The 526,734-nt window shown below is 45.8% G+C and overlaps 6 protein-coding genes across 13 annotated transcripts in view; 4 read left to right on the plus strand and 2 right to left on the minus strand.

The window, feature by feature from the left end:
- The first annotated feature begins 216,480 nt into the window (after window positions 1-216,480).
- fgf8b (fibroblast growth factor 8b) lies at window positions 216,481-251,859 on the plus strand. The gene is made up of 6 exons (XM_068002793.1): window positions 216,481-216,551; window positions 236,848-236,880; window positions 237,035-237,071; window positions 238,128-238,305; window positions 247,822-247,928; window positions 250,827-251,859. Exons 1-6 carry the CDS (start codon window positions 216,481-216,483, stop codon window positions 251,106-251,108), a joined length of 708 nt encoding a protein of 235 aa, XP_067858894.1. The 3' UTR covers window positions 251,109-251,859.
- Window positions 251,860-284,957: 33,098 nt separating this feature from the next.
- On the plus strand, window positions 284,958-390,754 carry fbxw4 (F-box and WD repeat domain containing 4). The gene is made up of 9 exons (XM_068001980.1): window positions 284,958-285,319; window positions 298,332-298,427; window positions 299,432-299,617; window positions 301,707-301,839; window positions 304,556-304,650; window positions 344,768-344,833; window positions 378,402-378,542; window positions 389,155-389,296; window positions 390,376-390,754. Exons 1-9 carry the CDS (start codon window positions 285,117-285,119, stop codon window positions 390,511-390,513), a joined length of 1,200 nt encoding a protein of 399 aa, XP_067858081.1. The 5' UTR covers window positions 284,958-285,116; the 3' UTR covers window positions 390,514-390,754.
- A 3,334-nt stretch (window positions 390,755-394,088) lies between these two features.
- Window positions 394,089-404,355, minus strand: dpcd (deleted in primary ciliary dyskinesia homolog (mouse)). Its single transcript, XM_068001981.1, has 6 exons — window positions 404,261-404,355; window positions 402,923-403,003; window positions 400,390-400,514; window positions 399,977-400,110; window positions 394,800-394,902; window positions 394,089-394,264 (listed from the first exon to the last, which is right to left on the minus strand). Exons 1-6 carry the CDS (start codon window positions 404,322-404,324, stop codon window positions 394,160-394,162), a joined length of 612 nt encoding a protein of 203 aa, XP_067858082.1. The 5' UTR covers window positions 404,325-404,355; the 3' UTR covers window positions 394,089-394,159.
- A 224-nt stretch (window positions 404,356-404,579) lies between these two features.
- On the plus strand, window positions 404,580-426,859 carry poll (polymerase (DNA directed), lambda). 2 transcript variants are annotated; one of them, XM_068001988.1, is made up of 9 exons: window positions 404,580-404,772; window positions 408,420-408,538; window positions 410,694-410,852; window positions 412,464-412,966; window positions 414,989-415,297; window positions 417,562-417,735; window positions 418,731-418,859; window positions 422,747-422,915; window positions 424,341-426,859. In XM_068001988.1, exons 3-9 carry the CDS (start codon window positions 410,738-410,740, stop codon window positions 424,700-424,702), a joined length of 1,761 nt encoding a protein of 586 aa, XP_067858089.1. In that variant the 5' UTR covers window positions 404,580-404,772; window positions 408,420-408,538; window positions 410,694-410,737; the 3' UTR covers window positions 424,703-426,859. The 2 variants fall into 2 exon arrangements, with proteins under 2 accessions (XP_067858089.1, XP_067858088.1); XM_068001987.1 differs by having other exon boundaries at window positions 404,580-404,746.
- Window positions 426,860-429,168: 2,309 nt separating this feature from the next.
- oga (O-GlcNAcase) lies at window positions 429,169-486,845 on the minus strand. Of its 4 annotated transcripts, none has more exons than XM_068001985.1 (17): window positions 486,758-486,845; window positions 468,802-468,853; window positions 467,805-467,902; window positions 466,468-466,598; window positions 465,696-465,867; window positions 463,852-463,950; window positions 461,442-461,726; window positions 460,436-460,594; window positions 459,037-459,659; window positions 456,663-456,837; window positions 454,717-454,770; window positions 449,817-449,902; window positions 448,679-448,783; window positions 440,444-440,535; window positions 438,493-438,685; window positions 436,831-436,990; window positions 429,169-433,664 (listed from the first exon to the last, which is right to left on the minus strand). In XM_068001985.1, the coding sequence occupies exons 2-17, from the start codon at window positions 468,828-468,830 to the stop codon at window positions 433,528-433,530; spliced, it is 2,598 nt and encodes an 865-aa protein (XP_067858086.1). In that variant the 5' UTR covers window positions 468,831-468,853; window positions 486,758-486,845; the 3' UTR covers window positions 429,169-433,527. The 4 variants fall into 4 exon arrangements, with proteins under 4 accessions (XP_067858086.1, XP_067858083.1, XP_067858084.1 ...); XM_068001982.1 differs by lacking the exon at window positions 486,758-486,845 and adding an exon at window positions 485,704-486,179; XM_068001983.1 differs by lacking the exons at window positions 454,717-454,770; window positions 486,758-486,845 and adding an exon at window positions 485,704-486,179.
- A 15,220-nt stretch (window positions 486,846-502,065) lies between these two features.
- ldb1a (LIM domain binding 1a) overlaps window positions 502,066-526,734 on the plus strand; it is a 64,855-nt gene continuing 40,186 nt past the window's right edge. For 2 of the 4 annotated variants that reach the window (XM_068001989.1, XM_068001990.1), the window contains exon 1: window positions 522,519-522,631. In XM_068001989.1, the coding sequence (XP_067858090.1) occupies window positions 522,568-522,631 (64 nt within the window). In that variant the 5' untranslated portion in view covers window positions 522,519-522,567. Of the gene's footprint in view, window positions 502,227-505,404; window positions 505,653-522,518; window positions 522,632-526,734 lie in introns of those variants that run through there. The other 2 variants (XM_068001992.1, XM_068001991.1) reach the window with 2 other exon arrangements.

Raw genomic sequence — 526,734 nt, forward strand, 5'->3', positions numbered from 1 at the left:
AGAGCCCGGTAAATAGAGCCCGGTAAATAGAGCCCGGTAAATAGAGCCAAGTAAATAAAGCCCGGTAAATAGAATTCGGCAAATAGAATTCGGCAAATAGAGCCCGGTAAATAGAGCCCGGTAAATAGAGCCAAGTAAATAAAGCCCGGTAAATAGAATTCGGCAAATAGAGCCCGGTAAATAGAGCCCGGTAAATAGAGCCCGGTAAATAGAGCCCGGTAAATAGAATTCGGCAAATAGAGCCCGGTAAATAGAGCCTGGTAAATAGAGCCCGGTAAATAGAGCCCGGTAAATAGAATTCGGTAAATAGAGCCCGGTAAATAGAGCCTGGTAAATAGAGCCCGGTAAATAGAGCCCGGTAAATAGAGCCCGGTAAATAGAATTTGGTAAATAGAGCCCGGTAAATGGAATTCGGTAAATGGAATTCGGTAAATAGAGCCCGGTAAATAGAATTCGGCAAATAGAGCCCGGTAAATAGAATTTGGTAAATAGAGCCCGGTAAATAGAGCCTGGTAAATAGAGCCCGGTAAATAGAGCCCGGTAAATAGAGCCCGGTAAATAGAATTTGGTAAATAGAGCCCGGTAAATGGAATTCGGTAAATGGAATTCGGTAAATAGAGCCCGGTAAATAGAATTCGGTAAATAGAGCCCGGTAAATAGAGCCCGGTAAATAGAGCCCGGTAAATAAAGCCCGGTAAATAGAGCCCGGTAAATAGAATTTGGTAAATAGAGCCCGGTAAATGGAATTCGGTAAATGGAATTCGGTAAATAGAGCCCGGTAAATAGAGCCTGGTAAATAGAGCCCGGTAAATAGAGCCCGGTAAATAGAGCCCGGTAAATAGAATTCGGCAAATAGAGCCCGGTAAGTAGAGCCCGGTAAATAGAATTTGGTAAATGGAATTTGGTAAATGGGATTCTATAAATCGAGCCCGGTAAATAAGATCCAGCTCTCATTTAGATTGAGAATCAATCTTTTTGGTTCAAAAGTATGACTTAACATATCTCACATAAAGATGATCACAACTCCGTAGGTGAGTGTATTTGTAACCAGGCTCACTCTTTGATCATAAATTGTTTGTATGGTGGTGACGAGCAGGAGAGCACCAACCGAAACTCAACACTACAGTGCGGAGCGTTAGAGAGAGAAGCTGAAGGTTGAGAGGGTGAGAAAGAAGAGAGACAGATAGAGAGAGAGGCAGACAGTGTTATAGAGAGGGAATGCAGGAACACGGGATGTACAGGACCAGATAAGACTACTTCGGTTCATCTGGCCGCTCCAGAGTTCAAAAACAGAGCACGCAGTCCAATCAGAAAGAAAGAAAGACTTGCATTTATATAGCAACTTTCACGACCTCAGGACATCCCAAAGTGCTTTACAACCAATCAGGTATTTATTGAAGCGTGTAGGAAACGCAGCAGCCAATTTGCGTACAGCAAGATCCCACAAACAGCAATGAGATAAATGACCAGATAAGCTATTTTAAAGATGTTGATTGAGGGATAAATATTGGCCAGGACACCAGGGAGAATTCCCCTGCTTTTCTTCAAAATAGTGGCTGTGGAATTTTTACATCCACCTGAGAGGGCAGACGGGGCCTCGGTTTAACGTCTCATCCGAAAAACAGCACCTCCGACACTGCAGCGCTCCCTCAGTACTGCACTGGGAGTGTCAGCCTGGATTATGTGCTCAAGTCTCTGGAGTGGGGCTCGAACTCAGACTTTTTAACCCAGAGGTGAGTGTGAGACCCACTAAGCCACAGCTGACCTATTGCTTAACTGTAATATTGATAGAGTACTCGGCGCTGAGGGTGCATCTCGAACATTGAAACTTAATGTTAAGACTTTTCTAGTGATACAGACTGTCTCTAAACTCAGACTCAAATTGCAATATCATCACAAAGAGGGCTGCCAGCACCCAGTGGATTGTACAGTAACAGAACTCAGCACCTTCAGGGGTGGGGGCAGGGGGGGTGGTGGTGGAGGTAATTGGAAATAAAACAGAGACTAGAATCTGCCCTCTGTGGGCACTCCATTAACATGGTGCACCCTTATTTACCTTGCTACGGCTGTGAAGTCTACATGAAAGAGACCAAAGGGAACGCAGTCAGGTGACAGCCATTCTGAGGAAAAGCTGCTTAACCGGGTCAGATTCGGGCCGCTGGTTCTCTGCTTGTTTGTTGAGAGCATTAGCCGAGGTCTGTCCGCCTAAATACAAAACACAAACAACACTGGCTGTTCCGGGGAGGCGGAGATTGATGGACGCCTGTCACAGTCGGGATGGCAGCTCTCCTGGGATTGTTTAAACTTTGTCCTGGCATTCGCTGGGCCTACCCAGTGCAGAGTCAGGACCCCACGTCACCCTCCCCCCCCCATAACTAGCAGGCTAGCAGAGCTACATCCCCCCCTCCACCTCCCCACCACCCCAAATGTGACAGAGTGCAGCCCTCCCCACAGCAAACACACAACTAAAGTGTGTCTGGGACACATTCTCAATCTGAACATGGGGTGCTCGCTCCCCCCATCGAGAACTGGAGAGATACCAAACAGCCTGGGCCTGATTCAGGAGTCTCTCCCCGGCACACAGACATCCAGCCTCCCCTTCCCTCAAATCACCAGCCCGGAGCAGTACGCAGGTCAGGAACAGTGACTCACCCATAGGCAACTCAACTACTGATAAGTAGGACCCCCAAACCCTGCTTCTACTTCACCCCACTCCCTACCCCAATCTCTCGCTCCCACTCCCTCGCCCCAATCCCTCGCCCCCAATCCCTCGCCCCAATCCCTCACCCCCAATCCCTCACCCCCAATCTCTCGCTCCCAATCCCTCGCCCCAATCTCTCGCTCCCAATCTCTCGCCCACAACCCCTCACCCCCAATCCCTCACCCCCAATCTCTCACCCCACTCCCTCGCCCCCCAATACCTCACCCCCAATCCCTCGCCCCAATCCCTCGCCCCAATCCCTCGCCCCCCAATACCTCACCCCCAATCCCTCGCTCCCAACCCCAGCCCCCGATACCCACCCCCAATCCATCGCCCCCAATCTCTGACTCAACTGAACGGCAGAATTCAAGACCGAACAGTTTCAACTCATAACCCCCACACTGCTCCTTGTACCAGCACAACCCCGAACCATAAACCTTCATTTGTCACTGTGTTAATCCCACAAACAATAATGTATGATGGATTATGGAATTAAACACAGACTGTGTGTGGAACATAGGAACAGGAGAAGGCCTTTCAGCCTTTGAGTCTGTTCCGCCATTCAATTAGATCATGGCTGATCTGTACCTCAGCTCCATTTTTCCGCCTTTGCTCTGTATCCTATGATACCCTTACCCAACAAAATTCTATCGATCTCAGTCTTGAAAGCTCCAACTTTCACCCAGCATCCACAGCCTTTTGGGGGAGAGAGTTCCAGATTCCCACTACCCTGCTCTTCTTTGACTAATGCCATGGGACCGTTAACGTCCACCTGAGAGGGCAGAAGGGGCCTCGGTTTAATGTCTCATCTGAAAGATGGCACCTCCGACAGTGCAGCGCTCCCTCAGTACTGACCCTCCGACAGTGCAGCGCTCCCTCAGTACTGACCCTCCGACAGTGCAGCACTCCCTCAGTACTGACCCTCCGACAGTGCAGCGCTCCCTCAGTACTGACCCTCCGACAGTGCAGCACTCCCTCAGTACTGACCCTCCGACAGTGCAGCATTCCTTCAGTACTGCCCCTCCGACAGTGCAGCACTCCCTCAGTGCTGCCCCTCCGACAGTGCAGCACTCCCTCAGTACTACCCCTCCGACAGTGCAGTGATCGCTCAGTACTGACCCTCCGACAGTGCAGCACTCCCTCAGTACTGACCCTCCGACAGTGCAGCATTCCTTCAGTACTGCCCCTCCGACAGTGCAGCACTCCCTCAGTACTACCCCTCCGACAGTGCAGTGATCGCTCAGTACTGACCCTCCGACAGTGCAGCGCTCCCTCAGTACTACCCCTCCGACAGTGCAGTGATCGCTCAGTACTACCCCTCTGACAGTACAACTCTCCCTCAGTACTGCCCCTCCAACAGTGCAGCACTCCCTCAGTGCTGCCCCTCTGACAGTGCAGCACTCCCTCAGTGCTGCCCCTCTGACAGTGCAGCGCTCCCTCAATACTGGCACTGGGAGTGTCGGCCTAGATTTTGTGCTCAAGTCTCTGGTGACAAACTGCTGTCTCTGAGATGAGAGTGACACCCACTGAGCCATGGCTGACACCGTAAAATTATATATTATACAGAGTGAATCAAAAGATTCATGAGTGCACTCTCCAGTCGGGTCTCTGTGTTAGCCTGAGTGGCTCGGTGGACATTAAAATGCTGGTTGTTTGCCTGTTTGTTGCCTCTGGTTGGTACAAGCTGTCAGGTCGCACAAAGAGAGAGTTGGAGCAGCGGGTGTGGGAACAGATTCACTCACCTGTGAAGCAAAGGGGGCTGATGCACCCTAGGAGCTATTATCCGATCATCTTCAAAGGCTGCGTTAGCTGAGCGCAGAGAAGTGCTCACCACTGACCCACCGTATCTGGCAGGTTGAGTGGATCCACACCGTCCCATTCAAGTGTCACGTTACCTCCTGACCTCCTCTCGACCTCTCCAGCCACTGAAAGGAGGGAGCTGCTCATGACTTTGCGCTCAGTGCAGAGCTTGTGTCCATTATTCAACATTTTAACTCAGCAAGACTGGAAACAGTGAGTTAATTTCAGATTTTAAATCATTCCCACAACCGCAAGCTTGTTTTATCAAGAGGCAAAGATGTAATGAATTACACACTGCAGATCTCCACGACACAGACTGTTAATGTATAGAGGGGAAGAGTACACCTGGTAAACTCCCCCGGTAGCTCTGGGTCGGGCACTGCCAGGTCTGGCACTGAGCCATGTGCATCAGACGATGCCAGGTTCAATCCCTGCTCTGTGTCTCAGCCAGGGGGAGATACACTTGGACCTTCTGGATCCGCCCAGATCACTGCCCGGTAACTCACTACTGGGAATTGTGTGCTCGTGTGTGTGTGTGTGTGTGTGTGTGTGTGGGGGGGTGGAGGTGAGTATGCATATGGAAGTTGGTGAAGGATATTATGGGGTTTGCTTAACAAACCTTGCCCTGTCGATTGTGCTGCTGACACTCACTGCGAGTGACCACATGGGTGAGGTTACCAGAGTGCCCGTGGAACCCATACTCCAGGGAGTGTCAGTGTCTGAGGAACCCCTACCCCAGTGAGAGTCAGTGTCTGAGGAACCCCTACCCCAGTGAGAGTCAGTGTCAGTGGGACCCGTACCCCAGTGAGAGTCAGTGTCTGAGGAACCCGTACCCCAGTGAGAGTCAGTGTCTGTGGAACCCATACCCCAGTGAGAGTCAGTGTCTGTGGGACCCGTACCCCAGTGAGAGTCAGTGTCTGAGGAACCCGTACCCCAGTGAGAGTCAGTGTCTGTGGAACCCATACCCCAGTGAGAGTCAGTGTCAGTGGGACCCGTACCCCAGTGAGAGTCAGTGTCTGAGGAACCCGTACCCCAGTGAGAGTCAGTGTCTGAGGAACCCGTACCCCAGTGAGAGTCGGTGTCTGTGGAATCCGTACCCCAGTGAGAGTCGGTGTCTGTGGAACCTGTACCCCAGTGAGAGTCAGTGTCTGTGGGACCCGTACCCCAGTGAGAGTCAGTGTCCGTGGGACCCGTACCCCAGTGAGAGTCAGTGTCTGAGGAACCCGTACCCCAGTGAGAGTCAGTGTCCGTGGGACCCGTACCCCAGTGAGAGTCAGTGTCCGTGGAACCCGTACCCCAGTGAGAGTCAGTGTCCGTGGGACCCGTACCCCAGTGAGAGTCAGTGTCTGTGGGACCTGTACCCCAGTGAGAGTCAGTGTCAGTGGGACACACACGCCATTGCTGTTTGTGGGTCCTTGCTGTGCGCAAATTGTGCTGTGAGTTTCCTATATTACAACAGCGACTACACTTCAAAAGTAATCACTGGCCGTAAAGTGCTTTGGGATGTCCTGAGGTTCACAGAATGAGAGATATAAATGCAAGTCTTTCTTTCTAGGGGCGGGGACTGAGACACAGGGCTCGATTTTCGCACCCCCGAGCGAGTGCGTTCGTGGTGGGGGGGCTGCGAAAATCGGGGATTCCCAGGGCAGGTCTGGAGCCCGGCTCAAACCCGCCCACTTCCGGGTTCCCCAGTGACGCGCTGACATATGCGCGCAGCCCCCGCATGTGGGACTCCCACTGGCAATTAAAGCCGGCAGGGTGCCACTTAAAGTACTCATTAAGGTATTTCAGGTCGTTTTGAGACCTGATTAACATAACATTTTAGGAGGGGTGGGATTTTGTAAACAACTGGGACTGTTTCCCATACTGGGGGAAACACCCCCAGTTCAAATGGACATATTGCAGCCATCAGCCTGTGGCAGCTGCGAAGGTCCATTTGACAGGTTGGGGGGGGAGACCCTCACTCATTGCAGGAGGCCACTCTGTCACTTTGGACAAAGTTTGGCCTCCACCACCCTCCTCCTAACAACAAAATTCACCAACTTGCACACTTACCCCAGGGTCCAGACACATGTACCTACCTTGCGGACCCCCTCAGATGTACATCTTCCGGATGGGGGCCGCTGCATGACAGCTGCAGTCATGACCTCCTCTGAGGACGAACTGCATCACCAGCCTCGCCGGCCACGCCGTCCACCTCTGACACGTGGAGCTCCACAACACAGTGCTGTGACACATCCACCTGTACAGCAGGAGGGAGGGCAACCGCAGAGAGAGATGCGTCGCAGGGGGCACTACCCTCGCCACAGGGTCTACAGACCGAGGCTCAGCTTCCTGGACCTCTCTGAGCAGCAGTGCACACGGATGCTCAGAGTCACTCGACATGTAGTCGCGGACATCTGCAGCCTCTTTCATGCCGAGCTGCTCCCGGCTGGCCCGAGCACCATCTTCTTACCTGTCACTGTCAAAGTTACCACTGCCCTCAACAACTTCTCCTCCGCATCCTTCCAGGGTGCCACCGGGGACATCGCCGACATCTCTCAGTCATCTGCACAAAAGAGCCCTGCAAATACACCTACACCCACTCTGCAGTGACACAATGGGTGGCATCAGTTGTGGGTCTTCATGATGATCCTCAGGAAAGGGCATTATTGCACAAACCAGACAAGATTCGCAAAGACGTGGCAGTAGTGGTGCCAATATAATATGTAATGTGAGTTGATCAGAAATTAAATATAGGTAAAAACCATGACAAACCCTCAAACACCCTTGTGCATCCCCTTCATGCTCACGACACGTTTGCCTTACGCTTCCTACTGCACATATGTGATGCATGCCCTGTGGCTGCAGCACAGGTAGTGACAGGTTGAGTGAGGCTGACCGTGAAAGAGATGCATGAGAGGGTGAGTATGAGATAGAGCCATGAGATTGTATGAGGATTGGGTTGAGTGGTAGTGGTGGGATGAGTACTGGTGAGGTGAGTAAGTGCAGGTAAGATGAGGATGAGCTTTGAGTGGGTATGAGGGGTGATGTGACAGAGTAGTGTTGGCAGTGCAGAAGGAGATGTGGGGTGGGGGCAGTGATGTGGCAGACGGAGTGTAGGGGAATGAGTAAGTGTACTCACTTTGGCTGACCTACTGAGGTCATTGAAGCGCCTCCTGCACTGTATGCAGGTGGGCGATATGTTGGTGGTGCTGGTGACCTCCTCAGCCACCTCGAGCCAGGCCTTCTTGGTGGCAGAGGCAGGCCGCTTCCTCCCGCCCGCCGGGGGGATGATCTCTGTCCTCCCCCTCCTCCCATGCAATAATACCTGGAGTGAGGCATCATTAAACCTGGGAGCAGCCTTCCCCCTGGGCTGCTCCATGCTGTAATTTTTCCTATTTCCTGCAGCATCAGTCAGTAGAGGACTGCCCCTTTAAATAGGGCTCCTCCAGCTGACAGTCTATGCTGCGCATGTGCAGTCTGCCCACCGCGCAGCTTTCTGGCGCGAAACCCGGAAGCAAAGATAAGTGGATCCAATTAGCCTGTGATTCCGTGCGGAGCACCCCGATTTCACTGGGCACGCTACCCACACGCCCAGTCGACCCCCCACTGCGAACCCACCGCCCTCCTAATATCAGGCCCGCAGTCTAACTCTCTCTCCCACACTATCTCTCTCGTTCCCTCAGTAGAGTACCGGTGTGTGTTGTACACGTGAAGGAGCTGACACTGAGATACACACGGGTCGTACAGTCCCAGACAGGAGTGAATCATTCCCCTTTCCCACTGTGTACTGTACATGTACAGGAACTGACACTGAGACACACACGGGCCGTACAGGACCAGGCAGGAGTGAATCATTCCCTGTTCCCACTGTGTACTGTACATGTACAGGAGCTGACACTGAGACACACATGGGCCATACAGTCCCAGACGGGAGTGAATCATTCCCCTTTCCCACTGTGTACTGTACATGTACAGGAACTGACACTGAGACACACACGGGCCATACAGTCCCAGACAGGAGTGAATCATTCCCTGTTCCCACTGTGTACTGTACATGTACAGGAGCTGACACTGAGACACACATGGGCCATACAGTCCCAGACGGGAGTGAATCATTCCCCTTTCCCACTGTGTACTGTACATGTACAGGAACTGACACTGAGACACACACGGGCCATACAGTCCCAGACAGGAGTGAATCATTCCCTGTTCCCACTGTGTACTGTACATGTACAGGAGCTGACACTGAGACAGACGTTGGGCCGTACAGTTCCAGGCAGAAGTGCTCTTCTTCGAATAGTACCATGGGATCTTCTACGTCCACCTGAGAGGGCAGATAGGGCCTCAGTTTAACATCTCATCCCGAAAGACGGCACCTCCGACAGTACAGCACTCCCTCAGTACTGCGCTGGGAGTGTCAGCCTGGATTATGTGCCTCAAGTCTCTAGACGTGGGACTTGAACCCACGACCTTCAGACTCAGAGACGAGAGTGCTACCCACTGAGCCAAAGTAAGACTCGGTCATAACTCTGGAGGAACTGCATGTGCAGCTGGTCTTCGAATCAGTAGCGTGTAAACAGGGAGCTAGGTCGTGTAGCAGAACCATTTCTGGACCAGGAGGAGGGAGTGACTGACTGACAGAACAAGCTGTCCCGGTAACGTGGATTCAGTTCCGTCTCTAGACTCGCAGTCGGGCTGAAGGCAAGGAACACAAACAGAGCTGGGGGGTGGGGGGTGTGCGGTTATCAGTTTCTAAATAAATTGCCTGTCACCGCGGCGGTGTTGATTATCACTGTGATGGGTCGGCAGCCGGTCCTGGGAAATGGCAGAGATAAAGAGAGTGTGAACGGACTGAGGGAGCGGACAAGAGGCGAGGAATGCACTTCGCTGTCTCTGCGAAGCTTCAGGAATGTCACTGGGAATTCCAAAGCAAATTCCATTTCAGTTCCACACACATGTCATTCCCATTAGACCTCCCTTACCTTCCTAGTCCTGTTTCGACACCTTGTACGCCTTGGGGTGCAACTCTACAAACGCTGCACGCCCCTCCCCTCGCCCCTCCCCCTCTCCCTTCCCCCCCATCCTCCCTCCCCAAACCCCCTCCTCTGCCCCCCTCCCCAGTATCTTGCCCAAGTGACTATCCTTCGCACGGAGGAGTTTGAATAGCCGAAACTATTAAAGATGCATCGACCCGTTGCGTTTATCTTTCTCCTGGCCCAGGGACTGTGGCTCATGCTGCCATTCTACACGTGTGAGCCTCAACAGTGGTCTCCTGCCCGTATCCCGACTCACACCTTAAAACCTACCTCTTTTGGTCCCCTGTCCTAACATCTCCTGATGTGGCTCGGTGTCAAATTTTGTTTGATGATCGCTCCTGTGAAGCGCCTTGGGTTTTTCTCCATTAAAGGCTCCGTCTCGATGCAAGTTGTTGGTGTTGTTGTTGGTAAGCTATTCAACTATGGGGAACGTCACGGCTGAATGTGATCCCTGATCCTCGCCAGACTTTCCAGCAGGATATCAATCAGGGGCAGGAATCCTGCGTAATTCTTCCATTCTTTCACCCCTAGGTCCTGAGGCCAAATGTAGCCTCCCCACCCCCCCCCCACCAACCTCTGACCCGGTTGAGACCAGCTAACGCAGCATAGACCCGCGATCAAACCTGGAGATCTGCAGGTCCGTACGACTCAGAACCAACTCGAGCACCAGCTGGGCTCAGAAGGTTGTGGGTTCGAGCCCCACTCATGAGACTTGGGCACATAATCTAGGCTGGCACTCCAGGGCAGCACTGAGGGAGTGTTGCACTGTCGGAGGGTCAGTACTGAGGGAGCGCTGCACTGTCGGAGGGTCAGTGCTGAGGGAGCGCTGCACTGTTGGAGGGTCGGTGCTGAGGGAGCGCTGCACTGTCGGAGGGTCAGTGCTGAGGGAGCGCTGCACTGTCGGAGGGTCAGTGCTGAGGGAGCGCTGCACTGTAGGAGGGTCAGTGCTGAGGGAGCGCTGCACTGTCGGAGGGTCAGTGCTGAGGGAGTGTTGCACTGTCGGAGGGGCAGTACTGAGTGAGTGTTGCACTCTCAGACGGACAGTACTGAGGGAGCGCTGCACTGTCGGAGGGGCAGTACTGAGGGAGTGCTGCACTGTCGGAGGGGCAGTACTGAGGGAGTGTTGCACTGTCGGAGGGGCAGTACTGAGGGAGTGTTGCACTGTCGGAGGGTCAGTACTGAGGGAGCGCTGCACTGTCGGAGGGTCAGTGCTGAGGGAGTGTTGCACTGTCGGAGGAGCAGTACTGAGGGAGTGTTGCACTGTCGGAGGGTCAGTACTGAGGGAGCGCTGCACTGTCGGAGGGTCGGTGCTGAGGGAGCGCTGCACTGTCAGAGGGTCAGTACTGAGGGAGCGCTGCACTGTCGGAGGGTCAGTACTGAGGGAGCGCTGCACTGTCGGAGGGTCAGTACTGAGGGAGCGCTGCACTGTCGGAGGGTCAGTACTGAGGGAGCGCTGCACTGTCGGAGGGGCAGTACTGAGGGAGTGCTGCACTGTCGGAGGGTCGGTGCTGAGGGAGCGCTGCACTGTCGGAGGGTCAGTGCTGAGGGAGCGCTGCACTGTCAGAGGATCAGTACTGAGGGAGCGCTGCACTGTCGGAGGGTCAGTACTGAGGGAGCGCTGCACTGTCGGAGGGTCAGTACTGAGGGAGCGCTGCACTGTCGGAGGGGCAGTACTGAGGGAGTGTTGCACTGTCGGAGGGTCAGTGCTGAGGGAGCGCTGCACTGTCGGAGGGTCAGTGCTGAGGGAGCGCTGCACTGTCGGAGGGTCGGTGCTGAGGGAGCGCTGCACTGTCGGAGGGTCAGTGCTGAGGGAGCGCTGCACTGTCAGAGGGTCAGTACTGAGGGAGCGCTGCACTGTCGGAGGGGCAGTACTGAGGGAGTGTTGCACTGTCGGAGGGTCAGTGCTGAGGGAGCGCTGCACTGTCGGAGGGGCAGTACTGAGGGAGTGTTGCACTGTCGGAGGGTCAGTGCTGAGGGAGTGCTGCACTGTCGGAGGGTCAGTGCTGAGGGAGCGCTGCACTGTCGGAGGGTCAGTGCTGAGGGAGCGCTGCACTGTCGGAGGGTCAGTGCTGAGGGAGCGCTGCACTGTCGTAGGATCAGTTGCGAGGGAGCGCTGCACTGTCGGAGGGGCAGTACCGAGGGAGCGCTGCACTGTCGGAGGGTCAGTACTGAGGGAGCGCTGCACTGTCGGAGGGTCAGTGCTGAGGGAGCGCTGCACTGTCGGAGGTGCCGTCTTTCGGATGAGATGTTAAACCGAGGCCCCGTCTGACCTCTCAGGTGGATGTATAAGATCCAACGGCCACTATTTCGAAGACGAGCAGGAGTGTTCTCCACGGTGTCCTGGCCAATATTTATCCCTCAACCAACATCACTAAAACGGATGATCTGGTAATTTATTTAATTGCTATTTGTGGGATCTTGCTGTGCGCAAATTGGCTGCCACTTTTCCTACATAACAACAGTGAGTACACTTCAAAAACACTTCATTGGTTGTAAAGCGCTTTGGGTTGCCCTGAGGAAGTGAAATGCACTATATAAATACAAGTCTTTCTTTCTTTACTGTTGTTTGGCACCTTGACAGCAGGGACCCAGAAGGTGCAGGGTTCGAACCCCACTCCAGACAGCCCCGGTGAGCAGAGACCAGAGCTCCAGACAGTCCCGGGGAGCAGAGACCGGAGCTCCAGACAGTCCCGGGGAGCAGAGACCGGAGCTCCAGACAGTCCCGGGGAGCAGAGACTGGAGCTCCAGACAGTCCCGGGGAGCAGAGACCGGAGTTCAAAACAGCCCCGGGGAGCATAGACCGGAGACCAGAGCTCCAGACAGCCCCGGGGAGCAGAGATCGGAGACTGGAGCTTCAGACAGTCCCGGGGAGCAGAGATCGGAGACTGGAGCTTCAGACAGTCCCGGGGAGCGGAGACCGGAGCTCCAGACAGTCCCGGGGAGCGGAGACCAGAGCTCCAGACAGTCCCGGGGAGCAGAGACTGGAGCTCCAGACAATCCCGGGGAGCAGAGACCGGAGTTCCCGCTCTGAATTCCGGGTTGACATCCAGTGAGATTCTTGTGTCCGGTGGGTGTGCGTGGCCCCCCCCTCATTGTATGGATTGTGGAAGCCCATAAAACCCTCCCGCCGTACAGGACTAACCCCCCCATCAGCTGGTATAAGGATGGTTACAGCCATGGATGGAGCATTCACGCCTGTCAGACTGTTAATCAGCCTGTGAGTCCTTCCACTACATCACACTACTCTCCGAGGGAAGTGTTTGAAGATACAGAATCAACAACAACCATGAAAACTGTCGGATTGTCGTAAGAATCCAATTGGTCCACTAATGTCCTTCAGGGAAGGGAACCTGCCATCCTTAACCTGGTCTAGGAACATAGGAAGATAGGAGCAGGGGGAGGACATTTAGCCCCTCAAACCTGTTCCACCATTCAATGAGATCATGGCTGATCTGCTACCTAACTTCATATACCCACCTTAGCCCTATAAAACTTTAATAATAAAAATCTATCAATCTCAGATTTAAAATTAACAACTGAGCAAGTGTCGATTGCCATTTGTGGGAGAGAGTTCCAAACTTCTACCACCCTTTGTGTGTAGAAGTGTTTCCTAACTTCACTCCTGAAAGTCCTGGCTCTAATTTTCAGGTTATGTCCCCTAGTCCTAGACTCCCCAATCAGTGGAAATAGTTTCTCTCCATCTACCCTATCAGCTCCCCTTAATATCTTGAAAACTTCAATCAAATCACCCCTTAATCTTCTAAATTCCAGGGAATACCACCCTAGTCTGGCGGGTCTGAAGAGGCCAGACTGTAGCACGGCCTCCAAAACTGAAAATAATATTCCTCCCACGGAACCACGAGTGGGCACTGAGGTACGCTTCCGCAGGCCTCGCATCCCCAGGCAGGGGAATCACTGCCAATCGCTGCCCCTCATTGAGAGATAGGGGTTGCCAACTCTGGCTGGGTGCATTCCAGGAGGTTTCATCACATGATCTTTCGCCCCACCAACCCCCCACCCCACACACACACTCCCGCCATTGGTCCATCCTCCAGGCGCTCCGTCTTCCCACGACCAATTGGAAAGGGAACAGACTCTTTGTTACCCAATTGGATTAATCTTGATTATTAGTGAAACAGCCTTTTCTCCCCCATTGCCAATATTTTTATAACTAATAAATGAAAGCATTCAAAGACAATGAAAAGAAACACAATTTTGTTTCATGCTTCCTATTATTTTTGCAGCAGTGTCCTGGAGATTAATGATCAATTCCTGGAGACTCCAGGACAATCCTGGAGGGTTGGCAACACTGTTGAGAGACACGATGAAGCTCCTTCTCTTTTTTTGCCACACCGGGCTGTGGGATTCACCGACTGGGAGCAGCCCCCTCTCAGCAGTTACTGAGTTGCTGTGTAAACGGGGAATAAACCCAGAGTCAACAAGCATCTACCAATCAACATATTTCAATCTGCTGCAAACAAAGCAGAAACACTGATGGACAGCAGGAGTGTGGAGAGCCTTGTCTTGGCTCCTGTGCAGTTAACAATGCTTTAATCAGCTTAACGACACAGCACCTCAGTCCCCACTTGATTCGACAGAGTGTGTCTGCGACTAGATAAGGCCAAACTACCCATATCTCATAAACTTGCAGCTCAGCTCCCCACTGCCCCATCTATCTCCAAGGGCGTCACATTCACCTGCTAACTTGGCTGAGGGTTATCAGCCATTGAATGCAGGGACCCTTAGTAAGGCCACAGTTGGAGTGCTTTGTGCAGTTTTGGTCTCCGCACTATAGGAAAGGATGTTGAGGCATTAGTGAGGGGTTACAGCGCAGATTCACTAGGCTGCTGCCTGGTATGAGGGAATGCAAATGCAAAGAAAGATTCGAAAAATTGGGGCTGTTTTCATTTCAACAGAGAAGATGAAGGGGTGATTTGATAGAGGTGGTTAAAATGATGAAGGGATGGAACAGAGTAAATTGAAATCAGTGGAAATAAAAATCGGATGGGTTCTATAACAGGAGGGCAATCTGATCCTTCCGTTTATCAACCCGAAGCTGGGACCATGTCAATAATTAAGAAAAAGAAACAAGATTTGTATTTATAAATCGCCTTTCACAACCTCGGGTCACCACAAGATGCCTTACAACCAATGAAGTACTTCTAAAGTGTAGTCACTGTTGTAATGTAGGAAATGTAGCAGACAATTTGTGCACAGCAAGATCCCACAAACAGCAATGAGATAATGACGAGATCATCTGCTTTTTGTGGCATTGGTTGAGGGATAAATATTGGCCAGGACACGGGGAGAACTTCTCTGCTCTTCTACAAAATAATGCCATGGGATCTTTTACGTCCACCTGAGAGGGCAGACGGGGCTTTGGTTTAACGTCGCATCTGAAAGACGGCATCTCTGACAGTGCAGCACTCCCTCAGTACTGGCGCTGGGAGTGTCAGCCTGGATTATGTGCACAAGTCTCATCGAGTGGGAGTTGAACCCATGACTTTCTGACTCAGAGGCGGGAATGCTACCCACTGAACCATGGCTGACACCACAGCTGAAAGGGGGATAAAGGGACTTGGGGACAGAGTGGGGACATGGGATTGGATGCTGCTCGTGTGGAGGATAAACCCCAACATGGCATAAAGTCGAAGGCCGAGAAAGAAAGACGGCCTGAAGGAGCGAAAGAGAGAGACTGAGTGAGGTGTAGAAACAGAGATGGAGCGAGGAAAAGAGAGAGTGAAAGAGAAACAGATGGAGAGAAAGTGAGAGAGAAACATGGGGCTCGATTCTCCTGGGAAATTACGGGTGCGTTGAGGGCAGGGGGGGGGCTCCAAAAATCGGGGAAATCCCGTTCGGGTTCAGAGCCTGGCTCCAAGCTACCGACGTCCGAGTTCCCCGCGGACGCACCTGTGTGTGGACGGGCGTCCTGAATCCAGAAGTCCCGCCGGCAATTAAAGCCAGTGGGATGATAGTTAAAGAGCCAAATGGGTACTTAAGGCACTTTACTTGTGACATATTAGGCAGTTAGAACGATTTTTAACTTACCTGGGCGGCTTTCCCATGGCCTCTGATTCGCTCCTGGTTTCACCAGGGCCGGATCAGGCAAAAAGAAACAAAATAAATTACATAAAAAACCACTGCACAAAGTTAAAACACAAAATCAACCTAACTTTCCACCCAGCTCTGATGTCTCCCTCTCCAATCTCCCCCTCCCCACCGCCCCTAATAAATCCAATAGGGAATTCGGGAGAAACTTCTTTACCCAGAGAGCAGTGAGAATGTGGAACTCGCTCCCACAAGGAGTAGTTGAGGGGAATAGTGTAGATACATTTAAGGGGAAGCCAGATAAACACATGAGGGAGAAAGGAATAGAAGGATATGCTGATAGGGTGAGATGGAGTAAGGTGGGAGGAGGCTCGTGTGGAGCATAAACACCAGCACAGACCAGTTGGGCCGAATGGCCTGTTTCTGTGCTGTACACTCGATGTAATTTAATGTAAGCCCTGGATTAGATTCCAGCTGTAACTCATTCTCATGTTTCTGTTATTCCCAGAGTAACTTTGCTGAGAGGTTGCTGGTGGGCTGAATACATCGTAGTTTGGTGCAGTTACTATTCATTCCGTACTTCCATCCTGTATTGTCGTCCCAGAGTAAATCAATTTGGATTCTGACTCAGACAATCGGTAACAATACTTGTGTGCATGGGGTTTCATTCTTTCAGACTGGTTTGCTTTGTTAAACAGGCTCATCTGTAGCTGATTGTTGTCTTAAAAATATTGATGAACAAATGGTGCATTAAAAAGGGAGAGGAAGAACCAGTGAAGGAAGTTTCATTTCATAAAAACAGGATGTGACCTTTGGGAAAAGATATGCACTATTAGTGACTTCTGTAAGTCATTAGGCAGAGAGAGAGAGAGAGAAAGAGAGAGTGAGGGAGAGTGAGAGATAGAGAGAGACACACAGACAGAGAGTGAGATGACAGGCAGAAGGAAACAGATAGACGGAGAGGCAAAGAGCGAGAGGGAGATAGAGAGAGAGAGACAACAGGGAGAGAGAGAGAGAAAGAGAGAGCGAGGGAGAGTGAGAGATAGAGAGAAACACACAGACAGAGAATGAGATGACAGGCAGAAGGAAACAGATAGACGGAGAAACAAAGAGAGAGAGAGAGAGACACACACACACAACAGGCAGAGAGAGACAGAGAAACAGAGAGGGGGGGAAAGAGAGACAACAGACAAAGAGAGAGAAGGAGAGAGAGAGAGAGACAACAGACAGAGAGAGATATGACAGACAAAGAGACTGCGAGAGAGACAAACAGGGAGAAAGAGACAGAGATAAAGATAGAGACAGAGAAGGAGAGAGATGAGAGACACAGAGAGATGGAGACTTGACAGACAGGGAGAGACAGAGGGGGAGAGAGATAGAGGGAGAGAGAGAGAGAGATAGAGCACAAAGAGGATAAGATATAGAAAAAAAGTTGTATGAGGACAGGCTCAGGCTCAGCTATGATGCCCCTGTGGTTGAATAGCCTGCCAACATTTGCTGCCCGGGCTCATCCATGAAGAATGGCCACTGGGCGAGGTACAGGGGGCATCTGTGGAACCAGGGCCTGTGAGGAGGCAGTGGGCCGGAGTTTCAGTTCTCCAGCCTGTGACTCCCATTCATTGTAATGGACAGGAGAATCGCGGGCAGGCGACAGAACAGACAACCCAGCTAATATCTCCAGGAGAGGAGAGGAGAGGAGGGGAGAGGAGAGGAGTGGAGGGGAGAGGTGGGGAGGGAAGAGGAGGGGAAGGAATCTGGGTAAAAAACACTCATAATGGTTTAATTTTAATAAAGTGCCCCCCCTCCATTTATCACTTGCTGCAATATCTGTTGTTCCATCAGCTCCCCCCCAGTGCCCATTCTTCATGTGTGAGCTTTGACAGTAAGTGTTGGCAGGTTATTTGATCCCCCACTGTCCCCACACAAAGTGCCCTATCCCACCCAGGGTTACCACACAACCCCACCCCATCAATCACGGCCAGTCACGGCCAGTCACGATCCGCCACGGTCAGTCACGGCCAGTCACGGTCCGCCACGGTCAGTCACGGCCAGTCACGGCCAGTCACCGTCAGTCACGGCCAGTCACGATCCGCCACGGTCAGTCACGGCCAGTCACGGTCCGCCACGGTCAGTCACGGCCAGTCACGGTCAGTCACGGCCAGTCACGGCCAGTCACCGTCAGTCACGGCCAGTCACGATCCGCCACGGTCAGTCATGGCTAGTCACGGTCCGCCACGGCCAGTCACGGCCAGTCACGGTCCGCCACGGCCAGTTATAGCCAGTCACCGTCAGTCACGGCCAGTCACGATCCGCCACGGTCAGTCATGGCCAGTCACGGTCAGTCATGATCCGCCACGGTCAGTCACGGTAAGTCACGGTCAGTCACGGCCAGCCACGGTCAGTCACAGCCAGTCACGGTCAGTCATGGCCAGTCACGGTCAGTCACGGCCAGTCACGGTCCACCACGGTCAGTCACGGCCAGTCACAGTCCGCCACGGTCAGTCACGGCCAGTCACGGTCAGTCACGGTCAGTCATGGCCAGTCACGGTCAGTCATGATCCGCCACGGTCAGTCACGGTAAGTCACGGTCAGTCACGGCCAGCCACGGTCAGTCACAGCCAGTCACGGTCAGTCATGGCCCGTCACAGCCAGTCACGGTCCACCACGGTCAGTCACGGCCAGTCACAGTCCGCCACGGTCAGTCACGGCCAGTCACGGTCAGTCACGGTCAGTCACGGCTAGTCACAGTCCACCATGGTCAGTCACGGCCAGTCACGGCCAGTCACGGTCAGTCACGGCCAGTCACGATCGGCCACGGTCAGTCCCGGTCAGCCATGGTCAGTCACGGCCAGTCACAGTCAGTCACGGCCAGTCACAATCCGCCACGGTAAGTCACGGTCAGTCACGGCCAGTCACGGTCAGTCACGGCCAGTCACAGTCAGTCACAGCCAGTCACGATCCGCCACGGTCAGTCACGGCCAGTCACGGTCCGCCACGGTCAGTCACGGTCAGTCACAGTCCGCCACGGTCAGTCACGGCCAGTCACGATCCGCCACGGTCAGTCACGGCCAGTCACGGTCCGCCACGGTCAGTCACGGCCAGTCACAGTCCGCCACGGTCAGTCACGGCCAGTCACGGTCCGCCACGGTCAGTCACGGTCAGTCACAGTCCGCCACGGTCAGTCACAATCCGCTACAGTCCGCCACGGTCAGTCACGGTCAGTCACGAACCTCCACAGTCAGTCACGGTCAGTCACGATCCACCATGGTCAGTCACGGTCAGTCACGATCAGTCATGATCCGCCACGGTCAGTCATGATCCACTACGGTCCGCCACGGTCAATCACGGTCAATCACGGTCAGTCACGATCCTCCACAGTCAGGCACGATCAGTCACGGTCAGTCACGGTCCGCCACGGTCAGTCACGGTCAATCACGATCAGTCACGGTCAGTCACGGTCAGCCACGGTCCGCCACGGTCAGTCACGGTCCGCCACGGTCAGTCACGGTCAATCACGATCAGTCACGGTCAGCCACGGTCCGCCACGGTCAGTCACGGTCAGCCACGGTCAGTCACGGTCCGCCACGATCAGTCACGGTCAATCACGATCAGTCACGGTCAGCCACGGTCCGCCACGGTCAGTCACAGTCAGCCACGGTCCGCCACGGTCAGTCACGGTCCGCCACGGTCAGTCACGGTCCGCCACGATCAGTCACGGTCAATCACGATCAGTCACGGTCAGTCACGGCCAGTCACGGTCCGCCACGGTCAGTCACGGCCAGTCACGGTCCGCCACGGTCCGCCACGATCAGTCACGGCCAGTCACAGTCAGTCACAATCCGCCACGGTCAGTCACGGTAAGTCACGGTCAGTCACGGCCAGTCACGGCCAGTCTCGGCCAGTCACGGTCAGTCATGGCTAGTCACGGTCCGCCACGGCCAGTCACGGCCAGTCACGGTCAGTCATGGCCAGTCACGGTCAGTCATGATCCGCCACGGTCAGTCACGGTAAGTCACGGTCAGTCACGGCCACCCACGGTCAGTCACAGCCAGTCACGGTCAGTCATGGCCAGTCACGGTCAGTCACGGCCAGTCACGGTCCACCACGGTCAGTCACGGCCAGTCACAGTCCGCCACGGTCAGTCACGGCCAGTCACGGTCAGTCTCGGTCCGCCACGGCCAGTCACGGCCAGTCACGGTCCACCACGGCCAGTCACGGCCAGTCACGGTCCACCACGGTCAGTCACGGCCAGTCACAGTCCGCCACGGTTAGTCACGGCCAGTCACGGTCCACCACGGTCAGTCACGGCCAGTCACGGTCAGTCACGGTCAGTCACGGCCAGTCACGGTCCACCACGGTCAGTCACGGCCAGTCACGGTCAGTCACGGTCAGTCACGGCCAGTCACGGCCAGTCACGGTCCACCACGGTCAGTCACGGCCAGTCACGGTCAGTCACGGTCAGTCATGGCCAGTCACGGCCAGTCACAGTCCGCCACGGTCAGTCACGGCCAGTCACGGTCAGTCACGGTCAGTCATGGCCAGTCACGGTCAGTCATGATCCGCCACGGTCAGTCACGGTCAGTCCCGGCCAGTCACGGTCAGTCACGGTCAGTCATGGCCAGTCACGGTCAGTCATGATCCGCCACGGTCAGTCACGGTAAGTCACGGTCAGTCATGGCCAGTCACGGTCAGTCACGGTCAGTCACGGCCAGTCACGGGCAGTCACGGTCAGTCACAGTCAGTCACGGGCAGTCATGGTCAGTGACGGTCAGTCACGAAACACCGCAGTCAGTGACGGTCAGTCATGGTCAGTGACGGTCAGTCACGGTCAGCAAACTCAGTTCAGAAATCAACCGTACATAGAATTACATAGAATGTACAACACAAAACGGCCATTCGGTCCAGCTGGTCTGTGCCTGTGTTTATGCTCCACACGAGACTCCTCCCACCTTACTTTTTCTAACCCTATCAGCATATCCTTCTATTCCTTTCTCCCTCAAGTATTTATCTAGCTGCCCCTTAAATGCTTCTATGCTATTTGCCTCAACCACTCGATGTGATAGCAAGTTGCACATTCTCACCACTCTCTGGGTAAAGAAGTTTCTCCTGAATTCCCTATTGGATTTATTAGTGACTATCTTATATTTATGACCCCTAGTTTTGGACTCCCCCACAAGTGGAAACATCTCCTCTGCGTCTACCCAATCAAACCCTTTCAATATCTTAAAGACCTCTATCAAGTCACCCCTCAGCCTGTTCATCCGTTCCTGATAAGGGCATCCTCTCAGTTCTGGTGTCATCCTTGTGAATCTTTTTTGCACCCTCTCCAATGCCTCTATATCCTTTCTTATAATATGGAGACCAGAACTGTGCACAGTGTAATCTAACCAAGGTTCGATAATAAGTTTAACCTTGGCATTCATCCTTTTTAAAAATTAATTTCACGTCACTGGCAAGGCCGGCATTTATTGCCCATCCCGAGTTGCCCTGAGAAGGTGGCGGTGGGCCTTCTTCTTGAACCGCTGCAGTCCGCGTGGTGTTCTTTGTAGCGATTTGATAGTCAACCACATTGGCGAGGGACTGGAGTCACATACAGGCCCAGACTGGGTAAGAACGGCAGGTTTCCTTCCCTAAAGGACATTAATGAACCAGTCGGGCACTTTTACTGATACAGCTTTTTATTTCCAGATTTTTTAACCGAACTCAAATTTTCAAACTGGCCACGGTGGGATGCGAACTCATCTCAATCAGAGATTCTGGCACCAATGTCCTTATACATGGGGAAGGAGGCAGGTTATAGCCTCTGACATTTTAAAGGTGAAAAGGCTGGCAAAAAAAGAGAGCGAGTGATGGAGAGGCTATTCATTTGAGATCAGTTACAAGCTCAGTTTCGTTTTCAGGGCAATGCATGAGGAAAACAAGACTGCAAGGGATAAATGTCCTCAATGGTCTTTGTAATCAACACATTACCGCATTGTTATAAAATTCCTCTGTGCATTTTTTTGGGACACTTGTTAACTCCCTATCTCTGTAGCCTCCTCCAGCCCTCAACCCTCCGGGATCTCTGCGCTCCTCCTACTCTGGCCTCTTGCGCATCCCCCACTCCCTTCGCCCCACTATTGGCGGCCGTGCCTTCAGCTGCCTGGACCCCAAGACCTGGAATTGCCTCCTCAAACCTCTCCACCTCTTTACCTCTCTCTCCTCCTTTAAGGTGCTCGTTAAAACCCACCTCTTTGATCAAGCTTTTGGTCACCTATCCTGAAAACTCCTTCTTTGGCTCGGTGTCAATTTTTTCCTGATTACGCCGTGGGACGTTTTACTACTTTAAAGAAATGCAAGTTGCTGTTGTTTATTCTCTGGGTTATTAGTTCAGGCCCAGTAATATAACCACTACACTACACTACCGTACCCTATTTATCCTGGCTCAGTACTTACTGGATAAACTCACTTAGCCATCAGAGATTGACTCTTTAAAGGAGGTCCTGATGGAGAGATTCCCTCTTTAAGACCAGTAAAATAAACACTGACAATTTGCAAAAACAGCCCCCAAAAAGTTTTAAAAAACAGATGTCCGCTAATGGTGTGTATGTGTGGGTTGGCAGGGAGGAGTGGGGGATGGGGCTGAGGGGAGGGAGAGAGTCATGACTTGGCCCTCCTGCAACTGGGCCAGTGTTGTAATATTGAATGGAAAAACAATTAAGCGTCTTTGAAGGCTGGACAAACACAAGCAGCAGACAGCAACAATCCTTGGCTCATGCTCTCTCTCTCTCTTTTCTCCTCTTCCTCTTTCATTCTCTCTTTCTCTCCTCTCTCGTCCTCAATCACTTCTCTCTCTAATTGTCTTTCCCCTCTATTTCTCTCCTCAATCTCTTTTCTCGCTCTCATTTTTTCTCTCAGTCTCTCTCCTTTCTTTCTTTCACTCTCCCCTTCTCTCTCCTCCATTTCCCTCTCTCTCACTCTTCCATCTCTCTCACTCTTCCCTCTCTCCTTTCTGTCACACTCCCTCCTCAATCTCACTCTGTCTCATTCTTTCCTCTCTCACTCTCTTCTCTCTCACCCTCTTCTCTCTCCTTTCTTTTCCTCACTCTAACTCTCCTCCCTCTCCCTCTCTCAATCTTCCCTCTTTCTCCTCTCTCATACTCTCCTCCCTCTCACTGTCTTCTCTCTCACACTCCCTCTCGCTCTCTTTTCTCTCATCCCCTTTCTCACTATCTCTCACACACTATCCCCTCTCTCGCCCCTCTCTCACTCTCCCCTCTTTCATCTCCGTCTCCCCTCTCTCTCACCCTCTCACTCACTTTCTCCCCTCTCAGTCTCACTCACTCCTCCATCCATTCTCTCACTTTGCTCTCTGTCACCCCTCTATCACGCTCTCTCTCTCCCCCTCCCACTCTCTCACTCTGCTCTCTATCACCCCTCAATCACTCTCTCACTCTGCTCTCTGTCACCCCTCTATCACTCTCTTTCTCTCCCCCTCTCACTCTCTCACTCCGCTCTCTGTCACCCCTCTATCACTCTCTTTCTCTCCCCCTCTCACTCTCTCACTCTGCTCTCTGTCACCCCTCTATCACTCTCTTTCTCTCCCCCTCTCACTCTCTCACTCTGCTCTCTGTCACCCCTCTATCACTCTCTCTCTCCCCCCTCTCACTCTCTCACTCTGCTCTCTGTCACCCCTCTATCACACTCTCTCTCTCTCTCTCTCTCTCCTTTTTTTTAAAACCTCTATTGCCTTCCCCGTTTTGGATTCCATCCAACCCCCTCAGACATCACAATTATTTTTTTCTTCTGTTATTCTACTTTCTGTTGCCTTTGAATTCCAGGCTTGAGCCATGATGTCTGAACGGTTCCAGAGGAGTCACACAGCATTAGTTCAAAGCCAGTGGACAATTCCCTCTTGGTCCCTGGATTTAAACGTTTTACCTTGCTGTCAACTTTGGGTTTTTTTTTCAAAAAAATCTTCTACTTTTGCAATTTTTGAATTACAGAAAAACCCGAACACAATATCCAAACCCAGGCAAAAAACACAAAGGAAGAACATTAGAATTAAAATTAAAAAGACAGACCTGTATTTATCACATGCGCATCCCTCAGATTCATCTCAAAGTGTTTCATGTACAATGAATTACTTTGAAGTGCAGTGACGGTTGTTATGTTGGCAAACTCACCAGCCATTTTAAGCACATCATGATTCCACAAACAGCAATGAGATGAATGACCTGTTAAGCTGTTCTTGGAGATGTTGGTTGAAGGAGGAATGTTGGCCCAGGACACCGGGAGAACTCCCCTGCTCTTCTTCAAAATAGTGCCGTGGGAGAGGACAGGGCCTCAGTTTAAGGTCCCCTTTGAAAGGCGGCACCTCCGACAGTGCAGCACTCCCTCAGTACTGCACTGGGAGTGTTGGCCTGGATTACGTGCTCAGGTCTCTGGAGTGGGACTCGAACCCACGACCTTCTGACTCAGAGGCGAGAGTGCTGCCCACTGAGCCACGGCTGAGAAGAAAATTAAAGCAATTAATATGACATTAGATATAGGACAGTAATATTGCAATAATAATAAATCAAAACACAAGATTATAACAGACGGAAACCAAACCAAAATTCAGCAAATTACAAATAATGTTAAAAATCACACATAAGTGGTACTACAGAGATAGTTTCAACAAGGACTAAGCCAAGAAGAAATGTGAGACCAATTCAACAGCAAATAAATACACATATATAGATGCTTTGCCATAGGGAAGAGCCCGAATGTTCTCCCCAGGTGGAGAGGGGGGAGAGGAATATGTGACTCAGCAAGAAATGCTAGAGTTAGGGAAGGTGACTGAAGATTAGGCCTTTGACCTAAAAGGGTCGAACTCTCATTGGGACTGAGATTCTTCCCACTCAACTCCAGATAATCCTGCAAGGCTATGTCCTTCTGGGTAGAATGGCCTTGGGTAAATGCAGTATGTCCCTACAGGAAGACTTGGTATTGGACAAACAGAAACTCTACCTGTGTGGACTTCTCAGTAGTTTGTTTTGGAGACTCTTAAACATGGATATGGTTTCCACTGACCAAAACAAAAATCCCTAGTCACCTCGGTCTCATCTTTTGATAGTCACTGAGATCCAATGGTTCACCTCTTCCGGACCCTTTCCCTTCTGAGTTCCCACTGCAACTTCCAATCCAAGAGAAGTTGTACGTGTCTCTGATTGTTCTGATGTCCCTTGCTGTTCACCTCAGCTCTTATTAATCACCTGATGCTCATTACCTGAGGATAACAATTTCTCTCCCTCACCTCACTGAACCATCTACCGTTTCTATTGTTCCCCTAACTTTGATAAGTCTACAAGTCTGCAACATTTTGCCAATGTAAAATTGCCTCATTAACTCTGCCTTCTGTTGAAATCACCAGTCTTGATGACTTTAGTGCTCACTGTCCAGAATGGCTCCATTTCTCCTCTTCTACTGGCCTTAAAGATGCAGGTCCCAAACTAACCCTTGTCCTACATTGCCTCTTTATTCTCTCTTCATCCAAGTCTATCTTTGCTTCTCCTTAGATATGTATTCCTGTTCACCTGATCCCTCTTAACTGCAACCTACACTCTTACATGCTCTTACCACACTTAGTGGTAAGAGTACTGTGCACAGTTCTGGTCTCCATATTATAAAAAGGATATTGGAGAAGGTGCAAAAATGATTTACAAGGATGATACCAGAACTGAGAGGTTAAACAATGGGTGGCCTTTAAGAAGGAGATGGTTCAGGTACAGTCTAGGTACATTCCCACAAGGGAGAAAGGGCTACAGGGATAGGGAAGGGGAGTGGGACTAGCTGGATTGCTCTTGCATAGAGCCAGCATGGGCTCGATGGGAAGAATGGCCTCCTTCCGTGTTGTAAACATTCTTTGATTCTATGATAACTATCAGGAAAGACTGAACAGGCTGGAGCTCTTTTCTCTAGAAGAGAGAGGCTGAGGAGTGACTGAATAGAGGTCTTTAAAATTATGAAAGGGTTTGATAGGGTAGACAGAAGATGTTTCCACTTGTGGGGGATTTCAAAGCTAGGGGCCATAAATATAAGAGAGTCACCAATAAATTCAGGAGGAACTTCTTTACCTAAAGAGTGGTGAGAATGTGGAACTCACTGCCACATGGAGTGGTTGAGGTGAATAGCATAGATGCATTTAAGGGGAAGCTAGATAAATACATGAGGGAGAAAAGAATAGAAGGATATGCTGATAGGGTGAGATGGAGTAGGGAAGGAGGAGGTTCGTGTGGAGCATAAACACCAGCACAGACCAGTTGGGCCGAATGGCCTGTTTCTGTGCTGTACATTCTATGTAATTCTATGTTGAACATTTTGAGTGAGTGGTGAGTTTTCCACAACATTCCTAACTGGAGCCTCGTAGATGGTGGAGAGGTTTTGAGAGGTCCTGTTGTGTGACCATTATCACAGAGTACCCAGGCTCTGCCCTGCTCGTAACCATGGTGTTTATGTGGCTGGTCCAGTTCAGCTTCTGGTCAATAGTGACCCTCAGGGTGTTGATGATCGGGGACTTAGTAATGGTGAAGCCATTGAAGGTCATTTAGCATCCCAGCAAGGCAGTTGTCATGGCCATCTACGTTGCAGTTGATGGCTCAACTTCTGGTTCTTTTTCCATCCATTAAAGAGTTCCCCAGCCCTCTCTCCTCTTCCGCTCTGTTGCTTTTTATTCCAGTCTCCATTCGCCTATTTTGGTCAATCATACCCCCTCAGTGCTCAGTGTCCAGTCCCGCCATAACACGTCAGGAGCAAAGGGATTTAGGTGTTCATGTACACAAATCACTAAAAGCTAGTACATGGTACAAAAAGTAATCAAAAAGGCTAATGGAATGTTGGCCTTTATCTCGAGGGAGATGGAATTCAAAAGTGAGGGAGTGATGCTTCAGTTGTACAGAGCCTTGGTCAGACCCCATCTGGAGTACTGGGTTCAATTTTGGGCACCAAACATCAGAAAAGCTGTATTGGTCTTGGAGGGGATACAGCACAGATTCATCAGAACGATACCAGGGCTTAAAGGGTCCAATTATGAGGACAAGTTGCATTAAGGCTTGTATTCCCTTGAATTTAGGTTGAGGGGTGATCTAATCGAGGTATTTAGAATGTTAAAGGTTATTCGAGAGGGTAGAATCAGAGAAAATGATTTCCTCTGGTGAAGGGAATCCAGAACGAGAGGGCATAATGTTAAAATTAGGCCCTTTAGGAGCGAAATCAGGAAGCACTTTTTCCCGAAAGCACTATATAAATGCAAGTTCTTTCTTTACTGGAATCGGGATAACTTGATACCAACATTTGGTTGAACAAGTTGGATTCAGTATTGCATTCTGCAGCCCTGATATCCCTCACCTTAATGAGGGCAACACATTAGCCTGCCCTCAGTTGCAACCATAGTAACCGCGTCTGCTTGCCACCCCTCGGAAGGTTCTACCCTGACGATGCCGCGGCATTGCAATGATTGACAGGCCGTGACATCGGAATACTTTGTAAACAGGAGTTTGAGGTTTGGGAGGCGGGGGGGCGGCCCCTTTAACAACCCAGCCCCCTTCTAACTGTACTGATGTCAGTTTATAACAGCTGTAAGGAGGGTGGGAGATAATCAGTGTGAAGGGTCAGGTCAATTGAGACAACTGCATCCAGTCAGGCTCGACAGCCCCCCGACCTTCTCCCTGCCCAGCTGCCGTCTGACCCAGTCATCCCTGTGGATACCTGACACTCTCTGGAGTAAACCTGACAGCACAGTTTAGACAAGGCGAAGCTCGCATGTGTTGGGGGTCCCCAGGGTGAAAGGGGAGGCCTGAATCAACTTACCTCCCCGCCCCCTGCCCCCCCCCCCCCCCACCTCGTTGCCTGGATCTGGTGTAAACTGGGACCCTGCTGACTTTTAAATTACTGCCAGTCTCAAGAATGTGCCTGTTAACAAGGATCATTGCTCACTGTAAGCTGCTGCAACACCTCTTTACATGCAGTTAACCCCTTTACAAATCAGAGACGGCGGTGATTAAATTGGTCCTGGCGGTCAGGTGAGCTGCCGATTCACGATCGCCAATTTTGCGCTATCGACCCAGACTAATTTCACCCCTAATGAGCCTACGATGAGCCTACGATGAGCCTACGATGCCAACAGACCAATTCTTCTCCCACCTCCTTTATTTTTCAAGGTAGTCCTGTCCTGTCCTGCTCGGGTGCAGTCCCACAGATGCTGATACAGCCCAGGGACATCTCATTCTTGTGTCAGCCCAGTGTCACCAGGCTATTACTTCATGGAGGGCCAATCACAGCCAATCCCACGCCACCAACAGAAGAATATATGAAAAAGCAGAACAGAAAAGAAAGAAAGAACTTGCATTTCTACAGCGCCTTTCACAACCTCAGGACGTCCCAAAGCTCCTTACAGCCAATGAAGCACTTTTGAAGTGTGGTCACTGTTGTAATGTAGGAAACCCGGCAGCTAATTTGAGCACAGCAAGATCCCACAAACAGCAATGTAATAACGACCAGACAATCAGTTTTAGTGATGTTGGTTGAGGGATAAATATTGGCCAGGACACCAGGGAGAACTCCCCTGCTCTTCTTCAGATAGTGCTGTGGGATCTTTTATATCTACCTGAGAGGACAGACGGGGCCTCGGTTTAGCGTCTCATCCAATTTGTAAATTGGCTGCTGCATTTCTTTCTATATCCCATTAGGGTGAGCTGGATCCAAACCCAGATCTAAAGGTGAAAGGACAGTGTGTTAACGCATTGCACAAACCTCCAGATCTGACTTTTTTCTACCAATTTATACCCGCCTATTCGCACCCCTCTTTCTGACAGGAAACAAATGTTGAGTTGAAGTTCCAGATGCACAATCACTCTCACACTTTGTCTCACGTGCACACTCACACTTAGAATCACATGCACACACACTCATATTTAAATTCATGTTCACACTCACACTTAGACTCACATGCACACTCACACTCACACTTAGACTTGCATGCACACTCAACCTCAGTTCAAACACAGATCACGGAATAGGAATCAGGAATAGTGGCCCTCTCCTGGGAACAGCAACCCCCTGTCACCCACCCCAACTGAGTTCAGTTAACTCAGCATAGATAGAGTGTATCACATAATATACTTAGTACCACACTCGGACTACTCTCGAGTGTATGGATCAGTACCACACTGAGTCTATCCTGGAGGGTATAGATCAGTACCACACTGGGTCTATCCTGGAGTGTATGGATCAGTACCACACTGGGTGTATCCTGGAGTATATAGATCAGTATCACACTGGGTCTATCCTGGAGTGTATGGATCAGTATCACACTGGGTGTATCCTGGAGTATATAGATCAGTATCACACTGGGTCTATCCTGGAGTGTATGGATCAGTACCACACTGGGTCTATCCTGGAGTGTACCACACTGGGTGTATCCTGGAGTATATAGATCAGTATCACACTGGGTCTATCCTGGAGTGTATGGATCAGTACCACACTGGGTCTATCCTGGAGTGTATGGATCAGTACCACACTGGGTCTATCCTGGAGTGTACCACACTGGGTGTATCCTGGAGTATATAGATCAGTACCACACTGGGTCTATCCTGGAGTGTATGGATCAGTACCACACTGGGTCTATCCTGGAGTGTACCACACTGGGTGTATCCTGGAGTATATAGATCAGTATCACACTGGGTCTATCCTGGAGTGTACCACACTGGGTCTATCCTAGAGTGTATAGATCAGTACCACACTGGGTCTATCCTGGAGTGTATGGACCAGTATCACACTGAGTCTATCCTGGGGTGTATGGATCAGTATCACACTGGGTCTATCCTGGGGTGTATGGACCAGTATCACACTGAGTCTATCCTGGGGTGTATGGATCAGTATCACACTGGGTCTATCCTAGAGTGTACCACATTGGGTCTATCCTGGAGTGTACCACACTGGGTGTATCCTGGAGTGTAGAGATCAGTACCACACTGGGTCTATCCTGGAGTGTATGGATCAGTACCACACTGGGTGTATCCTGGTGTGTAGAGATCAGTACCACACTGGGTGTATCCTGGAGTGTACCACACTGGGTCTATCCTGGAGCGTATAGATCAGTACCACACTGGGTGAATCCTGGAGTGTACCACACTGGGTCAATCCTGGAGTGTACCACGCTGGGTGTATCCTGGAGTGTACCACGCTGGGTGTATCCTGGAATGTATGGATCAGTACCACACTGGGTGTATCCTGGAGTGTACCACACTGGGTGTATCCTGGAGTGTATGGATCAGTACCACACTCCAGTGTAGGTTCAATCCCCATTCTGTGCTGCATTTGTAATTGAAGCCATGATGTGGAGATGCCGGTGATGGACTGGGGTGGACAAATGTAAGGAATCTTACAACACCAGGTTATAGTCCAACTGTTTTATTTGAAAATCACAAGCGTTCGGAGGCTTTCTCCACACTCACCTGACGAAGGAGAAAGCCTCCGAAAGCTTGTGATTTTCAAATGAAACAGTTGGACGATAACCTGGTGTTGTAAGATTCCTTACATTTGTAATTGAAGTGGAGGCTGGGGTGGAGTGTGCTACAACTCCCTTCAGCACTTCCGCACTCGGAAGGAGGACAATCATCCAGCATTCCTGCCTTTGATCATCTCCAGTGACGTGTGTGGACACCGGATGAGGATGGAATCAGGGTCTCAACAGACGACTGGAAACCAAAACATACGGCCTGGGATCAAAGTGAAGAGTGGCTACTTGGGTGAGGTATTAGAGGGTGGCTAGTGGCCATGGAACAACGAGTCAGCACCTTCGGGAGAGAATTGGAGGGGAAAAGACATTATTGACAGGATAGAAATTGAGAAATCCAGTAATCTACCAGGATATTAATGGTGAACGTGACAACGTGCAGCTGTATTTCTTTAATGAATTACCCAGATGTTTGGGAGAGATTAGGCTTTGCAGGGACGGAGAGGAACGATGGAAGGGCTGAGGACTGCGTGGTTGGGGAGATGGTCAGGAATGTTAACTTCATCCAGCCTTAGATCTACTACCCAGAGACTTACCCCATTCCGAGAAATGTTTGCAGCAGCTTTGCTGTTTCCCAAGTGAATCGGAGATAAGTGACTTATAACAGGCTTCAACCCCTGTCCAGTAATGGGGCCTCCCATGTCTAAAGACAATCCTCAACGTCTTAACTCCTAACATTTTTCTTTCTCTCTCATGAACGAGTTCTCCCTCTTCCTGCTGCCAGTGGATGTCTCCATCGGTGATGTCATTGCTGCCTCATACAGACTGACTGCCAATGACATCATCCAATCGAACAGTCCACGTGACAAGAGGGAAGTCCAATTAATGGTGTTAAGGGCATGGCCTCACTCACTCATTGATAGGTGCCAAGGCCCTGTTTTCTAACACAAATTACATGACTATGGTATTAATTAGGGCGTAACGTGTTAAAAATGGTAATTTCTGCTTTCCACAATAGTTGATCTGGTTAAGCCAGTGAGCGGGGAACATAGGAAGATTGCAGGTTCAGCATTAGTTGATATCAACTGGGATGATGGTTCTACATAGTCCCTGGGCTTGTGAGGACTATCTTGTTGACACTTCCGTATACTTGCCCCTGATTAAATCCCCTCACTGGCTTTCCGCTCAAACTGAACCAGTTGGTGTTTATCCCCAGTACCCTAACCCTAACCCTAATACAGCTTAGCTTCAAACCCCATGTCCCATCCATCATTAACACTGCTTGCTTCCACCTCCGTAATACTGGCCACCTCCAGCCCAACCTCACCCCACCTCCACCCTGCTCTACGCTTCCATTAGCTCTAGACTAGACCTCTCCAATGCCCTCCTCACTGACCTTCTCAGCCAGGCCCTACACAAACTTCAACTCATCCAAAACACTGTCCCCCCCACATCCTGTATGGCCCACCCATCATCACAGTCAGCCCTCACTGACCTCCAGTGACTCCCCGTCCCCGCGAATCGAAGTCAAAACCCTTATATGTTGAGGAATCTCGGAGAAGCGGACAGACCAGGACACCCCCAAGGTTGAAAAGAGTAGGACGGAAGATGAGGTAAATCAGGATTACTGGTTTGGCAACACCAAGCTTGGCTTTTAGGGATAGAATGAAAAAAGAGAATTAAATCTGGACTTAAAAAAGTGGGGGTTTGGGGGGTGGGGCGCCTGGAAGATGTCCGCGAGTGGCTGAGATCAGCAAACGAGTTCATGATATCACTAGAAATATCAGTCGAAGAGAACTTTCATGAACGCGTTTCTGAAGTTGCTACACATGACGATCAGAGTAATGCCTCCATTTTAAAATTCTCATCCTCTTGTTCGTATCCCTCCATGGTCACGCACCTCATCTCTGTAACCTCCTCCAGCCCTACAGCTGGGAGTGTTTGATGGGACAGTGTAGAGGGAGCTTTACTCTGTATCTAACCCGTGCTGTACCTGCCCTGGGAGTGTTTGATGGGACAGTGTAGAGGGAGCTTTACTCTGTATCTAACCTGTGCTGTACCTGCCCTGGGAGTGTTTGCTGGGACAGTGTAGAGGGAGCTTTACTCTGTATCTAACCCATGCTGTACCTGCCCTGGGAGTGTTTGATGGGACAGTGTAGAGGGAGCTTTACTCTGTATCTAACCCGTGCTGTACCTGCCCTGGGAGTGTTTGATGGGACAGTGTAGAGGGAGCTTTACTCTGTATCTAACCCGTGCTGTACCTGCCCTGGGAGTGTTTGATGGGACAGTGTAGAGGGAGCTTTACTCTGTATCTAACCCGTGCTGTACCTGCCCTGGGAGTGTTTGATGGGACAGTGTAGAGGGAGCTTTACTCTGTATCTAACCCGTGCTGTACCTGCCCTGGGAGTGTTTGATGGGACAGTGTAGAGGGAGCTTTACTCTGTATCTAACCCGTGCTGTACCTGCCCTGGGAGTGTTTGATGGGACAGTGTAGAGGGAGCTTTACTCTGTATCTAACCCGTGCTGTACCTGCCCTGGGAGTGTTTGATGAAACTGAGTGTTCTGTTTCCCAACACCTTTCCTTCACCTCGATATTCACAACATAATTGTTTAAATCTGATTGAATAAATAAAGAAACAACCAATCTAAGCTAAATTCTTCCTCAAAGTAAAACCAGAGAGAGGGTTCCAGAGAAAAGGACATTCAGCCCATCATGTCTGTGCCAGCGCTTTATTCGACTAATGCAAAACTGATCCCATTGCCCTGCTCTCTCCCCATTGACCTGTATTTCCCTTTGTTTACTTAACCAATTATCCCTTTTAAAGATGCAAAGGTGTCTATTTCAACCATTCCCTGTGGCAAAACATTCCGGGCTCCAACAGCCCTCTGTGTAAAGAAATTTCTCCTAACCTCTCTCCTCGCTGTCTTAGTGACGATTTTAAATTGATGATCCCTTGTTACTGACTCCCCAACCAGAGAAAATAGTCTTTCCCTATTCATGTTATCAAAACCCTTCATAATTTTAAAAACCTCTTAGCCTTCCCTGTTCCAGTGGAAACAGCCCCAGAGTCTCAAGTCTCTCCTTCTAACTATAGTTTCCCGTTGCTCGTATCACCCTGGTGAACCTACACTGTACGATCTCTATGGCATGAACATCCTTTCTATAATGGGACACCCAAAACTGCACCCAGTACTCTAACTGTGGCCTGACCAATGGTTTGTACAAAATTGATCATTTCTTCTTTACTCTTGTTCTCTGTTTGTAAAACCCAAAATGTTGTTGGCTTTTGGTTTGGCTTTACCTCCCTTCACTCACACCTTCAGAGAAGTCTGAATTATATTCTCCTGTTTGCCCCCTGTTTGTCCAGTGTTGGGATATTCTTAGTGTTCTCTACCGTAAAACAGAAAAAGACAGTTTCCTAGAAGTAAAGGGAATTAGGGGTTACGGGGAGCGGGCAGGAAATTGGACATAAATTTAGATTTGAGGTTAGGATCAGATAAGCCACGATCTTATTGAATGGCGGAGCAGGCTCGAGGGGCCGATTGGCCTACTCCTGCTCCTATTTCTTATGTTCTTATGTTCTTATGTCCTTTTCAGGGTTAGGATTAGGCTAGGATTAGGGTTAGGGTTAGGGTTAGGGTTAGGATTAGGGTTAGGGGTAGGATTAGGGTTAGGGTTAGGATTAGGATTAGGATTAGGGTTAGGATTAGGGTTAGGGTTAGGGTTAGGATTAGGATTAGGATTAGGATTAGGGTTAGGGTTAGGATTAGGATTAGGGTTAGGGTTAGGGTTAGGATTAGGGTTAGGGTTAGGGTTAGGATTAGGATTAGGATTAGGATTAAGGTTAGGGTTAGGATTAGGATTAGGGTTAGGGTTAGGGTTAGGATTAGGATTAGGGTTAGGATTAGGATTAGGATTAGGGTTAGGGTTAGGATTAGGATTAGGGTTAGGATTAGGATTAGGGTTAGGATTAGGATTAGGATTAGGATTAGGGTTAGGGTTAGGCTAGGCGTTTACGGTTCGAGGGTCGTTGTTCTTCTTGTGTTTTTGCTCCCATTTATTTCTGGAGTTTCTGTTGAATTGAGTCCTGCTACTTCCAATTGGCTCATGCTTTCTATTACTTCTTGTCCTGTTTTTCTTACCAATATTTTTTTTGGTAGTTTTGTTTTCTCCTGGCTGGAGTTATGGCAGTGGGGTTGGTCCTGGACCCATCAGATTATGACTCCCCTATATTGGGTTGTTTACTCAGCAGATGTCGTTGATTTGAGTGCTGTGAGTTGGTTTTAGTATTAGGAGTTAGGTTGGGGCCTACCACTACTATTTGATCCACATCTGTTATTCCTTCTTGCCCATTTATTTTGCTGCAAATATCGGATTAGAGTTAGGTTAGGGTTAGGGTTAGGGTTAGGGTTAGGGTTGTACTTAAGATTGTAGCAGTTGTTGAAGGCCAATCATCTCAGCCCCAGGGCATTGCTGCGGGAGTTCCTCAGGGCAGTGCCTAGGCCCAACCATCTTCAGCTGCTTCATCGATGACCTTCCCTCCATCATAAGGTCAGAAATGGGGATGTTCGCTGATGATTGTACAGAGTTCAGTTCCATTCGCAACCCCTCAAATAATGAAGCAGTCCGAGCCCGCATGCAGCAAGACCCGGACAACATCCAGGCTTGGGCTGATAAGTGGCAAGTAACATTCGCACCAGACAAGTGCCAGGCAATGACTATCTCCAACAAGAGAGAGTCTAATCACCTCCCCTTGACATTCAATGGCATTACCATTGCCGAATCCCCCACCATCAACATCCTGGGGGTCACCATTGACCAGAAACTTAACTGGACCAGCCATATAAATACTGTGGCTACAAGAGCAGGTCAGAGGCTGGATAGTCTGTGGCGAGTGACTCACTTCCTGACTCCCCAAAGCCTTTCCAACATCTTCAAGGCACAAGTCAGGAGTGTGATGGAATACTCTCCACTTGCCTGGATGAGTGCAACTCCAACAACACTCAAGAAGCTCAACACCATCCAGGACAAAGCAGCCTGCTTGATTGGCACCCCATCCACCACCCTAAACATTCACTCCCTTCACCACCGGCGCACTGTGGCTGCAGTGTGTACCATCCACAGGATGCCCTGCAGCAACTCGCCAAGGCTTCTTCGACAGCACCTCCCAAACCCACGACCTCTACCAACTAGAAGGACAAGAGCAGCAGGTACATGGGAAGCTGCACGTTCCCCTTCAAGTCACACACCATCCCGACTTGGAAATATATCGCCGTTCCTTCATCGTCGCTGGGTCAAAATCCAGGCACTCCCTTCCTAACAGCACTGGGAGAACCTTCACCACACGGACTGCAGCGGTTCAAGAAGGCGGCTCACCACCACCTTCTCAAGGGCAATTAGGGATGGGCAATAAATGCCGGCCTCGCCAGTGACGCCCACATCCCATGAACGAATAAATTTAAAAAAAGATTATGCATTGCCTGGTCTTACACACTACTGAAACTTGACCAGAAATGATAGGTGGCACAGCAGAGATACGGAGAAGGAAAGAAAAAAATTTAAAACATTTTTCAAATATGTAAAATATTAAAGTGTTTAGCTAAAATGAACCCAGAATATAATTTCAAACTAAACCCAGAAAGTGGGACCAGAGGAGCTACATTGGAATTATTGAAAAGTAAATTTAAAATAGATATCAGTGGGATAAATGTTTGCGATAATCATCCTTATGAGACAGTCGAGACAAAATATTGAGGTTATCGAAAATGCTACTTGGAGCTAAAATGGAAGGGTTAGGGTACTAGAGGGATGGCTTCGATGGAACAGTTAGAGTACTAGAGCAGTGGGCATCAATGGGAGAGTTAGGATACCTGAGGGATGGGCATCAATGGGAGAGTTAGGATACCTGAGGGATGGGCTTTGATGGGAGAGTTAGGATCCCTGAGGGATGGGCTTTGATGGGAGAGTTAGGATACTGGAGGGATAGGTTTAATGAGAGAGTTAAGGGACTGGCAGGATGGGTATTGATGGGAGGATTAGTGCACTAGAGGGATTCGCTTTTATGGGAGAGTTAGGATACTAGAGGGATGGGTTCGATGGGAGAGTTAATGCACTCGAGGGATGGGTTTCAATGAGAGAATTACGGGACTAGAGGAATGGGTTTCAATGGGAGAATTAGGGGACTAAAGGAATAGGCTTTGATGGGCTGAATGGCATTTTCTCATCCTTAACTCGTCTTTTGGGTGACCTCCGTCTGCCCATTAGGCAAGGAAACCACGAGGACAGAGAGTATTTCAATAAAGTTAGATGATAATCTGATGGTTTGGCATGTGGCAGAGTCTCAGACTCTTGACTTGGCATGTTGGTGTGTGGCTCTTGGCTTCTCTGGAACATTCCCGAGTAAACATTTTACTCACATTCTCCGGAATGTTGGCTCTGTTTTGTCTCATGGATCAACGGACCGAAAGCTTAAAAAAAAAATTTCCAGAGATTTTCACAGCGGGATTTTCTGGCCACCCAACGTGCTTGAGCGAAACCCAAGCACCTGCCTCCCCTGGTCTGGGTCTGAACATCGCCATCTTCCTTCCAGTAAACATTGGCTAAGCTTAGTCAGTCTTTATTTGGGTCGTCCTCAGGCGGGAAAGATATTTTCCACTTGTATAATCAATAATTTTGCTCAAGAACAACAATGTATATTTATACAGCACTTTTAATGTAGAAAAAAACATCCCAAAGTGCTTCCCAGAGGCGTGAGGAAACTGGACACTGAAGTAGAGGAGAGGAGAGCAAAACCTTGCTCCAAGAGGTAGGTTTTAAGAAGGGTCTTAAAGGAGGAGAGAGAGGTGGAGAGTTTAAGGGGTTTATGGAGCCTGGAGCCTGGATGGTTGGAAGGGGGATACAGAAGGGGCTGGACTCAGATTAACGAAGGGTTCAAGGGAAGGTTGTTGGGCTGGAGGAGGTTCCAGAGTTAGGGAGGGACGAGGCCATGGAGGGGTTTGAACACAAGGATGAGAATTTTAAATCTGAGGCACTGGGCCACCGGGAGCCAATTCTCCTCTTCTCCTGAAGATATCAACACCTTGCTGAGTACAGTTTCACCAATTGGTCCCTAAATTGACATCCTTTGTCTGTGCACTGAGACTGCAGGCAGGCTATTCAACAATGGAGAGAAGGGCTCGATTCTATCCTCAGCCAACATTCACACACACACGCACACGCCCATCACATATGCACATGCACAGACAGATACATGCACACACACATACACACACAAGCATACATAAATACACACACATGCACAATCACACGCACACGCCATCACATACGCACACGCACAGACGGACACACACACGTGCACACACACATACAAGCACACAAAGACACACAGACATACAAGCACAAACAGACTAACGCAAACACACACACAATCGCACACAGACATATACACAGACACATACACATACATGCACACACAGACTAACAAAAGCACACACACAGACACACACACACACACATACACACACACACACACATTTTGCAGCAGTGGTGACTGGATAATGATCAAGAAGAGGGACCCTGGCTGATTTCTCCCCTCCCTAACCCAGGGGCACTGAGGCCAGTTGTAGTACCCAACCCCTCACCTCACCCCACCTGCAATCAGCTAACTCAGGAGAGACCAGGGAAGTAAGTCAGGACCCTTACTGGTCTGTACGACTCAATACCACTCTGGGAGGTGCATTTAAGCCGAAGAGACACGGAGGGAGGTTGAAGTCCAGAAACAAAACCGAGCTTGAAACTCACAGCTGGAATATAAAGGGCCATTGAGAGCGGGGGAATCAGGGCATCATTTAACGAACAATTGTCTGCTCTGCATGTACCGCGACGGGAATAGACAGTCTGGAACTTCAATTGATGTCTACTTTTTTTTTGAAGAGAGAGAGAGAGAAAGAGAGATGAAAAGTGGGCCAGCACTGGGCACGGGCACTGAGCCTAATCTGTCTCTCACAAACTGAAGAAACATTCATTACAGCCCCGGAGGTGACTCCTCACTGACCTCCACCTCTCTCGGGACAACTTTACTATCACTGAGGGCATAGCTGAAATTTTCCTCTCCTCTCACTCTTCCATCTCGCTCCAGCGTTCGGCCGACCTCAAAGGAAATCGGGAGGCTGGTGGTTAATTTTAGATGCCATGGAGCGTGTGTGTGTGTGTGTGTGGGGGGGGGGGAGGGGGGAGGGGCAGAGGAATCCAGAAGTAGAATGAGTTGCAGCTGTATGTGTTCTGCCCATAAAGTGAATGGAGAGGGTTAACTAGGCGTCGGGGGTGGGAGGAGGAGTGTGTGGGGGAGGGAAGGCTGTCCCATAACACGAGTTAAAGGTGTCATTCCACTATTTCTGCCTCGATAAAGGGAGAGCTTTCATTATTTTGTTCACAACACGAATTGTCTGGAATTTTTGACTCCCAAATCTGCCACCAAATTTTTCTTTTAAATTTGCACTTAATAGATTTGCGAAGATGTAATTGTGAACACGTAGATTCTTTTACGTTGTTACCCCACATATTGACAGATTGTACCCCTGTAAAGCGCGACCTTCCCACTATCTAGGTCAGCCTAGATGTGGTTACCACCTTCGCCTCAAAATCAGACGGTTGTGGGTTCAAGTCCCAGTCCAGAGACTTTAGCACAAAATCCAGGCTGACCCTCCTGGTGCTGCACTAACAGAGGTGGCTACACTTCACAAATACTTCATTGGCTGTAAAGTGCTTATGGGATGGCCTGAGGTGATGAAAGGCACTATATAAATGCAAGTTCTTTCTTTGCGTATGACACTCCTTCGCTAAGGATGACAACAACTTGTATTTATATAGCACCTTTAACGTAGTAAATTGTCGCCAAGATGCTTCAGATGCAGCAATTATCAATCATTTGACACTGAGCCACATAAGGAGATATTAGGACAGGTGACCAAAAGCTTGGTCAAAGAGGTAGGTTTTAAGGAGCGTCTTAAAGGAAGACAGCGAGGTGGAGAGGTTTAGGAAGGGATTTCCAGAGCTTAGGGCCCAGGCAGCTGAAGGCACGGCCGCCAATTGTGGAGCGATTAAAATCGAAGATGCTCAAGAGGCCGGAATTGGAGGAGCGCAGAGATCTCGGAGGGTTGTAGGGCTGGAGGAGGTTACAGAGATAGGGAGGGGGACGAGGGCCATGGAGGGATTTAAACACAAGGATGAGAATTTTAAAATCGAGGCGTTGCTGGACCGGGAGCCAATGTAGGTCAGCGAGCACAGGGGGGTGATGGGTGAATGGGTCTTGGTGCGAGTTAGGATACGGGCAGCAGAGTTTTGGATGAGCTCAAATTTACAGAGGGTGTAAGATGGGAGGCCGGACAGGAGAGCATTGGAATAGTCAAGTCTGGAGGTAGCAAAAGCACGGATGAGGGTTTCAGCAGCGGATAGGCTGAGACAGGGGCGGAGCAGGACTCTCCTCACAAGAAGCTCTGCACCACAAGTATTAATTCATAATATTTACCCTAATGTTCCTTAAAAATTCTTCTGCAGCACAGGTTGCATTGACTTTGCATATATATATAAAAAATTGAGCACATATTGAATCCGAGGAAGCAGAGATCTACGTCAGGTGTTCCTGTGGCTCAGTGGGCAGCACTCTCGCCTCCAAGTCAGAAGGTCGTGAGTTGAAGTCCCATTCCAGAGGCTTGAGCACAAAATCAAGGCTGACCCTCCCGGTGCAGTACTGAGGGAGTGCTGCACGGTCAGAGGTGCCATCTTTCAGATGAGACGTTAGACTGAGGCTCTGCATGCCCTCTCGAGTGGATGTAAAAGATCCCATGACACTATCCGAAGAAGAGCAGGGGAGTTCTCCCCAGTGTCCTGGGCCAATATTTATCCCTCAACCAGCATCACTAAAAACAGATTATCTGGTCATTATCACATTGCTGTTTGTGGGACTTTGCTGTGTGCAAATTGGCTGCTGCGTTTCCTACATTACAACAGTGACTACACTTCAAAATTATTCATTGACTGTACTTCAGTGCTTTGGGAGGTCCTGAGGTCATGAACAGATCTATGAAAATGTAAGATCTTTCTTTTCTCAACGGAAACCTTTCTTGTAACAATGCTTATCAAAAGTCACAAATACCTTTGCGTGGGGTGCTTCTGCCTTGGTGCGTATATGTTCAAATCGAACTCCGACAGAGCTGGTCCTTTGCGCAGTCCCTGTGCTGCCCTTTTGTAGTCTGGGAGTTACTGCAGAAGCCAGCCCAGCTCGCCTCGGGACAGTGAGGGAGTTCAGGCGTTGGGGACTCTTAAACGGATCATTAACACAAGGGGCGGCTTTTGTAGTTAAAAAAATAATTTGCAAGAGGAAAAAACAGGAGACTTGAGATCAAAAAGAAGCTGGGGAATCACTTAAAAACCTAACAAGTAAACTGGACCCAAGTTTCTTGTGGTTTAAGCAAAATGTTATTTACAGGAACTGCATTTTTTAATGTTTTCTCCCCCCTCTTTTAAACACATTTTCTCTCCAAATGACCAAAGCATTGCTTAACGCTGCCACATAAATATAAAGAGTAATATAGAGCATCAGGGCACTTAAACTGATTGCAGGGGTGTCTTCTTTATACGGGTTTCCTGGAGAGAGGTGACCACCCAAGCTCTGGGCGGCAACCGCCTCAAGAATTTGAACAATTCAGATGCCTTTTAAACTATTCTGTTTGTCTCCTGTGCACCTCGTACCACTGGCGCTGATGTAACAGCTAATAGCCCAGCTGTGCGATGCGCTTACAAACATTTAGCACATTCTCCTGAAATGTCTGCTATTTTATCCAAGACATTGCCTCATTTAACCATAAACAGCCGAACCTCTCTGTCTCAAACTAATATCATACTCAGGTGTTTGTACGTCAGGATCACAGAGCAAGAGATCAAAGAAGGATTCAATTTCAGTATTTATTTCTGATTATTCATTTTTAAAAAAAATTTCTGGTATTTATTTTTTCTCTCCTCCTGCCTCGTTCCACAAATGCTCTTTGCTGCCTCACCCAAGGGGCCGTGCTTAATGTGTCAGCCGAGAAAGTGATCTTGAAAGGGTTTCCGACCCGAGGTGGATTGCATCCAAGCCCTCAGCCAATGTTCACATAGAGGCATGTTTCATCCATCAGCAGGTGCAGGTAACTCTGGCTGAGACCTGCAAAGTCAACACAGACTCACAATTGAACTGCAGCCCTTCCCAGTCTATATTGCTCAGTACCGTCCTGGGCAATACATTTACCAACTGGAATCACGGGGAGCTCTGCTCTTGGACAAATATAACAAATTAACAGAAAGAGTTGGGAATTAAGCAGTGAAGGGGGAGAGTTGATAAAGTTGCATTGAATGGGGAGAGTTGGTATTGTTGTAATGAATGGCGACAGTTGGTATTGTTCCAATGAATGGCGAGAGTTGCTGTTGTTGCACTGAATGGGGAGCGTTGGTATTGTTGTAGTGAATGGGGAGAGTTGGTAATGTTGTAATGAATGGGGAGAGTTGGTATTGTTGCAATGAATGGGGAGAGTTGGTAATTTTGTAATGAATGGGGAGAGTTGGTAATGTTGTAATGAATGGGGAGAGTTGGTATTGTTGTAGTGAATGGGGAGAGTTGGTATTGTTGCAATGAATGGGGAGAGTTGGTATTGTTGCATTCAATGGGGAGAGTTGGTATTGTTGCAATGAATGGGGAGAGTTGATAATGTTGCAGTGAATGGGGAGAGTTGGTATTGTTGCAGAAAATGGGGAGAGTTCATAATGTTGCAGTGAATGGGGAGAGTTGGTATTGTTGCAGTAAATGGGGAGAGTTCGTATTGTTGCAATGAATGGGGAGAGTTGGGAATGTTGCAGTAAATGGGGAGAGTTGATAATGTTGCAATGAATGGGGAGAGTTGGTATTGTTGCACTGAATGGGGAGAGTTGGTATTGTTGCAGTGAATGGGGAGAGTTGGTCATGTTGCAATGAATGGGGAGAGTTGGTAATGTTGCAGTGAATGGGGAGAGTTGGTATTGTTGCAGTGAATGGGGAGAGTTGGTAATGTTGCAGTGAATGGGGAGAGTTGGTATTGTTGCAGTGAATGGGGAGAGTTGGTATTGTTGCAGTGAATGGGGAGAGTTGGTATTGTTGCAGTGAATGGGGAGAGTTGGTATTGTTGCAGTGAATGGGGAGAGTTGGTATTGTTGCAGTGAATGGGGAGAGTTGGTAATGTTGCAGTGAATGGAGAGAGTTGGTATTGTTGCAGTGAATGGGGAGAGTTGGTATTGTTGCAGTGAATGAGGAGAGTTGGTAATGTTGCAGTGAATGGGGAGAGTTGGTAATGTTGCATTGAATGGGGAGAGTTGGTATTGTTGCAGTGAATGGGGAGAGTTGGTAATGTTGCAGTGAATGGGGAGAGTTGGTAATGTTGCAGTGAATGGGGAGAGTTGGTATTGTTGCAGTGAATGGGGACAGTTGGCAATGTTGCAGTGAATGGGGAGAGTTGGTATTGTTGCAATGAATGGGGAGAGTTGGGAATGTTGCAGTGAATGGGGAGAGTTGGTATTGTTGCAATGAATGGGGAGAGTTGGGAATGTTGCAGTGAATGGGGAGAGTTGATAATGTTGCAATGAATGGGGAGAGTTGGTAAGGTTGCAATGAATGGGGAGAGTTGGTAATGTTGCAGTGAATTGGGAGAGTTGGTATTATTGCAATGAATGGGGCGAGTTGGTAATGTTGCAGTGAATGGGGAGAGTTGCTTTTGTTGCAGTGAATGGGGAGAGTTGGTAATGTTGCAGTGAATGGGGAGAGTTGGTAATGATGCAGTGAATGGGGAGATTCAGTAAAGTTGCAATGAATGGGGAGAGTTGGTATTGCTGCAATGAATGGGGAGAGTTGGTCATGTTGCAGTGAATGGGGAGAGTTGGTATTGCTGCAATGAATGGGGAGAGTTGGTATTGTTGCCGTGAATGGCAAGAGATGGTATTGTTGAAGTGAATGGGGAGTGTTGTTAATGTTGCAGTGAATGGGGAGAGTTGGAAATGTTGCAATGAATGGGGAGAGTTGGTATTGTTGCAATGAATGGGGAGAGTTGGTAATGTTGAAATGAATGGGGAGAGTTGGTCATGTTGCAGTGAATGGGGAGAGTTGGCAATGTTGCAGTGAATGGGGAGAGTTGGAAATGTTGCAATGAATGGGGAGAGTTGGTATTGTTGCAATGAATGGGGAGAGCTGGTCATGTTGCAGTGAATGGGGAGAGTTGGTATTGTTGCAGTGAATGGGGAGTGTTGGGAATGTTGCAGTGAATGGGGAGCGTTGGTATTGTTGCAGTGAATGGGGAGTGTTGGGAATGTTGCAGTGAATGGGGAGAGTTGTTAATGTTGCAGTGAATGGGGAGAGTTGGTAATGTTGCAGTGAATGGGGAGAGTTGTTATTGTTGCAGTGAATGGGAAGAATTGGTCATGTTGCAGTGAATGGGGAGAACAGGTATTGTTGCATTGAATGGGGAGAGTTGGGAATGTTGCATTGAATGGGGAGAGTTGGTATTGTTGCATTGAATGGGGAGAGTTGGTATTGTTGCAGTGAATGTGGAGAGTTGCTTTGTTGCAATGAATGGGGAGAGTTGGTAATGTTGCAATGAATGGGGAGAGTTGGCATTGTTGCAATGAATGGGGAGAGTTGGTATTGTTGCATTGAATGGGGAGTGATTGTATTGTTGCAGTGAAAGGGGAGAGTTGGTAATGTTGCATTGAATGGGGAGAGATTGTATTGTTGCAGTGAAAGGGGAGAGTTGGTATTGTTGCAGTGAATGGGGAGAGTTGGCATTGTTGCAATGAATGGGGAGAGTTGGTAATGTTGCAGTGAATGGGGAGAGATTGTATTGTTGCAGTGAAAGGGGAGAGTTGGTAATGTTGCATTGAATGGGGAGAGTTGGGATTGTTGCAGTGAATGGGGAGAGTAGGTAATGCTGCATTGAATGGGGAGAGTTGCTATTGTTGCATTGAATGGGGAGAGTTGGTATTGTTGCATTCAATGGGGAGAGTTGTTATTGTTGCAGTGAATGGGGAGAGTTGGTCATGTTGCAGTGAAAGGGGAGAGTTGGTATTGTTGCAGTGAATGGGGAGAGTTGGTAATATTGCAGTGAATGTGGAGATTTGGCATTGTTGCAATGAATGGGGAGAGTTGGTCATGTTGCAGTGAATGGGGAGAGTTGGTAATTTTGCAATGAATGGGGAGAGTTGGTATTGTTGCAGTGAATGGGGAGAGTTGGTATTGTTGCAGTGAATGGGGAGAGTTGATAATGTTGCAATGAATGGGGACATTTGGTATTGTTGCACTGAATGGGGAGAGTTGGTAATGTTGCAGTGAATGAGGAGAGTTGGTAATGTTGCAGTGAATGGGGAGAGTTGGTATTGTTGCAGTGAATGGGGAGAGTTGGTAATGTTGCAGTGAATGGGGAGAGTTGGTAATGTTGCATTGAATGGGGAGAGTTGGTATTGTTGCAGTGAATGGGGAGAGTTGGTAATGTTGCAGTGAATGGATCGAGGTGGTAATGTTGCATTGAATGGGGAGAGTTGGTATTGTTGCAATGAATGGGGAGAGTTGGTATTGTTGCAATGAATGGGGAGAGTTGGTATTGTTGCAGTGAATGGGGAGAGTTGCTATTATTCCAATGAATGGGGAGAGTTGGTAATGTTGCAGTGAATGGATCGAGGTGGTAATGTTGCAGTGAATGGGGAGAGTTGGTAATGTTGCAGTGAATGGGGAGAGTTGCTAATGTTGCAGTGAATGGGGAGAGTTGGTATTGTTGCAATGAATGGGGAGAGTTGGTAATGTTGCAGTGAAAGGCGAAAGTTGGTAATGTTGCATTGAATGGGGAGAGTTGGTATTGCTGCATTGAATGGGGAGAGTTGATACTGTTGCAGTGAAAGGCGAAAGTTGGTAATGTTGCATTGAATGGGGAGAGTTGGTATTGTTGCAATGAATGGGGAGAGTTGGTAATGTTGCAGTGAATGGCGAAAGTTGGTAATGTTGCAGTGAATGGGGAGAGTAGGTATTGCTGCAATGAATGGGGAGAGTTGGTATTGTTGCAGTGGATGGGGAGAGTTGGTATTGTTGCAGTGAATGGGGAGAGTTGATAATGTTGCAATGAATGGGGACATTTGGTATTGTTGCAGTGAATGGGGAGAGTTGGTAATGTTGCAATGAATGGGGAGCGTTGGTAATGTTGCAGTGAATGGGGAGAGTTGGTATTGTTGCAGTGAATGGGCAGAGTTGGTAATGTTGCAGTGAATGGGGAGAATTGGTATTGTTGCAGTGAATGGGGAGAGTTGGTAATGTTGCAGTGAATGGGGAGAGTTGGTGTTGTTGCAGTGAATGGGGAGAGTTGGTATTGTTGCAGTGAATGGTGAGAGTTGGTATTGTTGCAGTGAATGGGCAGATTTGGTATTGTTGCAGTGAATGGGGAGAGTTGGTATTGTTGCAGTGAATGGGGAGAGTTGGTAATGTTGCTGTGAATGGGGAGAGTTGGTATTGTTGCAGTGAATGGGGAGAGTTGGTAATGTTGCAGTGAATGGGGAGAGTTGGTAATGTTGCATTGAATGGGGAGAGTTGGTAATGTTGCATTGAATGGGGAGAGTTGGTAATGTTGTAATGAATGGGGAGAGTTGGTATTGTTGCAATGAATGGGGAGAGTTGGTAATTTTGTAATGAATGGGGAGAGTTGGTAATGTTGTAATGAATGGGGAGAGTTGGTAATGTTGCATTGAATGGGGAGAGTTGGTAATGTTGCAGTGAATGGGGAGAGTTGGTATTGTTGCAGTGAATGGGGAGAGTTGGTAATTTTGCAGTGAATGGGGAGAGTTGGTAATGTTGTAATGAATGGGGAGAGTTGGTATTGTTGCAATGAATGGTGAGAGTTGATAATGTTGCAGTGAATGGGGAGAGTTGGTATTGTTGCAGAAAATGGGGAGAGTTGATAATGTTGCAGTGAATGGGGAGAGTTGGTATTTTTGCAGTAAATGGGGAGAGTTCGTATTGTTGCAATGAATGGGGAGAGTTGGCAATGTTGCAGTAAATGGGGAGAGTTGATAATGTTGCAATGAATGGGGAGAGTTGGTATTGTTGCACTGAATGGGGAGAGTTGGTATTGTTGCAGTGAATGGGGAGAGTTGGTCATGTTGCAATGAATGGGGAGAGTTGGTAATGTTGCAGTGAATGGGGAGAGTTGGTATTGTTGCAGTGAATGGGGAGAGTTGGTAATGTTGCAGTGAATGGGGAGAGTTGGTATTGTTGCAGTGAATGGGGAGAGTTGGTATTGTTGCAGTGAATGGGGAGAGTTGGTATTGTTGCAGTGAATGGGGAGAGTTGGTATTGTTGCAGTGAATGGGGAGAGTTGGTATTGTTGCAGTGAATGGGGAGAGTTGGTAATGTTGCAGTGAATGGAGAGAGTTGGTATTGTTGCAGTGAATGGGGAGAGTTGGTATTGTTGCAGTGAATGAGGAGAGTTGGTAATGTTGCAGTGAATGGGGAGAGTTGGTAATGTTGCATTGAATGGGGAGAGTTGGTATTGTTGCAGTGAATGGGGAGAGTTGGTAATGTTGCAGTGAATGGGGAGAGTTGGTAATGTTGCAGTGAATGGGGAGAGTTGGTATTGTTGCAGTGAATGGGGAGAGTTGGCAATGTTGCAGTGAATGGGGAGAGTTGGTATTGTTGCAATGAATGGGGAGAGTTGGGAATGTTGCAGTGAATGGGGAGAGTTGGTATTGTTGCAATGAATGGGGAGAGTTGGGAATGTTGCAGTGAATGGGGAGAGTTGATAATGTTGCAATGAATGGGGAGAGTTGGTAAGGTTGCAATGAATGGGGAGAGTTGGTAATGTTGCAGTGAATTGGGAGAGTTGGTATTATTGCAATGAATGGGGAGAGTTGGGAATGTTGCAGTGAATGGGGAGAGTTGGTATTGTTGCAATGAATGGGGAGAGTTGGGAATGTTGCAGTGAATGGGGAGAGTTGATAATGTTGCAATGAATGGGGCGAGTTGGTAATGTTGCAGTGAATGGGGAGAGTTGCTTTTGTTGCAGTGAATGGGGAGAGTTGGTAATGTTGCAGTGAATGGGGAGAGTTGGTAATGATGCAGTGAATGGGGAGATTCAGTAAAGTTGCAATGAATGGGGAGAGTTGGTATTGCTGCAATGAATGGGGAGAGTTGGTCATGTTGCAGTGGATGGGGAGAGTTGGTATTGCTGCAATGAATGGGGAGAGTTGGTATTGTTGCCGTGAATGGCAAGAGATGGTATTGTTGAAGTGAATGGGGAGTGTTGTTAATGTTGCAGTGAATGGGGAGAGTTGGAAATGTTGCAATGAATGGGGAGAGTTGGTATTGTTGCAATGAATGGGGAGAGTTGGTAATGTTGAAATGAATGGGGAGAGTTGGTCATGTTGCAGTGAATGGGGAGAGTTGGCAATGTTGCAGTGAATGGGGAGAGTTGGAAATGTTGCAATGAATGGGGAGAGTTGGTATTGTTGCAATGAATGGGGAGAGCTGGTCATGTTGCAGTGAATGGGGAGAGTTGGTATTGTTGCAGTGAATGGGGAGTGTTGGGAATGTTGCAGTGAATGGGGAGCGTTGGTATTGTTGCAGTGAATGGGGAGTGTTGGGAATGTTGCAGTGAATGGGGAGAGTTGTTAATGTTGCAGTGAATGGGGAGAGTTGGTAATGTTGCAGTGAATGGGGAGAGTTGTTATTGTTGCAGTGAATGGGAAGAATTGGTCATGTTGCAGTGAATGGGGAGAACAGGTATTGTTGCATTGAATGGGGAGAGTTGGGAATGTTGCATTGAATGGGGAGAGTTGGTATTGTTGCATTGAATGGGGAGAGTTGGTATTGTTGCAGTGAATGTGGAGAGTTGCTTTGTTGCAATGAATGGGGAGAGTTGGTAATGTTGCAATGAATGGGGAGAGTTGGCATTGTTGCAATGAATGGGGAGAGTTGGTATTGTTGCATTGAATGGGGAGGGATTGTATTGTTGCAGTGAAAGGGGAGAGTTGGTAATGTTGCATTGAATGGGGAGAGATTGTATTGTTGCAGTGAAAGGGGAGAGTTGGTATTGTTGCAGTGAATGGGGAGAGTTCGCATTGTTGCAATGAATGGGGAGAGTTGGTAATGTTGCAGTGAATGGGGAGAGATTGTATTGTTGCAGTGAAAGGGGAGAGTTGGTAATGTTGCATTGAATGGGGAGATTTGGGATTGTTGCAGTGAATGGGGAGAGTAGGTAATGCTGCATTGAATGGGGAGAGTTGCTTTTGTTGCATTGAATGGGGAGAGTTGGTATTGTTGCATTCAATGGGGAGAGTTGTTATTGTTGCAGTGAATGGGGAGAGTTGGTCATGTTGCAGTGAAAGGGGAGAGTTGGTATTGTTGCAGTGAATGGGGAGAGTTGGTAATATTGCAGTGAATGTGGAGATTTGGCATTGTTGCAATGAATGGGGAGAGTTGGTCATGTTGCAGTGAATGGGGAGAGTTGGTAATTTTGCAATGAATGGGGAGAGTTGGTATTGTTGCAGTGAATGGGGAGAGTTGGTATTGTTGCAGTGAATGGGGAGAGTTGATAATGTTGCAATGAATGGGGACATTTGGTATTGTTGCACTGAATGGGGAGAGTTGGTAATGTTGCAGTGAATGAGGAGAGTTGGTAATGTTGCAGTGAATGGGGAGAGTTGGTATTGTTGCAGTGAATGGGGAGAGTTGGTAATGTTGCTGTGAATGGGGAGAGTTGGTAATGTTGCATTGAATGGGGAGAGTTGGTATTGTTGCAGTGAATGGGGAGAGTTGGTAATGTTGCAGTGAATGGATCGAGGTGGTAATGTTGCATTGAATGGGGAGAGTTGGTATTGTTGCAATGAATGGGGAGAGTTGGTATTGTTGCAATGAATGGGGAGAGTTGGTATTGTTGCAGTGAATGGGGAGAGTTGCTATTATTCCAATGAATGGGGAGAGTTGGTAATGTTGCAGTGAATGGATCGAGGTGGTAATGTTGCAGTGAATGGGGAGAGTTGGTAATGTTGCAGTGAATGGGGAGAGTTGCTAATGTTGCAGTGAATGGGGAGAGTTGGTATTGTTGCAATGAATGGGGAGAGTTGGTAATGTTGCAGTGAAAGGCGAAAGTTGGTGATGTTGCATTGAATGGGGAGAGTTGGTATTGTTGCAATGAATGGGGAGAGTTGGTAATGTTGCAGTGAATGGCGAAAGTTGGTAATGTTGCAGTGAATGGGGAGAGTAGGTATTGCTGCAATGAATGGGGAGAGTTGGTCATGTTTGAGTGAATGGGGAGAGTTGGTATTGCTGCAATGAATGGGGAGAGTTGGTATTGTTGCAGTGGATGGGGAGAGTTGGTATTGTTGCAGTGAATGGGGAGAGTTGATAATGTTGCAATGAATGGGGACATTTGGTATTGTTGCACTGAATGGGGAGAGTTGGTATTGTTGCAGTGAATGGGGAGAGTTGGTAATGTTGCAATGAATGGGGAGCGTTGGTAATGTTGCAGTGAATGGGGAGAGTTGGTATTGTTGCAGTGAATGGGCAGAGTTGGTAATGTTGCAGTGAATGGGGAGAATTGGTATTGTTGCAGTGAATGGGGAGAGTTGGTAATGTTGCAGTGAATGGGGAGAGTTGGTATTGTTGCAGTGAATGGGGAGAGTTGGTATTGTTGCAGTGAATGGTGAGAGTTGGTATTGTTGCAGTGAATGGGCAGATTTGGTATTGTTGCAGTGAATGGGGAGAGTTGGTATTGTTGCAGTGAATGGGGAGAGTTGGTAATGTTGCTGTGAATGGGGAGAGTTGGTATTGTTGCAGTGAATGGGGAGAGTTGGTAATGTTGCAGTGAATGGGGAGAGTTGGTAATGTTGCATTGAATGGGGAGAGTTGGTATTGTTGCAGTGAATGGGGAGAGTTGGTAATGTTGCAGTGAATGGATCGAGGTGGTAATGTTGCATTGAATGGGGAGAGTTGGTATTGTTGCAATGAATGGGGAGAGTTGGTATTGTTGCAATGAATGGGGAGAGTTGGTATTGTTGCAGTGAATGGGGAGAGTTGCTATTATTCCAATGAATGGGGAGAGTTGGTATTGTTGCAGTGAATGGGGAGAGTTGGTAATGTTGCAGTGAATGGGGAGAGTTGCTAATGTTGCAGTGAATGGGGAGAGTTGGTATTGTTGCAATGAATGGGGAGAGTTGGTAATGTTGCAGTGAAAGGCGAAAGTTGGTAATGTTGCATTGAATGGGGAGAGTTGGTATTGTTGCAATGAATGGGGAGAGTTGGTAATGTTGCAGTGAATGGCGAAAGTTGGTAATGTTGCAGTGAATGGGGAGAGTAGGTATTGCTGTAATGAATGGGGAGAGTTGGTCATGTTTAAGTGAATGGGGAGAGTTGGTATTGCTGCAATGAATGGGGAGAGTTGGTATTTTTGCCGTGAATGGCAAGAGATGGTATTGTTGAAGTGAATCGGGAGTGTTGGGAATGTTGCAGTGAATGGGGAGAGTTGGAAATGTTGCAATGAATGGGGAGAGTTGGTATTGTTGCAATGAATGGGGCGAGTTGGTAATGTTGCAGTGAATGGGGAGAGTTGCTTTTGTTGCAGTGAATGGGGAGAGTTGGTAATGTTGCAGTGAATGGGGAGAGTTGGTAATGATGCAGTGAATGGGGAGATTCAGTAAAGTTGCAATGAATGGGGAGAGTTGGTATTGCTGCAATGAATGGGGAGAGTTGGTCATGTTGCAGTGAATGGGGAGAGTTGGTATTGCTGCAATGAATGGGGAGAGTTGGTATTGTTGCCGTGAATGGCAAGAGATGGTATTGTTGAAGTGAATGGGGAGTGTTGTTAATGTTGCAGTGAATGGGGAGAGTTGGAAATGTTGCAATGAATGGGGAGAGTTGGTATTGTTGCAATGAATGGGGAGAGTTGGTAATGTTGAAATGAATGGGGAGAGTTGGTCATGTTGCAGTGAATGGGGAGAGTTGGAAATGTTGCAATGAATGGGGAGAGTTGGTATTGTTGCAATGAATGGGGAGAGCTGGTCATGTTGCAGTGAATGGGGAGAGTTGGTATTGTTGCAGTGAATGGGGAGTGTTGGGAATGTTGCAGTGAATGGGGAGCGTTGGTATTGTTGCAGTGAATGGGGAGTGTTGGGAATGTTGCAGTGAATGGGGAGAGTTGTTAATGTTGCAGTGAATGGGGAGAGTTGGTAATGTTGCAGTGAATGGGGAGAGTTGTTATTGTTGCAGTGAATGGGAAGAATTGGTCATGTTGCAGTGAATGGGGAGAACAGGTATTGTTGCATTGAATGGGGAGAGTTGGGAATGTTGCATTGAATGGGGAGAGTTGGTATTGTTGCATTGAATGGGGAGAGTTGGTATTGTTGCAGTGAATGTGGAGAGTTGCTTTGTTGCAATGAATGGGGAGAGTTGGTAATGTTGCAATGAATGGGGAGAGTTGGCATTGTTGCAATGAATGGGGAGAGTTGGTATTGTTGCATTGAATGGGGAGGGATTGTATTGTTGCAGTGAAAGGGGAGAGTTGGTAATGTTGCATTGAATGGGGAGAGATTGTATTGTTGCAGTGAAAGGGGAGAGTTGGTATTGTTGCAGTGAATGGGGAGAGTTGGCATTGTTGCAATGAATGGGGAGAGTTGGTAATGTTGCAGTGAATGGGGAGAGATTGTATTGTTGCAGTGAAAGGGGAGAGTTGGTAATGTTGCATTGAATGGGGAGAGTTGGGATTGTTGCAGTGAATGGGGAGAGTAGGTAATGCTGCATTGAATGGGGAGAGTTGCTATTGTTGCATTGAATGGGGAGAGTTGGTATTGTTGCATTCAATGGGGAGAGTTGTTATTGTTGCAGTGAATGGGGAGAGTTGGTCATGTTGCAGTGAAAGGGGAGAGTTGGTATTGTTGCAGTGAATGGGGAGAGTTGGTAATATTGCAGTGAATGTGGAGATTTGGCATTGTTGCAATGAATGGGGAGAGTTGGTCATGTTGCAGTGAATGGGGAGAGTTGGTAATTTTGCAATGAATGGGGAGAGTTGGTATTGTTGCAGTGAATGGGGAGAGTTGGTATTGTTGCAGTGAATGGGGAGAGTTGATAATGTTGCAATGAATGGGGACATTTGGTATTGTTGCACTGAATGGGGAGAGTTGGTAATGTTGCAGTGAATGAGGAGAGTTGGTAATGTTGCAGTGAATGGGGAGAGTTGGTATTGTTGCAGTGAATGGGGAGAGTTGGTAATGTTGCAGTGAATGGGGAGAGTTGGTAATGTTGCATTGAATGGGGAGAGTTGGTATTGTTGCAGTGAATGGGGAGAGTTGGTAATGTTGCAGTGAATGGATCGAGGTGGTAATGTTGCATTGAATGGGGAGAGTTGGTATTGTTGCAATGAATGGGGAGAGTTGGTATTGTTGCAATGAATGGGGAGAGTTGGTATTGTTGCAGTGAATGGGGAGAGTTGCTATTATTCCAATGAATGGGGAGAGTTGGTAATGTTGCAGTGAATGGATCGAGGTGGTAATGTTGCAGTGAATGGGGAGAGTTGGTAATGTTGCAGTGAATGGGGAGAGTTGCTAATGTTGCAGTGAATGGGGAGAGTTGGTATTGTTGCAATGAATGGGGAGAGTTGGTAATGTTGCAGTGAAAGGCGAAAGTTGGTAATGTTGCATTGAATGGGGAGAGTTGGTATTGTTGCAATGAATGGGGAGAGTTGGTAATGTTGCAGTGAATGGCGAAAGTTGGTAATGTTGCAGTGAATGGGGAGAGTAGGTATTGCTGCAATGAATGGGGAGAGTTGGTCATGTTTGAGTGAATGGGGAGAGTTGGTATTGCTGCAATGAATGGGGAGAGTTGGTATTGTTGCAGTGGATGGGGAGAGTTGGTATTGTTGCAGTGAATGGTGAGAGTTGATAATGTTGCAATGAATGGGGACATTTGGTATTGTTGCACTGAATGGGGAGAGTTGGTATTGTTGCAGTGAATGGGGAGAGTTGGTAATGTTGCAATGAATGGGGAGCGTTGGTAATGTTGCAGTGAATGGGGAGAGTTGGTATTGTTGCAGTGAATGGGCAGAGTTGGTAATGTTGCAGTGAATGGGGAGAATTGGTATTGTTGCAGTGAATGGGGAGAGTTGGTAATGTTGCAGTGAATGGGGAGAGTTGGTATTGTTGCAGTGAATGGGGAGAGTTGGTATTGTTGCAGTGAATGGTGAGAGTTGGTATTGTTGCAGTGAATGGGCAGATTTGGTATTGTTGCAGTGAATGGGGAGAGTTGGTATTGTTGCAGTGAATGGGGAGAGTTGGTAATGTTGCTGTGAATGGGGAGAGTTGGTATTGTTGCAGTGAATGGGGAGAGTTGGTAATGTTGCAGTGAATGGGGAGAGTTGGTAATGTTGCATTGAATGGGGAGAGTTGGTATTGTTGCAGTGAATGGGGAGAGTTGGTAATGTTGCAGTGAATGGATCGAGGTGGTAATGTTGCATTGAATGGGGAGAGTTGGTATTGTTGCAATGAATGGGGAGAGTTGGTATTGTTGCAATGAATGGGGAGAGTTGGTATTGTTGCAGTGAATGGGGAGAGTTGCTATTATTCCAATGAATGGGGAGAGTTGGTATTGTTGCAGTGAATGGGGAGAGTTGGTAATGTTGCAGTGAATGGGGAGAGTTGGTAATGTTGCAGTGAATGGGGAGAGTTGGTATTGTTGCAATGAATGGGGAGAGTTGGTAATGTTGCAGTGAAAGGCGAAAGTTGGTAATGTTGCATTGAATGGGGAGAGTTGGTATTGTTGCAATGAATGGGGAGAGTTGGTAATGTTGCAGTGAATGGCGAAATTTGGTAATGTTGCAGTGAATGGGGAGAGTAGGTATTGCTGTAATGAATGGGGAGAGTTGGTCATGTTTAAGTGAATGGGGAGAGTTGGTATTGCTGCAATGAATGGGGAGAGTTGGTATTGTTGCCGTGAATGGCAAGAGATGGTATTGTTGAAGTGAATCGGGAGTGTTGGGAATGTTGCAGTGAATGGGAAGAATTGGTCATGTTGCAGTGAATGGGGAGAACAGGTATTGTTGCATTGAACGGGGAGAGTTGGGAATGTTGCATTGAATGGGAAGAGTTGGTATTGTTGCATTGAATGGGGAGAGTTGGTATTGTTGCAGTGAATGTGGAGAGTTGCTTTGTTGCAATGAATGGGGAGAGTTGGTAATGTTGCAATGAATGGGGAGAGTTGGCATTGTTGCAATGAATGGGGAGAGTTGGTATTGTTGCATTGAATGGGGAGGGATTGTATTGTTGCAGTGAAAGGGGAGAGTTGGTAATGTTGCATTGAATGGGGAGAGATTGTATTGTTGCAGTGAAAGGGGAGCGTTGGTATTGTTGCAGTGAATGGGGAGAGTTGGCATTGTTGCAATGAATGGGGAGAGTTGGTAATGTTGCATTGAATGGGGAGAGATTGTATTGTAGCAGTGAAAGGGGAGAATTGGTAATGTTGCATTGAATGGGGAGAGTTGGGATTGTTGCAGTGAATGGGGAGAGTTGGTAACGTTGCAGTGAAAGGGGAGAGTTGGTATTGTTGCATTGAATGGGGAGAGTTGGTATTGTTGCATTCAATGGGGAGAGTTGTTATTGTTGCAGTGAATGGGGAGAGTTGGTAACGTTGCAGTGAAAGGGGAGAGTTGGTATTGTTGCAGTGAATGGGGACAGTTGGTAATATTGCAGTGAATGTGGAGATTTGTTATTGTTGCAATGAATGGGGAGAGTTGGTCATGTTGCAGTGAATGGGGAGAGTTGTTAATTTTGCAATGAATGGGGAGAGTTGGTTTTGTTGCAGTGAATGGGGAGAGTTGGTATTGTTGCAGTGAATGGGGAGAGTTGGTAATGTTGCAGTGAATGGGGAGAGTTGGTATTGTTGCAATGAATGGGGAGAGTTGGTCATGTTGCAGTGAATGGGGAGAGTTGGTAATTTTGCAATGAATGGGGAGAGTTGGTATTGTTGCAGTGAATGGGGAGAGTTGGTATTGTTGCAGTGAATGGGGAGAGTTGATAATGTTGCAATGAATGGGGACAGTTGGTATTGTTGCACTGAATGGGGAGAGTTGGTATTGTTGCAGTGAATGGGGAGAGTTGGTAATGTTGCAGTGAATGGGGAGAGTTGGTAATGTTGCAATGAATGGGGAGCGTTGGTAATGTTGCAGTGAATGGGGAGAGTTGGTATTGTTGCAGTGAATGGGGAGAGTTGGTAATGTTGCAGTGAATGGGGAGAGTTGGTATTGTTGCAGTGAATGGGGAGAGTTGGTAATGTTGCAGTGAATGGGGAGAGTTGGTATTGTTGCAGTGAATGGGGAGAGTTGGTCTTGTTGCAGTGAATGGGGAGAGTTGGTAATGTTGCAGTGAATGGGGAGAGTTGGTATTGTTGCAGTGAATGGGGAGAGTTGGTAATGTTGCATTGAATGGGGAGAGTTGGTAATGTTGCATTGAATGGGGAGAGTTGGTATTGTTGCAGTGAATGGGGAGAGTTGGTAATGTTGCAGTGAATGAATCGAGGTGGTAATGTTGCATTGAATGGGGAGAGTTGCTCATGTTGCAGTGAATGGGGAGAGTTCTTAATGTTGCAGTGAATGTGGAGAGTTGGTAATGTTGCAGTGAATGGGGAGAATTGGTAATGTTGCAGTGAATGGGGAGAGTAGTTATTGTTGCAGTGAATGGGAAGAATTGGTAATGCTGCAGTGAATGGGGAGAGTTGGTATTGTTGCATTGAATGGGGAGAGTTGGGAATGTTGCATTGAATGGGGAGATTCAGTAAAGTTGCAGTGAATGGGGAGAGTTGGGAATGTTGCAGTGAATGGGGAGAGTTGGTATTGTTGCAGTGAATGGGGAGAGTTGGTCTTGTTGCAGTGAATGGGGAGAGTTGGTAATGTTGCAGTGAATGGGGAGAGTTGGTATTGTTGCAGTGAATGGGGAGAGTTGGTAATGTTGCATTGAATGGGGAGAGTTGGTAATGTTGCATTGAATGGGGAGAGTTGGTATTGTTGCAGTGAATGGGGAGAGTTGGTAATTTTGCAGTGAATGAATCGAGGTGGTAATGTTGCAGTGAATGGGGAGAGTTGGTAATGTTGCAGTGAATGGGGAGAGTTGGTAATGTTGCAATGAATGGGGAGCGTTGGTAATGTTGCAGTGAATGGGGAGAGTTGGTATTGTTGCAGTGAATGGGGAGAGTTGGTAATGTTGCAGTGAATGGGGAGAGTTGGTATTGTTGCAGTGAATGGGGAGAGTTGGTAATGTTGCAGTGAATGGGGAGAGTTGGTATTGTTGCAGTGAATGGGGAGAGTTGGTCTTGTTGCAGTGAATGGGGAGAGTTGGTAATGTTGCAGTGAATGGGGAGAGTTGGTATTGTTGCAGTGAATGGGGAGAGTTGGTAATGTTGCATTGAATGGGGAGAGTTGGTAATGTTGCATTGAATGGGGAGAGTTGGTATTGTTGCAGTGAATGGGGAGAGTTGGTAATGTTGCAGTGAATGAATCGAGGTGGTAATGTTGCATTGAATGGGGAGAGTTGCTCATGTTGCAGTGAATGGGGAGAGTTCTTAATGTTGCAGTGAATGTGGAGAGTTGGTAATGTTGCAGTGAATGGGGAGAATTGGTAATGTTGCAGTGAATGGGGAGAGTAGTTATTGTTGCAGTGAATGGGAAGAATTGGTAATGCTGCAGTGAATGGGGAGAGTTGGTATTGTTGCATTGAATGGGGAGAGTTGGGAATGTTGCATTGAATGGGGAGATTCAGTAAAGTTGCAGTGAATGGGGAGAGTTGGGAATGTTGCAGTGAATGGGGAGAGTTGGTATTGTTGCAGTGAATGGGGAGAGTTGGTCTTGTTGCAGTGAATGGGGAGAGTTGGTAATGTTGCAGTGAATGGGGAGAGTTGGTATTGTTGCAGTGAATGGGGAGAGTTGGTAATGTTGCATTGAATGGGGAGAGTTGGTAATGTTGCATTGAATGGGGAGAGTTGGTATTGTTGCAGTGAATGGGGAGAGTTGGTAATTTTGCAGTGAATGAATCGAGGTGGTAATGTTGCATTGAATGGGGAGAGTTGCTCATGTTGCAGTGAATGGGGAGAGTTCTTAATGTTGCAGTGAATGTGGAGAGTTGGTAATGTTGCAGTGAATGGGGAGAATTGGTAATGTTGCAGTGAATGGGGAGAGTAGTTATTGTTGCAGTGAATGGGAAGAATTGGTAATGCTGCAGTGAATGGGGAGAGTTGGTATTGTTGCATTGAATGGGGAGAGTTGGGAATGTTGCATTGAATGGGGAGATTCAGTAAAGTTGCAGTGAATGGGGAGAGTTGGGAATGTTGCAGTGAATGGGGAGAGTTGGTAATGTTGCAATGGATGGGGAGAGTTGGTATTGTTGCAGTGAATGGCGAGAGTTTTTAATGTTGCAGTGAATAGGGAGAGTTGGGATCCAAGGTGAGGTAGCCAATTGGATACAAAATTGGCTTGACGACAGAAGACAGAGGGTGGTTGTCGAGGGTTGTTTTTCAAACTGGTTGCCTTTGTCCAGCGGTGTGCCTCAGGGATCGGTGCTGGGTCCGCTGTTATTTGTTATTTATATTAATGAATTAGATGAGAATTTAGGAGGCATGGTTCGTAAGTTTGCAGATGACACCAAGATTGGTGGCATTGTGGACAGTGAAGAAGGTTATCTGGGATTGCAATGGGATCTTGATCAATTGGGCCAGTGGGCCGATGAATGGCAGATGGAGTTTAATTTAGATAAATGTGAGGTGATGCATTTTGGTAGATCGCATCGGGCCAGGACCTACTCTGTTAATGGTAGGGCGTTGGGGAGAGTTATAGAACAAAGAGATCTAGGAGTACAGATTCATAGCTCCTTGAAAGTGGAGTCACAGGTGGATAGGGTGGTGAAGAAGGCATTCGGCATGCTTGGTTTCATTGGTCAGAACATTGAATGCAGGAGTTGGGATGTCTTGTTGAAGTTGTACAGAGCATTGGTGAGGCCACACTTGGAGTACTGTGTACAGTTCTGGTCACCCTATTATAGAAAGGATATTATTAAACTAGAAAGAGTGCAGAAAAGATTTACTAGGATGCTACCGGGACTTGATGGTTTGACTTACAGGGAGAGGTTAGACAGACTGGGACTTTATTCCCTGGAGAGTAGGACGTTAAGGGGTGATCTTATAGAAGTCTATAAAATAATGAGGGGCATAGATAAGGTCGATAGTCAAAATCTTTTCCCAAAGGTAGGGGAGTCTATAACGAGGGGGCACAGATTTAAGGTGAGAGGGGAGAGATACAAAAGGATCCAGAGGGGCAATTTTTTCACTCAAAGGGTGGTGAGTGTCTGGAACGAGCTGCCAGAGGCAGTAGTAGAGGCGGGTACAATTTTGTCTTTTAAAAAGCATTTGGACAGTTACATGGGGAAGATGGGTATCGAGGGATATGGGCCAAGTGCAGGCAATTGGGACTAGCTTAGTGGTATAAACTGGGCGACATGGACATGTTGGGCCGAAGGGCCTGTTTCCATGTTGTAACTTCTATGATTCTATGATTGTTATTGTTGCAGTGAATGGGAAGAATTGGTAATGTTGCAGTGAATGCGGAGAGTTGTTGTTGTTGCAGTGAATGGGAAGAATTGGTAATGTTGCAGTGAATGGGAAGATTGGTAATGTTGCAGTGAATGGGGAGAACAGGTATTGTTGCATTGAATGGGGAGAGTTGGGAATGTTGCATTGAATGGGGAGAGTTGGTATTGCTGCATTCAATGGGGAGAGTTGGTATTGTTGCAGTGAATGTGGAGAGTTGCTTTGTTGCAATGAATGGGGAGAGTTGGTAATGTTGCAATGAATGGGGAGAGTTGGTCATGTTGTAGTGAATGGGGAGAGTTGGCATTGTTGCAATGAATGGGGAGAGTTGGGATTGTTGCAGTGAATGGGGAGAGTAGGTAATGTTGCATTGAATGGGGAGAGTTGCTATTGTTGCATTGAATGGGGAGAGTTGGTTTTGTTGCATTGAATGGGGAGAGTTGTTATGGTTGCAGTGAATGTGGAGAGTTGGTAACGTTGCAGTGAAAGGGGAGAGATGGTATTGTTGCAGTGAATGGGAAGAGTTGGTAATGTTGCACTGAATGGTGAGAGTTGGGATTGTTGCAGAGAATGGAGAGAGTAGGTAATGTTGCATTGAATGGGGAGAGTTGCTATTGTTGCATTGAATGGGGAGAGTTTGTTTTGTTGCATTGAATTCGGAGAGTTGTTATAGTTGCAGTGAATATGGAGAGTTGGTAACGTTGCAGTGAAAGGGGAGAGATGGTATTGTTGCAGTGAAAGGGGAGAGTTGGTAATGTTGCATTGAATGGTGAGAGTTGGGATTGTTGCAGTGAATGGGGAGAGTTGGTAATGTTGCAGTGAATGGGGAGAGTTGGTAATGTTGCAGTGAATGGGGAGAGTTGGTAATGTTGAAATGAATGGGGAGAGTTGGTCATGTTGCAGTAAATGGGGAGAGTTGGTAATGTTGCAGTGAATGGGGAGAGTTGGTAATGTTGCAATGAATGGGGAGAGTTGGTATTGTTGCAGTGAATGAGGAGAGTTGGTAATGTTGCATTGAATGGGGAGAGTTGGTATTGTTGCAGTAAATGGGGGAGTTCATCATGTTGCAGTGAAAGGGGAGAGTTGGTATTGGTGCAATGAATGGGGAGAGTTCGTAATGTTGCAGTGAATGGGGAGAGTAGGTAATGTTGCAATGAATGGGGAGAGTTCGTAATGTTGCAGTGAATGGGGAGAGTTGGTATTGTTGCAGGAAATGGGGAGAGTTCGTAATTTTGCAGTGAATCGAGAGAGTTGGTGTTGTTGCAATGAATGGGGAGAGTTGGGAATGTTGCAGTGAATGGGGACAGTTGATCATGTTGCAATGAATGGGGAGAGTTGGTATTGTTGCACTGAATGGGGAGAGTTGGTATTGTTGCAGTGAATGGGGAGAGTTGGTAATGTTGCAATGAATGGGGAGAGTTGGTAATGTTGCAGTGAATGGGGAGAGTTGGTATTGTTGCAGTGAATGGGGAGAATTGGTAATGTTGCAGTGAATGGGGAGAGTTGGTAATGTTGCAATGAATGGGGAGAATTGGTATTTTTGCAATGAATGGGGAGAGTTGGTATTGTTGCAGTGAATGGGGAGAGTTGGTATTGTTGCAGTGAATGGGGAGAGTTGGTAATGTTGCAATGAATGGGGAGAGTTGGTATTGTTGCAGTGAATGGGGAGAGTTGGTATTGTTGCAGTGAATGTGGAGAGTTGGTATTGTTGCAGGAAATGGGGAGAGTTGGTATTGTTGCAGTGAATGGGGAGAGTTGGTATTGTTGCAATGAATGGGGAAAGTTGGTATTGTTGCAGTGAATGGGGAGAGTTGGTATTGTTGCAGTGAAAGGGGAGAGTTGGTAATGTTGCAGTGAATGGGGAAAGTTGGTAATGTTGCATTGAATGGGGAGAGTTGGTATTGTTGCAGTGAATGGGGAGAGTTGGTATTGTTGCAGTGAATGGGGAGAGTTGGTAATGTTGCTGTGAATGGGGAGAGTTGGTAATGTTGCATTGAATGGGGAGAGTTGGTATTGTTGCAGTGAATGGGGAGAGTTGGTATTGTTGCAAAGAATGGGGAGAGTTGGTCCTGTTGCAGTGAATGGGGAGAGTTGGTAATGTTGCAGTGAATGGGGGCAGTTGGTATTGTAGCAGTGAATGAAGAGAGTTGGTAATGTTGCAGTGAATGGGGAAAGTTGGTAATGTTGCAGTGAATGGGGAGAGTCAGTCAAGTTGCAATGAATGGGGAGAGTTGGTATTGTTGCAGTGAATGGGGAGAGTTCGTAATGTTGCATTCAATGGTGAGAGTTGGTATTGCTGCATTGAATGGGGAAAGTTGGTCATGTTGCAGTGAATGGGGAGAGTCAGTAAAGTTGCAATGAATGGGGAGAGTTGGTATTGTTGCATTGAATGGGGAGAGTTGGTATTGTTGCAGTGAATGTGGAGAGTTGCTTTGTTGCAATGAATGGGGAGAGTTGGTAATGTTGCAATGAATGGGGAGAGTTGGTCATGTTGTCGTGAATGGGGAGAGTTGGCATTGCTGCAATGAATGGGGAGAGTTGGGATTGTTGCAGTGAATGGGGAGAGTAGGTAATGTTGCATTGAATGGGGAGAGTTGCTATTGTTGCATTGAATGGGGAGAGTTGGTTTTGTTGCATTGAATGGGGAGAGTTGTTATGGTTGCAGTGAATGTGGAGAGTTGGTAACATTGCAGTGAAAGGGGAGAGATGGTATTGTTGCAGTGAATGGGGAGAGTTGGTAATGTTGCATTGAATGGTGAGAGTTGGGATTGTTGCAGAGAATGTTGAGAGTCGGTAATGTTGCATTGAATGGGGAGAGTTGCTATTGTTGCATTGAATGGGGAGAGTTTGTTTTGTTGCATTGAATGGGGAGAGTTGTTATAGTTGCAGTGAATATGGAGAGTTGGTAACGTTGCAGTGAAAGGCGAGAGATGGTATTGTTGCAGTGAAAGGGGAGAGTTGGTAATGTTGCATTGAATGGTGAGAGTTGGGATTGTTGCAGTGAATGGGGAGAGTTGGTAATGTTGCAGTGAATGGGGAGAGTTGGAAATGTTGCAGTGAATGGGGAGAGTTGGTAATGTTGAAATGAATGGGGAGAGTTGGTCATGTTGCAGTAAATGGGGAGAGTTGGTAATGTTGCAGTGAATGGGGAGAGTTGGTAATGTTGCAATGAATGGGGAGAGTTGGAATTGTTGCAGTGAATGGGGAGAGTTGGTAATGTTGCATTGAATGGGGAGAGTTGGTATTGTTGCAGTAAATGGGGGAGTTCATAATGTTGCAGTGAAAGGGGAGAGTTGGTATTGGTGCAATGAATGGGGAGAGTTCGTAATGTTGCAGTGAATGGGGAGAGTAGGTAATGTTGCAATGAATGGGGAGAGTTCGTAATGTTGCAGTGAATGGGGAGAGTTGGTATTGTTGCAGGAAATGGGGAGAGTTCGTAATTTTGCAGTGAATGGGGAGAGTTGGTATTGTTGCAATGAATGGGGAGAGTTGGGAATGTTGCAGTGAATGGGGAGAGTTGATCATGTTGCAATGAATGGGGAGAGTTGGTATTGTTGCACTGAATGGGGAGTGTTGGTATTGTTGCAGTGAATGGGGAGAGTTGGTAATGTTGCAATGAATGGGGAGAGTTAGTAATGTTGCAGTGAATGGGGAGAGTTGGTATTGTTGCAGTGAATGGGGAGAATTGGTAATGTTGCAGTGAATGGGGAGAGTTGGTAATGTTGCAATGAATGGGGAGAGTTGGTATTGTTGCAATGAATGGGGAGAGTTGGTATTGTTGCAGTGAATGGGGAGAGTTGGTATTGTTGCAGTGAATGGGGAGAGTTGGTAATGTTGCAATGAATGGGGAGAGTTGGTATTGTTGCAGTGAATGGGGAGAGTTGGTCTTGTTGCAGTGAATGTGGAGAGTTGGTATTGCTGCAGGAAATGGGGAGAGTTGGTGTTGTTGCAGTGAATGGGGAGAGTTGGTATTGTTGCAATGAATGGGGAAAGTTGGTATTGTTGCAGTGAATGGGGAGAGTTGGTATTGTTGCAGTGAAAGGGGAGAGTTGGTATTGTTGCAGTGAATGGGGAGAGTTGGTAATGTTGCTGTGAATGGGGAGAGTTGGTAATGTTGCATTGAATGGGGAGAGTTGGTATTGTTGCAGTGAATGGGGAGAGTTGGTAATGTTGCAGTGAACGGGGAAAGTTGGTAATGTTGCATTGAATGGGGAGAGTTGGTATTGTTGCAGTGAATGGGGAGAGTTGGTATTGTTGCAGTGAATGGGGAGAGTTGGTAATGTTGCTGTGAATGGGGAGAGTTGGTAATGTTGCACTGAATGGGGAGAGTTGGTATTGTTGCAGTGAATGGGGAGAGTTGGTATTGTTGCAATGAATGGGGAGAGTTGGTAATGTTGCAGTGAATGGGGGGAGTTGGTATTGTAGCAGTGAATGAAGAGAGTTGGTAATGTTGCAGTGAATGGGGAGAGTCAGTCAAGTTGCAATGAATGGGGAGAGTTGGTATTGTTGCAGTGAATGGGGAGAGTTGGTAATGTTGCATTCAATGGTGACAGTTGGTATTGCTGCAATGAATGGGGAGAGTTGGTATTGTTGCAGTGAATGGGGAGTGTTGTTAATGTTGCAGTGAATGGGGAGAGTTGGAAATGTTGCAATGAATGGGGAGAGTTGGTATTGTTGCAATGAATGGGGAGAGTTGGTCATGTTGCAGTGAATGGGGAGAGTTGGTAATGTTGCAGTGAATGGGGAGAGTTGGAAATGTTGCAATGAATGGGGAGAGTTGGTATTGTTGCAATGAATGGGGAGAGTTGGTTATGTTGCAGTGAATGTGGAGAGTTGGTATTGTTGCAGTGAATGGGGAGTGTTGGGAATGTTGCAGTGAATGGGGAGAGTTGGTATTGTTGCAGTGAATGGGGAGTGTTGGGAATGTTGCAGTGAATGGGGAGAGTTGTTAATGTTGCAGTGAATGCGGAGAGTTGGTAATGTTCCAGTGAATGGGGAGAGTTGTTATTGTTGTAGTGAATGGGACGAATTGGTCATGTTGCAGTGAATGGGGAGAGTTGGTATTGTTGCAGTGAATGGCGAGAGTTGTTAATGTTGCAGTGAATGGGGAGAGTTGGTATTGTTGCAGTGAATGGGGAGTGTTGGGAATGTTGCAGTGAATGGGGAGAGTTGTTAATGTTGCAGTGAATGGGGAGAGTTGGTAATGTTCCAGTGAATGGGGAGAGTTGTTATTGTTGCAGTGAATGGGACGAATTGGTCATGTTGCAGTGAATGGGGAGAACAGGTATTGTTGCATTGAATGGGGAGAGATGGGAATGTTGCATTGAATGGGGAGAGTTGGTATTGTTGCATTGAATGGGGAGAGTTGGTATTGTTGCATTAAATGGGGAGAGTTGGTATTGTTGCATTGAATGGGGAGAGTTGTTATTGTTGCATTGAATGGGGAGAGTTGGTATTGTTGCAGTGAATGGGGAGAGTTGGCATTGTTGCAATGAATGGGGAGAGTTGGTAATGTTGCAGTGAATGGGGAGAGTTCGAATTTTGCAATGAATGGGGAGAGTTGGTATTGTTGCAGTGAATGGGGAGAGTTGGTATTGTTGCAGTGAATGGGGAGAGTTGGTAATGTTGCAGTGAATGTGGAGATTTGGTATTGTTGCAGTGAATGGGGAGAGTTGGTAATGTTGCCGTGAATGGGGAGAGATGGTATTGTTGAAGTGAATGGGGAGAGTTGGTAATGTTGCAGTGAATGGGGAGATTAGTTATTGTTGCAGTGAATGGGAAGAATTGGTAATGTTGCAGTGAATGGGGAGAGTTGGTATTGTTGCAGTGAATGGCGAGAGTTGTTAATGTTGCAGTGAATGGGAAGAATTGGTAACGTTGCAGTGAATCGGGAGAGTTGGTAATGTTGCAGTGAATGTGGAGAACAGGTATTGTTGCATTGAATGGGGAGAGTTGGGAATGTTGCATTGAATGGGGAGAGTTGGTATTGTTGCATTGAATGGGGAGAGTTGGTATTGTTTGCATTGAATGGGGAGAGTTGGTAATGTTGCAATGAATGGGGAGAGTTGGTAATGTTGTAGTGAATGGGGAGAGTTGGCATTGTTGCAATGAATGGGGAGAGTTGGGATTGTTGCAGTGAATGGGAGAGTAGGTAATGTTGCATTGAATGGGGAGAGTTGCTGTTGTTGCAATGAATGGGGAGAGTTGGTTTTGTTGCATTGAATGGGGAGAGTTGTAATAGTTGCAGTGAATGTGGAGAGTTGGTAACGTTGCAGTGAAAGGGGAGAGATGGTATTGTTGCAGTGAATGGGGAGAGTTGGTAATGTTGCATTGAATGGTGAGAGTTGGGATTGTTGCAGTGAATGGGGAGAGTAGGTAATGTTGCATTGAATGGGGAGAGTTGGTAATGTTGCAATGAATGGGGAGAGTTGGTATTGTTGCAGTGAATGGCGACAGTTGTTAATGTTGCCGTGAATGGGGAGAGTTGGTAACGTTGCAGTGAAAGGGGAGAGATGGTATTGTTGCAGTGAATGGGGAGAGGAGGTAATGTTGCATTGAATGGGGAGAGTTGCTATTGTTGCATTGAATGGGGAGAGTTGGTTTTGTTGCATTGAATGGGGAGAGTTGTTATCGTTGCAGCGAATGTGGAGAGTTGGTAACGTTGCAGTGAAAGGGGAGAGATGGTATTGTTGCAGTGAAAGGGGAGAGTTGGTAATGTTGCATTGAACGGGGAGAGTTGGTATTGTTGCAGTGAATGGGGAGAGTAGGTAATGTTGCATTGAATGGGGAGAGTTGCTATTGTTGCATTGAATGGGGAGAGTTGGGAATATTGCATTGAATGGGGAGAGTTGGTATAGTTGCATTGAATGGGAAGAGTTGGGATTGTTGCATTGAATGGGGAGAGTTGGGAATGTTGCATTGAATGGGGAGATTCAGTAAAGTTGCAGTGAATGGGGAGAGTTGGTAATGTTGCAGTGAATGGGGAGAGTTGGTAATGTTGCAATGAATGGGGAGAGTTGGTATTGTAGCAGTGAATGGCGAGAGTTGTTAATGTTGCAGTGAATGGGGAGAGTTGGTCATGTTGCAGTGAATGGGGAGAGTTGTTAATGTTGCAGTGAATGGGGAGAGTTGGTAATGTTGCAGTGAATGGGGAGAGTTGTTATTGTTGCAGAGAATGGGAAGAATTGGTAATGTTGCAGTGAATGGGGAGAGTTGGTAATGTTGCAGTGAAAGGGGAGAGTTGGTATTGTTTGCAATGAATGGGGAGAGTTGGGATTGTTGCAGTGAATGGGGAGAGTAGGTAATGTTGCATTGAATGGGGAGAGTTGCTATTGTTGCAGTGAATGTGGAGAGTTGGTAACGTTGCAGTGAAAGGGGAGAGATGGTATTGTTGCAGTGAATGGGGAGAGTTGGTAATGTTGCAGAGAATGGGGAGAGTTGGTAATGTTGCAGCGAATGGGGAGAGTTGGTCATGTTGCAGTGAATGGGGAGAGTTGTTAATGTTGCAGTGAATGGGGAGAGTTGGTAATGTTGCAGTGAATGGGGAGAGTTGTTATTGTTGCAGTGAATGGGAAGAATTGGCAATGTTGCAGTGAATGGGGAGTATTGTTAATGTTGCAGTGAATGGGGAGATTCAGTAAAGTTGCAATCAATGGGGAGAGTTTGTATTGTTGCAGTGAATGGGCAGAGTTGGTAATGTTGCAATGAATTGGGAGAGTTGGTATTGTTGCATTGAATGGGGAGAGTTGGTAATGTTGCATTGAATGGGGAGAGTTGGTATAGTTGCATTGAATGGGAAGAGTTGGTATTGTTGCATTGAATGGGGAGAGTTGGGAATGTTGGAATGAATGGGGAGAGTTGGAATAGTTGCATTGAATGGGAAGAGTTGGTATTGTTGCAATGAATGGGGAGAGTTGGTCAAGTTGCAGTGAATGGGGAGATTCCGTAAAGTTGCAATGAATGGGGAGCGTTTGTGTTGTTGCAGTGAATGGGCAGAGTTGGTAATGTTGCAATGAATTGGGAGATTTGCTTTTGTTGCAGTGAATGGGGAGAGTTGGTATTGTTGCAGTGAATGGGGAGAGTTGGTAATGTTGCAGTGAATGTGGAGAGTTGGTATTGTTGCAGTGAATGGGGAGAGTTGCTGTTGTTGCATTGAATGGGGAGAGTTGGTTTTGTTGCATTGAATGGGGAGAGTTGTAATAGTTGCAGTGAATGTGGAGAGTTGGTAACGTTGCAGTGAAAGGGGAGAGATGGTATTGTTGCAGTGAATGGGGAGAGTTGGTAATGTTGCATTGAACGGTGAGAGTTGGGATTGTTGCAGTGAATGGGGAGAGTAGGTAATGTTGCATTGAATGGGGAGAGTTGGTAATCTTGCAATGAATGGGGAGAGTTGGTATTGTTGCAGTGAATAGCGACAGTTGTTAATGTTGCAGTGAATGGGGAGAGTTGGTAACGTTGCAGTGAAAGGGGAGAGTTGGTAATGTTGCATTGAATGGTGAGAGTTGGGATTGTTGCATTGAATGGGGAGAGGAGGTAATGTTGCATTGAATGGGGAGAGTTGCTATTGTTGCATTGAATGGGGAGAGTTGGTTTTGTTGCATTGAATGGGGAGAGTTGTTATCGTTGCAGTGAATGTGGAGAGTTGGTAACGTTGCAGTGAAACGGGAGAGATGGTATTGTTGAAGTGAAAGGGGAGAGTTGGTAATGTTGCATTGAATGGGGAGAGTTGGGATTGTTGCAGTGAATGGGGAGAGGAGGTAATGTTGCATTGAATGGGGAGAGTTGCTATTGTTGCATTGAATGGGGAGAGTTGGTTTTGTTGCATTGAATGGGGAGAGTTGTTATAGTTGCAGTGAATGTGGAGAGTTGGTAACGTTGCAGTGAAAGGGGAGAGATGGTATTGTTGCAGTGAATGGGGAGAGTTGGTAATGTTGCAATGAATGGGGAGAGTTGGTATTGTTGCAGTGAATGGCGAGAGTTGTTAATGTTGTCGTGAATGGGGAGAGTTGTTATTGTTGCAGTGAATGGGAAGATTTGGGAATGTTGCAGTGAATGAGGAGAGTTGGTAATGTTGCAGTGAATGTGGAGAGTTGTTATTGTTGCAGTGAATGGGAAGAATTGGTAATGTTGCAGTGAATGGTAAGAATTGGTAATGTTGCAGTGAATGTGGAGACCAGGTATTGTTGCATTGAATGGGGAGAGTTGGGAATGTTGCATTGAATGTGGAGAGTTGGTATTGTTGCATTGAATGGGGAGAGTTGGTATTGGTGCATTGAATGGGGAGAGTTGGTATTGTTGCAGTGAATGTGGAGAGTTGCTTTGTTGCAATGAATGGGGAGAGTTGGTAATGTTGCAATGAATGGGGAGAGTTGGTAATGTTGTAGTGAATGGGGAGAGTTGGCATTGTTGCAATGAATGGGGAGAGTTGGGATTGTTGCAGTGAATGTGGAGAGTTGGTAACGTTGCAGTGAAAGGGGAGAGATGGTATTGTTGCAGTGAATGGGGAGAGTTGGTAATGTTGCAGAGAATGGGGAGAGTTGGTAATGTTGCAGCGAATGGGGAGAGTTGGTCATGTTGCAGTGAATGGGGAGAGTTGTTAATGTTGCAGTGAATGGGGAGAGTTGGTAATGTTGCAGTGAATGGGGAGAGTTTGTATTGTTGCAGTGAATGGGCAGAGTTGTTCATGTTGCAATGAATTGGGAGAGTTGGTATTGTTGCATTGAATGGGGAGAGTTGGTAATGTTGCATTGAATGGGGAGAGTTGGTATGGTTGCATTGAATGGGAAGAGTTGGTATTGTTGCATTGAATGGGGAGAGTTTGGAATGTTAGAATGAATGGGGAGAGTTGGAATAGTTGCATTGAATGGGAAGAGTTGGTATTGTTGCAATGAATGGGGAGAGTTGGTTAAGTTGCAGTGAATGGGGAGATTCCGTAAAGTTGCAATGAATGGGGAGCGTTTGTGTTGTTGCAGTGAATGGGCAGAGTTGGTAATGTTGCAATGAATTGGGAGATTTGGTTTTGTTGCAGTGAATGGGGAGAGTTGGTATTGTTGCAGTGAATGGGGAGAGTTGGTAATGTTGCAGTGAATGTGGAGAGTTGGTATTGTTGCAGTGAATGTGGAGAGTTAGTAACGTTGCAGTGAAAGGGGAGAGATGGTATTGTTGCATTGAAAGGGGAGAGTTGGGATTGTTGCAGTGAATGGGGAGAGTTGGTATTGTTGCAGTGAATGGGGAGAGTTAGTAACGTTGCAGTGAAAGGGGAGAGATGGTATTGTTGCATTGAATGGGGAGAGTTGGTTTTGTTGCATTGAATGGGGAGAGTTGGTATTGTTGCAGTGAATGGGGAGAGTTAGTAACGTTGCAGTGAATGGGGAGTGTTGGTAATGTTGCAGTGAATGGGGAGAGTTGTTCTTGTTGCAGTAAATGGGAAGAATTGGTCATGTTGCAGTGAATGGGGAGAATTGGTAATGTTGCAGTGAATGGGGAGAGTTGTTATTGTTGCAGTGAATGGGGAGAGTTGGTATTGTTGCAGTGAATGTGGAGAGTTAGTAACGTTGCAGTGAAAGGGGAGAGATGGTATTGTTGCATTGAAAGGGGAGAGTTGGGATTGTTGCAGTGAATGGGGAGAGTTGGTATTGTTGCAGTGAATGGGGAGAGTTGGTAACGTTGCAGTGAAAGGGGAGAGATGGTCTTGTTGCATTGAATGGGGAGAGTTGGTTTTGTTGCATTGAATGGGGAGAGTTGTTATCGTTGCAGTGAATGTGGAGAGTTGGTAACGTTGCAGTGAAAGGGGAGAGATGGTATTGTTGCAGTGAAAGGGGAGAGTTGGTAATGTTGCATTGAATGGGGAGAGTTGGGATTGTTGCAGTGAATGGGGAGAGTAGGTAATGTTGCATTGAATGGGGAGAGTTGCTATTGTTGCATTGAATGGGGAGAGTTGGTTTTGTTGCATTGAATGGGGAGAATTGTTTTTGTTGCAGTGAATGTGGAGAGTTGGTAACGTTGCAGTGAAAGGGGAGAGATGGTATTGTTGCAGTGAATGGGGAGAGTTGGTAATGTTGCAGAGAATGGGGAGAGTTGGTAATGTTGCAATGAATTGGGAGAGTTGGTTTTGTTGCAGTGAATGGGAAGAATTGGTAATGTTGCAGTGAATGGGGAGAGTTGGTAATGTTGCATTGAATGGGGAGAGTTGGGAATATTGCATTGAATGGGGAGAGTTGATATAGTTGCATTGAATGGGAAGAGTTGGGATTGTTGCATTGAATTGGGAGAGTTGGGAATGTTGCATTGAATGGGGAGATTCAGTAAAGTTGCAGTGAATGTGGAGAGTTGGTAATGTTGCAGTGAATGGGGAGAGTTGAGAATGTTGCAATGAATGGGGAGAGTTGGTATTGTTGCAGTGAATGGCGAGAGTTGTTAATGTTGCAGTGAATGTGGAGAGTTGTTATTGTTGCAGTGAATGGGAAGAATTGGTAATGTTGCAGTGAATGGGGAGAGTTGGTAATGTTGCAGTGAATGCGGAGAGTTGTTATTGTTGCAGTGAATGGGAAGAATTGGTAATGTTGCAGTGAATGGGAAGAATTGGTAATGTTGCAGTGAATGGGGAGATTTGTTCATGTTGCAGTGAATGGGCAGAGTTGGTAATGTTGCAATGAATTGGGAGAGTTGGTATTGTTGCATTGAATGGGGAGAGTTGGTAATGTTGCATTGAATGGGGAGAGTTGGTATAGTTGCATTGAATGGGAAGAGTTGGTATTGTTGCATTGAATGGGGAGAGTTGGTATAGTTGCATTGAATGGGAAGAGTTGGAATAGTTGCATTGAATGGGAAGAGTTGGTATTGTTGCAATGAATGGGGAGAGTTGGTAATGTTGCATTGAATGGGGAGAGTTGGTATAGTTGCATTGAATGGGAAGAGTTGGAATAGTTGCATTGAATGGGAAGAGTTGGTAAAGTTGCAGTGAATGGGGAGATTCCGTAAAGTTGCAATGAATGGGGAGCGTTTGTGTTGTTGCAGTGAATGGGCAGATTTGGTAATGTTGCAATGAATTGGAAGATTTGGTTTTGTTGCAGTGAATGGGGAGAGTTGGTATTGTTGCAGTGAATGGGGAGAGTTGGTAATGTTGCAGTGAATGTGGAGAGTTGGTATTGTTGCAGTGAATGGGGAGAGTTGGTATTGTTGCAGTGAATGGGGAGAGTTGGCATTGTTGAAGTGAATGGGGACTGTTGGTAATGTTGCAGAGAATGGGGAGAGTTGTTCTTGTTGCAGTAAATGGGAAGAATTGGTCATGTTGCACTGAATGGGGAGAATTGGTATTGTTGCAGTGAATGGGGAGAGTTGCTATTGTTGCATTGAATGGGGAGAGTTGGTTTTGTTGCATTGAATGGGGAGAGTTGTTATAGTTGCAGTGAACGTGGAGAGTTGGTAACGTTGCAGTGAAAGGGGAGAGATGGTATTGTTGCAGTGAATGGGGAGAGTTGGTAATGTTGCAGTGAATGGTGAGAGTTGGCAATGTTGCCGAGAATGGGAAGAGTTGGTATTGTTGCAGTGAATGGGGAGAATTCGTAATGTTGCCGTGAATGGGGAGAGTTGGTATTGTTGCAGTGAATGGGGAGAGTTAGTAACGTTGCAGCGAAAGGGTAGAGATGGTATTGTTGCATTGAATGGGGAGAGTTGGGATTGTTGCACTGAATGGGGAGAGTTAGTAACGATGCAGTGAATGGGGAGATTCAGTAAAGTTGCAATGAATGGGGAGAGTTTATATTGTTGCAGTGAATGGGGAGAGAAGGTATTGTTGCATTGAATGGGGAGAGTTCGGAATGATGCATTGAATGGGGAGAGTTGGTATTGTTGCATTGAATGCGGAGAGTTGGTAATGTTGCAATGAATGGGGAGAGTTGGTAATTTTGCATTGAATGGGGAGAGTTGGTAAGGTTGCATTGAATGGGGAGAGATTGTCTTGTTGCAGTGAAAGGGGAGAGTTGGTATTGTTGCATTGAATGGGGAGAGTTGGGATTGTTGCAGTGAATGCGGAGAGTTGGTATTGTTGCAGTGAATGGGGAGAGTTGCTATTGTTGCATTGAATGGGGAGAGTTGGTTTTGTTGCATTGAATGGGGAGAGTTGTTATAGTTGCAGTGAACGTGGAGAGTTGGTAACGTTGCAGTGAAAGGGGAGAGATGGTATTGTTGCAGTGAATGGGGAGAGTTGGTAATGTTGCAGTGAATGGTGAGAGTTGGTAATGTTGCCGAGAATGGGAAGAGTTGGTATTGTTGCAGTGAATGGGGAGAATTCGTAATGTTGCCGTGAATGGGGAGAGTTGGTATTGTTGCAGTGAATGGGGAGAGTTAGTAACGTTGCAGCGAAAGGGTAGAGATGGTATTGTTGCATTGAATGGGGAGAGTTGGGATTGTTGCACTGAATGGGGAGAGTTAGTAACGATGCAGTGAATGGGGAGATTCAGTAAAGTTGCAATGAATGGGGAGAGTTTATATTGTTGCAGTGAATGGGGAGAGAAGGTATTGTTGCATTGAATGGGGAGAGTTCGGAATGATGCATTGAATGGGGAGAGTTGGTATTGTTGCATTGAATGCGGAGAGTTGGTAATGTTGCAATGAATGGGGAGAGTTGGTAATTTTGCATTGAATGGGGAGAGTTGGTAAGGTTGCATTGAATGGGGAGAGATTGTCTTGTTGCAGTGAAAGGGGAGAGTTGGTATTGTTGCATTGAATGGGGAGAGTTGGGATTGTTGCAGTGAATGCGGAGAGTTGGTATTGTTGCAGTGAATGGGGAGAGTTGGTAATGTTGCAGTGAATGTGGAGAGTTGGTATTGTTGCAGTGAATGGGGAGAGTTGGTAATGTTGCCGTGAATGGGGAGAGTTGGTATTGTTGCAGTGAATGGGGAGAGTTAGTAACGTTGCAGTGAAAGGATAGAGATGGTATTGTTGCATTGAATGGGGAGAGTTGGGATTGTTGCAGTGAATGGGGAGAGTCAGTAACGTTGCAGTGAATGGGGAGATTCAGTAAAGTTGCAATGAATGGGGAGAGTTTATATTGTTGCAGTGAATGGGGAGAGAAGGTATTGTTGCATTGAATGGGGAGAGTTCGGAATGATGCATTGAATGGGGAGAGTTGGTATTGTTGCAGTGAATGGGGAGAGTTGGTATTGTTGCAATGAATGGGGAGAGTTGGTATTGTTGCAGTGAATGGGGAGAGTTGGTAATGTTGCAATGAATGGGGAGAGTTGGTAATGTTGCATTGAATGGGGAGAGAAGGTATTGTTGCATTGAATGGGGAGAGTTGGTAATGTTGCATTGAATGGGGAGAGTTGGTATAGTTGCAGTGAATGGGAAGAGTTGGTATTGTTGCATTGAATGCGGAGAGTTGGTAATGTTGCAATGAATGGGGAGAGTTGGTAAGGTTGCATTGAATGGGGAGAGATTTTCTTATTGCAGTGAAAGGGGAGAGTTGGTATTTTTGCATTGAATGAGGAGACTTGGTGTTGTTGCATTGAATGGGGAGAGTTGGTATTGTTGCAATGAATGGGGAGAATTGGTCAAGTTGCAGTGAATGGGGAGATTCAGTAAAGTTGCAATGAATGGGGAGAGTTGGTGATGTTGCAGTGAATGGGGAGACTTTGTATTGTTGCAATGAATGGAGAGAGGTGATAATGTTGCATTGAATGGGGAGAGTTGGTAATGTTGCATTGAATGGGGAGAGAAGGTATTGTTGCATTGAATGGGGAGAGTTGGGAATGTTGCATTGAATGGGGAGAGTTGGTGTAGTTGCATTGAATGGGAAGGGTTGGTATTGTTGCATTGAATGCGGAGAGTTGGGAATGTTGCAATGAATGGGGAGAGTTGGTAATGTTGCAGTGAATGTGGAGAGTTGCTATTGTTGCATTGAATGGGGAGAGTTGGGATTGATGCTTTGAAAGGAGAGAGTTGGTATTGTTGCAGTCAATGGGGGAGTTGGTCACATTGCAGTGAAAGGGGAGAGATGGGATTGCTGAAGTGAATGTGGAGAGTTGGTGTTGTTGCAATGAAAGGGGAGAGTTGGTAATGTTGCAGTGAATGGGGTGAGTTGGTATTGTTCCAGTGAATGGGGAGAGTTGGTCATGTTACAGTGAATGAGGAGAGTTGGTAATGTTGTAGTGAATGGGGAGATTCAGTAAAGTTGCATTGAATGGGGAGAGTTTTTATTGTTGCAGTGAATGGGGAGAGTTGGTAATGTTGCATTGAATGGGGAGAGATTGTATTGTTGCAGTGAAAGGGGAGAGTTGGCAATGTTGCATTGAATGGGGAGAGTTGGTCTTGTTCCATTGAATGGGGAGAGTTGGTATTCTTGCATTGAATGGGGTTGAGTTGGTATTGTTGCAGTGAATGGGGAGACTTGGTAATGTTGCAGTGAAAGGGGAGAGTTGGTATTGTTGCAGTGAATGGGGAGAGTTGGTAATGTTGCAGTGAAAGGGGAGAGTTGGTATTGTTGCAATGAATGGGGAGAGTTGGTATTCTTGCATTGAATGGGGAGAGTTGGTGGTGTTGCAGTGAATGGGGAGAGATGGTAATGTTGCAGTGAATGGGGAGAGTTGCTAATGTTGCAATGTATGGGGAGAGTCGGTATTGTTGCATTGAATCGGGAGAGTTGGGAATGTTGCATTGAATGGGGAGTGTTGGTATTGCAGTGAATGTGGAGAGTGGGTATTTTTGCAATGAATGGGGAGAGTTGATAATGTTGCAATGAATGGGGAGAGTTGGTGTTCTTGCATTGAATGGGGAGAGTTGGTATTGTTGCAGTGAATGGGGAGAGTTGGTAATGTTGCAATGAATGGGGAGAGTTGGTGTTCTTGCATTGAATGGGGAGAGTTGGTATTGTTGCAGTGAAAGGGTAGAGATGGTATTGTTGCATTGAATGGGGAGAGTTGGGATTGTTGCAGTGAATGGGGAGAGTTGTTATTGTTGCAGTGAATGGGGAGAGTTAGTAACGTTGCAGTGAATGAGGAGATTCAGTAAAGTTGCAATGAATGGGGAGAGTTTATATTGTTGCAGTGAATGGGGAGAGGAGGTATTGTTGCATTGAATGGGGAGAGTTCGGAATGATGCATTGAATGGGGAGAGTTGGTATTGTTGCAGTGAATGGGGAGAGTTGGTATTGTTGCAATGAATGGGGAGAGTTGGTATTGTTGCAGTGAATGGGGAGAGTTGGTATTGTTGCAGTGAATGGGGAGAGTTGGTAATGTTGCAATGAATGGGGAGAGTTGGTAAAGTTGCATTGAATGGGGAGAGAAGGTATTGTTGCATTGAATGGGGAGAGTTGGGAATGTTGCATTGAATGGGGAGACTTTGTATTGTTGCAGTGAATGGGGAGAGTTGGTGATGTTGCAATGAATGGGGAGAGTTGGTCATGTTGCAATGAATGGGGAAAGTTGGTATTGTTGTCTTGAATGGGGAGAGATTGTATTGTTGCAGTGAATGGGGAGAGTTGGTATTGTTGCAGTGAATGGGGAGAGTTGGTATTCTTGCATTGAATGGGGAGAGTTGCTGTTGTTGCAGTGAATGGGGAGAGTTGGTATTGTTGCATTGAATGGGGAGAGTTGCTATTGTTCCATTGAACGGGGAGAGTTGGTATTCTTGCATTGAATGGAGAGAGTTGGTATTGTTGCTGTGAATGGGGAGAGTTAGTGATGTTGCAGTGAATGGGGAGAGTTCGTATTGTTGCAATGAACGGGGAGACTTGGTATTCTTGCATTGAATGGGGAGAGTTGGTATTGTTGCAGTGAATGGGGAGAGTTGGTATTGTTGCAGTGAATGGGGAAAGTTGGTAATGTTGCAGTGAATGGGGAGAGTTGCTATTGTTGCATTGAATGGGGAGAGTTGGCATTGTTGCAGTGAATGGGGAGAGTTGGTAATGTTGTCGTGAATGGGGAGAGTAGGTAATGTTGCAGTGAATGGGGAGATTCAGTAAAGTTGCAATGAATGGGGAGACTTTTTATTGTTGCAGTGAATGGGGAGAGTTGGTAATGTTGCATTGAATGGGGAAAGTTGGTATTGTTGTATTGAATGGGGAGAGATTGTATTGTTGCAGTGAAAGGGGAGAGTTGGTATTGTTGCAGGGAAAGGGGAGAGTTGGTATTGTTGCAGTGAAAGGGGAGAGTTGGTATTGTTGCAATGAATGGGGAGAATTGGTATTCTTGCATTAAATGGGGAGAGTTGGTCTTCTTGTATTGATTGGGGAGAGTTGGTATTGTTGCAGTGAATGGGGAGAGTTGGTAATGTTGCAGTGAATGGGGAGAGTTGGTAATGTTGCATTGAATGGGGAGAGTAGGTATTGTTGCAATGAATGGGGAGACTTGGTGTTGTTGCAGTGAATGGGGAGAGTTGGTAAGTTGCATTGAATGGGGAGAGTTGGTAATGTTGCATTGAATGGGGAGAGTTGGTATAGTTGCAGTGAATGGGAAGAGTTGGTATTGTTGCATTGAATGCGGAGAGTTGGTAATGTTGCAATGAATGGGGAGAGTTGGTAAGGTTGCATTGAATGGGGAGAGATTTTCTTATTGCAGTGAAAGGGGAGAGTTGGTATTTTTGCATTGAATGAGGAGACTTGGTGTTGTTGCATTGAATGGGGAGAGTTGGTATTGTTGCAATGAATGGGGAGAATTGGTCAAGTTGCAGTGAATGGGGAGATTCAGTAAAGTTGCAATGAATGGGGAGAGTTGGTGATGTTGCAGTGAATGGGGAGACTTTGTATTGTTGCAATGAATGGAGAGAGGTGATAATGTTGCATTGAATGGGGAGAGTTGGTAATGTTGCATTGAATGGGGAGAGAAGGTATTGTTGCATTGAATGGGGAGAGTTGGGAATGTTGCATTGAATGGGGAGAGTTGGTGTAGTTGCATTGAATGGGAAGGGTTGGTATTGTTGCATTGAATGCGGAGAGTTGGGAATGTTGCAATGAATGGGGAGAGTTGGTAATGTTGCAGTGAATGTGGAGAGTTGCTATTGTTGCATTGAATGGGGAGAGTTGGGATTGATGCTTTGAAAGGAGAGAGTTGGTATTGTTGCAGTCAATGGGGGAGTTGGTCACATTGCAGTGAAAGGGGAGAGATGGGATTGCTGAAGTGAATGTGGAGAGTTGGTGTTGTTGCAATGAAAGGGGAGAGTTGGTAATGTTGCAGTGAATGGGGTGAGTTGGTATTGTTCCAGTGAATGGGGAGAGTTGGTCATGTTACAGTGAATGAGGAGAGTTGGTAATGTTGTAGTGAATGGGGAGATTCAGTAAAGTTGCATTGAATGGGGAGAGTTTTTATTGTTGCAGTGAATGGGGAGAGTTGGTAATGTTGCATTGAATGGGGAGAGATTGTATTGTTGCAGTGAAAGGGGAGAGTTGGCAATGTTGCATTGAATGGGGAGAGTTGGTCTTGTTCCATTGAATGGGGAGAGTTGGTATTCTTGCATTGAATGGGGTTGAGTTGGTATTGTTGCAGTGAATGGGGAGACTTGGTAATGTTGCAGTGAAAGGGGAGAGTTGGTATTGTTGCAGTGAATGGGGAGAGTTGGTAATGTTGCAGTGAAAGGGGAGAGTTGGTATTGTTGCAATGAATGGGGAGAGTTGGTATTCTTGCATTGAATGGGGAGAGTTGGTGGTGTTGCAGTGAATGGGGAGAGATGGTAATGTTGCAGTGAATGGGGAGAGTTGCTAATGTTGCAATGTATGGGGAGAGTCGGTATTGTTGCATTGAATCGGGAGAGTTGGGAATGTTGCATTGAATGGGGAGTGTTGGTATTGCAGTGAATGTGGAGAGTGGGTATTTTTGCAATGAATGGGGAGAGTTGATAATGTTGCAATGAATGGGGAGAGTTGGTGTTCTTGCATTGAATGGGGAGAGTTGGTATTGTTGCAGTGAATGGGGAGAGTTGGTAATGTTGCAATGAATGGGGAGAGTTGGTGTTCTTGCATTGAATGGGGAGAGTTGGTATTGTTGCAGTGAAAGGGTAGAGATGGTATTGTTGCATTGAATGGGGAGAGTTGGGATTGTTGCAGTGAATGGGGAGAGTTGTTATTGTTGCAGTGAATGGGGAGAGTTAGTAACGTTGCAGTGAATGAGGAGATTCAGTAAAGTTGCAATGAATGGGGAGAGTTTATATTGTTGCAGTGAATGGGGAGAGGAGGTATTGTTGCATTGAATGGGGAGAGTTCGGAATGATGCATTGAATGGGGAGAGTTGGTATTGTTGCAGTGAATGGGGAGAGTTGGTATTGTTGCAATGAATGGGGAGAGTTGGTATTGTTGCAGTGAATGGGGAGAGTTGGTATTGTTGCAGTGAATGGGGAGAGTTGGTAATGTTGCAATGAATGGGGAGAGTTGGTAAAGTTGCATTGAATGGGGAGAGAAGGTATTGTTGCATTGAATGGGGAGAGTTGGGAATGTTGCATTGAATGGGGAGACTTTGTATTGTTGCAGTGAATGGGGAGAGTTGGTGATGTTGCAATGAATGGGGAGAGTTGGTCATGTTGCAATGAATGGGGAAAGTTGGTATTGTTGTCTTGAATGGGGAGAGATTGTATTGTTGCAGTGAATGGGGAGAGTTGGTATTGTTGCAGTGAATGGGGAGAGTTGGTATTCTTGCATTGAATGGGGAGAGTTGCTGTTGTTGCAGTGAATGGGGAGAGTTGGTATTGTTGCATTGAATGGGGAGAGTTGCTATTGTTCCATTGAACGGGGAGAGTTGGTATTCTTGCATTGAATGGAGAGAGTTGGTATTGTTGCTGTGAATGGGGAGAGTTAGTGATGTTGCAGTGAATGGGGAGAGTTCGTATTGTTGCAATGAACGGGGAGACTTGGTATTCTTGCATTGAATGGGGAGAGTTGGTATTGTTGCAGTGAATGGGGAGAGTTGGTATTGTTGCAGTGAATGGGGAAAGTTGGTAATGTTGCAGTGAATGGGGAGAGTTGCTATTGTTGCATTGAATGGGGAGAGTTGGCATTGTTGCAGTGAATGGGGAGAGTTGGTAATGTTGTCGTGAATGGGGAGAGTAGGTAATGTTGCAGTGAATGGGGAGATTCAGTAAAGTTGCAATGAATGGGGAGACTTTTTATTGTTGCAGTGAATGGGGAGAGTTGGTAATGTTGCATTGAATGGGGAAAGTTGGTATTGTTGTATTGAATGGGGAGAGATTGTATTGTTGCAGTGAAAGGGGAGAGTTGGTATTGTTGCAGGGAAAGGGGAGAGTTGGTATTGTTGCAGTGAAAGGGGAGAGTTGGTATTGTTGCAATGAATGGGGAGAATTGGTATTCTTGCATTAAATGGGGAGAGTTGGTCTTCTTGTATTGATTGGGGAGAGTTGGTATTGTTGCAGTGAATGGGGAGAGTTGGTAATGTTGCAGTGAATGGGGAGAGTTGGTAATGTTGCATTGAATGGGGAGAGTAGGTATTGTTGCAATGAATGGGGAGACTTGGTGTTGTTGCAGTGAATGGGGAGAGTTGGTAAGTTGCATTGAATGGGGAGAGTTGGTAATGTTGCATTGAATGGGGAGAGTAGGTATTGTTGCATTGAATTGGGAGAGTTGGGAATGTTGCATTGAATGGGGAGAGTAGGTATTGTTGCATTGAATGGGGAGAGTTGGGAATGTTGCAATGAATGGGGAGAGTTGGCATTGTTGCAGTGAATGGTGAGAGTTGGTCATGTTGCAGTGAATGGGGAGATTCAGTAAAGTTGCAATGAATGGGGAGACTTTTTATTGTTGCAGTGAATGGGGAGAGTTGATGATGTTGCAATGAATGGGGAGAGTTGGTCATGTTGCATTGTATGGGGAAAGTTGGTATTGTTGTATTGAATGGGGAGAGATTGTATTGTTGCAGTGAAAGGGGAGAGTTGGTATTGTTGCAGTGAATTGGGAGAGTTGGTATTGTTGCAGTGAATGGGTTGAGTTGGTATTCTTGCATTGAATGGGAAGAGTTGGTATTGTTGCAGTGAATGGGGAGAGTTAGTTCTGTTGCAGTGAAAGGGGAGAGTTGGTATTGTTGCAGTGAATGGGGAGAGTTGGTATTGTTGCAATGAATGGGGCGAGTTGGTATTCTTGCAGTGAATGGGGAGAGTTGGTAATGTTGCAGTGAATGGGGAGATTAGGTATTGTTGCATTGAATGGGGAGAGTTGGTAATGTTGCATTGAATGGGGAGAGCAGGTCTTGTTGCATTGAATGGGGAGAGTTGGGAATGTTGCATTGAATGGGGAGAGTTGGGAATGTTGCAATGAATGGGGAGAGTTGGTAATGTTGCATTGAATGGGGAGAGTTGGTATTGTTGCAGTGAATGGGGAGAGTTGGTAATGTTGCAAAGAATGGGGAGAGTTGGTAATGTTGCAGTGAATGGGGAGAGTTCGTAATGTTGCAAAGAATGGGGAGAGTTGGTAATGTTGCAGTTAATGGGGAGAGTTAGTTATGCTGCAGTGAAAGGGGAGAGTTGGTATTGTTGCAGTGAATGGGGAGAGTTGGTAATGTTGCAAAGAATGGGGAGAGTTGGTAATGTTGCATTGAATGGGGAGAGTTGGGAATGTTGCAATGAATGGGGAGAGTTGGTAATGTTGCATTGAATGGGGAGAGTTGGTATTGTTGCAGTGAATCGGTAGAGTTGGTAATGTTGCAGTGAATGGGGAGACATTGTATTGTTGCATTGAATGGGGAGATTTGGTATTGTTGCAGTAAATGGGGAGAGTTGGTAATGTTGCAATGAAAGGGGAGAGTTGGTAATGTTGCAGTGAATGGGGAGTGTTGGTAATGTTGCAGTGAATGGGGAGAGTTGGTCTTATTGCAGTGAATGGGGAGAGTAGGTAATGTTGCATTGAATGGGGAGAGTTGCTATTGTTGCATTTAATGAGGAGAGTTGGTATTCTTGCATTGAATGGAAAGAGTTGATATTGTTGCAGTGAATGGGGAGAGTTAGCAATGTTGCAGTGAAGGGGGAGAGTTGGTCTTGTTGCAATGAATGGGGAGAGTTGGTATTCTTGAATTGAATGGGGAGAGTTAGTATTCTTGCATTGAATGGGGAGAGTTGGTATTGTTGCAATGAATGGGGAGAGTTGGTATTGTTGCAGTGAATGGGGGGAATTGGTATTGTTGCAGTGAATGGGGAGAAATGGTAATGTTGCAGTGAATGGGGAGATTTGTGAATGTTGCAGTGAATGGGGAGATCCAGTAAAGTAGCAATGAATGGGGAGAGTTGGCAATGTTGCATTGAATGGGGAGAGTTGGGAATGATGCATTGAATGGGGAGAGTTGGGAATGATGCATTGAATGGGGAGAGTTGGTATTGTTGCAATGAATGGGGAGAGTTGGTATTGTTGCAGTGAATGGGGAAAGTTGGGAATGTTGCAGTGAATGGGGAGCTTTGTTACTGTTGCAATGAATGGGGAGAGTTGGTCATGTTGCAATGAATGGGGAGAGTTGGTAATGTTGCATTGAATGGGGAGAGTTGGGAATGATGCATTGAATGGGGAGATTCAGTCAGGTTGCAATGAATGGGGAGACATTGTATTGTTGCATTGAATGGGGAGAGTTGGTATTGTTGCAGTGAATGACGAGAGTTGGTAACGTTGCATTGAATGGGGAGAGTTGGTAATGTTGCAGTGAATGTGGAGAGTTGGTTTTGTTGCAGTGAATGGGGAGAATTGGTAATGTTGCAGTGAATGGGGAGATTTGTGAATGTTGCAGTGAATGGGGAGATCCAGTAAAGTTGCAATGAATGGGGAGAGTTGGCAATGTTGCATTGAATGGGGAGAGTTGGGAATGATGCATTGAATGGGGAGAGTTGGGAATGATGCATTGAATGGGGAGAGTTTGTATTGTTGCATTGAATGGGGAGAGTTGGTATTCTTGCATTGAATGGGAAGAGTTGGTATTGTTGCTGTGAATGGGGAGAGTTAGTTCTGTTGCAGTGAAAGGGGAGAGTTGGTATTGTTGCAATGAATGGGGAGAGTTGGTATTCTTGCAGTGAATGGGGAGAGTTGTTAATGTTGCAGTGAATGGGGAGAGTTGGTAATGTTGCAAAGAATGGGGACAGTTGGTAATGTTGCAGTGAATGGGGGGAGTTGGCATTGTTGCAGTGAATGGGGAGAAATGGTAATGTTGCAGTGAATGGGGAGATTTGTGAATGTTGCAGTGAATGGGGAGATTCAGTAAAGTTGCACTGAATGGGGAGAGTTGGCAATGTTGCATTGAATGGGGAGAGTTGGGAATGATGCATTGAATGGGGCGAGTTGTTATTGTTGCAGTGAGTGGGCAGAGTTGGTATTGTTGCAGTTCATCGGGAGAGTTGGTAATGTTGCAGTGAATGGGGAGACATTGTATTGTTGCATTGAATGGGGAGATTTGGTATTGTTGCAGTAAATGGGGAGAGTTGGTAATGTTGCAATGAATGGGGAGAGTTGGTAATGTTGCAGTGAATGGGGAGTGTTGGTAATGTTGCAGTGAATGGGGAGAGTTGGTATTGTTGCAGTGAATGGGGAGAGTAGGTAATGTTGCATTGAATGGGGAGAGTTGCTATTGTTGCATTTAATGAGGAGAGTTGGTATTCTTGCATTGAATGGAAAGAGTTGATATTGTTGCAGTGAATGGGGAGAGTTAGCAATGTTGCAGTGAAGGGGGAGAGTTGGTCTTGTTGCAATGAATGGGGAGAGTTGGTATTCTTGAATTGAATGGGGAGAGTTAGTATTCTTGCATTGAATGGGGAGAGTTGGTATTGTTGCAATGAATGGGGAGAGTTGGTATTGTTGCAGTGAATGGGGGGAATTGGTATTGTTGCAGTGAATGGGGAGAAATGGTAATGTTGCAGTGAATGGGGAGATTTGTGAATGTTGCAGTGAATGGGGAGATCCAGTAAAGTTGCAATGAATGGGGAGAGTTGGCAATGTTGCATTGAATGGGGAGAGTTGGGAATGATGCATTGAATGGGGAGAGTTGGGAATGATGCATTGAATGGGGAGAGTTGGTATTGTTGCAATGAATGGGGAGAGTTGGTATTGTTGCAGTGAATGGGGAAAGTTGGGAATGTTGCAGTGAATGGGGAGCTTTGTTACTGTTGCAATGAATGGGGAGAGTTGGTCATGTTGCAATGAATGGGGAGAGTTGGTAATGTTGCATTGAATGGGGAGAGTTGGGAATGATGCATTGAATGGGGAGATTCTGTAAGGTTGCAATGAATGGGGAGACATTGTATTGTTGCATTGAATGGGGAGAGTTGGTATTGTTGCAGTGAATGGCGAGAGTTGGTAATGTTGCATTGAATGGGGAGAGTTGGTAATGTTGAAGTGAATGTGGAGAGTTGGTTTTGTTGCAGTGAATGGGGAGAATTGGTAATGTTGCAGTGAATGGGGAGATTTGTTAATGTTGCAGTCAATGGGGAGATTCAGTTTATTTGCAAGGAATGGGGAGAGTTGGTAATGTTGCAATAAATGGGGAGAGTTGGTATTGTTGCAGTGAATGGGGAGAGTTGGTATTGTTGCAGTGAATGGGGAGAGTTGGTAATGTTGCAAAGAATGGGGAGAGTTGGTAATGTTGCAGTGAATGGGAAGAGTTGGTATTGTTGCAGAGAATGGGGAGAGTTAGTTATGTTGCAGTGAAAGGGGAGAGTTGGTATTGTTGCAGTGAATGGGAAGAGTTGGTAAAGTTGCAGTGAATGGGGAGAGTTGGTAATGTTGCAGTGAATGGGGGGAGTTGGTATTGTTGCAGTGAATGGGGAGAAATGGTAATGTTGCAAAGAATGGGGAGAGTTGGTAATGTTGCAGTGAATGGGGAGAGTTGGGAATGTTGCAGTGAATGGGGAGATTCAGTAAAGTTGCAATGAATGGGGAGTGTTTGTATTGTTGCATTGAATGGGGAGAGTTGGTAACTTTGCAAAGAATGGGGAGAGTTGGTAATGTTGCATTGAATGGGGAGAGTAGGTATTATTGCATTGAATGGGGAGAGTTGGGAATGTTGCATTGAATGGGGTGAGTTGGTATTGTTGCATTGAATGGGGAGATTCAATAAAGTTGCAATGAATGGGGAGAGTTTGTCTTGTTGCAGTGAATGGGGAGACTTGGTGATGTTGCATTGAATGGGGAGAGTTGGTATTGTTGCAATGAATGGGAAGAGTTGGTAATGTTGCAGTGAATGGTGAGAGTTGGTAATGTTGCAGTGAATGGGGAGATTCAGTCAAGTTGCAATGAATGGGGAGAGTTTGTATTGTTGCAGTGAATGGGGAGAGTTGGTAATGTTGCAGTGAATGGGGAGTTTCAGTAAAGTTGCAATGAATGGGGAGAGTTGGTATTGTTGCAGTGAATGTGGAGAGTTGGTAATGTTTCAGTGTGTGGTGAGAGTTGGTCATGTTGCAGTGAATGGGGAGATTCAGTAAAGTTGCAATGAATGGGTAGAGTTTGTATTGTTGCACTGAATGGGGAGAGTTGGTGATGTTGCAATAAATGGGGAGAGTTGGTATTGTTGCATTGAATGGGGAGAGTTGGTATTGTTGCAATGAATGGGGAGAGTTGGTATTCTTGCATTGAATGGGAAGAGTTGGTATTGTTGCTGTGAATGGGGAGAGTTAGTTATGTTGCAGTGAAAGGGGAGAGTTGGTATTGTTGCAATGAATGGGGAGAGTTGGTATTCTTGCAGTGAATGGGGAGAGTTGTTAATGTTGCAGTGAATGGGGAGAGTTGGTAATGTTGCAAAGAATGGGGAGAGTTGGTAATGTTGCAGTGAATGGGGGGAGTTGGTATTGTTGCAGTGAATGGGGAGAAATGGTAATGTTGCAGTGAATGTGGAGATTTGTGAATGTTGCAGTGAATGGGGAGAGTTGGGAATGATGCATTGAATGGGGCGAGTTGTTATTGTTGCAGTGAGTGGGCAGAGTTGGTATTGTTGCAGTAAATGGGGAGAGTTGGTAATGTTGCAATGAATGGGGAGAGTTGGTAATGTTGCAGTGAATGGGGAGTGTTGGTAATGTTGCAGTGAATGGGGAGAGTTGGTATTGTTGCAGTGAATGGGGAGAGTAGGTAATGTTGCATTGAATGGGGAGAGTTGCTATTGTTGCATTTAATGAGGAGAGTTGGTATTCTTGCATTGAATGGAAAGAGTTGATATTGTTGCAGTGAATGGGGAGAGTTAGCAATGTTGCAGTGAAGGGGGAGAGTTGGTCTTGTTGCAATGAATGGGGAGAGTTGGTATTCTTGAATTGAATGGGGAGAGTTGGTATTGTTGCAATGAATGGGGAGAGTTGGTATTGTTGCAGTGAATGGGGGGAATTGGTATTGTTGCAGTGAATGGGGAGAAATGGTAATGTTGCAGTGAATGGGGAGATTTGTGAATGTTGCAGTGAATGGGGAGATCCAGTAAAGTTGCAATGAATGGGGAGAGTTGGCAATGTTGCATTGAATGGGGAGAGTTGGGAATGATGCATTGAATGGAGAGAGTTGGGAATGATGCATTGAATGGGGAGAGTTGGTATTGTTGCAATGAATGGGGAGAGTTGGTATTGTTGCAGTGAATGGGGAAAGTTGGGAATGTTGCAGTGAATGGGGAGCTTTGTTACTGTTGCAATGAATGGGGAGAGTTGGTCATGTTGCAATGAATGGGGAGAGTTGGTAATGTTGCATTGAATGGGGAGAGTTGGGAATGATGCATTGAATGGGGAGATTCAGTAAGGTTGCAATGAATGGGGAGACATTGTATTGTTGCATTGAATGGGGAGAGTTGGTATTGTTGCAGTGAATGGCGAGAGTTGGTAATGTTGCATTGAATGGGGAGAGTTGGTAATGTTGCAGTGAATGTGGAGAGTTGGTTTTGTTGCAGTGAATGGGGAGAATTGGTAATGTTGCAGTGAATGGGGAGATTTGTTAATGTTGCAGTCAATGGGGAGATTCAGTTTATTTGCAAGGAATGGGGAGAGTTGGTAATGTTGCAATAAATGGGGAGAGTTGGTCATGTTGCATTGAATGGGGAGAGTTGGGAATGTTGCATTGAACGAGGAGAGTTGGTATTCTTGCATTGAATGGAGAGAGTTGGTATTGTTGCTGTGAATGGGGAGAGTTAGTAATGTTGCAGTGAATAGGGAGAGTTCGTATTGTTGCAATGAATGGGGAGAGTTGGAATTGTTGCATTGAATGGGTGGAGTTGGTGTTCTTGCAGTGAATGGGAAGAGTTGGTAATGTTGCAATGAATGGGGAGAGTTGGTAATGTTGCAGTGAATGGGGAGAGTTGGTATTGTTGCATTGAATGGGGAGAGTTGGTATTGTTGCAGTGAATGGGGAGAGTTGGTAATGTTGCAGTGAATGGGGAGAGTTGGTTATGTTGCATTGAATGGGGAGATTCAGTGAAGTTGCAATGAATGGGGAGACTTTGTATTGTTGCAGTGAATGGGGAGAGTTGATAATGTTGCATTGAATGGGGAAAGTTGGTATTGTTGTTTTGAATGGGGAGAGATTGTATTTTTGCAGTGAAAGGGGAGAGTTGGTGTTGTTGCATTCAATGGGGACAGTTGGTATTGTTGCAGTGAATGCGGAGAGTTGGTAATGTTGCATTGAATGGGGAGAGTTGGTATTGTTGCATTGAATGGGGAGAGTTGGTAATGTTGCAGTGAAAGGGGAGATTTGGTATTCTCGCATTGAATGGGGAGAGTTGGTATTGTTGCAGTGAATGGGGATAATTGGTACAGTTGCAGTGAATGGGGAGAGTTGGTAATGTTGCATTGAATGGGGAGAGTCGCTGTTGTTGCATTGAATGGGGAGAGTTGGTATTCTTGCAATGAATGGGGAGAGTTGGTAATGTTGTATTTCATGGGGAGAGTTGGTAATGTTGCAGTGAATGGGGAGAGTTGGTAATGTTGCAGTGAGTGGGTAGAGTTGGCATTGTTGCAGTGAATGGGGAGAGTTGGTAATGTTGCAGTGAATGTGGAGATTCAGTAAAGTTGCAATGAATGGGGAGACATTGTATTGTTGCATTGAATGGGGAGAGTTGGTATTCTTGCAATGAATGGGGAGAGTTGGTCTTCTTCAATTGAATGTGGAGAGTTGGTCTTGTTGCAGTGAATGGGGAGAGTTGGTATTGTTGCAGTGAATGGGGAGAGTTGGTAATGTTGCAGTGAATGGGTAGAGTTAATAATGTTGCAATGATTGGGGACAGTTGGTATTGTTGCAGTTAATGGGGAGAATTGGTTATGTTGCAATGAATGGGGAGAGTTGGTAATGTTGCAGTGAATGGGGAGAGTTGGTATTGTTGCAGTGAATGGGGAGAGTTGGTAATGTTGTAGTTAATGGAGAGATTTGTTAAAGTTGCAGTCAATGGGGAGATTCAGTTAAGTTGCAATGAATGGGGACATTTGGTAATGTTGCAATGAATGGGGAGAGTTGTTAATGTTGCATTGAATGGGGAGAGTTGGTATTGTTGCATTGAATGGGGAGAGTTGGTATTGTTGCATTGAATGGGGAGAGTTGGTAAGGTTGCAGTGAATGGGGAGTATTGGCAATGTTGTGGTGAAAGGGGAGAGTTGGTAATGTTGCAGTGAATGGGGAGAGTTGGTAAAGTTGCAGCGAATGGGGAGAGTTGGTAATGTTGCGGTGAAAGGGGAGAGTTGGTAATGTTGCATTGAATGGGGAGAGTTGGTAATGTTGCAGTGAATGGGGAGAGTTGTTAATGTTGCATTGAATGGGGAGAGTTGGTAATGTTGCAGTGAATGGGGAGTATTGGTAATGTTGCAGTGAATGGGTAAAGTTGGTAATGTTGCAGTGAATGGGGAGAGTTGGTAAAGTTGCGGTGAATGGGGAGAGTTGGTAATGTTGTTTTGAATGGGGAGTATTGGTAATGTTGCAGTGAATGGGGAGAGTTGGTATTGTTGCATTGAATGGGGAGAGTAGGTATTGCAGCATTGAATGGGGAGAGTTGGGAATGTTGCATTGAATGGGGAGTGTTGGTATTGTTGCATTGAATGGGGAGAGTTGGTATTGTTGCAATGAATGGGGAGATTTGGTAATGTTGCAGTGAATTGGGAGAGTTGGTATTATTGCAATGAATGGGGGGAGTTGGTATTCTTGCATTGAATGTGAAGATTTGGTATTCTTGCTGTTGATGGGGATAGTTTGTAACGTTGCAGTGAAAGGGGAGAGTTGGTCTTCTTGCATGAAATGGGGAGAGTTGGTATTGTTGCATTGAATCGGGAGAGTTGGTATTGTTGCAGTGAATGGGGAGAGTTGGTTATGTTGCAATGAATGGGGAGAGTTGGTAATGTTGCAGTGAATGGGGAGATTCAGTAAAGTTGCAATGAATGGGGAGTGTTTGTATTGTTGCATTGAATGGGGAGAGTTGGAAATGTTGCAATGAATGGGGGAAGTTGGTAATGTTGCATTGAATGGGGAGAGTTGGGAATGATGCATTGAATGGGGCGAGTTGGTATTGTTGCAGTGAGTGGGTAGAGATGGTAATGTTGCAGTGAATGGGGAGATTCAGTGAAGTTGCAATGAATGGGGAGACTATGTATTGTTGCAGTGAATGGGGAGAATTGGTATTGTTGCAGTAAATGGGGAGAGTTGGTAATGTTGCAGGAAATGGGGAGAGTTTTTATTGTTGCAATGAATGGGGAGAGTTGGTAATGTTGCAGTGAATGGGGAGGATTGGTAATGTTGCAGTGAATGGGGAGTGTTGGTAAAGTTGCATTGAATGGGGAGAGTTGGGAATGATGCATTGAATGGGGAGATTCAGTAAGGTTGCAATGAATGGGGAGACATTGTATTGTTGCATTGAATGGGGAGAGTTGGTCTTGTTGCAGTGAATGGGGAGAATTGGTAATGTTGCAGTGAATGGGGAGATTTGTTAATGTTGCAGTCAATGGGGAGATTCAGTTTATTTGCAAGGAATGGGGAGAGTTGGTAATGTTGCAATAAATGGGGAGAGTTGGTCATGTTGCATTGAATGGGGAGAGTTGGGAATGTTGCATTGAACGAGGAGAGTTGGTATTCTTGCATTGAATGGAGAGAGTTGGTATTGTTGCTGTGAATGGGGAGAGTTGGTTGTGTTGCAGTGAATAGGGAGAGTTCGTATTGTTGCAATGAATGGGGAGAGTTGGAATTGTTGCATTGAATGGGTGGAGTTGGTGTTCTTGCAGTGAATGGGAAGAGTTGGTAATGTTGCAATGAATGGGGAGAGTTGGTAATGTTGCAGTGAATGGGGAGAGTTGGTATTGTTGCATTGAATGGGGAGAGTTGGTATTGTTGCACTGAATGGGGAGAGTTGGTAATGTTGCAGTGAATGGGGAGAGTTGGTTATGTTGCAGTGAATGGGGAGATTCAGTGAAGTTGCAATGAATGGGGAGACTTTGTATTGTTGCAGTGAATGGGGAGAGTTGGTAATGTTGCATTGAATGGGGAAAGTTGGTATTGTTGTTTTGAATGGGGAGAGATTGTATTTTTGCAGTGAAAGGGGAGAGTTGGTGTTGTTGCATTGAATGGGGACAGTTGGTATTGTTGCAGTGAATGGGGAGAGTTGGTAATGTTGCATTGAATGAGGAGAGTTGCTATTGTTGCATTGAATGGGGAGAGTTGGTATTCTTGCATTGAATGGGGAGAGTTGGTATTGTTGCAGTGAATGGGGAGAGTTGGTAATGTTGCAGTGAAAGGGGAGATTTGGTATTCTTGCATTGAATGGGGAGAGTTGGTATTGTTGCAGTGAATGGGGATAATTGGTATAGTTGCAGTGAATGGGGAGAGTTGGTAATGTTGCATTGAATGGGGAGAGTCGCTGTTGTTGCATTGAATGGGGAGAGTTGGTATTCTTGCAATGAATGGGGAGAGTTGGTAATGTTGCATTTAATGGGGAGAGTTGGTAATGTTGCAGTGAATGGGGAGAGTTGGTAATGTTGCAGTGAGTGGGTAGAGTTGGCATTGTTGCAGTGAATGGGGAGAGTTGGTAATGTTGCAGTGAATGTGGAGATTCAGTAAAGTTGCAATGAATGGGGAGACATTGTATTGTTGCATTGAATGGGGAGAGTTGGTATTCTTGCAATGAATGGGGAGAGTTGGTCTTCTTCAATTGAATGTGGAGAGTTGGTCTTGTTGCAGTGAATGGGGAGAGTTGGTATTGTTGCAGTGAATGGGGAGAGTTGGTAATGTTGCAGTGAATGGGTAGAGTTAATAATGTTGCAATGATTGGGGACAGTTGGTATTGTTGCAGTTAATGGGGAGAATTTGTTATGTTGCAATGAATGGGGAGAGTTGGTAATGTTGCAGTGAATGGGGAGAGTTGGTATTGTTGCAGTGAATGGGGAGAGTTGGTAATGTTGCAGTTAATGGGGAGATTTGTTAAAGTTGCAGTCAATGGGGAGATTCAGTTAAGTTGCAATGAATGGGGAGAGTTGGTAATGTTGCAATGAATGGGGAGAGTTGTTAATGTTGCATTGAATGGGGAGAGTTAGTATTGTTGCATTGAATGGGGAGAGTTGGTATTGTTGCATTGAATGGGGAGAGTTGGTAAGGTTGCAGTGAATGGGGAATATTGGCAATGTTGCGGTGAAAGGGGAGAGTTGGTAATGTTGCAGTGAATGGGGAGAGTTGGTAAAGTTGCAGTGAATGGGGAGAGTTGGTAATGTTGCGGTGAAAGGGGAGAGTTGGTAATGTTGCATTGAATGGGGAGAGTTGGTAATGTTGCAGCGAATGGGGAGAGTTGTTAATGTTGCATTGAATGGGGAGAGTTGGTAATGTTGCCGTGAATGGGGAGTATTGGTAATGTTGCAGTGAATGGGTAGAGTTGGTAATGTTGCAGTGAATGGGGAGAGTTGGTAAAGTTGCGGTGAATGGGGAGAGTTGGTAATGTTGCAATGAATGGGGAGAGTTGGTAATGTTGCAGTGAATGGGGAGTATTGGTAATGTTGCAGTGAATGGGGAGAGTTGGTATTGTTGCATTGAATGGGGAGAGTAGGCATTGCAGCATTGAATGGGGAGAGTTGGGAATGTTGCATTGAATGGGGAGAGTTGGTATTGTTGCATTGAATGGGGAGAGTTGGTATTGTTGCAATGAATGGGGAGATTTGGTAATGTTGCAGTGAATTGGGAGAGTTGGTATTATTGCAATGAATGGGGGGAGTTGGTATTCTTGCATTGAATGTGAAGATTTGGTATTCTTGCTGTTGATGGGGATAGTTTGTAACGTTGCAGTGAAAGGGGAGAGTTGGTCTTCTTGCATGAAATGGGGAGAGTTGGTATTGTTGCATTGAATCGGGAGAGTTGGTATTGTTGCAGTGAATGGGGAGAGTTGGTAATGTTGCAATGAATGGGGAGGGTTGGTAATGTTGCAGTGAATGGGGAGATTCAGTGAAGTTGCAATGAATGGGGAGTGTTTGTATTGTTGCATTGAATGGGGAGAGTTGGAAATGTTGCAATGAATGGGGGAAGTTGGTAATGTTGCATTGAATGGGGAGAGTTGGGAATGATGCATTGAATGGGGCGAGTTGGTATTGTTGCAGTGAGTGGGTAGAGATGGTAATGTTGCAGTGAATGGGAAGATTCAGTGAAGTTGCAATGAATGCGGAGACTATGTATTGTTGCAGTAAATGGGGAGAGTTGGTAATGTTGCAGTCAATGGGGAGAGTTTTTATTGTTGCAATGAATGGGGAGAGTTGGTAATGTTGCAGTGAATGGGGAGTATTGGTAATGTTGCAGTGAATGGGGAGAGTTGGTATTGTTACAGTGAATGGGGAGAGTAGGTAATGTTGCATTGAATGGGGAGAGTTGCTATTGTTGCATTGAATGGGGAGAGTTGGTATTCTTGCATTGAATGGGAAGAGTTGGTATTGTTGCAGTGAATGGGGAGAGTTAACAATGTTGCAGTGAAAGGGGAGAGTTGGTATTGTTGCAATCAATGGGGAGAGTTGGTATTCTTGAATTGAATGCGGAGAGTTGGTCTTGTTGCAATAAATGGGGAGAGTTGGTAAGGTTGCAATGAATGGGGAGAGTTGGTAATGTTGCAGTGAATTGGGAGAGTTGGTATTGTTGCAATGAATGGGGAGAGTTGGTAATGTTGCAGTGAATGGGGAGAGTTGCTTTTGTTGCAGTGAATGGGGAGAGTTGGTAATGCTGCAGTGAATGGGGAGAGTTGGTAATGTTGCAGTGAATGGGGAGATTCAGTAAAGTTGCAACGAATGGGGAGAGTTTGTATTGTTGCATTGAATGGGGAGAGTTGGTGATGTTGCAATGAATGTGGAGAGCTGGTAATGTTGCATTGAATGGGGAGAGTTGGTATTGTTGCATTGAATGGGGAGAGATTGTATTGTTGCAGTGAATGGGGAGAGTACGTAATAATGCATTGAAAGGGGAGAGTTCCCATTGTTGCATTGAATGGGGAGAGTTGGTATTGTTGCATTGAATGGGGAGAGTTGGTATTCTTGCATTGAATGGGAAGAGTTGGTATTGTTGCAGTGAAAGGGGAGAGTTGTTATTGTTGCAATGAATGGGGAGAGTTGGTATTCGTGAATTGAATGGGGAGAGTTGGTCATCTTGCATTGAATGGGGAGAGTTGGTATTTTTGCAGTGAATGGGGAGAGTTGGTATTGTTGCAGTGAATGGGGAGAGTTGGTAATGTTGCATTGAATGTTGAGAGTTGGTAATGTTGCAGTGAATGGGTAGAGTTAATAATGTTGCAATGATTGGGGACAGTTGGTATTGTTGCAGTTCATGGGGAGAATTGGTTATGTTGCAATGAATGGGGAGAGTTGGTAATGTTGCAGTGAATGGGGAGAGTTGATATTGTTGCAGTGAATGGGGAGAGTTGGTCATGTTGCATTGAATGCTGAGAGTTGGTAATGTTGCAGTGAATGGGTAGAGTTAATAATGTTGCAATGATTGGGGACAGTTGTTATTGTTGCAGTTAATGGGGAGAATTGGTTATGTTGCAATGAATGGGAAGAGTTGGTATTTTTGCAGTGAAAGGGGAGAGTTGGTATTGTTGCAATGAATGGGGAGAGTTGGTATTCGTGAATTGAATGGGGAGAGTTGGTCGTCTTGCATTGAATGGGGAGAGTTGGTATTTTTGCAGTGAATGGGGAGAGTTGGTATTGTTGCAGTGAATGGGGAGAGTTGGTAATGTTGCATTGAATGGGGAGTGTTTGTATTGTTGCATTGAATGGGGAGAGTTGGTAATGTTGCAATGAATGGGGAGAATTGGTAATGTTGCATTGAATGGGGAGAGTAGGTATTGCTGCATTGAATGGGAAGAGTTGGGAATGTTGCATTGAATGGGGAGAGTTGGTATTGTTGCATTGAATGGGGAGTGTTGGTATTGTTGCATTGAATGTGGGGAGTTGGTATTGTTGCAGTGAATGTGGAGAGTTGGTAAGTTTGCAATGAATGGGGAGAGTTGTTAATGTTGCAGTGAATTGGGAGAGTTGGTGTTATTGCAATGAATGGGGAGAGTTGGTAATGTTGCAGTGAATGGGGAGAGTTGATTTTGTTGCAATGAATGGGGAGAGTTGGTAATGTTGCAGTGAATGGGGAGAGTTGGTAATGATGCAGTGAATGGGGAGATTCAGTAAAGTTGCAATGAATGGGGAGAGTTTGTATTGTTGCAGTGAATGGGGAGAGTTGGTGATGTTGCAATGAATGGGGAGAGTTGGTGTTGTTGCAGTGAATGGGGAGATTTGGTGATGTTGCATTGAATGGGGAGAGTTGGTATTGTTGCAGTGAATGGGGAGAGTTGTTGATGTTGCAATGAATGGGGAGAGTTGGTTTTGTTGCATTGAATGGGGAGAGATTGTATTGTTGCAGTGAATGGGGAGAGGACGTAATGTTGCAATGAATGGGGAGAGTTGGTGTTGTTGCAGTGAATGGGGAAAGTTGGTGATGTTGCATTGAATGGGGAGAGTTGGTATTGTTGCAGTGAATGGGGAGAGTACGTAATGTTGCATTGAATGGGGAGAGTTGGTTTTGTTGCATTGAATGGGGAGAGATTGTATTGTTGCAGTGAATGGGGAGATTCGGTGATGTTGCAATGAATGGGGAGAGTTGGTATTTTTGCAGTGAATGTGGAGAGTTGGTATTCCTGCATTGAATGGGGAGAGTTGCTATTGTTGCAGTGAATGGGGAGAGTTCGGAATGTTGCAGTGAAAGTGGAGAGTTGGTATTGTTGCAATGAATGGGGAGAGTTGGTATTGTTGCAATGAATGGGGAGATTTGGTAATGTTGCAGTGAATGGGGAGAGTTGGTCTTGTTGCAGTGAATGGGGAGAGTTGGTGTTGTTGCAGTGAATGGGGAGAATTGGTATTGTTGCAATGAATGGGGAGATTTGGTAATGTTGCAGTGAATGGGGAGAGTTGGTCTTGTTGCAATGAATAGGGAGAGTTGGTAATGTTGCAGTGAATGGGGGGAGATTGTATTGTTGCATTGAATGGCGAGAGTTGGTGAAGTTGCAGTGAATGGGGAGAGTTGGTAATGTTGCAGTGAATGGGTAGAGTTGGTATTGTTGCAGTGAATGGGGAGAGTTGGAAATGTTGCAATGAATGGGGAGAGTTGATAATGTTGCATTGAATGGGGAGAGTTGGTAAAGTTGCAGTGAATGGGGAGAGTTGGTAATGTTGCAGTGAATGGGTAGAGTTGGTATTGTTGCAGTGAATGGGGAGAGTTGGTCTTGTTGCAGTGAATGGGGAGAGTTGGTATTCTTGCAATGAATGGGGAGATTTGCTATTCTTGAATTGAATGGGGAGTGTTCGTATTCTTGCATTGAATGGGGAGAGTTGGTATTGTTGCAGTGAATGGGGAGAGTTGGTATTGTTGCAGTGAATGGGGAGAGTTGGTCATGTTGCATTGAATGGGGAGAGATTGTATTGTTGCAGTGAATGGGGAGAGGACGTAATGTTGCAATGAATGGGGAGAGTTGGTGTTGTTGCAGTGAATGGGGAGAGTTGGTGATGTTGCATTGAATGGGGAGAGTTGGTATTGTTGCAGTGAATGGGGAGAGTACGTAATGTTGCATTGAATGGGGAGAGTTGGTTTTGTTGCATTGAATGGGGAGAGATTGTATTGTTGCAGTGAATGGGGAGATTCGGTGATGTTGCAATGAATGGGGAGAGTTGGTATTTTTGCAGTGAATGTGGAGAGTTGGTATTCCTGCATTGAATGGGGAGAGTTGCTATTGTTGCAGTGAATGGGGAGAGTTCGGAATGTTGCAGTGAAAGTGGAGAGTTGGTATTGTTGCAATGAATGGGGAGAGTTGGTATTGTTGCAATGAATGGGGAGATTTGGTAATGTTGCAGTGAATGGGGAGAGTTGGTCTTGTTGCAGTGAATGGGGAGAGTTGGTGTTGTTGCAGTGAATGGGGAGAATTGGTATTGTTGCAATGAATGGGGAGATTTGGTAATGTTGCAGTGAATGGGGAGAGTTGGTCTTGTTGCAATGAATAGGGAGAGTTGGTAATGTTGCAGTGAATGGGGGGAGATTGTATTGTTGCATTGAATGGCGAGAGTTGGTGAAGTTGCAGTGAATGGGGAGAGTTGGTAATGTTGCAGTGAATGGGTAGAGTTGGTATTGTTGCAGTGAATGGGGAGAGTTGGAAATGTTGCAATGAATGGGGAGAGTTGATAATGTTGCATTGAATGGGGAGAGTTGGTAAAGTTGCAGTGAATGGGGAGAGTTGGTAATGTTGCAGTGAATGGGTAGAGTTGGTATTGTTGCAGTGAATGGGGAGAGTTGGTCTTGTTGCAGTGAATGGGGAGAGTTGGTATTCTTGCAATGAATGGGGAGATTTGCTATTCTTGAATTGAATGGGGAGTGTTCGTATTCTTGCATTGAATGGGGAGAGTTGGTATTGTTGCAGTGAATGGGGAGAGTTGGTATTGTTGCAGTGAATGGGGAGAGTTGGTCATGTTGCATTGAATGGGGAGAGTTGGTAAAGTTGCAGTGAATGGGGAGAGTTGGTAATGTTGCAGTGAATTGGTAGAGTTGGTCTTGTTGCAGTGAATGGGGAGAGTTGGTAATGTTGCAATGAATGGCGAGAGTTGGTAAGGTTGCAATGAATGGGGAGAGTTGGTAATGTTGCAGTGAATTGGGAGAGTTGGTATTATTGCAATGCATGGGGAGAGTTGGTCAGGTTGCAATGAATGGGGAGAGTTGGTAATGTTGCAGAGAATTGGGAGAGTTGGTATTGTTGCAGTGAATGGGGAGAGTACGTAATGTTGCATTGAATGGGGAGAGTTGGTCTTGTTGCATTGAATGGGGAGAGTTGGTAATGTTGCAATGAATGGGGAGAGTTGGTAATGTTGCATTGAATGGGGAGAGTAGGTATTGCTGCATTGAATGGGGAGAGTTGGGAATGTTGCATTGAATTGGGAGAGTTGGTATTGTTGCATTGAATGGGGAGAGTTGGTTTTGTTGCATTGAATGGGGAGAGTTGATACTGTTGCAGTGAATGTGGATAGTTGGTAAGTTTGCAATGAATGTTGAGAGTTGGTAATGTTGCAGTGAATTGGGAGAGTTGGTATTGTTGCAGTGAATGGGGAGAGTTGGTGATGTTGCAATGAATGGGGAGAGTTCTTATTGTTGCAGTGAATGGGGAGAATTAGTAATGTTGCAGTGAATGGGGAGATTTGTTAATGTTGCAGTCAATGGGGAGATTCAGTAAAGTTGCAATGAATGGGGAGTGTTTGTATTGTTGCATTGAATGGGGAGAGTTGGTAATGTTGCAATGAATGGGGAGAGTTGGTAATGTTGCATTGAATGGGGAGAGTAGGTATTGCTGCATTGAATGGGGAGAGTTGGGAATGTTGCATTGAATTGGGAGAGTTGGTATTGTTGCATTGAATGGGGAGAGTTGGTATTGTTGCATTGAATGGGGAGAGTTGATACTGTTGCAGTGAATGTGGATAGTTGGTAAGGTTGCAATGAATGGGGAGAGATGGTAATGTTGCAGTGAATTGGGAGAGTTGGTATTATTGCAATGAATGGGGAGAGTTGGTATTGTTGCAGTGAATGGGGACAGTTGCTTTTGTTGCAGTGAATATGGAGAGTTGGTATTGTTGCAGTGAATGGGGAGAGTACATAATGATGCATTGAAAGGGGAGAGTTCCCATTGTTGCATTGAATGGGGAGAGTTGGTATTGTTGCATTGAATGGGGAGAGTTGGTATTCTTGCATTGAATGGGAAGAGTTGGTATTGTTGCAGTGAAAGGGGAGAGTTGGTATTGTTGCAATGAATGGGGAGAGTTGGTATTCGTGAATTGAATGGGGAGAGTTGGTCATCTTGCATTGAATGGGGAGAGTTGGTATTTTTGCAGTGAATGGGGAGAGTTGGTATTGTTGCAGTGAATGGGGAGAGTTGGTAATGTTGCATTGAATGTTGAGAGTTGGTAATGTTGCAGTGAATGGGTAGAGTTAATAATGTTGCAATGATTGGGGACAGTTGGTATTTTTCCAGTTCATGGGGAGATTTGGTTATGTTGCAATGAATGGGGAGAGTTGGTCATGTTGCAGTGAATGGGGAGAGTTGGTATTGTTGCAGTGAATGGGGAGAGTTGGTAATGTTGCATTGAATGGTGAGAGTTGGTAATGTTGCAGTGAATGGGGAGAGTTGTTGATTTTGCAATGAATGGGGAGAGTTGGTATTGTTGCAGTGAATGGGGAGAGTTGGTATTGTTGCAGTGAATGGGGAGATACGTAATGTTGCATTGAATGGGGAGAGTTGGTTTTGTTGCATTGAATGGGGAGATATTGTATTGTTGCATTGAATGGCGAGAGTTGGTAAAGTTGCAGTGAATGGGGAGAGTTGGTAATGTTGCAGTGAATGGGGGGAGATTGTATTGTTGCATTGAATGGCGAGAGTTGGTAAAGTTGCAGTGAATGGGGAGAGTTGGTAATGTTGCAGTGAATGGGTAGAGTTGGTATTGTTGCAGTGAATGGGGAGAGTTGGAAATGTTGCAATGAATGGGGAGAGTTGATAATGTTGCATTGAATGGGGAGAGTTGGTAAAGTTGCAGTGAATGGGGAGAGTTGGTAATGTTGCAGTGAATGGGTAGAGTTGGTATTGTTGCAGTGAATGGGGAGAGTTGGTCTTGTTGCAGTGAATGGGGAGAGTTGGTATTCTTGCAATGAATGGGGAGATTTGCTATTCTTGAATTGAATGGGGAGAGTTCGTATTCTTGCATTGAATGGGGAGAGTTGGTATTGTTGCAGTGAATGGGGAGAGTTGGTATTGTTGCAGTGAATGGGGAGAGTTGGTAATGTTGCAGTGAATTGGTAGAGTTGGTATTGTTGCAGTGAATGGGGAGAGTTGGTAATGTTGCAATGAATGGCGAGAGTTGGTAAGGTTGCAATGAATGGGGAGAGTTGGTCATGTTGCAGTGAATTGGGAGAGTTGGTATTATTGCAATGCATGGGGAGAGTTGGTCAGGTTGCAATGAATGGGGAGAGTTGGTAATGTTGCAGAGAATTGGGAGAGTTGGTATTGTTGCAGTGAATGGGGAGAGTACGTAATGTTGCATTGAATGGGGAGAGTTGGTCTTGTTGCATTGAATGGGGAGAGTACGTAATGTTGCATTGAATGGGAAGAGTTGGTATTGTTGCATTGAATGGGGAGAGTACGGAATGTTGCATTGAATGGAGACAGTTGGTACTGTTGCAGTGAATGGAGACAGTTGGTACTGTTGCAGTGAATGGGGAGAGTTGGTATTGTTGCATTGAATGGGGAGAGTTGGTATTGGTGCAGTGAATGGGGAGAGTTGGTAATGTTGCAGTGAATGGGGGGAGATTGTATTGTTGCATTGAATGGCGAGAGTTGGTGAAGTTGCAGTGAATGGGGAGAGTTGGTAATGTTGCAGTGAATGGGTAGAGTTGGTATTGTTGCAGTGAATGGGGAGAGTTGGAAATGTTGCAATGAATGGGGAGAGTTGATAATGTTGCATTGAATGGGGAGAGTTGGTAAAGTTGCAGTGAATGGGGAGAGTTGGTAATGTTGCAGTGAATGGGTAGAGTTGGTATTGTTGCAGTGAATGGGGAGAGTTGGTCTTGTTGCAGTGAATGGGGAGAGTTGGTATTCTTGCAATGAATGGGGAGATTTGCTATTCTTGAATTGAATGGGGAGTGTTCGTATTCTTGCATTGAATGGGGAGAGTTGGTATTGTTGCAGTGAATGGGGAGAGTTGGTATTGTTGCAGTGAATGGGGAGAGTTGGTCATGTTGCATTGAATGGGGAGAGATTGTATTGTTGCAGTGAATGGGGAGAGGACGTAATGTTGCAATGAATGGGGAGAGTTGGTGTTGTTGCAGTGAATGGGGAGAGTTGGTGATGTTGCATTGAATGGGGAGAGTTGGTATTGTTGCAGTGAATGGGGAGAGTACGTAATGTTGCATTGAATGGGGAGAGTTGGTTTTGTTGCATTGAATGGGGAGAGATTGTATTGTTGCAGTGAATGGGGAGATTCGGTGATGTTGCAATGAATGGGGAGAGTTGGTATTTTTGCAGTGAATGTGGAGAGTTGGTATTCCTGCATTGAATGGGGAGAGTTGCTATTGTTGCAGTGAATGGGGAGAGTTCGGAATGTTGCAGTGAAAGTGGAGAGTTGGTATTGTTGCAATGAATGGGGAGAGTTGGTATTGTTGCAATGAATGGGGAGATTTGGTAATGTTGCAGTGAATGGGGAGAGTTGGTCTTGTTGCAGTGAATGGGGAGAGTTGGTGTTGTTGCAGTGAATGGGGAGAATTGGTATTGTTGCAATGAATGGGGAGATTTGGTAATGTTGCAGTGAATGGGGAGAGTTGGTCTTGTTGCAATGAATAGGGAGAGTTGGTAATGTTGCAGTGAATGGGGGGAGATTGTATTGTTGCATTGAATGGCGAGAGTTGGTGAAGTTGCAGTGAATGGGGAGAGTTGGTAATGTTGCAGTGAATGGGTAGAGTTGGTATTGTTGCAGTGAATGGGGAGAGTTGGAAATGTTGCAATGAATGGGGAGAGTTGATAATGTTGCATTGAATGGGGAGAGTTGGTAAAGTTGCAGTGAATGGGGAGAGTTGGTAATGTTGCAGTGAATGGGTAGAGTTGGTATTGTTGCAGTGAATGGGGAGAGTTGGTCTTGTTGCAGTGAATGGGGAGAGTTGGTATTCTTGCAATGAATGGGGAGATTTGCTATTCTTGAATTGAATGGGGAGTGTTCGTATTCTTGCATTGAATGGGGAGAGTTGGTATTGTTGCAGTGAATGGGGAGAGTTGGTATTGTTGCAGTGAATGGGGAGAGTTGGTCATGTTGCATTGAATGGGGAGAGTTGGTAAAGTTGCAGTGAATGGGGAGAGTTGGTAATGTTGCAGTGAATTGGTAGAGTTGGTCTTGTTGCAGTGAATGGGGAGAGTTGGTAATGTTGCAATGAATGGCGAGAGTTGGTAAGGTTGCAATGAATGGGGAGAGTTGGTAATGTTGCAGTGAATTGGGAGAGTTGGTATTATTGCAATGCATGGGGAGAGTTGGTCAGGTTGCAATGAATGGGGAGAGTTGGTAATGTTGCAGAGAATTGGGAGAGTTGGTATTGTTGCAGTGAATGGGGAGAGTACGTAATGTTGCATTGAATGGGGAGAGTTGGTCTTGTTGCATTGAATGGGGAGAGTTGGTAATGTTGCAATGAATGGGGAGAGTTGGTAATGTTGCATTGAATGGGGAGAGTAGGTATTGCTGCATTGAATGGGGAGAGTTGGGAATGTTGCATTGAATTGGGAGAGTTGGTATTGTTGCATTGAATGGGGAGAGTTGGTTTTGTTGCATTGAATGGGGAGAGTTGATACTGTTGCAGTGAATGTGGATAGTTGGTAAGTTTGCAATGAATGTTGAGAGTTGGTAATGTTGCAGTGAATTGGGAGAGTTGGTATTGTTGCAGTGAATGGGGAGAGTTGGTGATGTTGCAATGAATGGGGAGAGTTCTTATTGTTGCAGTGAATGGGGAGAATTAGTAATGTTGCAGTGAATGGGGAGATTTGTTAATGTTGCAGTCAATGGGGAGATTCAGTAAAGTTGCAATGAATGGGGAGTGTTTGTATTGTTGCATTGAATCGGGAGAGTTGGTAATGTTGCAATGAATGGGGAGAGTTGGTAATGTTGCATTGAATGGGGAGAGTAGGTATTGCTGCATTGAATGGGGAGAGTTGGGAATGTTGCATTGAATTGGGAGAGTTGGTATTGTTGCATTGAATGGGGAGAGTTGGTATTGTTGCATTGAATGGGGAGAGTTGATACTGTTGCAGTGAATGTGGATAGTTGGTAAGGTTGCAATGAATGGGGAGAGATGGTAATGTTGCAGTGAATTGGGAGAGTTGGTATTATTGCAATGAATGGGGAGAGTTGGTATTGTTGCAGTGAATGGGGACAGTTGCTTTTGTTGCAGTGAATATGGAGAGTTGGTATTGTTGCAGTGAATGGGGAGAGTACATAATGATGCATTGAAAGGGGAGAGTTCCCATTGTTGCATTGAATGGGGAGAGTTGGTATTGTTGCATTGAATGGGGAGAGTTGGTATTCTTGCATTGAATGGGAAGAGTTGGTATTGTTGCAGTGAAAGGGGAGAGTTGGTATTGTTGCAATGAATGGGGAGAGTTGGTATTCGTGAATTGAATGGGGAGAGTTGGTCATCTTGCATTGAATGGGGAGAGTTGGTATTTTTGCAGTGAATGGGGAGAGTTGGTATTGTTGCAGTGAATGGGGAGAGTTGGTAATGTTGCATTGAATGTTGAGAGTTGGTAATGTTGCAGTGAATGGGTAGAGTTAATAATGTTGCAATGATTGGGGACAGTTGGTATTTTTCCAGTTCATGGGGAGATTTGGTTATGTTGCAATGAATGGGGAGAGTTGGTCATGTTGCAGTGAATGGGGAGAGTTGGTATTGTTGCAGTGAATGGGGAGAGTTGGTAATGTTGCATTGAATGGTGAGAGTTGGTAATGTTGCAGTGAATGGGGAGAGTTGTTGATTTTGCAATGAATGGGGAGAGTTGGTATTGTTGCAGTGAATGGGGAGAGTTGGTATTGTTGCAGTGAATGGGGAGATACGTAATGTTGCATTGAATGGGGAGAGTTGGTTTTGTTGCATTGAATGGGGAGATATTGTATTGTTGCATTGAATGGCGAGAGTTGGTAAAGTTGCAGTGAATGGGGAGAGTTGGTAATGTTGCAGTGAATGGGGGGAGATTGTATTGTTGCATTGAATGGCGAGAGTTGGTAAAGTTGCAGTGAATGGGGAGAGTTGGTAATGTTGCAGTGAATGGGTAGAGTTGGTATTGTTGCAGTGAATGGGGAGAGTTGGAAATGTTGCAATGAATGGGGAGAGTTGATAATGTTGCATTGAATGGGGAGAGTTGGTAAAGTTGCAGTGAATGGGGAGAGTTGGTAATGTTGCAGTGAATGGGTAGAGTTGGTATTGTTGCAGTGAATGGGGAGAGTTGGTCTTGTTGCAGTGAATGGGGAGAGTTGGTATTCTTGCAATGAATGGGGAGATTTGCTATTCTTGAATTGAATGGGGAGAGTTCGTATTCTTGCATTGAATGGGGAGAGTTGGTATTGTTGCAGTGAATGGGGAGAGTTGGTATTGTTGCAGTGAATGGGGAGAGTTGGTAATGTTGCAGTGAATTGGTAGAGTTGGTATTGTTGCAGTGAATGGGGAGAGTTGGTAATGTTGCAATGAATGGCGAGAGTTGGTAAGGTTGCAATGAATGGGGAGAGTTGGTCATGTTGCAGTGAATTGGGAGAGTTGGTATTATTGCAATGCATGGGGAGAGTTGGTCAGGTTGCAATGAATGGGGAGAGTTGGTAATGTTGCAGAGAATTGGGAGAGTTGGTATTGTTGCAGTGAATGGGGAGAGTACGTAATGTTGCATTGAATGGGGAGAGTTGGTCTTGTTGCATTGAATGGGGAGAGTACGTAATGTTGCATTGAATGGGAAGAGTTGGTATTGTTGCATTGAATGGGGAGAGTACGGAATGTTGCATTGAATGGAGACAGTTGGTACTGTTGCAGTGAATGGGGAGAGTTGGTATTGTTGCATTGAATGGGGAGAGTTGGTATTGTTGCAGTGAATGGGGAGAGTTGGTGATGTTGCAATGAATGGGGAGAGTTCTTATTGTTGCAGTGAATGGGGAGAATTGGTAATGTTGCAGTGAATGGGGAGATTTGTTAATGTTGCAGTCAATGGGGAGATTCAGTAAAGTTGCAATGAATGGGGAGTGTTTGTATTGTTGCATTGAATGGGGAGAGTTGGTAATGTTGCAATGAATGGGGAGAGTTGGTAATGTTGCATTGAATGGGGAGAGTAGGTATTGCTGCATTGAATGGGGAGAGTTGGGAATGTTGCATTGAATTGGGAGAGTTGGTATTGTTGCATTGAATGGGGAGAGTTGGTTTTGTTGCATTGAATGGGGAGAGTTGATACTGTTGCAGTGAATGTGGATAGTTGGTAAGGTTGCAATGAATGGGGAGAGTTGGTAATGTTGCAGTGAATTGGGAGAGTTGGTATTGTTGCAGTGAATGGGGAGAGTTGGTGATGTTGCAATGAATGGGGAGAGTTCTTATTGTTGCAGTGAATGGGGAGAATTAGTAATGTTGCAGTGAATGGGGAGATTTCTTCATGTTGCAGTCAATGGGGAGATTCAGTAAAGTTGCAATGAATGGGGAGTGTTTGTATTGTTGCATTGAATGGGGAGAGTTGGTAATGTTGCAATGAATGGGGAGAGTTGGTAATGTTGCATTGAATGGGGAGAGTAGGTATTGCTGCATTGAATGGGGAGAGTTGGGAATGTTGCATTGAATTGGGAGAGTTGGTATTGTTGCATTGAATGGGGAGAGTTGGTATTGTTGCATTGAATGGGGAGAGTTGATACTGTTGCAGTGAATGTGGATAGTTGGTAAGGTTGCAATGAATGGGGAGAGATGGTAATGTTGCAGTGAATTGGGAGAGTTGGTATTATTGCAATGAATGGGGAGAGTTGGTATTGTTGCAGTGAATGGGGACAGTTGCTTTTGTTGCAGTGAATATGGAGAGTTGGTATTGTTGCAGTGAATGGGGAGAGTACATGATGATGCATTGAAAGGGGAGAGTTCCCATTGTTGCATTGAATGGGGAGAGTTGGTATTGTTGCATTGAATGGGGAGAGTTGGTATTCTTGCATTGAATGGGAAGAGTTGGTATTGTTGCAGTGAAAGGGGAGAGTTGGTATTGTTGCAATGAATGGGGAGAGTTGGTATTCGTGAATTGAATGGGGAGAGTTGGTCATCTTGCATTGAATGGGGAGAGTTGGTATTTTTGCAGTGAATGGGGAGAGTTGGTATTGTTGCAGTGAATGGGGAGAGTTGGTAATGTTGCATTGAATGTTGAGAGTTGGTAATGTTGCAGTGAATGGGTAGAGTTAATAATGTTGCAATGATTGGGGACAGTTGGTATTGTTGCAGTTCATGGGGAGAATTGGTTATGTTGCAATGAATGGGGAGAGTTGGTAATGTTGCAGTGAATGGGGAGAGTTGGTATTGTTGCAGTGAATGGGGAGAGTTGGTAATGTTGCATTGAATGGTGAGAGTTGGTAATGTTGCAGTGAATGGGGAGAGTTGTTGATTTTGCAATGAATGGGGAGAGTTGGTATTGTTGCAGTGAATGGGGAGAGTTGGTATTGTTGCAGTGAATGGGGAGAGTACGTAATGTTGCATTGAATGGGGAGAGTTGGTTTTGTTGCATTGAATGGGGAGATATTGTATTGTTGCAGTGAATGGGGAGATTTGGTGATGTTGCAATGAATGGGGAGAGTTGGTATTTTTGCAGTGAATGTGGAGAGTTGGTATTCCTGCATTGAATGGGGAGAGTTGCTATTGTTGCAGTGAATGGGGAGAGTTCGTAATGTTGCAGTGAAAGTGGAGAGTTGGTATTGTTGCAATGAATGGGGAGAGTTGGTATTGTTGCAATGAATGGGGAGATTTGGTAATGTTGCAGTGAATGGGGAGAGTTGGTCTTGTTGCACTGAATGGGGAGAGTTGGTGTTGTTGCAGTGAATGGGGAGAATTGGTATTGTTGCAATGAATGGGGAGATTTGGTAATGTTGCAGTGAATGGGGAGAGTTGGTCTTGTTGCAATGAATAGGGAGAGGTGGTAATGTTGCAGTGAATGGGGGGAGATTGTATTGTTGCATTGAATGGCGAGAGTTGGTAAAGTTGCAGTGAATGGGGAGAGTTGGTAATGTTGCAGTGAATGGGTAGAGTTGGTATTGTTGCAGTGAATGGGGAGAGTTGGTCTTGTTGCAGTGAATGGGGAGAGTTGGTATTCTTGCAATGAATGGGGAGATTTGCTATTCTTGAATTGAATGGGGAGAGTTCGTATTCTTGCATTGAATGGGGAGAGTTGGTATTGTTGCAGTGAATGGGGAGAGTTGGTATTGTTGCAGTGAATGGGGAGAGTTGGTCATGTTGCATTGAATGGGGAGAGTTGGTAAAGTTGCAGTGAATGGGGAGAGTTGGTAATGTTGCAGTGAATGGGTAGAGTTGGTATTGTTGCAGTGAATGGGGAGAGTTGGTAATGTTGCAGTGAATTGGGAGAGTTGGTATTATTGCAATGCATGGGGAGAGTTGGTCAGGTTGCAATGAATGGGGAGAGTTGGTAATGTTTCAGAGAATTGGGAGAGTTGGTATTGTTGCAGTGAATGGGGAGAGTACGTAATGTTGCATTGAATGGGGGGAGTTGGTCTTGTTGCATTGAATGGGGAGAGTACGTAATGTTGCATTGAATGGGAAGAGTTGGTATTGTTGCATTGAATGGGGAGAGTACGTAATGTTGCATTGAATGGAGACAGTTGGTATTGTTGCAGTGAATGGGGAGAGTTGGTGATGTTGCAATGAATGGGGAGAGTTCTTATTGTTGCAGTGAATGGGGAGAATTGGTAATGTTGCAGTGAATGGGGAGATTTGTTAATGTTGCAGTCAATGGGGAGATTCAGTAAAGTTGCAATGAATGGGGAGTGTTTGTATTGTTGCATTGAATGGGGAGAGTTGGTAATGTTGCAATGAATGGGGAGAGTTGGTAATGTTGCATTGAATGGGGAGAGTAGGTATTGCTGCATTGAATGGGGAGAGTTGGGAATGTTGCATTGAATTGGGAGAGTTGGTATTGTTGCATTGAATGGGGAGAGTTGGTTTTGTTGCATTGAATGGGGAGAGTTGATACTGTTGCAGTGAATGTGGATAGTTGGTAAGGTTGCAATGAATGGGGAGAGTTGGTAATGTTGCAGTGAATTGGGAGAGTTGGTATTGTTGCAGTGAATGGGGAGAGTTGGTGATGTTGCAATGAATGGGGAGAGTTCTTATTGTTGCAGTGAATGGGGAGAATTAGTAATGTTGCAGTGAATGGGGAGATTTGTTAATGTTGCAGTCAATGGGGAGATTCAGTAAAGTTGCAATGAATGGGGAGTGTTTGTATTGTTGCATTGAATGGGGAGAGTTGGTAATGTTGCAATGAATGGGGAGAGTTGGTAATGTTGCATTGAATGGGGAGAGTAGGTATTGCTGCATTGAATGGGGAGAGTTGGGAATGTTGCATTGAATTGGGAGAGTTGGTATTGTTGCATTGAATGGGGAGAGTTGGTATTGTTGCATTGAATGGGGAGAGTTGATACTGTTGCAGTGAATGTGGATAGTTGGTAAGGTTGCAATGAATGGGGAGAGTTGGTAATGTTGCAGTGAATTGGGAGAGTTGGTATTATTGCAATGAATGGGGAGAGTTGGTATTGTTGCAGTGAATGGGGACAGTTGCTTTTGTTGCAGTGAATGGGGAGAGTTGGTATTGTTGCAGTGAATGGGGAGAGTTGGTCTTGTTGCAATGAATAGGGAGAGGTGGTAATGTTGCAGTGAATGGGGGGAGATTGTATTGTTGCATTGAATGGCGAGAGTTGGTAAAGTTGCAGTGAATGTGGAGAGTTGGTAATGTTGCAGTGAATGGGTAGAGTTGGTATTGTTGCAGTGAATGGGGAGAGTTGGTCTTGTTGCAGTGAATGGGGAGAGTTGGTATTCTTGCAATGAATGGGGAGATTTGCTATTCTTGAATTGAATGGGGAGAGTTCGTATTCTTGCATTGAATGGGGAGAGTTGGTATTGTTGCAGTGAATGGGGAGAGTTGGTATTGTTGCAGTGAATGGGGAGAGTTGGTCATGTTGCATTGAATGGGGAGAGTTGGTAAAGTTGCAGTGAATGGGGAGATTTGGTATTGTTGCATTGAATGGGGAGAGTTGGTATTGTTGCATTGAATGGGGAGAGTTGATACTGTTGCAGTGAATGTGGATAGTTGGTAAGGTTGCAATGAATGGGGAGAGTTGGTAATGTTGCAGTGAATTGGGAGAGTTGGTATTATTGCAATGAATGGGGAGAGTTGGTGTTGTTGCAGTGAATGGGGAGAATTGGTATTGTTGCAATGAATGGGGAGATTTGGTAATGTTGCAGTGAATGGGGAGAGTTGGTCTTGTTGCAATGAATAGGGAGAGGTGGTAATGTTGCAGTGAATGGGGGGAGATTGTATTGTTGCATTGAATGGCGAGAGTTGGTAAAGTTGCAGTGAATGGGGAGAGTTGGTAATGTTGCAGTGAATGGGTAGAGTTGGTATTGTTGCAGTGAATGGGGAGAGTTGGTCTTGTTGCAGTGAATGGGGAGAGTTGGTATTCTTGCAATGAATGGGGAGAGTTGGTATTGTTGCAGTGAATGTGGAGAGTTGCTTTGTTGCAATGAATGGGGAGAGTTGGTAATGTTGCAATGAATGGGGAGAGTTGGCATTGTTGCAATGAATGGGGAGAGTTGGTAATGTTGCAATGAATGGGGAGAGTTGGCATTGTTGCAATGAATGGGGAGAGTTGGTATTGTTGCATTGAATGGGGAGGGATTGTATTGTTGCAGTGAAAGGGGAGAGTTGGTAATGTTGCATTGAATGGGGAGAGATTGTATTGTTGCAGTGAAAGGGGAGAGTTGGTATTGTTGCAGTGAATGGGGAGAGTTGGCATTGTTGCAATGAATGGGGAGAGTTGGTAATGTTGCAGTGAATGGGGAGAGATTGTATTGTTGCAGTGAAAGGGGAGAGTTGGTAATGTTGCATTGAATGGGGAGAGTTGGGATTGTTGCAGTGAATGGGGAGAGTAGGTAATGCTGCATTGAATGGGGAGAGTTGCTATTGTTGCATTGAATGGGGAGAGTTGGTATTGTTGCATTCAATGGGGAGAGTTGTTATTGTTGCAGTGAATGGGGAGAGTTGGTCATGTTGCAGTGAAAGGGGAGAGTTGGTATTGTTGCAGTGAATGGGGAGAGTTGGTAATATTGCAGTGAATGTGGAGATTTGGCATTGTTGCAATGAATGGGGAGAGTTGGTCATGTTGCAGTGAATGGGGAGAGTTGGTAATTTTGCAATGAATGGGGAGAGTTGGTATTGTTGCAGTGAATGGGGAGAGTTGGTATTGTTGCAGTGAATGGGGAGAGTTGATAATGTTGCAATGAATGGGGACATTTGGTATTGTTGCACTGAATGGGGAGAGTTGGTAATGTTGCAGTGAATGAGGAGAGTTGGTAATGTTGCAGTGAATGGGGAGAGTTGGTATTGTTGCAGTGAATGGGGAGAGTTGGTAATGTTGCAGTGAATGGGGAGAGTTGGTAATGTTGCATTGAATGGGGAGAGTTGGTATTGTTGCAGTGAATGGGGAGAGTTGGTAATGTTGCAGTGAATGGATCGAGGTGGTAATGTTGCATTGAATGGGGAGAGTTGGTATTGTTGCAATGAATGGGGAGAGTTGGTATTGTTGCAATGAATGGGGAGAGTTGGTATTGTTGCAGTGAATGGGGAGAGTTGCTATTATTCCAATGAATGGGGAGAGTTGGTAATGTTGCAGTGAATGGATCGAGGTGGTAATGTTGCAGTGAATGGGGAGAGTTGGTAATGTTGCAGTGAATGGGGAGAGTTGCTAATGTTGCAGTGAATGGGGAGAGTTGGTATTGTTGCAATGAATGGGGAGAGTTGGTAATGTTGCAGTGAAAGGCGAAAGTTGGTAATGTTGCATTGAATGGGGAGAGTTGGTATTGTTGCAATGAATGGGGAGAGTTGGTAATGTTGCAGTGAATGGCGAAAGTTGGTAATGTTGCAGTGAATGGGGAGAGTAGGTATTGCTGCAATGAATGGGGAGAGTTGGTCATGTTTGAGTGAATGGGGAGAGTTGGTATTGCTGCAATGAATGGGGAGAGTTGGTATTGTTGCAGTGGATGGGGAGAGTTGGTATTGTTGCAGTGAATGGTGAGAGTTGATAATGTTGCAATGAATGGGGACATTTGGTATTGTTGCACTGAATGGGGAGAGTTGGTATTGTTGCAGTGAATGGGGAGAGTTGGTAATGTTGCAATGAATGGGGAGCGTTGGTAATGTTGCAGTGAATGGGGAGAGTTGGTATTGTTGCAGTGAATGGGCAGAGTTGGTAATGTTGCAGTGAATGGGGAGAATTGGTATTGTTGCAGTGAATGGGGAGAGTTGGTAATGTTGCAGTGAATGGGGAGAGTTGGTATTGTTGCAGTGAATGGGGAGAGTTGGTATTGTTGCAGTGAATGGTGAGAGTTGGTATTGTTGCAGTGAATGGGCAGATTTGGTATTGTTGCAGTGAATGGGGAGAGTTGGTATTGTTGCAGTGAATGGGGAGAGTTGGTAATGTTGCTGTGAATGGGGAGAGTTGGTATTGTTGCAGTGAATGGGGAGAGTTGGTAATGTTGCAGTGAATGGGGAGAGTTGGTAATGTTGCATTGAATGGGGAGAGTTGGTATTGTTGCAGTGAATGGGGAGAGTTGGTAATGTTGCAGTGAATGGATCGAGGTGGTAATGTTGCATTGAATGGGGAGAGTTGGTATTGTTGCAATGAATGGGGAGAGTTGGTATTGTTGCAATGAATGGGGAGAGTTGGTATTGTTGCAGTGAATGGGGAGAGTTGCTATTATTCCAATGAATGGGGAGAGTTGGTATTGTTGCAGTGAATGGGGAGAGTTGGTAATGTTGCAGTGAATGGGGAGAGTTGGTAATGTTGCAGTGAATGGGGAGAGTTGGTATTGTTGCAATGAATGGGGAGAGTTGGTAATGTTGCAGTGAAAGGCGAAAGTTGGTAATGTTGCATTGAATGGGGAGAGTTGGTATTGTTGCAATAAATGGGGAGAGTTGGTAATGTTGCAGTGAATGGCGAAATTTGGTAATGTTGCAGTGAATGGGGAGAGTAGGTATTGCTGTAATGAATGGGGAGAGTTGGTCATGTTTAAGTGAATGGGGAGAGTTGGTATTGCTGCAATGAATGGGGAGAGTTGGTATTGTTGCCGTGAATGGCAAGAGATGGTATTGTTGAAGTGAATCGGGAGTGTTGGGAATGTTGCAGTGAATGGGAAGAATTGGTCATGTTGCAGTGAATGGGGAGAACAGGTATTGTTGCATTGAATGGGGAGAGTTGGGAATGTTGCATTGAATGGGAAGAGTTGGTATTGTTGCATTGAATGGGGAGAGTTGGTATTGTTGCAGTGAATGTGGAGAGTTGCTTTGTTGCAATGAATGGGGAGAGTTGGTAATGTTGCAATGAATGGGGAGAGTTGGCATTGTTGCAATGAATGGGGAGAGTTGGTATTGTTGCATTGAATGGGGAGGGATTGTATTGTTGCAGTGAAAGGGGAGAGTTGGTAATGTTGCATTGAATGGGGAGAGATTGTATTGTTGCAGTGAAAGGGGAGCGTTGGTATTGTTGCAGTGAATGGGGAGAGTTGGCATTGTTGCAATGAATGGGGAGAGTTGGTAATGTTGCATTGAATGGGGAGAGATTGTATTGTAGCAGTGAAAGGGGAGAATTGGTAATGTTGCATTGAATGGGGAGAGTTGGGATTGTTGCAGTGAATGGGGAGAGTTGGTAACGTTGCAGTGAAAGGGGAGAGTTGGTATTGTTGCATTGAATGGGGAGAGTTGGTATTGTTGCATTCAATGGGGAGAGTTGTTATTGTTGCAGTGAATGGGGAGAGTTGGTAACGTTGCAGTGAAAGGGGAGAGTTGGTATTGTTGCAGTGAATGGGGACAGTTGGTAATATTGCAGTGAATGTGGAGATTTGTTATTGTTGCAATGAATGGGGAGAGTTGGTCATGTTGCAGTGAATGGGGAGAGTTGTTAATTTTGCAATGAATGGGGAGAGTTGGTTTTGTTGCAGTGAATGGGGAGAGTTGGTATTGTTGCAGTGAATGGGGAGAGTTGGTAATGTTGCAGTGAATGGGGAGAGTTGGTATTGTTGCAATGAATGGGGAGAGTTGGTCATGTTGCAGTGAATGGGGAGAGTTGGTAATTTTGCAATGAATGGGGAGAGTTGGTATTGTTGCAGTGAATGGGGAGAGTTGGTATTGTTGCAGTGAATGGGGAGAGTTGATAATGTTGCAATGAATGGGGACAGTTGGTATTGTTGCACTGAATGGGGAGAGTTGGTATTGTTGCAGTGAATGGGGAGAGTTGGTAATGTTGCAGTGAATGGGGAGAGTTGGTAATGTTGCAATGAATGGGGAGCGTTGGTAATGTTGCAGTGAATGGGGAGAGTTGGTATTGTTGCAGTGAATGGGGAGAGTTGGTAATGTTGCAGTGAATGGGGAGAGTTGGTATTGTTGCAGTGAATGGGGAGAGTTGGTAATGTTGCAGTGAATGGGGAGAGTTGGTATTGTTGCAGTGAATGGGGAGAGTTGGTCTTGTTGCAGTGAATGGGGAGAGTTGGTAATGTTGCAGTGAATGGGGAGAGTTGGTATTGTTGCAGTGAATGGGGAGAGTTGGTAATGTTGCATTGAATGGGGAGAGTTGGTAATGTTGCATTGAATGGGGAGAGTTGGTATTGTTGCAGTGAATGGGGAGAGTTGGTAATGTTGCAGTGAATGAATCGAGGTGGTAATGTTGCATTGAATGGGGAGAGTTGCTCATGTTGCAGTGAATGGGGAGAGTTCTTAATGTTGCAGTGAATGTGGAGAGTTGGTAATGTTGCAGTGAATGGGGAGAATTGGTAATGTTGCAGTGAATGGGGAGAGTAGTTATTGTTGCAGTGAATGGGAAGAATTGGTAATGCTGCAGTGAATGGGGAGAGTTGGTATTGTTGCATTGAATGGGGAGAGTTGGGAATGTTGCATTGAATGGGGAGATTCAGTAAAGTTGCAGTGAATGGGGAGAGTTGGGAATGTTGCAGTGAATGGGGAGAGTTGGTATTGTTGCAGTGAATGGGGAGAGTTGGTCTTGTTGCAGTGAATGGGGAGAGTTGGTAATGTTGCAGTGAATGGGGAGAGTTGGTATTGTTGCAGTGAATGGGGAGAGTTGGTAATGTTGCATTGAATGGGGAGAGTTGGTAATGTTGCATTGAATGGGGAGAGTTGGTATTGTTGCAGTGAATGGGGAGAGTTGGTAATTTTGCAGTGAATGAATCGAGGTGGTAATGTTGCAGTGAATGGGGAGAGTTGGTAATGTTGCAGTGAATGGGGAGAGTTGGTAATGTTGCAATGAATGGGGAGCGTTGGTAATGTTGCAGTGAATGGGGAGAGTTGGTATTGTTGCAGTGAATGGGGAGAGTTGGTAATGTTGCAGTGAATGGGGAGAGTTGGTATTGTTGCAGTGAATGGGGAGAGTTGGTAATGTTGCAGTGAATGGGGAGAGTTGGTATTGTTGCAGTGAATGGGGAGAGTTGGTCTTGTTGCAGTGAATGGGGAGAGTTGGTAATGTTGCAGTGAATGGGGAGAGTTGGTATTGTTGCAGTGAATGGGGAGAGTTGGTAATGTTGCATTGAATGGGGAGAGTTGGTAATGTTGCATTGAATGGGGAGAGTTGGTATTGTTGCAGTGAATGGGGAGAGTTGGTAATGTTGCAGTGAATGAATCGAGGTGGTAATGTTGCATTGAATGGGGAGAGTTGCTCATGTTGCAGTGAATGGGGAGAGTTCTTAATGTTGCAGTGAATGTGGAGAGTTGGTAATGTTGCAGTGAATGGGGAGAATTGGTAATGTTGCAGTGAATGGGGAGAGTAGTTATTGTTGCAGTGAATGGGAAGAATTGGTAATGCTGCAGTGAATGGGGAGAGTTGGTATTGTTGCATTGAATGGGGAGAGTTGGGAATGTTGCATTGAATGGGGAGATTCAGTAAAGTTGCAGTGAATGGGGAGAGTTGGGAATGTTGCAGTGAATGGGGAGAGTTGGTATTGTTGCAGTGAATGGGGAGAGTTGGTCTTGTTGCAGTGAATGGGGAGAGTTGGTAATGTTGCAGTGAATGGGGAGAGTTGGTATTGTTGCAGTGAATGGGGAGAGTTGGTAATGTTGCATTGAATGGGGAGAGTTGGTAATGTTGCATTGAATGGGGAGAGTTGGTATTGTTGCAGTGAATGGGGAGAGTTGGTAATTTTGCAGTGAATGAATCGAGGTGGTAATGTTGCATTGAATGGGGAGAGTTGCTCATGTTGCAGTGAATGGGGAGAGTTCTTAATGTTGCAGTGAATGTGGAGAGTTGGTAATGTTGCAGTGAATGGGGAGAATTGGTAATGTTGCAGTGAATGGGGAGAGTAGTTATTGTTGCAGTGAATGGGAAGAATTGGTAATGCTGCAGTGAATGGGGAGAGTTGGTATTGTTGCATTGAATGGGGAGAGTTGGGAATGTTGCATTGAATGGGGAGATTCAGTAAAGTTGCAGTGAATGGGGAGAGTTGGGAATGTTGCAGTGAATGGGGAGAGTTGGTAATGTTGCAATGGATGGGGAGAGTTGGTATTGTTGCAGTGAATGGCGAGAGTTTTTAATGTTGCAGTGAATAGGGAGAGTTGGGATCCAAGGTGAGGTAGCCAATTGGATACAAAATTGGCTTGACGACAGAAGACAGAGGGTGGTTGTCGAGGGTTGTTTTTCAAACTGGTTGCCTTTGTCCAGCGGTGTGCCTCAGGGATCGGTGCTGGGTCCGCTGTTATTTGTTATTTATATTAATGAATTAGATGAGAATTTAGGAGGCATGGTTCGTAAGTTTGCAGATGACACCAAGATTGGTGGCATTGTGGACAGTGAAGAAGGTTATCTGGGATTGCAATGGGATCTTGATCAATTGGGCCAGTGGGCCGATGAATGGCAGATGGAGTTTAATTTAGATAAATGTGAGGTGATGCATTTTGGTAGATCGCATCGGGCCAGGACCTACTCTGTTAATGGTAGGGCGTTGGGGAGAGTTATAGAACAAAGAGATCTAGGAGTACAGATTCATAGCTCCTTGAAAGTGGAGTCACAGGTGGATAGGGTGGTGAAGAAGGCATTCGGCATGCTTGGTTTCATTGGTCAGAACATTGAATGCAGGAGTTGGGATGTCTTGTTGAAGTTGTACAGAGCATTGGTGAGGCCACACTTGGAGTACTGTGTACAGTTCTGGTCACCCTATTATAGAAAGGATATTATTAAACTAGAAAGAGTGCAGAAAAGATTTACTAGGATGCTACCGGGACTTGATGGTTTGACTTACAGGGAGAGGTTAGACAGACTGGGACTTTATTCCCTGGAGAGTAGGACGTTAAGGGGTGATCTTATAGAAGTCTATAAAATAATGAGGGGCATAGATAAGGTCGATAGTCAAAATCTTTTCCCAAAGGTAGGGGAGTCTATAACGAGGGGGCACAGATTTAAGGTGAGAGGGGAGAGATACAAAAGGATCCAGAGGGGCAATTTTTTCACTCAAAGGGTGGTGAGTGTCTGGAACGAGCTGCCAGAGGCAGTAGTAGAGGCGGGTACAATTTTGTCTTTTAAAAAGCATTTGGACAGTTACATGGGGAAGATGGGTATCGAGGGATATGGGCCAAGTGCAGGCAATTGGGACTAGCTTAGTGGTATAAACTGGGCGACATGGACATGTTGGGCCGAAGGGCCTGTTTCCATGTTGTAACTTCTATGATTCTATGATTGTTATTGTTGCAGTGAATGGGAAGAATTGGTAATGTTGCAGTGAATGCGGAGAGTTGTTGTTGTTGCAGTGAATGGGAAGAATTGGTAATGTTGCAGTGAATGGGAAGATTGGTAATGTTGCAGTGAATGGGGAGAACAGGTATTGTTGCATTGAATGGGGAGAGTTGGGAATGTTGCATTGAATGGGGAGAGTTGGTATTGCTGCATTCAATGGGGAGAGTTGGTATTGTTGCAGTGAATGTGGAGAGTTGCTTTGTTGCAATGAATGGGGAGAGTTGGTAATGTTGCAATGAATGGGGAGAGTTGGTCATGTTGTAGTGAATGGGGAGAGTTGGCATTGTTGCAATGAATGGGGAGAGTTGGGATTGTTGCAGTGAATGGGGAGAGTAGGTAATGTTGCATTGAATGGGGAGAGTTGCTATTGTTGCATTGAATGGGGAGAGTTGGTTTTGTTGCATTGAATGGGGAGAGTTGTTATGGTTGCAGTGAATGTGGAGAGTTGGTAACGTTGCAGTGAAAGGGGAGAGATGGTATTGTTGCAGTGAATGGGAAGAGTTGGTAATGTTGCACTGAATGGTGAGAGTTGGGATTGTTGCAGAGAATGGGGAGAGTAGGTAATGTTGCATTGAATGGGGAGAGTTGCTATTGTTGCATTGAATGGGGAGAGTTTGTTTTGTTGCATTGAATTCGGAGAGTTGTTATAGTTGCAGTGAATATGGAGAGTTGGTAACGTTGCAGTGAAAGGGGAGAGATGGTATTGTTGCAGTGAAAGGGGAGAGTTGGTAATGTTGCATTGAATGGTGAGAGTTGGGATTGTTGCAGTGAATGGGGAGAGTTGGTAATGTTGCAGTGAATGGGGAGAGTTGGTAATGTTGCAGTGAATGGGGAGAGTTGGTAATGTTGAAATGAATGGGGAGAGTTGGTCATGTTGCAGTAAATGGGGAGAGTTGGTAATGTTGCAGTGAATGGGGAGAGTTGGTAATGTTGCAATGAATGGGGAGAGTTGGTATTGTTGCAGTGAATGAGGAGAGTTGGTAATGTTGCATTGAATGGGGAGAGTTGGTATTGTTGCAGTAAATGGGGGAGTTCATCATGTTGCAGTGAAAGGGGAGAGTTGGTATTGGTGCAATGAATGGGGAGAGTTCGTAATGTTGCAGTGAATGGGGAGAGTAGGTAATGTTGCAATGAATGGGGAGAGTTCGTAATGTTGCAGTGAATGGGGAGAGTTGGTATTGTTGCAGGAAATGGGGAGAGTTCGTAATTTTGCAGTGAATCGAGAGAGTTGGTGTTGTTGCAATGAATGGGGAGAGTTGGGAATGTTGCAGTGAATGGGGACAGTTGATCATGTTGCAATGAATGGGGAGAGTTGGTATTGTTGCACTGAATGGGGAGAGTTGGTATTGTTGCAGTGAATGGGGAGAGTTGGTAATGTTGCAATGAATGGGGAGAGTTGGTAATGTTGCAGTGAATGGGGAGAGTTGGTATTGTTGCAGTGAATGGGGAGAATTGGTAATGTTGCAGTGAATGGGGAGAGTTGGTAATGTTGCAATGAATGGGGAGAATTGGTATTTTTGCAATGAATGGGGAGAGTTGGTATTGTTGCAGTGAATGGGGAGAGTTGGTATTGTTGCAGTGAATGGGGAGAGTTGGTAATGTTGCAATGAATGGGGAGAGTTGGTATTGTTGCAGTGAATGGGGAGAGTTGGTATTGTTGCAGTGAATGTGGAGAGTTGGTATTGTTGCAGGAAATGGGGAGAGTTGGTATTGTTGCAGTGAATGGGGAGAGTTGGTATTGTTGCAATGAATGGGGAAAGTTGGTATTGTTGCAGTGAATGGGGAGAGTTGGTATTGTTGCAGTGAAAGGGGAGAGTTGGTAATGTTGCAGTGAATGGGGAAAGTTGGTAATGTTGCATTGAATGGGGAGAGTTGGTATTGTTGCAGTGAATGGGGAGAGTTGGTATTGTTGCAGTGAATGGGGAGAGTTGGTAATGTTGCTGTGAATGGGGAGAGTTGGTAATGTTGCATTGAATGGGGAGAGTTGGTATTGTTGCAGTGAATGGGGAGAGTTGGTATTGTTGCAAAGAATGGGGAGAGTTGGTCCTGTTGCAGTGAATGGGGAGAGTTGGTAATGTTGCAGTGAATGGGGGCAGTTGGTATTGTAGCAGTGAATGAAGAGAGTTGGTAATGTTGCAGTGAATGGGGAAAGTTGGTAATGTTGCAGTGAATGGGGAGAGTCAGTCAAGTTGCAATGAATGGGGAGAGTTGGTATTGTTGCAGTGAATGGGGAGAGTTCGTAATGTTGCATTCAATGGTGAGAGTTGGTATTGCTGCATTGAATGGGGAAAGTTGGTCATGTTGCAGTGAATGGGGAGAGTCAGTAAAGTTGCAATGAATGGGGAGAGTTGGTATTGTTGCATTGAATGGGGAGAGTTGGTATTGTTGCAGTGAATGTGGAGAGTTGCTTTGTTGCAATGAATGGGGAGAGTTGGTAATGTTGCAATGAATGGGGAGAGTTGGTCATGTTGTCGTGAATGGGGAGAGTTGGCATTGCTGCAATGAATGGGGAGAGTTGGGATTGTTGCAGTGAATGGGGAGAGTAGGTAATGTTGCATTGAATGGGGAGAGTTGCTATTGTTGCATTGAATGGGGAGAGTTGGTTTTGTTGCATTGAATGGGGAGAGTTGTTATGGTTGCAGTGAATGTGGAGAGTTGGTAACATTGCAGTGAAAGGGGAGAGATGGTATTGTTGCAGTGAATGGGGAGAGTTGGTAATGTTGCATTGAATGGTGAGAGTTGGGATTGTTGCAGAGAATGTTGAGAGTCGGTAATGTTGCATTGAATGGGGAGAGTTGCTATTGTTGCATTGAATGGGGAGAGTTTGTTTTGTTGCATTGAATGGGGAGAGTTGTTATAGTTGCAGTGAATATGGAGAGTTGGTAACGTTGCAGTGAAAGGCGAGAGATGGTATTGTTGCAGTGAAAGGGGAGAGTTGGTAATGTTGCATTGAATGGTGAGAGTTGGGATTGTTGCAGTGAATGGGGAGAGTTGGTAATGTTGCAGTGAATGGGGAGAGTTGGAAATGTTGCAGTGAATGGGGAGAGTTGGTAATGTTGAAATGAATGGGGAGAGTTGGTCATGTTGCAGTAAATGGGGAGAGTTGGTAATGTTGCAGTGAATGGGGAGAGTTGGTAATGTTGCAATGAATGGGGAGAGTTGGTATTGTTGCAGTGAATGGGGAGAGTTGGTAATGTTGCATTGAATGGGGAGAGTTGGTATTGTTGCAGTAAATGGGGGAGTTCATAATGTTGCAGTGAAAGGGGAGAGTTGGTATTGGTGCAATGAATGGGGAGAGTTCGTAATGTTGCAGTGAATGGGGAGAGTAGGTAATGTTGCAATGAATGGGGAGAGTTCGTAATGTTGCAGTGAATGGGGAGAGTTGGTATTGTTGCAGGAAATGGGGAGAGTTCGTAATTTTGCAGTGAATGGGGAGAGTTGGTATTGTTGCAATGAATGGGGAGAGTTGGGAATGTTGCAGTGAATGGGGAGAGTTGATCATGTTGCAATGAATGGGGAGAGTTGGTATTGTTGCACTGAATGGGGAGAGTTGGTATTGTTGCAGTGAATGGGGAGAGTTGGTAATGTTGCAATGAATGGGGAGAGTTAGTAATGTTGCAGTGAATGGGGAGAGTTGGTATTGTTGCAGTGAATGGGGAGAATTGGTAATGTTGCAGTGAATGGGGAGAGTTGGTAATGTTGCAATGAATGGGGAGAGTTGGTATTGTTGCAATGAATGGGGAGAGTTGGTATTGTTGCAGTGAATGGGGAGAGTTGGTATTGTTGCAGTGAATGGGGAGAGTTGGTAATGTTGCAATGAATGGGGAGAGTTGGTATTGTTGCAGTGAATGGGGAGAGTTGGTCTTGTTGCAGTGAATGTGGAGAGTTGGTATTGCTGCAGGAAATGGGGAGAGTTGGTGTTGTTGCAGTGAATGGGGAGAGTTGGTATTGTTGCAATGAATGGGGAAAGTTGGTATTGTTGCAGTGAATGGGGAGAGTTGGTATTGTTGCAGTGAAAGGGGAGAGTTGGTATTGTTGCAGTGAATGGGGAGAGTTGGTAATGTTGCTGTGAATGGGGAGAGTTGGTAATGTTGCATTGAATGGGGAGAGTTGGTATTGTTGCAGTGAATGGGGAGAGTTGGTAATGTTGCAGTGAACGGGGAAAGTTGGTAATGTTGCATTGAATGGGGAGAGTTGGTATTGTTGCAGTGAATGGGGAGAGTTGGTATTGTTGCAGTGAATGGGGAGAGTTGGTAATGTTGCTGTGAATGGGGAGAGTTGGTAATGTTGCACTGAATGGGGAGAGTTGGTATTGTTGCAGTGAATGGGGAGAGTTGGTATTGTTGCAATGAATGGGGAGAGTTGGTAATGTTGCAGTGAATGGGGGGAGTTGGTATTGTAGCAGTGAATGAAGAGAGTTGGTAATGTTGCAGTGAATGGGGAGAGTCAGTCAAGTTGCAATGAATGGGGAGAGTTGGTATTGTTGCAGTGAATGGGGAGAGTTGGTAATGTTGCATTCAATGGTGACAGTTGGTATTGCTGCAATGAATGGGGAGAGTTGGTATTGTTGCAGTGAATGGGGAGTGTTGTTAATGTTGCAGTGAATGGGGAGAGTTGGAAATGTTGCAATGAATGGGGAGAGTTGGTATTGTTGCAATGAATGGGGAGAGTTGGTCATGTTGCAGTGAATGGGGAGAGTTGGTAATGTTGCAGTGAATGGGGAGAGTTGGAAATGTTGCAATGAATGGGGAGAGTTGGTATTGTTGCAATGAATGGGGAGAGTTGGTTATGTTGCAGTGAATGTGGAGAGTTGGTATTGTTGCAGTGAATGGGGAGTGTTGGGAATGTTGCAGTGAATGGGGAGAGTTGGTATTGTTGCAGTGAATGGGGAGTGTTGGGAATGTTGCAGTGAATGGGGAGAGTTGTTAATGTTGCAGTGAATGCGGAGAGTTGGTAATGTTCCAGTGAATGGGGAGAGTTGTTATTGTTGTAGTGAATGGGACGAATTGGTCATGTTGCAGTGAATGGGGAGAGTTGGTATTGTTGCAGTGAATGGCGAGAGTTGTTAATGTTGCAGTGAATGGGGAGAGTTGGTATTGTTGCAGTGAATGGGGAGTGTTGGGAATGTTGCAGTGAATGGGGAGAGTTGTTAATGTTGCAGTGAATGGGGAGAGTTGGTAATGTTCCAGTGAATGGGGAGAGTTGTTATTGTTGCAGTGAATGGGACGAATTGGTCATGTTGCAGTGAATGGGGAGAACAGGTATTGTTGCATTGAATGGGGAGAGATGGGAATGTTGCATTGAATGGGGAGAGTTGGTATTGTTGCATTGAATGGGGAGAGTTGGTATTGTTGCATTAAATGGGGAGAGTTGGTATTGTTGCATTGAATGGGGAGAGTTGTTATTGTTGCATTGAATGGGGAGAGTTGGTATTGTTGCAGTGAATGGGGAGAGTTGGCATTGTTGCAATGAATGGGGAGAGTTGGTAATGTTGCAGTGAATGGGGAGAGTTCGAATTTTGCAATGAATGGGGAGAGTTGGTATTGTTGCAGTGAATGGGGAGAGTTGGTATTGTTGCAGTGAATGGGGAGAGTTGGTAATGTTGCAGTGAATGTGGAGATTTGGTATTGTTGCAGTGAATGGGGAGAGTTGGTAATGTTGCCGTGAATGGGGAGAGATGGTATTGTTGAAGTGAATGGGGAGAGTTGGTAATGTTGCAGTGAATGGGGAGATTAGTTATTGTTGCAGTGAATGGGAAGAATTGGTAATGTTGCAGTGAATGGGGAGAGTTGGTATTGTTGCAGTGAATGGCGAGAGTTGTTAATGTTGCAGTGAATGGGAAGAATTGGTAACGTTGCAGTGAATCGGGAGAGTTGGTAATGTTGCAGTGAATGTGGAGAACAGGTATTGTTGCATTGAATGGGGAGAGTTGGGAATGTTGCATTGAATGGGGAGAGTTGGTATTGTTGCATTGAATGGGGAGAGTTGGTATTGTTTGCATTGAATGGGGAGAGTTGGTAATGTTGCAATGAATGGGGAGAGTTGGTAATGTTGTAGTGAATGGGGAGAGTTGGCATTGTTGCAATGAATGGGGAGAGTTGGGATTGTTGCAGTGAATGGGAGAGTAGGTAATGTTGCATTGAATGGGGAGAGTTGCTGTTGTTGCAATGAATGGGGAGAGTTGGTTTTGTTGCATTGAATGGGGAGAGTTGTAATAGTTGCAGTGAATGTGGAGAGTTGGTAACGTTGCAGTGAAAGGGGAGAGATGGTATTGTTGCAGTGAATGGGGAGAGTTGGTAATGTTGCATTGAATGGTGAGAGTTGGGATTGTTGCAGTGAATGGGGAGAGTAGGTAATGTTGCATTGAATGGGGAGAGTTGGTAATGTTGCAATGAATGGGGAGAGTTGGTATTGTTGCAGTGAATGGCGACAGTTGTTAATGTTGCCGTGAATGGGGAGAGTTGGTAACGTTGCAGTGAAAGGGGAGAGATGGTATTGTTGCAGTGAATGGGGAGAGGAGGTAATGTTGCATTGAATGGGGAGAGTTGCTATTGTTGCATTGAATGGGGAGAGTTGGTTTTGTTGCATTGAATGGGGAGAGTTGTTATCGTTGCAGCGAATGTGGAGAGTTGGTAACGTTGCAGTGAAAGGGGAGAGATGGTATTGTTGCAGTGAAAGGGGAGAGTTGGTAATGTTGCATTGAACGGGGAGAGTTGGTATTGTTGCAGTGAATGGGGAGAGTAGGTAATGTTGCATTGAATGGGGAGAGTTGCTATTGTTGCATTGAATGGGGAGAGTTGGGAATATTGCATTGAATGGGGAGAGTTGGTATAGTTGCATTGAATGGGAAGAGTTGGGATTGTTGCATTGAATGGGGAGAGTTGGGAATGTTGCATTGAATGGGGAGATTCAGTAAAGTTGCAGTGAATGGGGAGAGTTGGTAATGTTGCAGTGAATGGGGAGAGTTGGTAATGTTGCAATGAATGGGGAGAGTTGGTATTGTAGCAGTGAATGGCGAGAGTTGTTAATGTTGCAGTGAATGGGGAGAGTTGGTCATGTTGCAGTGAATGGGGAGAGTTGTTAATGTTGCAGTGAATGGGGAGAGTTGGTAATGTTGCAGTGAATGGGGAGAGTTGTTATTGTTGCAGAGAATGGGAAGAATTGGTAATGTTGCAGTGAATGGGGAGAGTTGGTAATGTTGCAGTGAAAGGGGAGAGTTGGTATTGTTTGCAATGAATGGGGAGAGTTGGGATTGTTGCAGTGAATGGGGAGAGTAGGTAATGTTGCATTGAATGGGGAGAGTTGCTATTGTTGCAGTGAATGTGGAGAGTTGGTAACGTTGCAGTGAAAGGGGAGAGATGGTATTGTTGCAGTGAATGGGGAGAGTTGGTAATGTTGCAGAGAATGGGGAGAGTTGGTAATGTTGCAGCGAATGGGGAGAGTTGGTCATGTTGCAGTGAATGGGGAGAGTTGTTAATGTTGCAGTGAATGGGGAGAGTTGGTAATGTTGCAGTGAATGGGGAGAGTTGTTATTGTTGCAGTGAATGGGAAGAATTGGCAATGTTGCAGTGAATGGGGAGTATTGTTAATGTTGCAGTGAATGGGGAGATTCAGTAAAGTTGCAATCAATGGGGAGAGTTTGTATTGTTGCAGTGAATGGGCAGAGTTGGTAATGTTGCAATGAATTGGGAGAGTTGGTATTGTTGCATTGAATGGGGAGAGTTGGTAATGTTGCATTGAATGGGGAGAGTTGGTATAGTTGCATTGAATGGGAAGAGTTGGTATTGTTGCATTGAATGGGGAGAGTTGGGAATGTTGGAATGAATGGGGAGAGTTGGAATAGTTGCATTGAATGGGAAGAGTTGGTATTGTTGCAATGAATGGGGAGAGTTGGTCAAGTTGCAGTGAATGGGGAGATTCCGTAAAGTTGCAATGAATGGGGAGCGTTTGTGTTGTTGCAGTGAATGGGCAGAGTTGGTAATGTTGCAATGAATTGGGAGATTTGCTTTTGTTGCAGTGAATGGGGAGAGTTGGTATTGTTGCAGTGAATGGGGAGAGTTGGTAATGTTGCAGTGAATGTGGAGAGTTGGTATTGTTGCAGTGAATGGGGAGAGTTGCTGTTGTTGCATTGAATGGGGAGAGTTGGTTTTGTTGCATTGAATGGGGAGAGTTGTAATAGTTGCAGTGAATGTGGAGAGTTGGTAACGTTGCAGTGAAAGGGGAGAGATGGTATTGTTGCAGTGAATGGGGAGAGTTGGTAATGTTGCATTGAACGGTGAGAGTTGGGATTGTTGCAGTGAATGGGGAGAGTAGGTAATGTTGCATTGAATGGGGAGAGTTGGTAATCTTGCAATGAATGGGGAGAGTTGGTATTGTTGCAGTGAATAGCGACAGTTGTTAATGTTGCAGTGAATGGGGAGAGTTGGTAACGTTGCAGTGAAAGGGGAGAGTTGGTAATGTTGCATTGAATGGTGAGAGTTGGGATTGTTGCATTGAATGGGGAGAGGAGGTAATGTTGCATTGAATGGGGAGAGTTGCTATTGTTGCATTGAATGGGGAGAGTTGGTTTTGTTGCATTGAATGGGGAGAGTTGTTATCGTTGCAGTGAATGTGGAGAGTTGGTAACGTTGCAGTGAAACGGGAGAGATGGTATTGTTGAAGTGAAAGGGGAGAGTTGGTAATGTTGCATTGAATGGGGAGAGTTGGGATTGTTGCAGTGAATGGGGAGAGGAGGTAATGTTGCATTGAATGGGGAGAGTTGCTATTGTTGCATTGAATGGGGAGAGTTGGTTTTGTTGCATTGAATGGGGAGAGTTGTTATAGTTGCAGTGAATGTGGAGAGTTGGTAACGTTGCAGTGAAAGGGGAGAGATGGTATTGTTGCAGTGAATGGGGAGAGTTGGTAATGTTGCAATGAATGGGGAGAGTTGGTATTGTTGCAGTGAATGGCGAGAGTTGTTAATGTTGTCGTGAATGGGGAGAGTTGTTATTGTTGCAGTGAATGGGAAGATTTGGGAATGTTGCAGTGAATGAGGAGAGTTGGTAATGTTGCAGTGAATGTGGAGAGTTGTTATTGTTGCAGTGAATGGGAAGAATTGGTAATGTTGCAGTGAATGGTAAGAATTGGTAATGTTGCAGTGAATGTGGAGACCAGGTATTGTTGCATTGAATGGGGAGAGTTGGGAATGTTGCATTGAATGTGGAGAGTTGGTATTGTTGCATTGAATGGGGAGAGTTGGTATTGGTGCATTGAATGGGGAGAGTTGGTATTGTTGCAGTGAATGTGGAGAGTTGCTTTGTTGCAATGAATGGGGAGAGTTGGTAATGTTGCAATGAATGGGGAGAGTTGGTAATGTTGTAGTGAATGGGGAGAGTTGGCATTGTTGCAATGAATGGGGAGAGTTGGGATTGTTGCAGTGAATGTGGAGAGTTGGTAACGTTGCAGTGAAAGGGGAGAGATGGTATTGTTGCAGTGAATGGGGAGAGTTGGTAATGTTGCAGAGAATGGGGAGAGTTGGTAATGTTGCAGCGAATGGGGAGAGTTGGTCATGTTGCAGTGAATGGGGAGAGTTGTTAATGTTGCAGTGAATGGGGAGAGTTGGTAATGTTGCAGTGAATGGGGAGAGTTTGTATTGTTGCAGTGAATGGGCAGAGTTGTTCATGTTGCAATGAATTGGGAGAGTTGGTATTGTTGCATTGAATGGGGAGAGTTGGTAATGTTGCATTGAATGGGGAGAGTTGGTATGGTTGCATTGAATGGGAAGAGTTGGTATTGTTGCATTGAATGGGGAGAGTTTGGAATGTTAGAATGAATGGGGAGAGTTGGAATAGTTGCATTGAATGGGAAGAGTTGGTATTGTTGCAATGAATGGGGAGAGTTGGTTAAGTTGCAGTGAATGGGGAGATTCCGTAAAGTTGCAATGAATGGGGAGCGTTTGTGTTGTTGCAGTGAATGGGCAGAGTTGGTAATGTTGCAATGAATTGGGAGATTTGGTTTTGTTGCAGTGAATGGGGAGAGTTGGTATTGTTGCAGTGAATGGGGAGAGTTGGTAATGTTGCAGTGAATGTGGAGAGTTGGTATTGTTGCAGTGAATGGGAAGATTTGGGAATGTTGCAGTGAATGAGGAGAGTTGGTAATGTTGCAGTGAATGTGGAGAGTTGTTATTGTTGCAGTGAATGGGAAGAATTGGTAATGTTGCAGTGAATGGTAAGAATTGGTAATGTTGCAGTGAATGTGGAGACCAGGTATTGTTGCATTGAATGGGGAGAGTTGGGAATGTTGCATTGAATGTGGAGAGTTGGTATTGTTGCATTGAATGGGGAGAGTTGGTATTGGTGCATTGAATGGGGAGAGTTGGTATTGTTGCAGTGAATGTGGAGAGTTGCTTTGTTGCAATGAATGGGGAGAGTTGGTAATGTTGCAATGAATGGGGAGAGTTGGTAATGTTGTAGTGAATGGGGAGAGTTGGCATTGTTGCAATGAATGGGGAGAGTTGGGATTGTTGCAGTGAATGTGGAGAGTTGGTAACGTTGCAGTGAAAGGGGAGAGATGGTATTGTTGCAGTGAATGGGGAGAGTTGGTAATGTTGCAGAGAATGGGGAGAGTTGGTAATGTTGCAGCGAATGGGGAGAGTTGGTCATGTTGCAGTGAATGGGGAGAGTTGTTAATGTTGCAGTGAATGGGGAGAGTTGGTAATGTTGCAGTGAATGGGGAGAGTTTGTATTGTTGCAGTGAATGGGCAGAGTTGTTCATGTTGCAATGAATTGGGAGAGTTGGTATTGTTGCATTGAATGGGGAGAGTTGGTAATGTTGCATTGAATGGGGAGAGTTGGTATGGTTGCATTGAATGGGAAGAGTTGGTATTGTTGCATTGAATGGGGAGAGTTTGGAATGTTAGAATGAATGGGGAGAGTTGGAATAGTTGCATTGAATGGGAAGAGTTGGTATTGTTGCAATGAATGGGGAGAGTTGGTTAAGTTGCAGTGAATGGGGAGATTCCGTAAAGTTGCAATGAATGGGGAGCGTTTGTGTTGTTGCAGTGAATGGGCAGAGTTGGTAATGTTGCAATGAATTGGGAGATTTGGTTTTGTTGCAGTGAATGGGGAGAGTTGGTATTGTTGCAGTGAATGGGGAGAGTTGGTAATGTTGCAGTGAATGTGGAGAGTTGGTATTGTTGCAGTGAATGTGGAGAGTTAGTAACGTTGCAGTGAAAGGGGAGAGATGGTATTGTTGCATTGAAAGGGGAGAGTTGGGATTGTTGCAGTGAATGGGGAGAGTTGGTATTGTTGCAGTGAATGGGGAGAGTTAGTAACGTTGCAGTGAAAGGGGAGAGATGGTATTGTTGCATTGAATGGGGAGAGTTGGTTTTGTTGCATTGAATGGGGAGAGTTGGTATTGTTGCAGTGAATGGGGAGAGTTAGTAACGTTGCAGTGAATGGGGAGTGTTGGTAATGTTGCAGTGAATGGGGAGAGTTGTTCTTGTTGCAGTAAATGGGAAGAATTGGTCATGTTGCAGTGAATGGGGAGAATTGGTAATGTTGCAGTGAATGGGGAGAGTTGTTATTGTTGCAGTGAATGGGGAGAGTTGGTATTGTTGCAGTGAATGTGGAGAGTTAGTAACGTTGCAGTGAAAGGGGAGAGATGGTATTGTTGCATTGAAAGGGGAGAGTTGGGATTGTTGCAGTGAATGGGGAGAGTTGGTATTGTTGCAGTGAATGGGGAGAGTTGGTAACGTTGCAGTGAAAGGGGAGAGATGGTCTTGTTGCATTGAATGGGGAGAGTTGGTTTTGTTGCATTGAATGGGGAGAGTTGTTATCGTTGCAGTGAATGTGGAGAGTTGGTAACGTTGCAGTGAAAGGGGAGAGATGGTATTGTTGCAGTGAAAGGGGAGAGTTGGTAATGTTGCATTGAATGGGGAGAGTTGGGATTGTTGCAGTGAATGGGGAGAGTAGGTAATGTTGCATTGAATGGGGAGAGTTGCTATTGTTGCATTGAATGGGGAGAGTTGGTTTTGTTGCATTGAATGGGGAGAATTGTTTTTGTTGCAGTGAATGTGGAGAGTTGGTAACGTTGCAGTGAAAGGGGAGAGATGGTATTGTTGCAGTGAATGGGGAGAGTTGGTAATGTTGCAGAGAATGGGGAGAGTTGGTAATGTTGCAATGAATTGGGAGAGTTGGTTTTGTTGCAGTGAATGGGAAGAATTGGTAATGTTGCAGTGAATGGGGAGAGTTGGTAATGTTGCATTGAATGGGGAGAGTTGGGAATATTGCATTGAATGGGGAGAGTTGATATAGTTGCATTGAATGGGAAGAGTTGGGATTGTTGCATTGAATTGGGAGAGTTGGGAATGTTGCATTGAATGGGGAGATTCAGTAAAGTTGCAGTGAATGTGGAGAGTTGGTAATGTTGCAGTGAATGGGGAGAGTTGAGAATGTTGCAATGAATGGGGAGAGTTGGTATTGTTGCAGTGAATGGCGAGAGTTGTTAATGTTGCAGTGAATGTGGAGAGTTGTTATTGTTGCAGTGAATGGGAAGAATTGGTAATGTTGCAGTGAATGGGGAGAGTTGGTAATGTTGCAGTGAATGCGGAGAGTTGTTATTGTTGCAGTGAATGGGAAGAATTGGTAATGTTGCAGTGAATGGGAAGAATTGGTAATGTTGCAGTGAATGGGGAGATTTGTTCATGTTGCAGTGAATGGGCAGAGTTGGTAATGTTGCAATGAATTGGGAGAGTTGGTATTGTTGCATTGAATGGGGAGAGTTGGTAATGTTGCATTGAATGGGGAGAGTTGGTATAGTTGCATTGAATGGGAAGAGTTGGTATTGTTGCATTGAATGGGGAGAGTTGGTATAGTTGCATTGAATGGGAAGAGTTGGAATAGTTGCATTGAATGGGAAGAGTTGGTATTGTTGCAATGAATGGGGAGAGTTGGTAATGTTGCATTGAATGGGGAGAGTTGGTATAGTTGCATTGAATGGGAAGAGTTGGAATAGTTGCATTGAATGGGAAGAGTTGGTAAAGTTGCAGTGAATGGGGAGATTCCGTAAAGTTGCAATGAATGGGGAGCGTTTGTGTTGTTGCAGTGAATGGGCAGATTTGGTAATGTTGCAATGAATTGGAAGATTTGGTTTTGTTGCAGTGAATGGGGAGAGTTGGTATTGTTGCAGTGAATGGGGAGAGTTGGTAATGTTGCAGTGAATGTGGAGAGTTGGTATTGTTGCAGTGAATGGGGAGAGTTGGTATTGTTGCAGTGAATGGGGAGAGTTGGCATTGTTGAAGTGAATGGGGACTGTTGGTAATGTTGCAGAGAATGGGGAGAGTTGTTCTTGTTGCAGTAAATGGGAAGAATTGGTCATGTTGCACTGAATGGGGAGAATTGGTATTGTTGCAGTGAATGGGGAGAGTTGCTATTGTTGCATTGAATGGGGAGAGTTGGTTTTGTTGCATTGAATGGGGAGAGTTGTTATAGTTGCAGTGAACGTGGAGAGTTGGTAACGTTGCAGTGAAAGGGGAGAGATGGTATTGTTGCAGTGAATGGGGAGAGTTGGTAATGTTGCAGTGAATGGTGAGAGTTGGCAATGTTGCCGAGAATGGGAAGAGTTGGTATTGTTGCAGTGAATGGGGAGAATTCGTAATGTTGCCGTGAATGGGGAGAGTTGGTATTGTTGCAGTGAATGGGGAGAGTTAGTAACGTTGCAGCGAAAGGGTAGAGATGGTATTGTTGCATTGAATGGGGAGAGTTGGGATTGTTGCACTGAATGGGGAGAGTTAGTAACGATGCAGTGAATGGGGAGATTCAGTAAAGTTGCAATGAATGGGGAGAGTTTATATTGTTGCAGTGAATGGGGAGAGAAGGTATTGTTGCATTGAATGGGGAGAGTTCGGAATGATGCATTGAATGGGGAGAGTTGGTATTGTTGCATTGAATGCGGAGAGTTGGTAATGTTGCAATGAATGGGGAGAGTTGGTAATTTTGCATTGAATGGGGAGAGTTGGTAAGGTTGCATTGAATGGGGAGAGATTGTCTTGTTGCAGTGAAAGGGGAGAGTTGGTATTGTTGCATTGAATGGGGAGAGTTGGGATTGTTGCAGTGAATGCGGAGAGTTGGTATTGTTGCAGTGAATGGGGAGAGTTGCTATTGTTGCATTGAATGGGGAGAGTTGGTTTTGTTGCATTGAATGGGGAGAGTTGTTATAGTTGCAGTGAACGTGGAGAGTTGGTAACGTTGCAGTGAAAGGGGAGAGATGGTATTGTTGCAGTGAATGGGGAGAGTTGGTAATGTTGCAGTGAATGGTGAGAGTTGGTAATGTTGCCGAGAATGGGAAGAGTTGGTATTGTTGCAGTGAATGGGGAGAATTCGTAATGTTGCCGTGAATGGGGAGAGTTGGTATTGTTGCAGTGAATGGGGAGAGTTAGTAACGTTGCAGCGAAAGGGTAGAGATGGTATTGTTGCATTGAATGGGGAGAGTTGGGATTGTTGCACTGAATGGGGAGAGTTAGTAACGATGCAGTGAATGGGGAGATTCAGTAAAGTTGCAATGAATGGGGAGAGTTTATATTGTTGCAGTGAATGGGGAGAGAAGGTATTGTTGCATTGAATGGGGAGAGTTCGGAATGATGCATTGAATGGGGAGAGTTGGTATTGTTGCATTGAATGCGGAGAGTTGGTAATGTTGCAATGAATGGGGAGAGTTGGTAATTTTGCATTGAATGGGGAGAGTTGGTAAGGTTGCATTGAATGGGGAGAGATTGTCTTGTTGCAGTGAAAGGGGAGAGTTGGTATTGTTGCATTGAATGGGGAGAGTTGGGATTGTTGCAGTGAATGCGGAGAGTTGGTATTGTTGCAGTGAATGGGGAGAGTTGGTAATGTTGCAGTGAATGTGGAGAGTTGGTATTGTTGCAGTGAATGGGGAGAGTTGGTAATGTTGCCGTGAATGGGGAGAGTTGGTATTGTTGCAGTGAATGGGGAGAGTTAGTAACGTTGCAGTGAAAGGATAGAGATGGTATTGTTGCATTGAATGGGGAGAGTTGGGATTGTTGCAGTGAATGGGGAGAGTCAGTAACGTTGCAGTGAATGGGGAGATTCAGTAAAGTTGCAATGAATGGGGAGAGTTTATATTGTTGCAGTGAATGGGGAGAGAAGGTATTGTTGCATTGAATGGGGAGAGTTCGGAATGATGCATTGAATGGGGAGAGTTGGTATTGTTGCAGTGAATGGGGAGAGTTGGTATTGTTGCAATGAATGGGGAGAGTTGGTATTGTTGCAGTGAATGGGGAGAGTTGGTAATGTTGCAATGAATGGGGAGAGTTGGTAATGTTGCATTGAATGGGGAGAGAAGGTATTGTTGCATTGAATGGGGAGAGTTGGTAATGTTGCATTGAATGGGGAGAGTTGGTATAGTTGCAGTGAATGGGAAGAGTTGGTATTGTTGCATTGAATGCGGAGAGTTGGTAATGTTGCAATGAATGGGGAGAGTTGGTAAGGTTGCATTGAATGGGGAGAGATTTTCTTATTGCAGTGAAAGGGGAGAGTTGGTATTTTTGCATTGAATGAGGAGACTTGGTGTTGTTGCATTGAATGGGGAGAGTTGGTATTGTTGCAATGAATGGGGAGAATTGGTCAAGTTGCAGTGAATGGGGAGATTCAGTAAATTTGCAATGAATGGGGAGAGTTGGTGATGTTGCAGTGAATGGGGAGACTTTGTATTGTTGCAATGAATGGAGAGAGGTGATAATGTTGCATTGAATGGGGAGAGTTGGTAATGTTGCATTGAATGGGGAGAGAAGGTATTGTTGCATTGAATGGGGAGAGTTGGGAATGTTGCATTGAATGGGGAGAGTTGGTGTAGTTGCATTGAATGGGAAGGGTTGGTATTGTTGCATTGAATGCGGAGAGTTGGGAATGTTGCAATGAATGGGGAGAGTTGGTAATGTTGCAGTGAATGTGGAGAGTTGCTATTGTTGCATTGAATGGGGAGAGTTGGGATTGATGCTTTGAAAGGAGAGAGTTGGTATTGTTGCAGTCAATGGGGGAGTTGGTCACATTGCAGTGAAAGGGGAGAGATGGGATTGCTGAAGTGAATGTGGAGAGTTGGTGTTGTTGCAATGAAAGGGGAGAGTTGGTAATGTTGCAGTGAATGGGGTGAGTTGGTATTGTTCCAGTGAATGGGGAGAGTTGGTCATGTTACAGTGAATGAGGAGAGTTGGTAATGTTGTAGTGAATGGGGAGATTCAGTAAAGTTGCATTGAATGGGGAGAGTTTTTATTGTTGCAGTGAATGGGGAGAGTTGGTAATGTTGCATTGAATGGGGAGAGATTGTATTGTTGCAGTGAAAGGGGAGAGTTGGCAATGTTGCATTGAATGGGGAGAGTTGGTCTTGTTCCATTGAATGGGGAGAGTTGGTATTCTTGCATTGAATGGGGTTGAGTTGGTATTGTTGCAGTGAATGGGGAGACTTGGTAATGTTGCAGTGAAAGGGGAGAGTTGGTATTGTTGCAGTGAATGGGGAGAGTTGGTAATGTTGCAGTGAAAGGGGAGAGTTGGTATTGTTGCAATGAATGGGGAGAGTTGGTATTCTTGCATTGAATGGGGAGAGTTGGTGGTGTTGCAGTGAATGGGGAGAGATGGTAATGTTGCAGTGAATGGGGAGAGTTGCTAATGTTGCAATGTATGGGGAGAGTCGGTATTGTTGCATTGAATCGGGAGAGTTGGGAATGTTGCATTGAATGGGGAGTGTTGGTATTGCAGTGAATGTGGAGAGTGGGTATTTTTGCAATGAATGGGGAGAGTTGATAATGTTGCAATGAATGGGGAGAGTTGGTGTTCTTGCATTGAATGGGGAGAGTTGGTATTGTTGCAGTGAATGGGGAGAGTTGGTAATGTTGCAATGAATGGGGAGAGTTGGTGTTCTTGCATTGAATGGGGAGAGTTGGTATTGTTGCAGTGAAAGGGTAGAGATGGTATTGTTGCATTGAATGGGGAGAGTTGGGATTGTTGCAGTGAATGGGGAGAGTTGTTATTGTTGCAGTGAATGGGGAGAGTTAGTAACGTTGCAGTGAATGAGGAGATTCAGTAAAGTTGCAATGAATGGGGAGAGTTTATATTGTTGCAGTGAATGGGGAGAGGAGGTATTGTTGCATTGAATGGGGAGAGTTCGGAATGATGCATTGAATGGGGAGAGTTGGTATTGTTGCAGTGAATGGGGAGAGTTGGTATTGTTGCAATGAATGGGGAGAGTTGGTATTGTTGCAGTGAATGGGGAGAGTTGGTATTGTTGCAGTGAATGGGGAGAGTTGGTAATGTTGCAATGAATGGGGAGAGTTGGTAAAGTTGCATTGAATGGGGAGAGAAGGTATTGTTGCATTGAATGGGGAGAGTTGGGAATGTTGCATTGAATGGGGAGACTTTGTATTGTTGCAGTGAATGGGGAGAGTTGGTGATGTTGCAATGAATGGGGAGAGTTGGTCATGTTGCAATGAATGGGGAAAGTTGGTATTGTTGTCTTGAATGGGGAGAGATTGTATTGTTGCAGTGAATGGGGAGAGTTGGTATTGTTGCAGTGAATGGGGAGAGTTGGTATTCTTGCATTGAATGGGGAGAGTTGCTGTTGTTGCAGTGAATGGGGAGAGTTGGTATTGTTGCATTGAATGGGGAGAGTTGCTATTGTTCCATTGAACGGGGAGAGTTGGTATTCTTGCATTGAATGGAGAGAGTTGGTATTGTTGCTGTGAATGGGGAGAGTTAGTGATGTTGCAGTGAATGGGGAGAGTTCGTATTGTTGCAATGAACGGGGAGACTTGGTATTCTTGCATTGAATGGGGAGAGTTGGTATTGTTGCAGTGAATGGGGAGAGTTGGTATTGTTGCAGTGAATGGGGAAAGTTGGTAATGTTGCAGTGAATGGGGAGAGTTGCTATTGTTGCATTGAATGGGGAGAGTTGGCATTGTTGCAGTGAATGGGGAGAGTTGGTAATGTTGTCGTGAATGGGGAGAGTAGGTAATGTTGCAGTGAATGGGGAGATTCAGTAAAGTTGCAATGAATGGGGAGACTTTTTATTGTTGCAGTGAATGGGGAGAGTTGGTAATGTTGCATTGAATGGGGAAAGTTGGTATTGTTGTATTGAATGGGGAGAGATTGTATTGTTGCAGTGAAAGGGGAGAGTTGGTATTGTTGCAGGGAAAGGGGAGAGTTGGTATTGTTGCAGTGAAAGGGGAGAGTTGGTATTGTTGCAATGAATGGGGAGAATTGGTATTCTTGCATTAAATGGGGAGAGTTGGTCTTCTTGTATTGATTGGGGAGAGTTGGTATTGTTGCAGTGAATGGGGAGAGTTGGTAATGTTGCAGTGAATGGGGAGAGTTGGTAATGTTGCATTGAATGGGGAGAGTAGGTATTGTTGCAATGAATGGGGAGACTTGGTGTTGTTGCAGTGAATGGGGAGAGTTGGTAAGTTGCATTGAATGGGGAGAGTTGGTAATGTTGCATTGAATGGGGAGAGTAGGTATTGTTGCATTGAATTGGGAGAGTTGGGAATGTTGCATTGAATGGGGAGAGTAGGTATTGTTGCATTGAATGGGGAGAGTTGGGAATGTTGCAATGAATGGGGAGAGTTGGCATTGTTGCAGTGAATGGTGAGAGTTGGTCATGTTGCAGTGAATGGGGAGATTCAGTAAAGTTGCAATGAATGGGGAGACTTTTTATTGTTGCAGTGAATGGGGAGAGTTGATGATGTTGCAATGAATGGGGAGAGTTGGTCATGTTGCATTGTATGGGGAAAGTTGGTATTGTTGTATTGAATGGGGAGAGATTGTATTGTTGCAGTGAAAGGGGAGAGTTGGTATTGTTGCAGTGAATTGGGAGAGTTGGTATTGTTGCAGTGAATGGGTTGAGTTGGTATTCTTGCATTGAATGGGAAGAGTTGGTATTGTTGCAGTGAATGGGGAGAGTTAGTTCTGTTGCAGTGAAAGGGGAGAGTTGGTATTGTTGCAGTGAATGGTGAGAGTTGGTATTGTTGCAATGAATGGGGCGAGTTGGTATTCTTGCAGTGAATGGGGAGAGTTGGTAATGTTGCAGTGAATGGGGAGATTAGGTATTGTTGCATTGAATGGGGAGAGTTGGTAATGTTGCATTGAATGGGGAGAGCAGGTCTTGTTGCATTGAATGGGGAGAGTTGGGAATGTTGCATTGAATGGGGAGAGTTGGGAATGTTGCAATGAATGGGGAGAGTTGGTAATGTTGCATTGAATGGGGAGAGTTGGTATTGTTGCAGTGAATGGGGAGAGTTGGTAATGTTGCAAAGAATGGGGAGAGTTGGTAATGTTGCAGTGAATGGGGAGAGTTCGTAATGTTGCAAAGAATGGGGAGAGTTGGTAATGTTGCAGTTAATGGGGAGAGTTAGTTATGCTGCAGTGAAAGGGGAGAGTTGGTATTGTTGCAGTGAATGGGGAGAGTTGGTAATGTTGCAAAGAATGGGGAGAGTTGGTAATGTTGCATTGAATGGGGAGAGTTGGGAATGTTGCAATGAATGGGGAGAGTTGGTAATGTTGCATTGAATGGGGAGAGTTGGTATTGTTGCAGTGAATCGGTAGAGTTGGTAATGTTGCAGTGAATGGGGAGACATTGTATTGTTGCATTGAATGGGGAGATTTGGTATTGTTGCAGTAAATGGGGAGAGTTGGTAATGTTGCAATGAAAGGGGAGAGTTGGTAATGTTGCAGTGAATGGGGAGTGTTGGTAATGTTGCAGTGAATGGGGAGAGTTGGTCTTATTGCAGTGAATGGGGAGAGTAGGTAATGTTGCATTGAATGGGGAGAGTTGCTATTGTTGCATTTAATGAGGAGAGTTGGTATTCTTGCATTGAATGGAAAGAGTTGATATTGTTGCAGTGAATGGGGAGAGTTAGCAATGTTGCAGTGAAGGGGGAGAGTTGGTCTTGTTGCAATGAATGGGGAGAGTTGGTATTCTTGAATTGAATGGGGAGAGTTAGTATTCTTGCATTGAATGGGGAGAGTTGGTATTGTTGCAATGAATGGGGAGAGTTGGTATTGTTGCAGTGAATGGGGGGAATTGGTATTGTTGCAGTGAATGGGGAGAAATGGTAATGTTGCAGTGAATGGGGAGATTTGTGAATGTTGCAGTGAATGGGGAGATCCAGTAAAGTAGCAATGAATGGGGAGAGTTGGCAATGTTGCATTGAATGGGGAGAGTTGGGAATGATGCATTGAATGGGGAGAGTTGGGAATGATGCATTGAATGGGGAGAGTTGGTATTGTTGCAATGAATGGGGAGAGTTGGTATTGTTGCAGTGAATGGGGAAAGTTGGGAATGTTGCAGTGAATGGGGAGCTTTGTTACTGTTGCAATGAATGGGGAGAGTTGGTCATGTTGCAATGAATGGGGAGAGTTGGTAATGTTGCATTGAATGGGGAGAGTTGGGAATGATGCATTGAATGGGGAGATTCAGTCAGGTTGCAATGAATGGGGAGACATTGTATTGTTGCATTGAATGGGGAGAGTTGGTATTGTTGCAGTGAATGACGAGAGTTGGTAACGTTGCATTGAATGGGGAGAGTTGGTAATGTTGCAGTGAATGTGGAGAGTTGGTTTTGTTGCAGTGAATGGGGAGAATTGGTAATGTTGCAGTGAATGGGGAGATTTGTGAATGTTGCAGTGAATGGGGAGATCCAGTAAAGTTGCAATGAATGGGGAGAGTTGGCAATGTTGCATTGAATGGGGAGAGTTGGGAATGATGCATTGAATGGGGAGAGTTGGGAATGATGCATTGAATGGGGAGAGTTTGTATTGTTGCATTGAATGGGGAGAGTTGGTATTCTTGCATTGAATGGGAAGAGTTGGTATTGTTGCTGTGAATGGGGAGAGTTAGTTCTGTTGCAGTGAAAGGGGAGAGTTGGTATTGTTGCAATGAATGGGGAGAGTTGGTATTCTTGCAGTGAATGGGGAGAGTTGTTAATGTTGCAGTGAATGGGGAGAGTTGGTAATGTTGCAAAGAATGGGGACAGTTGGTAATGTTGCAGTGAATGGGGGGAGTTGGCATTGTTGCAGTGAATGGGGAGAAATGGTAATGTTGCAGTGAATGGGGAGATTTGTGAATGTTGCAGTGAATGGGGAGATTCAGTAAAGTTGCAATGAATGGGGAGAGTTGGCAATGTTGCATTGAATGGGGAGAGTTGGGAATGATGCATTGAATGGGGCGAGTTGTTATTGTTGCAGTGAGTGGGCAGAGTTGGTATTGTTGCAGTTCATCGGGAGAGTTGGTAATGTTGCAGTGAATGGGGAGACATTGTATTGTTGCATTGAATGGGGAGATTTGGTATTGTTGCAGTAAATGGGGAGAGTTGGTAATGTTGCAATGAATGGGGAGAGTTGGTAATGTTGCAGTGAATGGGGAGTGTTGGTAATGTTGCAGTGAATGGGGAGAGTTGGTATTGTTGCAGTGAATGGGGAGAGTAGGTAATGTTGCATTGAATGGGGAGAGTTGCTATTGTTGCATTTAATGAGGAGAGTTGGTATTCTTGCATTGAATGGAAAGAGTTGATATTGTTGCAGTGAATGGGGAGAGTTAGCAATGTTGCAGTGAAGGGGGAGAGTTGGTCTTGTTGCAATGAATGGGGAGAGTTGGTATTCTTGAATTGAATGGGGAGAGTTAGTATTCTTGCATTGAATGGGGAGAGTTGGTATTGTTGCAATGAATGGGGAGAGTTGGTATTGTTGCAGTGAATGGGGGGAATTGGTATTGTTGCAGTGAATGGGGAGAAATGGTAATGTTGCAGTGAATGGGGAGATTTGTGAATGTTGCAGTGAATGGGGAGATCCAGTAAAGTTGCAATGAATGGGGAGAGTTGGCAATGTTGCATTGAATGGGGAGAGTTGGGAATGATGCATTGAATGGGGAGAGTTGGGAATGATGCATTGAATGGGGAGAGTTGGTATTGTTGCAATGAATGGGGAGAGTTGGTATTGTTGCAGTGAATGGGGAAAGTTGGGAATGTTGCAGTGAATGGGGAGCTTTGTTACTGTTGCAATGAATGGGGAGAGTTGGTCATGTTGCAATGAATGGGGAGAGTTGGTAATGTTGCATTGAATGGGGAGAGTTGGGAATGATGCATTGAATGGGGAGATTCTGTAAGGTTGCAATGAATGGGGAGACATTGTATTGTTGCATTGAATGGGGAGAGTTGGTATTGTTGCAGTGAATGGCGAGAGTTGGTAATGTTGCATTGAATGGGGAGAGTTGGTAATGTTGAAGTGAATGTGGAGAGTTGGTTTTGTTGCAGTGAATGGGGAGAATTGGTAATGTTGCAGTGAATGGGGAGATTTGTTAATGTTGCAGTCAATGGGGAGATTCAGTTTATTTGCAAGGAATGGGGAGAGTTGGTAATGTTGCAATAAATGGGGAGAGTTGGTATTGTTGCAGTGAATGGGGAGAGTTGGTATTGTTGCAGTGAATGGGGAGAGTTGGTAATGTTGCAAAGAATGGGGAGAGTTGGTAATGTTGCAGTGAATGGGAAGAGTTGGTATTGTTGCAGAGAATGGGGAGAGTTAGTTATGTTGCAGTGAAAGGGGAGAGTTGGTATTGTTGCAGTGAATGGGAAGAGTTGGTAAAGTTGCAGTGAATGGGGAGAGTTGGTAATGTTGCAGTGAATGGGGGGAGTTGGTATTGTTGCAGTGAATGGGGAGAAATGGTAATGTTGCAAAGAATGGGGAGAGTTGGTAATGTTGCAGTGAATGGGGAGAGTTGGGAATGTTGCAGTGAATGGGGAGATTCAGTAAAGTTGCAATGAATGGGGAGTGTTTGTATTGTTGCATTGAATGGGGAGAGTTGGTAACTTTGCAAAGAATGGGGAGAGTTGGTAATGTTGCATTGAATGGGGAGAGTAGGTATTATTGCATTGAATGGGGAGAGTTGGGAATGTTGCATTGAATGGGGTGAGTTGGTATTGTTGCATTGAATGGGGAGATTCAATAAAGTTGCAATGAATGGGGAGAGTTTGTCTTGTTGCAGTGAATGGGGAGACTTGGTGATGTTGCATTGAATGGGGAGAGTTGGTATTGTTGCAATGAATGGGAAGAGTTGGTAATGTTGCAGTGAATGGTGAGAGTTGGTAATGTTGCAGTGAATGGGGAGATTCAGTCAAGTTGCAATGAATGGGGAGAGTTTGTATTGTTGCAGTGAATGGGGAGAGTTGGTAATGTTGCAGTGAATGGGGAGTTTCAGTAAAGTTGCAATGAATGGGGAGAGTTGGTATTGTTGCAGTGAATGTGGAGAGTTGGTAATGTTTCAGTGTGTGGTGAGAGTTGGTCATGTTGCAGTGAATGGGGAGATTCAGTAAAGTTGCAATGAATGGGTAGAGTTTGTATTGTTGCACTGAATGGGGAGAGTTGGTGATGTTGCAATAAATGGGGAGAGTTGGTATTGTTGCATTGAATGGGGAGAGTTGGTATTGTTGCAATGAATGGGGAGAGTTGGTATTCTTGCATTGAATGGGAAGAGTTGGTATTGTTGCTGTGAATGGGGAGAGTTAGTTATGTTGCAGTGAAAGGGGAGAGTTGGTATTGTTGCAATGAATGGGGAGAGTTGGTATTCTTGCAGTGAATGGGGAGAGTTGTTAATGTTGCAGTGAATGGGGAGAGTTGGTAATGTTGCAAAGAATGGGGAGAGTTGGTAATGTTGCAGTGAATGGGGGGAGTTGGTATTGTTGCAGTGAATGGGGAGAAATGGTAATGTTGCAGTGAATGTGGAGATTTGTGAATGTTGCAGTGAATGGGGAGAGTTGGGAATGATGCATTGAATGGGGCGAGTTGTTATTGTTGCAGTGAGTGGGCAGAGTTGGTATTGTTGCAGTAAATGGGGAGAGTTGGTAATGTTGCAATGAATGGGGAGAGTTGGTAATGTTGCAGTGAATGGGGAGTGTTGGTAATGTTGCAGTGAATGGGGAGAGTTGGTATTGTTGCAGTGAATGGGGAGAGTAGGTAATGTTGCATTGAATGGGGAGAGTTGCTATTGTTGCATTTAATGAGGAGAGTTGGTATTCTTGCATTGAATGGAAAGAGTTGATATTGTTGCAGTGAATGGGGAGAGTTAGCAATGTTGCAGTGAAGGGGGAGAGTTGGTCTTGTTGCAATGAATGGGGAGAGTTGGTATTCTTGAATTGAATGGGGAGAGTTGGTATTGTTGCAATGAATGGGGAGAGTTGGTATTGTTGCAGTGAATGGGGGGAATTGGTATTGTTGCAGTGAATGGGGAGAAATGGTAATGTTGCAGTGAATGGGGAGATTTGTGAATGTTGCAGTGAATGGGGAGATCCAGTAAAGTTGCAATGAATGGGGAGAGTTGGCAATGTTGCATTGAATGGGGAGAGTTGGGAATGATGCATTGAATGGAGAGAGTTGGGAATGATGCATTGAATGGGGAGAGTTGGTATTGTTGCAATGAATGGGGAGAGTTGGTATTGTTGCAGTGAATGGGGAAAGTTGGGAATGTTGCAGTGAATGGGGAGCTTTGTTACTGTTGCAATGAATGGGGAGAGTTGGTCATGTTGCAATGAATGGGGAGAGTTGGTAATGTTGCATTGAATGGGGAGAGTTGGGAATGATGCATTGAATGGGGAGATTCAGTAAGGTTGCAATGAATGGGGAGACATTGTATTGTTGCATTGAATGGGGAGAGTTGGTATTGTTGCAGTGAATGGCGAGAGTTGGTAATGTTGCATTGAATGGGGAGAGTTGGTAATGTTGCAGTGAATGTGGAGAGTTGGTTTTGTTGCAGTGAATGGGGAGAATTGGTAATGTTGCAGTGAATGGGGAGATTTGTTAATGTTGCAGTCAATGGGGAGATTCAGTTTATTTGCAAGGAATGGGGAGAGTTGGTAATGTTGCAATAAATGGGGAGAGTTGGTCATGTTGCATTGAATGGGGAGAGTTGGGAATGTTGCATTGAACGAGGAGAGTTGGTATTCTTGCATTGAATGGAGAGAGTTGGTATTGTTGCTGTGAATGGGGAGAGTTAGTAATGTTGCAGTGAATAGGGAGAGTTCGTATTGTTGCAATGAATGGGGAGAGTTGGAATTGTTGCATTGAATGGGTGGAGTTGGTGTTCTTGCAGTGAATGGGAAGAGTTGGTAATGTTGCAATGAATGGGGAGAGTTGGTAATGTTGCAGTGAATGGGGAGAGTTGGTATTGTTGCATTGAATGGGGAGAGTTGGTATTGTTGCAGTGAATGGGGAGAGTTGGTAATGTTGCAGTGAATGGGGAGAGTTGGTTATGTTGCATTGAATGGGGAGATTCAGTGAAGTTGCAATGAATGGGGAGACTTTGTATTGTTGCAGTGAATGGGGAGAGTTGATAATGTTGCATTGAATGGGGAAAGTTGGTATTGTTGTTTTGAATGGGGAGAGATTGTATTTTTGCAGTGAAAGGGGAGAGTTGGTGTTGTTGCATTCAATGGGGACAGTTGGTATTGTTGCAGTGAATGCGGAGAGTTGGTAATGTTGCATTGAATGGGGAGAGTTGGTATTGTTGCATTGAATGGGGAGAGTTGGTAATGTTGCAGTGAAAGGGGAGATTTGGTATTCTCGCATTGAATGGGGAGAGTTGGTATTGTTGCAGTGAATGGGGATAATTGGTACAGTTGCAGTGAATGGGGAGAGTTGGTAATGTTGCATTGAATGGGGAGAGTCGCTGTTGTTGCATTGAATGGGGAGAGTTGGTATTCTTGCAATGAATGGGGAGAGTTGGTAATGTTGTATTTCATGGGGAGAGTTGGTAATGTTGCAGTGAATGGGGAGAGTTGGTAATGTTGCAGTGAGTGGGTAGAGTTGGCATTGTTGCAGTGAATGGGGAGAGTTGGTAATGTTGCAGTGAATGTGGAGATTCAGTAAAGTTGCAATGAATGGGGAGACATTGTATTGTTGCATTGAATGGGGAGAGTTGGTATTCTTGCAATGAATGGGGAGAGTTGGTCTTCTTCAATTGAATGTGGAGAGTTGGTCTTGTTGCAGTGAATGGGGAGAGTTGGTATTGTTGCAGTGAATGGGGAGAGTTGGTAATGTTGCAGTGAATGGGTAGAGTTAATAATGTTGCAATGATTGGGGACAGTTGGTATTGTTGCAGTTAATGGGGAGAATTGGTTATGTTGCAATGAATGGGGAGAGTTGGTAATGTTGCAGTGAATGGGGAGAGTTGGTATTGTTGCAGTGAATGGGGAGAGTTGGTAATGTTGTAGTTAATGGAGAGATTTGTTAAAGTTGCAGTCAATGGGGAGATTCAGTTAAGTTGCAATGAATGGGGACAGTTGGTAATGTTGCAATGAATGGGGAGAGTTGTTAATGTTGCATTGAATGGGGAGAGTTGGTATTGTTGCATTGAATGGGGAGAGTTGGTATTGTTGCATTGAATGGGGAGAGTTGGTAAGGTTGCAGTGAATGGGGAGTATTGGCAATGTTGCGGTGAAAGGGGAGAGTTGGTAATGTTGCAGTGAATGGGGAGAGTTGGTAAAGTTGCAGCGAATGGGGAGAGTTGGTAATGTTGCGGTGAAAGGGGAGAGTTGGTAATGTTGCATTGAATGGGGAGAGTTGGTAATGTTGCAGTGAATGGGGAGAGTTGTTAATGTTGCATTGAATGGGGAGAGTTGGTAATGTTGCAGTGAATGGGGAGTATTGGTAATGTTGCAGTGAATGGGTAAAGTTGGTAATGTTGCAGTGAATGGGGAGAGTTGGTAAAGTTGCGGTGAATGGGGAGAGTTGGTAATGTTGTTTTGAATGGGGAGTATTGGTAATGTTGCAGTGAATGGGGAGAGTTGGTATTGTTGCATTGAATGGGGAGAGTAGGTATTGCAGCATTGAATGGGGAGAGTTGGGAATGTTGCATTGAATGGGGAGTGTTGGTATTGTTGCATTGAATGGGGAGAGTTGGTATTGTTGCAATGAATGGGGAGATTTGGTAATGTTGCAGTGAATTGGGAGAGTTGGTATTATTGCAATGAATGGGGGGAGTTGGTATTCTTGCATTGAATGTGAAGATTTGGTATTCTTGCTGTTGATGGGGATAGTTTGTAACGTTGCAGTGAAAGGGGAGAGTTGGTCTTCTTGCATGAAATGGGGAGAGTTGGTATTGTTGCATTGAATCGGGAGAGTTGGTATTGTTGCAGTGAATGGGGAGAGTTGGTTATGTTGCAATGAATGGGGAGAGTTGGTAATGTTGCAGTGAATGGGGAGATTCAGTAAAGTTGCAATGAATGGGGAGTGTTTGTATTGTTGCATTGAATGGGGAGAGTTGGAAATGTTGCAATGAATGGGGGAAGTTGGTAATGTTGCATTGAATGGGGAGAGTTGGGAATGATGCATTGAATGGGGCGAGTTGGTATTGTTGCAGTGAGTGGGTAGAGATGGTAATGTTGCAGTGAATGGGGAGATTCAGTGAAGTTGCAATGAATGGGGAGACTATGTATTGTTGCAGTGAATGGGGAGAATTGGTATTGTTGCAGTAAATGGGGAGAGTTGGTAATGTTGCAGGAAATGGGGAGAGTTTTTATTGTTGCAATGAATGGGGAGAGTTGGTAATGTTGCAGTGAATGGGGAGGATTGGTAATGTTGCAGTGAATGGGGAGTGTTGGTAAAGTTGCATTGAATGGGGAGAGTTGGGAATGATGCATTGAATGGGGAGATTCAGTAAGGTTGCAATGAATGGGGAGACATTGTATTGTTGCATTGAATGGGGAGAGTTGGTCTTGTTGCAGTGAATGGGGAGAATTGGTAATGTTGCAGTGAATGGGGAGATTTGTTAATGTTGCAGTCAATGGGGAGATTCAGTTTATTTGCAAGGAATGGGGAGAGTTGGTAATGTTGCAATAAATGGGGAGAGTTGGTCATGTTGCATTGAATGGGGAGAGTTGGGAATGTTGCATTGAACGAGGAGAGTTGGTATTCTTGCATTGAATGGAGAGAGTTGGTATTGTTGCTGTGAATGGGGAGAGTTGGTTGTGTTGCAGTGAATAGGGAGAGTTCGTATTGTTGCAATGAATGGGGAGAGTTGGAATTGTTGCATTGAATGGGTGGAGTTGGTGTTCTTGCAGTGAATGGGAAGAGTTGGTAATGTTGCAATGAATGGGGAGAGTTGGTAATGTTGCAGTGAATGGGGAGAGTTGGTATTGTTGCATTGAATGGGGAGAGTTGGTATTGTTGCACTGAATGGGGAGAGTTGGTAATGTTGCAGTGAATGGGGAGAGTTGGTTATGTTGCAGTGAATGGGGAGATTCAGTGAAGTTGCAATGAATGGGGAGACTTTGTATTGTTGCAGTGAATGGGGAGAGTTGGTAATGTTGCATTGAATGGGGAAAGTTGGTATTGTTGTTTTGAATGGGGAGAGATTGTATTTTTGCAGTGAAAGGGGAGAGTTGGTGTTGTTGCATTGAATGGGGACAGTTGGTATTGTTGCAGTGAATGGGGAGAGTTGGTAATGTTGCATTGAATGAGGAGAGTTGCTATTGTTGCATTGAATGGGGAGAGTTGGTATTCTTGCATTGAATGGGGAGAGTTGGTATTGTTGCAGTGAATGGGGAGAGTTGGTAATGTTGCAGTGAAAGGGGAGATTTGGTATTCTTGCATTGAATGGGGAGAGTTGGTATTGTTGCAGTGAATGGGGATAATTGGTATAGTTGCAGTGAATGGGGAGAGTTGGTAATGTTGCATTGAATGGGGAGAGTCGCTGTTGTTGCATTGAATGGGGAGAGTTGGTATTCTTGCAATGAATGGGGAGAGTTGGTAATGTTGCATTTAATGGGGAGAGTTGGTAATGTTGCAGTGAATGGGGAGAGTTGGTAATGTTGCAGTGAGTGGGTAGAGTTGGCATTGTTGCAGTGAATGGGGAGAGTTGGTAATGTTGCAGTGAATGTGGAGATTCAGTAAAGTTGCAATGAATGGGGAGACATTGTATTGTTGCATTGAATGGGGAGAGTTGGTATTCTTGCAATGAATGGGGAGAGTTGGTCTTCTTCAATTGAATGTGGAGAGTTGGTCTTGTTGCAGTGAATGGGGAGAGTTGGTATTGTTGCAGTGAATGGGGAGAGTTGGTAATGTTGCAGTGAATGGGTAGAGTTAATAATGTTGCAATGATTGGGGACAGTTGGTATTGTTGCAGTTAATGGGGAGAATTTGTTATGTTGCAATGAATGGGGAGAGTTGGTAATGTTGCAGTGAATGGGGAGAGTTGGTATTGTTGCAGTGAATGGGGAGAGTTGGTAATGTTGCAGTTAATGGGGAGATTTGTTAAAGTTGCAGTCAATGGGGAGATTCAGTTAAGTTGCAATGAATGGGGAGAGTTGGTAATGTTGCAATGAATGGGGAGAGTTGTTAATGTTGCATTGAATGGGGAGAGTTAGTATTGTTGCATTGAATGGGGAGAGTTGGTATTGTTGCATTGAATGGGGAGAGTTGGTAAGGTTGCAGTGAATGGGGAATATTGGCAATGTTGCGGTGAAAGGGGAGAGTTGGTAATGTTGCAGTGAATGGGGAGAGTTGGTAAAGTTGCAGTGAATGGGGAGAGTTGGTAATGTTGCGGTGAAAGGGGAGAGTTGGTAATGTTGCATTGAATGGGGAGAGTTGGTAATGTTGCAGCGAATGGGGAGAGTTGTTAATGTTGCATTGAATGGGGAGAGTTGGTAATGTTGCCGTGAATGGGGAGTATTGGTAATGTTGCAGTGAATGGGTAGAGTTGGTAATGTTGCAGTGAATGGGGAGAGTTGGTAAAGTTGCGGTGAATGGGGAGAGTTGGTAATGTTGCAATGAATGGGGAGAGTTGGTAATGTTGCAGTGAATGGGGAGTATTGGTAATGTTGCAGTGAATGGGGAGAGTTGGTATTGTTGCATTGAATGGGGAGAGTAGGCATTGCAGCATTGAATGGGGAGAGTTGGGAATGTTGCATTGAATGGGGAGAGTTGGTATTGTTGCATTGAATGGGGAGAGTTGGTATTGTTGCAATGAATGGGGAGATTTGGTAATGTTGCAGTGAATTGGGAGAGTTGGTATTATTGCAATGAATGGGGGGAGTTGGTATTCTTGCATTGAATGTGAAGATTTGGTATTCTTGCTGTTGATGGGGATAGTTTGTAACGTTGCAGTGAAAGGGGAGAGTTGGTCTTCTTGCATGAAATGGGGAGAGTTGGTATTGTTGCATTGAATCGGGAGAGTTGGTATTGTTGCAGTGAATGGGGAGAGTTGGTAATGTTGCAATGAATGGGGAGGGTTGGTAATGTTGCAGTGAATGGGGAGATTCAGTGAAGTTGCAATGAATGGGGAGTGTTTGTATTGTTGCATTGAATGGGGAGAGTTGGAAATGTTGCAATGAATGGGGGAAGTTGGTAATGTTGCATTGAATGGGGAGAGTTGGGAATGATGCATTGAATGGGGCGAGTTGGTATTGTTGCAGTGAGTGGGTAGAGATGGTAATGTTGCAGTGAATGGGAAGATTCAGTGAAGTTGCAATGAATGCGGAGACTATGTATTGTTGCAGTAAATGGGGAGAGTTGGTAATGTTGCAGTCAATGGGGAGAGTTTTTATTGTTGCAATGAATGGGGAGAGTTGGTAATGTTGCAGTGAATGGGGAGTATTGGTAATGTTGCAGTGAATGGGGAGAGTTGGTATTGTTACAGTGAATGGGGAGAGTAGGTAATGTTGCATTGAATGGGGAGAGTTGCTATTGTTGCATTGAATGGGGAGAGTTGGTATTCTTGCATTGAATGGGAAGAGTTGGTATTGTTGCAGTGAATGGGGAGAGTTAACAATGTTGCAGTGAAAGGGGAGAGTTGGTATTGTTGCAATCAATGGGGAGAGTTGGTATTCTTGAATTGAATGCGGAGAGTTGGTCTTGTTGCAATAAATGGGGAGAGTTGGTAAGGTTGCAATGAATGGGGAGAGTTGGTAATGTTGCAGTGAATTGGGAGAGTTGGTATTGTTGCAATGAATGGGGAGAGTTGGTAATGTTGCAGTGAATGGGGAGAGTTGCTTTTGTTGCAGTGAATGGGGAGAGTTGGTAATGCTGCAGTGAATGGGGAGAGTTGGTAATGTTGCAGTGAATGGGGAGATTCAGTAAAGTTGCAACGAATGGGGAGAGTTTGTATTGTTGCATTGAATGGGGAGAGTTGGTGATGTTGCAATGAATGTGGAGAGCTGGTAATGTTGCATTGAATGGGGAGAGTTGGTATTGTTGCATTGAATGGGGAGAGATTGTATTGTTGCAGTGAATGGGGAGAGTACGTAATAATGCATTGAAAGGGGAGAGTTCCCATTGTTGCATTGAATGGGGAGAGTTGGTATTGTTGCATTGAATGGGGAGAGTTGGTATTCTTGCATTGAATGGGAAGAGTTGGTATTGTTGCAGTGAAAGGGGAGAGTTGTTATTGTTGCAATGAATGGGGAGAGTTGGTATTCGTGAATTGAATGGGGAGAGTTGGTCATCTTGCATTGAATGGGGAGAGTTGGTATTTTTGCAGTGAATGGGGAGAGTTGGTATTGTTGCAGTGAATGGGGAGAGTTGGTAATGTTGCATTGAATGTTGAGAGTTGGTAATGTTGCAGTGAATGGGTAGAGTTAATAATGTTGCAATGATTGGGGACAGTTGGTATTGTTGCAGTTCATGGGGAGAATTGGTTATGTTGCAATGAATGGGGAGAGTTGGTAATGTTGCAGTGAATGGGGAGAGTTGATATTGTTGCAGTGAATGGGGAGAGTTGGTCATGTTGCATTGAATGCTGAGAGTTGGTAATGTTGCAGTGAATGGGTAGAGTTAATAATGTTGCAATGATTGGGGACAGTTGTTATTGTTGCAGTTAATGGGGAGAATTGGTTATGTTGCAATGAATGGGAAGAGTTGGTATTTTTGCAGTGAAAGGGGAGAGTTGGTATTGTTGCAATGAATGGGGAGAGTTGGTATTCGTGAATTGAATGGGGAGAGTTGGTCGTCTTGCATTGAATGGGGAGAGTTGGTATTTTTGCAGTGAATGGGGAGAGTTGGTATTGTTGCAGTGAATGGGGAGAGTTGGTAATGTTGCATTGAATGGGGAGTGTTTGTATTGTTGCATTGAATGGGGAGAGTTGGTAATGTTGCAATGAATGGGGAGAATTGGTAATGTTGCATTGAATGGGGAGAGTAGGTATTGCTGCATTGAATGGGAAGAGTTGGGAATGTTGCATTGAATGGGGAGAGTTGGTATTGTTGCATTGAATGGGGAGTGTTGGTATTGTTGCATTGAATGTGGGGAGTTGGTATTGTTGCAGTGAATGTGGAGAGTTGGTAAGTTTGCAATGAATGGGGAGAGTTGTTAATGTTGCAGTGAATTGGGAGAGTTGGTGTTATTGCAATGAATGGGGAGAGTTGGTAATGTTGCAGTGAATGGGGAGAGTTGATTTTGTTGCAATGAATGGGGAGAGTTGGTAATGTTGCAGTGAATGGGGAGAGTTGGTAATGATGCAGTGAATGGGGAGATTCAGTAAAGTTGCAATGAATGGGGAGAGTTTGTATTGTTGCAGTGAATGGGGAGAGTTGGTGATGTTGCAATGAATGGGGAGAGTTGGTGTTGTTGCAGTGAATGGGGAGATTTGGTGATGTTGCATTGAATGGGGAGAGTTGGTATTGTTGCAGTGAATGGGGAGAGTTGTTGATGTTGCAATGAATGGGGAGAGTTGGTTTTGTTGCATTGAATGGGGAGAGATTGTATTGTTGCAGTGAATGGGGAGAGGACGTAATGTTGCAATGAATGGGGAGAGTTGGTGTTGTTGCAGTGAATGGGGAAAGTTGGTGATGTTGCATTGAATGGGGAGAGTTGGTATTGTTGCAGTGAATGGGGAGAGTACGTAATGTTGCATTGAATGGGGAGAGTTGGTTTTGTTGCATTGAATGGGGAGAGATTGTATTGTTGCAGTGAATGGGGAGATTCGGTGATGTTGCAATGAATGGGGAGAGTTGGTATTTTTGCAGTGAATGTGGAGAGTTGGTATTCCTGCATTGAATGGGGAGAGTTGCTATTGTTGCAGTGAATGGGGAGAGTTCGGAATGTTGCAGTGAAAGTGGAGAGTTGGTATTGTTGCAATGAATGGGGAGAGTTGGTATTGTTGCAATGAATGGGGAGATTTGGTAATGTTGCAGTGAATGGGGAGAGTTGGTCTTGTTGCAGTGAATGGGGAGAGTTGGTGTTGTTGCAGTGAATGGGGAGAATTGGTATTGTTGCAATGAATGGGGAGATTTGGTAATGTTGCAGTGAATGGGGAGAGTTGGTCTTGTTGCAATGAATAGGGAGAGTTGGTAATGTTGCAGTGAATGGGGGGAGATTGTATTGTTGCATTGAATGGCGAGAGTTGGTGAAGTTGCAGTGAATGGGGAGAGTTGGTAATGTTGCAGTGAATGGGTAGAGTTGGTATTGTTGCAGTGAATGGGGAGAGTTGGAAATGTTGCAATGAATGGGGAGAGTTGATAATGTTGCATTGAATGGGGAGAGTTGGTAAAGTTGCAGTGAATGGGGAGAGTTGGTAATGTTGCAGTGAATGGGTAGAGTTGGTATTGTTGCAGTGAATGGGGAGAGTTGGTCTTGTTGCAGTGAATGGGGAGAGTTGGTATTCTTGCAATGAATGGGGAGATTTGCTATTCTTGAATTGAATGGGGAGTGTTCGTATTCTTGCATTGAATGGGGAGAGTTGGTATTGTTGCAGTGAATGGGGAGAGTTGGTATTGTTGCAGTGAATGGGGAGAGTTGGTCATGTTGCATTGAATGGGGAGAGATTGTATTGTTGCAGTGAATGGGGAGAGGACGTAATGTTGCAATGAATGGGGAGAGTTGGTGTTGTTGCAGTGAATGGGGAGAGTTGGTGATGTTGCATTGAATGGGGAGAGTTGGTATTGTTGCAGTGAATGGGGAGAGTACGTAATGTTGCATTGAATGGGGAGAGTTGGTTTTGTTGCATTGAATGGGGAGAGATTGTATTGTTGCAGTGAATGGGGAGATTCGGTGATGTTGCAATGAATGGGGAGAGTTGGTATTTTTGCAGTGAATGTGGAGAGTTGGTATTCCTGCATTGAATGGGGAGAGTTGCTATTGTTGCAGTGAATGGGGAGAGTTCGGAATGTTGCAGTGAAAGTGGAGAGTTGGTATTGTTGCAATGAATGGGGAGAGTTGGTATTGTTGCAATGAATGGGGAGATTTGGTAATGTTGCAGTGAATGGGGAGAGTTGGTCTTGTTGCAGTGAATGGGGAGAGTTGGTGTTGTTGCAGTGAATGGGGAGAATTGGTATTGTTGCAATGAATGGGGAGATTTGGTAATGTTGCAGTGAATGGGGAGAGTTGGTCTTGTTGCAATGAATAGGGAGAGTTGGTAATGTTGCAGTGAATGGGGGGAGATTGTATTGTTGCATTGAATGGCGAGAGTTGGTGAAGTTGCAGTGAATGGGGAGAGTTGGTAATGTTGCAGTGAATGGGTAGAGTTGGTATTGTTGCAGTGAATGGGGAGAGTTGGAAATGTTGCAATGAATGGGGAGAGTTGATAATGTTGCATTGAATGGGGAGAGTTGGTAAAGTTGCAGTGAATGGGGAGAGTTGGTAATGTTGCAGTGAATGGGTAGAGTTGGTATTGTTGCAGTGAATGGGGAGAGTTGGTCTTGTTGCAGTGAATGGGGAGAGTTGGTATTCTTGCAATGAATGGGGAGATTTGCTATTCTTGAATTGAATGGGGAGTGTTCGTATTCTTGCATTGAATGGGGAGAGTTGGTATTGTTGCAGTGAATGGGGAGAGTTGGTATTGTTGCAGTGAATGGGGAGAGTTGGTCATGTTGCATTGAATGGGGAGAGTTGGTAAAGTTGCAGTGAATGGGGAGAGTTGGTAATGTTGCAGTGAATTGGTAGAGTTGGTCTTGTTGCAGTGAATGGGGAGAGTTGGTAATGTTGCAATGAATGGCGAGAGTTGGTAAGGTTGCAATGAATGGGGAGAGTTGGTAATGTTGCAGTGAATTGGGAGAGTTGGTATTATTGCAATGCATGGGGAGAGTTGGTCAGGTTGCAATGAATGGGGAGAGTTGGTAATGTTGCAGAGAATTGGGAGAGTTGGTATTGTTGCAGTGAATGGGGAGAGTACGTAATGTTGCATTGAATGGGGAGAGTTGGTCTTGTTGCATTGAATGGGGAGAGTTGGTAATGTTGCAATGAATGGGGAGAGTTGGTAATGTTGCATTGAATGGGGAGAGTAGGTATTGCTGCATTGAATGGGGAGAGTTGGGAATGTTGCATTGAATTGGGAGAGTTGGTATTGTTGCATTGAATGGGGAGAGTTGGTTTTGTTGCATTGAATGGGGAGAGTTGATACTGTTGCAGTGAATGTGGATAGTTGGTAAGTTTGCAATGAATGTTGAGAGTTGGTAATGTTGCAGTGAATTGGGAGAGTTGGTATTGTTGCAGTGAATGGGGAGAGTTGGTGATGTTGCAATGAATGGGGAGAGTTCTTATTGTTGCAGTGAATGGGGAGAATTAGTAATGTTGCAGTGAATGGGGAGATTTGTTAATGTTGCAGTCAATGGGGAGATTCAGTAAAGTTGCAATGAATGGGGAGTGTTTGTATTGTTGCATTGAATGGGGAGAGTTGGTAATGTTGCAATGAATGGGGAGAGTTGGTAATGTTGCATTGAATGGGGAGAGTAGGTATTGCTGCATTGAATGGGGAGAGTTGGGAATGTTGCATTGAATTGGGAGAGTTGGTATTGTTGCATTGAATGGGGAGAGTTGGTATTGTTGCATTGAATGGGGAGAGTTGATACTGTTGCAGTGAATGTGGATAGTTGGTAAGGTTGCAATGAATGGGGAGAGATGGTAATGTTGCAGTGAATTGGGAGAGTTGGTATTATTGCAATGAATGGGGAGAGTTGGTATTGTTGCAGTGAATGGGGACAGTTGCTTTTGTTGCAGTGAATATGGAGAGTTGGTATTGTTGCAGTGAATGGGGAGAGTACATAATGATGCATTGAAAGGGGAGAGTTCCCATTGTTGCATTGAATGGGGAGAGTTGGTATTGTTGCATTGAATGGGGAGAGTTGGTATTCTTGCATTGAATGGGAAGAGTTGGTATTGTTGCAGTGAAAGGGGAGAGTTGGTATTGTTGCAATGAATGGGGAGAGTTGGTATTCGTGAATTGAATGGGGAGAGTTGGTCATCTTGCATTGAATGGGGAGAGTTGGTATTTTTGCAGTGAATGGGGAGAGTTGGTATTGTTGCAGTGAATGGGGAGAGTTGGTAATGTTGCATTGAATGTTGAGAGTTGGTAATGTTGCAGTGAATGGGTAGAGTTAATAATGTTGCAATGATTGGGGACAGTTGGTATTTTTCCAGTTCATGGGGAGATTTGGTTATGTTGCAATGAATGGGGAGAGTTGGTCATGTTGCAGTGAATGGGGAGAGTTGGTATTGTTGCAGTGAATGGGGAGAGTTGGTAATGTTGCATTGAATGGTGAGAGTTGGTAATGTTGCAGTGAATGGGGAGAGTTGTTGATTTTGCAATGAATGGGGAGAGTTGGTATTGTTGCAGTGAATGGGGAGAGTTGGTATTGTTGCAGTGAATGGGGAGATACGTAATGTTGCATTGAATGGGGAGAGTTGGTTTTGTTGCATTGAATGGGGAGATATTGTATTGTTGCATTGAATGGCGAGAGTTGGTAAAGTTGCAGTGAATGGGGAGAGTTGGTAATGTTGCAGTGAATGGGGGGAGATTGTATTGTTGCATTGAATGGCGAGAGTTGGTAAAGTTGCAGTGAATGGGGAGAGTTGGTAATGTTGCAGTGAATGGGTAGAGTTGGTATTGTTGCAGTGAATGGGGAGAGTTGGAAATGTTGCAATGAATGGGGAGAGTTGATAATGTTGCATTGAATGGGGAGAGTTGGTAAAGTTGCAGTGAATGGGGAGAGTTGGTAATGTTGCAGTGAATGGGTAGAGTTGGTATTGTTGCAGTGAATGGGGAGAGTTGGTCTTGTTGCAGTGAATGGGGAGAGTTGGTATTCTTGCAATGAATGGGGAGATTTGCTATTCTTGAATTGAATGGGGAGAGTTCGTATTCTTGCATTGAATGGGGAGAGTTGGTATTGTTGCAGTGAATGGGGAGAGTTGGTATTGTTGCAGTGAATGGGGAGAGTTGGTAATGTTGCAGTGAATTGGTAGAGTTGGTATTGTTGCAGTGAATGGGGAGAGTTGGTAATGTTGCAATGAATGGCGAGAGTTGGTAAGGTTGCAATGAATGGGGAGAGTTGGTCATGTTGCAGTGAATTGGGAGAGTTGGTATTATTGCAATGCATGGGGAGAGTTGGTCAGGTTGCAATGAATGGGGAGAGTTGGTAATGTTGCAGAGAATTGGGAGAGTTGGTATTGTTGCAGTGAATGGGGAGAGTACGTAATGTTGCATTGAATGGGGAGAGTTGGTCTTGTTGCATTGAATGGGGAGAGTACGTAATGTTGCATTGAATGGGAAGAGTTGGTATTGTTGCATTGAATGGGGAGAGTACGGAATGTTGCATTGAATGGAGACAGTTGGTACTGTTGCAGTGAATGGAGACAGTTGGTACTGTTGCAGTGAATGGGGAGAGTTGGTATTGTTGCATTGAATGGGGAGAGTTGGTATTGGTGCAGTGAATGGGGAGAGTTGGTAATGTTGCAGTGAATGGGGGGAGATTGTATTGTTGCATTGAATGGCGAGAGTTGGTGAAGTTGCAGTGAATGGGGAGAGTTGGTAATGTTGCAGTGAATGGGTAGAGTTGGTATTGTTGCAGTGAATGGGGAGAGTTGGAAATGTTGCAATGAATGGGGAGAGTTGATAATGTTGCATTGAATGGGGAGAGTTGGTAAAGTTGCAGTGAATGGGGAGAGTTGGTAATGTTGCAGTGAATGGGTAGAGTTGGTATTGTTGCAGTGAATGGGGAGAGTTGGTCTTGTTGCAGTGAATGGGGAGAGTTGGTATTCTTGCAATGAATGGGGAGATTTGCTATTCTTGAATTGAATGGGGAGTGTTCGTATTCTTGCATTGAATGGGGAGAGTTGGTATTGTTGCAGTGAATGGGGAGAGTTGGTATTGTTGCAGTGAATGGGGAGAGTTGGTCATGTTGCATTGAATGGGGAGAGATTGTATTGTTGCAGTGAATGGGGAGAGGACGTAATGTTGCAATGAATGGGGAGAGTTGGTGTTGTTGCAGTGAATGGGGAGAGTTGGTGATGTTGCATTGAATGGGGAGAGTTGGTATTGTTGCAGTGAATGGGGAGAGTACGTAATGTTGCATTGAATGGGGAGAGTTGGTTTTGTTGCATTGAATGGGGAGAGATTGTATTGTTGCAGTGAATGGGGAGATTCGGTGATGTTGCAATGAATGGGGAGAGTTGGTATTTTTGCAGTGAATGTGGAGAGTTGGTATTCCTGCATTGAATGGGGAGAGTTGCTATTGTTGCAGTGAATGGGGAGAGTTCGGAATGTTGCAGTGAAAGTGGAGAGTTGGTATTGTTGCAATGAATGGGGAGAGTTGGTATTGTTGCAATGAATGGGGAGATTTGGTAATGTTGCAGTGAATGGGGAGAGTTGGTCTTGTTGCAGTGAATGGGGAGAGTTGGTGTTGTTGCAGTGAATGGGGAGAATTGGTATTGTTGCAATGAATGGGGAGATTTGGTAATGTTGCAGTGAATGGGGAGAGTTGGTCTTGTTGCAATGAATAGGGAGAGTTGGTAATGTTGCAGTGAATGGGGGGAGATTGTATTGTTGCATTGAATGGCGAGAGTTGGTGAAGTTGCAGTGAATGGGGAGAGTTGGTAATGTTGCAGTGAATGGGTAGAGTTGGTATTGTTGCAGTGAATGGGGAGAGTTGGAAATGTTGCAATGAATGGGGAGAGTTGATAATGTTGCATTGAATGGGGAGAGTTGGTAAAGTTGCAGTGAATGGGGAGAGTTGGTAATGTTGCAGTGAATGGGTAGAGTTGGTATTGTTGCAGTGAATGGGGAGAGTTGGTCTTGTTGCAGTGAATGGGGAGAGTTGGTATTCTTGCAATGAATGGGGAGATTTGCTATTCTTGAATTGAATGGGGAGTGTTCGTATTCTTGCATTGAATGGGGAGAGTTGGTATTGTTGCAGTGAATGGGGAGAGTTGGTATTGTTGCAGTGAATGGGGAGAGTTGGTCATGTTGCATTGAATGGGGAGAGTTGGTAAAGTTGCAGTGAATGGGGAGAGTTGGTAATGTTGCAGTGAATTGGTAGAGTTGGTCTTGTTGCAGTGAATGGGGAGAGTTGGTAATGTTGCAATGAATGGCGAGAGTTGGTAAGGTTGCAATGAATGGGGAGAGTTGGTAATGTTGCAGTGAATTGGGAGAGTTGGTATTATTGCAATGCATGGGGAGAGTTGGTCAGGTTGCAATGAATGGGGAGAGTTGGTAATGTTGCAGAGAATTGGGAGAGTTGGTATTGTTGCAGTGAATGGGGAGAGTACGTAATGTTGCATTGAATGGGGAGAGTTGGTCTTGTTGCATTGAATGGGGAGAGTTGGTAATGTTGCAATGAATGGGGAGAGTTGGTAATGTTGCATTGAATGGGGAGAGTAGGTATTGCTGCATTGAATGGGGAGAGTTGGGAATGTTGCATTGAATTGGGAGAGTTGGTATTGTTGCATTGAATGGGGAGAGTTGGTTTTGTTGCATTGAATGGGGAGAGTTGATACTGTTGCAGTGAATGTGGATAGTTGGTAAGTTTGCAATGAATGTTGAGAGTTGGTAATGTTGCAGTGAATTGGGAGAGTTGGTATTGTTGCAGTGAATGGGGAGAGTTGGTGATGTTGCAATGAATGGGGAGAGTTCTTATTGTTGCAGTGAATGGGGAGAATTAGTAATGTTGCAGTGAATGGGGAGATTTGTTAATGTTGCAGTCAATGGGGAGATTCAGTAAAGTTGCAATGAATGGGGAGTGTTTGTATTGTTGCATTGAATCGGGAGAGTTGGTAATGTTGCAATGAATGGGGAGAGTTGGTAATGTTGCATTGAATGGGGAGAGTAGGTATTGCTGCATTGAATGGGGAGAGTTGGGAATGTTGCATTGAATTGGGAGAGTTGGGAATGTTGCATTGAATTGGGAGAGTTGGTATTGTTGCATTGAATGGGGAGAGTTGGTATTGTTGCATTGAATGGGGAGAGTTGATACTGTTGCAGTGAATGTGGATAGTTGGTAAGGTTGCAATGAATGGGGAGAGATGGTAATGTTGCAGTGAATTGGGAGAGTTGGTATTATTGCAATGAATGGGGAGAGTTGGTATTGTTGCAGTGAATGGGGACAGTTGCTTTTGTTGCAGTGAATATGGAGAGTTGGTATTGTTGCAGTGAATGGGGAGAGTACATAATGATGCATTGAAAGGGGAGAGTTCCCATTGTTGCATTGAATGGGGAGAGTTGGTATTGTTGCATTGAATGGGGAGAGTTGGTATTCTTGCATTGAATGGGAAGAGTTGGTATTGTTGCAGTGAAAGGGGAGAGTTGGTATTGTTGCAATGAATGGGGAGAGTTGGTATTCGTGAATTGAATGGGGAGAGTTGGTCATCTTGCATTGAATGGGGAGAGTTGGTATTTTTGCAGTGAATGGGGAGAGTTGGTATTGTTGCAGTGAATGGGGAGAGTTGGTAATGTTGCATTGAATGTTGAGAGTTGGTAATGTTGCAGTGAATGGGTAGAGTTAATAATGTTGCAATGATTGGGGACAGTTGGTATTTTTCCAGTTCATGGGGAGATTTGGTTATGTTGCAATGAATGGGGAGAGTTGGTCATGTTGCAGTGAATGGGGAGAGTTGGTATTGTTGCAGTGAATGGGGAGAGTTGGTAATGTTGCATTGAATGGTGAGAGTTGGTAATGTTGCAGTGAATGGGGAGAGTTGTTGATTTTGCAATGAATGGGGAGAGTTGGTATTGTTGCAGTGAATGGGGAGAGTTGGTATTGTTGCAGTGAATGGGGAGATACGTAATGTTGCATTGAATGGGGAGAGTTGGTTTTGTTGCATTGAATGGGGAGATATTGTATTGTTGCATTGAATGGCGAGAGTTGGTAAAGTTGCAGTGAATGGGGAGAGTTGGTAATGTTGCAGTGAATGGGGGGAGATTGTATTGTTGCATTGAATGGCGAGAGTTGGTAAAGTTGCAGTGAATGGGGAGAGTTGGTAATGTTGCAGTGAATGGGTAGAGTTGGTATTGTTGCAGTGAATGGGGAGAGTTGGAAATGTTGCAATGAATGGGGAGAGTTGATAATGTTGCATTGAATGGGGAGAGTTGGTAAAGTTGCAGTGAATGGGGAGAGTTGGTAATGTTGCAGTGAATGGGTAGAGTTGGTATTGTTGCAGTGAATGGGGAGAGTTGGTCTTGTTGCAGTGAATGGGGAGAGTTGGTATTCTTGCAATGAATGGGGAGATTTGCTATTCTTGAATTGAATGGGGAGAGTTCGTATTCTTGCATTGAATGGGGAGAGTTGGTATTGTTGCAGTGAATGGGGAGAGTTGGTATTGTTGCAGTGAATGGGGAGAGTTGGTAATGTTGCAGTGAATTGGTAGAGTTGGTATTGTTGCAGTGAATGGGGAGAGTTGGTAATGTTGCAATGAATGGCGAGAGTTGGTAAGGTTGCAATGAATGCGGAGAGTTGGTCATGTTGCAGTGAATTGGGAGAGTTGGTATTATTGCAATGCATGGGGAGAGTTGGTCAGGTTGCAATGAATGGGGAGAGTTGGTAATGTTGCAGAGAATTGGGAGAGTTGGTATTGTTGCAGTGAATGGGGAGAGTACGTAATGTTGCATTGAATGGGGAGAGTTGGTCTTGTTGCATTGAATGGGGAGAGTACGTAATGTTGCATTGAATGGGAAGAGTTGGTATTGTTGCATTGAATGGGGAGAGTACGGAATGTTGCATTGAATGGAGACAGTTGGTACTGTTGCAGTGAATGGGGAGAGTTGGTATTGTTGCATTGAATGGGGAGAGTTGGTATTGTTGCAGTGAATGGGGAGAGTTGGTGATGTTGCAATGAATGGGGAGAGTTCTTATTGTTGCAGTGAATGGGGAGAATTGGTAATGTTGCAGTGAATGGGGAGATTTGTTAATGTTGCAGTCAATGGGGAGATTCAGTAAAGTTGCAATGAATGGGGAGTGTTTGTATTGTTGCATTGAATGGGGAGAGTTGGTAATGTTGCAATGAATGGGGAGAGTTGGTAATGTTGCATTGAATGGGGAGAGTAGGTATTGCTGCATTGAATGGGGAGAGTTGGGAATGTTGCATTGAATTGGGAGAGTTGGTATTGTTGCATTGAATGGGGAGAGTTGGTTTTGTTGCATTGAATGGGGAGAGTTGATACTGTTGCAGTGAATGTGGATAGTTGGTAAGGTTGCAATGAATGGGGAGAGTTGGTAATGTTGCAGTGAATTGGGAGAGTTGGTATTGTTGCAGTGAATGGGGAGAGTTGGTGATGTTGCAATGAATGGGGAGAGTTCTTATTGTTGCAGTGAATGGGGAGAATTAGTAATGTTGCAGTGAATGGGGAGATTTCTTCATGTTGCAGTCAATGGGGAGATTCAGTAAAGTTGCAATGAATGGGGAGTGTTTGTATTGTTGCATTGAATGGGGAGAGTTGGTAATGTTGCAATGAATGGGGAGAGTTGGTAATGTTGCATTGAATGGGGAGAGTAGGTATTGCTGCATTGAATGGGGAGAGTTGGGAATGTTGCATTGAATTGGGAGAGTTGGTATTGTTGCATTGAATGGGGAGAGTTGGTATTGTTGCATTGAATGGGGAGAGTTGATACTGTTGCAGTGAATGTGGATAGTTGGTAAGGTTGCAATGAATGGGGAGAGATGGTAATGTTGCAGTGAATTGGGAGAGTTGGTATTATTGCAATGAATGGGGAGAGTTGGTATTGTTGCAGTGAATGGGGACAGTTGCTTTTGTTGCAGTGAATATGGAGAGTTGGTATTGTTGCAGTGAATGGGGAGAGTACATGATGATGCATTGAAAGGGGAGAGTTCCCATTGTTGCATTGAATGGGGAGAGTTGGTATTGTTGCATTGAATGGGGAGAGTTGGTATTCTTGCATTGAATGGGAAGAGTTGGTATTGTTGCAGTGAAAGGGGAGAGTTGGTATTGTTGCAATGAATGGGGAGAGTTGGTATTCGTGAATTGAATGGGGAGAGTTGGTCATCTTGCATTGAATGGGGAGAGTTGGTATTTTTGCAGTGAATGGGGAGAGTTGGTATTGTTGCAGTGAATGGGGAGAGTTGGTAATGTTGCATTGAATGTTGAGAGTTGGTAATGTTGCAGTGAATGGGTAGAGTTAATAATGTTGCAATGATTGGGGACAGTTGGTATTGTTGCAGTTCATGGGGAGAATTGGTTATGTTGCAATGAATGGGGAGAGTTGGTAATGTTGCAGTGAATGGGGAGAGTTGGTATTGTTGCAGTGAATGGGGAGAGTTGGTAATGTTGCATTGAATGGTGAGAGTTGGTAATGTTGCAGTGAATGGGGAGAGTTGTTGATTTTGCAATGAATGGGGAGAGTTGGTATTGTTGCAGTGAATGGGGAGAGTTGGTATTGTTGCAGTGAATGGGGAGAGTACGTAATGTTGCATTGAATGGGGAGAGTTGGTTTTGTTGCATTGAATGGGGAGATATTGTATTGTTGCAGTGAATGGGGAGATTTGGTGATGTTGCAATGAATGGGGAGAGTTGGTATTTTTGCAGTGAATGTGGAGAGTTGGTATTCCTGCATTGAATGGGGAGAGTTGCTATTGTTGCAGTGAATGGGGAGAGTTCGTAATGTTGCAGTGAAAGTGGAGAGTTGGTATTGTTGCAATGAATGGGGAGAGTTGGTATTGTTGCAATGAATGGGGAGATTTGGTAATGTTGCAGTGAATGGGGAGAGTTGGTCTTGTTGCACTGAATGGGGAGAGTTGGTGTTGTTGCAGTGAATGGGGAGAATTGGTATTGTTGCAATGAATGGGGAGATTTGGTAATGTTGCAGTGAATGGGGAGAGTTGGTCTTGTTGCAATGAATAGGGAGAGGTGGTAATGTTGCAGTGAATGGGGGGAGATTGTATTGTTGCATTGAATGGCGAGAGTTGGTAAAGTTGCAGTGAATGGGGAGAGTTGGTAATGTTGCAGTGAATGGGTAGAGTTGGTATTGTTGCAGTGAATGGGGAGAGTTGGTCTTGTTGCAGTGAATGGGGAGAGTTGGTATTCTTGCAATGAATGGGGAGATTTGCTATTCTTGAATTGAATGGGGAGAGTTCGTATTCTTGCATTGAATGGGGAGAGTTGGTATTGTTGCAGTGAATGGGGAGAGTTGGTATTGTTGCAGTGAATGGGGAGAGTTGGTCATGTTGCATTGAATGGGGAGAGTTGGTAAAGTTGCAGTGAATGGGGAGAGTTGGTAATGTTGCAGTGAATGGGTAGAGTTGGTATTGTTGCAGTGAATGGGGAGAGTTGGTAATGTTGCAGTGAATTGGGAGAGTTGGTATTATTGCAATGCATGGGGAGAGTTGGTCAGGTTGCAATGAATGGGGAGAGTTGGTAATGTTGCAGAGAATTGGGAGAGTTGGTATTGTTGCAGTGAATGGGGAGAGTACGTAATGTTGCATTGAATGGGGGGAGTTGGTCTTGTTGCATTGAATGGGGAGAGTACGTAATGTTGCATTGAATGGGAAGAGTTGGTATTGTTGCATTGAATGGGGAGAGTACGTAATGTTGCATTGAATGGAGACAGTTGGTATTGTTGCAGTGAATGGGGAGAGTTGGTGATGTTGCAATGAATGGGGAGAGTTCTTATTGTTGCAGTGAATGGGGAGAATTGGTAATGTTGCAGTGAATGGGGAGATTTGTTAATGTTGCAGTCAATGGGGAGATTCAGTAAAGTTGCAATGAATGGGGAGTGTTTGTATTGTTGCATTGAATGGGGAGAGTTGGTAATGTTGCAATGAATGGGGAGAGTTGGTAATGTTGCATTGAATGGGGAGAGTAGGTATTGCTGCATTGAATGGGGAGAGTTGGGAATGTTGCATTGAATTGGGAGAGTTGGTATTGTTGCATTGAATGGGGAGAGTTGGTTTTGTTGCATTGAATGGGGAGAGTTGATACTGTTGCAGTGAATGTGGATAGTTGGTAATGTTGCAATGAATGGGGAGAGTTGGTAATGTTGCAGTGAATTGGGAGAGTTGGTATTGTTGCAGTGAATGGGGAGAGTTGGTGATGTTGCAATGAATGGGGAGAGTTCTTATTGTTGCAGTGAATGGGGAGAATTAGTAATGTTGCAGTGAATGGGGAGATTTGTTAATGTTGCAGTCAATGGGGAGATTCAGTAAAGTTGCAATGAATGGGGAGTGTTTGTATTGTTGCATTGAATGGGGAGAGTTGGTAATGTTGCAATGAATGGGGAGAGTTGGTAATGTTGCATTGAATGGGGAGAGTAGGTATTGCTGCATTGAATGGGGAGAGTTGGGAATGTTGCATTGAATTGGGAGAGTTGGTATTGTTGCATTGAATGGGGAGAGTTGGTATTGTTGCATTGAATGGGGAGAGTTGATACTGTTGCAGTGAATGTGGATAGTTGGTAAGGTTGCAATGAATGGGGAGAGTTGGTAATGTTGCAGTGAATTGGGAGAGTTGGTATTATTGCAATGAATGGGGAGAGTTGGTATTGTTGCAGTGAATGGGGACAGTTGCTTTTGTTGCAGTGAATGGGGAGAGTTGGTATTGTTGCAGTGAATGGGGAGAGTTGGTCTTGTTGCAATGAATAGGGAGAGGTGGTAATGTTGCAGTGAATGGGGGGAGATTGTATTGTTGCATTGAATGGCGAGAGTTGGTAAAGTTGCAGTGAATGTGGAGAGTTGGTAATGTTGCAGTGAATGGGTAGAGTTGGTATTGTTGCAGTGAATGGGGAGAGTTGGTCTTGTTGCAGTGAATGGGGAGAGTTGGTATTCTTGCAATGAATGGGGAGATTTGCTATTCTTGAATTGAATGGGGAGAGTTCGTATTCTTGCATTGAATGGGGAGAGTTGGTATTGTTGCAGTGAATGGGGAGAGTTGGTATTGTTGCAGTGAATGGGGAGAGTTGGTCATGTTGCATTGAATGGGGAGAGTTGGTAAAGTTGCAGTGAATGGGGAGATTTGGTATTGTTGCATTGAATGGGGAGAGTTGGTATTGTTGCATTGAATGGGGAGAGTTGATACTGTTGCAGTGAATGTGGATAGTTGGTAAGGTTGCAATGAATGGGGAGAGTTGGTAATGTTGCAGTGAATTGGGAGAGTTGGTATTATTGCAATGAATGGGGAGAGTTGGTGTTGTTGCAGTGAATGGGGAGAATTGGTATTGTTGCAATGAATGGGGAGATTTGGTAATGTTGCAGTGAATGGGGAGAGTTGGTCTTGTTGCAATGAATAGGGAGAGGTGGTAATGTTGCAGTGAATGGGGGGAGATTGTATTGTTGCATTGAATGGCGAGAGTTGGTAAAGTTGCAGTGAATGGGGAGAGTTGGTAATGTTGCAGTGAATGGGTAGAGTTGGTATTGTTGCAGTGAATGGGGAGAGTTGGTCTTGTTGCAGTGAATGGGGAGAGTTGGTATTCTTGCAATGAATGGGGAGATTTGCTATTCTTGAATTGAATGGGGAGAGTTCGTATTCTTGCATTGAATGGGGAGAGTTGGTATTGTTGCAGTGAATGGGGAGAGTTGGTATTGTTGCAGTGAATGGGGAGAGTTGGTCATGTTGCATTGAATGGGGAGAGTTGGTAAAGTTGCAGTGAATGGGGAGAGTTGGTAATGTTGCAGTGAATGGGTAGAGTTGGTATTGTTGCAGTGAATGGGGAGAGTTGGTAATGTTGCAGTGAATTGGGAGAGTTGGTATTATTGCAATGCATGGGGAGAGTTGGTCAGGTTGCAATGAATGGGGAGAGTTGGTAATGTTGCAGAGAATTGGGAGAGTTGGTATTGTTGCAGTGAATGGGGAGAGTACGTAATGTTGCATTGAATGGGGGGAGTTGGTCTTGTTGCATTGAATGGGGAGAGTACGTAATGTTGCATTGAATGGGAAGAGTTGGTATTGTTGCATTGAATGGGGAGAGTACGTAATGTTGCATTGAATGGAGACAGTTGGTATTGTTGCAGTGAATGGGGAGAGTTGGTGATGTTGCAATGAATGGGGAGAGTTCTTATTGTTGCAGTGAATGGGGAGAATTGGTAATGTTGCAGTGAATGGGGAGATTTGTTAATGTTGCAGTCAATGGGGAGATTCAGTAAAGTTGCAATGAATGGGGAGTGTTTGTATTGTTGCATTGAATGGGGAGAGTTGGTAATGTTGCAATGAATGGGGAGAGTTGGTAATGTTGCATTGAATGGGGAGAGTAGGTATTGCTGCATTGAATGGGGAGAGTTGGGAATGTTGCATTGAATTGGGAGAGTTGGTATTGTTGCATTGAATGGGGAGAGTTGGTTTTGTTGCATTGAATGGGGAGAGTTGATACTGTTGCAGTGAATGTGGATAGTTGGTAAGGTTGCAATGAATGGGGAGAGTTGGTAATGTTGCAGTGAATTGGGAGAGTTGGTATTGTTGCAGTGAATGGGGAGAGTTGGTGATGTTGCAATGAATGGGGAGAGTTCTTATTGTTGCAGTGAATGGGGAGAATTAGTAATGTTGCAGTGAATGGGGAGATTTGTTAATGTTGCAGTCAATGGGGAGATTCAGTAAAGTTGCAATGAATGGGGAGTGTTTGTATTGTTGCATTGAATGGGGAGAGTTGGTAATGTTGCAATGAATGGGGAGAGTTGGTAATGTTGCATTGAATGGGGAGAGTAGGTATTGCTGCATTGAATGGGGAGAGTTGGGAATGTTGCATTGAATTGGGAGAGTTGGTATTGTTGCATTGAATGGGGTGAGTTGGTATTGTTGCATTGAATGGGGAGAGTTGATACTGTTGCAGTGAATGTGGATAGTTGGTAAGGTTGCAATGAATGGGGAGAGTTGGTAATGTTGCAGTGAATTGGGAGAGTTGGTATTATTGCAATGAATGGGGAGAGTTGGTATTGTTGCAGTGAATGGGGACAGTTGCTTTTGTTGCAGTGAAAGGGGAGAGTTGGTATTGTTGCAGTGAATGGGGAGAGTACAAAATGATGCATTGAAAGGGGAGAGTTCCCATTGTTGCATTGAATGGGGAGAGTTGGTATTGTTGCATTGAATGGGGAGAGTTGGTATTCTTGCATTGAATGGGAAGAGTTGGTATTGTTGCAGTGAAAGGGGAGAGTTGGTATTGTTGCAATGAATGGGGAGAGTTGGTATTCGTGAATTGAATGGGGAGAGTTGGTCATCTTGCATTGAATGGGGAGAGTTGGTATTTTTGCAGTGAATGGGGAGAGTTGGTTCTGTTGCAATGAATGGGGAGAGTTGGTAATGTTGCAGTGAATGGGGAGAGTTGGTATTGTTGCAGTGAATGGGGAGAGTTGGTAATGTTGCATTGAATGATGAAAGTTGGTTATGTTGCAGTGAATGGGTAGCGTTAATAATGTTGCAATGATTGGGGACAGTTGGTATTGTTGCAGTTCATGGGGAGAATTGGTTATGTTGCAATGAATGGGAAGAGTTGGTATTTTTCAGTGAAAGGGGAGAGTTGGTATTGTTGCAATGAATGGGGAGAGTTGGTATTCGTGAATTGAATGGGGAGAGTTGGTCGTCTTGCATTGAATGGGGAGAGTTGGTATTTTTGCAGTGAATGGGGAGAGTTGGTATTGTTGCAGTGAATGGGGAGAGTTGGTAATGTTGCATTGAATGGTGAGAGTTGGTAATGTTGCAATGAATGGGGAGTGTTTGTATTGTTGCATTGAATGGGGAGAGTTGGTAATGTTGCAATGAATGGGGAGAATTGGTAATGTTGCATTGAATGGGGAGAGTAGGTATTGCTGCATTGAATGGGGAGAGTTGGGAATGTTGCATTGAATGGGGAGAGTTGGTATTGTTGCATTGAATGGGGAGTGTTGGTATTGTTGCATTGAATGTGGAGAGTTGGTATTGTTGCAATGAATGTGGAGAGTTGGTAAGTTTGCAATGAATGGGGAGAGTTGGTAATGTTGCAGTGAATTGGGAGAGTTGGTGTTATTGCAATGAATGGGGAGAGTTGGTAATGTTGCAGTGAATGGGGAGAGTTGATTTTGTTGCAGTGAATGGGGAGAGTTGGTAATGTTGCAGTGAATGGGGAGAGTTGGTAATGATGCAGTGAATGGGGAGATTCAGTAAAGTTGCAATGAATGGGGAGAGTTTGTATTGTTGCAGTGAATGGGGAGAGTTGGTGATGTTGCAATGAATGGGGAGAGTTGGTGTTGTTGCAGTGAATGGGGAGAGTTGGTGATGTTGCATTGAATGGGGAGAGTTGGTATTGTTGCAGTGAATGGGGAGAGTTGTTTATGTTGCAATGAATGGGGAGAGTTGGTATTGTTGCAGTGAATGGGGAGAGTTGGTATTGTTGCAGTAAATGGGGAGAGTACGTAATGTTGCATTGAATGGGGAGAGTTGGTTTTGTTGCATTGAATGGGGAGAGATTGTATTGTTGCAGTGAATGGGGAGATTTGGTGATGTTGCAATGAATGGGGAGAGTTGGTATTTTTGCAGTGAATGTGGAGAGTTGGTATTCCTGCATTGAATGGGGAGAGTTGCTATTGTTGCAGTGAATCGGGAGAGTTCGTAATGTTGCAGTGAAAGTGGAGAGTTGGTATTGTTGCAATGAATGGGGAGAGTTGGTATTGTTGCAATGAATGGGGAGATTTGGTAATGTTGCAGTGAATGGGGAGAGTTGGTCTTGTTGCAGTGAATGGGGAGAGTTGGTGTTGTTGCAGTGGATGGGGAGAATTGGTATTGTTGCAATGAATGGGGAGATTTGGTAATGTTGCAGTGAATGGGGAGAGTTGGTCTTGTTGCAATGAATAGGGAGAGTTGGTAATGTTGCAGTGAATGGGGGGAGATTGTCTTGTTGCATTGAATGGCGAGAGTTGGTAAAGTTGCAGTGAATGGGGAGAGTTGGTAATGTTGCAGTGAATGGGTAGAGTTGGTATTGTTGCAGTGAATGGGAGAGTTGTTGATGTTGCAATGAATGGGGAGAGTTGGTATTGTTGCAGTGAATGGGGAGAGTTGGTGTTGTTGCAGTGAATGGGGAGAGTACGTAATGTTGCATTGAATGGGGAGAGTTGGTTTTGTTGCATTGAATGGGGAGAGATTGTATTGTTGCAGTGAATGGGGAGATTTGGTGATGTTGCAATGAATGGGGAGAGTTGCTATTGTTGCAGTGAATGGGGAGAGTTCGTAATGTTGCAGTGAAAGTGGAGAGTTGGTATTGTTGCAATGAATGGGGAGAGTTGGTATTGTTGCAATGAATGGGGAGATTTGGTAATGTTGCAGTGAATGGGGAGAGTTGGTCTTGTTGCAGTGAATGGGGAGAGTTGGTCTTGTTGCAGTGAATGGGGAGAATTGGTATTGTTGCAATGAATGGGGAGATTTGGTAATGTTGCAGTGAATGGGGAGAGTTGGTCTTGTTGCAATGAATAGGGAGAGTTGGTAATGTTGCAGTGAATGGGGGGAGATTGTATTGTTGCATTGAATGGCGAGAGTTGGTAAAGTTGCAGTGAATGGGGAGAGTTGGTAATGTTGCAGTGAATGGGTAGAGTTGGTATTGTTGCAGTGAATGGGGAGAGTTGTTGATGTTGCAATGAATGGGGAGAGTTGGTATTGTTGCAGTGAATGGGGAGAGTTGGTATTGTTGCAGTGAATGGGGAGAGTACGTAATGTTGCATTGAATGGGGAGAGTTGGTTTTGTTGCATTGAATGGGGAGAGATTGTATTGTTGCAGTGAATGGGGAGATTTGGTGATGTTGCAATGAATGGGGAGAGTTGCTATTGTTGCAGTGAATGGGGAGAGTTCGTAATGTTGCAGTGAAAGTGGAGAGTTGGTATTGTTGCAATGAATGGGGAGATTTGGTGATGTTGCAATGAATGGGGAGAGTTGGTATTTTTGCAGTGAACGTGGAGAGTTGGTATTCCTGCATTGAATGGGGAGAGTTGCTATTGTTGCAGTGAATGGGGAGAGTTCGTAATGTTGCAGTGAAAGTGGAGAGTTGGTATTGTTGCAATGAATGGGGAGAGTTGGTATTGTTGCAATGAATGGGGAGATTTGGTAATGTTGCAGTGAATGGGGAGAGTTGGTCTTGTTGCACTGAATGGGGAGAGTTGGTGTTGTTGCAGTGAATGGGGAGAATTGGTATTGTTGCAATGAATGGGGAGATTTGGTAATGTTGCAGTGAATGGGGAGAGTTGGTCTTGTTGCAATGAATAGGGAGAGGTGGTAATGTTGCAGTGAATGGGGGGAGATTGTATTGTTGCATTGAATGGCGAGAGTTGGTAAAGTTGCAGTGAATGGGGAGAGTTGGTAATGTTGCAGTGAATGGGTAGAGTTGGTATTGTTGCAGTGAATGGGGAGAGTTGGTCTTGTTGCAGTGAATGGGGAGAGTTGGTATTCTTGCAATGAATGGGGAGATTTGCTATTCTTGAATTGAATGGGGAGAGTTCGTATTCTTGCATTGAATGGGGAGAGTTGGTATTGTTGCAGTGAATGGGGAGAGTTGGTATTGTTGCAGTGAATGGGGAGAGTTGGTCATGTTGCATTGAATGGGGAGAGTTGGTAAAGTTGCAGTGAATGGGGAGAGTTGGTAATGTTGCAGTGAATGGGTAGAGTTGGTATTGTTGCAGTGAATGGGGAGAGTTGGTAATGTTGCAGTGAATTGGGAGAGTTGGTATTATTGCAATGCATGGGGAGAGTTGGTCAGGTTGCAATGAATGGGGAGAGTTGGTAATGTTGCAGAGAATTGGGAGAGTTGGTATTGTTGCAGTGAATGGGGAGAGTACGTAATGTTGCATTGAATGGGGGGAGTTGGTCTTGTTGCATTGAATGGGGAGAGTACGTAATGTTGCATTGAATGGGAAGAGTTGGTATTGTTGCATTGAATGGGGAGAGTACGTAATGTTGCATTGAATGGAGACAGTTGGTATTGTTGCAGTGAATGGGGAGAGTTGGTGATGTTGCAATGAATGGGGAGAGTTCTTATTGTTGCAGTGAATGGGGAGAATTGGTAATGTTGCAGTGAATGGGGAGATTTGTTAATGTTGCAGTCAATGGGGAGATTCAGTAAAGTTGCAATGAATGGGGAGTGTTTGTATTGTTGCATTGAATGGGGAGAGTTGGTAATGTTGCAATGAATGGGGAGAGTTGGTAATGTTGCATTGAATGGGGAGAGTAGGTATTGCTGCATTGAATGGGGAGAGTTGGGAATGTTGCATTGAATTGGGAGAGTTGGTATTGTTGCATTGAATGGGGAGAGTTGGTTTTGTTGCATTGAATGGGGAGAGTTGATACTGTTGCAGTGAATGTGGATAGTTGGTAAGGTTGCAATGAATGGGGAGAGTTGGTAATGTTGCAGTGAATTGGGAGAGTTGGTATTGTTGCAGTGAATGGGGAGAGTTGGTGATGTTGCAATGAATGGGGAGAGTTCTTATTGTTGCAGTGAATGGGGAGAATTAGTAATGTTGCAGTGAATGGGGAGATTTGTTAATGTTGCAGTCAATGGGGAGATTCAGTAAAGTTGCAATGAATGGGGAGTGTTTGTATTGTTGCATTGAATGGGGAGAGTTGGTAATGTTGCAATGAATGGGGAGAGTTGGTAATGTTGCATTGAATGGGGAGAGTAGGTATTGCTGCATTGAATGGGGAGAGTTGGGAATGTTGCATTGAATTGGGAGAGTTGGTATTGTTGCATTGAATGGGGAGAGTTGGTATTGTTGCATTGAATGGGGAGAGTTGATACTGTTGCAGTGAATGTGGATAGTTGGTAAGGTTGCAATGAATGGGGAGAGTTGGTAATGTTGCAGTGAATTGGGAGAGTTGGTATTATTGCAATGAATGGGGAGAGTTGGTATTGTTGCAGTGAATGGGGACAGTTGCTTTTGTTGCAGTGAATGGGGAGAGTTGGTATTGTTGCAGTGAATGGGGAGAGTTGGTCTTGTTGCAATGAATAGGGAGAGGTGGTAATGTTGCAGTGAATGGGGGGAGATTGTATTGTTGCATTGAATGGCGAGAGTTGGTAAAGTTGCAGTGAATGGGGAGAGTTGGTAATGTTGCAGTGAATGGGTAGAGTTGGTATTGTTGCAGTGAATGGGGAGAGTTGGTCTTGTTGCAGTGAATGGGGAGAGTTGGTATTCTTGCAATGAATGGGGAGATTTGCTATTCTTGAATTGAATGGGGAGAGTTCGTATTCTTGCATTGAATGGGGAGAGTTGGTATTGTTGCAGTGAATGGGGAGAGTTGGTATTGTTCCAGTGAATGGGGAGAGTTGGTCATGTTGCATTGAATGGGGAGAGTTGGTAAAGTTGCAGTGAATGGGGAGAGTTGGTATTGTTGCATTGAATGGGGAGAGTTGGTATTGTTGCATTGAATGGGGAGAGTTGATACTGTTGCAGTGAATGTGGATAGTTGGTAAGGTTGCAATGAATGGGGAGAGTTGGTAATGTTGCAGTGAATTGGGAGAGTTGGTATTATTGCAATGAATGGGGAGAGTTGGTGTTGTTGCAGTGAATGGGGAGAATTGGTATTGTTGCAATGAATGGGGAGATTTGGTAATGTTGCAGTGAATGGGGAGAGTTGGTCTTGTTGCAATGAATAGGGAGAGGTGGTAATGTTGCAGTGAATGGGGAGAGTTGGTCTTGTTGCAGTGAATGGGGAGAGTTGGTATTCTTGCAATGAATGGGGAGATTTGCTATTCTTGAATTGAATGGGGAGAGTTCGTATTCTTGCATTGAATGGGGAGAGTTGGTATTGTTGCAGTGAATGGGGAGAGTTGGTATTGTTGCAGTGAATGGGGAGAGTTGGTCATGTTGCATTGAATGGGGAGAGTTGGTAAAGTTGCAGTGAATGGGGAGAGTTGGTAATGTTGCAGTGAATGGGTAGAGTTGGTATTGTTGCAGTGAATGGGGAGAGTTGGTAATGTTGCAGTGAATTGGGAGAGTTGGTATTATTGCAATGCATGGGGAGAGTTGGTCAGGTTGCAATGAATGGGGAGAGTTGGTAATGTTGCAGAGAATTGGGAGAGTTGGTATTGTTGCAGTGAATGGGGAGAGTACGTAATGTTGCATTGAATGGGGGGAGTTGGTCTTGTTGCATTGAATGGGGAGAGTACGTAATGTTGCATTGAATGGGAAGAGTTGGTATTGTTGCATTGAATGGGGAGAGTACGTAATGTTGCATTGAATGGAGACAGTTGGTATTGTTGCAGTGAATGGGGAGAGTTGGTGATGTTGCAATGAATGGGGAGAGTTCTTATTGTTGCAGTGAATGGGGAGAATTGGTAATGTTGCAGTGAATGGGGAGATTTGTTAATGTTGCAGTCAGTGGGGAGATTCAGTAAAGTTGCAATGAATGGGGAGTGTTTGTATTGTTGCAGTGAATGGGGAGAGTTGGTAATGTTGCAGTGAATGGGTAGAGTTGGTATTGTTGCAGTGAATGGGGAGAGTTGTTGATGTTGCAATGAATGGGGAGAGTTGGTATTGTTGCAGTGAATGGGGAGAGTTGGTATTGTTGCAGTGAATGGGGAGAGTACGTAATGTTGCATTGAATGAGGAGAGTTGGTTTTGTTGCATTGAATGGGGAGAGATTGTATTGTTGCAGTGAATGGGGAGATTTGGTGATGTTGCAATGAATGGGGAGAGTTGCTATTGTTGCAGTGAATGGGGAGAGTTCGTAATGTTGCAGTGAAAGTGGAGAGTTGGTATTGTTGCAATGAATGGGGAGATTTGGTGATGTTGCAATGAATGGGGAGAGTTGGTATTTTTGCAGTGAATGTGGAGAGTTGGTATTCCTGCATTGAATGGGGAGAGTTGCTATTGTTGCAGTGAATGGGGAGAGTTCGTAATGTTGCAGTGAAAGTGGAGAGTTGGTATTGTTGCAATGAATGGGGAGAGTTGGTATTGTTGCAATGAATGGGGAGATTTGGTAATGTTGCAGTGAATGGGGAGAGTTGGTCTTGTTGCACTGAATGGGGAGAGTTGGTGTTGTTGCAGTGAATGGGGAGAATTGGTATTGTTGCAATGAATGGGGAGATTTGGTAATGTTGCAGTGAATGGGGAGAGTTGGTCTTGTTGCAATGAATAGGGAGAGGTGGTAATGTTGCAGTGAATGGGGGGAGATTGTATTGTTGCATTGAATGGCGAGAGTTGGTAAAGTTGCAGTGAATGGGGAGAGTTGGTAATGTTGCAGTGAATGGGTAGAGTTGGTATTGTTGCAGTGAATGGGGAGAGTTGGTCTTGTTGCAGTGAATGGGGAGAGTTGGTATTCTTGCAATGAATGGGGAGATTTGCTATTCTTGAATTGAATGGGGAGAGTTCGTATTCTTGCATTGAATGGGGAGAGTTGGTATTGTTGCAGTGAATGGGGAGAGTTGGTATTGTTGCAGTGAATGGGGAGAGTTGGTCATGTTGCATTGAATGGGGAGAGTTGGTAAAGTTGCAGTGAATGGGGAGAGTTGGTAATGTTGCAGTGAATGGGTAGAGTTGGTATTGTTGCAGTGAATGGGGAGAGTTGGTAATGTTGCAGTGAATTGGGAGAGTTGGTATTATTGCAATGCATGGGGAGAGTTGGTCAGGTTGCAATGAATGGGGAGAGTTGGTAATGTTGCAGAGAATTGGGAGAGTTGGTATTGTTGCAGTGAATGGGGAGAGTACGTAATGTTGCATTGAATGGGGGGAGTTGGTCTTGTTGCATTGAATGGGGAGAGTACGTAATGTTGCATTGAATGGGAAGAGTTGGTATTGTTGCATTGAATGGGGAGAGTACGTAATGTTGCATTGAATGGAGACAGTTGGTATTGTTGCAGTGAATGGGGAGAGTTGGTGATGTTGCAATGAATGGGGAGAGTTCTTATTGTTGCAGTGAATGGGGAGAATTGGTAATGTTGCAGTGAATGGGGAGATTTGTTAATGTTGCAGTCAATGGGGAGATTCAGTAAAGTTGCAATGAATGGGGAGTGTTTGTATTGTTGCAGTGAATGGGGAGAGTTGGTAATGTTGCAGTGAATGGGTAGAGTTGGTATTGTTGCAGTGAATGGGGAGAGTTGTTGATGTTGCAATGAATGGGGAGAGTTGGTATTGTTGCAGTGAATGGGGAGAGTTGGTATTGTTGCAGTGAATGGGGAGAGTACGTAATGTTGCATTGAATGAGGAGAGTTGGTTTTGTTGCATTGAATGGGGAGAGATTGTATTGTTGCAGTGAATGGGGAGATTTGGTGATGTTGCAATGAATGGGGAGAGTTGCTATTGTTGCAGTGAATGGGGAGAGTTCGTAATGTTGCAGTGAAAGTGGAGAGTTGGTATTGTTGCAATGAATGGGGAGATTTGGTGATGTTGCAATGAATGGGGAGAGTTGGTATTTTTGCAGTGAATGTGGAGAGTTGGTATTCCTGCATTGAATGGGGAGAGTTGCTATTGTTGCAGTGAATGGGGAGAGTTCGTAATGTTGCAGTGAAAGTGGAGAGTTGGTATTGTTGCAATGAATGGGGAGAGTTGGTATTGTTGCAATGAATGGGGAGATTTGGTAATGTTGCAGTGAATGGGGAGAGTTGGTGTTGTTGCAGTGAATGGGGAGAATTGGTATTGTTGCAATGAATGGGGAGATTTGGTAATGTTGCAGTGAATGGGGAGAGTTGGTCTTGTTGCAATGAATAGGGAGAGGTGGTAATGTTGCAGTGAATGGGGGGAGATTGTATTGTTGCATTGAATGGCGAGAGTTGGTAAAGTTGCAGTGAATGGGGAGAGTTGGTAATGTTGCAGTGAATGGGTAGAGTTGGTATTGTTGCAGTGAATGGGGAGAGTTGGTCTTGTTGCAGTGAATGGGGAGAGTTGGTATTCTTGCAATGAATGGGGAGATTTGCTATTCTTGAATTGAATGGGGAGAGTTCGTATTCTTGCATTGAATGGGGAGAGTTGGTATTGTTGCAGTGAATGGGGAGAGTTGGTATTGTTGCAGTGAATGGGGAGAGTTGGTCATGTTGCATTGAATGGGGAGAGTTGGTAAAGTTGCAGTGAATGGGGAGAGTTGGTAATGTTGCAGTGAATGGGTAGAGTTGGTATTGTTGCAGTGAATGGGGAGAGTTGGTAATGTTGCAGTGAATTGGGAGAGTTGGTATTATTGCAATGCATGGGGAGAGTTGGTCAGGTTGCAATGAATGGGGAGAGTTGGTAATGTTGCAGAGAATTGGGAGAGTTGGTATTGTTGCAGTGAATGGGGAGAGTACGTAATGTTGCATTGAATGGGGGGAGTTGGTCTTGTTGCATTGAATGGGGAGAGTACGTAATGTTGCATTGAATGGGAAGAGTTGGTATTGTTGCATTGAATGGGGAGAGTACGTAATGTTGCATTGAATGGAGACAGTTGGTATTGTTGCAGTGAATGGGGAGAGTTGGTGATGTTGCAATGAATGGGGAGAGTTCTTATTGTTGCAGTGAATGGGGAGAATTGGTAATGTTGCAGTGAATGGGGAGATTTGTTAATGTTGCAGTCAATGGGGAGATTCAGTAAAGTTGCAATGAATGGGGAGTGTTTGTATTGTTGCAGTGAATGGGGAGAGTTGGTAATGTTGCAATGAATGGGGAGAGTTGGTAATGTTGCATTGAATGGGGAGAGTAGGTATTGCTGCATTGAATGGGGAGAGTTGGGAATGTTGCATTGAATTGGGAGAGTTGGTATTGTTGCATTGAATGGGGAGAGTTGGTTTTGTTGCATTGAATGGGGAGAGTTGATACTGTTGCAGTGAATGTGGATAGTTGGTAAGGTTGCAATGAATGGGGAGAGTTGGTAATGTTGCAGTGAATTGGGAGAGTTGGTATTGTTGCAGTGAATGGGGAGAGTTGGTGATGTTGCAATGAATGGGGAGAGTTCTTATTGTTGCAGTGAATGGGGAGAATTAGTAATGTTGCAGTGAATGGGGAGATTTGTTAATGTTGCAGTCAATGGGGAGATTCAGTAAAGTTGCAATGAATGGGGAGTGTTTGTATTGTTGCATTGAATGGGGAGAGTTGGTAATGTTGCAATGAATGGGGAGAGTTGGTAATGTTGCATTGAATGGGGAGAGTAGGTATTGCTGCATTGAATGGGGAGAGTTGGGAATGTTGCATTGAATTGGGAGAGTTGGTATTGTTGCATTGAATGGGGAGAGTTGGTATTGTTGCATTGAATGGGGAGAGTTGATACTGTTGCAGTGAATGTGGATAGTTGGTAAGGTTGCAATGAATGGGGAGAGTTGGTAATGTTGCAGTGAATTGGGAGAGTTGGTATTATTGCAATGAATGGGGAGAGTTGGTATTGTTGCAGTGAATGGGGACAGTTGCTTTTGTTGCAGTGAATGGGGAGAGTTGGTATTGTTGCAGTGAATGGGGAGAGTTGGTCTTGTTGCAATGAATAGGGAGAGGTGGTAATGTTGCAGTGAATGGGGGGAGATTGTATTGTTGCATTGAATGGCGAGAGTTGGTAAAGTTGCAGTGAATGGGGAGAGTTGGTAATGTTGCAGTGAATGGGTAGAGTTGGTATTGTTGCAGTGAATGGGGAGAGTTGCTATTCTTGAATTGAATGGGGAGAGTTCGTATTCTTGCATTGAATGGGGAGAGTTGGTATTGTTGCAGTGAATGGGGAGAGTTGGTATTGTTCCAGTGAATGGGGAGAGTTGGTCATGTTGCATTGAATGGGGAGAGTTGGTAAAGTTGCAGTGAATGGGGAGAGTTGGTATTGTTGCATTGAATGGGGAGAGTTGGTATTGTTGCATTGAATGGGGAGAGTTGATACTGTTGCAGTGAATGTGGATAGTTGGTAAGGTTGCAATGAATGGGGAGAGTTGGTAATGTTGCAGTGAATTGGGAGAGTTGGTATTATTGCAATGAATGGGGAGAGTTGGTGTTGTTGCAGTGAATGGGGAGAATTGGTATTGTTGCAATGAATGGGGAGATTTGGTAATGTTGCAGTGAATGGGGAGAGTTGGTCTTGTTGCAATGAATAGGGAGAGGTGGTAATGTTGCAGTGAATGGGGGGAGATTGTATTGTTGCATTGAATGGCGAGAGTTGGTAAAGTTGCAGTGAATGGGGAGATTTGGTAATGTTGCAGTGAATGGGTAGAGTTGGTATTGTTGCAGTGAATGGGGAGAGTTGGTCTTGTTGCAGTGAATGGGGAGAGTTGGTATTCTTGCAATGAATGGGGAGATTTGCTATTCTTGAATTGAATGGGGAGAGTTCGTATTCTTGCATTGAATGGGGAGAGTTGGTATTGTTGCAGTGAATGGGGAGAGTTGGTATTGTTGCAGTGAATGGGGAGAGTTGGTCATGTTGCATTGAATGGGGAGAGTTGGTAAAGTTGCAGTGAATGGGGAGAGTTGGTAATGTTGCAGTGAATGGGTAGAGTTGGTATTGTTGCAGTGAATGGGGAGAGTTGGTAATGTTGCAGTGAATTGGGAGAGTTGGTATTATTGCAATGCATGGGGAGAGTTGGTCAGGTTGCAATGAATGGGGAGAGTTGGTAATGTTGCAGAGAATTGGGAGAGTTGGTATTGTTGCAGTGAATGGGGAGAGTACGTAATGTTGCATTGAATGGGGGGAGTTGGTCTTGTTGCATTGAATGGGGAGAGTACGTAATGTTGCATTGAATGGAGACAGTTGGTATTGTTGCAGTGAATGGGGAGAGTTGGTGATGTTGCAATGAATGGGGAGAGTTCTTATTGTTGCAGTGAATGGGGAGAATTGGTAATGTTGCAGTGAATGGGGAGATTTGTTAATGTTGCAGTCAATGGGGAGATTCAGTAAAGTTGCAATGAATGGGGAGTGTTTGTATTGTTGCATTGAATGGGGAGAGTTGGTAATGTTGCAATGAATGGGGAGAGTTGGTTATGTTGCATTGAATGGGGAGAGTAGGTATTGCTGCATTGAATGGGGAGAGTTGGGAATGTTGCATTGAATTGGGAGAGTTGGTATTGTTGCATTGAATGGGGAGAGTTGGTTTTGTTGCATTGAATGGGGAGAGTTGATACTGTTGCAGTGAATGTGGATAGTTGGTAAGGTTGCAATGAATGGGGAGAGTTGGTAATGTTGCAGTGAATTGGGAGAGTTGGTATTGTTGCAGTGAATGGGGAGAGTTGGTGATGTTGCAATGAATGGGGAGAGTTCTTATTGTTGCAGTGAATGGGGAGAATTAGTAATGTTGCAGTGAATGGGGAGATTTGTTAATGTTGCAGTCAATGGGGAGATTCAGTAAAGTTGCAATGAATGGGGAGTGTTTGTATTGTTGCATTGAATGGGGAGAGTTGGTAATGTTGCAATGAATGGGGAGAGTTGGTAATGTTGCATTGAATGGGGAGAGTAGGTATTGCTGCATTGAATGGGGAGAGTTGGGAATGTTGCATTGAATTGGGAGAGTTGGTATTGTTGCATTGAATGGGGAGAGTTGGTATTGTTGCATTGAATGGGGAGAGTTGATACTGTTGCAGTGAATGTGGATAGTTGGTAAGGTTGCAATGAATGGGGAGAGTTGGTAATGTTGCAGTGAATTGGGAGAGTTGGTATTATTGCAATGAATGGGGAGAGTTGGTATTGTTGCAGTGAATGGGGACAGTTGCTTTTGTTGCAGTGAATGGGGAGAGTTGGTATTGTTGCAGTGAATGGGGAGAGTACATAATGATGCATTGAAAGGGGAGAGTTCCCATTGTTGCATTGAATGGGGAGAGTTGGTATTGTTGCATTGAATGGGGAGAGTTGGTATTCTTGCATTGAATGGGAAGAGTTGGTATTGTTGCAGTGAAAGGGGAGAGTTGGTATTGTTGCAATGAATGGGGAGAGTTGGTATTCGTGAATTGAATGGGGAGAGTTGGTCATCTTGCATTGAATGGGGAGAGTTGGTATTTTTGCAGTGAATGGGGAGAGTTGGTTCTGTTGCAATGAATGGGGAGAGTTGGTAATGTTGCAGTGAATGGGGAGAGTTGGTATTGTTGCAGTGAATGGGGAGAGTTGGTAATGTTGCATTGAATGATGAAAGTTGGTAATGTTGCAGTGAATGGGTAGAGTTAATAATGTTGCAATGATTGGGGACAGTTGGTATTGTTGCAGTTAATGGGGAGAATTGGTTATGTTGCAATGAATGGGAAGAGTTGGTATTTTTCAGTGAAAGGGGAGAGTTGGTATTGTTGCAATGAATGGGGAGAGTTGGTATTCGTGAATTGAATGGGGAGAGTTGGTCGTCTTGCATTGAATGGGGAGAGTTGGTATTTTTGCAGTGAATGGGGAGAGTTGGTATTGTTGCAGTGAATGGGGAGAGTTGGTAATGTTGCATTGAATGGTGAGAGTTGGTAATGTTGCAATGAATGGGGAGTGTTTGTATTGTTGCATTGAATGGGGAGAGTTGGTAATGTTGCAATGAATGGGGAGAATTGGTAATGTTGCATTGAATGGGGAGAGTAGGTATTGCTGCATTGAATGGGGAGAGTTGGGAATGTTGCATTGAATGGGGAGAGTTGGTATTGTTGCATTGAATGGGGAGTGTTGGTATTGTTGCATTGAATGTGGAGAGTTGGTATTGTTGCAATGAATGTGGAGAGTTGGTAAGTTTGCAATGAATGGGGAGAGTTGGGAATGTTGCAGTGAATTGGGAGAGTTGGTGTTATTGCAATGAATGGGGAGAGTTGGTAATGTTGCAGTGAATGGGGAGAGTTGATTTTGTTGCAGTGAATGGGGAGAGTTGGTAATGTTGCAGTGAATGGGGAGAGTTGGTAATGATGCAGTGAATGGGGAGATTCAGTAAAGTTGCAATGAATGGGGAGAGTTTGTATTGTTGCAGTGAATGGGGAGAGTTGGTGATGTTGCAATGAATGGGGAGAGTTGGTGTTGTTGCAGTGAATGGGGAGAGTTGGTGATGTTGCATTGAATGGGGAGAGTTGGTATTGTTGCAGTGAATGGGGAGAGTTGTTGATGTTGCAATGAATGGGGAGAGTTGGTATTGTTGCAGTGAATGGGGAGAGTTGGTATTGTTGCCGTAAATGGGGAGAGTACGTAATGTTGCATTGAATGGGGAGAGTTGGTATTGTTGCATTGAATGGGGAGAGTTGGTATTCTTGCATTGAATGGGAAGAGTTGGTATTGTTGCAGTGAAAGGGGAGAGTTGGTATTGTTGCAATGAATGGGGAGAGTTGGTATTCGTGAATTGAATGGGGAGAGTTGGTCATCTTGCATTGAATGGGTAGAGTTGGTATTTTTGCAGTGAATGGGGAGAGTTGGTTCTGTTGCAATGAATGGGGAGAGTTGGTAATGTTGCAGTGAATGGGGAGAGTTGGTATTGTTGCAGTGAATGGGGAGAGTTGGTAATGTTGCATTGAATGATGAAAGTTGGTAATGTTGCAGTGAATGGGTAGAGTTAATAATGTTGCAATGATTGGGGACAGTTGGTATTGTTGCAGTTAATGGGGAGAATTGGTTATGTTGCAATGAATGGGAAGAGTTGGTATTTTTCAGTGAAAGGGGAGAGTTGGTATTGTTGCAATGAATGGGGAGAGTTGGTATTGTTGCAGTGAATGGGGAGAGTTGGTAATGTTGCAGTGAATTGGGAGAGTTGGTATTATTGCAATGCATGGGGAGAGTTGGTCAGGTTGCAATGAATGGGGAGAGTTGGTAATGTTGCAGAGAATTGGGAGAGTTGGTATTGTTGCAGTGAATGGGGAGAGTACGTAATGTTGCATTGAATGGGGGGAGTTGGTCTTGTTGCATTGAATGGGGAGAGTACGTAATGTTGCATTGAATGGAGACAGTTGGTATTGTTGCAGTGAATGGGGAGAGTTGGTGATGTTGCAATGAATGGGGAGAGTTCTTATTGTTGCAGTGAATGGGGAGAATTGGTAATGTTGCAGTGAATGGGGAGATTTGTTAATGTTGCAGTCAATGGGGAGATTCAGTAAAGTTGCAATGAATGGGGAGTGTTTGTATTGTTGCATTGAATCGGGAGAGTTGGTAATGTTGCAATGAATGGGGAGAGTTGGTTATGTTGCATTGAATGGGGAGAGTAGGTATTGCTGCATTGAATGGGGAGAGTTGGGAATGTTGCATTGAATTGGGAGAGTTGGTATTGTTGCATTGAATGGGGAGAGTTGGTTTTGTTGCATTGAATGGGGAGAGTTGATACTGTTGCAGTGAATGTGGATAGTTGGTAAGGTTGCAATGAATGGGGAGAGTTGGTAATGTTGCAGTGAATTGGGAGAGTTGGTATTGTTGCAGTGAATGGGGAGAGTTGGTGATGTTGCAATGAATGGGGAGAGTTCTTATTGTTGCAGTGAATGGGGAGAATTAGTAATGTTGCAGTGAATGGGGAGATTTGTTAATGTTGCAGTCAATGGGGAGATTCAGTAAAGTTGCAATGAATGGGGAGTGTTTGTATTGTTGCATTGAATGGGGAGAGTTGGTAATGTTGCAATGAATGGGGAGAGTTGGTAATGTTGCATTGAATGGGGAGAGTAGGTATTGCTGCATTGAATGGGGAGAGTTGGGAATGTTGCATTGAATTGGGAGAGTTGGTATTGTTGCATTGAATGGGGAGAGTTGGTATTGTTGCATTGAATGGGGAGAGTTGATACTGTTGCAGTGAATGTGGATAGTTGGTAAGGTTGCAATGAATGGGGAGAGTTGGTAATGTTGCAGTGAATTGGGAGAGTTGGTATTATTGCAATGAATGGGGAGAGTTGGTATTGTTGCAGTGAATGGGGACAGTTGCTTTTGTTGCAGTGAATGGGGAGAGTTGGTATTGTTGCAGTGAATGGGGAGAGTACATAATGATGCATTGAAAGGGGAGAGTTCCCATTGTTGCATTGAATGGGGAGAGTTGGTATTGTTGCATTGAATGGGGAGAGTTGGTATTCTTGCATTGAATGGGAAGAGTTGGTATTGTTGCAGTGAAAGGGGAGAGTTGGTATTGTTGCAATGAATGGGGAGAGTTGGTATTCGTGAATTGAATGGGGAGAGTTGGTCATCTTGCATTGAATGGGGAGAGTTGGTATTTTTGCAGTGAATGGGGAGAGTTGGTTCTGTTGCAATGAATGGGGAGAGTTGGTAATGTTGCAGTGAATGGGGAGAGTTGGTATTGTTGCAGTGAATGGGGAGAGTTGGTAATGTTGCATTGAATGATGAAAGTTGGTAATGTTGCAGTGAATGGGTAGAGTTAATAATGTTGCAATGATTGGGGACAGTTGGTATTGTTGCAGTTAATGGGGAGAATTGGTTATGTTGCAATGAATGGGAAGAGTTGGTATTTTTCAGTGAAAGGGGAGAGTTGGTATTGTTGCAATGAATGGGGAGAGTTGGTATTCGTGAATTGAATGGGGAGAGTTGGTCGTCTTGCATTGAATGGGGAGAGTTGGTATTTTTGCAGTGAATGGGGAGAGTTGGTATTGTTGCAGTGAATGGGGAGAGTTGGTAATGTTGCATTGAATGGTGAGAGTTGGTAATGTTGCAATGAATGGGGAGTGTTTGTATTGTTGCATTGAATGGGGAGAGTTGGTAATGTTGCAATGAATGGGGAGAATTGGTAATGTTGCATTGAATGGGGAGAGTAGGTATTGCTGCATTGAATGGGGAGAGTTGGGAATGTTGCATTGAATGGGGAGAGTTGGTATTGTTGCATTGAATGGGGAGTGTTGGTATTGTTGCATTGAATGTGGAGAGTTGGTATTGTTGCAATGAATGTGGAGAGTTGGTAAGTTTGCAATGAATGGGGAGAGTTGGGAATGTTGCAGTGAATTGGGAGAGTTGGTGTTATTGCAATGAATGGGGAGAGTTGGTAATGTTGCAGTGAATGGGGAGAGTTGATTTTGTTGCAGTGAATGGGGAGAGTTGGTAATGTTGCAGTGAATGGGGAGAGTTGGTAATGATGCAGTGAATGGGGAGATTCAGTAAAGTTGCAATGAATGGGGAGAGTTTGTATTGTTGCAGTGAATGGGGAGAGTTGGTGATGTTGCAATGAATGGGGAGAGTTGGTGTTGTTGCAGTGAATGGGGAGAGTTGGTGATGTTGCATTGAATGGGGAGAGTTGGTATTGTTGCAGTGAATGGGGAGAGTTGTTGATGTTGCAATGAATGGGGAGAGTTGGTATTGTTGCAGTGAATGGGGAGAGTTGGTATTGTTGCCGTAAATGGGGAGAGTACGTAATGTTGCATTGAATGGGGAGAGTTGGTATTGTTGCATTGAATGGGGAGAGTTGGTATTCTTGCATTGAATGGGAAGAGTTGGTATTGTTGCAATGAAAGGGGAGAGTTGGTATTGTTGCAATGAATGGGGAGAGTTGGTATTCGTGAATTGAATGGGGAGAGTTGGTCATCTTGCATTGAATGGGTAGAGTTGGTATTTTTGCAGTGAATGGGGAGAGTTGGTTCTGTTGCAATGAATGGGGAGAGTTGGTAATGTTGCAGTGAATGGGGAGAGTTGGTATTGTTGCAGTGAATGGGGAGAGTTGGTAATGTTGCATTGAATGATGAAAGTTGGTAATGTTGCAGTGAATGGGTAGAGTTAATAATGTTGCAATGATTGGGGACAGTTGGTATTGTTGCAGTTAATGGGGAGAATTGGTTATGTTGCAATGAATGGGAAGAGTTGGTATTTTTCAGTGAAAGGGGAGAGTTGGTATTGTTGCAATGAATGGGGAGAGTTGGTATTCGTGAATTGAATGGGGAGAGTTGGTCGTCTTGCATTGAATGGGGAGAGTTGGTATTTTTGCAGTGAATGGGGAGAGTTGGTATTGTTGCAGTGAATGGGGAGAGTTGGTAATGTTGCATTGAATGGTGAGAGTTGGTAATGTTGCAATGAATGGGGAGTGTTTGTATTGTTGCATTGAATGGGGAGAGTTGGTAATGTTGCAATGAATGGGGAGAATTGGTAATGTTGCATTGAATGGGGAGAGTAGGTATTGCTGCATTGAATGGGGAGAGTTGGGAATGTTGCATTGAATGGGGAGAGTTGGTATTGTTGCATTGAATGGGGAATGTTGGTATTGTTGCATTGAATGTGGAGAGTTGGTATTGTTGCAATGAATGTGGAGAGTTGGTAAGTTTGCAATGAATGGGGAGAGTTGGGAATGTTGCAGTGAATTGGGAGAGTTGGTGTTATTGCAATGAATGGGGAGAGTTGGTAATGTTGCAGTGAATGGGGAGAGTTGATTTTGTTGCAGTGAATGGGGAGAGTTGGTAATGTTGCAGTGAATGGGGAGAGTTGGTAATGATGCAGTGAATGGGGAGATTCAGTAAAGTTGCAATGAATGGGGAGAGTTTGTATTGTTGCAGTGAATGGGGAGAGTTGGTGATGTTGCAATGAATGGGGAGAGTTGGTGTTGTTGCAGTGAATGGGGAGAGTTGGTGATGTTGCATTGAATGGGGAGAGTTGGTATTGTTGCAGTGAATGGGGAGAGTTGTTGATGTTGCAATGAATGGGGAGAGTTGGTATTGTTGCAGTGAATGGGGAGAGTTGGTATTGTTGCAGTAAATGGGGAGAGTACGTAATGTTGCATTGAATGGGGAGAGTTGGTTTTGTTGCATTGAATGGGGAGAGATTGTATTGTTGCAGTGAATGGGGAGATTTGGTGATGTTGCAATGAATGGGGAGAGTTGGTATTTTTGCAGTGAATGTGGAGAGTTGGTATTCCTGCATTGAATGGGGAGAGTTGCTATTGTTGCAGTGAATGGGGAGAGTTCGTAATGTTGCAGTGAAAGTGGAGAGTTGGTATTGTTGCAATGAATGGGGAGAGTTGGTATTGTTGCAATGAATGGGGAGATTTGGTAATGTTGCAGTGAATGGGGAGAGTTGGTCTTGTTGCAGTGAATGGGGAGAGTTGGTGTTGTTGCAGTGAATGGGGAGAATTGGTATTGTTGCAATGAATGGGGAGATTTGGTAATGTTGCAGTGAATGGGGAGAGTTGGTCTTGTTGCAATGAATAGGGAGAGTTGGTAATGTTGCAGTGAATGGGGGGAGATTGTCTTGTTGCATTGAATGGCGAGAGTTGGTAAAGTTGCAGTGAATGGGGAGAGTTGGTAATGTTGCAGTGAATGGGTAGAGTTGGTATTGTTGCAGTGAATGGGAGAGTTGTTGATGTTGCAATGAATGGGGAGAGTTGGTATTGTTGCAGTGAATGGGGAGAGTTGGTGTTGTTGCAGTGAATGGGGAGAGTACGTAATGTTGCATTGAATGGGGAGAGTTGGTTTTGTTGCATTGAATGGGGAGAGATTGTATTGTTGCAGTGAATGGGGAGATTTGGTGATGTTGCAATGAATGGGGAGAGTTGCTATTGTTGCAGTGAATGGGGAGAGTTCGTAATGTTGCAGTGAAAGTGGAGAGTTGGTATTGTTGCAATGAATGGGGAGAGTTGGTATTGTTGCAATGAATGGGGAGATTTGGTAATGTTGCAGTGAATGGGGAGAGTTGGTCTTGTTGCAGTGAATGGGGAGAGTTGGTCTTGTTGCAGTGAATGGGGAGAATTGGTATTGTTGCAATGAATGGGGAGATTTGGTAATGTTGCAGTGAATGGGGAGAGTTGGTCTTGTTGCAATGAATAGGGAGAGTTGGTAATGTTGCAGTGAATGGGGGGAGATTGTATTGTTGCATTGAATGGCGAGAGTTGGTAAAGTTGCAGTGAATGGGGAGAGTTGGTAATGTTGCAGTGAATGGGTAGAGTTGGTATTGTTGCAGTGAATGGGGAGAGTTGTTGATGTTGCAATGAATGGGGAGAGTTGGTATTGTTGCAGTGAATGGGGAGAGTTGGTATTGTTGCAGTGAATGGGGAGAGTACGTAATGTTGCATTGAATGGGGAGAGTTGGTTTTGTTGCATTGAATGGGGAGAGATTGTATTGTTGCAGTGAATGGGGAGATTTGGTGATGTTGCAATGAATGGGGAGAGTTGCTATTGTTGCAGTGAATGGGGAGAGTTCGTAATGTTGCAGTGAAAGTGGAGAGTTGGTATTGTTGCAATGAATGGGGAGATTTGGTAATGTTGCAGTGAATGGGGAGAGTTGGTCTTGTTGCAGTGAATGGGGAGAGTTGGTCTTGTTGCAGTGAATGGGGAGAGTTGGTGTTGTTGCAGTGAATGGGGAGAGTTGGTAATGTTGCAGTGAATGGGGGGAGATTGTATTGTTGCATTGAATGGGGAGAGTTGGTAAAGTTGCAGTGAATGGGGAGAGTTGGTAATGTTGCAGTGAATGGGTAGAGTTGGTCTTGTTGCAATGAATAGGGAGAGTTGGTAATGTTGCAGTGAATGGGGGGAGATTGTATTGTTGCATTGAATGGGAAGAGTTGGTAAAGTTGCAGTGAATGGGGAGAGTTGGTAATGTTGCAGTGAATGGGTAGAGTTGGTATTGTTGCAGTGAATGGGGAGAGTTGGAAATGTTGCAATGAATGGGGAGAGTTGGTAATGTTGCATTGAATGGGGAGAGTTGGTAAAGTTGCAGTGAATGGGGAGAGTTGGTAATGTTGCAGTGAATGGGTAGAGTTGGTATTGTTGCAGTGAATGGGGAGAGTTGGTCTTGTTGCAGTGAATGGGGAGAGTTGGTATTCTTGCAATGAATGGGGAGATTTGCTATTCTTGAATTGAATGGGGAGAGTTCGTATTCTTGCATTGAATGGGGAGAGTTGGTATTGTTGCAGTGAATGGGGAGAGTTGGTATTGTTGCAGTGAAAGGGGAGAGTTGGTCATGTTGCATTGAATGGGGAGAGTTGGTATTGTTGCAGTGAATGGGGAGAGTACATAATGATGCATTGAAAGGGGAGAGTTCCCATTGTTGCATTGAATGGGGAGAGTTGGTATTGTTGCATTGAATGGGGAGAGTTGGTATTCTTGCATTGAATGGGAAGAGTTGGTATTGTTGCAGTGAAAGGGGAGAGTTGGTATTGTTGCAATGAATGGGGAGAGTTGGTATTCGTGAATTGAATGGGGAGAGTTGGTCATCTTGCATTGAATGGGGAGAGTTGGTATTTTTGCAGTGAATGGGGAGAGTTGGTTCTGTTGCAATGAATGGGGAGAGTTGGTAATGTTGCAGTGAATGGGGAGAGTTGGTATTGTTGCAGTGAATGGGGAGAGTTGGTAATGTTGCATTGAATGATGAAAGTTGGTAATGTTGCAGTGAATGGGTAGAGTTAATAATGTTGCAATGATTGGGGACAGTTGGTATTGTTGCAGTTAATGGGGAGAATTAGTTATGTTGCAATGAATGGGAAGAGTTGGTATTTTTCAGTGAAAGGGGAGAGTTGGTATTGTTGCAATGAATGGGGAGAGTTGGTATTCGTGAATTGAATGGGGAGAGTTGGTCGTCTTGCATTGAATGGGGAGAGTTGGTATTTTTGCAGTGAATGGGGAGAGTTGGTATTGTTGCAGTGAATGGGGAGAGTTGGTAATGTTGCATTGAATGGTGAGAGTTGGTAATGTTGCAATGAATGGGGAGTGTTTGTATTGTTGCATTGAATGGGGAGAGTTGGTAATGTTGCAATGAATGGGGAGAATTGGTAATGTTGCATTGAATGGGGAGAGTAGGTATTGCTGCATTGAATGGGGAGAGTTGGGAATGTTGCATTGAATGGGGAGAGTTGGTATTGTTGCATTGAATGGGGAGTGTTGGTATTGTTGCATTGAATGTGGAGAGTTGGTATTGTTGCAATGAATGTGGAGAGTTGGTAAGTTTGCAATGAATGGGGAGAGTTGGTAATGTTGCAGTGAATTGGGAGAGTTGGTGTTATTGCAATGAATGGGGAGAGTTGGTAATGTTGCAGTGAATGGGGAGAGTTGATTTTGTTGCAGTGAATGGGGAGAGTTGGTAATGTTGCAGTGAATGGGGAGAGTTGGTAATGATGCAGTGAATGGGGAGATTCAGTAAAGTTGCAATGAATGGGGAGAGTTTGTATTGTTGCAGTGAATGGGGAGAGTTGGTGATGTTGCAATGAATGGGGAGAGTTGGTGTTGTTGCAGTGAATGGGGAGAGTTGGTGATGTTGCATTGAATGGGGAGAGTTGGTATTGTTGCAGTGAATGGGGAGAGTTGTTGATGTTGCAATGAATGGGGAGAGTTGGTATTGTTGCAGTGAATGGGGAGAGTTGGTATTGTTGCAGTAAATGGGGAGAGTACGTAATGTTGCATTGAATGGGGAGAGTTGGTTTTGTTGCATTGAATGGGGAGAGATTGTATTGTTGCAGTGAATGGGGAGATTTGGTGATGTTGCAATGAATGGGGAGAGTTGGTATTTTTGCAGTGAATGTGGAGAGTTGGTATTCCTGCATTGAATGGGGAGAGTTGCTATTGTTGCAGTGAATGGGGAGAGTTCGTAATGTTGCAGTGAAAGTGGAGAGTTGGTATTGTTGCAATGAATGGGGAGAGTTGGTATTGTTGCAATGAATGGGGAGATTTGGTAATGTTGCAGTGAATGGGGAGAGTTGGTCTTGTTGCAGTGAATGGGGAGAGTTGGTGTTGTTGCAGTGAATGGGGAGAATTGGTATTGTTGCAATGAATGGGGAGATTTGGTAATGTTGCAGTGAATGGGGAGAGTTGGTCTTGTTGCAATGAATAGGGAGAGTTGGTAATGTTGCAGTGAATGGGGGGAGATTTTCTTGTTGCATTGAATGGCGAGAGTTGGTAAAGTTGCAGTGAATGGGGAGAGTTGGTAATGTTGCAGTGAATGGGTAGAGTTGGTATTGTTGCAGTGAATGGGAGAGTTGTTGATGTTGCAATGAATGGGGAGAGTTGGTATTGTTGCAGTGAATGGGGAGAGTTGGTGTTGTTGCAGTGAATGGGGAGAGTACGTAATGTTGCATTGAATGGGGAGAGTTGGTTTTGTTGCATTGAATGGGGAGAGATTGTATTGTTGCAGTGAATGGGGAGATTTGGTGATGTTGCAATGAATGGGGAGAGTTGCTATTGTTGCAGTGAATGGGGAGAGTTCGTAATGTTGCAGTGAAAGTGGAGAGTTGGTATTGTTGCAATGAATGGGGAGAGTTGGTATTGTTGCAATGAATGGGGAGATTTGGTAATGTTGCAGTGAATGGGGAGAGTTGGTCTTGTTGCAGTGAATGGGGAGAGTTGGTCTTGTTGCAGTGAATGGGGAGAATTGGTATTGTTGCAATGAATGGGGAGATTTGGTAATGTTGCAGTGAATGGGGAGAGTTGGTCTTGTTGCAATGAATAGGGAGAGTTGGTAATGTTGCAGTGAATGGGGGGAGATTGTATTGTTGCATTGAATGGCGAGAGTTGGTAAAGTTGCAGTGAATGGGGAGAGTTGGTAATGTTGCAGTGAATGGGTAGAGTTGGTATTGTTGCAGTGAATGGGGAGAGTTGTTGATGTTGCAATGAATGGGGAGAGTTGGTATTGTTGCAGTGAATGGGGAGAGTTGGTATTGTTGCAGTGAATGGGGAGAGTACGTAATGTTGCATTGAATGGGGAGAGTTGGTTTTGTTGCATTGAATGGGGAGAGATTGTATTGTTGCAGTGAATGGGGAGATTTGGTGATGTTGCAATGAATGGGGAGAGTTGCTATTGTTGCAGTGAATGGGGAGAGTTCGTAATGTTGCAGTGAAAGTGGAGAGTTGGTATTGTTGCAATGAATGGGGAGATTTGGTAATGTTGCAGTGAATGGGGAGAGTTGGTCTTGTTGCAGTGAATGGGGAGAGTTGGTCTTGTTGCAGTGAATGGGGAGAGTTGGTGTTGTTGCAGTGAATGGGGAGAGTTGGTAATGTTGCAGTGAATGGGGGGAGATTGTATTGTTGCATTGAATGGGGAGAGTTGGTAAAGTTGCAGTGAATGGGGAGAGTTGGTAATGTTGCAGTGAATGGGTAGAGTTGGTCTTGTTGCAATGAATAGGGAGAGTTGGTAATGTTGCAGTGAATGGGGGGAGATTGTATTGTTGCATTGAATGGGGAGAGTTGGTAAAGTTGCAGTGAATGGGGAGAGTTGGTAATGTTGCAGTGAATGGGTAGAGTTGGTATTGTTGCAGTGAATGGGGAGAGTTGGAAATGTTGCAATGAATGGGGAGAGTTGGTAATGTTGCATTGAATGGGGAGAGTTGGTAAAGTTGCAGTGAATGGGGAGAGTTGGTAATGTTGCAGTGAATGGGTAGAGTTGGTATTGTTGCAGTGAATGGGGAGAGTTGGTCTTGTTGCAGTGAATGGGGAGAGTTGGTATTCTTGCAATGAATGGGGAGATTTGCTATTCTTGAATTGAATGGGGAGAGTTCGTATTCTTGCATTGAATGGGGAGAGTTGGTATTGTTGCAGTGAATGGGGAGAGTTGGTATTGTTGCAGTGAATGGGGAGAGTTGGTCATGTTGCATTGAATGGGGAGAGTTGGTAAAGTTGCAGTGAATGGGGAGAGTTGGAAATGTTGCAGTGAATGGGTAGAGTTGGTATTGTTGCAGTGAATGGGGAGAGTTGGTAATGTTGCAATGAATGGGGCGAGTTGGTAAGGTTGCAATGAATGGGGAGAGTTGGTAATGTTGCAGTGAATTGGGAGAGTTGGTATTATTGCAATGCATGGGGAGAGTTGGTCAGGTTGCAATGAATGGGGAGAGTTGGTAATGTTGCAGAGAATTGGGAGAGTTGGTATTGTTTCAGTGAATGGGGAGAGTACGTAATGTTGCGTTGAATGGGGAGAGTTGGTCTTGTTGCATTGAATGGGGAGAGTACGTAATGTTGCATTGAATGGGGAGAGTTGGTATTGTTGCATTGAATGGGGCGAGTATGTAATGTTGCATTGAATGGAGACAGTTGGTACTGTTGCAGTGAATGGGGAGAGTTGGTATTGTTGCATTGAATGGGGAGAGTTGGTATTGTTGCAGTGAATCATAGAATCATAGAATCATAGAAGTTACAACATGGAAACAGGCCCTTCGGCCCAACATGTCCATGTCGCCCAGTTTATACCACTAAGCTAGTCCCAATTGCCTGCACTTGGCCCATATCCCTCGATACCCATCTTCCCCATGTAACTGTCCAAATGCTTTTTAAAAGACAAAATTGTACCCGCCTCTACTACTGCCTCTGGCAGCTCGTTCCAGACACTCACCACCCTTTGAGTGAAAAAATTGCCCCTCTAGATCCTTTTGTATCTCTCCCCTCTCACCTTAAATCTGTGCCCCCTCGTTATAGACTCCCCTACCTTTGGGAAAAGATTTTGACTATCGACCTTATCTATGCCCCTCATTATTTTATAGACTTCTATAAGATCACCCCTTAACCTCCTACTCTCCAGGGAATAAAGTCCCAGTCTGTCTAACCTCTCCCTGTAAGTCAAACCATCAAGTCCCGGTAGCATCCTAGTAAATCTTTTCTGCACTCTTTCTAGTTTAATAATATCCTTTCTATAATAGGGTGACCAGAACTGTACACAGTACTCCAAGTGTGGCCTCACCAATGCCCTGTACAACTTCAACAAGACATCCCAACTCCTGCATTCAATGTTCTGACCAATGAAACCAAGCATGCTGAATGCCTTCTTCACCACCCTATCCACCTGTGACTCCACTTTCAAGGAGCTATGAATTTGTACTCCTAGATCTCTTTGTTCTATAACTCTCCCCAACGCCCTACCATTAACGGAGTAGGTCCTGGCCCGATTTGATCTACCAAAATGCATCACCTCACATTTATCTAAATTAAACTCCATCTGCCATTCATCGGCCCACTGGCCCAATTTATCAAGATCCCGTTGCAATCCTAGATAACCTTCTTCACTGTCCACAATGCCACCAATCTTGGTGTCATCTGCAAACTTACTAACCATGCCTCCTAAATTCTCATCCAAATCATTAATATAAATAACAAATAACAGCGGACCCAGCACCGATCCCTGAGGCACACCGCTGGACACAGGCATCCAGTTTGAAAAACAACCCTCGACAACCACCCTCTGTCTTCTGTCATCAAGCCAATTTTGTATCCAATTGGCTACCTCACCTTGGATCCCATGAGATTTAACCTTGTGTAACAACCTACCATGCGGTACCTTGTCAAATGCTTTGCTGAAGTCCATGTAGACCACGTCTACTGCACAGCCCTCATCTATCTTCTTGGTTACCCCTTCAAAAAACTCAATCAAATTCGTGAGACATGATTTTCCTCTCACAAAACCATGCTGACTGTTCCTAATTAGTCCCTGCCTCTCCAAATGCCTGTAGATCCTGTCCCTCAGAATACCCTCTAACAACTTACCCACTACAGATGTCAGGCTCACTGGTCTGTAGTTCCCAGGCTTTTCCCTGCCGCCCTTCTTAAACAAAGGCACAACATTTGCTACCCTCCAATCTTCAGGCACCTCACCTGTAGCGGTGGATGATTCAAATATCTCTGCTAGGGGACCCCCAATTTCCTCCCTCACCTCCCATAACGTCCTGGGATACATTTCATCAGGTCCCGGAGATTTATCTACCTTGATGCGCGTTAAGACTTCCAGCACCTCCCTCTCTGTAATATGTACACTCCTCAAGACATCACTATTTATTTCCCCAAGTTCCCTAACATCCATGCCTTTCTCAACCGTAAATACCGATGTGAAATATTCATTCAGGATCTCACCCATCTCTTGTGGTTCCGCACTTAGATGACCTTGTTGATCCTTAAGAGGCCCTACTCTCTCCCTAGTTACCCTTTTGCCCTTTATGTATTTGTAGAAGCTCTTTGGATTCACCTTTGCCTGATCTGCCAAAGCAATCTCATATCCCCTTTTTGCCCTCCTGATTTCTCTCTTAACTCTACTCCGGCAATCTCTATACTCTTCAAGGGATCCACTTGATCCCAGCTGCCTATGCATGTCATATGCCTCCTTCTTATTTTTGACTAGTGCCTCAATCTCCCGAGTCATCCAAGGTTCCCTACTTCTACCAGCCTTGCCCTTCACTTTATAAGGAATGTGCTTACCCTGAACCCTGGTTAACACACTTTTGAAAGCCTCCCACTTACCAGACGTCCCTTTGCCTGCCAACAGACTCTCCCAATCAACTTCTGAAAGTTCCTGTCTAATACCATCAAAATTGGCCTTTCCCCAATTTAGAATTTTAACTTTTGGGCCAGACCTATCCTTCTCCATAGCTATCTTAAAACTAATGGAATTATGATCACTGGTCCCAAAGTGATCCCTCACTAACACTTCTGTCACCTGCCCTTCCTTATTTCCCAAGAGGAGGTCAAGTTTTGCCCCCTCTCTAGTCGGGCCATCCACATACTGAATGAGAAATTCCTCCTGAATACACTCAACAAATTTCTCTCCATCCAAGCCCCTAATGCTATGGCTGTCCCAGTCAATGTTGGGAAAGTTAAAGTCCCCTACTATTACCACCCTATTTTTCTTGCAGCTGTCTGTAATCTCCTTACATATTTGCTCCTCAATTTCCCGTTGACTATTTGGGGGTCTGTAGTACAATCCTATCAAAGTGATCTCTCCCTTCTTATTTTTCAGTTCTACCCATATGGACTCAGTGGGCGAACCCTCGGATATATCCCCTCTCACTACTGCCGTGATGTTCTCCCTAATCAAGAACGCAACTCCCCCTCCTCTCTTACCTCCTGCTCTATCTTTCCTATAGCATCTGTACCCTGGAACATTGAGCTGCCAGTCCTGCCCCTCCCTTAGCCATGTTTCAGTAATAGCTATAACATCCCAGTCCCATGTACCCATCCATGCCCTGAGTTCATCTGCCTTGCCCATCAGACTTCTTGCATTGAAATAAATGCAGTTTAATCTAGACTTCCCTTGGTCTTTGCCCTGCTTTCTCAGACCATCTGTCCGGTCATGTTCTGTACACTCTCCCTTACTGCCTTTTGTTTCTGTCACCACTTTATTTCCCACTGACTTCCTGCATCGGTTCCCATCCCCCTGCCACATTAGTTTAAACCCTCCCCAACAGCACTGGCAAACACTCCCCCTAGGACATTGGTTCCAGTCCTGCCCAGATGCAGACCGTCCAATTTGTACTGGTCCCACCTCCCCCAGAACCGGTTCCAATGGCCCAGGAATTTGAATCCCTCCAGCTTGCACCATCTCTCAAGCCACGTATTCATCTTAGCTATCCTGTCATTCCTACTCTGCCTAACCCGTGGCACTGGTAGCAATCCTGAGATTACTACCTTTGAGGTCCTACTCTTTAGTTTAACTCCTAACTCCCTAAATTCAGCTTGTAGGACCTCATCCTGTTTTTTACCTATATCGTTGGTGCCTATATGCACCACGACAACTGGCTGTTCACCCTCCCCCTCCAGAATGTCCTGCAGCCGCTCCGAGACATCCTTGACCCTTGCACCAGGGAGGCAACATACCATCCTGGAGTCTCGGTTGCGTCCGCAGAAACGCCTGTCTATTCCCCTTACAATCGAGTCCCCTATCACTATAGCTCTGCCACTCTTTTTCCTGCCCTCCTGTGCAGCAGAGCCAGCCACGGTGCCATGAACCTGGCCACTGCCACCTTCCCCTGGTGAGCCATCTCCGCCACAGTATCCAAAACGGTATACCTGTTTTGGAGGGAGATGACCGCAGGGGACCCCTGCACTGCCTTCCTACTCTTCCTCTGTCTGTTGGTCACCCATTCACTATCTCCCTCAGTAATTTTTATCTGCGGTGTGACCAACTCACTGAACGTGCTATCCACGACTTTCTCAGCATCGCGGATGCTCCAAAGTGAGTCCATCCGCAGCTCCAGAGCCGTCAAGCGGTCAAACAATAGCTGCAGCTGGACACACTTCCCGCAGGTGAAGGAATCAGGGATACAGGAAGGAGCCCTGAATTCCCACATCCCACAAGAGGAACATGACACGGCGCTGGGATCTCCTGCCATGACTTAACCCTTAAATTCGCTTAAGAACAACTACAATGTCAAGAGAAAAAAAAAGGAAAGAAAAACTACTTACCACTCCCTTTAAGGAGTTTACTCCTTTAAATTGTTCTCAATTTAGAGAATGTTAACTACACTAGGGACCTTGATTCACTAAAAAATAAACGCTACTTCCTATAAGACCTGCAGACCTTCCCTTTCCTTTTACTTCAGTTACTGTAGATAAGGAGAAATACTCACCTGAACCTACTCACCAATCAGGTGCCTCCCCTGTGTCGCGTCCCGATCTGATTCCTGACGTCACTTCGAACTCGGTCGCAGCTCCGCTCGGCTCCTCTCAGCGCTCTGAAATCCCGCCTTTTATCAGACGCTCCCTCCGCTCGGCTCGGCTCCTCTCAGCTGTTCTCAGCGCTCTGAAATCCCGCCTTTTATCGGACGCTCCCTCCGCTCGGCTCCTCTCAGCTGCACTCAGCGCTCTGAAATCCCGCCTTTTATCGGACGCTCCCTCCGCTCGGCTCGGCTCCTCTCAACGCTCTGAAATCCCGCCTTTTATCGGACGCTCCCTCCGCTCGGCTCGGCTCCTCTCAGCTGTTCTCAGCGCTCTGAAATCCCGCCTTTTATCTGACGCTCCCTCCGCTCGGCTCGGCTCCTCTCAGCGCTCTGAAATCCCGCCTTTTATCGGACGCTCCCTCCGCTGGGGAGAGTTGGTGATGTTGCAATGAATGGGGAGAGTTCTTATTGTTGCAGTGAATGGGGAGAATTGGTAATGTTGCAGTGAATGGGGAGATTTGTTAATGTTGCAGTCAATGGGGAGATTCAGTAAAGTTGCAATGAATGGGGAGTGTTTGTATTGTTGCATTGAATGGGGAGAGTTGGCATTGTTGCAGTGAATGGGGAGAGTTGGTAATGTTGCAATGAATGGGGAGAGTTGGTAATGTTGCATTGAATGGGGAGAGTAGGTATTGCTGCATTGAATGGGGAGAGTTGGGAATGTTGCATTGAATTGGGAGAGTTGGTATTGTTGCATTGAATGGGGAGAGTTGGTTTTGTTGCATTGAATGGGGAGAGTTGATACTGTTGCAGTGAATGTGGATAGTTGGTAAGGTTGCAATGAATGGGGAGAGTTGGTAATGTTGCAGTGAATTGGGAGAGTTGGTATTGTTGCAGTGAATGGGGAGAGTTGGTGATGTTGCAATGAATGGGGAGAGTTCTTATTGTTGCAGTGAATGGGGAGAATTAGTAATGTTGCTGTGAATGGGGAGATTTGTTAATGTTGCAGTCAATGGGGAGATTCAGTAAAGTTGCAATGAATGGGGAGAGTTTGTATTGTTGCAGTGAATGGGGAGAGTTTTTTTTTTATTCGTTCACGGGATGTGGGCTTCGCTGGCAAGGCTGGCATTTATTGCCCATCCCTAATTGCCCTCGAGAAGGTGGTGGTGAGCCGCCTTCTTGAACCGCTGCAGTCCGTGTGGTGACGGTTCTCCTACAGTGCTGTTAGGAAGGGAGTTCCAGGATTTTGACCCAGCGACGATGAAGGAACGGCGATATATTTCCAAGTCGGGACGGTGTGTGACTTGGAGGGGAACGTGCAGGTGGTGTTGTTCCCATGCGCCTGCTGCTCTTGTCCTTCTAGATGGTAGAGGTCGCGGGTTTGGGAGGTGCTGTCGAAGAAGCCTTGGCGAGTTGCTGCAGTGCATCCTGTGGATGGTGCACACTGCAGCCACAGTGCGCCGGTGGTGAAGGGAGTGAATGTTTAGGGTGGTGGATGGGGTGCCAATCAAGCGGGCTGCTTTATCTTGGATGGTGTCGAGCTTCTTGAGTGTTGTTGGAGCTGCACTCATCCAGGCAAGTGGAGAGTATTCCATCACACTCCTGACTTGTGCCTTGTCGATGGTGGAAAGGCTTTGGGGAGTCAGGAGGTGAGTCACTCGCCGCAGAATACCCAGCCTCTGACCTGCTCTCGTAGCCACAGTATTTATATGGCTGGTCCAGTTAAGTTTCTGGTCAATGGTGACCCCCAGGATGTTGATGGTGGGGGATTCGGCGATGGTAATGCCGTTGAATGTCAAGGGGAGGTGGTTCGACTCTCTCTTGTTGGAGATGGTCATTGCCTGGCACTTATCTGGCGCGAATGTTACTTGCCACTTATGAGCCCAAGCCTGGATGTTGTCCAGGTCTTGCTGCATGCGGGCTTGGACTGCTTCATTATCTGAGGGGTTGCGAATGGAACTGAACACTGTGCAGTCATCAGCGAACATCCCCATTTCTGACCTTATGATGGAGGGAAGGTCATTGATGAAGCAGCTGAAGATGGTTGGGCCTAGGACACTGCCCTGAGGAACTCCTGCAGCAATGCCCTGGGGCTGAGATGATTGGCTTCCAACAACCACTACCATCTTCCTTTGTGCTAAGTATGACTCCAGCCACTGGAGAGTTTTCCCCCTGATTCCCATTGACTTCAATTTTACTCGGGCTCCTTGGTGCCACACTCGGTCAAATGCTGCCTTGATGTCAAGAGCAGTCACTCTCACCTCACCTCTGGAATTCAGCTCTTTTGTCCATGTTTGGACCAAGGCTGTAATGAGGTCTGGAGCCGAGTGGTCCTGGCGGAACCCAAACTGAGCATCGGTGAGCAGGTTATTGGTGAGTAAGTGCCGCTTGATAGCACTGTCGACGACACCTTCCATCACTTTGCTGATGATTGAGAGTAGACTGATGGGGTGGTAATTGGCCGGATTGGATTTGTCCTGCTTTTTGTGGACAGGACATAGCTGGGCAATTTTCCACATTGTCGGGTAGATGCCAGCATTGTTGCTGTACTGGAACAGCTTGGCTGGAGGCGCAGCTAGTTCTGGAGATGTTGCATTGAATGGGGAGAGTTGGTATTGTTGCAGTGAATGGGGAGAGTTGGTGATGTTGCAATGAATGGGGAGAGTTGGTATTGTTGCAGTGAATGGGGAGAGTTGGTATTGTTGCAGTGAATGGGGAGAGTACGTAATGTTGCATTGAATGGGGAGAGTTGGTATTGTTGCATTGAATGGGGAGAGATTGTATTGTTGCAGTGAATGGGGAGATTTGGTGATGTTGCAATGAATGGGGAGAGTTGGTATTGTTGCATTGAATGGGGAGAGTTGCTATTGTTGCAGTGAATGGGGAGAGTTAGTAATGTTGCAGTGAAAGTGGAGAGTTGGTATTCTTGCATTGAATGGGGGGAGTTGGTAATCTTGCATTGAATGGGGAGAGTTGGTATTGTTGCAGTGAATGGGGAGAGTTGGTGTTGTTGCAGTGAATGGGGAGAATTGGTATTGTTGCAATGAATGGGGAGAGTTGGTAATGTTGCAGTGAATGGGGAGAGTTGGTCTTGTTGCAATGAATAGGGAGAGTTGGTAATGTTGCAGTGAACGGGGAGAGTTGGTATTCTTGCATTGAATGGGGAGAGTTGGTATTGTTGCAGTGAATGTGGAGATTTGGTATTGTTGCAATGAATGGGGAGAGTTGGTATTGTTGCATTGAATGGGGAGCGATTGTATTGTTACAGTGAATGGGGAGAGTTGGTTTTGTTGCATTGAATGGGGAGAGTTGGTATTGTTGCAGTGAATGGGGACAGTACGTCATGTTGCATTGAATGGGGAGAGTTGGTATTGTTGCATTGAATGGGGAGAGATTGTATTGTTGCAGTGAATGGGGAGAGTTGGTGATGTTGCAATGAATGGGGAGAGTTGGTATTGTAGCAGTGAATGGGGAGAGTTGGTATTGTTGCAGTGAATGGGGAGAGTTGGTTTTGTTGCATTGAATGGGGAGAGTTGGTATTGTTGCAGTGAATGGGGACAGTACGTAATGTTGCATTGAATGGGGAGAGTTGGTATTGTTGCATTGAATGGGGAGAGATTGTATTGTTGCAGTGAATGGGGAGAGTTGCTGATGTTGCAATGAATGGGGAGAGTTGGTATTGTTGCAGTGAATGGGGAGAGTTGGTATTCTTGCATTGAATGGGGAGATTTGGTAATGTTGCAATGAAGGGGGAGAGTTGGGAATGTTGCAGTGAATGGGGAGATTTGGGAATGTTGCAGTGAACGGGGAGAGTTGGTAATGTTGCAGTCAATGGGGAGATTCAGTAAAGTTGCAATTAATGGGGAGTGTTTGTATTGTTGCATTGAATGGGGAGAGTTGGTAATGTTGCAATGAATGGGGAGAGTTGGTTATGTTGCAGTGAACGGGGAGAGTTGGTGTTGTTGCAGTGAATGTGGAGATTTGGTATTGTTGCAATGATTGGGGAGAGTTGGTATTGTTGCAATAAATGGGGAGAGTTGGTAATGTTGCAGTGAATGGGGAGAGTTGGTATTGTTGCATTGAATGGGGGGGCATTGTATTGTTGCAGTGAAAGGGGAGAGTTGGTATTGTTGCAGTGAATGGGGAGAGTTGGTATTCTTGCATTGAATGGGGGGAGTTGGTATTCTTGCATTGAATGGGGAGAGTTGGTTTTGTTGCAGTGAATGGGGAGAGTTGGTTTTGTTGAAGTGAATGGGGAGAGTTGGTATTGTTGCAATGAATGGGGAGAGTTTGTAATGTTGCAGTGAATGGGGAGAGTTGGTATTGTTGCAGTGAATGGGGAGAGTTGGTATTGTTGCAGTGAACGGGGAGAGTTGGTAATGTTGCAGTCAATGGGGAGATTCAGTAAAGTTGCAATTAATGGGGAGTGTTTGTATTGTTGCATTGAATGGGGAGAGTTGGTAATGTTGCAATGAATGGGGAGAGTTGGTAATGTTGCATTGAATGGGGAGAGTTGGTAATGTTGCATTGAATGGGGAGAGTTCTTATTGTTGCATTGAATTGGGAGAGTTGGTATTGTTGCAATGAATGGGGAGAGATGGTAAGGTTGCATTCAATGGGGAGAGTTGGTATTGTTGCAATGAATGTGGAGAGTTGGTCATGTTGCAGTGAATGGGGAGATTCAGTCAAGTTGCAATGAATGGGGAGAGTTTGTATTGTTGCAGTGAATGGGGAGATTTGGTGATGTTGCAATGAATGGGGAGAGCTGGTAATGTTGCATTGAATGGGGAGAGATTGTATTATTGCAGTGAATGGGGAGACTTGGTATTCTTGCAGTGAATGGGGAGAGTTGGTATTGTTGCATTGAATGGGGAGAGTTGGTATTCTTGAATTGAATGGGGAGAGTTGGTATTCTTGCATTGAATGGGGTGTGTTGGTCTTGTTGCAGTGAATGGGGAGAGTTGGTATCGTTGCAGTGAATGGGGAGAGTTGGTAATGTTGCATTGAATGGGGAGAGTTGGTAATGTTGCAGTGAATGGGGAGAGTTGGTAATGTTGCAGTGAATGGGGAGAGTTGGTATTGTTGCAGTGAATGGGGAGAATTGGTAATGTTGCAGTGAATGGGGAGATTCAGTAAAGTTGCAATGAATGGGAAGTGTTTGTATTGTTGCACTGAATGGGGAGAGTTGGTAATGTTGCAATGAATGGGGAGAGTTGTTCATGTTGCATTGAATGGAGAGAGTAGGTATTGCTGCATTGAATGTGGAGAGTTGTGAATGTTGCATTGAATGGGGAGAGTTGGTATTGTTGCATTGAATGGGGAGAGTTGGTATTGTTGCATTGAATGGGGAGAGTTGGTATTGTTGCAGTGAATGTGGAGAGTTGGTATTGTTGCAATGAATGGGGAGAGTTGGTAAGGTTGCAATGAATGGGGACAGTTGGTAATATTGCAGTGAATTGGGAGAGTTGGTATTATTGCAATGAATGGGGAGAGTTTGTAATGTTGCAGTGAATGGGGAGAGTTGGTAATGTTGAAGTGAATGGGGAGATTCAGTAAAGTTGCAATGAATGGGGAGAGTTTGTATTGTTGCAGTGAATGGGGAGAGTTGGTATTGTTGCATTGAATGGGGAGAGATTGTATTGTTGCAGTGAATGGGGAGAGTTGGTGATGTTGCAATGAATGGGGAGAGTGGGTAATGTTGCATTGAATGGGGAGAGTTGGTATTGTTGCATTGAATGGGGAGAGATTGTATTTTTGCAGTGAATGCGGAGAGTTGGTGATGTTGCAATGAATGGGGAGAGTTGGTATTGTTGCAGTGAAAGGTGAGAGTTGGTATTGTTGCATTGAAAGGGGAGAGTTCCTATTGTTGCATTGAATGGGGAGAGTTGGTATTCTTGCATTGAATGGGGAGAGTTGCTATTGTTGCATTGAATGGGGAGATTTGGGAATGTTGCAGTGAATGGGGAGAGTTGGTCTTGTTGCAATGAATCGGGAGAGTTGGTTATGTTGCAGTGAACGGGGAGAGTTGGTATTGTTGCATTGAATGGGGGGGCATTGTATTGTTGCAGTGAAAGGGGAGAGTTGGTATTGTTGCAGTGAATGGGGAGAGTTGGTATTCTTGCATTGAATGGGGGGAGTTGGTATTCTTGCATTGAATGGGGAGAGTTGGTTTTGTTGCAGTGAATGGGGAGAGTTGGTTTTGTTGAAGTGAATGGGGAGAGTTGGTATTGTTGCAATGAATGGGGAGAGTTTGTAATGTTGCAGTGAATGGGGAGAGTTGGTATTTTTGCAGTGAATGGGGAGAGTTGGTATTGTTGCAGTGAACGGGGAGAGTTGGTAATGTTGCAGTCAATGGGGAGGTTCAGTAAAGTTGCAATTAATGGGGAGTGTTTGTATTGTTGCATTGAATGGGGAGAGTTGGTAATGTTGCAATGAATGGGGAGAGTTGGTAATGTTGCATTGAATGGGGAGAGTTGGTAATGTTGCATTGAATGGGGAGAGTTCTTATTGTTGCATTGAATTGGGAGAGTTGGTATTGTTGCAATGAATGGGGAGAGATGGTAAGGTTGCATTCAATGGGGAGAGTTGGTATTGTTGCAATGAATGTGGAGAGTTGGTCATGTTGCAGTGAATGGGGAGATTCAGTCAAGTTGCAATGAATGGGGAGAGTTTGTATTGTTGCAGTGAATGGGGAGATTTGGTGATGTTGCAATGAATGGGGAGAGCTGGTAATGTTGCATTGAATGGGGAGAGATTGTATTATTGCAGTGAATGGGGAGACTTGGTATTCTTGCAGTGAATGGGGAGAGTTGGTATTGTTGCATTGAATGGGGAGAGTTGGTATTCTTGAATTGAATGGGGAGAGTTGGTATTCTTGCATTGAATGGGGTGTGTTGGTCTTGTTGCAGTGAATGGGGAGAGTTGGTATCGTTGCAGTGAATGGGGAGAGTTGGTAATGTTGCATTGAATGGGGAGAGTTGGTAATGTTGCAGTGAATGGGGAGAGTTGGTAATGTTGCAGTGAATGGGGAGAGTTGGTATTGTTGCAGTGAATGGGGAGAATTGGTAATGTTGCAGTGAATGGGGAGATTCAGTAAAGTTGCAATGAATGGGAAGTGTTTGTATTGTTGCACTGAATGGGGAGAGTTGGTAATGTTGCAATGAATGGGGAGAGTTGTTCATGTTGCATTGAATGGAGAGAGTAGGTATTGCTGCATTGAATGTGGAGAGTTGTGAATGTTGCATTGAATGGGGAGAGTTGGTATTGTTGCATTGAATGGGGAGAGTTGGTATTGTTGCATTGAATGGGGAGAGTTGGTATTGTTGCAGTGAATGTGGAGAGTTGGTATTGTTGCAATGAATGGGGAGAGTTGGTAAGGTTGCAATGAATGGGGAGAGTTGGTAATATTGCAGTGAATTGGGAGAGTTGGTATTATTGCAATGAATGGGGAGAGTTTGTAATGTTGCAGTGAATGGGGAGAGTTGGTAATGTTGAAGTGAATGGGGAGATTCAGTAAAGTTGCAATGAATGGGGAGAGTTTGTATTGTTGCAGTGAATGGGGAGAGTTGGTATTGTTGCATTGAATGGGGAGAGATTGTATTGTTGCAGTGAATGGGGAGAGTTGGTGATGTTGCAATGAATGGGGAGAGTGGGTAATGTTGCATTGAATGGGGAGAGTTGGTATTGTTGCATTGAATGGGGAGAGATTGTATTTTTGCAGTGAATGCGGAGAGTTGGTGATGTTGCAATGAATGGGGAGAGTTGGTATTGTTGCAGTGAAAGGTGAGAGTTGGTATTGTTGCATTGAAAGGGGAGAGTTCCTATTGTTGCATTGAATGGGGAGAGTTGGTATTCTTGCATTGAATGGGGAGAGTTGCTATTGTTGCATTGAATGGGGAGATTTGGGAATGTTGCAGTGAATGGGGAGAGTTGGTCTTGTTGCAATGAATCGGGAGAGTTGGTTATGTTGCAGTGAACGGGGAGAGTTGGTGTTGTTGCAGTGAATGTGGAGATTTGGTATTGTTGCAATGATTGGGGAGAGTTGGTATTGTTGCAATAATTGGGGAGAGTTGGTAATGTTGCAGTGAATGGGGAGAGTTGGTATTGTTGCATTGAATGGGGGGGCATTGTATTGTTGCAGTGAAAGGTGAGAGTTGGTATTGTTGCAGTGAATGGGGAGAGTTGGTATTCTTGCATTGAATGGGGGGAGTTGGTATTCTTGCATTGAATGGGGAGAGTTGGTTTTGTTGCAGTGAATGGGGAGAGTTGGTTTTGTTGAAGTGAATGGGGAGAGTTGGTATTGTTGCAATGAATGGGGAGAGTTTGTAATGTTGCAGTGAATGGGGAGAGTTGGTATTGTTGCAGTGAATGGGGAGAGTTGGTATTGTTGCAGTGAACGGGGAGAGTTGGTAATGTTGCAGTCAATGGGGAGATTCAGTAAAGTTGCAATTAATGGGGAGTGTTTGTATTGTTGCATTGAATGGGGAGAGTTGGTAATGTTGCAATGAATGGGGAGAGTTGGTAATGTTGCATTGAATGGGGAGAGTTGGTAATGTTGCATTGAATGGGGAGAGTTCTTATTGTTGCATTGAATGGGGAGAGTTGGTATTGTTGCAATGAATGGGGAGAGATGGTAAGGTTGCATTCAATGGGGAGAGTTGGTATTGTTGCAATGAATGTGGAGAGTTGGTCATGTTGCAGTGAATGGGGAGATTCAGTCAAGTTGCAATGAATGGGGAGAGTTTGTATTGTTGCAGTGAATGGGGAGATTTGGTGATGTTGCAATGAATGGGGAGAGCTGGTAATGTTGCATTGAATGGGGAGAGATTGTATTATTGCAGTGAATGGGGAGACTTGGTATTCTTGCAGTGAATGGGGAGAGTTGGTATTGTTGCATTGAATGGGGAGAGTACGTAATGTTGCATTGAATGGGGAGAGTTGGTATTGTTGCAGTGAATGGGGAGAGTACGTAATGTTGCATTGAATGGGGAGAGTTGGTATTGTTGCATTGAATGGGGAGAGTTGGTATTGTTGCAGTGAATGGGGAGATTTAGCAATGTTGCAGTGAAAGGGGAGAGTTGGTATTGTTGCAATGAATGGGGAGAGTTCGTAATGTTGCATTGAATGGGGAGAGTTGGTATTCTTGAATTGAATGGGGAGAGTTGGTATTCTTGCATTGAATGGGGTGTGTTGGTCTTGTTTCAGTGAATGGGGAGAGTTGGTATCGTTGCAGTGAATGGGGAGAGTTGGTAATGTTGCATTGAATGGGGAGAGTTGGTAATGTTGCAGTGAATGGGGAGAGTTGGTAATGTTGCAGTGAATGGGGAGAGTTGGTATTGTTGCAGTGAATGGGGAGAATTGGTAATGTTGCAGTGAATGGGGAGATTCAGTAAAGTTGCAATGAATGGGAAGTGTTTGTATTGTTGCACTGAATGGGGAGAGTTGGTAATGTTGCAATGAATGGGGAGAGTTGTTCATGTTGCATTGAATGGGGAGAGTAGGTATTGCTGCATTGAATGTGGAGAGTTGTGAATGTTGCATTGAATGGGGAGAGTTGGTATTGTTGCATTGAATGGGGAGAGTTGGTATTGTTGCATTGAATGGGGAGAGTTGGTATTGTTGCAGTGAATGTGGAGAGTTGGTATTGTTGCAATGAATGGGGAGAGTTGGTAAGGTTGCAATGAATGGGGAGAGTTGGTAATATTGCAGTGAATTGGGAGAGTTGGTATTATTGCAATGAATGGGGAGAGTTTGTAATGTTGCAGTGAATGGGGAGAGTTGGTAATGTTGAAGTGAATGGGGAGATTCAGTAAAGTTGCAATGAATGGGGAGAGTTTGTATTGTTGCAGTGAATGGGGAGAGTTGGTATTGTTGCATTGAATGGGGAGAGATTGTATTGTTGCAGTGAATGGGGAGAGTTGGTGATGTTGCAATGAATGGGGAGAGTGGGTAATGTTGCATTGAATGGGGAGAGTTGGTATTGTTGCATTGAATGGGGAGAGATTGTATTTTTGCAGTGAATGCGGAGAGTTGGTGATGTTGCAATGAATGGGGAGAGTTGGTATTGTTGCAGTGAAAGGTGAGAGTTGGTATTGTTGCATTGAAAGGGGAGAGTTCCTATTGTTGCATTGAATGGGGAGAGTTGGTATTCTTGCATTGAATGGGGAGAGTTGCTATTGTTGCATTGAATGGGGAGAGTTGGTATTCTTGCATTGAATGGGGAGAGATTGTATTGTTGCATTGAATGGGGAGAGTTGGTATTCTTGCATTGAATGGGGAGAGATTGTATTGTTGCATTGAATGGGGAGAGTTGGTATTCTTGCATTGAATGGGGAGAGTTGCTAATGTTGCATTGAATGGGGAGAGTTGGTATTCTTGCATTGAATGGGGAGAGTTGCTATTGTTGCAGTGAATGGGGAGAGTGAGTAATGTTGCAGTGAAATGGGAGAGTTGGTATTCTTGCAATCAATGGGGGGAGTTGGTACTCTTGCATTGAATGGGGAGAGTTGGTATTCTTGCATTGAATGGGGGGAGTTGGTATTCTTGCATTGAATGGGGAGAGTTGGTATTGTTGCAGTGAATGGGGAGAGTTGGTGTTGTTGCAGTGAATGGGGAGATTTGGTAATGTTGCAATGAATGGGGAGAGTTGGGAATGTTGCAGTGAATGGGGAGAGTTGGTATTCTTGCATTGAATGGGGCGAGTTGGTATTGTTGCATTGAATGGGGCGAGATTTTATTGTTGCAGTGAAAGGGGAGAGTTGGTATTGTTGCAATGAATGAGGAGAGTTGGTAATGTTGCAATGAATGGGGAGAGTTGGGAATGTTGCAGTGAATAGGGAGAATTGGTTTTGTTGCAGTGAATGGGGCGAGTTGGTAATGTTAAAGTGAATGGGGAGAGTCAGTAAAGCTGCAATTAAGGGGGAGACTTTGTATTGTTGCAATGAACGGGGAGAGTTGGTAATGTTGCATTGAATGGGGAGAGTTGGTTTTGTTGCAGTGAATGGGGAGAGTTGGTGTTGTTGCAGTGAATGGGGAGAGTTGGTATTGTTGCAATGAATGGGCAGAGTTGGGAATGTTGCAGTGAATGGGGAGAGTTTGTATTGTTGCAATGAATAGTGAGATTTGGTAATGTTGCAGTGATTGGGGAGAGTTGGTAACGTGGCAGTGAATGGGGAGAGTTGGTGTTGTTGTAGTGAATGGGGAGAGTTGGTAATGTTGCAATGAATGGGGAGAGATGGTAATGTTGCAGTGAATGGGGAGTATTGGTAATGTTGCAGTGAATGGGGAGAGTTGGTATTGTTGCAATGAATGAGGAGAGTTGATAATGTTGCATTGAATGGGGACAGTTGGTATTGTTGCACTGAATGGGGAGAGTTCGTAATGTTGCATTGAATGGGGAGAGTTGGTATTGTTGCATTGAATGGGGAGATTTGGTATTGTTGCAGTGAATGGGGAGAGTTGGTAATGTTGCAGTGAAAGGGGAGATTCAGTAAAGTTGCAATGAATGGGGAGAGTTTGTGCTGTTGCAGTGAATGGGGAGAGTTGTTAATGTTGCAGTGAATGGGGAGTATTGGGAATGTTGCAGTGAATGGGTAGAGTTGGTAATGTGGCAGTGAATGGTGAGAGTTAGTCATGTTGCAATGAACGGGGAGAGTTGGTAATGTGGCAGTGAATGGGGAGAGTTGTTAATGTTGCAGTGAATGGGGCGAGTTGGTAATGTTAAAGTGAATGGGGAGAGTCAGTAAAGCTGCAATTAAGGGGGAGACTTTGTATTGTTGCAATGAATGGGGAGAACTGGTAATGTTGCAGTGAAAGAACATAAGAACATAAGAACATAAGAAATTGGAGCAGGAGTAGGCCAATCGGCCCCTCGAGCCTGCTCCGCCATTTAGTAAGATCATGGCTGATCTGATCCCAACCACAAATCTAAAGAACACAAGAAGTCGGAGCAGGACCCGGCCACATAGCCCCTGGGCCCTCTCCGCCACCCACAGGGCATTGACCGATCCGAACTCAGCTTCATGTCCAATTTCCTGCCTGCTCCCCATAACCCCGAATTCCCTTTACTTCTAGGAAACTGTCTATTTCTGTTTTAAATTTATCTAATGATGTAGCTTCCACAGCTTCCTGGGGCAGCAAATTCCACAGACCTACCACCCTCTGAGTGAAGAAGTTTCTCCTCATCTCAGTTTTGAAAGAGCAGCCCCTTATTCTAAGATTATGCCCCCTAGTTCTAGTTTCACCCATCTTTGGGAACATCCTTACTGCATCCACCCAATCAAGACCCTTCACAATCTTATATGTTTCAATAAGATCGCCTCTCATTCTTCTGAACTCCAATGAGTAGAGTCCCAATCTACTCAACCTCTCCTCATATGTCCGCCCCCTCATCCCCGGGATTAACCGAGTGAACCTTCTTTGTACTGCCTCGAGAGCAAGTATGTCTTTTCTTAAGTATGGAGACCAAAACTGTATGCAGTATTCCAGGTGCGGTCTCACCAATACCTTATATAACTGCAGCAATACCTCCTTGTTTTTATATTCTATCCCCCTAGCAATAAAAGCCAACATTCCGTTGGCTTTCTTGATCACCTGCTGCACCTGCATACCAACTTTTTGATTTTCTTGCACTGGGACCCCCAGATCCCTTTGTACTGCAGTACTTTCCAGTCTCTCGCCATTAAGAAAATAACTTGCTCTCTGATTTTTCCTGCCAAAGTGCATAACCTCACATTTTCCAATATTATATTGCATCTGCCAAATCTCCGCCCACTCACCCAGCCTGTCTATATCCCCTTGAAGGTTTTTTATGTCCTCCTCACTCTCTACTTTCCCTCCCATCTTTGTATCATCTGCAAATTTTGATATGTTGCACTCGGTCCCCTCCTCCAAATCGTTAATATAGATTGTAAAGAGTTGGGGACCCAGCACCGACCCCTGTGGAACACCACTGGTTACTGGTTGCCAGTCCGAAAATGAACCATTTATCCCAACTCTCTGCTTCCTGTTCGATAACCAATCCTCCACCCATGCCAGAATATTACCCCCAATCCCGTGATTTTTTATCTTAAGTAATAATCTTTTATGTGGCACCTTGTCGAATGCCTTCTGGAAGTCTAAATACACTACGTCCACTGGTTCCCCTTTATCCACCCTATACGTTATATCCTCGAAGAACTCAAGCAAATTTGTCAGACATGACTTCCCCTTCATAAAGCCATGCTGACTTTGTCCTATTAAATTATGCTTATCTAAATGTTCCGTTAAAGGGGAGAGTTGGTATTTTTGCAATGAATGGGGAGAGTTGGTGAGGTTGCAATGAATGTGGGGAGTATGTAATGTTGCAGTGAAAGGGGAGGGTTGGTATTTTTGCAATGAATGGGGAGAGTTGTTATTGTTGCAATGAATGGGCAGAGTTGGTGAGGTTGCAATGAATGTGGGGAGTATGTAAGGTTGCACTGAAAGGGGAGAGTTGGTATTGTTGCAGTGAATGGGGAGAGTTGGTATTGTTGCAGTGAATGGGGAGAGTTGCTAATGTTGCAGTGAATGGGGAGAGTTGGTCTTGTTGCAGTGAATGGGGAGAGTTGGTAATGTTGCAGTGAATGGGGAGAGTTGGTAAAGTTGCAGTGAATGGGGAGAGTTGGTATTGTTGCAATGAATGGGGAGAGTTGGTAAAGTTGCAGTGAATGGGGAGAGTTGGTAAAGTTGCAGTGAATGGGGAGAGTTTGTATTATTGCAATGAATGGGGAGAATTGGTAAGGTTGCAGCGAATGGGGAGAGTTGATCTTGTTGCAGTGAAAGGGGAGAGTTGGTATTGTTGCAATGAATGGGGAGAGTTGTGAAGGTTGCAATGAAAGGGGGGAGTATGTCAGGTTGCACTGAAAGGGGAGAGTTTGTATTGTTGCAGTGAATGGGGAGAGTTGGTAATGTTGCAGTGAATGGGGAGAGTTGGTCTTGTTGCAGTGAATGGGGAGAGTTGGTAATTTCGCAGTGAATGGGGAGAGTTGGTAATGTTGAAGTGAATGGGGAGATTCAGTAAAGTTGCAATGAATGGGGAGAGTTTGTATTGTTGCAGTGAATGGGGAGAGTTGGTGATGTTGCAATGAATGGGGAGAGTTGGTAATGTTGCATTGAATGGGGACAGTTGGTATTGTTGCATTGAATGGGGAGAGTTGGTTATGTTGCAATGATTGGGGAGAGTTGGTATTGTAGCAGTGAATGGGGAGAGTTGGTAATGTTGCAGTGAATGGGGAGAGTTGGTATTGTTGCAGTGAATGGGGAGAGTTGGTATTGTTGCATTGAATGGGGAGAGTTGGTATTGATGCAGTGAATGGGGAGAGTAGGTAATGTTGCATTGAAAGTGGTGAGTTCCTATTGTTGCAATGAATGGGGAGAGTTGGTATTCTTGCATTGAATGGGGAGAGTTGTTATTCTTGCATTGAATGGGGAGAGTTGGTATTGTTGCAGTGAATGGGGAGAATTGGTATTGTTGCAATGAATGGGGAGAGTTGGTAATATTGGAGTGAATGGGGAGAGTTGGTATTGTTGCAGTGAAGCGGGAGATTCAGTAAAGTTGCAATGAATGGGGAGAGTTTGTCTTGTTGCAGTGAATGGGGAGAGTTGGTATTGTTGCAGTGAATGGGGAGAGTTGGTATTGTTGCAGTGAATGGGGAGAGTTCGTAATGTTGCAATGAATGGGGAGAGTTGATATTGTTGCAGTGAATGGGGAGAATTGTTAATGTTGCACTGAATGGGGAGATTTGTTAAAGTTGCAGTCAATGGGGAGATTCAGTAAAGTTGCAATGAATGGGGAGTGTTTGTATTGTTGCATTGAATGGGGAGAGTTGGTAATGTTGCAATGAATGGGGAGAGTTGGTAATGTTGCATTGAATGGGGAGAGTTGGTTATGTTGCAGTGAATGGGGAGAGTTGGTATTGTTGCATTGAATGGGGAGAGTTGTTATTGTTGCAATGAATGGGGAGAGTTGGTAATGTTGCATTGAATGGGGAGAGTTGGTTATGTTGCAGTGAATGGGGAGGGCAGGTATTGCTGCATTGAATGCGGAGAGTTGGGAATGTTGCATTGAATGGGGAGAGTTGGTATTGTTGCATTGAATGGGGAGAGTTGTTATTGTTGCATTGAATGGGGAGAGTTGGTATTGTTGCAATGAATGGGGAGAGCTGGTAAGGTTGCATTGAATGGGGAGAGTTGGTATTGTTGCAGTGAATGGGGAGAGCTGGTAAGGTTGCAATGAATGGGGAGAGTTGGTAATGTTGCAGTGAATTGGGAGAGTTGGTATTATTGCAATGAATGGGGAGAGTTGGTAATGTTGCAGTGAATGGGGAGAGTTGCTTTTGTGGCAGTGAGCGGGGAGAGTTGGTAATGTTGCAGTGAATGGGGAGAGTTGGGAATGTTGCAGTGAATGGGGAGATTCAGTAAAGTTGCAATGAATGGGGAGAGTTTGTATTGTTGCAGTGAATGGGGAGAGTTGGTGATGTTGCAATGAAAGGGGAGAGTTGGTAATGTTGCAATGAATGGTGAGAGTTGGTCATGTTGCAATGAACGGGGAGAGTTGGTAATGTTGCAATGAATGGTGAGAGTTGGTCATGTTGCAATGAACGGGGAGAGTTGGTAATGTGGCAGTGAATGGGGAGAGTTGTTAATGTTGCAGTGAATGGGGCGAGTTGGTAATGTTAAAGTGAATGGGGAGAGTCAGTAAAGCTGCAATGAAGGGGGAGACTTTGTATTGTTGCAATGAATGGGGAGAACTGGTAATGTTGCAGTGAAAGCGGAGAGTTGGTATTGTTGCAATGAATGAGGAGAGTTGGTAATGTTGCAGTGAATGGGGAGAGTTGGGAATGTTGCAGTGAATGGGGAGATTCAGTCAAGTTGCAATGAATGGGGAGAGTTTGTATTGTTGCAGTGAATGGGGAGAGTTGGTGCTGTTGCAATGAATGGGGAGAGTTGGTATTGTTGCAGTGAATGGGGAGAGTTGGTATTGTTGCATTGAATGGGGAGAGTTGGTATTGATGGAGTGAATGGGGAGAGTAGGTAATGTTGCATTGAAAGTGGTGAGTTCCTATTGTTGCAATGAATGGGCAGAGTTGGTATTCTTGCATTGAATGGGGAGAGTTGTTATTCTTGCATTGAATGGGGAGAGTTGGTATTGTTGCAGTGAATGGGGAGAATTGGTATTGTTGCAGTGAATGGGGAGAGTTGGTAATATTGGAGTGAATGGGGAGAGTTGGTATTGTTGCAGTGAAGTGGGAGATTCAGTAAAGTTGCAATGAATGGGGAGAGTTTGTCTTGTTGCAGTGAATGGGGAGAGTTGGTATTGTTGCAGTGAATGGGGAGAGTTGGTATTGTTGCAGTGAATGGGGAGAGTTCGTCATGTTGCAATGAATGGGGAGAGTTGATATTGTTGCAGTGAATGGGGAGAATTGTTAATGTTGCACTGAATGGGGAGATTTGTTAAAGTTGCAGTCAATGGGGAGATTCAGTAAAGTTGCAATGAATGGGGAGTGTTTGTATTGTTGCATTGAATGGGGATAGTTGGTAATGTTGCAATGAATGGGGAGAGTTGGTAATGTTGCATTGAATGGGGAGAGTTGGTTATGTTGCAGTGAATGGGGAGAGCAGGTATTGCTGCATTGAATGCGGAGAGTTGGGAATGTTGCATTGAATGGGGAGAGTTGGTATTGTTGCATTGAATGGGGAGAGTTGTTATTGTTGCATTGAATGGGGAGAGTTGGTATTGTTGCAATGAATGGGGAGAGCTGGTAAGGTTGCATTGAATGGGGAAAGTTGGTATTGTTGCAGTGAATGGGGAGAGCTGGTAAGGTTGCAATGAATGGGGAGAGTTGGTAATGTTGCAGTGAATGGGGAGAGTTGCTTTTGTTGCAGTGAATGGGGAGATTCAGTAAAGTTGCAATGAATGGGGAGAGTTTGTATTGTTGCAGTGAATGGGGAGAGTTGGTGATGTTGCAATGAAAGGGGAGAGTTGGTAACGTTGCATTGAATGGGGAGAGTTGGTAAAGTTGCATTGAATGGGGAGAGTTGGTATTGTTGCAGTGAATGGGGAGAGCACGTAATGTTGCATTGAAAGTGGAGAGTTCCTATTGTTGCATTGAATGGGGAGAGTTGGTATTCTTGCATTGAATGGGGAGAGTTGCTATTGTTGCAGTGAATGGGGAGAGTTAGTAATGTTGCAGTGAAAGGGGAGAGTTGGTATTGTTGCAACGAATGGGGAGAGTTGGTATTCTTGCATTGAATGGGGAGAGTTGGTGTTGTTGCAGTGAATGGGGAGATTTGGTGTTGTTGCAATGAATGGGGAGAGTTGGTAATGTTGCAATAAATGGGGAGAGTTGGTAATGTTGCAGTGAATGGGGAGAGTTGCTATTGTTGCATTGAATGGGGACAGTTGGTTTTCTTGCATTGAATGGGAAGAGTTGGGATTGTTGCAGTGAATGGGGAGAGTTAGCAATGTTGCAGTGAAAGCGGAGAGTTGGTATTGTTGCAATGAATGAGGAGAGTTGGTAATGTTGCAGTGAATGGGGAGAGTTGGGAATGTTGCAGTGAATGGGGAGATTCAGTAAAGTTGCAATGAATGGGGAGAGTTTGTATTGTTGCAGTGAATGGGGAGAGTTGGTGATGTTGCAATGAATGGGGAGAGTTGGTAACGTTGCATTGAATGGTGAGAGTTGGTAACGTTGCATTGAATGGGAGAGTTGGTATTGTTGCAGTGAATGGGGAGAGCACATAATGTTGCATTGAAAGGGGAGAGTTCCTATTGTTGCATTGAATGGGGAGAGTTGGTATTCTTGCATTGAATGGGGAGAGTTGCTATTGTTGCAGTGAATGGGGAGAGTTAGTAATGTTGCAGTGAAAGGGGAGAGTTGGTATTGTTGCAATGAATGGGGAGAGTTGTTATTCTTGCATTGAATGGGGAGAGTTGGTGTTGTTGCAGTGAATGGGGAGATTTGGTGTTGTTGCAATGAATGGGGAGAGTTGGTAATGTTGCAATAAATGGGGAGAGTTGGTAATGTTGCAGTGAATGGGGAGAGTTGCTATTGTTGCATTGAATGGGGAGAGTTGGTTTTCTTGCATTGAATGGGAAGAGTTGGGATTGTTGCAGTGAATGGGGAGAGTTAGCAATGTTGCAGTGAAAGCGGAGAGTTGGTATTGTTGCAATGAATGAGGAGAGTTGGTAATGTTGCAATGAATGGGGAGAGTTGGGAATGTTGCAGTGAATAGGGAGAATTGGTTTTGTTGCAGTGAATGGGAAGAGTCAGTAAAGTTGCAATGAATGGGGAGAGATTGTATTGTTGCAGTGAATGGGGAGAGTTGGCAATGTTGCGTTGAATGGGGAGAGTTGTTAATGTTGCAGTGAATGGGGAGTATTGGGAATGTTGCAGTGAATGGGTAGAGTTGGTGTTGCATTGAATGGGGAGAGTTGGTCATGTTGCAATGAACGGGGAGAGTTGGTAATGTTGCAATGAATGGTGAGAGTTGGTCATGTTGCAATGAACGGGGAGAGTTGGTAATGTGGCAGTGAATGGGGAGAGTTGTTAATGTTGCAGTGAATGGGGCGAGTTGGTAATGTTAAAGTGAATGGGGAGAGTCAGTAAAGCTGCAATGAAGGGGGAGACTTTGTATTGTTGCAATGAATGGGGAGAACTGGTAATGTTGCAGTGAAAGGGGAGAGTTGGTATTTTTGCAATGAATGGGGAGAGTTGGTGAGGTTGCAATGAATGTGGGGAGTATGTAATGTTGCAGTGAAAGGGGAGGGTTGGTATTTTTGCAATGAATGGGGAGAGTTGTTATTGTTGCAATGAATGGGGAGAGTTGGTGAGGTTACAATGAATGTGGGGAGTCTGTAAGGTTGCACTGAAAGGGGAGAGTTGGTATTGTTGCAGTGAATGGGGAGATTTGGTATTGTTGCATTGAATGGGGAGAGTTTGTATTGTTGCAGTGAATGGGGAGAGTTGCTAATGTTGCAGTGAATGGGGAGAGTTGGTCTTGTTGCAGTGAATGGGGAGAGCTCGTAATGTTGCAGTGAATGGGGAGAGTTGGTAAAGTTGCAGTGAATGGGGAGAGTTGGTATTGTTGCAATGAATGGGGAGAGTTGGTAAAGTTGCAGTGAATGGGGAGAGTTGGTAAAGTTGCAGTGAATGGGGAGAGTTTGTATTATTGCAATGAATGGGGAGAATTGGTAAGGTTGCAGCGAATGGGGAGAGTTGATCTTGTTGCAGTGAAAGGGGAGAGTTGGTATTGTTGCAGTGAATGGGGAGAGTTGGTAATGTTGCAGTGAATGGGGAGAGTTGGTATTGTTGCAGTGAACGGGGAGAGTTGGTAATGTTGCAATGAATGGGGAGAGTTGGTCATGTTGCATTGAATGGGGAGAGTTGGTATTGTTGCATTGAATCGGGAGAGTTGGGAATGTTGCAGTGAATGGGGAGAGTTGGTATTGTTGCAGTGAATGGGGAGAGTTGGTAATGTTGCAGTGAATGGGGAGTATTGGTATTGTTGCATTGAATGGGGAGAGTTGGAGCTGTTGCAGTGAATGGGGAGAGTTGATATTGTTGAATTGAATGGGGAGAGTTGGAGCTGTTGCAATGAATTGGGAGAGTTGGTAATGTTGCAATGAATGTGGAGAGTTGGTCTTGTTGCAGTGAATGGGGAGAGTTGTTAAATTTGCAGTGAATGGGGAGAGTTGGTAATGTTGCAGTGAATGGGGAGAGTTGGTAAGGTTGCAATGAATGGGGAGAGTTGGTATTGTTGCAATGAATGGGGAGAGTTGGTAAGGTTGCAATGAATGTGGAGAGTTGGTCTTGTTGCAGTGAAATGGGATAGTTGGTGAAGTTGCAGTGAATGGGGAGAGTTGGTATTGTTGCAATGAATGGGGAGAGTTGGTAAAGTTGCAGTGAATGGGGAGAGTTGTTAAAGTTGCAGTGAATGGGGAGAGTTTGTATTATTGCAATGAATGGGGAGAATTGGTAAGGTTGCAGTGAATAGGAGAGTTGATCTTTTTGCAGTGAAAGGGGAGAGTTGGTAATGTTGCAATGAATGGGGAGAGTTGGTAAAGTTGCAGTGAATGGGCAGAGTTTGTATTATTGCAATGAACGGGGAGAATTGGTACGGTTGCAGCGAATGGGGAGAGTTGATCTTGTTGCAGTGAAAGGGGAGAGTTGGTATTGTTGCAATGAATGGGGAGAGTTGGGGAGGTTGCAATGAATGGGGGGAGTATGTAAGGTTGCACTGAAAGGGGAGAGTTGGTATTGTTGCAATGAATGGGGAGAGTTGGTAATGTTGCAATGATTGGGAAGAGTTGGTATTGTTGCATTGAATGGGGAGAGTTGGTAATGTGGCAGTGAATGGGGAGAGTTGGTGTTGTTGCAGTGAATGGGGAGAGTTGGTAATGTTGCAATGAATGGGGAGAGTTGGTAACGTTGCAGTGAATGGGTAGAGTTCGTCATGTTGCTGTGAATGGGGAGAGTTGGTAATGTTGCAGTGAATGGGGAGAGTCAGTAAAGTTGCAGTGAATGGGGAGAGTTTGTATTGTTGCCATGAATGGGGAGAATTGGTAAGGTTGCATTGAATGGGGAGAGTTGGTCTTGTTGCAGCGAATGGGGAGAGTTGGTATTGTTGCAGTGAATGGGGAGAGTTGGTAATGTTGCAATGAATGGGGAGAGTTGGTATTGTTGCAATGAATGGGGAGAGTTGGTAATGTTGCAGTGAATGGGGAGAGTTGGTATTGTTGCAGTGAATCGGGAGAGTTGGTAATGTTGCAGTGAATGGGGAGAGTTGGTAAAGTTGCAATGAATGGGGAGAGTTTGTATTCTTGCAATGAATGGGGAGAGTTGGTAATGTTGCATTGAATGGGGAGAGTTGGTCTTGTTGCTGCGAATGGGGAGAGTTGGTATTGTTGAAGTGATAGTGGAGAGTCGGTCAGGTTGCAATGAATGGGGAGAGGAGGTAAGGTTGCAATCAATGGGGAGAGTAGGTAAGGTTGCAATGAATGGGGAGAGTAGGTAAGGTTGCAATGAATGGGGAGAGGAGGTAAGGTTGCAATGAATGGGGAGAGTAGGTAAGGTTGCAATGAATGGGGAGAGTAGGTAAGGTTGCAATGAATCGGGAGACTAGTTAAGGTTGCAATGAATGGGGAGTGTTGGTAATGTTGCAGTGAATGGGGAGAGTTCTTCATGTTGCATTGAATGGGTAGAGTTAATAATGTTGCAGTGAATGGGGAGAATTGGTATTGTTGCAATGAATGGGGAGAGTTGGTCATGTTGCATTGAATGGGGAGAGTTGGTAATGTTGCAGTGAATGGGGAGAGTTGGTAATGTTGCAGTGAATGGGGAGAGTTGGTAATGTTGCAGTGAATGGGGAGAGTTGGTAATGTTGCAGTGAATGGGGAGAGTTGGTAATGTTGCAGTGAATGGGGAGAGTTGGTAATGTTGCAGTGAATGGGGAGAGTTGGTAATGTTGCAGTGAATGGGGAGAGTTGGTAATGTTGCAATGAATGGGGAGAGTTGGTATTGTTGCAGTGAATGGGGAGCGTTGGTATTGTTGCAGTGAATGGGGAGAGTTCGTAATGTTGCAGTGAATGGGGACAGTTGGTATTGTTGCAGTGAATGGGGAGAGTTGGTCATGTTGCAGTGAATGGGGAGAGTTGGTAATGTTGCAGTGAATGGGGAGAGTTGGTAATGTTGCAGTGAATGGGGACAGTTGGTAATGTTGCAGTGAATGGGGAGAGTTGGTAATGTTGCAGTGAATGGGGAGAGTTGGTAATGTTGCAGTGAATGGGGAGAGTTGGTAATGTTGCAGTGAATGGGGAGAGTTGGTAATGTTGCAATGAATGGGGAGAGTTGGTATTGTTGCAGTGAATGGGGAGCGTTGGTATTGTTGCAGTGAATGGGGAGAGTTGGTAATGTTGCATTGAATGGGGAGAGTTGGTAATGTTGCAGTGAATGGGGAGAGTTGGTAATGTTGCAGTGAATGGGGAGAGTTGGTAATGTTGCAGTGAATGGGGAGAGTTGGTGATGTTGCAGTGGATGGGGAGAGTTGGTAATCTTGCAGTGAGTGTATTGGTAAGATGGCAGTGAATGGGGAGAATTCCAGGCTATCTGGCCATTCGCAGTGTTGGGATGCCCACATCCCATGAACGAATAAAAAGGTTTCAATAATTCCTGCACAATATTCAGTCACTTACACCCCTCAATCCCTTCTTTCATCGAAAACTATCCAGCCCCTTTTGAATTTGCCAAAATGATCGGTCTTCACTCTCTCCTCAGTTTGTCTCTTCCTCACATTCACCACCCTCTGTCTGAATCTCAACTGGCTTTTCACCTTCCCCCTCCTGAGTCTGTTTCCTTGCTCCGTGGTTACAAAGTTTGTGATTGTGTCAAACAATTTATTGGTATTCATTTTTTTTTGTACTCTATCAAAACCTGAGCCCCTGGCGACCACAGTATAAATAGTCCTAATTTTCATAGTCCCTCCTCATAGCTCAGGCGTTTAATCCCCAGGATTGGTTTAGTTGCAATCTCTGCACCTTCCCTAATCCCAGGATGTCTCCCTGTGGTGTGGTGACCAGGATTGTACACAGGACCCTCTGGACCTGAGACAGCCAGTCAATAACTGGATTTCCGGCCCTCTCGTCTATCAGGTTCACCATCTCTCTTCAGTTTCAGGCATTCAGCTCCCTGGGTCTTCCTGATCTACACGACATGTGACTGGTAAAGGTTGTGGAAGAGTGGAACTTGGATACAGCTCACATCTTCTGGTCACTCCATACAACAGTCATTCACTGTATGAGCAGCACTGGCAAATGTCAACTCCACGGTTGAATTGCTTACCAAAATTCGCTGTCTGGAGCCACATCTGAAGAATGCCACTTCGGGGGAGATATTGGAGGGTGGCGATCTGGAAAGAAAGGGACATAGATAAACAGAAATTTTATTTTAAAATTTGCCTGCTGCTGTTTTGAGTTGACTCACATCTGCCAGGCTGCCAGATGCCAGTGCAGGGCTTTGCCAGACCTCAGTGCCGCCCTCTTGTGGACGGCACAAGTGGCGCATTTTACTTCTGTTGCATTTTCATTTTAAAATTAATTATATCATTCATTACATAACAAGATATTGGTGTTGTTGAGTCAGACTCATGTTCCTTTCTCAATAAAAAATGAAACTATGCTGCCGACGGACTGTTACTTACTTCGTTCCAATGTATAAAAGTATTAATAAACAATTAATTCCGAACAAATTAATTTGATTTTCACTTTTGTTGACAAACTGATCCTGGAGTCTTTGGGATTTACTCCCTATCCCTCAACGGGGGGTTTGTTGGAGTGGTTTAGCCGTGAGGGATTCCAGGATTTGATCGTTTTAAAAAGACAAGTTACCAAACAAAAAGTTCCTTAATCCTCTTGTCCCTAGAAATAGGTTGTGTATTTCAGGTCAGTTTCAAAAATCAGTATTTCAGTCAGTGAGCAGTGTTTTAGGAGATGGCTCAGAACCCATCATGTTTGCATTTTGCTCACGTGAAATATTGAAACCAAAAATAAATCTGTAATTGAGTGACGTTTTGGGGTGAATCTCCTTTTTTAATTAAGGGGGAGTATAAATCCCACTTTCAACTCCAAAGGTCTGGTAACAATATTAAATATTTACAATATCGAAACCAGGAGCTTCCCCGGTGTCAGATCTCGCTCCGCTTCGTGCAATGGAATATTTATAAATCGATGGTGTCTGTCTGAAGGGGGCGGATCATCTGGTGGGTTTCTCGTAAAGTTTTTTCTTAGAAGAGTTTTACTGTAAAGAGCAGATATTTCTCACTCACAGATTGCTGAGAACATGTGGAGTGGAGTCCTTACCCTGAAACTGTTTACTGTCTCTCATTGTCTGAGTCTCTCTCTGTCTCCCTGTTTGTGTTTATTTTTCCCTCTCTCCCTATCTTACTGTTTCTCTTTTTTTCTATCTCTCTATCTCTGCCTTTTTTCAATCTCTCTCACTTTCTTCCTCTTCTTTCTTTCCACCTGTTTCTATCTCTCTTTCTTTTTATCTTTTTCTTCTGTCTATCTCTTTTTTCTCTCTCTGTCTATCTCTCTCTTTTTATATCTCTCTCGCTATTGTCTAGCTCTCTTTCTCTTTTCTCACTCTCTCTCTCTCAGTGTCTCTCTGTCTCTCCCTTTGTGTCTCACTGCCCCATATTCAAGGGAGGTTTGTGGCCTGTGTTGTCTGGGATGATTTCAGGCTGTTCCAAGGCTCCGTTCCTGAGACTGTCAGTCACTCTGCGCTCTGGAAAAGCAGCCCAGTACATCAGTCCCTATCTGAATTTTACACAGGGATTACCCCTCTGTGCAGCTAACATTATTAAACACTGGCAAAATTAATTTTAAGCTTCATTATCTCTTTGTTCTAATTCCTTCATCCAAGCATTCTTTAGTGATGGTTGAGTGTAAATTGAAGTTATTGATACAACTTGTCCCTGCTTCTATATAATAATTAAAAATGTTAATATTAATTAAAATGAATAAATAGAACCTAGGCTCCCCAATACCTCATGCCTCCCCAATACTAAGGCAGTGAGTAGATGAGCCACATGGATCAGAAACGTCTCAAGTTCAATTTATGGCCAGAAGCCAAACTGGAGATTTTCCTGGTCCATGTTCGGTTAGCTGATCTCAGGCAGGGCAAGAGTTGGGGTACTATAGATGGGTTAAGTGGGGGGAAAACAACCAAGTCCCAGCTCCCGATTGTATCCAGTGACCCTGTGGGGACAGGACTAACACTATGGGCCAAGAGTCAGCACGTTACAGGGCTGGATGAATATTTCTTGTTCTAACCCCTCCCTGTACACTGGATCCACTCACTCCCTCTACACCTCGAGACTTGATTTTTCCAATGCCCCCCTTCCATTTTCCAATGTCCAAAACCCAGCTGCCTGTCCCTTATCCCACACCGAGGGCATTAACAATCAACCCACGGACCAGGTTACAATGCCAGTTGTTTTTTTCCAAACAGCAGCTTCCATTGGTTATTTTTTTCTGGTGGCAGCCCACAAATTATCAGATTAATTTTCACAATTTTACAAGGTGGGATTTGAACCCATGACCTCTGGGTGCGAGTCCAGTACGGTAATCACTGCACTACCAAACCCTTACATTTTACATATCCTCCAACTCAGCATGAGACACACCAACAGAGATCTGTTAGAAATATAATTGCTTCCCGTATGTCACTGCCCGTCTCCGCTCCTGCCTCAGCTCATCTACTACTGAAACCCTCATCCATGCCTTTGTTATCTCCAGACTCGGCTATTCCAATGCTCTCCTGGCCGGCCTCCCATCTTCCACCCTCTGTAAACTTGAGCTCATCCAAAACTCTGCTGCCCGTATCCTAACTCGCACCAGGTCCAGTTCACCCATCACCCCCTGTGCTTGCTGACCTACATTGGCTCCCGGTCCAGCAACACCTTGATTTTAAAATTCTCATCCTTGTTTTCAAATCCCTCCATGGCCTCGCCCCTCCCTATCTCTGTAACCTCCTCCAGTCCTACAACCCTCCGAGATCTCTGCGCTCCTCCAATTCTGGCCTCTTGCGCATCCCCAATTTTAATCGCTCCACCATTGGCGGCCGTGCCTTCAGCTGCCTAGACCCTAAGCTCTGGAATTCCCTCCCTAAACCTCTCCGCCTCTCTCTCCTCCTTTAAGTCACTCCTTAAAACCTACCTCTTTGGCCAAGCTTTTGGTCACCTGTCCTATTATCTCCTTATGTGGCTTGGTGTCAAATTTTGTTTGATAATCGCTCCTGTGAAGTGTCTTGGGACGTTTTGGTACCTTAAAGGCGCTATATAAATGCAACTTGTTGTTATTGTTTGTTGTTGTTGTAACACTTAGAATCATAGAATCATAGAAGTTTACAACATGGAAACAGGCCCTTCGGCCCAACATGTCCATGTCGCCCGGTTTATACCACTAAGCTAGTCCCAATTGCCTGCACTTGGCCCATATCCCTCTATACCCATCTTACCCATGTAACTGTCCAAATGCTTTTTAAAAGACAAAATTGTACCCGCCTCTACTACTGCCTCTGGCAGCACGTTCCAGACACTCACCACCCTTTGAGTGAAAAAATTGCCCCTCTGGACCCTTTTGTATCTCTCCCCTCTCACCTTAAATCTATGTCCCCTCGTTATAGACTCCCCTACCTTTGGGAAAAGATTTTGACTATCTACCTTATCTATGCCCCTCATTATTTTATAGACTTGTATAAGATCACCCCTCAACCTCCTACTCTCCAGGGAAAAAAGTCCCAGTCTATCTAACCTCTCCCTATAAGTCAAACCATCAAGTCCCTGCAGCATCCTAGTAAATCTTTTCTGCACTCTTTCTAGTTTAATAATATCCTTTCTATAATAGGGTGACCAGAACTGTACACAGTATTCCAAGTGTGGCCTAACTAATGTCTTGTACAACTTCAACAAGACATCCCAACTCCTGTATTCAATGTTCTGACCAATGAAACCAAGCAAGCTGAATGCCTTCTTCACCACCCTATCCACCTGTGACTCCACTTTCAAGGAGCTATGAACCTGTACTCCGAGATCTCTTTGTTCTATAACTCTCCCCAACGCCCTACCATTAACGGAGTAGGTCCTCGCCCGATTCGATCTCCCAAAATGCATCACCTCACATTTATCTAAATTAAACTCCATCTGCCATTCATCGGCCCACTGGCCCAATTTATCAAGATCCCGTTGCAATCCTAGATAACCTTCTTCACTGTCCACGATGCCACCAATCTTGGTGTCATCTGCAAACTTACTAACCATGCCTCCTAAATTCTCATCCAAATCATTAATATAAATAACAAATAACAGCGGACCCAGCACCGATCCCTGAGGCACACCGCTGGTCACAGGCCTCCAATTTGAAAAACAACCCTCTACACCTACCCTCTGTCTTCTGTCGTCAAGCCAATGTTGTATCCAATTGGCTACCTCACCTTGGATCCCGTGAGATTTAACCTTATGTAACAACCTACCATGCGGTACCTTGTCAAAGGCTTTGCTAAAGTCCATGTAGACCACGTCTACTGCACAGCCCTCATCTATCTTCTTGGTTACCCCTTCAAAAAACTCAATCAAATTCGTGAGACATGATTTTCCTCTCACAAAACCATGCTGACTGTTCCTAATCAGTCCCTGCCTCTCCAAATGCCCGTAGATCCTGTCTCTCAGAATACCCTCTAACAACTTACCCACTACAGATGTCAGGCTCACCGGTCTGTAGTTCCCAGGCTTTTCCCTGCCGCCCTTCTTAAACAAAGGCACAACATTTGCTACCCTCCAATCTTCAGGCACCTCACCTGTAGCGGTGGATGATTCAAATATCTCTGCTAGGGGACCCGCAATTTCCTCCCTAACCTCCCATAACGTCCTGGGATACATTTCATCTACCTTGATGCGCGTTAAGACTTCCAGCACCTCCCTCTCTGTAATATGTACACTCCTCAAGACATCACTATTTATTTCCCCAAGTTCCCTAACATCCATGCCTTTCTCAACCGTAAATACCGATGCGAAATATTCATTTAGGATCTCACCCATCTCTTGTGGTTCCGCACATCGATGACCTTGTTGATCCTTCAGAGGCCCTACTTTCTCCCTAGTTACTCTTTTGCCCTTTATGTATTTGTAGAAGCTCTTTGGATTCTCCTTTGCCTTATCTGCCAAAGCAATCTCATGTCCCCTTTTTGCCCTCCAGTCACACTATTTCTGTCACAGTGTCTCACATGCCTAACCTGTTTACTATTTACTTACTTCTGAAACTTGCTAGCTCCATCCTCAGGGTAAGTCGCGCTATTACCCACAGCACCACCCGCCTCAGAGATGGAGTTCCCAACCCTCCCGGATTAACCTGGAGTCTCCCAGAATTAAAGACGAATCTCCCGGACACTCCAGTGAGCGACCCGGGAGACAAACCATCAGGGGCATTTTCTTCTCCTGCTTTTCTCTGGCTGGACTCGTAACAAACAGCGAGGCCACACCGCGCCCAGAATGTAATGCGACCCTGGCGCAGGCAGGGTCCAGTAGAAGCACACTTTGGATAGAGCGGTTTCTGGAGTGCAGAGGATTGTGGATATCGGGGCTGCCATTATTGACCAATTGCTGCAAGGATTGACATGTTGGGTGACCAATGGCAGGGTGGAGGCGGGAGGTCATGTGATGAAACCTCCAGGAATACAGTGCAACCAGAGCTGGCTATCCCACTCAGTGCAGAGAAATCCGTGCCTCTTGCCTGATCTGTCCTTTCTGCCCTTCCCAGCTGCTCCCACTTGCTCCCATTCCCTCCCCCTTCACCATCTTCTTGTAGCCCCTCACCCCCTATTATTCCTTCCTCCTTTTCCTTGCCTCTTGCCTTTCCTCTTCTCCCTCCACTTGCACTTCTTTCCCTCTCCTAGGACCAGTGCCTTTTGCCCCTTTCTCTCTGCCTATTCCCGAACCCAACTTCCGCAACCTCCCCTCTCCCACTTCGTTCTTTCCGACTCCTCCTACCCATTTCAGCCTCTTTTGGGGCTGTGAGGGTTTTGACATCTCCAACAGAAGATTGGGCCACATTCCTCTCAGGCCCCCTCCCTCTCGATCCTGCCCGAATCTTACACCCCTCTGCCCCACCAGACCCCAGACCTTGTAATGGTACGAGACACTAGCACCCCTAATACTCACGCATCCCACAACCTTAACCTGGGAAACCTCCTCCAACAGTTTCATATCTCAAGACCCTCAGAAACTCTCAGCTTCTGTGACACCCCTGCCAATATGCAAAGGACCGCCCTCAAATTGCTCAGGCCATCTTGATACTCACCAAGGCTTCTTCGACAGCACCTCCCAAACCCACAACCTCTACCACGTAGAAGGACAAGGGCAGCAAGCACATGGGAATACCACCACCTGCACGTTCCCCTCCAAGTCACACACCATCCCAACTTGGAAATATATCGGCCGTTCCTTCATCGTCGCTGGGTCAAAATCCTGGAACTCCCTTCCTAACAGCACTGTGGGAGAACCTTCACCACACGGACTGCAGTGGTTCAAGAAGGCGGCTCACCACCACCTTCTCAAGGGCAATTAGGGATGGGCAATAAATGCTGGCCTTGCCAACGATGCCCACTTCCCATGAATGCATTAAAAAAAAACATAATCTTCCTCCCCCAGTTCTCCCAGAACCCACAAGCCCCCTCAACAATCCTACATTGCATGATCCTGCCTCTCAGCACTCCTGTACCCCAGTAACCCTTCCCAGACCTCAGGCCTGCCCCCCAATGGTCACTCTGAAGACTCTCACTTTAACACACCCTGTTACCCCTTTTGTAAGGCTATCAAACACCAGGACCTCCTGTACTTCTCAGTTCCCTCATAATCTCTAACTCACCCAATGCTCCCATACCGAATAACCCCTTGCTCCCAATGCACCCAGCCAATGGTCTTCCTAATACTGCCACTCCCCAGGATCCCCACTACCCCCACACTCTGTGATCTCCCTGCCCCATTTCTCATAGATCTTAACACCCTCTGCTCTTCCCAGACCTCATCACCCCACTCCTGTGCTTCCTCACCCTAGAAACAACACTCCCCAACACTGCCAAACCACCTGTCTCACTCACCCACTGCTCACACACACAGTTCCTGCATCCTACCTGGAATCTGGATCACCTCACCTCCCATTTACCTGTCTATCCAGGTCTTTAAAAAAAGGTGAAAGATTAAAACTAACTACATAGTTAAGCTAACAATTAATAATAATTAAAACCATTGATTTACAGTTTCCACAGAAATATTGACCTAATCATGGAATTCAAAGCCAAAAATATAACAAACATTCCCGCTGTGCCATCTAATAAACATACAACTCACCTTACTATAGGTGTTATCTGTGGCTCAGTGGGCAGCACTCTCATCTCTGAGTCAGACGGGCATAGGTTCAAGCCCCACTCCAGAGACTGGAGCTTGTAATCTAGGCTGACACCACACTAGTGGTGACGATAAGGCAGTGAAACAACAACAGCTTCAAAGAATGTGTTTTTGTATAGTGGTATGTGTGTTTCTGTGTGTAGCTTTCTATGTATGTTTGTTTATGTGTATACATGATTATTTGTACATGTGTATCTCTACGTATTTGTATCCGTGTATATTTGTTTCTATCTATATTTGTGAGCATGCCTCTCAATATCTTTGTACCTGTATATCGTGTATATGTATTTGTATTTATACATTTGTATGTATTTTTAATTCATTCTTGTGATACCAGCATTGCTAGCAAGACCAGCCCTTATTGTCCCTCCCTAATATGCCTCTTCATATATTATACTTGTGTATATTTATATCTGGGTACATTTGTACCTATGTGTATTTGTACCTGTGTATATTTACACCTGTGTACATTTATACCTGTGTATACTTGTACCTGTAACTATTTCTACCTGAGTTTACTTATATCGATGTATACTTGTATCTATGTAAGGAATCTTACAACACCAGGTTATAGTCCAACTGTTTTATTTGAAAATCACAAGCTTTCGGAGGCTTTCTCCTTCGTCAGGTGAGCGAGTGTGGGATTCCATGGAAGGTTACCGCATTTATAGTCAGAGAACAATACCTGGTGATTACAGATAATCTTTCCAACTGCCCGTTGTCACGGCAATCAAAGTGTTCAGACAGAGTGATGTTACCTACAGGACCACCGAATACACAAACGGCCAGAACACAAAACAGAGAGAGAGAGGGAGAGAAACATCCGAAAGGAAGAGAAAGACAGAGAATGACCCGTTGTGTTAAAAACAGATAACTTTTTTTCACTGGTGGGGTTACGTGTAGCGTGACATGAACCCAAGATCCCGGTTGAGGCCGTCCTCATGGGTGCGGAACTTGGCTATCAATTTCTGTTCGACGATTTTGCGTTGTCGTGTGTCTCGAAGGCCGCCTTGGAGAACGTTTACCCGAAGATCAGTGGCTAAATGTCCTTGTCTGCTGAAGTGTTCCCCGACTGGGAGGGAACCCTCCTGTCTGGGGCGATTGTTGCACGGTGTCCGTTCATCCATTGTCGCAGTGTCTGCATGGTCTCGCCAATGTACCATGCTCCGGGGCATCCTTTCCTGCAACGTATGAGGTAGACAACGTTGGCCGAGTCACAGGAGTATGAACCATGTACCTGGTGGGTGGTGTCCTCTCGTGTGATGGTGGTGTCTGTGTTGATGATCTGGCATGTCTTGCAGAGGTTGCTGTGGCAGGGTTGTGTGGTGTCGTGGACGCTGTTCTCCTGAAGGCTGGGTAATTTGCTGCGAACGATGGTCTGTTTGAGGTTGGGTGGCTGTTTCAAGGCGAGTAGTGGAGGTGTGGGGATGGCCTTAGCGAGGTGATCGTCGTCATCGATGACATGCTGAAGGCTGCGGAGAACATGGCGTAGTTTCTCCGCTCCGGGGAAGTACTGGACGACGAAGGGTACTCTGTTGGTTGCGTCCCGTGTTCATCCATTCATCCGCTTCATCCTGGATCCCAATGTCTTCACCTTCGACAACCAGTTCTTTACCCAAACACACGGAACAGCCATGGGGACCAAATTCGCACCCCAATACGCCAACATTTTCATGAACAAGTTCGAGCACGACTTCTTCACTGCACAGGACCTCCAACCAACGCTATACACCAGATACATCTATGACATTTTCTTCCTATGGACCCATGGCGAAGAATCACAGAAGAGACTACACGATAACATCAACAAGTTCCATCCCACCGTCAAGCTCACCATGGACTACTCCTCAGAATCGGTTTCTTCCTTGGACACACGAATCTCCATCAAAGACGGGCACCTCAGCACCTCACTCTACCATAAGCCCACGGACAACCTCACGATGCTCCACTTTTCCAGCTCCCACCCTAACCACGTCAAAGAGGCCATCCCCTATGGACAGGCCCTGCGAATACACAGGATCTGCTCAGACGAGGAGGAACGCGATGGACACCTACAGACGCTGAAAGACGCCCTCGTAAGAATGGGATATGACGCTCGACTCGTCGATCAACAGTTCCGACGGGCCACAGCGAAAAATCGCATAGACCTCCTCAGAAGACTAACACGGGACGCAACCAACAGAGTACCCTTCATTGTCCAGTACTTCCCCGGAGCGGAGAAACTACGCCATGTTCTCCGCAGCCTTCAGCATGTCATCGATGACAACGAACACCTCGCTAAGGCCATCCCCACACCTCCACTACTCGCCTTCAAACAGCCACCCAACCTCAAACAGACCATCGTTCGCAGCAAATTACCCAGCTTTCAGGAGAACAGCGTCCACGACACCACACAACCCTGCCACGGCAACCTCTGCAAGACATGCCAGATCATCGACACAGACACCACCATCACACGAGAGGACACCACCCACCAGGTATATGGTTCATACTCCTGTGACTCGGCCAACGTTGTCTACCTCATACATTGCAGGAAAGGATGCCCCGGAGCATTGGCGAGACCATGCAGACACTGCGACAACGGATGAACGGACACCGCGCAACAATCGCCAGACAGGAGGGTTCCCTCCCAGTCGGGGAACACTTCAGCAGTCAAGGACATTCAGCCACCGATCTTCGGGTAAACGTTCTCCAAGGCGGCCTTCGAGACACACGACAACGCAAAATCGTCGAACAGAAATTGATAGCCAAGTTCCGCACCCATGAGGACGGCCTCAACCGGGATCTTGGGTTCATGTCACGCTACACGTAACCCCACCAGTGAAAAAAAGTTATCTGTTTTTAACACAACGGGTCATTCTCTGTCTTTCTCTTCCTTTCGGATGTTTCTCTCCCTCTCTCTCTCTGTTTTGTGTTCTGGCCGTTTGTGTATTCGGTGGTCCTGTAGGTAACATCACTCTGTCTGAACACTTTGATTGCCTTGACAACGGGCAGTTGGAAAGATTATCTGTAATCACCAGGTATTGTTCTCTGAATATAAATGCGGTAACCTTCCATGGAATCCCACACTCGCTCACCTGACGAAGAAGAAAGCCTCTGAAAGCTTGTGATTTTCAAATAGAACAGTTGGACTATAACCTGGTGTTGTAAGATTCCTTACATTTGTCAACCCTAGTCCATCACCGGCATCTCCACATCATGGCTACTTGTATCTAAGTATACTTGTATCTACGTATACATTTACCTGAGTATACCTGTATCTGAGTATACTTGTACTTGAGTATACATGTACATGAGTATACTTATGCTTGTGCATAATTATACCTGTGTATATTTATACCTGTGTAAACTTGTACCTGAGTATATTTGGACCTGTGTATACTTGTATGTGTGTACATTTGGATTTTGTATATTTACACCTGTGCATATTTGTACCTTAGTATACTTGTATCTGAGTAAACTTGTACCTGAATATATATTTATCTGAGTATATTTGCACCTATGTATACTTGTACCAATGTTTATTGATACCTGGGTATAATTGTATCTCTGTATATCAGCACCTGTCTATATCTGTATCTGTCTATATCTGTACCTGTGTGTTTATGTACCTGTGTATACTTGTATCTATGTATATTTGCACCTGTGTATATTTGTACCCAAGTATACCTGTGCCTGTGTATATTTGTACTTGTATTATCTGTACCGGTGTATATTGACAAATGTGTATATCTGTACATGTGTATATCTGTACTTGTCTATATCTGTTACTGTGTATATTTGTACCTGTGTATATTTGTACCTGTGTATATTTGTACTTGAGTATACCTGTGCCTGTATATATTTGTACCTGTGTATATTTGTACCTGTGTATATTTGTACTCGAGTATACTTGTGCCTGTATATATTTGTACCTGTGTATATCTGTACCTGTGTACATCTGTATCTGTGTATATCGACAAATGTGTATATCGACAAATGTGTATATCTGTATCTGCGTATATCTGTACCTGTGTATATTTGTTCCTGTATATATTTGTACCTGAGTATGCTTGTGCCTGTGTATTCTTGTACCTGAGTATATTTGTATCAGTGTCTATATATCTACATGTGTATATTTGGACCTGTGTATATTTATACCTGAGTATATTTGTATCTGAGTATGTTTATACATGTGTATATTGATACCTGTGTATACTTGTACCTGAGTATATATTTTACCTGTATATTTGTATCTGAGTAAACATGTACCTGAAAATGTTTTTATCTGAGTATACTTGTGCCTATGTATACTTGTACTGGTGTTTATCGATACCTGTGCATAATTGTACCTGTGTTTATTTGTATCTGTCTATAACTGTACTTCTGTATATTTGTACCTGTGTATACTTGTACCTGAATATATATTTTGCCTGTGTATATTTGTATCTGAGTAAACATGTACCAGAATATATTTTTATCTGAGTATGTTTGTACCTTTGTATACTTGTATTTGAGTATATTTGGACCTGTATATACTTGTACAAGCGTATATTTGGCCCTGTGTATATTTGTACCTGTGTATGTTTGTACCTGAGTATACTTGTATCTGAGTTTACTTGTACCTGAATATGTTTTTATCTGAGTATATTTGTCCCTGTATATGCTTGTACTAGTGTTTATTGATACCTGTGTATAATTGTACCTGAGTATATTTGCACCTGTGTATATCTGTACCTGTGTATATTTGTACCTGTGTATATCTGTACCTGTGTATATTTGTACCTGCATATATTTGTACCTGAGTATACTTTTACCTGCGTATACTTGTGCCTGTGTATATTTGTACCAGTGTATATCAGTACATGTGTATATTTGTACATGTGTGCACTTATACCTGAGAATATTTGTACCTGTATATATCTGTACCTGAGTGTATTTGTACCAGTGTATATTTGTACCCATATCTGTGTATATCCATACTTGTGTATACTTGTACCTGAGAATACTTGTACCCGTATATATTGATACCTGTGTATACTTGTATCTGTGTATATATTTTACCTAAGTATATTTGGACCTGTGTATACCTGTGTAGGCTTAGCGTCAAGATTGTGGCCCATGGAATAAAGGGGACAGTAGCAACATGGGTACAGAATTGGCTAAGTGACAGGAAACAGAGAGTAGTGGTAAACGGTTGTTTTTCGGACTGGAGGGAGGTGTACAGTGGTGTTCCCCGGGGATCGGTGCTGGGACCATATCTTTCCTTGATATATATTAATGACTTGGACTTGGGTGTACAGGGCACAATTTCAAAATTTGCAGATGACACAAAATTTGGAAGGGTAGTAAACAGTGAGGAGGATATAGACAGGCTGGTGGCATGGGTGGACACATGGCAGATGAAATTTAACGCAGAAAAATGTGAAGTGATACATTTCAGTAGGAAGAATGAGGAGAGGCAATATAAACTAAAGGGCACAACTCTAAAAGGGGTACAGGAACAGAGAGATCTGGGGGTTTATGTGCACATATTATTGAAGGTGGCAGGGCAGGTTGAGAAAGCAGTTAAAAAATAATACGGGATCCTGGGCTTTATAAATAGAGGCATAGAGTACAAAAGTATGGAAGTCATGATGAACCTTTATAAAACACTGGTTCGGCCACAACTGGAGTATTGTGTCCAGTTCTGGGCACCGCACTTTAGGAAGGATGTGAAGGCCTTAGAGAGGGTGCAGAAGAGATTTACTAGAATGGTTCCAGGGACAAGGGACTTTAGTTACGTGGATAGACTGGAGAAGCTGTGGTTGTTCTCCTTGGAACAGTGACGATTGCAAGGGGATTTGATAGAGGTATTCAAAATCCTGAAGGGTCCAGACAGAGTAGATAGAGAGAAACTGTTCCCATTGGTGGAAGGGTCAAAAACCAGAGGACATAGATTTAAGGTGATTGGCAAAAGAACCAAAGGTGACATGAGGAAAAACTTTTTTACACAGCGAGTGGTTAGGATCTGGAATGCACTGCCTGAGGGGGTGGTGGAGGCAGATTCAATCATGGCTTTCAAAAGGGAACTGGATAAGTACTTGAAAAGAAAAAATTTGCAGGACTACGAGGAAAGGGCGAGGGAGTGGGACTTGCTGGATTGCTGTTGCATAGAGCCAGAACAGACTCGATGGGCTGAATGGCCTCCTTCTGTGCTGTAACCTTTCTATGATTCTATGATTGTACCTGAGCATATTTGGACCTGTATATACTTGTACATGTGCATATTTGGATCTGTGTATACTTGGACATGTTTACATTCGTACCTGAGTATATTTGAACCTGTGTATATTTTTACCTGAGTATATTTGTACCTGTGTACACTTGGACTTGTAAAAACTTATACCTGCACATACCTTACCTGTGTATACATGTACCTGTGTATACTTGTACCTCAGTACATTTGTACCAGTGTATTTTTGTACCTGTGTATATTGTACCTGTGTATATCTGTACCTGATTATAGCTGTGTGTGTTTGGGAGAGGTGTATTTCCGCGTGTGCTTTATGTTTTATTAATCTCCAGAGTGTCCCTCTCGGGTGTATTCTCCCTCCTTCCCGCGCCGCTCGGAGAGCCGGATCACCGTTCGCCTCTAGTAATAGTTTTCACCCTTTCCAGAGGAAGGTTCCTGTTGATTTCAGCCCCGAGGACCTGGAACCTGTGACTTTTAAAATGACTTTATCTGCTCGGGGCAGGTTTCGAGTTACCGAGATTGGAGTTAGGGCCAACGGGCTGTCAGAGCAGGGCAGCCAGGAAAAGGCAGTGTTTGTTGTGTGAACGATTCGGATAGTGACTCGGTAAATAAAGCTTTAGGGCCACTAAGTGCCTTCGTTTGTTACCAACGGCCCTGGACTGTTTCAACAGTTTAATGTCGTGGTATTTGGGAAGTTGGCGGATCCCAGTGGAAAGGGAGCGGATCTCACAAAATAATCTATGGGTTCGGGTGACTGACCGGTCCAGGGGATCAGTGCAGCCGCGGTGTGAGTGTGTGTAAGTGTGAATACGCGCGCACGTGTGCAAGTGTGATTACGCGTGTGTGTGTGATTACGCGTGTGTTTCAGTGTGATTACGCGTGTGTGTAAGTGTGATTACGCGTGTGTAGATGTGATTACGCGTGTGTTTCAGTGTGATTACGCGTGTGTAGATGTGATTACGCGTGTGTTTCAGTGTGATTACGCGTGTGTAGATGTGATTACGCGTGTGTTTCAGTGTGATTACGCGTGTGTAGATGTGATTACGCGTGTGTGTAAGTGTGATTACGTGTGTCTGTCTACTTGGTGGTGTTTCTGAGTTTTTGGTGTGTGAGTGGGTGCTAATGTGAGTGTTGCTGTAGGTTTCTTTGTGTGTGTGTTGGTGTGAATATGATTTCGTGCTTGTGATTGAAAGTATGTGCCTGTGTTACTGTGGATATTAGTATGTGAGTGCTAATGTGTGTTAGTGTGTGCATGTGCGTGAGTGTGTTGATTTAAGTATATGTTGGTGAGTGCGTGTATGTATGTCAGGGTGAAAGTATATGAGTGTGCAGTGAATGCAACTCCCCATAAAATGTACAGTAAATATACCTCCCCCATGAAATGTACAGTGAACACACACTCCCCCGTGAAATGTAGTGAATACATCCCACTCGTGAATTGTCCAGTGAACACACCACCTCCGTGAATTGTACAGTTAAAACACCCTCCCCTGTGAAATGTAGTGAATACATTACTAAATGAGTACTTTGCATCTGTTTTTACGATGGAAGAAGATGCTGCCGAGTCTCAGTAAAATCGTTGGACTATAACTTGGTGTTGTAAAATTGTTTACAATTGTTAACCCCAGTCCATCACCGGCATCTCCACATCAGTAAAGGAAGATATAGTTGAGATACAGGATGGGCTAAAAATTGATAATGAGAAGGTACTTGAAAGGCTAGCTGTACTTAAAGTAGATAAGTCACCCGGTCCGGATGGGATGAATCCTAGGTTGCTGAGGGAAGTAAGGGTGGAAATTGTGGAGGTACTGGCCATAATCTTCCAAACATCTGTCGATACGGGGGTTGTGCCAGAGGACTGGAGAATTCCAAATATTACACCCTTGTTCAAAAAAGGGTGTAAGGATAAACCCAGCAACTACAGGCCAGTCAGTTTAACCTCGGTGGTGGGGAAACTTTTAGAAACGATAATCCGGGACAGAATTAACAATCATTTGGACAAGTGTGGATTGATTAGGGAAAGCCAGCATGGATTTGTTAAAGGTAAATCGTGTTTAACTAATCTGATTTTTGATGAGGTAACAGAGAGGGTAGTTGAGGGCAATGCAGTTGATGTGGTGTATATGGACTTTCAAAAGGCGTTTGATAAATTGCCGCATGGTAGGCTTATTATCGAGATTGCAGCCCATGGAATAAAGGGGGCAGTAGTAACATGGATACAGAATTGGCTAAGGGACAGGAAACAGAGTAGTGGTGAAGGGTTGTTTTTCAGACTGGAGGGAGGTGTACAGTGGTGTTCCCCACGGGTCAGAGCTGGGATCACTGCTTTTCTTGATATATATTAATGACTTGGACTTGGGTGTACAGGGCACAATTTCAAAATTTGCAGATGACATAAAACTTGGAAGTGTAATGAACAGTGAGGAGGATAGTGATAGACTTCAAGAGGATATAGACAGGCTGGTGGCATGGGCAGACACGTGACAGATGAAATTTAACGCAGAAAAATACGAAGTGATACATTTCGGTAAGAAGAACGAGAAGAGGCAATATAAACTAGAGGGCACAACTCTAAAAGGGGTATGGGAACAGAGAGATCTGGGGGTGTTTGTGCATAAATCGTTGAAGGTGGCAGGGCAGGTTGAGAAAGCGGTTAAAAAAGCATACGGGATCCTGGGCTTTATAAATAGAGGCATAGAGTACAAAAGTATGGAAGTCATGATGAACCTTTATAAAACACTGGTTCGTCCACAACTGAAATATTGTGTCCAGTTCTGGGCACCACACTTTAGGAAAGATGTGAAGGCCTCAGAGAGTGTGCAGAAGAGATTTACTAGAATGGTTCCAGGGATGAGGGACTTTAGTTACGTGGATAGACTGGAGAAGCTGGGGTTGTTCTCCTTGGAACAGAGAAGGTTGAGAGGAGATTTGATAGAGGTATTCAAAATCATGAAGGGTCTAGACAGAGTAGATAGAGAGAAACTGTTCCCATTGGCGGAAGGGTCAAGAACCAGAGGACATGGATTTAAGGTGATTGGCAAAAGAACCAAAGGTGACATGAGGAAAAACTCTTTTTACACAGCGAGTGGTTAGGATCTGGAATGCACTGCCTGAGGGGGTGGTGGAGGCAGATTCAATCCTGGCCTTCAAAAGGGAACTGGATAAGTTCTTGAAAGGAAACAATTTGCAGGGCTACGGGGAAAAGGCGAGGGAGTGGGACTAGCTGGATTGCTCTTGCATAGAGCCTGCGTAGACTCGATGGGCTGAATGGCCTCCTTCCGTGCTGTAACCTTTCTATGATTCTATGATTCTATACACCTTCCCCGTGAAACGTACAGTGAATAAATGCCACCCCCCCCCCCCCCCTGTGAAGTGTACTGTGGACACACATTCCCGTGAAGTGTAGCGAATACACCTCCCGTGAAATGTACAGTGAACACCCCCCCCATGAAATGTACAGTGAACACCCCCCCATGAAATGTACAGTGAACACCCCCCCCATGAAATGTACAGTGAACACAGCCCCCCATGAAATGTACAGTGAACACAGCCCCCCATGAAATGTACAGTGATCACACCCCCATGAAATGTACAGTGAACACAGCCCCCCATGAAATGTACAGTGATCACACCCCCATGAAATGTACAGTGAACACAGCCCCCCATGAAATGTACAGTGATCACACCCCCATGAAATGTACAGTGAACACCCCCCCCCCCATGAAATGTACAGTGATCACACCCCCATGAAATGTACAGTGAACACCCCCCCCCCATGAAATGTACAGTGAACACAGCCCCCCATGAAATGTACAGTGAACACCCCCCCATGAAATGTACAGTGAACACCCCCCCCCCATGAAATGTACAGTGATCACACCCCCCCCATGAAATGTACAGTGATCACACCCCCATGAAATGTACAGTGAACACCCCCCCCCCATGAAATGTACAGTGATCACACCCCCATGAAATGTACAGTGAACACAGCCCCCCATGAAATGTACAGTGAACACCCCCCATGAAATGTACAGTGAACACCCCCCCCATGAAATGTACAGTGATCACACCCCCCATGAAATGTACAGTGAACACAGCCCCCCCCTGAAATGTACAGTGAACACAGCCCCCCCTGAAATGTACAGTGAACACATCCCCCATGAAATGTACAGTGAGCACACCCCCCATGAAATGTACAGTGAACACACCCCTCGTATGAAATGTAAAGTAAACACCCCCCCATGAAATGTACAGTGAACACCCCCCCATGAAATGTACAGTGAACACACCCCCATGAAATGTACAGTGAACACACCCTCCCCCATGAAAGGTAAATGAACACCCCCACCTTGAAATGTACAGTGAACATAACCTCCCCGTGAAATGTACAGTGAACATAACCTCCCCGTGAAATGTACAGTGAACATATCCTCCCCGTGATATGTACAGTGAACACCCCCCCCCACCCCAAAATGTACAGTGAACAGGATGTGTAATTGGGAAGTGAATTTCAATATAGATAAGTGTGAGGTGGTGTATTTTGGTAGGAAGAATAAGGAGGCCACATACTGCTTGGGTAATAAGAGTCTAAATGGAGTAGAGGAGCAGAGGGATCTGGGGGTACAGATACACAAATCACTAAAAGTAGCGACACAGGTTATTAAGGCCATAAAAAGGCAAATCAAGCACTGGGGTTCATTTCTAGAGGGATAGAATTGAAAAGCAGAGAAGTTATGTTAAACTTGTATAGAACCTTGGTTAGACCACACTTGGAGTATTGTGAACCGTTCTGGCCTCCATATTGTAAAAAGGATAGAGAGGCACTGGAGAAGGTGCAAAAAAAGATTCACAAGTTTGATACCAGAACTGAGAGAATGTACATATCAGGAAAGGCTGAACAGACTGGGGCTCTTTTCTCTAGAAAGGAGAAGGCTGAGGGGTGAACTGATTGCGGTCTTTAAGATAATGAAAGGGTTTGATAGGGTAGACGTAGAGAAATTGGTTCCACCTGTGGGACAGTCCAAAGCTAAAGGTCATAAATATAAGATAGTCACCAATAAATCCAATAGGGAATTCAGGAGAAACTTCTTTACCCAGAGTGTAGTGAGAATTCCACAAGGACTAGTTGAGGCGAATAGCATAGATGCATTTAAGAGAAAGCTAGATAAGCACATGAGGGAGAAAGGAATAGAAGATTATGTTGATAGGGTGAGATAAAGTAGGAGGGAGAAGGCTCGTGCGGAGCATAAACGCCAGCATAGACCAGTGGGGCCGAATGGCCTGTTTCTGAGCGGTAGATATGATGTAACACACATAAACCTGTGAAATGTACAGTAAATACACCCCCTGCCCCGTGAAATATACAGTGAATATACCTTCCCCCGCTCGCATTGGCAAAACCCGTGGATTTTCCAACCATTTACAGGTTCCCCCTCACTAAACGCAGAGGACAGGAGTATGCTGTAAACTCGGGTAATGCCCCGCTTCTGGTGGTATCCCCCGCGGTACGAGAGAACCTGGACTGGGTATAAGCTGTCCACCAGATCTCGCCCCATTCTCTCAATGTTCCCCGCACTATTCTCCTTTTAAAGTGTTAGTTTAGTTTTAGTTTCCCTTTTGTTTAGACCAAACAGTTTCAATTTAGAATTTGCTCTCCAGGGCGCTTGGACCCTAGAAAATATCTTTAAACATTATCTCGTCTTACGGTCCTGTTTTAATTTATGTATTTTCGTTTTCCGACTTATTTACAATTATTGTTCATTTTCAGTCTTAACAATAGAGCTTCTCTTCAATAATATTACAACGCAATTCGTGCCGGTTCTCAACCTCTTAAGAAACTATTAAATTAATATTTGTTGCAAAGTTCGTGTTGCTGTTTTTCTCTCTCGATTAAATTCTGCTTCAAACGCTGTCGGCTAAACAGAGAAGAAACCAAAAGGGTCGGTGGGGGGCGTAAGGTGTATTTAACCGGCCTTAAGAAGGGTGGGAGCACACACACACTCTCTCACACACACACACACAAATACACAGACAGACACACACACACACAGACAGACACACACATACACACTCTCACACATACACAGACAGACACACACACTCTCACACATACACAAATATACAGACAGACACACACACACATACACACTCACACATACACAAATACACAGACAGACACACACACACATACACACTCTCACACATACACAAATATACAGACAGACACACACACACATACACACTCTCACACATACACAAATACACAGACACATACACACACACACACTCTCTCACAACACAAATACACAGACACATACATACACACACATACACAAATGCACAGACACACATAGACAGACACACACACACTCTTACACAAACACAAATACACAGACACATACACACAGGCACACACACGCACATACACAGATACTCACACGCACATGCACATACACACATTCACACCCATATACACACACTCACACATACTCACATACATACATACACACATGCTCACACACATACACACATTCATATATACACACTCACACATACATACTCAAACACATACATACACACATACATACACACTCGTATACACACATTCACATACATACACATGCACATACATACACATTAACACTCATACACACTTATACACACTCACACACATATTCATACACACAATCACATATATACTCACACCTACAGCCACACTCAACCATATAGGCACTCATACATACCCACACTTACAGTCGCACTCACTCATTCTCTCTCACACACACACATTGACTCACATATACTCACACTTACAGGCACACTCACTCACACACTCACACTCACTCAAATACACAGTCACATACTCACACATCTGCTCACAGACACAAACATTCACACTCACAGATATACTCAAATTTATAGACACAATCATTTACATACACTCACATACACAATCTCACTCATACACAATCACGCTCGCATGCGTACATAGATGCACACACACAGACTAACACACACAGACTAACACACACATACATAGTGACACACTCGCAGATGTACATTGTCTGATTCACACATTGAACACATATGTTCGGACAGACATGCTCGTACGTGTGACACACTTACATACTCATGTGGACACTTAAGATACACACCCATCCTCACAACTACTCACATATACCCACGTCACAGATACAGTTGCACACATGCACCTAAAATAACATTTTCAAATGTTGAAAATGTGAACTTATATTCAGGACAATAACATGCGCCTGGTCGTAGAAATTACAATAAATAAAAATCCACATATAATAATACCACATATGTGTATACATTATCTATCTATATTTATACACATAATATATAGTGTGTGCGCGCATGCATGCGTGCGTGTATACTCTGTATTTATCTATGTGTGTGCGAGCGTGTGAATGTGTGTTGGTGTGATTGAGTGAGTGTGTGACACTGTAAGTGATTCAGTGAAATTCCAATAAAGTATCAGTTTAAAGACGCGGAGACAAAACACACATCCTGCAAATGTACTGAAGCATTTCTACTTATATCAGAACACTTCACCCGTTCTTGAGTCTGATCGAATGTAACCCCCCTCCCCTCAATGCCCCCCTTCGTGTTTTGCACTGAAATGTCGTTGCCAGAAACAGCAAGCGGGTACATGGCCGGCAGACAGGTGTGCGCGGTCTATTTAAACCATTGTTCGGGTCGGAGGGGGGCAGGTCCGCTCGCCCGTTTTTAGTCTGGGAGATCCAACGCGGAAAGCTCACAACCAGTTAGACATTGGTGCCGGCTACAGGAGGGAGAGAGAGAGAGAGAGAGCGAGGGGGTGAGAGAGAAAGAGGGAGAAGGAGAGAGGGAGGAGAGAGAGGGGGAAGAAAGGGAGAGAGAGAGGAATAGGATCTTTCATATTCCCAGAGTGAATGTGTGAGAGGAAGATTTCAGCACCGCGTTGAAGGTGAAAACCTGGATCAGGAGCAGAAGGCTGCGGAAACCGAGAGGGTCTCAAACCGACCAGGAATCCCTGGACGAAATCGACTGGCGAAAGTGCCCAGATTTGGGGAAAATTCACAGTCTTGAGAGCGGATTTGCTACAAATCAGCTGCCTGGTTAAAGAAGGCGATTTTATTTTTTAAAATCACTGTCACGGTGACACCCACCAGAAAGGGAAGCGGGACTGAGAATACCGCGGATCGAGTAGGTCAAACCGGCGGCTCTGGGAGAGCGAGATAGAAACATTCACAGAATAGCGGGGACTGACCATCTCGACACCGCTCTCTGAGAGTGACTCGGTGTAGGTCTGTCTACAAATCCCGAGTCTTCATCCTTCGCCATAGAAGTGAAGAGAGAGAGAGAGTGAGAGAGACGCAGCATTTGGTAATTTCGACCTCAGCCAGCCCTTCGCCGGGTTCGGACACTAATCTGTCCCGCTCCCCTTCACTCCCCCGTCTCCCGAGTCTGGATCAGTTCGTTTTCTGTGACCTGACTGTTTTCTTATACGATATAAATATATTTTTTTTTACTCCAAGTTCTCTGACTCGATCCCACACAGAACTCTCCGCCCCCACAGTGAGAGCTCCGTGCGGCCCAAAACTCGCTCACAGGCGGTCACTCCTCTCCCTGTTTAAGGAATCGCGCTCTGGATTAAGTCGGCTCCAGGGAGTCACTTTGCAGATTATAGGAATACAATCTGTAATTTCTTTTCTACCTCTTTGACGCTTAAATCATTCACTAAAACCTGCAATAAACAAGATTCATCTGAAATTCAGGATGCGCCTTCTATCCACCAGACTCAGCTACCTGTGAGTTCATTACTCGATAGACTTTTGTTTACGTAAATATATATCATTATTAATCATATTTTTCAATTATTATTTTAATTCTGCAAAGTTTTCAGCCAGTAAACCTTCTGATTGTTACGGTCCTACTTCGCTAACTGTATCTCTTTATTCACAGGTGTCTGCAGTTTCTGGCTTTCTGTTTTCAAGCGCAGGTTGGTGTCATTATTTATTGATTCTTTTATTTATTTGTTTGTTTATCTATTTAAAAAAATATTGGTCGTCTGTCTCTCAATGGGTTGGTGACTAATTGATACAGAAGCCTTTAACTCGAGGTGTTTCTGAAAGTGTGTGGATGTTTCCCTGTGTCAGGATAAAAGAGCCCGCATGGAATGGTCCGCTCAGCAGAAACGGGGAGCGCGTAGTAACTGGGGTTAAGTACAACACCGAGGGACAGCATCGGAGAAGAAGGCAGAAGGGCCGGCTGAGAAATAGAGAAAACGAGAGAGTTGGAGAAAAGGAGATAGAAAATGGACAGAGAAATAAACAGAGGAAGGGAGAAAGAGAGAGAGAGGAGAAATAGAGAGAGGGGAGAGAGATAAAACAGACAAATAGAGTGAGAGAAATTAAAAGGTGGAATCAGACCGAAAGAGAGGACGCAGTGAGTGGACAGATTGGGAGACAGCGAACGGCAGATAGGCGCAGAGAAAGACAGATGTGAAGCTGGATGTTTGAGAGTCGGCCTGTTCCACATGTTTATCTCATTAGCAGCCGGCGGTATAAATTGATGGCATTGTGCGGGGTTTGGGATAAGTCGAACTGTAATTGAAGGAATGGCGATGTCAGGCCACGGGACCCAGCGCACTCCGGCAACAGGCTCTCTCATCCTCCCTGTCTGGGATTAGACACCGACAGCCCCGAGCTCGCCGCCCCGGGGAACCCAGTTAGTGAAACACATTTATAAACAACAAAAAAATAAATTCACAGGAGAGAGAGAAAAAAATCAGGGGGGGAGGACCAGTCACTTTTTTATTTATTAAAAGATTCCACAACCAGGTCCTCTTAGAAATTAAACTATTATAAGGTAGAGGCTGCTGTTAATTGATTAAACTTTTTTAAATATATACATTTTTAAAAGCAAAGAAGTGAGGAGGAAATATTCTTGGACCGAGGGAAGTTCCCGTACAGGCGGTGCCTCGGTCTGAAGGCGGCTGTCTGTATCTGTGATTGTTTAATGTACACGTGTATTGTATATTGTATTTTCTTTAAAGGTAACCTATCAGTCACCGCCTAATTTTACACAGCACGTAAGGGAACAGACCAGGCAGACGGACCGACTCAGCAGGAGGCTAATCCGCACCTACCAGCTCTACAGCCGCACCAGCGGGAAACATGTACAGGTCCTGGGCAAGAAAATCAACGCCAAGGCGGAAGACGGGGACAAGTACGGTAAGAGAGAGAGTGCGGGCAAGGGAGAAGTAGAGACTGGGAGAGAGAAAGTCGGCAGAGGGAGAGATACGAGGGGGGTGGGAGTCTGGAGGGGGGAGGGAGACACTGGAGAGAGAGACTGGAGAGAGGGAGGGAGACACTGGGGAGAGAGACTGGAGAGAGGGAGGGAGACACTGTGGAGAGAGACTGGAGAGAGACTGGAGAGAGGGAGGGAGACACTGGGGAGAGAGACTGGAGAGAGACTGGAGAGAGGGAGGGAGACACTGGGGAGAGAGGGAGGGAGACACTGGAGAGAGAGACTGGAGAGAGGGAGGGAGACACTGGGGAGAGAGACTGGAGAGGGGGAGGGAGACACTTGGGAGAGAGACTGGAGAGAGGGGGGAGACACTGGGGAGAGAGACTGGAGAGAGGGAGGGAGACACTGGGGAGAGAGACTGGAGAGAGGGAGGGAGACACTGGGGAGAGAGACTGAAGAGAGGGGGGAAGACACTGGGGAGAGAGACTGGAGAGGGAGGGAGACACTGGGGAGAGAGACTGGAGAGAGGGGGGGGAGACACTGGGGAGAGAGACTGGAGAGAGGGAGGGAGACACTGGAGAGAGAGACTGGAGAGAGGGAGGGAGACACTGGGGAGAGAGTGGAAAATAGATTAGAGAGCGCGAATGAGCGGGATTGGAGGAACGGAGGAGCTGGAGAGAGAGAGACAGAGAAACAAAGTGTGAGAAAAGAGTGAAAACACAGAAACACAGAGTGTAAAGGTAGGAGTAAGAAGAGATGGGATAAAAATGAAGAGAAACGCAAGTGGGATATGCGTGGTAATAAACCAATAAACAGAAAGAAAACAGAAAAATACTCAAATTCAGCATCACCTCAGTCAGAGTCGGGGTTAAACACCGAGGAGGACCTGATTCAGGGAGATGGGCAGGGAGCTGTGATATGAAACAGGAAACTCCACGGTCTCCCGCATCTCTGCCCTTTACCTGGGCCAAGATTATTTTTATTTATTTTTAAGAATTATTTTCTATTCATTCGCTGATTCGGGGTTTAAATCCAGTGGGGCGGGGAGAGGGGATTGAAAATCCTCAAACCCTCAAGATACCAAGCGGCGAACCGATGGGACAGGCTGGCCTCGCTGAGAGGCAGAGGCCGTTTCAATAAATAAACAGGTCTCACAACCAAATTACACCGTTTCCAAATAGTGACAGTGTCCCTCTGTGTGATGGTTTATAATTCTTCTTCCCCGTTGATGTTTAATTGATGTTACCTTCTGATCTCCACATTGTGCCTTAACCGCTGACGAAATGTCCCATTTTAAGATATATATTCGCAGCAGTGAACTGGAATGAATGAATTTAATGTTTTGTTCGAGGACTGGGGAGAGAGTGAGACGCGTTACAATAGTTTAATTTTATTTTATGCTCCGCACACTCCTTAAAGAACCGGACCTTCTGTCTCGACTCGCTCAGACAGGTGGAGTCCCTCCTGAATTTATTTGTCTGTAAACTTGTCCCTGTTTTCCCATCCGCTGATTTCTCTCCTCCTGTGATCACTCTCTGTGTCTGCGGGCAATCCACTAAATCAATACTCAAAACCCTTTTACTGCCGAACCGATCGATTGATTCCGCCCTCTCCCCCGAATTAATGGCCGTTTTCTCGCTTTATTTAATTAAAAGGAATCGTTCCCTCCGCCTGCTCCCTTCTTTGGACAACATTGGCGGCATTTAATCAGCAGCTTTCATCGATCTAGGACCTTGGTTATGGCTTCTACAGATGGTTGTGGTGATTAGTTGTGTTTTCTGGTTGTGTTTTTGGGTTATGGTGTTTGGTTGTGTTTTTTGGTTGTATTTTTTGGTTATGGTGTTTGGTTGTGTTTTTTGGTTGTGTTTTTGGGTTATGGTGTTTGGTTGTGTTTTTGGGTTATGGTGTTTGGTTGTGTTTTTGGGTTAAGTTTTTGGGTTATGGTGTTTGGTTGTGTTTTTTGGTTATGGTGTTTGGTTGTGTTTTTTGGTTATGGTGTTTGGTTGTGTTTTTTGGTTGTGTTTTTGGGTTATGGTGTTTGGTTGTGTTTTTTGGTTGTGTTTTTGGGTTATGGTGTTTGGTTGTGTTTTTGGGTTATGGTGTTTGGTTGTGTTTTTGGGTTATGATGTTTGGTTGTGTTTTTTGGTTATGGTGTTTGGTTGTGTTTTTTGGTTGAGTTTTTGGGTTATGGTGTTTGGTTGTGTTTTTGGGTTATGGTGTTTGGTTGTGTTTTTTGGTTGAGTTTTTGGGTTATGGTGTTTGGTTGTGTTTTTGGGTTATGGTGTTTGGTTGTGTTTTTGGGTTGAGTTTTTGGGTTATGGTGTTTGGTTGTGTTTTTTGGTTTTGTTTTTGGGTTATGGGGTTTGGTTGTGTTTTTTTGGTTGTGTTTTTGGGTTATGGTGTTTGGTTGTGTTTTTTGGTTGTGGTGATTAGTTGTGGTGACTGGGTCTGGTGTTGGTTGTGTGGTTGGTTCTGGTGATTGATTGTGCTGAATAGTTGCCATGATTAGTTGCTTGGGTTGGAGCTGGTGTTTTGTTGTGATTGGTTCTGATGTTTGGTTGCGGTAATTGGTTGTGGTGAGTGGTCCTGGCAATGCTTTTGGTGATCCCTGGTAATGATTGGTGCTGTAATGGTTAGGGTCCTGAGCTCTCAGGAACAGATCCCAGCTACAGACCTGCCAATGTGTAACTCAGAGCAAATGCAAATTGTTCTTAATCAGAGATGAAGGGGCATTTATGCAAATAGAAGTTGGAAGTTTTTAAGTTATTATTTTAAACACATTTCAAAATAAGAAGCTATTTTACACAAAAATGAGTTTGGTAACTGAAGACATATTTAAACCAAACTTGCAAATACAGCCGTAGAGTGTGCAGAGAACTCTTACATGCTTTCCTTTACCTGGGGGAGGGCATCTAGCAGTATAACACCAACCTGCCAGTTGTATTTAGCATTCTACAGATAGCGGGTACTGGGTAGGTGCAGTAACTGCACCCTAAGCATGTGTGAGGGTGTGAGTATGTATAAGAGTATGTATGAATATATTTGTGTGTGTCTGAATATGTACTCATGTATATTTATGTGCTGCAAGTGCCTGTGTGCTTGTGTATGTGAATATCACAATATTGCAAGTAATTTCAGATGAGGGAGTCAATTGGCACATCTTAGGTCATCCACACAGAATTTTTAAAAATTGCATTCCCCGTCGCCTCGTCTAACTGAGTCTTGAATGAGATGAAGGTTTTTGCTTCCACTAACTTACTTGGAAAACCAGTCCAAGTGTTTATCACTCTGCATGTGAAAAAATTCTGTCTGAAGTTGTCCTTTCACCAGCCTATGCCGTTTCATTCACATTTGACACGTTTAGCGTCGGTGCAAAGCATAAATCGGGTGTAGAGGCCCGGACTCCCAAGCAAAACAGAATGAGTCAGTCACCTTCAGGAAGTCTCAGGCGACTTTGTTCCAGTGACAGGTCAGGTCCTGACACTGGGGCAAAGCTGCATTTACACTATCACTGCAGCATTAGTGTGAAGTGATACTACTTTGTACAACACCACAGCTGTAATGTGAGTGCACCTTTAGTGTCTTGGCCTATCTTGAAATAGAGGTTTATTTTATATTGTTTAATGTGTGCACATATTTGTGTGTGTGGTGTGTAAATACACATTTATGTGTGTGTGTGTGTGTGTGTGTGTGTGTGCACACATGTGGTGTGCCTTTAGCCCTTTTAGGTTCTGCATGAACCAGGCTGAAGTGGGTCTTCCACACAATGGAATGTTACACCAGGATCCTGCTCCAGAGTCAGAACTCTGTTTAGATCAGGCATGTGTTTTCACCAGTTAGAGTTCTGTAAAACAGAGCTCGAGAAACAGATCTGTGTTTAGGAAGCTAAATATTTTTACACAAAGAGAAATCACAAAGCCTATGCTAACAAACAGTGACTAGCAATTTGGGAATTGGGACATCTAAAGCCTCTGATCAGGAAAGTTTAGACCAACCTTTTATAATATTATACATAAATATAATTAATTAAATAGTTCATTAATGAAGCAAAACTCCAGAAGAGATTTCTCTTTACATCTTGCTCCATAATATTGCACTATTATGACTCTATTCCCTGTAAGGACTGTTTTATTGTGAGGTATCAATCTTGGCTCAGTTGGTAGCACTCTCACCTCTGAGTCAGAATTTTGTGGATTCAAGTCCCTCTCCAGACATTTGGGCACATAATCTCGGCTGATAGTTCAGTACAGTACTGAGGGAGTGCTGCACTGTTGGAGGTGCCGTCTCTTGGGTGAGACATTAAACTGAAGCCCCATCTGCCCTCTCAGGTGGATGCAAAAGATCCTATGGCACTTTTTGAAGATGAACATGGGAGAAGTCCTTGGTGTTCTGGCCAATATTTATCCCTCAACCAACATCACTAAAACTGCATTATTCATCATTGCTGTTTGTGGGAGCTTGCTGTGCATAATTTGGCTGCCGCATTTCCTATACTACAATGGTGACTATACTTCAAAATACTTCATTGGCTGGGAAGCACTTTAGGACATCCTGAGGTCGTGAAAGACAATACATAAATGCAAGAATTTACTTTTCTTTCATTTATAATTTATTGCACAGATTTGTCATTGCTGTCACTACATCAGTTCAAAAGGTCTGTGCAGAATGGGAGTGATGAAGCTTAATGCACAGCTTCTCCTGCCCCTGAACCTTTCTCCCAGGCAGTGGTGTTACCTGGAACTTCGTCCACCAGAACACAGAGGTTCAAGCGCAGGGTTTACAGCAGGTTTACTGTAACATGCATGAGGCTGTGAGAAAGCTGTTTTCTACCTGCTGATATTCCAATATGATTTCTCCAAGTCTTTCTGTGCTCTTGTTGGAATTGGAGGGGGTCAATCATCTGTCCTCCCTACAGCTCGCCCAAGCTGTGCACTCTTGCTTTGTCCTTAATGCATGAAAAGAGAGTTCCAATCTCAATCAGAGTCGTCCCCTTACATTATGCACAGGGGCAAAGAACAGTTCAGATCAGCTGAGTCTTTTAGACAAAAAATTAGATATACTATGGGAGTCTGACTCCCTCTTGTGCGATTCCCAGAAGCTAGGTTTTCAATGACAGTTCAACCCAATCCTTCCCGTGTCCGTGTTCAATTACAGGCTGACCTTTTACAGGAGAAAGGAATATCTGGTAGGATGAGGCTGTTGTGACGCATAGGAAACATACCTGCCACCTGGTTGAGGGAGTGCTGAGTCTGGGCACTGTTATAACAGTGAGTCAGGCAGGTGTGAGTTTCAGGAGAGAAACTTAAATTGATGATGCAGTGAAGAACTAATGGGTTGATATCATGCTGGGTGGTATTAGTTAACCTGCCTGTATGACACTTCCTGGGACTCCAGCCAGCAAGAATGGGCAGGCTGTGGGCATGCTTTGCCCAATGCCCACCAGTTCTCTGCCAGTAGTTAAAATCAGCCCTACTGTATCATCGGGGATACTGTATCATTGGAAGTGATACTGTATTATTGGGGAATACTGTATCATTGGGTGGGAAACTGTATCATTGGGCGGGATACTGTATTATTGGGAGGGATACTGTATAAATGGGTGGGATACTGTATTATTGGGAGAGATACTGTATAAATGGGTGGGATATTGTATCATTGGGTGGGATACTCTATCATTGGGTGGGATACTCTATCATTGGGAGGGATACTGTATAAATGGGTGGGATACTGTATTATTGGGAGAGATAGTGTATTATTGGGAGGGATACTGTATAATTGGGAGGGATATTTTATCATTGGGAGGGATACTGTATCATTGGGTGGGATATTGTATAATTGGGTGGGATACTGTATCATTGGGAGAGATAGTGTATTATTGGGAGGGATACTGTATAATTGGGAGGGATACTGTATAATTGGGAGGGATACTGTATTATTGGGTAGGATTTTGTACCTTATTGGGAGGGATACTGTATCATTGGGTGGGATATTGTATCATTGGGAGGGATACTGTATTATTGGGTGGGACACTGTATCATTGGGAGGGACACTGTATAATTGAGAGGGACACTGTATCATTGGGAGGGATAATGCACCATCAGAACATTCAAACAAGCAGCTAGATGGGAAGAAATCACCCCTGTGCTCGCTGACCTACATTGGCTCCTGGTCCAGCAACGCTTCAATTTTAAAATTCTCATCCTTGTTTTCAATCACTCCATGGCCTCGCCCCTCCCTTTCTCTGTAATCTCTTCCAACCCTACAACCCTCTGAGATCTCTGCGCTCCTCTAATTCTGGCCTCTTGCACATCCCAGATTTTAATTGTTCCACTATTGGCGGCCATGCCTTCAGCTGCCTAGGCCCTAAACCCTCCCTAAACCTCTCCGCCTCTCACTCCTCCTATAAGACGCTCCTTAAAACCTACCTCTTTGACTAACCTTCTGGTCACCTGTCCTAATATCTCCTTATGTGGCTAGGTGTCAAATGTTGTTTGATAATCGCTCCTGTGAAGCGCATTGGAATGTTTTACTACATTAAATTACTATATAAATGCAGATTGTTGTTGAAATTATCTCTTCTAATTCCAACTTTTTAAATTCTTGCTATTGTTTCAGTGCAGTAAAATAATGAAGATACAGGAATTTAAAAAAAGACCAGGTGACTAATTGAAAAGGAAAAATTTTGTAGGGCTATGGGGAAAGAGCAGGGGAGTGGGAGCAGGGGCTAGCTCTTTCAAAGAGCCGGCACAGGCAAGATGGGCCAAATGGCCTCCTTCTGTGCTGTACGATTCTATGATTCTATGATAATTGCCCTGCCACACAGACCAGGAAGGTGATAGGTTCAATTCCTGCTCTATGTTCAGTTAGCTGATCTCAGCTGGGTAGTGGTCGATTGGTCTTAGTGCTCCTTAGAGCACATAGGACAAACTGTCATCTCGGAGTTTCCACTATTGATCAATATTAAGTGCTCCCTGTCGCAAAGTATGTGTGTGCAGATGTCAGGAGGTGAGAGGATCGGGCTCAGTAGTGATATCTTCATACTGAACACAATTACATTCACACATGAAAAATGGCCACTCAGGTGAGGTACCTGAAGAATGTGTAATCCAGCAAGCGTAGGGGCTTTCAGGGTGAAGGGGGGAAACTGGAGGAACAAGTCAACCATTCAATTATTTTTTTATTTTAGTTCTACCCCATCTCTACTGTAGATGTTGAATACCAAATACTCAAGTGGCCCTTCTTCATAAACCAAGATACTGATTATCAGAAGCTATTTGACTGTAGGAGCAGCATAGCTGAGTTCCAATGTGCACACACGCGCATCTCTGTGACCTTGCTATCTTGATTTATAACCTTATCTGAACTGTTCAAAAGCATTAAGGCTTTAAACCATACACAGGGGCTGCTATTCTCTATAATATACAGAGGGGCTGCTATTCTCTATAATGTACACAGGGGCTGCTATTCCCTATAATATACACAGGGTCTGCTACTCCTATAATAGACACAGGGGCTGCTATTCCCTATAATATACACAGGGGCTGCTATTCCCCAGAATATCCTCAGGGACTGCTATTCCCTATAATATACCCAGGGGCTGCTATTCCCTATAATATACCCAGGGGCTGCTATTCCCTATAATATACCCAAGGGCTGCTATTCTCTATAATATTCACAGGGGCTGCTATTCTCTATAATATATACAGGGACTGCTATTCCCTATAATATACACAAGGTCTGCTATTCCCTATAATATACACAGGTGCTGCTTTTCCTTATAGTATATACAGGGGGTGCTGTTCCCTATAATTCTGAGTTGGTTGGTGTTAGGTGGAGCATGTGTGTGGATGTCAGGTGAGTACAGGATGAAACCTGGCTGTGTTGTCCTTCGCAGTCAAGCAGTCAGCCATAAATCACACCCAGGTAGCAAACAGTGACTGCCACCCATGGTGTCCCAACAAGACAGTCAACTGCTTCAAGAGAGGAAGGAAAAACAAAGTAACACTAAGCTGAAACCCAGTTCACTGGTGAGCTCCACATACAGAGCTTAACATTGGCAGGGGTGTATTTCAAGGCCACGGCTCAGGCTGATAAATTGCTGAAGTATTGCCCATAAGTGTCCTGGCCAATATTTATCCCTCAACCAACATCATTAAAACAGATGATCTGGTCATTATTTTATTGCTGTTTGTGGGACCTTGCTGTGCGCAAAATTGGCTGCCGTGTTTCCTACATTACAACAGTGACTACACTTCAAAAAGTATTTCATTGGTTGTAAAGCACTTTGGGACATCCTTAGGTTGTGAAAGGCTTAGCAAATTCTTTCTTTCTTTTCTTTATAAGTTAATACCTTAATTTTGTACTGCAGGGTAACACATTGATGTGTTGTTCTGAGTTGGGGCTGAGACACATTGTTGGGGATAGTATAGAGGGAGCTTTATTGTGCATCCCACTCATGCTGTACCTGACCTAGGAATGCTTCATGGGACAGTGTAGTGGGAACTTTACCCTGTATCTAACCCATGCTGTACCAACCGTGTGTATTTTATAGGGCAGTGTAGAGGGAGCTTTACTCTGTATCTAACCCCTGCTGTACCTGCTCTAGAAGTGTTTGATGGGACAGTGTAGAGGGAGCTTTACTCTGTATCTAACCCGTGCTGTACCTGCCCTGGGAGTGTTTGATGGGACAGTGTAGAGGGAGCTTTACTCTGTATCTAACCCGTGATGTACCGGCTCTGGGAGTGTTTGATGGGACAGTGTAGAGGGAGCTTTACTCTGTATCCAACCCGTGATGTACCTGCCCTGGGAGTGTTTGATGGGACAGTGTAGATGGAGCTTTACTCTGTATCTAACCCGTGTTGTACATGCCCTGGGAGTGTTTGATGGGACAGTGTCGAGGGAGTTTTACTCTGTATCTAACCCGTGATGTACCGGCTCTGGGAGTGTTTGATGGGACAGTGTAGAGGGAGCTTTACTCTGTATCCAACCCGTGATGTACCGGCCCTGGGAGTGTTTGATGGGACAGTGTAGAGGGAGCTTTACTCTGTATCCAACCCGTGATGTACCGGCCCTGGGAGTGTTTGATGGGACAGTGTAGAGGGAGCTTTACTCTGTATCTAACCCGTGCTGTACCTGCCCTGGGAGTGTTTGATGGGACAGTGTCGAGGGAGCTTTACTCTGTATCTAACCCGTGCTGTACCTGCCCTGGGAGTGTTTGATGCTGATATTTGGTAGCAGAAATAGGAAGTGTTCCATTCTCCCGCACTTACATTCCTCACCTTTGATGACTACAGAAATTGGCCCACTTCCCTCTTACTGGCACTTTGGCTACTGAACTAAGGGCGAAGCTTTGTCTGGGGCTGTTAACAGTCACACATATTGTGTAGCAATCTGGGACCAGCGTGATAACAGGATGAGAGGGGATATCATGCATCTGAATGTAAAAATAAAAAAAATGCTGATCAAACACTCACTGTTGTATCCGTTTGTTTCCAATGCAGCCAAACTGATTGTGGAAACAGACACTTTTGGGAGCAGAGTCCGTATCAAGGGAGCCGAGTCTGGGTTTTACATCTGCATGAACAAGCGGGGAAAACTGATCGGAAAGGTAAGAGTTAAGTGGCTGCGAGACTTTCTCTCAAAACAAAATTGGAACAGTTTTGGAAGCAGGGGGGCAAGAAGGCAGAACAAGGCAGAAAGGGAAATTGTGAAAAAATAGAAAAGGACAGAGAGAAGAAAAATAGAGAAAATAGAGAAACGTGAAAACAGAAAACCGGAGAAAGACAAGTGCCTTGAAATTACATTGTGTGATGCCAATAATCATTATATTAATATTTGCACGTGAAATGTCTTTCCCCTATTTTAATGGAGGCATTAAATTGTTTTAAATAATCAGATGAAGTAAGTGTTTCTTACTAATATTGCACAACATCATTTCAGGACGAGAGAGGAGAAGGAAAGCTGAGACAGACGGAGAGAACAGAAATAGAGAGTGGAGAGGGAGACAGGGAGAAATACGGGGGAAGAAAGTAATAGGGAGGGAGGCAATAGAGATAGAAGCAGGACCAGAGAAAGAGAAGTTGAGAGAAACAGTAATAGTTAGAAATAGTGAGTAAGGGGAGAGAAAAGGTTAATGGAAGAGAGAGAAACGGTAATAAAGTGGAGAGGGCGAGAGAGAGAGCCATGGAGAGAAACGGTAATAAAGATAGAAAGGTGGTGGGGGACCAGATAGTGACAGAGTAACAAACAGTAATAGAGTGGAGAGGAAGAAACGGTGTGACAGAGAGAGAAAAACGGAAGAGACAGACAGACTTAGATAAGAGTGAGAAAGACAAAGAAACAAGCAGGAGAGAGAAACGGTAATAGAGGAAGAGACAGCGAGGCAGAAAAGGGAAACGGCGAGAGAAACAGAAATGGAAGGAGAAAGAAGAGGTGGACACAAAAAAAGTCAAGAGAAGGGAGGGTGAAGCAAAAGTAGTAGAAAGTGATACAAAGGAGAAAAGGTAAGTTTGAATGAAAGGCCGATGTAATACTGTCGGTGTTACAAGCCCTGAATGACTGCCTTATTATCCCGGATTACACGCTGCTCCCTGCAGAATGTCAGCACAGTGTTGTTCGCTATGTCCCTCTCATCGGAGGAAGGGATAGTCCTTTGGATAAGGGCGCAAGCTTTCTAACAGCAGCGGAGGGTTCTTTTTTGGTGAGGTTAGGTGATTGATTAAGAAAGCGGTATTAGAAAGCTAGCTGCGGTGTCGGGGAGAACCGGCCGCCTCCCCTCTTCCTTACCCCTCGCTCCCATTCTTAAGTGATGATATAAATAAGGTTTGACGACCCCACCTGAGACTGAGCCGCCTTTTCCACCAGGAATGTTGCCAGCTGTGTTTCAAACAGCGGACCGTGGTCCTAACGCTCGAAAACCTTCGCCGGCCCGAGCATCTCACCCCACTCATTGAGAAAGCTGGGTTCTGACTTTCCTTCAGTCCCTACCCAACCTCGATCTTTACTAACACACAGGATTAAAATTTACATCTAAACTGAAAGCTGTGGGTGACCCCGCGGAGATGGGGAGAGTCCCGCCGCCTCCTCCTTGACTGGGAGGGGGGGTTAAACATTCTCCAGCTCCCCACACTGACACACACAGTTTACAGTGGAAACTGCTCGACTGCTGAGAGATCGCAGCGAGTCGACCCTCGAGTTAAGGAGAAAAACACACACACGATCATTAAAATTATAGGGAATTAAAACTCGTGTTAGCTATAAAATATTTAATTCTGACCGTGTAATGGTTTAGATTTCTATATACATAGATTGTTCTAAACAGTTTTTCATACTGTTTGCTATATAATGTCTATTACATTGATTATATATAGATAAATACTAAATTTTAATTTGGTTAGGAATATATGCGTATGAAATTGTTAATTATTTTATGTATGTTAATTACTATAGTCATGATAGCTGGATAGAAAGAACATAACTATATGGATATAATTCTAATGCCCATCTGTTTGTTTCTGTGGTGCATTAAATATTAAGGGGACATAAGCATTTGGAGGGCTGACTCCTTTGTGTCTGGTGCTGGGATCTGAAGGTTGATCTGAAGGGTTGTGTGGGGATGGAGTGGAGGACTTGCTGCTCTTCCCCCCTTCCACTTGTCTAATTCCGTGTCACATCGAATAGTTGAGTCCCGGATACTTGCAGCTTAACTGTGACCAATAGCGAACACATATGTACGGGAGCCCCCCCGAGCCCCGCGCCCCCGCTTGCTCGGCCATCTGTTTGCTGTGGAGGTGATATTATTCCTTGTGACAAGTTGTGATTCACAGTGCCCAGTACTGGGCCGTGCACACGGGCCGGGGAGGGGGTACCCTGCAGAAGGAAACTGATATATGCCACAGCGAGGAGGCGGCTGGTTCTACACTTCATGGGTCAAGAGTGTTTGTACATTTCGCACACCTACCCCGCCACTCACTCATTAATGTCTCAAGGACCAAGACAGCTATTCCCAAAACACAACGTCCTCTCATTCTGCCTGTCTCTAATTTTAATCTTACTTTTCCTTTCCTCTCTCCCTTAATTCACTCTTTCTTTCCTCTCTATATTTCATTTTGACTCTAATTCACCCTATTTCCTTCTCCCTCTTTCGTTCTGTTTCTCTCTCTAGCCTTTTCTTTCATTTCCCCCTTTCTGTCTCTACACTTTCCCTCGGTATCTATCTCTCCCCCTCTCTCTCACACAATCTCTTTTTTGTTAGTTTTTGCAATCTGGGAGTTTTTCGCAGGCCTGGAACCAATAGGGCGATCACATTCTTGACCGATACTAATCGATATCAATGTATCGGAGTCTATCAAGGACTTTAAATATTATTTTTTAAAAACTACTTTTCATCTTAACTTGAAAAAAAAATGCAACGCACACAAGACATTGGAAATGATCCACTAAACACACGTTTGTTGGAGTTTAGTCTGAATCGGACCTGTATTTATTGTTGTGTTTCTCTGTGCAGCGGAGCGGGAAGAGCAAGGATTGTGTCTTCACCGAGATTGTGCTGGAGAATAACTACACGGCGCTGCAGAACGCCAAGTACGAGGGTTGGTTCATGGCTTTCACCCGGAAAGGGAGGCCCAGGAAAGGCTCCAAGACCAGGCAGCATCAGAGGGAGGTGCACTTCATGAAGAGATTGCCCAAAGGCCACCTGTCCTCCTTGGACACCCACAGACACTTTGAGTTCATCAACTACCCTTTCTCCAGCAGGACTAAACGCACCAGATACTCCAGGCCTCGGTAGAAACAGCCACCGTCCCAACATCATCTCTCTCCGATAATAATTTTTTCTAAAAAAAAATAACAGATGAACTGGCTCCGGATTTTTTTAAAAAAAATAAAATAAATGAGATGCTTTATTTTTCTACTCAGCTCCAACTAATGAGATTATACCACCAGGCGTTTGGGCAAAGAATTCAGCCAGAAGTAGAATTAAACACTTTTCAGAAATGGGCCAGAGAGAAGGACAAGGACACACTTGGATTCGGTGACAGAGAAAGGGAAACCATTCAGACTCCAAACCATCAGCCCGAGCTGCTCAACACTCACCTGATCGACCTCTGAGTTGAGTTGAGGGCCTGGGACTGGGCCTGGGCCTGATATATGTTGTATATAATGACTTAGTTAGATATTGGGGTGGAAGAACAAAAGAGAGAGAACGTTCACTTTTATTCTTCCACCTTCCTCTTCAAATGCTGCTTTTGGAACTTGTTCACTTGAGAGTGATGTCCAGGAGAGTGAATCGCCAATGAACTTACAGAAAGTGCATCTACCCTACCTGGGTTTATCCCCAACTCTCTTCCTGGATGTTGTTATCAGTCATTCACTGTCCAACTGTATTTACTGAATCTCAGAAGAGACCTAGACACAGCAAAGGATTATAAACACACCTGTGACTGTCTTTTTAATACTTTGTTCATTTGCTTTATTACCTATTTTAGTAAAACACTGTATCTTTGCCAAGAGACTGGCATAACTTTTTTTGTATTCAATTTTTTTTGGAGAATTGTGTAAAAATTTTTAATGATGAAAATATTTATTTAATAACTGTATTAAATTTGTATTAGAATACAGAAAGCAATTCCTGTGTGATGTCACTGTTGGATGCCAGGGATTGTTGTGTGTGAGACTGATAAATACACCAGCAGTTAGAGAGAGAAAGCAAGAGAGAGAAGCAGAAAGAAAAAGCAAACCCCCCCCCCAAAAAAAAAGAGGAAAAAGCCCTGGTAGAGAAGGAAACAGAAAGAGGGACAGAGAGAAGGAAAAGAAAATAATGAGAAAAAGAAATTGAAAGAGAGAAAGACAGAAGAGGTTAAGAAAAGTCAGGGATGGGAAAGGCCATTCGGCCCATTGAAGCCCATCACGGACTGTCCCATCTGTACATTAACTCTCCCATCCTGGAATCTGATTGCATGTTTAACAACACTCCAATATTGTCACCTCTATTACCTTGCTTGGTGGATCATTCCAATTATCATTCTGAATAATATCTATTCTAAATTCACTTTTTAGAAAGAGATATGGAAAAGAGTGACAAAGAGACACAGATACAATTAGGAAAGAGGCAGATACATGTATATAAAGATAAATATTTCTATCACACAGGGATGGGTAGATCAACAGATAGACAGAGTGATAAACAGATAAATATCGTAAATTTACTAGTATAACAAGTTGAGGAAAGTTTCCTCTATCTTTAGCAAAATAATAAACATATTCTTTATACTCGCAATTACAATTCCACACAATAATGAAGAGGAAATCCTCCCCCAGATAGATAAACATATGCACACATCAATAGGCCTAGAATCAGACAGGCTAATTACTCAGAGAAACCTAGCTTGGCTAATCTGAATATACTTCTGACTGGTGGCTTTGACCAGCTGGTCAGTGTTATCTGCTGCCAGGCTCTGTGTATAAATCCTATAGTATTTCAACACTTTGAGATTGCCATGTTTTTGCTATTACCCATCTCAGGCACTTCCTCCAACAAAGCAGAGGGATTATATGTTGCATTCTGCAGCTACGTCCCATACATTCACAATGAGATCAAATATCTTTGACTGTAGGTAGCTTTGAAATTTATTGGGAGTACAATTTCACTGTGGAACATTAGCATTTAGCCTGAGTGCCCATGGGACAGTGTAGAGGGAGCCTTACTGTTTATCTAACCTGTGCTGTACCTGTTCAGGGAGTGTTTGATGAGCTAGCGTAGAGGGAGCTTTACTCTGCATCTAGCCTGTGCTGTATCTGCCCTTGGAGTGTTTGATGGGACAGTGTAGAGGGAGCTTTACTTTGTATCTAGCCTGTGCCATACCTGCCCTGGGAGTGTTTGATGGGACAGTGTAGAGGGAGCTTTACTTTGTATCTAACCTGTGCCATACCTGCCCTGGGAGTGTTTGATGGGACAGTGTAGAGGGAGCTTTACTCTGTATCTAACGTGTGCAGCACCTGCCCTGGGAGTGTTTGAGGGGACAGTGTAGAGGAAGCTCTATCATAGCATGCATGCACTTATTTTGGGGAAATTGCTTATGCCACTCACATGCCTTTAATATTTGAGCAAGGGTACAGTACCACAGTGGTTCTGTTACTGGACTAATAATCCAGAGAACATGGGTTCAAATCCTACCCCGGCAGTTTAAGAATTTGAATTCAGTTTTTAAAAAATGGAAATTAAAAAAAAACTGGTATCAGTAAAAGTGACCATGAAGTTGTTGAATTATCATAAAAACCCAACTGGTTCACTAATGTCCTTTTCGGAAGGAAACCTGCCATCATTACGGGACTGGTCTATATATGATTCCAGTCACACACCAACCTGGTTGACTCTTAACTGCCTTCTGAAGTGGCCTAGCAAACCACTCAGTTGTAATAAGCAGCTTTCAAGAAGGAGGCCCACCACCTCCTTCTCAGGGCAATTAGGGATGGGCAATAAATGCCGGCCTTGTCAGCGATGCCCTCATCCCAAAAATGAACAAAATAAAAGCTGCAGACATGCAAACACCTGCAGCAATGGCACAAACAAGGTTATTGCAGACGTATAATGTGTGCCTGGGCTGCAGGAGGTGACATCACAGTACGTAACAAAAGGGAAACTTCCCTCAAAGTCTTTGAGAGGCATAATGTTGTGAATCTTAGTAAACAAAGCAATGTATTTACGATGCCGTTTCACAAGATCGTAGGATAAATACAGGTGAAGAAGGCCATTCAGCTGAGCCTAGTTCATCCACCCAGAAAGAATTTACAGTCCATCACAGTATCCAACTGTTTCTAAAGCTGCTTTTAAAGAAAAAACTTGCATTTATATGGACCTTTCACAACCTCAGGACATCAATGAAGTATTTGTTCAAGTGTAGTCACAGTTGTAATGTAGGGAATCGCAGCAGGCAATTTGCGCACAGCAAGGTCCCACAAACAGCAATGAGACAAATTACCAATTAAACTGTTTCAGTGATGTTGGTTGAGGGATAAATATTCTCCAGGACACTGGGGAGAACTCTCCTGCTCTTCTTCGAATAGTGCCTTGGGATCTTTTACGTCCACCTGAGAGGGCAGACTGGATCTCGTTTTAACATCTCATCTGAAAGACGGCACCTCCGACAATGCAACTCTCCCTCACTGAAGTGTCAGCCTAGATTATGTGCTCAAGTCTCTGGAGTGGGGCCTGATATTGGGTTAAGTGGCCATCTTTAGTGAATCCAGAAAGTTTACTCTGAGATGAACGAGACTCACACATCGGCAGCCAGTGGTATGAGCACAGGTCTTGCACAATATAAGAGCAGCTTCAAGTGGGTCCAGGTTTTCTGCTTCCCATAGTCTATGCCACATGTTCATCACTCTATAAAACTGCCATTATATTGGTCTTGTTGTAATTCAGATTCCCAGAGAGCAGGCGTATCAACTCAACCAAAGGACGGCACCTCCAACAATGCTGTACTCCCTCAGTACTGCACTGCAGAGTCAGCCGGGAATATATGCTCAAACCTCGATGACTCAAACTTACAACCTTCTGACTCAGAGATGGAGTTACCAACTGAGACAAGCTGATATACAGTTTGCAGCTCCCTGTTCCTAATAGGGAACTGAGAGACTGAACCATGCAGGTCATAATACAATAACAACAACAGCTTGCATTTATATAGCGCCTATAACATTCCAAGACGCTTCACAGGAATGTAATCAGACAAAAACTGACATCGAGCCACATAAAGAGATATTAAGACAGGTGACCAAAAGCTTGATCAAAGGGCTAGGTTTTAAGGAGCTTCTTAAAGGAGAAGAGAGAGGTAGAGAGGTGGAGAGGTTCAGGGAGGGAAGTCCAGAGCTTAGGACCTAGACGGCTGAAGGCACTGCTACCAATACAGCTTGTAATGGTCAAGCACAGCAGTACTGGACTCTAAATAGCAGTGAACCCTGCACCTCAGTTGTTGGACAATCAATATGCTCTCCACGCCGAGTCAGATGGATCTCTATATTCGGTCGCCTGCTGCAATTGAAGATGCAATTTTTTCATCTGTCAGCTCTCCGAAACATTGCTGTGAATGAATTAACATTGGTTGAAATACTGACATTTCCCTCTGTCCATCAGCCGCTGTCAGACAGTCCCACAGGGCCCATCAGCATCAGTAAATGCAAGAGGAAACTGACCAACATTTAATATAAATTGTCCGGGTTACTCTGGGAGACCATAGGGAAGCCTCATGCATGAAATAGAAATGTCACACTGGCACAATTGGGGGTAATCTTCTGAGACTGTGGCTGTGAGACATCGTTGGAGGAAGCTCAACATTGCGTCTAACTCAGGGTGTAGCTGAAAATTGAGTGCACTATGGAACAGTGTAGAGGGAGCTTCACTTTGTATCTAACCTGTGCTGTACCTGCCCTGGGAGTGTTTGACAGGACGTTGTAGAGGGAGCTTTACCAGGCGATCTGGTCATTTATCTCCTTGCTGTTTGTGGGATCTTGCTGTGCGCAAATTGGCTGCTGCGTTTCCTACATTACAACAGTGACTACACTTCATAAGTGCTTCATTGGCTGTGAAGCAATTGGGAGGTTCTGAGGTTGTGAAAGGTGCTGTACAAATGCAAGTCTTTTGTTCTTTTATCTACCACTTGGTCAAGGCTGACACTTGATCATTAAACCAAATGCAATCAGAGGATTTTGAGAAGTATTGAAGGGGTCATGATATCAGCATGCAGAAGTGCTGAATATGAGCTGCACAGTTAACTGCGCAATCCTTGGAGTAGATTAAATGAAAACAGAAAGTGCTGGAAACAATCCAGAGGCCTGGACTAATAATCCGGAATCATGAGTCCAAATCCCGCCACGGCAGCTGGGGAATTTAAATTCAATTAATTAAATAAAAATCTGGAATAAAAAAAAACTAGTATCAGTAATGGTGTGCATGAAACTACCGGATTGTCGTAAAAACCCATCTGGTTCACTAATGTCCTTTAGGGAAGGAAACCTACCGCCCTTACCCGGTCTGGCCTATATGTGACTCCAGACCCACAGCAATGTGGTTGATTCTTAATCACCCTCTGAAATGGCCAAGCAAGCCACTCAGTTGTACAATCTCGCGACAAAAAGTCATAATAAGAATAAAACCGGACGAACCACCCGGCATCGGACCACTAGGCACCGGACACGACAAAGGCAAACCAAGCCCAGTCGACCCTGCAAAGTCCTCCTCACTAACATCTGGGGACTTGTGCCAAAATTGGGAGAGCTGTCCCACAGACTAGTCAAGCAATAGCCTGACATAGCCATACTCACAGAATCATATCTTTCAGCCAACATCCCAGACTCTTCCATCACCATCCCTGGGTATGTCCTATCCCACCGGCAGGACAGACCCACCAGAGGTGGCAGTACAGTGATATACAGTCAGGAGGGAGTGGCCCTGGGAGTCCTCAACATTGACTCCGAACCCCATGAAATCTCATGGCATTAGGTCAAACATGGGCAAGGAAACCTCCTGCTGATTACCACCTACCGTCCTCCCTCAGCTGATGAATCAGTCCTTCTCCACTTGGAGGAAGTACTGAGGGTAGCAAGGGCACTCTGGGTGCCTCAAGAATGTACTCTGGGTGGGGGACTTCAATGTCCATCACCAAGAGTGGCTCGGTAGCACCACTACTGACCGAGCTGGCCGAGTCCTGAAGGACATAGCTGCCAGATTGGGCCTGCGGCAGCTGGTGAATGAACCAACAAGAGGAAAAACCTACCTGACCTCATCCTCACTAATCTACCTGTCACAGATGCATCTGTCCATGACAGTATTGGTTGGAGTGACCACCGCACATTCCTCATGGAGACGAAGTCACTTCTTTCCACTGAGGACACCATCCAACATGTTGTGTGGCACTACCACCGTGCTAAATGGGATAGATTCGGAACAGATCTAGCAGGTCAAAACTGGGCATCCATGAGGCGCTGTGGGCCATCAGTGGCAGCAGAATTGTATTCCAGCACAATCTGTAACCTCATGGCCCAGCTTATCCCTCACTCTACCATTACCAACAAGCCAGGGAATCAACCCTGGTAGAATGTGGAGTGTAGAAGAGCATGCCAGGAGCAGCACCAGGCGTACCTAAAAATGAGGTGCCAACCTGGTGAAGCTACAACTCAGGACTACATGCATACTAAACAGCGAAAGCAACATGCTATAGACAGAGCTAAGCGATTCCACAACCAACGGATCAGATCAAAGCTCTGCAGTCCTGCCACATCCAGTCGTGAATGGTGGTGGACAATTAAACAACTAACGGGAGGAGGAGGATCTGTGAACATCCCCATCCTCAATGATGGCAGAGTCCAGCACGTGAGTGCAAAAGACAAGGCTGAAGCGTTTGCAACCATCTTCAGCCAGAAGTGCCGAGTGGATGATCCATCTCGGCCTCCTCTCAATATCCCCACCAGCACAGAAGCCAGTCTTCAGCCAATTTGATTCACTCCACGTGATATCAAGAAATGGCTGAGTGCACTGGATACAACAAAGGCTAAGGGCCCCGTCAACATCCCAGCTGTAGTGCTGAAGACTTGTGCTCCAGAACTAACCGTGCCTCTAGCCAAACTGTTCCAGTACAGCTACAACACTGGCATCTACCCGACAATGTGGAAAATTGCCCAGGTATGTCCTGTCCACAAAAAGCAGGACAAATCCAATCCAACCAATTACCGCCCCATCAGTCTACTCTCAATCATCAGCAAAGTGATGGGAGGTGTCGTCGTCAGTGCTTTCAAGCGGCACTTACTCACCAATAACCTGCTCACCGATGCTCAGTTTGGGTTCCGCCAGGACCACTCGGCTCCAGACCTCATCACAGCCTTGGTCCAAACATGGACAAAAGAGCTGAATTCCAAAGGTGAGGTGAGAGTGACTGCCCTTGACATCAAGGCAGCATTTGACCGAGTGTGGGATCAAGGATGCCTGGTAAAATTGAAGTCAATGGGAATCAGGGGGAAAACTCTTCCGTGGCTGGAGTCATACCTAGCACAAAGGAAGATGGTAGTGGTTGTTGGAGGCCAATCATCTCAGCCCCAGGACATCGCTGCAGGAGTTCCTCAGGGCAGTGTTCTAGGCCCAACCATCTTCAGCTGCTTCATCAATGACCTCCCCTCCATTATAAGGTCAGAAATGGGGATGTTCACTGATGATTGCACAGTATTTAGTTCCATTCGCAACCCCTCAGATAATGAAGCAGTCTGTCCCCACCTGCAGCAAGACCTGGACAACATCCAGGCTTGGGCTGATAAGTGGCAAGTAACATTCACGCCAGACAAGTGCCCGGGCAATGACCATCTCCAACAAGAGAAAATCTAACCACCTCCCCTTGACATTCAACGGCATTACCATCGCCGAATCCCCCACCATCAACATCCTGGGGGTCACCACTGACCAGAAACTGAACTGGACCAGCCACATAAATACTGTGGCCACAAGAGCAGGTCAGAGGTTGGGTATTCTGCAGTGAGTGACTTAGCTCCTGACTCCCCAAAGCCTTTTCACCATCTACAAGGCACAAGTCAGGAGTGTGATGGAATACTCTCCACTTGCCTGGATAAGTGCAACTCCAACAACACTCAAGAAGCTCGACACCATCCAGGACAAAGCAGCCCGCTTGATTGGCACCCCATCCACCACCCTAAACATTCACTCCCTTCACCACTGGCACACCGTGGCTGCAGTGTGTTCCATCCACAGGATGCACTGCAGCAACTCGCCAAGGCTTCTTCAACAACACCTCCCAAACTCGCGACCTCTACTACCTAGAAAGACAAGGGCAGCAGGCGCATGGGAACAACACCATCTGCACGTTCTCCTCCAAGTCACACACCATCCCGATTTGGAAATATATCGCCATTCCTTCATCGTTGCTGGGTCAAAATCCTGGAACTCCCTTCCGAACAGCACTGTGGGAGAACCTTCACCACACGGACTGCAGCGGTTCAAGAAGGCGGCTCACCACCACCTTCTCAAGGGCAATTAGGGATGGGCAATAAATGCTGGCCTTGCCAGCGACGCCCACATCCCATGAACGAATGAAAAAAAAAGCTCATTCAGCATCTGTGGAGAGAACTGTTGAGTGAAAGTTTCAGGTATGGACCCTTCATCAGGACTCAATTATTTACTTTTCTACCATGCTCCTAGTATAGAGAACTACATCTCAGCGTGGACACTGAGCAGAGAGAATGAGAGGAGAAGGATAGCGCGGCATTGGTGTGGGTGGAAGTAAAAGGAGCAGCTTTTCCACTGTTCACATACCACTGGTGCACGTGGCCGCAATAACCGAGCCCTGGATTAATAATCTATAAAATGTGAGTTCAAGTCCTATCATGACTTGAGAATTTGAATTCAATTTTTTAAAATATGGAAATAAAAAGCTGGTAGCAGTAAAAGTGACCATGGAGCTGTTGGATTGTCGTAAAAACCCAACTGCTTCACTAATGTCCTTACCCGGTCTGGGCCTACATGTGACTTCCATCCCACACCAATGTGGTTGGCTCTTAACAGCCCTCTGAAGTGGCTTAGCAAGACACTCAGTTGTATCACCACTTTCTCAGGGCAACTAGGGGATGGGTAATAAATGCCGGTCTTGCCAGCGACGCCCACATCCCCAGAATGAATTTTTTTAAAACTGTGCTTCCCGGATGCAGTGCCGGCCCCTCCCGTTATGTCATGATGCCACATGCAGGCACATGCAGACAGCCGAATGCGCCAATCTGCCACCTACCGAAAGCGGCAGCAGTGCTTCACCCATCTAATAAACTTAATAAAGTTAATAAACCTGCAGAATAGGCACGTAAATGGCAAATGAACTTCAATATAGATAAGGTGAGGTGGTACATTTTGATAGGAGGAATAAGGAGGCCACATACTCCTTAGCAAATAAGAGTCTAAATGGGGTAGAGGAGCAGAGGGATCTGGGGATCCGGATACAGAAATCACTAAAAGTAATGACGCAGGTTAATAAGGCCATAAAAGAGCAAACCAAGCACTGGAGTTCATTTCTGGATGAATAGAATTGAAAAGCAGGGAAGTTATGTTAAATTTGTATAGAACTTTGGTTAGACCACACTTGGAGTACTGTGCACAGTTCTGGTCTCCATATTACAAAAAGGATGCACTAGAAAAGATGCAAAAAAGATTTACAAGGATGATACCAGAACTGAGATGTTATACCTATCAGGAAAAACTGAACAGGCTGGGGCTCTTTTCTCTCGAAAAGACAAGGCTGAGGGGTGACCTGATAGAGGTCTTTAAAATTATGAAGCGGTTTGATAGGGTAGACATAGAGAAAATGTTTCCACTTGTGGGGGAGTCCAAAACTAGGCGGAGATAAGTATAAGATAGTCACTAATAAATCCAATAAAGAATTCAAGAGAAACTTCTTTACCCAGAGAGTGGTGAGAATGTGGAACTTGCTACTACAAGGAGTAGTTGAGGCAAATAGCATAGATGCCTTTAAGGGGAATCTAGATAAACACATGAGGGAGAAAGGAATAGAAGGATATGTTCATAGGGTTAGATGAAGAAGGGAGAGAAGAGGCTCGTGTGGAGCATAAACACTGGCACAGGCCAGTTGGGCTGAATGGCCTGTTTCTGTTCTGTAAATTCTATGTAATTCTATGTCATCTATAGTCGCAGGCTGGCTGCTCATGTACTGAATGCCGGGATCAAGATGTTGGCGGAGTGTGGCGGCACTGTTCCTGAGAGCTGGCCAGCGATATAAAAACAGCTTGAGAAGCAAACACTGGGCCTGTGCAGCCGTTGGGTTTGTGAAGACGGGTACGGTTATCTTCATTAGTGGCACTGATCAGGCGACACCCGCAGGTTGGCAGCGATGACTTTAAAACTGCACCCTCTGAGTCGATGCTTTTTGTATATTCCAGAGCACTGCAGACAACAATAAGCACTCCTCTTAAACCTTAATTAAGTCCAGTAAAAACCCTGTTGGAGCTGTGAGATGGGAGATATCAGACACCTGTGGGAAATGTCACACCTACAGCTTGCACCCGCTCTCCAGTTTCTCCTCTCATGTAAATGAGAGCTGTTAAATCCTACCCCCCATCTCAACACCCCCACCGACCCTTTCATCTGCCTCTAAAACGCTGTTGCTTTGCTATTAAACGCCGCAGTCTAATTTGATTGTGTGCAATTCATCTCAGGACAGTGTGAGCAGTAAGTGTCAGCCCCTGAAGTCAACAATTAGCCTTTTTACTGCAGGGAGCTTGGGGATGGGGTGAGAAGCAAACAGTAGACCTGCAGTAAACCTTGCTTCTTCGCACCTGAGAGGCTAGTGGGGGGTCTGCAAAAAGGTGTAAAGTTCTGCCCAGGATCCCTACAAATGTTTAACTTCTATTAGATGTTTCAGCAAAAGCCAGCGGTACCAACAATCAGGACTAAAAGGGTAAGTGTATTCATTCCAATTGTCCCATAATCCCAAAGTGTCATGAAGGGTGATATCTGAAGACTCACGGATGTTTCTCTGATGGTCTGTTGGTATTACGGGAACCACCCCAAATTCAGTGGCATAGTAAATGAGATGGGGCAGCTGCTTCCAGAGGGTCCGGAGGTCAGAGGTCAACCAACAGCCACTGCATGGTTTCCATGTCATCGACTAAGTTGGTAGCACTCTCGCCTCTGAGTGAGAAGGTTTCGAGTTTGGGCCCCACACCAGGGCTAAGTCTATAATCTAACGCTCTCTTTATATCATGCCATCACTGCACAATATAGTAAAAGTGGCTTGAGCTGACATTCCAGTGCAGCACTGAGGGAGCGCTGCAGTGTTTGAAGTGCCGTCTTTCAGATGAGACATTAAACTAAAGTCCCATCTGTTCAGTTGAATGTAGCAGATCCTGTGGCAGTGTTCGAAGAAGAGCAGAGGGGTTTTTCCGAAGCCCTGGCCAACATTCTTCCCTCAATCGACACCATTAGAAATAGATTAACTGGTCATTTATTGTGGGATCTTGCTGTGTGAAAACATGGGCGGCCGCGTCAGCCTGCACAACAACACCTGAAAGTAATTCATTGTATGTGAAGCGCTTTGAGAGGTTTCTGAGATGTGATAAAACACAAGATAAATGTAAGTCTTTCTTTATGACAAAAAAAAACTTGCATTTATATAGCACCTTTCATAACCTCAGGATGCCCCAAAGCACTTTACCACCAATTAAGTACTTTTGAAGTGTAGTCACTGTTGTAATGTAGGAAACGAGGCAGCCAATTTGCACACAGCAAGATCCCACAAATAGCAATGAGACAATGAACAGACAATCTGTTTTAGTGATGCCGGTTAAGGGATAAATATTGGCCCAGGACACCAGGGAGAACTCCCCTGCATTTCATCAAAATAGTGTCACGGGATCTTTTACATCCATCTGAGAGGGCAGAGGGAGCCTTGGTTTAACGTATCATCTGAAAGACGGCACCTCCGACAGTGCAGCACTCCCTCAGTACTGGCAATGGAGTGTCAGCCTGGATTATGTGCTCAAATTCTGTGCGCGTGTCGTTGCTTCTGGTGCTCTAGAACCTGCCCCCCTCGTGTAAACGGTGTGCACTTCACAGCATCAGGAGCCGCACACAATCTTTAAAGTAAGATGAGTTCACCTCTTGTCATCCGTGTAATGGGGAAGCGACATAAGTGTGCTACTTTGCAGTGTTTAAGATTAAACAGTGCAACGAGTCTCCACGGAGACAGGCTGAGAACTTAATCCTGGCATTTGGTGCAAACACAGACCCAGCTGGAACTGTTTGACCAGGGCGCATGTGCAAAATACTGGCGCCATGATGTCAGCAAGTGATGGCGTGACAGCCAAAACAACCATTTACGTTTACCCTACATTACAACAGTGAGTCCACTTCAAAAGTACTGCATTGGCTGTTAAGGGCTGTGGAATGTCCTGAGGTGGTGAAAGACGCTGTATAAGTGCAATGGTCTTCCTTCTTTCGTGCCTGCAGCCAATGTGCCACGATGTCACAGATCCGCGCGTCGGATCCGGATCAAGGCTGATACTGGAGCTTCGAAGACCAGCGGCTGAAAGGAAGACCTAGTAAGAAAGGGAGCTCCTGGGGTTTCTGCCTGCTGCACCTGACCTGTGCATCAGGAGCCAGTGGCATTTATAGCACCTTTTACATCCCAAGACGCTTCACAGGAGCGTAATCAGATAAAATTTGACACCGACCCATATAAGGAGATATTAGGCCAGGTGACCAAATGCTTGGTCAAGTAAGTTGGCTTTAAGGAGAGTCTTAACGGTGGAGAGAGAGGCGGAGAGGTTTAGGGAGGGAATTCCGGAGCTTAGGGCCCAGGCGGCTGAAGGCACGGCCGCCAATGGTGGAGCGATGAAAACCGGGGATATGCAAGAGGCCACAATTGGAGGGGCACAGAGATCTCGTAGGGTTGGAGGAGGTTACAGAGATAGGGAGGGGTGAGGCAATGGAGGGATTTGAAAACAAGGATGAGAATTTTAAAATACCCTGCGCAGTGTGGTACAGAGGTAGGAAGTCTCGGATTCAATCCCTGCTCTGTGCTGAGTTAGATGATCTCAGCTGGGGCTACTGTTGGGGAGTTACAGTTATTCTTTTCTAGGGAGGGGCGAGGGGTGTGTCGGGGGGGTATGGGTGCAGTGAAATATCAGCCAAGGCTCCTGATTGTTATTCAGTGCCTCTTGCTGAAATGTGCCTGTGCAGGGCTTTGGGTGACGACAGGACCGGGCTGACCGACTGTGTCCAGTGGCCCAATAGCCTGCTGGTGCTCAGTGTCTGCCTCCAAATCAGCTCATCGAGCAACCGGCAGGGACGGACCGGCAGGGACAGAATAATGTACGGGGGGCTACGTGGCCCGTGCCCAGGGGAGGGACCCCAGCCAAATACAGAAAGCCCCCACCCCCAGGTAAAACTCATCACAACACAGAAAAACTGCAGACAATTGCTGGATCAGTTTCAAATTAAGGGTAATATATTGTGATACGATTTGCTTTATTATTAACACAGGGTGGAACATTCTACAGGCCTGTACCTTCATGCATTTTACTACAGGTTTGTTTTTTAATGGATCGAGGCCGGGCGGTGGGGCGGGGGGGCCGGCACGTGGGGCCCCCGAATGATCCTCTTAATTCTTAACCCAGCTCTGGCAACTGGTGCTGTGGAATCAAGACTCAGGGTGATTTCTCGCCTTCAGGAGAGAAGTGAAACAAATAGCGAAAAAAAACTTTCATCAGTAAACTGGATAACAATTTCTCCACAAGTTTAATGACATGAAAATGAAGGAAATCCCTCTGTGGGATGACACGTCTTTAGGATATATTTGCTAAATCATTTTCACGGCTGGCCTTAATTAGTGGCTTTAACGTTCTGCTTCCTACTTTTAGCATGTATTCCAGGTTTGCTGCTGTTGCCTTTAATTGATTGCACCTCCAATGCGGATTGAGTTTGTGTACATTATAGACACTTTTACAATGGGGGAGTACTGCGGAGATCAAGCACACAGTATGGCTGGCGTCAACAGAATTTGTTAAATAAAGGACCTGACCTCTGGACTCCCGGCATCATCGGAGACTCACCTATTCGGGAGGCTCGCGAGCTGCAGTCTGAATCGTTGCCATCTGTTTGACGTCATCCTTGGCCCAATGGGTAGCACTCTCGCCTCTGAGTCAGAAGGTCGTGGGTTCAAGACCACACTCCAAAGACTTGAGCCCCATAATCTAGGTTGACACTCCCAGTGTTGCACTGTCGGAGGGGCCGTCATTCGGATGAGACGTTAAACCAAGGCCCCATCTGCTCTCTTGGGTGGATGTAAAAGATCCCACGACACTATTCGAAGAAGAGCAGGGGAGTTCTCCCCGGTGTCATGGCCAATATTTATCCCTTAACCAACACCTAAAACAGACGATCTGATCATTTATTTCATTGCTGTTTGTGGGATATTGCTGTGCGCAAATGACCTTCATCAATGACCTTCCCTCCATCATGAGGTCAGAAATGGGGATGTTCACTGATGATTGCACAGTGTTCAATTCCATTCACAACCCCTCAGATAATGAAGCAGTCCGTGCCCGCAGGCAGCAAGACCTGGATAACATCCAGGTTTGGGCTGATAAGTGGCAAGTAGCATTTGTGCCAGACAAGTGCCAGGCAATGACCATCTCCAACAAGAGAGAGTCTAACCACCTCCCCTTGACATTCAATGGCATTACCATCACCAAATCCCCCCACCATCAACATCCTGGGGGTCACCATTGACCAGAAACTTAACTGGACCAGCCACATAAGTACTGTAGCTACAAGAGCAGGTCAGAGGTTGGGTATTCTGCGGCGAGTGACTCACCTCCTGACTCCCCAAAGCCTTTCCACCATCTACAAGGCATAAGTCAGGAGTGTGATGGAATATTCTCCACTTGCCTGGATGAGTGCAGTTCCAACAACACTCAAGAAGCTCGACACCATCCAGGGCAAAGCAGCCCGCTTGATTGGCACCCCATCCACCACCCTAAACATTCATTCCTTTCACCACCGGCGCACCATGGCTGCAGTGTGCACCATCCACAGGATGCACTGCAGCAACTCGCCAAGGCTTCTTCGACAACACTTCCCAAACCCGCGACCTCTACCACCTAGCAGGACAAGGGCAGCAGGCACATGGGAACAACACCACCTGCACGTTCCCCTCCAAGTCACACACCATCCTGACTTGGAAATATATCGCTATTCCTTCATCGTCGCTGGGTCAAAATCCTGGAACTCCCTTCCTAACAGCACTGTGGGAGAACCGTCACCACACGGACTGCAGCGGTTCAAGAAGGCGGCTCACCACCACCTTCTCAAGGGCAATTAGGGATGGGCAATAAATGCTGGCCTCGCCAGCAACACCCACATCCCATGAACGAATAAAAAAAAAATTGGCTCCCAAGTTTCCTACATTACAACAGTGACTACACTTCAAAAGTAGTTCATTGGCTGTAAAGCGCTTTGGGGCATCCTATGGTCATGAAAGGCGCTAGATAAATGCAAGTTCTTTCTTTTACCTCCAGTGCGTACCTGCTAACTATGTGGAGTTGTTCCCTGTGACTGTGTGCCTGTGTCTGGATAAACAGATGTAAGAAAGAAAGCCTTGCGTTTATGTAGTGCCTTTTCATGTCTCTCAGGAATGTTTCAAAGCACTTCACATACGATGAATTACTTTGAGATGTACACAGGCTGTTATGTAGGCAAATGTCGTGGTCATTTTGCACACACCAAAATCCCTCACACAGCAAAGAGATGAATGACACGTTAATGTGCTTTTTTGGCGGTGTTGGTTAAGGGAGGAATTATGCTCAAGACACCAGGAGAACTCCCTGCTCTTTGTCAAATAGTGCCATGGGATCTTCAATGCCCAGCTGAACCACAGGAACAGACAGGTGGTGTCTTGGTTTAACATCTCATCTGAAGGATGGTATTTCTGACAATGCAGCACTCTCTCAGTATTGCACTGGAGTGTCAGCTGAGATTCTGGGCTCAAGGACAGAAGTGGGGTTTGAACCCAAAACCTTAGACTTGGAAGCAAGAGTGCTACCAACTGAGCCAAACTGACACTGATGCAAGCCCTAATTCTCATCTATTGACAGGGTTCTCAGGTACTGAATCTTTCCATTTCCTATTATACGGGACTCCTGATTCAAGCTAGATGCACAACCCCTTTCCAAAAAGTAATACTGAGCGCCATGAATATTGTCAAACCCTCGTCTAACATTTTCCAACAAATAAATTTTAAAATAAAAAGCGGAAACTGCTGGAATTACAGGGGAAGTCAGTCAGTGTCTGAAAAGTGAAGTAATAGCCCTGGTGCACCACTGAACAAGCTGTTCGTCTGATCTTCGCTCTGTGTTGAGTGAGCCTATCTCACAACAGGGGGCAACACAATTAACCTCAGTGCCCCTTGGTTAGGGAGAGGAAACATCAGCGGGGTGCTTCTGATCACTGTCCAGTCCCTATCCCATTTCCCAGCGGGTGTCACTGGATAGTGATCAGTGTCGTGGAATCATACAGCACATTCGGCCCATCGTGCCTGTGCCGGCTCTTTGAAAAAGCTATCCAATTAGTCCCACTCCCCGTCTCTTTCCCCCATAGCCCCGCAGACTAGAATCACAGAATGTAGCGGGAAACCCAGGCTGATTCCCCCCCCCCCATCTCCCCGCCTAAGTTCAGGGACACTGAGGCCAAGGTTAGTGCCCTTGCTGACACCCTGACTGGTATCAGCTCACTTGGCAGAGACCTGGGCACAAACCCTGTGACTTTCCTGGTCTGCATGGCTCGGTACCACACTATACCCATGGGCTGGGCACTTAATATGAGATTGCTTTACTGCAGTGAGATGTAGGGATTGGGAAAATAGATGAAAGGAGGTAGGGGGGGAGGAGATGTCCCTTTAACGGGTCTGAACGGTGTGTGTGTGAGTGTGTGAGTGACACACGGGCAGCTGTGTGTGCTCAGTGAGTTATGAAGAGGGTGTGACCATGTTGTCAGTGAGACCACTTTGAGTCCTCTCCTGAATGGAGTGAGGTCAAAGACCCGCTCAGAGGACAATCTGCGCCACCAGCGAGCGGCATTTTCTTCCCATTCAGCGAGCATACGGCGTGATCAAACGCTCCTTTTGTAACACTAATATAAACCGTGTTATACAATGTCCAAGTGGGACAATAACACAGAGAGAGGCGAGCATTAAAACGGGCGATCTGCAACTTGTCACATAATGAAAGCCCCGGCGGTTGGGTGGGAGGATGAGACAGGGAAAGAGATGAAAGAAAGGACAATAATACTGGAGAGAGAGAGGGAACGAGAGAGAGGAGAGGGGGGAGAGAGGGGGGGATGAGAGAGAGAGGGGGAATACGAGATAGGGAATTAGAGAGAGAAACGGAGAATTTAAAAAAAGGAAAAGGAACGCAAGATTGTAGCAAATACAGATAAATCTGGTTAGAGAAAGGAATAGAGAAAAGAGATAACCAGAGGAAGAGAAATACATTTATAGAAAAAAAAAGACAAATAGGGGAAATAGGGGAAATAAGAGAGAGAAATAAACAAGAAAGGGGGCGAGACAAGGTGGGGAATTGATAGAGAGAGGAACTTAGGGTGGATATGTACAGGCTGAGTTTGTACTGTACCTTCCAGCTTCTGTTATATTGCTTTAGAGAGGTGTTGGTGCCACTGACTATCAACTTGCGGGTCTTCCGCGGCCGGCCGCCAACACCTTAAAGTAGATTTGCTGGATTGTCAGAGGCCAGGGCCAGCGACCGGGGTCTCCCTCGCATCGGCCTGAACAAATGTGGGAGACTTCCTTGGGTGTTGCCCCCGGCTCGGTGAGATCTACGGGTTGGTAGCCGGCGGCACCCCAACAGCACCAAGCAGCCCCCTGGCAACTCAAACTGCTGCTACGTGACCCCCGCCAAAGCGGAGAGAGGGAGTGAAGGTGTCACATCTCATGTCTCGGGTGCGCTCGCTGGTCTCCCGAGTTATACTGGCACATTCCTGTTGGTGCGCACCCAAGGCCATTTTATATGGGCTCCACACGGGCAGAGGAACAGAGGAACAGGCGAAGTGATACATTTCAGTAGGAAGAACGAGGAGAGGCAATATAAACTAGAGGGCCAATTCTAAATGGGGTACAGGAACACAGAGATCTGGGGGTACATGTGCACAAATCGTTGAAGGTGACAGGGCAGGTTGAGAAAGCGGTTAAAAAAGCATACGGGATCCTGGGCTTTATAAATAGAGGCATAGAGTACAAAAGTATGGAAGTCATGATGAACCTTTATAAAACACTGGTTCGGCCTCAACTGGAGTATTGTGTCCAGTTCTGGACACCGCACTTCAGGAAAGATGTGAAGGCCTCAGAGAGGGTGCAGAAGAGATTTACTAGAATGATTCCAGGGATGAGGGACTTTAGTTACGTGGATAGACTGGAGAAGCTGGAGTTGTTCTCCTTGGAACAGAGATGGTTGCGAGGAGATTTGATCGAGGTATTCAAAATCACGAAGGGTCTAGACAGAGTAGATAGAGAGAAACTGTTCCCATTGGTGGAAGGGTCAAGAACCAGAGGACATAGATTTAAGGTGATTGGCAAAAGAACCAAAGTGACATGAGGAAAAACCTTTTTACACAGCGAGTGGTTATGATCTGGAATGCACTGCCCGAGGGGGTGGTGAAGGCAGATTCAAATATGGCCTTCAAAAGGGAACTGGATAAGTACTTGAAAGGAAAAAAATTGCAGGGCTATAGGGATAGCGCGGGGGAGTGGGACTATCTGGATTGCTCTTGCATAGAGCTGGCGCGGACTCGATGGGCCGAATGGCCTCCTTCCGTGCTGTAACCTTTCTATGATTCTATGATTCTAACAGGAGAAACAAAGGGGCGGGGGATATATAAGGGAAAAAAACAGAGAGCGACAATACACAGAAATACACAGAGAAACAGAGAAGATGGAAATACCCACACACGGAAGATAGAAATACATGCAGAGAGAAACACACAGAGAGAAAAGGCAGAAATAGAGAGGGAGAGAAGGCAAAAATACATGCTGAAAGAAAGAGAGAAAAGACAGAAATAGACAGAGAGAAAAACAGAGAGAAAACTGAAATACATAGAGAGAAACAGAGAGAGAGAATCATAAGACAGAAATAGGGAGAGAGAGAAGACAGAAATAGGGAGAGGGAGAGAGAAGACAGGAATACATAGAGAGAGAGAGAGAAGGCAGAAATTGGGAGAGAGTGAGAATACAGAAATAAGGAGAGGGAGAGAGAAGACAGGAATACATAGAGAGAAACAGAGAGAAGACAGAAATTCACAAACAGAGGGAAAGTAAATAAAAGTTGACATTTGAATCGAAGCTCAGATTTAACGAAGATTCTGTGCTGAACGCTGGTGCTGTCACATCGAAAATAGATTTTGGTGTTGGACAGCGTTTAAAGATGAGGGGCTGAAATACATTCACGTCTCTTATAGTTTGTAAATGTGTTTTAAAACACACACAAGTTCTGATCGCTTTCTCCATACACCTTACTATTCGGTACAAATTTGCAGCATTTTCCAAAAGGTTAAAATTCGACTAATTAGAGGTGGATTTACACAATGTTAATGTCGCTGCAGGATGATTTCGCATCCCACACACGCTAAAGTTACAGGTCAAGTCTGGAGTCAGGCCCCTACTTGATTCCAAAGTGAAGCGGAGTGAGGCTCCCCGGAGGAGTGAGTGTCACTCCGTTTTGTTCTAGAGTCAGATCAGGTCCTGATCCTGGATTTACACGAAAACTTCACAGCTGAACTGGTTTTGTAGAGTAAATTTAGCTTTAACAACAGTAATAAATCGGTTATAAGAAACAATCATTACACACGATCAACAGACGTAGGATTGGGACACCAATAAACCTCAGGGAACGATTTTGTTTTACAATCTTGCTGCGGTTTCTTTTAGAGAATAATTGGGGAAGGGCGGTCGGTGTGGCCATATCAGGAAGGAGTTTATGTGGAATCCCTGCGCTGAGTTTCTTGCGATCGTAAGCGCCAGCCGAATTCTTCACCCCAAAATGAGTCCATGATCTGATCAGCCCTCACTCAGATGCAAATCCTTCTGATTTTATTCAAACTTGGTAAACTAATAAATTATGAACGTTACATGTTTTAACATATAAAATTGGCAATTTTTTTTAATGTCACCGGTTTATTATAATAATTCATGGAATAAATTACTGGTTTAAAATCGTTTCCGAGCCCTAGCATGTGATTTGAAATATTTACTATGAAACTATAATAGACTTTCTTTGATTCTATTTTGAATATCAAAAGGGATGCAGGAATAGGACAGGGGAATGGGATTAGGGCAGACAGCACCAGCAGAGGCATAATGGACCGAATGGCCTCCTCTTGTGCTGCAATTTCTCTGGATCTACATGTGCATGTTTCTTCATGAAATAGGTGAACCTTTCAAGAGCGTATCTGGTATCTGAAAAATGTTAATTGTGCCATTTTCCTTCTTGGTGGGGTCGTTTTGTCTGTGTAATAACATGGTGTATATATTTTAAAAGCATTTACCAAGAGAGGTGGGAAGGAGATGGAGAGGAGTGTCCAGGGAGGGGGCAGTTCAGTGGAAGGTGCTAAAGGCAGACTTATTTGATAACCTTTTAAACCGTTATAATTTCCCAGTGATAATTTAAAGCGTTGAAAGTTTACTTTGAATGAGAGAGAATGGGAATCTCTCGGTTTAATGGTGACGGGGGGGGGGGGGATGCTAATTGTAAAATCATAGCAGTTTAACACAGGGATAAAAAGGCAAGGGAAAATTAAGAGAGAGAGAGAAGCTCAATTGCTTTTTAGCAGGTTCAGGTCTGTCTATAAAACACAATAGGCCGAAAGCTCGCTGGCCCGCGAAGCTGCTCTTATCTGCCTTTTCCCAGGGTTCAGGAGGCAGTTCCGAAGAGCGAGAGAAAAAAAAACTGAGCAAACAATAAGGATACAAAGGGATGAGAAGATTGCGAGGCTTCTCCTGGTCTGGTTATGTTACAGGGCTAATGTTGTGCCTATTCACAGGGAAAGGTGACCACGGGCTTTCAAGTGTTTTAACAGATAGAAGTGTCAGAGCAGGTACAACAGATACACAGAGAAGCATGTACCATGACAGAACAGTCGTATATCTCTGTCCATCTCTTGCTTTTTTTTCTTTTTCTTTTGCCCTTTTATCTATTATACAGCCCCGATTTTAAAATCAATCCCCCCGATCTCTGAACTAAGAAAACAATTCTCTCTTTTTTTCCAGCTGTCTTCCTTTTTCTCTCAAAGAGCACTGACTCACGCCAGCCCATGTTTTCACGGGTGTTGACTGTCCTCCCATAACTTGACTGAGTGGCCGCGAGTGAGCTCAGGCAGTGAGTGCCGGCAGGCTATTCAACTGTGGACAGCATCACATCCGAACCCGATCCTGTCCCCTCACAGGCTTGCACTTTCCAGCAGAGGTCACTGGATAGCACTCGGGAGCTGATTCCCTCCACCGCCCCCCACACCCTTGCTTAGAAATGCTAAGGTCATCCACTGCCACCTGGCTGAGATCAACTGACTCAGCACTGAGTAGGACTCAAACAGGAGGTTGCGTGGCTAAGTGGGTAGAGGAGTCCTCCCTCGTGTCCTGTCCAATATCCCTCAAGCAACCATCACATTGCTGTTTGTGGGACCTTGCTCTGCACAAAATTAGCTGCCACATTTCTACATTACAACAGTGACTACACTTCAAAAGCACTTTATTGGCTGTAAAGTGCTTTAGAACGTCCCGAGGTCGTGAAAGGCGCTATATAAATGCGAGTCTTTCTTTACCAGATCCCTCCGAACCATATCTAAGTGTGAGCCACGCGTTTGGAAAAGGTGGGGAGAAAAGAAAGTCAAAACTGGGAAGAGAAACTTCTAGTTCCAGGATGATGTTCCCTTCACCTCTTTCTCGCATCGCCCTTTGCCAGGTGTACAGCATCCCAGGTACATAAACTCAGGCACATTTCCATCTCCTCGCCCTCAAAGTTCACCTCCTTCAGTCTTCCTTCATCCCCTTGCTCTTTGCTGCACTGCAGGCGTACTCTGGGTCCTTGGGAAGTTGGTGTCGAGCTTCCATCCCCCAGCTCCTTATGAAGCTCTGACAATAGGTCTTCGACCCGAAACGTTAACTATATTTCTTTCTCCACAGGTGCCGCCTGACTTGCTGAGCTTCTCCAGCATTTCCTGTTTTTATTCCTTATTCATCATAACAGCAGCAACCAAGGACCCAGCAAAAATAGAAACAGCGCCCACATAGTCCAAGTCCTTTGTCAGGTCCTGGCACATGCTTCAAACTCATTGCCTTCAATGTCTCGACTGCACATTTCCTTGTTGGGGTGGTACCTCCAACATCGCTCATAGACACTGCGGTGTGCCAGATTCTCTTTTATCTTTACCCTATCTACTCCTTCTGTCTTATAACCATCCTTGTTATAATCCTGCTTTTTCTCTCCAAACTTTTTCATCCAATTGTTTTGTTTCCCAAGAGGTCAAAATTGTGGAACTTCCTACCTCCCTCGATCTTCCCTTCCTCCTTCCGTCTGGAGGCTTTTAAAACCCAAGTTGATGTCATGTTACTTGTTGATTTACTTAATCGTTTCTCCGGCTCACAGTTAGAATGTTGTGTCCTGTTTTGGGTACCTTACTTTAGGGAAGGATGTCAAGACCATGATGTGGGTACAGAAGAGATTCACTAAACTGATATCAGGGTTGACAGGCTTTAGTTATATGGTGACAGACTAGAGAAACTGGGGCGCTTTTCATTAGAATAGAGAAAGTTAAGAGGAGATCAATGGAAATGTTCAAATTATGAAGGGTTTTGATAAGGTAAACAGAGAAAAACTATTTCCATTGGGCAGTGAGTTGGTAACTATAGGGCATAAATTTAAAATCATCACCAAAAGAACAAAGGGAGAGGTTAGGATAATTTATTTTTTTACACAGGACATGGAATGTCCAACCAGAAACAGTGGTGGAAGAAGAATTCATCATAGCTTTTAAAAGTGAAGTGGATAAATAGTTGTAAAGAAACATTTAAAAAGGTATGGGATAGTGTGGGGGAATGGAATTAAGTGGTTACCTCTTCAAGAGAGCCATAGAATCATAGAATCATAGAAGTTACAACATGGAAACAGGCCCTTCGGCCCAACATGTCCATGTCGCCCAGTTTATACCACTAAGCTAGTCCCAATTTCCTGCACTTGGCCCATATCCCTCTATACCCATCTTACCCATGTAACTGTCCAAATGAGCCAGCACAGGCACAATGGGCCAAATAAGGGAAGGGCAGGTGAATGGAACTGAGTGGATAGCTCTTTCAGAGAGCCAGCACAGGTGTGATGGGCTGAATGGCCTCCTTCTGTGCTGTACAATTCTACAGTTCTGTAATTATTTTCAACCGACTTGCTGTCCTGCACAATGGGTGTTGGTCCTCCACTTAAGTTTCTCAATAAGAAAAAGTCTATTTTAATGTCTAAATTTCAATCCTCCTGATATCATTCTATCAATTTATGATTGTAGAAAGGGCTCCATTTTCTTGCTTGAGGATCTGTCCTGACCAGTTTGCTCACATTTTCTATCTCTAACCCCTCCACCCTCTGCTGAATCTACCCTAGATGCTCCTTTCATTATCATCCTGGCCAATATTTATCCCTCAACCAAGATCACTAAAACAGATGATCTGGTCATTATCACATTGCTGTTTGTGGGACCTTGCTGTGCGCAAATTGGCTGCTGCGTTTCCTACATTACAACAGTGACTACACTTCAAAAAGTACTTTATTGGCTGTAAAGCATTTTAGGATATCCTGAGGTAATGAAAGGCGCTATAGAAATGCAAGTTCTATATTTTTATCTTCATTATTTAAAGAGTTGCTTCATGTCTCTCCTTAGTCTTTTTGTTTTCTGCTGGGCTATCGATTTTTATTGTTTCTCTCAATAAGCCAAGTGTATGAAGCTCCAGTTAACATTTTAGGACCTCTAAAACTGCATGAGTACCTGAGGCCTGGAGGATAATGAATATTGTCCTGATACTCATATCAGGAGTAATTTAGAGAATATTTGGCCAGTTAGTCTAACATCAATAGTGGGGAATGCTGTCAATTTTAATTTAAAGAGTGTCATATCCACCAATAGTCAGCAAATGCTTCATTAATCTGCAGGAGGTGATATCTTAATTAATAGATGAGGCCAAACTATGAGATAAAGTTTATTTGAATTGTGGAGAGACATTAGTTGAAGTTCTACCTGTGAGATTTACTAAAAAAAGGTCAAGGCTCTTGGAATTATTGGCAAGTTAGCTGGTTGACTTGAAAATTCTATCATCTTGGCTCAGTTGGTAGCTCTCTTGCCTCTGGCTCAGAAAATCGAAGGTTCAAGTCATGTACTGGGATAGGAGCTAATAAATTTAAGCTGATGCACCAGTGCATTATTGAGGGACTGCTGCATTGTCAGAGGTGCCACCTTTTGGGAGAAATCTTAAACCGAGGCCCCGTCTGCCTGGTGATCCGGATGAATGTTAAAGATCCCATGTCACTATCAACTTCTGCATCTGAAAACAAAATCTTCCTTTTTCATTCCTCTTCTCCTGAAGGCAGTGTATGGCTCCCAGTCCAGCAATGCCTCGAATTTAAAATTCTCATCCTTGTGTTCAAGTTCCTCCAGGGCCTCGCCCCTCCCTTTCTCTCTAACCTCCTCCAGCCCTACAACCCTCCAAGAACTCCTCGTTCCTCTAATTCTGGCCTCTTGTGTATCCCCCCCTTCATTCGCTCCACCATTGGCAGCCGTGCCTTCAGATATCTAGAGCGGAAGCTCTCCCTAAACCTCTCTGCCCCTCTCTCCTCCTATAAGGTGCTCCTTAAAGCCTACCTCTTTGATCAAGCTTTTGGTTACTTGTTCTAATATCTCCTTATGTGGCTCAGTGTCAAATTCTGTCAGATAATCGCACCCGTGAAGCGCCTTGGGACGTCTTACTATGCTAAAGGTGCTACATAAATGCGTGTTGTTGTTGTTGTTGTTGTTGTTGTTGTTGAGTCAGCACCTTCCAGTGCTTTGGTCACGGGTAAGGCAATGAGTGACATCAGACTATTTGACAGTGGCAGTTGTCAAAGCTGAAGATGAAGCTGTGATCACTCATCATATGTACACTTGCACTTTACAGCAGGGGTCACTGGATAACAATCAGGAGACGAATGGCAGGACCACCACTGTCTTCCTGCCTGAGAGCAGCTACTGAAGATTCAACCTGGGACCTTCCCACTCTGTATGACTCAGTACCACACTCTGCGGTGCACTGACCAATGGAGGAACTCTGTATATCTATCAACCTGACTCAATGCTTATCTAGTTATAAGCATGTCTGTATCTCTATTTATTGCAAATACTCTCCATTCATCTGTGTACCTATTTGTGTACACCTTTGTATCTATGTATATGTAAGCCCTATCGCACATCTATTTATAAACATTTATATGTATATGTATACCAACAGATAGATAATAGATAAACCAATGATATATTTAGATAGATATACAATATAATAGGTATATATTTATGCATCCATCTGTATATCTAGTTATCAAAATATCTGCCTCTCTGTCTGTCTGTTTGTCTGTCTATCTACTTGCTGCGTTCATGTCTATATTCTCGACTTACCGCTTGATTAAATCTTCTAAAGTGTAAACGTTCCTTCCTATATCATAGAGATTTAGTGCACAAATTTATTCCAAATGTGATTCATTCATGGGAAAGTGATAAAGAAGACAAAACTGCTCACACAAGTTCCAATGACTGGACTCCATGTGCCCGCATTGTAACAGTTCCTTAAAATTTTACGAGTGGATTACATGACTGCAAATTCAATCAAAAAGAGATGAGAGAGAGAAAGAAGGTGGCTGAATCGTGGCTGAATTCAGATAATAACATAGCCGTTCTTCAACTCTACGAGCCCAGTTGCCGGCCGTTGTTTTCACCAAGCTAGGTGCAGTTATAGATGGTGACCTGGCTCGTGTGTGCCCCCATGACTCAACAACAACAACTTGCATTTATATAGCGCCTTTAATGTAGTAAAACGTCCCAAGATGCTTCACAGGAATGTAATCAGATAAAAATTGACACTGAGCCAAAGAAGGAAATATTAGGGCAGGTGATCAAAAGCTTGGTCCAAGAGGTAAGTTTTAAGGAGGGGAGCAAGAGGTGGAGAGGTTGAGGAAGGGAATTCTAGAGCTTAGGGCCTAGGCGGCTGAAGACACGGCCGCCAATGGTGGAGCGATGGAAGTGGGGGATGCGCAAGGCCAGAGTTGGAGGAATACAGAGTTCTTGGGCTTAGTTGATAAATGTACATCCTGGTGTGGTACAGTCACACAGATCAGGAAGGTCCCAGCATCGATGGGGAGTCATCTGAGCTCATGGTGACGGTGTGGGTGCTACAATTGGCCTCAGTGCCCCCAGGCCACGGAGGTGAAAAATCAGCCAACGTCCGGCTCCTAATCGCTGTCCAGGGACTGCTCTGGAAAGTCCGTGCGCAGGCGGGAGCTCGTTCAGGAGACTCTCTAGGATTGAATAGTTTGCAACACCCTCCGTCTAGGCTCACACATGAGGAGTGAGCACTTCCATGAGTTATCAGAGGGTGCTTGCGGAATGGTATCCAGGCATGAATCAATGCCTTCGGGGTGGGGGTGGGGGTGGGGGGGGAGAAGTTAGCGAGCGTGTCTCTGAAGACAGATCGCAGCACTTTACATTTATGTTTTTTTTCTCTCTCTCTCTTTCATTTCCTGCTTTCTATTTTCTGCCTTGTCGCTCACAAGAACTCAATTACCTCAGTTGGTCCTTTATAATCCACAAATCACCCCCTTTTAGTAAAACATTTTCGCTGATACAGTAACGTGTAATTTCGTTAACTATTTTCCAGCAGTAGCTTTAGTGCTGCTACAATTCTAATAGGCGTCGGTGTCTTTGATTCTGAACGGCTGGAATAAAGTTAAAAAAACAGGCATTTTCTTCTCTTCCCCCTCCCTCCCAAATGGGAAGCACTTTAGTTTATTGAGGTGTGAGTTCGGCAACATTCCTGGCATCTAATCCTTTCACTGATGAACACACAGAGAGTCGTTCAATAGCCAGGCCCCATTCAACAGTGTAAAACATTAAATTACAGACGTTGCTGAGATGTACTTGTCTACTGTTACACAGCACCTGGGATTAGGCTCAAAACTAGCCCCTGCATTCACATGAAAAGATCTCTTCTCATATGACCTATCCTTAAATTGGTCGCACTTAAAAATAAAATGGAGTGTACGGTTTTACAGTAGAACCGATTGAAGTATAAATCTGGTAAGTCTGTAATTGGGTTAAGAGGCTGCATTTCCAAACACACAAACTATTTCCTATTACCAGCCACTGCTTTCTGTCCCGTGTGATGTAACCGCAAAATTCTTTTGCTTTGTATGTCACTGATTGCTCAACTTCGAATCCCCCCACATACACTTTAACATCTTGTTGAGTCGTTTCATCTTGTCACTGTTGGATGTACTGACCCCATGATTGTGCAGCCTCATCATTGAGGGTCCGACTGACCCCAGAATAGTGCAGCTTGTAACGGTGTGACTGGCTGACCCCACAAAGTACAGCCCTTTATCTGTGTGACTGACTGACCCCGTGAAAGTGCAGCCCTATAACACTGTGACTGACTTAACCAGTGATAGTGAGGCCCTATCACTGTGTGATTGACTGATCCCGTGATAGGGAGGCCTTGCTACTGTGTGACTGACTGGTCCTACACAGGGAGACTCTGTTACTCTGTGACTGACTGGTCCTACACAGCGAGACCCTGTTACTGCCTGACTGACTGGTCCTACACAGCGAGACCCTGTTACTGCCTGACTGACTGGCCCCATGATAGTGAGGTCCTGTCATTATGTAACTGCATGATCCCATGATAGCGCAGCCCTGTTCCCATGTGCTTGACAGCAGTAACATTGGCAGAAAGTGGCTCCTCCAATTGGGTACTGCCAATTTGGTGTGAGGTAGAGTCGAAGGGCTCAGCAGCACTCCCTGATGGTGAAGCATCAGGGAGTAAAGTGCTGTAATTGAGAAATCAAGGTGAAAGGCCAAGACTGGACACTATCACGGTTGAAAATAGTAAAAGAGGATGAGGAAAAGCAGGAAATGTGATTAGATGATGCCAAGCTTGGGTCTTGCTGAGTTTGAACGAAGGAAATAGTGATGGAGGTAAAGACCTCCATAGATTTGAGGGCCTGGGGGGGGGCAATGATTAAGAGTAGGACTCTGTGCAATGAATCTTAATTTCAACACAGTGGGGGTGTAGGGAGGAGGAATTGAATATAAAAGGGCATATTTGGAGCTTAGGAGAGGAAAATTGAGACCAATACGCACCACAGTAATATCAATAAAATGCAGAAAGGCAAGCTTGCAGAAGAGGAAAGGAGGTTGGAGATTAAGGGAAATAGGGATTGCTTGGCGGATAACAATCTATAGAGTTAAGAGTTGTTGAGCGAAAATGGAGTGTTTGAAACAAAAGAGGGACTGACAGTTTTAGTGATGGAGGAGATACAGGAATTCCATGTGCGTCAGCCGTGGCTTAGTGAGCAGCACTCTCATCTCCGAGTCAGAAGGTTGTGGGTTCGAGCCTCGCTCTAGAGTCTTCAGCCCATAGTCTAGGCTGACATTCCAGTGCAGTACTGAGGAAGTGCTGCACTGTTGGCGGTGCTGTCTTTCAGATGAGATGTTAAACAAAGGCCCTGTTTGCCCTCTCAGGTGGACGTAAAAGATCCTGTCGCACTATTTTGAAGAAGAGCAGGGGAGTTCTCCCTGGTGTCCTGGCCAATCATTATCCCTCAACCAACATCACTAAAACAGATGATCCGGTCATCATCTTATTGCTGTTCGTGGGATTTTGTTGTGCACAAATTAGCTGCTGCATTTCCTACATTACAACAGTGACTACACTTCAAAAGTACTTCATTGGCTGTGAAGTGCTTTGGAACGTCCTGAGGTCATGAAAGGCGCTATATAAATGCAAGTTCTTTCTATGTGAGGTCAGAGGAGATAGGTAGGCTAAGAAGGTTGATAGATAAAGAAAGGCTAAGGAAAGTATTGGGAGCCACAGATGTGAAGAAATTTGAACAATTGAACAAAATGTTTTTTGGTGCCTCAGTAAAGGATTTGGAAGAAATAAAGATGGAGACTGTATACACTGAGGATGTGCAACCAGAAAGAAGCTGATGAATGTAGAGTGGAATCATCTGCAACTGGATTGGATGATGAGTGGAGGTGGACACTGATGTGAAGAAGGATCATTGTGGGAGAGGACAGAGCCCTAGGAAGCCCTGAGATAATATAAAAAAAGAGTCAGAGGATGAGCCATCAATTATAACACAAGCAGTGTTGTCATCCAGGGCTCACTACTTTCAAGTGAGGCATCAGATATGTTGCTAGAGCTTTCTGACATCAGGGGCAGGCTGCTAACTTGAGTTCCACTGCCCCGCTTCTGAAGTCTGCTGTTAATCAGCATTTGCTCAAAGCTGCTGAGGACCTGTATGAGGGCAGATAAGTTATAAGGTCACACAAGGTTTTCCTAACAGTCAACTGTTTAGTCGTCATCACAGAGTTCTTTAGATAGTAGACCCAGTGAGAGTCAAAGCATTTGCTCTGATGCTGCTATGTTGCTTAGTCCCTGGAATAGCAAAGGTTTTTGGTTGCCATTCCCTCCATGGTAGACTAGGGTGCATCCTCTTTCTGGTCCGGCACATATCTCAGAGAATGAGGTTTCATCTTTGGGTGTCAGCCTTGGCTCAATGTTAGCACTCTGAATCAGATCACTGTGAGTTCAAACCCCTCTCAAGGATTTAGCACATACTCTAGGATGACTCTTTGGTGCAGTACTGAGGGAGTGCAATGTTGTTGGAGGTGATGTTAAGCTGAGGTCTTGCTGTTCATATAGATATAAAAGATCCCATTTGAAGAAGAACAGGGGAAGTGTCCTAGTCAACATTTATCTCTCAACCAACACCATCCAAACAGATTACCTAATCGTTTATCTCATGACTGTGTGCAAAGATATAGCATTTGCTTACATAACAACAGTGAATGCACTTCCAAAGTAATGCATTGCCTGTTTAGAACTTTGGGATGTATAAATGCTACATAAGTTTGTTTTTTCTTTCATATTGTTGAGTTCCTAATTCACAGGAAGATAATGAGTGCTGGCTAGACAGCATCCCACAGGGGAAGGGGGAAAACACTTATAGAATGTTAGTGAGGGATCATTTTGGGTGTTAGTGAGGGATCACTTTGGGACCAGTGATCATAATTCCATTAGTTTTAAGATAGCTATGGAGAATGATAGATCTGGCCTAAAAGTTAAAATTCTAAATTGGGGAAAGGCCAATTTTGATGGTATTAGACAGGAACTTTCAGAAGTTGATTGGGAGAGTCTGTTGGCAGGCAAAGGGACGTCTGGTAAGTGGGAGGCTTTCAAAAGTGTGTTAACCAGGGTTCAGGGTAAGCACATTCCTTATAAAGTGAAGGGCAAGGCTGGTAGAAGTAGGGAACCTTGGATGACTCGGGAGATTGAGGCCATAGTCAAAAAGAAGAAGGAGGCATATGACATGCATAGACAGCTGGGATCAAGTGGATCCCTTGAAGAGTATAGAGATTGCCGGAGTAGAGTTAAGAGAGAAATCAGGAGGGCAAAAAGGGGACATGAGATTGCTTTGGCAGATAAGGCAAAGGAGAATCCAAAGAGCTTCGACAAGTACATAAAGGGCAAAAGAGTAACTAGGGAGAGAGTAGGGCCTCTTAAGGATCAACAAGGTCATCTATGTGCGGAACCACAAGAGATGGGTGAGATCCTGAATGAATATTTCACATCGGTATTTACGGTTGAGAAAGGCATGGATGTTAGGGAACTTGGGGAAATAAATAGTGATGTCTTGAGGAGTGTACATATTACAGAGAGGGAGGTGCTGGAAGTCTTAATGCGCATCAAGGTAGATAAATCTCCGGGACCTGATGAAATGTATCCCAGGACGTTATGGGAGGTTAGGGAGGAAATTGCGGGTCCCCTAGCAGAGATATTTGAATCATCCACCGCTACAGGTGAGGTGCCCGAAGATTGGAGGGTAGCAAATGTTGTGCCTTTGTTTAAGAAGGGCAGCAGGGAAAAGCCTGGGAACTACAGACCGGTGAGCCTGACATCTGTAGTGGGTAAGTTGTTAGAGGGTATTCTGAGAGACAGGATCTACAGGCATTTGGAGAGGCAGGGACTGATGAGGAACAGTCAGCATGGTTTTGTGAGAGGAAAATCATGTCTCACGAATTTGATTGAGTTTTTTGAAGGGATAACCAAGAAGATAGATGAGGGCTGTGCAGTAGACGTGGTCTACATGGACTTCAGCAAAGCCTTTGACGAGGTACCGCATGGTAGGTTGTTACATAAGGTTAAATCTCACGGGATCCAAGGTGAGGTAGCCAATTGGATACAAAATTGGCTTGACGACAGAAGACAGAGGGTGGTTGTAGAGGGTTGTTTTTCAGACTGGAGGCCTGTGACCAGTGGTGTGCCTCAGGGATCGGTGCTGGGTCCGCTGTTATTTGTTATTTATATTAATGATTTGGATGAGAATTTAGGAGGAATGGTTAGTAAGTTTGCAAATGACACCAAGATTGGTGGCATTGTGGACAGTGAAGAAGGTTATCTAGGATTGCAACGGGATCTTGATAAATTGGGCCAGTGGGCCGATGAATGGCAGATGGAGTTTAATTTAGATAAATGTGAGGTGATGCATTTTGGTAGATCGAATCGGACCAGGACCTACTCCGTTAATGGTAGGGCGTCGGGGAGAGTTATAGAACAAAGAGATCTAGGAGTACAGGTTCATAGCTCCTTGAAAGTAGAGTCACAGGTGGATAGGGTGGTGAAGAAGGCATTCGGCATGCTTGGTTTCATTGGTCAGAACATTGAATATAGGAGTTGGGATGTCTTGTTGAAGTTGTACAAGACATTAGTTAGGCCACACTTGGAATACTGTGTACAGTTCTGGTCACCCTACTATAGAAAGGATATTATTAAACTAGAAAGAGTGCAGAAAAGATTTACTAGGATGCTACCGGGACTTGATGGTTTGACTTATAGGGAGAGGTTAGATAAACTGGGACTTTTTTCCCTGGAGAGTAGGAGGTTAAGGGGTGATCTTATAGAAGTCTATAAAATAATGAGGGGCATAGATAAGGTAGATAGTCAAAATCTATTTCCAAAGGTAGGGGAGTCTATAACAAGGAGACATAGATTTAAGGTGAGAGGGGAGAGATACAAAAGGGTCCAGAGGGGCAATTTTTTCACTCAAAGGGTGGTGAGTGTCTGGAACGAGCTGCCAGAGGCAGTAGTAGAGGCGGGTACAATTTTGTCTTTTAAAAAGCATTTGGACAGTTACATGGGTAAGATGGGTATAGAGGGATATGGGCCAAGTGCAGGCAATTGGGACTAGCTTAGTGGTATAAACCGGGCGACATGGACATGTTGGGCCGAAGGGCCTGTTTCCATGTTGTAAACTTCTATGATTCTATGAAAGAGACAGACAAAGTCATGTTAGGCTGTTATCATCTCATTGCTCTAACCCACCGTTGGCGGCCATGCCTTCAGTTGCCTAGGCCCCACACTCTGCAATTCCTTTCCTAAGCTTCTCTGCCTCTGCACCTCCCTCTCCTCCTTTAAGACCTCCTTAAAACCCACCTCTTTGACCAAGCTTTTGGTCACCCCTCCTAATATTTCCTACTGTGGCTCGGCATCTTTTTTTAAAATTACACCTCTGTGAAGCATCTTGGAACACTTTTCTACGTTAAAGGTGATATATAAATGCAGGTTGTGGCGGTAGTAGTAGTAGTAGTAATTACAATAAGAGTAGTGGTAAAATACTATTATTGGAGGACTCCGATTGCATGGCTGCCTTTTTGGCCACAGTTAGCGCGTGGACACAAGGAGATTAGGGCAGGAAAAAAAAACTGAGGGAGTTTACCCTTACAAAAAATATTCTCCCTAAAGAAAAAATATAAATACAAAATTTAAAAAGGTGCATATGTACCCCCAATGGCTCAGTGAAGTTACCCAGGGTGTAGCTGAGCCAAACAGACCAGGAAGGTCCCACCTTCATTCTCAGGGTTGTGCTGAGTTAACTGATTTCAGCCAAGATGGCATTTGGAGTGCTACAGGTGGCCTCAGAGCCTAGGTTATGGAAGAGAAAATCAGCTCCTGATTGTTATCTAGGGATCCGTGTTGGAAGTGTGTGTGGATGTCAGGTGAGGTCAGGATTAGGCTCATCTGTGATGCTCCATGATTGAATAGCCTGCCGACACTCACTGTCTAGACTCACACATGAAGAACAGCCTGTTGGGTGAGGGACCCTGCAATCACACTCCATTAAAGAGTCTATTTCTGCAGAGGGAGGACACAGAAAACTGATGAGACAAATGTGTGAATCCATAAATAATGATCTATATATGTTTTACATAGAAATAGTATCCTCAAGAGAAGTGAAAATACAAAAGTATACTTTTTAAGAAAAGTAAATGTTTTCTCTAACTTTATTTTGAAAATGTCGCCCCATTTTCTCTCACCCTCTTGTCCCGAAGGCACTGATTATTGCTTAGAAGTGAACAGCAAAAAATGTAAAATATATTTTTTAAAAATGTCTTTAGGAGGAATAAAGATACATATTGTGTATTCTTTAAAATGCATCTAATTTGCAAAAATATTAAATATATATTTTTAAATATAACTGGAGGAATGAAGATTTATAGAAAAAAGTGAAAATAAAGGCATACCATTTTAAAATTCATTTTACAGGAAGTGCTTTGGGATGATTCTGAGAGATGTGGTTTAGCCAATATATAAATGCAAGCTTTTCTTTTTATAAATGCTCTCTGCCACCTCCTCCCCCCAACGAAGCATTATTTCCCTTAGGAGCAAAGATTTTTTTTTAAAAGATGCAACGGGCCACAAGTGCATACATGACATGAGGAAGTTCAATCCATGTTTACACATGTGACCATACAAATGTGCCTCATTGCAAATGGCTTGTGGTGTGACAGGAAAGAAGGGAGAAAATGGGAATAAGTGCAGAAGGAGGGGAGATTATTGAATTTTTCTTTTCTGCCCTTTATAATTGCACATTGGACTGTGAGTGAGGGAGGATGATGATGATGCTGGTGCTGCTCTTGCCCCAGCTGCCTGAGGACATCCTCCTGCTCCTCTTCTCTTACTCTGACAACCAGACCCTGGGCAGGTTGTCCCAGGTCTGCAGGAAATTCTACTCCCTCGTCAGCAGGGACACCCTCTGGAGGAGGATAGCCAAAGTCTCCCTCAACACCGGCATCACCAGGCTCGGCAGAGACACGTAAGGAAACATTTTAAAACATTAACCTTATTTCCCTCAGAGTAAGAAATGGAGGTGCGGCCTACCTCAGCCCTGGGTTCCTTCCGACCCTACTACTAATCTCCATGGTTACCGGCCGTCACCCGTCAGCTTCAGCTAACCTATTTTTAAAAAAAAATAAAATCTTTTACTTTCCTCATAATTATTACAAAATTTAAAAATCTCCGCCTTTTACATAATTTCATTGACTGACGCCGCAATTCTGCACGTAAAAAAAATCCGACATGAAGTCGTCAGTATCCCGAGTTCAGTCAAACCATTTGTTTTTTTTTAAAAAAGGTTCTGTCATTTATCACTGGAAAGTTTATTTCTAAATGAATTTAATTTTTAATTATTTAATTTCTGAGACGGCAAAAGGCCGTTCGCGAGTTTAAATTTTTAGTTTCTCGTCGAGGTGGAGGGAGGGCGGTTTTCAGGAATCGCCGAGGAAAGCGGCAATTGGGATTGTAGTGTGGAGAAATGCAATGTCAGATGACAAAAAAAATATATAAATGGGCTTTAAATTATTTTTTAAATTCAAAGGCCGCAGCGACACTCAAGCTTGAATTTAAAAAAATGGGGTGGGCGGGTGAGGACAAACAAACGAATGGATTTTCCTGGTTCGTTTTAAAAATAACTGCCTTTTTAAAAAAAAATCACATTTGTACTTGTATATTGAGAATAATTAAATCCAATCTCTCTGGAAGGTACTCTTTGTTGTATTGTAACTTTTCTGTGCCACACCCCATGCTTGCAGAGAGCTGTCAAACCTGGCTTGTTTGGAGTGAGATTCACCCACTGGCAGAAAATGGTCCCTTGGGCCGATCTTGCTGGAGAGGGGCATCAGTTAGACTTTTTTGCCTGCCCCCTCCAGCTCAAAATTTCTTTGCGCCGTAACTTGCTGGAAGAGCGTGCTGTTAACGGGGCACGGGGGCATCTGGGACCTTAGCGAAGGACGGGACCAACGGTTTTTCTCCGTAACCAAGTGAGATTTAAGGATTGAGAAATAAACGCAGGAACGACAGAGAAGGAAATATGGTGAATTAGAGTCAAATCAGGTACAGAAAGAGAGGGAGAGAAAGATTGGATTAAGAGAGAGAGGAAAAAAAAATTGACATTTTAAAAAATCTCTAAGAACAATTTACCACCTGAAGGAGTGAGACTCCACAGTTTTAATTGTTCACTTTCTGGGCCAGCGAGGTTGATTGGCATTGCATTAACAATTATCGTGTCATTAAAAGGGTACTTACACTGTTAATTACCAGACTTAACTTTCTGTGGCAAGTTCATCGAATCATACTGCATAAAAGGAGGCCATTTGGCCCATCGTGCCTGTGCCAGCTTAAAAATAACGGGGATGCTAAGGGCAACATGCCATTTGTGTGAAGCACACAGCAGAGCGGCGTAAATCGACCAGCAAGTTCTGGAGATTTGCAACTTACGGTGTATCTCTTAATCCCCTGAACTTGCTGGCCAATTTGCACATTAATAACGATGTGCGTCGTTAACACGTCGTTTTTACAGCAAGAAACGGCCCAATGTATTTAATAATCAGAGCTCCATTGGCTTAAATCAGCTTGCAATCATTTCCGCTCATTTTGATTGTAATTCTCACTTTTAACATTACCTCAATGTAGATAATTTAGTTACCGGAAATTTCTAAAATTCAAACCAGACACCAGAAATCTGATTTTTAAAATAGAATTTTTTTTCCCCTCTCACTTTCTTCCTTATCTTGTTATTTTGTGTCAGTTTGGCTCATTTGGCAGCTCTGTTGCCTCTGAGTGAGAAGGTCGTGAGTTTAACTTCCAAGACCTGAGCACGTAATCTAGGCTGACACTTGAGTGCAGCATGGTTAGAAATGCCGTCTTTCGGGTGAGACCTAGGTCCCTTGTGCCTGATCAGGTGTATGTAAAAGATCCCATGGCACTATTTGAAGAAGAGCAGGGTGTAGTCCGGGCATCAAAAAAACAGATTAACTGGGTCATTCATCTCATTGCTGTTTGTGGTATCTTGCTGTGTGCAAAATGGCTGTTGAAACAGTAACTGTAGTTCATTGATTCATTGTACATGAAATGCTTTTAGGTGTTTCTCAGAGACATGATAAGATGCTATATAAGTGCAAATTCTTCCTTTCTTAACTGCAGAACCCAGCGAGCTTAGGTTTGTACCTTGGAGACTTGGAGGGCTGTAGATAAAGTTTAAATCCATGTTCCCATGAATTTGCATATATCTCAAGTTAGTACTAACAGATCTCGGATTCTGTTCTGATTTAAGATTTATCCACCAATGAGGCAACAGTGGTAAGAATAGCCCTTTCCAAACCTACAGTACCACAAAATTCAAACAAACTAGCAAATAAGAGATATAAATACAAATTGGTCTGAGTTGCCTGGGCTTCGAGAGCTAGCTAGGCAGTGCTGAGGACCCAGAAGTGGACTAATCAGATACCTCACCTCATTGGTGGCAAAGCCACAGGAGTAGTGAGCACAATGCTTAGGACATCAGTTATACCCCATGAGTTGTCATAACGTATTCGGTTCATAGCGCGTGTTAAAAATTAATCTGGGAAAGTTAATCAGGTAAAAAAGTAATAAAGCTGGGTTTAATGGTGCTGTATATTCCCTGTGGTTTGGTGGCAGTGTAGTTGAAAGTCGGGAGGGGTGCTGAATGCATTGTTGCAACGTTCCAGTGACTAGAACGTGATGTGGCATTACCTTCAGAAAATAGCAGTTTGTTATTTCCAATAAAAGTGGTGACTTGATAACCGGATTGCACAGGTGCTGTCGGTCACCCTCGTGTATTCCACTTTAAGTGCCCGCCCTCGTGTACCGCACATTGAGTGCCCGCTCTTTGGGTGCGAGCGTTGGCAGTCAGGGTTAGCAGGCTATTTTATTGTAGATTACCCTGCCCCGAAAGCTAAGCTGGTATCTGTGCTGCTCAGTGTGGAACTGAACCGTGTGGACTACGCGGGTCCCCGCTTGGATTCCTGATTTAGCTACTCTCAGCAAGGAGTTTTGTCGTTATGCTTGCCCTCAGCATCCCTGGGCTAGGGAGTTGAAAGATCAGCTGGGTTTCATTCCTGATCGCTGTCCTGTGGAGTATCAGCAGAACAAGCTCATTTCCGATCAGGGTTATTTTTACGTTTCTGGTAACCCATTTGAAATGAATAGATTACCGCCAGCGTGAAAATAACATCAATCAGAAAATCCAAGGCTCCTGCATGTGGCATCAGACGCTGGTGTTTCACTGTGCTGGTGAACTAAAACTCTTCGACTTCAGAGACGTTTTAAAACTTCCCAGGTACTGAAAGTTTCTGAAGCCTGTCCCTGTATGGGAAACGTTTTAATTCCAGGGCCAGTTCAGCTTTATACAGCAATGTCTCTTCGAATGATCAGCATTCAGTTGAACTGTCTACCATGTGTTTGATATTTCCACTGTGTCAGTCGTCAAGAAGGTTACATTTAGCTTGGGCTAATGCAGCCCCTCTTACTTGGTACTGGATCTTGTATATGAACCGGGAATCTGACTTCTTTTTCTTCAGGGTGAGGTATCAGTTGTCCTGATGATATATGGCATATACTGTGGCATATAATATAATGCTGAGCCCGACAGAATGGGAAGGCCTCAGTTTCAATGAGAGATTTTGCTGCAGTTGGCTTCAACGCTCTTAGAATCATAGAGTCTTACAGCACAGAAGGAGGCCATTTGGCCCATCGTTCCTGTGACGGCTCTTTGAAAGAGCTATCCAATTAGTCCCACAGATGTGCCCTTTCCCCATATCCCTACTTCAAGTATTCAAGCTGCTGAAACCCTCATCCTTGCCTTTGTTACCTCTAGACTCGACTATTCCGATGCTTTCTTGGCTGGCCTCCCATCATCCATCCGTCATAAACTTGAGCTCATCCAAAGCTCTGCTGCCCGTTTCCTAACTCGCACCAAGTCCCATTCACCCATCACCACTTATGCTCGCTGACCTACATTGGCTCCCGGTCCGGGAACGCCTCGATTTCAAAATTCTCATCCTTGTTTTCATCCTCCCTATCTCTGTAACCTCGTCCAGCCCTACAACCCTCCCAGATCTCTGGGCTCCTCCAATCCTGGCCTCTTGGGCATTCCCGATTTTAATCACTCCATCATTGGCGGCCGTGCCTTCAGCTGCCTAGGCCTTACGCTCTGGAATTCCCTCCCTAAACCTCTCCGACTCTCCACCTCTCTCTCCTCCTTTAAGACACTCCTGAAAACCTACCTCTTTGACTAAGCTTTTGGACGCTTGTCCTAATATCTCTTTATGTGGCTCGGTGTCAAATTTTGTTTGAAAACACTCCTGTGAAGCGCCTTGAGACGTTTTACTGCGTTAAAGGTGCTATATAAATGCAATTTGTTGTTGTTATCTAGTTGCCTTTTGAAAGTTATTATTGAATCTGCTTCCACAGCCCTATCAGGCAGCGCATTCCAGATCATAACAACTCGCCACGTTAAAAAAAATTCTCCTAATTTCTCCTCTGGTTTTTTTGCCAATTATCTTAAATCTGTGTCCTCTGGTTACCGACCCTCCTGCCAGTGGAAACAGTTTCTCCTTATTTACTCTATCAAAATCCTTCATAATTTTGAACACTTCTATTAAATCTCCCCTTACCTTCTCTGCTGTAAGGAGAATAACCCCAGATTATCTAGGTCCTTTTTTTTCTCCCCCAAGACGTTGTTGATCCTGGGGGGTCAATTGAAAATTTCAAAACTGAGATTGATAGATTTTTGTTAGGCAAGGGTATTAAGGTTTATGGAACCGAGGTGGGTGGATGGAGTTAAGATACAGATCAGCCATGATCTAACTGAATGGTGGAACAGGCTGAATGGTCTACCCCTGTTCCTATGTTCTTCTCCACATAACTGAAGTCCTTGATCCCTGGTATAATTCTGGTAAATCTCTTCTGCACCCACTCCTGTGGCCGAGGAGGGGAGAATCAGCCAGGGTTGTTGCTCCTGCTAGCTGTTAATGAATGACCCCTGCTGGGAAGCAGTTTGTGTTGGACAAGGAAAGAATTGGGCTCAGCTGTGATGGTTTGCACAGTTGAATAGCCTGCTGATACTCAACTATCTGGGCTCACACTTGTGGCTACTTGAGTGAGATCCTGGGGGTGTGTGGGGGGGCGGGGGTTATTGCCAGTGGCCGAGGAAACTGCTCCATCATCTTTGAGAGAAGAAAGTATAAAGGAGGGCAGGGATGGGGACCAAAGAACCTTGAGAAGGAATCAACTGTTAATTCACAAAATCGCTTTACCTTTCAACCAGCAAGCCCTCATTCTGTCCCATTTCCCAACCTGAATCAGCAGAGCCTGAGAAAGCAAATTATTTTCTCGTCTGGCTTTGATGATCACAAGAGTATAGACGTGGAATAGGTGACTTTAAGTCAGATGTCTAGGAATGCAATCACACTAAAAAGCGTCAAAAGATATACAGGGCTTGGGGCAGATGAAGGGGGATGGGGGGGGGGTGGAGAGAGAGAGAGAGAGAGAGAGAGAGAGAGAAAGGAAAAGGGCCTGAGGCTATAGCAAGGGGATGGGAAAATGGAGTGCGGGCAGTTCTGTGTGCGAAGCGGCCACTGTAACGTGTGTTAACAGCTACGTGAGATGCTTATTTACAGCCTGAATCATTTTTAAAGTGGCCTCAGGGAACAATGGCTTGAAACAAAAGCTTATGGGAATGTGGCTTGAAGGAGAAATAGCAGGGGTGGTTGGGTGGGTGGGGGAACGGTAGTGGAGGTGAGACGCATTGAACTGTTTTATTGAGTTGCAAGGTCTATGTTGCAATATTGCCAAATCCCAGTAAATGTCATTAAGTGCCGGAATCCCCCCCCCAATATGATAAAAATGTTCAAATTAAGAGCTAAAACTGTAGTTGCTGATGTTTTTCTGGGCGATTGATTAATTATTTAAATGGCGCTCCACTCCACGTTTCCCCAGAGCAAGAGCAAGCCGTCGTCATGATGCTTAACATCTCCGGAGCCAAGTTACGTTAATGTCCCTCCCTGAAAGTGAGGGCCACCCTTTCTTAAATTAATTTTAAATGTGGCACTGCACTGCAGTTGTCCTCTGCATCCCTGGGGTGGTGAGGGGCAAAGAAACAGCCAGGGTTTCTGCTTCTGGTCAAGTGACCCTTGCTGGAAAAAGTTTACGGGTGTTGGGTGAGGACAGGGTTGGCTGAATTCTGATGCCACTACGGTTGAATAGCCTGTCCAAGCTCGCACGGTGTAAAGAATGGTTACTTGGACAAGATGCTGACCCAGGGAACTGTTTCTGGCATCAGCCAGCACCTGTGTTTTAAAGTAGCAGTGGAGGGAGGACTGTGATAGGAATAGGAGGAAGCCATTCAGCCCTTGAGCCTGAGAGATCGGGACTGATCTGTATCTTAGCTCCATTTACCCACCTTGGCTCCGTAACCCTTAATACCCTTACCCAACAAAAATCTATCTATCTCAGTTATGAGATTTTCCGTTGACCCCCAGCATCCACAGCTTTTTGGGGGGAGAGAGTTCCAGATTTCCACTCCCCTTTGTGTGAAGAAGTGCTTCCTGACATCACCCCTGAATGGCCTAGCTCTAATTTTAAGGCTCTGACCCCTTGCTCTGGACTCCCCCACCAGAGGATATAGTTTCTCTCTATCGACCCTATCGAATCGTTTAATTATCTGAAACACCTTTTTAAAAAAAAGTTATCTTTAAAAAAAAGGTAAGTGATCAGCATTTTGGATTTTACAGTTTTGAAAATAAGGGTTGCACTTTTTCACCCTCCCGCTTTCTCCCTTCTGCCGAGGGCACTAACTCAGGGTGGGGGGGGTGTCACGTCCTTGGGTATCACCCACCTCTTGTTACCTTGCACAATTGCCCGTTCTCTTCTGAGCGATGATGATGTGTATTGGCAGGCTATTTAACCTCGCTGGGGCCTTGCCTGATTCCCCGCATGCTTGTGTCCACATTCCAGCAGAGGTCACGGGATTGCGAACGGGAGCCTTGGCTAATTTTTCCCCTCCTAGCCCAGCGGCACTGAGGCCAATTGTGGCATCCCTGCGGACACCCTTTCCGGGGTCAACGAACTCGACGCTGCTCAGGAAATGAAACGCTGATCTTTTATGGCCCAGTTAAATACCATGGTGCACCTACACACTGAGCTGGCAGGAGACACGTTTTGTGAAGGTTTTTAAAGGTGGGGAGGGAGGTGGAGAGGTTTGGGCTGAAGGTTTTGCTACCAAAGGTGGAGAATCTTCAGTGTTTGATCGGGCTGAACTAGATCATGTGTAACTGTGGCTTCTTATTTGACTTTGAGATGATTTTCAAACTCCATGTGCAATTCATCACCAAGACCGCTAACTTTTACCTTCGGTTATATTGCCCAGCTCTGCAGAGCCTCTAGCTGACTCGGCCTCAATCTGATCTCTCACCCTAAACCCCTCCACCCTGCTGCTCCTTGCCCTACTTTTAAAAGCCTCTTTGCCCAAGTCTTTGGTTACCTGTCCTGACTCTCCCACAAAGGCTAGTGAGTCATTTCTTTCTCCTCTGTGGCCTAAGCACTGCCACAGCCCGTATCCATGTCTTGGACTTGATTTCCTAAATTACAACAGTGACTACATTCAAATGTACTTCATTGGCTGTAAAGCGCTTTGGGACGTCCTGAGGTCGTGAAAGGCGCGATAGAATAAAGAAGTTCTTCTTTCTTCTTTCTCCAGCACCCTCCTTGCCAGCTTCCTAATTTCACCTGTCACAAACTTTAGCTCATCCAAAAGTCTGTATCCTGACGCGCACGAAGCCTCGCTTGTCCGTCACCCACATCCTCACTGACCTACAGCTCCCTGTCCCCCACAGCATAGAATATAAAATCAACGTTGTCTTCTACAAATCCCTCCCTGGCCTCCCCACCCCCCCACCCCCCCCTTCTCCTGGCTTTCTGCAACCTTCTCCCACATGACATCCATTCTTGTGCCTTCTGGTTCTTGGACACTGGCCTTTGTATCTCATCCTCCCTCCTTTCTACTATCAGTGGCAACCTTCAGCTGTCTCGGCCCTGGTCTCTGGAACTCCATCACTAAATCCCTCCGTTCTGCTGCTTTTCTGCCTGCCTTTAAAATTCTCTTTGCCCAAAAGCTTTGGTTGTCTCTCTCTCTCTCTCTCTCTCTCTCAAAGGTTCCTTTCCTCCTCTGTGAAAGAATCTGCACAAATGCAACTTGTTGGTTGTTGCTGGAGATAGCACGTTGCGAGGGTTTTAAGATACATTTTGGTGACCTTTTGCATTTGAATATAGTATAAGACAATACAGCGTTCTAGGGCTGCATAGTATGTTGAAGTGGTAAGGTGCAGTTTTGTGCCCCAATTGCCCTTAGTGCTGTAGCGTTAAGCCCAGCTACGCTGTTAACTTGCTGCTACAGGAGAGAAATTGTAAACAATTTTACAACACCAAGTTATAGTCCAGCAATTTTATTTTAAATTCACAAGCTTTCGGAGGCTTCCTCCTTCGTCAGGTAAACATTTACCTGACGAAGGAGGAAGCCTCCGAAAGCTTGTGAATTTAAAATAAAATTGCTGGACTATAACTTGGTGTTGTAAAATTGTTTACAATTGTCAACCCCAGTCCATCACCGGCATCTCCACATCATGACACACAGGAGAGAAAGTCGGGGCAAATTATTTCCATGACTTTTGTATGGGTGGGGAGAGGCGAGCAGGAGCAGTTTGCCAGCTAGCCCTCATCTTGGGATAGTGTCTGAAGCAGGATGGCCCCAGAAAGGGAGAAGGTTGTGGGTTCCAGTCCCACTCCAGAGACTTGAGCACATAACCCGGGCTGACATTCCCAGTGCAGTGCTGAAGGAGTGCTGCACTGTCGGTGGTGCCGTCTTTCAGATGAGACGTTAAACCGAGGCCCCATCTGCCCTCTCAGGTGGACATAAAAGATCCCACGGCCACTATTTTGAAGAAGCGCAGGGGAGTTCTCCCCGGTATCCTGGCCAATATTTATCTCTCAACCATCATCACTAAAACAGCTTGCCTGGTCATTATCACATTGCTGTTTGTGAGACCTTTCAAATTGACTGCCGCGTTTTCTACATTACAATAGTGACGACACTTCAAAAGTACCTCATTGGCTGTAAAGCATTCTGGAACGTCCTGAGGTCATGAAAGACTCTATATAAATGGAAGTTCTTTCTTTTAAAGACAAAATATCAAACATCAACAATAGGAAAAGTTTTAGTTGACCGTGTGGTGAGATGAGCAAGCAGTCGGGCCTGTTTTTGAGTAAGCCCTCAGCGAACTCTCCTCAGCACATGACCGGGTCAAGTGACCATTCTCACTTGAGTGGGTTGTCGACAGCGAGGAAACTCTCTGTGCTATCCTGAGAGCAACTTTCTAAAATCTGTTTTTTAAAAAAAAAAATTTGATTGGGGTGGGTGGTGGGATGAAAAGGAGCATCTGACGATGCTTGAAAATATAATGGAATTATAAAGGACAGAGACGCAGAGGAGCAGTGAGATGTGTGAAATGTGACAGCGCAATAGTTTGTCCTTCGAAGGGCGTGGGGCTCTTCTGCTCTAGTCCAAACGCAGGGGTTGATTTATAGTCTGCTGTGTGTGTGATGAAGACCTATTGTTGGTGAACATATGTGTCCAACATTTGTTTCTGCAGAACAGCAAATGGTAACTGCTTAAAATAAGCGAGCTGCTTGCTGACCTTTGCACTCTGACCTAAATAGGTGTTTTATATTGTGGAGGCTCTTGGATTACAAAAGATTGTATTATTTTCAACCTCCCCTTTTCTGTCCTGAAGACACTGTTGGAGCATGCTTCTGCTAGGATGGCAGATGTACTGTCAGTATCTAGGAACAGAGGAACAGGAGTAGGCCATTCAGCCCCTTGTGCCTGCTCCGCCATTTGATAAGATCATGGCTGATCTGTGATCTAGCTCCATATACCTGCCTTTGGCCCATATCCCTTAATACCTTTGGTTGCCAAAAAGCTATCTATCTCCCATTTAAATTTAGCAATTGAGCTGGTATCAATTGCCGTTTGCGGAAGAGAGTTCCAAACTTCTACCACCCTTTGTGTGCAGAAATGTTTTCTAATCTCACTCCTGAAAGGTCTGGCTCTAATTTTTAGACTGTGCCCCCCACTCCTAGAATCCCCAATCAGCGGAAATAGTTTCTCTCTATCCACCCTATCTGTTCCCCTTAATATCTTATAAACTTCGATCAGATCACCCCTTAACCTTCGAAACTCCAGAGAATACAACCTCAATTTGTGTAATCTCTCCTCGTAACTTAACCCTTGAAGTCCGGGTATCATTCTAGTAAACCTACGCTGCACTCCCTCCAAGGCCAATATGTCCTTCCGAAGGTGCGGTGCCCAGAACTGCTCACAGTACTCCAGGTGCGGTCTAACCAGGGTTTTGTATAGCTGCAGCATAACTTCTGCCCCCTTGTACTCCAATCCTCTAGATATAAAGGCCAGCATTCCATTAGCCTTCTGGAACTCCCTTCCTAACAGCACTGTGGGAGAACCGTCACCACACGGACTGCAGCGGTTCAAGAAGGCGGCTCACCACCACCTTCTCGAGGGCAATTAGGGATGGGCAATAAATGCCAGCCTTGCCAGCGATGCCCACATCCCGTGAACGAATTTTTAAAAAAAAATTATTTTCTGCACCTGTTCATGACACTTCAATGATCTATGTACCTGAACCCCTAAGTCCCTTTGGACATCCACTGTTTTTAACTTTTTACCATTTAGAAAGTATCCTGTTCTATCCTTTTTTGATCCAAAGTGGATGACCTCACATTTGTCTACATTGAATTCCATTTGCCACAATTTTGCCACTCTCCTCCAAGTGGCCATGGCTCATGCAGGAGCCTGGACTATGACTGTCGGCAGGTTGCTCATCCATGTAGTGCGTCACGGAAGATCCTAACCTCACTTCACATTGACCTTCAGGCAATTTCTACGGTCACTGCTTGGTCTTTGGGAATGGGAACCCTGGCCAGTGATGCTCCCTCACTGTTTTGAACCCAGGGATGCTGAGGCAAATGTTAGTGTCCATACTCTAGCTGAAAGCAGCACTGATTATGGATTGAAGTTGGAACCTATTGGGTCCTCTTGTCTGTGCAGCTCCGGACTCTAATCATTAATGAATAATTTAACTCTTCTGTTTCCATCCAGAGGTGCTAGGCAAATAGCTTTTGACACCTGCTGGGGTTCCCACTCCTGGTCCTGTTCTCTATTGTGGCTTTGGTGATGGATCCGGACGAGAAAGGCCATTCGACCCATCCTAGCTGCTCTATCTGGAAAGAGCCTACAGTCACCACCCTCCCCCCCCCCCCATTGTGATATTCAGCTGTTACTAAACTAATTCCGAGGTTTTTGCCTGCATTGCCATACCCGGACTCCATTCCACACGTTCACCACTCATTGTGTGAGGGAAGAAATTCCCGAGTTTGCGTTTTAAAGGTTTGAATCAGTACCTCTACCATTGTCCATGGATCTTGATGTGCTGGAGGTGTTGTACCAGTGCACGTTGCGATTAGCCTTACAGCTACACAAAGCGTTGGCAATCTCGGCCGTGCTAATTTGGGGGGGATGGGAGATGGTGCGTGGAGGGCTGAGAGCTTCTGCTGGGGGAAAGAGGAAGCACTACAGAGGATGTTGCCCCTGAACACCCGATATTTTGCACTTGTACTTTCACTTGTACTCTCTCGGACCTTTTTTTGCACTGCACTTATACAGCATAACATCATTCGTGACTTAAGCACGCTGATGAGGTGAATTGGATCTGGGTATGTACAAGCCCAACAGGGGAGGTCACAGCACTGGTGGCAGATCAGGAGACCCACGAGAAATGCTTCTCCATAGAGGTCGATCAGTTTACATCTGCCAGTGTTGATAACTGTGAGAAAGAAAGGCTTGCATTTCTATAACGCCTTATCGTACCTCTCAGAAACATCTCAAAGCACTTCACGTGCACTCAATTACTTTTGAAGTACAGTGACCATTATAGATTGCTGCAGCAGGCATTTTTCCCACAACAAGAACCACCCACAAAAATGAGATGAGTGATTAGTTAATCTGTTTTTGGTGGTGTTGGTTGAGGGAGGAATGTTGGCCAGGACTCCGGGAGACCTCCCCGCTCCTCTTTGTGTAGTGCCATGGGATGTTTACCGCCCTCCTGAGCCATCGGACCAAGCCGACAGGGCCTTGGTTTAAAGTCTCATCCAAAGGCTGGCACCTCCGACAATGCAGCACTCCTTCAGTACTGCACTGCAGTGTCAGCCTAGATTCCGTGCTCAAATACTGGAGTTGGGCTTGAACCCACGACTTTCTGATTCAGGTGAGAGCGCTGTCACTGAGCCAAGCTGACATCTCCGTGTCAGGTGCTGGCTGCACTGGAGTAATGCAAGTGCCTCTCGAGTCCCACTGAGTCCTGGTTTGGTATTACTGTGGGGATATTTCACCCCTTTTTGGAGAGAGAGAGAGAGAGAGAGAGAGAGATGAGACTGAGAGAGATTTATTCCCGTTAGACTGGACTGGATTGGATTCGATCTCAGCTCTTGGAAGTGAATGAACAGAGATCAGACCAGCTATGCTAGGCAGTTCATTTTTAACTCTCTTGTGATTTGTACAGTGGCATTCCTCCCTTGTGGAATCCTTTTAGATTTGCTCTGCTTCCATTCGGCACCCAGAGTGTATCCTTTCAATTTGATGCTGGCATTGGGAGATGATCTGAAGACGTCTCAGGTAGTAACGCAAAACAGTCGATAGAGAATCGGACGCCCATTTTACACTCCACCTGATTTTCTTTTCCATTGAAGTCAGTAGAAAAGCAAATCTGGCGTAGTGTGAAACTGGCTGGCGGATTCCCTGTCGCCTGTTTTGCGCTAGCGCCCAGGACCAGTTTCATCCCCGTTGCCTCTGACCCCACTGCTGCAGGTGTTCAACTCTTTTCTGTGCTTCACCATTTCAGGGTCCCCCAGATCGCTCTGAAAGAGCGGGTGAAGGTCTCGCAGAACTGGAAGCGGGGGAGATGCCGGCAAGAGGTTTTGCTGAAGTGGAAATGCAAGTAGGTGGCAGTTTGATTTTATCTTTATTCCCCCACCTGTTCTCAACATGATGACTCGTGCTGGGCTTCAGTTCCAAGGGCATTGACTGCCCTTCGGTATGACGCTCAAGGGGCCATTCTTCTCGTGTGAGCCAAGGATTTGATGTCAGCAGAGTAAAGTTCCCTCTATACTGCCCTATAAAACACGCACAGGTTAGATACAGAGTAAAGTTCCCTCTATATACTGCCCTGTAAAACACACACATGGCAGGTGCAGCATAGATTAGATACAGAGAAAAGCTCCTTCTACACTGTCCCACAAACACTCCCAGGGCAGGTACAGCACGGGATAGATACAGAGTAAAGCTCCTTCTACACTACCCCATCAAACACTCCCAGGGCAGGTACAGCATGGGTTAGATACAGAGTAAAGCTCCCTCTACACTGTCCCACAAACGCTCCCAGGGCAGGTACAGCATGGGTTAGATACAGAGTAAAGCTCCCTCTACACTGTCCCATGAAACACTCCCAGGGCAGGTACAGCACGGGTTAGATACAGAGTAAAGCTCCCTCTACACTGTCCCATCAAACACTCCCAGGGCAGGTACAGCATGGGTTAGATACAGAGTAAAGCTCCCTCTACACTGTCCCATCAAACACTCGCAGCACAGATACTGCGGACATCGTGAGGGTGTGAAAGGCGCTTTAAAAATGCAAGTTATTTCTTTGTTAGGCCTGGTCTTACCACAATTTACTAGCAGTTATATATTGAACAGCTGTTAATGCTGAGAGAATGTTTTGAGTTCCTGATAACTAAAATAATAATTGTGCTTATATAATGAATTACTTTTTGGACACAGTCGCTCTCATGTAGGCAAACCTGTTGGTGAAACAGGCGGCATTTTCCGCCCCAGTTAAAGAAAGGATTCTGATGTTGAGACTCTGTTTACCTGGAGGTCACCCAGTTTTGCTGTCTTTGTGTGCCCTTGTGTATTTATGATTTGACCGTTCTAATTTCTCCCCAGTTTGTTGCCATGGTTACAACTGGATGACCAGTGGCTCTACGTCTCCCAAGCAGCCGAGATCCGAGCGTACCGTCGGAGGCAAAATGGCGGTGGCTTGCGGCAGCGGTTTGTCTCCGTGTACACTGGTCATAGGGATGATGTCTGCCGGTTTGTCGTCAGTGAATCACACATCATCAGCGGCGGAGGGTAAGTGCTGTGGATTACTGAGTAAAGACCAATGATTGACTCCTGTTCAGTATGGTACCCTTTGTGTGCGTCTTAACAGGGCCTGAACATGTATAGTGCACATTGAGTTAAATGGTTACACTTCCACCTGATACTATAAGGCTTCTTTGTGTCTCAGTTTTAGCTGCTGTATTTCCACAGTGTGGATAGGGTAAAAAGAAGCATTTCATTTTAGTTTGATACTGCATGGCTCTTGTTTCCAACAGCTACTCTAGGTGAAAGAGAATGATTCACTTCTGTCTGGTACTCGCACGTGTCTGTGTCAGCTCCAGTACATATACAGTACACACGGGGGTGGAGGGAGGGAACGAGGGAGGGAACGAGGGAACAGTTCACTCCCAGTGGTACTGTACGACTCGTGTCTGTGTCAGCTCCTGAACGCATACAACAACAAAAACAACTTGCATTTGTATAGCGCCTTTAATGTAGTAAAACTTCCCAAAGCGCTTTATAGGAGCGATTATCAAACAAAATTTGACAACAAGCCACAAAAGAAGGTATTAGGACAGGTGACCAAAACCTTGGTCAAAGAGGTAGGTTTTAAGGAGCATCTTAAAGGAGAAGAGAGAGGTAAAGGGGCAGAGAGGTTTAGGAAGGGAATTCTAGAATTATACACTGGATAAAAGGGAATGATTCACTCCCTTCTGCTACTGTAAAACTTGTACGTGCGCAGCTGAAATCCTCATGCATGCCTTTGTCACCTCCAGACTCAACTCTCCAATGCTATCCTGGCTGGCACCCCATTCTCCCCATTGTAAGCTTCAGCTCCTACAAAACGCGGCTGCCTGTATCTTATCTTGTGCCAAGTCTTGTCCACCTTTCGCTTCTGTCGTTTCTGACCTACATTGGCTCCTGGTCCCCCAATGCTTCAAACTTAAATTTCTAATCCTTGTATTTAAATCCATCACGGCCGCACCCCCTCCCTATCTCTGCAATCTCCTCCAGCGCTATAACTCTTTTCCGAACTCTTTGTTCCACCGACTTTGGCTTATTGTGCATCCCCCTCCCTTTACCCCTCCATTGGTGGCCGTGCCTTCATCCATCTCAGCCTCCTGCTTTAAAATTACCTCCCTAAACCTCTCCACCTTCCTCTCCTTCTTGAAAACACCACCCCTTTAACCAAGCTTTTGGTCACCCCTCCTATTACTCCTCCTTTGGCTCGGTGTACATTTTGCCGTGCACTCCTATGAAGCGGCTTGGGATGTTTTTTCTAAGTTAAAGGTGCTGTATAAATGCAGGTCGCTGTTGTTGATTTACTCCCGTCTGGTACAGTACGACTGGTGTGTTTCAGTCTTGAAGCACGTATTGTTTACTGAAAAGTATGCCGTTTATTCCAAAATTGCATTGCTGATTAAACTACAGTTTTATTTATTTCAAAGTTTCCTTTTCCAAGTGAAAAATAAAACATGGATTTGCTTCCAGCTGATTTCACCCTAGTTTATTTATTCAGCCCAACAGTAGGAATAATTAAAACGTGAAAATCAGACGGCCTAATTATATCCATTTCAGTGTGCTAAGTGCTGTCTATGCTCATGTGCTATCCACAAAATTTAGCCTGCTATTGGAGGGTGATAGTAGGGCAAGTAATCTCCCTCGCAGGTCAGTGTGGCAGTTGGTATTGTGGACCGTTTGGGGAAGCGCATTCACCAGTTCCTGGCCTGCACCCCTCTCGGGTCTATTTTAGACTCTTCGGCACTGCCCGCCCCTCGCTAGCTCCCTGTCTCCTGCTCGCCTCTCTCTACCACCTCGTCCTCTGTTTTTCCCTCCCGGGCGCCCGTCTCCTTGTTATCTGAGCACAACAGTGACAGTGCATGGAACAGTGTGTATTAAAATCAAATTTCCCTCTCTCTTGGGAGCTTGGGTGATTCATGAGTGTCTTTATTTCTGAGTCACTGAATTTTTTTTTTAAAAGAAGTTTTTTTTTCTCCTGTCAAGTCGTCTAATACACAGGTCACTTTAATATGTGACTATTTGCAATAAATCTAGTGGCAAGACTGATGTACATTGCTAAGAGCGTATTTGAAACTAATGGAACCCATCTGCTTGGCAGGGATGGGAAGATCATTGTCTGCGACACTTGCAACTCGTTTTACGCAGCGTACTCAGCACATAATCAAGAGGTCAACTGCATCGACAGCCGAGGACATGTCATCGTCAGTGGCTCGAGAGACAAGACAGCGCGGGTAGGTGTGGAGAAGCAGCCTGGTGTTAAGCCCAGCCTGGCTGGTAATCTAGTCCCTATCGGGAGTGGAATTTGCACTATCTGTGAGAGAAGGAGTATTTTTAACTCTCCCGAGGAGAAGATGAAGTCCTGGAATGCCAGCAATGTATTTTCTTGTTTTCACCTTTTAGCTTTTTGGATCGGGTATGATCAGCAACAAATTGTAGATTGATACACGGCAAGGAGTGAATCACGGGTGTGTGTGTGGTTCATGTCATCATAGAATCATACAGCACAGAAGGTGGCCATTCGGCCTATCATGTATGCGCTGGCTCTTTGAAAGTGCTATCCAATTAGTCCCACTCCCCTGCTCTTTCCCCATAACCCTGAAAACTTTTCCTTTTTAAGTATATATCTAATTTATTTTTGAAAGTTATTATTGTATCTGCTTCTACTGCCCTTTCAGTCAGTGCTTTCCAGCTTGTAACAACTCATTGCGTAGAAAAAAAAATTCTCCTCATCTCGCCCCTGGTTCTTTTACAGATTATCTTAAATCTGTGTCCTCTGGTTACTGACCCTCATGCCAGTGGAAACAGTTTCTCCTTATTTACTCTATCAAAACCCCTCGTAATTTTGATCACCTCTATTAATTCTCCCTTAACCTTCTCTCCTCTGAGGAGAACAATGCCAGCTTCTCCAATCTCCCCACATAACTGAATTGAAATGTTTTTTTCTCAACTTCAGTTTAAAGGTGACTTTTTAATTCCCGTCTCTGAGCAGAAAGGTTCGATCCCCAATCTGGACTGAGTAACTTGGAGACTGCATTGGTCTCAATGCCCATGGACTAAAGAGAGGAGCAATAAAACATTAGCCAGGGTAGTTTCTCCTGATCACTATCCACTGACCCCCCCCCCATTGCAAAGTGTGCATCTCGGCTTCAGCCATCCTGTGGCTTGTCTGAGTGAGGTTGACAATTCACGCCGAATCGGGGTCAGTTTTGCGCTGTGGGCTCGTGTCCATCTAGGAACGGGCTTGCGATTGCCTCAAGTTCATTTCACACAGGACTCTCACAGTCAACAGGCAGAGGAGACTTTCATCGTCTCTGTCGAGGTCTGGATTTGAGCTTAGGTCCCAGAGCTGAAAGGTCAGTGTCAAACCTATTGTGCCACCCAAGCTCCACCCTCCCTGTTACTACGTGTATTGGGTTTATTGCATTTACAGTTTGAATTGCGTGGTTCAGAAGCTGCATTATAACTAGTCTCTGGTCTGAGATGAGGAGAAATTTCTTTACTCAGAGAGTTGTGAATCTTTGGAATTCTCTACCCCAGAGGGCTGTGGATGCTCAGCCGGTGAGTATATTCAAGGCTGAGATGGATAGATTTTTGGACTCTAGGGGAATCAAGGGATATGGGGATCGGGCGGGAAAGTGGAGTTGAGGTTGAAGATCAGCCATGATCTGATTGAATGGCGGAGCAGGCTCGAGGGGCCATATGGCCTACTCCTGCTCCTATTTCCTATGTAAATTAATTTAGCTGATTCTCTATCCTTCTTAGTAATGGGGAAACTATCCTTCCCCGACTAAAGGGGACAATGGGCAGGTCATGTCCTAATGAGTCAGGTTTCTAAGACATAAAATGCGGGAAAAACACGAAATAACTCTTGCAATCAACTAACTTCCCTAACGTAGGTGTCTTGAGGCTAATCGTAGTAGCCCCTAGTGCAGCTCCAGTTGGGATCAACAAACTCATTACAGACTGGCAGTGGAACCTGGGAACTTCCTGGTCTGTAAAAAAAAAAATCACTTGCATAGTGTCTGAGCCATCATAGGAATAAATAAACCATAAAATAAAAATTGTATTTTTTGTTTTGGATGAGCAAGTGCCCCAGCAGCTCTTGAAAGGTTCTGTTAGATGCTGTAACCCAGAAATGTAGTTCTGATACAAAGCAGACTGCAGGCTGACCTCGAAGCTGCCAGAATGTACAGATACAGGGTGATTTGGGTCTCAGTCTTTGGGATAATAAAGCAGTACAGTGACAGGGCAGGCATTATTGGGCCTTGAGATTAAAGTTTAACACTTTGAGGACTGGGGCTGGATGAAATTAGCAGTTTACGTTCCTATTTATCCCAGGAGCATAGCTCCCCCTCCCACCCTTTACTAAAACGATGTATACTCTCTTACGGGACATTACAAAATCCACATTATGAAAGACACAAAGTTAAACCTAAGAATGAGCTGCATATTTATTCTGAACTGCTCCAATCCTTTTGCATGCTCTTTTTCTCTCTCACTCTTTTCCTCTTTATGTTTATCTTTTTCAAGCTCATTCTCTTTTCTTCTCTCTCTCTTTCGCATTTTTTCCAAATTGTGTTCTCATTCTCTTTCTTGTGCATGCTCTCACTCTCTCGCTGTTCCACTTTCCCTCTTTTTTTTCTCACTCTCAATCAAGCCAAATTCTTATATGGTGTCTTTTTTTTATATGTTCTCCCTATTGTCCTGAAGGGGCTGACTCTTACTGGGGTACGGATCCATGGCTAGCAGCCTCCTGACTGCCCATTCTTCATGCCTGATCCTCGACCGTGAGCGTTAGCAGGCAGTTTGATTGTAGAGAGCATCACCTCATGAATGGCTAATTGGGCGTACTGTGTGAAAATTGGAGGTAGAAAAAGGGGTAATTTTTTTGTTTGGCCCAAAACTTTAAAGATAGTGATAGTTAATACATCTCTTCAACTTATTCAGATCTGGTCGCTGTCTTCAAATCGGCTGGGAGAATGTTTACACACAATAAGGACAGAAGATCGAGTTTGGTCAGTCGCCATTAACCCTACGCTGAGGTAAAGTGGGAATTTATTTTTTCCTTTCTTTCAGCTATGCACTGTGTTCGTTTTCCAGAACAGGTTAGAAAGAGATTGTGTGAATATTACTTTTATATCTATGTCTTATTAAAAATCTTAATGTCTGCACACACTCCCTGACAGCACAACTTGACTTCCTGCTGATTTTGTCCCAATTTTAATGTTAACTTTTTTTTCCCATTCTAAATTACTATTTCCACACTTATAATGGGTTTTGTCCAAACTCGTCACTCTAATTCCACGGACTGGCCACCAAGTTCCCACAAATTGTTCAAAATGCTCTCTGAAACATTTATCATCTGCCCTTTTTTCCTCAGTAATTGAAATTTCTAATGTCCTGAGGATTGGTTTAAAAACAAAATTCAAAAAATTGCACATTTCATAATGATTACATTTGTCTATTAAATTGGATACTATTTTAATACTTTCATTGAAGTTTTTACTTAAAATCTTCAGCTTCTCCCAAAAGCCTGGAGTTGGACTTGATATTTTGCCCAGAATTGTGACTCTGTGAGCTGAGTTTGGATTCTGCAGCCTGAGCATGTGCAACGTACCTAATTTTCCAGAATGCATCAGTACCATTCAGTCAGCTTTCTGCTCAGTAGCTTTTTAAAAAATAATTTTGAAAGGGAAGAGGGATGGAGGGAGACGCCATCACTGGTGGGAAGGACTAATTACAGTGTAATGTTTACATAGACAATTCCCCATTATAAATGTAGACCTAGGAATTTATAATGAAATATAAAAATAAGGACAGAATATATTACTTTAAAATGGGAACTAGATTGTGTCTGCGTGTCCTGCTCTGATCATCTGCTAGCCCTCTGATCCCACGTCACCTGAAGACTAGGCTTGGTCTTCATGTCCTGTGTGCAGGAGATCAACTAGTTCATCAGGAGATCGACTAGTTCTTATTTCGTTGCTTACCTCCACCACGGAAAAGAAATTTGTCACCTAGATTCCCATGCCCTCTTCCCTCTCATTTTGTTTAAATGGTGAATGCTGTACAGAATGTAGTGGAGAAACAGTAGCACAGGGTGCTGGCTGAGGGGAGTTACTGAGCCCAACAGTTTGAGGAAGCCAGATTTAACATCAGTAGAGATTGTTTCTGTGTTACTGACTCTATCAATAACACGGGGTACTGGCTGGGTAAAGCTTCTGAGCCTTACCGTGTGAGGGAGCTGGGTTAAGATCAGTACGGATACAGTCATTAAGACAAGGTGCTTGATGGCCAAGTGGGTTTAGGCACCAGATAGTTTAACACAGTGTCATAAAGATCCAGGTTCCATTTTCTCAATTTTCAGCTAGGTCAGCAGTTGGAGGGTTACAATTGGCCTATGTGACAGTGGGCTGGGTAGAAGTGTAAATATCAGCCTGGGCTCCTGTTCCTGGTCAATGACTTCAGCTTTTGTGTGTGATGTGTGTGTGCATGCATTGTCTTCCTGGTTATCCAATCTGTGCGCAAAAGAAGAATCAGTTAATCTCTTCTGATGGCACCTGTGTCTGCGAGTAGGTAGGTGGATCTTTCCAATTAAGTTGGCTTGGGTCGGTGGTAGCACTCCTACCTATGAGTTAGAAGGTTGTGGGTTACAGCCCTACTCCAGGGAATATAGGAACAGGAGTAAGCCATTCAGCCTCTCGATTAGATCAGGGCTGATCTGTATCTTAATTCCATCTACCCGCCTTGGTTTTGTAACCCTTAATACACTTGCCTAACAAAAATCTATCAATCTCAGTTTTGACATTTTCAATTGACTAAGCCAAGGGTTTGAGCTCATAATGTAGGCTGTCACTTCAGTGCAGTACTGAGGGAGTGCTGCACTGTTGGAGTCTGGTAAAACATAAGAACATAAGAAATAGGAGCAGGAGTAGGCCATGCGGCCGGCCCCTCAAGCCTGCTCCGTCATTCAATAAGATCATGGCTGATCTTTGACCTCAACTTCACTTTCCTGCCCGATTCCCATATCCATTGATTCCCCTAGACTCCAAAAATCTATCTATCTCATCCTTGAATATATTCAACAACTCAGCATCCACAACTCCCTGGGGTAGAGAATTCCCTTCGTCTCGTTGCTGTTTGTGGGATCTTACTGTGCATAAAATGGCTGCTGCATTTGCCTGCATAACAGCAGTCACTGCACTTCAAAGCAATTCATTGTATGTGGAGCACTTTGAGATGTTTTAGAAACATGATGATAAAAGCAGGTTTTTAATGAGGATTGCGGAATGGTATTAGGACATAGTCCGAGTTCAGCGTGGCATCTGAATCATGGGGCAAACGCAGAACATGCTAGAAACACACAGAAGGTCAAGTAGCATCTGTGGATAGAACAAAGAAGTTTACATTTCTGGTGTGGACCCTTCATCAGAGTAGTTGGTCTGTTGTCTCCCAAGACGCTGCCTGACCTGCTTGTGCGTTTCCAGCATTTTCTGTTCTTGTTTCAGATTTCTAGCATCATGTAGTATTTTGCTTTTTGTTCATCTGAATCACGCATGCTGCTGTGCTATGACCAAGGTTGCGGAGTAATATAACACAGAAATTGGAGTCTGAACTTGCATTTATTAAAATGCTGCCTGATGTGAAGATTGCAGAGCATTCTGTGATATAATTTGGGCACAGTCATCTTTTTAACAGCTAATGTACCAAAGCTTTTTTTTAATCTGTGTGTGTAGCAGTAAGCTGAACGAGAGAGTTAGATAGTTTTATTGGTGGTTCCTTTCCCTCGCGGACTGTTGCTGGTGATGTACACTCTTGTTCTGCACCCTGCTGGTGAACAGTGAGCGAAAGCAGGATGACGCACACACTCGGTCAGCCGTGTTAAGGAGTGTCCCAAACGGGATCTGTGTGCTAAGATAACAGTGCATGCTTAACAGCAGTAAATCTTGGCTCCCCCGGCACACTGATCTGACCACCTGCACTGCTGGCTCGTGTCGGCAGTAACCTACTGTCTCCAAAGTGTCCTCCTGAGAGGTTGAAGCTCGACCTGCACGTGGGATGGGGATAGTTATCTGGTTGTGTAGTAACCTGCTCTGTCTCTCTCTGCGTGCGTGTGTTCTCCCTGCCTGTGAAAGCGGTACCTTTTGATTATTATTATTTTTTGGGCTCGGGACTCTTTTTCAGTGTGGTGAGTTCATTACGCCGGGGAGAGCTCAACACCATCCAGGACAAAGCAGTCCACTTGATCGGCACCTCACCCACTAGCCTAAACATCCACCCCCTCCACCATCGGCGCACTGTGCCTTCAGGATGCACTGCAGCAACTCGTCAAAGCTTCGACAGCACCTCCCAAACCTGCGACCTCTACCACCTAGAAGGGCAGCAGGTGCATGGGAACAACACCAACTCCAAGTTCCACTCCAAGTAATACACCATCCCGACTTGGACATATATCGGCCGTTCCTTCATTGTCGCTGGGTCAAAATCCTGGAACTCCCTCCCTAACAGCACTGTGGGAGCACTTTCACCACATGGACTGCAGCGGTTCAAGAAGAAGGCCCACCACCACCTTCTCAAGGGGCAACTAGGGATGGGCAATAAATGCCGGCCTTGCCAGCAATGCTCACATCCTGAGCGTGGAGCCACATGGCCCCGGACTATCCAGTTCCATTCTCAGTCTATGCTAAGTTAGCTGATCTCAGCTGGGGCAGGTTGTGGGCAGTACTATTTGCAACAGTGGCCCTATGCTAAGCTAGAGGTAAAAAGTTGCCCCACGACCATGCTCCTGATCTTAGTCCAGTGAGCCCTACTGGAAGGTGTGTCTCTGTGGAAGTCCACTGAGGAACAGGATCAGGGCTCAGCTCTGGTTACCCCCCCCCCCCCTCCTCGTGTTGAACAACGCGCTGATACTGTATGAAGAACGTCCACTTTGCCCCCCCCCCCCCAACATCAGTACAACTGAGTCAGCACCTTCAGGAGAGAAGGGGAAGAGAAATATAGAGTAAAGCTCCCACTACATTGTCCAAATATATGGCTTAACAACTGTGTCCCCACTGCACTAGTGAAAACTTGGACCTTTTCCAGTCGCTCTGAGTGTGACTGCCAATCTCAGTGTCCAGTTAGGGGTACTTTTTGTTGTAGATTCCTGTTCCCTGTTCTGGGGGAGTGTTTGATGGGACAGTGTAGAGGGAGCTTTACTCTGTATCTAACCCGTGCTGTACCTGCCCTGGGAGTGTTTGATGGGACAGTGTAGATGGAGCTTTACTCTGTATCTAACCCGTGCTGTACCTGCCCTGGGAGTGTTTGATGGGACAGTGTAGAGGGAGCTTTACTCTGTATCTAACCCGTGCTGTACCTGCCCTGGGAGTGTTTGATGGGACAGTGTAGATGGAGCTTTACTCTGTATCTAACCCGTGCTGTACCTACCCTGGGAGTGTTTGTTGGGACAGTGTAGAGGGAGCTGGGGTGACAGTAATTATTAATTATCCAAAAAGTAAAAAACTTTTGTTCAGTTTATACACCCTTTCTGTAGGTGATCAGAGATCTCTTCTCCCTCCCCCTCCCACCCCTCGTGGGTTTTGTGCATCGTGATTTGGATTCTGCCGCTTTATTCGCAGTTAATTCACTGCACACTTCTTGCTGCAAGATCCCAATTGGATGGTAAAATGCACCGTGTTGAGTAAGCAGCTTCCAGCTCGTGCAGTCCCACTATTTATGATGACATAAGAAATTATAGACATAGATTCCCTAATTGTCTTTGTAAAGGAATGTGTTTCAATGAATCATTCTGGTGTTCTCACTCAGTCCTAAACTAGCTGATTTCAGCCAGTTTGGGGTGTACTGTTAGTCTCAGTTAGAACAAAGCTATGGGCCGAGAGTAAGGCAGTGGAATTAGTTTTGGATTGCTTGAGCGACGTGCTAGCACAGGCACGATGGGCTGAATAGCCTCTTTCCAAGCTGTAGGAATTTTTTTTTTAAAAGTCAGCATTCCTACTCCTGATGGCTATCCAGTGACTCCTGCTGGATGGTGAGTGTGGAGATATTGGACGAGGAGAGGAATGAGCTCTCGAGGGGCCGATTGGCCTACTCCTGCTCCTATTTCTTATGGTGTGAGGGCAATCACAGTTGAATAGCCTGCCAACAGGACAGAATTGGGCTGGACTATGAAACCTCTTCATGGTGGAGTAGCCTGCCAACACTCTGACAAGATACTTTTTTTCTCTCTCCCTTTTCTCTATCCCTCTATTTCTCATACTCTTTTACACTATCACTTTTCTTACATTTTCCCCTTTTTCTCACTTTTCACCTCTTTGTTTTACTCACTCTCTTTTACTCCTTTCTTTCACTTTGACCATCACTCTTGCTCTGATTCCTCTCTTTCTCTGCCTTTTTCAATCTCTGCCTTTTTCAATCTCTGTCTCTTTCAATCTCTCTCTCCCTTTCACACTCTGTCTCCGAACATTTTATTCCTTCCACACTTTCTCTGTCAAAATATTTTGCCATTGTTTTTTCCCACTGTTCTTTTTCTTGTGCCATTTACAAGTGGGTGAGTGGGATCTTTTTGATGTGAGCTGCCACCCAGCTGGCTGCTTTGAGTCACTCACCCATTTTATTAGGTACGGCGCCACTTTAGCTCTTTCTGATCTTTTTTTTCTCTTCGGCTCGGCTTCTCTTCCTCGCAGAGCCAGTATCAGAAGCGATTAAACAGATCGTTAATTCTTCAATATGATGGTTGATATATTAGAGCTGAACAAAGCCAGACCTGTCAGATAACAGACACCTTTCCACATTACAGTGGTGCCGTGGGTTAATTGAAGTTTTCCCTGGATAATGGTGTCAAGATGTAGGTTAAAGTTTTTTTTAAATGAAAATGTCCATTCTTGTGTGAATAAATCCAACGGTCTTACCTTTAAGAAAGGCAAGAAATGAAAACGTACAGCGTCATTGAGGTTATGATCTTGTGATTTAATGGGCGTTATTGACCCCACATGAGTTTCAGACAGGTTTCATTCATAAATTGAAGCAGAGATTATAACTGGCAGTGGCTGAATTATCTGCCGGAATTCCTGTTTCTGATCCCTATTCTTTTTCCAAAGTGTCAGTGTGTGGGTGAGGGTGTCACATGGGCACAGGATCACACGCGGTCATGATGCCCTCCACAGTTCAACAGTCCACCAACAATCGCTGTCTACGGCCCCACATGAAGAATGGCCACTTTGGCAAGGTCCCCAAGGCCTGCTGTTGCTGCTGGCTTATAACACAGGCCAGTGTGAGTCCTTTGCCTTCAGAATAGGGGGGGAGAAAATGGGGAAAATCACTTGATGTCTCTCACTGATGCCATGAACTATCAGCTCAATTTGTTCTCAATTCTCCATTCTTGCTTTCTTGCTTTCTTTCTTTCTTTCTCTCTCCTTTCTTTCTTTCTTGCTTTCTTTCTTGCTTTCACTCACTCTCTCCTTACTCACTCTCTCTCTCTCTCTCTCTCTCTCTCTCTCTCTCTCTCTCGTCTCAGCTGGTGCAGAGCCGCCATGTTGGTGATAGTCAATCTTCCAGCGGTACTTGTTTACCAACACATCAAGCATCAGCTGCACTGTCAGAAGTACACTTTTTGGAAGCAGTACTTTAAGTCACTGATTGGTATGGGAGTAGTGATATATTGGCCACTGTTTGGAGGACAAGGTGGAGTTTGGCTTGTGAGTCTGCTGTTTGTGGGCCCGAATTAGCACCAGTTCGCAAACTTAGACCAGTGATAGTTCAGCGAGTTTGAGCAGTGAGCAGCTCAGCCATCCAAGGAGGGCCTGAGTACGATTCCCAATCTGTGCTGAGTTAGCCAATCTCAGCAAGGGTGACAGTAGGGACGCTACTATTGGCCTCAGGATTAGGGAGGGGAAATTCACCCTGTGTTCCCTGTTCCCGATCACTCACCAGTGATCCCTGCTGGAAATGAGGATATGTGGACATTGGTCAAGGAAGGAGCAGCCTTAGTGGTGATGTCTCTCTACCATCAGATAGCCTGCCAACACTCGCAGCCTGGGCTCACTCAGCAAGGATGGCCAGTTGGGTGAGGTACCAGAGGGAGCTCTTGAAACGATACCCCAGCAAAGGTGTTGATGCCTTAAAAGAAGAGGAAATCATAAAATCATAGGAAGTTATGGCAAAAAAGGAGGCCATTCGGCCCATCATGTCCGTGCCGGCTGAAAAAGAGCTATCCAGCTTAATCCCACTTTCCAGCACTTGGTCCCAACCTGGTTGAGTTTTTCTGCCTCTACCACCCTTTCAGGCAGTGAGTTCCAGACCCCCACCACCCTCTGGGTGAAAAAAATTCTCTTCAGCTCCCCTCTAATCCTTCTACCAATTACTTTAAATCTATGCCCCCTGGTCACTGACCCCTCTCCTAAGGGAAATAGATGGGGAGGGCAAACAAGGCAAGAGAGTACACAATAAATGGGAGGATACTGAGAGGTGTAGAGGAACAAAGGGACCTTGCAATGCATGTCCACAGATCCCTGAAGGTAGCAGGACATGTAGATAAGATGGTTGAGAAGCACACGGGATACTTTCCTTTATTAGCCAAGGCATAGAATATAAGAGCAGGGAGGTTATGCTAGAACTGTATAAAACATTAGTTAGGCCACAGCTTGAGTACTACGTACAGTTCTGGTCACCACATTACAGGAAAGATGTGACTGCACTAGAGAGGGTACTGAGGAGGTTTACGAGGATGTTGCCACTCTATCTAGTCCAGTCATAATTTTATACACCTCAATTAAATCTCCCCTCAGCCTCCTTTGTTCTAAAGAAAACAACCCCAGCCTATCCAATCTTTTCTCATAGCTAAAATTCTCCAGCCCTGGCAACATCCTTGTAAATCTCCTTTGTAACCTCTCTAGTGCAATCACGTCTTTCCTGTAATGTGGTGACTAGAACTGTACGCAGTACTCAAGCTGTGGCCTAACTAATGTTTTATACAGTTCCAACATAACCTCCCTGCTCTTATATTCTGTGCCTTGGCTAATAAAGGAAAGTATCCTGTATGACTTCTTAACCACCTTATCTACCTGTCCTGCTACCTTCAGGGATCTGTGGACATGCACTCCAAGGTTCCTTTGTTCCTGTGCACCTCTCAGTATCCTCCCATTTATTGTGTACTCCTTTGCCTTGTTTGCCCTCCCCAAATGCATTACCTCTCACTTCTCTGGATTGAATTCTATTTGCCACTTTTCTGCCCACCTGACCAGTCCACTGATATCTTCCTGCAGTCTACAGCTTTCCTCCTCACTATCAACCACATGGCCAATTTTTGTATCATCTGCAAACTTCTTGATCAAGCTCCCCACATTCAAGTCCAAATCATTAATATATACCACAAAAAGCAAGGGACTGAGCCTTGCTGGACCCCACTGGAAACAGCCTTCCAGTCGCAAAAACATCCGTCAACCATTACCCTTTGTTTCCTGCCACTGAGCCAATTTTGGATCCAACTAGCCACTTTCCCTTGGATCCCATGGGCATTTACTTTTTTGACCAGTCTGCCATGTGGGACCTTATCAAAAACCTTACTAAAATCCATGTACACTACATCAAACACGTTACCCTCATCGACCTTCCTTGTTACCTGCACAAAAATTAAACAGACATGACCTTCCCTTAACAAATCCATGCTGACTGTCCTTGATTAACCCATGCCTTTCTGAATGACTATTTATGCTGTCCCTCAGAATCAATTCCAATAATTTGCCCACCACCGACATTAGAGTCACTGGCCTATAATTACTTGGCCTATCTCTTTCTACCTTTTTAAACAACGGTACAACGCTAGCAGTCCTCCAATCCTCTGGCACCATGCCTGTAGCCAGAGACGATTGGAAAATTATGGTCAGAGCCTCCGCTATTTCCTCCCTTGCTTCTCTTCGCAGTCTGGGATACATTTCATCCGGGCCTGGCGATTTATCTACTTTCAAAGATGCTAAACCCCTTAATACTTCCTCTCTCACTGTGTTTATCCCATCCAGTATTTCACACTCCTCCTCCTTAACTACAATCACTGCATCGTCCCCCTCTTTTGTGAAGATGTGGAGATGCCGGTGATGGACTGGGGTTGACAATTGTAAACAATTTTACAACACCAAGTTATAGTCCAGCAATTTTATTTTAAATTCACAAGCTTTCGGAGGCTTCCCCCTTCCTCAGGTGAACGATGTGAAATGAAGTCCTCGAAATGAAATCGCATTTATAATTCACAGAACAATGCTTGGTGAGTACAGACAGTTTTTTCAACTGCCCGTTGCCAAGGCAATCAGTGTGCAGACAGACAGGTGTTACCTGCCAGGTCTCACAGAATATACAAATCACCAAAAAAAAAAAAAACCAACAAACAAAAAAAAACAGAGATAGAGAGGTAGAAACATAGAAAAGACAGCAACTGACCCGTTATATTAAAAACAGATAACATTTGTTCGCTGGTGGGGTAACGTGTAGCGTGACATGAACCCAAGATCCCGGTTGAGGCCGTCCTCATGGGTGCGGAACTTGGCTATCAATTTCTGCTCGACGATTTTGCGAGACAGATTTTGCGATACTCTTTTGTGAAGACAGATGCAAAGTACTCATTAAGAATCATACCCACATCTCCCGCATAGGTTACCTTTTTGGTCTCTAATAGGCCCTACTATTTCCTTAGTTATCCTCTTGTTCTTTATGTATTTATAAAACATTTTTGGGTTTTCCTTAATTTTACTTGCCAGTATTTTTTCATGCCCTCTCTGCTTTCCTAATTTCCTTTTTAATTTCACCCCTGCACTTTCTATACTCCTCTAGGCTTTCTGCAGTATTGAGCTCTTGGTGTCTGACATAAGCTTCCTTTTTGCCTTATTTTACCCTGTATGCTCCTTGTCATCCAGGGGGCTCTAGATTTGGCAGACCCACCCTTTCTCTTTGTGGGAACATATTTGCTCTGAACCCCTCGAATCTCTCCCTTGAATGCCTCCCTCTGCTCTGACACTAATTTATCTCCAAGTAGCTGTTTCCAGTACACTTTTGCTAAATCACTTCTCAGTTTAGTAAAATTGGCCTTTCCCCGATTTAGAACTTTTACTCCTGTCCTATCTTTGTCCTTTTCCATAACTATACTAAAACTAACTGAATTTTGGGAAAGATTAGCAGAAAGAGGGAGGGTAATAGCTCGATGATGGTTTTAAGTTTGTGCCAGTGCTATCTTGGATCTTGTCTGTTTCTTGATGGGAGGGGGAGAATGAAGATTGTGATTTCTGGCCTAACCTGGGCTCTGTTCAGCCCCATAAACTCATTGTAGAGAACTCAAAACGAGGGGGCAGTGGAGTTCTGTAGGATAGAAGCTCGGATCAGTAAAGTTAAAGTACCAAAGCTTAATGCACTCGTGCTCTATTTCTGTCTGCGCTATTTTTACGCAGTTGCCAACCCATTTGGTGATAAAGGCTGCATAAAAATAATGCAGCAGAGGACAAGGAAAATCCATTCGACCCATTGAGCTCGTCCACTTTGTAGTCCAGCTCGCCCTGCGCCAAGACGCCCACCTCACCCGATGCCCAGCGCCCGACGTCCTGCTCGCCCAGTGTCCAGACGCGTCGCGCAGCCCAGCGCCAGGCATCTAGCCCGGCAACCATCTGCATCTTGTCCTCTCCTAATACCTTCGATTCCGCTCCCTTACCCGGTAAACTGTTAAGATTGATCATCTTTTTGAGTAAAGACTTTTTTTTTCTGTTTGAAATTTACTTTCCACTAATTTCAACTTCTCATCACCTGTGTAATATTCTGCCCTCACGTTAAACATTCCCCTATCGAGGTAAGTACATGAGAGTGAAAATGCCACTGGGCTCATTGAACCTGCTCTGTGTATGACTGTTCTATCCTGGACTAGAGGGTGATTATTGGACCAAAGAGTATAATCATGTTTACAAAGTCCAGAATCTCACTCCATTCAGTGGCTGAGTTTGGATATACCTTTTGTCATGTGGTACTGAGCCATACATTCCACAAAGTCTCAAGTTGCTTTGGACTGAGTTACCTGTGTGGGGTGGGGGGGGGTGATTTTAACCCCAAGTACGGCAGAGTGTTAAAAATGGTTGTTTTTTGAGTTGCCACTGCAACCCGGCTCCACATCCAGGTTTAAAATGGGCGTTAAAAGTCCAGGCTTCCCACTGGGAATGCAAAGTCCGAAAATTTTGCTGCTGCGACCCCAAAAAACAATTTTCAACTCCCACCAACCTCCCAATTCAGCTGTTCTTGGGAGTTAAAATCACCCCCTGATCTCGGCTGGGGTGGCTCTAGAATTGATCTCCGTGCCTTTGAGGTAGTTAGGGGGAAACAGCAACCCGTGCTCCTGCTCCTGGTCACTAACCGGCGACCCTTTGCTGCAAAGTGCTTGTTTGTGAGGCTGGGTTGGGCATGATTGTGATGCCCCTGCAGTCAAATAGCCTGTTGACACACTCTGTGTAGCCTCACACGTGAAGAATAGCACATGGGAGAGGTAGTGCACAATGTGGAACCGTATCCCACGCCCCCAGGACTAGAGAGGAGAAATTTGGAGGTGGGATAGGTGGGGGAAATGACTTCATGGTTATAGCTGAGCTTCTTAAGGCGTCCCCTTCCAAACTATTGACATTGCCGTGTGTGGCTGCTCCTTTAAGAATCGCCCGAGTAATAAACAAAAGCGAGAGTTCAAAGATAACTTCACAGCGGTGAGAGCTGCGTGCCGCCGAGGGAGCTTTTCAACGGAGACAATGGGCCAGTGACGGGTTAAGAGGGAAATTAGAGGGTTTTGAAGGTTTTGCCAGGGAGGGGTCAAAGGTTAAAAAATGGCCCTTTGTTCCAGCCCTAATTCCGAGGAACATGCTCTCCAAACAAATCGTACAGGTCGGCCGCTTTTGTTACCACTTTTACTGATTGATCTTTTACTAGTTTACTTTTCTGTTTAGTGCATGTCTTTTGAAATTCTGTGCAGTCTTGTTATGTAAGGTGTCTGCCTGTTGAGTGCGAGTCTGTGAGCAATAGGACTTTAAACCCAGCCTCCGGCACGGAGGTGCTGAAGAGAGTGATTTTTCTGCCCTCTCCTGCTGAAGGCGCTGACGCCTGGAGCACATTCCTGCTCGCACCCTCTGCTCCTGGTGTGCTGCGTTCCCGCTCCCTCTGCTCCTGGTGTGCTGCGTTCCTGCTCCCTCTGCTCCTGGTGTGCTGCGTTCCCGCTCCCTCTGCTCCATCACCAGCAGTATAGCTTTTATCCGTCACGCTCCTGCAATCCAGAATTCTTTCTCTAAACCTACTTGCCCCCCCCCACCCCCGCTGCCTTGCTACCTCTTTGCCCACCTTTGAAAGCCTCGTTGGAACCTACCTTTTCAACCCCTAACTCATTCCTCCTGGCTCGTGCTCGATGTCGCATACGCGCACGCACACACACTTTGTCTCCTCCTCTCGCGCGCCCCTACTACATCCCTGACACTAGCCCAGGAACTCAGAGGCCAGTTGTAGCACCTGACCGTGGCATGGACTAAGGACAGCTAATGTGACACAGTCTGAGGATTGAGCCTGTGGCCTTTCTGACCTGGACTGCACCAGGTGACGTGTTTCTACGCGGAGCTGGCGGCAGAGTCACTTGTTGCTGTTCTGTTATTTTTTTCTCTCCAGTAATTCTCTCGTCTTCCCCCCTGCCTTCCTTCCCAGGTAATAGTCTCCCTCCATTCTTCACGTGTGAGCCTTGACAGTGAGTACGGGCAGACTACTTGATCGTTGTGGTGGGGGGGGGGGTCAAGTCTCACTCTAGGGACTTGAGCCCATAATCCAGGCTGACATTTCCAGTGCCAGTACTGAGGGAGCGCTGCACTGTTGGAGGTGCCGTCTTGTGGATGAGACGTTAAACCAAGGAGCCGTCTGCCCTCTCAGGTGGATGTAAACGATCCCACATTTCGAAGAAGAGCAGGGGAATTCTTCCTGGTGTCCTGGCCAATATTTATCCCTCAACCAACACCTAAAAACAGCTTGTCTGGTCATTATCACATTGCTGTTTGTGGGATCTTGCTGTGCGCAAATTGGCTGCTGCATTTTCTATATTACAACAGTGACTACACTTCAAAAGTACTTAATTGACTGTAAAGTGCTTTGGGATGTTAAGGTCGTGAAAGATGCTATATAAGTTCAAGTCTTTTTTTCTTTTTAGATGAGAAAAATAGATTACAGGCAGATCTGGATGTGATGGAGCAAATGGGCTCACATCTGGCAGAATGCTCTTAATATCTAGCTGCCAATGCCAAGCAAGTGTACACCATATAGGATTACGAGCTTACGGCCGTTGAGTGAGAGAAAGACCTAGGTGTTACAGTATGTGAATCTCTGAAGATCAAGGTGTTTATTTTCACAGTCGTTGCTCTCTAGATCAAGTTGCCGGCTCATTCAGTTAGTGCGGATTCGCTCAAAACATTCAAAAGGGAGCTGGACAATTTCTTGAGTGAGACTGACTTTGTATAGAAGGTAGATGAGGTATTGGGATGTGTCTCCCAGTCACCGCGGTCTTCTGGGACTTGTTTAATCACCATCAGGGGTCGGAGAGAAATTCCCCAGAGTTTCTTCCCCCTTAAGGTTTTTTCTGTTTTCTTTACCTCTCTCAAGAGATTGCATGGGTGGCTGGTTGTTAGCGGGGGGTGGTGGGGGAGAGAAGATAGGGGTCGCGGGGTGTATAAGTCGCACCATGACAGTATGGGACAGGCTTGATGGACCAGCTAGTCTTTTCCTGTCCGTTGTTTTCATATATTCGTAGCCCTACCCTCACTGTGTGCTCTAAGCCCTCTATTCAGGAATGACTGTTCAACATGTGATGAGTCAACTGTCATGAATCATATAAGGCTCTCAATGTATCTGCAAGTACTGTGCCACCTGTAACTTACTCCATATCATGCCACGACCCTGGAAGCAGGTTGGAGAAGGGCCACGAGGCTGGTCCTTGATGTCAGGGTCAACTCATGTGGAAAGGTTGGAAAAACTTGCATAATTCTGCCTTGAAAAGAAATGAATGAGAAGGGGACCTTACAGAGGGCTACAGTATAACAGGACAAGGGCACGTTGGTAAAAGGCAAGTTCTGAACGGATGTCAAGAAGCACGTCTTCACGCACAGAGCTCATTACCTGGAATGGCCTCTGGGTAGGGCAGTGGAAGCAAAAGCCATTTGAGGCAGCCAGATGTTGTGATGCAGCCTCTGTGGAAGGATGAGATAGATGGGCAGAATGGCCCTCCTCACCTGTACTGATCTTTGTGACCTGAAAAGGTGTGTAAACTTCTTATGCAGCACAAATAAAATGCCAAAAACCAGTAGTGAATTAGGTAACCTGGCTTGTCTGTACAGCAGGTTGCTGTATGTAACAGGTACCTACGGGTGTTACACAAGGAAATTCACTTGAGAAAGTGTACCAGCAACTCGTAACGGGAAAAATATTCCACACTCGTGCACCTTGAGGCGTTGGGCAGCAACTGAACGTTTTAGCAGGAAATGTGTGGCGCAACAGGAAAAGCCGGAAACCTGAAATAAAAACAGAAAATTCTGGAAACACTCAATGGGTCTCTCAGGAGCTGAAAAGAGAGAAGAGATGGGTTAACATTTCTGGTGTAGCCCCGTGTTCTGAAGAAAAGCTTGCTTGGAAACGCTATAACCGCCTTCTCCGTTCAGGCACTATGTTTCCAGGATTGCCTAATTTATATTTTAATCCTTCTTCATTTTAGGGAGCGTCTGTGAGTTAAGTACCAGAGGATTGGCATTTACGCTGATGGCTTTACAACTTCAGGGGCATGGAGTGCAAGATTGAGTAACCCTGGTTTGAATTTTTTTCTCCTTTTCTCCTTTCCTAAAACGCTCGGGCTGATTGTAGCAATCCCAGTGGCTGCTCCAGCTGATATCGGCTAACTCTGCACAGACCAGCAATCAAAATCGGGACCCTCATGGTCTGTGTGGCTGATGGTGTGTTTACCCAATGAGGCAACGGAGGAAGTGCTGGGCTCATGATCATTGATGAAAATCTAGATGTGTTCATTCTGGTACTGACATCATTTATCTAGACATTTATTGCTATCCCTAGTTGCCCTGAGAAGGTGATGGTGAGGCTTCTACTTGAACCACTGGTAGCGGTTTGATGCAACTGGGTGTCTTGCTAGGTCATTTCAGAGGGTAGATAAGAGTCAAACACGGTGTGGGACTGGAGTCACATATAGGCCCAGACCGAGTAAGGACGGCAGGTTTCCTTCCCTAAAGGACATTAGTGAACCCATTGGGTTTTTAATGACGATCCGACAGCTTCATGATCATTTTTACTGAGACCAGCTTTTTATTTCCAGATTTTTTTTTAAACTGCATTCAAATTCTCAAACTGCCCACGGTGGGATTTCAACTCCTGTTCTTTGGGATCTTACTTTACACAAAAACCACAAACAGCACTGAGATAAATGACCAGTTAATCTGTTTTTGATACTGTTGGTTGAGGGAGGAATATTGGCCAGGACACCTGGAGAACTCCCTGCTCCTCTTCAAACAGTGCCATAGGATTTTTTTTTCGGTTTGTTTTCTGTTGTTGGAGATTGTAACTCTGAATCCCTAATTATTGTATAATATGTATTTCAATTTGCTTTTCCATTTATATGCAAGAAATTCACAAGATCAGTCCAGATGAAAAGGTCCCTGCAGCCCATTTGATCCCATCCTCCCCAATCCCAACCCTACCATGTCCCCATTACACCATCCAGCTGTTTACTAATTGAGCCCACTGCCCTGGCCCTAGCCACCCTACCTGGTGACCCATTCCAGCTGTTGATCACCCTTTGTGTAAAGAAATACTTCCTGACTACTTCCTGACATCTATCCTACACGTACCCTTCACTCCCTGATCCCTTGCCCTCTTGTCCTACTCCCCAGTATATATCTCTCTTTTTGACTCTATGGAGCTAATTCTAACCTAACTCACCGGGCTGGAAACTCACTGGATTGGGTGAGATGCGGGTTTGACACCCCGCCCAATGTTACTCTCCACTGACTTCAATGGAGATTGAAATCGGGCAGGGTGTAAAAGCAGTGCTCCACCCAATCCCGTCAGTTTCCCAACTGGTGGGTTAGGTTAAAGCTGTCCCCAATGACTCTGGAATTTTGTGTGGCATAGTGGCCGCATGCAGTGGAGACTGTAACACCCGTTAAAATAAGAGCTGCATTTAGACAGCACCTTCTGGCTTTGTCAGAGCATCTTAAAATGCTTCCTGCAATTAATTACTTCAAAGTGCAGGGACTGTTGTCGTGCAGAATGGTTGCCATGTTTGCCTACACCATCAAAATCCCACAAACAGCAGTGAGCCAGTTCATCTGTTTTTTTTTGGTCGTACTGGTTGATTGAGGGACATTGGTCAGTTCAGCGGGAGATGGTGGGACACTGGTTGATGGAGGGACGTTGGTCAGTTCAGCGAGAGATGGTGGGACATTGGTTGATGGAGGGACGTTGGTCAGTTCAGCGGGAGATGGTGGGACACTGGTTGATGCAGGGACGTTGGTCAGTTCAGCGGGAGATGGTGGGACACTGGTTGATGCAGGGACGTTGGTCAGTTCAGCGGGAGATGGTGGAGCAGATCAGGAAGGCCTCCACTTTGATCTCTGATCTCTGTTGAGTTAGCTGATCTCAGCTGGGCAGCGATTAGTGACAGTTGGCTTCCGCACCCCTGGGTCAAGGAGGGGGGAAAAGAATCAGCCCAGGCTCCTGCTGCTGATGGCGATCCAGCGGCCCCCGCTGGAAAGTACCCGTGTGGATGTTGGGTGAGGACAGGATCAGGTTTACCTGTCGTGCTTTCCACAGGTGAGTGGTCTGTTGATGCTCAGTGTGGGATCGCTTGGGTTTGGTACTGGAGGGTGGCCCTGTAACTGCAACAACACCTGCAAGAGAAAGGGATGGGGGGTGGGAGGAAGCAGAAGTTTGAAGCAAGGAACAGGGTGAAATCGAAGGACGAGAACGAAGGGAAGATATGTGATTGGGACGGGAGAGAGCATGAGACAGGAAGTGGTAGAGAGAGAAAGCGAGACAGAGGGACGAGGAAAAGCATCCCAACATTGAGAAGAAAATAAAGTTTCTAACTTCTGAAGGACAGTAGTCAGGTATTCCCCACCCCCCCCACCCCCACTCCCCTCTATGGAGGGGGGCTGTGAAGCTGATGAAAAATGACCAAAAGAGAGGCACCCTGCTGGGATATTATGCCAGGGGAGGCGCACGTTGTGGGATAGTGGCAGTCAAGTGTTGAACCTTTTCATCGAGTGGATGGATAAACGCAGTGACACTTCAGTCTGAATGTCTCATTGTTTCTTCACTGAGAAAGCAGTTGGTTTTTTTTTTATCGAGGGGCCTGCCTTGTAAGTTACTTTCGCTCTGCGCAGCACTGGCCCTTTGTTTTTTGCCCTCCTTTGATCATGGCCCTGCCAATAGATAATTTGGCAATGGCATCTCCCAAAGTGGAAGCGTGGAATTAATGTAAAACAGCTTCTCTTTTCACTGGTTCAGTGGTCGACAAAGCAAAGCAAGGACCAGCCGTAAATTTTCACCCAGGAGCTGATTAATTCTGAGAGGAGTGAGACACACAGGCTGTAAAAAGCTCACCTCCCCATCAAAAGACAATACAAATTGGGTAGGGACCTTTTTTATTAACCCTTTCACTGGTGTTAATATCAAAAAAAACCCCCACTAGATTATAATACAGAGCCAGAAGGTCTCACGTTCCTCACTGATGGTGCTGGGCTGCTACAAACCGATCTCATTGCCCCTGGGTTAGAGAGCGGGATATCGGCCAGGAGTAATCATCATCCAGTCACTCCTGCTGGAAGTGCATGGGCATTGGGTGACTGTGGGATTGGCCTCGGCTGTGATAGCCTCTGTGCTCCAGCATCCTGCCAGCACTAGCTGGTTAGGCTCACACAGGAACGGCCATTTGAGTGAGTTACCCCAGGATGCTCAGCATTGACGGAACTGTAGCCCGGCCCGAGTTGATACCCTCAGGAGAGGATGGGGAAGGGGGCAAAATTAATGGGAAAAGGAGGAGAAAAAGTGTCAATTTGAAATATTCCCTCACATTGACTACAAGTTGCTATCAGATTTAATTCACTGTTAGTGTCACAGGGTGAAACATACTGACTTCCATCAAGGGAGTCACTTGTGACACAATAACTGATACCCAGGAGTGAGTTACAGGCTGGAATCTAATCGAAGGGTTCGGGGGGTTTATATATAGAATCGCAGATACCTGGGAGTGAGTTACAGGCTGGAATCTAATTGAGGGATTCGGGTAGTTTATATTACATAGAATTTACAGCACAGAAACCAGCCACTCGGTCCAACTGGTCTGTGCCAGCGTTTATGCTGCACATGAGCCTCCTCCCACCTTACTTCATCTCACCCTATATATAGAATAATAAATACATAGGAGTGACTTACAGGCTGATGTATAATTGAGGTTTGTATGTGTCTGTCTGACTGCATATATGGTGTTTGTGGTCAACATCTGTCGATTTTCTCCCTCAGTGACTAAGTGTGTCTCATCTCTCTTGCTTTCTAATTCGATATAGTCTATTTTTCTTCTCACCAATCACAGTGCAGCAAAAAAAAATCTCTCAAATACAGTCTCTTGGACCTTTCTTCCACTATTTTCCCCCAAAAGCTAAAATTTGTAATATAACACAAGCGCAAAATATTATTTAACGGTTCATGTGGGGGAAAAAATCACAAGCGTAGTCACCTCCTCTTCTGATTGCTGCACATTTTCTGTGCATGGTCCCAAATGCCCAAACCTGCTACTTGCTGCATGGCAGAACCAACACAGCTCAACCCTGATTTAGCAATGGATGTGTGGCTTGTATTCCCTTGAGTATAGAAGACTGAGGGGTGATCTTATCGAGAGCTTTAAAATATTATAAGGATTTGATAGGGTAGATATGGAGAAACCATTTCCTCTGGTGGGGGAATCAAGAACAAGGGGTCATGATCTTAAAATTAGAGCCAGGCCATTTAGGAGTGAAATCAGGAAGCACTTTCTCCACACAAAGGGAGTGGAAATCATGATCCCTCTCTAAAAGGCTGTGGATGCTGGGGGACAGTCGGAGCTTTCAAGACTGAGATCGCTAGATTTTTGTTAGGTAAGGGTATCGAGGGATATGGATCAAAGGTGAGTAAATGGATTTGAGGTACAGATCAGCCATGATCTAATTGAATGGTGGAACAGGCTCGAGGGGCTGATTGTCCTACCCCTGTTCCTATGTTCCACCAGCAGCACTATTATAGATTTTTGTCCTTCCAAACTGGGGATGTGTGTGGAGAGAGTATTTTGAGCTCCTTAAGATGAGGGTGGGTATAGGTCTGCCGCTGATTTGGTGGGGACCATTCCAGGTGACGAATTGAGAAGATCACAAGAAGCATTTTGCACGGCATTCAAATGTATTGGCTTCAGTGTGCCTTTTGTATCAGCATAAGTGTATTTTTAAATCCCTGAAGTGCATCGGTAGCAATAAGTTAAATAAACCTAGTGACAATATTGTATTATATAAATTTAAAACCATGAGACCTGTGCAGTAAATTGACATGTTGAAGTGATTGCTTGTTGCCAGTAGTGAGAGTTCTATTTTACAGCTGATCAAAGCAGAAACCCAGTCATACAGAATCGTACCTACTTTTTAATAAAACGTTTTGCAACAAGCCTGTGAACAAGGGTGCTACCTGGATTATTTCACTTTTTAAAAAAAAAGAAAAGAAAGAAAGAACTTGCATTTATATTGCGCTCTCACGACCTCAGGACGTCCCAAAGCACTTTACAGCCAATGCAGTACTTTTGAAATATAGTCACTGTTGTAATTAGGAAATGCAGCAGCCAATTTGCAAGATCCCACAAACAGCAGTGAAATAAATGAACACATCATCTGTTTTTCGGTGTTGGTTGAGGGATAAAAATTGGCCAGGACACAAGGGAGAACACTCCTGCTCTTCTTTGAAATAGTGCTGTGGGATAGTTTACATCCACCTGTGAGGGCAGATGGGGCCTTGGTTTAATGTCTCATCCAAAAGACAGCACCTCCGACAGTGCAGCACTCCCTCAGTGCTGCCTGGATTAAGTGCTCAAGTCCCCGGAGTGGGAGTTGAATCCACAACTGGCTGTGAAATAACTGACTGACTGTGACTTTTAAATCACTAATATGATTGGTGCTAAAAGCACAATTATATTTACATCCTCCTAAGAGTCTGATTTACACTCCCACCCCCACCCTGGTCTTAGAATGCAGTATCAGCTGGAAATTGTCCGGGAGGTATCGTTTGCACACGGAAACCCTTGTCCACACCTTGTCACTTCCAGGGCTTTCTTCTCCAATCTCCGTAGTTCCATCCTATGTAAACGACAATTTGTCCAGGATGCTGCATCCTATCCTCAGCATGTCCCGCTCCCTGATCACCCCTAACCTCACCCTCATCCACCTCCATCGATTCCCTGTTCCCTGAAGCATTGAATTCAAAACCCTTGTCTTCTGCAGCCTCCTCCAGAGTACCCTCACTTTGAACAGTCCAGCTTCCTCTGGATCCCCCTCCTCCCTCTGTTCCACCTTCGTCAGCTGAGCCTTCAGCTGTCTTGGCCCTCAACTCTGGAACTCACTCCCTATACCCGCCACCACCCCCCCCCCCCCCCACCCAATCCTCAAGCTTGCTGCCTCGTTCCCTTCCTCCCAAAATCCTCCTCGAAACCTACCTCTTTGACCATGCCTGCGGTCACCACCCCAAACCTGTCGACCCTTTTCTCCTCTGTGAAGACACTTTGGAAATGTTACTGTGTTAAAAGGTAGTTTTGGGGGGGAGTTAAAACGTGATGGTAGCGGGACCACAATCAAGTGACAGGTCTTTGCGCTGACTGACAGCTGCGTTGCTGTCTGCCCCAGTTTTTAGGCGGACCTCCATTCTGGCGGCAGGAGATTCGTCCACGTAGGCAAATCAGGGTCAAACGACGCAGTTGAAACTTCGGGCACGATTTTCGTCTCCACCACCAGTTCCTGCTCCCACTCACCAAACGTGGAGAGTACAAGTCAGGAAGGGGCCGTTCCCAGCGATAATTAAAAGGGTCCTCAGCTGCAGTTAGGAAAAGCGGGAGACATTGGGAGATATTTGTGTGGCAGTCGCTTGTCAGTTTTGCACTTTTTAACGGCTCTCAAAGTTAATGTATTTAGAGTCATAGAGTTATACAGCACGGATAGAGGCCCTTCGGCCCATCGTGTCCACGCCGGCCATCAGCCCTGTCTACTCTAATCCCATATTCCAGCATTTGGTCCATAGCCTTGTATGCTATGGCATTTCAAGTGCTCATCCAAATGCTTCTTGAATGTTGTGAGGGTTCCTGCCTCCACAACCCTTTCAGGCAGTGAGTTCCAGACTCCAACCACCCTCTGGGTGAAAAAGTTCTTTCTCAAATCCCCTCTAAACCTCCCGCCTTTTACCTTGAATCTATGTCCCCTTGTTATAGAACCCTCAACGAAGGGAAAAAGCTCCTTAGTATCCATCCTATCTGTGCCCCTCATAATTTTGTACACCTCAATCATGTCCCCCCTCAGCCTCCTCTGCTCCAAGGAAAACAAACCCAATCTTCCCAGTCTCTCTTCATAGCTGAAGCGCTCCAGCCCTGGTAACATCCTGGTGAATCTCCTCTGCACCCTCTCCAAAGCGATCACATCCTTCCTGTAGTGTGGCGACCAGAACTGCACACAGTACTCCAGCTGTGGCCTAACCAGTGTTTTATACAGCTCCATCATAACCTCCTTGCTCTTATATTCTATGCCTCGGCTAATAAAGGCAAGTATCCCATATGCCTTCTTTACCACCTTATCTACCTGTTCCGCCGCCTTCAGGGATCTGTGAACTTGCACACCAAGATCCCTCTGACCCTCTGTCTTGCCTAGGGTCCTCCCATTCATTGTGTATTCCCTTGCCTTGTTAGTCCCTCCAAAGTGCATCACCTCGCACTTTTCCGGGTTAAATTCCATTTGCCACTGTTCCGCCCATCTGACCAACCCATCTATATCGTCCTGCAGACTGAGGCTATCCTCCTCGCTATTTACCACCCTACCAATTTTTGTATCATCAGCGAACTTACTGATCATACCTTTTACATTCATATCCAAGTCATTAATGTAGACCACAAACAGCAAGGGACCCAGCACCGATCCCTGTGGTACCCCACTGGCCACAGGCTTCCAGTCACAAAAACAACCTTCGACCATCACCCTCTGCCTTCTGCCACTAAGCCAGTTTTGTATCCATACTGCTGTAGGTTCTGCGCACAGGTTGCCTGCTTTTTATTCCTGATGATATTGGGAAGGATGTGAAGGCCTTAGAGAGGGTGCGGAAAAGATTTACTGGAATGGTTCCAGGGATGAGGGACTTCAGTTATGTGGATAGACTGGAGAAGCTGGGGTTGTTCTCCTTAGAGCAGAGAAGTTAAGAGGAGATTTGATAGAAGTGTTCAAAATCATGAAGGGTCTAGACAGAGTAGATAGAGAGAAACTGTTCCTAGTGGCAGAAGGTTCGAGAACCAGAGGACATAGATTTAAGGTTATTGGCAAAAGAACCAAAGGCGACATGAGGAAAATCTTTTTTACGCAGCGAGTAGTTATGATCTGGAATGCACTGCCTGAAGGGGTGGCGGAAGCAGGGAAAAAATTTCCAGGGCTACGGGGAAAGATCAGGGGAATGGGATTAAATGGATTGCTATTACAAAGAGCTGGCACTGGCTCAATGGGCCGAATGGCCTCCTTCTCATTGAAACATATAAGATTACGAGGGGGCTTGACAGGGTAGATGCTGAGAGATTATTTCCCCTGGCTAGAGAGTCTAGAGCTAGGGGGTATAGTCTCAGGATAAGGGGTCGGCCATTCAAGACTGAGATGAGGAGGAATTTCTTCATGCAGAGGGTTGTGAATCTTTGGCATTCTCTACCCCAGAGGGCTGTGGATGCTATATATTCAAGGCCGAGATAGATTTTTGGACTCTAGGGGAATCGAGGGATATGGGGATCAGACAAGAAAGTGGAGTTGAGGCCGAAGATCAGCCATGATCTGATTGAATGGTGGAGCAGACTCGAGGGGCCATAAGGCCTACTCCTGCTCCTTTTTCTTATGTTCTTATGTTCTATGCTGTAACCATTCTATGATTCTATATGCCTCCCCTTTAAGATGCTGCTGGAGGCTCTTCACAATCGGTAGCTCACCCCCGATTTTCTGCCTCCAGATCAGCCAGCAGCCTACTCGGGAGTGTGATTCACACTGGCAGTTTGCCAGCCGTGTTGTAATTAGAACCCAGGACTAAAATTGACCGGATCCCACGCTAACTCCTCCGGGAAGCCGCTGCATATGCCACCCACTGCCAACCCAAATAACGCTCAAAATAAAGAACATCCCCAATATGTTTTTGTTGCAAAGTCAAGTTGCTCTTAGGCTGCAGAGGAGGAGAAATATGGATTTTTTTTTTTTGGCTCATGTTAAATTGCTGGCTGATTCAATGGGATACGGTGCAAACCGACCAGAGCTCAGCTCTGGAATTTCCTCCCTTTCCATCCTCAATCTCTTGCCACTTAAAGAACAGGCCCATCCAAAGTGCTTGTATTGGGAACATCATTTTCTTACTCTTCCCCCGATGCACGTAATGTTGCTGAACATCCCTGCCCTCTATGCCGTTTAGCTCTTTTGCCTCTGTCGTGTACACAGAAACGATGTACCGTAAAATCCCACACATCAGTCACACTGGCGTAAAAGTCGCACGCATGTCTTTTGTGCTGACTGGAAATTGTGGCTGGTTTAGAAGTTCGGCCCGTAGGCTCACAGGCTGTCAGAGGTTGGCATGAAGATGTGAACTCTCCACCTGATACAACTCTGATGACCAGTAGTGCAGCTTCGCTTGTCATTTCACCACAACTGGCCTGTGTATGGACCAATCCTGCAATTCATTACATAGAATTACATAGTATTTACAGCACAGAAACAGGCATTTGGCCCAACAGGCTGGTGTTTATACTCCACACGAGCCTCCTCCCACCCCTCTTCATCTAACCCTATCAGCATATCCTTCTGTTCCTTTCTCCCCTCATGTACTTATCTAGCTTCCCCTTCTGTTCGCCTCAACTACTCCATATGGTAGCAAATTCCACATTTCCACCACTCTGGGTGAAGAAGTTACTCCTGCATTATTTTTCCCCCCACTGGTCGTCCTCTTTTTTTTTCCATTTTATCTCTTCCTTCCCCTCTCCCACCTCCAAGGTGCTGACTTTCGCTGGGGTACTGCTTCATGTATGCCAGCAGCCCTCCAGTATTTCACCCACGTGCTGCTCCTCATGTGGGAGCCCAGACAGTTGGGTAGAAATGATATTTGCACTGCTGTTATACGAGCGCTTAAACCACTCGTACCAGATTTCTTTCTGTTCTATTTTAACACAGGAGTTAAACAGTTCCTAGTTTGGGTACTATGATGTGTTTTAGTGCCCCCATTGTTGCCTCAGCACAGTCCTCTGTATGTATAAAAGCAACAGTTTGTGTTTATTTGAACTGTTAGTATTTCTGCCTTTTAGATCTGGAAAGTTTTCCCAATAATTTTTTTAAATAGCCGTTCAGAAAAATCGTGTCAGCGAAGATCGAAGTCAGAAAAGAATTTACTTTGCAGGGTCTTTAAAACATGATCCAGCAGGAGTGATGGTTGGGCAGAGCAAGCTGCCCTTTGTACGGTTCCTTCCCTTTGTGTCGTGATGTTTTTGATGCAGTTTTAATTTAATAGAAATGATTTGAAGGGTGCCGAGTCTGTTCGCAGCTCCCGCGATGGTGTGGGACTTGATTGAGGGAGTCCGAAAATGCAGCCCAGCATCGTTGACTTGTGTGTGGAAAGGGCTGTGAAACACAAAAGGCTTACCAGTGGGTGGGGGTCTCCCTTGGCCACTACGGTGATGGGAGGGTCCAGAAAGCACTGGAGAGAGAAGCATCCCAATGCGGAGGGAGGGAGGGAGGGGAGAGGGGGGTGGTAGGGGGAGATAAAACAGAAGAGAAGAAGCCTATTTTCTTGTGCAGAGCTTGTCAAGCACATCCACAGAATCGCTGCAGCCAAATTTTCAAAGGCAGCTGATCGTTTGATAAAACCCGCTCCGACTCACCGCTTTCTCACAAGTGAGGGGACGCGACCTTTGACCCTGTATCACTTTGCACTTTAGAAAAAAAAAATTCAACCCCCCCCCCCCACCACGAACCATCTCCCAAATTGCTCGAACCCATCACTCGCCCTCCTTGTCTCCTCTCTGGGAATGCTTTGGAGAACATCTCTCCGTGTCTCGCTCGTTCACTCGCTGTCAGAGGCAGTGGGCTGTAATTAGAGCGCGGAATTATGTGTCCGTCTGTCCTGAGCTCGCTCGCTCTCTGGTGTACAATGTCCGTCTATAACAGTTGCCCCACATATTCCCATAATTTACATATCTTTGGAAGAACAGTGCGAATAACTTCGAAACAGGTGGCGTGGTTTGTGCAGTGCCAGTTAGGGTTGGTGGGGAGGGGGGCGGGGAGCGAGCAGGCGAGAGACGGAGATTCCTGAGCCTCACTTTGGTGGGGTTTCATTAGCAAATAGTTTTTTAAAGTCTTTGTAAATGTTTCCACGGTCGGTGAGCTTGTTCTGCATGGGCGAACAGTGGCTTCTCTTTTTCCACCCCCCCAACCCAATTTTCTCTTCTTAAAAAAAAAGAATGCTGGCTTGACCTTTCTGTGTCATTTCTATTAAAGACCCGATGAGACTAACTTTGTTTAAATTAAAAAGGTTGTATTAATGTTGCTAAGGGCATGTTGCTAGGACTTGAGGTGTCCAGGCCTGGGATGAGCGCTGCACCAGCGATAGATCATAACCCCACTCAAAGTTTGCGCTGAAGAATAACCTCAAAAAGAAAGGAGGGGGGGTGAAGATTTCGACGGTGCCGACCCACTTGCTCTGGATAGCAGTGTTGTAGCACTGCAGCTGAGGCAGCTCTGTATCTAACGTGAGCACAAAATCCAGGCCGACGTTCCCAGTGCCAGTACTGTGGGAGTGCTGCACTTTCGGAGGTGCCGTCTTTCGGATAAGACGTTAAACCGAGGCCCCGTCTGCCCTCTCAGGTGGACGTAAAAGATCCCATGGCACTATTTCGAAGAAGAGCAGAGGGGTTCTCCCCTGTGTCCTGGCCAATATTTATCCCTCAACCAACATCACATTTTTAAAAAAAAACATTATCTGGTCATTGTCACATTGCTGTTTGTGGGATCTTGCTATACGCAAATTTCCTACATTATAACAGTGCTTTGGGATGTCCTGAGGTTGTGAAAGGCGCTATAGAAATGCAAGTTCTTTCTTTTATCTAACGCATTTCATCAAAGGAGAAGGGACTTAGATAGGGCCTTACCTACATTTCAAACATATCACGTACCATCAAGTTCAGTGATTGATTGATAGCTAATTTAGACAGAACACGCCTGTGTTCCTTAGTCGCACATTTTACCGAAACGTCAGGACATTGAGCCCGCTCAGAAGCAGTGGTCTAGATTTTCCGATCGGCGTTGCGTTAATGCCAGTGTAGCCTGCGAGGAACCCACAGTCTTAAAGTAACACCAATCGGAAAATCTAGGCTGATCTCCTTGGATCTTGCATAAAGAGGGTGTTTTTTCAAATGGTTCAGCATTTGGAGAAGATGTATACGAACATTGCCTGTTTATGTCTTTGTCTGTTAGGGCAGGAGGGTTTGTATGTGTGAGCATTGGGGTTCACCGGTAGAGCTCTGGGGTGAAGCTTCTGTCAGCAGGCACTGTTGTTGGGGAGGGGAGGGGAGGGTGCACTTTCAGTCGGCACTGACTTCAATCCAGCGGGGCGTGGTGGCGTTGTTATAATCAGTACTTCTCTGTGAGTGACCAGCAGGAGGCACACTTGAGTTGAGCTGCAAGAGGCCATCCATGCTTACCTCCACCTGCATTTGATTTTGGTGAAAGACAGAAGGGGAAAGAAGATGGAGGGGAGAGGCAGTAAGACTGATTGGTGGGAAACAAAAGGAAATTTTCATTAGACTCTTGGGCGATTGAGACTGGTTCTGTTCCACCTGCTCTGGGTGCGAGACACCTGTGATGCAGCTTCTGATTCTTATGCAATGTTAAGACACAAATGAAACCATCAGATTGCAAGCCAGTTTTGATATTTTTAAAAAGTTGCCTTCTATGAACAATATCTTTAAAAAATAAAGAATTGACTTTTGATACATTTTTGACACAGGGCTTGAAAGGGTTAACTAACCGGAGATGACTCCTCCTCCTCCTATATTACATTACAGTAGAACCGGCGGAGTCTGCAGACACAGGCGGCTAATGGAGAGAGGAAGCCCATTTCCTCTGACGCGCCGATCCTGCCGGGGTTGACGGATTGCCCTGAAGATTTATGGGATCGATGGAACCTCTGTGCCCTGACACCTTGTTTCCATTTAGAAAGACATATGCCAAGCATAGGAAGCAATTAGGAAGGCATGAGGGGAAGAGAGGGACCTGTGATGTTCTGCGGTGCATTACAGTGCGGTAGCTCACAGCCCGGGCTCTGGGTTACTGACTTGAGGCAGGCGGTGATAGGTGATAGTTCAAATGCATCATCTTGTGTAATGCTTACTGTGTGTGGGGTTTGAAAGTGTATTGAAGGGCGAGGTTTTTGTCGTCTTTTCTCACTCTAGTTTCCTCACCACTCTTTCTTTCTCTCTACCACGCCCCCCCCCCCCCCCCCTCCTCCTGACGGCACTGACTCGTGTCGAGCACCAGGCTTCCTTCGATACCTCGCCCAAGTGACCGTTCTTTACACACAGACCTAGACAGCGCATATCAGCATACTGTTTGGGTATTGGGTGGGGTGGAGGATCACCACTCCAGCTGAGCCAACTCGTAGCTCAGCCACGGCGCTTGGGAGAGCCACAGGATGGTGACTGGGATCATTGGAATCGCAGAATGGGAGGGGAAAGAAACGGGAAAAAACGTAGCAAAAACACAATCCATTCAGGCGCTACAGGAATAGATCGCAGAGAGATACAGGCAGTGCATCAGAGGAGCTACTTGAGAGACTTCTGTTGCTAATCTAATCGAGGGGTTCGAATGGTTTATGCATAGAATAACGGATACCCGGGAGTGAGTTACAGACTGGAATCTAATCGAGGGGTTTGGATGTAAAATTGTGAATCGTGTTCTCTCTCATGATGTGTTGATAGTTGTGTTGCAGGATTGAGAATTACTGGAGCATTAAATCAAGCAATAACCTGCCGTCGTATATCTAGCAAAAGAATTGATGACTGGTACTGTAATTGCATGGAAAAAAAAGACAAAATTGTGGAAAATGAGTGTCCCCTCGATGCTCCATCTAGCATCTCTCATCTGGTTTTCACTGAGTAACGCATTGGAATATATCAAAGGAGAATAGTACCCTCATCGGGCATTATGGTATCAGCCTTGTGTTTTCATCTCCGTGGACAGGAGAGATTGGTATCAAGTGTTATTTGTAATGTAACCAGTAAAAAAGCAATTCAGCGCTGAGAATGCTGCCCTCACATGACTTTGTTATGAGGGCCTGCCTTTTAGGCACTTGAAATGTCTTCACCCATAAACTTTAAAAGGCAGAGAGGCTACAGTATCAGTTTGAATTGTGCCCTCAGGACCAGATGAGAGGTTTTTTTGAAGATTCTATTGGGTTGGATGCAGGTATTTAACATTTCAGAACAGCTTGAGGTTGACATTAATTTGTGATTGCTTTCTGTATATTTAAAGAATCTAATCATTTCTCTCTCCAGAAATATATCTAATTATCTAATGACCCAACTTACACTGTGTGCTGCAATGTCCATCTCTGGGAACTTATTCCATAACTCAATTATCCTTTGAGTAAAAAACTTACCCCCGACTTCCCTTCTTACTCCTTGTGTTAAAAATTCTCATCCTTGTTTTCAAATCCCTCCATGACCTCATCCCTCCCTATCTCTGTAACCTTGTCCAGCCCCACAACCCTCCAAGATCTCTGCGTTCCTCCAACTCTGGCCTCTTGCGTATCCCCAATTTTCATCGCTCCGTCATTGGCGGCCATGCCTTCAGATGCCTAGACCCTGAGCTCTGGAATTCCCTCCCTAAATCTCTCCGCCTCTCTCTCCTCCTTAAGTCTCTCCTTAAAATCTACCTCTTTGGCCAAGCTTTTGGTCACTTGTCCCTAATATCTTTTTATGCAGCTTGGTGTCCAATTTTGTCTTCTAACACTCCTGTGAAGCGCCTTGGGACGTTTTACTACATTAAAGGCACTATATAAATGCAAGTTGTTGTTGTTGTGCTCCCAGTATTCAAGCCCTTTGTCCCTCCTGCCTCCCACTTTCTCTTGCAGGAGTTGACCCTTGCTGGGGTGCAGTTTCCTGGGAAGCGAACACTGTCTAGTACCTCGCCCAAGTATCCATTATTCATTTGTGATCCTTGATACTGAATGTCAGCAGACTATTCTCCCCTGAGGTGCATAACACTCATGCCCCTCACCCGACGCGATACATGTTCACTTCCAGCGGGGGTGACTGGACAGTGACCAGGAGATGGAACCTGGCTCTTTTCCCCTCACCAACCTAGGGCTGTTGAGACTATCTGTAGTGCCCGAATGGAATATGAAATTTAACACGGGCAAGCGTAAAGTACTACACATTGCAAGAAATAAATTGCGTGTGTAAGTGCTCCATAAATGGTGTCAGAATTGCTAAGTGTGAAGTTGAAAGAGATTTGGGGGTTTTAGTAGACACAACACTCAACACGCCCAACCATTGCAGAGCTGCAATCAACAAAGGCAATAGATTTCTGCACTACATAGACAAAATAGTAGAATACCAGTCAGATGAATTCATGATCAAACTGGACAGACCGCACCTTAAGTGCACCTGGTCTCTGGTCACCGAGATTCGAGGGAGATGTTCAGGTACAGGAGGCACTGTAGAGAAGAGCCACAAGGCTGATCCATGGTTCCAGGGGTCAGACTTGCGAGGAAAGACCGGCGAGACTTGGGTTTTTCAGCCTGGAAAGGAGGCAACTGAGGGGTGATCGATTTCAAAATTCTCGTCCTCGTATTCAAATCCCTCCATGGCCTCGCCCCTCTATCTCTCTAACCTCCTGCAGCCCAACAACCATTCGAGATCTCTGTGCTCCTCCAATTCTGGCCTCTTGCACATTGACGATTTTCATTGCCCCACCATTGGTGGTTGTACCTTCAGCTACCTAGGCCGTAAACTCTGGAATTCCCTCCCTAAACTTCTGCTCTTCTCTACCTCTCTCTCCTTTAAGTTGCTCCTTAAAAACCACCTCTTTGACCAAGCTTTTGGTCACCTGTCCTAATATCTCTTTATGTGGCTCTGTGTCAGATTTTTGTCTGATAATGCACCTGTGAATCCCTTGAGACGTTTGTACTACGTTAATGTGCGATATAAATGCAAGTTGTTATTGATCTTATGGAGGTATAGAAGGTAGTAAATGGTATGGAAAAAGTAGATTCAGAGAATTGCTTCCACAACAACTTTAACGTAGTAAAAACGTCCCAAGGTGGAGAGGTTTGGGGAGGGAATTCCAGAGCTTAGGGGTGGATATATTAAAGCACCAAATACTTGAGGAATTGTTGGTGTTTGTGTTGGTGAGTCTGGTGGTAACAGAATGTGGAAAAGTGCAGCATTCATCCCTTCTGTTTATCAGGTGCTGCAGAGGGCCATGATGCAGGATGGCCTGCTCTGTTCCTGCTTTTTATTTCTCCATTTTCCCCTGCAAGTTTTTTTTTGCATCCCTTGCCAGACCTCCTCTTTAGCCCCAGCCCACACAAAGAGTCTGCAGAGATAATCATTTTCTATTGATGGTAGTTTATAGCAAAGCTAGTGTCTGTAATGAGCAGATTTGGCAAAGGGTGCAGAACCAGATTGCGTTGTAAATGGGATCAAGTTACAGTTTGTGAGTATGATTGGTCGATTAAAGTCTAACAGGGCATACACCTGCACCACCTGCCGATTACTGTCTCCTGAAGGGGCTCCTCTTCATAGGGGTAGCTTTGTTCAGTACGTACAGCACAAGACTGCATTCTCTCCCTGCCTCACGCGCCCCCCCCCCCCACCCAACCCCCGCCCAGTGCAATAGAAATGAATGAAATCAGCAGTTTCCTAATAGTTAACTGGTTCAGTTCAACACTTCAGATACTACAAGGTTTATGTTGAGGTGTTGAGGTTCCACCAACAGCGTGGTCCACGTTATATACAGGGTAATGCAAACCGGAGCTCACGGTGGTGTTATATACAGGGTAATGTAAACAGGAATACATGGTGCATGTTATATACAGGATAATGTGAACCGGAGCTCACGGTGCATATTATATACAGGGTAACGCAAACAGGAGCTCATGGTGCGTGTTCTATACTGGGTAATGTAAACAGGAGTACATGTGTGTGTTATATACAGAGTAACTGAGGAGCACACGGTGTGTGTTATATACAGAGTAACTGAGGAGCACACGGTGTGTGTTATATACAGAGTAACTGAGGAGCACACGGTGTGTGTTATATACAGAGTAACTGAGGAGCACACGGTGTGTGTTATATACAGAGTAACTGAGGAGCACACGGTGTGTGTTATATACAGAGTAACTGAGGAGCACACGGTGTGTGTTATATACAGAGTAACTGAGGAGCACACGGTGTGTGTTATATACAGAGTAACCGAGGACCACACGGTGTGTGTTATATACAGAGTAACTGAGGAGCACGCTGAGTTAAATGTAGGATAACTGAGGAGCTCACAGTGTGTGTTATGTACAAGGTAGCAGTGGAGCACTTTATAATGCAATAACATAACATGAAGTTGGGTTCTGTATTTTAAATTTCTCACTCTCGCTGGGTTTCAGTTGTGTCGTTGCCAACCAGCCTCTGGTGACTTGCCCAAGTGCCTGTTCATCGTATATAAGCCAAGCTGGTGAATGTTGGTGGGCTGACCAGCCATGGGGAGAGCACAGCTGATCCCAATCCTGTATTGCCCTTCTGCATTTTCCAAGAGTCATTGAATAGCAATCAGGGGTAGAAATTATACTCCTTTCTGGTGCCCCCCCACCCAACCCAGGTGTTCTGAGGTTAATTGTAATGACGCTCTGCTGCCTTGGCGCAGACTGATCCAGGGACCTTCTTGGTTCATATATCTGGCTCCTCACTGGGTGTTGCATTTCCTGATGGGATGGTTTGTATGTAGGAAGGGATGGATGCAAGGGCATCCATTCAGGCCAATGCGGGGAAAGTGATTTTTATGTTGAACTCTCTAATAACGAGGCTGCTCCTAATTCCACCATCATTCAGCATCTGAGAGAAAGCGGTTACATTAGCCTGTCGTTTCTCCCCTGTGGAAGGATTCCCATTGTTTGCTCTTTATTTCAGAATTCCAGTGGCCCTAGTTTTTAATCTCTCCAAACTCATTGTTTCGCGTCAGACGCTGATGGTAAAATAAAAGGAGGAAGGAAATTCTGGATCTTGTGTCAAGGAATAGGTTCCATTGGCCGGTTTTGGCCTTTTACTTTCCCTATTCTATTAAGTGTCAGCACAGCCTTAACTCCAGATCACTACAGGGCTGGACCGAAGTCCAGGTGGAGGGTCACGTCGAGACTCGTCATTAACATGGCTGCTATCCCAACTGACCAGAGCTCTTACTCCAGACGGTGTCACTTACAAATGCTTCAACCATATTGGCCCGCCACTCCCCAAACCCTCCGCCTCGCTATCTCTCCATACTTTTAAACTCCTTCAGTTTGACCTTGCTTTCCGACACCCCCCCCCTTTCTCTCCCACTGCTGCTTAGTGTGCATTTCACCTCCTATGGCGCCTTGGGACAATTATTGCATTAAAGTTGCTGAAGAAAGAAAGAATGAACTTGCATTGATATAGTAGTGCCTTTCACAACTTCAGGCCATCCCAAGGTGTTTTACAGACAATTAAGTATTTTTGCAGTGTAGCCACTGTTGTTTAGTAGGCATATAACTACATAATTGCCAGTTGCTAATAAGTGCATTTCCCTACCTACATGGGATTGTCTGTCGAGGTCTGACTGAATTTGTTTTATTTGTGTGTGGAAGAAAAGAAAGAAAGACTTGCATTCATATAGTGCCCTTCACGACCTCAGGATGTCCCAAAGCGCTTTACAGCCAATGCAACACTTTTTTGAAGTGTGGTCACTCTTGTAACGTAGGAAATGCGGCAGCCAATTTGCATAGAGCAAGGTCCCACAAACAAAAACGAGATAATGACCAGATAATCTGTTTTTGTGATGTTGGTTGAGGGATAAATATTGGCCAGGATGCTGGGGAGAAATCCCCATCTCTTCTTCAAAATAGTGGCCATAGGATCTTTTATGTCCACCCGAGAGGGCAGACGTGGTCTCAGTTTAACATCTCATCCAAAAGACAGCACTTCTGACAGTGCAGCTCTCCCTCAGTACTGGCACTGGGAGTGTCCGCCTGAGTTTTGTGCTCAAGTCTCCGGAGTGGGGCTTGAACCCACGATCTTCTGACTCAGGCAAGAGTTCTACCAACTGAGCCACTGGCTGGTGACACCTTGTACCAAGAGAAGGCGTTGATAAGTCAGATCCGAAGGAAACAAAAAGAGTCTTGTGATTCAGAACACTTACTGAAAGCACCGGACAATCCCAGATATTTTAGCCTGGTTGGGAATTTCTGCCACTGGCAGCAGGCAGAGGTGGAGAAGAAGACAAAAGACGTTTTGTGCACTCGTACTCCTCAAACTCATTCCCAGGACCTCAAACGTTGGAGCTCCTCACCTGTCTGTCTTCCCTTGGTCCAGTGTTGTCCAATATGTTAGATACTAGCCACGTGTGTCTGACTGGGAATCCAGATGTGGCTGATTGCATTTCTGATCAATAAATAAAAATTGAGAATGTTCGCATGGCGTAGGCATGTGAACTTTAGCTATTTTGTGCATTTGTTGGTAAAATGATAAGACGAAAAGCAGAGTGTGGGAATGTTTTTTTGATCGTTGTGAGTGCTTTACTCCCTCAGTTACTGAATGGTGGTAGATGTTTGATGTTTGTTCAGTAAATATACACCGGTGAAGTACATTTACCTGTATTGTGTGTAAGGCATTTTCTACTAAAATTAGTACATGTCGCTGTGCCTAATCAGCCATTTCTGTTGGGCAACTCTGCCTCAGTCCCCCATTCTGTTAGTTTTTAAAACCCAAACTTGGCGTCGCCTACGCACCACACCTCGATTTTTGTCTGCCCGTTCCAACCCGGGTGGTGGGCCTGGACCCTTCGCCTCATCGATTTTGGGACAACAAATATCCTCCGCTGGTTTCGCGCTTGAATGTGGGAAGATTGACTTGAAGAATATGTAAGAGAGAGAGAGAGAGTGGGAAAGGAAGGGGGGGTGGGGGATGCAGAGAGACGGAGCATCTTTGATTTGACGAGTGAAGGGAATCCGTTAACTCCCAAACGGCGGGCTGGGTTTAGACCTAACAATGTTGGTACTGTGGCAGATGCTGTCCCGCTAGTGCTGGCTTTGTGTTTGTGTGACCTCTGGCAGTAATTCCATGCCACTGAGGTACCTCAAATAATGATGTCAAATGATTAGGTTACCGAAAATGTGAACAGCGGCAATAGGACGTGACATGTTCTAATGACTGCCAGAGAGGCTGGCAGAGCCCAAGTGCTTACAGCTGATATAACCTTTGCCACTATAATATCGCTGGTTCACAAAGCGCCTACTTACACAAAACCACTTTCTCGTTCGTCAAAAGCTGACTTAATTGCGGTTTTAAAAAAACATTTTTTTCCCCTCCGTGCGGGGATCAGTGGGCTATAAATAATTTGAGTAATCGAGAGTAATAGGGTTGAGGGGGAGGAGGGAAGGGTAGGTTTGGGGAGGGGGGTGGGGGGGGAAGAACTTTTCCTCTTTTGTATCCTGTGTCAGCGAGGGTCAAAGGTCAGGCGGCTTGCATATTCTATTAGGTCGAGTCGTAATCATTGGAACAAATGAGTTTACCCAACAGTGATTAAAATGCCAGTGAAGCTCGGAAAGGCTGAATGTGTTTGACAAGCTCTCTGGTGAACGATGTGACAGGCCCCTGGGCTCGTCCTTGCCAAATTGCTGTCGCTCCATGAAGATATTTTAAAATAAAATAAACCGGGTGGGTTGACATCACTCGGTTGCACTGTGTTCTCCGTGATACAGCTTCTCTTGCGTTCTCTCTCTCTCTCTCGCTCTCTCCTTCTTTCTCTCCTCGATCTCTCCACCCCCCCACCCCCACGCGCATTTTAATTGTTCGTTCCACTTGCTGAAGTACCGAAACACAGAGTAAGGGCAACTGATTCCACGCAATTCAATGTTCCTCAGCAAATCTCACCCGATCCTACACTTAATGCTTGTAGCACCCGCTGCCACTCTCATCTAAAGTCCCAGAGTTAGTGAGTGATAATGAATCACTTACTGTACCCACAGTGCAGGGCACAACCAGGGTTGGAAACGGTAGGAGAGGAGGTGGCATAAGTAGAAAGAATGAAGTTAAGTTTATATAGCGCCTTTCACGACCTAAGGACGTCTCAAAGTGCAGTACAGCCAATGAAGTACTTTTGAAGTGTAGTCACTGTTGTAATGTAGGAAACATGGCAGCCAATTTGCACACAGCAAAATCCCAGAAATAGCGATGAAATAATGACCAGATAATCTGTGTTGGCTGAGGTATCAATATTGGCAAGGACACCGGGGGGAGCTTCCCTGTTCTTCTTCAAATAGAATCTTTTACATCCACTTGAGAGAGCAGACTTGGTTTAGTGTCTCACGTGAAAGACGGCACCTCCGACAGTGCAGCACTCTCCCAGTACTACACTGGAGTGTCGGTCTAGATTTTGTGCTCAAGTCTCTGGAGTAGAGCTTTATTCCACAACCTTCTGACTTAGAGACGAGTGTGCTACCCACTAGGCTAAGGCTGATACTCATCAATGAGGAACCAATGGTTAGATAATTCCAAACTTGGGTTTTTAAAGCCAGTAGATTATTGGAGGACAGGATGACTGAGGGAAGTGAACAGTTATGAGGGAGAGAAGATCAGAGTTTTGATATTCAGTGATTCTGCAGTTAAAACTTCTGCTCCCTGATGGCACAATTAGTAAGGCAGAGGTTAGCTGATCACACAGACCTGGTAAGCCCAGGTCCGTCCCGGGACTGTACTGAGTTATTGGCCCCGCTCATGTTTGACAAGGGGGGGGATGTGACAATTGGCCTCACTATCTGGGTTAGATTGGCCAAAAACAAATCAATTCAACTGACTTTTTTATTGCAACCGATTTTGCTTTCCCCATAATGACTGAGATCGGGATCTCCACTGGTTGGCAGGATTGATACCAGATGCTCTTCTTTCTGCAACCCCCCACCCTAGCCAGCACTAAAATTCACTCCATGACGCCACTTGTTGATCTAGCTCACTGCGTTAGCTGACTTGGACTCCTGTAGTAACCTAGCTCTTTGCATTTAGCTCACTGTATCATGGTTAATGGATTGTTGAGCTCACACTCATCCTAAAGAGAAATGTCCCCATGGTGAGTGTGGAGTTGCATCGTGAGGCTGTGAAGGACCCTTAGTAACAGCACACAGTGGCTGCTGATGCTTCTCTTCTGATGAAACGAGTGACTACAAAAAACTTGTTAAAAGGTACAGGAGAAAATTGCATCGATACAGTCAGAAGGAAAAAAGTTTTCATGTACTGTCCCTGTATAAATAGGAAAGCTGACAGGTCCCGTTGTGAGACACTGACATTTCTCATGATGTATAAATAGGATAATTGCCAGTCCTGGTGTGAGACATTGACATTTTTCATGGATGGTCTAACCGATAGGGAAATTCCAAGTCTAACTTTTCACAGTTACACAATGAGTAGCTATTACCCTGGTGAATAAACAGGACGTCTGCACTGTAACATAGTGAGTGATGCAACATCTTGCGTTTATATAGCGCCAAGGCGCTTCACAGATGCGTAATCAGACAAAAATTGACAAAAGTCAAATGAGGAGATATTGGATGGGGAGACCAAAAGCTTGGTCAAAGAGATGGGTTTTAAGGAGGGTCTCAAACATGGAGAGGTTTATGATGGGTATTCCAGAGCTTGGGATTTAAAGACTGCTGAAGGCATGGCCGTCAATGGTGGGGCAAAGGGAGTGTGGGATGCACAAGTGTCCAGAGTTGGAGGAATGTAAAGTTCTCGGAGGTTGTAGAGATGGAGAGATAGGGAGGGGTGAGGCTATCAAGGGATTTGAACACGAGGATGAGAATTTTAAATTTGAGATGTTGGGGGACTGGGAGCCCATGCATAAGGATGATGGTGAGCGGGACGTGGTGCAGGTTTGGAAATGGGCAGCAGTGTTTTGGATGAGCTCAAACTGATGGAAGGTAGAGGATTGGAGGCTGGCCAGGAGAGCGTGGGAAAAGTCGTGTCTAGAGGGTTTTAGCAGCAGATGGGCTATGGTAAGGGTGGAAACGGGCGATGTTACGGAGGTGGAAGTAGGTGGTCTTTGAAGAGTTGGAAGCTCAAATCGGGGTTAAATATGGTGCTGAAGTTGTGAATGGTCTGGTTTATCCTGAAACAGTGGCTGGGGAGGGGGATGGAATTGGTGGTGAGTTTGTGGCAATTGGTCTTTCTTATAGGCTTTGAAGGGGAGGAGGACAGTACCTGAGGACGGGAAGCATTTACAATATCAGGTAGCATGGAGCCAGGAATGGAAGTTGCATGGTCAACAGTTTAATAGGAATGATGGTCTCAATCTCTTCTCCATTACCAACCGTCTCCTTAAACCCCCCTCTCCTGCCCCCTCCACCCTCACCTTCAACAAATGCAAGGAACTCACGGACTTCTTTTTCACTAAGATTACCCTGAATAAACAGTGACTTGTACAGTTATACAGTGAGTAAACCTTACCCTGAATAAACAGTGACTTGTACAGTTACACAGTGAGTAAACCTTACCCTGAATAAACAGTGACTCTGTACAGTTACACAGTGAGTAAACCTTACCCTGAATAAACAGTGACTCTGTACAGTTACACAGTGAGTAACCCTCACCCTGAATAAACAGTGACTCTGTACAGTTACACAGTGAGTAACCCTCACCCTGAATAAACAGTGACTCTGTACAGTTACACAGTGAGTAAACCTTACCCTGAATAAACAGTGACTCTGTACAGTTACAGTGAGTAACCCTCACCCTGAATAAACAGTGACTCTGTACAGTTACACAGTGAGTGACCCTTACCGTGCTGAGTAACTGGGACCTTTATGAAGTTACATAATGTACATATTGCACCTTTTTTTGCCTATTTTAAAAGATTTGACATACTTCAGGCACTAACTCCTGGGCCACTATTTCTGCCTTTCCACAGTGAAATTTACTGTATAACAATCATCAAATGAAGCTAATAAACTGGGCCAGGGACATGTCTATCCAGATATCAAAGGGAGCGTTCTTCTTTGATCGGAAATTGTAAAGAAATTTGAACATTTCAGTCCTTTCTTTTGTACTAAAATAAGGTTTTGAGATTGAAAAACAGCCTTTATCTGAGCCTGGAGGTGAGGGGAGGGAACGGAGAGAGGTATAAACTGGTCTGCTGAAAGGTTGGGGTGGAGGAGGGCTCCGTGTTGGTGGTCTGCAGGCCAATTTTAGCGTGGCAGCCTTCGTGTGAATGGAAACTAAAAGCTATTAGTGTGTACGTGAGTGTAATGGTCCCCCAGGGGCAGAGTGAAAGGAGCTAGGTGGTGGGAACACAGCAGGTAGTAGCCGGGACCGGGGAGGGGGTCCTTTCAGGTGATCCACAGCCTGTGTGGGATTGTGCAAACTGCTCCACCCCTGTATTGTGTCGGGTAATAAATGATTCTGGGCTCCAGAGGCCTACTGAAGAGCACAGTGTACCAACTGGAGAACGGCTAATTCGAATTCCACCCCCACTGCCCTTAACCATGGATCCAGTCACTCGATTGGGATTAACCCATTCTGTGATTGAACCTGTGTGGTTGATCTGTATTGACTTGTTTAAAAAAATTTTTTTTTGTGTTTCCTAACTCTGATAAGTGTAGTTTATTCCGAAGTGCCACTTGTTTCGTTACAGAAATATATGGATAGCTACTACCCCCCCCCCCCACCCCCGATAACTCCGCTGATTTAGCCAGCGGGTAGTTGAAACATTTAACCAGGGCGTCCCAGGTGCTGGCCCTGGTTTGTGCTGAGTTAGACGAACATGGCCGGGGCCATTGGAGAGGTTGTGGGGGGGGAGTGCGGGGTGGAGAGAGGGCCATAATTGGCCTCGGCACCATGAGTTAGGGAAGGGAAAATGTTAGTTTCTATTTAGATTGCTATCCACAGGCCTCTGCTGAAATGTGTGTCTTCACTCAGAGGGTTGTGAATCTTTGGAATTCTCTACCCCAGAGGGCTGTGGATGGTCAGTCGTTGAGTATATTCAAGACTGAGATAAATTTTTGGACTCTAAGGGAATCGGGATATGGGGATCAGGCGGGCGAGGAGTTGAGGTCAAAGATCAGCCATGATTTGACTGAATGGCAGAACAGGCTCGAGGGGCTGTACGGCCTACTCCTGCTCCTATTTCTTATGTTCTTATGTGTGACAGTGTGTGTCTGTCTGGTTGTGCCAGTTTATACTTGGGATCTCCATGTTACATAGTGGAGCCTCATTATACCAGTGGAAATCTGGAACTCGCTCCCCCAAAAGGCTGTGGATGTTGGGGGTCAATTGAAATTTTCAAGACTAAGATCAATAGATTTTTGCCGGGTAAGGATATTAGGGGTTATGGAACAAACGCGGGTGAATGGTGGAGCAGGCTCGAGGGGCTGAATGGCCTTCTGTTCTATGTTCCTATGTAGAACAGCTCCTGATGCCAAACGTTAAAGGGGTGAAGTAGGGTGCAGAGATTCCCTCCCCCCTCCCCCACCCAAAACAAGAAAAGATAAATCCAAGAAGTGAAAAAAAACCACCCTTTTGTTTTGATCTAACCTAACTTCTGTTCTTAAAAGTGTTTGTGGTTTCTCTTTTTTTTCCAGTTCTGTGATGACAGGGACTGCTTGCTGTGGGCACGCCTCCCCTCTACGGATCTGGGACCTTCAGAGGTAAGGAAATCAAGAATCTGGCCCCATGAGTCATACAGCACAGCAGGCGTGGGGGGGTGGCGTTTAGCCCTCAAGACCATTGGAATCTTCCCCTTTGTTTCGGAAAAGAAAGAAAGAACGAACTTGCATTTCTATGGCGCCTTTCACAACCTCAGGACGTCCCGAAGTGCTTTACAACCAATTAAATACTTTTGAAGTGTAGTCACTGTTGTAATGTAGGAAACACGGTAGCCAATTTGCGCACAGCAAGGTCCCACAAACAGCAATGAGATCATGTCAAGGTAATCTGTTTTAGTGATGTTGATTGAGGGATAAATATTGACCCAGGACACCAGGGAGAACTCCCCTGCTCTTCTTCGAAGTAGTGCGGTGGGACCTTTTATGTCCAATTGAGAGGGCAGACGGGGCCTCAATTTAACATCTCATCCAAAAGATGGCATCTCCATCAGTGCAGCAATCCCTCAATACTGCACTGGGGTGTCAGCCTAGATTATGTGCTGAAGTCTCTGGAATGGATCTTGAACCCTCAACCTCCTGATTCAGGGCTGAGAGTGCTACCGACTGAGCCATGGCTGGCAACCCCAGGGAAGACTGAAGGAGGTGAGGAGTTCTACAATTTTGAGATCTGGGAAAGAATGACTTTGAATAGGTGATGGTGCGGTGAGCCTTGATTTCAATGGAGAGGGGAAGAAGCATGCACAGGGGGTTTAGGAGGAAGAAGAGCTGAAAGCTGAAAGCTCTTGGGAGTACTGAGCATCGCAGTATTGACTCAAGTGAAGAGCAGGAGTTGGAGCCTGGAGGTGAGAGAGGGTTTGTCCTGTGACCATCTCAGTGGTTACCTGTATGAGGTGGGGTAACAATCTGAAGGTGGGGGGCAGTTGTCTGCTTATGGGGTGAGTAAACACTACCTGAGGCAGTAAAACCAAAGGAAATTTATAGGCCAGTTTTCAATGCAGTGGATGGGTAGCTCCTTGCAGCTGGGGAGCCTGAGTCTGTCTGAATAACAAAGCTGTATTAACCAGGATTAGGAACACGGACAGACAGGGTTTGAGTTTATCTAGTGAGGAGGTAAGCATAGGCAATAGAAGGAGATTAGTCTTGTCTAGTAGTTTAATTTCTCTTTTAACTGGCGATCGCTCTTCATTTGACTGGCAGGTTGTGGAAGCGGTTTAATGTCAGACCCGCTGAGAAGGGCAAGAGGTAACAGATCTATTTGTAACAGACAGGTGTCAAGTTTAGGTGTTGGCTGAAGCCGTATGAAGGCTGTGACAGGAGGTTGTAGCCTTTTCCCTTCTTTTGGTTTCTCTTCTCCCTGTGTATTCTCTCACTTGCTCTCCATAATTTGTTTATATCTCTCTCTCTGCCACTTCTTTCTCTGTTAGCATGTCCTTTGTATGTGTGTGTTGTCTCTTGTCTTTCTCGGCTCCTATTTCACTTGTCTCATTGTGTATTTCCTTTTTTCTTTCTCGCACTCATATCTAACTTTAGGTCCCCACTAATAATCTCTATCTGTCCTGCTATGTGTGTCCCTCTTTTCTCACTTTTTGTCTCTTTCCCTTTTCTTCTCTCACTTTCTGTTTCTATTTTTCTGCTCGTTGTTTCTTTCTCTTGCCTTCTCTTTTTCTACTTTACGCTCTTGCCCCCTGCCCAAACTGTGGAACCATATAGCAGTATGAGTTACTATCTTGGGAAGAGAAGAGTGAAGGAAAACTTTAACTGCTAACTACTGGAATTACAAAATCCCTCTCTGTCCCTTCTTTTCTTCCAATTGGAAGACTGTCAGAGCGGGGTTTTCCAAAAATAACAATGTGAGGCTTCATTTATTCACCCAGTGCGACTTTCATGGCAGGTGAACGGCAGTAAGAGATTGGAGAAATTGACTCCATCACCAGCTGCTGCTGTAACGTAAACATAATCAAAGCCAGGGTTGGCCCACTGAGACTTGCCATTATTAAAGTTGGCTTATATATACTGTATTTAACTTGCATAAGGGCCACACTGCATATAGGCCACACCCCTCCCGGGGAATGAATAATTATTAATAACTTGCAAATAGTCCGCACCCCAATTTAAATTGAATTTTTAAAATCATGTTAAACTGCTGCTTACATTCAAATTGATATGGGAGGATAATTGATGACAGATTGGGATCTAATCGGGGATATCAGATGATTTTTGTATTCGGATTAACGCATACCCGAGAGTGAGTTACAGGCTGGAATCTAATCAAGGGGTTCGGGTGGTTTATATCTAGAATAGGTACCTGAGATACAGGCTGTCGCTATGCATGGTTTGATCAGTGAACATAATGTAAGAATCTGGAAGATGATTTATCTTCTTTCCCTTGTTAGTGGGGGCCAGATGGGCTGCTCTGAAACAGATGTTTTGCTTTCATCCTTTTATCCTCTGTGCGTATAATCATGTATGTTTTGTGAAAGTACAAAGTAGCCCTGGTACAGGAACACCTTTTTGAGCCATTGTGATGGCATATGTGTGTGTGTGTGTGTGTATGTGTGTGTTTTCTCTCAGGCATAGGGGTCACCTTGGCCTCCCCTTTTGTATCTCCCATTATCTGAAGCTTTTTCTCTGCATGTCGTGCTATTGAAGCTCATGCCCAGGCTTGTGGTGCAGGTTCCCACCATTCAGGACCGCCTGTCAGGTGTTCGGAGAGGGAGAGCTCTTTGATGTGAGCTGGTGATGTCAGCACCAAGCAAGGAGCACACACAAGCTGTGCTGACAGGCGAGAGGGCTTGCCTCAGTCTGTGCGACGAAAAGACTCACCTTTACCACTCTAATGCTGGGGACAGACGCTCAGCTTTTATTCTTCTGGCCCCTTTTCGCCCCTCTTGCCCTAAAGGTGCTGGGCCTTTGCCAAGATCCGGCTCACCCACCTCATCCATCTGGCCGATAGTCAAGCCTAGATGGTGAGTGCCGACAGGCAACAGAGACCAACCCAATCCTGCCCTCGCCTACCGTTCACGCGCACGTGATGGCGGTTCATTTTGCTGAAATTGGCTAACTCAGCACAGACTGGGGATTGAGTTCAGGACCTTCCTGCTCTGCGAGGTTCAGCTGTTCACTGAGTGCAGCAGGGAGTTTTTTTATTGATAAAAATTGCGTTGCATGGGATGTTTGAAACATATATCGAACTTAATGAACACTTCCTCCAGAAAATACCTGCTGTGCTGTTTATACATGGAATAACAGATACCCAGGAGTGAGTTACAGGCTGGAATCTAATCGAGAGGTTCAGGGGGTTTATCTATAAAATAACTGATATCCGGGAGTGAGTTACAGGCCGGAATCTAGTTGAGGGGTTTGAATGCTTTACAAATTGGAAAGCGAATACCCGGGAATGAACTGTATATGAGCTGAGGTTCATTTGATTTTCCTTGTTTGGGGAGTGGCTGTTTTCAATGCTCTGCCACCTCCAATATGTAAGTGAACTGTAGCGTGTGGTGTGACTGAGGTTCCTTGATGTTGCATGGTCTCTGAGGTGGGATCTTTTGATGTGATTCCACCCTCATCTTTTGGTGAGCAATTTTTGTAATTTTTTTCTTTGCCAAACTGGAAGTTTGCCTTCCCTTTATTTTTTGAATCCTTTGCAGAGATAAGGAGGGAAACCACATCAAAGGAGCCATCCCGTTAGCAACCGAAAAAATTCGGATGTGTGCACATCCTCCTTGGCTAGAAACCAAAGTTCAGATGGTGCTGGGTGCTGTAGTCTGTAACAGTACTGACCTTTCACCCCCATCACCTGGGCTCCATTCCAGTCCGAGCTGATGGGGCGACAATCTCCTCTCACTGCTGGCAATAACAGTGCAAAGGGAAAGGTGCTCAGGGCAGTGTCAATCATTCCTGGTTGGCACCATCCCACAGCAGTACAGAGGGAACTTTACCCTGTATCTAACCCGTGCTGTACCTGCCCTGGGGGTGTTTGATGGGACAGTGTGGAGGGAGCTTCACTCTGTATCTAACCCGTGCTGAAACTGGGAATGTATTTTAACCCATGTTACTCTTGAATTAGGAACGCTTATTGTTGACTTTGCAAAATATTCTATTCCCCGCAGTCAGACGGCTGGAATTGGTCTTTAAATATTGCAAATAAATCTTTAGTGAGGTTAAATTCTGAACTGTTTGAGAAATGGCGCCTGCAAAAGTAGGAAAGTATTCTATATACTCAAATGTAAGGCAAGAAACTTATGTCACTGTTTGAGCCTTAAAATAAGTGGGTTAACCAATTTACGAGCATTGAGTGGAGCTAGTGACATTCCCCAGCACGGTTAAGTACAGACCTTGCCCTCCCTCCCTGAAGCCTCAGCCTCCGGCTCCAGTGCTGTAACACAGGGGTTATTTTGGGCCAGTGACTAGAAGTTTGACTTGTACATGGGTCACCTTTGCAGCTGAGTATATATGGTACAGTAAAAGAAAGAAAGACTTGCATTGATTTAGCACTATTTATGACCTCAAGAAGTCCCAAAGTGCTTTACTGCAAATGAAATACTTTTGAAGTGTAGTCACTGATGTAATGAAGGAAATGCGGCAGCTAATTTGCGCACAGCAAGCTCCCACAAACAGTAATGTGATAATGACCAGATAATCTGTTTTAGTGATATTGGTTGAGGGATAAATATTGGCCAGGACACCGGGGAGAACTCCCCTGCTCTTCGAAATAGTGCCATGGGATCTTTTACGTCCACCAGAGAGGGCAGACAGGGCCTCAGTTTAACATCTTTTCCGAAAGACGGCACCTCCGACACTGCAGCATTCCCTCAGTACTGCACCGAAGTGTCAGCCTAGATTATGGGCTCAAGTCTCTGGAGTCGGGTTCAAATCCACAACCCTCTGACTCAGAGGCGAGAGTGCTACTCGCTGAGCCACAGCTGATACCTGTAAGTCAAATAGTGTTTCTGCGAAATGTGTGGGAATATATAAGGTTTGTGCAAGTGCAGCATCAAAAGCCAGCTGGGGCCCAAGTGGACAAGGTGTGTGTTTGTTTAAGGTTTTTCTTTGATGCCTAAATGTTCTTTGATGCGTTTTTGTTCTATTTTTGTAGCCGTCGATTTCTTCACATTAAGTGAAGAACAATGAGAATTTCTTTTCTTTACTCCCCAGTCTGTGTTTCTGCCTGTTTTTCTTCCTTTTTATTTTGCTGCTGATTTGCTCCCCTTGCCCTCTCCCTGCTGGTGTGGACTCCTTGGCAGGGGTATGGTTAGTGTGGAGTGCTGACTGTTGGGGTGTTTTGTAACACGACCATGCAAATCTGTAACTCTTTCCCCTCTCTTTTCCACCCCCCACCCCCCCCACCCCATAGTCTGTGGATGCTGGGGGTCAGTTGAAATTTTCAAGACTGAGATCGATAAAGTTGTTGTTGGGTAGGGGTACCAGGGCATATGGAACAACAGCAGGTAAATGGAGTTAAGATGCAGATCAGCCATGATCTAATTGAAGGGCGAACAGGCTCGAGGGGCTGAATGGTCTCCTCCTGTTCCTATTGCTGAGCCCTCAGACCTGCCACCGGTAATGAGCACATGGATCCAGATTCTGGCACTGGCAGAATACGCACTCGGAGCTCCGGCCTGGGGCCTGGGCTTGTCCTTGCAGTCACTGAGCAGCGAGTACACACTCGGAGCTCCGGCCTGGGGCCTGGGCTTGTCCTTGCAGTCACTGAGCAGCGAGTACACACTCGGAGCTCCGGCCTGGGGCCTGTGCTTGTCCTTGCAGTCACTGAGCAGCGAGTACACACTCGGAGCTCCGGCCTGGGGCCTGGGCTTGTCCTTGCAGTCACTGAGCAGCGAGTACACACTCGGAGCTCCGGCCTGGGGCCTGGGCTTGTCCTTGCAGTCACTGAGCAGCGAGTACACACTCGGAGCTCCGGCCTGGGGCCTGTGCTTGTCCTTGCAGTCACTGAGCAGCGAGTACACACTCAGAGCTCCGGCCTGGGGCCTGTGCTTGTCCTTGCAGTCACTGAGCAGCGAGTACACACTCGGAGCTCCGGCCTGGGGCCTGTGCTTGTCCTTGCAGTCACTGAGCAGTAGGTTGGTGAACAACTGTTAGGGCCGGAGCTGCTGCTGGCCCCAGCCTGTCACACACCTAGTTAGCCCACTTATTGGCACCGGCTTACTATCCTGCCCGCATCAAAGGACCCCCACACCCCAAGTTGCTTTTTTTAAAAAAAGCTTCCTTTTCTTGTAGTTTTCCATCTTCCTACTATTCTCAGTCCCTTTCTCCTTCCTTATTTCTATCTCCTCCCCTTATTTTTTCTTTCTAGTACTGAGGGAGTACCGCACTGTCAGTGGTGTCACCTTTGGGTGGGATATAAAAACGGGGGCCCCATCTCCCTGTTCAGATCCCAAGGCACTACTTTGAAGAAGAGCAGGTGTTTCTCCCCGGTGTCCTAGACAACATTCCTCCCTGAACCAACATTACTAAAACAGATGACCTCATTGTTGATGTTATTGTTGTTTGTGGGATCTTGCTGTATGCAAAACAGCAGCTGCGTTTGTCAACATGACAACAATCACTATCCTGAAAGTAATTCATGTAAAACTCTTCAGGTATCTCCCCCTTCCCCCCTCTTTCTCCCCCTTCTCCCCCCATGGAACCAATTATGGGAACGCTTGGGAATTTCTCATATGGCCAATCCGCTTCTCTCTCTTGTTCTTGCTTTTCTCTCTGTCGCCCGCCCGCTCTCTCGCATGCTACCTTGCTCTCTGTTGCATTCTCTCTCACTCTCTTTTCTCCTCTTTCTCTTTTTTCTTCTGTTTTCTTTCTCTCCCTTCTTTTGTTTCTGTGCTTGCCTCCTTTCTTGGGTTTTCTTGATTCCTGCACCTGTTCTGTCTTTTTTATGTGGTTCTTTCTCCTCTTGCCTTCCTGGCGCCCTGTGTGTTTTTTAAATGTTTCTCTTTTTAAATTTAAAGATGAATGCTGTGATCTGGATGTGCTGCCGATGGCGGAGCGAAGCAGCTACCTTCCCTCCCCCGAGCGTAATGTGCTAAACTTCACTCCCCTGTCCCTTTAAGGAGCTTGCTGCTGAGACCGGCTGAAATCACCGCAGTGATGTGACCAGAGCCGTGTTGCTATGCAGCCAACTATGAAAGGCAGCCAGCAATGAAAAGGCTACCCACCGCCTTATTGCACCTCCAACATGCCTCAGCTTCCACCAACCCTGCCGCATTGTGTGTTCATGAAGGGGTGGTGGGGAGGTTGTGGGCGGGGGGGGAGGAAGAGAGCTGGAGGGTCTCTCGCTTGTATATAGGGAGGGGGGGAGGCGGCTTCAGCTGTGGCGGTGGGTGGCCTGATGGAAGGCAGGCTGTATTGTCCTTTGGCACATTGCAGCCACTGGTAGCAACAGATGGTCAATAAGGAGAGGGTACAGTGCCATCTCTGTTTGTTTTTGCGAGCATGAAAGGGGTTGCAGGTCGCTGTCTTTGCTCTGTGCCTGCCCCAGTTGCAGGGGGTGGCTGTTTCTCATAGCTGCATGACATGACCGTTTACACACACAAACTTAACCTTTACAAGAGGGGTTAAAATAAAAGAGAGAGAAAAGACACAGCAGTATCCAGCGGCTCTGAGGAGGGGAGATGTGAAATCTGGGATTTGTAAAGGACGGTATTGCTTTTTGCTGAATGTAAGGGCTGTGCAGCTAAAAGGAATCCTGATACGCTACAGGCCAGTCCAGTCAAGTGAATATTTCTCTAAATGAAAAGAGATTGAAACTCCCCTCCCCCAGGTTTTCTTCCCACCTTCGTTGTGTTCACTCCAGTTAATTGAATATGTTTGGTTTTAAGCTTTATTTTTAAGATCAGCGAATCTTTTAAAAGGGTTTTCTCTACTTTCCCAATTTACTTCCTTTCTCTCCTGAAGGTGCTGACTTTTTCAGGAGGTTGATTCCCTTGGCGCTGGCAGGCAACTCGCTAGTACTTCCCCCGAATGCCTATTCTGCAGGTGTGAATCTAGTTGTGTGTGTCTGCAGACTATTTAATCATGGGGCACCGCAGCTGAGCCCAATTCTGTCCTCACCCAACACACACAACAACTACTTGCATTTATATAGCTCCTTTAACGTAGTAAAATGTCCCACTTCGCTTCACAGGAGCGATTATCAAACAAAATTTGACACCGAGCCACATAAGGACAGGTGACCAAAAGCTTGGTCAAAGAGGTAGGTTTTAAAGTGCGTCTTAAAGGAGGAGAGAGGTAGAGACGTGGAAAGATTTAGGGAGGGAATTCCAGAGCTTAAGGCCTAGGCAGCTGAAGGCACGGCCGCCAATGGTGGAGAGATGAAAATCGGGGATGCGCAAGAGGCCAGAATTGGAGGAGCGCAGAGACCTCGGAGGGTTGTAGGGCTGGAGGAGGTTACAGGGATAGGGAGGGATTTGAAAACAAGATGAGATTTTTAAAATCGAAGCTTTGCTGGACTGGGTGCCATTGTAGGTCAGTGGACACATTTCAAGCGCTTTGACCATTTTTCTATAGAAAGGATTTGGCTACGATTTATATATGCGCGCGCTCTGTCTCTCGCGCGCTCTCTCACGCACATGTCACTCGCTAGCAATCAGGAATGGGAACACTGGCTGATTTATTTTTTCTCCCTCTCTCTTTTTCCCCCCCCCCCCCCCCCCCCGCCCCAATCCAGGATATTAAGGCCAACTTTAATGCACCAACCACTCCCCTGGCACTGACAGGTGATCGAACTTGGGACCTTTAACTTTAAGGTTTTTGTTTCTAAATATTTTTCTTACCTCTCTGCTTACATGCTTTACCATCTTTACAACTCTGATCGTGCACGGTCACCCTGCCTTATGACTTTTGTTAATTTGCTAATGTACAAAATTACAGCAAGCACAGGGCATGGGGTTAACCTTTTTATCAGAAGGTCGAATTGCTTCCCAATGCTGCAAATATCCCACAACAGAACTGTCTGACAACTTCCCTAATACATTGTACAAACAGAAATATAATTAAAGGACAATTTCAAATTTTACAGACTGGCTTTTCCACCTTTGGTTTCATGTAAGTAGGAACAGGACTAGGTCACTCAGCCCCTCAAGGAGCATAGGAACAGGAGGAGGCCATTCAGCCCCTCAATCCTTCTACACCATTCACTCAGGTCATGACTGATCTGTACCTCAACTCCATTTACTCATCTTAGCTCCATATCTCTTGATACCCTTACCCAACAAAAAACTATCAATCTCAGTCTTGAAAGCTCCAATTGACCACCAGCATCTACAGCCTTTTGGGGGAGAGAGTTCCAAGTGACAGAATGTCGTCAAATTCAAAAGGGTGCTGGATAGATTTTTAGTGCGAGTAGCTATTGAGGGGTGTGGGAGATATTGAATAGGATTTATTGAACTTTGGGCCTGGCCAGGTGGTCATTTCCAGTCCTTTACATTCCCGTGTCCCTAGTCTGCCTTGGTGCAGCACAGAGGTATGTCGACCGTTCATGGGATTAGGATGGGTGTTCACCCAGAATACCAGATTTGGGCTAATGAAAACATGGTCCTTTAATAAATATTCCTGCTGTTACACTCCATAACTATGATTAGGCTACCCAATGGTGTTCTGGAGAATTCAGCGCTCTCTTCTGGTCCTGTGCTTTCCTACCTCCCTCCCTAAGTGTGGGGACTGGTCACTCCCAGATTTCCTTCTGTATCGCAAACCTGCTGATCACTGGTGCTGTTATTTTTGTGATTTATGATCACTAATGTTTATTCTGATCATGCTTAAAGAGTTCTGTAACAGTAACAACTTGCATTTATATAGCGCCTTTAACGTACCAAAACGTCCCATGGGAGCTTCATAGGAGCAATTATCAAGCAAAAATTGACAATGGGCCAAAGAAGGAGATATTGGGACGGTGGTCAACGACAAAGGTTTTAAGGAGGGTCTTAAAGGAAGAGAGGCGGAGATGGTTAAGGAGGGAATTCCAGAGCTTAGGGCCGAGGCAGCTGAAGGCACGGCCGTGAAGGGAGTCGGGATGCGCAAGAGGCCAGAATTCGTGGAACAGAGAGGTCTCGGAGGGTTGTTGGGCTGGAGGAGGTTACAGAGATAGGGAGGGGCGAGGCCATGGAGGGATTTGAAAACAAGGATGAGAATTTTAAAATCAAGGTGATGCCGGACCGGGAGCCAATGTAGGTCAGCGAGCACAGGGGGTGATGGGTGAACGGGACTTGGTGCGAGTTAGGATACAGGCAGCAGAATTTTGGATGAACTCAAGTTTATGGAGGGTGGAAGATGGGAGGCCGGTCCATCTGTAGCTGATATAAGGATATTTTATTGCAATATATTTATCATTACTGTTCTCTTATCTCAGGAAAGTGGGCATAAAATTCCAGGAATCCAAAAGAAAAACATACTGGTACTTTTAGGGGGGATTCTTTTTATGCATCTTTGAAGGCACATGCCCTTCCCTCCCTCTCTCCCCAACAAGCTTCCCCAGGCTTCCTTCCGTTGCTGAGAGATTTCCCTCTTTGTCTGCCCCCTACCCCCTCCCCCAAACACCTCCCAGTTTACACTCCTCCTCCCCTCAAGACACTACCTTCTGCTGGAGTCCCGCTCGCGCTCCGCTACCTTATCCAAGTGGCCACCCATCGTGCGTCAGGCGAGACAGTGATGTTCAACCATGGAGGGCCACTCTTCCTTTCCTCCCTGTCCCTCTGTCTGATCCTGTGACGATCATTTATCAATTGCATCCCCCCTCCCCCACTCCCACAGTTATGGGGTTCTGCACCCGACTGTAGTACCCCCATTACTGCCTCGTGGCTGAGTTGAGGACACGTGGAACTGAACCCCAGCAAGAGTCCAAGAAACTGGGGGGAGGAAGAGAGAAAAATAATGGTTTAAAACAACCTTCCCTGAACCATCAGCGATGCAAATGGGATTCCATAAGAATTATAGCAATTTGCAAAGTAAATAATAATAATTGTCAGTAGTTAAGGGGTTTACATTCAAAGGTACCTTTGCAATAAGCAGAGTTTAACGCTGTTCTGGAAACTTCTGCATGACCAGCGCTGGCCGGGTGAAAGGGTTAAGCGATGTGCCTCTAAGATCTCTTTGTTCTCTGCTCGGTGGACAAGTGAATTTTCCCACTCCGGAATGGGAAGCCCCCCCGGTTCCCACACTTGTGCGTTTTTTTTTTAAAACATACTTTTTGCAAAATCACTGGACTGGTACCGAATGTGTTTTTTTGCCCGTGCTCCTCGGGAACTCTTGAGAGCAGAGCAGGCGACCTGCGTAAAGAAACTGTGCTCACTCATCCCCTACAGCAACTCACCAGTCAGCTTTGAGGTGGACTCTTCCCCTTTGCTTTCATGTTTCTTTACAAGGAATTCGGCCACTTTATTTAATTCTCCCCACAGAGCCCAGGACCCCTCCTACCAACCCAGTGTGTACAGGCCTACTACAGGCATTCATGTTTTGAAGGTTTTTATTTCACTGTGGGATGGGGAAACAGGTTTTAGATTTTTAAAAATTGGAATTCGCTCCCCCACCCCCGAAGGCACCGACTCCCACTGTGGTACGGGTCCCACAGACACTGACTCTCACTGGGGTACGGGTTCCACAGACACTGACTCTCCCTGGGGTACGGGTTCCACAGACACTGACTCTCACTGGGGTATGGGTTCCACAATCACCGACTCTCGCTGGGGTATGGGTTCCATGGTCACCGACTCTCATTGGGGTACGGGTCCCACAGACACTGACTGTCCCTGGGGTACGGGTCCCACAGACACTGACTGTCCCTGGGGTACGGGTTCCACAGATACTGACTCTCACTGGGGTATGGGTTCCACAGACACTGACTCTCACTGGGGTACAGGTTCCACAGACACTGACTCTCACTGGGGTACAGGTTCCACAGACACTGACTCTCACTAGGGTATGGGTTCCATGATCACCGACTCTCACTGGGGTACGGGTTTCACTGGTTGCCCGTCGGTGTTCTCACTCTGAACCAGGACATGGAGTGTCATCTGGATATTCCACTAGGGAGTGTGTCGTAAACGAAGCCTGATCCTGCCCTTGCCTCTGTCTCCATCCCTGAGGTGCTGATGCCTATTGTAGCTCCTTATATGGCACCTTGAGATTAGCAGAGATCACCAATCAAAGCTGCACCTTCCTGTCTGTTTAGTTCAGCCAATCATTGCCCTGTTATCAGGGAGCCCATTTGGACAGGGATTTTTTTTAAAAAAAGGAATCAGTTGAGACACTGAAGCTAATTCGAGAAAAGTTTGGAACAGTGAGAAATGGAGTGCAGGCAGGTTCTCGATGGGGCATGAGGGGAGTGAGATATTGGGGCATGAGGGGAGTGGGATATATGTGCATGCATATACACGAGCACCATATGTCTCCAAAAGCCAGGGGAACATAGGAGTGTGAATCGGGAAAGGAAAAGGATCGATCCCCTTGCCGGCACGGGTACATCAAACTCATTGACGTGAATGCCACAGTGATCAATGAAAAGGGAGGGTGTAGGAACAGGGTGAGAGAGTCACACTGGCAGCACAATGGCTAACACTTGAGTGAGTTGAGTGAGTGATGCAAGCCCTTACCAAAATGGCCCTGTGTTGTGTTGAGAGCAGCAGTGTTTGGAGCAGTAAATGAACTATTAGCTGATCAGATTATGCCTCATCCTCTGAAGCGTTAGATGTGGGCCTGAGAAGGGATCGTATTGGATATCCCTTCAAAGCTTCACCCACAGTAAGAGCATTCCATTGAGGATTGCATTAACCACTTGTCCTGACCAAACCCCTCTGCCTTTTATTGATATTTTTATAGACAAAAAGACTTTTAACCATGTGCTCACTGAATTTATGTGGCAATATTTGAAATCTATGCTTAATTTTTTTTCCCCCTATTTTTCTGTAAATTCTCTCCCCTCACCCTCTCCTGAAGGCTTACCCTATAAATTTACAGAGAGCACCCGTATCAAACGACAAATGTTACTTTTTTGGGAGCGAGGGAAAGGTGAGAGGCTGCGTTGGTGTTCTAACTGAGAGTTCTAGCAGGTTGAGTTTCTGGGGACAAGGGAGACTGATCGATCATGTGAATCAGGTGTGAGCAGGGTCGGCACTTGGACCATGCAATCACACAGGGCCATGAGCGGGTCCGGCTCCTCGATTCGGACCGTCGACCGCAGAACCTGCAAACCTTGCAGTCCAAGGGTTCCCCCGAATCTGGTCTCACACTTCACTCTCCCCTCCCTGCTTTGCAACTCACGCAGCTCCACAGGGGCTTCCCCATCAACTGTTGTGCAAGGGCGAGACCTACCACTTGTGCATTCGTGCAACTCATCTCTACCTCTAGTAAAACCTAGGGAGGGGGGAGTCCCCCCAGTCCCCACCTTAGCATGGGCCCCCGCGAGGCAAACACCGCCCCTGGGTGAGAGAGAGCATGCCAAGTGTTCTGCCGGGCTGTGGTCACTCAAACACCCGGTGGCCTCTGGCACCTCACCCACGTGGCCAGTCTTCACATGTCAGCCTAGTCAGTGGATGATGACAGCTATAGGGATAGCGATCAGCGAGCCCTGGCCAATCAGCTAACTTGGCATAGTCCAGGGATTGAACATGGGAACTTTCCGGGTCTCCTGATGCTCACTGTCACTCCACGCGGAACATTTACTCACTCAACTGCCAATAAGTATGGTGAGGATCTCCTAACTTACAGCCTTGTGTGATACAAGGTGTTACTGCCTGTTTCATGAGTGTGCGATGACACACCAACTCACGGTTCATGGGTTTTATTCCCTGCGTTTCCGTCTCTCACCTCAGTGAGTGCAACAACATCACTAAAGGAACTTCTGAGAGCCAAGGAATGAATGTGAAGCCCGGGGCTATTGTACGGATGTTCATACAATAGGGTGAAGGGTCAAGCCACAGCTCAAGTACTGACTGTCCTCTACTGTTCGATTAAAGTAATATACGTAGTAACGGGGACCGGTTAATGCTGTCTCCAATGTCTAGAATATTTGAGGCAGTGAGTATTACATAGAATTTACAGCACAGAAACAGGCCATTCGGCCCAACTGGTCCATGCTGGTGTTTATGCTCCACATGAGCCTTCTCCCGCTCTACTTTATCTCACCCTATCAGCATATCCTTCTATTCCTTTCTCCCTTATCTAGCTTCCCCTTAAATGTATCTACGCTATTCACCTCAACTACTCCTTGTGGTAGCGAGTTCCACATTCTCTCCACACCCTGGGTGAAGAAGTTTCTCCTGAATTCTTTATTGGATTTATTAGTGACTATCTTACATTTATGGCTCCTAGTAGCTGAGCTGTACAAATCAGGAAGGTCCCAGGTTCAATTTCTGGTTTGTGCTGATTTAGCCGATTGTAGCCAGGGCAGTGGTTGGGGAGCCACAGCTGGCCTCCGATTCCCAGGGTCGGAGGAAGTGGAAAAATAAATCAGCCGGGATTCCTGCTCCTGATCCCGATCCGGCCACTCCTGCTGGAAAGTGTGGACGTCGTCAGAGGGGAGCAGGCTTAGCTGGCAATCAGTACCGGCTCACACAAGCTGCTTCGGACCAGCTACCAAAAGGGCGACGTGCCAGTGGACCAGTATCCCAACAACACAGTGATTTCATGGCGAGGGTACTATAGTGACAACCCAGCAGAATCATTTCAAAATGTTCGCGTGCTACCTGATTGAACTGGGAGAGTTGCGGTTAGTTTCACAGTTTACGCTGGAAATTTAATTCCTTATATAAAAAAAAAATTGTGTTTTTGTCCCCTTGTCTCTCTGACAACAACGATGTACAACATCGCTGGTGGAGAGACTACCTCAACATGCACTGGGGCATCTACAAATGCTGTCGCCATGTAGCTGGATGTCAGCTGTGTCTCCTTGAGCTCCTGCTCTTGCTTGTGTTCTCATTGGTATTGCACGCTCACAAACCCTCTGTCTCACACTCTCACGCACTCTTACATGCCCACTCTCGCTCTCTTTCTCGCGCTCTCTCTCACTCTTTCCCAATAGCTCCCTCTTGCCTGTATGGAATGGTCTTGCTCACACTATCTCTTGTCCGAGTCAGCTGCTTGGCCTCCTTTCTGAGCCTCCACCCCGTAGGGAGTTCCAGACCTGCACTCTACCACTCTGAGGCACTGCCTACTAGCAAACTCTGCCAACACACACACACACACACACACACACACACACACACACACACACACACTCTAAACCTGTCGTTTGATCCAGCTTCTCTTGTGCAGATTTACAGAGGATCCTTTACAGATGTCGTCAGACAGATAGACACAGACTTGTTTTGAAAGGTGCGTGTGTGGCATAAAGTATTTGAAACATTGTTTCTGAGGACAAAAAGCAGCTTTGCAAAAATAAAGAGCCCCGCTCGCAGTGAGAGTGTTTTGTTGAAATTGTTAAGGTGTCGGATTCCCTCCCTCCCCCCGGACTTTCTCTCTCACATCTTTTCTTTTAAAAAAAATATCAAACACCATTGAAGCGACTGGATGCACTCAACTTTCATCTTGGACTTTTCATATCCTCCCAGCTGGCTGGACCAGGACAACATGGGGGCACCTCACAACAAGGGCTGTGTGAAGCACCTGGCCAGCCCAGTGTCTCCTCACTCGGTCACCAGCCGGCCCTGATCCTGCTTTAAATGAAGCGCACTCGTGTTTTGGGAAAACATTTGATGACTTGCTCTGATTGTGAGATCATCCTGGTGGCTACCAAGGGTGCCAGGCTCTCTTTCATGTTGTGGTGAACCACAGTGTGATGTGCTGCCATGCCATGTAAAGGAACTCAGGAGTTTCATAATGTACCGTGAACAGGAGCATTAAACCAGCAACACTGTTATACACAGGAGTGTTACACATGGTAACACAGTGTGTTACATAATATATACAGGAGTGTTATACCCAATAACATACCGTGTGTTATTATATAATATATACAGGCGTGTCAGAGAATGGTTACACCACGGAAGGAGGCCATTCAGCCTGTCGAGCCCGTGCCGGCTCTATGCAAGAGCAATCCAACTAGTCCCCCTCCCCCGCCCTTTTCCCGTAGCCCTGCAATTTTTTTCCTGTCAAGCATTTATCCAGTTCCCTTTTGAAAGCCATGATTGAATCTGCCTCCACCACCCCCTCATGCAGTGCATTCCATATCATAACCACTCACTGCGTAAAAAGGCTTTTCCTCATGTCGCCTTTGGTTCTTTTGCCAATCACCTTAAATCTGTGTCCTCTGGTTCTTGACCCTTCCACCAATGGGAACAGTTTCTCTCTATCTACTCTGTCTAGATCCCTCATGATTTTGAATACCTCTATCAGATCTCGTCTCAAACTTCTCTGCTGTAAGGCGAACAACCCCAGCTTCTCATAGAGTCATAGAGTCATAGAGTTATACAGCACGGATAGAGGCCCTTCGGCCCATCGTGTCCGCACCGGCCATCAGCCCTGTCTACTCTAATCCCATATTCCAGCATTTGGTCCGTAGCCTTGTATGCTATGGCATTTCAAGTGCTCATCCAAATGCTTCTTGAATGTTGTGAGGGTTCCTGCCTCCACAACCCTTTTAGGCAGTGAGTTCCAGACTCCAACCACCCTCTGGGTGAAAAAGTTCTTTCTCAAATCCCCTCTAAACCTCCCGCCTTTTACCTTGAATCTATGTCCCCTTGTTATAGAACCCTCAACGAAGGGAAAAAGCTCCTTAGTATCCATCCTATCTGTGCCCCTCATAATTTTGTACACCTCAATCATGTCCCCCCTCAGCCTCCTCTGCTCCAAGGAAAATAAACCCAATCTTCCCAGTCTCTCCTCATAGCTGAAGCGCTCCAGCCCTGGTAACATCCTGGTGAATCTCCTCTGCACCCTCTCCAAAGCGATCACATCCTTCCTGTAGTGTGGCGACCAGAACTGCACACAGTACTCCAGCTGTGGCCTAACCAGTGTTTTATACAGCTCCATCATAACCTCCTTGCTCTTATATTCTATGCCTCGGCTAATAAAGGCAAGTATCCCATATGCCTTCTCCATTCTATCCACATAACTGAAGTCCCTCATCCCTGGAACCATTCTCTTCTGAACCCTCTCTAAGGCCTTTACATCTTTCCTAAAGTACGGTGCCAGAATTGGACACAATACTGCAGTTGTGGCTGAACCAGTGTTTTATAAAGGTTGACCATAACGTCTTTGCTTTTGTACTCTATGCCTCTATTTATAAAGCCCAGGATCCTGTATGCTTTTTTAACCGCGTTCTCAACCTGCCCTACCACCTTCAATGATTTGTGCCCATATACCCCCAGGCCTCTCTGCTCCTGCACCCCCTTTAGAATTGTACCCTTTAGTTTATATTGCCTCTCCTCATTCTTCCTACCAAAACCTATCATTTTACACTTCTCTGTGTTAAATTTCATCTGCCATGTGTCCACCCATTCCACCAGCCTGTTTATATCCTCTTGAAGTCTATCACTATCCTCCTCACTGTTCACTACACTTCCAAGTTTTGTGTCATCTGCAAATTTTGAAATTGTGCCTGTACACCCAAGTCCAAGTCATTAATATATATCAAGAAAAGCAGTGGTCCCAGTACCAATCCCTGGGGATCACCAGTCCGAAAAACAACCGTTCACCACTACTCTCTTTTTCCTGTCACTTAGCCAATTTGGTATCCGTACTGCCACTGCCTCTTTTATTCCAGGGGCTTCAACTTTGCTGACAAGCCTATTATGTGGCACTTTATCAAACGCCTTTTGGAAATCCATATATACCACTTCATCCGCATTGCTCTCATCGACCCTCTCTGTTACCTCGTCAAAAAACTCAATCAAGTTAGTTAAACACTATTTGCCTTCAACAAATCCGTGCTGACTTTCCTTAATTAATCCACGCTTGTCCAAGTGACTGTTAATATTGTCCTGAATTATCATTTCTAAAAGTTTCTCCACCACCGAGGTTAAACTGACTGGCCTATAGTTGCTGGGTTTATCCTTACACCCTTTTTTGAACAAGGGTGTAACATTTGCAATTCTCCAGTCCTCTGGCACCACCCCCGTATCTAAGGACGATTGGAAGATTATGGCCAGTACCTCCGCAATTTCCACCCTTACTTCCCTCAGCAACCTAGGATGCATCCCATCCAGACCGGGAGACTATTTAAGTACAGCCAGCCTTTCAAGTACCTCCTCTTTATCAATTTTTAGCCCATCCAGTATCTCAACTACATCCTCTTTTACTGAGACTCTGGCACAACCTTCTTCCTTGGTAAAGACAGATGCAAAGTACTCATTTAGTACTTCAGTCATGCCCTCTGCCTCCATGCATAGGTCTCCTTTTTGGTCCCTAAATTGGCCCCACCCCTCCTCTTACTACCTGATTACTATTTATATGCCTATAGAAGACTATTGGATTCCCTTTTATGTTAGTTGCCAGTCTATTTTCATACTCTCGCTATACCCAGTAACACACCGTGTGTTATTATATAATTTTTAAAAATTCGTTCATGGGATGTGGACGTCGCTGGCGAGGCCAGCATTTATCGCCCATCCCTAATTGCCCTTGAGAAGGTGGTGGTGAGCCGCCGCCTTGAACCGCTGCAGTCCGTGTGGTGAAGGTTCTCCCACAGTGCTGTTAGGAAGGGAGTTCCAGGATTTTGACCCAGCAACGATGAAGGAACGGCGATATATTTCCAAGTCAGGATGGTGTGTGACTTGGAGGGGAACGTGCAGGTGGTGTTGTTCCCTTGTCCTTCTAGGTGGTAGAGGTCGCGGGTTTGGGAGGTGCTGTCGAAGAAGCCTTGGCGAGTTGCTGCAGTGCATCCTGTGGATGGTACACACAGCAGCCACAGTGCGCCGGTGGTGAAGGGAGTGAATGTTTAGGGTGGTGGATGGAGAGTCAATCAAGCGGGCTGCTTTGTCCTGGTTGATGTCTAGCTTCTTGTGTTGTTGGAGCTGCACTTATCCAGGCAAGTGGAGAGTATTCCATCACACTCCTGACTTGTGCCTTGTAGATGGTGGAAAGGCTTTGGGGAGTCAGAAGATGAGTCACTCACTGCAGAATATCCAGCCTCTGACCTGCTCTTGTAGCCACAGTATTTATGTGGCTGGTCCAGTTAAGTTTCTGGTCAATGGTGACCCCCAGAATGTTGATGGTGGGGGCTTTGGCGATGGTAATGCCGTTGAATGTCAAGGGGAGGTGGTTAGACACTCTCTTGTTGGAGATAGTCATTGCCTGGCACTTGTCTGGCGTGAATGTTACTTGCCACTTATCAGCCCAAGCCTGGATGTTGTCCAGGTCTTGCTGCATGCGGGCTCGGACTGCTTCATTATCTGAGGGGTTGCAAATGGAACTGAACACTGTACAATCATCAGTGCACATCCCCATTTCTGACCTTATGATGGAGGGAAGGTCATTGATGAAGCAGCTGAAGATGGTTGGGCCTAGGACACTGCCCTAAGGAAATCCTGCAGCAATGTCCTGGGGCTGAGATGATTGGCCTCCAACAACCACTACCATCTTCCTTTGTGCTAGGTATGACTCCAACCACTGAAGAGTTTTCCCCCTGATTTCAATTTTACTAGGGCTCCTTGGTGCCATACAAATGATGCCTTGATGTCATATATACGGGAGTGTTATACCCAGTAACATACGTGTGTTATATAATATATACAGGAGTGTTATACCCAGTAACACATGGTGTGTTATTATATAATATATACAGGAGTGTTATACCCAGTAACACATGGTGTGTTATTATATAATATGATGTGGAGATGCCGGTGATGGACTGGGGTGGACAAATGTAAGGAATCTTACAACACCAGATTATAGTCCAACAAATTCATCTGACGAAGGGGATAATCTCCGAAAGCTTGTGATTTTAAAATAAATTTGTTGTACTATAACCTGGTGTTGTAAGATTCCTTACATTATATAATATATACAGGAGTGTTATACCCAGTAACACACGGTGTGTTATTATATAATATATACAGGAGTGTTATACCCAGTAACACACCGTGTGTTATTTACAGGAGTGTTATACCCAGTAACAGTGTGTACTAATATGTATGTAAAGCAGACTATCTGTTATACTGTATACAGCATGGCAAAATTGGTTGTGTCACTCACCCTGCTGCCCAGACTGAGATCAACTAACTCAGCACAGACCAGGGATGGAGGGTGGGGGCCCTCCTGCTCTGTATAACTCAGTACCACACTGGGCAGTACATTTACCCTTTGACGGAGAGCTCGCAGCAACCTGCTAAAAAAGAATTTATAGATGCCTTGGTGTTGGTGGTACCTTAGAGATGACGAGGAATACTGACATGACAGAACAGCTCACCCTGGACACGGGCCATATGCCCTCTGGGGAACATTCGGGGCTACTATGTCCAGGAACAAGCTTCTGCAAAATTCATGCTGCACCCCGACCTTTCACCCACCCAATGCAAACAATTTTACAAAAGGTCATTTTTTAATCTTAGTTTGACAATAATATTTTTATCAAACTAAAGGGCGAGTTCCCACTCCAAAGATGCCTCATCGCCTCCAGGTGTGATGCCGCTATTTCCTGTTTGCTAACAAATAGGTTACTAGGGGCTAAAGCCAGACCTCTGTCCTCATACCGGGAATGCCAAGAAAGCTGTAGCCGCACCTCAGCATTCTGTGTGCGTGCAGCAAGTCCACATGGAAGGTACAGGAGGTGAAACTCCACAGACCACTTCCCAAGCCTGTGGACATCTCTCCGTGGCAGTTTCATTGCTGGAAACAGTGTCCCCAACCCCCCCCCCCCCCCCAAACATGCAGAGATTTAAATGCAGGATTAACGATCACCTTCAAACCTGGGCGACTGGATTGCGCGTCAGCGCTGTGAAATGTGCGACTTGCCAGCGGGTCTATGTTTGTTTGTGCTGCCAGTTGGTCAAGGGGCCGTAGGTACGAGATTACATGTAAGTGATTTAGAAGTGAGGGCAGGAGAAATTTCTTCACACACAGAGTTGTGAGGCTGTGGGATTCGCTTCCAGGGTTAGTGGTTGAGGCAGAAACTATATCAACGTTCAAGATTAGATTGGATAGGGGGATGAAGGAAAAGTGGTTGACGAGATACGGGAATAGGGAGGGTAAACGTGATTAGTACTATTTACTCGTGGAGGGTAAATAGTGACACGGACTGGTTAGGCCGCACAGCCTGTTTCCGTGTTGTAACTTCTATGTAGGTTCACACAGTGCGAGACACCTGACTACGTACAATTCAATTGTCCACTGCTTCACCCAGTTACGTCACCATACAACAACAAAACAGCAACTTGCTTTTATATAGCGTCTTTAACGTAGTAAAACGTCCCAAGGTGCTTCACAAGAGCAAAATTTGACACCGAGCCACGTAAGGCGATATTAGGACAGGTCTAAGAGGTAGGTTTTAAGGAGCAATTAAAGGAGGAGAGAGAGAGAGAGTTAGAGAGTCGGAGAGGTTTAGGGAGGGAATTCCAGAGCTTAAGACCTAGGTAGCCGAATGCACGGCCGCCAAGGGTGGAGCGATTTAAAATCGGGGACGTGCAAGAGGCCAGAGTTGGAGGAACGCAGAGATCCTGGAGGGCTGGAGGAAAAGATTTCCTCCCAGGCTAAGTGAATAGTTGAATCGTACAGATGAGGAAATTCCCGGGTCGTCCCCTGGTCTGTGCTGAGCTGACTGATCTCAGCTGCAATAGGGTCAAGACGATTGGCCTCAACATTGATATGGCGATAGGGTGAGATGAAATAAGATGGGAGGAGGCTCGTGCGGGGCATAAACGCCGGCATGGGACCAGTTGGGCCGAATGGCCTGTTTCTGTCCTGTACGTTCTATGCAATTCGACACACCTGAGTTTAGAAAATCAGAAATGATCAGCTGGACTTCCCACTTCTGATCGCCATCCACTGACTGCTGCCAGAAGCCCTGCATGTGGAACAGAGCCCCTGTAATCAGCAGTTTTGAATTATTTGTCGAGGTGCTGTCCTTTGGATAAGAGGTTAATCCAAGGTCCCTGTCTGCCTGTTCAGGTGGGCTTTAAGGATTCCGTGGCACTGTTCAAGGAAGAGCAGGGTGTTCTCCTGGTGTAACGTTCCTCCCTCAACTAATGCCACCAAAAAACTCAGGTAACTCGTCATTTATCCCATTACTGTTTGTGAGGTGTTGTTGGAACAGAGGCTGCCATGTTTGTCCATGTTACAGTCGCTGCACTCCAAGACTAAATTCATTATGTGAAGCACTTTAAGATGTTTCAATGATCTAATAAATTACTGCAAGTATTTACATCTGTCTCTGTCTCTCTCTCTCTGTGTGTCTCTCTCTCTCTCTCTCTGTGTCTCTCTCTCTCTCTCTCTGTCTCTGTCTCTGTCTCTGTCTATGTCCGTCTCTCTGTCTGTTTGTCTCGGTCTCTCCCTCTCTGTTTGTCCATCTCGGTCTCTCCCTCTCTGTTTGTCCGTCTCGGTCTCTCCCTCTCTGTTTGTCCGTCTCGGTCTCTCCCCCTCTGTTTGTCCGTCTCGGTCTCTCCCCCTCTGTTTGTCCGTCTCGGTCTCTCCCCCTCTGTTTGTCCGTCTCGGTCTCTCCCCCTCTGTTTGTCCGTCTCGGTCTCTCCCCCTCTGTTTGTCCGTCTCGGTCTCTCCCCCTCTGTTTGTCCGTCTCGGTCTCTCCCTCTCTGTTTGTCCGTCTCTCGGTCTGTCTCACTGTCTTTCCCCCCTTTCTGTCTTGGGTTATTATCGAGGGAAAGAGGAAGACACTGTTACAATGGCCCGAGGGGGTTGTGCGGTCCTGTCTGTTTGTGTGTTTAATCACAGAATAAATTTCACTAAGTGATGCTGGTGTGGGTTTATTTTGATGTTCAAAGTGTTGACTGAGGATTCTTTCCCTTTTAATCTCCTTTATCATGTTCCATCTCGTTTGCATTCTGAGTGGAGCCACAGGGCGGAGCAGATAGGGGCTCTGCCTTTGCTTTGCTCCACTGCCCCTGTACAGTGCTGTTGACCCTGGGGAATGGGTGGCGTAGTCGGTTAGAACACTGTCTTTCATCATTTTGGGACCTAGTTCTGAGCCTAGACTAATGCAATGAAAGTTTCTCTCTGTCAGTCTTGTGTGAAATGAGTTTGGGACAGTCACAATCCAGTTCCTAGTGGAATACTGTGGGTTAGATAGGGATAAAGTTCCCTCAACACTTGGCCGATCAAACACTCGGGTTAGGTACTGATGAGTTTAATGAAGGGTAATGCTCCCTCTACCAACATCACCAGACCTCACCCTCCGAGAAAATCCTCAACAGCATCAGTGCGACTTCCCCACATCTCATTTATCGGCCTCCTTCCCCCCTTCTCAATTCCTCCTGCCCCTAACTCTCCTTTATCCCTTCCTAACCCCCTCCCACTTTTTCTTTTAACAGCATGTACCCCTAGTACCATCCGTTCCTATTCTGCTGCCATACAGGCTGGTCTCTTCTTGGTGATCCCACCCCCTTCCTCTGCTCCACCCTTCACCACACCCAGCACAGCACTTGTCACCGGCTCTCCCAGAGTAACAGCCCCATCTGCCTTATCCCTGCTCCTATCAACCTGGAGGGAGGGATTTGAGCAGTCTAATCTCATGCCCACCCACCGCTGCCTCTCTCCCTAGCCTCACTAGTAGGTCGTCACCCTCCAGAAGACTCACTTCCTCTTAACCACGGACCAGAGAACCTACAACCTCACCATGGATTAATCAGTTGGCATCCCGGTGCTGACAGAGGTCTGGCCTACAGGCAATGGGTGACTCCTTCCCCCCCCTCGCTGAGGTTTCCCTGCCAGGCTACACATTTCACCACCTCCCCTGCCCAAACCGCCACAACAGCATTGAGTTCTACCTCCGGCTCTCCCCCCACAACCTCCAGACACCTTTTCCTCGTTCAAGCATCTCCCCCACCCCTCTTTCGCCCCTCCCACCTTTCACTTAAACTCTTGTCATCTACCACCTCCTAAGTTCCATGGCGATTTCCTTGCTAAGATCTTTTCCCATTTTCTTTTCCCTCAGCCTGTGCCTCTACATTAGCTCCCCTTGCGTTTCCTCCTCTGACCTCTTGTTCTCCCTTAACCTAACCCTGCACATCAATTCCCACACTGATGGCCCCCTCTGAGGTATTGATCCCTGATCTGCGGCCATCTCCGACCACCTCCTTGTCTCCTTTACCATCTGTGTCTCCCTGCTCACCGCCAGTCCAACCAGTGATACCCTTTGCCCTTGGGGAGAAAAATGCCCCCCAGTTCCTTTTACCAATTTAGTTTCTAACTCCCAACCTCTGGGGCATCATCTGTCATGACCTGATGAGCATTATCCTCGCTTCTGCCTTCAAGGTGCTCATCACCTCTCACCTCTGTTGTTTAACCTGGCATATGTCCCACCTCCCAGTCTGAGGGCCAGAGAGTTCAGTATGCCTGCCACATGACAAGTCTTGTCATCCATTGCCAAATTTGGCTGGACCATGCCAGGCATTACTGCATTACTCTCTCCTCCTATTACTCCAGGAACCATCCTGGAAGGCAAGAACAACCCGCAATTCCTTTTCTCCGTGATAAACTGTGTCTTCAAACTCCCTGCACCGTTCCCTTCGACTCCAACTGCAAGGACTTCATGGTCTCAAAGGTTGAGATCATCTGCGTAGCTGCCTTGGGTATCACCTTCACTCACCCCAGCCCAGCAGACCACCTCCCAACCCTCCACTCATCCCGACCCACGCCGTGACTTTGTAGCTTCTCTCCCTCCCCCACAGCTCATCTTTTCCATGAGAACACTTCTCGCGTCCTTGATTTTCTCCCCTCCCAACACCTCTCAACTACCTCTCGTGGCCCCGGTGTTTGCCGACATTGTTAATGACCCCGTCTGCTAATGCACTGTCTCTATTACTTTCAAAACTACCAGCACCCCGTCCCCTTCAGAAAACCCACCCTTAACCTGCCCATCCCCTCCAAGTCTAACCTCCCTGACTTGTCCAAGGTCCTTGAAAGCATTGTTGCCTCCCAGCTGTGGGTTTAACTCTCCCACAGCTCTGTGCTCACATCCCTTCAGTCTGATTGAATTTTTTTGAGGAGGGTCGATGAGGGTAACGTGTTTGATGTAATCTACATGGATTTTAGCAAGGCTTTTGACAAGGTCCCACATGGCAGACTGGTCAGAAAAGTAAAAGCCCACGGGATCCAAGGGAAAGTGACAAGTTGGATCCAGAATTAGCTCAGTGGCAGGAAGCAAAGGGTAATGGTCGACAGGTGTTTGTGTGACTGGAAGGCTGTTTCCAGTGGGGTCCCACAGGGCTCAATACTAGGGCCCTTGCTTTTTGTGATATATATTAATGATTTGACTGAAATGTAGGGGGTATGATTAAGAAATTTGCAGATGATACAAAAATTGGCCGTGTGGTTGATAGTGAGGAGGAAAGCTGTAGACTGCAGGAAGATATCAATGAATTGGTCAGGCGGCCAGAAAAGTGGCAAATAGAATTCAATCTGGAGAAGTGTGAGGTAATGCATTTGGGGAGGACAAACAAGGCAAGGGAATACACAACAAATGGGAGGATACTGAGAGGTGTAGAGGAAGTGAAGTAACCAAGAAGATAGATGAGGGCTGTGCAGTAGACGTGGTCTACATGGACTTCAGCAAAGCCTTTGACAAGGTACCGCATGGTAGGTTGTTACATAAGGTTAAATCTCATGGGATCCAAGGTGAGGTAGCCAATTGGATACAAAATTGGCTTGACGACAGAAGACAGAGGGTGGTTGTAGAGGGTTGTTTTTCAAACTGGATGCCTGTGTCCAGCGGTGTGCCTCAGGGATCGGTGCTGGGTCCGCTGTTATTTGTTATTTATATTAATGATTTGGATGAGAATTTAGGAGGCATGGTTAGTAAGTTTGCAGATGACACCAAGATTGGTGGCATTGTGGACAGTGAAGAAGGTTATCTAGGATTGCAACGGGATCTTGATAAATTGGGCCAGTGGGCCGATGAATGGCAGATGGAGTTTAATTTAGATAAATGTGAGGTGATGCATTTTGGTAGATCGAATCGGGCGAGGACCTACTCTGTTAATGGTAGGGCGTTGGGGAGAGTTATAGAACAAAGAGATCTAGGAGTACAGGTTCATAGCTCCTTGAAAGTGGAGTCACAGGTGGATAGGGTGGTGAAGAAGGCATTCGGCATGCTTGGTTTCATTGGTCAGAACATTGAATGCAGGAGTTGGGATGTCTTGTTGAAGTTGTACAGGGCATTGGTGAGGCCACACTTGGAGTACTGTGTACAGTTCTGGTCACCCTATTATAGAAAGGATATTATTAAACTAGAAAGAGTGCAGAAAAGATTTACCAGGATGCTACCGGGACTTGATGGTTTGACTTATAGGGAGAGGTTAGATAGACTGGGACTTTTTTCCCTGGAGAGTAGGAGGTTAAGGGGTGATCTTATAGAAGTCTATAAAATAATGAGGGGCATAGATAAGGTAGATAGTCAAAATCTTTTCCCAAAGGTAGGGGAGTCTATAACGAGGGGGCATAGATTTAAGGTGAGAGGGGAGAGATACAAAAGGGTCCAGAGGGGCAATTTTTTCACTCAAAGGGTGGTGAGTGTCTGGAACGAGCTGCCAGAGGCAGTAGTAGAGGCGGGTACAATTTTGTCTTTTAAAAAGCATTTGGACAGTTACATGGGTAAGATGGGTATAGAGGGATATGGGCCAAGTGCAGGCAATTGGGACTAGTTAGTGGAATAAACAGGGCGACATGGACATGTTGGGCCGAAGGGCCTGTTTCCATGTTGTAACTTCTATGATTCTATGATTCTATGACCTTGGAGTGCATGTCCACAGATCCCTGAAGGTAGCAGGACAGATAGATAAGTTGGTTAAGAAGGCATATGGGATACTTTCCTTTATTAGCTGAGGCAGAGAATATAAGAGAGGGAGGTTATGCTGGAACTGTATAAAACACTGTTTAGGCCACAGCTTGAGTACTGCACACAGTTCTGGTTACCACATTACAGGAAAGATGTGATTGCACTAGAGAGGGTACAGAGGAGATTTACGAGGATGTTGCCAGGACTGGAGAATTTTAGCTACAAGGACAGATTGGATAGGCAGGGGTTGTTTTCTTTGGAACAGAGGAGGCTGAGGGGTGATTTAATTGAGGTGTATAAAGTTTATGAGGGGCCTAGATAGAGTGGATAGGAAGGAGCTATTTCCCTTAGCAGAGAGGTCAAAAGCCAGGGGGCATAGATTTAAAGAAATTGGTAGAAGGATTAGAGGGGAGCTGAGGAAAAATGTTTTCACCCAAAGGGTGGTGGGGGTCTGAAACTCACTGCCTGAAAGAGTGGTAGAGGCAGAAACCCTCAACTCATTTATAATGTATTTGGATGTGCACCTACAGGGCTACGGACTGAATGCTGGAAAGTGGGATTAGGCTGGATGGCTCTTTTTCAGTAAGCATAGACATAGTGGGCCAAATGGCCTCCTCCTGTGCCATAACTTTCTATGACTTGCGCGCACAGCACTAAGACCACCCTGGTCAGAGTAACTCCTTGACTCTGGAGCTTTCTCCTTCCTTGCCCTCCCTGACCTGCCAGCAGCATTTGACGTGGTTGAAGATGCCATCCTCTTCTACTGTCTCACCTCCCGTTATCCACTTCCTTCAAAGTGCCCTTGCATGGTTCCGCTCCCACCTGTCCAAACACAGCCAGCGCATCCTCAGCAATGGCTCCTCCAGCTCCCACATAATCATCTCTGGAGGTTATTGAAGATCCATCCTTCGCCCCACAAACAGCAATAAGATAAATGATCAGTTAAACTGTTTCAGTGATGGTTGAGGGATAAATATTGGCCAGGACACCAGGGAGAACTCTCCTGCTCTTCTTCAAATAGTGGCCATGGGATCTTATACTTCCACTTGAGAAGGCAGACGGGGCCTCGTTTTAACGTCTCACCCGAAAGACGGCACCTCCAACAGTGCAGCACTCCCTCAGTACTTCACTGGGAGTGTCAGCCTAGATTATGTGCACCAATCTCTGGAGTGTGACTTGACCCACGACCTTCTGACTTAGAGGCAAGAGTAATATTGTCGAGCCATGGCTGGATGGTGAAGGATGGCTCCTCATGGTTCAGGTGAACATTAGCCTTTATTTTATACTCTGAGACTCTGCTGTGCAACATGGTGTGTGGACAGTGTTCATTGTTCGTGTAAACAGTGACGTCCTCTTGGGGTTTTGGAATGGGATGGTGGCAGCGTTCTCTGGAAGCAGTATCGAAGTTCAGGCCTCATAACTTTAGGTCTCATCTGTTACCAGCGTCGCCGAGGTGAATATTTACTTTAAATGGACCGGTTGAAAATGTGTTTATAAACACAAACAGCAGCTTGATGCAGAGAATATTGCCAAACATCAGCAACTTACATTTATATAGTGCCTTTCACAGAGTGAAACGCCCCCCCCTCCGTGTGGTTCACAGGGGGAAGTAGGACAGAAGTTATGCTAAACCTTTATAAATCACTGGTTAGGCTTCAGCTCGAGTAGTGTGTCCAATTCTGGGCACTGCACTTTAGGAAGGATGTCACGGTGTTGGAGAGGGTGCGGAAGAGATTTACTAGAATGGTATCAGGGATGAGGGACTTCAGTTATGTGGAGAAACTTGGGTTGTTCTCCTTAGAGCAGAGAAGGTTAAAGGGCTGTTTAATAGAGGTGTTCAAAATTATGACTGATTTTGGTGGAGTAGAAAGAGAGAAACTGTTTCCAGTGGCAGGAGGGTCGGTAACCAGAGGGCACAGATTTAAGATAATCGGCAAAAAAGTCCAGAGGGGAGATGAGGAGAATTTTTTTTACACAACGAGTTATGATCTGGAATGCGCTGCCTGAAAGGGCGGTGGAAGCAGATTCAGTAATAACTTTCAAAAGGGAATTGGAGAAATCGGCAGGGATTTGGGGAAAGAGCAAGAGAGTGGGGCTAATTAGATAGCCCTTTCAAAGAGCCGGCAGAGGCACAATGGACCGAATGGCCTCCTTCTGTGCTGTATGATTCTACGAATGGTTTGGGGAAGACACGATCAAAGAGGGAAGTTTTAAAGTAGGGGGAAAGGTAACAAGACAAAGATGTTTAGGGAGAGAATTGCAGAGTGCAGGGATGGAGAACTGAAGGAGGTTGAAGAGGTTTCAGTGTATCGAGGCCATGGACGGATTTGAAGGTGAGGACGAGAATTTTGAAGGCAGCCCACCGCGGAAATGGGGGCCAACGTAGGTCGTTATGGACAGGAGATACAGGTGGACAGGACTTTGTGCTCAACAGGACACAGAGTGCTCCTGAGAGCAGGCCTTGTTTGCAAATCCCTCCATGGTCTCGTCCCCCCGCCTCTGTAACCTCCTACAACCCTCCGAGATCTCTGCACTCCTCCAATTCTGGCCTTTTACGCTTCCCCTGATTTTCATTGTTCCTCCATTGGCGGCCGAGCCTTCAGCCGTCTAGGCTCTAAGCGCTGGAATTCCCTCCCTTAACCCCTCCACCTCTCTCTCCTCCTTTGAGATGATCCTTAAAACCTACCTCTTTGACCAAGCTTTAGGTCACCTGTCCTAATATCTCCTTATGTTGCAAATTTTGTTTGATAATTGCTCCTGTGAGGCGCCTTGGGCCGTTTTACTACGTTAAAGGTGCTATATAAATGCAAGTTGTTGTTTTGTTGAAGGATGTAACACTCCCGCCCTTCAGACCGACACAGGGCGGGAAGGGTTAAAATCCTGACACCAGTAGGTTTGGGCAGTCTCCAATGTCGAGAATCTGCAACACAATAACACCCCACTCCAGGTTAATGTCAAGGATTAGTTGAAGTACTTGACGATAAAGCTTGTCAGGGGTTGCTTACAAGAGACTGTTGCTAGGGCCAGCTTAGCCGCTCTAAATGGTTGCTAGGGGCAAGGTATCGAGGGCCAATGTAGTCATGCACAGTCATGTCCAAGGGGAGAATTGAACATTGACAAAGAAATTGTTACTCTACATAATCTTCCCTTTGGAAAGTGAGTGAGGAACGGGCCTACCCCAGTGTGCTGCCAGCTGTGATCAGAGGAGTGTAGTTAGTCACTGCTTGGCCTGTGTTGGAGCACTCCATCAGATCTGAGAGCACCATGCTTCAACTAATAATCTCCTTTTGCAAACCATTCCCCCAGACAAAGGTGTTTACTTATTTTTTAACATTGCATTGGCCTTTTTTCTCCACTCTGCTCCATCTTTGGTGTGGTCTCCATCTCAATATAGTCTGGCCCTGCTGATACGTCGGGTCAGGCAAATTAAATAGTGTCCATTTTCTTTTTGTCGGTGTGCAATCGGGTGGCTCTTTAGAATGTCCGTGAGTTCTCACCGACTTCACTCAGCGTTGCGCAGTAACTGTGTTTTCCCTCAAACACTCTCGCAGCCACAGGCAGATCTGAAGGGTTGGGTTTTAAAAAAAAATTACATTCTCAGTAAGGAAAGAGAGGTTCTGTGTGTAAAAGACAAAGACTTCCACCCTCCCCCATTGGATCCTTGTAGTACAGGCGGCACTTTATAAAACACTGGTCAGGCCTCATTGTGTCCAATTCTGGGCATCACACTTTATTTAGGAAGGATGTGAAGGCCTTGGAGAGGGTGCAGAGGAGGTTTACTAGAATGGTTCCAGGGATGAGGGACTTCAGACATGTGGAGAGACTGGAGAAGCTGGAGTTGTTCTCGGGGCAGAGAAGGTAAAGGGGAGATTTAATAAAAGTGTTCAAAATTATGAAGGGTTTTGATAGAGTAAATAAGGAGAAACTATTTCCAGTGGCAGGAGGGTCAGTAATCAGAGGACACAGATTTAAGATAATTGACAAAAGAGCCAGAGATGACATGAGGAAACATTTTTTTTTACACAGTGAGTTGTAATGCGCTGCCCGAAAGGGCGGTGGAAGCAGATTCAATAGTAACTTTCAAAAGGGAATTGGATAAATACTTGAAAAGGAGAAATTTTCAGGGCTATGGGGAAAGGGCAGGGGAGTGGGACTAATTGGATAGCTCTTTCAAAAAGCCGGCACAGGCACGATGGGCCAAATGGCCTCCTCCTGTGCTGTAACTACTATGATACTGGCATAGACCAGTTGGGCCGAATGGCCTATTTCTCTGCTGTAAAATTCTACCTTGAGGAAAGAGAGGTTCTGTGTGTAAAAGACAAAGACTTCCACCCTCCCCCATTGGATCCTTGTAGTACAGGCGGCACTTTATAAAACACTGGTCAGGCCTCATTGTGTCCAATTCTGGGCATCACACTTTATTTAGGAAGGATGTGAAGGCCTTGGAGAGGGTGCAGAGGAGGTTTACTAGAATGGTTCCAGGGATGAGGGACTTCAGACATGTGGAGAGACTGGAGAAGCTGGAGTTGTTCTCGGGGCAGAGAAGGTAAAGGGGAGATTTAATAAAAGTGTTCAAAATTATGAAGGGTTTTGATAGAGTAAATAAGGAGAAACTATTTCCAGTGGCAGGAGGGTCAGTAATCAGAGGACACAGATTTAAGATAATTGACAAAAGAGCCAGAGATGACATGAGGAAACATTTTTTTTTACACAGTGAGTTGTAATGCGCTGCCCGAAAGGGCGGTGGAAGCAGATTCAATAGTAACTTTCAAAAGGGAATTGGATAAATACTTGAAAAGGAGAAATTTTCAGGGCTATGGGGAAAGGGCAGGGGAGTGGGACTAATTGGATAGCTCTTTCAAAAAGCCGGCACAGGCACGATGGGCCAAATGGCCTCCTCCTGTGCTGTAACTACTATGATACTGGCATAGACCAGTTGGGCCGAATGGCCTATTTCTCTGCTGTAAAATTCTACCTAATTCTCCGCGTTTCTCAAGTGCCTGCGAGCTCTGTGAGAAGTGAAATTAGGGCGGTTTATTTTTTTTAAAAGCAGAAAATATTCCTGAAAAGGCCAGAACAAAAGTGTGGAAAGCAGAGACAGAATGATTTTGATCATTGGACCGAGGATTGAAACTGATTTCGAGGCTTGGTGGCGCTGGTGTGCAGAGCGCTCCGGGGAAGGGCCTTATCTGCTCTCATTCACTGTCCCTCGGGCGCTGCTCCTCTTTACGCAGGCAACAGGTAAAGGCAAAAAGCGAAGGAGCTGAGCCCACGATCGATTAGCGTTGGATTTCAGTATTTGCAAATGTAACACGAAACGGTCAGATTTCAACCACTTTTGTGAGGTTTTTTAAAAAAATCTCGTTCGCCTATTACTGGACGGTTTGGCAGCTCGAACAACATTGTAAACCCTCTCCCTCCCGCCCACTCTGAGATGTTAGAAAACTGGATGGCCCGGTGGTGAAGGATCGAATACTAGAGCCTGGTCTTCAGTTGCTTCCAAGCCTTTATTCACAGAGATCCACATTACACACACACCCTAGATCAGCTCTCTTATAAATAGATACAAGAGTCCCCGATTGATATGCACCTCCTGAATACAATGAACTCTAATAGATATAAATCATACAACTAACATGAGACTCCCCCCTGCCCAAAGCAACTACAGCAAGATTAACCCTCCCCCAAGACTATTGGGGAATTGAAACAACACCTCCTTATGCAGAGACGTCAGACGGTGCCCCCTCCCGCCTCTTCCGAGACCCCCCGTTCTCCAGGAAACAATAGCAACAACCTCCCTACTAGGAGACCCCCACGAAACTTTATTGCACATCGACGAAGGACACTGGACCACCGTCCACTCCGTAACGCTCCCGAGGGCTAATCATAGAATCCTACACCACAAGAGGAGGCCATTCAGCCCCTCGTGCCTGTGCTGGCTCTTTGAAAGAGCTATCCAATTAGTCCCACTCCCCTGCTCTTTCCCCCACACTAATCCCCAAAAGTGAGTTTCCGGCTCTCACTAATATCCCCAAAAGTGTGTTTCCGCCTCACTAATATCAGCAAAAGTGTGTTCAGGCTCACACTTGTGGTCAACAGCCTCTTTAGACAACTGGAACAACATTGCTGCTCGCGAGCTGCTGCAATGAAGATGGTTTTGCTGTTTGCAGCCCAGACTGAACCTCTCTGCTCCCCCTCTCGATCTGCCTAGTGTCAGCCGTGACTCTGTGGTAGCACTCTCGCCTCTGAATGAGAAGATTGTGGGTTCAAGTCCTACTCCAGAGACTTGAGTACAAAATCAAGGCCAACACTCCCAGTACAGTACCGAGGGAGTGCTGCACTGTCAGAGGCGCTGTCTTTCGGATGCAACATTAAACCGAGGCCCCATCTGCCCTCTCAGGTAGACGTAAAAGATCCCACGGCACGATTTTGCATAAGAACAGGGGAGTTCTCCCCGGTGTCCCGGGCCAATATTTATCCTTCAACCAACATTGCTGTTTGTGGGATCTTGCTGTGCACAAATTGGCTGCCGCGTTTCCTACATTACAACAGTGACTGCACTTCAAAAAAAGTACTTGATTGGCTGCAAAGCACTTTGGGACGACCTGAGGTCATGAAAGGCGCTATATAAATGCAAGTTCGTTCTTTCTTTATTCGTATGCAGCTGCCAGTCGTAAGATCTCTTCCTCAGTGCACAATGAATGCTGTGCTCATAATCTCTTTCAGTGGCCAGTTGGAGAGCAGCCTGGGGTTGGACTTTCGCCGGGGAGCTGGGGTCCTGGATATCCTGTACGAAACCCCCTCGGTTGTGCTGACGTGCGGATATGACACCTACATCAGACAGTGGGATCTCCGAGCCAGCACCAGGTAAGCAGGTCTTTCCATGTTTCTGACCTACCTTCCTGTCCTCCCCTTGCTCCTTCCCCTCTCTCCTCTTCTGTCTACCCCCTCGCTCCTCCCCCCTCTTCTCTCCCCTCTCTCCTCCCCCTCCCGTCCCCTCCCCTCAACAGGGTTGCTTGGACACATTCCACAGCCACCGATCAAACACCCTCCAGTACCTCTTCTGAGTGGCCGTATTTCTTGCGTGAACAGTTCGCAACCCCTGAGATAATGAAGCAGTCCCTGACCGCATGCAGCAAGACCTAGACAACATCCAGGCTTGGGCTTATAAGTGGCAAGTAACATTCACCAGGCAATGACTATCTCCAACAAGAGAGAGTCTAACCACCTCCCCTTGACATTCAACAGCATTACCATCGCCGAATCCCCCACCATCAACATCCTGGGGGTCACCATTGACCAGAAACTTAACTGGACCAGCCACATAAATACTGTGACTACAAGAGCAGGTCAGAGGCTGGGTATTCTGCAACGACTGACTAACCTCCTGACTCTCCAAAGCCTTTCCACCATCTACAAGGCACAAGTCAGGAGTGTGATGGAATACTCTCCACTTGCCTGGATGAGTTGCAGCTCCAACAACACTCAAGAAGCTCGACACCATCCAGGACAAAGCAGCCCACTTGATTGGCACCCTATCCACCACCCTAAACATTCACTCCCTTCACCACCGGCGCACTGTGGCTGCAGTGTGTACCATCCACAGGATGCACTGCAGCAACTCGCCAAGGCTTCTTCGACAGCACCTCCCAAACCCATGACCTCTACCACCGAGAAGGACAAGGGCAGCAGGCGCATGGGAACAACACCACCTGCACGTTCCCCTCCAAGTCACACACCATCCCGACTTGGAAATATATCGCTGTTCCTTCATCGTCGCTGGGTCAAAATCCTGGAACTCCCTTCCTAACAGCACTGTGGGAGAACCTTCACCACACGGACTGCAGCGGTTCAAGAAGGCGGCTCACCACCACCTTCTCAAGGGCAATTAGGTATGGGGAATAAATGCTGGCCTCGCCAGCGACGCCCACATCCCATGAACGAATAATTTAAAAAAATTAGGCCGGCCAAGCTATTCTCCCTTGGCGGGAGTCGTAGCTGAACCCAATCCGTCCCTCACCTCATATCCACGCGCTGGGGACAGTGGACAGCGATCAGCTGCTGATTTTTCTCCCTCCTTAAACACGGGACACTGAGGCCAGTTCTAGCTCCCTATCTCTGTAACCTCCTCCAGCCCTACAACCCTCTCAGATCTCTGCCTTCCTCCAATTCTGGCCCCTTGTGCATCCCCCACTCCCTTCGCCCCACCATTGGCGGCCGTGCCTTCAGCTGCCTGGACCCTAAGCTCTGGAATTCCCTCCCTAAACCTCTCCACCTCTCTCTCTCTCCTCCTTTAAGACGCTCCTTAAAACCTACCTCTGTGACCAAGCTTTCAGTCACCTGTCCTAATATCTCCTTATGTGGCCCGGTGTCAAATTTTGTTTGATAATCACTCCTGTGAAGAGTTTTGGGACATTTTACCACGTTAAATGCGCTATGTAAATGCAAGTTGTTGTTGTATATCCATTCTGTCTGAAATCAGCTGCCTAAGTACAGCCCAGCCTTTCAATATGGAACATTCTGTCTCACTACACCCTCCCTTTATCCCCTGGGTCACCCATTGAGTGGCTTTAGTTCTTTAATGAGTCATTACAAGTTACAGACTGAAAGAATCGGCACCATTTGCCCCTCACTGAGTGAAACTTCTGTGAAGGGGTTGCCTCACAGTGGAGGGGGAGGAATCCAGTCAAGGTGTTTTTTCCCCCTTAACTTTCTCCCCATTTTTTCCTACAGTCACTGACTCCTAATTGGGTGTAGTACCCTAGCTGCTGAGAGGTTGTGGGTTATTTGGTCATGGGGGGCATCATAGCTGAGCCTGGTGTGTGCACGGTTTATTTTATTTTATTATCCTCTCTCGTTCACACTCATGCTCACACTTGCACGCCCAGAATGAGTCACTGAATATTGATCCCCAGCTGGTTTGATTTTTTTTTTCCCTCTCTTGTGCCCTGCCCCCTGCCCCCTGCCCCCGGCCCCGGCCCCTCCTCCTGAGATCAGCCTGAGACCTTCTTGCTCACTGCCACCCTAGAAGGGCCGTTTGCTCCGCAAGGCACTGAGGTGGGGGGAGTCCGTTAGAAATATGTTTAACTGTTTTCTGCATTTGAAATTATTTCCTTTTTTAAATCATTTTATATTGAAAACTTACTGTTTAAAACTACAGACAGGGTGACAGAAAAGGGTCTGTTATAGAAGCTGAAACCGTGACGAGGTCTGGCCCATCCCGATCACCTGCACGATTTAGGAAAGAGCAGGGTTGTGAGACACAAGAGATCTGCTTCAGTTAATTCTACTATCCGCCCCAAGCATCCAGGTCACCCAGCTCCATGAGCATGGTCAAAATGGATTTAGAGTGAGCATCGCACACTATAATCGGAGCTGCTAACCAGTGCACCCACTACACAGAATCCCCAGTACACGTGACGTGGCAGAGTGTGATTTTGGGGAATATTGGCGAGAGTACGGGCAGTTTGCGATTGGGTAATGTTGGTGAGTGTAAGGCTTTGTCAAAAATTGAGTTCATGTGTAAAATAGCGGATGCTCAAACAATCCCACAGAAGGCGGTGAAAGGAGCCTCTCGACACCCACTCACCCATTGCCCCTCATCGCCCACTGCCCCTTAAATCACCCCCTGACCCACTGCCCCTCATCGCCCCCTGCCCCGCATCATCTGAAGCAGAATCCAGGTTGTTAGATTTAATATTTAAGAGCTTGGTGACCTGAATAGTGGATCTCCACTGGGACCCGTTTCTGTGACTGCACCTGCAGGAGCTACCCTCTGATACTGAATCCACTCCCCCAGTTACCCCGGATCCTGCCAGGAACTCCCTGCCCAGGTTTCCTTAGGTAAAGTTGGGCCTTTAAGGCTATTGGACACTTGCGTTTTTATTATTTCTCCTTATGCCACTCTTCCCCGTTTATTCTTGCCATCAGAAGTCAGTCTCCACAGAAGTGCTGCCAAGGGAGGGGGTGTCTCAAGTTTTATATGCAGTGTTACACGGCGTGACATTGTGGGTGAAGGTAGATCCCACAAACAGCAATGAGGTGACTGAGCAGTTAATCTGATTGTGATAAGGAAGGAATGTTCTCCATACCTGGAGAATTCCTTGTTGTTATTACCTCGGCACCTCATCCACTAGCCTAAACATCCACTCCCTTCACCACCGGCGCACCGTGGCTGCAGTGTGTACTAGCAACGGGATGCACCGCAGCAACTCGCCAAGGCTTCTTCGACAGCACCTCCCAAACCTGCGATCTCTTCCACCTAGATGGACAAGGGCAGCAGGCACATGGGAACAACACCACCTGCACGTTCCCCTCCAAGTCACTCGCCGTCCCGTTCCCTCATCGTTGCTGTGTTGAAATCCTGGAACTCCCTTCCTAACAGCACTGTGGGAGAACCTTCACCACACGGACTGCAGCGGCTCAAGAAGGCGGCTCACCACCCCCTTCTCAAGGGCAGTTAGGGATGGGCAATAAATGCCGGCCTCGCCAGCGACGCCCACATCCCAGGAACGAATTTTTAAAAGAATACAAATACATGAATTTGAAATGAGCCAGCATTACAGACAGGGCCTTGGTTTAAGGTTTCCTATGAAGGAAGCTAGCCCTGATAATGCAGCACTCCCTCAGTACTGCACTGAAGTGCCTGCCGAGATTATGTTTTCAAGTCCTGGAGCGGGGCTTGAATCCGCAAACCTCTAACCCAGAGAGCAGAATGCTACCAGTGAGCCAAGCTGACATGGTTTTAGAAATAATTCTAAAGGATTGAGCACTTTCTCCAGGAATCTATCTGAGCTGCAAGTGGAGAATCTTACTAAATTAACTGGGATTGCGAATTGAGTTGTAAATCCTCGAGAATTATTCTCTGAATCAATACAGCAGATCCGAGACAGAGAAAATTTGAGCGGAGAATAATGTCAAGACAAACCAGGTGGCCGTGCTAGATCAGGAGCTCACCTGAACGCACCCCTCGATCGACAGACAGCCCAGCACATCTGTCCTGTGGGGTACTGCTGCCACCTGGTGGCAATTAAGGTCACTGCAGGAACCAGAGACAGAGGGAAATTCATTTTGCTGTGAAAATTGTATAGATTTTTTTTGCAAATATGCATGGTCAGTTTTTTTATGCTCACCAAGGTGGTGAGGCAGTGGAGGATTTCTTGCAGCCAGTGTCAGGGCAGGTACAGCACGGGTTGGATACAAAGTAAAGCTCCCTCTACACTGTCCCATCAAACACTCCCAGGGTAGGTACAGCACGGGTTAGATACAGAGTAAAGCTCCCTCTACACTGTCCCATCAAACACTCGAGGGGCAGGTACAGCACGGGTTAGATACAGAGTAAAGCTCCCTCTACATTGTCCCATCAAACACTCCCAGGGCTGGTACAGCACAGGTTAGATACAGAGTAAAGCTCCCTCTACACTGTCCCATCAAACACTCCCAGGGCAGGTACAGGGTTAGATACAGAGTAAAGCTCCCTCTACACTGTCCCATCAAACACTCCCAGGGCAGGTACAGCACGGGTTAGATACAGAGTAAAGCTCCCTCTATATTGTCCCATCAAATACTCCCAGGGCAGGTACAGCATGGGTTAGATGCAGAGTAAAGCTCCCTCTACACTGTCCCATCAAACACTCCCAGGGCAGGTACAGCACGGATTAGATACGGAGTAAAGCTCCCTCTACACTGTCCCATCAAACACTCCCAGGGCAGGTACAGCACGGGTTAGATACGGAGTAAAGCTCCCTCTACACTTCTCTACTAATGGGCCTCAGAACTAACCTCGGAAGGACGCTCACTACTACAATAGTATGACATTGGGATGGGCAATAAATGCCGGCCTTGCCACTGATACCCACATCCCAAGAACTTTTTTAAAAATGGACACTATAAATGAACAGTGTAAAATTTGGAAAATGGGTCATTTCTGGGCACTGCACCTTCGGAAGGATATATTGTCCTTGGAGGGAGTGCAGCGTAGATTTACTGGAATGATACCTGGACTCCAAGGGTTAAATTACGAGGAGAGATTACACAAACTAGGGTTGTATTCCCTGGAATTTAGAAGATTAAGGGATGATTTGATCGAAGTTTTCAAGATCTTAAGGGGAACTGATGGGGTAGATGGAGAGAAACTATTTCCGCTGTTAAGGGAATCTAGGACTAGGGGTCAGAGCCTAAAAATTAGAGCCAGGACTTTCAGGAGTGAAGTTAGGAAACACTTCTACACACAAAGGGTGGTAGAAGTTTGGAACTCTCTCCCACAAATGGCAGTTGATGCTAGCTCAATTGTTAATTTTAAATCTGAGATTGATAGATTTTTGTTAACCAAAGTTATTAAGGGATATGGGACTAAGGTGGGTATATGGAGTTAGGTCACAGATCAGCCATGATCTCATTGAATGGCGGAACAGGCTCGAGGGGCTAAATGGCCTCCTCCTGTTCCTGTGTTCCTAGAATGAGATGGATGAGAAGTGTGTTTTTGATGGGGTTCTGATTTGTGCCACTTCCTTCAAACGGGAGAGGCTGGGTATTGAAATAATTGCACGAGGAGCTCTGGTGTTGCTGTGCCACTCTAGTACCAGAGCCCCATCACTCCTGTCTCAAACACGATAGGTTTAAGTGATCGACAGTCCCAGGGGGGTGGCCAGGAGTCGGACTGACACAGCTGGTGGAGGCAGAGGGCAATTTGTTGTGGAAGGTCTAGGGATTCCTCCATCTTCTGCTGTTCTTGCTGTTCCTATAAAGTGATAATTGCCAGAAAGCCTTCCGACATTCTGAAAGCTAATGTGTCTTTCAGGATTCCCAGGGGACTGCCTAATGCGAAGGGTGAGTGACGGGATAGCACAACTGGATGGGGTTAAGCGAACAATGAGCTGGACTACTGTAACAATATCCCGGGCGAAACACAGTGTATTACACTATATACAGGAGAGGAACTATACAGGGTAAAACACGGAGAGGGACTGACAGTCCTTGGACCCAGACCCCAGCAGCCCAGCATTTTGGTTAAAAAAATTCTTGTCTTTCGCTTGTTCCCTCTCTTGTGCTGGGGCACCTGCTCCCCTTCCGCTCCCCTCCAGTTCCTCACCCTTTGTTAATTGTTTATCAGTGGGTATTGGCAAGTCATTCAGTTAAGGGGGATATCACAGCTGAGTCCTCATCCTAACACCCACATGGAAACTTTCCACCAGGAACTCCTGCTGATTATTAACCCAGGGGTCCTGAGGGAGCCCGGAGCCCTCCAACATTGCTTTGGTGATCCTGGGATATTGGTGCTCTGTATGGGTCAGCATTGCCCTGGTGATCCTGGGATATTGGTGCTCTGTATGGGTCAGCACTGCCCTGGTGATCCTGGGATATCGGTGCTCTGTATGGGTCAGCACTGCCCTGGTGATCCTGGGATATCCGTGCTCTGTATGGGTCAGCACTGCCCTGGTGATCCTGGGATATCCGTGCGCTGTATGGGTCAGCACTGCCCTGGTGATCCTGGGATATCCGTGCGCTGTATGGGTCAGCACTGCCCTGGTGATCCTGGGATATCCGTGCGCTGTATGGGTCAGCACTGCCCTGGTGATCCTGGGATATCCGTGCTCTGTATGGGTCAGCACTGCCCTGGTGATCCTGGGATATCCGTGCTCTGTATGGGTCAGCACTGCCCTGGTGATCCTGGGATATCCGTGCGCTGTATGGGTCAGCACTGCCCTGGTGATCCTGGGATATCCGTGCGCTGTATGGGTCAGCACTGCCCTGGTGATCCTGGGATATCCGTGCGCTGTATGGGTCAGCACTGCCCTGGTGATCCTGGGATATCCGTGCTCTGTATGGGTCAGCACTGCCCTGGTGATCCTGGGATATCCGTGCTCTGTATGGGTCAGCACTGCCCTGGTGATCCTGGGATATCCGTGCGCTGTATGGGTCAGCACTGCCCTGGTGATCCTGGGATATCCGTGCTCTGTATGGGTCAGCACTGCCCTGGTGATCCTGGGATATCCGTGCTCTGTATGGGTCAGCACTGCCAAGGATGGTGCAATGAACAATTGAGCTATCGGGTGCTGTTTTTAAAAAAATTTGAGATGATTAAGAATGTATGAAGACCGTTGATTTTTCTTCCGGATTGGATCTGAGAAGCTCATAAAGCAAATTAAAAGGTGGGCCAGAACTGTCAGGGTTAAAGCCCCCACCCAGCAGGGAGATGCATTAGACTGTCCCTGGTAGAGAATGCATTAAAGGACACAGGAAGCAGCTTAATGGGCCTCTCCATAGTCTACAGCTCTCTCGATACTCATTTCATCTCCAGCACTCATAGGAACACTGCTGTGTTCACTATCATCCAATCGTACTGGACTGTCAGCTGACTCCTCCGAGTTAATGAGGCCGCATTCATCAACGCTGAGATTGTGAGTTTGCGTCTCCGGGCTGCCTAATGTTCCACGTGGTTCCCTGGCTATCACGTGCTCAATTTCCAGCTCTCTGTCCCCCTAAAACATCCACTTCATGGTCCTAGTCCTCATCTTCAAATCCCTGGCACTCTTTCCACACCTACGATACAGACCTTTAAAACAACGAAAGGTGCAGGTGAGGTGGAAGCAAACCAGTTTCTTATCTTGGACAGTGAGCACAGGACGCAGGAAGACAGGTACAGAATTCTCGAGCCTTGAGTGAGATTGGATCAGACAGCACCGTTAAAAGGAGTGGGGTTGATATCTGTCGAGAAGAGGGATTGAGCGTTAGAAAGGAGAGAGTTGGGGGAAGGAGCTTATTATCTGTCAAGTAGGATATCAGCAGGTGTCTTGGGAGGGAAGTCAGTGATAGAATAATCACATGTGCTCTGGATGGAGTGGGCCTGATGGGCTGAATGGCCCCTCCTTACTTTGGATTTTGTTATATTCTCATCAGCCTGACCCCCTCAAGTTATATGTACAACTGCACCCTTCGTGTCTAGATTTCTGCTCATCCCTCGCTCCCTCCATTCCACCATCATTGGTCGAGGCTTTAGTCACCTGCTCTCTGGAACTCCCATCTAAAACTATCCCCTCCCTATCCCTCTCCCTCTGAAAACTGCCCCCCTCGCTCCCCCTCGCTACCCCTCCACTCACTACCTCTGACCCTAACCCACTCCCCCCCGCTATCCCTCTCCCTCCAAAAAGTGCCCCCCCACTACCTCTCTCACCCTAACCCACTCCCCCTCACTATCCCTCTCCCTCCCAAACCCACTCCCCCTCACTATCCCTCTTGCTCCCAAACCCCGCTCCCCCTCCCTATTCCTCTCCCTCCCAAACCCCGCTCCCCCTTGCTGTGGCTCAGTGATAGCACTCTCGCCTCTATATCAGAAGATTGTGGGTTGCACTCCAGAGACTTGAGCACATAATCTAGGCTAACACTTCAGTGCAGTACTGAGGGAATGTTGTACTGTCTGAGGTGCCATCTTTTGGATGAGACATTAAACTGAGCCCCGTCTGGCCCCTCAGGTGCACGTAAAACTTCCCATGACACTATTGCGAAGAAGAGCAGGGATGTTCTCCTCGGTGTCCAGGCGAATATTTATCCCTTGACCAACATAACTTTTTTTTAAAATTATTTATCTGGTCATTATCGCATTACTGTTTGTGGGACCTTGCTGCGTGCAAATTGGCTGCCGCATTTCCTACATTACAACAGTGACAAGGGAGGAAATAGCGGAGGCTCTGACCATCATTTTCCAATCCTCCATGGCTACAGGCGTATTGCCGGAGGATTGGAGGACTGCTAACATTGTACCGTTGTTTAAAAAGGGAGAAAAGGATAGGCCGAGTAATTACAGGCCAGTCAGTCTAAACTCGGTGGTGGGCAAATTATTGGAATCAATTCTGAGGGACAGCATAAATCGTCATTTAGAAAGACACGGATTAATCAAGGACAGTCAGCATGGATTTGTTAAGGGAAGGTTGTGTCTGACTAACTTGATTGAATTTTTGAGGCGGTAACAAGGAGGGTCGATGAGGGTAACGTGTTTGATGTAGTGTATACGGATTTTAGCAAGGTTTTTGACAAGGTCCCACATGGCAGACTGGTCAAAAAAGTAAAAGCCCATGTGATCCAAGAGAGAGTGGCAAGTTGGATCCAAAATTGGCTCAGTGGCAGGAAACAAAAAGTAATGGTTGACGGGTGTTTTTGCAACTGGAAGGCTGATTCCAATGGGATTCTGCAAGGCTCAGTACTAGGCCCCTTGCTTTTTGTGGTATATATTAATGATTTGGACTTGAATGTGGGAGGCTTGATCAGGAAGTTTGCAGATGACATAAAAATTGGCCATGTGGTTGATAGTGAGGAGGAAAGCTGTAGACTGCAGGAAGAGATCAATGTACTAGTCAGGTGGGCAGAAAAGTGGCAAATGGAATTCAATCCGGAGAAGTGTGAGGTAATGCATTTGTGGAGGGCAAACAAGGCAAGGGAGTACACAATAAATGGGAGGATACTGAGAGGTGTAGAGGAACAAAGGGACCTTGGAGTGCATGTCCACAGATCCCTGAAGGTAGCAGGACAGGTAGATAAGGTGGTTAAAAAGGCATACAGGATACTTTCCATTATTAGCCGAGGCATAGAATGTAAGAGCAGGGAGTTTATGCTGGAACTGTACAAAACATTGGTTAGGCCACAGCTTGAGTACTGCGTACAGTTCTGGTCACCACATTACAGGAAAGATGTGATTGCATAGAGAGGGTACAGAGGAGATCTACAAGGATGTTGCCAGGACTGGAGAATTTTAGCTATGAGAAAAGTTTGGATAGGCTGGGGTTGTTTTCTTTGGAACAAAGGAGGCTGAGGGGAGATTTAATTGAGGTGTATAAAATTGTGACAGGACTAGATAGAGTGGATAGGGAGGACCTATTTCCCTTGGCAGTGGGGTCAGTGACCAGGGGGCATAGATTGAAAGTAATTGGTAGAAGGATTAGAGAGGAGCTGAGAATTAATTTCACCCAGAGGGTGGTGGGGGTCTGGAACTCACTGCCTGAAACGGTGGTAGAGGCAGAAACCCTCAACTCATTTAAAAAGTACCTGGATGTGCACCTGAAGTGCTGTAACCTACAGGGCTACGGACCAAGTGCTGGAAAGTGGGATTAAGCTAGATAGCTCTTTTTTGGCCAGCACGGACACGATGGGCCAAATGGCCTCCTTCTGTACCGTAACTTTCTATGATTCTATGACTAAACTTAAAAAGTACTTCATTGGCTGTGAAACGCTTTGGGATGTCCTGAGGTCATGAAAGGCGCTATATAAATGCAGGTTCTTTCTTTACTTCTCTTCCTCCCAAAACCACTCCCTCCTCACTATCCCGCTTAACCTCCCTCCCTCCTTTCAAAAGCCTCTTTAAAAATTTGTCTTTGTTCTTTTCTTTCCCTCCCCCTCCCTCCTTATTCTTTCCTGTCGTCGTTAGCAGCTCTTCTTTCAGCCTTGGGTGAGATACTTCCTCTGTCCTAACTGGCCTCTTGTGTTCCAGGCGCAGTGTGATGGAGTGGGAGGAGCCTCACGACTGTGCGCTCTATTGCCTGCGGAGTGACGGAAACTTCATGATCGCCAGTGGCTCCTCACGCTACGGGGTCGTCCGTCTCTGGGACAAGAGGCAGACGAAAAGTCTGCAGGTAAGTCGGGTCTGGCTGAGAGTAAGAATGCTAAATATTTCCCCCTCGCCTCCTCTCCTGCATCACCCGAGCTGCAATCTTCACGCCTGAACCTGGACAGCGAGCACCGCCGAACTTTGCGACTTTGGGGGAAGGTCGATCCTGGTCGCAACACCATCCACACTTCCGCTGATCAGGAGCAGGCTGCTGGTCCAGGGACACAGATGCTGGTTATAGCCGCGAACAGCTGGTTCGCTACCAACCAGGGATTGGCACTGGCACTGGCACCTTCCTGGTCTGTAATAGCACAGTGTCGCAGCAAATGGTGGATTTACAACTACATAGAATTTTACAGCACAGGAACGGGCCATTCGGCCCATCAGGTCTGTGCCGGTGTTTATGCTCCACACGAGCCTCCTCCCTCTTTACTTCATCTCCCCCTATCAGCATATCCTTCTATTCCTTTCTCCCTCATGTGTTTATCCAGCTTCCCCTTAAATGCCTCAATGATATTCGCCTCAACCACTGCTTGTGGTAGCGAGTTCCACATTCTCACCACTCTCTGGGTAAAGAAGTTTCTCCTGAATTCCCTATTGGATTTATTAGTGACTATCTTATATTTATGGCCCCTAGTTTTGGACTCCCCACACAAATGGAAACATCTTTACATCTACCCTATCAAAGCCCTTTATAATTTTAAAGACCTCTATCAGGTCGCCTCTCAGTCTTCTCTTTTCTAGAGAAAAGACCCCCAGCCTGATAGTTATAACCCACAACTGAGCCATCAGAGAGCCTTAGAAATATTGCTGAAACATTTCTATCGTGCCACAACTCAAACATCTCACAGCACTTCACACACAGTGCGGCCACTGTTACGGGGACAAACGCCACAGCACATCAGTGTCTGGGCTTGCATGAGGAACGAGATAGCGAGGGGCTGCCTGTGCCCACGGAGCTGTGTCCCAGCAGAGAGTAGGACGGGAGAAAACTGGAGTTTGAATGGGAAGGAGAACCAGATAGAGTCTGTTGTTCCTCTGTATAGAGCAGCTGCCACGGGTCGCAGAGCTAACCACCTTCTGTTCTGTTTCTTGTTCCTCCAGGTATTTTTCCTCTCCTCTTCCCCCGGCAGCAGCCCCGTGTACTGCCTCCGATTTACTACCTCACACCTGTACGCCGCCTTGTCCTACGCACTTTACACGTTGGATTTTACAATCTCTGACCCACGGCACGGGAAATAAACGGGCGGGCACCTAGAACATGGCATAAAGTGGGGACCCCCAGACCCCCAGCTGCACATCTAAAGCCAGAGACCGACCAGCACGTTATCAATCGATGCTTTAGAGACAGGAATCGTGCCGTCGCACTTCCAACTCCACAGTTCCTTTAAGAATCACTTTTTTGTGTTTTTTAAAAAGAAAAGAGGAAGAGTCTTTTATTTGCAATAAATTTTATATAACTTGTATATAAATGTTGTTACAATAGGTTGTCATTTCTCCTCTAACTGGATTCCTGTTACTAGCAGCACCTGGAGTAGCTTCTAATGCCTGTAGCAACCTGATGTTAATACCTGATGTTTGAAAGCAAATGTTAAAAACAAGCGTTGCATTTCTACAGAACAGTCTTGTGTCTCAAACATCCCAGTGCTTTGCGTAGAATGGATTGGTGTTTGAAGTTTAGTTACTGTTATCATCTAGGCAAACGCAGCAGCCAATTTGTGCACAGCAAGATTCTGCAAACAGCGAATGAGATAAATGACCAGTAATGCTTGTTTTCAGTGGTGTTGGTTGAGGGAGGAACGTTGGAACATAATAAGAACACAAGTAGGACATTCGGCCCCTCGAGCCTGCTCCACCATTCAACAAGATTGTGGCTGATCTTTGACCTCAACTCCACTTTCCCGCCTGATCCCCATATCCCTTGATCCCCCTAGAGTCTAAAATTCTATCTCAGCCTTGAATATATTCAATGACTCAGCAGCCACAGCCCTCTGGGGGAGAGAATTCCAAAGATTCACAATCCTCTGCGTGAAGAAATTCCTCCTGATCTCAGTCTTGAATGGCCGACCCCTTATCCTGAGACTATGCCCCCTAGTCCTAGACTCTCCAGCCAGGGGAAACAACCTCTCAGCATCTACCCTGTCAAGCCCCCTCAGAATTTTATATGGGCCAGGACGCTGGGAGAACTCCCTGCTCATCCCTGAATCTTGCCGTCGGATCTTTCTGAACAGGCAGATAAGGCCTTTGTTTAACCATCTCATTCAAAAGACACACTCCCCCAGTGCTGCCCTGAAGTGTCAGCTCAATGACGGACCAAAAAGATTTGTTGGTCCGAGGTGGGAGGAGGGACCACAATGATTGGCACCTGTCGCTGGGTTTGGAGCGGGTAAAGAATCTGCCAGGGTTCCTTTCCCTGTTTGTCCCTTGTGAAAAGTGCAGAACTGACGTGGTTGGGCTCAAGAATGGCCACTTGGGTAAGAGTGTTGCAGGAATCTGTACCTCAGCACGGGTTAGATACAGAGTAAAGCTCCCTCTACACTGTCCCATCAAACACTCCCAGGGCAGGTACAGCACGGGTTAGATACAGAGTAAAGCTCCCTCTACACTGTCCCATCAAACACTCCCAGGGCAGGTACAGCACGGGTTAGATACAGAGTAAAGCTCCCTCTACACTGTCCCATCAAACACTCCCAGGGCAGGTACAGCACGGGTTAGATACAGAGTAAAGCTCCCTCTACACTGTCCCATCAAACACTCCCAGGGCAGGTACAGCACGGGTTAGATACAGAGTAAAGCTCCCTCTACACTGTCCCATCAAACACTCCCAGGGCAGGTACAGCACGGGTTAGATACAGAGTAAAGCTCCCTCTACACTGTCCCATCAAACACTCCCAGGGCAGGTACAGCACGGGTTAGATACAGAGTAAAGCTCCCTCTACACTGTCCCATCAAACACTCCCAGGGCAGGTACAGCACGGGTTAGATACAGAGTAAAGCTCCCTCTACACTGTCCCATCAAACACTCCCAGGGCAGGTACAGCACGGGTTAGATACAGAGTAAAGCTCCCTCTACACTGTCCCATCAAACACTCCCAGGGCAGGTACAGCACGGGTTAGATACAGAGTAAAGCTCCCTCTACACTGTCCCATCAAACACTCCCAGGGCAGGTACAGCACGGGTTAGATACAGAGTAAAGCTCCCTCTACACTGTCCCATCAAACATTACTGGATGAGTTATTCAGTTAAGCCTCTTCTGCTAACAATATACCTCAACTCTAACCTCAGAACACCTCTCACCTGAGACATTTCTGTTTACCGCCGTCCCTTTTCTTTCCGTGTGGGACCACCAGTTAGCACAAGAACTACCAGTCCCAGTAGTTAGCAGGTTGATCTACTTCTAAACACATTTCTTTCAGCCCCACGCAGGCGGCAGAGAGGTAAGAGGTTCATCCCATTAGTGAGACCTCAGTTCAAATCCAGGTCCCGAGGATGAAAGGGTAACTCCAACTTTAATAAAACTCAAAACAATACTTCCAGAAACAGCAAGAGGAGGGCATAGGGTCTGGGTTATGAAGGGCAAGCCAAGGACAGGTGCCAGTGCTGATCAACAGCTGTAACTGGTTGCCAGGAAGGTTGATTTGAGAACTGAACAGCTGGATGCTGGGCTGGAAAGAGAGTAGGGTTGGTATTCTGGAAGGATGAGATGGGTCAGGTAGAGAAAGCCATATAGCAAAAGTGCTGTGCGTAAGAGAATGGGCAGAAATTTAATTTTAACAAGTTTTTAATAGGAGGCTTTTTAAAAGTGTGTGTAATTATAGACCCTGCATTTCATGCTCCATCACATTAGAGATCAGTTATAAGCTCTCATAGATTGATACGCATCAGTGCCTTGTGAGACCGACATGCTACTGCAACCAGAAGGAGCATCCGTAACCTTTTATACCGAAACGTGGGAAATTAGCGGTAAATAGTCACAAAACTTAAACGTCCAGTCAAAAAACACAGTGTCTGGGTATTACTCAACTGAAGTCTGTCCTCTGAGGCTGAACCTTTTGGTTCTTTTCATTTATAGACATGCTGGAACTAGCACGTGTTGTGGGTTAGAGGGGTTACACGGCCTGGTGATGGGAGGCTGCTGGATTCATGTCTGATTTTCTCCCCTTCCTGTCCCAGATGTGCTAACCCGTGCTGGGATACAGTGTATTCATTCAGACCATCAGGCTCAGTAATTCTCCCTGGCTCCTTCCCCTGATCCCTTCAGCACTCAAAACAAATAATTGGGGGGGAAAAGGAGAGTGAATAATTGTCCAATTAAAGGAGCTGGGATATCGAGTGGGCAGAAAAAGAGGGGATTCAAGGTGGGGTGGGGGGGTGGGGTGGGAGACAGGCCGACTTTTTTTTCATTGTGATCCCCTCCCTCTCCATTCTTCCGCTGCCACCTCCACAGTCGGGCAGCCATCAGTGGGCTCCCAGGATGGTCTGAAATCAGTGGATACACTGGGGGACACAGGGCTTCTCTGTGCCACTGCCAAGCAGCCTGGAGGTGAGACCACCAGACATTGCAGGTTTCATATAAACAGCGAGTGTTTTATTGGTGGTCTGTAACTTACAATGCGACTGGGAGTGGTGGTAATATTGCCCTTCACCTCCAAAGTCATTAATGCCCTTCCTATTCTCCCCTCCCGCTCCCCTCCCTCCCTCCCCTCACACCCCATGTCACCCAGTGCACTGTGCTGACCTGGGCCACAGAGTTTCACCTTTTATCAGCACAGCTGCTGCTACAGTGCTCGGCTCCTTCACACAAGACACCCCCCCCCCCACCCCTCGAAGTAGATTCCACGCTGCGGAGTTGATTTTAGGCGGGCCGGAGTGTTTCTGATGTCTGAATCACTGCGTTTTACATTCCACGTCTCCGTCCTCAGCCACCTTCATCTTCTTCAGCTCCCGCAGCACCTCCTGTTCCAGCTGCAAGATTTCTGTCGGCTTTTGATACTGAGGGGGAATAAATCCCAGTTAATATATTTAAAATATTAAAAATCTTAACACCTCAACCATGCCTTCTCTCCTGTGGCCTCTCCCACGGTCTCGATCACAGACAAGGCCATCTCCAACCCGTTCCTTGTATCCCTCACCACCCACATCCCACTTCTTTACACATCCACCCCTGGAATAAAAACTTTCCCCCCAGTCACTCACAACTCCGCTATCAAAATCCCAACGGTCTAGCCTCTGACCCTCCATTCACCATGATAATTCTGCAACCACTGATCTGCTCAACCACTCCCTCACCTCTACTTTTGACGTCCTTGTCCCAGCAAAACCCTTATTCTCTCTCACCCCAGCCGTTCCCCCTGGAATGGCCCCCATCTTTACTCCCTCAAGCTCAAGGAGTGCCGACATGAGCATGTCTTACACACAACTGGTTTAAATCATCAAGCACTATTGGGCGTCACTGATGAAAAGTTTAGGAGTACGCACTCTACTTGCCCTCTCGGCTGTGTGTAGTACGGAAAATCAATGTACTCACTGTGATGATGAGGGTGTTGTTGGCGTGTGTGAAGCTGAGTGCTGAGCTGTCCAGGGGCAATCGGCACCGGTCCATGTCTGGAATGTTAAACTTCTTGTAATACCTGGACAGAGCAAGAGCGAGCCAGGGTCAGTCTCAACGGCAACAATTTGCATTTATACAGCGCCTTTCATGTCCTCAGAATGTCCCAAAGTGCTTCACAGCCAATAAAGTATTTTTGAAGTGTAGTCACTGTTGTAATGTAGGAAACTTGGCAACCAATTTGCGCACAACACGATCCCACAAACAGCAATGTGACAATGACCAGATAATCTGTTTTAGTGATGTTGGTTGAGGGAGGAACATTGACCAGGATACCGGGTCGAACTCTCCTGCTCTTCTTCAAAATGGTGGCCGTGGGATCTTTTAGAGAGCAGACAGGGCCTCGGTTTAACGCCTCATCCGAAAGACTGCACCTTCGACAGTGCAACACTCCCTTAGACATTTCTTTAAAAATGTCATTCAGGCTACCCGATAGCTCAATGGGTAAGTGCATTGCTCAGTGTGGCAGAGTCTTATGGATCAGGAGAGTCCAGGGTTCCACCACATTGAGTTGGCCAGTCCACCCGGTATCAATAGGGGAGGGACAATCAGCCTCGGGACCTCAGGTGGGGGGGGGGGGGCTGGGGCTGTGCAATATCAGGGATTCTGCTCCCAATCATGAGTGTGTGTGCGTGTACATGTGGGTAGGGAAGAGAGACAGGATTGGGTTCTGTCCACAAGTCCTTGGTGACTCCAATAACCTGAATAACGGGCTATTGGGGGAGTTAGCAGAGAGCAGCCAGCGCCCAGGGAACCCGTACCCAGCAGGAGTCGGCAGCATCGGCAGGGGGTCGGGGGGAGAAAACTTTAGAGCTAAAAGGAAAAACTGAAAATGCTGGAAAACCCAAGATAAAAACAGAAAATGTGGAAATACTGTGGCAAATGGAATTCAATGTAGACAAATGTGAGGTCATCCACTTTGGACCAAAAAAGGATAGAACAGGGTACTTTCTAAATGGTAAAAAGTTAAAAACAGTGGATGTCCAAAGGGGCTTAGGGGTTCAGGTACATAGATCATTCAAGTGTCATGAACAGGTACAGAAAATAATCAATAAGGCTAATGGAATGCTGGCCTTTATATCTAGAGGACTAGAGTACAAGGGGGCAGAAGTGATGCTGTAGCTATACAAAACCCTGGTTAGACCACACCTGGAGTACTGTGAGCAGTTCTGGGCACCGCACCTTCGGAAGGACATATTGGCCTTGGAGGGAGTGCAGCGTAGGTTTACTAGAATGATACCCAGACTTCAAGGGTTAAGTTACGAGGAGAGATTTTTTTTTTTTTATTCGTTCACGGGATGTGGGCGTCGCTGGCAAGGCCGGCATTTATTGCCCATCCCTAATTGCCCTTGAGAAGGTGGTGGTGAGCCGCCTTCTTGAACCGCTGCAGTCCGTGTGGTGACGGTTCTCCCACAGTGCTGTTAGGAAGGGAGTTCCAGGATTTTGACCCGGCGACAATGAAGGAACGGCGATATATTTCCAAGTCGGGATGGTGTGTGACTTGGAGGGGAACGTGCAGGTGGTGTTGTTCCCATGCGCCTGCTGCCCTTGTCCTTCTAGGTGGTAGAGGTCGCGGGTTTGGGAGGTGCTGTCGAAGAAGCCTTGGCGAGTTGCTGCAGTGCATCCTGTGGATGGTGCACACTGCAGCCACAGTGCGCCGGTGGTGAAGGGAGTGAATGTTTAGGGTGGTGGATGGGGTGCCAATCAAGCGGGCTGCTTTATCTTGGATGGTGTCGAGCTTCTTGAGTGTTGTTGGAGCTGCACTCATCTAGGCAAGTGGAGAGTATTCCATCACACTCCTGACTTGTGCCTTGTAGATGGTGGAAAGGCTTTGGGGAGTCAGGAGGTGAGTCACTCGCCGCAGAATACCCAGCCTCTGACCTGCTCTCGTAGCCACAGTATTTATATGGCTGGTCCAGTTAAGTTTCTGGTCAATGGTGACCCCCAGGATGTTGATGGTGGGGGATTCGGCGATGGTAATGCCGTTGAATGTCATGGGGAGGTGGTTAGACTCTCTCTTGTTGGAGATGGTCATTGCCTGGCACTTATCTGGCGCGAATGTTACTTGCCACTTATCAGCCCAAGCCTGGATGTTGTCCAGGTCTTGCTGCATGCGGGCTCGGACTGCTTCATTATCTGAGGGGTTGCGAATGGAACTGAACACTGTGCAGTCATCAGCGAACATCCCCATTTCTGACCTTATGATGGAGGGAAGGTCATTGATGAAGCAGCTGAAGATGGTTGGGCCTAGGACACTGCCCTGAGGAACTCCTGCAGCAATGCCCTGGGGCTGAGATGCTTGGCCTCCAACAACCACTACCATCTTCCTTTGTGCTAGGTATGACTCCAGCCACTGGAGAGTATTCCCCCTGATTCCCATTGACTTCAATTTTACTAGGGCTCCTTGGTGCCACACTCGGTCAAATGCTGCCTTGATGTCAAGGGCAGTCACTCTCACCTCACCTCTGGAATTCAGCTCTTTTGTCCATGTTTGGACCAAGGCTGTAATGAGGTCTGGAGCCGAGTGGTCCTGGCGGAACCCAAACTGAGCATCGGTGAGCAGGTTATTGGTGAGTAAGTGCCGCTTGATAGCACTGTCGACGACACCTTCCATCACTTTGCTGATGATTGAGAGTAGACTGATGGGGCGGTAATTGGCCGGATTGGATTTGTCCTGCTTTTTGTGGACAGGACATACCTGGGCAATTTTCCACATTGTCGGGTGGATGCCAGTGTTGTAGCTGTACTGGAACAGCTTGGCTAGAGGCGCAGCTAGTTCTGGAGCACAAGTCTTCAGCACTACAGCTGGGATGTTGTCGGGGCCCATAGCCTTTGCTGTATCCAGTGCACTCAGCCGTTTCTTGATATCACGTGGAGTGAATCGAATTGGCCGAAGACTGGCTTCCGTGATGGTGGGGATATCGGGAGGAGGCTGAGATGGATTATCCACTCGGCACTTCTGGCTGAAGATGGTTGCAAACGCTTCAGCCTTGTCTTTTGCACTCACGTGCTGGACTCCGCCATCATTGAGAATGGGGATGTTTGCAGAGCCTCCTCCTCCCGTTAGTTGTTTAATTGTCCACCACCATTCACGACTGGATATGGCAGGACTGCAGAGCTTTGATCTGATCCGTTGGTTGTGGAATCGCTTAGCTCTGTCGATAGCATGTTGCTTCCGCTGTTTAGCATGCATGTAGTCCTGAGTTGTAGCTTCACCAGGTTGGCACCTCATTTTTAGGTACGCCTGGTGCTGCTCCTGGCATGCTCTTCTACACTCCTCACTGAACCAGGGTTGATCCCCTGGCTTGTTGGTAATGGTAGAGTGAGGAATATGCCGGGTCATGAGGTTACAGATTGTGCTGGAATACAATTCTGCTGCTGCTGATGGCCCACAGCGCCTCATGGATGCCCAGTTTTGAGCTGCTAGATCTGTTCTGAATCTATCCCATTTAGCACGGTGGTAGTGCCACACAACACGTTGGATGGTGTCCTCAGTGCGAAGACGGGATTTCATCTCCACGAGGACTGTGCGGTGGTCACTCCTACCAATACTGTCATGGACAGATGCATTTGCGACAGGTAGATTGGTGAGGACGAGGTCAAGTAAGTTTTTCCCTCGTGTTGGTTCGCTCACCACTTGCCGCAGGCCCAGTCTAGCAGCTATGTCCTTCAGGACTCGGCCAGCTCGGTCAGTAGTGGTGCTACCGAGCCACTCTTGGTGATGGACATTGAAGTCCCCCACCCAGAGTACATTTTGTGCCCTTGCTACCCTCAGTGCTTCCTCCAAGTGGTGTTCAACATGGAGGAGGACTGATTCATCAGCTGAGGGAGGACGGTAGGTGGTAATCAGCAGGAGGTTTCCTTGCCCATGTTTGACCTGATGCCATGAGATTTCATGGGGTCCAGAGTCAATGTTGAGGACTCCCAGGGCCACTCCCTCCTGACTGTATATCACTGTACCGCCACCTCTGGTGGGTCTGTCCTGCCGGTGGGACAGGACATACCCAGGGATGGTGATGGAAGAGTCTGGGACGTTGGCTGAAAGATATGATTCTGTGAGTATGGCTATGTCAGGCTGTTGCTTGACTAGTCTGTGGGACAGCTCTCCCAATTTTGGCACAAGTCCCCAGATGTTAGTAAGGAGGGTCGACTGGGCTTGGTGTTTTGCCGTTGTCGTGTCCGGTGCCTAGCGGTCCGATGCCGGGTGGTCCGTCCGGTTTTATTCTTATTATGACTTTTCGTAGCGAGATTTTACAACTGAGTGGCTTGCTAGGCCATTTCAGAGGGCAATTAAGAATCAACCACATTGCTGTGGGTCTGGAGTCACATATAGGCCAGACCGGGTAAGGACGGCAGGTTTCCTTCCCTAAAGGACATTAGTGAACCAGATGGGTTTTTACGATAATCCGGTAGTTTCATGCACACCATTACTGATACTAGTATTTTAATTCCAGATTTTTATTTTAATTAATTGAATTTAATTAATTGAATTTAAATTCGCCAGCTGCCGTGGCGGGATTTGAACTCATGACTCTGGATTTTAGTCCAGGCCTCTGGATTACTAGCCCAGTAACATAACCACTATGCTACCGTAGATTACACAAATTGGGGTTGTATTCTCCAGAGTTTAGGATGTTAAGGGGTGATCTGATCGAAGTTTATAAGATATTAAGGGGAACAGATAGGGTGGATAGAGAGAAACTATTTCCGCTGGTTGGGGATTCTAGGAGTAGGGGGCACAGTCTAAAAATTAGAGCCAGACCTTTCAGGAATGAGATTAGAAAACACTTCTACACACAAAGGGTGGTAGAAGTTTGGAACTCTCTTCCGCAAACCGCAATTGATGCTTGCTCAATTGCTAATTTTAAATCTGAGATAGCTAGCTTTTTGCCAAACAAAGGTATTAAGGGATATGGGCCAAAGGCAGGTATATGGAGCTAGATCACAGATCAGCCATGATCTTATCAAATGGCGGAGCAGGCACGAGGGGCTGAATGGCCTACTCCTGTTCCTATGTTCCTAAATACACAGCAGATCCAGCAGTGTCAGAGACAGCTCGAGCACAGAATCTTCATCGGAACCGTAAAACTAATTACTTTTTGTTGGACGTTCTCACAACGCAGCATCTCTCGTCTAGCTCGATCGTGGTACTGTAGACTTTTTTGGGATACGGCAGATTTCGGACCCTCCACTGGAAGCTCATCTTGGTGTCTTTCCTCGTGAATATAGGCTGCAATAAGTTTTAAATAAATATATATATATATATATATATATACACAAATTATATTTAAAAAGTATCAGTAGACATTACAATATATTGTTAAAGTCAGCTGGGAGGTCCGAGATTGGTGGAAACCATCTTCAGGCTGAACTGTGTCACTCACACAGGTAGTTTGTGCTCGTCCAATAAGGAGTGCGCACTCTTCCACCAGGGGGGGCACACCCACTGAACTAAATCCAGAGAACTTAGGCACAGAGTCATTTATGCTCTTTGTTTAAGCCCACTTACATTGCTGCTACTTTCCTGTATCAGCTGCTGCTCCAGGCTCCCGACTGCTCTGGAAAACGCTTCCCCCACCTCGAACTGCCACTGTCCAGGGGCTCCCAGTGTATTATTCTGCTTCCACTTTCTAACTACAATCAGAGAAGAGTCTCAATGTGATCAGTATATAAATCAACAAATACATACAGCATGCAACATTCTAAGGAAACCTGTAATCTGTTAAGAAGTAGTAGTGAAAAATGGACCCCTGTATTTATAGGATATAAACCCAAAAAAGACACAGCCCGATTCATTGTTCTAGATTTTCACCATTCACGCCACTGACAGCTATTCAGAGAAGTTGAATTCATTGTCTAAATTTGCTCCTGAATTGAACTGGACCAAAATGGAAGGCTGTCTCCCAGCACAGCCAAGAAACTTGGCAGTGTTTAATGGGACAGAGAGGAGGGAGTTTTATTCTGCATCTAACCCATGCTGTACCTGCCCTGGGAGTGTTTGAATGGGACAGTGTAGAGGGAGCTTTACTCTGTATCTAACCCGTATTGTATCTGCCCTGGGAGTGTTTGATGGGACAGTGTAGAGGGAGCTTTACTCTGTACCTGCCCTGGGAGTGTTTGACGGGACAGTGTAGAGGGAGCTTTACTCTGTATCTAACCCGTGCTGTACCTGCCCTGGGAGTGTTTGATGGGACAGTTTAGCGGGAGCTTTATTCTGCCTCTCCTGAGAATACTTGGTGCTGATACGATGTCCAAAACAGAAGTGATATCCCTTCCCAAGCACTAATCCAAAACCACAAAAATTCACCCAAAAATATTTACATTTAAAAAAAATTTCCAAACCTTTTGTCAAATATAATCTCTCAAGTTCTGATCACACAGGCCTGAGCAGTAGGCAGTGCCAGGAATCGTACTTAAAAACATACGTCGTTTTTTAAAAAATTGTTCTCGGGATGTGGGCGTCACTGGCTGTATTTATTGCCCATCCCTGAGAAGGTGGTGGTGAGCTGCCTTCTTGAGCCGCTGCAGTCCGTGTGGTGAAGGTTCTCCCACAGTGCTGTTAGGGAGGGAGCTCCAGGATAGTGGCCCAGTGAGATGAAGGAACGACGATATGTGTTCACGTCAGGATGGTGTGTCGCTTGGAGGCGGTGATTGCTCTCTTGTCCTTCTTGAGGGTAGAGGCCCTATTGCTGCATTGCTTTAAACAGGATTTATAAAGTTACTGCCACCACAGTGCAGTTATAATACAGGCTGGGTGGAAGCATCAGATAGTCCAGAACATCTTACAAAAAAACATAACTGTGCCCTCAGCTCTGTGCATGGAGAAGGCAAAGTCTTACGAAGACAGACAGTAGTGCACCAGTTAACACAAGAAGTCAATCCCGGAAGAGAGGCAAGAGTAGCTACTCTCGACATCAAGGCAGCGTTCAACCAAGGGGCCCTCGCAAAACTGAAGTCAAATAGAAAACCCTTCAATAGATGGAGCCATATCTGACATAAAGGTTGTCAGAGGCCAATCACAGCCCCAGGACATCGCTGTAGGAGTTTCTCAGGGAAGCGTCCTTGTTCCAACTATCATCAACTGCTTCATCGATGACCTTCACTCCATCATAAGGTCAGGAACAGGACTGGTCACTGACAATTCCACAGTGTTCAGCTCCATTCACAACTCCTCTGATAATGAAGCAGCCCATGCCAGCCTACAGCAGGACCTGAATAACATCCTGGATTGGGCTGACAAGTGGTAGTTAATGACCATCTCCAACCAGAGAAAGCCCAGCCACCTCCCTTTGACTTTCAATGGCATCACCATCGACTTCCCACCCCATCCCACCCACCCCCACATCCATCCAATATCCTGGGGATCACCACTGACTGAAAGCTGAACTGGATTAGCTACATCAACACTGTGGCTACAAATGCATGGCAGAGGCGGAGTACTCTGTGACACATATCTCATCTCCTAACCCCCTCAAAGCCTTTCCATCATCTACAAGGCCTAAGTAAGAAGTGTGCTGGCATACACAATGCTTGCCTGGCTGCAGCGTGTAAGATGTACAGGATGCACTGCAGCAACTCGCCACGGTTACTTCGACAGCGACAGCACCTCCCCACCCCGCCTCGGGGACCAAGGGGAGCAATGTTGTGAGAGCACCATCACCTCCAAGTTGCCCTCCATCCTGTCTCGGGCATTTATCACCATTCCTTTGTCACTGGGTCAATATCCTGGATTTTCCCACCTAGCACCATTGTGGGAATACCTTCACCACACGGACTGCAAAAAGGAAGATTTACTCTCCTCCCCCGACCATCTCAGGTCAGGTAGGGATGGCCAATAAATGCAGCCTTTGCCCATTTCAACGACAATTTTTTTTTTTAAAAGAGTTGTATAACATGCCTTTGTATTCTATTTTAATGCACTTGCTACTCTTTTTGTTTTGATGGCTGCATTAATATAGTTCACAAAGAAATGTTAAACAAACCCATTAACCAGCACGCTGTCAGAGGAAGTTAAAGCCTGCTGTGAGCAATGTGATCCTTACCCGTGAGTTGGTCGCTGGAGACTTCATACTCCTCTACCATTTCTCTGCCATCAGGAAACAAATAGTGAACTTTCCTCTGACCTGGGGGGGGGGGGGGGTAGGGTGGGGAAGAGAGGAGAAACAACTTCTCAGAACAGGGGCTGGAGATTAGAGACTAATTGAGAGCTGGCAAATGTCAGAGCAAAATTAGGAGTCAGAGTTACAATCAGCACAAGTGACACAGACTGCAAAGCTACTTTCATATATTGTGCAGTGAAGTATTAATGTTACACATTAAATTTTTAACCTCATGTCTGCCAATTCCAAAGACCTGATACTCAATCCCACCCAATCTCCCACGCTGCAGTCTCTTTCATAATGCCCCAGTCTTGCCCCTTTCTCTGCACCAGCAGTGTTTTGTCTGTACTCTTTGCTTTACTTGCCTGCTAACAGAGTTTGCACAATATCCCCCTCCCCCAGCACTGATTTCTCTCCTTACACTCGAAAAGCTTCGCTGTGTACTCTGCTTCCCGCATACTTTCCTTTATTAGCCGAGGCGTAGAATATAAGAGCGTAGAGGTTATGCTGGAACTGTATAAAACATTGGTTAGGCCACAGCTTGAGTACAGTGTACAGTTCTGGTCACCACATTACAGGAAGGATGTAATTGCACTAGAGAGGGTGCAGAGGAGATTTACGAGGATGTTGCCAGGACTGGAGAATTTTAGCTATGAGGAAAGATTGGATAAGCTGGGGTTGTTCTCTTTGGAACAAAGGAGGCCGAGGGGAGATTTAATTGTATAAAATTATGAGGGGCCTAGATAGAGTGGATAGGAAGGACCATTTTCCCTTAGCAGAGAGGTCAATAACCAGGGGGCATAGATTTAAAGTGACTGATAGAAGGATTAGAGGGGAGCTGAGGAGAATGTTTTCACCCAGAGGGTGGTGGGGGTCTGGAACTCATTGCCTGAGAGGGTGGGAGAGGCAGAAACCCTCAATTTAAAAAGTACCTGGATGTGCACCTGAAGTGCCGTGACCTACAGGGCTACGGACCAAGTGCTGGAAAGTGGGATTAGGCTGGGGGGGGGGGGGGCTCATTTTCAGCCGGTGCGGAGACGATGGGCCAAATGGCCTCCTTCCCCGCTGTAAATTTCTATGATTCTACGCTCTATGGCCCCCACGTCTTTCTATCTTGAGTGTCCCTGGACCTCGCTCTAGGCTCCAGGCTCCGGGCTCCGGGCCCCGGGCTCCGGGCTCCGGGCCCCGGGCCCCGGGCTCCGGGCTCCGGGCTCCGGGCTCCGGGCTCCGGGCCCCGGGCCCCGGGCCCCGGCCTCCCCTGTTTCCGACCCCCGGTCTCACCCTCCTGCACCACCGCTGTTTTCTTTGCTCCCCGCAGACTCTCCAACCAACTCCGCGCCGCCATCTTGCCCGATCTCCATGGCAACCGCGGCTCGACGCCGTGACCCCGCCCACTCCGCCGTGTCCCCGCCCCTCACACCCGGCGGCCCCGCCCCTCGCTGTGACCCCGCCCCTCACCCCCCCGCGGCCCCGCCCCTCGCTGTGACCCCGCCCCTCACCCCCCCCCCCCCCCCCCCCCCGCGGCCTCGCCCCTCCGCGAGAACAAATCACCTCAGCCGCGCGCGACCAGCCGCACTGATTTAGTAAAAGGTTTAAGGAAAATCCATCCGCTCCGCTGGTTTTTTATGTCGGTCGGATAATAATTACAAATATTCTTTCATTATTAATTTTATTTATCGATTAATTTTTTTTAAATGACCAAACCGGAAGTGACTGGGAATATTTTGGTCCATTTCCGGTGTGCGGTTGCCAGGGGTGATGCCCAGGGTGAGTGAGATGAAGATGGATCCCGGGTATTTATCGCGCTTCAGTCGGCCTGAACCGGCGGCCACGGTCCCTGGCGGGTCTCCTCTTTTTGCGGCCTGTTTCAGGCGGGTTCCAGCCAATCGACGCTGGCTCCTGCCCTCCCCTCTCATTGGGCCTTCACCTCTCGCTCATTTGGCTTTAAAATGTCCCTGGAGAGGATTCGTGAGGAAAATTGATGTTTGTTTAAATTAAGCGCAGATTTACTGGCGGAGGGTTCTGCCAACTGGTTGGTACTAAAGCTGGGGTATAACTCGGGTGTGAAGATCCAAAGTGACTCGGAGGCTGAGCGAGACTCCCCCGGGCGCTTTGTTCCACAGTCAAGGTTGGGCCTTGACACTAACTAGGGTCAGGATGAATTTCTACCATAAATTGCAAAACCTACAGCTGTTGCTTGAAAACATCCGGAGTGTCAGCCCAGTTCAGTTGGCAGTACGCTCAACCTGAGTCAGAAGGTTGTGGGTTCAAACCTCACTCCAGGATTAGAGCACAAAATCTGTCTTGATTCTCCAGTGAGGGAATGTGTCCAGTACTTTGGAGGTCTGCCATTCAGTTGAGACATTAAACTGAGGTCCTACCTACCCTTTCAGATGGATGTCCCCTTGGCACAGTCTGAAGAGCAGGGAGAACTCCTGGTGTATTGTCCAATGTTACTCCAGCAACCAACACCACAAAAACAGATTAACTAGCCATTCATCTCGTTGCTCTGTGTGAGATCTCGCTGTGCACAAATTGGCTGCTGCATTTGCCAACAGTGACTGCAATTCAAAAGTAATTTGAGTGGAATAGTTTGAGATGTTTCTCAGGGGTGTAATAAGGTGATAAGTTTTTTTTTTAAGGCTCTGTATGTGGCTCCCCTTAGAGATAGGATGGCTCCTTGGTGTTAGCCAAGTGAGTGAACCATTTTGGAAGTATTGGGGAGCAAACCATTGTTGCGCAGCCCCATTGAATGTCTTTTTACCAAAATAACTGTTAAAACACTACAGGGCTCCAGCTCTTAATTGCAATCCTCGTGACTCTTCTGGAATGTGCATCTGTGTTGATGTTGGATACAAATTGGGCACGGCTGTGTTACCCCTGTGATAGAATAGGCGACTGGCACTTGCTGTCCGGACTCACACATAAGAATGGTCAGTTGGTTGGGGTACTGGAGAAGTGTCTGTAGCATTGTACCTCTGCGAGAAAGACTGGCATTTATATAGCACGTTAACAGAAACATCTCAAATCACATCACATACAATGAACTACTCTTCAAATGCAGTGCCTGCCATTGTGTAGGCTAGAAGTTATGAAGTAGTAGGGTATCCTACACATAGGAACAGGACGAGGCCATTCAGCCCCTCAAGCCTGTTCCGCCATTCAATCAGATCATGGCTGATCTGTACCTCAACTCCATTTTTCCGCATTTGCTCCATATCCCTCGATACCCTTACCCAACAAAAATCTATCGATCTCAGTACAGAAAGTTCCAATTGATCCACAGGCGTCTGGGGGAGTGTTCCAGATTTCTACTCCGTGTGTGTGAAAAAGTGTTTCCTGATTTCAATCCTGAACAGCCTGGCTCTAATTTTAAAATTGTTCCCCCTTGTTCTGGATCCCCCCCACCAGAGGAAATAATTTCTGTGCATCTACCCTATCAAATCCCCTTATCATTTTAAAGACCTTGATTAAATCACCCCTCAACCTCCTAAACCCAAGGTAATACAACTAAGAGAAAGCAGCTGTACGGCTCCCACCAGAACTGCAGTGGGCTGGCATTGATGTTTCTGGGTTTTAGAGGCACATTATTTCTTTTGGGAGGAGTTTATAGGGTTTAATCAGGCTTAACCCTTAAATTAGAATGCCTATTTGTCTGTGACCCCAGATAATGAGTGGGGGCATATCGTAGTCAAGCTAGATCCTTTCTTAATATGACATTCACATGCAAACTTTCCGTAGGAGTAAATGATCATTGATCGTGTTGAGGGGGCAGTTATCCTGCTGGCCAAGTGCAGAATTATTACAAATATGCTCATGAAGATGCTCTCTGGTCAGTATCTCTGGGATGTGATTATGAATTTTACACATAATGACCAGAGCATTCTCCCCAACGCCCTTGCATCTCCCCCGGGAGCGGGGATCAGGCTACTTGATTGATTTTCCCTTCCTTAGCTCTGGGTAGTACAGAAGTCAATAATCGTGGTCCCAAAGGTAGCCTGGTTGAGCTCAGATAACTGCGCCCACTCGGGATTGAAACTTGGTCTATAACTGAATTTCGCACTGGAGAGTGCATTTGCCACCAGTGCAGTTCCAGAGCCCAAAATGTGATGTATTAAAGAGCGTCCATCTAGGGCAGTGCAGTGGATTAGATCCTGACCTTTCACCCCTGGGCAAGGCAGCCTAGACCAATGGGAGGGAAAGTCTCCTCTCTCTCCTGCTGTCAAGGTCCCACATAAAGAAATAAGAAAGAACCTGCATTTATATAGTGCCTTTCATGACCACAGGACGTCCCAAAGCCCGTTACAACCAATTGAGTACTGTTGAAGTGTAGTCACTGTTGTAATGTAGGAAACCTGGCAGCCAATTTGTGCACAGCAAGATTCCACAAACAGCAATGTGATAAATGACCAGATAATCTGTTTTAGTGAAGTTGGTTAAGGGATCATTGTTGCCCAGGATACCAGGGAGAACTCCCCTGCTCTTCTTCAAAATAGTGCCATGGGATCCTTTACATCCACCTGAAGGGGCAGATGGGGCCTCGGTTTAACATCTCATCCAAAAGACGGCACTTCCGACAGTGCAGCACTCCCTCAGTACTGGAACAGGGAGTGTCAGCCTGGATTTTGTGCTCAAGTCCATGGAGTGGGACTTGAACTCTCAACTTTCTGACAGAGGCGAGAGTGCTGCCCAGTAAGCCATGGCTGACACCTAAAATAAATAAATACAAGAAAAAAATTTCAGCAAAGTTCAATCCAGTTCCAAATGAGCCTAGAGCCACAGCACAAAATGAGTGGCACCAAAGCTGACAATCTCACTCAGAGAGGCCACAGGGAATGAGTGTTGTGGGCAGTGTGAAAATGTTATACTGATGTGGAAGAGGGTGATTTATTTGAGGTTGGGGTCAAGTAGAGGGTGCATTACTCTGCATCTAATCACACTACACCTCACCTGGGAGTGCTTGATGCTGACACTGGACACCTGAAGTGGAAAGTGTTCCATTCCCCTAACATCCTTCATCTTAATGAGCACAAAAATCACACACACAGGAGTCACTCTTAACAATCGCTGCTCCCCAGTGACCTGGTGAGTGAATCATCCCAGAAAAAGAGGGGAAAAATCAGCCAGGAATTTCTGCTCTTGTTTCTGTTCACTATCCAGTGATTCCTGCTGGAAAGTGCATCTGTGTGCATATCTGGGAACATCGGTTTAAAACACCTTAGCTACCCAGATAGACTTAAAAAGCTGCGTTTATATACTTTTGAGAAATGTAGACTCGGGGGTGATTTGATCAAGGTCTATAAAATAGTGAAGGGACCAGATTGTGTCCCAGCGGAGAAATGATTTCAATTAGTTAGGTTGGGGAGGACCCAGGGGCCATGCTTATAATTTATGTAAGGGTCGAGCTAGGTTACATGTTAAACGGGTCTTCTTTTCTCAGAGAATAGTGGGCCTCTGGAACAGGCTGCCACCTCGTGCGGTGAAAGCTGATTCGCTGAATTCCTTCAAGTGAGAGCTGGACCTGTTCCTGGCTGGACTGGAGATCACGTCATACAAGAGGTAGGTACCAAGTAACATAAGCCATAGTCAATGAGGACTCCTGGACTAGTTTTGATCATTGGGGAGTCGGAGAAGAATTTTTGCCCTGTATTTGGCCATGGGTTTTTATCTGGCTTTAAGCCTCTCTCTGGAGATTACAGGGATCCAGGTGGGTTCCGAATGTCTTAATCGTGAAGCATAAGAGGAAGTTACACTAAACCTTTATAAATCACCGGTTAGGCCTCAGCTGGAGCATTGTGTCCAATTCTGGGCACCGCACTTTAGGAAGGATGTGAAGGCCTTGGGGAGGGTGCAGAGGAGATTTACTAGAATGGTGCCAGGGATGAGGGACTTCATTTATGTGGGAGAGACTCGAGAAGCTGAGATTGTTCTCATTAGAACAGAGAAGGTTAAGGGGAGATTTAATAGAGATATTCAAAATTACGAGGAGTTTTGATAGAGTAAATAGCGAGAAACTGTTTCCACTGGCAGGAGGGTCGGGAACCAGAGGACACAGATTTATGTTAATTGGCAAAAGAACCAGAGGGGGAGATGAGAAATTTTTTTATGCAGCGAGTTGTTATGATCCGGTATGCGCTGCCTGAAAGGGCGGTGGAAGCAGATTCCATAGTAACTTTCAGAAGGGAATTGGATAAATACTTGAAAGGGAGAAATTTGCAGGGCTATGGGGAAAGAGCAGGGGAATGGGACTAATTGGATAGCTCTTTCAAAGAGCAGGTGCAGACACGATGGGCCAAATGGCCTCCTTCTGTGCTGTATCATTCTATGACTGCATGGGACAGGTTAGATAGACCAGCTGGTCTTTTCGTGTCTGGCATTTTCATATGTTCATATGAAGGCAGCTCAGCTCTGTAACATCCGTTTGTCACTCACTCTTCCATGAAGATCCGCTACTGGAGGGTAGCACCTGAAGAAGGGAAAGAAAAGGAACATTTTTTCAACAGAAAAATATCTCCCCGCTGCTTTAAGCTGCTGCAAAGATACTGATTCAGGAGGCGTGATCTTTCAGAGAGCTACGAGGCTGTGCAGGAGTGCAGAATTTCTTTGTATTCAGGGACAGTAGTGAGCCTTTCGTAGTATTCCCGCCTCTGAGTCAGAAGATGAAGGGTTCGAGCCCCACTCGAGACAGTCCCAGCGAGTGGACACTAGAATATGGTCTCTAAATACTGGGGTGACCACTGGCTCAGGGGTAATATTCCCACCTCTGAATCAGAAGGGTTGGTTTCGGACCCCACTCTAGACAGCCCCAGTGAGCAGAGACCAGAGCACCAGCTCTGAATACTGACGTCCAGCGAGATACTTGTGTCTGATGAGTGCGGGCGGCCCCCTCCCATTGTAAAGGGCAGGTGGGGATCCTTGGTTGCAGCCCACCTAGAAGAGGGTACTCCAAAGATAAAAACCAGGAGGAAGACAACGTGAAACCACCTCAGCTCCTCTTCCCTAGTGAGTAACTCAAGATTCTCACGTGTGAGACTTGGGTTAGGACCTGCCCTGGGGGCAGCACACAGCGGGCGGATGGAGTGTGGTTATGACACTGGACTTCTCAGGGTAACTAGGGACAATAAATGTGGTCCTGTCAGTATCTCAGGACAACTAGGATGGGCAAAAAAGTAATGAGGCAGAGTTGGTGGGATGGGTGTTCTCTAAACATAAAATTCCTGGTCCCTAAAGTGCCATCCACAAAGGGGTAGCGATGACATAGTGGCTAAATGCACAGCCTGTCGTGGTGCTGAATCGTACAGATCAGGTCCAGTGTTCCCTTCCCGGCCTGTGTTGAGTCAGCAGTTGTCAGGTGGGGCACTACAAGTTGGCCTCAGTGCTCCTCGGTGAGAGAAGGGAGAGTGAGCCAGGGTTCCTACTCCTGATCATTATCCAGTAACTCCTACTCTTAAACGTAAGCGTATGTGTTGATTTTGGGGAAGAACAGATTTGGGCTCGGCCCCTACAGTTGAATAGGCTGCCAATACTTACTATCTAGACTCACAGATGAAGAAAGGGCTTTTGGATGAGTTACCAGAGGGTAGACACAGTCTTGCAGATCCACACCCCAGCAAAGTTCAGCACCTTTGGGAGAAGAGAGGAGAAGGTGCTCTGGGGACATTTGAGAATCTGTTTGAAATGTTTTTTTTAAAGTAAAGTCCCAATCGTTGAACAGGTTGGTTAATATCTCGCCCTAACTGCGAGTCGGCCGTACAGTGCATGGAGCCTCAGGGGATCGTAAAGGCATTTCGGAAGGTGAAACGAGCTCAGGATGTCCCGCCAGGAGCTGCCGGAGAGCCCCAGAAGAAATCAAAGCCAGATGAAGTCAATAAAGGTAGTGTAATCCGTGACCTTTACCTCTTCACCCACAATCTGCAGGTGGATAATGAAGGAAGGATGTGTATTTATTACAGACTATCTGGTCATTATCACATTGATGTTTGTGGGATCTTGCTGTGCGCAAATTGGCTGCCACGTTTCCTACATTACAACAGTGACTACACTTCAAACAATACTTCACCGGCTGTAAAGCACTTTGGGACGTCCTGAGGTCGTGAAAGGCGCTATATAAATGAACTCTCTTTTTATTTATTTAGTGTCTTACCATGTCTCTCAGAAATGCCTCAAGGCACCCCACACACCATGTAGGCAAGCACAGAAAGATCCCACGAACAGTATTGAGGTGGATGGCCAGTTAATCTGTGTTTTTGGTAGAGTTTAGTTGAGTGAGAAATGTTGGCCAGGGCACCAGGAGAACTCCCTCGATCTGTTAATATCCACCCGAGTCATCAATACGACGCCTTGATTTGACATCTCATCTGAAGGGTGGCCCTTCCAACAGTGCAGCACTCCCTCAGTATTGCATTGGAGTATCCGAACTCAGTTACCTGCTGGGATAGGATAACCCTCTCCTTGGGAAGAGAGTGAGAAGGGAGCATTGGCGTTTTGCTTCTCCCTCTCTTACCAAACCCCCTTCACCCCCACCCATGCCAGAAATCACTCCCCAGGCATGAAAGTGGACATCAGACCTTTGCTGCCAATCCTTTGTTCAGTGACACTTGAAAATCGTTTTCAGCCTTCTGTTTGGAGCAATACGGAAACAGTTCTGTGGGTGACACACTGCACAGTCCTGTTACAAAACTGTCCAAAATCCTACATTATAGAGAAGAAACACAACTCGATGCACAGCCTGTCGTGGTGCTGAATCGTACAGATCAGGTCCAGTGTTCCCTTCCCGGCCTGTGTTGAGTCAGCAGTTGTCAGGTGGGGCACTACAAGTTGGCCTCAGTGCTCCTCGGTGAGAGAAGGGAGAGTGAGCCAGGGTTCCTACTCCTGATCATTATCCAGTAACTCCTACTCTTAAACGTAAGCGTATGTGTTGATTTTGGGGAAGAACAGATTTGGGCTCGGCCCCTACAGTTGAATAGGCTGCCAATACTTACTATCTAGACTCACAGATGAAGAAAGGGCTTTTGGATGAGTTACCAGAGGGTAGACACAGTCTTGCAGATCCACACCCCAGCAAAGTTCAGCACCTTTGGGAGAAGAGAGGAGAAGGTGCTCTGGGGACATTTGAGAATCTGTTTGAAATGTTTTTTTTAAAGTAAAGTCCCAATCGTTGAACAGGTTGGTTAATATCTCGCCCTAACTGCGAGTCGGCCGTACAGTGCATGGAGCGATGATCACACGATGGGTTACTGGGCTTATTAAATAGCAAATCTCCCCTAGTGTTGCTCCTGGTGAGTCAGATCCCTGCCTGTGTTGTGTTGGTTCTTCCCCCTCACCTCCTCTCCCCCTCCCCCACCCCCATTCAGCTTTGCCTCCTCCACGCCAAGCAGAGCAAATGTGTGGTGGTCCCGGCTCCCTTCCAAGGTCAGTAGCACATCCCACCAGTCCATGGCATTTGACATTTATTTAACGTCCTTTCTTTATCCCGTTTCTCCAGGGTCCTGGTTGAGTGGAGTGACGGCTTACATCGTCCAGGCAGGGATTGGAAAGGCCAGGACACAAATCTTTCGGAAACAGATTGCACAGAATGGCGGTGGTGTCAGCCTTGCTTTCTCCCCCGCCGTTACCCATGTGATCATAGACGATGGGATGGATTGCGACCGTGCGTGTCGTCTCTTGAATCTGGAGGCACTGCCTCCCAACGTCCAGCTGGTGAGGTCCATGTGGCTGAGTTTATGCATCTCGGAGAGAAGAGTTCTGAGCACTGCAGGCTACAACGTCTTCATCCCGGACAAATACCTGCAGCCAAAGCAGGTCAAGGCTCAGGGGTCAGGAGTTGAGGGTCAGTACAGTAACACGGGTCTAGAGATCAACAGCCATTCAGGGACACAATCAAAGTCCGAGTTGAACTGTAAAAAAGCAGAAGCACCTTTACTTGAACAGCCGCGAGAGGCAGCAGCTGAAGACAACACTGGAGCCGTACGAGCCTCTGCAGCACAGGTAGAGTGACCCTGTCTCCTTATCTCTGTAACCTGCTCCAAACCTACCCTCCCAGATCTCTGCGTTCCTCTAATTCTGGCCTCTTGCGCACCCCCACTTCCTTTGCCCCACCATTGGCGGCCGTGCCTTCAGCTGCCTAGGCCCAAGGCTCTGGAATTCCCTCCCTAAACCTTTCCGCCTCTCTCTCCTCCTTTAAGGCGCTTCTTAAAACCTACCTCTTTGACCAAGCTTTTGGTCACCTGTCCTAATATTCCCTTATGTGGCTCGGTGTCAAATTTTGTCTGATAATCGCTCCTGTGAAGCACCTTGGGGATATTTTACTACGTTAAAGGCGCTATATAAATGCAAGTTGTTGTTGTTGTCTACTTTCACTCTGTGAAGAATTTGCTAAAAGTCTCCACCTGTACTTTTTTCATCAGTCCTGCTCCCACAGAGTATCACAGGGCACTGTACCTGAACTGTATCATCTTATATCATGTTGGCATAAGGCAACAGCAGTGCCCAGGAACCGTTTGCTTTCCATTTTTTTTGCCCATTCCTCCTTTCTTGTCCTGAAGGGACTGTCTGTTGTTGTGTGCAGAGCCACTGGTACTGACAGCCCTCCGGTACCTCACCTCAGTGGCCATTCTGCATGTGTGGGTATCAACGCTGAGTGTTTGTGGCCAGCCAGTGACGGGGGGCGGGGGGAAAGCATCACATCTCAACCCTGTCCTCACCCAATGTCATCACACACAGATTTCCCAACAGGAGTCATTGGATAGCCTTCCAGAGTGGGTAAAAACCAACTGGAATTGGAACCAGCCTTCAGGAGTGGGTTAAAAACCATCCGGAGTGGGAACCAACCTTCCAGAAAGGAAACCATGGCTAATTCCCGCCCCCCTCCCCACCAACCTTGGCCAGTTGTATCACCACAACTATTACCCTGGCTGAGACCACCTAACTCAGCCGAGACCAGGGATTGAACCCAGGACCTTCCAGTCTGTGTTACTCAGTAAGACACGTGGGGCCGGTATTGAGCAAGCCGGGGGGTTTTGGGCGGAACGATCGCACCATGTCCACGGTCGGGCCTCATTTGAAGGTGATCGGCAAGCTGCCGGGGCTGCTCCACAGAGGCGAGCAGAAGTCGTCACTTGAGGTGAGGGGGGGTGTGGTGAATCCTGGCGGCTACAGGGGGGCACCGGCTTACTGTCTCTCTAGTTTTTCAGAGGGTCCTGCATTGCTTCCAGTGGAACACGAACATTGCATCGGGTTCCTGCGCCCGGTGTAGGAACCCGCTTGAAATATTTCAATAAGGTTCCTGCCTGTCGAACGCCCATTTCCAGCCCCATTCGAAAATCGAATCGGGCTGGTCCGCTGATTGCAGGTTTTAAAAAAAAAAGGTACATTTCTCCTATCGACCGCCCTGTTTTTCTGCGTGAATGAGGCGATCAGGAGACAAAAATTGCCTCTCATGGTACATAGAGTCAGCCAATAATGAGTGGTAGCACTCTTACCCCTGAATCAGAAGGTTGTGGGTTCAAGTCCCACTTCAGTGCAATACTGAGGGAGTGCTGCACTGTCGGAGGTGCCGTCTTTCGGATGAGACATTAAACCGATGCCCTGTCTGCTTCTCTCGGGTGGATGTAAAAGATCCCATGGCACTTTTTCAAAGAAGAGCAGGGGAGTTCTGCCCAGTGTCCTGGCCAATATTTATCCCTCAACTAACAACACTAAAAAAAAAATTATCTGGTCATTACCTCATTGCTGTTTGTGGGATCTTGCTGTGTGCAAGTTGGCTGCTGCGTTTCCTACATTACAACAGTGACTACAATTCAAAGCACTTCATTGCCTGTAAAGCGCTTTGGGATATCCTGAGGTTGAGAAAGGCGCTATATAAATGAAAGTTCTTTCTTTCTTTCATTCTTTCTTTTACATTTACCAACTGAAGCAATGGGGAGAGTTGGGATCCAGCTATGTGTAAATGTGATGTGTTGGGGAAGTTCCCAACCCTTACACTGAGTGCTCTCTCTGATGTCTCCCCAGTTATCCGAAGACGGAAATGGAAGTGACACTGAAGACGATGGAGTCTCCGAACGTGACCTGCAAGCACTGATCCGGGGGAGCAGCCATTCCGCCAGTGCCCTTGACCCCAGCGAGCCGGCCATCAGTGGGAAGTGGGTGTGTGCCCGGTCATCCCAGAGCAAGAAGCAAAACCACAACAAGCCCATCACAGACAAGCTGGAGGTTTTGGCGACTGCGTACACGCATCAAGGCGACAAGTGGAGAGTGCTGGGGTACTCCAAGGCCATCAACGCCCTAAAGAGTTACCAGAAGCCAGTGACGTCCTATGAGGTAAAATCTTTGTGTCTTTCCTCCTTTCCTTCCAAAAAAAGGAGGTTTCCAGTTAAATCACACATTGGGGGTCATTATAACCTGACCCGCCCGGCGGGTAACAGACGGGATCAGGCTGTTTTACACTCGCCTGATTTCACCCTCCATTGACCTCATGTTAAAATTACCCCATTATATATGATTTTGACTTTTGATATATTTCCCTCCCCACCTCCTCTCTACACTTCCGTGGGGCCCAGTGGCCCAGGGGCTAGTGAGGCCACCTGTTGCCCAGGCTGGTATCAGCTAAGTCAGCAAAGACCAGAAATCTACCCTGGGGCTTTCCTGGTCTGTGTGGCTCAGTACCAGACTCGCTGATGCATTTTCTTACTGTACCATGGTTTTTGGGGGGGAAGGTGGGGGGGGGGGCGGGGGGGGAGAGAGGGTCTCAAGTCTGGTTTCTGTCAAAAAATGTTGTTTTCAATAAGTAGAGGCTTATATGTGCTGTCTTTATATTGGCTCACAGTGTAAGACCCCACAACGTTCAGAGAGAGTAGGAGGGAATATAAGAACTGTAGGAGTTTACAACACAGGAGGGCATTCGGCCCATCGTGTCTGGGCCAGCGCTTTGGTAGAGTAATCCAAAACTAATCCCATTGCCCTGCTCTCTCACGAATGCCATACACACCATACCCTTTATCCATATACACTACCACACCCACCGCATTCCCTTTATCCATATACACACCTACCGCATTCCCTTTATCCATATACACACCTACTGCATACCCTTTATCCATATACACACCTACCGCATTCCCTTTATCCATATACACCACCACCGCATTCCCTTTATCCATATACACCACCACACCTGCTGCATACCCTTTATCTATATACACACCTACTGCATACCCTTTATCCATATACACACCTACTGCATACCCTTTATCCATATACACACCTACTGCATACCCTTTATCCATATACACACCTACTGCATACCCTTTATCCATATACACACCTACTGCATACCCTTTATCCATATACACACCTACTGCATACCCTTTATCCATATACACACCTACTGCATACCCTTTATCCATATACACACCTACTGCATACCCTTTATCCATATACACACCTACCGCATTCCCTTTATCCATATACACCACACCTACTGCATTCCCTTTATCTATTAAGTTGCTCACTGGATGAGCTTCAGTGAGAGAGCTGGAGTTCTACAGGAATGAACCTTGATGGGAGAGTTAGGGTACTAGCGGAATGGGCTTTAATGGGAATGTTGGGGTACTGGAGGGATAGGCTTTAATGGGAGAGTTAGCATACTAGGGGGTGAACTGATGGGGAGAGTTGGCGTATCAAAAGGATGAACTTGAATAGCAGGGTTGGAGTTCCAGAGGGATGGGTTTTGATGGCACCGTTAAGGTACCAGGGGGATGGGATGTGTTAAAATACTTCAGGGAGGTGGAGGAGATGAGAGTGAGGCATCTCTTTACAGTTACCTTTAGATGATGGATGTCTGTACTGGGAGCTGCAACACTTTCTACATAATCTGCGGCCAGGGTTAACATAAGCAGCTCCAGGTCAGTTATAGGTTGGATGAGATGCAACGTAAAGCTCTTTCTACACTGTCCCAAACAATGTGCCTTAACTCTGACCTCAGAAGAGTGCCCCCCTGACAGTAAGTGAGAGTTAGAAGAAAATGACATACAGTTTTATGCTGTGGATCTGTGTTGAACTGAGACTGAACAAAACTCACTCTACAAAGGAACCTCAGCCAGCTAACAGAGTTGACTTTCACCCCATAACCCTGGGTCAGACTCATCTGTGTTAACCGTGTGCTGCCCCATCTCCTGCGCTGAAACTCCCTCTAAAGTATTCATTACAGATGATAAAGGTGCTTTTCATTCCCCTGTTTTAGGTCTCTCCTATGTGCCATTATTCTCATCACTGCTTCTGCTGCGGTGTAAGTGACTGGGGCCAATGGCATGAAAGCAGCCCAGCCTGACTGGTGTTCCCTCCTCTCCCCACTGGATTTGGACCCATGGGGCAGTGTCTGGCCTCCACACTTTCCCTTGATAGTGTGGGTGAGATTGGGAAGGTGTTACCTGGGGAAATCATGCTGCATGTACCACGTCTTATAATCAGTCAGCGTTTCAACATTCTCTGTCACCCGTCCCCTTTCCCTTCCCCTCAACCACAGCTTTTCAAACAAACACTGACAGTCCTTATTTCTGAGCCGGTTTTCCCTTTGTCGCCGGTAGGAAGCCTGTAAGATCCCGGGCATCGGCAAACGGTTGGCTGAGAAGATCAGAGAGATACTGGAGAGCGGGCACCTGCGCAAGCTGGACTATATCAGCGAGAGCGTCCCTGTGCTGGAGACCTTCTCCAACATCTGGGGAGCAGGTGTGAAGACAGCCCAGATGTGGTACCAACAGGTGGGTTGGACGTTATGTAGTGTTTGATATACTGTGTGCAGTGTTTGAAAAGTATGTTTACTTTGACATGTTTTACAGGGGTTCAGAACCTTAGATGACATTCACACGAAAGCCAATCTCACCAAGCAGCAGATCATAGGCCTCAAACACTACCACCATTTCCCGGCTTCATGGCCAACAGCAGCAACACTCTCCATGTTGCAGTGCGTTACACCAAAAGAAAGCTTTGCATTTATACAACACCTGGTCTCAGCGCTTCACATAGAATAGATTACTTTGAAGTGCAGTGACTGTAATGTAGGTATACAGAGCAACCACTCAGCACCAAAACCTCCACTAACAGAGTTGAGATGAACAGTTAATCTGATTTTTGGCAGGATTGGTTGAGGGAGAATTGTTGGTCAGGACTCTGGGAGAGCTCCCAGTGTGAGTGAGGATTGTTGGTGAGGACTCTGGGAGAGCTCCCAGTGTGAGTGAGGATTGTTGGTCAGGACTCTGGGAGAACTCCCAGTGTGAGTGAGGATTGTTGGTCAGGACTCTGGGAGAGCTCCCAGTGTGAGTGAGGATTGTTGGTCAGGACTCTGGGAGAACTCCCAGTGTGAGTGAGGATTGTTGGTCAGGACTCTGGGAGAGCTCCCAGTGTGAGTGAGGATTGTTGGTCAGGACTCTGGGAGAGCTCCCAGTGTGAGTGAGGATTGTTGGTCAGGACTCTGGGAGACTTTTGGCCCATCTAGCCCACCTATCCCCAGTATTCCCTTGGTGCAGTTCTAATAACCCTGAATCCCATTTGTTGACCAGAACCTGTCTTGTTCCTCCTTGAAATGCCATTAAAGTTTCTTGTTCCACCACCTGTCCCAGTAATCTCTTCCACATCCTCACCACCCTTTTAGTTAAAAAGTCCCTCCTGTATTTTCAATTTTCTTTTGTCCTTTTCTCATTTACATATTACGTTGGAAAGTATTTGAAAAGTATGTTTACTTTGACATGTTTTACAGGGATTCAGAACCTTAGATGACATTCACACAAAAGCCAATCTCACCAAACAGCAGATCATAGGCCTCAAACACTACCATGATTTCCTGGATCGAATGCCCAGGGATGAAGCGGCAGAGATTGTGAAAACTGTAAGTACTTTGTGGTTCCGTTTACAAGCGTGTGGGCACTGCCCTTTCACATCTGCAACATCACATCCAGCCCAAGTAACTCAGACTGAGGGGCGAATGTATCTCTGGATAGAAGATAGTATTATAGAATTTTACAGCACAGCAGGAGGCCTTTGTGCCTGTGCTGGCTCTTTGAACTATCCACATGCCCTGCCACCTCCCTCCCAATGCATGCAACCTCTGATAATCCCCCCTCTCCCAGTGTGGAAATGTTAAACGTGTCCGGGGTGGGGAACTTGTGTGGCCGGGAGCCAGGGACTCGACTCAGCTGGTTGCTCTCTCGCATTAATGGGTTATTAACGGGCAGTGTAGATTAGTGGTTCTGGTACTGGCCCAGCAGCCCAAAGGTCGTGAGTTCAAATCCCACCATGGCCAGTTGTGAAATTTGGATTCAACAAATCTGGAAAAACCGTAGAAGCTGCCAGATTGTTGTAAAAAGCCAAGCAGTTCACTGATGTCCTTCAGGGAAGGGAACCTGCCTCCTCCTACCCGGCCAGTCATTCAGATGTAAAGATACAAAGGAAAGAAGTCCCTTCTCCTACCTTCTCAGGGCAACTGGGGATGGGTCATAAATGGGCAGCTTCACTCACACCACGAGAGCAAATTATAAGAAAAACAAATGGCCCTCGTTCCTGGTGCTGGTGCAGAATTGCTGCCACATTTTGCGACATAACAGCAGTCCCTTCCTTCGAAGTGATTCATTGTCTGACACGCTGAGTGGTTCTAACAGTGCGAATGGGTGCTGTATAAATATTTATTGCCACGTTTGTCTTTAGCTCCTGTTTATTGTCATTTCTTTGTTCAGTTCGTGCCTTAAATTAAAAACTTGCAATTATATCGCGCCATTCACGACCTCAGCTTGTCCCAAAGCACTTCACAGCCAACAAAGTACTTTTCTGAAGCAGAGTCACTGTTGGAATGTAGGAAAATGTACCGATCCCTGCTACAAAACAGGTACCACTGAGAAAAACAAACCAGCTCAGAATCCTAGGGTTTTAACTGAACTTGGTAGGTCACTCGGGTTTTGTGCAGATGGCCGCAGGGTTAAAAGCTGACATGTAACAGAGACGTGCACAGGGCTGTAGATTCCCCCCGCTCCTCAGGGCTAACTGTGATTGGCAGGTCCTGCCGAGCGAGCCCACACATGCACAGCTGCACCCCCCCCCCAGCAATAGTTACGGGAACAGCGAGCAGCTCCTGGGTCCCCAAGGAGGGCCGAACCGGAGGAATGCCCCTCCATCAGGGGGAGGGGGTCCAGTCTGTCTCCCCCGCTTCACTGTGCAGCATAAATAGGGAATGGTCCTCCTGTCCTGGATTGGGGGCAGCGAGCACCAGCTTCAGTTCACAAATCAATCAGGAGGCCCGACAGTTGCCAGTTTGAGGGGAGCAAAGCCCATTGTTCAGTGATAGGATTACTCACCGCAACAACTGCAGCCCTATCCCGGCTCTCAGGAGCTGAGAAAGGGATTAACAGGATTATACTGTCTATCTGTATGTCACACGGATTAAATAGATTTGACTGAAACTGTCATGATTCCTTTGGCCGCCTCACAACGTAGTTACAATCAATGGCTTTACTACAAAAGCCCTGCATTAATGTAGTGCTCCTCACAGAGGTGAACATTTTGGAGCCTTTTACAGCAAGAGGAGGCGAGAAAAATTAAAAAACACGATTGGGGAGGCAGGTTTTAAGAAGCTTCTGATGGATGGGAGAGAGGTCATGAGGCAGGGGAGAGGGGGATGAGCAGAAATCCAGTGTCGGAGGAGTGGAGAGGGGGATAAACAGTAATCCAGTGTCGGAGGAGTGGAGAGGGGGATGAGCAGAAATCCAGTGTCGGAGGAGTGGAGAGGGGGATAAACAGTAATCCAGTGTCGGAGGAGTGGAGAGGGGGATGAGCAGAAATCCAGTGTCGGAGGAGTGGAGAGGGGGATGAGCAGAAATCCAGTGTCGGAGGAGTGGAGAGGGGGATAAACAGTAATCCAGTGTCGGAGGAGTGGAGAGGGGGATGAGCAGAAATCCAGTGTCGGAGGAGTGGAGAGGGGGATGAGCAGAAATCCAGTGTCGGAGGAGTGGAGAGGGGGATAAACAGTAATCCAGTGTCGGAGGAGTGGAGAGGGGGATGAACAGTAATCCAGTGTCGGAGGAGTGGAGAGGGGGATAAACAGTAATCCAGTGTCGGAGGAGTGGAGAGGGGGATGAACAGTAATCCAGTGTCGGAGGAGTGGAGAGGGGGATGAACAGTATTCCAGTGTCGGAGGAGTGGAGAGGGGGATGAGCAGAAATCCAGTGTCGGAGGAGTGGAGAGGGGGATGAACAGTAATCCAGTGTCGGAGGTGTGGAGAGGGGGATCAACAGTAATCCAGTGTCGGAGGAGTGGAGAGGGGAATGAACAGTAATTCAGTGTCAGAGGAGTGGAGAGGGGGATCAACAGTAATCCAGTGTCGGAGGTGTGGAGAGGGGGATCAACAGTAATCCAGTGTCGGAGGAGTGGAGAGGGGGATGAACAGTAATCCAGTGTCAGAGGAGTGGAGAGGGGGATGAACAGTAATCCAGTGTCGGAAGAGTGGAGAGGGGGATGAACAGTAATCCAGTGTCGGAAGAGTGGAGAGGGGGATGAACAGTAATTCAGTGTCGGAGGAGTGGGAGAGGGGATTGAGCAGAAATCCAGTGTCGGAGGAGTGGGAGAGGGGGATGAGCAGTAATTCAGTGTCGGAGGAGTGGAGAGGGGGATGAACAGTAATTCAGTGTCGGAGGAGTGGGAGAGGGGATTGAGCAGAAATCCAGTGTCGGAGTGTGGAGAGGGGGATGAACAGTAATCCAGTGTCGGAGGAGTGGGAGAGGGGGATGAACAGTAATTCAGTGTCGGAGGAGTGGAGAGGGGGATGAGCAGTAATCCAGTGTCGGAGGAGTGGGAGAGGGGATTGAGCAGAAATCCAGTGTCGGAGGTGTGGAGAGGGGGATGAACAGTAATCCAGTGTCGGAGGAGTGGGAGAGGGGGATGAACAGTAATTCAGTGTCGGAGGAGTGGGAGAGGGGGATGAACAGTAATTCAGTGTCGGAGGTGTGGAGAGGGGGATGAACAGTAATCCAGTGTCGGAGGAGTGGAGAGGGGGATGAACAGTAATTCAGTGTCAGAGGAGTGGAGAGGGGATGAACAGTAATTCAGTGTCGGAGGAGTGGAGAGGGGGATGAACAATAATTCAGTGTCGGAGGAGTGGAGAGGGGGATGAACAGTAATTCAGTGTCAGAGGAGTGGAGAGGGGATGAACAGTAATTCAGTGTCGGAGGAGTGGAGAGGGGGATGAACAGTAATTCAGTGTCAGAGGAGTGGAGAGGGGATGAACAGTAATTCAGTGTCGGAGGAGTGGAGAGGGGGATGAACAGTAATTCAGTGTCAGAGGAGTGGAGAGGGGGATGAACAGTAATTCAGTGTCGGAGGAGTGGAGAGGGGGATGAACAGTAATTCAGTGTCGGAGGAGTGGAGAGGGGATGAACAGTAATTCAGTGTCGGAGGAGTGGAGAGGGGGATGAACAGTAATTCAATGTCAGAGGAGTGGAGAGGGGGATGAACAGTAATTCAGTGTCAGAGGAGTGGAGAGGGGATGAACAGTAATCCAGTGTCGGAGGAGTGGAGAGGGGGATGAACAGTAATCCAGTGTCGGAGGAGTGGAGAGGGGGATGAACAGTAATTCAGTGTCGGAGGTGTGGAGAGGGGGATGAACAGTAATCCAGTGTCGGAGGAGTGGAGAGGGGATGAACAGTAATTCAGTGTCAGAGGAATGGGAGAGGGGAATGAGCAGAAATCAAGTGCCAGTCATTATCGATGATTCTGATCTGTGTTCTCCAGGTGCGAGAAATGGCTCTCTCGATTAATCCGGCCCTGATTGCCCTGGCCTGCGGCTCCTATCGGCGCGAGAAGCCCACCTGTGGGGACGTGGATGTGCTGATCACACATCCGGACGGAAAATCGCACAGAGGCGTCTTCAATAAGGTCCTTGAGGGTCTGAAAGAAACGGGTGAGCGTGACGGGGGGGGGAACATGACAGGGTACAGGCTACGGATCGCAGGTCTTCACAGAGTCCCGTGATGGAGGCAAAGCTCGCAGCCCCCGGGCGGGATCTCAGTGGGCAGCACTCTCGCCTCTGAGTCAGAAGGTCGTGGGTTCAAGCCCCACTCCAGAGACTTGAGCACATAATCCAGGCTGACACTCCCAGTGCAGTACTGAACTGTCGGAGGTGCCGTCTTTCAGATGAGACGTTAAACCAAGGCCTCGTCTACCCTCTCAGGTGGATGTAAAAGATCCCATGGCATTATTTCGAAGAAGAGCAGGGAAGTTCTCCCTGGTGTCAATATTTATCCCTCAACCAACATCACTAAAAAAACAGATGATCTGGTCATTATCTCATTGCTGTTTGTGGGATCTTGCTGTGTGCAAATTGCCTGCCGCGTTTCCTACATTACAACAGTGACTACACGTCATAAATACTTCATTGTGTGTAAAATGCTTTGGGACGTCCTGAAGTCGTGAAAGGCGCTATATAAATGCAAGTCGTCCTTTTTGTACCCCGCCCTGGTGTATCGAGGTTAACCGGATCATCAGAGGGTCTTTGGGTCTGCCAGCGACGAGCCCGAGGGGTGGAGCACAGCTCCTCATTCACTGGATGGTCTGCTGCTACAACCTCTATAATTAGTACAGTACAAGGCGCTCTTCTGAGGTTGGGACTAAAATACATTGTTAGAGCAATGTATCCATATCTAACCTATGCTGTACCTGCCCTGGGAGTGTTTGATGGGACAGTGTAGAGGGAGCTTTACTCTGTATCTAACCCGTGCTGTATCTGCCCTGGGAGTGTTTGATGGGACAGTGTAGAGGGAGCTTTACTCTGTATCTAACCCGTGCTGTACCTGCCCTGGGAGTGTTTGATGGGACAGTGTAGAGGGAGCTTTACTCTGTATCTAACCCGTGCTGTACCTGCCCTGGGAGTGTTTGATGGGACAGTGTAGAGGGAGCTTTACTCTGTATCTAACCCGTGCTGTACCTGCCCTGGGAGTGTTTGATGGGACAGTGTAGAGGGAGCTTTACTCTGTATCTAACCCGTGCTGTACCTGCCCTGGGAGTGTTTGATGGGACAGTGTAGAGGGAGCTTTACTCTGTATCTAACCCGTGCTGTACCTGCCCTGGGAGTGTTTGATGGGACAGTGTAGAGGGAGCTTTACTCTGTATCTAACCCGTGCTGTACCTGCCCTGGGAGTGTTTGATGGGACAGTGTAGAGGGAGCTTTACTCTGTATGGAACCTGTGCTGTACCTGGCTTGGGACAGTAATGAGTACTTGAGTAGTTTTAGTAATCTCTACCAGGGATCTCTCACTTTCACAAACAAAGATTATTTTTTGAAAGAACTTGAATCAAGTTTATTGACTACTGAATTTCCCGTTGAAAGGATTTCTCACCGATGACCTCGTGTGCCAGGAGGACAGCGGGAATCAGAAGAAGTATCTGGGAGTTTGCCGCCTCCCTGGGCCCAGGCACCGACACCGCCGGCTGGATATCATCGTGGTGCCGTACGGGGAGTTCGCCTGTGCCCTGATGTACTTCACTGGATCGGCGCACTTTAACCGGTCCATGCGGGCCTTGGCCAAGACAAAGGGTATGGGCCTGTCGGAACATTCGCTGAACCGCCATGTCCTTAGGAAGGGGACCGTCAAGGTCAGCACCGGGGTAGCCGTCTCCACGCCAACCGAGCGAGCCGTCTTTGAGCAGCTGGGACTTCCGTACAGGGAGCCGTGTGAGAGAGACTGGTGAAGGGCGATGTTACCGCTCCCGGGGACGGCAGAGCCCGTTCCACCGTGGCTCGGTGAGTAAGTGCGTCACCCGGTGTGGTACTGAGCCACACTGGCCAGGTACGCCACAGTTTCAACACCTGCTGTGTTGAGTTGCCTGATCTGAGCCAGGGCATCGGCCGGTGGCTCTCCCGTCGCTCTCACTGCCTCCCCTGTGTCCATAACACGGAACAACAGTTCGCCTTCAAACTTGACAATCTGATAAAACAAAGTAGCCGACTCTTTATTAATAGAGGCATGAGTACAAAAGCAAGGAAGTTATGCTAACCCTTTATAAAACACTGGTTAAGCCTCAGCTGGAGTATTGTGTTCAATTCTGGGCACCACACTTTAGGAAGGATGTGAAGGCCTTGGAGAGGGTGCAGAAGAGATTTACTAGAATGGTGCCAGGGATGAGGGACTTCAGACATGTGGAGAGACTGGAGAAGCTGGGGTTGTTCTCCTTAGAGTAGAAAAGGTTAAGGGGAGATTTAATAGAGGTGTTCAAAATTTTGAAGGGTTTTGATAGAGTAAATAAGGAGAAACTATTTCCAGTGGCAGAAGGGTTGGTAACCACTACCTGAAAGGTGGAAGCAGTTTCAATAGTAACTTTCGAAAGGGAATTGGACAAATACTTGAAAAGGAAAACATTTGCAGGGCTATGGGGAAAGAGATGGGGATTGGGACTAATTGGCTAGCTCTTTCAAAGAGCCGGCATAGGCACAATGGGCCAAATGGCCTCCTTCATTGCTGTAAGATACTATGATTCTATGCCTCTGCCAATCTGCTTCACCTCACCCTTTCCCGCACATTCAACTCCTTCATCCCCCTCAGATCCCAGGTGACCTCCCGCAGAGCAGCCGCCTCTACGGCCTCCGATCCGTGAGTTGCAAGTTTGGACAGGGGCCTGAAGCGGGACTTGAACCCACAACCTTTTGACTCAGTCGAGTGTGCTACCGACTGAGCCAAAGCCTTTTCAATTGACCCCCAGCATCAGCAGCTTTTTGGGGTGCGTGTTCCAGATTGCCACTACCCTTTGTGTGAAGAAGTGCTTACTGACATCAGCCTTGAATAGCCTAGCTCTAATTTTAAGGTTCTCCCTTGTTCTGGACCCCCCCCCTACTAGAGGAAATGGTTTCTATCTACTCTATCAAATCCTTTAATTATCCAAAACACTATTAAAGTATAACAAAGTATATTAACCCCATCAATACTGAGGTTTATTTTAAGAAATAGCTGTATTGAATGCATCTCCCTATCCCGTATGTTTTGGGGGGGGGGTGGGGGTGGGGGGAAGAGCTGGATTACTGCAATTACCCAGAACGGCTGCTGTTCAGTCGAAGCTGAAACAGAGGATTTGTTACCACCTTGTGGACAGTATTAAATCTTTCCCGTTGAATATTTAAAGAGGAACATGGGCTGCCAGCGTCACTACCTGATATGCAAACGTGTAGAAAATGTTTATTTGGTGAGTGCATAACTGAAAGGCCAGGATCTACTCCCAGTCTGTGCTGGAATTGGCTGATTTTAGCCAGGTTAGCGGTCACACACTACAGATGGCCTCAGTACCCCTGGGATGGGTAAGAAATCAGCCGGGCTCCTTCTCCTGAGCGCTGTACAATGACCCCTCTGACGGAAAGTGTGTGTGCGTGGGTGTTGATCAGAGGCAGCACCAGGCGCCACTGTGATAACCTCCACACTCGTACATCCTGCCAACAGTCGCTGCCAAGACATACAGCTGAATGGCCACTCGGGGGAGGTGAGGTACCCGTCCCCTGAGTAACCCCATCCCAGTGGGTCAGGGAGGACAATATAGGAAGGCAGGGGAAGGGGTAAATCACATTTCTTCCTCTAATGGACACTCACTGCCCCGCCCCAGAATTTTATTGAATTCTTTTTAGATCTGTAAATGGATACAGAAAAAAAATTGTCCTTTAGAGATTTGATGACTAAACCCATACATTTATGACTGTGTACCTGTGTATTTGTACATGTTTAACAAAATTGAAGTCCGATTGAGATCAGAGCGAGTCCACTCTGAGCCTTTGTGCAATTCTGCAGATGGATGAACAAGGGTGTGATCTGCTGTCAGGGCACTGACACATCAGCAACGGATTGCAATAAATAATTATAGATCTTTGCCTCATCTCCATTTGCCGCTGCTTCACTATCTCCTGGACCAGGCTGCGCTGGTCTAGGCTCTCTGACAGCTCATAGAGAGCCAGAGGCTGAGTCTCCATTACCCCGGCATATAGGCCAGACCGGGTAAGGACAGCAGGTTTCCTTGGTGAATCAGTTGGGTTTTTATGTAATTCGTGCACTGATGAGAATCCAAAACCAATGGCAACAAGGACCAAAGGAAGGCCGAGGCACAGCTGACTGCCAGCCTGTTTGACTATGGGGTGTGAGATGTTACAGGGATTTGCTAACCCAGTCTGGGGTGGGGGGGGGGAAGCTGGAATTGCAGGAGAGACTTCTGATCAATAAGCGCATGGCCGTCAGCTCTTTCCATCAGCAGTAAGTCAGAGAGCATCGCTGATCTTTATCAAGGGGCTGAATGGCTGCCTCCTTCTCCTGGGTCTGTGGTGAGTTGCCTCAACTCAAATTGGGTCATGAAATTCAGCACAGGTTCCACTCCTAATACCTTAGCCAAGTAGGCCATTCCTCATCCACAGTGAGTCTCAGCAGGATGTCTGTCCAATCCCAATCGTGTCCTAGCCTGACGTCCAGGAGTGGTTCACCAGACAGCAATCTGGCTGGTATACTGGATAGAACTTGCATTGATCCAGCACTTTTCACTTCCTCAGGACGTCCCAAAATGCTTCATAACCAATAAAGTACTTTTGAAGTTTCACTGATGTCATGGAGACACAAACAGCAGCCAATTTGCACACAGCAAGGTCCAACAGCAAAGAGATAGATGGCCAGTTAATCCAACTTAGTGGGGGTTGTTTGAGGGATAAATGTCAGCATGGATCCTGGCAGAACTCCCCAGCTCTTCAAATAGTTATAGAATCTTTTACATCCACCTGAAAGGGCAGACAGGGCCTTGGTTTAACTTCTCATCCAAAAGACAGCACCTCTGACAATGCAGCAACTCCTTCAGTACTGCACTGGAGCGTCAGCCTGGCTTATGTATCCAAGCCTCTGCTGTGGGGCTTGAGCCCACAACCTTCTGACTCGAGTCGAGAGCACTACCAGTGAGCCAAAGGCTCGCTCCCTTCACGAGGAACAAAGGAGCAAAATAATTTTGGGGGTGGGGAGTAGGAACAGCAATGTATTCCTGAAATGATAAATATAACCTCAGTCTCAGTTTCAAGTATCCATGAATTCAAGATTCGACAAATTACCCTAACTTTTCACTACATGTGGATGAGCCGGTATTTCCTATTCGACCACCTGGACCCAAGCAAGGCAACAAGACAAGCATCATGACCTTAACTCCATTTACCTGCCTTTGATCAATCTTGCTTAAGTTCATATTACTGAACTTTTGTGTAAACAAGGATGTTTATAAAACATGAAACAGTTAAACTGATAAAGCTATCAAATACTTCCTTATTCAATTATTGGCAACAGCTGCTAGGGTCAGCCAGAGAAAGGTAGACCTGTCACACCCTCTGGTGGCCACTAACAACTTAGCAAGTGAGGTCTCAGACAAACTTGACCTGGTTCGGAAACAAATTTCCTTTAGACAGCAACATGGTCAATAACATCACAACTCCGAAGAAAAGTTTGGATGTTCTTGCCCCCTTCCCGTATCCACAGTATTTACCAATCAAGTCCATCATAGCTTCAAAATATCAAGTCACATTAAGGGTGGCTTGATATTTTGAATCAGCCAGGCAATGAGTAGACTATTCTGTGACCTCATGAGTATCTGAGTCAGTCAGGTTACTCCCATTTCAGCTGGAAGGATACTCAGTCTCCTGGTGTGCATGCAGTCTCCAGGAACTAGGTGTGATATACAGTACAATTAGTGCAGGACAGCCCATAGTTTCAGGTCTTGCTGCTCAATAGATGTACCACTGGCCACGGGCAGGGGTAAAAGCAGCAAGAGTGTCTACTCTGGTATTATTTCAGGTTTTGCTCAGGAACAGTTTCAACGATGAGAAGTGATTAATCCAGCTATGGAGGAAACTCTTTGCTGCTGACTTCAAGGCCAGCCAATCCAAAAGAACAGCAATGCCAGCAGCTGCAGCAGCAAATTCAGTTCTCTCAGCACAACAACCAGATCCTTAGCAGCATGTTTTGTGAACATTTTCCTCCAGGGTTCTTCTCTTCCACCACCGCAACTGTTAGATCCACTGTTATCAGAACACAAAACAAAGACCAGCAGTGTGTTGAGTTACTAATGTGACAATGCTGGGAGAGAATGCTGTGCACACAGCACACAAAACACTCCATCTTGCACCCGAACGCCTTAAAACAAGAGAGACACACAAAAGATGATCTTTTAAAAAGATTTTATATGTACACAGTTTTCTCCTTGTCTGGATTTGCTCTCCACTGATGAGTGTCAGAAGTTTTAGGGGCACCCATTCGTAACTACAGTCAATAGATGCCAAGAGCTAGCAGTATGTTTGTGCTTGTTCAAAATGGCTTGCAGAAGGTAAAGAAGAAGCTCGGCTAAATTCCTGTTAAGATATAGAAACGAATGGAGTGCTGTCACCGGCCGTGTTTTGGTGACAATATATTGTGGCAATGATCACAGGTAATATGCTTTAGTGTACAATAGGAAATGCAGCACCCCAGTGTGATTCTACAGAACTGTAGCCACTAGTACTTAATCCTATTATTATACAGTTCAAAATACTCTCTCCGCCACAACCCTAGAATCTGTAACTACCTCTAGGTGCCCAATGCACAGTGTGAAAATCTCACACTCACGACTACACTTTACTGAAATCCTAGTGACAAAACACAAAGTTTTATCCCTGGAGGAGCCACAAAAAAAATCTGCATCAAGCACTTCAACGCTAAAACCAGACTGACTGCTTACGGCAGGTACAGTGGTCACCAGACTGCAACACACTGAAAACAAAGAGCCTTCAAAAATCCAAATGGCAGCTTTAAACCATTATTTAGTGCTGGCTGAAGGTCACTCTCTAATCCAGTTCCCTCCACACTTATTTTCTCCACCCACCACCCCCCCCAACCTATTTATGAATTAAGCTGAGTCACATAAGCAGGTGGCTGCTGAATGCAGGTGGAGTGCATTCCAATCAATCAATCAGAGCCCTACAAGGGCAGAGTTGAAAAGAGTTTACTTAAGTGAGGGAAATGTTAAACTTGGGGTCGTTCTCATTTTCTCTGATGGAACAAAAAAAACAAGGAATGCTGAAATACACAGCAGGTCTGTGTTTGAAACAAAGTTTAATACTACAGGCAACTAACTTTATCCGATCTGCTGGGCATTTGATTCTATTTCAGATTTCCAGCATCGACTGTTCCCGTCCCCCCTCAAAAGGAAGTGGCTCGTTAGAATTTCCACATTAGCAGTCAGAGATTGGTGCACACTTTCTGGTGTTTTGGTGACACATTCAGTTCCTGTAGCTTAAGCTGTGAAACTGCAGTCCCAAAGACTTCCTGTGAGCAGTGATACCTCAGCAGAGCCACATTTCCCCTCCTCCCTAAACTGATTTCTGACACCAGATAACACAAGACAACCAAAGGAAGCAGCAAAGAGCAGCAGTTCTTTAGCATGCACATTGGGGAAATACCAGTTAGAATACAGAGATAGGCTGTATCTTCACATTTGTGATTGGGGGGGGGGGGGGGGGGAAACAAGGCAGAGATGACTAACTGGATTGCTCTTGCAGAGAGCCAGCATGGACTCGATAGGCCAAATGGCTGCCTTCTGTGCTGTTTCGATTCTATGATTCCAAAGAAAAAGGTACTAAATTGCTTATTTATCGCATAGGTTTTCAAACAGGATCAGACCCTAAGGAATCTATAGGATCGGATTTCTATCTGGGGTCATAAATGTGACCCGAGCAGCATCTGAATAATTTTGTATTCCATATTCTTCCTGTATTCATTCAATTACTGGCAATGCTACTTCTGTCCAATTTTAAAACTTCCATTCAAATGCGCCTGTTTATGGAGACACATGGGCAGCCTTTATATCTGACTGGAGGCGAGCTGGGATATTGCATACAGCAAGAAGAGTAATTTTTAAAAGAGATGGTGAGGATGTGGGTAAAGAGATGTGAAAAAAATCTTCCCTGGTCTAGTGTATTGTACATAAGTTTGATGATGTCAAGTGGGGCCAGGGGAGGAGCAAATAGGAAGATGAGATTTGTACAGGGCAGTCAAAATAAGTGGATTAAAAAAATTAATGGAGTAGACGGAATGCGAGTTGCAGCTAATTCTCACTCATTACGAGATTCAGGAAGCGAGTGACGATTGAGCTGGAAATTAAGAAAAAGCTATCCCAGAGATCATATTCCTACAATGAACATTGGTTGTAGGAACACCAGTGTCTGTTCAGTGCAGGTAGAACAGCAAATTCAGCTACTCTCAGCTACTGAGAACACTACAAACTATAAATCGGGATAAAGTAACTGCTCAGTTACCAGTGCTTTGAAGGACCTGTGTCCATCTGGCCTGGCCGCAATTGCAAAAAGACGAGAACAACCATAAGCAGAGGTCGGCCAACAGGTGGCTGGGGTGGGGCGGGGTGAACCACAGAGGGTGAAATATTAACCTCCAGCTTCATGGATGTGAGCACTTTGAGTTATTGAATAAAACAAGATGCTGGACACAAGATCCTGTCCAGCGTCTCTCACCAGCAATGCATTTGATGCGTCTTTGTCATGTTAATGTGAAGGACAGAATGAACTGAAGTTGGACTGAATGTGCAAAACATGCCATTATTGATGCCTATGACTTAATGTCTCAGGCATATAAGCAAAAGTTTAAATTAAACAGGTTCCATTTAGTGCATATAGAGAGCTGTTCATAGAACGAGAGAGCATTTGAAAACTATACTCAGTGGTTAGCGACACATGGAGTGGTTGAGGCGAATAGCATAGATGCATTTAAGGGGAAGCTAGGTAAACACATGGGAGACAGGAATAGAAGGATAAGCTAAAGTACGGTGGGAGGAGGCTCATATGGTGCATAAACACCGGCATAGACCAGTTGGGCTGAATGGCCTCTGCTGTAAATTTGAGGAGCTAGATAGATTTCGTTAGAGATAAAGGATCAGTCATGATCATATTCAATGGCGGAGCAGGCTCGAATGGCCTACTCCTGCTCCTATTTTCTATGTAAATACTATGTATGGCTGGAAAATGAAAATGTAAGTCTATAATAATGGGCTTTGTCACCTAATGTTGAGAAATACTTTTCTGGAAGTGGTTCCAGACAATCTAAGGGTAAGGTTGCTTGACCAGGTGAAGGAGCAGACAATTATGTGACCTCACTAGCACACAGGTCCTGCTGACTGAACGGGAGGTTAGACTGCTCCGATCAGTTGGCCAGGAGAGACGCCAAGGCTGGTGTGCATCCACAGCCCTAAGAGCCAGGAGATGCACCACTCAGTAAAAACCCACCGGGCGACACCAGAAATCTCAGGTTCTTTAAATGTAACAAAATGGGTCATAGTTGCTGGTGCACACACCAAACTAGGCAATGAAACAAGAGACTGCAGAGTGTACAGAAAGTTCCATCAGATCGTACATTATTCCTGTTCCTCTATACTAACTGCTGTCCAAAGGAGAAACCATTGCAGAAAACAATGACTTATGGGAGTTGGTACAAGAGGTCCCATGGGGGTGTTGATATTTGCAGTGGGGCCTCCCACACATCGCTAATTTACAGAACTGTCAACATTAATGGGACAAGAGGGGAAAGTCTCATATGGGGCTGCTGCCAACCGTCATTAATGAAACCCAGTGCAGGGCTACTTTCGAGTCAGATGTTGGGTAGCCTTTATACAGACAAGGAGCTCTCCTATAATGCTCCAGAAACAATTCAAAGTTTTAAATATATAAGCTCCGTCAGGTTCTGATTAAGGGCACTGTACATACGCAAAATGATAGCCTGCCGTTCCTCTTTACGGATGCTCTCTGACCTGTGTATTCCCAGCACTGTTGCTCTTATTTCCGATTTCCAACATTTACAGTTTGTTCCTTTATCTAGAAACAATTCTATTTAACCGTTCAGACCAAAAGTATGAGAATCGCTACGTATAAAGTGCCTTTACAGCCTTAAAGGCCATTAGTTTTCACAGAAACACAGGAATTGCAGAAAGCGATCTCCAAAACACCAGTTGAAGTCGCAGAATCCCACCAAATGAAACTGAACTGGGCTTATTCAGTCACCGCAAACCAGGGACTCTAATTATTTTTCTGCGGATGGTCCATTATAAACAGAGCCACGTCGTGCTATCTTGGGATGGAAGGGTAATTGCCTCCCAGACGGGGAAATGGCAAGTCTAACTGGCTGCACAGCAAGCACACACACCATCAGCTGGGACTAGCATCAGAAGTGAGAGAAACTAGTCATCATTTTGCCAGCCTCCCATCTAATTGTGAAGAATTTCTTTTATGTGGAGGAGTGAGGAGGGAAAAATGGGAGGAAAGAGAAGGGTAAAAGCATGCTTTGGTACTGCATCAGTGGAGGTCCACCCATCTCACAAAGTGCCATCTGGATCGAGTTCACCTTATTGTGTATTGCAAATTAAAAAAAAAAGATAAAATATAAAACATTATTAAACACAGGTTATTCAGCTTAAGGCTAAATTTAGATACATTTAATTATACACATCCTTTAATTACACTACGTTGCACAGGGCGCCTGTTACAAGGTCCTTCCCAGGACCAACATCTCTTTCGGGAATCCCTCCATTTTGGCCAACTCCAAGAAGCCCAGCTTACTGTAGAATTCCAGACCTCGTCTGTCATTGGGTTTTACTTCACAGAATGCTCCTCGGGATCCTTAAAAAGAAAAGCAAGAGATGGAAATAAGTATGAGTTCGACTCACAGGACACCCACTGCAAATAACCTGCAGAGGAATGGGCACTCCCAATATACCCAGGATCTGGCACAGGCCACTCCCCTCATCTGCTGTCCTGGGGGACTCCATCCAGTGACTTGACTGACCTATGTTGTTATGTTGAAGCTGGGATTCAGCAACATTCCCTTTCTATTGTTCCTCAGTAAGAGAAAACATTAGAACCAAGTTCTCTCTTCCCCCATCCTCCCCCATGCACATTCGTGTGGGAAGGTGCCTGAGCGCCGGTACGTGTTCAGAGTCCTGGGCGAAATCCAGAGATTGCGTGAAGAAACCGCAGGTGCGTCAGTTAGTAGAGGAGCACATTCCAGCATTCCTGAAAAATGGGCCTCGAGCCAAACACTGCGGCTTAGGATGAAAAGCGAGTAATCCTGCAAGATCGAATCAAAAGAAGTATCTCAAAGTGGCCTTAGATCTGTTAAGCCCACTGATTTTTAAATTTGCAACGTAATTCACCTGAAGACATTGAAGTTTAAAATAATCAGCATCATTCCTGGTATTTTTCAATGCTTATGCAAATGCTGCACAATTAAAATCAAAGACCCTTTCAAATGTACAGGTAAAGATGTGAATATATATGCAAATACCTAAAAGCTTACAATCTCCAGCAGTTAGAATCACAAAATAGAAATTGTGCCCCAAGGGCAGGAAACAGGAAGCTTCAAAGATCCCCAGATCAGCAATACCTTGGTTACTAAATAAAAACGTAGCAAAACCAATCTGTACATTTTGATGTGTACTTCAGAGCATTATTCTTAGCTGAATGTGTTAAACAGGATTCTAAGCAGAACTAAGAAGAGTGTACGCACGTAACACAGCAGCTAACTTGACAACAGAAGCCTTGATTATGCAGCTTTGGTATGAATTTCTTCATTCTTTAAATAAAGTTTGCTCTCCGACTACCTGTCATTTACAAGTCCTTTTGCACAGAATCACATCACACAGATTTGTACAAAACTAAAGTCTTATATGAAAAATCCCAGAGGCGACAAATGTGCCAGTTTCGGAGCAAATTGCAATCACTTGCCATATGCACAAGCTACCATTGAAATACGGCAAGAGTCTCTTTTAAGACTATTTTCACAATAACCAGGCTGGGTATCAGTAAATACTTTGAAGCTGCTCAAGATGCATGTCAGGGACAGACCCAAGCTGGGAGCAAGGCCACCCACTTCTCCTTAGTGGAAACTCCTTCACAGGAAAAAGTATCGAGACAGCTACACAATATCCCCTCCCCCAAGGCAGTACCTGCACCACTCCTGGATGGTGCAAATGCTTCCTCAGCACTAGGCTCCAGGATCTGAACTGCAAGTTTTTGTGGGATCTGCCAAGGGCTCAGACTCTTTCAGCACAATCTTTGAGCTGATCAAAGGACCAACGATTATGCCCTATGCTCAGCTCTCCAATTGGGAGTCAGTGCGGATCATGCACTTCAGATGTAAACTGGCTATGGATCACCTCCCAGCTAGTCAACATTCACCATGACCCAAGGACTCACTGCAGAAGAGACACCACACTCCAAAAACAGTAGGCTACCAAAACCTAGAATATGGAAGGAACCTGCAACATGGAAACTTGGGTTAAAAGAATCTTGTAAAATACAAGACAGCACAATAAAATATGACAAAACGAGGGGTTTAACCGTTGCCTGATATTGGAAGGCAGGGTAGAGGGAGAGAGAGCGAGCGAGCGAGCTATCACACGGGTCACATGGCTGGATTTATAGAACATTATAGCAAAGAAACAGGCCATTTAACCCATCAAGCCTGCACATGACCCACCCAGTTTAATCCCACTCTCCTACCTGCTCGCCATACCCTTTAATATTCCTCTTTTTCGAGCAACCATCCAACTCCCTTAAGAAAATTTACATATTTAGCTTCAACAGAATTCCACATTCTAACCATCCTCTGTGTAAAACGTATTTTCTTATCTCCACTTTAATTCCATTGGTGATTATCTTAATTTTACAAGTTCTCATTACCATTAAGCCAACTAGTAGAAAAAAATGTCACTGTTTACCTCATCACAGACCTGAAGACTTGTAATAGCTCAAATGAACCTTCCCAGCTCGAGAGAAAAGAAATCCCTAACTTCTCAAGTTTCCCTTCATGACTGTAACCCCTCGATGTGGTAACATCACTGCTGTGAGGGAGGGTACATCTTAAAAGGGACATTGTCCCATGATTTCAACATTTGGATGATAGTGTATTTATCTGTATGTATTTCAGGGAATGAGGAAGAATCAATATTTTGGCAGCTAACCATTTCATAGAATCATAGAATGATACAGCACAGAAATTTATCCCCCTTCAAGTATTTGTCCAATTCCCTTTTGAAAATTACTATTGAATCTGCTTCCACCACCCTTTCAGGCAGCGCATTCCAGGTCACAACTCGCTGCATAAAAAAGTTTCCTCACATTGCCTCTGATTCTTTTGCCAATCACCGTAAATCTGTGTCCTCTGGTTACCGACCCTTCTGCCAGTGAATACAATTTCTCCTTATTTACTCTATCAAAACCCTTCATAATTTTGAACACCTCCGTCAAATCTCCTCTTAACTTTCTCGCTCTAAGGAGAGCAACCCCAGCTTCTCCAGTCTCTCCACATAACTGAAGTCCCTCATCCCTGGTACCATTCCAGTAAATCTCTTCTGCACCCTCTCTGAGGCCTTCACATCCTTCCTAAAGTGCGGTGCCCAGAATTGAACACAATATTCCAATTGAGGCCTAACCAGCATTTTATAAAATTTTAGCACTAACTTCCTTGCTTTGGTACTCTATGCCTCGATTAAAGCAGCCCAGGATCCCATATGCTTTTTTTGAACAGCCTTCTCAACTTGTCCTGCCACCAAAGATTTGTGTATATACATCCCTAGGTCTCTCTGTTCCTGCATCCCCTTTAAGATTGTACCATTTAGTTTATATTGCCTCTCCTCATTCTTCCTACCAAAATGTATTAAAACGTATCAAGTATTTGATTTACTCCACATGATCCAGTGTATCACTTAGTCCCAGTAATTAGTAATCAAGGTTTCTCTTCAGATAAGGAGGCAAAACATTTGGAGCGAAGGGAAAAAGGCCTTACCATTAGCTTTTAAGGATGAAAGCAAGCAGCCCATCATACTTTTGGCAACACTAGGATCCGTCACTTTCGAGTGCACATTCACTTTAATTAGTGAGGGGAAGGTTGCGAGGAAGTTGTCTGGCAGACCTTGTTGCTCTTCATGGAAGCTCAGCATCATTTTCTACATGGGAACCAAAAACAAGTGACTTACAGTCACACATTAATGGCAGTGTTCATTTAGACACATCAAGACATTAAAACGATCTGCTCGTTAACATTAAAGATCCCATAGCACAACTCAATGAGGAAGTGGGCACTCTCCCGATATCCTGGCCAACACTGTTCTCTCAACCATCACCATCAAAATTGGTCATCTCATTGCTGCTTGTGGGACCTTGCTGTGAATAAAAAGGTTTGCCCATTAAACAGTAACTGCACAATGTAATTCATTCTATGTGAGCATTTGAAAGGCACGATAAGCTACTGTATAAATGCAAGTTCTTTAATTTCACAGGCAGCAAGGTGTGCTTGAATCAATCAAAGGCAATTAATAAGAGCAAGCCTGTTTAAGCTTTTAAAAATTAAATTGGAGGGGGAGGGGGTGAGAAAAAGGAGGAAGAAGAGGGGAAAAAAAGATGACTCACAGGCAACAGCACTGAAGAAAAACTTGCTAACAGTACATCAGTATTTCAGAAAGAAAGATTCTGCTGAAGGCAGATTACCCATCACCAGCAGAGCTAGTTAAAGCACTACTGATTGTACAATTTTAGTGAAACAGCCAGTCCTACTTTTCCTTTCTCCCATAGTTTCCGCTTGGCAACTGCCCACAGGACCTTGATTGAATTTGTAAGCCTGCCAACGGGGTAGCTGCAGATATAATACCCATATCCCATTATTTCTGTGATACAACTGAGAGTGCCTCCTCCTCCTCCTCCTCCCCTCCTCCTCGAGTAAGACACTGTTTGGAACAGCAGTCCTTAACAAAAGGTGTATCAAAACTTATATCAAGCATCTTTAAAATCAGCAAAAACACCCCAAAGTGCTTCACAAAAAGGGTGGGGAGGGAGAGGGGAAAAAGAAAAGGCAGGCACCGGTAGCAGGTGTTAGACGAGTTCAAAGAGACTTTTGAAGCTGGGAGAGGGGTAGTAAAGTGCGAAGCATTTGGCAGGGGGTGGGGGAAAGAGAGAGTTGGAGAGAGCAAGTTCTACGCCATTAAAAAATATCTAAGACCAAGCGTGTATGTTTGTAAGTCAGTCCTATTACACCTGGCTAGATGTCACTGTAACAGGCCTACCGCATGAGGCAGACATACCTCAGGGTTTTAGATGTGGAAAAATAGCTTTTTTTGTTTTGTTTTTATTATTTTTGACAAGAGCTCTGGCAGTCTATGGACATCAGATCACTTCCCTACTTCCACAACTGTGACACCTGATGGAAACCCTGGAATGGGCCCATTGGGCTACCAGATTGTGCCAAGTATCAGAAAGAAATGGCGAGTTTCTTCTTGCCAGTCCCCAGATAGAGACGTTGTTTAAAGACACACCTGGAGAATTCTCGGGATGCAAGAAACCCAGAGTATATTTTCTTATACCCAAGTTGAGATGATAACGGTCCCTTATGGCTCTGTTAAAACCACTCACTTAATTTACAGTGAAAGTGAATCCAGTTATTCTGGGAGAGTACCTGTTCTTCTGAAAGTTCCTTACTAGTCTCTGGTTTAATATACTTCTCCCGCATAGCAGGTATCCAGGAGACTCTACACTTTGTACAAAATGGTTTCACATCCACAGTCCCAAGGGCATAACCACAAATGCTGCCCTCATCCTCTAACACGAAGCAATAATCCAGGCTCAGCGTCAGAAGACCTCCCACCAAACTGCAAACACAACAAAAATAACACATTACACTAAAAAAACACAGGTACAGAGCTGAAACAAACATTAAACTATACTGAAGTTCTCCTTTTACCATAAGCCACAGAACAAGCACCCAGCGTAAAGGTACAGAAACATTTTTAAATATTCTCTATCCTGGCGACTCCAACTCTTGCTGGGGTGCAGTTCCACAGGGACAGGCAACTCTCTGGTACCTTGCCCACTTAGTCTAGACAGTTAATGTCAGCAGTCTGTTTGACTGCGGTGCTTATTGTAACAGCCGAAACAAAGCCAGTCCTCACCTGGCACCCTTACACATACACTTTCCAGCACAGAGTCACTGGATAATAATGAGCAGGAATCCTGCATGATTTATCCTTGTTATAGCCAGGGAAACTGAGGCCAATTGTAGCAACCCTACTGCCACTTAGGCCAGCTAATTAAACTAAAGCTTTTTATATTAATTTTTTTGTGGGAAGTAGAGTTTCCTCAGCAAGTTTCCTCTACAATACCACATAATACTGTAGATTTGGCTCAAGGGTAAAGTAGCCTAGTGGTTTTATAACTGGACTAGTAACCCAGAAGTCACGAGTTCAAATCCTACCATGAAACTGAATTCAAAAATCTGGTAATTTGTGGGATAGTACAAGAAAACGACCATGAAAACTGCTAACTGGTTCACTAATGTCCTGCAGGGAAAGGAACCTGCCACCCCTCCCTGGTCTGGTCTACTATTAACTCCAGTCCCAATCTACAAGGTTAGCTCAGGGGAATTGGGGATTGGCAATAAATACAATCTTACTAGTTTTAATAAAGTGCATTAGGTGAACAAGTTCAGCACCTCATTTATTCAGATGCACAGTACATGGATATCTGTCACACCTCATCCACAAGGAGGAGAAAGAAAGGCAATACAACCAGCTGAAGAAGCTTTAAACTTGAACTCTAGACTGCATGGATTTATATTCAAATTTTCAGTATGCATGGTGCAGTTTTTGCACCCCTGGAACTCCAGGTTAAACTTAGCCCAGATCTATAGGATGTAACAGTCCTGTATGAAATGAAATGTGACAACTTCAGCCCAGCTCCCACATAAAACCACCCATAATTTGGCACCAAAGCAACAATTCATAATCAGATGGCTGATATGAAGACATCACACTAATTCAAGTTAAGAGATGCTCTTCTGAGAGCTGAGTTGGAGTGCAGCTGAGGGAAGTTAATTCTGCAGCTGGATGTGGTGCATGTAACTTGGGAGTGCCAGAAACGGGGAAAAACATTCCATTCCCCAGGTCAAACAACCTTCATTTTGATTAAACACACAGTCTCAAAATCCTGAGGAGAAGTAAACCTTTAAATCAGAATAAAACAGAAAATTAGGAGTCACCCAATGACTCAGGTTAAAAAAAATACAACAACCATACATAACAGAATATCCCAGATTCTACCCTAGTCTGTGTTGATCTTAGCTATGGTGAAAAAAGGGACACTACAGTTTGCTTCAACTACTCTGGATTAGGGAGGTGAAAAAAAATGAGCATTGGGCAATAAGGGAGTCTACGGAGATATCCTCAACGATCGAATAAAATACATGATGTCCAGCTTTATCGATGAAAAACGACCAACTGGATGACCTACAAGAGGATGGCCAGCACATGTGGAACTAGACCCCGGCAGAAGCAATAATGCATTCAAGATGGGATGAGAAAATAGGTAGCGCCCCCCCCAACACACAAAAAGTCATCTCTTTGTACACTCACCTGTCACCAATGATATCTGGCTGGTCAGAAGACATTGAGTCACCATCCATTTCATCATCATACATCTCCTTACAGATCTTGTACACAGAGGCCTGTGGATAAAAGAAAACCTGGCTAATATATAGTACTTTAACACCCTGGGTATATATTAACATAGTGGAACCGTCCCTGATAAACACACGACAAGCATATATTTTATGCTCGGGTTTCTGTTGACACAAATATTAGATAGGTGAATCACAAAGACACCAAGAGTTTGGTGTGTCTTGAAAAGAGTCTCCATTACTCATTCTACCCACTGGCAACCAAACTGGATTTGCAATTGTTAAATAGATGGTGGAACTGGGGTTCACTTTCAGGGCTTTTGATGAGACCAGCCAAATCCTATTTGCACTTTCATCGAAAGGGAGGCCAAAATCTAATAACTAAGCACAAACCCAATTTCAAGGAAATCAAAATCTATTCAAAACTGCCATGAGAAGACCCAAAAAGACTACCTCAGAAACAAAGTATGATACATTGAGTATACTTTAATTTAAATAAAAATTAACTTAAAAGGGGAGAATATACTAATCTTAATTTACTACACTGCACACAGATACAAGTACTGTTTTGTCAAACTACGGCCTTCCAGGTGGGGGAAGGCCAACAGCGGCACTTAGTCAAAGCATGTGGTGACTGCAGATACACCAAGACCAGGCTTTAAGATGCCTTAATTAGCAGCCACTGATGCTGCAGAATGATGTCTTCACTCACTTGATTGGGATCAGGTGGCTCCAACCGAATGATGCTGAAGGCAGCCAATAAAAAAAAATAAAAATCTCAGGAAAGGTTGGTGGCTGCTAAGAAAAAACACAAGAATTTCCATCAAGAGGCCAAGCTCCAACTGGTGCACGAAACAATAACGCTGCATCATTTATCCCTTGCATTCAGAAGTTCAGAGTTCCAGTGACACCAACATCTGGGAATGAGTTTCTGTGCAAAGAATTCTGCTAATATTCCATACCAACTTTTTTTTTTTGAGGTGAAACTGGAGCAGCTCACATCCCTTGCAGAAATATAGGTCTCGTTAGCATTGTCTGGGGTCCTCCAAATACTTCAATTTCCCAGGAATTAGAGCCACATAGTCCAGGAAGGTCCCAGGTTCATGCCCTGGTCTATGATGAGTTAGTTGGTCTCAGCTAGAGTGGTGATGAGGGACATCACAATTCATCTCACATCCTTAGTTTATGGGAGAGGGAGGGAGAACCAAAAATCAGCCAGGGTTCTTTCTTCCAATGTCAACCTAGTGAATGCCTAACTTAAGTTCATGTGCCAATGTATATCATGTGAGAAAATGACCCAGCTTTGCTATGGTGCCAATATTCACCATCCAAGATTCATACATGAATGATGGTCACTTTGCCAAGGTATCAAGGTGCCCTATTCAGCCAGACCCTAGCACGGATTCAATGCTTTCCACAAGAACGGGAAAATAAAATGGCAAGGGTTGGGAAAAAAACACTCCATTTTGTAAAGGACTAATATGGAAATACATTGAGACTGGGTTAACAAAAAAATAGGCAACCATATCCAATGCTGTAGATACATTTCAACGATACAGATTGGTTCTCTCCAAACCGCAAATCACCATCTATACAATGAAAGGAAACCGCCTTACCCCTATGCAATGGAACTAGTACATCCTCTGAACCAGTAACATACTAGGCAGGATTAAGAAACAGTGGCCTGCAGCACCTACTAGGTTTGGGCCCAGGGTAATCCAATTGCCTCCTGTCCTAATCATTGCATCCATGCAATTCCAAACATACCATGAGAATTGAAGTAGCATCCAGGTATCTGAGGCATGGGGGCCTCAAGTAATTGAAGGCTGGGAGAAGCATTCTTAAGCAAATTCACAACTCCCAAGATTATCTCCCTGCAACCAGCTGATAGAGATCTGTCCGTCATTGGGTTATAAGGTCCAAGGAACATGGATGTTGAATAATGACTGGCAAGAGGACTGGGACAGTGTTGAAGATGATGGAAATTCAAGACATTTATGTCCTGTAATTAAGTAGAGAAAGGAATATTTAAAACAGCTCCAAAGGCAGTCAGCAAAAAGGAATCCCAGAAGTGTAAAGCTGGACATGGCTGAGTTATGAGACCAAAGCAATTTCATAATTAAAATGCCAAAACAGGAAGTTATACTGGTTAATGAGTTTTCCTATTTGAAGCCTAGTATCTTGGTCTCAGGGTAACTTGGCAGTGATACCAATTTAAACCAATGAAAGGAATACTAAACTTGGGTCTTGATCTTGATTTACTAAATTCCTTTGCACACTGATAGAACTTTTGGTGTGGCACCTCAGATTTCAGAAAGCTTTCCAGCTGTTATAGTTTCACCACTTTCATATCAGTATCAGTAAGAGATCAAGATAGCAAGGCAAGACCAATATTGAACATTTTGGATCATCTTCCACTGATTCTTGGAGCCTGCATGAAAATCAGGCATGTTTGGGGCACATCTTGGGCCTGTACCACCAGCTGAGCTGGCAGACAATTGTTTAAAAAATTGCCAGATTTGAATCCCATGAGTCAACATGGCTTTGTCAAGGGAAGATCATGTCTGACTAATTTGATTGAATTTTTTGAGGGGGTGACTAGGCGTGTGGATGAGGTATACATGGATTTCAGTAAGGCCTTCGATAAAGTCCCCCACAGGAGACTGGTCAAGAAGGTACGAGCCCATGGAATCCAGGGTGCCTTGGCACTTTGGATACAAAACTGGCTTAGTGGCAGAAGGCAGAGGGTGATGGTCGAAGGTTGTTTTTGTGACTGGAAGCCTGTGGCCAGTGGGGTACCACAGGGATCGGTGCTGGGTCCCTTGCTGTTTGTGGTCTACATTAATGACTTGGATATGAATGTAAAAGGTATGATCAGTAAGTTCGCTGATGATACAAAAATTGGTAGGGTGGTAAATAGCGAGGAGGATAGCCTCAGTCTGCAGGACGATATAGATGGGTTGGTCAGATGGGCGGAACAGTGGCAAATGGAATTTAACCCGGAAAAGTGCGAGGTGATGCACTTTGGAGGGACTAACAAGGCAAGGGAATACACAATGAATGGGAGGACCCTAGGCAAGACAGAGGGATCTTGGTGTGCAAGTTCACAGATCCCTGAAGGCGGCGGAACAGGTAGATAAGGTGGTAAAGAAGGCATATGGGATACTTGCCTTTATTAGCCGAGGCATAGAATATAAGAGCAAGGAGGTTATGATGGAGCTGTATAAAACACTGGTTAGGCCACAGCTGGAGTACTGTGTGCAGTTCTGGTCGCCACATTACAGGGAGGATGTGATCGCTTTGGAGAGGGTGCAGAGGAGATTCACCAGGATGTTACCAGGGCTGGAGCACTTCAGCTATGAAGAGAGACTGGGAAGATTGGGTTTGTTTTCCTCGGAGCAGAGGAGGCTGAAGGGGGACATGATTGAGGTGTACAAAATTATGAGGGGCACAGATAGGATGGATACTAAGGAGCTTTTTCCCTTCGTTGAGGGTTCTATAACAAGGGGACATAGATTCAAGGTAAAAGGCGGGAGGTTTAGAGGGGATTTGAGAAAGAACTTTTTCACCCAGAGGGTGGTTGGAGTCTGGAACTCACTGCCTGAAAGGGTTGTGGAGGCAGGAACCCTCACAACATTCAAGAAGCATTTGGATGAGCACTTGAAATGCCATAGCATACAAGGCTACGGACCAAATGCTGGAATATGGGATTAGAGTAGACAGGGCTTGATGGCCGGCGCGGACACGATGGGCCGAAGGGCCTCTATCCGTACCGTATAACTCTCTATGACTCTATGAGGGTGACAGTCTACCAATGTACTAAGGAATGGTAGACGGGCATTAAGGGATTACCACAAAAGGGTACAAACAGCTAGACTTATTTTCAAGTAACACAAAGCAAAATTAGCAGGAATTTTTCAACACAAAAATAGTGAATAAACTCCCAGCTGAAGCAAATAATGTGCCCATTAACACCTTTAGAAACATGGATCATAACTGATCAAATGCCATGACATTCCATGATTTCTGTAGCTCATATCACAGCAGAGAGCTAGTAAAAGGTACGTGGCATGGGATTTGATGAGATATTCTGATTTACCTTTGCAGAGGAGCGAAGCCTGCAGAATTGTTCCCCAGAATGTTAGATAGGTTGTCCACAATAGACATGTTAATTTAGATCTGATTTAAGGGACAGCCTTGCCATTTTTTCTCCTTCAGTATGTTTATTATTTTATTATCCCATCTACACGATGAAAGGAAACCACCTTAGCAATAGAACTGGTGCATTGTCTGAAACAATAAGGCACTAGACAGGATTAAGGAACAGTGGCCTGCAGCACCTATTACTAGGTCTGGGCCCAGGGTAATCCAATTGCCTCCTGTCCTAATCATAACTGCATCCACGCAAATCAACAACATGCATTTATATAGCGCTTTTAACATAGTTAAACATTCCACGGCGCTTCACAGACAAAATCTGACACTGAGCCACATAAGATATTAGGACAGGTGACAAAAAGCTTGGTCAAAGACGTAGGTTTTAAGGAGCATCTTGAAGGAGGAGTGAGATATAGAGAGGCAGAGAGGTTTGGGGAGGGTATTTCAGAGCTTAGGGCCTAGGCAGCTGAAGACACGTCAACCAATGTTGGAGCGATTAAAATCGGGGATGCACAAGAGGCAAGAATTGGAGGAGCGCAAAGATCTCAGCGGGCTGTAAGGCTAGACGAGATTACAAAGTTAGGGAAGAGCGAGGCCATGGAGGGATTTGAAAACAAGGATGAGAATTTTAAAATCGAGGCATTTCTGGACCGGGAGCCAATGTAGGTCAGCGAGCAAGGGGCTGATGGGTGAACGGGACTTGGTACGAGTTAGGAGACAGTCAACAGAGTTTTGGATGAGCTCAAGTTTATGGAGGGTGGAAGATGGGTGGCCAGGACAACACTGGAATAGTCGAGTCGAGAGGTAACAAAAGGTACGGATGAGGGTTTCGGCAGATGAGACAGGGGCAGAGACGGGCGATTTTATGGAGGTGGAAGTAGGTGGTCTTGATGATGGAGCAGATATGCGGTCGGAAGATCATCTTAGAGTCAAATAGGACACCATGGTTGCGAACGGTCTGGTTCAGCCTCAGACAGCGGCCATGGAGAGGGATGGAGTCAGTGGCTAGGGAACAGAGTTTGTGGCGGGGACCAAAGATAATGGCTTTGGTCTTCCCAATACTTTCGCTCATCCAGTACTGGATGTCAGACAAGCGTTGTGACAACGAGAGACAGTGGAAGGGTCAAGAGAGGTGGTGGTGAGGTAGAGTTGAGTGTCGTCGGATGTCGTCAGTGTACACGTGGAACCTGAGGTGCTTTCGGATGATGTTGCCAAGGGGGCAGCATGTAGATGAGAAATAGGAGGGGGCCAAGGATAGATCCTTGGGGGATTCCAGAGGTAATGGTGCCAGAGCGGGAAAAGAAGCCGTTGCAGGAGATTCTCTGGCTACAACTGGATAGATAAGAGTGGAACCAGGCGAGCGCAGTCCCCCAAGCCAAACGACGGAGGAGAGGCTTTGGAGGAGGATGGTGTGGGCAACCATGTCAAAGGCTGCAGACAGGTCGAGAAGAATGAGGAGGGATAGCTTAGCACGGTCACAGTCACATGCGACTTTGATAAGGGCCGTTTCAGTACTGTGGGAGGGGCAGAAACCTGATTAGAGGGATTCAAACATGGAGTTGCTGGAAAGATGGGTACGGATTTGGGAGGTGACAATATGTTCAAGGACTTGAGAGGGCAGGCAGGTTGGAGATGGGGCAGTAGTTTGCAAGGGGAGTCAAGGATAGGTTTTTTGAGGAGGAGGGTGATGACGGCAGATTTGAAGGGGAGGGGGGCAGTACCTGAGGAAAGGGAACCATTAACAATATCAGCTAACATGGGGGTCAGGAAGGGAAGTTGGATGGTCGGCAGTTTGGTAGGAATAGGGTCAAGGGAGCAGGAGGTGGGTCTCAAGGTCAAGATGAGCTCCGAGAGGGCATGAGCGGAGAAAGGAGAGAAACTACAGAAAGGTGCAAACTCAGGGCGAGGGCAGGGGGGAACCTTAGGGGAAGTTTGGCTTGGTGGGCTAGGGAAAGGGAGGGAAGTGGCCGAGGCAGCTGAACGGATGGACGCGATCTTATTGACCAAGAATTCCATGAGCTCCATACCGGGAGAATTGATGTAGTTCCACGATTCTCTCAGGTGGAAAGGAGCCTCAAGTAATTGAGGGCCGAGAAGCATTAAGAAAATTCACAACCCCCTAGACTATCTCTCTGTTCCCATTTCGGGAAACACCAGTTAGCTTTCAACCAGTTCTATTAGAAAAAATTTGGGTCCAACTCGTTTACTAAGTGACTCCTTCTAGGGTCTTTAGAAGCCAGTGCCAGAATGTTGGCACTTAGCTGCAGCCAGAAATATATTCTAAAAGTAATCTTGCCGAGGTCAAAACCCCTCTGTCTGGTTGCAGAAAGAGCTGAATCACGGCACGCCCGCTCTTAAATCCGAAAAGGCTCTCAATCTTAATGCTAAAGTAGTGTTTGCAATACTTTGAACTAGATGTTCAAAGATCCAATATCCGGAGACCAACCCAACGAAGTTATTTCAACAGAGGTGGGCACCTGCATAGGTACTGGAGTCTCAACAAAGACCAGGGTCTCAATTCTTGAAAGGATGACTGTAGCTGTCCAATCTGATATCAAACTTATCAAGTAAATTCGTATCAGTGGCAATTTCTGCCTGTACGGTACCCTTGAGGGCAAATCCTTTATCCCATAGCATTCCAGGTTCCTAGATTCTTTTACCTGGAAAGATGAGTTTATCACTATTCTGTTGTGCCGTTTAACCAACAAGCACCGGAGACAAGTGAGCAGGCGACTGATCCACTTGGTTTGTTTCAAAAGGTACAGGGAGTCTGAAGTCCTGCCAAAGCAAACCATACGATTTTGCTCCTTACCAAAATAGGAGTCAAGGATATCCACATTCAGTAACAGATTTATTTCTGATACTAACAGAACAAAAGGATAAGCCTGCAAGTCTACATGGCTTATATCAGGGTGTTGGATCATTCGGGTATATAGATTGGTACATACTGCAACCCTGTTACCAATGCAATCTCTGTTCCCTGGATGAGCCTTAACACAGTAATCTCAGATACTGATGAGCAACAGCATACCAGAAACCTGCCCAATGATGCCCCCAGCTTACAGGTCAAGACCATTCCAGATTTGATTCAGCCAGTGCACAGTCAGACTCCATGTGTCACTGCAAGAACCAGAGACGTCTGCAACCCAGCAGGAAGCCATATGGCTCAATGTATCTGTGCCAGGTCTTTGCTAGAGAAATCTAAAACGAATCCCACTGCCCCACTACACCTCCCTCTGCTTCAAATGTTTAATAGAACCACAGTTTACAATTGGACTCTGTATTCTCAGACAATGGAGGTTAAACAAAAATGCTTGGACTCCTACTCCTGATGTAGCAACTCATGTTGAAGGAAGAGTGTGGGTGAGGTTATGAGGAGAGACGCAAAATAATGGGACTATTTCCACTGGAGGAGAGATAGCCAAGAGGAGATTTAATGGAAGTTTCTAAAATTATGAAGAGTTTGGATGGAATGAATATGGAAAGAACTTCTAGTTGGGGTGACAGTAATGAGGGGGATCATCAATTTAAAAGTATTAAGAGTAAAGAAAGAAGTTAGGAGAAAATTCTTTACACAGAGGATTTTTGGAATGCTGTGCCACAGGGATTGGTTGAAGCAGAGAGCATTGCGTCTTACGGGAAAATAAGATAAATATTTGAAGCAAAGATACAGGGGTAAAGGGAGAGATCACAGTAGGGGGATTCGTTTTGGATGCTCTAGCATAGAGCCAACAGACACTATGGGTGAATAGCCTCCTTCTGTGCTGTAAACTTCTACGGTTCTATGACAGGGATCTGGCTCAACCGTAGTAACCCTGTGTTTGAAACTGTCACTGTGACTTCTATGCCAAGTTTCACAGTTGGCTATGGAGGTTTGGGGTGGGGATTATTTGATATATATCCGCGTGTACTGTAACCTAATTCAAATTTACAGTTTGTCTAGTTTACATTAGAACGCATACACAAAAACTAGATTTCAAAATTAAAAGCATTTCAACAGCAACTTTATTCAGATATATGTTAGTAAACTTACCTCGTCTTTTGGAAAGTAGGGCCTGATTGCGTACACTTTTGAAGTAGGCATGGGTGGTGGTGGCTGGTAGAAGAGGTCATTTGCCCCCTCAATTGGCAACAAACGCTGTGAAGAAGAAACAGTTTAGTCAGTACAACTCTACTTCAGAGTCTGGACATCAATATCTGCTCCACATAACATACCTTTCCAATTTTAAACTCATTTGCTACTGAAGGCACCGTGCAAAGCAACCTCAGTTTAACAACCAGAAGGAATCAATTTTTAAAAAAAGTTCCTAGATTAAGTGGGGAACCACTCATTTCTGTTACGGGCTACATTCTACACTTTACGGTGACACTAAATGCCGACCAGTATCTACAGTAGCAAATAAGTCAGGATATAAACTACTGTACTTACTATGCAATATTTCTTGTTTTAAGAGTTATTATTTTTTTTAAAAGCCAAATGAACTCTGAGGGGGGGGGGGAAGGAATTTTCGGGGAGGAGGTTTGGTCTGGAGAGGGCTAACTGGCTGACGAAGCCGTGCATCCCAAGCTTCTTCGCAAGCGCGGTTTCACAGGCTGCGCGCAAAAGCACCTGTAGGGGAGAAAAGAAAAACAGCGCAGCGAAATTCCATGAACATTTCAGCAAAACCAGGAAGATTCAGCAGTATTCAGTCGGAAAAACATCTTTCTCCTCCGTCCTCCCTCCCCCACTTGAGGAGCACCCGTGGGTACAGTCGACAGGGCAAGCTAAATTTCACTTCTGTTTAAGTCAGAAACCCTTGTGCATTCTCTTCCCCTCCCCCACTTTAGCGGCTGAATATTCACTTCATAACGTGGTCATGTTTGTTCATGGAACTTCGAGACCAAAGCAAGCAAGCTGCGCTAGCGCAGGCGCTGAGTAAACGCTGCGCGACCTGCAAAGGAACATTTTTGTGAAAGACATATACAAACTAAAATTTGCAGCGCGCGCAGGCGCAATGGGATTCCAGCATCTCCTTCCAACTGAAAAGAAAGCAAATTAGTACCAGTACCAAGTGTACCAGATTCTGTTAAGGAGACCAGCTAGCCATCAACAGACCAATCCTTTGTTTTTGTACAAGTTCTCTCTCTCAAAATGAAAAAAAAACATCAGTCACCGGGAATTCGTAGAATACCTGAAACTCTCCTGCTAGACCACCTCTAAAGGCCCAGGGTTCTTGGTCGCCACTCAAGAACTGTGCTGAAGATTGACTACGACACCCTGTTGATCAGATCCAAGCGGAGAATGTTACGTGGGGGCTTCCTGTGGTCTTACTTTTCCGCAAAAGCAACACACCACCTTCTCAACAGAAAGAAAAAGCGCGCAACAAGAAATGTCCTATCTGACCTAGTTCTACCTCTTGAAAGATTTAGGGCTGTAATGATTCACATTATTCAAGAATCACTCTTTCGCCCATTTAAAGCTCACTTTTTGGGTAACTACAATATGCAAAATCCACACCAGTCAACTATCACCCAACCCATCCAGCTCCACTGCAAATCGAGGAACAGTCTGCAATAGTGCTCAGTTTTTTTTTTTTAAAACTTGCGCATGAATTAATTCCAATTTTTTTCCCGTTCCATCTTTTAGATACCCTGGATAAATCTCAAATGTTGAAAGGATTCTCAGAAGTTCCATTGCAGCCCTAAGTAATTCAGAAATATCTTAATTTAACTGAAGTCACATTCAGGTGCTCCTCTTGTCAGATGACATTTGGTATAAGGATATGTTCGTTTTAAACAAAAAACACTTTCATAACCTGCACTGGTAACAGACAAAATAATAGTACAAGCTTCATTCTGTGAATCGACCAAACCAACTTGTTTTCAAAGCCAATCAGCAACATCATTACCGCATTGAAAACTCAGTCACAATGACCTACAGTATCTCTTGCTCGGCTCTGAACGCCTGATTTATCAGGAGATTTTCAAAGGATGGAAAAACTCCACACAGCAAAGCAAATATACATGGTCAGCACATTAAAATTGAAGTCAGCACTTGGTACATTTTACCATTAACCTTACTGCTTCCTTTACACAGTGACTGGGTAATCGTTTCTGAAGTTCATCCCTGTTCTGGGCAGCCGAGAGCTATGAGGAGCACGATTACAGATGCTGTCTACCATATATAACACAAAGCAAAGCAAGGAATAAGGTCATTGCTGTCCATCCAGCTCGCTTCTTCCACAAAAGATGTAAAATTCACTCCATCACTTACTCTAAGCAACGTACTCCATCTCAAGAAGTTCCACAGAAATTCTTCCAAGCCCAAAAGGTAATCAAGCGAAACATCAGATCTAGACTTTCATGTGGCAAGGTGGGACACCACCCCATGGTTTCAGTAGCATGGAACCACAGTGCTCCATTGGAGTATTTTATCACCCCTGCCTCTACTTATCTCTGTGATCTTCACTTCTAACCAGATATTTACCCAGGTTATTTTTAAGGCAGTTCTATTAGTAACTCGACCACACATCTGCTACTCTGCAGAGGGTGGTTGGGGGGGGGAGTGGGATGTGGTTTTTCTAATTTTTCACCTCGCTTGAGGCTGCCTAATTTTATGTTTGTCCAGATCTGCACTCGTAATCCAAGTCAAATAGAGTCTTATATTTTTTTGTACCCATTGTAGGCCTGGATCATGTCCCCACTCAGACTTTTGTCCCATGAAAAGAAATCCTGTTTCTGAACACTGTAGCATAAAACCCTATGACTTGAGCAGCCTTACTTTTTGAAGCGTTCTTCAATGAATTGATGCCTTTTGAAAGTAGGGTGCCTCAAAATTGTAGATGGCACTCTTAAAGATTTATGTACAATTGGATAAGATTATGTAACTGAAGCCATCAGTAATTTCTCATGGAAACCAACTGTTCTAAGTAACAAAGAAGTTGAAAATAAGCCTAGCAGTTTTTAGGCAGCCTTCGGTTATCACAACTTCAGAAGTATAGCAGGTATCAGAGCTAATTTGACTGGAGTAGCAGAGATTTTTTTTTAAAGTGTGTATTTAAAAAGACTGCAGAAGTTTAGAATGTGCAATCAGAATAATGAAGGGAAAAACAATAATGTCGATATGATTGTTGAAATCTGATCAGACAACTCATTCTGAAACAAGCCTTCTGTATCAAATGCACCCTGAAGAAAGGAGTGCCGCAATAGACTGGGCCAAGTTACAGGCTTCCTCTGGGGCCAGAATACAAAATTGTAGTTAGGCCAGAACCAACCCTCGGTTGTTTTTCCTTAGTTATGAGCCATCAGCACAGATCATTTACATTCCAAACCATGAGGGGGAAGTGAGAGGAGAAGAAATGTATAGTTTGCTGCAATTGTCACATATTACAAAAGGGAGACAGCTGTACAGGCATGTTGCTGTCAGAGCTCCCACATAACTAGCCATTTTAAAGCATAAATGTTAATGATCCAGAATTACTGTGGGCTACGACAGCTAAAGAATCAAATCTGGATGTGTAAACAAACCCCATAACAGACTATTGCTATGGTCAGCTGCAGTTAATCTGCCATTGTACAAGGATTTGTTTCTTCTGGTGTAACTTTCTGGTCCAGTAGCTTCAAGTTCAGAATATCATCCGTAGTCACTGCAGGGTGACGTAACTAAATACAGTGGGATACCTTCAAACGGACAGAGACAGCAAGGCAAAAGATTTTTTTGGCAATTAGAAGGTTAACCACTCGTGTTATCAGCCAAACTAATGGGACATCATTGGCCCAGCAAAAGAATGGTTCCATCATGACATTGGCCTGTACACATGCCAAGCCACTCCATGAACTGGCACGAGGCCAACCTGGTCAGAGCTGAAGTTGTGTCTAAAGGGTGAACCTGGAAACCTCTGCTAGGCTTGGCAACTACACTCTCCATTTTGTTCAAACACTGAAGCAGACATTGAGCTAATAATGCAGCAAGTGGGGAGACGACAAAAGAAAGAAGAAAAAAAAATCAATTCAGACATGCTCGCCCAGACGTTAAAATAACCATTTAGAAAGTTGTGACAGGAGGAAAAGGCATTTCACAAGAACATTTTTTTTCCATCAACAGAAATCCTTAGAATTGTGCATTCTCACCCCCATATTTACATGCTGCCCCTCTAACATTATCCTATGGCACAGGGCCAGCTCCCATACGTCTGCCAGCAATGCTCAGCTCCACCTTACCAACATTTTGGTCAGACTGCCTAAGCCACGGATGAACCAAAGTTTCCTACAGATGAACATTGGAAGACCAAAGGAATTGTTTCCAATCCCCACTATAAAATCTACTCCCTCACCACGCAGGCCACTCGCATGGCTGAATCAGACTGGGCGAAAGCTTGAAGTCATATCCAAAGCAAGGCTGTGCTTCAAATCAGGTAACTATGGGAGGGGCTGGGAATTATTAAGAGTTAATTCATAAAGGAACCAAACTAACCCAGGTGTATGACTGAATTTTCACTGGTACTGGTGCACAACCGTGTTAAATAACAGGCCTGTAGAGACTCAACTACAGGACAAGCATTTTGGGAAATGGAGAGGGGGCTGGGAAAGGAAGAGGAAAAGGAAGAACTTGGTTTGAGCTGACATGTCAGGATTTGTTTCATTGATTTTAATGGGCCGGTCAGGAAGCCAGGATGGGCCGTCAGATATTCTCAGTGCAACCAGTCAAAAAGACCTTTTTCTTTAAACAAATGGTTCAACAGTTTGGGACTGGATGGACAACAGACGACAAAGAACCAGTTGCCCTAGTAGACAGAGGCTTGTGTTTTCCCATCAGTCCTGCCCACAACACAAGAAGCCGAAGCCTTGAGCATTTTAAATGGTTAACAAAAACGTTTGGGTTCAGATCCTATGGTACAGATTGCTGAGCTTGTACAAGGACAAACCAGCTCCGCACCCATTTTCAGGAACCCCAACTTGCGCCTTGTTGCACTACGATACATTAAACTCCATCTTCCACTACTAAAAAAAGTCAGAATTATTTTCCACCTGTTCTAAATTATTTCAGATATATTACCCATTTATTTCTGTAGCGCCCTTTAATTCCAGTAAAAGTATACTGAATCTCCTCTCAAAAGTTTAAGATCAAACTTCCATTACACACAGTTTAAAATAAGTCAGTCAGCCAGCCACCAACATTATAACAGAATAAGAATGCACTGTTCAGTCTGAGAAGCCAAGTATCGAGCAAGCCTTGTTAGTACAGCTGAAAACTCTTAAAAAGATGTTTTACTGCAACATGTACTGGATTTCCGCCCCCCCACCACCAAACATTTATTTGTGGAGATAAAACTAACTATTTTCACTTGTTCTCTTCCCCTCACCATCTCCAACACGTGAACAGAGATGCTCACTACTGTACAGTCCATACCATTTCAGTCATCTGACAGGATCAGCGCAGCAGCGCAAGAGGAAAAGCTTCATTTCTGGGCCTTGCTCGTTTTAATGCTTCAATGCAAAATGAGTCTGAAACCTGGCTAAGAATAAGGAAGCATTCCCTCTCAATTCACTAGTGAGATACAGTCCTCAGCAGTACCCAAGTTACATGCTGTTCCGAGATGGGTAATCTAAACTTGACAAAAAATGAAGTACACAGAAGAACGGTAGGCAAATACTTTACAGATGCTTCAATCATTTTTTTTTTGGGAGTGGAAAGCTGGTAAAACTCTAGTTTTAAGCTGCAACTGGTTTTCAGTCTATATATAAAAGGTCAGTTCAGGAAACACAACCCATTTCTACAAATATCAGCAGCTTCAGATTTTGTTTCTCATGCATTGTAAATAGATTTTGAAGATGGACCTCAAAATTATATGGCAATTTAATTTTGTAAAGCTCGTAACGGGTACATTTGGACAGTAGCACATCTAGCTTCGATTTCAAAGACTATTTAGGTTAACATAAGCGCTCTATAAATAAAAAAAATTGTTAAAAGCATTTCTTATAATAGTAGCTACGCAAATGTGACTTCAAAACGCTCCCTCAATACATTTCTTTTTAAAAAGCCTCACTGCCTATCACTCTAAGCTTAATGAATAATCGCGCCACGCTTCGTACATCTGGCGTTGTCGATCCCACAGCTGTAGTAACTTGTGCTGAGGATTCTTCCATCTGTACACAATGAGGGAAGAAGACAAGACAATAGAAGAGGCCGTTAATAACCCGTCACATCACAGCATCACACTCAGGTTATGACGGAATGCAAACTGCATCACTATACACACTAGGGCTGTATCTCCGACAAATACCGGACGACTAAACCTTTTCTAGGAGACGGGTGGGCTATGTTTCTCATTACAACTTGTGGTCCCCAGCATTCGATGACCTAGTACGGAATTAGTCAAATACTTCGATAGAAGCACTGCTGCTTGTGTCATCTCATCATTGTTCCTGCCAATGTATAATTTTTATATGTCTCCAGTAGTGGATTTAATGAAATCTAGTGTTTGCCACCTATCAACCAACTGTTGTATGCACATTTGTGATTATAGAAACTATGAATCAGAGTTCCCACTCAAGAGCTTAATACTTTCTAGAACCAGCACTCAAGTTTTGATGAAACTTTTACCCATGAGAGCTCAGATCTACATGACTAGCAGATGTATACCCCTTGTGCTTTCGACAGAAAGATTCTGCATTGAGATTAATTTATTAAATAAATTACTGGAGAAAGTTAAAAAGTCTCCCAGGCCTGGGTCCTACTGCTATCAGAGACTGCAAAACTTAAATATCAAATCCAAAGCAGCATTTTTAGAAGGCAGGAGTTCTCTTCACACCCCTTCCCCACTACTCAATGGCAGCCATGCTTTTCAAAGTGTGCACAAAATGCTTTGCTCTTAGATCAGAGACCCACCAGCTAAAGCAAAAAGAATCCCTAACCCTGAGCATTCCAAAAGCGGACTCATGATCTGAACCCGAGCCGTGATCACAGTGCTAGTTGAGCTGCCTGCTGCATCACTTTTAAAAGACTGCATCCACGCCATATTCCCTGCCATCTGCGTAGAAACCTGTGAATAAAATTCGGTTACATGCCGTAACCCAGACCATGCTGGTGCCTTACTCAGCCTGTACTTCCCCACCCCAATTAATGTACATGTAATAAAAGTCACCATTTCATTCTTCAACTGTATCCAATTGTTTTTGGAAAGGGAGATTGGATCTCCAGTTTTAGTTTTGGAAAAGCTCCCCGTCTTGTTTTTGGAACTGGTCGCACTTTGGAAGTTCTGGCTGAACCAGTAGACACCAGAATAGCCTTGCGCGTTTTATAAAGCTCGCATGCGCGGTGGCCTGGAGGCTGCGTTCCAAGCCTTCGGATTGCTGCTTCTGCTGACCTGCGACTGTTCTGTCAAAAACAGTAATGTTGTTACAAAACACACAGCAAGCAGCTCCCAACAGCTCTGTATGATCACGGCACATTTCAGTTCTCATGTTTCTTGCTTATTTTTTTCGGAAGCATTCCTCAATTTTGCAACATTTAGCCAGTCCTAGTGATGTGATGCAGTCCACAGTCAGTCCCAGAAAAGAGACAACACAAAAAATAAAATGCAATGGGATGTTTCTTTTTTTAAAAAAATCTACTGGTGTACTTAAAATAGTTACTGGGAACAATCATATCAGCCTCTGAAAAATATACAAGTGCCTTGGAAACAGTTCCCTCAAATTGGCCACATTAGCCCTGGTGATGGTTTCAAACACAAGGGTAGAAACCAATTTCCTGTACTGTACAGGTGACTCAGGGAAAAAGCAACATCACCCTGGGATAATTAAATAAAAATGTAACTGGGGAGGGGTGGGGGAGAAAGAAAAATCGTAAATGGCAGAATTAAACGTAAGGAGTATTTTAATGCCATTTTGATAATGCTACCCCCAGATTTTGGATGGATTCAGGGTACTGAAGTACATTTGCCTTGGCTTAGAAGATATTTTTTTCAAAAGGCTGACACAATTGAAGATTCTAAAACCAAGAGCATGAGGGAACAAGACCAGACTGTGATGGTACCTACCTAACCACTGGACAAAGGATTTCACCATAGATACCACACCCTTTATATCCCAGACATATGGGTACAGATCATAAAGAATGGATCGATTTTCGCAGTTGGCAAGGCGGGTAAACATCTGCATTACGCCACAGCACATCTCTTCAAACTTAGTAGCTCTGGAATGCCACTTCTCAATCTGGAAAATGAAATCAGGATAGTTTATAGTATCTGAATCTACGTTGGGTGGGTAACCCAGTGAAGCAGAGTTTTATACACATTTATACAGAATGCAATTCGAAAAGACAACACCCACCTCAATAGCACCCTTCCCCGTCCCCAATCTCCCAGTGAAGAGGCAGCCTTCTTCATTCTTTGAAAGACATTTATACTTTTGGGGACATTACGGGCAGAATGCACATGGGAACACTACCGTTAGTAGCTTTGAGCAACACAACCATCCTACCATATCCAAGGTCTCACTCTGAACTGCACCCAAGTTTGTTGACAGGAAGACAGTATTGAGGCCACAAAAGAAAACCTTGGAATGAGTCAAGAAATACACTAAAAGAAATGCAGATCTGAAATAAACTGGCAGCAAGCTAGGTGGAAGCTTTGTCTCTAGAAGCTGCACTTGAGTGGACAAAGACCAAGCCTTCCAAAGGTAACCCAACATTCACCACCATTAGGGCAAGTGAGTTGTCATACAGATCTGCTCAGAAATTAATCATCTGTACTGCTCGTAACTTTTCTGGTGAACATACAATACTTGAACTACACACCACAGTTCAGACTGCATGTGGAGACATTCGCGGGATCGGTGGAGAAATGGTATGTCGTACCATTTTAAGTCACTTGCCCCATATCTATTAATTTGGAGCTGACAGTTCAATACAATAATGCCTGGAAGACATTACAAAATATGTACATGCCATCAAAGGGGAGATCATTACTGCACTGTGTCTCTCCACTTGGCATATAAACAAATAAGACTGGTCTCCCTGGAGGGAGAGCTTTGCGTTATTTATGTAACATGGGCAGATCACTTCAAAATACGGTCAACAGTCCCTCAGCTAATTACATTCAGCTCTGTGGGACAGTTCTACAATGTGAGGGAATCAACAAAACACCACTGACAATGGTAGTCAACAGCCACAACAAAAAATTTAATTGGATCCTGTTCTACTCCAGGGAATTGCATTTATCAACCAACAGTAAGCAGCAGACGAAACTAAAGAATGCAGCTTGAACTCTGGACAGATGTTTCAACGTGTGGGGCAATAGGGGAAGAGAGGTGCTGGGAAAAGAGGGTAAACATGGGACAGGAAAGTCAGTATTAGTAACAGAAAGATAGGTGAACGCCATATATCCATGTATCAAGCATTGGGACATTAACGGGGCAGTGTAAAGGCAGCCTTATTCTGCATTCAGCGGAAAAAAAGATTTCAAATACTGGAAACCTGAAATAAAAACAGAGTATGCTGAAACACTCAGCAAATCTAACAACATCTGAAGAGAAAAGAACTTCAGGTGTAGACCCTTCTTCAGGTCGACACCCAAAATGTTAACTCATCTCTTCAGATGCTGGCTGGCCTGCTGTGTATTCCCAATATTTTCAGTTTTTTTTAATTCTACATCCAACCTGTATCTAAATCCATTCGATACCTGTCCTGGGAATGTTTGATGAGACACTGCAGAGAGCCTTCCTCTGTATCTAACCCTTGCTATATCTGCCCTAAAAATGTTTGATGGGGCAGTGTAGAAGGAGCTTTACTCTGTATCTAACCAATGTTATACCTGCCCTAGAAGTATAGGATGCTGACAAGGTGCAGAAAGAGCATTTAATTCACAGCAGACATCCTCATCCTAATGAAAATTCAAATCTCCTAAAAGTGGGCATTTTTGCCTTCTGTATAAGATCAAACTCATGGATTCCAAGTGAATCACTACTTTTTCTACATTTTAATTTTGCCCAAATGAACATCAGCACTGGGGAATGGACATTTTAGTCAGCCAGTGTTAACATCAAACACCCCCAGGTTAGGCAAAGCCTGGACAGGGAATGTAAGGCTTCCTCTCTCACGATGTGCCTCAGCCCCAGTCTAAGTAGTGCTCATCCTACTGCATTATTTTTCTATTTCTCACACTAGCTACCCATGAATACCTGAGACCAGATAGCCACCATTACTGCCACCTGTCCCCCAAGGGGGCTGGTGCCCACATTAATACAGCCAACAGAGACTCTCACCCCTATTCATCTGGGCTGGATTCAAACTCAGGTCCCAGAGGTGAAAGGTCGGCATTCAACCGAATGCATCACCTGCCCTTTCCACTTCTAGAACATTCTGAAATCAAACTATTTGCAAACACATTCACGAGGGCACATGGGCGCTCTCACCTTTTCGGCATCTTTTCCTTTACAATTCACACTAACAACACTACTGTTAGCCCGAAGCCATTGAAATTCCCTTAACATCTGAACAGCTTTGGGTCCATGCTCATAAGGCAGATAGAACATCTCAGCCAAGAGGTTCAGGTCTTCCAGAGTCACAGCTTCAGCAGTGTATAATGGCTTCTCATTGGGACCTGGGACATACTGCTCCTTGTTCATCTGCTCATCTGTCTGCATGGGTGCTATATCACTCCCAGAGTCTTCCTGCATGGAGATCTCGGGAGACTTGGATTCAACAATGCTGTCTTTATCCATCTCCATGGGTTTGAGATCCTCAGATATTTTGGTCTTGACAATGTCTGTAAGGATCTGATTGACGTTTTTGCCTTCTTGTTCGTCCGGTTTTTCCACCGCCATCTCCATTGGTTCTTCATCGGACTGCTGTTTCTTCTCCTCCTCCTCCTCTTCCTTAGCCAGCGGGGCTGGTTCGGCACGCAATGGGCTTCCCTGACTCATGATGGGCTGTTGGTAGACTGTGGTCACTGTCGTGGAGGAGTTCAGGCAGGGCGTGTCCAGTGCTCCTATATCAATTGCATTTGTCTTTGCACCGCTGTGAGGGACTGTTCGGCCTGAGAACAAAAAGAAATGCTTTAAAAAACACAAAACAAACTGGAGCTCATCAACTATTAGTGGATAAAGTTAAGTTTAGCAAGCAGCTCAGCCAATGGCTCAGCGAATAAAGGGGCAGCTCATGGACGGGACGGTCTCACGGTCAAAATCTTGACCTGTGCCAAGTTACATGGGCAAAGATTGATCTTGGGACCTTCTGGTCTTAGTCCTACACTGGCGGGTGTCTTTATTCACTAGGCATCAGACAGCATTGTAATTAATATCCATCCATTGCAAGGTCTGTCAGTACAAAGGAACCTATTTCCCAACAAATATCTCTTAGTTCACTGCATGCTCAGCTCTCAAGTATCACTACAGCTATTACTTCATTCCCACTTCGTCAAAGAGCATCATGCTGTAGCAGTGTTCGACTCTCTCTTAACTGTGCTCAATTCGGATGTAGGTCCCTCTCTGCAATCATGACAACGCACTCCATCTGGAAACTGGAAAAATCAGTCCAGTAGTGCTAATGTGCAAAGACAGATTTTATCTCTCACTCCAATCAAGCTGACCAGCAAATAGCGAGACCTATAGTTGGGCGGGGGGGGAAGAGAGAGAGAAAGTCTTGCCTGGGCAGCATTGTGCTCCTAAGCAAGCAGAAAACAGAGGTACTGTCAGATATTTGGGAGCAAGTAGGCCATCCTTCCGCTTGAAGATGTAAATCTTGGTGCATTAAAAATGGGAAAACGTTATTAAAGGCGGTGGGGAAAAATATACTCAAACACAGGATACTTACAGTTGTACTGATGCGGCACTCCAAATTCCTGCAGCCATTCCAAGATAGCCATCTTCAAAGCCATCTGAGGACTGTACAGGACATCCGTTTCGATCTCCTCATCGCTGCCTTCATTTTCGAGTTTGATCTGGATAGATACCGTGCTCTCTTCTGTGTCAGCTAGAGGAAATAAAAAGTTAAGTCCGATGTACAACCAAAAATAAAATCATGAACATAAAGGAATCCTGAGTAGGAGTCAAACAGATGTGGCAGGCCCCAACTTCAGCCACAGGAGAGAACATGAACACAAGGTGGGACGACTACCCTCTTGCCCTCACATCAGGGAAATGGCCAGTACAGTGAGTTAATACAGATACACAAGAGGATGTACACTGCTTACTAATCAAGGCAGCTCAATTATACTGCACGTGATACAGCAATGTCACCTTTTAAATGAGTAAAATGCACCGCTCAACATGGTGCTGGGCCGTACAGAGCTCCAAAGTCCCAGCTTCGAATTCTGATCTGGGTGGAGTTAGATGATCTCAGTGAGGGCAGCAGCAGTGGTGCTACACATATCTTCAACAGTCTGTGCCATGGGGGAAGAGAGAAAGAGGAGCACAAATCTGAACGAGTTTCCATTCCGGAAAGTTTGTTTAAGTACAGGACTGGGTGTGGCGGTGATTGTCTCATGTTGAAAACCTGCCACCACTTCATGTTTAGGATTACACACAAAGAGCAGATAGCTCTGTGAGGTACAGGGACTGACAGTAGCTATGGAACTGCATTTAGTCCAAGTTACCACAATTTTTTTTTGTTGAGGGAGAGGGGGTTGGAGAAGAGGGGGATAACTGGGTAAAGTTATATGCAGAATGAGAGTGTAACCTCTTTGGGGCCAAAACTAAATTTGGACATGTTTTAATTCCAATAGCACAGTACTACACCCTCCCTCAGACAACCATTCGCAAAGTATATATTGCAGGACTTCAGAAGTACCCAGCTGCAGAGTTTCATACAGTGTACTCACTCATCACAACATCCTTCCTCACACCATTCATGTTGGATTTGTACCAGGTAGCCAGTGTGTGAATGGCGACAAAGTTCCCTTCAAATTCACAGTTGGGGTTTGTTAGTACTCCTTTCAGCCGCGGAATGAGCTCCGTCGACCGCCCCTTGTATGGTCCAAGGAAGAGGCGCTTCTGATCGTAATCATTGGCATGGAGATTGTCCCAGATGACAGGGGACCTCTTCACTATTTTAGTGACTTCTTCAATGGATTCCACAGAGATATCTTTGGACACTACTTTTGGACCTGAAGATTAAGAAAAGCTTAGTTTCTCACAACCAGTAAATTTTATATGATTTACAGATTCTAATGAGGAAAATTTAAATTTATTCCAATACGACAATGCCCCAAAGGCTCAGTAGGTTATATGGATCTCATAGTGCGGTACTAAATGAAAGACTAGAAAGACCAGATTTGATCCTAAACGAGTTAGAAAATCTCAGCTGAAGCATCAGTGGGGAAACTAAAACTGGTTTCCTCATTCTAGGCTAAGAAGGGGACGTGCCAGAGATCCCACTCCTGATTATCTGGTGAGCTAACAAAGAATTGTTTGGAATGAATGAAGCTCGGCTGAGACAACCATCAACCCCCCCCACAGACAAATGATCACTTCCTATCAGCCTGCATGGTTCTAGATTCACAAAGAATCACCATTTTAAGATAACAGGGAATGATCTCCCATAACAAAGAAAATTGGAGGGACCGTTTCTTCCGGCAAAAGCTTTAGCTACACACAGATGTTAATCTTGCAGAAAAAGCCAACAGCCTAATCGCACATGTTCTATTTTCCTCTCAGAACAATCCCACCTAACCCCATTTCCCTGCTCTTTCCCTATATTCTTTAATATAAATCTTCAAATTCCTCTTAAAATTTCCTGATCATTCTAGCTCAGTTTCAACAGCCACTTATGATCATGTATTCCATTATTTTAATATCCCTTTGCATGGAAAGCAATCCTTCTAATGCTTCTAGTACTAAGCTTGGGTTTAAACCTCCTTGTTGCTGATCCACTAAGTGCAAATCTTTCACTATTTACCTCGACATACTCTTGTCATTTAAGACTGCTACTAGTTTTCCCTCTTAACTTTCTCTGCTCTAATGAACTCAGCTGCAAGCTCTTATCACCCAACTGGACTGAGTAGTGGCAATATTACAGTTGGGATTGGAAAGAACTACAAAGCTGTACTTTAGAGTAGACATAACCTTTGGATCACAATGCCAAGTGATGGCTGTTTTACAGAAACTCACTTTGCAGCTGAACCCAACAATCACATTTGGCAAAAAAAAGTACACGTCATCTGCGTAACATCCAACAAATATCAAACATTTTCCCAAAGTTATAGCTTCAATACCAACTGAAATATCCTGACTTTTTTTTAAAAAAACATTAAAAAAGGTGCTATTTAAACACAAACTGTTAAACAAAACCTCTAACTTCAAGAACCCATGAACCCTGTAGCTTTGGAATAGGTCTCAGCCTTACACCTGAACAACAGTTCACACAGTCCATTCAAATCGCATTTGCCTACCACTCCCAATCCTCTCCTTTAGGGGCTGGGTATCAATCTCTGTAGGTAGCCTAATGTTATATTTTGTTAAATTAGGTCATACATTTCACCTGCCCGCCCCCAACACTGTTTAGTGCGAAGAGTCTGTACAACAGGACTGAGTGATCCAGCAGGAATATTTTCTGTTGGGAAAATATTTTCAGCGAGGTTTTTTTTGAAGAGTCAAAATTATGGACTGACGCTACCAAACTAGTTGGCACGATGCACCAACATGCATTATTATCGCAAGGATACAATTTACTGTCCGCACACCGTTTCCATTTGGATTTCACTGAAGTACAATAGTGCCCATGCAATAAATGCATCAGCAAAACAATCAGATTCTGTGCTTCCAAACTTGGGTTGTGTCTGGATAGAGCACTTTGAGCTGTGTCACACTAGAATGAAGTACTGGTGAGTACAGATGTGTCATTGAGAACATTGGTGCTGGGAGCAATTTGAGGTAATGAATTAAGAACATTAAAGAAGCATATTGGATTAAGTGCGATTCCACCCCCACCACCCCATATTAGCTCTCAAAGTGGGGTCCACAGAATGTGGATTTCTGTTCACATAACTGCAATAGATTAGCATTGCAAGCAGGATCTTTCTTTGACAATAATTACAACACACTGCGCTGATAGCAACCCAAAAGGAAAACTAACATTATTTCAGAAGTCTGTGAGCATGCGCCCATATTTGCAGGAGTTACTCACACAGGGATATTTGAAAACAGTTCTATTTCAAATAAGCAAAGTAACATTGGCCTTGCAAACCAAACTAACCAAAATGCACAGGCACACTATTAAAGTATGTACCTCACCTGTCCACAATAAATCAATGCCAGGAAGTAGTTTTTCTCCAACAGTCCGAAGGTATGGGGAGTGTGCAACGTTGGGGTAGCAGAAAGTTCCACAGTACTCTGAACAAGAATAAGAAGAAATAAAGCAGAAATAAATCAGTACCAAGTCCACTTACAGCAATAACCTTAATTAGTATGTACAAATGGTCAATGAACAGCAAACATTTCCTCAGACACCTCAAGACAAACATCTCCAAATTTGTAAAGATATTAAAACCAAAATGGCACAATAATAATGTTTTCACAAGAACGCTCTAAAAACGATATATAATAAAAAAAACAATTATTTTATATAGATTTTTTTAATATAAAAAAAAATCTATATAAAAAACTTTAAACTGGGAACCAAATTATGTGGCTGTACCTTGGTCCAAGTATCCACCGACCTTTAACCTCACTGCACCTGGACTACATATGGTCAACTCCACATGTGCAATGCCACAGCAGATTGACCAGTATGTATAACAAAAATCTAGTTTGTTTCCCCTTCCTGTTTATATATCCTACTTTCCTGTTGTCACATTTTTTATATAACAACTTTTTCTCATCCATTGTAAATTCTTAATTCCACATTAGTAATGGAAACGGCTTCTTTAAACTTGCCATGCTGTAATCAAACCCTCCTGCCAGTAGTGATGCCAACAGCACCTGTTTCGCATCTCCCAGCTCTTCAGCCTATACTGCTCCAACCAACTGTACTTCCATTTTCCAAATGCCACGAGTTTTGCTTTAACAAATTCGATCAAATCATAGAAAAATAAGGAGGGGCCTGGCTAAAAATGAAGACTAATTGCGCCTGCACATGCTGGTCCAAGTATCCCTTGCCCTCTAAACCCACTTCAACTTAAGACTACACTTGGTCTTGACTCCCCGGGTGCAACACCACAGGAAATCAACTAGCAACATATAATGATACAACACTCGTACTTATAAGCCAGTGCATTAACTAACTTACCATAAGCAATGCCACAAAAAACATTACTATTTACAGAGATAAACACATTATTGGACTTTTTATTCCTTTCAATTTGACTCAAACACTATGGAAATAGAGTTACTGTTTCTTTTTGGATTTTGCCAAGCTTCTAGACTTGGCTGTGACTGTATGCTACATTTGAAATTAGAACATTATTCTATTCTAACAAACCAAACCCGATTGGTTACACAAAAAAAAGTGTGCAGCGCACTGAATCTAACTAATCTCCATACAATGCCTTGTTTTCACTGGCTCCAGTCAGTAAATGGATTTATAAACATGAACTCCGATTTCAGCAAGAGGACGCCATTTGCAGCATGAAACCTATGAAGCACCTTCACTGCTATTCAGATTGTTATGTTCTTTTGCATGGGCAAAAGGAGCCCAAAACAGGTAGTAAAAAAAAATGCTGGAAAACAAACACAATGAAATCTATTCTTTGTCACAATACATTAGCAGCGTCAAATTCAGGCACAAATCCTACTGGAGGTGGTTGCTCATTCTTACAAGGATCCATCTGGGGCCCCACAACACTAGTGGACATCATAGGCAATTGTACAATTGAGGAGTGCAGCCTGCAAGCCTTGTGGTCCTTCAGCCTTAATGTGAATGACCCAAAGTTTTAAAAAAATGATTTATAAAATCTGCCAGATTGAAGACCATCCCTACAGCAACATAATCCAGAGGAGCTAATCCTGCATGCTCACACACTCCAGCAAACAAATCTGGTCTCTACTGGTAACGGAATCCCTCAATTCAGCTCCTCTTAATGTTCCAATTTTAAGCAGGCTGTACTGTGACCGCGATTGATTTACTGCTGCCCACTCACCTGTAGGACAGAATAAGAAGTGTTCTGGCTCTTCCAAGTACTGATAGATCTCATTAGTAACAGACAGTTGTGCATGTGCAAATGAGCTGAAGACCTCTTTATCTGCTGGGCACATATTGTGGTCGATATCATCAAATAATAATGCAAAGGACTTGCATCCGAACTGCGACACCTGTAAAGCACAGAGATAATGATGTTCAGAGGCAGACATCACTAAGCTACTCAAGCACCTCTGAATGGACACACCAACAAAATCTTCAAATAAAGTGTATCCCCAGGTGAGTATGCTCTATTCAGTGAATCCATTCTGCTTACATGGGGACGATACTCTGTTAAAATGTTTTCTTACCACTGATGTACAGCAAGAACTTATTCCCTACCACCCCCACCAAAATTCTGAGTTATGACTCGTGCTGGAGTAAGCCATGGCTCTGTAGTAGCGTGCTTATTGCAGTCGGACGGTCGTTCGTTCATGCCCCACTCCAGAAGTTTGAGCCCAGAATTTCACTTCCATGAAGTCGAGCGGGCGGCAAGCACCAGCCAGCGGGCGGCAAGCACCAGCCAGCAGTGCTGTGTTGCGTTTGAGACGTTAAGACAGATGGAGGCCCCAGTTGCTCCGGTGGACAGAAAAGGCCCCATGGCACTATTCGAATAAAGGCAAGCTAAATTTATTATAATCAATTTCTGTTTCAATTGCCAACATACAACAGGAAAAAAGTGCAGATTAAATCACCTTTACTTGAAGAATGAATGCATCGTTAAAAACACCCACCTGATCCAATTTGCGTTTAAGGGTAGCAACTTCCTTCTGATTCGAGAATGTGATATCAAGTCCGGGAGATATGGCATAGACAAACTCAATATCGTGTTCTTTCGCAGCAGAAATTAGCTGCATCAGTTGTTCTGGAATGGAAGAGATTGGATTATGAATGACAAAAAAAAAGGGGGAGGGGGGTGAGAAAGAAAGAGAAAAAAACCACTCTCAATGCTAAAACCAAAGATAGCCAATGCTTAAAGCAGGACTAACTAGACAGACAGCAGCCTAGTGTCGGTGTACCAAAACACTGCTAAGACACAAACTGCACCGACTTTCGAACGCCACTGCGCTATTCCGGATGGGTAGAGGCAAGGTACTCATATCTCTGGCTCACCCCATCCACCCCAGGATAGAAAGGAAGCAATACCCAAATCACCACAGGCATCTGATACAATTCTTGGCAGTTGGCTCCAAGGGGTTTGAGAAAAGATAACCACAACTGTGACAATCTCCTCTAGGGCCTTAGTTAGAAGGTCTTTCAGGGTGACGGACAAAGAGTCATGTTTAGCAATGTTATTGTAGCACCCACTAGGAAATTGTAGACCGTGTTAATATTATGGTGCTGTTTCCAGAGGCAAACAAAGGGCCACTGACATTGGATGCCAACTTGTCATTCTGTTGTAGTAGTTTGCTGGCTGGCATCTCTACCCACAAAGGCCTGTAATGCTGTCTTCATGTCACTAGCCAATACAGGCTCCCACTCCCAACTAACAAATGAAGTCAGAATTTGTAGTACAAGCTAGGAACAACAGCCCCAAACTGATGAATTACTTTCTCAATTTAAGAAAGATATTGAAGATCAGCTTCACTGTATTTTCATATACTGTGCACAAGACAACCTCAGCACAAATGTTGCTAAACCTTAACACTTTTAAAAAACCCATTCTAACAGCTAATATACATTCCTAATAGGTGCCACAAAAACAATTTATCAGCACTTAGGCCAACAATACTGCTTTTAATCACTGCCATGCTAGTCTGCTTTCACAAACTTAATCTGCTGGTTACAGGAAGCAGAGAACAGCCGATACAAGCAGGAAAAACCAAGAGACACAGCAATAAAGAAGGGCTAATTATATTGGCCACAATACATCAAAATCCGCCACATTCTTTTAAAAGCCACTTGTATTGAGGAGTGGCTACCTTAATACCCATAGTAGCAAGTGGTGACTAACTACCGTTGCCATCAGGGGCAGAGACAGGGCTCTAATGTAAATGTAAATTAATGTGCAAGATAAACTGTACAACATAGCGCCTGACAACTAGGGGATCACCACCACTACAGCACTCACCAGCTTCTTCAACAGAGTACATCTCCCGCCAGAACATTCTATGCTTGTAATCATCCTTCGGTGCGTACAGGTATGTGTTCAATCCCCACTTGCGCATTCTGTTGAAGAATGTGATCAACATTAGATATACAAATTAAGCCCCATCATTGAGAGTAAAACGGACCGATCCAGTGCTAGAGCGCTAGACACAAACTAGGATACAACAGTTCAGATGACTGGAAAAACCTGGGATGTTCAGCCTCAAAGAAGGCAACTTAGAGGACCTCATGTAGCTATTCAGAATCATAGAAAGGTTACAGCACAGGAGGCCATTCGGCCCATCGAGTCCGTGCCGGCTCTATGCAAGAGCAATCCAGCAAGTCCCACTCCCCCGCCCTATCCTCATAGCCCTGCAAATTTTTTCCTTTCAAGTACTTATCCAGTTCCTTTTGAAAGCCATGATTGAATCTGCCTCCACCACCCCCTCAGGCAGCGCATTCCAGATCCTAACCACTCGTTGTGTAAAAAAGCTTTTCCTCGTGTCACCTTTGGTTCTTTTGCCAATCACCTTAAATCTATGTCCTCTGGTTCTTGACCCTTCTCCTCTATCTAGGTCCTTCAGTAAAATAGAAAATAGAAAATCTGGAACACTACAAGCCAAATTATAAGATTAAAGGGGCACAAGTTCAAACTAGAAAAAAGGCAAATTTAGCCTGATGTCAAAGATCTTCACATGGGTAATTGGTCAATAAAAGGAATGAACAATAGCCATTTTTATTTATATCAGTAATTCATACTATTGCATATTTTCCTCAGGAGACAAGGATTCAGCCAAGGCACCCAGTGCAGAAAGCAAGCACCAAAAAAGACAAGTCCAAGGCTTTATAATAACAAACTATTATGGTATTTCTTGTGAATAGTCAAGTGACTGCTTATTTAGCTGCATGGGGTTAAAAGGGCCACCCAGTTTCAAAACAGAGGTGCTAACAAACAGTTATTTTCATAATGAAACTCCTACCTTCTGAACAGTTCCTTCCTCTGTTCCATGCTCCATGGGCGTCCATAAAATCCTAGAAAATAAGTAAAACCACACATTCAAATATAAATATAAAATGATGCACAGTTCCATTTGATTAGTCTTATTCATTTAACTGCCTGAAAGGTTTGTGCTCCTCATTTGAAGTTTTAAATTTTAATAAACAGAAAATAAAAGCACAAGTACAAAGCAATATATCAAACTCATTCATCTCACAGGCCGATGAAAAGATGGACATAGAAACATAGAAAATAGGAGGAGTAGGCCATTCAGCCCTTTGAGCCTGCTCCACCATTCAATATGATCATGGCTGATCCTCTCTCTCAATACCATATTCCCGTGCTCTCCCCATACCCTTGATGCCTTTTGTGTCTAGAAATCTATCTAGTCAGTGACTTGGCCTCCACAGCCTTCTGTGGTACAGAATTCCACAGGTTCACCACCCTCAGTGAAGAAATTTCTCCTCATCTCAGTCCTAAATGTCCTACCCTGTATCCTGAGACTGTGACCCCTCATTCTAGACCCCACAGCCAAGGGAAACATCCTCCCTGCATCCAGTCTGTCTAGCCCTGTCAGAATTTTATACGTATCTATAAGATCCCCTCTCAATCTTCTAAACTCGAGCAAATACAGGCCGAGTCGACCCAATCTCTCCTCGTACGACAGTCCTGCCATCCCGGGAATCAGTCTGGTGAACCTTTGCTGCACTTCCTCTATGGCAAGTATATCCTCTCTTAGGTAAGGAGACCAAAACTTCACACAATGCTCCAGGTGTGGTCTCACCAAGGCCCTGTATAACTGCAGTAAGACATCCTTGCTCCTGTACTCAAATCCTCTTGCAATGAAGGCCAACATACCATTTGCCTTCCTATCTGCTTGCTGCACCTGCATGTTTGCTTTCAGTGACTGGCGTACAAGGGCACCCAGGTCCCTTTGTACATCAACATTTCCCAATCTATCACTATTTAAATAATACTCTGCCTTCATTTTTCCTTCTGAAGTGGATAACTTCACATTTATCCACATTATACTGCATATGCCATGTATTTGCCCACTCACTCAATTTGTCTAAATTGCCTTGAAGCCTCTCTGCATCCTCCTCACAACTCACAATCCCACCTAGTTTTGTGTCGTCAGCAAACTTGGAATTACTACATTTGGGTCCCTCATCCCAATATTGTGAATAGCTCGGGCCCCAAGCACTGATCCCTGTGGTATCCCACTAGTCACCACCTGCCACCGAAAAAGGCCCATTTATTCCTACTCTCTGTTTTCTGTCTGTTAACCAATTTTCAATCCATGCCAGTACATTACCCCCAATCCCATTTGCTTTAATTATGCACACTAACCTCTTACGTGGGACTTTATCGAAGGCCTTCTGAAAATCCAAATACACCACATCCACTGATTCTCCCTTATCTATACTATCAGTTACATCCTCAAAAAACTCCAGTAGGTTTGTCAAACACAATTTCCCTTCCATAAATCCATGTTGACTTTGTCTAATCCCATTGATATTTTGTAAGTGTCCTGTTATCACATCCTTTATAATACTCTAGCATTTTCCCTACTACTAATGTTAGGCTAACCAGTCTGTAGTTCCCTGTTTTCTCTCCCTCTGTTTTTAAATAGTGGGATACATTTGCCACCCTCCAATCTGCAGGAACTATTCTATTTGACATGGTGGAGCGTCCCAGGGCGCCTCACACGACCAATTATCAGACAGGGGTTGACGCCGGGCCGGGGAGGGAGATATCGGTGGCTTGGTGAGGGAGGTACGTTTTAAGTTCTATCTTGAAGGATGTGGAGAGCTTTGGGAAAGGCTGTGGGGGGGGGGGGGGGGGGGGGGGGGAATTCCAGAGCTTGGGGCCTGGACAGCTGAGGTGATGTAAATCATATTGATATGTTCATCTGCTAATATCACCAGCAGTCATTGCTAGGTGATTGAATGCAACTGTTTCCTCACCAACAGTTAACCTGAACTGTGGTGTACAGTCTATTTCAGATTTCCGTTCATCACAAAGAAAGTGCCTCATCATGTCCCCAGGATGTCCCATGCACTTCACAATCAATGGATTAGTTCTTAAGTGATGTCATTGTTAGTAGTGAAATGCATCCAGACTCGTGTGCAACATGCTCTTACTGATTGCAAGTTCGATAAATGACCAGTTAAACTGTTTTTTTAATGTTGGTTGATGGAAGAATATTGATCACGAAAAACCGGGAGAGTTCTCCGCTCTTCTTTGAGTGGTACCAATAGGGAACTTTTGCATCCGCCTTAACAGGCAGGCGGGGCCTCGGTTTGACATCTCGTTGAAGGACGGCACCTCCGGCGGTGCAGCGCTTCCTCGGTGCTGCACTGGCAGCGTCAGCCCGGATTATGCGCTCAGTCAGGTCCCATGCCAGGAATGAATTCATGGGTTTTCCCGATTTACACAGTTTATCCAGAGTTTCCACCAAAGTTACAACGGCCAATCAGGAGATGCCCTGAGGAAATTCCCGCCACGGGAACTGGGATCAAATCTATAGCGTTTGAACTCGGAAGCAAGGATGCCGCCAATGAACCAAAGTGATAAAGTCAAAGTTAAACTTGAGTGTGAAAATGAATTAATTTAAAATGTCATCATCCAGCCACCCAGTGTACGGGCATCATTTGTATACAGAATTAGCAGCAGAATTTGATGATTTATGGAAATGATACTGTAGTGGATCGTAAAGAAAGCACAATTTTGGGGGGGAGGAAATTGGTCTTTGGCAGTAGTGTAAAAACGCGTAATAGTGAATCGATGGCCTGTTTTACACTTCCCCAATTTCTCTTTTCCATTAATTTCCAGGTGCTGATTCACCATCGCCTGTTTTGCACTACTGCCAGAGGCCAATTTCAACCCCCCCCCCCCCCCCGCCCCCATCATCTAGGGACAGGAGGGGGCCGTTTGGCCCTGGTCCGCCATTCGGATCATAGCTGGTCTGTACCTCGGCTTCATATCCCTCAATACCCATTACCCAACAAACATCAAGCTCAGTCTTGGAAATTTCAATTGACCCCTGGTGTCCGCAGCCTTTTGGGTGGGGGAGTTCTGGATTTCCACTGCCCTGTGTGTGAAGAAATGCCTCCGGACATCCTAGCTCTAATTTTGGGGTTCTGCCCCCTTGTTCTGGACTCTCCCACTGGAGGAAATAGTTTCTCTCTATTTAACCTGTCAAATCCTGTTATCACATTAAACACCTCGATCAGATCACCCCTCATACCTTCTAAACTTAAGGGAACACAAACCAAGTTTAAGCAACTTGGCCTCATAATTTAACCCTTTAAGCCCCAGTATTATTCTGGTGAGTCCACACTGCACCCCCTCCATTGGGGGTAATATATTAGCATGGATAGAGGATTGGTTAACTGACAGAAAACAGAGAGTAGCATCATTCTCAGGTTGGCATGTTGTAACTAGTGGGGTGTCGCAAGGATCAGTGCTTGGGCCTCAGCTATTTACGATCTATATTAATGACTTAGACGAAGGGACCGAATGTAATGTAGCCAACAAGGAGACACAATATAAAAAAAAGAGGGCACAATTCTAAAAGGGGTACAGGAACAGAGAGATCTGAGGGTGTATGTGCACAAATTGTTGAAGGTCAGGTTGAGAAAGCATATGGAATCCTGGGCTTTATAAATAGAGGCATCGAACAGAGAAGGTTGAGAGGAGATTTGATAGAGGTAGTTAAAATCACGACGGGTCTAGACAGGATAGAAAGAAACTGTTCCCATTGGTGGAAGGGTCAAAAACCAGAGGGCACGAGGTAAGGTGATTGGCAAAAGAACCAAAGATGACACGAGGAAAATTCTTTTTTTTACACAGCAAGTGGCTAGGATCTGGAATGCACTGCCCAAGGGGGTGGTGGAGGCAGATTCAATCCTGGCTTTCAAAAGTGAACTGGATAAGTACTTGAAAGGAAAAAATTTGCAGGGCTACGGGGATAGGGCGGGGGAGTTGGACTAGCTGGATTGCTTTTGCATACAGCCGGCATGGACTCGACGGGCTGAACGTCTTCCTTCCGTGCTGTAACCTTTCTATGATTCTATAAGGTATAGAGTTTTGGAAGATGACAACCAATGCATCCACTATTTCCATGGCTACCATTTTTAGTACTCTGGGATGCAGATTATCAGGCCCTGGGGATTTATCGGTTTTCAATCCCATTAATTTCTCCAGCACTATTTTTTTTTAACTAATACTAATTTCCTTTAATTCCTACTTCTCACTAGTCCCTTGGTTCCCTAGCATTTCTGGAAAGTTATTGGTGTCCTCCTCCGTGAAGACAGAACCAAAGTATTTGTTTAATTGCTCTGCCATTTCCTTGATCCCCATTATAAATTCTCCCCCTTCTGTCTGTAAGGGACCAACATTTTATATGCTTCTAGAAGCTTTTACGTTCCTTGCAAGTTTACTCTCACTCTATTTTTCCTCTCAATCAATCTCTTTGTCCTTTTTTTGCTGAATTCTAAACTGCTTCCAATCCTCAGGTTTGCTACTTTTTCTGGCAACTTTATAATACTCCTCTTTGGATCTAATATACTATCCTTAATTTCTTTTATTAGCCATGGTTGGTCTGTTTTTTTGCGCCAGAAAGGAATGTATAACTGTTGCAATTCATGCATTACTTCCTTAAATGTTAGCCATTGCCTATCTACCGTCATGCCTTTTAATGAAGTTCCCCAATCTCTCATAGCCAACTCACTTCTCATACTTATATAGTTTCCTTTGTTTAGATTTAAGACCCTAGTTTCAGATTGAACTACTTCATTTTCCATCTTAAATGAAGAATTCTATCATGTTATGGTCACTCTTCCCTAAAGGACCCCGCACAAGATTAATTAATCCCTTCTCATTGCACAATACCCAGTCTAGGATAGCCTGTTCCCTAGTTGACTCAACGTACTGGTCTAAAAAACCATCTCATACACTCTCCAGGAATTCATCCTCTATAGTATTATTGCTAATTTGGTTTGGCCAGTCTATACGTAGATTAAAGTCACCCATGATTACTGTAGTACCCTTGTTACATGCATCTCTAATTTCCTGTTTGATGCCATCCCCCACATTACCGCTACTGTTTGGAGGCCTATGGATAACTCCCACCAGTGTTTCCTACCCCTTGGTGCTTCATAACTCCACCCAGACTGATTGTACATCTTTATTTTCTGAGCCAATATCCTCTCTCACTATTGCTGATTTCATCCTTTACTAACGACACCACCCCACCTCCTTTTCTTTTTTGCCTATCCTTCCTAAATATCGAATACCCTTGGATATTCAGCTCCCAGCCTTGGTCACCCTGCAGCCATGTCTTCGTACTCGCAATTATATCGTATCCATTTACATCTATTTGCGCTGTCAATTCGTCTACCTTATTACGAATGCTTCGTGCATTCAGATACAGTGCCTTTAGATTTGTCTTTTTAACATTTTTAGACATCTTAACATTTTTTTGTACTATGGCCCTAATTGTCTTACTACCATTTCTTCTTACCCCGGACCCTATTTGTTAGTGCGCTCTGTCCCTTCCTGACACAATCTGGTTATCCTTACCCCAATCACTTTCCTGCACTGCTTCCTTGTCTTTTCCCTTTAGCATTCTAGATCTCTCCCCACCGGGACCTCCCCGCCGTTATTTAGTTTAAAGACCTATCTACCTCCCTAGTTATTCAATTTGCTAGAACTCTGGTCCCAGCACGGTCAGGTGTAGTCGGTCCCAACCGAACAGCTCTCTTTCCTCAGTACTGGTGCCAGTGCCCCACGAATCGAAACCCACTTCTCCCACACCAATCTTTGAGCCATGCATTCATCTCCCTGATCCTATGCCAATTTGCTCGTGACTCGGGTAATAATCCAGAGATTATCCAGGACACTGCAGAACAAGCCAACTAACTTTGCTCAAAAAGCCACAAAATGTGTATTCTACTTCATATAATCAGCAGTGTCCACCATGGCTCAGTGGTTTCATTCTCGCTTCTGATTGTGGGTTCAAGATCCACTCCAGGAACTTTAGCACAAAATCCAGGCTGACGCTCCCAGTGCAGTACTGAGGGAGTGGGTGAGAGGGTAAACTGAGGCTCTGTCTTCTCTCTCAGGTGGTCATAAAAGATCACCAGTTCACCGGGAAAACTATGGGTCTTACTCTAATGCACTTTAGAAACATGCACGACATGGAAATTTTAAGTTGCGGCAATAAACTACACAAATGGAGTGTGATATTAAAATAATTTGGCAAATGAAGGATTATTTACTTTAGTTCATAGGTCTTTTCAAAGTAAAGGCAGAGAAAGCAAGAAAGACTTTCATTTATATAGCGCTTTTCACAACCTCAGGACGTCCCAAAGCGCTTTACAGCCAAGAAGTACATTCAATGAGGACTAGGCAACCTCAATAAGCAGGCTTTACATTCCTCCAATGGCTCAATGGGTAAATATATTTCAATATAGCTGTGAGCCATAAAGGGAAAAACTCCTAGATTCAATCCCTGTTCTGCACCAAGTTGGTAGATAGGGTCAACATGAGTTCTGATGCCTTATACAATTAAGCAGCACTGTTTACTATTCAGACTTGTACTTGGAGGGTGGCCTCTTAGTGGGGGTAACCAGATCTAGTCACCACCTTCTTGGAGCAGCTGGGAGGAGAGAGAGAAAGAGAAAAATCTGAGAGTGTTGTATAAGTGAGTGGAAAGAAGAGGCTTCAGCTACCCACTGAAGCAAAATATATTGTCATGTGTCATATTGTTCATGTCCCAAGAATGCTCAGAGATCTAAATCCGGCAATTACAGGCCAATCAGCCTAACATCAGTGGTGGGAAAAACTAGAGACAATAACCCAGGACAAAATTGGCACTTGGAAAAGTATGGGCTAATAAATGAAAGTCAGCACGGATTTGTTAAAGGAAAATTGTTTGACTAACTTGATTGAGTACTTTGATGATATAATGGAGAGGATTGATGAGGGTAGTGCAGTTGATGATGTGTATATGGACTTTCAAAAGGCATTTGATAAAGTAGAAGATAATAGACTCGTTAGCAAAATTAAAGCCCATGGGACTAAAGGGACAGTGGCAGCATGGATACTAAATTGGCTAAAGGACAGAAAGCAGTGATGAACGGTTGTTTTTCAGACTGGAGGGAAGTGAACGGTGGTGTTCTCCAGGAGTCAGTATTAGGACCACTGCTCTTTTTGGTATATACTAATGACCTGGATTGGGTATACAGGGTATAATTTCAAGGTTTGCAGATGAAGTGAAACTCAAATGTAGTAAACAATGTGGAAGATAGTAACAGACATCAGGATGACAGACAGACTGGTGAAATGGGCAGAAACATGGCAAATGAAATTTAACACAAGTGCGAAGTGATACATTTTGGTAGGAAGAATGTAGAGGGGCAATATAAACTAAATGGTACAATTTTAAAGGGAGTGCAGGAACAGAGATATCTTGGGGTGTATGTACACAAATCTTTGAAGGTGGCAGGACAAGTTGAGCACGCTGTAAAAGCACATATGGGATTCTTGGCTTTATTAATAGAGGCATAGAATACAAAAGCAAGCAAGTTATGCTAAACCTTTATAAAACACTGGTTCGGCCTCAGCTGGAGTATTGTTTTCAATGCTGGGCACCACACTTTAGGAAAGTTGTCACAGCCTTAGAGAGGATGCAGAAGATATCTACTAGAATGGTACCAGGAGTGAGGGACTTCAGTTATGTGGAGAAGCTGGGGTTGTTCTCCTTAGAGCAGAGATGGTGAAGAGGAGATTTGATAGGAGGTGTTCAAAGTCATAAGCAATTTTGATAGAGTAAATAAGGAGAAACTGTTTCCAGTGGCGGAAGGATTAGTATCCAGAGGACACACATTTAAAGGTGATTGGCAAAAGAACCAGAGGCGACATTCTTTTTTTTTTTTAAACGCAGCGAGTTATGATCTGGAATGCGCTGCCTGGAAAAGGCGATGGAAGCAGATTCAGCAGTAACTTTCAAAAGGGAATTGGATAAATTCTTGAAGGGAAAAAAAATTGCAGGGCTATGGGGGAAAAGAGCAGGGGAGTGGGACTAATTGGATAGCTCTACCAAAGAGCCAGCCTCCTTCTGTGCTGTATCATACTATCTGATTTTCAGAATGCTTTGTGCATGCAAGATCGCACCACTGATTCAAACTCAGATCACATACCACTGATTTAAACTCAAACAGCTGTTCCTAAACCACAGTGCAGAATAATTGTTGCCTTGGCAACCTAAGAACCAGTGAGCCCACAGCAGAAGTTGCACATCACCACCCAGCATATCAATCCACCAATAAGCTGCCCTTATATAATGTTTAACAACTTTAAATTTTATTTTATGTTTTGGCCCTAGCCACAAACAGGTGACAAAGCAAATCCAAAAGGAAATTAAAATGTTGCAGAAATCACCAAGTCTCTTGTAAATTATTCCATTAGTACTTGTGATCTTATATTTACAAGGAGAGCAAATACTATTGTCCTTCAACTTTTCATGGAAAATCAGGTGATTAATATTTAATAAATGGAACCTTTCTGCAGTATCTAGTTTCCAGCACTACTGTTTCGTATCTGCCAAGGGAGAGAAAGGAAATAATTTTACAGCCACAGACATCCATCAATGGAAAGATAGTCATGACATGATTCCAGGTCTCAACACAAGAAGCTATGGTTTAAAGAATCTTAATTGAGTGCACAATTACACAATGGATAAATGTGTGCCTATTGTGGAACTGAGCAACCAAACTTGAAAGGTTGAGATTGATCCTTGGTATATGCTGAGTTAGTGATCTCAGAAAGGAAAGGTGTATGGAACTTATGAAGTTTATAACATAGGAGTAGGCCATTTGATCCAGCATGTCAATTCCAGCTCTGTACAGGAGCAATCCAAAACTACTCCCACTGACCTGCTCTTTCCCCACTGCCCTGTCTTGAACCACAGAAGTGAGCATAATACAACTGGCCTGAACTTGGGGTGGGATGGAAGGAGAACAGATTAGCCAATATTTCCATTGTTGTTACTATCCCCTGAACAACGTATACATGGGCAGGATTACCCTAAATTATGATGGCCCTCCATTCCTTTGATTGGATAGCCTGTGACTGATGTATGGTGTCTAGGCTCTCATTACTGGTCACTTGGACTAAATACAAAGTACTCATGGACAGGACTCATGGAACCACATCCCGACAAGCAAGAGGAAAATTCAAAACCTCTATTGACGTTCACCTTAACCAGAAGAAAACATCCAAACTTGTTTTTCCTGTGTCAATGATAAAATAGAAATTAGGCTGAAAACGGGACAGGAATGCAACACAATGAAAATATCCTGTGTTTCAAATAAAAATTGCACAAATCTACAATTCATCTTCGAAGGCATCAAATTAATTACTGATCCTATTTTTCCATCTGACAATTTATGCTTTTGCTACAATCTGGTCTCTTCCACTTTCAAAGGGTCGTCCAGTCAGTTCCAGTTCTGACACATTTTTGGATCAACTGGTCACTTTTTTGCTGACGTTCAGAATTTTATTTTTCAAGATGCACCTTGGGAGTAAATCTTAAATCTAAACCCTTCCTTTAAAAACAGGGGACAGAAGGCAATGCCAGTGGTCCCCGCACTCAACTTGTTCTCAGCCATAATACTATAGGGAAATATCAGTCAACGGGTAGGTGCTTTCCACAAAGGCAGGAGGAAACTGGGTGGGAGAAACACAGAGGGTGCTGTAACACACCTAGACCTACAGGTTTAGGGCAGCATTGGCAGAGATTCCCAAAATATCTAAATGGCTACAAATAAAAGAGTGTAGGATGGACAACGAAGGAAGAAAGGGGGATAAAAACTTGTAAAGTGTGACAATGAATAAATTCCTGATTCTGCCAGTTTTCCAACCCAAACTGATATTGCCCTTGTAGCACCTCCAAGAAAACAACAAAGGAAACAAACTGAGTTCCAAACAGATCTTGATGACTAGTTTATTTTGAATTCAACCTCAAACATTTACCTCTCATCTGCCATTTTAACCAGCAGAAATCCAGAATAAATTACAAATATGGCTTTTCTGCAAATTATTTTATTCCAAATTATACAAATGCAAAGTCCCTTTTGGTCACTTCTAGCTTCTGTCCTGGCCACACCAAGTGACTTTCAAGATCTATCCTATGTAGCAGTTAGTTCAGTGGAGAGGGCATTGTTTTCTCTGCTCTGTGCCTGAAACAATAACCTTCAATAAACAGTTTCATCAGCAACTTGCATTTATATAGCATCTTTAATAACCTCAGAATGTCCCAAAGTGCTTCACAGCCAATGAAGTTCTTTTGAACTGTAGTTCCTTATGATGTAGGGAAATGCAACAGCCAATTTGTGCATAGCAAGGTCCCAGAAACAGCAACGAGATAATGACCAGGTAACCAGTTTCTTAATGATGTTGATTGAGGGATAAATATTGGCCAGGACAATCGTGCAATGGATCTTTTACGTCGGATGGAGCCTTGGTTTAACATCTCATCCAAAAGACGGCACCTCCAACAGTGCAGTTCTCCCTCAGTACTTGTAGTATCTCTGAAAAGATCTTAAAAATAAGCAGGATATTATGCTCTTCAATCAGCCCATAGCATCCCAAAAAAATGAAGTGCTTCCAAAGCAGTTTTCCTCTAAAGCACGTAGAAGCAGAGATTCTTTGGCCTTCCTGTATCCCTTCATCCACGTTAGTCAACACAGCAATGGATTGCAGTCAGAATTGACTTGGTTTTGTTTACACACTTAAGTCTTTGGATTTAATTTCCTTCCCATGAACGTGATTTTCAGATAGCATTATACAGTTGGTCATGCAAATATAATCAAAATTGTGTGCCTGGAGGATTTGAATCAATGCATCCCACCAAGAGTAGCGAGGCACTGATCTGAGTTCATAGTAAGCCACCATTCTTATCAATGCCATCGCAGAATCCCGGGTACGTCCCCACAGGAAAGGAATGAAATCCAGATGAAAAATACATCACCTCAGGCCACACTTGTATATCACAGCAATAGAGATGTGGGAGCAAGGAACAACACTAATAAAATTGATGTGGCAAATGTGTCTCTAGAAACAAAGCAACGCACTTGCCATCAGTCCATAATGATCTGAAATACTGCTGGTCTGTGCTATCTTTCACCCACCAGGAAAGTGCTGCCAGAACATTAGTTTGTAAATGCAATTTTGGTGCATTTTATCTGTTCTCCAAATGCATCTTACGAGGCAAGTTTGTTGGATGGGCAACTACATCACAACTACAGAACCGTTCATTGTAATTGTTGTTCCACAATGTAAAATGGGCTATCACAGAGACACAATCAAGTTTATAACAAACAGGGACATGTGAATAAAAACAATGACCAGACTAATTTGTCAAACTAATTGGGATGTGCAGACAGCACCATATTTCCCCAAACCTCACTTTCCTTTTTGGAAGAACAAGCAAATACAGAAGTTCTCTCGAGATGCGTTTGGATGCCGGGGTGCCCACAAAGATAAGGATAAATAGTGAGCTTTATTCTTTTAAAATACTGAAAAAGGAATGTGCCAGAAAACCAACAGCAGGCTGCTGGTCCCTGCAGTACAGACTATAATGGTTTAAAGCAGATTCTATTGGCAAATAACACTGTCAGCAAATTTATTTCACCGCCATTTAGAGGGAGGGGGAAAAGCGCTGCACTTCAAGCACTTTACATACTGATCCAAACCCTTTACCAGCAATAATGCTTAATCTTACAGAAAACAATTCTGAATCAAATAGTTATATCAAGAGACATGGCAAAAGCAGCTTAGTGTGATGGACGCTATTAGCAACAGGATTAGGTCACGTTAGGTAAAACAGCCAGATAGGGAGTCATTCGGTTACAGCCTGTTAAATAACATCTGAATTACCAACATTCCCGAACAGAGGACAGAAATATAAGGTATTTAAAAACTGTTGCACATGTAAAAACACACCATACGGTTTATAGATCAACTGAAGCAGTCAATGGGATTACAGCCTTGTAGACACCATTCTTTATTTAGACATCTGTATTACGGAGTTCGTAGACGTCAGCAGTATTCTGTTCTGGGTCTCTGTCGTCAGCAAGTGTTGTAGGCTCAGCAGATAATGGTGGACCATCTAGTCAGCATAACAATAATCACACTGCAGAACTAAGAGTTGCTGCAAGTTTCTGAAGCAACAATTCATCCATTCTTATTTTATAATTCATTGAGTATACCATTAACGAGATCACCATTCACAGATTGAAGACCCTCGGGATCTCTAACTGGATTTGGCATCAGGGTTTTGAAAGGAAAACCGAACTACTCGCCCACCACCCCCCTCCCATTTAGAAGTCAGAAATCCTCACTTGTACCACTTTACTGATGCCACACTCACTGCAAAACTGCATGCGCAAACTCATTCATTAAATGACCACTGTCTTTATGCTGGGACTCTGGTTAAGTTAGTTGACTGGGAACTACCCAGCAAGTGCACAATTTGAATAGACACCAAGCATTACTGTGAGCAGCAAATTCACCTAACGTCAAGGTCTTAACATTACACTGAGCAGACTTGACATTTTCATTTCAGCTCCAAAGTTAGCTTATTTTGTTGCCCATCAGTGCACAGTCAGTAGCGACAGCTTTTTTTTTGCTACAAAAATCACATGCACGTATGTAAAATGCTAGCCTTTATACATAAGAGTGCATGCAACTGTAAGCGCCATTACAAGCTACTCTCGATGTACACTACAAACAGAAGTTAGGAAAGATCAATTGTACGGTTGAAAAGATAGGGTTTGAGGAAGCTTTAGCGGCAATAGAGAGGTAGCAAGACAAATCGGTTAGGAAAGGAGCTCCAGAGAATGGGACTGAAATGGCTGAAGGTTCTGCCACCAGTGGTTGAGCAAAGAGGGGATGCTCAGAAGGCCAAAGTCTGAGGACTGGACAGCATGGATCCAGATGCAAAGTTGAAGGAAATTGTACAAGAAAAATCAAATGTTAAATTCTTTCCCTACATCTTTTGATACTGTACTGTAATGCAAATATTTATAAAAATAGCCATTACAAACCTAAAATGACAATTAAACTTGCTTAAAAAGGACACAGCATAGTGAAATGGGAGAAACACAAATGTACCAAGACCATGTAAACAGACACTTCAAATTCAGAACATAATTGTTTTGTGTCATACTTTTTTCTGTATCCTTAATTTGGTTTTAGGATTAAACCAAGAATCAGTATGAAATTGCCATGATTTAAAACTCAATTAAAACCACTTAATTTTCCATCAGCTAACCTAAATGTTCAAAAAACCTCTCAGCATGACACTGAGCCTCGCCTGCTGCTCACGGCACACAATAATCCAGCTTCAAACAGATACAGATAAAAAACCTACCCAAATTGGTTCTTAAAGCAGGCTACAAAGGGAAAATGGAAGTCTATCAGACCTCCATATTTCATACAGTAAACATATGCTGTAATTTGCAACTAAAAAGACTATTCTGAGTTGACACATAATCCTTACATATAATAAAGGGAAATATCTAGACCTTGATACAGAACGTTATCTCAGGCCCTTCTTTGTTAGTGTTTTGTGCTTCAAATGCTATTGGCTTAAGAAAACTTCAAAGCAGACATTTTGTGTGCTGTCCTCTATCTCTATTCCTGTCATCACTGGAGCAGAACTTCAAGTCATCACGTCATGGGAGTTTCAAACAAAATGTCTGCTCATGAGCTGTCAAAAACCAGCAGTCTGAAAGCAATTTGTGCCCAGATATTTCTCACAATTAGGATTACCTGAGAATTCAGTCTAATATATTTCCTTTTAATTCTAAAGTGAAGTGCTCAACATCTGTAAACCAGGGCTTTATTTTGATTTTACAGCAAATACACTTTACCTACAGGACATTTATTACATGTTATTCCATAGGAAGAAAGTGACCTTTTAATTAAACGCTGAATAAAAGCCAAAACAGGATTTCTGTAAAGGTCCCTTACCCAACTAAAGATTAACAATGCAAAATATTCTTCACATATTTCATTCAAGTTCTACTCAGATGAATGAATCATTAATTCAATGTATTGAAGGTTGAAGTTGCCAAATTTAATTGTTCTAGACATTAACAGTAGTAAATACATTTTAACAGTAAGAAAGTATTTCAGCAGTTTGTACATGTAAACAGAACGCCCTAGGCTCTGCAACAAGCCAATTTGATTTCATTTCTGAGCATTAAGTGTATATTCCAAAGAAATGCAGAAGGTTTCACCAATCTCAGGACCACAACTCCAACATTCTGTTTAACACTCCGCAAATCTTTTTTTTTGCAACACTTAAGTTTCACAAACACCATGCAAGCCAATACACAGGGCACTATGCTCTTCCCTACAAACATGAGAAAATACCATGAGTAGGTGTCATGACACCACCCCCAAAAGTGACTGCTTTTTCAAACATTATCCACTAAATTATCCACTAAACCAAACAGGTGATAAAGGGCATGTCCATTTCTACTATTTGATACCTTTATGCACTGGATTAAGACAACCCTAGAAGAGCTAATGCAATTATGTAAACACAATATATTAGCTGACTACACTTGGAAAACTATACCCAGCCTTAGCCACTGAATTGCCTGAAAAGGAGGTAGGGGGGATTTTTGGAAGTAGACTAAATAATCTACGACCACATATGAAAGAAATTCATCGCATAGTCAAAATGAAAGACAAGCCTCGTGTTTTGAAGTGGCAGAAACTATTCTAAGTGAACAATCATACACGTCTTCAACTTAATCTCCAATATTATACAATAGCAGAATCAATCTAGACACTAAGAATTGAGGAATTTTCTTAGGGTTCATCTGTGCAACAAAATCCCACTCATGAAAATCAGTCCCTTTTTCTGAAAAACACAGTTGACTGAAACACAGCTCAAGTAAATTCAATCACTACCTTGCCAACAGATTTTACCGAGGAAACCATTCAAACGTCCTTCACCTTTTATACTCATTGACATAAACTCAATCACTACAACTTAGTTCACAAACACCACTTTAGACTAAAACCTGAAAAATCAAACCACTTTTTTTAAAAAAACAGATTAGTCACAGGCTTTACAAACTGAATGTTCCTTTATGGTGGAATTATAGAAATAAACAATGCATTCAGCAAATCAGAAGATTTAACTCATGAGTTAATAGGATTTTCACACGCATTCAATAAATCCTCCACGATACTCCATATTGAGTATCCCCTTATCTCCAAGCAATTGACTGGACAATTTATGAATAAAGATCTCGTTATGCTTTTAAAGATGAGATATATGTAGCATTGTCAAGGCATACAACTTTATAAAATCAAACTGTGGGAATATCAAAAATGCAATCTTCCCAACCCACTAACCGAGATTGCAAAATTGCAAGGCAAATTTCTGGCATGATTAATGGAAGTTGTTCACATTGCTACATTATCCCATGGAGAAATCTCACATCCACATATGTCAAATACCCCAAACCTCCTTCTCATCTCACCCACGGCAGAAGGTAACATCATTTTAGCAAACTATAACATTACCCATCAGAAGGAAAAAAAATTCATGGCTTTTCCAAGGATAGAGACAGCTTTTCACAGGGAAAAGTACACCATCAAAAATAACAACCGTTTCCAAATGAACTAACAAACTAGTGAGAAAGATAAAACATTCTCTAGCATTGTGCGCCATGGACACTTTTTATATAGTTCCTAACATTTTAAAACTGGTATTATTAATATGAATTTGCCCAATTCTCTCCTCTTCCCCAGGGCACTGACTTTTGGTTCCACCGGTATTGGCAGCCATTCTTCACAAGCACTTTCAGGGAGCATTAGCTGCCCATTTGACCATGGGGGGAAAAAAAATCACAGCCTAGTTGGAATACTGTCACCACCAGCATCCACTACAAACACTTTCCAGCAAGGATCACTTACTTTGACCCGATATAAGATCTTCCCTTCCTCTTACGCAAACCCGATTTTAAAATCGTTCCACCATTGGCGCCTGTGCCTTTAGCTAAGTTCTGGAATTCCCTCCCTAAACCCCTCCGCTTCTCTACCCCTCCTTTAAGATGCTCCTTAAAACCTAACTCTTTGACCAAGTTCTTGCTCACTTGTCCTAATACCTCCTTATATGGCTTAGTGTCAAATTTAGTTTGATAATCGCTCCTGTGAAGCACCTTGGGACGTTTGACTACGTTGAAGGCTCTATATAAATGCACATTGTTGTTGTTAACCTGGGGGACATCAAGTTCAATTACAGCACCCCAGCTGGGTGCAATTAACTCAGCACAGGCCAGGGATTAAACGTGGGACCTTCTGGTCTGAATGACTCCATACCAGACAGTTTATTTTGATCGGTTTCTCCCCCCACCCCCCAAAAAAAGTTCTTTTTTTTTGGGGGGGGGGGGGGGAAGAAACCGATCAACCCCAACATTTATTAACAGGGACTCAGATTACAAATCTTGCATGTCACTAGATCAGATTCCTCCCCTATGACATGCCTTCATGTACAGAGGGAGAGCAGACTTTTCCTATCTGTGCACATTGGGGACAGACGACATTATTGTGACATCATAACTAGCCCATACCCAACCTCCAGCCACAAATCGCCAAACACCAATACAAACCGCACTTTCCACACAAAGGCTTAAAAAGATTAAATTTTAATCATTTTTATTTAAGCTGCGGCAGAGGAAAAAAAAACCGCAAGACAAAATGGATTTGTCTCTGCACCGAGGTGGGGGGGGGGGGTGGGGGTTTAAAACAGAAACACCCGACTGAATAAAAACACCGGACGATTATTCCTTACCTTCCACGACGCCGCACAGGAATCTCTTTTTGTCGCTGGCGGGGTTGCGGCGCTGGGGCAGCGGGCGGTTATCGAGGCCGCCATTTGCCGTGGCCGTCTCTTGCAGCAGGGCCGGCTCGGGAGCAGCCGCGGCGGGGTCGCCGGGCGGGGTTGCCTGCTCGGACTCGGGTCCCGGAGCCGGGGGGCCGGACTCGGTGGCGGGTGAGGAATCGGACACCGCTTCCTCGGCCGCTCCGGCCGCGTTCTCTTTCCGGACCATCATCCGCTGGGCGCGAGCAGAACCGCGCATCGGTCGCGACGCTTTCCCGTCACAACACAACAAAACGACGGTTAACACTGAATAAAAATATATCTAATATAAATGAATTATTCTTATTTATAAAACAATAACCGGCGAGGGGCGCTTTTTTTTTAATATAAATTAATTTTTTTTTCTCCTCAGAGCCGCTGGCGATTTTTCGCTTCTGTCCCTTGTTGTCCACCAGAGCATTCTGGGATCGCGGGCCCGCCTATTCCCCCTCCCCCTCCGCATGCGCAGTACGAGCCGCCACCCCTCCTCGCCACCAAAACTCAAATGTTTTTTCATGTCGAGCGCGGTTTTCCAACAGCGCTGCCGTTAGTACCGGGAAAACCGAACGGCTGTGTGATTATTTTTATTCTTTCCAGTCGGTGCTGGTCACCAGAGGCCGATGGGAAGCCGACTGCGCATGCGCGTCGATATGGGCGCCTCAAAGCGCGCAACAGAGAAAGAAAAAAAAAATCACTTTTTTAAAAAGCAAAATAAAGTATATATCGATATATTTCCGTTCCTTCAATCCCGGCGCTGATGTTTATTTCCTACTTGTTAGTTCTGTGTTTTTAAAAAATATATATATATTTGTTCTGGAAGGGCTGCTGGGAGTTGGACGTGACGTCGCTGCGCATGCGCGGAAACCGCCTGAAACCAGAGTCAACCGGTTTTACAAAACGCCCATTTTTTTAATCTGCAAAAAACTCTTAAACAAACGATTATTTTATGAACAGTCGTGGTGGGTTTTTATTTTAATATCTGTACCTTTTGTTTTTGTAGTGATTTTCCGAGAATTCAAAGCTCATAGTTTCCATTGTGTGTTTTTTTTTCACCCCCTGCTTTTCAACGATGAAGAAAGGCTGCAGTGCTGCGCATGCGTGGCAAGCGGGTCCAGGGCCCGCTGGGAGTCGGCGTCGCGCATGCGCCATTCGTTACATTCCCACGGAGACGGCAGACATGCGCATGTGCAAAAAGCCGGTCTGGGCTACTTAGCAACAGCCAGTGACTTTAATTATGAAGCAGAGGGAGGAGGGAAGAATCGCTTAGTTATTATTTAACCTGCTTTTTTTTTTACAGCAATTTCCATAGCAACTGACTACTTGTTTTCACTTCTCCAATCATTAACTTGCTGTGTTTATTATTAAGTTGTGGAGGAGCCTATTTTCTCATTTAAAGGGGCAGTGTCTTGGTGAGGAAACTTTTTTTCTGTGGGAGAGATGGGATTATTTAACTGTTTCTCATTGCAGTCTGGCTGGAGACAAAAAATGTGGAAGCTTTTTCAGTGAAGGCACTTTGCCTTTAAACCTGGAAGCTCCCCTGTCTTCCTGAGATCTTTGCTGAGCCAAGTTTGCGATTGCTTGGTTTCATTGGTCAGAACATTGAATACAGGAGTTGGAATGTCTTGTTGAAGTTGTACAAGACATTAGTAAGGCCACACTTGGAATACTGTGTACAGTTCTGGTCACCCTATTATAGAAAGGATATTATTAAACTAGAAAGAGTGCAGAAAAGATTTACTAGGATGCTACCGGGACTTGATGGTTTGACTTATAGGGAGAGGTTGGATAGACTGAGACTTTTTTCCCCTGGAGAGTAGGAGGTTTAGGGGTGATCTTATAGAAGTCTATAAAATAATGAAGGGCATAGATAAGGTAGTCAAAACCTTTTCCCAAAATTTAGGGGAGTCTATAATGAGGGGGCATAGATTTAAGGTGAGAGGGGAGAGATACAAAAGGGTCCAGAGGGGCAATTTTTTCACTCAAAGGGTGGTGAGTGTCTGGAACGAGCTGCCAGAGGCAGTAGTAGAGGCGGGTACAATTTTGTCTTTTAAAAAGCATTTGGACAGTTACATGGGTAAGATGGGTATAGAGGGATATGGGCCAAGTGCAGGCAATTGGGACTAGCTTAGTGGTATAAACTGGGCGACATGGACATGTTGGGCCGAAGGGCCTGATTCCATGTTGTAAACTTCTATGATTTGCAAGGCACTAATAATCGTTACAAGTCAATGGACACTGGGGAAGTAGCAATATCAGAAACAGGCCAACATGATGCCTGTGCTCAAAAACACTGACAAAACAGACCCATTAATCTTAAATTCTGTGTAAAATAATAGAATTGATTACCAGGAGTAAATTTGAGGAATATCAGTAAACAGCAGTCAACACGGCTTTAGACAGGGAAGATTCTGCCTGACCAACATCCTTGATTTCTTTCAGAAAGTTACAATCCAAGAAAACTGGTAAATCGTACAATGTTTGTACTTCTACAAAAGATTTTGAGAAAGTTCCACTTGAAAGATTACCGATTAAGCTCAAAGCTGTGGGGATTCAGGGGAAAACTTGGGTAAGGATAAGAAGAAAGAAAGAAACTGCATTTATGTATTGTTCTCTTTGGAACAGAGGAGGCAGAGGGGAGATTTAATTGAGGTTTACAAAATAATGGAGAGACTAGATTAGAGTGGATAGGAAGGACCTATTTCCCGTCAATAATCGGGGGCATAGATTTAAAGTGATAGGTAGAAGGATTAGAGGGGAGCTGAGGAACAACTTTTGCACCCAGAGGGTGGTGGGCGTCTGGGACTCACTGCCTGAAAGGGCGGGAGAGGCAGAAACCCTCAACTCATTTAAAAGGTACCTGGATATGCACCTAAAGTGCCGTGACCTACAGGGCTACGGACCAAGTGCTGGAAAGTGGGATTAGGCTGGGTGGCTCATTTTCGTCCGGCGCAGACACAATGGGCCGAATGGCCTCCTTCTGTGCCGTAAATTTTCTATGATTCCATATAGCATCTTTCACAACTTCAGGATGTTCCAAAATGCTTTACAGCCAATGAAGTGCTTTTTAAGTGTAGTCACTGTTGTAATGTAGGATAAGAAACTAGGAGAAGGGCAGTAAACAACAGGTACTATTTACAGAGGGTAATGTCAGGGTGGGGGGGAAGTACTGAGCGGAGCACCAGGGCTCTGTGATGGGACCACTTCTGTTTCTGATCTACATCAATGACTTGGATTCTGAAACTCAATTGGTTAAATTTGCAGATGAACCCAAACTAAGAGGAGAAGTGGAATCAAAGGAGGTAGCCCAGAAATTACAGAATGAGCGAGCAAAATATGTCAGTTTGCCGAAAAGTAACAGATGAAATTTGATGCAGACAAGTGTAAAGAAACACGCATACTTCATGAATGGTGTTGAAATAGCTACGGCTGAAGTTAAAGGAGACCCAATTGCCTTAGCAAACTCAACGTTCAACACGTCCAACCAATGCAGAGCAACAAACAACAAAGCCAACAGGATGTTGAACACATAGTCAGAGGAAGCTGTAACCAAACTGTACAGTGTTGTAGTCAGACCGCTCCTTGAGAGCTGAGTCCATTTCTGTTCAAGAAACAAGGGAGACGAGGCAGTGCAGAGAACAGCAGCAATGCTGATCCCCAGTGCCAGGGGTCTGAGTTATGAGGCAAGGATTTTTCCAGCCTGGAAAGGGTGACTCTGAGGTGTGACCTTATAGAGGAATAGAAGATGGTAAACAGTATGGAAAAAGTTAATCTAGAATACTAATTTAAATTAAACAGTGGGAGCAGGACAAGGGGACACAGGTAACTTTAGGATGGATATCCAGAGGTTCATCTTCACACAGAGAGTCACCAACATTTGGAATGGACTCCGGACAGAGTGCTGGAGGTAGAAAGACTGGAATCATTTTAGAAACAGATACAGCAACGGGGGGAGTACATGGACCTTTGGGATGGATGAATTAAGATGGGCCAACTGGCCGTCATCTTCGTTAAATTTCCTGTGATTTTGGAGCTAGCTGTTCCAAGAACTGAACGCCAACACACACCCACCCCACCATTACAACATGTCACTTAAGGGCCCATCATCACTTTGACCATTTTTGTCCTTTGATGAGCACCATCTCCTCCGGCTTATTCTTTCCAAGGACCTCAAATCAGGATCTCCTCACCTCCCTCAACCTCTCCTTCCTCCTACAACCCAAATGCTTTTAAAACCCAAGCCTGGTGTCACCTAACCACTATGTTTGGTTAATTGATTGTTTTCCAGTTATTGATTATTATTCAGTTATTTAAAACGGTGATGTGAGGCAGTGAGGGCAGGTTATTCCACCATGGGGACAGTAACAACTGAGGCCAACTCCATCCTTGGCCAACATCCACACCTGCACATTTCTCAGTGGACAGGTATAAGATGTGGGAGACCCACCTGGTTACCAACCCCCACCCCCTCTTCTGGCCCAGGTCAATGAACTCAGCACAGCACTGGGGGACTGTACACAGTACTGGAAGAAAGTGCTCTTCTGAAATTGCAGTTATGGCAAACTGTTGCAGTGGAGGAAGAAATGAGCAACATTGGAGAGATCAGCTGGTTTCCTTTCCTATCACGCGAATTGGTGTCACTTCAAACACGAGGGCTGTTGACCAATAGCTTGGGGTTGGGGTTGGGTGGGGGCATTGGAAATATTAACAGTCTTTGAACACATTCGCTGCATCTTAAAATGTAGCATTTTGGACAAAGAGTGGAAACTACAGTGACCGACGAAACAACGGGCCTCAGTGTCGGAATGATTTTGCTCTCACGTGATGCCGAACCACAGTGACGGACAGTGGTCAGAGCTAACAGCTCAATTGGCAACGCCAATCGGTGATTGTGCAGTAGAGCTTTGCGCCCTGAGATCAGACCTTTTGGAAGGTAGAAATATAAGATTTCATTTTGTGAGCAGGATGTATCAGGACAAGCCCATTCCAGCTGGGGTGGGTGGAGAGAGGCATGGGAATAGACTAAATTTTGGAAGATGTTGGCTTGTTGGGAGAGGGGTGCAGTCCACGGGATTGATTTACTGAGTTTAAATAATTTCCTAAACTGGGACAGGATTTCGGCCCGGGTTTTGGAGGTGAGAGGATGCAGCTCCATCTGACAACATACCGAGTCCTCCCCCTGAGTGGATTACACAAGGCAAAGTGGGGGTTCCTGATTGGTGGGACTATGAAGACGTCGTGCCAAGGCAGGCTGGCCCAGGGCGTAGAATGAAGCTTAATCCATGGGTTTCCTTGATTTTCTGCTCAAGGGCACAGTGAAATCCAATGGGTTGGGTGGAGTCCATGTTAGAACAATTAGTGCACGGTCTGTGGAACTAATAACAACAACAATAACAACTTGCATTTATATAGCGGCTTTAACATAGTAAAACATCCCAAGGCGCTTCACAGGAGCGATTATCAAACAAAATTTGACACCGAGCAACATAAGGAGATATGGAGTTTAATTTAGATAAATGTGAGGTGATGCATTTTGGTAGATCGAATCGGGCCAGGTCCTACTCCGTTAATGGGAGGGCGTTGGGGAGAGTTATAGAACAGAGAGATCTAGGAGTACAGGTTCATAGCTCATTGAAAGTGGAGTCACAGGTGGATAGGGTGGTGAAGAAGGCATTCGGCATGCTTGGTTTCATTGGTCAGAACATTGAATACAGGAGTTGGGATGTCTTGTTGAAGTTGTACAAGACATTAGTAAGGCCACACTTGGAATACTGTGTACAGTTCTGGTCACCCTATTATAGAAAGGATATTATTAAACTAGAAAGAGTGCAGAAAAGATTTACTCGGATGCTACCAGGACTTGATGGTTTGACTTATAGGGAGAGGTTAGATAGACTGGGACTTTTTTTCCTGGAGAGTAGGAGGTTAAGGGGTGATCTTATAGAAGTCTATAAAATAATGAGGGGCATAGATAAGGTAGATAGTCAAAATCTTTTCCCAAAGGTAGGGGAGTCTATGACGAGGGGGCATAGATTTAAGGTGAGAGGGGAGAGATACAAAAGGGTCCAGAGGGGCAATTTTTTCACTCAAAGGGTGGTGAGTGTCTGGAACGAGCTGCCAGAGGCAGTAGTAGAGGTGGGTACAATTTTGTCTTTTAAAAAGCATTTGGACAGTTACATGGGTAAGATGGGTATAGAGGGATATGGGCCAAGTGCAGGCAATTGGGACTAGCTTAGTGGTATAAACTGGGCGACATGGACATGTTGGGCCGAAGGGCCTGTTTCCATGTTGTAACTTCTATGATATTAGGACAGGTGACTAAAAGCTTGGTCAAAGAGGTAGTTTCTTAAAGGAGGAGAGAGAGGCGGAGAGGTTTAGGGAGGGAATTCCAGAGCTTAGGGCCCAGGCAGCTGAAGGCACGGCCGCCAATGGTGGAGTGATTAAAATCGGGGATGCGCAAGAGGCCAGAATTGAAGGAGCGCAGAGATCTCGGAGGGTTGTAGGACTGGAGGAGGTTACAGAGATAGGGAGGGGCGAGGCCATGGAGGGATTTGAAAACAAGGATGAGAATTTTTAAATCGAGGCGTTCCCGGACCGGGAGCCAATGTAGGTCAGCGAGCACAGGGGTGATGGGTGAAAGGGACTTGGTGAGAGTTAGGATACGGGGCAGCAGAGTTTTGGATGAGCTTGATTTTATGGAAGATGGGAGGCTGGCCAGAAGATAATTGGAATAGTCAAGTCTACAGGTAACAAAGTCATGGATGACGGTTTCAGCAGCAGATGAGCTGAGATGGGGAGGAGACGGGTGATGTTACGAAAGTGGAGGTAGGCGGTCTTGGTAATGCAGCGGATATGTGGTCGGAAGCTCATTTCAGGGTCAAATAGGATGCCAAGGTTGCGAACGGTCTGGTTCAATTTCAGACAGTGGCCAGGGAGAGGGATGGAGTCGGTGGCTAGGGAACGGAATTTGTGGCGGGGACCAAAAACAATGACTTCGGTCTTCCCAATATTTAGTTGGAGGAAATTTCTGCCCATCCAGTACTGGATGCCGGACAAGCAATGTGACAAATCAAAGGCAGTGGAGGGGCTGAGAGAGGCGTTGGTGAGGTTGAGCTGGGTGTTGTCAGTGTACATGTGGAACCTGACGTAGTGTTTTTGGCTGATGTCGCCGAGGGGCTTTGAACAACTGGATGCATTGTGTTGTTACTGACTTTCTTATCCTTTCATTGATTACTGAACGGCAAACTGCATCTCCTCTAGGGACAGCAACTCCTTTGGGATCAAATATCAGGGGAGTTTTTCTGCACAATCTCCAGTTAGCTCTGTCGTGCCTGAGGAAATAGTTCCAGATTGGAGAACTTCTCAGCTCTGAAATTTCCAGTTGATGAAGTTCAAGCTTATACCTTCAGGGTGGGCTGAATGAGACCTTCATGCGTAAGGAAGAAGCTTCTTGTGGGCTCCTCAAATCATCACTTCCCCGAATGTGGGTATAACACTCCTGTATATATTATATAATAACACACCGTATGTGACTGGGTATAACAGTCCTGTATATATTATATAATAACACACCGTGTGTGACTGGGTATAACACTCCTGTATATATTATATAATAACACACCGTGTGTTACTGGGTATAACACTCCTGTATATATTATATAATAACACACCGTATGTGACTGGGTATAACAGTCCTGTATATATTATATAATATAACACACATAGAAAACAGGAGCAAGAGTAGGCCATTCGGCCCTTCAGGCCTGCTCCGCCATTCAAAATGATCATGGCCGATCGTCTAACTCAGTACCCTGTTCCCGCTTTTTCCCCACCATGTGTTACTGGGTATAACACTCCTGCAAATATTATATAATAACACACCGTGTATTACTGGGTATGACACTCCTGTATATATTCTATAATAACACACCTTGTGTTACTGGGTATACCATTCCTGTATATGACACAGCATGAGTCACTATGTATAACACCTCTGTAAATATTATAATAACACATCATGCAATACTTTCATAATTAATAAATGAAAATGTTCAAAGAAAATGAAAAGAACACAATTTTTTTAATGCCCCTTTGATTTTTCTCCTGTGTTGCTCACAACCCCCTCTACACTGTCCCATCAAACATTCCCAGGGCAGGTACAGCACGGGTTAGATACAGAGTAAAGCTCCCTCTACACTGTCCCATCAAACACTCCCAGGGCAGGTACAGCACGGGTTAGATACAGAGTAAAGCTCCCTCTACACTGTCCCATCAAACACTCCCAAGGTAGGTACAGCACAGGTTAGATACAGAGTAAAGCTCCCTCTACACTGTCCCATCAAACACTCCCAGGGTAGGTACAGCACAGGTTAGATACAGAGTAAAGCTCCCTCTACACTGTCCCATCAAACACTCCCAGGGTAGGTACAGCACAGGTTAGATACAATAATAATAATAACAACAACAACTTGCTTTTATATGGTGCCTTTAATGTAGGTTAGTTAGTGAAGGTTAAGTATATAGGGAAAACCAAGGAGCGTTGTATAATCTGACTGCTACTAGAAAGACAATGAGCAAGCTTCCCTCATCTGAGTAACAGGCCTGGTATACTTCCTTACCTCAAGACCATCTCATTGTCTTTGTTTAATACCAGATCGGGCTGTGATTAACCGCTAACTGCTTGGGCACCAGCGAGTTGCTGTATCCTGCTTCACAACCTCTAATCTTGGTCCAGGTCGAATGTCTTGGTTTACTAAAATACCCAGAGCCCCAGGGGAACATGGAGTCAATGGTGTGTTTGACCTGTGACATTTTTTCTCCCAGAATGCTCCTGAAGTGTCTGCCATTGTGCGGCCAACCCGTGCGCACAACCCAACGGGTACAATCCTGAGCCAAGAGGAATGGAGACAGATTGTCAGCACCATTATCATTACAATAACTCAGCCACACAAACCAGGTGTCACAATTGCCCTCAGTGCCCCTGGGGTAAGTGGGGGGGGGGGGGGTAATAGCACCAGGGTTTCGATTCTTGATTGGCGTCCAGTAATCCCCGCCTGGAGACGAGTCTAGGATCGGGGCCAGATGCGATGTCCACTTGGACAAATAGCCTGGCCGAGGTCACGGGGGTCGCTTTTGAGCGCCCTTGCCTGGCGTTAATGGGGCGGTAACAGCTTCAAAATGGGGTCAGTGGCCTTAACCTCCCCCCTCCACCCCGTTAACACCAGCGATGCAACCAGCACCATTTTGAAAGGGGGCCGACCGTCGGGTGTCCAAAGTGCCTGCCTATTTCAGGCGATAGGCCCCTTTTAATATGGAAGTCGCCGTCCTATGGCGTCAATAGGACCTGACCTGCTGCCCATATCCTAGCTCGCACCGAGTCCCATTCACTCATCACCCCCTGTGCTCGTTGACCTACATCGGCTCCTGGTCCAGGACCACCTCAATTTTAAAATTCTCATCCTTGTTTTCAAATTCCTCCCTATCTCTGTAACCCTCCTCCAGCCCTACAACCCTCCCAGATCTCTGCGCTCCTCCAATTTTGGCCTCTTGCGCAATCCCCAATTTTAATCGTTCCACCATTGGCGGCCGTGCCTTCAGCTGCCTGGGCCCTAAGCTCTGGAATTCCCTCCCTAAACCTCTCCGCCTCTCTCTCCTCCTTTAAGACACTCCTTAAAACCTACCTCTTTGGCCAAGCTTTTGGTCACCTGCCCTAATATCTCCTCATGAGGCTCGGTGTCAAAGTGTGCTTGATAATCGCTCCTGTGAAGCGCCTCGGGACGTTGTACTGCGTTAAAGGCGGAATATAAATTCAAGTTGTGGTTGATTGCTATTTTAGGTCGGTGCAGGTTGGTGTCCCGTGCTCTGCTCACTCGGACTCGCTCTGTGGGCGACGGAACCGAAGAGGCCCAAAGGAAAGAGTTGGATTATTTTTGTGAGCCCCAGAGGAGCAGGTCAGTGGCCCAGCGGTCAAAATGGACCCCGTTGCCTTGGTTCACAGGTGATGACTGGGCCAAGGTGCCAGATGACAGCAAGTGCCTGTAGAACTGTACCCCAGCAAGGAGCCAGTGCCTTCAGGGAGGAAAATAAAAGTGCGTGGTGTTGTGAAAATGGTCCCATTTTGCATTGGACACAGGATCACGACTTCCATTTGTGAAACTCCCCTGACTGTGGGGAATATTTTGTCCAACTCGTGTTGTATTTCCTGAGTCAGCACTTCAGAATCAACAGCCGCTCCTAATTTGGTATCATTTGATCAGTTTGCACTGAGTTTCTGAATCGAAGTTATAGAATCATAGAATCATAGAAGTTTACAACATGGAAACAGGCCATTCGGCCCAACATGTCCATGTCGCCCAGTTTATACCACTAAGCTAGTCCCAATTGCCTGCACTTGGCCCATATCCCTCTATACCCATCTTACCCATGTAACTGTCCAAATGCTTTTTAAAAGACAAAATTGTACCCGCCTCTACTACTGCCTCTGGCAGCTCGTTCCAGACACTCACCACCCTTTGAGTGAAAAAATTGCCCCTCTGGACCCTTTTGTACCTCTCCCCTCTCACCTTAAATCTATGCCCCCTCGTTATAGACTCCCCTACCTTTGGGAAAAGATTTTGACTATCTACCTTATCTATGTCCCTCATTATTTTATAGACTTCTATAAGATCACCCCTTAACCTCCTACTCTCCAGGGAAAAAAGTCTCAGTCTATCCAACCGCTCCCTATAAGTCAAACCATCAAGTCCCGGTAGCATCCTAGTAAATCTTTTCTGCACTCTTTCTAGTTTAATAATATCCTTTCTATAATAGGGTGACCAGAACTGTACACAGTATTCCAAGTGTGGCCTTACTAATGTCTTGTACAACTTCAACAAGACATCCCAACTCCTGTATTCAATGTTCTGACCAATGAAACCAAGCATGCTGAATGCCTTCTTCACCACCCTATCCACCTGTGACTCCACTTTCAAGGAGCTATGAACCTGTACTCCTGGATCTCTTTGTTCTATAACTCTCCCCAACGCCCTACCATTAACAGAGTAGGTCCTGGCCCGATTCGATCTACCAAAATGCATCACCTCACATTTATCTAAATTAAACTCCATCTGCCATTCATCGGCCCACTGGACCAATTTATCAAGATCCCGTTGCAATCCTAGATAACCTTCTTCACTGTCCACGATGCCACCAATCTTGGTGTCATCTGCAAACTTACTAACCATGCCTCCTAAATTCTCATCCAAATCAGTTGTTATAAATTAGATACAGTAAGGGAGGGGGGGGGGGGTCACCTGATCCCTGGGCCACCCCACTTGGTACTTCCCTCTACCCCGACATTACTCCTTTAACAAGTACCCATTGCTTCCTGTCTCAGACACGTATTCCCAAGATTTACCCTGAATTCTCCTTGCTTTAAGCAGTAGGCTCGGATCTAAACTCCGGGCAGGTTCTGGGCGAGTGTTGTAGTGAGGCGAGTTGCTCCAACAATGAGGCCCGGGTTATTTTAACTTCTGCGCCTAGTTTGAATCCCCCCGACAGTCTTCCCGTCTGTTCTGAAAAGTTGGCGGAAACTCGCGCAGCCTGGAGATCACCCATCGACGCAAGGTGGGTGGTGGGATCGGTTTCAGGGGCTGTGTCATTGGCGGTGGGGGGGGTGGGGTTGCATTGGAGAGTGGGTCTAGCTGGAATCATATATTTGTGAATCCTAGGTGTCAGCTGTGGCTCAGTGGGCAGCACTCTCACCTCCGAGGCAGGAGGTTGTGGGGCTCACAATCCCACTCCAGAGCCTTGAGCACAATATCTAGGCTGACACTCCCAGTGCCTGTACCGAGGGAGTGCCGCACTATCGGAGGTGCTGTCTTTTGGGTGAGATGTTAAACCGAGGCCCCGTCTGCCCTCTCAGGTGGACGTAAAAGATCCCACAGCCACTATTTCGAAGAAGAGCAGGGGGAGTTCTCCCCTTGTGTCCTGGCTAATATTTATCCCTCAACCAACATCACTAAGAAACAGATTATCTGGTTATTATCACATTGCTGTTTGTGGGATCTTGCTGAACGCAAATTGGCTGCCGTGTTTTCTACATTACAACAGTGACTACACTTCAAAAGTACTTCATTTGCTGTAAAGTGTTTTGGGACAAATTGAGGTTGTGAAAGGCACTATATTCTGCGGCGAGTGACTCACCTCCTGACTCCCCAAAGCCTTTCCACCATCTACAAGGCACAAGTCAGGAGTGTGATGGAATACTCTCCACTTGCCTGGATGAGTGCAGCTCCAACAACACTCAAGAAGCTCGACACCATCCAAGATAAAGCAGCCCGCTTGATTGGCACCCCATCCACCACCCTAAACATTCACTCCCTTCACCACCGGCGCACAGTGGCTGCAGTGTGCACCATCCACAGGATGCACTGCAGCAACTCGCCAAGGCTTCTTCGACAGCACCTCCCAAACCCGCGACCTCTACCACCTAGAAGGACAAGGGCAGCAGGCGCATGGGAACAACACCACCTGCACGTTCCCCTCCAAGTCACACACCATCCCGACTTGGAAATATATCGCTGTTCCTTCATCGTCGCTGGGTCAAAATCCTGGAACTCCCTTCCTAACAGCACTGTGGGAGAACCGTCACCACACGGACTGCAGCGGTTCAAGAAGGCGGCTCACCACCACCTTCTCAAGGGCAATTAGGGATGGGCAATAAATGCCGGCCTCGCCAGCGACGCCCACATCCCGTGAACGAATAAAAAAATATATATAAATGCAAGTCTTTCTTTTTATATAATTAGGCATCATTAGGAATAGATGGGAATATAGAATGCATGTGTCGGGGAATATATTGGGTCCAATTGGAAATTTGTAGAATGGGAATTTTTCTTCCCTTCTTTCTCAGGATGTGGGCGTCGCTGGCAAGGCAGGTATTTATAAGAACATAAGAACATAAGAAATAGGAGCAGGAGTAGGCCAATCGGCCACTCGAGCCTGCTCCGCCATTCAATAAGATCATGGCTGATCTGATCCTAACCTCAAATCTAAATTCATGTCCAATTTCCTGCCTGCTCCCCGTAACCCCTAATTCCCTTTACTTCTAGGAAACTGTCTATTTCTGTTTTAAATTTATCTAATGATGTAGCTTCCACAGCTTCCTGGGGCAGCAAATTCCACAGACCTACTACCCTATGAGTGAAGAAGTTTCTCCTCATCTCAGTTTTGAAAGAGCAGCCCCTTATTCTAAGATTATGCCCCCTCGTTCTAGTTTCACCCATCCTTGGGAACATCCTTACCGCATCCACCCGATCAAGCCCCTTCACAATCTTATATGTTTCAATAAGATCGCCTCTCATTCTTCTGAACTCCAATGAGTAGAGTCCCAATCTACTCAACCTCTCCTCATATGTCCACCCCCTCATCCCCGGGATTAACCGAGTGAACCTTCTTTGTACTGCCTCGAGAGCAAGTATGTCTTTTCTTAAGTATGGAGACCAAAACTGTATGCAGTATTCCAGGTGCGGTCTCACCAATACCTCCCTGTTTTTATATTCTATCCCCCTAGCAATAAACGCCAACATTCCGTTGGCCTTCTTGATCACCTGCTGCACCTGCAAACTAACTTTTTGATTTTCTTGCACTAGGACCCCCAGATCCCTTTGTACTGCAGTACTTTCCAGTTGCTCGCTATTAAGATAATAACTTGCTCTCCGATTTTTCCTGCCATAGTGCATAACCTCACATTTTCCAATATTGTATTGCATCTGCCAAATCTCCGCCCACTCACCCAGCCTGTCTATATCTCCTTGTAGGTTTTTATGTCCTCCTCACTCTCTACTTTCCCTCCCATCTTTGTATCATCTGCAAACTTTGATATGTTACACTCGGTCCCCTCCTCCAAATCGTTAATATAGATTGTAAAGAGTTGGGGACCCAGTACCGACCCCTGCGGAACACCACTGGCTACAGGTTGCCAGTCCGAGAATGTACCATTTATCCCAACTCTCTGCTTCCTGTTAGATAACCAATCCTCCACCCATGCCAGAATATTACCCCCAATCCAGTGATTCTTTATCTTGAGCAATAATCTTTTATGTGGCACCTTGTCGAATGCCTTCTGGAAGTCCAAATACACTACGTCCACTGGTTCCCCTTTATCCACCCTGTACGTTATATCCTCAAAGAACTCAAGCAAATTTGTCAGACATGACTTCCCCTTCGTAAAGCCATGCTGACTTTGTCCTATTAAATTATGTTTACCCAAATGTTATTGCCCATCCCTAGCTGCCCCATGAAAAGGTGGTGGTGGGCCGCCTTCTTGAACCGCTGCAGTCCGTGTGCTGATGGTGCTGTGCAGTATTATTCTTATAGCCCTGTTTTGTAGCCATTGTTCTTACAATTGAGTGGCTTGCTAGGACACTTCAGAGGGCATTAAGAGTCAACCAGGTAGCGTGGGACTAGAGTCACATGTAGGCGGACTGGGTAAGGACGGCAGGTTTCCTTTCCTGAAAGACATCGATGAACCAGTTGGATTTTTTCAAAAATCTTTGTGATGCTAAAATGCCATTAGATTCCCTCAGTAAAGAAAGAATTTGCATTTATATAGCGCCTTTCACGTCCTCAGGACATTTCAAAGCGCTTAACACTTCAAAAGCACTTAATTGGCTGTAGTTGCTGATGTAATGTAGGAATCGCGGCAACCAATTTGCTCACAGCAAGGTCCCACAAACAGCAATGAGAAAATGGCCAGATGATCTTTTTTGTGATGTTGGTTGAGGGATAAATACAAACAGCTTTCTGTGTAACACACTGTTCAGTACACACAGTTCTCTCTGGGTAACACACTGTTCAGTACACACAGCTCACTCTCTGTAACACACAGTTCAGTACACACAGCTCACTCTGTGTAACACACAGTTCAGTACACACAGCTCACTCTGTGTAACACACTCTTCAGTACACACAGCTCACTCTGTGTAACACACTCTTCAGTACACACAGCTCACTCTCTGTAACACACAGTTCAGTACACACAGTTCTCTCTGTGTAACACACAGTTCAGTACACACAGTTCTCTCTGTGTAACACACTCTTCAGTACACACAGCTCTCTCTCTGTAACACACAGTTCAGTACACACAGTTCTCTCTGTGTAACACACAGTTCAGTACACACAGCTCACTCTCTGTAACACACAGTTCAGTACACACAGTTCTCTCTGTGTAACACACAGTTCAGTACACACAGTTCTCTCTGTGTAACACACTCTTCAGTACACACAGCTCTCTCTCTGTGTAACACACAGTTCAGTACACACAGCTCTCTCTGTGTAACACACAGTTCAGTACACACAGCTCTCTCTCTGTAACACACAGTTCAGTACACACAGCTCTCCCTGTGTAACACACAGTTCAGTACACACAGCTCTCTCTCTGTAACACTCAGTTCAGTACACACAGCTCTCTCTCTGTAACACACAGTTCAGTACACACAGTTCTCTCTGTGTAACACACTCTTCAGTACACACAGCTCTCTCTCTGTGTAACACACAGTTCAGTACACACAGCTCTCTCTGTGTAACACACAGTTCAGTACACACAGCTCTCTCTCTGTAACACACAGTTCAGTACACACAGCTCTCTCTCTGTAACACACAGTTCAGTACACACAGTTCTCTCTGTGTAACACACTCTTCAGTACACACAGCTCTCTCTCTGTGTAACACACAGTTCAGTACACACAGCTCTCTCTGTGTAACACACAGTTCAGTACACACAGCTCTCTCTCTGTAACACTCAGTTCAGTACACACAGTTCTCTCTGTGTAACACACAGTTCAGTACACACAGCTCTCCCTGTGTAACACACAGTTCAGTACACACAGCTCTCCCTGTGTAACACACTCTTCAGTACACACAGCTCTCCCTGTGTAACACACAGTTCAGTACACACAGCTCTCCCTGTGTAACACTCAGTTCAGTACACACAGCTCTCCCTGTGTAACACACAGTTCAGTACACACAGCTCACTCTCTGTAACACACTGTTCAGTACACACAGCTCACTCTGTGTAACACACTCTTCAGTACACACAGCTCTCTCTGTGTAACACACTGTTCAGTACACACAGCTTTCCCTGTGTTTAGCCTGTACTGCTCCTGGATGGGTTTTGCCGTGTGTTACGTAATGCCTGGTCTTAAGGAGGCCCCTACTTGGGTAGTGCAGTACTGGCCGACTGCCCAAGGCAATCAGTCTGAACAGAACTTTCCTTGTATCCATGAGCAAAATTACTTTGCAGGTCCATTATCCTCAGGAATGTCTTGTTTGGAATTGGCCTGGCCTTGAGAAAAATGCCTTGACTCTTGGCAGGAAGTGAGGGCTGAAGATGATTAAGAAACATTTGAGATTGAGGAGAGAGTGGCTGAAGCATAGATTGCTGCCGCCCAGCCCCTGGGATCACATCGGACCGAGCGGTGAGTACTGCCCTCTCACATTGTTGTCGCATAAGGTGTCAGCCATGGCTCAGTGGGCTCTCTCACCTTTGAGTCAGAAGATTGGGTTCGAGTCCCACTCCAGAGACGTGAGCACAATCCAGGCTGACACTCCCAGTGCGGTACTGAGGGAGTGCTGCACTGTCGGAGGTGCCGTCTTTCGGATGAAACATTAAACTGAGACCCTGTCTGCCCTTTCAGGTGGTGAGGTCATTTTTAAAATTGCTGTTTGTGGGATCCTGCTGTGCACATATTGGCTGCCGCGTTCCCTACATTACAACAGTGACTACACTTTGAAAGTACATCATTGGCTGTAAAATTCTTTGGGGGGTCCTGAGGCCGTGAAAGGTGCTATATAAATGCAAGTTCATTTTTTTTCTTTTTTACAGAAATTTAAGGCAATAGCACAATATACAAGGATGCAGCTTGCTTTAACCTTGCCCAATAGCTTAGTGGATACTTACACTGTCTGGTGTGGCATTGAGCCCAGCAGATCAGCCTGAAAAAGAAGAGAGAAAGAAAGAGGCGGAGAGGTTTAGGGAGGGAATTCCAGAGCTTAGGGCCTAGACGGCTGAAGGCACGGCCGCCAATGGTGGGGCGAAGGAAATGGGGGATGGTGAAGAAGCCAAAGTTGGAGGAGCACAGAGGTCTCGGAGGGTTGAAGTTCTCTCACTTCTGAGTCAGAGGTTGTGGGTTCGAGCCCCACTCCAGAACTTGAGCTCACAATCTCGGCTGCGGCAGCCCTGTTGGAGGTTCCATCCTTCAGATGAGACATTAAACCCACTTGCCGGTTGAGGTGGACTTCAAACATCTCATGGTACCGTTTGAATGAACGCACAGAGCTCTCACGGTGTTCTGACCAACAGACCTCCCTCAACGAATGCCAAAAAAAGCAGAGGGGGAGAATTTCCGCAGGTGTTCTCGCGATCTCCTGCAGTAACGTTGATGGGAGACTGGCAGAAACCGCCGAGAGTTAGCACCAACAGCTGTTGACGTAGTATCTGTGGGGCGTCCACCGACCTCCCACCAAGGGTTCATGGGGTTTATGGATTATATAAAGTAATATCTATTATTGCTCTGTAACACAGTGTATGTTATTGCTCTGTAACACAGTGTATGTTATTGCTCTGTAACACAGTGTATATTATTACTTTGTATCACATAGTTTATATTATTGCTGCATAACACAGTGTGTACATTATTGTTCTGTAACACACAGCGTACATTATTAATCTGTAACATACTGTATATATTGTTGCTCTAACAGCGTATATTATTGTTCTGTAACATACTGAGTATATTATTACTCTAACATACTGAGTATATTATTACTGTGTAACGTACTGAGTCTGTTGTTGTTCTGTGACACACGGTGTATATTATTGCTCTGTAACACACTGTGAGTATTGTTACTCTGTAAATCATTCCTTCTCATGGTTAATGACACAACTAAACTACATGAGCACATTATAGAATCGAGACGCACAGTCGCATGCCCATGATTCTCTCTGAGATTTCCCATTGAAGAAGCCATTACCGTCCATAAACATCAGCAACAGTCTGGGACGTGAACCATGTGGCCATGTGCAAGCCTAGACAATGAGTGGTGGCAGGCTATTTGACATGAGTGGGCATCACAGCTGAGCCTGATCTTGTCCTTATCCGTTATAAACCCGCGCCTGCCTTCCAGGAGCAGTAGGGTTGCCAACTCTAGTTGGATGTATTCCTGGAGGTTTCATCCTCCTCCAACCGCCCCGCCCTCACACTCCCGCCATTGGTCGCCCGACATGTCCATCCTCGCGGTGCTCCGCCCCCCCCCCCCCCCACTCTCGCACCATTGGTCGCCCAACAGCCCACACCCCGCCCCTTCCCACGGCCAATGGGAAAGTGAACAGACTCTTTGTTACCCGATTGGATGATTGTTGACTGTCAATGAAACAGCCTTTTTGCCCGTATTTCCCAATATTTTTACAACTAATAAACGAAAGTGCTCAAAGAAAATGAAAAAAAATAATCACAATTTTTTTTAACGCCGCCTCTGGTTTTCCTCTCCCGGGTGTTTGCTCGCCGTAGTATCCAGGAGATTCCTCTTTAATTCCTGGACATTACAGGACAATCCTGGAGGGTTGGCAACCCCTAGGAGCAGGAAGACCATTTGATTTTTCTCCTTCCTATCCCAGGGGCACTGAAGCAAACACTGAACCACTTAACTCAACCCAGGCCGGGAAATCGAAGGTGGGGCCTTGCAGTCTGTTACTCTCAGTCCAGCAGTGGGCACTTCCGTTATAAGAACATAAGAAATAGGAGCAGGAGTAGGCCATTCGGCCCCTCGAGCCTGCTCCGCCATTCAACCAGATCATGGCTGATCTTCGACCTCAACTCCACTTTCCCGCCCCATCCCCATATCCCTTGATTCCCTTAGAGTCCAAAAATCTACCGATCTCAGCCTTGAATATACTCAACGACTGAGCATCCACAGGTAGAGAATTCCAAAGATTCACAACCCTCAGAGTGAAGAAATTCCTCCTCATCTCAGTCCTAAATGGCCGACCCCTTATCCTGAGACTGCGTCCCCTAGTTCTAGACTCTCCAGCCAGGGGAAACAGCCTCTCAGCATCTACCCTGTCGTGCCATCTAAGAATTTGATATGTTCACTGAACTTGCGTTGTATGACCTGTGAACAAAGCAAAGCGTTTTTTAAAAAAAAATTGTAATTTGTAATGTTGGGACTGCGGTTCGGAAAGGGTTAACATTCTCATCTCACAGATCCTGGACTGGGAGTGGGGGAGAGGAGAGAGGAGGAGGGAGAGAGAGGGAGGGGAGGAGCGGGGTAGAGAGGTGGAGGAGGAGGAGGAGGGGGGGGGGAGGAGGAGGAAGGTGAATGGCTACGATTCGATGAATAAACACGGCGGATCTAGCCGAGAGGGGTTAAAGTTCCTCCTTGTCGAGAGGGCAGTGATGAATAGCGAAAGGAATTTGATGAGAACAAGGTTTCTCAATGTGGAAAACAACCTTTTAGAGAGAGTGAGAGAGAGAAAATCTAGGTCACATGCTTGTTGTTGCTTTGCCATTTCTTGTTTCCTGGGTTACGCTACCAGGCACACACTCCACCCCCTGAATTTGCCATTTGCATATTAATGAGTGGAGGCATATTCCGCCTTTGAGGGACGAATAATTTCTGCTTCCTGTTTCTCTGACGGGTCCCTCTCTTTTTTTTTTCTCCTTCCCAGAGATTTCAGTACGTGACATCAACACACACAGGACACCATGAAGTAGAGAGAGGCTGTGCTGCCTGCTTGTTGCAACCAGAAGGGGGAAAAAAAAAAGGATTTAAAAAAAAAACACACATATATACATAGGAAGGGAGTTCAGAGATGTGAAAAATGTCAGGAGGTTGCTCATGCCCTGGTGAGTACAGTATACTCCAGTAACTAATGGCTAACCAATTAACTTTATTGATGTGGAAATGTGTGGTTTGTGTGGGGCTGGGATTAAGGCCTGTGGCTCCACATCATTTTCGGTTTCAGACATAGCTGTGGAAGCAGTGAGAGAGAGAGTACGAGAGAGAGAGGGAGCGAGAGAGAAAAAAGATCCTTAATGTGTTCTTTTTTTTTTTGTTGAACCATTTTAGATTTGAAACGCGAGGATTTTTTTTTTTCCCCAAGAGCATTTTACTCTCCCACACGCAGCGGGTAACAAACGATGTCTGCTAAACGTTTTATTTTATATTTCTGTGCACACACATGTGTGCGCGTGTGGTTCCTGCGTATTTAGGAATCTTGTAGGACGCGAAAAAAAAAGCAGGCTTTAGATTTCCATCCAGTGGTCACGTCATCTGTAAACTTTTACATTTGCTTACGTAAGAGTGCGTCACATGACTGATAATTCGCGTCTGCTTTTGTATCCGCGACGTCTGGCCGGCCGGTGTTAGCTTTGATTCAGATAATTAACGCTAATACTGATTTTTTTTTTTGTGTGTGTGTGTGTGCGAAACAATCGGTGATATTTCTCCAAGTGAAGGAGTGTGAGTGGCTGGGCAGAGCCGGGGGTTCACGTGAGCTGGTGAAATGCCGATGTTTGGGGTGTAGCGCTGAGCCCTGCAGACTGGCGGCGTCTCCAGCTTCGGTTCACGGTCTGCGGTGAGTCAGCTGATCGCTACTGTTGGGTTCAACGGGCGCGAGCTGGTAAAGAGGCAAATCAGCCCGGTTTTCCTGCTCCCGATCGCCGTCCGGTGGCCACTGCTGGCAGGCGCGTGGATGCCGATTTGGGCTCCCGGCCGTGATGCCCTCCAAGGTTGAACAGCTGGCCGACACTCACTGACTGGGCCACTTGGGCGGGATACGAGAAGGGCGCCCTGTGCCCGTGGACCCGTGTCAAGCATGCAGTAGCTCCTTCGTGAGAAATACGAATACAACAGCAGCTTGCATTTATGTAGCTGCAGCACCCTTAAAGTAGAAAATATCCCAGGGAGCTACACAGAGGGAAAAAAATTAATCAGATGGGGAGAAAGGGGATGGATTCTGAGCTCTGGATGGGGAGTTTGGAAGGCTGACCGATAGCTTGGTTAAAAAGAGGCATTTGAGAAGGTTTGTAAAGATACAGAGAGAATAAGAAAGAACTTGCATTTATACAGCACCTTTCATGACCTCAGGATGTCCCAAAGTGCTCTACAGCCAATGAAGTAATTTTAAAGTGTAGTTACTGTTGTAATGTGGGAAATACGACAGCCAATTGGCGCACAGCAAGATCCCACAAACAGTAATGAGGTAATGACCGGATAATCTGTTTTAGTGACATTGGTTGAGGGATAAATATTGGCCCAGAGACACTGGGGAGAACTCCCCTGCTCTTCTTTGAAATAGTGGCCATGGAATCTTTTACAACCACCTGAGATGGGACCTCAGTTTGACGTCTCATCTGAAAAACAGCACCTCCAACAGTGCAGCACTCCCTCAGTACTGGTAGTGTCAGCCTGGATTATGTACTCGGGTCTTTGGAGTGGGAGTTGAACCCATAACCTCCTGGTCTAGAGGTGGGTGTGCTACCACTGAACCACAGAGGAGGAAGAGGAGGGATTTGGGGTGAGAGATTGGGGCCTAGGAGGCTGATTATGGACACACCAGGTGATGGTACTAAACTGGCAAACCTAAGCTCAAATCACACTACTGAAAGATGTGAAATTGAATTAAAAATAATTCTGGTAATTTGTGGGCTGACTCCAAATACAATGACCATGAAACTGCCGGGTTGTTATTAAAAGCCAGCTGGTTCAGTAATGTCCTTCAGGGAACCCTTACCTATGACTGTAGACCGTGCCACCTGGTTGACTTGTGATTAATGCCGTCAGGGTACTTAAATATTGAAATATCCCAAGAACAAAATAAAACAAAGGTTCTGTTAACCAATGATGGGGTGAAGGGAACGGGAGGGGGATGTACAAGAGGCCAGAGTCAGAGGAATGAAGGATGCAGGAAGGGATTTTATTTTTAAATTCATTCTCTGGATGCAGCAAGGCCGACATTTATCACCCGTCCCTAGTTGCCCCTTGAGAAGGTGGCGATGGGCCTTCTTCTTGAACCGCTGCAGTCCATGTGGTGAAGGTTCTCCCACAGTGCTGTTAGGAAGGGTGTTCCAGGATTTTGACCCAGCTGGAGGAGAATGCAGAGGTTGGGTGAGATGAGGCCTCCAATTCTGGCCTCGTGCGCATCTCCAATTTTAATCGCTCCACCATTGGCGGCCGTGGCTAGGCCCTAAGCTCTGGAATTCCCTCCCTAAACCTCTCCGTCTCCTCCTTTAAGACGCTCCTTAAAACCTACCTCTTTGTCCAAACTTTTGGTCACCTGTCCTAATTTCTCTTTACTTGGCTCGGTGTCAAATTTTGTTTGATAATCGCTCCTGTGAAGCGCCTTGGGACACTTCACTACGTTAAAGGCGCTATATAAATGCAAGTTGTTGTTGGGAAAAGATTTTGTAGTCAATGTGTTGACAGCTGGGAGCCACTGTAGGTCACCAAAACATTGAGCGATTGGCCGAGTGGGACTTTGGGTGGCTGGAGTTCTGGATAAGTCGGAGTTTATGGAAGATGGGAGGCCAACATGGAGTTGTTCTGCCACACGGGGTGGGGCAGGGGGTTTGGTGAGATCATGGACTATCCACTACTTCCTCTTCATGATTGCAAAAACCACCTTTATTTTTCCATCGTGGGTAGAAAGGGGAGGAATGGGATTTTGAATTTCTCTCTGCTCCTCACCCCTGTCCTGGTGTCCCAAGGAATCCCAATCTGGCCCGTTCCCAGATTTTATTTTATCATCCCAATCCTTTTCCCTTCTTTCCCTGAAGGTGACTGTCACTGGGATGTGGTTCCACTGCCTCACCCAGGAAACCATTCTTTATATGTGAGCTTGGACAGTGATTGTTAGTGTCAGCCGTGGCTCATTGGGTAGCACTCTCACCTCTGCGTTGGAAGGACAGTGGGTTCAAGTCCTGCTCTAGAGACTTGAGCACATAATCCAGGCTGATCCTCCCAATGCAGCACTGAGGGAGTGCTACACTGTCGGAGGTGCTACCTTTCAGGTGAGCTGTTAAACCAAGGCCCCGTCTGCCCTCTCAGGTGGATGTGAAGTGGTCACTTATACTGCCTCAGCTAACTCAGAACCTGTAAACCTCCTTGGTCAATATAGCCCAATATGTCACCGGTGTAGGCACTTCCTGGATTTTGTTTAAATGGAACCGATTCAAAGAATAGTCACGCTGTGATTGGTCACAGGGAGGTGTAGAACACCCACGGTGCCCCAATCGGAGCACTCCCCTCAACTTTTCATCATATCCTGTGTGAGGGACTCCCAGCTCTTACTGCCGCTGTTACTGACAGTAATTCTTTTTTAAAAAAAAAAATTAAATCCCCCCTTTGTTAAGTTTTAACGGTCGTGACAGGGTGGAAGTCTGCATCGGAAGCAGTGCTGCCAACTCTGGTCGTTTAGCAGCGAGCCCCGGGATTTGCAGAGGAGATTTTTGAAAAGGCAGAAAATTCTAACGCGCAGAGAGCGTGAAGAGTTTTTAAAAAAGAAATCTTGGGAAGTGCGAGTGAGTTGTGCGTTTAGGTAACGCACTAAGGGAAAAAGCTGAAATTTTTCTCATCCCACTCGGTGTTGGATGAATTTGTTGGGATGGGAGGTGAGAGGCTCCACACTGACTTGCACTGCTCCAGAATAGAGAAGGGGCAAAATCAACCCGGGCTTCTCCCACCCTGCCCCAGGTCCTTATCCACTGAACCTGTGTGCATGGTTGTTGGGTGAGGACAGGATCAGGCTCGGCTGTGATGCCCAACATGGTTGAATACCCAGCTGATTTTTAAAAAATTCATTCATGGGATGTGGGCGTCGCTGGCGAGGCCGGCATTTATTGCCCATCCCTAATTGCCCTTGAGAAGGTGGTGGTGAGCCGCCTCCTTGAACCGCTGCAGTCCGTGTGGTGAAGGTTCTCCCACAGTGCTGTTAGGAAGGGAGTTCCAGGATTTTGACCCAGCGACGATGAAGGAACGGCCGATATATTTCCAAGTCGGGATGGTGTGTGACTTGGAGGGGAACGTGCAGGTGGTGTTGTTCCCATGTGCCTGCTGCTCTTGTCCTTCTAGGTGGTGGAGGTCGCGGGTTTGGGAGGTGCTGTCGAAGAAGCCTTGGCGAGTTGCTGCAGTGCATCCTTAGGCTCACAAATCAAGAGCGGCCAATTGGGTGTGGGGAGATCGCTCACTGGCCCAGTGCCCGTTCACTGGACAAAAATCAAAATAAGAAAATGTCCCTCGCTCGGCTCAGAGAGAGAGGAAGAACTTACATTTATGTAGTATCGTTTCATGTCTGCAGGATGTAGTATGTGGCGGGAAGGACAGTGTAGGAGTCATTTTACTGGACTAGTTATCCCGAGAACGAGAATTCAAATTTGAGAATTTGAATTCAGTTTTTAAAAAAAATCTACAAATAAAAAAAAAACCTGGTATCAGCAAAAGTGACCATGAAGCTGTCAGATTGTCGTTAATGTGACTCTGGTCCCACACCGACGTGGTTGACTCTTACCTGCCCTCTGAAGTGACCTAGCAAGACACTCAGTTGTATCAAGCCGCTACAAAGAACACCACTCGGACTGCAGCGGTTCAAGAAGGCGGCGGCTCACCACCACCTTCTCAAGGGGCGACTAGGGGATGGGCAATAAATGCCGGCCTCGCCAGCGACGCCCACATCCCCAGAATGAATTAAATAATCAAGCTCACATCCAACAAATTACTTTTGAAGTGTTTTGTTGTCAGCATTACTTTTGGGTCAAGAAGCAGCTCCCTCTGCATGATGGGTCTGATTTAACAAATATAAATTTAAAAATATTTCATCAGCATTTCATAAAGAAAATTTAAAAACAATTTAACTATTACATTTCAGCTAAGGTACCGACATGTTTTAAGTTCAAGATTATATTAAATATATTTATACTTTTATTCCAGTTTTCCTTTTTAAGTGCTTTCTCCCTGCCTTTTTCTTTCCTCTCTGATTTTCTCTCGGGTTCTCTCCCTTTCCCTCCTTCCTCGGGCTCCCTCTGGGACCTCATCCAAACGGCCAGTGTTCACGTGCGATCCATGACGGTGAGTGTCGGCAGGCTATTCAACTGCTGGAGGCGGAGGTGGGTCTCGTAGCCCAGGCCCGATACCCGTCACCGTCTGAGGCCCACACTCACGCCTTTCCAGCAGGAGCCACTGGATCCCAATCAGGAGCAGAAGCCTGGTCTCATCTCTCCCCCCGCCCTTCCTAACCCAGGAGGGCCTAACAGGAGATTTTTTTTTTTGTTGGCTCCACCTGGCCCCACAAAAATAAAAGTTTAAAAAAAAACTTTGGCTGTTTTCTGAGCGGCCTCTGGTGGTCCCTTTAAGAGCCTCCGGTTAAGCCGCTTAACGCATGAGGTAAATGGGTGGAGATTGTGGGGTGCGTTTTTCGCACTTTAGCCCCTCCAAATTGCAATTGGGGTAAATGTACATCGTAGGACCCTGATTTGCATATTACAAATAGCCTCCCGGCTGAAACAGGCAGGTGCTCCGGCCGCCCATCCCAGGACCCCACCCAAGATCAGTGTAAATGGGGCGGTAAACGACCTGACGCCATTTTCAGGCGGAGACACTTAAAATCGTCCCCAACGTGTTTCACTGAGCACCGAGTTCAGCAGTTAGCATCGTTGCAGCTCCCGATACTGCCCAGTAGGTGGCAGGTTATCCACACACACACACACACGTGCAAACACGCACACACGCACACACGCAAAGCACAAACATGCACTTGCACCCACAAACACAAACGCACACACACCTGCGCACAAACACATACACACACTTGTGCACGCTCCCACGCAGACACACACATGCATGCACGTACACATGCAGGCACACATGCACTTGCGCACATGCGCACACTCACACAAATGCACACACACACAAATGCACATACAAACATGCACATGCACACACACACACATGCTCAAACAAACAAACACAGACACACATATATACATGCACACCTACATACACGCACAGACACACACATGTACACACAATACAGCACAAGTGAGCGCACAGGGATTCACACATATACACACACAGAGGTATACTTGCATTTAGGTTTGCTAATCTTCCAGTTTTGTGATCAGTGCAGGAAAAACACTCATACTGTGATGTTTGCTCCTGCGTGCAAACGCTGTGACTCCCTCACTGTAACTCAAAGCTTCCCTTTGGAGACCAGGCAAGAAATGGAATGGGGCAGGGAAAGAGTTGACGTCCATCCATCTTAACACCGTGCCCAGAAATCCAGGGGCACCTCAGTCTCCAAGGACTGAACGATTTTTTTAACCATTCTGCTCACACACTGCGACGCTGAAACAAACACTAATATTACTGGGATAAATCTACTCCAGCATCAGGGATAGATTTTTTTTCTGGAGAATCAGCTTTACACTACAAAAATACAACTTAAAAACAATAATATTTAACCCTTTAATTCCACTTGGCCTGGTGGCCTTTTTCATTCAGTTTCTCTCTCTTTTTTCCCATTCTTTCTCCATCCAACTTTTATTCTTTTAGTTTTCAATTTTACCTTTTTTTTCTACTGGGCACATGCTTTGTTTCTTTAAAAGCTCACTTTTAAATTCTCTCGGTAGGAAAATGGAGTTGAGGTGCAGGCCAGCCGTGATCTAATTGAATGGGGAACAGGCTCAAGGGGCCGAATGGCCTTCTTCCGTTCCTAATGTTTCTATTTATGTAGTGCCTTTCACAGCCAATGAAGCACTTTTTGAAGTGTAGTCATTTTTGTAACGTAGGAAACGCAGCAGCCAATTTGCGCACAGCAAGATCCCACAAACAGCAATGAGATAAATGAGCAGATGATCTGTTTTCAACGATGTTGGTTGAGGGATAAATATTGGCCCGGGACACCGGGGAGAACTCCCCTGCTCTTCTTCGAATAGTGGCTGTGGGATCTTTTAAGTCCACCTGAGAGGGCAGATGGGGCTTCAGTTTAATGTTTCATCTGATAGACGGCACCTCCGAGCACTGGGAATGTCAGCCTATGTTTTGTGCTTAAGTCTCTGGAGTGGGATTTAAACCCTCAAACCTTCTAACTCAGAGGCGAGAATGCCACCCACTGAGCCATGGCCGGCATCTAATTTAAGTTATTTATAATAATAAATTAAAAACTGAAAATGCTGGAGAAGCTCAGCAAGTCACGCAGCGTCTGTGGAGAAAGAAGCAGAGTTAACGTTTCAGGTCGAAGACCTTTCGTCAGGACTGGATGATGTTAAGAGAGTTAAAGTTTTTAAGCAAGTACGGAGTCAGGGAAAGGGGGGGAGGGAGGGGAGGAAAGAACAAAAGGGAAGGTCTGTGATAGGGTGGAGGGCACGAGTGATTAAATGACAAAAGGGATGATGGTGATCAGATTAAAGTTTATAAGATATTAAGGGGAACGGATAGGGTGGATAGAAAGAAACTATTTCTGCTGGTTGGGGATTCTAGGAGTAGGGGGCACAGTCTAAAAATTAGAGCCAGACCTTTCAGGAGTGAGATTAGAAAACATTTCTGCACACAAAGGGTGGTAGAAGTTTGGAACTCTCTTCCGCAAATTGCAATTGATACTAGCTCAATTGCTAAATTTAAATCTGAGATAGATAGCTTTTTGGCAACCAGAGGTATTAAGGGATATGGGCCAAAGGCAGGTATATGGAGCTAGATCACAGATCAGCCATGATCTTATCAAATGGCGGAGCAGGCACGAGGGGCTGAATGGCCTACTCCTGTTCCTATGTTCCTATGTTGCAAGGCAAGGAAGGTGATAATGGGACAGGTTAAGAAACAAAAGATTGATCAGGAGTAGCTGTGAATGGCAGCAGCAGAACCATTACCAGCACTCGCTGACCGAAAAAATGGGAGCAGTGGTTCTGATCTGAAGTTATTGAAATCAGTGTTGAGTCCAGAAGGTTGTAAAGTGCCTAAATGAAAGATGAGGTGCTGGTCCTCGAGCTTCATTGGAACAGTGCAAGAGGCCGAGGACAGTGAGGTCAGAGTGGGAGTGGGACGGGGAATTAAAATGGCAAGCGACCGGCGGGTCAGGGTCACGCTTGTGGACTGGGCGGAGGTGCTCAGCAAAGGGATCGCCCAGTCTGCGTTTGGTCTCCCCAGTGTAGAGGAGACCGCATCGTGAGCAGCGAATACAGTGCAGTAAATTGAAAGAAGTACAAGTAAATCGCTGTTTCACCTGGAAGGAGTGTTTGGGGCCCTGGACGGTGTGAGGGGCGGTGGTGAAGGGGCAGGTGTCGCGTCTCCTGAGCTCGCACGGGAAGGTGCCGTGGGGAGGAGAGCGGGTGTTGGGGGTGATGGGAGAGTGGACCAGGGGGTCGCGGAGGGAGCGGTCCCTTCGGAATGCTGAAAGGGGAGGGGAGGGGAAGATGTGTTTGGTGGTGGAAGTTATAAGTTATTTATAGTTTGCTTTCCAAAGTATTTAAATATTTTAAAAATTGAATAAAAGGCACTGTGAGTGGCACAGATAGTCGTTGCACCACTCGGTGTGGTAAAGAGTCACACAGACCGGGAGATACCAGAATCCATCCCCGGTCTGTCCTGAGTCAACGCCCCTCGGCCCGTGCACCAGTTGGCCTCAGTGCCCCGGGTTGAGTCTGGGTTCCCGATCTAGTGCGCGCGTGTAGCTATCTGGTGAGGACAGAACCGGGCGCAGCTCTGAGGACCTCGTGGTCGAATAGCCTGCTCTCGCTCTCCAGGCATGAAGAATGAGTGAGGTACCAGAGGGGGCCTGGTGACGGAGGAACTGAACTCCAATAACAGTCGAGGAGAAACCTGGGTGGGGGTGAACTGCCAATCGGTTGTCTTGCGGCGAAATGGTTGGGCAGTGCGAGGTCAGGATAGAGGCGCTCAGTGTCCTGGCCAACTGCGACCTTTGACAGGTGTATCTACGCTGCCCCTTCACTGAAAGCACACTGACATCGATAATCTCACACTGCCATCACAAACTTAACAAAAGAGGATCCAGATCTTCACAACTTGCTCCTGGAGACACACAGAGCGCTGTCAAAGATTCCTAGTGTTCACAACCGGCCTCACCAAGTCTGCATTCTTGTGAAGGAGGCTCCTGCCTTGTACTGGGTTTAATCTGAAATATATTCAGCCTGGACCTCATCTGTTTTAATTCCCTTTTAACTGAAAACATCTGTCGCTGCAAACTTGCTTTTTCTCCACAATTTTCTCCCTTTCCCCTGAAGGTTCTGACTCGGGCTGGGGTAGGAGATACCGGCAGAGATGAACAAAAGCTCGGTCAAAGAGTTGGGTTTTAAGAAGGGTCTTAAAGGAGGGGAGAGAGGCGGAGAGGTTTAGGGAGGGAATTCCAGAGCTTAGGGCCCAGGCAGCTGAAGGCACGGCCGCCAATGGTGGAGCGATGGGAGTGGGGGATACGCAAGAGGCCAGAATTGGAGGAGCGCAGAGACCTCGGAGGGTTGTGGGGTTAGAGGAGGTTACAGGGATAGGGAGGGGCGAGGCCATGGAGGGATTTGAACGTAAGGATGAGAATTTTAAAATCTAAGGCGTAAAAGGGGCAGCAGATTGCAGGCTGGCGAGCACAGAATCGTAATTTCTACTCCGATGTGTCAGACCCTGTCCTGAGTGCTGAGTGCTGTTCTCAGAACCTAGTAATAGGGAGGGTCTTACTGTCTTTGAGAAGGGGGTGGGGACAATCAGGGTGGTTAGGATCTGGAATGCACTGCCCGAGGGGGTGGTGGAGGCAGATTCAATCATGGCCTTCAAAAGGGAACTGGAAAAGTACTTGAAAGGAAAAAAATTGCAGGGCTACGGGGATAGGGCGGGGGAGTGGGACCAGCTAGATTGCTGTTGCATCGAGCCGGCACGGACTCGATGGGCTGAATGGCCTCCTTCCGTGCTGTAACCTTTCTCTGATTCTATGATTCCGAGTAAACTGAGCAGGGCCATCAGATAATTGTGGAAGATTGAGATAGATTAGCAGGGAAATTCGATTTTTTTTTTGTGGAGAAATTTAACGCCTCGGTTTAACGTCTCATCCGAAAGACGGCACCTCCGACAGTGCAGCACTCCCTCCGTACTGCAACTGGGAGGGTCAGCAAGGATTTTGTGCTCAGGTTTCTGGAGGGGGACTTAACCCCACGACCTTCCGAGGCGAGAGTGCTGCCCACTGAGCCACGGCTGACAACAAGTCAGTTTTATTTTCACCTAGGGTTTTTGCAGAAGGTTCCATGACACCATAGAATCATAGAAATTTACGGCACAGAAGGAGGCCATTCAGCCCATCGTGTCTGTGCCGGCCGAAAAGAGCTACGCAGCCTAATCCCACGTTCCAGCTCTTGGTCCGTAGCCCTGTAAGTTACGGCACTTCAAGTGCACATCCAAGGACTTTTTAAACACTGCCTCAAAATGTGCTTTTTTTAACCGCAGTTGGGTTGAAGGCCGTTCATTTCAATGGGGCAGTCTCGTTTAATAAACAAAAGTGCTGTCAGTCAGGGCAACAGTGCCACACTGCCCCTGGGCTCGGGTAGGGAAAAATCAACCAAGGTTCTCACATCTGATCGATGTTTCCTCTTGTGGGGGAGATCAGAACTAGGGGGCCATAAATATAAAATAGTCGCTAATAAATCCAATAGGGAATTCAGGAGAAACCTCTTTACTCAGAGAGTGGTGAGAATGTGGAACTCACTCCCACAAGGAGTAGTTGAGGTGAATAGTGTAGATGCATTTAAGGGGAAGCTCGATAAACACATGAGGGGGAAAGGAATAGAAGGATATGTTGATAGGGTGAGATGAAGTAGGGAGGGAGGAGGCTCGTGTGGAGCATAAACACCAGCACAGACCAGTTGGGCCAAATGGCCTGTTTCTGTGCTGTAGACTCGATGAAATTCTCCGTGAAATTGCTGGTTATTGTGGATATGTTTCGGGACTCTTGCTGAATTTGATTCTTCAATTCTTTTCAAATTGTTTATTAGCCCCCCCCCTCTCTTCCCACTTGACGCTGGATTCTCTCCCCTCATTACGTCTGGAATTTAACCCCACCACCCGCAGTTCACAGAGTCAATCTTCTCTGACTCGCCCTCTCCACCACTCCCAGCTCCTCCCTGGTGCGCTGCACACCGTGGGGGGGGCTGGGGGTTTAGCTCCGGGCAGGTGAAACCGATCAGCACCAGAACCATTAATAGTGAATTACCAGCCTGTTTTCACACCAGGCCTGATTATCTTCTCCATTAATAGCCCGTTTCGTGTAGACCGATTGAACCCTCTAATGTGGCAAAACTATAATAAATTGAGGAATTCCAGCCCGTGGCGATCAGCAGCGTTCCACTGACCCTCTCCTCCTCCCTCCCCCCAGTCAGCACCGAGGTCGCAAATTGGTTAACGGGGACAAAGCGACCTTCAGTGGAGACTCGCTATTTCTGCAGTAGAAACTGAGCTCCTATTTCCCAGTGGGCCTGATGGTGAGGAAACTGGGCTTCGGAAAGTGGGGATTCTGGGCCACCCGAACAAAATTTTGAAAACTGTGAAGGGGATCGACTGAGCTGAATCCAGGCAGCCGGTGAAGGCCCCAAACACCAGGGGAGGCAAATTAAAAATGAGGAAGCTGAGAGTAAGGACGGACATTTGGGGCAACTTTGTCACCCAAAACAACAAGTTCTCAGGGAAGGACAGTAAGGCAGATTGTGCAAATGGGTTTAAGAGACAATTAGATTATGCGTGGAGAGAGAAAGGGTTGAGGGCTATGGTGAGAAGATGGGTAGGTGGATGGGATTTAGAAGCAAGGTGGGTAGGTGGGGTTAAGGGATATGGTGAGAGGGTGGGGTTGAGGGATATGGTGAGTGGGTGGGGTTGAGGGATATGGTGGGTAGGTGGGATTGAGGGATATGGTGAGTAGGTGGGATTGAGAGATATGGTGGGTAGGTGGGGTTGAGGGATATGGTGAGTGGGTGGGATTGAGGGATATGGTGAGTGGGTGGGGTTGAAGGATATGGTGGGTAGGTGGGGTTGAGGGATATGGTGAGTGGGTGGGATTGAGAGATATGGTGAGTGGGTGGGATTGAGGGATATGGTGAGTGGGTGGGATTGAGAGATATGGTGAGTGGGTGGGATTGAGGGATATGGTGAGTGGGTGGGGTTGAGGGATATGGTGAGTGGGTGGGATTGAGAGATATGGTGAGTGGGTGGGATTGAGGGATATGGTGAGTGGGTGGGGTTGAGGGATATGGTGAGTGGGTGGGATTGAGAGATATGGTGAGTGGGTGGGATTGAGGGATATGGCGAGTGGGTGGGGTTGAGGGATATGGTGAGTGGGTGGGATTGAGGGATATGGTGAGTGGGTGGGGTTGAGGGATATGGTGGGTAGGTGGGGTTGAGGGATATGGTGGGTAGGTGGGATTGAGGGATATGGTGAGTGGGTGGGATTGAGAGATATGGTGAGTGGGTGGGATTGAGGGATATGGTGAGTGGGTGGGGTTGAGGGATATGGTGGGTAGGTGGGGTTGAGGGATATGGTGAGTGGGTGGGATTGAGAGATATGGTGAGTGGGTGGGATTGAGGGATATGGTGAGTGGGTGGGGTTGAGGGATATGGTGAGTGGGTGGGATTGAGGGATATGGTGAATAAGTGAGTCTTGTTGATCTGTTATGAAGGATTTTTGGGCCTAATGACTTGGTCGTAAACATTCTCTGAGCAGGAGAGTTTAGAAAAGGTTCCAGGCGCCCAGCTGTGCAGAACATGAGGAAGCTCAGCTCTGCACTGAAATTATTTTGCAGAGATCCGATCTTTGACTCTGAGATTTAGGGCAGAGATTAATTACCAAACCAGCTACAGCTGGTTTATTAGGCCCCAGTTGCCATGGAGATAAACAAGATGGTGTTCGTTGAGGTGAACTCCCTATTTCCTCTGTATTCCGTCTTTAATTTATTTTCCTTCGCTCCCCCTCATTTATTTATTTTATTTTCGCAATTTAGTTGCCGTTCTCCTCCTGGCTCTCCTGGAGGTGCCGATTCTTGTCGGCGTGCTTGACCACAGGCACCGCTGGGCCCCCGGTGACCATTCTTACCGTGTGAGCCCTGGACATTTTACGACGTTATAGGCGCTATATAAACGCAAGTTACTGTCACCGTTGTAGATTTAAACTTTCAGCCGCCCGCCCATGCCGGGAGCGAAGAGGCCGGAGCCGTTCCCAGTCCCGGGCCTGTTTGAAATAGAACTGGCGAGCTGCCAACGAGGAACGTCGTGGGGAGGGGGGAAGGGGGGGGGGCTCGCGATCGTGGAGTTGGGGGTGGGGAGAGTTCGGGGCGTCAGCGGACCAGATTATTTTTAACGGGGTGACGGAGGGGCAGTCCGGCAGTAGCCTCGTCCCCGTTGTCTCCCAAAATGGCCGTCGGGGTCTTTGCAGGGCCCAATTCGCGTGTTAAAAGGGCCTTACGCTGCGTTAGTGCGCTGGATGTGGGGTAGCCATGGCGATCCACCCACCCGAGCCACGGGGGGTGGGGGCTCTTTACATCAGAGCGCCACTTGCCTGGGAATTCCCTGCTTTTACACTCTGGGAAAGTTAGACCTGTATAAACCAGGCCCAGCCACTTCCCCAACTCACCTGGTTCAGGCGGAAGTGAAGAGTTTGAAGCTTCGAAGAGTTCCCCCAGGTTTGCTCGCTGATTTCTGGCCTCACGCACATTTTCTTCTACTGAGATGAGGAGAAACTTCTTCACTCAGAGGGTGGTAGGTCTGTGGAATTTGCTGCCCCAGGAAGCTACATCATTAAATAAATTTTAAAACAGAAATAGACAGTTTCCTAGAAGTAAAGGGAATTAGGGGTTACGGGGAGCGGGCAGGAAATTGGACATGAATTTAGATTTGAGGTTAGGATCAGATCAGCCATGATCTTATTGAATGGCGGGGCAGGCTCGAGGGGCCGATTGGCCTACTCCTGCTCCTATTTCTTATGTTCTTATGTACCCGTTTTTTTTTTGGGCACAGTTTTGCTCACTGAGACTTGCACTTGACCTCTCCCCTTCCCCCCCCCCCACTTACACAGTGCAACAGTCTCTCCCCACTCCTGCATTCTCTCCCCCTTCCCCAACCGCCCGGCACATACTCGGAAAAATTGTGGAGAAGGTGTGGCATTCTGCATGGCCGTATCTCTCTATGCCACACCTTATAGAGGAGGAGGAGGAGGAGGAGGAGGAGGAGGGACTGCTGAGCGTGAAGGTGAGGAGAATAAGGCAGGATGGCAGAAGACGTTGGCAGTGAGCGGGGGGGGGTGGGGGTCATCTCCCTCGGGTGCCTTGCTGCCTGGCACACCAAGGGGTCTGTCCCTCCTGTCGTCCTGGAGGCCTTGCAGGCCTTCCTGTGAAAAAATTCACAACCCTTTGGTGAGATGCTGCCCTGTCTGGGTGCCCCATGGGTGCAGATGACCCGTGGCCGCTCCTGGTTCTGTCGAGGGTGGGAGACGCCCTCGAGCGGATATAATGCAAAGGGGGTCACGGAGCGATTGGCTGCAGCTTCCCCCTTGCCGAAGACTGCAGTCTTTTCAGAGGCTTCTGCACTGGAGTTTCCTGGGGTCTAAGCTGCTCACTGCCTCTTTAGAACGCAATCTGCACCAGAACCTGCACCAGTTCACTCAGCCAGGAAACTTGCGTGCAGACCTTGAGGGAACTCAGGGTCTTAGTTATTCGTTCCCTCCCGCCCACAGTTGGAGAAACCGTTTCAATCGTTGTCAATCAGAATTCCCGAAGGCGACCCGTAAATAGGTGCAGCTCTTCCAACCTGACAGCTGACTGCACGAAGACGCAAACTGGAGTCAAATTTGCTGAAGATTCAGGGCTGTTTTTGGACCCCAGTTTTGTTTGGGTTGTGGCTTCCTATGTTTCGACAGTGACCACACTTCAAAAAGTACCACCTTGGCTGTAAACGCTTTGGGACATCCTGAGGTTGTGAAAGGTGCTATAATAATGCAAACCTTTCTTTTTTATATCTATCTGCAATATGATGAAAACTTTACATAAGCATGTCTGTCGCACTTCCTGTCCGTCACACTCCAGACGTCACACACTGCTTAATACAAATTTCTGTGCCGCATGTGTAAAAAAAAAAGTATAGGAAGCAAAAGCAGGATTTGGAATGTGCGGAAAAACTCTCCAGGAACAGAAAGTACCAGAGCCACAATATCTGCAGCCTCTTAATTGACAGGTGTATGAACTTACCTGACGCTTTCTTATCAATTATGCTTTGCAGCCTTAAAGGGACACCCACCGACACTTTAGCAGCGCAGTTACACATTAGCCCAGGCCTTCTGATTGGGGGGCATGTCTGGACATCAAAGCTGGGTAAAAAAAACAATTGCTCAAGTTTGTTTTTTTGGCAAACCTTTTGAGGCAGCCCTGTGCCTGGGCGTGGTTTCACTCTGAGAACAACCAAGCAGGCCTCTTTTCAATTTAACCTTTCAGGCCCACTCCACTGGCCTTTGAACGGCAGACCCCGGGCCCCAACATTACAGGCGTTGTGTAAGTGCAAGTTGTTGTTCTTCTGGAACCAGTTTCCAGAGAAAGGCACTGGAGTGTGAATGGGGTCAAGAGACAAGCAGACGTGTTTCTGGAGAGAGAAGAGACTGAGGGTAATGGTGAGAAGGTGGGTAGAGTTGACCGATGCGAATCTCTCATTCTAGCTTCAGCAGAAGATCGGTGCAAACCCTGGGGAAAACAAGTGATTGGGGAAACCCTGCGGAAATTCGACCGTGAGAGGCATAAGAGAAAGAGAAAGGGCTTGTGGGACAGATTTTTGTTGGGTGAGGGTACGAAGGGACACGGAGCAAAGGCAGGTTAATGGAGTTGAGGTGCGGATCAGCAATTTAATGGCGGAAAGGGCTCGAGGGGCTGAATGGCCTCCTCCTGTTCCTATGTTGGGCTGAACAGCTTTCTCCCGCCTGAGCATCCTTCTGAGTGAACGTACTGAAGTGTAGGTGAAAACCACGTCGGAGAATCTGTACGTTTTCATTAATTCTCGGGATGTGGGCGTCGCTGACAAGGCCGGAATTTATTGCCCGTCCCTCGTTGCTCGGAGAAGTTGGTGGTGGGCCTTCTTCAGAGGGCAGTGAAGAGTCAACCGCATTGGTGCGGGACTGGAGTCACATATAGGCCCAGATTGGGTAAGGACGGCCTGGATGTTGCCTCTGAAATTAATAACAAAACGATGCCTCTTGCATGCAGTCTGCACTGACTAAAAAAAAAAATGTCAAACGCTTTATCTATTTTCATTTATTCCTGGGTTGACCTCACATGTCTCAACGGTTATGCCTTAGCGCAATGGAGCCACGGCAATCTGATCGAGCTGTTATCAGCACTGGGCCAGGCTTTTGCCTGCGGTTTTCCTGTTGAGTGCCTGGGAGGGGAGAGCCCGGAGGCCCCCTGGTGTGGTTGTGCTTACTCACCCTGTCTCGGTGGTGCGCATACTGATCTGACATCCGCTCCTCCTCGCCCACGGTCGCCTCCCCCGCCCCCCCCCCCCCCCGGGGGCGGTCAGTCCAATGCGCACAGAGACACTCACCCCCCCCCCTCCCCTCCCTCCCTCCCTCCGCCCCCGCCCCCCAGCGCCACCCCAAATCATCACACCAACCGCAGCCTCTAACGCTCAACAGTTGAGACCGAGAGGGGGAAGCGATCCGCAGACGCTCGTCCCAAGCCCCCCCCCCCCCCCCCCCCCCCGCCCGCGTCCAGTCCGGGACGGGACCACGCCGTGAAAACGTCCAATTTTTTTTTAATGTTGAAAAGAATCCTTGCTGAAGGGACTGTTGGGGTGATGGGGGAGCAGTACGAGGCTGGAGGTATGTAACCCGCCTGTAACCTTTCTCCCAACCTCCTCCCACCAGTTCTCTTCCCTCCCTCTCCCGGATCTCTCCCCCCGGGGGAACGGTTCCGTCCAGGTGTCCAATGCGTGAGCCTGGATGACGAGCTATTCCGCCACAGGGGGCTTCGCAGACAGATTGCCCGCCCGCGCGCGCGCGCACTTCCCGTCGGGGGGCTCGGTGGATGGCGATGCAGGAGCCACGACGGATTCTCTCCCCGCCCCCCCCCCCCCCCCCCCCACCCTCTTCTCCACCCCTCACTTGCCCAGGGGCACTGAGGCCAATGGTGGGATCCCCTGCCACCCATGCAGGTGACGATCAGCCAGCGCAGCAAACTCCGGCACGGGAGCTGGCTAATCTTTGCGGCTCAGCATCCCACCAAACGATGCAGTTACTCGGTGGGGAGCGACGTAGTTTAATTTAGTTGCCCGAAGACCCCGTGTGGCACTGCTTGTGATAAGTTGGAGAACGCGCTGATGTATGAGGACAGCGTTATCGCGTGTTATGCAGGACGTAGTATTCTGTTGTTAAGGAGGTGCTTTGCCCCATGAGGTTCACTTGCCGTACGTAGGTACATCGTAAGTTCAATTAGAGCATAATTGTTTCTTCATAGACTGGCGGTTGCTTGTAAATCCCAAGGTCAGGAAATGACTGGCTTTTTCTCCCCTTTTAAAGATTGTTTTGCATCCTTAGTGTCTGAGGGTTGATGGAAGCTGTAATTTTACGGATATTTCTATGATTTTAATGTTGTAATATAATTGTGGGTCATACGTTAATATTTATGGCTCTTTGGGGGTGTTTTATAGTGAGCTGTGGGAGCAGGGCGGGAATTTTCCCACTTTTTTAATCCTGTTCCTCCTCTCCGGCTGAGTTGAAATGAATGTTCTCCCTCAGCCCAGCTCCCAGCTCCCAGCCACCAGAAACCCTCGGCTCCATTAACCCAGTGACCGGTCCCCACATCAGCGTCAATGGGGGATGGGGGGGGTCCTGGATAGTGATCGGGGGAGGGTGAGAGGGGGGGAGGGGGTAGTATTCGGGGAGGGGGAGGGAGAGCAGGGGAATGGGATTGGGGGAGGGGAGGGTGGGTAGGGGTGGGGGATGGTGAGCGGGGGAGGGGGTTGATGAGTGGGGGAGGAGGAGAGTGGCTGGTGAGCGGGTAGGGGGGCTGGTGAGAGGGGGAGGGGTGAGGGTGAGCGGAGGAGGGGGCTGGTGAGCGGAGGAGGGGTGAGGGTGAGCGGAGGAGGGGTGAGGGTGAGCGGAGGAGGGTGAGGGTGAGCGGGGAGGGGGATGGTGAGTGGGGGAGGGGTGAGGGTGAGCGGAGGAGGGGGATGGTGAGCGGAGGAGGGGGAGGGGGAGTGGGGAGGGGGGATGGTGAGGGGGGAGGATGGTGAGCGGGTGAGGGGTGAGGATGAGCGGAGGAGGGGGATGGTGAGCGGAGGAGGGGGAGGGGCAGTGGGGAGGGGGGATGGTGAGGGGGGAGGATGGTGAGCGGGTGAGGGGTGAGGATGAGCGGAGGAGGGGGATGGTGAGCGGAGGAGGGGTGAGGATGAGCGGAGGAGGGGGGATGGTGAGCGGAGGAGGGGAATGGTGAGCGGAGGAGGGGAATGGTGAGCGGAGGAGGGGGAGGGGGAGTGGAGTGGGGAGGGGGGATGGTGAGTGGGGGAGTGGTGAGGGGGGATGGTGAGGGGGAGGGTGAGTGGGGGAGGGGGGAGGGGTGCGGGGGAGGGGTGAGGGGGGATGGTGAGCGGGGGAGGGGGGATGGTGAGTGGGGGAGGGGTGAGGGTGTGGGGGGATGGTGAGCGGGGGAGGGGTGAGGGTGAGCGGGGAGGGGGGATGGTGAGTGGGGGAGGGGTGAGGGTGAGCGGAGGAGGGGTGAGGGTGAGCGGGGGAGGGGGGATAGTGAGCGGGGGAGTGGTGAGGGGGGATGGTGAGGGGGATGGTGAGTGGGGGAGGGGGGCGGGGGAGGGGTGAGGGGGATGGTGAGTGGGGGAGGGGTGTGGGTGAGCGGGGGAGGGGGGATGGTGAGTGGGGGAGGGGTGAGGGTGAGGGGGAGGGGGGATGGTGAGCGGGGGAGGGGGGATGGTGAGTGGGGGAGGGGTGAGGGGGAGGGGGGAGGGGGGATGGTGAGCGGGGGAGGGGGGGATGGTGAGTGGGGGAGGGGTGAGGGTGAGGGGTGAGGGTGAGGGGGGATGGTGAGCGGGGGAGGGGGGATGGTGAGTGGGGGAGGGGTGAGGGTGAGGGGTGAGGGTGAGGGGGGATGGTGAGTGGGGGAGGGGTGTGGGTGAGCGGGGGAGGGGGGATGGTGAGTGGGGGAGGGGTGAGGGTGGAGGGGTGAGGGTGAGGGGGAGGGGGGATGGTGTGCGGGGGAGGGGGGATGGTGTGCGGGGGAGGGGGGATGGTGAGTGGGGGAGGGTGAGGGTGAGGGGGATGGTGAGCGGGGGAGGGGTGAGGGTGAGCGGGGGAGGGGGGATGGTGAGTGGGGGAGGGGTGAGGGTGAGCGGGGAGGGGTGAGGGGGGATGGTGAGTGGAGGAGGGGTGAGGGTGAGCGGGAGAGGGGTGAGGGTGAGTGGGTGAGGGTGAGCGGGTGAGGGTGAGCGAGGAGGGGATGGTGAGGGGGAGGGGTGAGGGTGAGTGGGGGATGGGTGATGGTCAGTGGGGGGAGGGGGATTGGGGGAGGGGTGAGGGTGAGGGGGGAGGGGGATTGGGGGAGGGGGATGGTGGGAGGGGAGGGTGAGGGGGAAGGGGAATGGTGAGGGTGAGCGGGGGAGGGGGTGGGTGAGGGGGGGAGGGGAATGGTGAGGGTGAGCGGGGGAGGGGGTGGGTGAGGGGGGGAGGGTGAGGGTGAGGGGGTGAGGGGCAGGTGATGGATGGTAGAATGAGGCCTGTATCTGTGGGCCAGGCCGAACACGACATCATCACTTAGACAAGAAAGAAGAATTCCCAGATTTAATTCAGTCGCTAACATTTCTCTGCAGACTTGATGCTCAGGGTGAGGTTGAGGGGAGGAAAATAGAGAACAATTTCTGATCTATAAAAGGATGTATAACGGGCGACTGCCATTTTAATTTCGGTTTCATTCCTCGATAAACATCTAATTTCAGTAATTTTGGCGAGAACCTGTGTAAAGACAAAGGTTAGGCTTTCATTTCAGGCCTGACCCATTTTCTCACGTGACAGAAACATTCAGGATGGTTTAATACAATTTTTTTTTAAAAGTGCCACAAAGAGGCAGAAACGAAAACAAGTTTGCCACGAAAAATGACCTGATTTGCCGTCATCCTCGAACGTGTCCCTGACACATCCCACTCTCTGATCATTTAACATTTTGCTGTGCGGAGGGAATAAAATTAACAGAGTTCAGTCTCGCCAACAAAAGGAATAAACATAACCTTCCATCCCTGGAAAGGTTGTGAGGGCCTGAAAGCACGGTTTGCATTTTTGCAGATATAATAATTTTGCCTGTCTCTCTTTGTCTTCCAGCCCGTGTAGCCTGACAGGGGAAACGGCTTCTCTCCCTTGGGGGGAGAGGGGGATGCAAAGCGGCTTCCAGGGAAGGGTTTAGAGGGGCAGCAGCCCGGGGGCGGTGGGGGGGGGCTCTGGTATTACCCTATTGTCTGCCTCGGGGAGCAAGGGGGAGGCGCTGAGAACGGCCAGCCGTCTGCCACAGGCCTCTCTGATTCAGTGCGAAAAAAAAAACCGGGGCCACATCACACCAACACACGACACACACACACACACACACACAGGGCTCTCCACGCTATTGTTGTTTGCTGACAGCTGCCTCCCCCACCACAGAACAAAAGACTATAGCTCCTCGGGAAGGCTCGAGAGAGAGAGAGAGAGAGGGAGGGAGAGAGAGAGGGAGGGAGAGAGAGAGAGATAGCAGGCCTTGCACCTCACGTCAGGGCTTTGGTTTGAAGAAATAATAAATAAATAAGATAATTTGCTGAAGTGTTTTTTTTTTGGTGGTGGGGAGGCCGGGGGGGTGAGGGAGGGGGTGGGTTTCTCGTTTCCAATCAGACGTGGGTGCCCCCCTCGGACCAGCAGCTTCAGTGAAGGTAAAAAGAAAGCACCTTTTTTTT

This window comes from Heptranchias perlo, chromosome 21, assembly GCF_035084215.1.
Source record: "Heptranchias perlo isolate sHepPer1 chromosome 21, sHepPer1.hap1, whole genome shotgun sequence".
Classification (NCBI taxonomy): Eukaryota; Metazoa; Chordata; class Chondrichthyes; order Hexanchiformes; family Hexanchidae; genus Heptranchias; species Heptranchias perlo.

Excerpts from the sequence above, each read along its gene's own strand:
- oga (XM_068001982.1), bottom strand. The coding sequence starts at position 485,992 with ATGCGCGGTTCTGCTCGCGCCCAGCGGATGATGGTCCGGAAAGAGAAC. Across the intron at positions 465,868-466,467 it reads TTAAACGCAAATTGGATCAG|GTGTCGCAGTTCGGATGCAA; the intron begins GTGGGTGTTTTT and ends TGTGCTTTACAG. Across the intron at positions 456,838-459,036 it reads AAGGAAAAGATGCCGAAAAG|ATTGAGAAGTGGCATTCCAG; the intron begins GTGAGAGCGCCC and ends TTCATTTTCCAG.
- fbxw4 (XM_068001980.1), top strand. The coding sequence starts at position 285,117 with ATGATGATGATGCTGGTGCTGCTCTTGCCCCAGCTGCCTGAGGACATC. Across the intron at positions 304,651-344,767 it reads GCCATTAACCCTACGCTGAG|TTCTGTGATGACAGGGACTG; the intron begins GTAAAGTGGGAA and ends TTTTTTTTCCAG. Across the intron at positions 344,834-378,401 it reads CGGATCTGGGACCTTCAGAG|TGGCCAGTTGGAGAGCAGCC; the intron begins GTAAGGAAATCA and ends AATCTCTTTCAG.
- poll (XM_068001988.1), top strand. The coding sequence starts at position 410,738 with ATGGAGCCTCAGGGGATCGTAAAGGCATTTCGGAAGGTGAAACGAGCT. Across the intron at positions 412,967-414,988 it reads TACGAGCCTCTGCAGCACAG|TTATCCGAAGACGGAAATGG; the intron begins GTAGAGTGACCC and ends ATGTCTCCCCAG. Across the intron at positions 417,736-418,730 it reads CCCAGATGTGGTACCAACAG|GGATTCAGAACCTTAGATGA; the intron begins GTGGGTTGGACG and ends CATGTTTTACAG.
- fgf8b (XM_068002793.1), top strand. The coding sequence starts at position 216,481 with ATGGATCAGAAACGTCTCAAGTTCAATTTATGGCCAGAAGCCAAACTG. Across the intron at positions 238,306-247,821 it reads GGAAGACGGGGACAAGTACG|CCAAACTGATTGTGGAAACA; the intron begins GTAAGAGAGAGA and ends TTTCCAATGCAG. Across the intron at positions 247,929-250,826 it reads GGGGAAAACTGATCGGAAAG|CGGAGCGGGAAGAGCAAGGA; the intron begins GTAAGAGTTAAG and ends TTCTCTGTGCAG.
- dpcd (XM_068001981.1), bottom strand. The coding sequence starts at position 404,324 with ATGGCGGCGCGGAGTTGGTTGGAGAGTCTGCGGGGAGCAAAGAAAACA. Across the intron at positions 403,004-404,260 it reads AACAGCGGTGGTGCAGGAGG|GTCAGAGGAAAGTTCACTAT; the intron begins GTGAGACCGGGG and ends CCCCCCCCCCAG. Across the intron at positions 400,515-402,922 it reads CTCCAGCGACCAACTCACGG|TTAGAAAGTGGAAGCAGAAT; the intron begins GTAAGGATCACA and ends CTCTGATTGTAG.